At 46.1% G+C, this 576,716-nt stretch overlaps 1 protein-coding gene across 2 annotated transcripts; it reads left to right on the forward strand.

Moving 5' to 3' along the window:
* Positions 1–13,684: 13,684 nt before the first annotated feature.
* Positions 13,685–477,123, forward strand: NOL4L (nucleolar protein 4 like). 2 transcript variants are annotated; one of them, XM_085619487.1, is made up of 12 exons: positions 13,685–14,277; positions 157,968–158,123; positions 189,992–190,103; positions 191,929–192,038; positions 320,348–320,477; positions 389,832–390,103; positions 396,193–396,378; positions 396,461–396,652; positions 396,815–396,916; positions 413,779–413,901; positions 434,586–434,784; positions 466,425–477,123. In XM_085619487.1, the coding sequence occupies exons 1-12, from the start codon at positions 13,969–13,971 to the stop codon at positions 466,625–466,627; spliced, it is 2,094 nt and encodes a 697-aa protein (XP_085475613.1). In that variant the 5' UTR covers positions 13,685–13,968; the 3' UTR covers positions 466,628–477,123. The 2 variants fall into 2 exon arrangements, with proteins under 2 accessions (XP_085475613.1, XP_085475614.1); XM_085619488.1 differs by lacking the exon at positions 396,815–396,916 and having other exon boundaries at positions 13,689–14,277.
* The last annotated feature ends 99,593 nt before the right edge of the window (positions 477,124–576,716 follow it).

The raw sequence follows: 576,716 nt of genomic DNA on the forward strand, positions 1-576,716 counted from the left end.
GGGAATTTACCCCGTTAAAGAGTCATTATACATTTCGTCCGGATGTGGGACGAGAAGGGGCGCGTATTGTTTATAAAATGCAGGGGTGAGCCTGTCAGAACCGGGGGGTTGTCACCCGGAAGTCCTGCAATAACTGTAGAGATTTCCTCTTGGGTAAATGACTCATCCAGGTATTCCCGGTGACTATTAGCAAGCCACAACAGTTCAGTGGAATCAAAGTATTGGTCCATAATCTCTCGAGGGGCTACCGTTCCAGCAGTGTATAGTTGGGAATAGAAGGCGGAAATACTGGCAAGGATCTCTGTAGGGGAGATAATCCTGCCCCCGGCATCATCGCTCAGTGCCGTAATATAAGAAGAGGCATGCGGCTGCCGGAGGAGATTCGCAAGAGTCTTCCCGGGACAGTCGCCCTCACCATAACATCGAGCGCGGGCTTCTCTACTGAGAAATGTGACCTCTCTATCAGCCTCCTCGTGAAATTGAGTGAGATTGGCTCTGATTGTTGCGAGTGTGGCAGGGCTGGGGTCTTGAGATTGTTTAAGGTCTAAAGCTTTAATATTTTTCTCCAGACGTTCGAGGGTACCCCTGATAGACTTCAGCATCCCAGATTGCCTGGCAATGCATTCCCTCTGCATCATGACCTTAAAGGCCTCCTAGAGGGTTGAGGGCGACTCGACAGAGCCTGCGTTGTGTTCAAAATAGGCAATGATGGTGCTGCGTATACCCTCGTGGAAGTGGTGTCGCGGAGGGCATTAGGGGGTAGGCGCAACGCGAACATGCGGTGAAGTGTGAGCGGGAGTCGCAGACATAAGCTCATGGGGGCATGGTCAGACAGAGTGCGGGCCATGTGGTCCATGGAGGTGGTCCAAGAGGCAATATTACGGGTAGTGATGCAGAGGTTTAGGCGGGACCAGGATCCACGCAAGCCCGTAACGCAGGTTCCCTCGCGCTTGCCAGGGTGTGCATATCGCCAGGCGTCCAGCAGGGAGTTATCAGCCATAATTGAGTGGAGGAGGGTAGTGGCCTGCAGGTATTGGATGCGATCTCCAGAGCGGTCTAGCGCCTGTGAGGGAGCTATGTTAAAGTCGCCCCCTCCAAATCAGGGAATGGGGCCCCAGGGAGATATGAGTTGGCAGACGTGTATGAAGAAGTCAGGGTCATCAGAGTTAGGGCCATAAAGGCTGATTGTAAAGTGTGCCAGCAAGGATCACATAGCGTCCCTCCGAGTCAATGAAAGAGTGAGTGTTATGCCAAGGAAGGCCCCTCCTGAAAAGAATGGAGACGCCGTGTGAGTAGTTAGAATAGAAGGAAGTGTACGATTCACCCCAATGACGAGATAGTAGCCTAGATGAAGTAGCAGGAAGGAGGTGTGTCTCCTGAAGGAAACATACATCAACTTGGTATCTGATAAGCTGCACATGCATAAGGCGTGCCTTTCTGAGATCATTCAGACACCTAATGTTCCAGGTCCAAAATGCATGTATGCATGTAGCAGCGTGGAGAGGGTGAGTAGCGTAGTGCCTATGGTCCATGGAAAGAGTGTCGAAGGTAAGTGCAGTAGTGTACGGTACATTGCGAAATGCATACCATAACAACATGCCAAAATCAAAACAGAACAAGGAGCGATGCAAGCCTCTTGCAGGAGGTGCCAGTTTCGGAGCCCTGCAAGAAAGAAAAAAAAACAACACACCCTACACCCACTCCAACCCCCCGATTAGGTTGAGCATGTAAACCCACCTGTTAGACCTGTCAGCCCTTTGGGTGGTCCCTCCTCATCATTATTTATTTTGTCCCACTTTTGCCTCAAACCCTGTTATAATTTTTCCTTTTTGGGAACCACCAGACTTTTTAGTGTTGATGCAGGATCAGGGAGCCATTTTCCCTACCCCTGGAACTTCTGTCTGAGGGCCTGAGACACAAAATGGTGGCCACCCATTGTCACCTGTGACATCATCAGAACCCACTGGAGATTTCTAGAACCTTCCGTAACATTCTGGAACCCTGTGACAGTGAGAGGCAGTTTAGAATGTTGGGAGGCCATCTCAGAGTGGCAGTTGGCATCTGACTAGAGAGGAGAGAGGACCAGTTCAGAAGGAGGTCGGAGTAAGGCAGCAGGGGTGGAAACCAGTGCTTGGAGTGGGGTCCAGAAACCCACCCTTGATGCTAGTCCCTACTGACCAAGCCCAGCCTAGAGCCCTGTGTGGGATCAAGATCAGAAAAACCATCTTAAGGACCTAAATATTGTGAAGAGGCCTTAAAGAAGAAGACCAGCAAGCTCCTGACCTGTTTAGCGGTGTCCTCCTGGAGTCCTGACGTCGAGAAGCCTGGAGACCTGAGGCCTGAGGTGGAGAAGCGGCGCTGACAGAAAGCAGACGTCGTACCCGGAGCCGTCAGTGGTCGAGAGAGGGCGCCAACGGAGGTCGTGGAGAGGCACCGGAGGTCGAGTAAGGAGTCACCTGAGGTCGAGGTGAAGCGCGCCGGAGGTCGGGAGTGGAGATCGCACTCCGGAGTCGCCGGAGATCGAGGGGAAGCGCGCCGGAGGTCGGGAGTGGAGATCGCACTCCGGAGACGCCGGAATCTGAGGTGAAGCGCGCCGGAGGTCGGGAGTGGAGATCGCACTCCGGATACGCCGGAATCTGAGGTGAAGCGCGCCGGAGGTCGGGAGTGGAGATCGCACTCCGGAGACGCCGGAATCTGAGGTGAAGCGCGCCGGAGGTCGGGAGTGGAGGTCGCACTCCGGAGACACCCGGAAGCGGGGAGACCGTGACCCTGCGACGCCGGAAGGCGACATCGAGCCGGAGCAGCCCAGCGACATCGAACCGAGGCCGCCCAGCGACATCGATCCGGAACAGACCAGCGACATCGATCCGGAGCCGCCCAGCGACACCGAACCGAGGCCGCCCAGTGACATCGAACCAGAGCCGCCCAGCGACGTCGACCCGGCGCCGAGCGGAGCCGATCATCGTGAAAAGGGCAGTAAGTGGTAGAAAGGGCATCTGAGGCCCTGTGGAGCCCTAAAAGACCATTCTAGGGGCTAGAGGGGTGTTAGAACCAGCCTGGGAGTGCCAGGGGTGAACTGAGACTAGTGCAGTGACCTCTGTGAGGGGTTGTGTATTTTGGGAGAACCAGATCCTTAGGTTACCCTTATTCTACCTCAGTTCAGGCCCAGCCTTTACCAATCTAGGTGGGACACCCCCCATGTCATCCAAATGACCACAAGCTGTATTTGGGCATAGTAAAACCAAACTACCTCAGGAAAGTGATGTGAACTGTAATTGTCATTAATTGTGTTATTTAAGTTATTGAAGGTGCTTTATTTATTGACTGTATTTATTGTCTGACTGTATTTATTCCTGTATTGTATTTATTGTCTGACAGTATTTATTAGCCATTTGTATTTATTGCACCCCTATTTATTCCTTGTTTATTTATGACCTGATCCTATTTATTGAAACCCCACTGTGGTATTATTTATTTGACCTGCCCTTTTAAAGGAGAATCTTATGGTACTGTATTTATTTTATGAACCCTGCAACTAAGAGAAAATAAGATAAAGACAAACTACTTTCTTTCATAATTTTTACGGTGTAGTGTCGTTTTTGGAACGGATGAACGCATGGTTATTGTGAGGGTGTGACGTACGCTTAACACGGTGCCTGACCCCCAACCGCTCGAGCCAAGCTACCATTGTGCTGGGAACCTGGTGACTGCTAACCCGGTTGCCCGGTTTCCAACACCACCCCACCCAGGGAACCCCAACTTGGAGAATTAGGTACAGGAATGGGAATCATCCCAGAGGGGTGCGTGGGAACAGCCATTCCCCCCATGCCATATAGGCAGGGTGGCTGACATGGTATAGCTCAGATGGAGGCAACTTAAAGGAGAAATGCTGCGCTCATGGGAGCGTTTCTTGATTGCTAACAGGACGGACATGATATGTCAACTAACCCAGGGAGCACGATCCCCAAGAGGCAGTGTGTGGCCGCCCACTGCTAGTCGCCAAAGGGTACAAAAATTGCGGGTGCTTATGCACAGAGTAGGAAAGTGTGATTCATTGCAGCAGACATTGCGTATTAGAAAAACCAACATATAACATGCATAGCAGTAATAAAGAGCCGGGTATGGAGGCCTTAGTCATTGTCACTTGTATGGCGATCTTCGGGATCAGTGCGGCGGCTTTGTGGTGAGGATTTCTGCAGTTGCTTCTCGAAAGTGAGGGCAGTCTTCGGGTCGGTGAAGTATTTGGGCTTCTCCCCAAAGTCAATGTGGAGTTTGGAGGGGTAAAGCATCGCGTACGTGATGTGGACCTGTTGCAGGATACGCATGGCGAGAAGAAAATCTCTGCGGACCACCTGGACGGACAGTAAAGTCAGGGTAGAATCACAGCGTACTTCCCTGATGATTGATCTCGCCCAGCTCCGGGGCCCTGCGGAGAATGGAGTCACGGTCCCGGTAGTTCAGCAGGCGGGCAATAATGGGTCGCGCCGGGGGGTCCGGGGACCAAGTGACCTGTGCGCCCGTTCAACAATGAAAAGGGTGGACAGGGCCGGTCTGCAGAGCTCATGGAGCAGGGACTTGAGGTAGTCCTCCATTTTCCCAGTGGCTGTGGATTCCGGCAGGCCTACGACCCGAATGTTGTTCCTTCGGGAGCGCGCCTCTAAGTCCTCGTTCTTGGCACATATGACTTTGAGGATTTCGTCCATTTTAAGGAGTTTCCGCGCTTCGGATGCTCAGATGTCCTCTGCATCTGAAACCCTCGCCTCGAGCTGGGCATATTGTGTGTCGTGGGAGTCCACCCTCTTCTTCACCTGGTCGAGGGGGGATGTTAGGTGGTCTATTTTGACGTCTATTGATTTTAAACAATATACTGAATAGACCTGACTGCTTAGGACATACAACAACTCATTCAAATCTTGGGGGCAGGATACTAATGTCTCCGCCCAGCCACTGGCTTTTATCAATTGCCAGTCGTGTCCAATCCTAAATGTCCAAAAGCTTTTTATATACGTTTATCAGTCCACCCCATTTGTGCCCCCACTTGAAGGTGTGTACAAAGAAAGAAAAATGTGTGAAAAGGTCAGAAAGTACCTCATGTAAGCATCACCAAGGGAGCTGCTGGTGGGTACTCACCAGTTTGCTCACGTTTCTCATCATCAGTGACTTTCTCACCCATGAAAGAAAAGATCCAGTGTCTAATATAAAATGAAAATTGGAAGTGAAGAAAAAATACAAAGAAAGTTTGCACAGAAAAGTGCTTGTGTCAAACTAGACCCAGTGGTATTGGAAAGCGCACCCACATTTCTCCGAACTAAAAATGAGTTGTGACTCACACTCCAGGCCGCAGTCAGGCAGTCAGTCCTAGATTGGAACAGCCAGAGCAAGGCACCACCGCCCCGGGCACAGATCAGCCCCGGGGTGTCGCAGCTCAGCCCCTGGCAGGAATTCCCACCAGGCAGTCAACCCCTCCGAACACGGCAGAGGGACGCCCCAGCAAGCAGGATGGGCCGGCGCATGCCCTCAGGCGCCACAGGAGAGGCGGGCAGCTAGCGAGGCCCAGCACGGCGCACACCCCGGGTGTCGTTCTTCCGTGGCTCCCCCGGTGCCTCAGCAACATTGCACGGTGTAGGGAAGCATTTTGGCGAGTGGATGCCTCCCGCTGGTGGCCGATACTGCAGGATTATTCAGCTCGGCCGGCAGAGCTCGCTCAGCATGCAGCCATCTTGCCGCTGGGGAGACCACGCCCCCTAACCCTCCCTACTTAAAATCTTCCTAGACAAGCTAGTTCTACAAACTAGAGCTTCCTTTCTGCAGAAAGCTATCACTCTCTTTCATGTAGGCCAGTCCATAACCCTGCATACATTTACGTTCCACCACATCTCTCTAAAGAAGAGGAGCGACTTCACCGACTGGACCCAAAAAGAGCGTTGTCATTCTACCTTGACCACACTTTGAGTTCTGGGTCGACGGCCAACTCTTTGTAGAGTATTTTGAAGCAAAGAAGGGAAAGGTCGTGCAGAAGCAGGCCATCTTCCGATGCATCGTGCTCTTCATCAAAATCTACGCATTGGCCTAGAAGCAACCCCCTGAGGGCTTGCATACTCATTCCACCAGAGCCAAGGTTGCGACCACTGCATTAGCACGTGGAGTACAGGTCATGGACATCTGCCAGGCAGCAACGTGGGCTTCTCTGCACATGTTCACAAAACACTACTGTCTGGACAGTCAGGTCAGTTGGGACGGGCACTTTGCCTGTTTGGTCCTGTAGGACGCTTTGGCATGAAATTGTTTTGCAGACCCACCTCCGGGGAGGTATTGCTTGGGTATCTATTCTAAGGTAAGGAATCTGTGACTCGAAGTCTCTATCAGACAAACAAGTTACTTACCCTTGGTAATGTCTTATCTAAAAGAAACTCTATCTAGTAACAGATTCCTTTCCTACCCACCCATCCTTCCCACTCTGCGAATGGATTTCTAGGGAGAGGACTTTCCCCTTTCATGGCCCTAGTTTTCTACACCAGTGGTCAATGTTCTTTGTGGCTCTGCACTCCTGGGGTGGCAAAAGAAACTAATGTCCCTGTGCTGATGAGGGCACCTATATGGGGATCACACATGTCACTTCTGGCATGGACAACCCCACCTACCAGCACACAGGGGTACTGCTCATGAAAAACTTCCCGATCCAGTCTGACACCTGGGGATAATTCTTAGGTAAGGAATCTGCGGCTAGATAGAGTTTCCACCAGATAAGATGTTACTGAAGGTAATTAACGTGTTCTTTAATGTCATCTGATAAGGCTGGTGTTTTGTAGAAAGGGAGATTTTTTTCAGTCTTAGTCAATGTGATTAAGTCTTTAAGGTCAAGGAGACTTTCTTGTGAGTAGACTTCCAGACGGTACAAGGTGTGTTTAGTAATATGTGTTGTTTTGTAGAGAGCCACCTTAATTTAGATTGGTAAGCAAAGCTATGGTCATGTTTGTTAAGGCTGAAGACTAGTTTAATTGGCAAGCTTTTAACCGATTGAGGTTAGATCATGTCTCGAGTGGGGCACAGAGGCGATGTAGCAACGGAGCAGTCTAGACCCTACTAATTGCCTCAATAAGGAGAATCCGTTAGAGGATGCCGATGGTGGAGAGATTTTAGTTATTGTAGAAGAGGTAGCAAGCATTTTTTTAAACTGTTCAGGTTTGTTGGGTGAAGGAGAGGTCTGAATCAAAGGACTTCCAGATTTCGAGCAGTTTTAACTGTTGCGTTAGGTGGTCTGGGTTCTGTTAGCCAGTTGAAATGGTTTTAATGTTCTTTTTATTTAAAAAGTCAGGATTTCTGTCTTGTTTGTGTTGAGGCAAAATCATTTTGTGATCATCAATTCTATTGTAGCCCACAAGTCTTGGGCTGTGACTGAAGCGTCTGGGCTGTCTCTGTAACATTCTTGGTGCTGTGTGGGTTGACATGTTGCAGTTTTGTCTCTAAGGCCATTTGGAGTAGTCTCCTCTCAGTTCATGTGTAATGAGATGGAGCCTCCTGGTACTCCAGGAGGTTTAAAGTATACCCCTATCATCCCATGGGTATGAAGACCTGTACTCCTCTCCGGGCCTGGCTAGATGAGAAAAGCCTCATCCTGTCCTGGAATCCCAAAGAACGAGGAGGTGGCTACAGCGACTGTGCTGCAGATGAGAAGAGCAGCATCCCCATCCTGATCAGGTAGAGACGTCTACCATGATCTGCCCCGGGTGGGTTGAGGCGTACCCCTCTCTTGCCTGTGGTAGGGTAAGGTGCATCCCATTCTATCGTGGGTGGAATGCAGGGTACCCTCCGCCTATCATAGGTGAATGAGTGGTACACTTCTCATGCCCTTGGCATCGCACGTAGCCTTCTCTGATCCCGGACTCCTGGTGGGATGACACAGTGGATGGGTCCCCCCTTGTCCTTGTAGGAGGAGGCATACATGCCCTCCTCTTATCCAGGACTGCTTAGGATGAGATATATCCCCCTCCTGCCTTGGGAGGACACCAGTCTCACTGTGCTAAACTTCACCTCCTGCTTAAGCACTGCTAGGTTGAAACCCTTCTAGGTTCACTGGTCATCCCTTTGAGATGGCCCAGACCTGGCAGTTTGGTTTGGACGATCGCTTGTAGAGCAGGGCTCAGATAGGTTCGTGTATGCATGGTTTCTGTCTCTAATGGCTCAGACAAGCTAAAATGGGATGATTTGGGACGCGGCCAAGAGTAATTAGTTGTGGCTGTCATTAATTCAAGCATTTCATCCAGCAGTAAGGTATAGATATTTACTGTCCAATGTGCAATAAAGTGTTGCCCCCGGTGGTGGGGGTAAAGTAAAGGATTGCCCACAACTATCCTGTTTGGGATAAGCTGTACCCTCCATTTGTCCCAAACTGCCTGTGGGCCACAGCTTCCTCCTGCCCCGGATGGAATGGCCTCCTCCTGCCTTGGTGGGTGGGATGGACTGTAGCCTCCTCCTGTCCCGTATGGGTGGGATGGACTGTAGCCTCCTCATGCCTTGGTAGGTGAGATGGACTGTAGCCTCCTTCTGTCCCGGGTGGGTGGAATGGACTGTAGTCTCCTCCTGTCCAGGGTGGGTGGGATGGACTGTAGCCTCCTCCTGTCTCGGGTGGGTGGGATGGACTGTAGCCTCCTGTCCCGGGTGGGTGAGATGGACTGTGGCCTCCTCCTACCTTGGTGGGTGGGATGGACTGTAGCCTCCTCCTACCTTGGTGGGTGAGATGGACTGTAGCCTCCTCCTGTCCCGAGTGGGTAGGATGGACTGTAGCCTCCTCCTGTCCCGTATGGGTGGGATGGACTGTAGCCCCCTCCTGCCTTGGTAGGTGAGATGGACTGTAGCCTCCTCCTGTCTCGGGTGGGTGGGATGGACTGTAGCCTCCTGTCCCGGGTGGGTGAGATGGACTGTGGCCTCCTCCTGCCTTGGTGGGTGGGATGGACTGTAGCCTCCTCCGGTCCCGGGTGGTTGGGATGGACTGTAGCCTCCTCCTGTCCCAGGTGGATGGGGTGGACTGTAGCCTCCACCTTTCCAGGGTGGGTGGGATGGACTGCAGCCTCCTCCTGTCCTGGGTGGGTGGAATGGACTGTAGCCTCCTGTCCCGGGTGGGTGAGATGGACTGTAGCCTCCTCCTGTCCCGGGTGGGTGGGATGGACTGTAGCCTCCTCCTGTCCCGTATGGGTGGGATGGACTGTAGCCTCCTCCTGCCTTGGTAGGTGAGATGGACTGTAGCCTCCTTCTGTCCCGGGTGGGTGGGATGGACTGTAGCCTCCTCCTGTCCAGGGTGGGTGGGATGGACTGTAGCCTCCTCCTGTCTCGGCAGGGTGGGATGGACTGTAGCCTCCTATCCCGGGTGGGTGAGATGGGCTGTGGCCTCCTCCTGCCTTGGTGGGTGGGATGGACTGTAGCCTCCTCCGGTCCTGGGTGGGTGGGATGGACTGTAGCCTCCTCCTTTCCAGGGTGGGTGGGATGTACTGTAGCATCCTCCTGTCCTGGGTGGGTGGAATGGACTGTAGCCTCCTGTCCCGGGTGGGTGAGATGGACTGTGGCCTCCTCCTGTCCCGGGCAGGTGGGATGGACTGTAGTTTCCTGCTGTCTTGGTGGGTGGGGTGGACTGTAGCCTCCTCCTGTCCTGGGTGGGTGGGATGGACTGTGGCCTCCTCCTGTCCTGGGTGGGTGGGATGGACTGTAGCCTCCTCCTGTCCCGGGTGGGTGGGATGAACTGTAGCCTCCTCCTGTCCTGTGTGGGTGGGATGGACTGTAGCCTCCTCCTGTCCAGGGTGGGTGGGATGGACTGTAGCCTCCTGTCCTGGGTGGGTGAGATGGATTGTGACCTCCTCCTGCCTTGGTGGGTGGGATGGACTGTAGCCTCCTCCTGTCCCGGGTGGGTGGGGTGGACTGTAGCCTCCTACTGTCCTCGGTGGGTGGGATAGACTGTAGCCTTCTCCTGTCCCGGGTGGGTTGGATGGACTGTAGCCTCCTGTCCCGGATGGGTGGGATGGACTGTGGCCTCCTCCTGTCCCGGGTGGGTGGGGTGGACTGTAGCCTCCTCCTGTCCCAGGTGGGTGGGATGGACTGTAGCCTCCTCCTGTCCCGGGTTGGTGGGACGGACTGTAGCCTCCTGTCCGGGGTGGGTGGGATGGACTGTAGCCTCCTCCTGTCCAGGGTGGGTGGGATGGACTGTAGCCTCCTGTCCTCGGTGGGTGAGATGGACTGTGGCCTCCTCCAGCCTTGGTGGGTGGGATGGACTGTAGACTCCTCCTGTCCCAGGTGGGTGGGATGGACTGTAGCCTCCTCCTGTCCCGGGTGGGAGGGATGGACTGTAGCCTCCTCCTGTCCCGGTAGGATGCCAGGCGGAGTCTCCTGCTGTCCAGAACTCTGGCAGGGGTGACTCATGTCCCGGGTGGGTGGGATGGACTGTGGCCTCCTCCTGCCTTGGTGGGTGGGATGGACTGTAGCCTCCTCCTGTCCTGGGTGGGTGGGATGGACTGTAGCCTCCTCCTGTCCCGGGTGCGTGGGATGGACTGTAGCCTCCTGTCCCGGATGGTTGAGATGGACTGTGGCCTCCTCCTGTTCCGGGTGGGTGGGATGGACTGTAGCCTCCTCCTGTCCCGGTAGGATGCCAGGCGGAGGCTCCTGCTGTCCAGAACTCCGGCAGGGGTGACTCCTGTCCCGCGTGGGTGGGATGGACTATGGCCTCCTCCTGTTCTGGGTGGGTGGGATGGACTGTAGCCTCCTCCTGTCTTGGTGGGTGGGGTGGACTGTAGCCTCCTCCTGTCCCGGGTGGGTGGGATGGACTGTGGCCTCCTCCTGTCCCAGGTGGGTGGGATGGACTGTAGCCTCCTCCTGTCCAGGGTGGGTGGTATGGACTGTATCCTCCTCCTGGGTGGGTGGGATGGACTGTAGCCTCCTGTCCTGGGTGGGTGAGATGGACTGTGGCCTCCTCCTGCCTTGGTGAGTGGGATGGACTGTAGCCTCCTTCTGTCCAGGGTGGGTGGGATGGACTGTAGCCTCCTCCTGTCCTGGGTGGATAGGATGGACTGTAGCCTCCTCCTGTCCCGGGTGGATGGTATGGACTGTAGCCTCCTGTCCCGGGTGGGTGAGATGGACTGTGGCCTCCTCCTGTCCCGGGTGGGTGGGATGGACTGTAGCCTCCTCCTGTCCAGGGTGGGTGGGATGAACTGTAGCCTCCTGTCCTGGGTGGGTGAGATGGACTGTGGCCTCCTCCTGCCTTGGTGGTTGGGATGGACTGTAGCCTCCTCCTGTCCCAGGTGGGTGGGATGGACTGTAGCCTCCTCCTGTCCCGGATGGGTGGGATGGACTGTAGCCTCCTCCTGTCCCGGGTGGATGGGATGGACTGTAGCCTCCTCTTGTCCCGGGTGGGTGGGATGGACTGTAGCCTCCTCCTGTCCAGGGTGGGTGGGATGTACTGTAGCCTCCTGTCCTGGGTGGGTGAGATGGACTGTGGCCTCCTCCTGCCTTGGTGGGTGGGATGGACTGTAGCCAACTGTAGCCTCCTCCTGTCCCGGGTGGGTGGGATGGACTGTAGTTTCCTCCTGTCCCGGGTGGGTGGGATGGACTGTAGCCTCCTCCTGTCCCGGGTGGGTGGGATTGACTGTAGCCCCCTCCTGTCCCGGGTGGGATGGACTGTAGCCTCCTCCTGTCCCGGGTGGGATAGACTGTAGCCTCCTCCTGTGGTGGTGGGATGCCAGGCGAAGGCTCCTGCTGCCCTGTTCTCCCGCTGGGGTGAGATGTGTGCTGTGACTCACTGTGTCCTGAGTGGGATGAAGAGTGGCCTCCGCCTCCTCTCGTGGGCTGCAGGTGGAATGTGGTATGAGCGTAGCCGCGTGCTCCTGTCCAGGGTTCAGTGCGGTGTGGCCTCCTTCAGTTCTGACTCTGGTGAGAAGTGCCACCTCCGCCTGTCACGGAGGGTGGGGTGCAGCCTCCTCCTTTCATGGTGTGCTGAGGCGCAGCCTCCTCTTGTCCCGGGTGGATTGAAGTGTGTCGTGTTCTATCCTCCTTTTTATGCCCTCGGTGGGATGAAGCCTCCTTCTAACCTGGGTGAGGTAGAGTGCAGCCTCCTCCTCTCACGGCGGGTGGGGTGAAGCGTCCTCCTGTCCCAGACTGGCGGTGGGATGTCTTGTAGCCTCGTCCTGTCCCAGACTCGCTGTTGGATGAGGTGAAGCCTCTTCCTGTCTCAGTGAGATGAAGGGTAGCTTGCTCCTGTCACGGGCTTGCTGTTGGATGAGGTGAAGCCTCCTCCTACTGTGCCAGGCTTGCTGTTGGATGAGGTGAAGCCTCCACCTACTGTCCCAGGATCGCTGTTGGATGAGGTGTAGCCTCCTCCTGTCCCAGGCTTGCTGTTGGATGAGGTGTTGCCTCCTACTGTCCCAGGCTCGCTGTTGGATGAGGTGTAGCCTCCTCCTCTCCCAGGCTCGCTGTTGGATGGGGTGTAGCCTCGTCCTGTCCCAGACTCGCTGTTTGATGGGGTATATCCTCCTGTCCCAGGCTCGCTGTTGGATGAGGTGTAGCCTCCTCCTGTCCCAGGCTTGCTGTTGGATGAGGTGAAGCCTCCTCCTGTCTCAGTGAGATGAAGTGTAGCTTTCTCCTGTCCCGGGCTCGCTGTTGGATGAGGTGTAGCCTCCTCCTGTCCCAGACTCGCTGTTGGATGGGGTGTAGCCTCCTCCTGTCAGAGGCTCGCTGGTGAATGAGGTGTAGCCTCCTCCTGTCCCAGGCTCGCTGTTGGATGAGGTGTTGCCTCCTCCTGTCCGAGGCTCACTGTTGGATGAGGTGTAACCTCCTCCTGTCCCAGGCTCGCTGTTGGATGAGGTGTAGCCTCCTCCTGTCCCAGGCTCGCTGTTGGATGAGGTGTAACCTCCTCCTGTCCCAGGCTCGCTGTTGGATGGGGTGTAGCCTCCTCCTGTCCCAGGCTCGCTGTTGGATGAGGTGTAGCCTCCTCCTGTCCCAGACTCGCTGCTGGATGAGGTGTAGCCCCCTTTTGTCTCAGAGAGATGAAGTGTTGCTTTCTCATGTCCTGGGTGGAATGGAGTACAGCCTCCTCCTAATCCGGGTGGCATCAAGTGCAGCTCCTCCTGTCACAAAGGGTGGGTGCAGCCTCCCCCTGTTCCTGGCTCATGGTGGGATGGGGTATAGTAGCCTCCTCCTGTCCCGGGTGAGACAAAGCGAAGCCTTCACCTGTGACGGAGGGTGGGGTGAAGCCTCCTGTCCCGGACTCGCGATGGGACGGTGTGTAGCCTCCTCCTGTCCCGGGTAAGGTGAAATGTAGCCTCCTTCAGCTCTAACCCGCGTGAGGTCAAGGGCAGCCTCCTCCTGTCCCGGCCTCGCGGTGGGATGAGGTGCAGCCTCCTCCTGTCCCGGGTGAGATGAAGTGCAGCCTCCTCCTGTCCCGGGTGAGATGAAGTGCAGCCTCCTCCTGTCCCGGGTGGGATGAAGTGTTGGCCGCAGCCGCATCTTGCCCCGGGTGGGTTGAGGTGTAGCCCGCCCCCTTCGCCCTCGGGCCGAGCAGGGGTGTACCAGGGGGAGGGAGGGGGCGGATTTGCACTGGTAACAGGTGGATCCCGCCGAGGAGACGCAGAGAAGGAGCCTGACAGCGGGCGGGGAGCGGAGGAGGAGGAGGAGAGGGGGCCGGGGGGAGAGGGAGAGGCAGGGGAGAGGCACGGGAGCGGGACAGGAGCAGCAGGACAAGTGACAGCCAGAGCAGGCAAGCAGCGCCCGGGCGGGACAGGCGGCACAGCAGCCTCCATCGGACGGGCTCGGCGTCTCCTCAGGGCTGCCAGGCGCTGCGTGTCCTGGGCTCTGTCGGTGCCTGTCCCGGTGCCAGGCTCCAGTCCCGGCGCCCAGGTACCAGACTCCGTGCCCTGCCCGCCCCGGTGCCCGGCTCTTCGCCCCCTTTGTCCCGGGTCCTCGGACCCTCCCCGCACTCCTCGCCGCCAAGGGATGTCCAGACCCACCCTGCTGCGGGGCTGGGAGTCCCGGGCTCCCGGGGACACGGAGCTCGGCCGGCGCTTCCGGGACTGGTGCCTTCGGACCTACGGGGACTCGGCCAAGACCAAGACGGTGACCCGGAGCAAGTACGAGCGGATCGCCGAGGTGCTGCGGCGGCCCGAGCCGGGCCCGGGCTCCGCCGACAGAGGCAAGTTCCAGTTCTGGGTCCGGTCCAAGGGCTTCCGGCTGGGGAGGAGCGGCGGGGAGCAGCAGAAGCCGCAGGCAGCCCAGGCCGTCTATGTGCCCGTCAAAGGGGGAACGGTTAGTGCCTGCCCGTCAGTGTCCGTGGTGCGTGTGTCCGTGTCTGTGTCCATCCGTCCAGTGTCTGCGGCCGCGGGGGGCAGAGCGCCGGGCCACTACTGCCACTGTCCACGTCTGCCCAACCATGGCCGTCTCTGCCCACCTATGCCTATTTGGTTCAATCCCCGGCCCACGTCTGACCCAGCCTTGGCCATCGCCGCCCAGCCCTGGCTGTCCCATTACCCTACCTCTCTGTCTGTCCTTCTCAGCCTAACAGAAGTGCCCTGCTCTGCCCGACACCCTTCTGCACCTCTACCCCAGATTGGTCCATATGTCCATCTCTGCCCCAGCCCTGCCCATCGATACCCTATACCGCTATGCCCCACCCTCCCCCCATCTCTTGCCGAAACCTTTCCCTACACTGCATCCCTCTCCTGCCGCTCTTGGAATCTCTGCCCCACTCTGCTGCCCGCCTAAGCGCAAAGAACTCTGTCCCTCTCCGCCTTATATCATTGCATCCTGTTCATGGGCCCTGTTTCTCCGTGCCAGTGCCCATTTCCGTCCCTTCCTCCTGCACCCTTGTATATGTCTGGCCTACCACTCCACCCGCCTCTATGCCTGTAATCTGTCCCACGCCCTGTCTATCTCTGTTCAACGCATCTACTCATCTCTAACCCCAGTCCACTGCCAATCTCTCCCACACCTGTCGCGGCCCACACACGTCAGTATCTGTTTCACATCTGTCCATCTCTCAACCCCACTACAGTGCCATTCCCTCTCCCACACTACTGCCCCACGCCTCCTCCTCTGTCCACGGCTCTGTCCTTCCCTGACCCGACGTCACTTTCAATTTCTCCCCCCCCCCCCCACCACCTGTCTGTCTCTTCCCGACGCCTCTGCCCATCTCTCCCACACCTCTGTCTGTATGTGTCCCACGCCTCTGACCATCTCTGACCCGACGCCACTTCCAATCTCTGTCCCACACTTCTGTTAACGTCTGACACCCGCACCACAACCAATCTGCTCTCGCATCTCTGTTCATCTTTGTGCCACTGCCTGTCTACCTCTGTCCCACACCTCAGTTAATCTCAGTGCCACGCTGCCTGCCCAGGTCTGTCCTTCTTGCTCGTCTGTCCGCTGCCCACCTCTACCTCACAACACTGTCCAATAACGACCCGGACCCTTGCCCACACCTAGCACCTTTGTCCTCCCGTGCAACATCAGCCCCTCTCTGAATCCCGTGGCCATTGTTCACAGCAACGCTCTCTTAGCCTCGGTCCCGACAAGTACCCCACGCCCCTGTGGCACCCACCCTACGTCTCACTCTTCCCTACTCTCACCTCTCCCTCCTCCTCCTCAGGCCGCGTTCCCTCCACGGACCTTGGTGATGCTCCTACCCTCTATCTCCGCGCCACACAACACACACCCGCCCCACAGCTCTCCTGGCGCAAAATACCCAGAGCCATTGTGCCCATGCAGATACCCGGTGCTCGTCGCCTCCCTGAGTGCGCCCAGCTCTGCGCGTCCACTGGACCCCCGCCCCCTCATGTCCCCTATCTGTTCACTCAGTGACCGTGTGCACCTGCGGCTCCGGTCCTCTCCGGTCCACGCGCTGCCCCACGACCCTCTGACTTCACACACTATTCTGTGTGATCCCGCAGAGAGCCCATGCCACCTGCACATATGCCCACACATGATGCTGTATGTCTGACCCATCAAACAATGTAGTCTTGGCCTCTCACGGCCCCTCGCACTTACCCCTTCCTGACAGCCCTTCGCTCCTGCCCCACCCGCCCCGACAACCACATTGATCCTTCAAACCCCTCTACCCCTTTCGCCAGCCCCGCACTTCAGCGTGCCCATATGCCAGCCCCCCGCCCACTTGCTCTCACAGCAAGCCTCCTAGTGCTCATGTCCGACCCCTGCCCGTCCAGACAGGCAGCACAGGGGCAGGCGAGCGGGCTGTCTCTGCTGTGCCCAATGCTGGTGCTGTTCGCATCAATAAAGGCGACTGGCGGCAGCAGGTTATTTTCTTGTCACGTGTCGTAGGTGCTCCCGTGTGTTTTTATGGAACTGATCGGGCCATCACTATTTCGCTGTGCCCCCGCGCTGTATTCATATAGTCAGACTCGCAGCACAATGCCAGGTGGGGCCAAAGATCTCCATTATGCCCAGCCCCCAACCCCCAGGCGGGGGCCACGGTGCAAAGCCGGTGCTGTCAAGAGCTGTAGAAGCTTCGGGGCCGTGCTGACAGCTTCCAGGCGCGCTGCCGAGCAGTAGGCTTCCAGGCGCTGCTGACCAGTGATGCCGAATGAACGTTCAGTACAGACTGATAAGGTCTACTGAAAGAACACTAATGCCATGCTGGGCAGACATAGCGAATTCATTGCTATAACCCGGCCTCCTCCATCACTCGGAATGAACGTTAGCGCTATACTGAACATCCATTCAGAATGAACTTCTAGGCGCTGCTCATCAGTCATGGCGAATCAATTTTTAGTCGCATCTGACTAGTTGTACTGAGAGACCTACCTCTGTCCTCTTGACCAGCAATAGCGAGTGTGATTTTAGGGACTGCTGACAACCATAGTGAGTGAGCTACTGGGGGCTGCTTGCCAGCCACACGGAAGAAACTATTAGCCACTGCTGAATTGTCCTAATGAATGCATTTCTAGGCGCTGCCTATCATTCACACAGGATGTGCTTTTCCACAGTGCTCAGTAATCCTACTTAACAAGCTTCTAAGTGCTGGTGACCAGCCATACAGCATGAATTATTGAAAAACAATAATGGCTGCTTACCAGTCACATATAGTGAATAAGCCTCTAGGCACTACAGCCAAGTCACAGTGAAAGAGCCTCCAGGCGATGCTTACCAGCCACCCCAAAAGATGGGCCCTGCACGTCAAAGACAGGCCTTTCAGCAGAGACCTTTACCGAGAGACAGGCCATCCCAAGAGGCAGACACCTCCCAAGGGACAGACTCCTCTATAAGGCCACACCCGTCGAAGGGTTATCACTTCTCCATAGCACAGCCTTCTCCAGGGGCAGACTGTTCAGAGACAGAACTTGCCCGTGGACAAGCCGTTCCCCTAAGGCAGACCCTTCCCAAGAAGCAGATCACCGCCTACAGACATCTTTCTTACCCTTCCTAGCCTACAGATCATTCTCCAGAGACAGTTCTTCCTGGAGTGCCTAACAATGGTGTCTCCTAACGGTATGTTGACGGGACGTTAAGAAACACCATTGTTAACCACCTTCTAGAAAAGGGAAGTTTCCACTCAACGTTGCACATCGTGAACTAGTGATGGTGACAAAGCCCGCCATGTACAGCAGACACTGCCCCTGGTTATTGTATTAGACGCGGCGGTGGATCCCCTTGGATGTGTTACACGGCACCTTTCCAGCAGGTGGGCAGGGACCGTCTTTTAAGGGATGAAGTGCGGCCTTTTTGAGCAGCCCAGCGCCTCCTATCCCAGAAAGGCAGTTCTCTGTGGGCACAGTTGTGACGTGGCGATCGATACTGCACTCACACTGTGCGGCGCACTGGTGCGTCAGTGTCAGCGTGTAGGTTCTGCCACGGGTAGGCAGACGGCAAGGATGACACATTTAGGGGCCTGTTTTTGTGTTTGGGGTGCTCCACAACAGTTCGAGGGTGGCACGTCAAGTGGGGAGTTGGAGTGGAATGACAGGCAAGGGAGTTTAAGGAGTGGAGGGTTAATCGTTAAATCTTGACTTGATCTCAAGGGAGATGAAAGGCAGGTCACCACCCTTTAAAAAAAAAAAAAAAAAAACAAGCATTGGCAAAGCCAATAGTTCTTGCCTTTCTGACTGCTCGGCTTGGCTTTGCCAATGGTTTTTAGCCTGACAGTACATCTGCGATTCTGTGCCGCTTGGGTAAGGTAAAAAAAGAAAAAGTATTTGATACAACCGCCGCATGCAAAAGAAACAATTGATGGACGGAATGCTGGACAACGCAAACATTCACCCCCAGTCACAAGGATCTGGGTTAAATCCATCATTCTTTTGCTCACCACACCACCCCAGTTTGAACCCAGCCATATGCAAATCAGTCTTGACCCTGTTCCTTGTGGGAACAGTCCAGCCCGAACTGCTCAGCCAGGTCCTCCCTGGACCGTAAACAAGCATCCTGGGACCGGTTTCAGGGCATCACCCTTCATCACCCAGGCTAGCTTGAATCCAATGGTGTAGTGAGCACGGGACCCACGTATGGGCATACCCTTCCCACTTAGGGCAATGTGAGAAGTTGGCCTGGTATATGCTGTCCACCAGTTATAGTGGGCACCTTGCACCAGTCCAAACAACCCTTATTGATGATTAGGTTAAAGACAACCTTTATTGAAAGCTATCCTAGTAGTAGCTATGGAGAGCAGCCTTCAGGCTAAGTCTCTTAGGAATGTAAAGCAGCTTGGTTTACCAGATTATAACCTCCTGAATGACCAAATGAAAGGAGAACCACACATGGTATATATAAAATATATGTATTTATTACTAAACACTCTCTACTAACCTCTTTATGAGATTAGAGAACAAGGTACACAATATTAAAGCACTAGAACAACAGTAAATAGCACAATACAAAATGGGCTCCAGGGGGAGACCAAACCATATACTAAGAAAGTGGTATAACAACCGCAACTTGACTAGACACAGTGCCTAGAGTATGTAGAATTGCTGGGACCCCAAGGAACCACCCAAGGTAGTGACACAGGGGACCCACGGAGGAGGCGTGCAGTGTGAGAACACAGGCGCGAGCTCCGTACAACTCTATTGGAAAGTCGCGGTTGGAATTTTAAAGTTTAAGGACACTTAGGAGAGGACTTCAAGCAAACCCTTTGGAACATAGAAGGTTCTAAGCCCGAGGTACTCCTGTTACCTATCCTAGGAGAGCCGGGTGCATAAGGGTCAAGTGGTGTCGGAAACGCTTGTTGATTTCAATGGCGTGATGCGAAAAAGTGCTGCTGCCGGGAAGATGAAAAGTGTCCGGCGTGATCCAAGCCTGGATCAGAGCTGAGAAGAGCCTTAAAACAGAGGGGACAGAGTCTGGGTCAATTCACAGTGACCAGGGGCATGAAAGACGAATGCCCACCGATGTCGGGTGTTTCAGGTGAGAAGAAGTGAAGCTTGACTCTGCAGCCATGGGGACCAGGAGATGTCGACGATGACCAAAGTCCGCAGGTGAGCTGTCCCATGAAAGATGTCAAGTGCTGGGGGGTCAGTGTCCGGATTGGAGACCAACAAGCCTTGGCAACTGCAACCCACACAGTCATAGAAAAGATGCTTTGGTGGGGACCAGCAAGGTCCTGGGCACTCCCCAAGCGATGGAGAGTCTGGGCACATCTGGAGCAACCAGGAAAGCCCACTAAAAGTCAAAGTTCCCTTCTCAGGGACCCACAGGTCGACGGGCCAGGGATCGCAAAGGGACCTCGAGCTGAATCACAAAATACCAGCCCACAGAACACTCGTGGAGTGTAGGCCGTAAATCTCCAGTGGAAATACTGCTCGGGGTCTGGACTACAAGTAGCCCAAAGCACAGCCTCAGGGATCGCCGAAAAGCATATGTTGCTGCAAATGTACACGGTGCCCAGGGGTTCGGGTTGCACGGTCCCCACGAGGGATGCTGTTCTCAGAATTGCTGAGAGCACGGATCAACCTCAGACACCACGGGAACCCACCTCCTGTGTTGCAAAAATCTTCAGAGTCCTTCAGGAGCTGCGTAGATGCAAACTGGTCAGATGCGTTTAAGGTGCCTGCCTTGCAGGGGAGTAACTCCTTTACTCCAAGGGAGATTCTTTAGTCATCCAGCATAATGTAGATAGTTGAAGCACTTGGTTTCTGTAGCAGAGTTTCGTCCAGGTAAATCCAAAGTCCTGTAGTCAGGGATTCCTACTTTATACCCAAGGAAGGCGTGGGACAAACTCTGGGGACACACCTATGGGAGGTTCAGGACAGAGGGGTGGCTACACCCATGTTCTTTGTCCAGTTTCGCGCCAGAGCAGGAGCAAATGGCTCCTGCAACCGGTTTGAGCTGGACTATGCACAGGGACACCAAATGTGCCCACAGTGCAGACATCAAAGCACTCTTGGAGTGCACCCACCCAGCCCCAATACACTAAAGCCTGTCTGGGAGGTGGTCACACCTCCCTGTGACAGGAAACCTATTGTCCAGCCTCCCCTGCCGGAGTCTTGTCCAGCAGTAGGAGGGCAGACTCATGTCTGTGGCTGGCAGCATCCATTTTGTGATGCCAGGGTTCTGTGAAGCTGGTACCGGGTGTACCGGTGTTGTCATATTTCTCCCTCTAGCAGGGTGGAATCATACCTCCCACACTAGTTACTGGTGTGGAGGTATGATTCCAAGGTGTTTGATACCAAACACGACATGTTTCCATACAGCCCTTTTAAAGTTAGCATTTACCGCGAGGTTATAGTGCACTTAAGAGTATATGGTTGGCTGCATCACAAACAACCCCGGGAATAGAGGTTCCGAAGGCTGCAGAGGGGCTCTGCTCATGCAGGTGCACCCTCTCACATACAACCCAGCACCCTGCCTTCAGGATTGATAAGGCCTGCCATAGGGGTGACTGATAGGTTTATATGTGCAGTGATATGGAGTAGATATAGTGAACCTAAATCTAAGTAAGGGGTGCATGCACCACCTTACACAGGCTGCTGTAGCAGACCTGTTGTGTCATTTTGAATGGTCTCCCAGGGGTAGCATGATACATGCTGCAGCCCCTGAGAGGCCTCTGGGGTACCTATGCCCTGGGTATATAGTATACCATATACTAGGGACTTATAAGGGTACCCCAGTATCCAATTTGGAGTGTACTTAAAGTACATGCAATCAATTTAAAGGAGAAAGCAGCTAGGCTGGGGTCCTGGATAGCAGGATCCCAGCCACACTAAGTCGAAAACAGTGAAACATCAGCAAAAAGTGGGGGTAACTATAAGAAGCAGATCCTACTCTCCTACAGGTGACATATGCAAAAGAAACAATTGATGGGCGGAATGCTGGACAATGCAAACATTCACCCCCAGTCACAAGGATCTGGGTTAAATCCATCATTCTTTTGCTCACCACACCACCCCAGTTTCAACCCAGCCATATGCAAATCAGTCTTGACCCTGTTCCTTGTGGGAACAGTCCAGCCCGAACTGTCAAGCCAGGTCCTCCCTGGACCGGAAACAAGCATCCTGGGACCGGTTTCAGGGCATCACCCTTCATCAGCCAGGCTAGCTTGAATCCAGTGGTGTAGTGAGCACGGGACCCACGTCTGGGCATACCCTTCCCACTTAGGGCGACATATGCAAAAGAAACAATTGATGGACGGAATGCTGTACAATGCAAATATTCACCCCCCAGTCACAAGGATCTGGGTTATATCCATCATTCTTTTGCTCACCACACCACCCCAGTTTGAACCCAGCCATATGCAAATCAGTCTTGACCCTGTTCCTTGTGAGAACAGTCCAGCCCGAACTGCCAAGCCAGGTCCTCCCTGGACCGGAAACAAGCATCCTGGGACCGGTTTCAGGGCATCACCCTTCATCGGCCAGGCTAGCTTGAATCCAGTGGTGTAGTGAGCACGGGACCCACGTCTGGGCATACCCTTCCCACTTAGGGCGACATATGCAAAAGAAAGAATTGCTGGACGGAATGCTGGACAATGCAAACATTCACCCCCAGCCACAGGATCTGGGTTAAATCTATCATTCTTTTGCTCACCACACCACCCCAGTTTGAACCCAGCCATTTGCAGATCAGTCTTGACCCTGTTCCTTGTGAGAACAGTCCAGCCCGAACTGTCAAGCCAGGTCCTCCCTGGACCGGAAACAAGCATCCTGGGACCGGTTTCAGGGCATCACCCTTCATCAGCCAGGCTAGCTTGAATCCAGTGGTGTAGTGAGCACGGGACCCACGTCTGGGCATACCCTTCCCACTTAGGGCGACATATGCAAAAGAAACAATTGATGGACGGAATGCTGTACAATGCAAATATTCACCCCCAGTCACAAGGATCTGGGTTATATCCATCATTCTTTTGCTCATCACACCATCCCAGTTTGAACCCAGCCATATGCATATCAGTCTTGACCATGTTCCTTGTGGGAACAGTCCAGCCCGAACTGCCAAGCCAGGTCCTCCCTGGACCGGAAACAAGCATCCTGGAACCGGTTTCAGGGCATCACCCTTGATCAGCCAGGCTAGCTTAAATCCAGTGGTGTAGTGAGCATTTGACGCAACCGCCCACATCATTTTCTAGGTGTGTGCACCATGCTTGCCCATGCCTACAAAATGGCGGATCTTAGCAGGCTACTAGAGCAACCCTTAAACCCATGGAAACCAGGGTAGGGCAGAATCTTTTAGGCAACCACGCTGCTCATTGGTAAAGCTTAGAATCATATAATTCGAGGCTAAATAACCTTATGAACAAATCATCTTTTTCAAATATTACATAAACCCCCTTAATCAAAGTCCTAAGAATTTTTTATCAGCTGGAGTTAGTTAAACATAAAAACATAGTACAATTCAATGCAATGTGACCTAGTGTGAAAGCCACAACATACACAGTTACAAGGGTAATACAAATGAGCATGGGCTAATGTAACAAATAACTATGTATGTTGTGTCTTTGGCACTGGGGACACATTGCACTGAGTTCTACTATGTGTAACTAACTCCAGTTGATAAACTCTTATCACTTTGATTAAGGTGGTTTCTGTCTTATTTGAAAAAGATGATTTGTTCATAAGGTTATTTAACCTCAAATTATATGATTCTAAATGGTACCAATGAGAAACTTTGTTGCCTGAAAGATTACAAAATGATTGAGGCACTTTTTTTTCACTACTGATCCAAGCTGGATCAGTATCTAAAAAAAAAGAAAACCTGCAAGAGCAGGTTTATCCTAAGCAGGCGGGCAAAGCAGATGCAAAACGGAGAGTGTGGGGGAATGGCAAAGCAACAGGGGAGGGCTAGAGGGGAAGCAAAAGTAATAGGGTTGGAAGGAGCAAAAGCAATACAGGGGTTCGCAGCAAGCAACACTTACGGCGCTGCTGGAGAAAGCAATGGGGAGAAGCACACGGGCAATTGCAAGAGGGAGGTGATAGGTAGAAGCAGTTGAGCAACAGAGCAACGCAGAATGCTGAGGAAGAGACATACATGTACATGAGGTAGACGGGTCAAAAACACACAAACTCTAATGGTGTGCTTCACATAAAATAAAAAAAGTAGTCCTTGAAAATCAAGCAGGGAAAGCAGCAATGCCAGTAGATAAAAGAAATTGTACAGAGGCAATGCTCCTTGGGAAGAACAACCACAAGACTGACAAGCTGGGGCACAAAAATTAGCAGGCAAATGAAATTGACAAGGAAAGCCAACCAATGGTAAGTAATGACTCTAAGCCCATGTTCTTGGTAAGCCACAAAGTGCATTGCAATAGGCTGGTCCTAAAGAAATGGCAGGTCGTCCTGCCCCACTACCAGGAACGACATAGAAAGCTAACACTTCACCTTGAAGGGGAAATGGAGAGACAGTCCTATAAAAGAAGGATGATGTAGGGACATCGTTGCCCTTTGGGTTAAGGAGAGAGAGTGACTGAGCTTGTGAGCTGCTGACCCTGAGAACAGAGTGCAGGTTGGTGTTTAAACCCGAGAGAAGGGGGCAGCGCCAGTGACATCTCATAAGCCATTATCAGCGGAATACCACGCTCCAGTTCCAAGCATTTATTTCACAACTGAATGCCTTCTGGAAGGGGTTTATTTGAAACGAGTACATATACTAAAGTGCCAGACAGTATTGATTAGTTAAAGGAAATGCAAAGACCGGAAACGCAGTGAAACAGTTCACAAAAGGTAGTTTGTGATGGGCACCGCCTGAGAAGAAAGTCCAGAGATACCGTTTCTCACGTTATTTTCATTTATTGGCAGTGACTGCTTAAGAGTTTTAAATGCGGCTCAGTTATGGAGTGCCTGACATCTATCTGCGCCAACAGCTGTGTAGCCTCATGATCCCTTCAGGTTCTGCTGATAACAGCAATAGGTTAAGTTATGTTGCGAGCAGAGCTATAAGTTAGGTATTGTCTCTCTAGGAAGTAATCTTTACAAACTGGCTTACTAACTTTGCTGAAAGGTATCCTCTGTTAATATGTGTCTTTTGGGGTTCCAGTTTATGCAGTGTAACCCAGGCGTTGAATTGCCACACAGCCCATTGAAATCCAAATGCCAGGGCTATGTTTCAACCTCGAAAAAGAAGTGTGGATGCTTTGTTGAATGTCTATTAAAATGTAGAATGGAGGAAAGAGATGCTTTTGTTTGAGCAAGCCTGACAGGAAAGGATCCATTTTTAGGTTGAACCTGAGCAGCACATGCGCTGCTCTGAGAGGCATTTCGTATTCAGGTATGGACTTGAAGCTCCACCATTTTTCCATCCATCTTTTCAATTGTCTCCTGTTACTGTCGTTGCTAAATGGTTGCTTTTGATTCATGAATAGGCTTAGTAGTCCCTCCTTAGTACCGCCTTGTCTGCATTTATAACCTCCCAAAAGGACTGGACTTTTTACGTGTTTTGTTACACAGTCTGTTTTATCTACAGTCTGTGAGCACTATTTTATTTCATGATTTTCCCCTGTTGCAGGCATGAAGTGCTTTCCTGCAAGGGTGCCCGCTTTGACTCCTTGCGCCGAACTACGGTTTCAGCACGGCGCCCGCTTTTACATTTTTATTGGGCCAACTTCACAAACAAATGCTTTTGTTTGTTTTGTAAAAGCACCTCATACCGCGCTTTCACTTTAATGACCGGCTGTGCACCTTTCTTTAGACAAGCCATATCTTAAGAAAGGGGCGTGGCCACCATAAAAGTGAAAGCGCAGCATGGGGCGCTTTTACCAAAAAAATACATTTGTTTGTCAACTTAACAAACAATTGCCTTTTTTTCGTAAAAGCGCCCCATACTGCGGTTTCACTTTTATGGCGGCCACGCACCTTTCTTTAGATGAGCCGCGTCTAAAGAAGGGGCCGCATCCGCCATTAATGTGAAAGCGTGACTTGAGGCGCTTTTACAAGCATTTGCAGTGTAATACGAGAGTTTAAACTATTGGCATTGTAAATATCAATGCCTGTTATTTATGTGTTTTAAAAAAAAACATAAATAAAAGGCATTGTCATTTACATTGCCAATAGCATAAACTCTTGCAAATGCGAGACCTATTGCATTGCAAATGCTTGTTAGGTCACATCTGTCTGGTTTGCTAAAGACATCTTGGGGACATTCAGTAAGCTGACGTAGGAATGCATTCCGCTCGTTGCTTACCATTGGCTTTTTGGTTTGTAACTCATATTTTCTGGGTTTTCTGTTTGCTGGCTTTATTTGCTTTAGGCTGTCCGGCTGGAGTTCTCCTTCCCATTTTCCAAACCTTGTTTACTGTATTCTTCCACAAACTCAATTTATGTAAACCGGCCATCAAATCTTGTTCTTATCTAGTCACATTTGCTGTACATTCAAAGACAGAGGTCAAATGTCAAGCTCTCTGGGAACTTGGTGTTTACTTTATTTTCTCTGACTTTAAAGTGAGAGAATTTATGTGACAATCCTACTGAGCATCAATGCAAAAGGAGAGAGTGCTTTTTTTCTAGCACACAAAAAACAAAAGTGAACTGTGCTGATGTTTCAGAATATCTCAGAATTAATACTAATGACGAACATTTTTTTTGTAATTCTAAAATGTAGATTGAAACAAATATTTGAATATGATCAAAACACATCAATATGGTAGGTGATGATAGATATTTACACACATTATCGTTTGTGTGCAGTAAAACCATATTCCGGTGCAAATGCAATGGTCATTTCAATTGAAAATGTGTTGTCTGTAATGGCAGTGCAGTACTACACCATGCATATTCCACACTATGCACTCTGCTCCACTCTGTGCCCTTCCACTCCATTGGACGATACTCCACTCTACGACATGCAGTCCACTCTGTGCTCCTCCACTCTTAAGACTCTCTACGACACGCCACGCGACTCCACGCTGTTAACTCCACGACACAACTTGCCACTCCACTCTTCATCCCTCCACTACACACCACTTACCCCACTCTACTTCAAAGTGCTCCAATCTACCCCTCCCCCACTCCACTTTGCTACAATCTACCCCAGTCTACCCCACTCCAACCTACCCCACTCCACCCCAATCCACCCCACTCGAACCTACCCCACCCACTCCACCCCAATCTACCCAACCCAATCTACCCCACTATAACCCACTCCGCCCACCCCCCTCTGAAATCTACCCTACCCCACTGTACCACACCCCACCCTACCCCACTAAAATACAACCCAACCCACTCCACTCCAATCTACCTAACTCCAAACTCCAATCATCCCTGTTCAATCTACCCCACTCTAGTCTATCCCACACCATTCCAATTCACCCTACTGTAATCCACCCAGTCTACTCCACTCCACCCTAATCTACCCCACTCCACTCCAATCTATCCAACTCCACTCTACCCTATTTCAATCTACTCTACTTCACTCTACCCCAATCTACTCCAGTCCATTCTACCCACTTACCACATTCCATTCCACTCTACCCCCTCCATCCCAATCCACCCCACTCCCTTCCACTCTCATCTACCCTACCCCACTCCATCCCAAACTACCCTTCTCCAATCTACCCCATCCAATTTCCTCCACTCCAATCTACCCCACTCCAGTCTATTCCAATATACTCCACACCAATGGACCCCAATGTACCTCAAACTACCCCACCTCGATCTACCTCACCGCATCCCAATCTAACCCACACCATCCCAATATACCCCACACAACTCTATCCAACTCCACTCCAATCTACCCCACTCCACTCTAATCTACCCCACTCCACCCCAATCTTCCCCACTTCACTCCAATCTACTCTACCATAATCTACTCTATGCATCCCACTCCACTCTACCCACTCTACCCTAATCTACCTCACTCTACTCCAATCTACTTCTTTCCACTCCTATTTAACCCACTCAACTCCAATCTACCCTGGACCACTGCACTTCACTCTACCCCAATCTACCCACTCCACTTCAAACTACCCCTATTCCATTCTATTCTACCATACTATAATCCACTCAGTCTACCTCACTCCACTCCAATCTATCCAACTTCACTCTAGTCTACATCACTCCAATCTACCCCACTATACTCCAATCCACCGCAATACATCTTACTCCACTCTATCCCAGTCTGCCCGATCTATCCTTCTCTTATTTATCCCACTCTGATCTACTCCACTCCAGTCTACCCAACTCTGCCCCAATCTGTTCCACTCCACCCCAATCCACCCCACTTCCATCTACCCCACTCTAATCTACCCAACTCCCTCACTTCAATCTACCTCAATTCACCCTAATCCAATCTACCTCAATCCACCCCACTCCGATTTATCCCAATCCACCTACTCCATTCTACCCCACTCCACTCTGCTCCACTCTGCTCCAATCTACCCCACTCCACTCTACCCCAATCTACTTCACTCCAATCTACCCCACCACACTCCACGCCACTAACTTTTAGCTAAACTGAACAACAGCCACACTGGTGTACGTAGTGGCTAAAGCAAATTGCCAATAGCTCTCGCATAGGTGAGACCTAATGCCTTTGCCAATGTATGTTAGTATAGGGTGGTCTGACGTGCTTTACAGAAGCCTTTGGTGAATCAAGCTCACTGCTGTAGCCCACAGCTTATCTGCAACTTTCCCCTGCACTTCACGCTCGCCATGCATTGCAGCCTTGATGTGACGCTGTCTCCTCTGCCCCTAAATCGCACTACGATGCATACATCATTTGGAAGTCATTGTGGGAGCCTGTTCGGACAAATAGCTTCGGAAAATCTGTTGTGCATGTAGCTGGCTTGGACCGCACTTTGTTAGCTCTCTGCTCAAAGGGTGGTACTAACACCTAGGCAAAGCAACAGTTTTACCCTCATCCTTCCGTAGTCGTTCATAACCTAATTTCAGTACCTAAAACAAATCCAGCATTGCTACTGAAATTAACGTCTCAAGAATGTTTGTTCGGAGTTTTGCTGTGACCACAATTATCTCCATTCGACGGGCAAATTATTTCTAGTCTTATTTACTAAAGGGTGACATTTTGCAGTTATTTTTAATTTGTGACTCTTTCAGTGTAATTACACAGAGGTTACATTTTAAGTAAATACTTAGACCCTACCACCATTGATTTATTTGCTGTTGCACTTCTTTTATAACGTATGCCGCTGCCTCATCACATTTACAGAGCTTCTGCACTGTCCTTCAAGCCTGTTGCCAAACTGGACCAACGAGACCTAGGAGTCCTCACTTGCATGGGTGCAAAGGAGTTCAGTTAGTGCCAGCTACTCATTACAGAAGGGGAAGGCCTGACATTGGCAGCAGATGGTGTGACTGAGTTATATCTCAGAAAAGCTTTACAACAGTCGAAAACATAGTCTAGCACAGTACGTGAAGTGCAAGTGAAAAGCAAATTGGTACAGATGGCCTAGGTACTGAACTGGAATTGTGCCATATAAAGGACTGCCTATTTGGAAGAACTGTGCAATGAGCCAGGTCACTGGGGAACCTGGTAGACCACCTCGAGGCTAAAGGCTGGCCCAAAACCATTCCTTGAAGCTGACTCGGAACAACCTGACCACGTGGCACAGATTGATGCTGAGGATCCCCTGCTGGGTCAGTGGATGCTGTCTGAAAATGCCGCACACTCTGGTGTCCTAACCCGCTCAGCTCCAATTTCCTCTGACAGTGTTCCTCAGGCTTCTTTGAAAGGCTTGGATGCTGGTGCAGCACGCCAGAGGTACTGCGTTTGTCAAGATTAGGCGAGGATGGCGATATGTAAGGAAAATCAGCAAGAGGCACAGTGTTCCTAGTATGCTAAATAAGTAGTAAGCCAAAGTCCATGTACCCCTGCCAGTGGTGGGACTGCATATGACTAGATAGTCTAACAAATGACCCAAGTACCACTACTTCAGGAACCAAGTGTATACCAGTGCCAGTGATGCAACTGCTATGCTGTAACCTGTGCCCTGATTGGGACCTTTTTTAGTGACAGATTCCCTGAAGAAGGTATTTTCAAACTAGTAATCCAATGTCTTGTCTGTGTGCATGAGAGCTTACTTAAATGAGTGTTGAATGACTCGCATGTTCTCCTCATGTTATCGCTCAAGGTTAATGGCTTTGGTGAGTGCCTTAACAAGATGTTAAGGTGAAGGAAGGTGCATTTGACAAGGTCATAAGGAGAACTGGGATCCCCAGTACCATGCCTAATCTTCACCCACAGGAAGGTGGAGCCAAGAGGGACATGGGATGAGACCCTTTAAAGCCTTCTTTGGACATGCTGTGCTAGGTCTTCTATCGTTAGTCAAGCGAGGTGAGAAAGAAACGTGTTGGGCCTCAAACAGAAGTTGCTGAAATTTGTGAAGGCACAGAACAACCTCCAGGCTCACCAATAGCTGATCAAATGGGAGTAGGATTGTAAATCAACAATAAACAGCGATCAGGAGAGCTAAGGTATGTGAATTATTGAGCCACCATAGCTGTGGAGTATGAGTGTACAGATTCTCAGGGTATACTTAAAAAGATAGTTCAACATAACGGCTACCGACTGGTGCAATTTGTACATTACTAGGTGGTGGAAGGCACATCTTCTCTAAGTCAGTATCCTTGTGATCATTTACAAAGAGCCATCAAAGATACAGATTCATGTGAAGAAATGTTTGAGCAAATGATGGTATTATGGAAATTGTATTATGGAATGCCGAACTTTGGTATTCCGCCTCTCCTGTCTCTGATTGGTGGACTGTACCAAGGCCTGCTGTTGGCTGAAGCAGACTCGCTGTAAAGCACTTGTGCTGAAAGTCATTGATTTTGGGTAGGAGTTACTTGTCATTAGACGGCATGACTGGCCATCGGTTGAGAAGGAATGCGCCACTCTTGTTTGGGGCTTTTGCCTCAGATCTCGCTACTCTTATTTCACTGTGTTGATAGTTCAGCGAATTGTGAAAAGCTGATTTAACTGAAGCAAACGATAGGTGAACATGCAAAGGGCCATCTCTCTTCAAGGTCTCACTTTCAGAGTGGGGCATAAACTCAGAGAATTCCACAGAAATATTGATAGACTTTCTTGAAAGTGCACCTAGAACAGCAAAAGTATAGGGCTATTTTGTTACTATTCATGGTGACTGGAGAAAGCCTTGATGAAGGTCTGCATTCCAAAGCATTACATCTTTTTGGGCAAACATACGTGCAGCCTCCGAATTTATTTTCTTATATCAAAGGTTTAAGAAATTGGGTTTTTGATTGTGGGGAGTGAAACCCCTTCTCAGGCAACAACCACAATCCTTGTCAGAGTGAAACACAGAAATCACCAATAAACCTGTGCTTAACCCTCTGATAGCTTGGAACAAAATAAATCAGGCTTAACTTAGAGGCAATGTGTAACGTATTAATGCAGCACACAAACAGAAATAAAGTGAAAACACAACACAATAGATATTCCACACCAATTTTGAGAATTAGGGTAAAATCTAATAAATAAAATAAGACCAAAACGACAAAAATCCAATTAGTGGAACCAGGGATATGTAGTTGTAAAGGTTTAAGTAAAAATAGCACCAAGAAGCAGAAAGTGCTGACTGTGGGTATCTGGTGGCGCTAAATTGGGAAAATTATAATTTCAGGCTGATGGGTATGGAGTGAGTGATGAATACAGAGACGAGGTTAGTCCTGATGAAAAAGTTATCTCCTCAAAGTCTGGTGTGCAGAGTTCAAAACTTCAGGATTTCACAGAAGGAGCTCAACTGATGCTAGCCAAGGGTCCAGGATCTGGGGAGGCACCTTTTAGGGATCACAAATTCACTCCAGCAAACGCCACCAGGGCTCAAGCAGGTCCAGGCAGGTCAAGTTGAAGTAGGCAGCTGGGCAGTTGCAAGAGGCCTCTGGAACTTGTTTTCACCCTGTTGCTCAGAACAGGTCAGCCAATTGACCCTTGGAGTCACTTAAGTAAGCCTGAGATGAAGGGAGCAAGTCTAGTCTTCCTTCTCAGGGAGCAGGACAGGACTCAAGCAGTAGGGCGGGTCCTCTGAAGGACAAGGCAGGCCTCAACCATCAGGGCAGTTCTCTGGGAAACAAAGCAGGCCTCAAGCAGCAGGGCAGTCCTCTGGCAGCAGCATGGTAGTCTGCTGAAGGACAAGGGAGGCCTCAAGCAGCAGGGTAGTTCTCTGGGGAACAAGGCAGGCCTTAAGCAGCAAGGTATTCCTCTGGTAGCAGTACTATAGTCCTCTGAACAACAAGGGAGGCCACAAGCAATAGGGCAGTCTTTTAGGGAAGAAGACAGTCTTTCTTCTGTAATGTTCACAGGTTCATGAGTGGCTCAGGTGGTCCAACATTTGAAGTGGAGGAAACTTGTAGTCCACCCCCACATTTAGATCTGGAAAGTTCCTCTCTTCCCCTGGTCAGACTTCAAGAGGTCTAGGGTGACAAAGGCTGGAGGCAGTCCTTTGAAATGTAAGTGGGGCAGGGAACAACTTGGCCCCTCCTATCCTGGCAGGATGGCCCTGTCACAGCCACACCCAGGTCCTAATTCTCGCTGTCTGACCCATTACGCATTCCTGGTGGGGGAAGAATAAAAGGGCCCAGGCAGCTGGAAACTACTAGATGGTCTCAGAAAGTTAAGAGCAAGAAATGCTAACTTTCTAAAAGTAGCATTTTCTAAATTGTAATCTAAAATCCAACTTTACCGTTAAAGGGGGGTTTAAATGACCATTCATTTGAGTTCAATCATGACATTTCTATCAGCTTCCAATCAAACGTTAGTACTTATTAAATGCAATTAGGTAACCCAATTTTATCTACATGTCGTACTTATTAAATACAGAATGTCCTGCCCAATGGGCTGTTTAAGGCCTACTCTAGGGGTAGCTCATATGTTTTAAAAAGGAAGGGTTAAGCCTGGCAAAAGTTTAATTATGCCAGGTCGAATTGGAAATTTAAAACTTCACCACTGACTGTAATGGCAGGCCTAAGACATGTTTTAAAAAAGGCTACTTTTAGTGGTTGGCACAATGAGTGCTGCTGCCCACTAGTAGAATTTAATTTAGAGGCTGTGGATACATGTGGCATATGTAAATTAAATGTACCAGTCAGCTGTAAGCCAGTTGTGCCATGTTTTAGGGAGAAAACACATTAGCACTGGTTAGCAGTGATAAAGGGCATAGAATCCTAAAAGCCAACAAAAGTGAGTGCAGAAAACAGGAAGGGTGACGGCAAAATGTTTGGGGGTTACCCTGCAGAGAGGGCTTATTACAACATCTGGGAAGTATTCTTTTAAGCTTTGTTAGTGGCAGCCTGTTTTATTTAGAATTACTTTTGAATTACATGTACTGCTATGCAACCTTCTGATTGCATTTCCATGGATTAACTTAAATATTAAACCTACAGTCATTTAGTTAAATATCATAGTTTTTCCAGCAAGGCGAAATAGTAAAAGGTTTTCTGTGTGCCTGTGGAAATGAGGAATGCAAGACAGAACTACATTTGTGTGAATGTTTCCTAGTCCTTTCAATAAGGTGGCCCCTTCAATGACTCACCATTTATTTTTGTGTCAGCTTTAGTAGTTTAGCTCGGATGCAACCTTCTTGTCCAGTGTCCGGCCAGCCGATGCTTAATTCGTTTAAAAGAAATGAAGGGCATGGGTCCAGAGTATTTTAGTGGTGCTGAATACTACAGCTGTCAAAAACCAAGGTTGCCTAGTCTTGATTCCACCTTATACCTCCTTCATCCAACACCCTTCCTGCCCTCTTCCAGGTTCTTTTTCGTCCTTGCTTTCTATAGTAATCCGTGTTTTTAGGTCCCCCTAAATTCCTGGTCAGCAGTCTTAAAACAAGAAAAAGGCAGTTCACTTTCTTTTGGGACAAGTAGACTTTTGTATCTTTCCATGTGACCACATTGCACTGGCTTCCTTTAGAGAAACGAATTACACTTTTAAGCTCTCTCCGTTGTTCACTGTGCAATTAATGTCTAATATGTGTACAATCTTTTGTGACATATTACGCTTTATATTCCCAAACACTCCTCTGGTTCTCCTCACACCTAGAATTTGCCGGGCTAGTTGGGGACATTGTTAGGTCTCTTGTTGTGCCACCATGTTGTAAGATTCTCTTGTAATCTGAATCCACTTTATAACAGACCATAAAAGGGTCTACAAGCGGGGTCAAAACGACTTTCTTTATCTGCTTTAGTGCGTGGCCTTCCCAACTTTAGTCACTAAGCAGGTCCTCCACCGCTAGAACACCTTCACAGTAATGGTGTGCTCTATATAATCAATCAATCAATCTATAAGTCACTCATAGAAATACCAATACAAGCATCAGAGAAGTCAACGAAAAGCAGCAGGTGATTAAATTATCACAAAGTAAAACGTATGTCATGGAATACCATCAATCACCTACAATAAGTACACTGTCAAAAATTTACAAAGCCCCACTGAAACGCCATGGATCTTTAAACCACTTTCTAAATTGTTCCATTATTGTGTCCTACCACTAAAAAGACCTAGTCATCAACCCCTCAACTGTTGGTCTGGACCCTACCACCATGCTGCCCACAACACCTGGCAAGTGTGAAGTAGGATGGTAAAATACCACAGAATCTTTTGTGAACGGATAAAGTGATCCCTGTCCATTCAAACATTAGGGCCTAATTTAGAGCTGGGTGGTAATGAAATATTATTTCATTTCAGGAAGTGCCAAATCTGGACGAGAATTCACGACATGAATTTACTCTAATACACCATAGCTACCCTGGAAGTTGAGTCTTTTGTGAAGATGAGTGGGCCCAGCAGGTTACAACGTTTGAATATCATAGGGCCTGATCTAGAGTTTGGTGGTAATCGAAATTCCATTGATTTTTGTAGAAAGGCTAAATCTGTAATTTAATCCACATACTCTGTCTGTGGTGAAGCATATTACATTGGTGGATTTTTTTCAGAATTTAGCACTTCTTCCACAAACCTGTGAATTTTTAATTACCAGCCAAATATAAATCGGACCATTCGTATCTGAGCTATGGCTCTTGCCCTGACTGAGAAGCAACCATAACACCAGATTTCTAAGACCAAATGAGAAGTGTCCAGAAGTATTCTGCACCCTCTGAAGTCTTTTTGCTATTTTGTAATCAGGAAGTCGGGATGTAAAACACATTAGCATAATTGAACTGTGCATTCTCGCCACCGGAGGTATATGCTGGCCCTTCGGCCTGATAACTCCTCCAATGCATTGAGACAAGAGGAGCTCCAAGCAGGGCCGGACTGGGAACCAAAACCGGCCCTGGCAAAGTGCTCGGCTAACCCCACCCCCGGCTTGGGGGTACCGCCGAGCTCTTTACCAGGGCCGGTTTTCGTCCGATTTTGTTACAGGGCCGATTTTTCAGCTGTGCTGCAAAAACGGCCCTGTAACAAAATCGGCCCCCAGGGGCCCAAAACCGGCCCACACCCGTGCGGCGCACCGGGGGATTGCCCGGTGCCCGCTACGGCCAGTCCGGCCCTGGCTCCAAGGAACAATCATTGTTGTAACCCTGCCAGTTTTTGCATATAGACTCTTACTTCAGAACCTTGGATCAAACCACGCCCACAGTCACTGAAAGAACTGAATGTGCTGCACTCACAATCCTTATACCTTCCTGTGGACTCAGTTTCCCACTCTGATTCCCCAATTATTTGTGCTCATATCTTTTGAACGGCTGTGAGCACGGAGACCCAGTTTTGCCACTTTGTATATTATTTGCTATGCAAACTTACAACTGTAACTAAGGCAGACTACTGTGACTTTATTTGACACTGAAGTAGAGTGGTACATTGTATGTCAATCCACTGCACTACCTTCTGCCGAGCTTTGGTGTTGTTGTTTAACCATGCTGCCATCAGTCCTCAGATAAGGCATGGGAGACCTTTGACTTTGACAGCAAGGAGGCTTGAGAAGCCAGTTTTGATTGCTCAGTGGATTAAGGCACCACTGCAGGGATCTGACCACACAGCGACAGCCTTCAACTCCAGTGGGTCAGCTCAGCCTTCCATGCTCTTAAGGTGCCACTGAGTTAGGTAATATTAAGCATCAGTCATACAACGCCAACAAAACCGATGAGGTGAACTTGCACATCACAAAAAACACATATTTAAGCAGACTCAGGGCTACCCAGTTCTCCCTTTTTTAGGTATGGCTTTGACAGTAGAGCTGTGTAGGAAAGTGCCTCTTTTTGAAATGGTCACCCCCACTTTTTGTTCACTGGTACCAATGCTTTTGGTTGGAAGTGCCCTGGGTCCCTGCTAACCAAGCCGAAGTGCCAGTGCTCTTTCCCTAAAATGATACAAATGTTAATTGTAACCCAATTGGCAAGGACTTTAGCACCCCTGTAAGTCCCTGTTAAATGGTACCCCTGGTACCCAGGGCATGGGTACTAACGATTGTCCCTAAGGGCTGCATCATGTATTATACCACCCGAAGGAACCCACACACAAACTGCATGCAGACTGCCATGGCAGGATGCGTGAAACAATGCAAACCATTCCGACAACGCAACATTGCCCACTTCCTGTATGCAATGCCCAAGTACACTGCATGTACAATATGTAAGTCACTCCACAGCAAGCCTTTAGAGCCCTAAGGCAGGGTACTTCATAGTAAGTGACGGCACATCTGCATGAACAGATATGCCCCTCTGATGCCTAGCACCATTACTAGTTATTGCAAGTGATCAGGAAGCCATTTTGAAGGTATGTACCGGGCACTGGTCATTACGAGTTACCCAGCTACATAATGGCTTCACTGAAAATAATGGTGTTTGCTATCAAACACCTTGTCTTAATAAATCCGTACTGATGCCAGTATCAGATTTAAGAAGACATGCACCCAGAGGGCAACTTAGAGGTGCCACCTGCAACCCTACTAGTCTCCTAATGTGTTAGTTGACTGGTATCTTCCAGCCTGCCACCACAGATAAGTTTCTGACCCCCTGCAATGGAGCGTCTACACTCTCAGAAGTCAGGAACAGTGTCTGCTCGGCGGAAGGTGTTCTCACCTCCTCCAGCAGAATGGCTAGTGATTTAGCATATCAAGGCCAGAGGCTTCAAAGCCTCTGCCGCCTTTGATATGTGACCCCAGCTTCACCCAAGACCCGGGGTATGCCTCCCCATGCCATGGGCCCAATTTGGCACCAGAGCAGGCAGGAAATTAGATATTCAGGAGGCGTGTTTCACTCACAGGCTAGTCTTGCCCCTAAGGTGGGCTACCTGACGTGGACAGCCAAAGAAGGGTTTCACCATTTGGTTGTTGGTGAAGTAGGACTTCTTGCTCAGGGTTATGCCCACTCCCCACAGGATGTGGTCATAGAGGGAGTGAGCCCATTGGCTACTACTATATACTCCCGTAAATGCCTCTAAATTGAGTATTTAGGGGTCCCCATGACACCAGTCTGACATATTCAACTTTCTGGGAACTGAAGATGACAAAAGATACGACACAGTGAAAACTAAGGACCTGCACCAAAATAGTTGCCAAACCCTGCTTGGCTGCTTGCTGCTTGACAATTGCAAATACCAACTCGTCCTGCAGCTGTACGTCCTCCCCAACACTTGGAGCACTGCCCAGCACTTCAACAACCAGCTATCATCTCTCTTGGGGTGGAGAAGGCATCCCCTACATCTGCACGCATGGACTGCATCTGCCCGGTTCACTGTGTTGTTGGCCAGGAGGAGGTTTTTGTGGCTGTAGGAGGTCAGCCCTGTCTCACTGATGAGTTTCAAGATGCCAGACCCTCCAGGAGCCCCCCTGCACCACTACCCTGAGCACTGGGTCACTTGCTCCAACCAAGGCTTGTTCTACATCCAGCCTGGGCACCACCGCCTTGGAAGCCTATCTGAACGTCGAGAGACTTGAGGACAGGCGAGGTCCATGCCCAGAGTCGCCCTGCTATTTTGTTACCTTTCCTTCTGCAGAACCGACCAACAAACCTTGATATCCTTAAACTCTAGTGCCCAGCCAGCCAAGACTGTCTGCACCAGAGCTCCACAACCCGGGGAGGTCCCCTTGGGCTAGAGGTCCTCACAACATGAACCCCTCTTTGGGTTCCCCCAGTTTGCTCCCAACTCCCACCTTGCAGCCTTTGGTTCAGATCCCCCTAGACTTCTTCGGTGTAGTGCTCGAATCTAACATCCCGACCAGCATCTCTCTTTTTTTTCCCCGGAGTTTTATATAGCGCGAACTTGACCCACAGGTATTGGGTATCAGAGCGCTTTACATAGCACCAGTTGTGTTACATGAGGACACATTCATTGTTGCTAGGCACGGGGAGATTAAGTGATTTGCCCAGAATCACAGGATGTTCAGTGTCATTGCCTTGACTCGAACCCGGTTCCCCAGATTCGAGGTTGACCGCCCTAGCCGTTAGGCCAACTCCTCTCCATACCTCTGCACTTGGACACTCTAGGACAGGTAACCCAAAACTGCTGGTGGTTCTTTGGACCTTGACCCCCTAGCACCTTAAGTCCAAAGAGCACCCCCAAACTCTGACTGCAAGTATCTGTTTGCTGTATATGTTTTTCCTCCTATAGGATAACATTACCCTGCTCGAGGCTCATACCTCCAAAACAATTATTTGAGCATTTTTTAGTGTTCTCTTCGAAAATCGATTACCCCGAAAGTATTTGTCATTCTAAAGATCTTGGTGTCTAAATTCATATAAAAATGTACTTTATTTTTATAAATTGGTCTCGGATTTCTTATTGAGTGTGTGAACCATTTATTGACTGTGTGTACAGCAAATGCTTAACACTCTTTTCAGATAAACCTAAGCTGTTCTACCACACTACCACAAATAGACAACTTGGATTATTAAACTAAGCCCTGCAGTCACATGAGGGTCGTCTGGACTTTTGCATGGTGTGCCCTTACATTGGCAACACTACATACATTTGCACCCCCCACCCCCAAAAGAAAGAGGATGATACTAACATTCCCCAAGAGAGTCTTCATCGTGTAAGTGGAAGAACCTAGAAAGGCCATCTGCATTGGCATGGCCAGTGCCAGGTCTGTGTTCCACTGTAAAGTCAATTACCCTTAGGGGGGTGGACCACCTCAACAGTTTGGGATTTTCACCTTACATTTGCATTAACCACCTGAGAGGCCTGCGGTCAGTTTGAACAAGGAAGTGAGTGCCAAAGAAGTATGGTCTCAACTTCTTCAGTGACCAAACCACAGCAAAGGCTTTCCTCTCTATGTCACTCCAACGCTGTTCTCTAACCTCCTGCTAATAAAAGCAACAGGCTGGTCCTGGCCTTCATTGTTTGTCTGGGATAGGACTGTTCAAGGGCATTAGTCTGCACAATAAACTGCTTTGAGTAATCTGGGGCTTTTAGAATGGGTGCTAAGCACTTTGCTTCTTTCAGGGTGTCGAAAGCCTTTTGAAAGCTCACTGTCCAGTTAACTTTCTTTGGTTGCTTCTTGGAGGTCAATTCGGTGAGGGGGTGCCACAATAGTATCATACCCCTTCACAAATCTCCTGTAGTACTCAGTCAAGCCAAAGAATGCCCTGAGTCTTGGTTGTTAGAGCCACCCAGTCCGAAATAGTCTGGATCTTGGGTTTTAAGGGTTGAACTTGGCCTGCACCTAGAAGGTGACCCAAGTATACAACTGATCCCTCTGCTATCTGGCACGTGCTGGCCTTAATAGTGAGACCTGCTTTTTACAGAGTCTCGAGTACCTTTCAGAAGTGGATTAGGTGATCCTCCCAAGTGGAGCTATAGACTACAATATCATCTAGATACGCTGCACTAAAAGACTCCAGCCCTGCCAGGACTTTGTTTGCCAGCTTCTGGAAAGTTTAGACCAAATGGCCTCACAATGAACTAGTAATGCCCATCTGGAGTCGAGAATGCCGATTTTTCATTGGCTCCTGTGGTGAGCCCAATTTGCCAGTAATTTGCAATTTGATGTCAAGTCAAAGGTACAGAGAAACTTCACTGCACCCAGCCTGTCAATAAGGCTCATCTGCTCTTAGAATAGGGTGAAAAATGCAAAAACAACAATTGATGGACAGAATGCAGAACAATGTCATACATTCACCCCAGTACAGAGATCTGGGCCTAAATCCATCGTTTTTTTGCTCACCATGCCATTCCAGTTTGAACCCAGCCATATGCAAATCAGTCTTGACCCTGTGCCCCATGGGAACAGTCCAGCCCGAACTGCCAAGCCAGGTCCTCCCTGGACTGGAAACAAGCATCCTAGGACCGGTTTCGGGCTTTCAGCCCTCGTCAGCCAGGATAGCCTGATTCCAGTGGCATGGAGAGCAAGGGACTCACGTCTGAGCATACCCTTCCCACTCGGGGTGAAAAATGCAAAAACAACAATTGATGGACAGAATGCAGAACAATGTCATACATTCACCCCAGTACAGAGATCTGGGCCTGAATCCATCGTTTTTTTGCTCACCATGCCATTCCAGTTTGAACCCAGCCATATGCAAATCAGTCTTGACCCTGTGCCCCATGGGAACAGTCCAGCCCGAACTGCCAAGCCAGGTCCTCCCTGGACTGGAAACAAGCATCCTAGGACCGGTTTCGGGCTTTCAGCCCTCGTCAGCCAGGATAGCCTGATTCCAGTGGCATGGAGAGCAAGGGACTCACGTCTGAGCATACCCTTCCCACTCGGGGTGAAAAATGCAAAAACAACAATTGATGGACAGAATGCAGAACAATGTCATACATTCACCCCAGTACAGAGATCTGGGCCTAAATCCATCGTTTTTTTGCTCACCATGCCATTCCAGTTTGAACCCAGCCATATGCAAATCAGTCTTGACCCTGTGCCCCATGGGAACAGTCCAGCCCGAACTGCCAAGCCAGGTCCTCCCTGGACTGGAAACAACCATCCTAGGACCGGTTTCGGGCTTTCAGCCCTCGTCAGCCAGGATAGCCTGATTCCAGTGGCATGGAGAGCAAGGGACTCACGTCTGAGCATACCCTTCCCACTCGGGGTGAAAAATGCAAAAACAACAATTGATGGACAGAATGCAGAACAATGTCATACATTCACCCCAGTACAGAGATCTGGGCCTAAATCCATCGTTTTTTTGCTCACCATGCCATTCCAGTTTGAACCCAGCCATATGCAAATCAGTCTTGACCCTATGCCCCATGGGAACAGTCCAGCCCGAACTGCCAAGCCAGGTCCTCCCTGGACTGGAAACAAGCATCCTAGGACCGGTTTCGGGCTTTCAGCCCTCGTCAGCCAGGATAGCCTGATTCCAGTGGCATGGAGAGCAAGGGACTCACGTCTGAGCATACCCTTCCCACTCGGGGTGAAAAATGCAAAAACAACAATTGATGGACAGAATGCAGAACAATGTCATACATTCACCCCAGTACAGAGATCTGGGCCTAAATCCATCGTTTTTTTGCTCACCATGCCATTCCAGTTTGAACCCAGCCATATGCAAATCAGTCTTGACCCTGTGCCCCATGGGAACAGTCCAGCCCGAACTGCCAAGCCAGGTCCTCCCTGGACTGGAAACAAGCATCCTTGGACCGGTTTCGGGCTTTCAGCCCTCGTCAGCCAGGATAGCTTGATTCCAGTGGCATGGAGAGCACGGGACTCACGTCTGAGCATACCCGTCCCAGTGGCAGTTCGGGCTGGACTGTTCCCATGAGGCACAGGGTCAGACTGATTTGCATATGGCCATGTCTGAACTGGGGTGGCAGAGTGGGCTAAAGAACGGTGATGGATCAAACCCAGATCTGTTGACTGGGTGTGAGTGTTTGATTGGTCCTAGGATGCTTGATTCCGGTCCAGGGAAGACATGGCTTGGCAGTTCGGGCTGGACTGTTCCCATGAGGCACAGGGTCAAGACTGATTTGCATATGGCCATGTCTGAACTGGGGTGGTGTAGTGGGCAAAAGAACGATGGATTTAACCCAGATCTCTTGACTGGGGGAGAATGTATGCATTGTCAGCATTCCGTCCATCATTTGTTTGTTGTAACGCTTTTCGCCCTAAGTGGGATGGGTATTCCCAGACGTGGGACCCGTGCTCACTACGCCACTGGAGTCAAGCTATCCTGGCTGATGACGGCTGATAGCCAGAAACCGGTCCTAGGATGCTTGATTCCGGTCCAGGGAAGACATGGCTTGGCAGTTCGGGCTGGACTGTTCCCATGAGGCACAGGGTCAAGACTGATTTGCATATGGCCATGTCTGTACTGGGGTGGTGTAGTGGGCAAAAGAACAATGGATTTAACCCAGATCTCTTGACTGGGGGAGAATGTATGCATTGTCAGCATTCCGTCCATCATTTGTTTGTTGTAACGCTTTTCGCCCTAAGTGGGATGGGTATTCCCAGACGTGGGACCCGTGCTCACTACGCCACTGGAGTCAAGCTATCCTGGCTGATGACGGCTGATAGCCAGAAACCGGTCCTAGGATGCTTGATTCCGGTCCAGGGAAGACATGGCTTGGCAGTTCGGGCTGGACTGTTCCCATGAGGCACAGGGTCAAGACTGATTTGCATATGGCCATGTCTGAACTGGGGTGGTGTAGTGGGCAAAAGAACGATGGATTTAACCCAGATCTCTTGACTGGGGGAGAATGTATGCATTGTCAGCATTCCGTCCATCATTTGTTTGTTGTAACGCTTGGAATAGAGTGAGCATCAGTCTTTGTGACGGCATTGAGACCCCAGTAGTCCACAGAAAACCTCAGCTCTGGTTTATTTCCCATGTAATGTGGTTTGGGGACTAAGACCGCTGGGCTGGCTCAGGGTCTCTCAGAGGATTTCATTAACCCCTAGCTCCAGCATCTTGCTGACCTCAGCTCTGAAGCTTTCCTTAAGTTGGTCAGACTGCCTGTAAATTTTATTTTTGACAGGACGGCTATCCCGTTTCCACATCATGTGTGTACCAGGTTGTCTGACCTGGGGTTAGGGGAATAAGCTTGGCATACTGCCCCAGGATTTGGAAACAGTCAGTTTGCTGTTGGGCAGTGAGGGTGTCTGAAAAATCAACTCTCTCAACAGACCCATCTTTAGGGTTGTTAGATAAGAGGTCACTTCTTCCTGTCCCTCATCAGTGACCTTGAGCATAGTCACATGAGCCCTCTCATAAAAGGGTTTCAGGTGATTCACATGGATGGCCCTGTTGGGGTTCCTGGAAGTGCCTTGGTCCACCAAGTAGGTGACCTCCCCTTTTCTCTCAAGGATAGGTAAGGTTCCACTCCATTTGACCTTGAGGGCCCTAGGTGCCACAGGCTCCAAAAATCCATACCTTTTGCCTTGGTTGAAATTCAACCAGTGCAACCTTTTGGACAAACCATTGCTTCTGGATCTCCTGACTTGCCGCAGAGTTGTGGTTTGCTTTCTCCATGTAGTCAGCCATCCTGAAACGAAGGCCAAACACATAGTTCACTAGGTCTGGTTTAGGGTCTTTGAGAGGCTTCTCCTAGCCTTCCCTCACCAGTCTCTTCAGGGCGTGGATTTGAATCCCACTGCTGCCATCAAATGTAGGAAGCTAGCTTTTTACGTAGTGTCGACAATGTAAGGAAACACCATGCAAAAAGTCCAGACAAACCTCATGTGGTTAACAAGGCTTACTTTAATAATCCCAAAGTGTCCTATTTGTAGTACTGTGGTCAAACAGCTTAGGCGTATCAGAAAAGTGTTAAGCATTTGTTGTACACACACACACAGTCAATAAATGGTTCACGCACTCACACAAAATATGAGACCAATTTATAAGAATAAAGTCGCCTTTTTAATGAATTTAGACACCAAGATCTTTAGAATAATTTAAATACTTTCAGAGTTATAGGTTTTCAAAGAAAAAAAATTAAAAATATAATATAAAGGTTTTGGAGGTATGAACACGGTAATGTTATCCTATGGGAGGAAAAACATACACAGCAAACAGATACTTGCAGTTGGAGTTCAGGGGTTCCCTTTTGGACTTAAGGTGCTAAAGGGCCCAGTTTCAAAGAACCACCTGCAGTTTTGGATTACCTGGCCTGGGAGTGTCCGGGTGAAGAGTTGCTGGTCTGGATGGTAGTCTCGAGTGCTACACCGTAAAGTCATTGGGGTCCTGAATCAAAAGCTGCACGGAGGGGCTTGAGTACGAGTTTTGTTGAACCAAAAGTGGGGCTCATGTCGTGAGGACCCGTAGGCCAAGGGGACGCAGTCGGGAGTCACGGCCCTGGGGTGTGGAGTTTGGGTGCAGAGGGTCTTGACTGGCTGGCCCCTGAAGTTTGAGGCCCTCACAGTTTGTTTGTTGGTTTTGCAGATGGAAAGGAAACAAAACAGCAAGGCCACTCTGGACGTGGATCTTGTCTGTCCTCAAGTCCCTTGATGTTCAGATAGCCTTCCAGGGCGGTAGTGCCCGGTCTGAATGTCGAACAAGTCTTGACTGGTACAAACGCCCGGTACTCAGGGTATTGGTGCAGTGGGGCTCCTGGAGGTCTTGCTTCTCGAAACTCGGCAGAGAGATGGGGCTGATGTCCTAGAGCCACAAAAATCTCCTCCTGAAGTGCTGCTCCCTCGGTGGGCTTGATTGCCAACAACATGGTGAACTGGGCAGATGTGGTTGGTTCCTGCAGATGCAAGGGGGTGGTTCCTCCACCCCAGGAGAGATGATAGCTGGTTGTGGAACTGCTGGGCAGTCCTCCAAGTGTTGGGGAGGATGCACAGTTGCAGGATGATTCAGGTCTTTACAATTGTCAAAGAGAAAGCAGCCAGGTAGGGTTTGGCGCCAATTTCGGCGCAGGTCCTTATTTCTCACAGTGTTGTCTCTTCTTTTGTGCTCTTCAGATCCCAGGAAGTTGCATCTGCCAGTCTGGTGTTGGGGGGACCCCTACATACTCAATTTAAGGGAGTATATGGTAGTAGCCAATGGACTATCTACCACTGGGGTGACTACACCCCCTATTTGACCACTTCCTGTGGGGAATGGGCATAACCCTGACCCAGAAGTCTCTATTTCACAAAAATCAAGGTGGTCAAACCCATCTTTGGCTGTTCACTTCAGGTAGCCCACCTTAGGGGTGTGACTAGCCTGTGAGTGAAACACGATAACGGAATTTCTAATTTCCCACCTTCTCTGGTGCCAAATGTGCCCCAGAACAGGAGGTGGTGTTCTCCAGGCCTCTGGGAAGCCAGGGTCACAAATCAAAGGCGACAGAGGCTTTGAAGCCTCTGGCCTTGATATGCTAAATCACTAGCCATCCTCCAGAAGGAGGTGAAAACACCTTACACCAAGCAGGCATTGTTCCTGATCTCTGAGAGCATGGGCTCTCTCTTGCAGGGTGTCAGAAACTTGTCTGTGGTGGCAGGCTGGACTATACCAGTCAACCAACACACTAGGAGATTATTAGGGTTGCAGGGGGTACCGCTAAGGTGCCCTCTGGGTGCATGTCTTCATAAGTCTGATACTGACATAAGTACACATTTTTTAAGACAAGGTGTTTGATATCAAACACCATTACTTTCAGTGAAGCCATTTTGTAGCTCGAAAAGTCGTAATGACCAGTGCCCATACCTTAAAACGAATTCCTGATCACTTGCAATGGCTACCAATGGAACTAGGCATCAGATAGGCATATCTGCTCATGCAGATGTGCCCTCTCATGTACTATAATGCACCATGCCTTATGGCTATAAAGGCATACTGTAGGGGTGACTTACAAATAGTACATGCAGTGTACTTGAGCATTGCTCACAGAGAGTGGGCAATGTTGCATTGTTTGAATGGTTTGCACCATTTGCATGCATTTGATATGTGGGTCCCATAGGATAGCATAATGCATGCTGCAGCCCTTGGGGACCCTCTTTAGTACCCATGCCATGGGTACCAGGGGTATAATTTACCAGGGACTTGCAGGGGTGCTAAAGTCCTTGTCAATTGAGTTACAATGAACATTTGTATAATTTTAGGGAACAAGCACTGTCACTGGGTCCTGGTTAGCAGGGAGCCAGTGCACTTCCAATCAAAATCATCAGTATCAGTGAGCAAAACGTGTATGTGACCATGTCAAAAAGAGGCAATTACCTACAAGTTATCAAATAGACCTATTGCTAACAGTATATATAGCAGTGGTCTGCAACAGGTTGATCACGAGCTACCAGTAGCTTCCAGGATCCAGTTAGTAGCTTGCACAGGATAAATGCCTGTCAGTAGTCATGGAAATATATAGCTGCCCACCTGATAAGCCAGCTATTTACAACACTGTGCCCCTTTCTTTTTGGGCTCGAAAGCTGACAGTGCAGGATGATGCAGTCTACCCTCTTCTGAAAAATTATTTATTTTCTTCTTTTTCTCCTTTCTCTCCTTTCTTGCCTCTCTTTCGTTCTCTTACTTTTTTCCTTGCTTTCTTGTCTTTCTCCGCTTTCTCATTTTCTTTTATCCCCTCTTTCTTGCTTACACTCTCCCTCCCCTTCTTCCTCTTTCTTCTTTTCTTTTTGCACTACATCTCTCTTTCCCTACTTCTTTCCTTCTTTTCCTCCAGCTTAGTTGGGCATTCTTTTTCAGTTTCTTTTGCTTTTTTTTCTTCTTGTCTTTATTTCACTCTTGCTATTTTTCCCTACCTTTTTCTTCTTTCTCATTTGTACCACTGCTTTTCTTCTTTTCCTCCATTTTTCCTGTGTTTCTTTCTGACTTTATGCTTTCTTCTTCTTGTTCATTCTCTTTCTTTTTCTGTTTCTTTTTTCTAATTCTTTTTTTAAAACTTAATTTCAATCATTCTCTCCTCTGTTCTTTCATTCACCTCCTTTCAGACTTTCTCCTTTCCCATTTATTTTCCCTCCTCCACTCTTTCTTGATTTAACTCCTTCGTTAACTTTATTTCTTCTATCCTTTGTCTTTCTTTCTCTATGTGTGTTTCTCTAGTGTGTCCTCTTTTTTTCCGTCCTGTATTTCAGTCTTATCACTGTCTTCATCTTTCATCCTTTGTTATTCTTTTTCTGTATTTCTCTTCTGATATAGTTATTGTGTTTTTCTCTCTTTTTCCTCATTTCTTCCTCCACTCCATGTCTCTCCAACTACTGTTTGTTTCTTATTTTTTTCTTCTACTCTTTCTTTTTCTTTCTTTCTCCCTTTTTGCCGTTCCTTACTTTTTATCCTTTTCCAGTTCTTTTTTTGTTTTTCTTTCTTTCGTTCCTCTTTGTCTGTGTTGCTCTTCCTTCTTTTTTCTACTTCTTCTTTTGTCATTCTTATTTTCTTCCTCTCCTTTCACCATTTCTTTCTTTTTTCTTCTAATTTTCTTCTTAATTTCTCTTTTTCCATATATTGCTTTTCTTTTTCTCAAAATTCTTTCTTTCCTTTGTTCTTTCTTTCTCTACTTATTTCTTTCTGTTCTTTCTCTTGCCTTTTTCTCTCAATATATCATTCTTCCCTTTCTCTGTCTCTTTCTCTCTTCCTCTCCTTTTTTCTCTCACTTTTTGTCATCTTTCTCTCTCTCCAGTTCTCTCTCTTTCTCCGTTTCTCCGTCTCAAGAGCAAAGGAGCAAAACTGATCTATAGAGACCCCAGTTGTAAATTGTTTGCAATGCAGCTCCTGTGCCATCAATGTTGCATGCTCCCCCTAGGAGCACTAGGGTACACTAGTAGCAGTGTTGAGTCATTTGGCTTCTCTGTTCAGTTATCAAATCCCTTATTAGGCAGTAGCTCGCAATGGTTTTCAATGATCAGAAACAGCTCTAACTATAGCTGAGGTTGGAGACCCCTGATATATAGAGTGAGTTTTGGGTCCACTTCAACTTTTGCTTTCTATAACAAGCCCCTTTTAGTCATTGGCTTGCGTCTTTGTCAGTCGTGTCTTGGCTCAGACCAGTGAAGTTCTAATTTTCCAATTAATGCGATTGGCTGTTTGGGTGTATCTTTTCACCTCCACCCGAGTGCTTGCATTGAACTAATTGAGGGACCCTTTCAAGTTATAGCTGTCTTTGCTGCTGGCTCATTCCTGTGTGGCTTGCTCTAATGTTATGGCGTGGGGTGGCGTTGTGAGCAAAAACATTATGGATTGTACCCAGATCTGTGACTGTGGGCGAATATTTCATTTGTTCAGCATTCCGTCCATCATTTGTTCTTTTTGCTTTTGTTGCCCTAAGTGGGAAGGGTATTCCCAGACGTGGGTCCCATGCTCACTGTGCTACTGGATTTTCACTAGCCTGGCTAATGAGGGGTGATATCCTGAAACCAGTCCCAGGATGCTGGTTTACGGTCCAGAGAAGACCTGGCCTGGCAGTTCAGTCTGGACTGTTCCCATGGCGAGCACGGTCAACACTGATTTGCATATGGCTATTGTGTGCTGGGAATATTTTATCAAAAAAAAGAATATTTTCGACAACAAGAATAAAATAATACAGAATTGCATGAGAAATGACCTCTCTGGATCATTGTTTTGGATCTATGTTGTTGTGTCTTGTCAACCTTTAAATTGTGATTTGACTATATGTTTCCATCAACTTGATCTCAGTTGTTTATAGATCAATAATATACATAATGGTGTGCTGTAAGAACCTCAATTTGTTTAGATAACTGATTTTCATATGGCTAGGTCCAAACAGGTGTGGTGAGCAAACAAATGATGGATTAAACCCAGATCTGTGACTGGGGGTTAATGATTAATTTGTTCAGCATTCTGTCCATCATTTGTTCTTTTTGCTTTTGTCGCCCAAAGTGGGAAGAGTATGCCCAGACATGGGTCCCGTGCACACTGTGCCACTGGATTCAAGCTAGCCTGGCTGATCTGGGGTGATACCCTGAAACCATTCCCAGGATGCTTGTTTCCGGTCCAGGGAGGAACTGGACTGTTCCCATGGGGAGCAGGGTCAAGACTGACTTGCATATGATTGAGTCCAAACTGGAGTGGTGTGGTGAGCAAAAAAACAATAGATTAAACCCAGATCTGTGACTGGGGGATGATGTTTGATGTGTTCAGCATTCCTTCCATCATTTGTTCTTTTTGCTAATGTTAATCACCGAAATATTTGTTTGGCCAGTGCTTGTTTATTTCATACACTGCACTATTCCCTAATAAAAAGGGAGAGGTAAATAGGGTGACCAAACGTCCCAGATTTGCCTGGACAGTCACGGTTTTTGAAGGACCGTTGCGGCAAAAATGTCCCGATTTTTAAGGGAGGGTCGTGTGAACCTGCACATTAATCACAGGCTCACATTTCAACCGGCCCTGTCAGAAACCAGGGACGAAAATGTACTTATTTAGAGACTCTCTTGCTGTGCTGTTTTACCTCATTCGGGCAGCACAGCAGGATTTAATGAGGTGTGAATCAGGATTGCAGGAGCCCACACACACACATATATACACACACACACATATATGTATGTTGGGCAGGTAGTCCTATTTCTCTATCTGTGCGTCCGTCCCTGTTCTTGGTTCTGAAAATCTGGTCACCCTAGCGGTAAAGCCCCACCTATGTGACGAAGAGGCTAGTTCCAGGTTGATAGTAGACAATACTGGACTACAGCGGCGCCATATAAAAAGTCAAATAATAATAGTAAAAGGGTTAGTGCCGCCCCAGCCTGCCACACAAGGTAAAGGGGACTGGTAGTTACTACCCCACCACTGTGCAGAAAGCTGTGGGCGGTTGGGTAGCAGCACCCTGTTCTATGGTCCGGTGCCAGCTCTCGGTCCTGGGTGGGTAGCTGGGCCTGGAGGGTGAGGTGGGCGTGCGTACCTCAGGGCGGGGTTGTACCCACTGCCGTGGCTGCACCGGATGGGCAGAGCGCTCACAAGCGCAGGGCAGGCGGTGACAGGCACCCTTTATTCAAAATCCCAGTTTTGCGGGTTTAAAGAGCTGTGTTTCTTTATCCACAGGGACTACATCTTTATTTCATAATTGGCACCCCCGCTCTTGCCTACCCCCACCCCTGTCTCCACCTCGCCCGTCTCCTCAGAATAGCGCTAATTAGATTCAAACTCTTCAGGCGCGGGCTGAATGGCAGCGAGACTGGCTATCCATGTGAGCCTTGGAGCAGATGGCGCTCCTCCTAGCTGGGGTGGGGGAGGAGTGGGGGCTGCCTTGGCCAACAGGCCTCCAGCCCGGGTGAGCGCCCTGGCGAATGAACCTGGGCCTTTTCATTATACAGTGCTATAGCCGACGGAGTCTGCTGAGCGTGAATGAGTGCGACTGCAAGGATCCGAGCATGATTTTCACATAGCGCTCACTGAGCTGCATCACCTCAGGCGCTTAGGAATGAGGAGCTCCTAAGCTCTGCGAGCGCCTCGCGCTCTCTTCTTCTCCCCCTTTGTTTACTTGTGTGTCTCATCCCGCCATACTGTTCATATGCTGCCTGCTCATCAGAATATCTGTCGATGTACAGAGTCTGCTCAAAGCTCCCTTCACTCTCGGTCTCTGTGCTTCCAAGCTGCCCACAAGGTCCTGATTATTTTTAAAAGGGTTTTACGTCACCCTAGGTTTGTTTGAAAGTGCTGAGAGGAATAGGGGAGATAGAAAATTAAGGAATACGAGCAAAAAAATGGGACGAGATATAGGAAGTAAAGTAGAGCCTTGCAAATGAATATACTTGCATCTCAATGGAGAGCCCGGTAGTGTGCTGTGAGTATATTGCTTTGGTATGTTCACATGGACTCAAGCTCCTCACCATGCCTGTCCATGTGCCTAAAATAAATTCCTTGCACTGCCTGTCACTGAGTCACAAGCTCCTTTCACTCTCTCTTTGGACACCAGTCGCCTCTCACTGTCCGGACATAGGTCTCAAGCTCCCTGTGCTGTGTTGGGTGGTCTCAACCTCCCTACTCAGTATGCCTATGTAAACCAAGCACCTCCTGCTGGTTCATGTATCTCGAATTTCTCACATTGTCCATTGGCCACAAGCTCAGCTCACTTCTGCCCATGTATCTCGTACTCCTCCTGCTGTTGGTGCATTTAAATTAAATAATCTCAGGGCATAAATCCTAAAAAAATAAGTGGGGGGACTAACCAAGTTAGGCAGTATACAAGTGACATCATGGCGCATGACATCACAGAGCATGATGTCATGGCGTATGGCAACGCATGTGGCATCAGAGGAAGAGACCTCACAAGAAGTGACATCAGATATTAAGACCTCACACATATGTTAAGTAGGTTTATCTTGGGTACATTTAGGAGAATTACAAGATTTAATAAATGAGATTTTGCGTCTGGGTTGTTCCAAAAAAATGGTGCAACCCCGAAGCAAAGTCTGGGCCTCAACGAAATACATTTATGTTTTTTCTAAACTCTGCCACAATGAAATTGGCAACAAGGAAAAACATGGCAGTAGATTTGTTCTGCTTAATTCGTTGCAAAGTCTGCATTTTAAAATATCTTATGGGGTTAAGGCATCTGCTGTAGAGATCTTTGGGTGCCCAGTAAAGCTCGGTGAATAATAATAATGATAAGATAACTCTGGAGATTAACGCTTTTGCTAGAGAGATCTGCATTTTGTCTAGTCCCAGCTTTGAATCAATGTAGTATCGTAGGTTAATGTGTCTCCTGCAAAGCACATCATGTAACATGCAGATGACAGACTTTTATTTTATGTAGAAGGGGAGTGGATTACTGCTTTTAACACAGAGATCTGTTTGTTACTTGCAGTTCATAAATTGTATCCCTGATATAGCACAGTGAGCTATGAAGGACATGCAACTCCAACACATTGTAACCCTCACTGTCCTATGTAACATATCTTGTACATTGATTTACATACTTACATGATTTATTATCAATGTAGAAAGTGTATGTTACTTAAAACTCTGTGACTCCCTGCATTGGGATGAGTAGCGCTATAAAAGAAAAAGAAACAGTGATATTCAAATCGGTATTTGTGTAAATACTGGGGCAGACCAACACATCTTACATTCTTATAGTGCATGCACATATCCAGACAGAACAAAGCCAAAAGCATGCCTCTCTTAACTACATGTAAAGTGATAACAAGCTGTGTGCTTTTGTTTCCCCTCTGGTGCATTTGCATCTAAGTGTGAGGCTCCAGACCACGCCCAGCCAGGATCAAATTGGAACAAAAGGAGGCCTAATAGCCCTTAACTTCGGCCTTTATCTTTGGCCAGCTGGAGGTGAAATAAAAAAGCCCCCTCCCTGCCTGCACATTGCTGCTGGGAATGAAAAGCAGACAAAGTGCAGGCGCTGCTGAATGTGTCACAGTGTCTGAAAATTACTCCGGGACAAGTTCAGCGTATTTCAGAGGGGCCCAAATTCCTGGCAGGGTGGATGGTATTCACCCTGTGAAAATAGTGGGTGGATGCGGTTTACCCAGGTGTATCCCCGACTTGTGCTCTGAATAATCCCTTCCCCCACGTGCTGTAGTGATGAGAGCTCCAGGGGCCTACTGCTGGTGATCCAGGCCATGGGCTCCCTAGATGCTGATTCACTTCTCATTAAATCCTGCTGTGCTGCATGAGTGAGGCGAGGCAGCACAGCAGGTGGCTCAAAACAAGTTAACTTCCGTCCCTGGTTTATGGAGAGGACCGGTATAAACCTGAGACTGCATAGCACTGATTAATGTGCTTGCTCACGCCACAATCTTTCAAAAACTGGGACATGTATTTATGTGAACAAAATCATTTTGGGACGCCGGGATAGTCCTTTAAAAACGGGACGGTCCCGGTAAATCTGGGACTTCTTGTCACCCTACAACAAGCTCTTCACACTTTCTCTTCATGGGCCACAAGCTCCTCCTACTGTCTGTGCTTGAATCCCAGACTCCTTGCATTGTCTGCCTATGAGACACAAACTCTTTCCACTGTGAGCCAGCAGTTCCTCTCATAAGCTCCTCAAGTTGTCAGTTCCATGGGCCACTAGTTTCTCTTGGCGCTTTCCACTTTCTGTCCAGGCTCCCAAGCTCCTGTCACTTTCTGTTCATGAGCCTAAGCTCTTCTCACTGTCTGACCATGGGCCCACAAACTACTCATAGTGCCGTGGGCCAAAACCTCCTCTCACAAGCTCTTCTCACTATCTGTCCCAGTATCTCAGATTCCTCACGATGTATGTACATGGGACACAAGCTCCTCTCTGTGTCTGTCCATGTATCTCAGATCCTCAAATAGGGCCCTATTCACAGAACTAATCTGAGACAAAATCCTAAACGTACTACTTTTGGTATTCACAGATGGCACTCACTACTTTTGGTATTCATAGAATGCACTTACTACTTTTGGTTAAACTTACTACTTTTGGTATTCACAGAAGGCATTTAGTAGTAGTAAAGATTACTACTACTAAATGCCTTCTGTGAATACCAAAAGTAGTAAGTTTAACCATAAGTAGTAAGTGCATTCTGTGACTACCAAAAGTTGTAAGTTTACTACTACTTAATGCCTTCTGTGCATACCAAAAGTAGTAAGTTTAACCAAAAGCATAAGTTTAACCAAAAGTAGTAAGTGCATTCTGTGAATACCAAAAGTAGTAAGTTTAGGATTTTGTCGCAGATTAGGTCTGTGAATCGGGCCCTATGTCTATCCAAGTGCCACAAGCTCTTCACACGGTCAATCCATAGGCTACAAACTCCCCACAGTCTGTCCATGGACCACAAGCTTCACTCACTGTCTGTACATATATATCATAATCCTCGCATTGCCTGCCTATGAGCCACAAGCTCCTCTCACTGTCCATGTACCTCAGGCTCCTGAAATTGTCTGTCCACGTGCTACGAGTTCCTCTCACAAGCTTCTGTCACTGTCTGTCCATGGACCACAAGCTTCTTTCATTGTCCATGCATCCTAGATTCCTCGCATTGTCTGCCTATGAGCAACAAGCTCCTCTCACGGGTCCCTGTTCACAAAGATAAACTTACACTTTTGTGTAAGTTTACTCTTTCGGTATTCACAAAAAACAATTTAATAGTAACATTACGCCTGCAGAGACTCCACAGTCAGGGCAGATAACTCTGCACATAAAGGATAGGATAGGCCTATCTTTTTCTGTGCGGAGTTCCCCGCTCCGACTGTGAGGTCTCTGCAGTTGTAAAGTTACTATAAATAGTTATTTGTAAATCCTGTAAATGAGTAAACTTCACAAAAGTGTAAGTCTCCATTTGTGAATCAGGCTCACTGTGTGTCCAGGGTTACACGATCCTGTCATTGTCCATGAATCCCAGACTCTTCACATTGGCCATGGGCTGCAAGTTTCCCAATCTTTCTACAAGCTCCAAGGTCCTCACACTGTCCAAGTGCCCAGGCTTCTCATACTGCATGTCTTTGCAAGCTCCTCAACCTGTTTGTCCATGTGCCCCAAGTCTTTAGACCATTTTGGTCGTGTGGCCTCCTTAATCTGCTCACATTGTCTGCCCAAGTGCCCCAAATACATCGCTCTGTGTTTGGATGTGGACTAAGCCTCTCTTACCCCCTTCCTCTCCCCCTGCTTCTTGTGCTGTCTGTTAATGAGCCACAATCTCCTTAAGCTGCCTGTTAATGTGACCCAAGCTTCTCATACTGTCTATGCATGGCTCCAAGCTTTTCTCATTAGGGAACAGGACTCAACCCACACCCAACCAGGTTGCCTGGTCTTATGCGGTTCTGCAACATCTCTATAAGTTAGAAGAGCTGTACTTTCATTTGACAACCTAATGCATTCTGGGAGTTGTAGTCTTGATTTGTTTTCCTTGTCCACTGGACTAATTCGTGTGATAAATTACTATGAGGAAAATATAGGATGGTGTCCTTGGAACGAGAAAGCAACGCTAGCCTTGAGGGGGCTTATTCCGAACACAATACGGATGGTGGTCAGTGAATTGGGGTACCCTATTCCACAGAACTAGACCCTTTTCGCACCTTTAGATAAGACCCTGCTGCATCTGGGCCCTCCCAGGCCTCGAACAGAGCACTCTGTCAGAGGCCCAGCGGGTGATGTGACCTTGGTTGCTCACGGCTGTTGCCTCCTCCTCTCCCAAGCGGTATCTTAGTAAAGACAGACGCGCCCTGGTGTGTAACGTCTCTTCTGCGGATCCTAATACTTCCTGTCTGAAGGACTGCTGCCCGTCAGTTCCTCTCCCATCTTGTGCAGCCAGAAGAAAACAAATGCTCTCACTCACTGACACTGGCAGGACACGCGTACACTGTGTGCGTACACTGTGTGCTGGTATTATTGAAATGTTCATGTATGTACCTTTGAAGCAGCTCTGGAAGAATTACCATTCTGCATCTCGATGAAATGTTCTCATTGGACGGTTAACCCCGTTTTGTCAGGTTTTACTATTTAATGACCTTTCAGGAGCATGGTATGTGGAATCAAAGTACAGTGAAAATCTTTCAACCAGTAGTTTCTGACGGCAGCGCACCCCAGTGGCTCCCTTCAGAGCAGGCTTGAGGCCCCTGTTGATGTAATTCAGTTTGCTTTTATCTGTGGCTTGGGCTTGAGTTCTGCAGTGAAGTGTTGGAGCAGAACTTGAGTAGGAGAGGTTTGACCTCGGTTCTCCCTGTCTGAGGAACCTATATAAATGTCCAGTGTCTATTTACTGCTCAGTTCTCAAAGTCAGCGTGTTTCTAAGAGCTCCTAGTCCTTGGTGAGTTGGGATTTTATTCACAGCTCAAGCCGATTCCCATATGTCCACTTGGTTGGGACGGCCGCCTCTACTTTTTCTGTAGAAGGGCATGGCCTCACCAGTCTGAGAGTACCTGACTGTTATGTGTTTATCACTGGACGATCAAACACTCAACATGACTGACTCAAGGTGCAGACTTTCATGCTAACATCGTTTGCCTGGTGGCCAAGTGTTGTGTAGTTCCCACAAGGCAAAATGTATCCCCTAATAAAATACCTAAGCAAATACTGAACAATACTTGACCCTGCTGAAGCTCAGCAGAACCTGAGTAAAATCTCAGCATGCCCCAGATCAAGAGAGAACCAAGAACAGACTTTTTACGTCTGATGTGGGCATGCTCGCAGTTGCAAAGTTATTGGTTGGGTGTAATCACAGGTTGCAGGAGTCCATGGGGAAAGTACTTGTTCAGTCTATCTTGCTGTGTATCCTTGAGGTTCAAGGAAAAAAGAGACGACTGAGTTTAAGTTTTCTGCCTTGGGGCTTATTCTGACTCAAAGATGGATAGTGGATACATGAATTAGAGACCTGTTGAAATGTCTCACAGCTGAGGAGATGCATATGAAGAACATTAGAAAAGAGATAAACTGACAGAAGATTTAGTGGAATGAGGAACAATGTTACCGGAAGTACTAGATCCTCCCAATACTAGACCCCCATAAACAGGGTGTCATGAGATGAATTCACTAGTCAAATTGGGAGAGGAATGGAAGAATTTAGGGGAGATGGATAATCAGATCCTGGCCAGGGTGTCAAGGGGAAGGATTTGAGATGTTTTCCTATCGTAGCTGGCATCAGACAGCAGCCCTGTGGCGATACAGACTCTAAGGGTTACTTTGAGTTAGGCTGGGTTGAGTGAGGAAACTTTTTAATTGGGGTCTCTTAGTTTGCTGATACTTCAACGCATTGTTGACCTCTGTCGACGGATGTCGCGTGGCTTGAGTAACTGTTTTCTACTCATCCAATCGCCTACCATGGTGAACACTGTATAAACTGCTTTGTTGTGGAATTAGAAAATAGAAACATGTTAAACAAGCATTGGCATAGCAAATAGGTCTCGCCTTTGGGACCTTATAAGTGTTTAGCCATGCAACAGTTTCATAACTAAATACTTATAAGGTCCCAAAAGCGAGACCTATTGGCTATGCCAAGCGGCCCTACGGCCGCGAAAGTGAAAGTAATCACGGTAAAGCGCGCGCGCCCGCGCACATGCACTGTAGCTCTAGGTTGGCCTGGTAGCACTTTTTGGAGCCCTCTCAATAAGTCTCGCCAGACCAGCGCATGCGCTGGGTCAGGCGAGACCTAAAAACACAAATATAGAACACAATGTAGAGTATGGGTATCCACTGTATGAGGTTTGTGCTACAGCTACTAGTTCAAAGGACAAATGACTAGTAAAACATATGTGGTACAAAAAACAATTTGGGGCAGGGGTGCTTGCTGTTAATTTATCACTATTGTTATGTGGCATTTAAGTAGTGCAGTCTGTTACTACTGGTATGTTATCAGCATCTGCATAGTGCCTTCTGAATTTAGCATGACACCATAGCGCTTTCTCGATCTGGGCACCCTTTTTCGAGTGGCTCTGGATTTCCATTGGCCGGCGTCTGTAGTTTGTTTACAGATTCTTTCAATGTCTTGCTTTGGAATGGTTTGTGCTGGCCAGCATGAAAGCAAAGTAAGTTGTATCCAGCTATAAATCTTTGTAATGTGTGATGTGCATGGATGGGTCTTCTGAAGAACTTGGCTAATTTACGTTGAAATGAGTTGTTAGTTGCCCATTGCCCAGCCTTTACAGATTATTTTAAAGCAGCATCACTAGCCTTGCAAAAAGCTATGATGCAAGGTGAGCATTAGGGTGTGGTATGTTTAAGCTAACTTTCTCTGAAGAGTTTTAAGATGTATTCTGATCTGGTGCAGCGGAGAATTGAGTTGCCAGCGCTTTGTCAAGTATATGGCTTTGTTGTGTTGTGCAGAGGAGGGTTTCAGGTAGAGGCAGGTGAGCCGCTGAAAGCTTGATCCTGAAGCCTTGCTCAGCTCGATGAACCTCGAGCCATAATGAGCTGAGCTTTCATGTGGTTTCTGCCTGCCGCCCTCGCTCTACCCTCATGCAGAGAGGTAAAAACTAAGCATTAACATTTAAGGTAAAAAAAGAACTAGATACCTATTTAATGGCTGATTTGGACAAAGTGGAACCAGCTACCCGCTTAACCAAATTGTGTGATCTTAGACAAATATTTTCTTCACTTCCCTATTGCACATGGAAGCACCTTCAAATACGTGAGTTCAAACTACGAGCTGTACCAAAACCAATTGTATTTAATTTAACAGACTATAATGTTGTTGTGTCTATAAGAAACTGGGCCATTTACAGGGTTCACATGACAACTTTCTTGCTTCTCATTACACTAATGGCACCGTCGCCTGGGTGGGTGCAGGAAGGGTTCTAAGTTCATGTTTAAAAACCATCACTTTTATAAGTACCTCTCAGTGCAGTAATATAATGTGACATATTAGTGTCAAAGCTTCTACATGTTAAAGAAGTACAATTTTTGGAATTTCGAAGAGACTTTATCATATTACACATGTTGCTTTTGTGTGATTTACATGGCGATGTGTGATTTACACAGCTAATATTTTCAGGGCTCGGCTCGTGCACTGGCTCTAAGAGCCAAACGAGACCCTTGGCTTGGCTGGTGCTCAGGTCCCACTGTTAATTTGTTGGCTCGCCCACCTCTAGTTTCTTGGGCCTGACTATTATGTTCTGTTTGAGAAACACAAAGCATTGGTGTGATTGTGCTGAATGTTTCACAGAAGCCTCAGTCTGTGCCAGTCAGATGCCACTCCCACCGCCAGTGCTTTGCCGCTGCCCAGGCTGAGCAGGTGTTCAAGAGAGCTGGGCCCAGCCCTGGCTTTGGGCCTGTGCTGCAGGCCGCGTTAGACACACTTCAATGATTGGCGCTCTGCTTTGCCGGGGTGTGAGGAGCGACACTTGCCAGCCAATCGTAAAAGATTTTTTGGGGCAGCCTCTGTTGCAGCATTGATTCTGATCGCCCGAGGCAGGGGGAGGCACCGCAGAGCTCTCCCTGGGGTGGCGCTGCAAAGAGCACAAAGGTTCTGGAGTTATGCAGAGGTTGTGAAAACCTTTCAGATATGTTATATTACTACTTTTTGATATACTTAGTTTTCAAAGGGCTGTAGAAACTAAGGCTTTTCTGATCAAGGAGCCTGTGCTCAGATACTTACAGCGCTTCTTCAAACCTAATGCACACGATACATTGTAGAGCAGACAGGCGATCACCAAGGTAACAACCCACACGCAGTGCAGACCTCCCTGCAGCCCCTTATCTGCGGATTTCACCCATACACACACACTCCACTAGAAAAGAGACCCTGAACACTAGGTTACTATCTCCTAGTAACTGCTGCCTAGGAACAGAGCAATATAGATGCTGCTTATTGAACCCATAGAGCTATCATGGGCCTCAGGCGTCCAATGATTATTGCTTCCTCATGTCTACCTCGGGTTTAGCTCCAGAAAAAGGATTTTTATTTCCCGTTCAAAATGTCACTTAAGCCACCACCCTCTTCTTCACTGGCTCCGTCCAACTATTCCGTCTCCCTTGCCTCCTCGCTCTCCATATTCTATAACTATTCCCCTCACAGATGCAGTTCCCACTAGACATGTCTTATCCAAGCTCATCCTGGGCTCGTTCTTCCCTTTCCCTTTCAGTTTCTTCCCCTTCCTTCAACCTGTTTCTCCACTCACAAACACCCCCACTTCCCCTTCTCTAAGTGTGCCTTGCACCTGCCTTTACCACACATATACCCTGGCTATAAACCCTTCTTGTACATCGCTGTCATGCTGTGTAACAAGGTCTGCATTATATACATTTCATACAGACATACATTCAAGCCTACATGTTCACCTTGCTTCATCTCAACATATGCCAACACATTCCTTTCCATGTGCCTTTTTAATTGCTTCGTCCTAAGTAAGGGCGCAGGAAGAATTATTTGTAGCAAAGGATTGTGGACTACTGCTGGTTAAAGCATCAGGCTTGCAGGCTCAGTGTACAACCTTCACATTCCATATCTTCCCTTGCCTTAGTTCCCTGAATGGGACTATGAAGGAGATATGCCAGCTCACCCCACTTTCTGTCCCACCCGTCATTAAACATTGCACCTTTGTTGTGTCTTTTTGACTATGCCCTTTGTGTTGCGCAAGGCTGTGACTGGGTGGTACTGGCCATGCAACCACTCTTTTAGCCCCCAGTTCTTGAATTCACTGTAGAAGCACCTTTAGAGTAGAGTGTCTTTGTCCTGGGAGCCTCTGCTTTGAATTCCTTGTTCTCTAAGGGCTGCGACCAGGCACATGGCGTTGCTATACCAAGGCCAGCACACTTGTCAAGGTAACGACAATACACAGCAGGTCCCTAATTACCAACCCTAATGACCCTGAACGCGCTGTCTGCTCTGTCCTACAGCACTACAAGAAATAATGCCCCTGGGTGTAGTGCCTCCTGTCTGATACCATTTCAGAGCGCACCCTTACAAACATGTAGAGAAAGCGTGAGAGCTAACTCTGCCATTCAAAAAAACACTACGCTCCTGTTCTCTCTACTTTCACCATACATGAGACTTGTATTTTCTGGGATGCTCTTTGCTACTTGCCTCCGGTGCTTGTGGACAGTGTGTGTCTTTTCCCCGTACAGCCCAGATTGCATACTATCTGTACTTTAGGTCTAGAGCTTGCACGTCCTCTCTAGATGATAAAAGGGGTTATTATCAGCTCTTGTGACTGTTCTTGCCTCTACCATAAGGATACCAATAACTGGCCTGTAGTAGGGCTAATTTTATGTCTGGCCAAAAAATGTCTTGCCTCTGTTTTCAGTAAAAAATCATACTAAAAAACACATACATATTTAGAGGGAGTTCCGGTCAGCCCCCTTCATCTATTTTGGTCTGCTCAAGTGTCATTCCTATTTAGGTTCCTCCCAAAACAGCATGTAACATGGGGCAATGAGTCTGCCTACTTCAGTCATAGGTTCTCTTGCACTGTGAGGGACTGCATTTTGCCTGATCTCGTGCACAGCCGCTTGAACAGGAGTGTACATTTTCATTTACAGCCATCTGCCCACTACCTTTGGATTGCAGCATTTTTTACTTTTTTACTTTTGATTTCCGTTGCATAAGCTGGCAAAAACAAATAAATGAAACAATCTGTGGGACGCTTCCCAAGGCCAGAAGTATTGGCGTTGCCAGTGCTTGTTGCTTTAGAATTTGACCCCAAGATGAAAACCCTCCTTTCACCTCTCCTAAAGAGAGCAAAATATCTAAACAGCTTAGGTGACCTTAGCTGGCAAGAGGTGGGGTAAAGTGGACAGTGTCGCCAAGATTTGGTTTATGTTCCCCAACCTATAAACGAAAACAAGCATTTGCAATGCAATAGGTCTCACATTTACGTGAGTTTGAGTTATTGGCATTGTAAATGGCAATGCCTTTTATTTATGTTTTGGTTTTTAAAACATAAATAAAAGGCATTGTCATTCACAATGCTAATAGCTTAAACTCTCCAAATGTGGGACCTATTGCATTGCAAATGCTTGTTTTAAGTAGATACTGTTTTTTAATTACAGATTGTCAAACTTTTTTTTAAAAACCTATTATAGTGCATGATAAGAAAATCCATCTTTTTCATTAATGTTTATAACAAAAACGTGTGTCTGAAAAGGAGTTTGTCTGTCATGAACCAAACTGAAATGACCAACATATTTGAGGCAGGGAAGACGCACTGCCCAGCACAATATCAAGCATAGTATTCAATCTGCAGGAAGATGTTTCTCCCCAAACAGGATCTTTGAGAAGATGGTGCTGTGCCGACACAGTAGAGTGAAGTTACACTGCAAATAAAGCATCTTCTAGAAGACATAGCTTGGCATTCAGATGAAGTGCACAGAAAAATGTCCGGCTATACCTGCAGACAGCAAGTCAAAATACCAACACTGACTACTTGCTTGTCGTATAATTAAACACATGTACTCTGAAACTAAGAGGACACCTCAAGCAAAAGGCACCTGAATTCAGTTTGGTCTTTTAGAGGACTTCAAGATTTTGTGGCAAGTTTGTTTCACAGGACCTTCGAAATCTGTAATTAATTTTGTTAGGAACCCCACTCTCAATTCCATTTTTTAGGCTTCACCAAAATTAATGACCCGCAGGGAAATTGGTTGGGGATTTCTAGTGCTTAAGAAACGCAGAGGAGAACCTCGTAAAAATACCCGAACATTCTAAGAAAGAGTGCATATCGGAATAAAAAATATATAACTAAACCGTAGCAGCAGGTGTTACTAAAATCTGTTTTAGCAGGCTTAAAACTTTCAAAGATGCAATAACCAAAAAGTTATCGAAATCAAAAAGATTTCTAAACTGTCTACAGTGAAAATAGTCAAGAGCAAACTGCTCCAACCACAGATCTCACCATTTGCACACAACGGAGGAGCGGAGTACACATGAGGGACAGAAGAAAGGAGTAAAGGATGTGCCTGGGAGCACTAATCCTCACTCAGGGCTCTATGCTGTTTCATGTATTAAGTGCTAACTCCAGCAACACGTCTTCACCAGGCATTTTGCACAAAGGAATAAAAGGGCTGGGAGGTAAGAATACTTTTTATCATGGTAACAGTGGTGCAATAGAAGCTGCACCAAGTACAGATCATGCATGCCTTAAGTAAATGTACCATCCTCAAAGCAGGCATTCTCAAACTGAGCGTCATACAGTGCATAAACAACAACACTATCCCACGGACACTGCTGTCCATAAATGAGCTTGCTCTACATTTCAAAACACATTTAAACTTTTCTACTCCTGTACTGGATTGTCTTGGTTTCCGAGATTCCCACCACAATGCTCTTTACTCTATGGACTCCAATAGTTTACGTCCTTGTTTAAAAAAAAACAAGCATTGGCCGCGCGGCAGTAAAAGTAACGCAGCCGTAAAAGCGAAAGTCATCGCAATCACTCTGAAAGCGAAAGTCATCGCGATGACGCGCTAAACCACGCTAGGGATGCGCGCGCAGCAGCGGGGGGAGGGGCAGCGGCAGGGAGCAAGCAAGAGCAAAGACAGATGGTGCTGAAGGCTGGCGGTTCGCGCGTTCACGCTCGCGTGAACGCAAGCTTGTCGCCACCCAGCAGCAGTTTCAAAACTCACCTACTAAAGTCTCTCCGAGCAGCGCATGCGCGCTGACTCAGCGAGACCTAAAAAGGAAAAAAATATACGTAGGAACGTTCTGCCCAGGGACTGGACTTCAGGGACCCAATGGTACTGGACGCCTTGAGTGGAACATGGTGGAGATACTGCTGGTGAAAAGTCTGAGAGGCACACGTGTATTAACAATTTAAACACACTTTGTGATCTGTATTGGTATGATACATAAATTTGTAAGTCGTTGGACAATGACAGATGAGGGCTGTAAACACTAACCACAGAAGGAATATACATTTATCAGTTAAGTTTTCAGAAAAATTAGCACAATTACCGTAGTCATTTTCCTTTTGACTTATCATCCTTAAATATGCCGATAGCTGCAGAAACCTCACAGTGTAAGGTTTGGTGAGATTTTTCAATTCACTCCTCCACAACTCTGACACGTGAATGAAGTCTCTAAAGTATTGTTATCTTTCACTAGCCTCAGACTCTGGGCATGCACTTCAGAAGTAGCAAGCCAGAGTAAAACACATAGGGGCTGTCTGGTCTCTTTCTAAGTACCACACCCTCAGCATGCACATACTCCTGCAGCCACATTCTTTCAAGTCTTATTTATTATCTAACCTTTCCTGGAAGAATGACAGTATTCACTATTCAATCAGTGGCAGGATGTATGGAACATTCTGGAAGGTTCTCTTCACCACTGATACCTCACAGTCACGTGCACTGTCTCATCCAGTCTTGCTCACTGCCAAAGTTCTGACTTTGTGGGAAATGGCTGCTAGCCAATCAGTCCTAATTCCTTATAACATCATAGTACTAAGCACTAGATTGTTAGAATAGAAAACGTTCCTAATTAAGTAAAATATATTAGCAAGTATAGCTTTTAGTGCCTGTCAGATCCCTGAATACATGCTGGAGAATCCCTTTTGTCAGTACAAACGCTGGGAACATCAGTAATACAATTGGTATAACACAGTCATCACCTCTTTGGATTTGAATTATTGTACCCCAGTCCTGCCTGATTTCCTCTATAAAATGAGGTCTTGATAAAGGCTGGAAACTAGAATCCGAGGATTAATACATTAAGTTTAGCACTCGGTTATTTCATTGCTAGACCACAACTGAATTTAAAAACAGGGGATACACAAGCCCAACACTATTACTCTGTGATTTAGAAAAGATGATGTCCAAAACATAAATCCTATGCTATGGTACTGAATAAAGATGTATAAAGGGTGCTTGGGACCCTGGCATCACTACACAGTACCTCCGGCAATATCCCTCTACTAACGTCACACCCGGTAGTAAGAGAACTATTCATGGCCCCTCTAGGCTTGGGCCCTGACAACCACCTCATCTCCCTAATCTACAACTGCTGCCAACCCTTTGTCTGATGGTTGGTTTTTGCACCATAAGCAAAGTGCCGTTTTGAAATAGAAACACATTTTCTGTAAATAGGGACAATTATTGGCCGAACTGGTCTGCTGTCATCCCTCAAATCGTGCTGTCAGCTTCTCTTACAAAAAGACTACGTACCACAGTCCTTGGTTTTCTCACTTCTATCTGACCACATTGCCAGGTGTTGCGTGCTTTAAATGCAGTGGCTGTATGCCTAGCCTGCCTTGTCCGTCTTCAGCGAGGTTCCCTACTCCTGTTAAATGACTAAAGGTTCACAGGCCAGGTTTTCCTCCACACTCTCCTATTTCAAAGCTTACACATCCTCCGAATGTGATATTACACCTTCCATTCTGGTGTCTGAGAGCCACCTTAACAGTCTACTAACTCTGTAAAGCAGTTCAAAGCATGTAGACGAAGGGACTTATAGGTCGGCCAAAGGGAATTTTTTCGGAGTAATTGAAAGTTTATATAATGAGGCAGCTTTGTATAACGCTGAAGAAATAACGGTAGCTGGAATAGGTGGGACCCTGGACTGGAGGCAATTTGGATACCAGTCAATTCTTTGTCTCATTTGCCTCCCTTGGCGTGCAGTGCAACAGCATCAGCTCAGCCCAGAATGCCTAGACGCACATAAGTACACGCCACTGAGAAAAGAGAGAGGTTGTCTGACCATCTGTAAGGGTAACAGGGTTGTGGTAGAGACAATCTCGTCAGACCAGTGGTACTGAAGGGCTGGCACAACTGCGGCACAATGTCTGCTGTCAGGCAAAATATATATATAATGGGAAATGTAGAGATTTCATTACGCTCCTGAAAGGCGACGGGGGCTTGGGCAGTGCCTAATCACTCACAAAACAAGTAAAATAGCCCATTTTTAAAATTCTGAGATTTACTAGAGGTTCGAGTGTTTTACACGGATTAAAGTATCAGCTCTGGTCCTTTCACCTTTCAAGAATCACTAAACATGAACAAAAAGCCTACTACTTTACTCTTGGAAAGGTGGCACTGGCAACTCTAGCAGCCATATCAGGCGAGGGAATCTATTAGGAAAACTGGTCAGTCCGGTGCCTCTGAAGAACCAGCAGTGTCGATCACATTGTCAGGTCCGGCGTCCCTCTAAGGCCTAAAGGACAAAGCTTGACTCGAGAACCCTCAGCTGACCCACCCGAGACTGCCTGCTTTCTAGAAACCATCGAACACCACCTTTAGCGAGTCCATGCCGCCTCTGCAAAGGACCTAAACACAGACAAGGAGATGTAGAGGTCCCTGGGCCTCCGGCGTGCCCGTCCACTCGCAGCGTCCCCTCCAACCCTGACACTTCGGTTGGCCATCTTGCGGCAGTTGCCTAGCAACTGGGCCGCGCAGCTGCAAGGGCGCGAGCGGCTCACGCCCTCCCAGGGCTGCAGCCGCCTCCCAGCGTCCGGCGCTCCAAGGGAAAGTTGCGAGTCTTCCGCCTCAGAGGCAGCTCTGTTGTGCGCGCGCTCTCGTTCGTGCATGATTGCCTCGGCGAAAAGGCGTGATATGAAGTAGGAAATCCTTGCGTTGTGACATCAGGGGAGCAGCACACAAAAAACCTGCAACAACTGCTCGCTGCTCAGTGACAGCTTATTGAAAGAGGAGATTCCCCGTTTGTGCACGGAGGTGGTAGCACACGAGATTCAGAAAGGCAACGTGTTTTGCAACCATTTTTGTCTTTTTTTTTTTGTGAAAAGTGTAGCTGCCAGCTGGCTTTATACGGAGCCGACATCTTTTAACAAAAGATTTTGATTTAGTTCTATTTTTCTCTTTCCAAAGATAACCCTTATTTCGACGGAAATACAGGGAAAATATATTGCTCCCCTTTTATTTTGCAGATTGTAAAACCCCCATTGCACCTGCACAGTCCGAAATTGCAGTTTCTGAGAAATAAGGTGTATGTATGTGAAGTGAACCTCTCTGCCACCCTTTCTCTTCCCCCCTCTCTTTTTAAATACCAGGTAGTTCTGTATAAAATTGCAACATTTGACATTGAATTTCAGAGGATGCACCATTTTAGAGTAGACTTTAAATCCTTACAAGTGCTCTGTCATTATATTGGCTCCCACCTATTGCTCATCCCTGCCGGGTGTCACCCAACCCCACCCCAGAATGGACTTTTTTTCTATAGTTTGCCAAAACTTTAGCCCTGCTGCCTACACACCTCCAGTGAGGTGCAAGTAGCTTATCTCATCCTGTTTTTTATCTTTACATTCTCTTGCTTTAAGATTGGCTTGCACACTCATTAGAATGTAAATGTTCCTAGCTTCTGTGAAGGAAGGTTTCAGTTCTAATAAGTGCACGGAGAAGTTGATTATACAAAACTGTCATCATTTATTTATTAAGCAGCTTAGTAATAACAATACATATAACAGAGAAAGGACTAAAATTCCCATGAGTCCTTGAAAGAATTAAAAAAATTTTTTTTATGTGTTTTATAGAGCGCAAACTTGACCCGTTAGGGTATCAGAGCGCTTTACAGGAAGACATAGTCATGTACAGAATAGGCATAGCATCATCCAGTTGCGGATCGAATGAGGGAGGGCAGGGTGTAGGATGCATAAGGGAGATAGGGCACATATTTACAGATTAAATATCCAAATGCAACAAGAAAGAACAACAGACTCGTCGATATCCTGCTAGTCCACATAACAACAGTCCCCAATAAAAGCACTTTCTTTTTCTTTGTGTGCCAGTGTTGATTTCCACCTTATCTTCCGTTATTGGTATTCCTGTTTGTGATTTGTTCCTTTTGATGAGAAGAAGAGATTCAGACTCAGATTCCTTTTCCAACCCAGTTCAGCCATATCCCCATTGATTAATTACAAAATTATTAAAAGGCGTAAAGTTGGACATACTTCTTTAACACAATGATGCAAGCTTCCTCTTTCTGGCAGGGGAAACGTTTTTCATGATATCTAGGTGGAATAATCCTCGCTTCCATGTACTTAATAGAATTGTAACTCTCCTTCACTGAAGCTTGGAAATGTTACAGTCTGTGTCATGCCTAGAGGCTCAGATTATGCAAGTGTAAAGCTTACTAACCACCAGCGATGCAACCTTCATCACTGATTTAAAGTAAAACCGTTTAAAAAAAGAGCCTTAGGATGAATCCGCTGCGTTCAGAATGCCTTCGAAGTGGCCTCCTAAGGAATAAGCATTGGCAATGCCAATAGGTCCAACTTTTGAATGTATGTGGCTTTTGCGTCACTGATTGGTTTAGGCACTCAATAAGACATCAGGCATGCAATCTGTCACCCATTTTTGAACTGATGCATCCATTCTTACGTCCACTGACTGATTCTTACATTCAGCCTGTGACAAAACTGTAATAAAACACACACAAACTCAACAACATATGCAAGATAAATAAAAGAATACAAGTAGTAAAAAGAATACATGTTGCTGTCTAAAAACAGTGGACATATGATTCCAGTAATAAAACTAAACAGCAGCGGGTGTCCATCTTGCCAATGGATTGTAAAAAGTCTATTGTTATTTTAAAGTTCCAGGTTGGCTACCACATTTAGAACCAACGTATTGGTTATCTTAGAATGGTAAAACAGTGGTACACTATGGACAGCACCATTTCATATGGTCTCTGCACTGCAGATGAAATGAGTGTCAAGCAAGTGACCTGTTGCCACTGCCTGGAGAGCTTTAGTATCCACTTAAAAACTCTTAGACAGTTGATTTGCCTTATCTGTTTGCGACTGCTTCATCCCTCGGATCTCACTTAATATTTCCCCCAAAATTTCCTGCATTGCCATCGGGACTTCATCTTTCCAACTTCCATCATCTAAAGAGTCTTCAAACACATTTTCCCTTGCTGGAACCACCCTTATTTCTTTTCCCTTCTCCGGTGGTCTCTGAATTCCAGCGACCTGCGTTGCTAATGTTGAGCTAGAGTGCTTGCCCGCTTTTTCAACCACATCTGTCACAGGTGGCGCCACCCATTTTACAAATGTAGAACAAATACTTGTGATTATAGTGGGTTTATTATATATAAAAAGAGGAAATAACTCTGCTGGTTTAGGATTTTCTGACAGGCAGGGGGATATGGAAATTGGAATGTCTAGATGCTGTTCCGTAGGCTCCATTCGTGAGGTACCAGCCTTAAAATTGTTCCCTATGACAAGGTTGTCCAGCTGTCTATTCACTCCAAGATCCACTGGGCTGAGACCGCCTGTTCCCTCCAGTGATTCTCTTAAGAATCACCTAGGTTCTAGAGAAAACATCTGATGGGAATCGTTCCTGCATGTTTCCATCACGATCTGACTTATCTTGTGTAGCTTCCGTTATTTGCCCTCCCCCCCCATTTTCTGAGGTAAGTGTTGCTTCACTCCCTCCAAGTCTTTCTAGTGAGCCTTTCATATTTACTGGCATTCTTTCCTTTAGTAGAGCTCTGAGTCGAACCTCACTGTCTGCTCAGTGCATCCCAACAATACAACCTTTTTTTTACTACTGAAGCTTGGCAACTGTTTTTAATTCCAGTATTTGAGAGTCGAGACGCCATTATTGGCTGGAGTTCTATTGCCAGTTCACATAAAGAACATCATCCTAGTAAATCTTCAGGTCCTGAGGCCCAGCTCTCCCCGATCTCTGTTTGGCCCACAACCAGCAAAAAACAGCAGTCATCAGCCGACTCCGACTACTGCTGTTCCTTGCCTCTTACCTCTCTCTCTCTCTGCTGCTTTGCTCCACTCTTCTGCCTTTGTACCCTATTGCCACTTTTCCTCTGTCGAGCTTCTGAAGGTGTTTAGTGCCACCATTGATTTATACTTTGCCTCTGTTTAGTGCCACCTTGCTTTATTTTCCTCTTTCGCTTCTGCTTGATGCCTTTAGCTTTATGTCTTCACTTTACCTCTGTTTAATGCCTCCTTTAATTTCCACTTTTGCCTCTGTTTAGTGCCACCTCTGGCTCTATTATTACACTTTTGCCTCTGCTAGCTGCCTTGCATTCTCACCCACCACCTTCTCCCGCTTTTTTTCACACCCTCGCACTCTCCGCTACTACTCCCGCCTTGTTCCCCTCCACTGTCACCCAGTGCCCCTCCCACCTCCCAGGACTTACCTAATGGAGCCCACCGTGCAGCGTGCTGCTGACGCACCAAAGTCCAGCCCATCTGTGTCTGTCTGCACCTGGACCACGCCCAGCGCCAGAAACCCTGGCTTTCCCACTGCTCGCAGATACACCGCCGCAGAGCTCTGATCCCTGAACCCCAGACTCCGCAACAACATTTGCCACCGCACCTCTCCACGATCAACGGTAGGACCTTTTTCCTGCCGGCACTGTCTCTTCTCTTGCAACACCAGATCACCCCCACGCACGACCACCAACCACACGCCGACCATGACTGCTTCAGAACAACGCCACTGCCTCCTGCTCATTAAACGATCGCTCTGCAAGCACACCACTGAGATCTGGGTCACTATCACCGTCCTCATCGCTGACGTCATCTTCCTTACTGAGACCTGACTCAACCTCGCATCCCGACATCACCTCAGCAGCTCCTGATGGCTACAAGATAGCACACCGAGACCGCATCAACAAACAAGGAGGCGGAATTGCCATTATCCACAAAGGAACCATCCACTGCGCCCCCCCCCAGACAATACCACCCCGATCATGGAACGCCTCAACTTCCAACTCCAAACCGATGGCAAAACCACCATCAGAGGCCCCCTTGCTTACAGGCCTCCAGGATCATGCCTCCACTTCTGTGACGCCATCCTCGAATTTATCACCCCACTCGCCCTGGACTCCAAACACTGCATCTTCCTCGAAGACCTCAATTTTGACCTCGACGACCTTAACCCCTTCGATGCTGCGCAGATTCCGCCGCTGTGCTGACGGAATCTTGCGCGGGTGTGGTCATGACGGAATGGTTCCGTCATGAGCACAGCTCAACCGTGGGTCATGACGGAACCATTCCGTCATGAGCACCGAAGGGGTTAATGACACCAACACCGCCAACTTCCTCGAAAGCATGAACAACATCGGTCTCACCCAATTAGTTACCAACCCCACACACATCGTAGGACACACACTCCACCCCATCTTCATATGCCATCATCAACTTTACCATCACAGGATCCCCCAACACCGCCACCAAGCCACCCAGCCACACCGCACCTCACACCACAGCTAGAACAAAGTGTCAGAGAGCCAGTGGACCGAAGGCCTCAACACCTCCCACCTTGACACCGCAAACACCCTAGAACAGGCTGTGAACTTCCCAGCCTAGATAACCGATTGGGCTGACAGAGTCGCCCCGTTAAGCCCACCAAACTCAAGAGATCCACCAAACAGGCTAGTTAGTACACCAGGCAACTGAGAACCACAAAGCGCAACTGCAAGCAACTTGAAAAGAAATGGTGCACCAGCAAGGATGCTACAGCCTGAGCCACATACACAACTTCCCTCTTCCAATACCACCAACTTCTGAAAGAGATGAAAAGAGCACCCTTGCAAACCGCATAGAAGCCAGTGCTAACTACAGCAAAGAACTCTTCAACGTCGTCAGAGAGTTCTCCGACCACACAGCCACTGAAAAAAAATCACTCCTTCCCAGGAACTCGGCGACACACTGGCAGACTTCTTCCATGACATGATCTTCACCATCTACAAAAACTTTGAATCCCAACCCACCGCCACCGACTTCCTCAGCCACCTTGCTCCCACAGATGTAAGCCCTGATGACCTGCTTATCACTTGGGACCTACTCACTACACAAAACACCACAGCTATCACGAAGTCCATCCACTCAGAAGCACCCATGGACCCTTGTCCTCAACACGTCTTGAACCTCTAGAGCAAGGTGATCAGTAACGAGCTAAACACCATTTTCAATTAATTCACCAGGGCCACCTTCCCCGAAGTATGGAAACACGCTGAAGTCAAACTCCTTCTCAAGAAACCGTCCGTTGACTCCAGCAAACTCTGAAACTACCGTCCCATCTCTCTGCTACCCTTTCCTGTCAAAGTTCTCGAAAAGGCCATCTACTGTCTACTCATGGAATACCTGGAGAACAACAATCTACTGGACACATCCAAATCTGGATTCCGAACCAACCACAGCACCGAAACCGCCCTGATCACTGCCACCATCGACATCAGAACTCTCCTCGACCGGGAATAAATGGCAGCCCTGATCCTCCTCGACTTCTCAGCAGTGTTCAACACCATATCCCACCAGACCCATATCAACAGGCTTCACCACATTGGAATCCAAGGGGACGCACTCAAATGGATCACCTCCTTCCTCACCGGAGGAACCCAGAAAATCTGCCTACCCCCTTTAACCTTGAAACCTCAGAACATCATATGCGGTATCCCTCAATGCTCGTCTCTCAGCCCGACACTGTTAAACACATACAGGATCCCCTTGACCAACATTATTAGAACTCATGGACTGGACATCATATCCTACGCCGACAACACCTAGCTCATCCTCTCGTTATCAGAAGATCCCCTCTACTATAATGGACAACTTTCGCAGTTGCATGATGAGTGTAACTGACTGGATGAAACACAACTGCCTAAAACCCAGCACAGACAAACGGAAATGCTGATTTTTGGGAACAACACCTCCCTGTGGAACAACTCCTGGTGGCCTTCCAAACTAAGACCCTCACCCATTCCGACAGACCATGCCCACAATCTTGGCATCATCCTGGACAGCAAGCTCACCATGAAAAGCCAGATCAATGCAGCATCCTCCTCCTTCTTCCTCACACTTCGCATGCTACATAAGATCTTCAAGTTGCTCCCCGTCAACACCAGATGAACTGTCACTAAAGCCCTAATCACTAGCTGGCTGGACTACGGTAAAGCACTCTACATAGGAATCACCTCACACCTCCTAAAGAGACAGCAGAGCATATAGAATTCAGTGGCCAGACTCATCCTTGACCTCCCTAAGTGGACCCTCATCACCCCCCACTTCAAGAAGCTCCCCTTCTAGAACAGATGTAAATTTAAGATGGTGATCCACCCTTACAAAGGCCTACACAACCAAGGACCAGCATACATCAACCACCACCTGAACATCCACCGACCCTGCAGATACCTGCGCTCTGCCTCCCTTGCTCACACCTCACGCATTCGCTGAAGCAACAATGGAGGGCGCTCCTTCTCCTACCTCGCTGAGAAGTCCTGGAACGACCTCCTTCTCCAACTCTGAACCCCATCCTCTCTGCTGGAATTCAGGAAAGGGCTCAGGACCAGGCTGTTCAGCGGAACCCTACCTAAGCGGCAGTGTTATCAGCGCCTCGATACTCTGAGGGTGATTAGCCATGGTATACAAGTCCTGTTTGATTGATTAATTGATTGATTGGTTGATTGATTGAATCCTTCAAAACAATCCAGGAATGTTAGAATGTAAATAACCCTGTTACTGTGGAGGAAGGGGGGTCCATTCACGTTGTAGCGTACAAAACCAGACTTTTCCCCTGTTTAGTTACACAATAGGATAACAAGATCCTGAACATACATTCCTTTAATAAAAACGAGAGAGCCAACAGGGAAGAGAGAGAAAACATCAACCCTTTCAACGAAAGAAATCTAAAGTAAAATACCCTCAGTCAGAGGGGTTACTTCAAGGTCCAAAATACCAGATTTTTAAATAACTGCAGCCACTGTGAAGCCCCAATATCCTCCATTAGAGTACTTGATCATGATGATCATACTCCTAAAAAGGTAGCAGGTTCCCACTGTGACGTTGGGTGTCTTGATCAAAACATTGGACAAACCATTGTGAGTTAACTATCAGCAAGACACCATGGCCGCAGTGTCAAGCAGTCTCAGGGGTAACTTTAGAGTGAGCGCCAGTGCGCTGTCATCCGCGTTCGCTTCTACAGAGTTTTCCCAACATGCTGCACGGGCCTGCGATAAGAGAGAGGGATGAGTCAAGAGGCAGAAGATTACAGGAAGGACCGTATGGGTAGCGCCATTCCCCCCAGAAAACATTTCTGAGGGACCGGCAATAAACGGTTAGCCAGCACTGAAAGTATCCGCATTAATGAATAACTCACCTTGTCAAAAATGTACCATCATGCTTTAAAACACATATATAAATTGCATTCCACAAGAAGAGTACTTATCAAACTGCTGAGCAGCAAAGAAAGAGGAAGTGTTTTTCTTGGACACTGCTTTTATATGGACTAATCGGATATGGACGCAAATTAATGAAGAAAGTTATGCGTAATCTGTGCCTCCGGTTCTGACACATAATTCAAAGTTAAAAAATCAGGACAGGGTGAGCTACTCAAAGCTGATATGGTACATCTTAAGAGTTTTTGGGTGAATCCATTCACATTCTGGGTAGTTTTGCCTTCAAAAATAGGAATGCTTAGGTGCACTGCAAATGCTGACATTTGGGGGCCGATTATGATGTCAGGGTTTTACGACTGACATTGTCGGTTTCAATTCCGACTGGCTGATTACGATGCAGCTGGTCGAAATTGAAACTGGCCAGTCTTTCCCGGTGGCTTCCGACAGGCTCAAGGAGCCCACCAGCCATTCGTAACCGGTCCGTAATTCATATGGACGGCGGTTTACACCATCCAGATTATGATGCATGGTTTCCGGCAGAGTTTTCATGCCTGCCTTTCCGACATGGAAACCCTGTTGGAAAGCGTGTGTTAGGGCCCCTAGCATGGTCCCTTTTCCCATGCGGCCTCTCGTTGGGGTCAAGGCGGCACCTATGTTGACCCCTGTTAATCCCTGCACCTTGTGACAGGCACCTTGAGGGGCCTGCCACGAGGTGCAGGGATTAACACAATCTGCCATTTCTCCATGGGAGCTTGTGTTACGGCCGGTATACGGTTGTAACACAAGCTCCTATGGAGAAATGGGAGAATGCGACCCCACCATGTGCAGTCGCATCATAATTAGGCTGTCGGAACTGCCAATTGAAGGTTGATTTGTCCCGTGTCCGCCACGGACCGACATCGTAATAGGCCCCTTATAGTTCAGCAAAGGCCATCAGGGTGATTTAGGCTTATGTGTCAAGGATAGGGGTACCCCTTGGCAGCCGAGTTGATGTAATTTAGCATAAGTGAGAGAATCTAATAGCAGAGGCAGGTCTTCAACTTTGAACATTTATGAAGTTTTAAATAAGGTTGGAATGATGAAAGTGAGATAAGTCTTTTGAGATTGTAGTGTTTTTATTTTTTTACATGTGCAGATCGACATTTCGAGCAAACCTTTGCTATCACTGAGTTACCTTTTTTGTATTTATATTAATCTACAAAGAGGAATATGTTGGTCTGTATCAGGCATATCAAGTGTGGAAGGAAGTAGTTACAGAAGAGGTGAAGTGAGTTAATGAGGAAGACAAGAACTTCAAGGTCCTAAGAGTGGAAATTTAAAGGGGTTTCCTGTAATGCTGTTATGGAATACTTAGTTCTTTCCTGATGGTGTCATTTTTGGCTAATGTTTTAAAAATAGTTCTCACATTAAAGCAGAAAATCTTCTTTAATCTGAAATGTTATTGTCAACTTCAATGTAGAGTCTTTGTTTCTTTGGTCATAATCTGTTCTTTTTCGTTGCCCAGTTGTAGCCTAGTTCTAGAATTTTCTGTTTGGCTTAAATGTGAGCCTGACTCGTTCTGCGTTTCGACTCCATCTTCTACGTGCATGTATACATCTCATCTTGAGGGGGTGCTTCCGCTGCCCATCATTATATAGGCACTATTGCAGATCCAGTTCTTAACGGAGAGGTTACACTAGAGTGGCCTGCAGAATTTACAATATATGCCTTTTATCCTGTCGGATCTAGGTAGGATGAAACCAGGTCTGTGACTTTGCTTGCTTGGTTTGGGTGTGGTTGTCAGATCCCATGAGGAGCCAGTTCGCAGAAAGGTCTGTGGAAGCGTGAAACTGCTTTCCAACAGGAGAGTGAGTCGCAAAATTAGTAACATGATTAAAAAGACATGGGGCACGTTAGTAATCAGAATTAGGTAGTAATCGACCCCTAGGTGCTAAGACAAAGTCTCCTTGTGTATGCCGAAGGTGCTTTGTAGAGAGTCTTATGTTTCTTTTTATGGGAGCATTTCTTTCATGCCCAGCTTCCAGGAACCCTCCCCTCTGGTCAAATAAGTTACAAATCTAGTAGCTGTCTTCTACTAATGTTCTTTTCATGTAACGAAACGGAACAGATGTGTAAAGGCATGCAATCACGTGCTTTGACTTACTTAAACATATCTGTCTTGCCGATTAATCGTAGAGTCTTTATTCTAAGAGCTAGTGTGGCTCAATGGTTAGAGCGGCAGACCCTGAAGCAGAGTTCTGGCCAAGGACCAGGGTTCGATTCCCGCCTCGGCGGGGCTCGGGCTCAATTTCCTCGGACCTGTCTATTCTCGCCTCGGTGCCTCTTCTAATCACGGGCCCCACGCTGCAACTCTGGGCAATAGCTTGCTTAGCCTCCACACCGGCCCCAACAGCGCTAAGGATGCCTGGCTTCACCCTGGGGGTGCCCAGGAGTGAGCACTTCACAGGGAAAGCCAGGAGGGGTTCCACAGCGGTATGAGTATCAGGAAACCGCAAAAGGTGACACCGCAAGGTGGCCGTCTGGTGACAGTGCGCTCTATAAGTACATTTACATTTATTGCCTTATGATGGTTGGATTACAGTAAGGTGTACTATGCATGGCTTTCCCAGGAGACCCTCCCAGGACTTCTATGGATGATTCTTAACAATTCAGTCACTGATGACTGTAACTTAAAGCCTGGTGAACGGCATGCGTACCTTCTGCTTTCGGCATAAATTGATTTCCTCATGTTATAAAGCTGTGATATAGAACGGATCATCCTCCCTCCCGACCAATGAAGGGACCGCCATACAACAAGGCCAAGCTCCTAACCGGCCCTCACATAAACAATAATTTGCAATGCAATAGGTCTCGCATTTAAGCGAGTTTGAGCTATTGGCATTGTAAATGACAATGCATTTTATTTATGTTTTGTTTTTTTGAACATATATAAAAGGCATTGTCATTTATAATGCCAATAGCTTAAACTCGCGTAAATGCGAAACCTATTGCATTGCAAATGCTTGTTTCTGTATGCTAGGTGTTGCTCATAAAGTTACTTAAAAATGGTGACTGGGTAAGTTTTTCCTGCAACATAGTCACATTTTTAACATAACACTTATATTGCCCATATAATAGTGGAATATCTCATTCAATTTCAGCACCCAAGGGGAATAGAATCTAAGAACAACCTCAGCTATGAAGCAATCTCAGCATCATTATATTCATTGCATTTACAGACTAAAACCTGTCATTTAGATTGCAGCTTGTTTCGAGGGGTGCAAACACTCTGTGCTTGTATATATTGGTGGTGGTGTAGTTAAATAGTATTGAGACCCATCGGTGTATACATATGCCTACATGCTCTAGTGGTGATCCATGTGATCAAGGTTGGGAGTGGTGTTAGTTGTCAACCACTAAGTGTGTCTTGAATAGCCGATGCAGATTTGCTCATACTTTACAATTGTTTTTAAACACAACAAACTCATTCTACATATTGATGTTTGGAAATGTTTAAGTAGCAGAGTACTGACGTCCAAATATCCTCTAGGCCCTATTCTATGAGAGACATTTGGCACACTGGAAGATACAAGAACGTACATGTATGCCACTCCATTCAGGAAGGTAGGTGGTTGTGTTTAGGACTGTGATTGGTGGAATGACATTCTGTGGAGCCCGGCAGGGATATGACCTTCTTTGATAGTGTGTTGAATGCTAAATATGTTGTCCTGGATAAAGCTGGGCAGCTGAGATCTCAGCTTGGCGAGTAGAGTTTGTTTTGCTGTGTAAATATTAAAGGTATTTTCCTTTGAAGTTTTTAAAAGCCATTACCAACATTGGCTGAGAGCCATTGATGGTTCCCCATGTGTAATTAAATAAAAAAACATGTTATAGTGCTGATATTTAACATGTTTTCTATGTAATTAATTTTTGCAACACTTTTATCTAGCCCCAACATCACCCTAAGGTACACGAGCGCTTTATGTTACCACCAGTTACTTTACAATATATTGCCTTTCTCAAAAATCAAGTTATAACATTTTTACCGAGTTTCTTTAACTTATATTGCGCAGCTGCTCACCAAGCTAAAACTTTTTTTAAAAAAGTATTATTAATCACATAGGGCGAATCTATTGTATTTGCAAATGCTTGTTACTCATAGTAACACTATCTGTGAAAAGACTTCAATTCATTAGTACCTGTGTAACAACCAACTACAGGAATAGGCAACTGAAAGATGACCGGTCAACTTTTGCAAAGGGCCTTCCACTTCACAGGAACACATGTTGCAATATTTTTAGGTAATTTATGATCCGGTTGAACTAGAAACCATTTTTTGTTCTTGGTAAAATATGCGGATTATGCAGCAGATGATGGAGTATGCGGCCAATGCATCCAATCCATAACTATGCAGAAAACGCAGCAGCCGTGGAATTGCTTAATTCTAGTGGCCCAGGTTATAGGGAGAGAAAGTGATAAAGCGACAGATACAGTTGATAGAGAAACATGTTACATACAGAAAGGGATAACAAAAAAAGAATGGAAGTGAAAAAGAGATGGAAGACAGAGAGAAGAAAGAGTGAGAGTGAGCAGAGATTGGATTGAGAGAGAGAGGGTGATAAAAGAGGATAAAAAGAGAGAGTGGTGGAAAAAGGCTTAGATTTGTGAGAATTGGCAGCTATGAAAAAGTTAGAGGAACAGCTGAGACTGAGAGACCAGATAAGGAGACAGATGTGAGAAAGAGAAAGTTAATACTACAGAGAGAAAGACAGGAGACACAGAGGTGCTAACAAGACACAAATGAGAAAGACGAAGCAAGAGTTCGGTGATAAAATACAGGGGTAGGTGAGAAGGGAAGAACTGAGAAAGGGAGAGACAGGTTAGAGCGGCGATAATGAAACAGAAACAAGTCAGAAAGTGACAAGTGAGAGAGGTGAGTGAGAGGCAGGTGGCAGAATGGTAAAGGGATAGGCAAGAAAGACAGCAGAGAGAGAGAAGGGGGAGGCAAGATGAAAAGGGGCGATAACAAAAGGGGAGAAACAACTGATGGAGAGGGGATGAAAGGAGTGAAGAATGGCAGAAGAGCTACCGGTAGAAAGGACCAGGGTGAGGTGCATGGTGGGCGACTAGCCAAGGAGAGAATGACAGGAGAGAAGTGAGACACGGTGCAGGTGGGACAGCTCGTGCATGTGGAATAGCTCGGCCCTCCTGAAAGTGGGGGATCAAGGTGACATGGAGTGTGAGGATTCCCACCCCAAGTTTTCTTTAGAACACTACTCCAATCCCTTCTCATTCCCTTTATTCATCTTCTGTCCCTCTCACACTACCATCCCTCTGGTTCCCTAAATCCATCACCACTTTCACACTTTTTCTGGTAACCCCCTTTTCTGGGAAAACCTGCTGTTTGGCCTAGGGTGTCATTGTACTAGAGGGCACATGTGCAGTGACTCACCAGAGTGCACTCATGCCACCAAAAGCAAAAAGAATGGTAGTAGCGTCATGTCTTGAAGCTGCCGAAACCCTCAACGCTTCCAGTCCAGATAAGATCTGCGTGAGGTGTGGCCCAGTGCTACCTGGGAGAGCAGCAACCGCGCGCATTTATACAGCGAGTGGCGACTTGTACACGCAGCAGTGCCAAAGAAGGCGTGGTGCCAGTACACAGAGTGATCCAGGCGTGCGTCGGGCTCAGACTGACACGAGATTACTGTTAGGTGATGATAGAGATCTCGTAACATCAACAAACGAGCCCCATTGCTTAATCTGAGAAGTGGTTGTAGGTGGTTGGCACCAGCGCGCATTTTTAGGGACGAGAACTTATTTGTCATTGTCTGACTTGGCAAGCGTAGAAAAGGCTGGCTGAGATCGAGCACGCAAAAGTGAAAGCGCGCGGTGGGAGCGCTCAAAAGTGAAGAGACGGCGTGCGCGTGCCCATCTGCTGTCCGGGGGCAAGCTGATAGAGATGCCGTGAGCTTGAGCGCGCAAAAGTGAACGCGTGATGGGAGCGCTCTAAAGTGGAGAGACACCGTGTGCTTACCCATCTGCTGTCCATGGGCAAATGATAGAGACACAGTGAGCGTGCACATCGGCTGTCTGGGCAAGTGCACATCTCCTGTCCCTTTTCGGCAACCAAGTCGACGATAATAGATCTCGCCAAGGCATGCAGCGCATGCGCTGCATCGCTAGGCGAGACCTAAAAATAAACTGGAGAGAGGAAAATGGGCAGATTTCGTGTATCCTCTTTCTCTGAAGGCTTTCAGTCCTTAGACATCTGTTACTTACGAAGTAAACAGCACTGGGAAACCTGCTCTTCGACTTCACTCAATTGATGATCCAAACCAGGAGAGTCCATCACTGGTCCATGACAACCCAAGATTTGTATAAAGAAAAAATAACAGCACAGGTGTGCATTTTTAAAGTGCGCATCTGTATTATGGTACATTCTATAGCCAAACACCAACTCCACTTCTTAATAGCAGAGTGCGCATAGTGGCTGGGTCTGGTGCCATCACACTAAAAGAGATTTTTAACCCCTTCTGTGCCCATGACGAGATAGTCTCGTCATGGAGCGCGGTTGCGCTGTGCCCATGACGAGACTATCTCGTCATGGACCCCGCCCGCTAATACAATGCCCGGCACAGGAGGGGGAAAGGGCGGGGCACTCAAGGGGTTAATGGGGAGGTAAACAATAAGCCACAGATAAAACAGGTGTGACCACCTCCAAAGAAAAGCAGATAGAAACACAGTCTTTAAATAAGAATGTATTTCGGTGCGTGGACGTGAGTGCTCGCACGGGTGTGTGTATATATATTTTTAAAATTAATGTTATACATTTGTTTACAATGTTTACTAACTTTTTATGTATGTTTATATCTATCTGTATATATAAATATAGATACATCAATGCACAGAAAGTCATATTTAAGCATTTTAATTAAACATGTTGGCTCATGTATTGCCACATACAGTAGCTGCTCTGCAGTGATGGTAGTTTCACATAATAATGTGTTTGGTAAGGTGCAGTGTCGGTGTGTTTTTTTGTATCGGCTTCCAGGTGACATTCAACAGCTCTGGTGGTGGGGCCCATGGGGAGCAGGCCAAATGTAGCTGGGGCATGGGCACTTTCTGGCACTCCTCTAGAGATGTCAGTGACTGGGCCAGTGTGGTGCTAGTGGTAATGACTGCCTGTGTGTACTACATAACAACAATGTAAAGGTACAGAGGACAGGAGTAGTTTATGGTGGGCTCCAGTAGCGGCCGGCACGGATCGGGAGAGGCGGGGGTGAGATTGTGATGAAAAAATAAAGTAATAAATTGGACCTTCTTGCTGCATGTCGTCACAGTCTCTCATCCCCGGGGTCGGAATAGGAAGCAGCCAGGCTCCCTCCCCTAAGCCAATCACAATGCAGCATTGTGATTGGTCTGAGCGATGTGGATCGGCGCTCTGGCAGGGATTGGGACCCTGGACATGTTCTCTACATAGGCTGTAATGCAGCCTGCATGAAGAACATGCAAAGTGTGCATGATTGTTTTGGACGGCCCCCATGACGGCCCTTCATAAACCGTTTGTGCTGCGCAACTGTGATGCAGTACCTTTTAGTTTGAAAGTATGGATAGGATTGCAAGGCCACACTCTACGTAAAGAGAAAACTTGACCACGCTGGTGTAAAGGTTTATTTTACTACATTTGTTTAAATCAGTCTGAAGCGGCATCTGCTACACATTTAATGGAGGCATGGGATCATTATGCTTGAAATCGTTATTGTATACATGTTTGCATATGTTCAAGGTGCTAGCTGAGAGCATGGAAAATTGAGATTCTAATGCATTTTATAATGATTGGATGTACTGTGTTTGTGCACATACTGCATCCACACATGCAGGCTGACAGACATGACAGCCCCATTGTCAGCAGTACCAATTTCTCCCTAATAATATTACCATTTATTCATTCATATTACAAGATGAATTATCTCTGGGTGCTTAAATAAGAGATGTTATTACACATTGCTAATGCTTCTGCCAGTGTTCCTTCATATCCTGGTATGGTCGGACTGATAAGAAAGGGCATAAATGTTTTGATGTTTTGAAGTCAACAAGTTTCAAATCAATGACAATATGTGGGGAACTCTGCAGGATTAATTGATTGGTAAGAAGTTTTGACAAAAGGAGAGGACATTTCAAACTGCAAGAATGAATGCTGCAATAGCAAGTTATTTCCCCAATCCCAAAATAAGGGTGCAACAGCATTGTTGGTTCTGTTTATTCACAGTCCTACGGAGTAGGATTGAGACCATAAAGACATAATCTGTAACTGCAGGTAGCAAAGCATCTAGGCATCAGTGCTCAGACCACTAGGGTACACTTGTTGACAAGTACTTGTGCGGCTTGCTGAAGATTACTGTGTAATCCATTAATACCTGCTTTGAAATTTCAGCTATAGTCTGTAAAACAAAAGTAATGACACTGGATCATTACTGGTATTTTGTTATTGATTTGTGCTGTAGATGGAGAGCTTTGGAAACTAGCGAGTCCTCAAGGCAAAACTCTGAGGCTTCTGGGTCTGGCTCTGGGTCTCCAGTGCCCTTCCTGACATAACTGTTGCCACAAAGTCACAGAACCTTTCATTTCTAAGTCAGCAGTTGGAATCAACCGGGTCAGTAGTGATCAAATTGTGTTTCTACTGCAGTCTTTGGGAAATTCGTATTATACTATGAAAAGTCATAATACAGTGGACTCTTCAAACTTTTAGAGTATTTTTGATTCATGACCTTTAGTTATGGAACAGTGAGAGCAAAACTGAAAACTCAAAGAATTATGTAGGGGACATGATTACTCTTGGCTTCACTAGCAAAAACACTGAGGCCACAGAGCACTTTTTACTCATGAAACAATTATACCTGTCTCTCAACAGCTGTCTCTTCTTTCCAAGTATCAACAGATGATCCCTCAGGCAGACACTCAAGTCAACTACAGTACTACTGATCTGGTTCTCCTTGTATCATTTAGAGGTATCGAGGGGTAGCAACAGCATGCAACCCAGCGGACTGCTTGTGAAGTCTTGTGATTACACCAATCTGGCTGCCAATCTTTTAAAAGGAATGCCCTCAGCTTTTGTCATTTTTAGAAGTTTAGCCAGTTTTTGGCTCCAGTCGATTACCATGCCGACATACTGGAACTGTGAACTTTCAATAGATATTCTTTAAAGAACAAAAATGGCCCATCATGGCTAGTTAAAGGCCATGTGACGTCAGTGCCAGCTGAGACATTAGGGTCCAAAGGACATTTCATGTCACTTTCACTACCCACATGATTTTGGTGAAAGGGTGCTGCAGATTGAGTACATAAAGATACTTCCTGAAGCTCAGGGTGCCGGGACTGGGTGTGCATGCGGAGGCACTGGGCGCTGTGTCCTAAGGATATATTTAATTCAGCGCTGCTGCATTAATCTATATAGTATACCTGCAGGACTTCTGGGAAAGTTAGAACAATGGCACCATAGTTCTCAAGCGCCCCTTGGGACCTACCTAGGCCCTATGTCTGAAACGTGCATCTAGTTTAAATTGGGGTAGAAACCCCAGAACATTTTTATACCTTAAGGTAAATCCCTTCCTTCATCACGATGATACCACTTTTGAGGGCAGCAGAGGTGGGCCTGGGAACCTTCTTCCCTTGACCTAGAAGTGGACCTTTAATCTTTAAATTTTCATTTAATTATAAGATGAAGGGTAAGCCACTGCAGAAATCCTTAGTTACACATGCAGTATTGCCATCACGCTTCATTCTGTAGCCTCATAATATCCCGCCTCTGGGAGCTACTAACCTTGCATGGGGCACCACATATGTCATTGTCATCTATTCATTCATCCCTAGTGGGATCTTCCTTAGGTCGTGTAATATATGTCACAGAATGGTAGAAAACTCTGGCCGGCGCACAGCCTTTTGTCTTCGGATCCTTCCACAAGTGCAAATTAGCAATTACCTTCCCAGCGCTCACATTAGTGGAGTCCATCCTCTGAGAATTGCACCAAGATTGTCCGGATCAGCTTCTGAGCACCAGTGCCCTCGCTCTCTAATTACATGATTGCAGCAGCGGGAGAACGAGAGAGGACTTGTTGGCTGGAGTAGGTTTTACGAGCACACTGCTGTCTCTGTGGCTGGCTTTAGCCAATCATTATGACAAGCACATGAAAGCTTTTGACAATTAAAAGGCTATAATTACACCCATCACATAGATCCATGATCCAAAGGCCTTTTGTTGGGGTGTGACTCCTAGAAATCCCTCCTGTCCTATCAAGATGTCAACTGAATTGAACATTTCTGACAAGGATCTTCTTTTGTGGCACGCCGACTTAGTTCTCTGTGAATAGTCTGCCAAGACGGGGCATTTCCATCTGAAGGAAAGGGTTTTGTAGCCCACTGTGTCTTTGCATAATGAGTGCAAGACTCACTTAAACCTCACAATCCTGTCTTCTCCTGGCCCCGGCCTCCACCATGGCATCCCTACTTGATGCGGAAGTACAACAATATAGTGCCCGAATTGAGATTTTCTCGGTGTGGTTCTGGCCTGTTCTATATGATGTTGCCATTGTCAAATTGTGGGGTGTGGGGGGAGGATGGGGTTGATCTGCGCATATTGTAATGGTTTCATTGAGTACAGTAATTTGATTTGTGATGCCGTATCTCTATCTGTAGGCCATTTTGGCCTGGATAATTAAAAATAACTCAATAAAGTTTGTTGTGAGAAGAATAAACCTCACAATCCTTTTCAGGTCTTGTATTTTAAGTTCAATTTAAGGATGCTCCCTGGTCTACAGGGTTTTCATGCCAAAATGTGGCTTAAACACGAACCAAACTCTCCTTGTTTACATGCAATGTCCCAAATAAAGCCTTCTTAGTATCACTTAAAAGAACCGAATTGCTGTAGAATAATAAACTAGTACATATCAAAATTATACCCAATCCGGGCGATGAAGAATACTGCATACCACAAAATAATCGTTCTTGCTGATGTCCTATTTTAAAAATGATTTATTCCAAAGAGATGCGGCCTTAAGTTAAGTGTGTTTTAAGTTTCTGGACTCATTGGTCAACATTGACTATCAGGTTTGGAGTTGTTTATCTCTTATGTGGGTAAAGAGAGGCAATATTACCTGCTACAAGTATCTTTCTGAGAGTTTGTGATATGTGCATTAAAACTGCTTTTCCCCACGGGCCATAGAAAGACTAACAATGATTGGGTAACTCCTGTAAGATTGACAAAATCTTTTGAGCCCTGTTTATTTTGCAAAGGCACGACTGTCCTTGTGGTGCAGAGGCCGCTACAGGGGACAGTAACGCTTCACTGTGCTCAGCTGTAAACCACGCAGGCCTTCTGTAACCACCACTTCCTGTGCAGCATGCAGTGCTCTCAGCCTCATATATAGAGCAGAGGTCCTTCTTCATCTGTGGTGAGGCAAGCCCCCCTCAGTGATATGCAGGTTCAGATGTTTCAACACTCCAGTCGTTACAGTCCCTACTCTCTAGTTACTTGCGGTGAGGAACCCGGAATAGCCCGTTCTGCACATTGACGGGGAGGGCAGGAAGGCGGCCTCATTGGGGTCGCTCGCCATCTTCACAATAACAGAAAGTAGCACGAACCCCTGTGTGACAATAATGGTACAACACAGTTTGGTTGTGTAAGATAGGCGTGAGCAGGGTAGAGCCCCAAATATTGATCCCAGGTTGCACTGGTCACCTAAGCAATGTGGTTCAGGCATATTGGAGCCCCTGCAGGCTATCCAAGCCCTTGTGAGTGAGTTCTCTCATGCTATCCTCATCTGCTTTGCATGTAGGTGGCACACAGGCCCCCTTCTGAGATGCTACCACCCATAAAAAAACGCTTTTTCACTACCTTTAGGGATCCTGCAGTTGTTTTCGTTATGACTCAACGCTGATGAGATGACTGTGCCGTGGCTAAAGGGAAAGAAACAAAGGCCAATATTTACAACACTTTGTGTCGGGTTTGCATTACTTTTTTAACACAGAGCCGAGGCAAAGTGTTTGGTTGCGCGGCCTTGCTTTACTTTGCGTCAAGGAGGCGTTCCATGGATGTTGCATGCCGTTCCCGCCATCCACCCATGGATTTTGACACAAATCCAGTCTGCAAAGGCTTGTAGATAAGGATTTGAGGCAATATCCGGGGCCACCCTGAGGCTGGCTAGCGGGGAGAAATATTTTTATACCTACTTGTTTTTTCCTCTTTCACGTGTGCTGCCTTCTGTAGCACACATACAAACAGCAAACCGCCTTTCAGCATATTTTCTTTGCAGGAAGGTACCCCTTTTTGCAAAAAACGACCCTGACCATAGCACCAACACCCTTGCACTATAGTGGAAGGGTGTCTGTGTTGCTACATGGCAGCATAAATTGCACCAATGCAGCGAGAGAGTAGAATAGCTCCACATCTTTGTAGATATGGTGCGGTTCTGCTCTCTCCCGTTCACGCAGTACATCACAGCAGTTCCACTTGTTGGTCTGCATTGCATGATTTATTTGTAAATCAGGGTCAAAGTTTAGTTTAATACCTACCCATTTAATCGAAATCTAGGCCCCTTCACAGTAACCTACTGCACACCACAGCTCAACAGGCCTGTGATATGTTGCTTATACACTGCCAGCGTAACACTGTTTTCAAGAAAATAGTTCCCTTGAAAGATCTTCTGTTGTGGGAGGTTGCCTAGAAATGAACCATCAGGCCCTATTTGTGTGTGCTCGATATTATACCAATTTATACTTGTATTGTCTATTTTGCTTCCACTAGGGTGTTCCCTCCCCTCCAGTCCAGTCCAGTCGCGGCCGGCATTAATTGCAGGTGGTGGGAGCAGGGGGGGTCGCACGAGGAGGGGGGGGGGTTAAATGTAATAATACATTTTTAAAACGTACCTGTCCACCGGCCGGGTCCCGCGTTTTATCAGCTCCTGCTCTCCTGCCTCCGGCAGGAAGAGGAACCAGGCAGCCTCCCTCCCCGCCCCTAAGCCAATCACAATGCTGCAATGGCAGCGTTGTGATTGGACCGGATGGCACCCAGCCTGGCGCCTATGGAGAGTCCATTTTCTCTATGTAGGCTGCATTGCAGCCTACTTGGAGAAAGGGCAGAGTGCGCATGACTGGTATGGCGGCCCCAGAGGGTCGACCAAACCAGGGGCCGTCAAACCAGTCATGCTCACTCAGGAGTGGGCACACCACTCCTGCCCTGCCCAGCCCAACTCGTAGAGCATCCCCGCCCAACTGCAACCAAACACTTCTGCTTTCTCGCAGTGCGAGAAGCAGAAACATAAAATGGTAGTTTTTCTCGCACTGCGAGAAAGCAGTGGGGCGACACTACTCCACCCTAGTGGAGGAGCCGCCCCTACTCCAGTCATGCATCGAATAATACCATGCTTTGCAATCTACAACTCTTTTTTCTCATGTAGGGCACTTGTAAAGAAAAGATCCATAATTCAGAAATATAAAATAAATGTATCAAAACACTTGGAAGCATGGAACTGATTGCTGAATTGTGATGCCCTGGAGGCAGTGCTGGGAATCAGGCTGCTCAGAAGTAGTTACAGCAAATTGCATACTGCCACCAACTTAGCAAGGTTATTGCTTAGAATTTTTGGTGAAAGCTTCCGATAATATTTACGCGGCAAAGTGATAGACTTCACATGTCTTTGGGGCATCTCATGGCATAAGACTCCAAATTAATTAAAATCCTCTTTTTGAAACTCCTACAAACTCTTCTCTCTCTCCATAAAACGGTACAGCATGGATGACCCTGTTTAGGTTTCGCCTGCACAGCGCTAGTGCTGTGATTGCGAAATCTCTTGTAATGAAAAAAAAAAATCTTAAAAGGGTGCTTACAGCCAGCCCATTCCTTACCTTTATTTACCATTGGTTGGCTCCCACGTCACTTTCATTTTCTTGCTTCCTAGTGGTCAGCACCTTCTCCTTGCCTACAGCTTCCTCCTGGGCTTCCGTCTTCTTCCCTGCAGCGGAACATGGACCAAGTAGAGCTTTGTGTGGCCAAGGCTCCTCCAGGTACTCTTTTTTCACTTTTTGAGAGAGAGTTTGGAGAGGGCATACCTCTGCAGTTCCTCTTCTTCACCCCGCTCTCCTCTCGCTCTCCATGGTATTAGCCTGCCCCCAAATTGCCCTCTCTTGGGTCACCCCGCCCTCTGTGGTTTCAATCCCCCCGCCTTCCTCTCGCCGTCTGAACTTTTTAACCCTCCCTCCATTCTTTTTAAAACATTCCTCTCAACCCGTTGCCTTCCGCTGCATGTTCTTTGTTTGCCACCCTTAACCTCCCCGCGCTGTTCTAAGGTATATTGCACAGGAGCCCAGGCTACTGTGCAACATGTCTTAAAATAAATAAAAACAAAGCACTATGGCGTGGTCTACGCTAGCCGTGCCATAGCTCTATGTTTTTAGTTACTTTAAGCCATGTTGCACAACACCTCATGCTGCTGTGCAACATCTTTAAAAACATGAACAAGGTCAACACCTCATGCAGAGCTATTTAAAACTTCCAGTCACAGTGCCATGATTTTCTGATCCGAAGCCTGGGTTTGGACACCAGGTGCGACCAGGAGATTTCTTGATCTCCATACTGTCCTCCAACTCTTTTTGCCAGATTCGGGACTAGTAACCTGGGGAAGAGTCAACTAGCCTGCCAGTCAGGGCTTCCTGCATCGCACTTTGAGGAAGAGAGCTGACTGACTGCTCAAAAGGGGCATTGGGGGAGTTCTTGCATGAAGAAGACGTTATGCAAAAGAAGGAGCAACTGCAAGAAGCACAAGCAAATTGAAGCAATGCCACTACTGTGACCCAGGGCGCAACCCGCACTGAGATACTGTGAGTAAAGTCCGGAGGCCAGGATGCATCTCCCCATTAGAGATGGTATTGACACCTCTGACTAAGGGCATCCTGGAATTGAAAAGGGCATGCATTCCATTCCATGATCTAGCACCAATAGGTCACAAACGGCTAGGGAAACCACGACTGCGAAAGGAGGTTGGACTCACTAGAAACTTCAAGCACTAAGAGAAAAACAAAGTCATCAGAGGAGTGGCACCACTGCAAGCCATGGTGAGCTAGTTTGGGAGGTGCTTTTGGGATAAAGCCAGAGGAAGACCCAAGCAGCAAGATCTACATTATGCAAACTCTGTGACCCTCCAGTGCATCTCTGACGGGCCGGGGCTGCTGTGATCTACGTGAGCATGTGGGCGCTGATGCGTAAGTTTGAAGCAAAACCCCCATCAGTCAGGAAGATGCCAAGACCACAGCATCCCTGCTTGGTGGACAGCGCAGGACCCACTGTATTGGAGAGGTTCTTCCTATGAAGATAGTATAAACATCAGGCACTGCCTGTGGAAGAACCTTCATGAACTCAACAAGAAGAGAAAAGATACTGGAACTTTGATTTCTGAATGGATGGAAGAGGTCGTCCGATAGTGGGGACTGAATAAAAAAGTGTGTAGTGCAGGGCTTTAAGTGGGCCAGGTTTTGCCGGTGCTCAGCACCAGCAGTTCTAAAAAGCAGGTGCTGAGACAGGTCCCTATTGGGCTCTCCATTTTCGCCCTCATCCTGGGGGGAAAAAATTCTCAACTCTCCAACAGTACCACTGCACTTCAAAGAGACTCGTTTTAGTTCTTTCACAGTCTCACCATTTCAGAACTGAAGCATTTTCAATTTGCTATACTACAAAGCCATGGTTGTTGCTTATTTATGTTATGCATTTAACAACCATTGACAAAGCCAATCGTACTGGCTTATTATTATAAGTGTAATGTTACTTGCTGGATTATATATCTGGATGCAATGAAAGAAGTAGAAAAATACCAGTCGGGGGGGCACACTATGATAAGCATGGATTTTTAGCATTCATGCTTTTAAGCCACGCCCATAATGACATCGGTCACGCCCCTTTGAGAGACCCCCCAGTTTTTTCATCCCACTTAAAGCCCTGATTAGTGCAACACAGAGCTACCCATTCCAAAGCACAATGAGATTCCCCTTGCGGGGCCAAGGGTCAATGCACCTCACTAGTAAAGACGGTCCCCCCTAGCACAACATAGGCACTGTTTTCATTAGGGCCTCGTAACACCCGCCATCTGATTAATTGTGTACAGTACCATTAACTGCGTGTTAGCATTAAAGTACTTTTCTGTTTCTTTTAGCACAAAAGTATTAACTGGACAGTGATTTATTGCTTATCATCAGGTGTCTGTTAGGACTGAGTCTCAAATTCCACACTGCTTTAATGAGTAAGCCTTGGACTGCTCAGCTTTCCTACCCTGAGGGTCAATTGCTAAAGGAGTGTACTTGGTGATCAGTGGTGGGTACAATAGAAGGGTTAAGCAACAGGACACCAGTAGTAAACTGCTCTAATTCACACAAGCTAAGCTCAGCAGCCCCTGTTTTCCCTCGGACTCCTGAAAACGTTCCTACAACCTCCATCCCTGAATTTCTTCCATCCTACCCACCAGTGTTTCTCACATTTTAATATTTTAGCAGTTGTCTTAGCCCTGAGTTTGGGTTCAGGGCCCAGAGGATTCAGCCCTGCCATTTACTGTCCAACATATACTGAAGGCCTATGTGGGATGTGACTCGAAGGGGCCTGTGCATTGTTAATCAGCACCATTAACTCATTTAACCTCATAAAAATCTGATTCTAGTTCAACCATGTGTTTATGAACGTTAGCCAGGTGGATGGAGCAGAACTGGTGAAAACCTTATCCAGACCATAACCTAGTAATGATTGCCGGCTTGGAGCACTTGTTGAAGTTGTGTTGAGGGATAGGTGAGCATCTCTTATTGTTGTATGCAATTGAGTAGTCCAATTCAATAGTACCTACAATACACACTTGTTCAGACTAACTTATACTATATAAAGTTACTCTGAGGACCGACCCTCCTTTCTTTGGGTCGTTGCATGATCCATATCTGTATGTTGCTATGTTTTGATTGCTGTGCGAAACTTCCTTTTGGAGTGGTGAAGAGGTTTTAGACAGTACAACCACTAAAATTCAGAGCTGTGTTTCCTGCTTCAAACATGAAATACTGCAGTTCAGTGTTTTGCAATGACATTCTGTCATGTATCTGTTGCAGAATAACTTAGCCACAGAGGCTTAGAGAGCCCGTCAGAGTCTGATTTTCAACTGAGTGTATTGAACACCAACTGGCTTTGCATTATGTCTTTTGAATGAAGTGCACCCTGTGCCTTATCCACTTCTGAGATAAGATATGCAAAACCTAATTTGTCATTCTTGTTCCAGAAAGCATTCCAACACAATGTTTCTAGAGCCTCAGATATGATGAACATACCTTTTAACAAACTAAAATAAATGACTTCTGCTCAATACTGACTGGACAGTTTTTCTTCCAAAGATTTCAGCCTCAATAAGTACATCGTCTATGCGACATCCACTGAGATAACTTCCTGCACACTGCAACGCAATTTTTGTCATGTGGAAAATGGCCATCACTGGATAAAGATCATCAAATTCTACTGGATTGCTCATAAAAATGTCAGCTACAATACAGAAAACACCTTCATCGCAGAAAATTGGCAGGACAGGCTGTTCTTCAAGCTGAGCATTTTGGGGAATTTTTTAGAGCTGTGTATACTGTTGTGTAGTTTGTGATTGGAGATAGTATTACTAGTAAAAACCCAACCTTCTTCATTGGGAAGGTATTCTGGGAGATCAGAGCATGAATTCCATCCCACGGAGCAACTGGCTTTTCTTCAGCCTTCAGTCCGCACCAAATAAGCGATATGATAAATTCAGTTAAATCACCTTTGCGTAGAAGAAGATACATATCCTTAGCCACTTTGAAACTTTCTGGTAGACTGGGACATGTTAATGGCTTGTAGTGATTTTGGGTTCCGCAGCAACCACAGCACCAAGACTGCCCTCATCGCCGCCACCGACGACATCAGGACCCTGCTGGATAACGGTGAGACCGCGGCCCTCATCCTCCTGGACCTCTCCGCCGCCTTCAACACCGTCTGCCACCGCACACTACGCACACGCCTCCATGCCATAGGGATCCGCGTTAAGGCTCTGGAATGGACCACCTCCTTCCTCTCCGGCAGAACCCAGAGCGTCTGCCTCCCCCCATTCCGATACGATGCCTCTGAGATCATATGCGGCGTACCCCAGGGATCTTCCTTCAGCCCGACACTGTTCAACATCTACATGGCCCCGCTCGCACATGTCGCACGACAGCACGACCTCAACATAATCTCCTACGCCGACGACACCCAACTGATCCTCTCCCTCACCAAGGACCCCATCACCGCCAAATCTAACCTCCACGAAGGCCGTCGCCGACTGGATGAAGATCAGCCGACTGAAGCTGAACACGGACAAGGTGGAGGTCCTCATCCTCGGCTCCAACCCTTCAGCCTGGGACGACTCCTGGTGGCCGACGGCACTGGTGGCTGCCCCGACACCCACCGACCACGCATGCAACCTGGGATCATCCTCGACTCAATGCTCTCCATGACCAAGCAAGTCAACGCCGTCTCCTCCTCCTGCTTCAACACACTCCGCATGCTCCGCAAGATCTATAGGTGGATGCCGACAGATACAAGAAGAACAGTCACCCAGGCTCTCGTCAGCAGCAGACTCGACTACGGAAACGTACTCTACGCGAGAGCCCCGACCAAGCTCATCAAACGACTGCAACGCATCCAAAGCCTCTGCACGACTGACCCTTGACGTACCACGCCACAGCCACATCACCCCCCACCTGAGAAACCTGCACTGGCTCCCGTCAACAAGAGGATATCCTTCAAGCTCCTCATCCACGCACACAAGGCACTCCACAAGACCGGCCCAGCCTACCTCAACAGACGACTTTCCTTCTACATCCCCAACCGCCAGCTCCGCTCCACCGACCTCGCACTTGCCACCGTCCCTTGTATCCGAAGAACAACCACCGGCGGGAAATCCTTCTCCCACCTCGCCGCCAAGACCTGGAACACCCTCCCACCGAGCCTACGACAGACCCAAGACCTGCTGACCTTCAGGAAGCCACTCAAGACCTGGCTGTTCGACCAGTAGCGCCCCCCCCCCCCCTCCCAGCGCCTTGAGACCCTCGCGGGTATGTAGTGCGCTCTACAAATGACTGATTGATTGATTGATTGACGTTGGCAACACAGTTGGGTTATAAGTTTGCAGCTACGTTTTTTTATGCCTACAGCTGACACAGCTTGTTTTCCAGCAGCTACTTCATTGGCACAGTCATGAAAAAGCAACATGGTAGTATCATGCGTGCTGGATGTTCCAGATAAAGAATAGCTATCTTCAAAATCAAAATGATCAAGAGCAGCAATTTTTAATCATTTCCTGGTAAAGTGAATTGGAAGTGGTATGCGGTCGGATTCCTAAGATTTTACACCATGAACTGCTAAAAAGTTCCTGCTCCTTACTATATCATTATAACTTGTTGATACGCCAATCCTATTCATTGAAGTGATTAGCTCTGTACTTATGCACATGTCATAGATTGCGTGGGCAGTCATCATGGGTAGCGTAGTTTTCTTTTTGCCATGATGTAATTCATAAAACATGATTTGAAAAAGACAGCACATTTGCACAGCATAAGCCTGTCGGTTCATGGGATTGTCTTCCACTTCTTCACTTATATCTTCAAAGCCATCATCAATGCTGTTGGCTTATGTTACAAACTCAAGAACTTTAGTTTATAACAGTTTTGCTTTGCTGATATTAAACAGTTATGTAAAAAATGTTCAAACAACATCATGCATTCTTGTAGACTCCCATGATTTGCGGAGCTCTGGGGCACCACAAACTTTGTCATTAAGTCCAAAATCTAAATCTCTGAGGACGTTTCTTAAAATGGTTCCTGCTGATTTTATTACATCCTGTGATCTTTTTTTAGCAGCAAGAACTTCAGGAGTCAAATCAGCTGAGAACACCATAAGTGGCTCATTCTTTTTGATAGACTGACAATTACAAATTCTGTCATTGTACATTCTCACCAGAAAAATCTTAATTTCATTATAATGGATCAATACAGTTTCATCAATGTTGACCATTATTTCTCTGATCTCACTGAGTGTGAACCCGTAGCCAGCACTCAAGAGTGGCTTTAAAACTTAATATGTTTTTCAAAGACTGCAAACTTAACTGAAGGCTGGTGGTTATGTTGCTGCTGGAAGCTCATTGTACATTCATATTTTCAAATGTATGCATGCGTGCAGTTTGGGTGGGCATACAAATCCACTGCAAATACATTCACCTTGCTGTTTAGATTAGCTACTCGACTGAAAGCTTCATCTTGGAAGAAACTAGTTGCAGATAAAAACATTTTTGCCCTTTGAGACTCATACTCTTTACTTTGTTCTTTTGTCATTCCCTTTGGCTCTTGTTCTGACTAAACTACAGATAACACATTGAAGATCCTCTGCTTTCTGATTAGTTGTTGGAGGTGGATGAGGGGTAGCCATCGATCTTCTAAGTGGATGGGCATTGGGTTTGGGTGTCGTCACTTTCTCAGAAGACTCGGATTCTTGTTGTGATTCACTGATTTCTGCTATTTTTTTTACATATTTTTCCAGGCTTTTTTCCATGATATACAACTTGTAGCTCTTGTTGTTACAGTGATAAAATATTTGATCCTCTTCACCCATCAGTTTGAATCTTTTGTGAACTTCGTCTTGCCATATTTCTGCAGCATCTCAAACTCTCTTCTGTCCAACCGCAGTAGATGTTAGTTTGTCTTTTGGATTAGTTTGCCATATGACACATTTTTCTTTGTTGAAGGAGTCCTCAAAATGTTCTAATTAGCAACATCTGTCAGGAGGTAAAGATCCTCTGCTACCACCTGCTTTGCTCATGTTTACAAATTTGAATCAATGGAAAACCTGTAACAAAGCAATATTAAAATAAATTACCGATATGATGGTTAAAAACTATCATTAAAGAGCTGCCATTTTGGAAAATGGTGGAAGGGTTGCTCTGAGGAGTTATTTTCTGTCTCTATAAGACTACCTGACCATCAAAACCTATGTTTTGATACCAAAATGAAGTTTATAGGTCTAATGGTTCCTGAAATATTACATCATTACTCAGAGCAAGTATAAATACAACCCCAAGGAAGATGTAACTAGCTTTTCTGAATTTAAAAAGCCCTCAGATGAACAACTAATAAACCTTATTTTATCAATTAAGTCAGGTTCTCCATATGACTCCTGCCCGACCGGCATAATGCATCTGATTCCTACACAATTAGCAGTATATCTGGGCTCTATCATTAATACAGTATTTGTCAGTGGGATTTTTCCCACTCGATGGAAACACACCTCCATTCTTCCTCTATTAAAGAAAGACAATCTTGACAGCTCAGTACCCGGTAACTATCGCCCCATTGCAAGATTACCCTTTGCTATCAAATGCATTGAAAATTTAATGAACAAAACAAGTTACTGAATACATTGAATCTAATTTATTATTAGACAAAGCACAACACGGATTTAGGAAACATCACAGCACTGAGTCGGCCTTAATTACTGCCACTGAAGATATCCGGTCAATTTTAGACGGAGGTAGAACGGCCGCGCTGGTGCTGCTTGATCTCTCGGCGGTCTTCGACACGGTCAGCCATGAGATCTTGGCTGTCCGTATGCAGGAAGCAGGAATAAAAGACACTGCACTTGAACTCTTAAAATCCTTTCTAAATAATCGGCAATTAAATGTAGCAATGGGCTCAGCAACCTCTAAACAGTTTTCCTTACCATGTGGAGTTCCGCAGGGCTCTGCCCTGCGTCCCACACTTTTTAATTTATATGTAGTGCCACTTGCCTTGATAATAAAAAAAAGCAGGATTTGCCCTGGCTTCCTATGCTGATGACACACAGATTGTGGTGTCTTTAACAAATGGAGAAAAGCACCCGGGCGAGGCCTTTAAGATATGTATGAAGAATGTGAGTGACTGGATGGATGTCAACTGTTTGAAGTTGAACGCATCTAAAACAGAGGTCATCATCTTTGGTAATAAACCCTCCCTCTGGACACCTGACTGGTGGCCACCTGCACTCGATGTGCTACCGGTACCCGCCGCTAAAACCAAGGATTTGGGCATTATTATCGATAAAGAACTCAAATTTAAGGCCCAAGTCAGTAAAGTTACAGTCATCTCATTCTGTGCCATAAGATTAATTAATAAAATTAAGCAATACATACCAGAGGAGCTCTTGGAAACAGTGACTCTGGCTTTGGTCCTCTCCCGCCTAGATTACTGTAATAGCCTTTACCTTACCATCAATTCAGGCCTGATTAACAGGCTTCAGACTGTACAAAATGCGGCGGCACGCCTCATTCTGAAAATCCCTAAAAATGTCTCAGTAAGAGAAGCCATAAAAAAAAATTACATTGGCTTCCAGTCAGGCAGAGATGTAAGTTTAAAGTCTTATGCCTGGCTTTTAAATCATTACACAATCTGGGACCAACACACTTAAGGAACAAATTAAAATGGTATGTTCCCAATAGAACCCTACGGTCTGGAACAGCCAGCAACATGGCAATTACCCCCTTTAACCCCTTCAGTGCCCGCCCCTTTCCCCGCCCTGTGCCGGCGCTTTCATTAGTGGGCGGGGTTTATGACGAGCTGGTCTCGTCATGGGCACAGCGCAACCGCGGCCCATGACGAGACCAGCTCGTCATAGGCATTGAAGAGGTTAAGAAGGCCACCTGGGGGGGGGGGCAGGAGCCTTTTCAGATCAGCAGCAATGCTGTGGAATGTATTACCCATTACCTTAAAAACAGCACCCTCTTTGACCAATTTTAGGAAGAGTTTCAAAACTTGGTTGTTTACACAAACCACCTGAATCGCTCAACTTGATTACAGTTCTGTACTAGTGTTCTTACTGTTCTCAGATCATGTATAGCGCCAAGACGCCTTTGGGTATATGTTGCGCTTTATAAATTTCAATTCAATTGAATTCAATCATCACTGCAACACATCCACCATTTTTAAAAATGTCGTCCAGAAAAATTCTGTCCAGATTAGCAATGTCTACCTAAGCTAAATTACTTCTCTAATAGTACAAAAACACAAATCAAAAATGAAAATATCTGGACAACATTTTTTTACGGAGGTATATCAAGGGGCCAGGACTAATTACACATTGACAAACCCCACACAAGGGGTGGCGAGTGGGCGGATGTAAGAGCAGGCTGCCTTTTCAGTTTGGGAATGCCCCCTAACATGAGTATGTGGGCATTCCCAAACTCACCAACTCTTGTCCACCATGGAAATTGTTGGAGAATTACAGTAGCAAGGCAGTGTGGTAAATTCCATTGCCAGTGTGAAAAGAGGAATAACACCCCGAAATTTTGCAATAAACCAGAGAAATCGTCTGTGATTTAATTATTTCAAAAACTTTATGAACATGATAATCAACATGGCTACATGACTTTTCACCATAGCTGTACAAGGAAGGAAGGTGGCAGCCAATTTAGAAAGTATAGGTGCTTGTTCTTTCCTGTAATTCCACAAGTCACACAGTGGTGAGCAAAGAAAAACTTGCAAATAAAGGTCTAATTCATAAAAAATACAGAATCTGCAGCCGTATGTTTTACAACTCCAGATTTACTACCTTTTGGAATTCATGAACATAGACAATAGTACACGTTTCCCGGTGTACTACTACCAAATTATGAACGTTTTTTCCCCCAGTGCTTGTTTGTACATATAGTACAATTCCGCACTGGGAAATGACAGCCACACAATTTCACTTTTATTTCTTTTAGTTATTTTTTTCCCTGGGTAAACATTTTTAACTATGAAGTAACCTCTTTCGCTACACTCCTACGAAGATTGGAGAAGTTCTGTTCTCCTTCCCACACTGGAAAGGAGATTGCTGGAGAAAACCTCTGACTATTTCAAGGGTGGTAAAGGGCTGGAAAAGATTTTGTCAGTAGCGGCTGCTACCGATCGGGAGTGGTGAGGCGGGTTGAGGGGGTTTGCAGGATGGAACGAAATAAAAAACTAAAAGAACTTACCTGGGCCGGCTGGCCGCTGCCTCTTCTCCGTCCTCTTCTTCCTGTATCCGCCAGCTGCAGGTAGGAGCAGGAAGCACCCGGGCTCCAAGGCTCCCCACAGCCAATCACAACACTGCAATGCAGCGTTGTGATTGGTCTGAGCGCCAAACCACGGCGCTCAGACAGGTACTGGGAGGCTTTGCATGTTCCTCACCAGGCTGTGTAAAGCAAGCCCGGTGGGGAAGATGCAAAGTATGCAGGACTGTTTGTCTGGCCCTAGAGGGCTGGCCAAGCAGGCATGCGCACTTAAGGAGTGCAAACCACTCCTCTCCCTGCTCTGGTCAGCCCCGCCCTGCCCCGAGAGCCACTCACTTCAATAGGTATCGTTATTATCATCATTGAAGTCAGTGGGGAGACGTTCCTCCGCCTCATCGGAGGAGCCGCCACTGGATTTCGGGGGGTGTTCAGAAACTCTGAAGGAAAGCCATGACTTGATCTGTCCACTCCTACCCCTTGCATGGGGTTTACTCCTGTGTAATGATTGGAAGTGATAGTGTACAATTACGCAGTAGTAAATGCTTTTATGTCATCTAGGTATGCTTTTGTGGACACATGACTGGCATGAATGGTGCTATTTTCAGCAATAAATATAAGTCGTCTCGAAAAGGGATTTTTGGATCTAAAAGTCTGGAGTCTACACTTGCTCCGCTTCGCAATGTAACCGGAGATCTGTGCTATGAGCCGGACATACCTTGGGCCACGTTTGCAAAGACACCCTCTGGAGCAAACTGGGGTATTCCAGTGAGATTCTCAGATTGAGATCCGTAGTTTTTTCTTGTTCTGCTAGAGTCTTGCACTGGCACACATCAAAAAGCGCCTGGAGCATATCTACAATGCAAGTTTAATTAACTTCAGATTGAATCAGCCCCAAGTCACTCCAAATTTCCACTAGTTCATATCTTTCTCAAATGACAAGGAACGGTATGTATTTGGTATATGTGCAATGGACTGGATTGACAGCCATGGGCTTGGAGTTCTCTGCAGCAGTGCAAGCTTTTCTCTCTATCCACCAGTGTTCATCATACATCCTCAGGGGGTTGAGAAGGCAGTTCGGACTCCCTTGCTCATTCAATTTCGGGCCTCTCTGCTGACTGAAAATCGCATTCATGGCTTTGTGTAACACAGACAAACGCTGTGTAGAGACTGGATGGAGACTGCCTGTTCCTTGCATGTAGCCTTCCGAAAAATATGGCCAGATGGTAATGCATTTTAATCCCTGGCATCCTGGGTCAGATTGGATCTAGTACCCTATGTGCAGGTTTCAGTGTTTGTATGTGCTAAAACCCGGCAGTATTCAGGCAGGGATAAGACAATGAAAGCAAGAGAGGGGATTGGAAGAGGGGCAAAAGTGTAGCTCTGGTCGCAGGCAAAGCTACACGTGCATTATTTAGTGACAATGCGCCCTACTGAGAGAGGCAGACCACTTTCGATTTATGTGGGAATTTATTACTTGGGAGAGGTGCTGGGTTGAGAGAAATTTAAATTGACGTCTTCCAAAGCAGTGAGCGTTGCCTGACTCTGTCACTGTGCTCGAAACCTTCTCAGCTGTGCGAGCATGTGCTGTTGCAGGCCACCGACCCACTCTGCCAGACAGCCATCCCTGGACCGACAGCAACGTCCTTCAAGGGAGCAGAACGCAGGCCTCTCCATCCGCTGGAGTTAAGGAGGGGAGTCCAGGCACCTTAGTGGGCCACGGCTCTGATGTCCTTCCTAGGGGACGACACACCGACTGCGAGCTTGAACCCCAATACCAATAAACCTAAGGGTCTCAAAGACTGTAAGCTGGCTAGCACACCACTCACCTTAAAACAGAAGACTCCCACACTGTGGCACATCAGCACTCCACTGATGTAAAACTAAGGACCCATGCCATGGCAGTGGGCCAGCACCCCACTAATTTTAAAACTGAGGACCTCATATAATGGCAGCCAATCAACACTCCATAACATTAAAACGGAGGGCCCCGTGCCAGGTCAGCAGACCAGCACCCCACTGACATCAAAACTGAGGATCCAGACACTACCCTGTCAATAGAACTGAGGGCAGCACAAAGTGATAACTGGAATTGCTTGACTCACTCGGGACCATTTGTAATTAATCCGGCAGCATTCCATTGCGTTGCTTTTAGCTCAAATATGCCACTTAAGGCAGATGCCAATCATAAGCAAATCCATATTAGCCGTGCCCTAAAAGGAACAACCCAGCCAAAGTTGCTAAACCGTACCCCATTCGAACACAAACACCCCCAGGGGCGTTTTAAACTCATTGAGCATAATCGGAGAGGTACAGCTTAAGTTCCTATGGTAAAAGGGAGCTCGGGACCCACTTCTGGGCATTTACAGAATCAAGGCCGGAGACACAAACACTGCCAGCAGGCAGAAGTACACGATCATTAACAGTGATGCCCCCACTGTCGTCCAAACTTGAAGCTCTGCACACTGTCAACAGGCCCGAACCCGGATGTCATTAAACTAATGGCCCTAAACACTGCCAGCAAGCCACAGCTTGCACTGTGAAGTATTATGAATTTATGGGGTTTCTCGTCGTGTGTTCCAGGGCCCCGCGACCATATGCCCTAAGGAGGCCATCCTAACAATTATGCGGCCTAGCAGTATGCAGGTCAAAGTATACCACAGTGTTTGCATGAAGGGGAGAGCAATCATGACAGCTCCCTTGTCCCCTCAGGGGCCTCGTGGATGGCTGCCGTGCTCATGAAAACATGCTATTTGTAGGCCAGCCCGTCTCCTCCTCGCCCCATGCAGATGGTTGTTGTGCACATGAAAACAGGCCCTCTGCAGGCCAGCTCGCGCCTCCTCTGGGATTTCCACAACCCATCCACCCCCAGAGGTGAAAGGCTTTGTCTGCTTGTGCCAGGCCGTCGAGGCGTCCAGTCTCCTCTGCCGAGCCCTGGCCTGCACTGAAGGGCGCCGTCGGTGCTTCGGGGTCGCGGGAGGGGTGGGGGGAAGCAGGTTGGAGGACGGTCGCTCCCCGCTTTTTTGACCTGCGAATTAGGCGCGTCTCCTGCGAGGAAGCCCCGGCTCTGTGACAAAGGTCTAAATGAGGGCTGCAGAGTACAGGCCCCGTCGCCTAGCAACGGCCTCCGCGCGCCAGGCCGGCGAGCATCAGGCCCGCTCCTGCCTCCCCGGGAAGCACCGAAGGGCCGCGAGATAAGCCGCCTGAGTGCCACCGAGAGCCGGGGCGGGCGTGCGCAGCGCCGCGGGGCCTTGCCTGCTATTAGGGAGGCTGAGGGATTTCTAGCTCGAGCAATCTTCTCCCAATCCCAATCAGCGCGGCCGTTTAATCGTTTCCCCGCTGTCCCGTCCCTCCAGTGTAAACAGGTAGTGGGCTGGCCGGGACGGCACCCAGGGCTGTTGCTGCCAGGTTTGCTGGGAGAGGCCCGGCTGCATTATTGATGTCTGCTGACTGTCTCCGGGCGCGAGGGGCAAGAGGGCGTGTCAGAACGCGCTAAAAATTAAACAGGATTCCTCTCTGCCCTTAATTTCTTGCCCTGGCTGTCTCTCGTGGGAACGGGGCTATTCGTTACCTGTCGTTGTGATTTCCTCTGGGTGCTGTTAAGTCCTATTATTATCGGACACAGGCAAGGTGTTTGGATATTGAGCACTGACACTTTGTAATGAGGCATTGCACCATACCGTCTCCCCTCCTGTTTGTACAGTGGCGTCTGACCCACTATCCTAAAGCAGCTCACTTGTCACCTTTCCAGATCCCATTGTCTAAAAAACATATTCTTTCTCTATTGCCACACCTTACTCTATTCGTCAGTGCTGCCTCATCTTGCAGCCAATATTCCTGCCACCCCACAGCCATTAATCCACCATCCTTCAGCCTGTGACCCCTTGATCCCACAGTCCATGCACCATCATCCTTCTTCCTATACCTTTGCGAGCCCATGGCCCATCATCTTTTAGCCTGTAACCCTGATATCCCACAGCGTATGATCCATCATCCTTGAGCCTGTAACCCTGTGATCCCACAGCTCATGATCCATCATCCTTGAGCCTGTAACCCTGTGATCCCACAGCTTGTGATCCATCATCCTTGAGCCTGTAACCCTACTACCCCGTGATCCATCATCCTTCATTCTATAACCCTGTGATCCCACAGCTCATGCGCCATCATCCTTCAGCCTGTAACCTCTCAATCCCGTAGTCCGTGAGCCATTATCCTTCAGCCTATAATCATGCAATCCCACAGCCCATGCACCATCATCTTTTAGCCTGTAACCCTGCTATCCCAAACCCCATGATCCATCATCCTTCAGCCTGTAACCCTGTGATCGTTCAGCTCATGATCCATCATCCTTCAGCCTGTAACCCTGTCATCCATCATCCTGGAGCCTGTAACCCTGTCCTCCATCATCCTGGAGCCTGTAACCCTGCCATTCCACAGCCCATGTTCCATTATATTGCAGCCTATAAACACTCGATCCCCACGGCACCTGATCCATCATCCTTCAGCCTACACTACTGTGATCCCATAGAGTATGATCCTTCAGCTTATAAACCTGCGAACCCTCAGCTCATGATCCAACATCTTTCAGCCTATAACCATTCTTATCCCACAGCCCATGATTCATCATACTTTAGCCGATAACTGAGCAGTCCCACTGCCCATTTTCCATTATCCTTCAGCCTAAATACCTGCGATCCCACCACCCATGACCCTTCATCCTTCAGCCTATGCCCCTGCCATCCCACAGCCCATGATCCAGCCTACGACTATGCGGTCCCACAGCCCATGATCCATTATCCTTCAGCCTAAATACCTGCAAATCCCACAGTGCATGATCCACCATCTTTCTGCTTATAACTGTTCTTATCCCGCGCCTATGGTTCATCATACGTTAGCGTATAATGTGCGATCCCAGAGCCCGTGATCCATCATCCTCCAGCCTATAACTCTGCAATTCCACAGCCCATAGTCCGCCATCTTCCAGCCTATAACCGTTCTTATCCCACAGTCTAAGATCTATCATCCTATAACCCTGCATCCCACAGCCCATGATTCATCATCCTTCCGACTATAACCCTGCGATTCCTCAGCCCATAGTCCACCATCTTCCAGCCTATAACCGTTCTTATCCCACAGACTAATATCCATCATCCTATAACCCTGCATCCCACAGCCTATGATTCATCATCCTTCCGCCTATAACCCTGCGATTCCACAGTCTATAGTCCACCATCTTCCAGCCTATAACCGTTCTTATCCCACAGACTAAGATCCATCATCCTTCAGCATATAACCCTGCACCCCACAGCTCATGATTCATCATCCTTCAGCCTATAACTCTGCATCCCACAGCTCATGATCCTTCAGCCTGTAACCCTGCATCCCACAGCCCATGATCCATTATTCTTCAGCCTAAAAACCTGCAATCCCATTACAATAATCCATTTAGTTGTCGCATATGGGCCTGCTCATACTACAGCCCACGCACCATTATCTTGCAGCTATACTCTTGCTATCGCACAGGCCATGCCCCATAATCTTGAAGCCTCTTTCCTTGCTTATTGACCAACCTACGCCCCATCATTCTGCAGCCTTTGACTAAGCAATCTATGTTCTCTCATGTGAATGAACCCTTGGATCATACTATAGCACCCGATTGCCCTGTCCTTGCTGTGCCCTTCAGCATAACATTATTATCCCACTGTCCTTGCTCTAGAACCATGTATGCTCCATGACCCATGCTATGGCATCCAGTTTATCTCACCCACGACCATGCTTCCTATTGCCACAATTTTTTATCTATCATGCTATTTCTACTGCAGTCACGTCTATGTCATCAAGCAACTTGCCCTACCATCTCGCTTATCTCAAACTAAAGCTTTAACAGCCTGCAGAATAATCTCTTATACTATTTCAGTGTCATATTGATCAGCCATCTTTGTTTATCATACATGTCATCATCTATTGCCCTACTTTCTTCACAGCTCATACTCAATTGCATGTTCTTACTGCTCCTGAGCATACAACCTCCCATGCAGATTATCCTACAGGTCATTTTTATTTATTTATAGGTTTTATATAGCGCTAGCCAGACCCAAAGGTATCAGAGCGATTTATATATAATGCAAGATTGTTTGTTTGAAGTACATACATATATACAGACAAAGAAAAACGTTGGGCAGTCAAAGTAGTTATAATATGAGGACATCAGAACAGCATACGTTAACGGAGTGAATGACATAGTAGACAGCTGAAACAATCAATTGACCGCAGCAAAGGGTCCAGTCGGATTGGGTGTGATCTTTGGGAACATAACTCAGTGTGTGTGCATGTTAAAGTATTTCTTGAGCAGTAGGTATTTAAGGGCCCTTTTGAAGCATGAAAAGGAGGGGTTACAGCGGAGATCTCTAGGGAGTGAGTTCCATCTCCAAGGTGCATTTCCAGAGAATGAGCGTGTCTGAGAGGATTTCTTTTTCAGTTTGGGAGGTATGAGAAGAAGTGAGTTGGAGCTTCTCAGAGTCCTGGCTCCTCCTGCTTTAGAAAGTTTGGTATCTAGATAGTTGGGGTTATGAGTGTGAAGGGCTTTGTGGGTGATGCAAGCAGTCTTCTAGCTACATCTTCCTTCGATGGGAAGCCAATTGAGGTTCTTAAGGGCCAGTGAGATGTGCTCAGACCCTTTAAAACCTCTTAGTAGCAGAGCAGCTGTGGTGAGAACTGTTCCTAGGGGGGGGGCAAGGTGAATTTTCGGGGTTCCTGTGAAGATTGCGTTGCCATAATCCAGTTTTGAGAGGACCAGAGATTGCACTACCGTCTTAAAATCATCAGGTGGAATAAAAAAGTTTGATTTTCTTGAGATGTTTAAGACTGTAAAGCGCCCCTTTGGCGGAGTTGTTGATGTGGCCCTTCATTGACATGCTTTGTCCAGAGTGATGCTCAAGGACTTTATGGAGTTGGATAGTGTAAGAGAACAATTTAGGGAGTCTAAATTCTTGAGCAACTTTAAGTGGTTGGCGTTAAGCCAAGTTTGTATCTTGATTAGTGTTTTGTTCAGATGTAGGATGTTACTGGGTGATTTAATTTTGTATTAAAGTTGGGTGTCATTGGCATAAAGGTGATATTTGACCTCTGCTTGCATGCTTTGCCATCCTGCTTTATAATCCACCTCATGCCCTGACCCATATCATGACAATTTACATAAGTCACATTTCCTCCATTCCCTTCAGCCCGCTAGGAGGAAACATGTCTTAAGGACTGAAAGTATTTAACACTGGGCAGTGTGTTCTACAAATTCTCCTGTTGTGTTCTAACCATTTCATTTTCAATTACACTTTTTCTGCCTACTCCTTTGCCTGCTTTGTTGCAGTAAGTTGAGGAGCACCACCATTTCCTAAAATAGATGCCGCACACAAAGAGCCAGTACTTCTAATTCTAGGATGTCCAACATAGGTCCTGGAGTGCCAGATCCACGCCTTCTGTTTGGACAGAACAGTTAAAGCTCAGGCAGCAGCGCTGCAAGCTTTCCTGGCACAAAGTACGGGTAGGTCTATGTATTAAGTCAGGCCAGACCAACATAAAGAGGAATCTGAGTTATAAGCAAGTAGGGTAGTACAACTTGTTGGTTTCAGCAGACCCCTTCTACTCATATTGGAATATCGACTGCATATAAGTTAAATATGTGCATTATTTCATGGATCAAAAATATAATTGATGGTGTTGTTTTTTTACCCCATAAATTGACCAGCCACTTACTTTTTCTTATGGGGACAACTTCGTATTTTTCAAAGACAGTTTTGTTTTGCACTTCCCTGCACTGAGCACTGCGTTGTCCACATTGTACGAAAAGTGTGTTTATTGCGCTATATTTTTCATTGGATTGAGTAAATTATGAAAAATAACCTTGTGTTATTTGTTTCTATTGTTGTACATATAAAGGCCCAGTCAAAACCAGCCGTGATGCTGGATCAGAAAAGCAAAAGGAAATAATCTTTAGAGAGGGGAACCAATCACCCTATAGGATCTTTCAGAATGCGGTTATATCAGCCAGGGGAGCTGGTTCCTCGCCCGTCAAAGTGCGGCTAGGGACCTTTTGCTTTTCCGGTCCAGCATCACGGCTGGTTTTGGATGGGCCTTTTGGATACCCCCATTGTAGATTAATTGCACTACACCGCAATTATGATGCGGACTACCCACCCCCGGCAGCTGTGATCAGGGCCATCTAACCACAGGCGCCTGCAATAGTTTGCCTCCCACACCTCCCCCTGTCCTGAAGAAGACCCGCAAGCGGAGGATTAAAATACCCTCTATGCATTAAGTCGGGTCGAAATGTCAACTTTTTTCCCCAACGGGGCCTGTACCATATTTCACTTCTATCCGGTCTAACTAACAGATGATATTTCTCTGCAACCTCTTGAAAACCGTCTAGATTAATGACGAAATGATGTATTGTGGACAGGCCATAACTAACTGGTGCTAATTTTACTTATAACCAGTTTAGATTATATAAATGTTGCAATTACTTCCATTTAAATATCCTCACTCCTTGACCTTTTTCATCTTCTACTGCGCACATGAGCACTACTCAGTCACACCCTTTCTTTTGGAGCAACCTTTTGTTTCATATACATGTGGTAATGTTTTTACCTTCTCAGTCGTTCTGTGAATTAAACAAGTCATTTCTCTATAAACAGTGGGTGCTTTCTCCTTTTCCAGGTGCATATTTGCAAGTATTTCTCTTTGTATTAATTACCATGTGCTAATTGTATGCATGCTATTGACAGCAGCAGCACACGCTTCCTTGTCCTTCAGCTTCTTTGAGTTCCTATAAGGGATGAGTTAATTCAGGGTAAACTATTCAGTAAGGCCACAGGGACAGCAAAAGGAATACTGGTTGCAGAGAAGGCAGGCTGTGTTGCAACTGTGTAATATACACATGTCAGAGCGCCTGGATACCCGTAGGGTTACAGTTTCTCCGCGCTATATAAATCTTTATACAATACAATACAATACAATACACATGTCTAGAAGGCAGCAACTGGAGTGTTGCTTATAGTTTGAGGTCTTTTCTGGAAGACTGAATCTTGAGTATGAATACTGCCAGTACCTTTGGACATCACCCCTGGTGTATTGTGTCCCAATTTGGAGGTCACATCTGGAGTGTAGTGTCCAGTTCCCTCGGGCTCCCCTGGAGTATGGTGCCAAGTGGTTAAAGTCCCATGTGGAGTACTGTGTGCAGATCTCAAGGCTTCATTTAGAGTATTTCTTCTATCTTTAGATGGCAAATCAGCCATACTATGTCCTAATCGGAACACCACCTTTTTGTAATGTGCCTGAACACTCATCTTGGTTATTGGGTCCAATACTGGAGGTCACCTCTGATTTATAGTGTTCAGTTCTAGTGGCATCATCCATGGTGTCATCTGGAACACTGTGCAAGAGTGTGAAGCTTATCTGTGTGAATTTGAATGGAGCATCAAGGGATAATTGAACGAACAAATAAAGGTTAGTTAATGGATCTGTGTTGAACAATACATATTGGATGGTGACTGGATCGAAGTTGGATGGTTAATGAATGGTGTAGGGAAAGATGGCGGATAGATGGTGAATAGGTGGCTAATGTTGAATAAATGGGTGGGAACTAGATGGATGATGTAGTTGGAGGAGGGATTGTGAATGCACGTTGGATGGTGGATGGCAACTGGCAAATTGATAGAGATGAAAAGTAGGTAGTGGTCGGATAGTGAATGATAAGTATATGATGACCGGATGGGGGATGGTAAATTGGTAGTGAAGGTGAATGGATCGTGGACCTGTAGTGGTTGGTGAATAGCTACCGAACAGAGGGAGAAGGAATATGAATGGATGGTGAACGGTGAATGGATGGTGAACGGTAAATGGAGATTTCAACAAGGCCCCCCAACTCCTTCCCCTCCACGCACATCTGAAAACCTTTGTTATAAAACTAGATGCTCATTTTATCTTGCAATGAGAGTGTAAAGACCCAATTAATGAGACCGCCTGACATATATTCAGCAGCTCTCCCTATAAATGCCTCCCACCCTGCCCACACTCAGCATGCCCTGTCTTCAGTGTCCACAAACAGGAATGTTTCCGAAGGGGAAGAAGGGCAACTTGTTTGCTCCCTTCTCCATACACCAGAGCGGATCCCCAAGATGACACGTGGGATCTGCAGGTAGATTTGAAGCTGAGAATGAGCTGCCCTGTACCAAAGATACGCACAAATACCCACCCACAAGAAGACATATGCAAGAAAATGTATCTCCGGGCCGTGAACATTATTGTATACAAAATGTGAGAAACCTGGCACCCATTTTGTTTTTTTATATGTACACAAAGAGACAAATTAATTTGAGGCATGCACTGTGTATCTGGTGTTGGTTAATATTACTGGTATTTTAAGTAATATTACATGGCACCGACAACAGAGAAACAGACAGAGGAACAGAACCATTTGTGCTAGATCACAGTGTGTACGCTAACTCATCCCTTGTCCATCCACATGTGCACTGTCCACTAAGTATTAGCAGTATTAAAGTTTAGTAGGAACAGGTTTTAGCTACAGCAACCAATCATCCTAGGCATTAGGTACTTTTTTAGTGTACTGTACTGTCACAGTGGCTCTACTGCACGTATGTATGTAAAGCAGGGCTGCTGAAATTATGTGATTTTGCGGCTGCTGCATTTGCCGCCTAACTATGGATTTACCCCATTTTCCACATAAGGCATGATTTAGAGTTCGCTGGATGGGTTACTTTGCCACAAACGTGAAGGATATCCTGTCCGCCATATTAGAAGTGCCATCGGATATAATAAACTTGCAACATTTGTGACAGAGTAACCCTTCCGCTGAACTCTACATCAGGCCCATAAATTAAATGAGGTCTGCAGATTTTAGCAAAAGAAATTTGTTACTAGCTCAAACGGATGAAAATGTACTAAAAGACACAGCAGTACGCCCTGCTGTGCAGTAGAAGGACCTTTACAATGGTTGCCTCATCACCTTTCTGTTGCTTTTTGTTGTATTTTGATTTCAAACTAGTACTATTGAGGTGAATTAGCATGTGTAAATATGTCAAAATAATGAACTAATACTACCACAAAGTGCGCTGCATTACGTCACATCTGCTTTTTCTTACCGCATAATTTATTCAACCTGCCACATAATTTGGTCCTCCCATGCTGCTTATTTCTAGTGGTCCTGTTGTAACGGGATTTGTAGAGCATAAACCTAGCCAGGGAGCCGTAAAACTCTACTGCTGCCTGGGAGCGAAGTTGTGTTCTCTGAAGAGGTGTGCCTTCAGTTCCTCTCCCAGTTGTAAAAGGGTAGGTGCATTTCTAAGTTACATGGGGATATGCTTCCAGATTGTGGGGGCTTTAGACGCAGAAGGCCTTGCATATATAAGCAGCCCTGCCAAGTTTCCCAGCATGTCCTTGCATGATGTGCTGTGCCAGTGCAGGTTTTTTCGTAATTCTGGGACTTGTAGTTTCGTTATAAAGACTACAAGTCCCAGAATGAAATGGATCAAGTCTGGACTGAGCAATACATCACGCATGAGCGTGGGATACTTGGCAGCTATGTGTAATATATACACACATATACACACTATATATATATATATATATATATATTATTTTTTTGGTTGTTTTTTTTGTTACACAATCAATCCTCGATTCGGAGGCGTACTATATATATTACTATAAAAGACATTGTTGAAACTACAAATCCCCGCATGCAGTACTAAACTGTACACACCTGTTACCAATGAGGGGCGATTTAATGAATCATGCTGGAGAGTGCTTTTTATGCTTCTGCGCCAGTATTTTATGCCTGTGAGGCTGTGACCAAGGAGCAGCACGCTCCGAAACGCGTAAGGCGAAGATGACATCGGAGGGAAGCAAATGCTTGTTTGCGCACACTAAGGCTGGTTTTGTGTACGCCTCCGAATCGAGGATTGATTGTGTAACAATATATATATATATATATATATATATATATATATATATATATATATATATATTTTACAATTCTTTGTTTTTAGTATGGCAGTATCCTGGCTCCTCTATTGAGGTGCTGACCACCTTACCTTCACCCAGTAGACCAGTATCCCGTCTGCATGCAGTTTGTAAAACGGATAGCTGGGCTCAAGTACAGGACAGATTGCCAAATGGGAAGACTACATACTTAAACTTAGATGCACAAAAATGTTGAACACTTTGGCCCATATAGTTCTCATCTCATCTTCTTCCAGCTCAGTTTACATCCTCTACCTAAAGCTATTGCTCTGCGTCTTAATCGTACTGCTTAATCCGCCAGCTCGAATCAGACCTTCCAGCTGTGACGCGAAGGCTTTAAAGAGCAGTGGCCACAAAGCAAACTGAGCCTCACGGGGCACCGTACTGGAGCAGGAGCTCGCGAGAGCAACATTTCCCAATAGCTAACATTTCTGCTGTATTTCTAGTTGTAGCTGTTGGTGCCGCCTGATACCGAGAGGCCCCGGTACTACAGGAAGGGGGTGGAAACACTGGCTGCTCTCGAGGCCGATAGAGGCAATGTTTTCCCTGAAATAGAACAGTTTATGTTTGTAACTCCTGAAAGGAAATGCTTTTGACAGGAGCCCTCTGCGTGCATGACAGATGGGACCGCGGGATTAAGGAATCCTTCACTCGCTGTTCACTCGCAGCACGTTCAGTCCTCACTCGTACAGCGTCGAGGTGAATTTTACTCTCGCAGAGCGCTTCCTTGTGAGCTCGGATGGCACCAGACAGATTGGTGCAGTCTGTAGGCATGTGCCAGTCGTAGACTTACCGCCAACATGGTTGTTCACAAGAAGGTGCGGAAAATATTGTTGAAATCTTGCTGGCAACATCTGCCATCTTCTGAGCAGACAGTTGGCAATTGATTCGTGTTAGGTTGGTAAAGGCGCTTTGATGTTACCTCTTATCAATTTCTCATTATTTGAGAAAAGGCTGTCAAATGAGAATCGGATAAATTGGTAGGTACATTTTTTTGTTAAGTTTAAACTGAATGAAAGCAATTTTTTTAGAGTAAACAAACAAAAAATTGGGTGATATCCTATTTTTCTTCTTACTGACAACAAAACGCGGTAAAACTAACACATAGATTTCAAAGTACACGAAGAAAGAAACGTGTCTGGCAGAGTACAATTTACTTAAAACGTTTCAGTTTGTGAGCATGCCTAGAACTGTTTTGAAGCCTTTACCTGACTGCAGTGTATCTCCACCAACTAAAGTAATGTGAAGATCTAAGGGGCATATTATCAAGAAACGGCGCTTTAGCGGCAGAAAACTGCAGCTAAAGTGGCAATAATGGGCTTGATAATATGCCGCAGAGAATTCCAAAATAGAAAAAACCGGCATGAAAGTTTACGCTTAGCTGTGTTTTTAGTTTTGGTAAGCCGACCTGGTCTCATCAATTCTTCAAAGGAGTACAAGTACAAGAAGTACAGAGATAGAGTGAGCTTTGGGTCAGGCCCCTTCAGTCATTGACTTTCATGTGTTTTTCATGGTTTGCCTTTGCTAGGGTGAGCTGTCCTGGACATCATGGTATTTTTAAGGGGGTTCTATTGCCCCATTTGCATTCCCATTAAGTTTGGCAATGGGGCATCAAGTAGTTCTTTCGCTAGATTGTAGATTGAAGTTGATGTGAAGGTTGTAATAAATAGTTGCAATCAAAGGGAATGGATCACTTGTAGCTGGCACCAGGGTTCGGGTGGTTGTTTCCGATATTTGGTAAAAAACCCTCATTCACGTAAGGCAGTTCGTGGGCGGTATATCTTGATTCTCCGCCTTGATATCTAAATACGTGACAGCATCATCATAGGGTTTTTCCCATGCTTCCTCCAACCCGGAGGGAACCACTGGATGTTCCAGTAGTGATCAGGGAAAAAAATTTAAAAATAAAAAGGAGGTGAGAAGTGCTCAAGTGTAGTGATTGGTTATGTTAAAAAATTCCTCAAGCTACCTATATTCACAAATTTTTATTCTATTAGGTGCAGGGAAAAAGATAAAAAACAGCTAGTTGCAGAGTGGACATATAATGAATCCGCTGCAGTTTTAGTCTGAGTGGTCGGTCGACATGTTTCAGCCCCTAGAGTGCCCAGAAGGGTCGGGGGGCTTTCTTCAGGACCTCAGGTGAAAACAAAGTGAGATTGGTATATTATCCAATACTAGGTGGAAGTTCCAATACTATTCGAATGAACTTCATCAAGGATAGTACCTTCGGGGCTCCAAATTAGAACTCCGTAGGGCGAACAAGTCAGCGATATTACGCGATTCCGGTGCAGCCACGACTTGTGCTGACACTGTCCTGGAAGACAGTGTCTACTTCCCTATTTTTGATTGAAATATGGTTGTAATGAATAGTCCGTGTGTGTTTTTGAATGTATTCTATTTGCCGGCACAACATTTTAATTGCTGATTTGTAGCTTTTTTTTTGTAAACAAAATGCTGTTGTTTGGGTGCCTTGACCTGCTACAAAGACACAGCAGCATTGACTAATCACCCTTGCACATTCATTATGCTGTGCGGTCATGCTAACGTACTTGTATTTGGCAGCGGCGGCTCTTCCGCTGTGGCAGAGAAGCGTCTCCCCCCTGCTGAGTGCCAGGTAGTAGACAGAAACGGGAACAATCAAATGATAACAAAACCATTTTATTATCATTTGATTTTTCTTTCTGCTGCAGGCAGCTAAGTTTGGGAGGGGCGGGTCTATGAGGAGTGCACACTCAAGTGCGCATGACTGTTTGTCCGGCTGTCTAATGCCGTCCAAACCGTCATGCGCACTTTAATCTCTCCACCTGAGCTGTATTGTACAGCCTAGTGAAGTAGAGGCACAGGCTCATAGAACCTGAGGGAGCATTAAACAAGCCCGCTCAGGCCAATCATGGTGCTGCTCTCATGAGAGCTGCGTCTTGATTGGCGTCTTGGAGCCTGCGCAGTGTGCAGGGACCCCAAGCAGAAGAATCCAGAGACGGCGGCCGGCAGCGTAGCAGCAGGTACGTTTTTAATTTTTTTTTATTTATTATATTCCTCCGATTCCCCTTCCCCCAGCACTTCTTCAGAAAGGGAGCCGCTACTGGTATTTGGGGCTTTTTTGTGTTCAGAAAGTAAAGGCGTTCAAGGACATTTTCTTTCTTAAAGATGTAATGAAATTAGAAGCCCTTTGTTAAAAAGTATCTGCAATGCAATATTTTGCTGAGTTGAATACACCTTTTAAGTTTACCACTTACAATGCAAACTTTTTTCAGTTCTTTTTGCGGCTCCTTTACATAACACTCGTCTTTGAGGACAGCTTAGCTTGGTTTAAGTGGTCTGTTCCTGGCGTCCATATTGTTGTAGCCCAAGATGATGCTCCATTATGGAATGTTCTATCTGGGACAGCTTGGGCAATGCAATTTACCATATTATAACCCAGCGCTTCCCCTAACAAAATGTCAGACCTATTGACGTTTTCAATGCTTCTTTAAAGTAGAGTATAGTATAGTTGAAAGGGTGAGCTTTCTTAGTTTCAGGGCAGAGGGGTACTTATCTCTGGAATGTGATTCCGATGTTCACCCTCTTGTCCTTTCACCATCAATCAGCCTGGTCATGTGGCCTTGCACTTCTAAATATCATTGTGCATGCAACAGCTTACTATTCCCTCCTATTGTTGTTTTTCTCCTCAGCGTTGCAGAATTACATTGAATGACTTTCGTGCAAAGCAGAGTAGGCCTTATCCAACCAGCCCGATGTGGCAGTTGCAATGGAATGGTGCACATTTCTAGTCAATCACTGTTCTATCCCCTTACTACACAGTTCCCCCAAGTCTCCAAAGAGTTTTCTTTTTAACCAATTTCTTCAAGTATTTGTAATTTTAGTGTCTTGTTTTTGGTTATGGTGCTCTATAGCAACAAGAAACTTAAGTCAACTAGCGTTCTATACATATCAAATAACAAACATACCATTTATCCCAAGAGTGGCAACGAAGTGGAGTAAGAAATCAGGAGGGATATACACTGCATGAAATATAGGGGACTAACCAATCATAGTAGAGTTCCTGTCACTGCCCCCTAGAGGAAAGTAATTACTCCAACTTTTTTTGGGGAAAAAGACTGTATATCCCAAAGAGCCTGTATAGAGGCCTATAGATTAGAACGTGCTTACTTTGAGATTTTATGGTACGGTCAGGATCAAACTCTACAACACATTTTATGAATATCCTGAGGGCAAACTAAATCTGGATTACCATTCTGTTGATCGTTTGCTATATCAACCTGCTTGGACATTTCTGACCCATGCTCCAAGAAAGTCCCACTTTCATTTACCTCTGTACCTAAGCACCATCCTGTGTTGGCTGTATCTGCGTAGACTTTTGTAGGCATTAGCTGATCTTTTATTTTAATGTGCTTACCTCTTAGACCATTGTACATAAATCTGCATTCACAAGTATCAAAGATCTGCAATCTTTCTATGGTACTGGGTTAAATTATGCTTTATGAACATTTTAAGGTCTGGACTAAGAGACATATTTAGCTGTCGTGCCAGCCTCGTATAATTAAAGAATAATGTATACAAATATATTAATATGTAGAGGAACTTTGTGCCAGCCCATTTTATCGAGTGGTCTGTTCAAAAGTCATAGACAGGGTCGGCCCATAGCATGTGCGAGCTAGGCACACGCCCAGAGTGCTGACCTCCAGAGGGGAGCTGGAGTTTCCCTGTGACTTGTGTCCAAAGAGAAGTGTGTTTAAACACTTTTCTAAAGGCAGCTGGCACCCTTGTCTGCTTTTTCTTCATTTGCATGCCACTCCTTAATCTTGCCTCCCTCACCATTCTCCTACTCCTCCCAAACTTTTCAATACATAGACCGCTAAAGAGGGTAAGTGGGAGTGGCGTGCTAAATTCGGTTTCACCCAGTGGGTTCTCGGATCAAAGGCCAGTTCTGGTCATAATTATAATTTTTCTTCGGCTCTCCACAGCTAGCAGCATGGAGCACTAGGTCAGTTCACTTCAACCAAGGACTCTCCCTGTGAGACAATGGCATTTTGCCAAACCACATCAAGAAGTACACTGGGGTGGCAGGCTGGGCGAGCTTGTATTTTGCATTGCCAGTGCCTTTTTCTTTCCATTCTTATTCCTTACTTTTTGTTTTGGTCATCCTTACTAATCGTGTTTAAACTATGTCTTGAGGTTACAGTAATGCAAAGCCAATAGTACTTTTGATTGAACTAATATTCATTATGTTTTTCTGCGATGTGCATTAAAACTAAAAAATGATTTCTGGACATGTTCTAAGTACACCAGCCTACTTGGATGCACCCGCACTAATTTGTTAAAATTGTGTGATGCCCAGTGGCCCTGGATGTTGGGGTGCAACCCCCACCCCTCAATAAATGCTTGATGAAGTTCAGATGAAGAATTAAGTATAAAGAGGCCTCTATTTATCAGTCTTGAAGCAATAACTGTGCGTTCAAGTACAGACTGTTTCGTGGCAGTTTCCTAACTTTGAGTACTCTAATTTCTATTAACAGAATGTCGCATGAAAGCATGTTTAGGTATTATGTACTGTGGCCTTTTCCTTTCACCTGTACCACATTGCTGGGTTACAGGTGAAAGGAGAAGGTAACAGTAGTCCAGCGGTTTTCTCACATATATATAAATACAGGCTTTAGAATATGAATACTGTCTTTACAAAGTAAACTATGTATATTAAAGTTTTCTATATAAATATTGGCTTTACAAAGTAAAGCGATTTTATCTCAAAATGTATACTAGCTGAATGAAGGTACAGCCAAGGCCTTTATGTCAGGTGGTATCGGTGGCCAACACTCCACTCTGAAAATGGTTCCAGCCCCATTCATGTTATCGTATTTTTCTAAATTTGATATTTATTCTCTCCAGTACATGGCTGCTACATTTAGGCAACATCATATTTTCTTTTTTTATTTGTTTTCTCTTCTGTGGCATGTGTTTCCAATAAAAATAAAAAAAAAGTAGCCATTGCACCAGCTTATCGATGGCAGACCAATTGACTTTGCCAATGCATGACTAATCCTTTTCTATTTGAGTACACATGGAGTTACTGCAGATTCCTTCAGAACCAGGATGCAGTTTCTTTTCCACGGGGCATTACCTGAGTTTGTGGCTTAGAAGGAGAGAAGGGTTCTGCAGCACCAGGGAATGGTTTTTATGTTACATTAGTGCACCTTTCGTTTACTTAAATCACATTTTAAAAAGTGAGACATGCATTGTGTTTTCGTTTTCAAAACTGGTCAAGGAAAAGGTAGGGTATTGTTACGTTATCCATGGTGCACGTTGACCTATGCTCCTAATGCTTCATTGTACAACTTGTACTCACCTTCTTGACCTGTTTAAACCATTTTACTCTTCAATTGCGTTCATGCATGTCCACGTTGCTGTTGCATTTTTGTTAAGTTATTGTGCTCTTTGATCACAGTTTTATCGTATTCACTTTTTTCTTGTCTTTAGACAATTTTAGGGATTTTCTAAATAGGACTTCCCTTTGACATGTCACGAAATTGTGTGAAAAGGTATCATGAAATATGCAACATGCAAAGATAGGCTGGCAGTAGAAAAAACCTACAGATTAACATTTCTTGACATTTTAAGCAACATTTTTTCTTTTGATTTAGGTTTTTTTAAATGTAATCTTTTGTAATCCGTCTTTTTTTGCTTGAGAATGACACATCAAATGATGTATCTAAATTCCAATACGAGACTGAAAATTACGAAAACTATTCCTTTTGTTTCCATTATTTTGTCTACTTGACACAGTGACTTTCTGGGATGTTTTTACACACCAATGCTTTTGCACCACAGTTTTTTCCCACCTTTTATTTTACTGGATATTAAAAGCTAATTATCTTCCTGAAATCCTTATATTTTCAGTCCAGTATGTCACTCCTGGCGTTGAGGTTAATCTATCTTTTCCTTAGCACAGACAGAAAAGAACAGATCTTCTGAATAGGATGACATGGTTTGATGACATAGGAGCCGATTCACAAAAGCATTTATAAGTGGGAGAAGTAATACTACAAGAATAAAGGCACAGTCTCCTCTATTTGTACTAATCGCCATGAATATTTCCTGAATAGGCCACATTCATACCTTTTCAAAGAACTGTGCCCAGATTGTGGAACAGGTAGGTATACACACATTGAAATCATCTGATGTAGCTACAAGTCTCAGGAGTATTTTGCGAAGACTTGTCAATGAGTTTTACATTTTCAGACACTATCTTTTTCTACAAAATAATATAAACCCCAGAGTACACTTATTGTGCACATTATGTATGTGCAATTTGGACAACATGAACATGAGAAATGACAGAATTTAGCAGAAAAGAAATAATACTTTATAATTAAAACCTCTTTCCATTGTTGGCAGCAGAGGAAGAGGCCATTGTAGGTTTGATAGGTAACCATCAATTGTCTTACAGGAATCCATACGCATCCGATGTCCTATACTGTCACGGGAGACATGGATACAACCTTCTACCGTTGTCCCTTAACGAGCAATCATTGTCCCACAAAGGGAAATTAAACAGGGAAGTAGGGTGAAATTCAAAAGAAGTGATAGCAAGACAGTGCCCCTCTTCCATTCATTGGGTATGGGTTGAGTTTTGTAAGACAGTGAACAGGGTGTGCCTAGTTACTGAAAAACATATTCTTCCATTGCCACCTGCAGCATTATTAGTTTGTAGTGCCTTTTTTTAACAGACACAACATGTGATTGATAAATAAGTGTCCGTGGGGGTGGAGGGGAGCTCAGGTGCGCTGCAAGAAATGTGTTCACAGAACCACTAGTGAAAGCATGGAACATGCTTCCAGAGGTACTGGTAGAAGTAAAAAAAAACAGAAACCAAAAATTCAAAAACATGGAATGCACAAGGTGGTAATCATTGCCATTGCATTAGCACAAAGAAAGAGCTGACCGCTGAGTAGAATATATGAAGTTGCAGCAGAAAGTATGGATATTATGATAATTGACTTATGCCCCCCCCCCTACCTGCCATCATTATCATTGCATCAATTAAATTCTACATGGATCAGCTTAAAACCAAAAAGGCAGCCTGGTTGGGAAGTCTTAGTATTGGAACGCGAAGGCTGAAGAAATAGTAAGCTTCTCAATCAGACGATATTGGCTTGTTTCCCTTTAAACCAAAGTTGTGTTTGTGATGGGGGACATAGGGGACACAGAGAGCGCTATGATGATCTTGGCTTAATATCATTCTCCAAGTATTTTCCTCGACATCAAGAATCTACCTTTTTTCACATATGGCTATCCCTCACAGAAGTCTTTTCAATTGGATCAGTAAAAGAGACTATTGGAAACTTTTACATTTGTCTCAGATTTTTTGCAGGGTTCTGGAAAATTTCCATAAAGCCTTTTATGGGCATATTTGGCTTAAACTTTACTGAAACGTATTTATTGAAATATTTCCCATTTCAGTTTCTTCAGAAATAAACATAAAACCGAGCTGCACAAAGGAATCATAATCCTCGCTTTGGTATCCTGTGAATTAGGTGGGAACGTCTGTGAGTTTGGAACATTCACTCCATTATTGCATCCTAATGTATTACAGGGAGAGAAGTTGGCCTCAAATCTGGGGAACCGGGTTCGAGTCTCGGCAAGGACGCACAGCATCCTGTGATTCTGGGCAAATTACTTAATCTCCCCGTGCCTAACAAAAATGAATGTGTCCGTCTGTAACGCAACTGGTGATCATGTAAAGCGCTCTGATACCCGATACTTTCGGGTCAAGTTTGCGCTATATAAAACATCTGTTTAAAAATATATATATATATCTCTGAAGCTCGTAACACCTCGTAACTGCTTTGCGCATCAATGACGAGTACAGACCTCCAATGGTGCTAATAGTTAATAGTCTTTATTTATCGTAGTCTTCTGCCATAACGCGTTTCAGTCGTTCAAGCGGCCTTGATCTCATGATATATATATATATATATATATATATATATATATATATATATATATATATATATATATATTAGTCATGGGAAGAAAGTCTGTAAGATGTTGTGTATCTGTTGTTACACTGAGTAGCCACTTTACATGTGTTGTCATTAAAGTTAGATTTTCCTTCAAGTCTACCATTTAAGCATCAGAAGCGCAATAGAGAAGTGTAACATTAAACTTGTAATAGATATTACCAAAAATAAGTTCCAGCACCACATCTCAGACAGATGCATCTCAATAAAGAAGGCATGTGAGTCACCGTGGGGAATTAACTAATCCTATGCAAACAATCCCACGGCAGATACAGTGACATTCATTCACATATTGACATCGCAAGAGATCATTTCAAGTTGAGATTTCTTCTTATGCAAATAGTTTCGTGTCAGCAAACTGTAGCCAGCATATAGGACCTTATGTAGCAACATATTCTACAAAGACTCAGAACGGGTAAAATCCTTTCCTACATTACATTAGACCAATAGTTCCCAGTTAAGAAATCGCACCAGCAAAAAGCTTTTGTGGATGAATTGCCTCTAACAAATCCAAACTGTTTAATCAACATCAATTCCTATTTGGGAGTATATACTATAATCAAATCCCTATTTTGATAGAAACATCATCATTGTAGTCATCGTTGGTAAGGACATAATGCCACCAAAAAATCTACAATAAGTATACAAAACAGTGATGGCTGGAATGCTTGAATTAATCTCAGCCACTGGGAATCATTATTTTGCACACCATGCCACCTCAGTTTGGACCCAGCCGTATCCAAACGAGTCTTGACCCTGCTCCAGTAGGAAAAGTCTGGTCCCAGCTGGCTAGCCAGGTTTCCCTGAACTGGAACACAAGCAACCCAGGACTGGTTTTGCCCTAGTTATGGGCTCATCAGCTGAGTACAGCTTGGTTCTAGGGACCCAGTGTGCGCAGTACCCACACCTATTCATTCTCGTCCCCCTCAGGGTTACTCAATAAAGATACAAAACAGTGATCGATGGAATGCTTGGATTAATCTCAGCCAATGGTAATCAGTCGGGCTGCATCACAATATTTTATAATTTTACACACCATGCCACCTCAGTTTGGACCAAGCTATATATATGCAAATCAGTCTTGACCCTGCTCCAATAGGGATCAAGCTGTACCCGGCTGATAAGCCCATAACTAGGGCAAAACTGGTCCTGGGTTGCTTGTGTTCCGGTTCAGGGGGGACCTGGCTTGGCAGTTCGGTCATGACTGATTTGCATATAGCTGGAGAGAAGTACAGGGCCAAAAATAAAGAGATCTGGGTGAGACAAAGGGCTCCTTAGGACCATACCAAGGGACAGGTGGGAGTATACTGGAGGGTGATAATAGCAGGTGTCTAGAAAACAGAGGGCCAATCCTCAGTGGATGACAGGTGTGAGTTATTCTGGTGTTTTAGACCGTGACTAAAATAAGGCCTAGACAAATTTTCAAAGTCCAAAGGAGCAACATGATTCTCCCTAACCTGCATTAGGAACCAGGCAGACTCCGGGTAGTCCAGAGACTGGGTTCATTGTTTAGAAATCGTAACAAGTAATCTGTTGTGGGACATAACACAGTCTGCTGTGGAAAAGAAGCGCAGAATGACTGCGCGGGATTGAGGGGAATCTGAATTTGTAATAGGACACGCGCGCGGCTTGGGCCTTAACAAAGCGGAGCTGTTGCAGCCTTCCTGCTTGCCCACCACCTGCCGCGCTCTGCACTCTAGGCAGGTGCAGTACAAGCAGGTTCCTTGTCTCCTCTCCGCGCCAAGGAGTGGGTCTGACTGCAAGCTGATGCAGTAGCTCAGCGGTTGGGCTTGACCACTGTTTTGGTCAAGGCCCTGGACCACCTTCCTGCAAGGGTCCCGTTGAAAACGGTCCCTGCGTCTTTAAAGCCTCCCTCTTCCATTTAGTAGTCACCCAGCCTTTTCCCCTGCTCTGACAGCTGGTATCTAATTACTGTGTGAGAATGAAAAGTCAGGCTGTCCCAGCTCGAGGGAGAGGGGATTAACGTCCTCCTGCCAGAATACACTTCGTCTGGTGGGTTTCCATGGTTACCCTCATTACCTGCCTGCTGAAGAGGAGCCCTTGGTTCCAATTGAGCTTTTTAACTCCATATCAGGGGTGGGCGGTTCCTTTCACCACAACCTTGATGCCGCGAGGAGACCAAGGCAAAAAAAAAACATAACAACCCATGCTCACAGCCAAGCAAGCAGATGTCGCAAACACAGTCTGTATTCTGTCAACAGCCATTAACGCTTCGAAAGGCACCCAGGCCTGGCTGCAATCAAGGGGCCCAGGGCGGCCTGCGCCACTGCTATGAAGAGAGGGTGTGTGTATTATTGTTCAAAATTATCCCCACGGCAAGGCCGCCTGGGAGCTCAGAGCACAGACTGCTGGTGGCGGAGCATGAGCCTGTCCTGCACACAGTCGGAGCTTCCTTTCACCATGATGACATCTATGTGGCCAGAGAACAACAGGCAGTGACCAGATACTGCACGTGCTGGTAGGACCAGCCACAAATACAGCCATTATAAGCGTACTCCAACATTCCTGTCAGCGTCTCGGCCTGATACTAGACCAATCCAAAATGGCGTGCGCCTGTATCCCAATTTCAACACAGTAGCGGGCGTACTGAATTTGTGAGCGGCCTATATCATGTGCCATCGTGACTGACACTGATCAAGGTAAACTTGGCTCTCGTGCACTGCGACTCTTGAGAAAACTGAGCTCAGAGCCCATGCCACTTTGAAACACGCTGAGAGCACGAACAAAGAGGGAAGACATGTAAAGAGACGCACGTGGGCTCTCACTGCTCTTTAAATTCAGGTGCCTGGCCAACACAAAGGAAGGCCACGCACAAAGGAAACCGCTGAATTGGAGACAAAAAAAACAGCAAGCGGGCCCGTACTGAACAGCAACATAGAAATGACTAGCAATATTTAAAAATTGCCATGAATTGTATATTTCAGTTAGATTAAGAATATAGGAGCAGTCTTTTAAAAATATACCCCCCTCCTCCACTCACAAGTATTCTGAAGCTGGGCGCCCATCTGTCTAAACAAATAGACTTCAAGTTCAAGTCAGGATTTTTCACTTGGCTGCTTCATGAAATCTCTTGTTTGCTGTGGTTGGTTTAGGAACATTCTTAGGGAAGGATGCATGCAACACAATAACCAAATGTGTTTCCCATTTAAGACTGTGATGTAAATGTGTTTATTTTTTGTATTATTGCTGTAGTAGGGGTCTATCACTGCAAGAATTGGGTTTTATATCAACCATAAATGGCCTTCAGGTCTAGTGGTTGCTTTCCTGAAGTTGCCTAGGTGCAGAGAATTGACAAAATACTCCTCTCCTGAAACCTGTTTTAAAACAACAGTGGCTGAGTTGTAACTTACAGTGCTAACCGGTGAATGCAAGCATGTTTAGGTCCATGCAGTGAAATCCATTTCTAAAGTGATATGTTGTACCCCAGAGCCTTACTTGCACCAACACAAAAATAGTGGACCTCAAAGTTCCATGATCTCTTAAGGGCCACTTGTCAAACATTGAATATTAAATTGTGTGATGAATCAAATCTTTATTAGTATAGTTGTACAGAAAAATATATTACTTACATTTCATATAATAAAGCACTTTTTTTTTTACTAAATCTAAAAAAGCCTAAAGCAGAAATTTACCCAGCATGGACAGTATTATAATGCCATTGTATTGATAATTGTCAAATTAAATTGTGTAATTTCTAGGATGCTGTAAAAGCCCCAAAGTAGATTTTTTTTGTAGTGATGGCAAGGGAGGTGGGGATGGGGGCTCTTTTACTTTTCTCTCCAGATAGCAATAACCCATAGGCTGAAACTCAAAAATTCACTAAAGTGGTCCAGAGAGCAAGGCTTTCTCACTACCCTAGCCATGCAGTGCTTAGCGGGGTTATAAAATATTTGGTATCCTAGTCATACCAGATTTTGAAATCATTAGGTGCATAAAACCACACATCTTCCTGCCTTCAAAGCACCAATCGGAGGTTTATTTTGACAAGTAAAAAATGTTTTATATGAAAATATGTTACGGGAAATGTTCAGGGAAGATTTTAGGAAGGTAGTAAAGTACAAAAGTAGAAGAATAGATGGGGATGGACCGATGGATGGATTGTTTCATGCTAATAGTCCGCTCAGTCAATTTTCTGGGTTTTACATTAAATACTATCTCTCATGTAACACTCATGTTGTAAAAATTCAAATTCATTTGCTTTTACAGTTAAAACATTTCGTTTCTTCCCAGGAACAGGGCCATAACAAGGGCTGGGGAGCTGGAGCTCTTTACCTCAAGCTACTAGGCACTTATTTCTAAACTAACATAAACTAATCTTCGCCAGCCTATCTATCGCACCAATCATTCACCTGAAATCACAAAGCCCCCACTAATTCCTAAACCTAACTTGTATTAATATAATTTGTCACAAAGTAACTGGAGTAGAGGCATGTGGTTTTTTTTTGAGAGCACATGACTAATCACAATTACCAATAATAACTACTTGATTAACTACTAACTTTGGGTTCCGAAGTAGCGTGCTACTCGCCGTAAAGCACTTCAATACTTCATCAGGGGTAGTAAGCGCTATATAAATACAGGTACGAGATATTCGGAGATGAGTGGGGCTCGTGCTCATGTTACATCGATTTACAAAATTTTCAAAAAACATACCTGACCTCTTCCTTCATGATGCAGCTAATGCTCTACACCACTAGGAGGCGCCAAATACTATATTTTTCCTGTCACCAGTGCACTTGTTTCTTAATTACACAAAACAACTTGGATGGGAAATGTAGGAGAGTAGGATCTGCACTTATGTTGCCCCACTTTTTTTCTGATGTTTACACTGGTTTCTGGCTATAGTCTGGCTGGATCCCTGCTAATCAGGGCCCCAGCCTCTCTGTTCTCTCTAAACAACTTGGAGTGCATATTAGATGCACTAGTGATTGGATACTGTGGTACCTTATGAGCCCCTAGTATATGGTACCTTAGGTACCAAGGGCATAGGTACTTCACAGGCCTACCAGGGGCTGAAGCATGTGTTATGCCACCCCTGGGAAGCAGACTAAATCTGACACCACAGGCCTGCAACTGCAGCCTGGGTGAGGTAGTGTTAGCACTCCTCACTGAGGTATAGGTTCCCTATATCTCACCTTACACACACATATAAACCCATCAGTCACCCCTAAGGCAGGCCCTATCAATCCTGAGGGCAGGGTGCTTGGTTTTCCATGTGAGGGGATGCCTCTGCCTGAGCAGGGCCCCTCTGCAGCCCTCAGAGTCTATTCTCTGTGGCTGTTTGTGGATGCGGTTAAACCATATACTCTTAAGTGCATTATAACCTAGCGGTAAATGGTAACTTTGGGATGGCTGCATCAAAACATGTCGTGTTTGGTGTCAAACGCCTTGGAATCATACCCCCACACCAGTAACTGGTGTGGGAGTATGATCCCACCCTTCTAGAGGGATAGACATGTACCCACTGGGGAAACACGGTAGAAATCTGAAAGAGCCTGGCATCACAAAATGGATGCCACTAGCACATACACTGGGTTGCCCTCCTGCTGCTGACTGAAACTCGCAGTGGAGGAGGCCCAACAATAGGCATCCTGTCACAGGGAGGTGTGACCACCTTCCAGACAGGATTTAGTGTATTGGGGCTGGGTGGGTGCACTCCTAGAGTGCTTTGAAGTCCTGCACTGGGGAGCAGTAGGCTCCTCTGTGCATATGCCAGCTCAAACCGGTTCAGGGCCTACCTGCCCCTGCTCTGGCGCGAAACTGGACAAAGGGAAGTGGGTGTAACCACCAACTCCCCTGACCCTCCCAGAGGAGTGGTCATAGAGCTAGTCCCTCCCTTTACGATAGTATAAGATAGGGAAACCTTGCCATTGCAAACTAGATGTCCCTGGACGACGCTCTACAAGACGAATCCTGGACCTTCGACGTTCCACTACCTTTGGAAGACTGAAGAATCTCCCTTGGAGTCAAGGAGTGACTCCCCTGCTTGGCAGGCACCAAAACTTTGAATCCACAGTCGAAAACTTTCCTGCTCCCGCCGGAGTCCAAAGTCCCTGCAGCCCCGAAAGTGGATTTCCTGACTTCTCGACGGCCATTGTGAGTCCCCAGCAAACCTGAGGCGAGTGGACCCCACGAGTGACGAGGAACAGCAATACCCGGGTACCGTGCACTATTGTCGAGTGCAACCCCTTCACGACATTCTACGAACTTGTGCATTGGACCACGTGTGGTCCAAGCCTCCAGCAGGATTTCCTTCGAAAATCAGAGGCCTACCTCGTCCTGAGTGACCGTGGGCTCCTGTGAAGTGAATCCTCACGAGGCATCTTTGCGATCCCTTGCTGGTTGGCTTGTGGGTCCCCTGAAGACTTTTTCATCGAACCAAAGGGCTCCCCTGGTTGCTCCAGGCCTGCCCTGACTTACCCTTGCTGGGTGAGTCCCTCAGACCTTGCTGTTCTGCACCGCTGACTTTCTTCACATTCCACAAGACTTGCTGTTGCCAAGGCTTGTTGGCTCCAATCCGGTTGCCGACACCTCAGTAAGCTGCAGACTTCGTGGGACACTCCGAATCCAGCTCCTGGTCATCGTCGACACCTCCTGGACCTCGTGGCTGAAGAGTCAAGACACCCGTGAATCACCTGAAATCACCCGACTACCGTGGGCATCCATCTTCCTGGCCCCGGGTCACTGGCAAGTGACTGTGAACACTGTCCCTTCTGCTTTCAGGTCTTCCTTCTTCTGAATCCAGCCTTGGATTCCACTGGACACTTCTCCAGTCTTCACAAGCAGCAAATCTTCTTCGGCTTCCATTGAAAACGACGCCGCGACCCGGCACCAAAAGACACCTATGAACCCGGCTTCCCTGGGTGAGGTAACTCGTGCACTCCAGTGCCCCTGTGTGTGTTGGCCCTTGAAGTACTTACCTTGTAAGTGGCTTGCTTGTAGACTCTTCCGAAGTACCCTAAAACAGTAAATATCCAACCGCGACTTGCTCCATTGAAATCAATAGGGAACCCGCGACTGTGTTCTCACACTGCAGACGTCTCCCGTGGGTCCTATACTTACCTGCCTTGGGTGGATTAGTGAGGCCCCAGCGATTCTAAAGGCCCTAGGCCTGGTCCCCTTGCAAGTCGACATTCCTAAACCTCTTTTTTAGTATATGGTCTGGTACGCCCCTAGGGCCCCAGCCATATAAGAGCTTAATTTGTTGTGATACATTGATTTGTGCATATGTTCCTGACTTCTAATCTCATAAAGAGATTAGTAGAGTGTGTCTAGAAATAAATACATATATATTTTATATAAATATACCTGTGTGGTGTCCTTTCATTTGGTAATTCAAGAGATTATAAGGTAAACAAGCTGCTTTACATTCCTCAGAGACTTAGCCTGAAGGCTGCTCTCCACAGCTACCACTAGGATAGCTTTCTTTAAAAGGTTGTCTTAAACCTATCTACCATAATAGTCGAATTGGACTGGTGCAAGGTGGCCACTTTAACGAGTGACCAGCATATGCCAGGCCAACTTCTCACAGGAAATCAATAAGGGCCCACAAAAATGTTGGCGCCGACCCCACAGAAGCTTCTGACATACCTCCACCATGACCAATTACTGTATTTATCCACTAGGTGTCCTGGGGAGGCGTGGGCATCAGATGGCCAGAGCAATGACTCCACTGCTAAAGTCGCTATTGCCTTCTTTGCCTCTTAGATGCTAACTGGGATGCAGCACATACAAATTCCTAAATAAGCTCATCATCTTGAGTGGGCTGGGATGTTTTTGCAGGTAATGTCGTTTTCTGCCTAGTGATTCATTTCATAAGAAAAACTAATTCTTAAAATCAGGGCAGTATGTTAAAAACCCTCAATATAGAATGCCCCACCTCTCTATGTAGATCTCTCTTGTTCATGTTAACTTTGCAAAAGCATTTGAAAACATATATCTTTACAGACATCTTTTTTTACCCTTTATCATCTTTGACTGTCGACCTGTGGGGTGAGGATTGTATGATTTTTATTTCTACATATGTTTTTTAAACTTTATTTAGAGAACTTAATAGCCTCCTCAGGTTGATTCAAATGCATTGGGATAATTTTGTACATTAATAAAATTAATAACTTGGAGAAAGTGGAATAAGAAGGAGGGTTTTCAATCAATTGGTATAAAGATTTTTACATATGGATTAACCTGGGTCTTGCTGCGGTTAGTGAAAAATGTGGGAGTTCGTTCTAAATTTCAGAAGGCCACAATTACACTTTCTGGTCTTCTAATATAAGGTGGATCTAACAGGAAGCCAGATGACCATGGATATATACAAAAGGCAATGACCCAGCACCAGAAATTGACTCTGAGATCTGATCTCGGGTCACAGTTGCTGCTTGGGATAAAAAAAGATCTTCAATTACTGCTCTCTTGCATTTAAAAAGGAGTAGAACCATCTCATGGAATTCCGTAAATAGTTTTGGCCGATCAAGGAACTAATTTTAGGGGGGCCAATTACTGTGAATGTATTGGTATAATTGTGTTTATGTGGGGATTAATCATGAGTTAAGTTAGGTAGGTTATTCATAAAAGTGTTATGTATATGATCTACACAATGAAGTATATTTTTTGTTTTATGGTTCCATGATGTGGACTTAACAGTGTAGAAGATACGGGTTTCTAATGCACTCAACTGATAGCAATGGAAATGCAAGTCCAGTATAATATAGCATAGTTCACAATGTGTTAGCGAAGGTGTTCTTCAGGCCCAGAAGACTCAAGCTGTATGGGTAAAAAGAAGATGGCCAAACGCTTTGACCATTTAATTTCTGTCATGGCCTTGGTATAGGTTGCCCAAGACTCCACAAAAGTACTGTTCACAGGAATAGACACAATAGATTACTTCCCAGGTCTACTGCCTTGAAGTCAATTGATTTAGTTTTCTCAGCTTGCATTCTGTTGTTTCTCATCTTCCAAGGTGGGATAATAAGGATCTTCCCCTTAGCCGGAAGTGTCTAGAATATGAAGGATGATAAGTTATCCTTGAAAGGGCGGGACTAGAGAAAAGAGTAATGTAGAGCCTTAAGAATAGATCCAACTAGTGGAATTTGCGAGACAGCCTCACCAAAATCGAAGCTGGAAATACCGAGCAATAGATGCGGAAGTGCTGTGATGATGACCATGACTGCAGAGAGCAAACTGTAAATTGTTGGCTTACCTTCTTATTTACTTGGGTGTGTGTTTTTGTGGATCATTGAAACGTCACCTTCAATGTATCTCTTCCTGTCTAGATAAAGAATGCAAAACCACTGGATATTAGGGAGTAAAGCAAAGTGTTATGCAGTGGGTTTTCCAAGCTTGCTGTTGGAATGAGGACATCAATGGTGTTAATGGTCTCAGCAAGCTTAAGCGGCTGTGCTAAGTGTCGTTGCTTCAGCAATTGTAAATTGGCAATCAGTGGGCAATTGTTGGATAAAAATGAGCTTACTGTGTTAGACAGCAGTTGCCTTTTTGGGAATACAGCGGTAATAATAGAAAGCAATAGAAAGGATTTGAGAGCATAAGGAGTACAATGATTGTGACAGAATGGTAACACTGATTGCAAAGGAGGTTCCCAGAGGCAATGTTTAGATTATGATGGGCTAGTGTCTTGGAAAGAGCTTGTCATTCAAGGTGTGTTGAAGGGTCTGTAGGACGTTGATCTGGAATGTAGTGGGGCAAGACCAGACCGAGCGACCTACCCCTGCTACGCAGGGCCGAAGGCTGTGCACAGTAGTGGTTGGGCGCACCAGCGGGTTTCGCACGGGTCTGCAGCCATACTGTGCCGCGCAGAGCCAAAGGCTGTGTGCCACACCAAATGGGTACGTGGCAAGTGAATGAAAGGCGTCTTATAAGAAACAAAAATCCACTGAAAAAAGCAGAAGGTTAGTTATGGTTCAGCGAATACACACCTGTAAAACGGCTTAAATATTGCGAGGTGGGGAATACAATGCACACCATAACTCATCCACCATGGTCAATGCAGCCTTCTGCCAGTGGCACAGGATGATGCCAGGGAAAAAAAGCAGTCTACCAAGAACAAAACTTGGGGGGCAGTGTGGCTTATGGCGTGTATTGCATACCATTTGTTAATTACATTTGTTAATGCAAATACACATAAGAATTGCCATGACATAAACTGTGTGTGCCGATGTGCAGTGTATAACATGCTAATTATTATTGATGTGGGAGAGGCCCCTCCCCACACTCAATAGTAATAAACACCATTTTACACTTTTCCCATTTGCATATAGACTATATATGTGTGTGTGTATATTATCTACTGGCGGTCGCCAGTAGATAGTTATAGTTAGGACCGTGTTTCCATAGGAAATCTCAAAATTCTATTTTGAATAACTTTGGCGCCGGTTGACGAATCTTCGCGAAATTTTCAAAACTAATGGGGCGCTCCGCTCAGCTCATACCCTGAAAGTCTCGGGGTGATTCGTCAAGCGGGGGCCGAGAAAAAAGGGGGGTCCCAAAACGCGTTTTCCCCATGCATTTTTCCATAGGACCTTTAGTCGAAGGTACAGCCCGAACGGCTGAACAGAATTACTTGAAATTTGGCAGAGAGGTAGTCCTCAGGTCAGGGAAGTGCCTTTTGCAGGTCTGGTGTCAATCTGTTCAGTATTTCCTGAGAAAATAGCATTTAAAAGCATATAAATATCTATACGCGCGCACCGTGCGCGAGCGAAATTCTGATTGGTTGTTAGATGTCAGTCAACATTCGAATCGGTCGAAATCAGGAAGTGTCGGCCGCCATTTTGTCTCTCGCACTGAAAAGGAAAGGGGGGGAAAAAGGTGGAAAACGTGAAAAGGGGGCAGGGAAGAGAGTTCCAGACCCCCTAGCCTTTGTCAGGGGGTCACAGAAGGATCCCCATGGGTGAAATAAATTTTTTTTTTATTTATAAAAATCGCGGTGTGTGCGCACGGTGCGCGGTGCCCGCAGCGCACCGTGCCCCCAACGCGCGCGCATGGTGCGCGCACTGTGAAAAACCTTAAAAAAAAAATTATATTAATAAATACATAACTTAGCATTTAAAAAAACGTACAAATTCACTTAAAAAACCATAGGTTTCACACACGTTATACTTAGGAATTAGCATTTAAAAAACCTTGCAAATTCACTTAAAAAACCATAGGTTTCACACAGGTTATAGTTAGGTGGACATTTCACTCGTAAAAAAACAATGAAATTCCCCCGTTATAGTTAGTTCAGATAACTATAACTCGCTCGACCGCCACTCTATCACAAGGATGATGTCATCAGTGATGTCATGAGTGATGCCACTGACCATGTCATGAGTGATGTAATATGTGATGTCATGAGCAGTGGATTGCGGGCGCGCGAGTTATAGTTATCTGAACTAACTATAACGGGGGAATTTCATTGGTTTTTTACGAGTGAAATGTCCACCTAACTATAACCTGTGTGAAACCTATGGTTTTTTAAGTGAAAATATATATATATGTATATATATATATATATATATATATATATATATTATCTACTGGCGGTCGCCAGTAGATAGTTATAGTTAGGACCGTGTTTCCATAGGAAATCTCAAAATTCTATTTTGAATAACTTTGGCGCCGGTTGACGAATCTTCGCAAAATTTTCAAAACTAATGGGGCGCTCCGCTCAGCTCCTACCCTGAAAGTCTTGGGGTGATTCGTCAAGCGGGGGCCGAGAAAAAAGGGGGGTCCCAAAACGCGTTTTCCCCATGCATTTTCCCATAGGACCTTTAGTCGAAGGTACAGCCCGAACGGCTGAACAGAATTACTTGAAATTTGGCAGAGAGGTTGTCCTCAGGTCAGGGAAGTGCCTTTTGCATATATGGAGTCAACCTGTTCAGTAGTTCCTGAGAAAATTGCATTTAAAAGCACATACATATCTATAGCCGCGCACCGTGCGCGCACCGTGCGCGCGCCCTAACGTGCGCGAGCGTAATTCTGATTGGTTGTTACATGTCAGTCAACGTTCGAATCGGTCGAAATCAGGAAGTGCCGGCCGCCATTTTGTTTGTTTTCAGTGCGAGAGTGGAAAAGGAAGGTGGTGAACGTGAAAAGGGAGCAGGGTAGAGCGTTCCTTACCCCCTAGCCTTGGTCAGGGGGTCCCTGAAGGACCCCGAAGGCAGAAAAAAACATTTAATTTTTTTTTTTTTAAATCACGGGGGTGCGCGCACCATGCGCGCACGGTGAAAAACCATTAAAAAAAAACAAAATTTTAATACGTAGTTTATTGAAAAATAAATATATAAAAAAAATAATAAGACATACATAACTTAGCATTTAAAAAACCATACAAATTCACTGAAAAAACCATAGGTTTCACACACGTTATAGTTAGGAATTAGCATTTACAAAACCTTGCAAATTCACTTAAAAAACCATAGGTTTCACACATGTTATAGTTAGGTGGATATTTCACTCGTAAAAAACCAATGAAATTCCCCCGTTATAGTTAGTTGAGATAACTATAACTCGCGCGACCGCCACTCGTATCAAAAGGATGATGTCATCAGTGATGTCATGAGTGATGCCACTGACCATGTCATGAGTGATGTAATATGTGACGTCATGAGCAGAGGATTGCGGGCGCGCGAGTTATAGTTATCTCAACTAACTATAACGGGGGAATTTCATTGGTTTTTTACGAGTGAAATATCCACCTAACTATAACATGTGTGAAACCTATGGTTTTTTAAGTGAATATATATATATATATATATATATATATATATATATATATATATATATATATATATGATCAAGGCCTCACGTAGGTCAAAACGCGTAATGGCGGTGTTGCTGGGCGTTTTTCAATAAAATCAAATTGCACCATAACAACGGGTCTGCATTCGTCTGCATATATATATTTATGTGTGTGTATTTGTGTGTGTATACGCATCAGTTATTCTTTGCATCACAAAGTTTTAATACATGACTTTATGTGGTTTGTAAAGTCTTAAGAATGTCTCTGAAGTGTTATGTTGCTTACATAACATACTTTTTTTCGTCTCGGGATTTCTTTTTGGAAATTCAATTTCCAGTCACTCTTGCACGTTTCTGTTCCCCAGTTGTTAATATGAAATAGCGCGTTGATAACTTATTAGATGGTGAATTCAGTAGCATATATTAGTATTCACGATTAGCGAGATCACTTGTAAGAACATTTTACTGAATATCTGCTTGAAACCGAAAGTCTTGAAAAAAGTTTGAAGAATCTTTAAGGAAGAAGCTTAGTCTGTCTGAGTCTGATACAATGATTCTGTCAGAAATGCTCAAACACCTTCAGGAGAGTCTAATGTTTCAATAGCACACCAACGTCTAATACCATCTCCTGGATGCTCACAGGCATACCCTTCCTGGGCAAGAACTAATTACCTCAAAAATACTATTAGGAAACTAGGGTGCAGGGAGAAATTTTTATAGACCTACCCAAATTCCAATCCCCACTACTAACTTAATGATACACACAAACAAGAACTGGGGGTCTAATAACAGACAGCACAGAAGAAAAGAAAGAAGGAAGTTGGTGCATAGGATCAATCCCGAACAGTCCAAGAGCAGAGCATGGATTACCATCAATCTCACTCATAGGATGGAGCATGACATTGGAACATACTAGCTCTCTTGATCGTTCATATCATTTGGTCATCCAACTTATGACGGAGGTATGTCTCTTGATCATAGAGACTGCCTCTCTAGTTAGAAGCTCTATTGCTCATTTGGGCTGATGGATAATGACCACAAAAGCAAGTCAAGAAGTTGTTGTGTCCAGGATGAGTAATCCTATAAAGTGCAGTGCAAAAAAAACAGTGAAAACTAAAAAAGGTTGTGTAGAAAAATCCTAAATATTCCATTCACTCCGCACACCTTGACTAAAAGGGTGTAACAAAATGATAGCAGTGCTTCCTAGTATACCTGGATGGCTGAAACATGTCGACCTACATATAGCAGCCACTAGGAAGCACTGCTATAATTTTGTTACACCTTTTTAGTCAAGGTGTGCGGAGTGAATGGAATATTTAGAATTTTTCTCTCTACACAACCTTTTTTAGTTTTCACCGTTTTTTTGCACTGCACTTTATAGGATTACTCATCCTGGACACAACAACTTCTTGACTTGCTTTTGTGATCATTATCCATCATCCCAAATGAGCAATAGAGCTCCTAACTAGAGAGGCAGTCTCTATGATCAAGAGACATACCTCCGTCATAAGTTGGATGACCAAATGATATGAACGATCAAGAGAGCTAGTATGTTCCAATTTCATGCTCCATCCTATGAGTGAGATTGATGGTAATCCATGCTCTGCTCTTGGACTGTTCGGGATTGATCCTATGCACCAACTTCCTTCTTTCAAGAACTAATTACAACTGTAACGGGAGGTTATGATCAATGTATCATTTGTTTAATTTACAGCCCTGAGGAAGTCATTTGGCAATTTACCATTGACGAAACACGTGTTGGCTGTTGGGTTGTATGAACTGAAAACGAGGCTGTTGGGTTGTACGAACTGAAAAGGACAGTACATACGACTGTACAAATTTCAAAAGAATGGGTTGTACCATATGACGGAACTGTGAACTAACAAGTCTTGGAAAGGAATTACGGAACTTGAAAATAAAGACTTTGTTTATTACTCTTTTGAACTTCACTACAATCTTAATTTGGATTTGGACTCATATTGTATTACAAGGACATATAATTTGATATTGCTCAGGGAATAATCTGTTTGGTTACAACTGTACATCTATGAGGAAAGAACCCATGCTGCAGCGTGAGACGTGTCGTTGCTACATTTTCTGAAATGTAAGGATTTTAGTCATGAAGGGGGACATCTTGGGAGTGCACCTATAAGAAAGGATTGAGCACATTTGACCACAAGCACTCCCATTCTCCAATTGCCTCTTTCCACAATTCTTCAGGGATATGTAGATTGATACCTCTTCGGCACTGAATTGTAAGAGGCTTAATTGGATCAGCTGCTGGTTTGAGGAGTAGTGAGTTTTCTCTAAATGCTGCAGCCCATCTGACTGTCCAAATGCTTGTAGGTAACTCAGAACTGTGTGAGCCATAACTTAAGGCCTTATTTAGACCTTGGTGAGCTGTACCCTGTTCCACCAAGGCAGTGGAGGGATGTACCCCAATGCACTGGCGAAATAGAGCCTGCCATAGTTATAGACCTCCACCTGCCTGACGGAGATCTCTGCACTGGTGCCATGTTCAATGTGTCCACACTGAAAAGATTTTGTTTGACATATACCAACTTCCAAAGCAGGAGTTTGTGTCTGTAAAACAAAAAACAATAATGTCCCTGACAAGCTGGCAGGCTTCCAGGGTGGGGGAGGCCTTTTCTTTTTTCCGGTTAGAACCACCAAGCCTTCCCTGACGGCTCTGACCAGGAAAACGTTATATTAGAATGTCCGCCCTAAACAGCTTAAGATACTTAGACTGATGGCCTGATGTCCATGATGCATCAAGCTAAGATCTCCACTGGCAGGGCCAGAGGAGGCTCTGCTGGTGGAAACATGATGGTTCGCCCAACTCTAAGCAGACTGGGAGAAGCTAGAGTTTGCTGAACAGGGTTGCTGCAAGCTCTATCCGATGCCCACCCTCTGGAATGTGGCAACCATTTCTTCTGAAGTGATCTTCTTGTTTAGTGATAGCTTTCAGCATGTCATCTCAATCCTATATCCAGCTGGTGGAAATTGGTACCTGCTTGTGGCCAGTAACTTCTCAAATTCAGTGTAAAAACTCTATGAAACCAATACCATTCATGAATTCCGTTACATGTCCAGTCCCACGCTACGAGTTGCCTTTCATGTAGTTTCTTTGATAGATGACCACTGTTCCTTTAAATGAAGCTCACAGATTGGCACATACTACAGTAGTCTAGCTGGAAGCTAGCATGGTATGCAACAGATGCTTCTGTACTGAGGGTCTGCAAAACCAGTGCCCTTTGTTTGCTGGAATTGCAAAAGGATGCATCATTCACCTCTATTACAGAAGCAGATAAAACACAAAACACTGATCCTATTGAGGATATCCAACTTCCTCATTGTTTATGCATAATGAGAGTAAGATCACCATGTTCTATGATGGTCAAAAGTCTGCTACTACTGGTAAGTAACGTGCTTCATCATCCCAGTACCTTATTTGGCCATGTATAGGGGCATCAATTTAAGTTCAGTTCCTGTAGACATGTGTAGACTCTGTGGTAAACATCGCCTGGTTCAAATTCTTTTTTCCACCAAGCCAAAGCCTTCATTACCAGTCGGTCTTAGCAGAATTTCAGTATGGAATTCTGTTCTGCTTGCTCACGAATGGCCTGCTGTTTTTGCCCCTGTTTTTTCCTGATGCAGGAACTCCGGGCTTAATGTCACGGGTCAGAAATAAACATCCAGTAAAATTACTTTGGCTGCAACCGCAACCAGGCCTCACCCCCTGGTCCTGTCTCTCTTCCTTTTCAGTCACCCTTACCAAGACACTTCTTACCCATCCCTCTCATGAATTCCCCACCTTGCAGAGAAGCCCCTGCTCTCATTTACATGGTAGCGTTAAATCCTATGGGAACTGTGAATTTCTTGTGGTTTTACGCTCAGGTATTTCCCATTATGAGGTTTAACTCGTAATTGCATGGTGCTGGTGGGGTGTTACTGCATGGTACTGGTAACTACGGGCTCGGAGTGTGCACCCCACCAGTACTTTGTAACTTGTACTGAGGACCCTAGTGCCTTGGAGAGCTCTGATATTAGCTAACTTGGATCACCATGGGTTGATTAAACCTCAAGCAAACACCCTGGGAAGACTGATCAGGCCTTCACCAGATCCTTTCTGTAAGATCCTGACTTGATTTTTTTTTTTTTTTTGAGAACTTTTATTAACCATAGTTGCATCAATTGGCAATGTACAATTCTGCGACAGAGCATCAGGTCAGCAATGTTCGAGTACATACAGTCAAATGTTGAAACACAGCCGTTTAGCCGACAACCCGGAGGTCCGGCGGCGGAGCTCAGTTGTACCTAGATAGAGGATTCAGGTGTGTACATTGCGTGTAAGCGAATCGGTGGTGCTTTTCTGTTATGTGTCGCGTTGTTTCTCAGCTAAAGCGCATTGTCCGCGTGTGAGGGGGGCGTTTCGTATCTGCCCGCTGCGCAGCATTGTCAGCTAGCTCCGGGGCTCACAGTAGGAGGTGTGCTGGGTGCTGGGTTGTCCGTCAAGTGCCCTGATTTGTGGGCATCGGAGTCCCGGTGGCCCACGTGTAGCGTGGGGTGGAGCGCGTCAAGGAGGTTGCAGCGTAGTTCGCAAGGGTGCGCGTGGCGACCGTTGCTATGATGGATCACATGCTCTGCTAGGGAGTGTAGTCAGTCGCCGAGTTGTACCCCGGGTGTGCAACGTAAACTTTAGGGATCAAGGCCAGGGTCGAGAACTCGGGTAGGGGCCAGAAGAAGAGGGGTGAGGGGGGGGGGGGGGGAAGTGGAGATCCGCGTGCAGCAATGCGTGAGGAGATAGGGGCTGTCCAGCAGGGCGTATCCGGCCGCCCGGGGAGGGGTCGTCAATGTGCGCGTCCTCTCGGGTAGCAGCGGTGGTAAGTCCCGCGCGTGCGCCAGAGCACAGCGCAAGAAGTATCCGACAGTAGTAGCCTGCCGCGCAGTATGTGAGATGTGTCAGGGGAATAAACAGGTCGAGGGGGCCAGGAGCTAGTCCCACCAGGGTCTCAGACATGTTGCCAGCGATCTAGTAGTATATCAGTGCCCACCTGGTGTTTAGGTTATCCCACGGGCTCGGCAGGCCGTCTGAAAGGTGGCGAGGAGGCCATCCCAAAGGTGAGCGATGGGGTACTGCCTGAGTCCCGCAGTTTCCTCACGGAGGAGCACTGCACTTTCCGCCTGCGCCCAGTTGACGAAGGATGCCCTCCAGTGTCTGATGTGCGGAGGGGCCGTCGCCTTCCAGTGCTTGGTGAGCAAGCGTTTGGCTGTAACAAGCCCCATGTCCCAAAAGCGCGCCTGTACTCTATTCGCTTTTGTGCGCCTGTACAGGCCCAAGATACACGCTTCCCACGTGCGTGGCAGCCGTCCGTCCGCGCCGCGCTCGATCAGTGACAGCACGTCACTCCAATACGTCTGCACGTCAGCGCAGTGCCAGAGCATATGCAAAAGGTCCGCTCCTGGTGACGAGCACCGTGGGCAGGCGGCATCCGTCCGCAGGAAATATTTATTGATCTTCTCCGGAGTGAGATACGCTCGCTGTAATATGTAATATTGTATGAGCTTGAAGCGGGGGTTGCGTGGAACGTTAGCCGGGCTGGCCAGTATCATCGCCCATTCTTTATCTGTCCAGTCTCTGCCCCTGTCCGTCGCCCAGCGTTCCCTTAATGTCGAGGTGGTCAGTCGTGAGTGTGCGAGGAGTGCCTGCACCAGCCAGTGTATGACATGTGCGCCATTGCCCATAATATGCAGATATTGGATGAAGGCATGCGTCGGTAGCTCCGTCGTCATGTCGCCCCAAGAGGCCGAGAGCGTCTGCATGAGGGAGGCATGCAGGAGGAACTGTCCTGCCGGGAGCGCCGTGCCGTCAGCCAGGGCGGCAAACGTCAGCAAGCCGCCGTCCTCATACAGGTCACCTAGCGTATCTACACCTGCCTGTTCCCACCCTGCCAAATGGGCCTCCGTGAGGGGTCCCGTCGGGCTAGGCATGCCCAGTAATGGTAACTCCGGAGCGTACGGTGTGGTCGCGCGCGTGAGGCGAAGGCACCTCTGGAAACACCTACGCGCCACCGCCAGGTAAACCTGGGAGGGGCAGGGCGCACGAGTCAGCGGATGAAACAGCGCGTGGACTTGCGTCCGCGTCCAAGCAGCCGCGTGCGAGGCAGTGTCCTCTAGTTGCTTGCCGCTCAGCCACCCCGCCACCCATTGCATCTGCGCTGCTAGATAATATAGCTCCATATTGGGGACCGCTAGTCCCCCAGAGTCAGCAGGCATGTACAGTTTGGCCAGTGCTACCCGAGGCCTCCCCTTGTTCCAGATGAGGGTGCGCAGCAATACCTCCAGGTCGCGGAATATTCTGACGGGCACATACAAGGGCAGGTTTGCGAAGTAGTACAAGAGGCGGGGCAGCACTATCATTTTGGTCAGTGCTACCCTGCTAGGCACGCTGAGGGGCAGGGTGTTCCAGTAGCTAACCTGCGTACGCACGGATGTGATTGCTCTGAGGAGATTCCCATCTAGGACGTCCGCCGGGGACCTGTAGATCCGTATCCCCAGGTAGCGGAAGGTGGTGGGGTACCACCGCAGCCTGTCTCCTCCCAGGCGGACGTCGCATTCAGGTGTCTCCGAGCCAAAGGGATAGGCTCCCGACTTGGCCCAGTTAACCCTCAGGCCCGACAGTGCTTCGAAGGTGCGGAAAACGTCAGCGAGGGAAGCAGGGATGGCGGTCATGTCTCTGACGTATAGCAGCAAGTCATCTGCATATAGGGACACCGTGTGTAGGCCGTCCGGCAATGGGATTCCCCAGTCCAGTCCGTGTGCTCGGAGTGTCGCAGCCAGGGGTTCCATTGCCAGTGCAAATAGCAACGGCGACAACGGGCAACCCTGGCGGGTGCCTCTGCGGACTCGGATGGCGGCCGAGAGGATGCGGCCCGTGCGGACCCGGACGGTCGGCTCACTGTAAAGCAGGGCGATCATGGCGTTATAGCCCCCCCCCAGCTGGTATTTCTCCGTTACTGCCCTTAGGTATGGCCACTCGACGGAGTCGAAGGCTTTCTCCAAGTCCAGTATCAGGCATCCCGCCCTGGGCCACTGCCGCGTGGCGTATTCCTGTACCCGGAAGAGCCTGCGGATGTTGTGGGAGGTATGGCGTGTTGGGACGAACCCATTTTGGTCTCGGTGTACAAGAGTGGGTACGTGAGGGGCCAGCCTCCTAGCCAGTGCAGAAGCAAGGATCTTATAATCTGTGTTTAGTAGAGCCAATGGGCGGTAAGAGCCCACCCGCGTGCCGTCCCTGTCTGGCTTAAGTATAGAGACCAGCGTGGCTTCGTTCAATGTTGGGGGCAGGGCAGCTCCCTCCGCCGCCGCCGCGTACATGCGCAGGAGCTCCGGGATTAAGATATCCGAGCCAGCCTTGTAGAATTCAGCCGGTAGCCCGTCTGGGCCCGGAGTTTTCCCGTTGGAGAGCTGAAAGATGGCCTCCCTAAGCTCGTCCGCCTCCAGTGGAGCGCCGAGTTCGTCTTGCTGAGCGATAGTCAATTGCGGCATCGGCAGAGGGGAGAGATAGTCTGTAATAGCAGCGTAGGGAACCGCGAGTAAGATCCTGACTTGATAATGGTTGCGCCCAATGTGGATCTCTCTTATGGGATTGGCTCTGCACCTGCACATAAGAAAAGGAAACAAAAAAAAGGGAGAAGGAACAGTACAGTAAAACTCTTAGAATTTTCTTTGTACATTACTTGACATGAGCCTGTAGGGGATAGCAAATTATAGTACTCAGATTATTATTAAATAAACATACAATATTACGCCAATGATGAATAAAATGAAATAGAACTTTTCTGCCTGACGTTCAAAAACCTGAAAAACACACACTCTAAAAGCAATTAAGCATTCCCATAATCATTTGCCCTCCAGTCTGTTGTCTTTCTTTTATTTTCATCAGCATAGATTAAGTAACTGAAACACTGAGGGCCTGACTCAGAATGAGCCGGATTTAGGTGCCGGGGTACTGCGTGGCCAGAATTAACGTTTCCGATCGATATCTCATTTATTAATCTCACACTTCCAAGTTAATCCACCGGAAATAGGGAATGACATGCAGACCTGGAAACGCTGGGTCCAACCCCGCATGTTCTTGCACTTCATGGTCGAATACCAGGCCCAAACATACAAACACCCACACCTGCTTGGAAATGGGTGTAAAGGGGTGTGGTGGCTGTTGGAGTTGGGTGACCAGATCTTGAGAACCAAAAAACGGGACATTTTTGCAAAAATAGAAGAAGGCATACAATTTTACATCAATGGAGGGCGCAGAATGACAGTTCTCATCAACATAGGAACACAGAAGAGGCACTAAGAAAATAAATAACATGTAATTTCTGAAACCAGTGTCATACCTGTTAATTCAATTGTTCACTTAAAACACTTGCCAACTAGCACAGCTTTGGAACACCTAAAAGGTGCTACTCACTGGTTTCAGGTGACCCCCTCTAAAAACCGGGACATGAGCCAAAATTGTCGAAATCTGCCGAGACAGCTGGTGAAAACCCGGGAGTGTCCTTTCAAATCCGGGACGCCTGGCCACCCTATCCTGGAGGCCCTTGGAGAAGGGTTTGCGGGATGGGCACAGGGAAGATACACCCAGTACAAAGCTCGGCTGAGAGGTGTTTTCTGTCCTGCACGTGGGGGCCCTGTCCGCCATGGGTCTCTGGGAATGACCCAGGGCAGTACCTGCTTGCAAAGTAGAGACAGAGGCCAGTTTGGGGTGGGCGCAAAGTCACCTACCAGGCTCAGGCCAGTGTCTGAGTCTGTTGGTGTCATGGGTGGGGGCAGGTGTGACTGGGGGAGAGGAGGCTTGGAGAAGCATGTATAGCTGTTGCCATGGTACTGCAGAGGGCAGATGGAGGCTGGGCTGTGCTCCTACCTGCAATCCCTCCATTGCCACCACCTCTCCTTTGTTTTTGGTCTGGCATTTGTGGACCCTGGATTACTACGTCTAGTGGGTTCAGAAACACCCAGCAACTAGGGGAATATATTGGGGATATCACTAATGAAATCTAAATCCATAAAACAGCAAATTATTGGAGAACAACAATATTGTATCCATCTTTAAAATTAACACTTCAGAACACATTTTTCAATTTAACCAGCTTTTAACCTCAATTTTGAGTTCTGTCCCTTTCTTACTACACTCTGTAGTATGTTCCAATCTGCCAGTACTTCAGATATGGTGTGTACAACTTCCCTTTGTAAATGTGTCTAAGAGCGCGTGGTGCTGTGGAGTGGGCCATAGACTTTTTAATTTCAGTCAGTGCTTAATTTGTAAAATAAAAAATTTCAAGGCCCTAATCAGAAGACCACTGCAGCTTGCACTACACCTTGCAACTGCCAGCAATGCCAATAATAGTACCAACACAACTACTAACCATCACACTCCTCTAAGTGTGACAATTCAGACCGTCCCAGGGCCCCAATGCTATAAGAATGGCTTAGGCGGCATGTAATAGTCATTTTCAATTTATATTGAATTAATAACCAACTGTTGTTGTGTCCATCTTTAAATTAGACAGACAGCGCCACCATGTGACAGACTGTCACAAGCGCCAGTGTTGATGATTAAGAGCCAGTGGCGAACACCGGAAACCACTGACTCAAATTAAGCCCTGGTTTCAGTCTTGCTTTGGTAGGAAGGTGCATCGCTCCCTCTCCGATCTGGCTCAAAGATCAGCTGGATATCTTGATTGACAGACAAATTATGGTTCAATAAACTAAAACAATACCTTTTTAAGATTTTGTATTTAAATCTGTTGAACTTAGTGGAAGTTATAGCTTTCTTTGTCTGTCCGATAGATAGTTCTATTAAGGCATGTTAATAATAGCCTTTCCAATAGATGGCTGATTAAAGTTGAATGCAGTTCCTCAAATGTTTTCACAACTCCTTTCTTCATAAAAGCTGAGCTCGATGTTGGACGTATATTCGCCTAACTCTGGCATCTTTGTGTGATTATACCTCTTTCAATATTGGAATTGCCTATCCATTCAGTGACACAAGATAATAATGCGACTTAATGCACTCAGCTTGGCTATTCCCTCCCTCCCGCATACTAGAGAACGATGCCTCAATCTCAGGCTATTTCACCCAAATTAACTGAAATACCCAGTACCAAACTAAATTAAATGTCCTTAGTGTGTGGTATGTACAAGACCTGATAATGAGTTAGGACCTTTTTAGAGTCTGACAAAAGGATAGGCTATAATGCACTATTAATATGGCAGACGGTACATCTGCTACATTTGTGATGGAAAATCCCCACGGAAAGCATTCTACGTAAGGCCCTCAGACTGATTAGTAGATTAAACATGCAAACTTTTACAGTGTCTTTTGAAAACAGTATGGTATCATGCATTGAATGTTGGAAGAAACACCATGGATCTTAGGGTTCTGTTCCTATTGTGATAAGGGATAAGGGACTCTTTAACGTATTAAGAGGCTTGTGAAGACTTGCAGAGAGTTCTGGAGTGTTATATCGCTGCATATTTTCCACCACTTCATATGTCTCAGGAACTTTGCTACGTTTTCCAAAAAAAGACAAACAGTTCGTGAAAATTCTTATAAAGAACAGGTTTGTGGAAGAAAAACTCTGCAAAAAAAATGTTAGTTGTACAATAATTTTGCTAAACCGTTAAGTTGTTTTGTGTATTGGAAATCTGTTCCTCTGGCAAAATTGGGCGAACCTGGTAAAACAGAGCAGAACTTGCAAACTAGGCAATGTCTAAAGTTTGAAAAATATTCCACTCTTTTCTGTGTGTCTGTTACCTTAAATAAAGTATTCCCTTCTGGTTAATTATTGATTACCTCAAGAATTTAACGAAAATGGATTCGTCCCTTCTCGATATCCCTTGTAGATGATTGGACATAATGGACCTATTCACAAAGGCATTTTGTAGAAACAAAAGCAGTACTCCTGTAGTAATCTTTAGCATGCCTTTGTGACTTGGCCTCAAAGCATCTATCATGTATAAAATAGGAATATTTGGAGAATATTCATATACAATTTATACAAATAGAAAGGACTGTGTTCTCTTTGCACATTTACTCATAGGGACTTGAATGTTTCAATTCACAAAGGCACATAACAGTACATAAAAAGCTCCTGTAGAACTTCTTCCCATACTCGTAAATTGTTTTGTGAATCGGCCCAAACTCTTTCCCTGCTCCATCTATGTTAATCCCTCCAGCCCGTTAGCTTCAACTTGCTACTTACTCTCTAAACTTTTTCAAGCTTGTATGTTGCGCTTACATTGTGGCGATCTAAAGTGAACTCATTATTCCAATCATGGTTGTACAACCATATTAGCCCTGCTGAATTATAATTTGGTGGTCTGTATTTATTATGCGTTTTTCAATATTATACTGCATTCGATGGTTTGTTACTGTACTATGATGTTTTTCTGTGTCTTGTTTTGCTGTTTGCCATTCAAGTCCAACAATTTTTAGGAGTTTTTACCAATTGATGAGTTTTTACCACATTGTAATTTATTACCATCCATTTTGTACTTGTGCGTTAGAAATCGTGCCTTTATTTGCATGAATTTTCAGATTAACAAAGCATAGAGTAACACTACCCCACACTGCTAAATGACTCACAGTGTCACCCAGTTCTCAAAGAGGCAGGGTCTGGCTCAGCCCTGCCACTCACATTATGCTACTACACATGTCTGCCCCAACACTTTTCGACTGAATTTCACTCACTCACAGTGCATCTAACTCTCACGCACAGACTACACATCCAACATGTACGGATCAATATATACTATCTACGAAAAGGAACGCATAACTTTCACTAGATTTCCAGAATTACATTTATTTACACCTGACGAACATCTGTACTTCTACAAACACACACAGACACACGCACAGCAATATCCAGTGCACAACCAAAAGCCAGGACATTAAACATAAAAAAATATCAAATCAGTGCATTCGATCCCTGACCCCAAAATCCCCAGGCATTTACTGCTTCCTTAGAATCTGAAGTTACACTTTAAACCCATTAAAATAATATCTCAATCTGTGTTTCTGTTCCACTGATTTTCAGACTCACTTTATGAAACATAGGGCTCCCGGTATTTTTTCATGTTGCGGATTTTTTTTTTTTTTCAAATTCTTTTTATTGGCATTTATTAGTACAGTTGTTACAGATATATATTTTCCCATAATCTAATGGTACAAGTGCATCCAATCAGCTAGTATCGGTAAAGACATGTACAATTACTTTGAGTTCCTGTGGATGCTGTATGTGCTACAGCAGGTGTTTGCCAAGTAAGAAAACCGGGGAGGGGGGGGGGAAATCAAACTAGGGGTCGTCATGGGACTTTAGGTGGTACGGCCAGTCTAGGACACACATGGTCCCTCTAGTATCTTAGTGTTGGCGCAGTTGTATCTCACTATGGAGGATGGGGGTTCGCGGGTGGACACGCTGCGTAGGTGAGTGGGTCGGGTTAGTGGGGGCGGAAGACTAGCAAGCCCCAGGGAAGGTGTTAATCATCAGGGGGGATCTCCAGTTGTGTGGACCTGCACAGTGGACAGCTGTGTGTCGTCATGGGTTGTCGCGTTCGTGATCGATTCATCAGGAGCCTGAGACTGTTTGAATTGGTGTAACAAAAGCGCCCATTCCAGGGAAATTGGGATTTTTCGTATACCTTTCGCTTCCTCCTCTCGCACTGCATCCTCTTCGGCTGTAGCCCATTTGAGCACCGCCCCCACCCATGCTGCAATCGGGGGGCCTGAAGGGGAGCGCCAATGCATGGCTATGCAGCGCTTAGCCAGTTGGTGAGCTAAGGAGACAAAACGTATGGGCAATTTATACCGTTTCCTCCGACCGACTATGCCAAGCGCGCAACACTCCCATGTGGCTAGGTGGGTGAGTCCGGTGAGATCTCGGAGTGTCGTGTGGATAGACGACCAGAAGGCGTGGATACCCGGACAGGCCCAAAACATATGATGAAAGTCTGCGGCTTGCGCCTGACAGCGGGGGCAAAGGAAAGTTGTATCAGGATAGAAACGCTGCAGGCGTGCTGGTGTCAAGTAGGCCCTATGTAGAATGTGATATTGTATATTCTTAAAGCGGCCATTCCTGGATACTTTTTTAGGGAATCCGAGTGCCCTTTCCCATTCGTTATCGTGGAATGACCGTCCCGCTTCCTCCTCCCACAGAGTCCGTAGGGGCCCTAGTAGTGGTGGTGTCAACTCCCCAATTGATTTGTACAACCATGTGGTGAGATGGCGTCCCGCTCCCATTCGTAGTATCGTGTGGAGGACTGGGTGTGTGGGGGGCTCCCCTTGTGTAAGGTCATAGTATGGTCGGTAGTGACTGAGGAGCTGACGGTGCTGTAGGAATTGACCCGGGGGGAGGTCTTAGTCGTCAACAAGTTGTTGAAATGGTCTAAGTTGTCCCTCTTCGAATAATATTTCTGCTTCGGTGGCGTCTCTGGACGTCCATTCTTGAAGCATGGCGGGAGTAAAGAACTGGGTGTTTTTAGGCCAGCCCACCAGTGGCAATAACGGTGTGTAAGGGGGTCGGTCTGATGTCATGCGGTGTATGCGTTGGATACATTTCCGGGCCACCTCCACCTGGAGGGGATAGGTCCCGGTGGGTCAAGATCCCGGTATGAGCAGGCGCCGCAGCTCCGGCGTCGCCACCCGGCCCATATCTGTGTATGTTTCGGATGTTTACCTATCAGCCGTCCAATAGGAAAGCCATTGAATCTGCGCCACCAGAAAATAGGCTCCGAATGATGGGGCGCCGAGACCCCCTTGTATCGTGGGTAGTTTCAATTTTGCCAGCGCGATCCTGTGTCGTCCCTTGCCCCATATTAGGGAGCCAAGGAGCGAGTCCAACTCTTTAAAGAAGGATCGGGATGGGATCACTGGGAGGTTGGTAAAGTAATAGAGTAGTCGTGGAACCAGAATCATTTTTGCGAGAGCTACGCGACCGATTGGGGCCAGTGGGAGGCTCCGCCAGAACCCAATGGTGGACCGTATACCGGCGAGTGCCCTACGATGGTTACCCTCGAAGATGTCGGTGGGTGAATGATATAGGCGGATCCCCAGATAGCGAGGGGCCTCCGCGGTCCAGCTTATTTTCTGGTCACCTATCCAGACTTCCTGGGAGGCAGCGTTTGGGTGTAGGGGGTACACCGTGGATTTGTCCCAGTTCACCCTCAGGCCCGATGCGTCGGCGAACTCGGTCAAGGCGGTCCCGAGTAAGGTGAGATCGGCTGTGATGTCCCGTATATAAAGGAGAAGGTCGTCGGCATACAGAGATACACAATGGGTGGCATCTGCGAGCGGGATGCCCCAACCTTGACCCTCTCAGCGAAGACGGATGGCTAAAGGTTCAACGGCTAGCGCGAATAGCAGGGGTGAGAGGGGGCAATCCTGTCGCGTACCCCTATATATGGCGAATTCCGGGGAGATGTAGCGTCCAATGCGGACCTGGGAGGTGAGTTTAGTATATAGAAGGCGGGTATAAGCTGTAAGCTTGGGACCAAGTCCAGCACGTCGAAGAACCGGGAACAGGTACTGCCATGTTAGGGTATCAAAAGCCTTCTCAAGGTCCAAGACCAGGCACGCCGCCCGGGGAAAGCGATCGCCGATCTGATCCTGGATATGAAAGAGACGGCATATATTTTGAGAGGTATTCTTGCCCGGAACAAATCCGCACTGGTCTGGATGCACCAGCGGGCGCACGATTTGGGAGTATCTATCTGCCAAGATTTTCCCCAGGATTTTACAATCGGCTGTGAGAAGTGTTATGGGCCGATAAGAGGCTAGAAGTTGGGGGTCACGGTTGGGTTTCGGGAACGTTACGATCACCGATTCTCTCAGGGATCTGGGTAGTTCACCGACCTGCAGTGCTGTGTCCAACACTGTCAATAAGCGAGGGGTCAGCTGGGGGGCAAAGGTGGCGTAGTACTCGAGTGGAAACCCATCCAAGCCTGGGGCTTTGTAGCGGGCCAGGGCTCGTATGGCGTGTGTAATCTCCGAGGTTCGTATCTTTGCATCTAAGTCCAACTTATCTGCGTCAGATATCCGGGGGAGGGGGAGAGGGTCCAGGAAATGGTAAACTGCCTCTGGACCCAATGACCGGGGGCCACTGTAAACCGCCGAATAGGGCTGATGGAACGCCTGAAGGATCTCATCCTAGGATTGTACCAGGGTGCCGTGGGGATTGATTATTGCCGTAATGGGCTGCACCTCCGTGTCCTGTTTAGCTAGCCACGCTAATAGTGTGCCCGTTTTGTCACGGTCTTTATGCATGCGGGCCGCATAAAAAAAAAGTTGTGACGCCGGAGGTCCGTGCAAGCCGCCTGGTACTCTGATTTGGCATGGGCGACTTGTGTCGCCGCTGCCACTAATTGGTCGGCGGCCTTAGTGACGATAGCGAGCCATTTTCCGTTTTGTCAAGGGCCTGTTCCAAGGTACGCCTCACCCCGGCCCTCTGTTGAATACATTCCCCTCTGGCCACCACCTTAAAGCTGTCCCATTCAACTAGGATGCGCTCCCCGTGTTGTGGGTAAAGTATTCTTGAATACTGCGATTTTGCCCGTGCATGAAGACTGGGTCCATCAGGCAGTCTCGAGATAGGCGCCATGTGGGGACAGGGGGATGAGGGGGCCTCCATTGAAGGCTTAGGAGATGTGCGTCATGATCTGAGACAACCCTACCCAGGTAATCTGAGTGGCATACCTGCGGGAGAAGTGTTGCTATGCATAGGAAACGGTCTAGCCTGACCCGCAAGTTGTGGGGGACGGAGTGGAAGGAATACATGTGTGTATGAGGGTGGTGTAGTCTCCATGCGTCCGTGAGTTACCAGTGTGCGACCCATGCCTTAAATCTCTCTATTTGTCTGTGGGTGGGGGAGTGCGGAAGAGGGGGGTAGGACCGTCCAGTCCCGGGTCTAGGATACAATTGTAGTCCCCCCCAAGTATCCAAGGTACATGTGTGAATTGGGCTAGGGTTTTCGTTAGTCTGTCCCAGAATTTGTCTTGGTCCACGTTCGGGGCATATACGCTTCCCAAGAGGATGGCCCGACCTTCCAAGAGTCCCTCCAGTAGGGCAAATCTGCCCTCCCCATCCACCACCTGCCTGAGTTCTCGGAACGGGGTTCCTGGGCGAACCCAAATCAGCGCCCCGCGTGCAAATGAGGAGTAGGTTGTAGCACATAGAAGGCCGTGCCACTTTGCGTGCACCTTGCCTGCTTCCGCTACGTTAAGGTGGGTTTCCTGTAAAAAAAAGTATAGACGCTTTCTGGCGCTTGGCGTATGCATAGATTGTGTAGCGTTTACGTGGGGTGTGGAGGCCGCGTGCATTTAGTGTGAGTATATTGACGTCTGCGTTTTTCGTCAACGTCACCATGGGCCGTTTATATTGTGTGTGGGTCGAGTGAGATGCCCGCCATAGCGGTCGATAAGTGAGCTCCTAGGGATACGCTGCGCGTGGGGAGAATAGAGGAAAGGTGAGCCTGGCCGCTCGGGTATTCTGCTACGTGGGGATCCATGACGAAATGGGACTTGTATGAACTGGGGTGCAACCAACGTGCAAGAGTTCGGGAAACAGTCCCAATACAGAGGACTCATCGGTCGGGGAACGATGTGTCCAAACTCCCTCCCGTAACACTGGGGGGAAAAACCTGCTCTATATGATGGGGGGTGGCGACATGCAAGTGCGAGGCCGCGCGTCTAACGGGCATACAGAAGGATCATTGCGCGTCACTTATAGGGTATCGCATTCTTCTCTCTCAACATTAGGCACATAATGGAGATTACTCATAAGGATACAGTTAGGTAGTCTGTTATACTGAGCTGAGTCAAGAGATGGAGGGAAAGGCTTGTCCATCCAGTAACCCTTCTGCCGTTTGTGGGGTGACATGGGGGGGTGCCACTGAGTCAACCCCCGAGGCGGTGTCATCGCTGTCGTTTTCGCCCTCAGATGAGAAGAGGTGTGGAGGACGATCTATGGATTCCAAACGTTGGGTGGAACGCAAATCGATTACTGCTTGTAGCGCCTTGCGCCTTTCCTTCATGATCTGTTCTAGATCCGGCGAATCGTGGACGCCGGCAGCCGTTTTCATCTCGGTGTTGCGGAGTTTCATAGGGCACTTTCGAGCACGGAAAGTTTTGAGAGGTGAGCCACGTCCGGGGCGAGCGCCGGGTACCTGCGTGCAGTGTTGGTCTGCCCAGTCAAGTGCCGCCTCTGCGGTCGTGAAGAAAATGGAGGAGCCCTTGTGGAGAATCTTGAGACGGGCTGGGAAAAGTAGAGCGTATTGAATATTGTTTTCACGCAGTCTCCGCTTCTCATCTAGAAAGGATGACCTTTGTTGCTGCACTGCGTGGGCATAGTCCGGGAAAATCATTATGTTTTTATTCTCTATCCGGAGCGGTGCCGCTTGCAGCGCCGCCCGGAGTACTGCGTCGCGGTCCCGGAAATGGAGGAATTTAGCTAATAATGGCCTAGGGGCCGCTCCAGGTATGGGTTTGTGGGCAGGCACCCGATGAGCTCGTTCAATTGAGAAGAACGCTGTGCGGTCTGCTGCCGGGGTGAAGGATTTAAGCCATGTGTCCATATAGTCTATGGGGTTTGCCCCCTCGATGCCCTCCGGTAGTCCCAGCACTCTGATGTTACAGCGTCTTGAGCGGCCTTCCAAATCCTGTGCTCGTTCCTCCACCACGGATAAGCGAGTGAGAATTCCTTGGAGTGTCGTCTGGTGTTCTTCTAGCTTCGGTTGCATTTCCTCCAATGTCCGCTCCTCCGTCCGCACCCGGTCCGCAAGTTTGCGGTGATCGTCTCTGAGGAGATTGACATCCGTCGCCAGCGTTCCGAGTCGTTCTTCCATCGATAACCGGGACAGTTCAATGGCGGCAAGGACTTTGTCTAATTTGTCCGAGATTGACAGATCCGATGCGGGTGCGGCATTAGGGGACCAAGATGAGGTTTTCGGCATATTTTCCGGGGCAGTTTCTGGTACTGCGTTGTGCTGCGCTGGCTTTGGTTTCCCCATCTTCGTCTTATGTGGGGTGAGGTCCGTTACCGTTGGATTGAGCTTGCAGGTCCTTGAAGGTGCAGCGTTTCAGTAAATGGGAAGAGCAGGGCCCTGCGATGTCGGCCGGCGATGGGGGCACAGCCCCGTAAGTGAACAGCCCTTGAGAGGATTCTAGTTCCCACTCCCCGCCAGATGGTCCAAGCAGGGAGCGATGTAAGGCGATCCGGGTGCTGGGAGCGCCTCCACCGAGGATGGGGGGTCGTGGGTGGGTTACTCCGATCGCTTGGCCACTCTCTTGAGGCAGCGCGTTCCGTCAGCGGTGCCAGTGGGGCAGATGTGGGGCAAAGGTTCACAGACGGCGCCCCAGTAGGCGGAGGGCTCGCCCCATGCAGATTGAAGGGCTATTGCCACCACCTCCGTGTAATCAAGGCCCTTGTGGAGGATTCGCCATGATGCCAGATGTCACACAGGCGGCCATATTAGGGTCAGGCAAAGGGTGTTTTCAGGCGGTGGAGGGGCCTGGGATCGCGGCACCCCCCCCCCCCCGATCGTCGCGGCCTCTCCCACTCCCTTCTATGCACCGGATATGCCGGGTACCTGAAGCGTCCTGTGGGGAGTACTGGGTCACCGAGCGCCGCTTCCCTCCGGTGACTCGATCTGCTGCGTCAGCCCGTTCCGGCCCCCAGCGCCATCCGGGGGGGGGTGCCTAAGGGTGCTCCGCTGTATCTCTTATCGGGGTCCCGCCGCCGCTGTGGCTGCAGGGTCCGGGCCCCCGTTGTAGGTGGTTAGTGCTTTCCAGCGGCCATGCGGCGGTCAGGCAATGTCTGTCACGCTTAATTGAGATGGCCCGGGACCCTCGTCGGGTCTTGATGCTGCCCCGTGGCCCCTCCAGACATCCACCACAGCGGGTATCTTGGGTGTCCAGTGTGTGGGGGGGTCAACGAGCCCGCTCCAGGCCCCCGTCAAACCCACACTGCACCGGAAGGTGAGTATCGCAGGGGTGCCAACCCCCGCCCATGCCTGTGCCTGCGGCATAGTCCTCCGCCGATTCGATGTAGGATCTCGACGTCCAGATGCCGCAGCGAGCCGGGCGCGATGTGCCAACACCTCCGGCTCCGTCCCCACTCCGCCGCCGGGCCGCTCAGAAGGCCACCGGCACCATCTTGGGAGCCGCGCTGCAGCGCGGAAGGCTCCATGCACTGTGACCCTGCACCGGGGCAGCGGCTGTGGATGTCCTCCGGTCTCCGCGTGTGCTGCACCCCCGTGGGAGCAGGTTCCGGCGGGTCTGGGGTCGTTCGTCTGCCTCAGTGACGCTCTATATTTGATATTAGGAGCGCCCGAGCCCGGAGCCTCAGCAGTGCATGTCCGCCATCGTGGCTTGCGTAGCCACGCCCCGCGGAAAAAATGTATTGTTATATGAAATATAAGATGTTATGTTCAATATACAAAAACAAATACATTAAGGGCCTTGTTGTGCCTGCTGTGCAATTTCTGAGAGGGCAGGCAACTCTGTTTCGAGGTATCAATAAACAGGACGGCCCTATCTATCATATTTCACCCCGAAATTTCAGCCTATGAAAACAGACGAAATCTGTGGGGGAGTATGAGAAACTACGGAGGCACCTGGACCTGGAATGAACAATCTCCAATGTAATTCTTCATTGCTCGGGGAATTGACACGTTTCAACCAATTAAACCTGTTAATTCGGCACCCCTAGATTTAACTTTAGGGGTGCAGAATTAACCTTTTCTTCCCTGCCTGTTCGCCTTCATGCCCAGTACTTGCAATGAATCTCGAAGGATCATATTGTATTCACCTTCAAAGCTTTCTTTTTGGTTTTAGAGCTTTTTTCAGCGTTTTTCTCTTATCTGTGGTATTTACCATAAATGTAACTATATATAACTATAACTATATAAATATATATACACACACATATATATATATATATATAAATTTCAAATGAATCCACAAGTCGGCTTTCTCCACCGACTGATAGAGGTGACTTGAACCCAGGATTTGGAATGTATATGTATGTATATGTACAGGGGCCTATCGTTAGTCCCAGCACTCAGCCTTTTCTTCAGAGAATGTGCCCTGTTCGTGTATAGCTAAACAAAATATTCCTCTGTGTTGTCCGCTGCAAGACGTGAGGACCCACACATGTCAGTGTACAGTGTTTATTGTATGGCAGAATGCACTATACACAGTTAGAAGCAAGTTTATGTATAATGTCTTTTAAATCTGTGACCCCGAGTCTCATGATCTCTTCTATAAAGTCCTTGCACTCAAAAACAAATCTCAATATGCGAAGCATGCATGGATTTGATTGAGAATCAACGGTTTGGTATAAATCCTTCTTATTAAATTACATGTTAACAGATATTATTTGCACTGATGTTTATCTATGCACTTTTGTGAACACGTAGGGCATACAGGATGTAAATAGACTACAACTCCCAGAATTCTTAGTAAAATACCAACCTACCTAGGTTATCATTTATCTAAGAATCTTACTATTAACCTTATTATAAAATACCTTTTTTTCTAATAAGATGTCTTGTTTATGCTTGCCACTAGCTTTCTGTTATAATGTTACATTGAATTAATTTGAGGTCACAAGATAGTGGTATTTCTATTTTTTTTATCTGCTTTTTAAATGTTGTCCTGATAAGTATAGTAGCATTCCATTGAGTTTCATAAGCTACAGTTTTCTGTTAATAATGAACCATGGAAACTATTACATACTATTTTGTATTCCAGCAAATATCTGGGTTAGTATAAGCATCTATGAATTCATATACTGTTGCTTTGTAATTCTGCATAATTCTTCCATTCATTTTTTTCATTCTCAGTTTCTTCCTTGGTTGGTGATTTGTATCACACTAGAGTTCAATTGTGTGTTATGTTTATTTGATTACTGTTTATCCCTTCAGGTGTCATTCTTACCATCCACAGTAATGTTTCAGCTTGATGGTTGTCAAAGAAAAACAAAAGGTGGTATCATCTGCAAACAAAATTAGAATCTATTGTCGGATCAGTTAATTGGTTTTGCGTTTATCACATCAGGCTTTTGCATGTCTAATTTACCACTGGTGGTGTCCTTTCTAATTTTCAATATTCTTTGATTAGTCTCTACTGAATCTATTGAATGTAACAAAAGAGGTAGGGTCTACATATAGTATTGTTATGTTTTAAATTGATTTGCCTGAGAAGTACACTTCTTTGAGAACTGATAACCACTCAATCCTATTTTTGGTGTCTAAGATCAGAGGGGGAAATGGGACACCTTGAAGCTGGAAAAAGCCTATAAATGCTCACACTGTAACTCAATTTCACATATATTTTATTCTTTATTTAAAAATGACTAAGCCATAACAACTTTTACTTTAAAAGGACATTTTTTTTACATTATCACTAATTACATTTCAAATCTCCATAATCTGATTTTTACCAATTAGTAGCAACATATATTTTAGTTCAAATCTTTAACTATTTCTTATTCACTGTTTCCAGTCATTACAAAATGAATGAGAGCCAAAGTAGTTATACGTTAGTTGTCTATTATGGGAGATTACATTTCATCTTGTCTATTTTTTTTACTACCATTCACTTACATTATAGGAGTAATATAAGCTTAATTGAGCAGATGGATAGCCTCACATTCACAAGTGACAACCTCGACAGTGCCTCTTTCAGTGGATAACATACAATGCTCAGTGCAACATTATAACAGTATAAGAAAAATGTGTCATTTCTTTTCTTATATTCATGGGCCACATATTCCGGTTGCATGAAAATGAATGCTTCTTAATATTCTGGCTACGCCATGATCCTGAAATGTCCATTTCTAATATTTCCCAAGGTGCTTGTTAACATTAATTTCTCTTTAAGGTATCTTTCAAATGCCGGATTTGACAATTGTGGTACAAGTTGAAAAGTTCTTCTCTAGTTTACCCAACTTGTAACAATCAGCCAAGGTGTCCTCGACTTTTTATTGTTGACTCCCTAGCTGATTCTTGGAAAATTGGTGCCATTAATGACAAAGGTTCCTCTCTCCCTAAATAGACCCAGAATAACGACATTGTCTCTGTAGTGAGAATACATAATAGCCTGAATGTTATCTCTGATTTAGTCACAGTAGATGTCTTGTTTAGACTCAAAAAGGGTTGCCAAACTTTGCTTCACTCTTTGTAGTTTCCTATTCTCAGTCCACACTGGTGCTCCATACATTGGGCCTCATACTATTTTACTTTAGTAAACCTCAGTTACTAGACAGTACCACTTACCTCCACACTCCAGGCTGAACCCTTGTAGACCGGGATATCTGTTGGAGGTCGAGGACGAATATATCCATGCCAGATTTGGGATTTCCACCTACAATACGCTTACATACGATGTATCTATATGGAAGTCATTTACATAGTCAATGATTAACTTGAAAAATCTAGCGTTTTCCCAATTGGCTTGCGGAGTGGGATAAGCTGCCTCTACTCAGACATGCTCCAAGGTACCATTCTAGTTGAGGACTCCTGCAGTGTGGCACTGGGGGGCTAGTGTAGGTCGGGGTGTTTGTCCGGGAGCACGGGTGGCGCGAGGGAAGGCTGTGTCCTCATTGCAGTGTCTATCGTCTGTTCCTCCACGGTGCTGGTGGGGGCTGGTAGGGGCCAGAACACTGTGTCTGTATCCAGAGTCTCTACCCCTTACACTTCACTTGATGCACCCCAACATTCAACATGCATACCCAGGACCTTGTCACATTACTTAATGTCCTAAAATATGGTAGCCCACAAATTCCTCCTATCCGCCAGCCTGTTAGATCGCACCTCCTTTCTGGGCTGCGCCATGGGGAATCTGGTCTCTTTGAACCCCATCATTCATTGTGCGGCCCCACTCTTGTATCATTGGATATGGTAATCCCTAAATGCCTTATCTGTTCGGAGGCCTGATAGATCTCACCTCAATTCCGATGCTGTTTGTAGATGAGTAGCTTACTGTGTATGTTACTCTTTGTCCCTTACTATTGTAAATTGTATTTATAGGGTGCTTATTACCCCTGACAAAGCACTGAAGAACTTTGTGGCAAGTAGCACACGTTATCCCTTAAGTTTGTTACAGTTGTTCTACCCTTAATAGAATGGTGGCATTCTTTAAAAGTGATAACACACACCGAGGAGTTAAAAAGAAAGTAGAAGAGTTCTTATAATGGTAAGCAGGAAATAAAGAAAGTGAACATAGGTCAGTTGTCACGTGTCAAGCATGTAAGGACATTGAAGCCCTTTGAGCCCAATGGGCGTTGTGCGTCTGCTGGGTATGGTACCCGCCTTTAGATCCCTCCTTGTAGCCTGTGTTGCTCCCCAGGATTTCTATTCTTAGTGGACCCTCCGTTCAGCGTGTTGCCCCCGCTCTGACGTCACTGACACCTTAGCCTCCTCTTCTAACTGAGGGCCTGTCGGATCTCACCTCCCGTGCTCCCCTGCTCCCCGTGGGTGCTGCCTCCCCTGGGCTGTAACGCTACTTTCACCCTCTCGCTGTCGGATGAGTCACCTAAACGTTTGTTACAGCCACACTGCCCACAACATGTTTCTGATTGTGGTGTAGCTAGGGCGGGTGCTGAGCACAGGGGAGTGGGCTTGTCTCTGTGAATATATGGATGAAATAAAGTGCGTGTCATGGTGGGTGAGGGTGGGGCCGGTGGGCACTCGGGCTATGGTGACCAGACGTCCCGCATTTGCCCGGACAGTCCCGGGTTTTCAACAGCTGTCCTGGCAGATTTTGGCAATATGGGCTCATGTCCCGGTTTTTAGAGGGGGTCGGCTGAAACCAGTGAGAGGCACTTATTCATTGTTCTAAAGTAGTGCTGGTTAGCATCTGTTATAAGTAAGCAATTTAATTTACAGGTATTATGCTGGTTTTCGAAATTACATTTTATGTATGTTCTTAGTGCTTTTTCTGTGTTCCTATGTTAAGAGTTGTCATTTTGCGCAGCACCGTTGATGTAATATTGTAGTCCTTCTTCTATTTTTGCAGAATGTCCCGGTTTTTAGTTCTCAAGATCTGGTCACGGGTACATTCCTTAAGCTACAGGTTACCGACGACGACAGGTGCCTGGGTACAGCCGCCAGGAGCGAAATGTAATCAGCATCTCTGTGCCCTGGTATACTCTTGAGGCCCTTCACACTGACACCCACAAAATGACGACGTAGAACACAGATAACCTCACGGGTCACTGGCTCCGGGCCTGCAGTAGCCACGACAGCCAGCGTTGCCATGTGTTTGCATTTCGTGTCCACTCAGAACTATACTGATAGACTGTGCAATATGACCTACTCATGTTGAACACCCTGATTCACCAGCGTCCTTGAGACTGGTAAGATACCTGCAAATATAGTCTAGTAGGGTAATGCACCTGCTGAAGAAATGGTCGTGAAACCTACCGTCAACAGTTTTGTACCTGAGCAGGGCAAAATCTGCTTTTTAGGTCTCGCCTGACGTAAGACTGCGCAGACATGCGCAGTCTCGCTGGCGAGATTTAACGTTTTGGTTAGATTTCTATAGTGGGCTTTAAGCCCCGCCCCTCCTTTCCATTGGCTGGTGTCACTGTTTATGCTAAACGGTGGCCAGCCATTGCAAAGGAGCGTCTCGTGACGTACACTTTTCTCTTTTAGAGCCGTCCCAGTTGGACTGGCTGCCCCGACTTACTGCTGGCGTAAAAGGTTTTCTTATCTTTATGGGGCCAAACACATGGCCCCATAAAGATAAGAAACCAGTCATGCGAGTCAGTCCAACTGGGACGGCTCACGAGCCAGTGCAACTGGGACGGCTCTAAAAGAGAAAAAGACTATCCCTTCATTTATCTCCTGCACACACATGGCCAATTCACTCTCTTCCTACATACACCATACCCCTCTAAGCTCCATATCTTGCTCTTGGCGCAGGTCACGCTCCGCAGGGCTCCGTAGAAGATGGGCAGCAGTGCCATGATCATCAGCCTCCCGTGGGCTAGTGCCGCCCCTCGGGGGAGGTCGGCAGCCGGGCAGATGCGTTGGAAGCTGTGGGGTCCGAGTCGTTAATCAGCGACGGGGGAGGCTCTACCTCTGCCATGGCTGGAGGTTCGGGGAGCTGCGGGTTTCAGAGAGGGAGGTGGGACGGGAAGGTGCAGCGCCGAGGCTGCGTGGAGCTCTGTAGGAGGGCTCCGGACAGGGAAGAGACTGCTCTTTCAAGCTCCGCTGCTTTTTGGTACCGGTAAGGCCACGTTTATTTTTTTTAAATTTTTTTTTTTGTTGCATATTTTATATAGCGCGAACTCGACCCAAAGGTATTGGAGCGCTTTACATAGCACCGTATTTACATTACACATTCAGGCACGGGGAGATTAAGTGATTTGCCCAGAATCACATGAAGTGGACGCGACCTTGAGGCTTGAACCCTGGTTTCCTGCACCAGAGTCGGCAGCGCAGAGTGACGTCCCTCCCGTATGAAGCACTGCGCAAGCTCCACTTTGTCCTTAGCAAATCCGGTAAACGTGCTTAACCTCAATGATAGACTGTACAGGTAAACCTTCATTTATTTCAGAGACCACAAGAAGTTTTGAAATTGAGACTGCATTTGTGAAATAGGGCAGGCAGCAGAGAACACTGGGCGCCAACAACCAATCGGCTTCTTTGTTGTTCTTGGAGCACACGCCAAAAAAGGGGCCGGAAAGATGCCACCCGCAACCGATATCTAAATGAACATCTGAGCGACATCTGCACAGCGCTCAGTTTCATTTGACAAAACGGGCTGGGGTGAGAGGTCACTTCTAAATCTCATTCAAGCAAGAGCGGAAATATTTTAAGTCACAGCAAAAAGCAAAATTGTCTGTCTGCCATCTATTTCTAGCATTAAAGAGATTGCCAAACTTACTCCATAGTCAGCAATGTCGGTAGGGGCGGGATTGCAAGTAGAGCGGGCGCACAGGTACAGAGCAGCTGGAACAAGGACGGGCTTGCAGAACGGAAGAGGGGTCGTCGAGTAATGGTTTCCTCTCCGCACTGTGCCGCTCCACCCGTGGTCATGAGTGAGTGATGGCCGGTGCTACCAAAGTGTACTCAACACTGTCAGCAAATTATGCGACCAAAAAGAAACAGACAAGATTCCAGATCACACGTAGGAGATGGCCGCCATTATACCATGTGTACCTTAGCCCTCAGGTTGGCTTGGAGGCACTGCTTAATTTGTATTAAAACAAGCATTGAAAATGCAATAGGCCTCGCCTTTTATTAAGTTAAAGCCATTTGCTTTGCTATATAATACCATTTGCAAAGCAAATGGCTTTAACTTAATAAAAGGCGGGGCCTATTGCATTTTCAATGCTTGTTCTCATTCTGAGGTTGATAAAGGGGGCCTCGTTGGACTGGGTAACAGTAACGCCTGATATATCAAATAAATAATATAAAACCAGAAGTCTATGCCGCAAGCACTTTTAGGCTGAAAGTAAAGACGTCGCACAACAACCACATATGCGTGTGGAGAAGTGCTTAAGTGCCCCACAAAGGGATAGTGGGCGCTATACAAATGCTATAATACAATACTAAATGTTATTAAAATTATTATTACAACACATTGCAAATCTGATTGTGCTGGCACATAACTGGACAGTAACACAGTGCTGCCAAGGGGTTGCATAAGCCACTCAATATGTGTATGCTTTTCTTCTCATTCTCTGAGTTACTGAGGACACCTCTGGACCCGGAGATAACACATCCCTCACACTGAGAGAGAGAAGTGCCCAGGGTGTGACAGGGATATGATGCGACATGGTACATTTCCCCAGTGTCACACTGCTCTCCGTGGTACTGATATACGAAGTTATTTCCAAGAAATAAACTGGAAATAAACCCGAATACATACATCCAACATACACATATCTACAGTGACAACGTGCCTACTAATGCACGTTCCACGCCTATCCCGGCATGCCTCACGGGTGCACAAAGTATGCGAAGATAGATCAGTCTTTGCAGTTTCAAGAGGGTAAGTCTAGAAAGGGGGCACATGCATAAAATACATGTGCCCCACAAAACTATAGGCTTTAATATTTTTTTAAATTACAATTCCCATAACGTTTGACATGTGTAGTAGTGCTTTCATAGAGGGCTTGTCGATGTACATAATTGTCATCCAGACACGCACATACTTTTAGAACAAGCATATTTTAAACACGAGCCACATTCGTCCAGTCAAAGGACACGTGTCAACCTTAATGTTGAAAAGTGTACTTTGCACATATGTCTTTCCTTCTGCACATGTTTTTAAGGTGCTGGGGCTTGTGAGATGACGTCGCTGCTGAGCACTGGGCCTTCCATGGCCCTCCCTCCTGTAACTCTCTCTTCAGGCCTAGCTGGGAACGAAGCCCGTGCTTCCCTCACCCCCTCCCAACACGCCTCAGGCCCATGTCATCACCCTGTCTCCCACCGCCAGCACTAACACGCCTTGTCTGCTCTGTTTCAGGGGGCAGATGGACTGTCAGAGCCCGAGGGGGTTTCTCTGAAGCGGGTCGCTGTGGTGGAAGATTTCTTCGACATCATCTATTCCATGCATGTGGAGACCTCGGTGGAGCCAGGAAAAGCGCCCAAACATGCCGGGCAGAAGAAAACCTACAGAGCGGTGAGTGTGCCCTGTAATATCATGTCATGTATCATGGAGAATCGTCATTGGCTGAAAGAGGTTCCTGCATTATCAGCGCATATTCAGGAGCATGCTCACAGGACGCCTGTCATCATCATGGCATATCCTGGTTCATTGTAATTGGCTGAGGGAAGGCCTATATTGTCATGTCATATCCTACAGCACGGTCATTGGCTGACTGAGGGACCGGCATTATTATATCATATTCTGGATCATGGTCAGACAATGCCAAATATTATCCTGTCATTTCCTGGCTCACATTTGCTGGATGTGAGAGGACAGAAGATTTTCATGTCATATCCTGGAGCATGGTCATTGGCTGGGAGAGGGCTTCATTATTACATCATATCCTGGCACATGGTATTGGCTAGGAGAGGGCTTCATTATTACATCATATCCTGGCACATGGTATTGGCTGGGAGAGGGCTCATTATTATATCATATCCTGGAGCATGGTATTGGCTGGGAGAGGGTTTCATTATTGTATCATATCCCAGAGCATGGTCATTGGCTGTGAGAGGGTTTCATTATTGTATCATATCCCGGAGCATGGTCATTGGCTGTGAGAGGGCTTCATTATTGTATCATATCCCGGAGCATGGCCATTGGCTGGGAGAGGGCTTCATTATTATTTCATATCCTGGATCTTGGTATTGGCTGGAAGAGGGTTTCATTATTATTTCATATCCCGGAGCATGGTCATTGGCTGGGAGAGGGCTTCATTATTATTTCACATCCTGGAGCATGGTACTGGCTGGGAGAGGGTTTCATTATTGTATCATATCCCGGAGCATGGCCATTGGCTGGGAGAGGGCTTCATTATTATTTCATATCCTGAAGCATGGTATTGGCTGGGAGAGGGTTTCATTATTATTTCATATCCCGGAGCATGGTCATTGGCAGGGAGAGGGCTTCATTATTATTTCATATCCTGGAGCATGGTATTGGCTGGGAGAGGGTTTCATTATTATATCATATCCTGGAGCATGGTATTAGCTGGGAGAGGGTTTCATTATTATATCATATCCCGGAGCATGGTCATTGGCTGGGAGAGGGCTTCATTATTATTTCATATCCTGAAGCATGGCATTGGCTGGGAGAGGGCAGTGCATTGTTATATCATATCCTGGAGCATGGTCATTGGCTGGGAGAGGGCTTCATTATTATATCATATCCTGGAACATGGTATTGGCTGGGAGAGGGTTTCATTATTGTATCATAACCCGGAGCATGGTCATTGGCTGGGAGAGGACTTCATTATTATTTCATATCCTGGATCTTGGTATTGGCTGGGAGAGGGCAGTGCATTGTTATATCATATCCTGGAGCATGGTCAGAAAATACCTAACATTAGCACCTCATATCTTGGCACATAGTAATTTATTGTGAGAAGGCCTATCATTGTCTCGTCACATCCTGTAGCATGGTCATTGGCTGGGAGAGGGTCCTGCATTATCATGCATAAGACCCTTGATTATCATGTCATATCCTGGGGCATGATGATTGGTTGGGAGAAAGGAGGGCCTATCTGCATACACACAACCTTTAAACTCTTTATGCTGGGTCTCTTTTAAATGTCAAATACTGCCTTCTCTCCAGAATCTGATGCCCCCGGACATCCTTTGTCCTGCCTTTTGAAGTACAATGGTACCTGCCAGCATGTTTAAAATGTTTCTTCACTGTCCTACAAAAGGTTTCTAATCACATGCCTGTGTGCAATTTATTATACGATGAACAATTGAATGAAGATGTGGGTAACTGTGCAATGTTTTTTCACTTCTTGGCCTCAAAATGCCCTGGCAGAGGCATGTAGGACAAGAAGAGGAGTGAATTTATTCCCGAGTTGAGATTAAAACCCTTTTTTTATAAGGATTGTATTTGAAAGTCTTCTTGATTACTGGTTTTCTATTTACCCTTTAACTCCCCAAAAAGAAGCACAATGTTTGTTTTTTATTGTGACACTTTTGGAAGCATCTATGAAGGGAGCGCACAGCCTGTCAGATGACCGTTTTGGTTAAGAGATCCTTCTTAGCAGTGTAGTACCATACAGGATTCTATGAAAGGCACCTAGATGGCTTACAGAAGCTCCTTGGGTACAATTCCAGGTGAAGTTCCTGTGGCAGTGCTTATCAGATAAGACTAACATTGGCCAATCATAAGGCAGAAGGAAGAAGATCTAACTTTTAATGACCGAATTGGGTTAGAAAAATCTGCTCTAGGTTATACTGAATCCACAACCAACACTCCTTCAAGAAGAGCTCTCGTTTGCCTGATCGCAGTGATTTAATGCGCTCCCATTTGCAGTGTCAAAGGTACGTCAAGAGGTTCCTTGGCCTTCAGAGGCCCTCAATATCCAAATACTCAATATAGGAATATTGCACAGTTTTGGGGCCATCACAATATTAGGAGGCCCTGTGACATCAGGAAGCCCTTCAAAGTAATCTTCATGCCACTCAGCAATGGAGTTATTGGGATGGAACCACCAGTTGCATAGCTTCTGATCTCATCTGTTGGGACAGAGAGCTGCACCTTGCCCTGTGTCTCCATCCACTCACAAATGACTAAAGAGAACCAAGGGCTACATAAACACATCTAATATCTTTCCACAAAAACAGAACATACATAATGCCAAAGCTTCCTATCAGGTAGGCACATAAAATGCTTTTAAAAAGTGCCCTTTTAATGACTCGATGGGCTGTCTTTTGTGTTTTCTGCTCTTTCTCTGACAACAGGTATGATTCATAAGTTCAACTTTTTCCGGGCGGACATAATCCCCATTGCTCAAGTTTGGGTCATGTCTCTTGCTCAACAGACCAACTTGCAAGAGAGAAGGGAGGTCCACACTGGTGTAGCCAGGATGCCATGGGACCTAAATTAAACAAAGAGAATGAGCCCTGCCTCTCCTGTTTTAGTCGAGGTACAGTCAGCCCTTCAGGTCTTAAGGTTCTGTCTATACAAAACTTCCTTGATGATTTGGAGAAATCATTTCTTTCAATTAGGCTGCCCAGCACTTATTCAGGAGCTGAGCATTGTTTAAGTGAATTTAACAGGGTCTTCTATTTCCATCAACGACAGATCTGATTAAATGTGTTTAGCTTGGAAATTAATTCAGTTGTTAATAATTTTGCTAAACTAGTTAGTGAAATTCAATTCAAGGTTTGACTTTTGATGAGTTAGATACTCATGGCTTTTCTACTGAAAGTAGGTTCATATTTTCACATCAGCCAGACAGTTTCCTTCACTGTTTTATTTCTTCATCCTGGAGCGGTTTTGCATTCAATTAAGATTAAAAGACATTGCAGTAATATTCGGATATGGCCATGGCACTGAAAGTGAACTGTTAAATCCATGTTGTTTGTGTTGTGTTTACTTCTATCTGTCCTCGCGACTTGCCTCGCGCTACCATCTGCCTCGAGCCTTCGCCCAAGGTTCCATGACGTTTCCCCGTTCTATTCTGGAACCTTGGGCGAGGGTGACGGTTGGAAGGACAGTTGACAGCTTGCCAGGTAGATTGTTAGACGCCTCTTGGTGTCAGGGCTTTACCGGATTAAACTTCATTTATTCTACCTTACCTGTTTCCGGATTTCATCTTTACAAATTGGCGACGAGTGCCCTGACGCCACTGCGGACCTGCGTGTGAGTTCGTGTCTCGTACACTCCTGATTCTTTCACGACCCTCGTAGACCTTCAAGACGGCGTCAAATTCTGCCACGTTGGTGCTGGACGACGACCCTCGTGGACTTTCGGGACGGCGTTAAATTCTGCCACGTTGGTGCTATTCAAATTTACGGTGAGATCCATGCTGACTTATGTTGTGGCGCTCTCCCGCATCGTCTTTGAATTTTGGGCCATTGACTGTTGTGCTTCGCTATTGTGCGCTTGATTCCCCCCACGCCTTGCATCTTAAGGGACGTTGCCTCTTTCTGGCGGTTTCCTGTATTCTAACAAAGGCGCTTCACCTCAGGGATCAGCGTGTTGGCACATACCGCGTCACTGGAACGCATTGGCGGACATTTTGAATTGGGCTCACATTTCAATCTCAGCGGCCATTTTAAGAGCGTCTTGTACGCGTTTACACGCTTCATCTCTTCATTTCTTCACAGTGATGCGCTCACTCAGATTTATTGAAGTGAATTGATGCGCACACTGTCTGCTGCCATTCCAATCACATTGGATGGTTTCTTCAACACTTATAACATAGTGTATTGTACGTTGATTGCTACCACTGCGAAATTGGAATTTTTTTCGCATTACTTCACTATTGTTACCACAGTTGGCTCTTCAGTGATGCACACACTACCTTGTGCGTCTTCATGATATTACTTTAGTTTCCTTACGTTGTGTATTATCTGCTTTGCTTCTTATTTTCGTCTCTATTTTCCTTCTTCCTTCTTATTCTACCCTTACACTCTTCTTATTTATTTATTTCCTTATTCTCCTTCTTCTTGTGTTTTCTCTCTTCCTTTCGTCTTTTCCATTTTGTCATGGCTTCAGGCAATATTTGGAACCTTTCTCCACCTCAACCCTTCATTCCTGCGCCAGGTGATTCGTCTCTTAAATGGGAAGATTGGCGTGAATACTTCGAGAATTATATCTCTACTTTTGATGAGGAAGGTGAGGAACTTACTCCAGAGAGGAAGAAGAAAATTTTGCTGCACTGCGTGGGAGCGAAAACTATGAAGATTTATAACAGCATTAATAAGAAAGTGAGAGCTGCAGGGGATGACGACGTTTATGCTCATGCCTTAGAGGATCTTACGAATTACTTCAAACCTACTGTTTGCGTGTCAGTCCACAGATACAAGTTCTTTCATCGCAAACAAAATTCAGAGGAGTCCAATGAAGATTTTGTCTATGCACTTAAAAACTTGGCTCTGACCTGCAGATTTGGTGAGCTTCATGGTGAATTCATTCGCGACCAGATAATTATGCGTTCTGCGAATCGTGAGATCCAGGAGAAACTGTGGGCTAAAGGAGAAGCTCCTCTCCAAGAAATCATTGACATGGTCAAGAGAACGGAATTGACAGGTAGATGCGCCAAGGCTGTTCTTTCTGAAAAGAAAAGTCAACATTCAGAGGAGGATCAAACTATTGTAGCCAAAGTGAAACACTTTAGAAATACTACTAAGACAGCTTCTCATGAACTAAAAACAAGGAATGAGTCTTCGTCGAAGGTCATGTTGACCGGAAACAAAAGATGTTTTAGATGTGGTAGCAAATTCCATCTGGCGAACGACAAAAACTGCTCTGCCCTGAAACAGAAATGTACCAAGTGTGGAATTGTTGGTCACTTTGCAAAAATGTGTCATAGCAAGCAAAGGAAGAACTCTAACGTGAAAGTAGTTGTACCTGATGGATATGACATGTCGGATTCCTCTGATGAGGATGACATGAATCTTTTTGTGCTACTTGTTGATGATGACGTTCTGAATGTGAAGGGCAAAAGCAAAAAACCTATCTGCCATATGGAGATTGGTGGGGTGAACATTGCCATTGTAGCTGATTCGGGATCACCCTATACAATTGTTAACAGAAGTGTCTTGGAGGAAAAATTCATTCCCGTGTTAGGCCGCAAGCTTGCCAGTCCTGACATTTCACCCAAGACTTTCACAGGAGAACCTATCGATATTTTGGGTTACAGGGAACTGCCTTTCCTATTCAAAGACAGACAAACAGTTAGCAAATTGTACGTTTCTGCCGTTGGTCCTTCTGTACTGGGGTGGAGGGACCAAGGTAAGCTGGGCATATTCCTAGATCCCAAAAGCCCTGATCCCGTCTTGTCTGTGCAATCGGAGGATGCATATGCAATAAATATCAAAGAGAAGTTTCAAACTGTATTTTCTGGGAAAATAGGGAAGCTTAAAGGATTTCATCATAAAATTGAACTAAAAAAAGATGCTGTTCCGTGTATCCATAAATGCAGGAACATCCCTTTATCCATCAGGGATGAAGTAAAATCAGAACTCGTTAAACTACAAAAGGGTGGTATTATTGAACCCGTGGAGTCTGCAGAATGGGTCGCACCTTTGGTTTGCGCTAAAAAATCCAACGGCAAGCTCCGTTTATGTGTGGACCTCAGGGACCTTAATAAGAATATCCTTATTGATCAATACCCTTTGCCTAGAATCAGTGAGATGTTTTCTCGTACTAATGGAATAAAATGGTTCTCGACTGTTGACCTTACTGCAGCGTACCACCAGGTTGCATTACATCCTGACAGCAGAAGCCTCACTACATTTGTGACTCCATTTGGATGTTTTAGGTTTAAGAGAGTCCCTTTTGGACTTGCCTCTGCTGCAGCTATGTTTCAGAGGCATATGCATATGCTATTTAAAGATGAGCCCAACCTGTTAATTTTTCAGGATGACATTATGATCATGGGAACCACCAGGGAGGAACATGATGAGAATTTGTTTAGGGTTCTTAAGACTTTGGAACAGTATGGTCTTACCGCTGACATTCTGAAGTGTAAATTTGCTGAGACCAGTGTTACCTATTTAGGTCATGAAATTTGCGGTGAAGGCATCAAACCAAAAAAAGAGTTGTTGTCAGCTATCAAGGATGCCCCTTCCCCAAAAAAGAAAGATGAAGTGAAGGCTTTTTTGGGGTTGTCTGAATTTTATGCGAAATTTGTAAAAGACTTTTCTTCTAAGACCTTTCCTCTTAGACAGCTTGTTAAACAAGGATGCAAATTCGTGTGGTCTGATGAGTGTGAGAGGGCTTTTGGGGATATAAAAGATGACATTTGCAGAGCCCCACCTTTGCAAGGTTTTAATCCCTCCCTACATTCCATTGTTACCACTGATGCCAGCGAGAAAGGTTTGGGGGCGGTTTTGAGCCAAATTGACAGCCTGGGCGTTGAGAGGACTGTTGCTTTTGCCTCACGCTCCATTACACCCACTGAGGAAAGATACTCCGTTATAGAGCGTGAGGCTTTAGCATGTGCATGGGGTTTGGGACATTTTCGGCAGTATGTCTGGGGATTTAACATTACCCTGAGAAGTGACCATAAACCCCTGGTCAAAGTACTTACTACTAAGGGTTTACAAACTGCCTCTCCCCGTCTTGCACGGATTTCGGTGAGAATGTTGGATTATAATTACAATGTACAATATGTTCCTGGATCAAAAAATGTGGTTGCTGACTGTTTGAGTCGTTTACCTTTGCCTTGCACAGATGACTCCGTAGGAGAAATCGAATCTTTTTGTGTTGCTAAAATTCTGGATGACATTTCTTGTATTTCGCAACATGAATGGTTATCAGCACAAGCTGGAGACACTACTTTGTGCCAGGTTGGGAAGTATATTGTTGAGGGCTGGCCCATAAAGAAAGACTTACCCCACAGTTTGCGTACTTTCTGGGAATTGAGGCACGAGTTGTCATTAGAAGGTGGTCTTATCCTCAGAAATGGGAGAGTCATACCCCCCACTTCCCTTCGATCCAAATTGCTTGATATCTGTCATGAAGGGCATCTTGGTATTGGGAAGACTAAGAGTAGGGTTAAAACCTCTTACTGGTGACCGGGGTTGGACCTGAAAATAGAAAGGAGGGTGAGGAACTGTCTGGCTTGTGAAAACTCTGATAAGTCACAGCATACCTTGAAACCATCCCTTCAACCACTGTCCAATCCTTGTATGCCATGGACAAGACTGGGAGTTGACATTTTTGGGCCCATTTGGGAAAAAGGAGAGCAAGTTTATCTCATTGTCTTGGTGGATCATTTTTCTAAATGGCCAGAAGTGGAAATTGTGCAATCTGCTGATGCTAAAGCCATCATCAAGTTCTTAAAGAGTGTGTTCATGAGGGAAGGGTTGCCCAAGTGTATTGTAACCGACAATGGTCCACAGTTCGTTTCTGACAGCTTTAAGTGGTTTGTCAATGACAATGGCATTTCTCACAAGACTACCTCCCTGTACCACCCTGCTGGTAATGGTGCAGTGGAGAGGTTTAACCGTGTTGTGAAGGGGATTGTGCAATTGGCCAATCATAATGATCTCTCGTGGAGGAAGGAATTGACTCACAACTTGTGGGCTTTCCGTGTGACACCCTGCGAGTCTACTGGCTCTAGTCCTTTTGTTTTATTAAGAGGCAGAACACCTATCACCAAAGACTGCATTGGGTGGTCATTCCCTAAGAAAGTTGATTGGTCTGTGGAATCGGTTAATGACAAAATTACACGTACTCAGCAAAAGAGTAAAGACCATTATGACTCCAAGCATGCATGCAAACATGTCAATATTCATGTAGGACAGTGGGTTAGAGCCAAGAGTAGTGGTTTTGTCAAAAAAGGATTTAGCCGCTATTCGCAACCCCTTATGGTCAAGGAAATCTTTTGCAATTCTGCACTCTTGAGTGATGGAAAGGTGTGGCATTTGTCGTCTCTGTCATTGTGCCAGGGAGATGGTACCTTGCCCCCACAGTCCTCTGATCCAGGGTGGAGGAGTGTTTGCACCTCTTCTAGATATGATTGGATTCTTGACGACGACATCCACCAGGGATATTCCCATGTAGGTAGTGAGGTTCCACCCTTAAACGATCCTGGGGAGGGCACCAGTGGTTGTCCTGTCTTGAGGGAGAATTCCACCAGTCTTAGTGACTCTAGTGTTGTTTTCAATGATCAACCTATTCCTGAGAGTTCCGCTGGGGAGACCATTGTTCGCACGTCATTTGACTCCACTACTCGTAGTGCTGACGATACTCCCCAAGTTGGAATTCCAGACACGCCATAAGATGGTTTCCCTCCTCATGAGCTTGACGTTGGTGCTTCCAATGTTAAAGAGTCCACCATTAGTAGACACGGGAGAGAGATAATTCCTCCTAAAAAGTTACAAGATTTTGTATGTGATTAATTACATTTTGTTTTGTATCCTTTCACTTTTGATATTCCTGTAACCTTATTTTCCTTACAGTTGCTTACACTACTTTGTGGTTCCACTCATCCTGTTTTAATTTTCTGTAAATGAGGAGATGTGTTGTGTTTACTTCTATCTGTCCTCGCAACTTGCCTCGCGCTACCATCTGCCTCGAGCCTTCGCCCAAGGTTCCATGACGTTTCCCCGTTCTATTCTGGAACCTTGGGCGAGGGTGACGGTTGGAAGGACAGTTGACAGCTTGCCAGGTAGATTGTTAGACGCCTCTTGGTGTCAGGGCTTTACCGGATTAAACTTCATTTATTCTACCTTACCTGTTTCCGGATTTCATCTTTACAGTTTGTTGATCTTGAATCAAACAATATTGTTGATCCAAAGCAATTTATCTCTAATTCTTAAATATATAAAATGGTCTTATCAATAGGCCAACTGCCTACACTTGGATCATTTTAATTCTCATTACTAGGCGTAAAACAGCACCTTTTTTACACTTGAATAATTTCATTCTCATTGAAATCTGGAAAGGAATCAAATTGGTTCATATCGTATGTGTTCATTTCTGCTTGTTGTATCACTCTAAAACAGATGCGTCCATTGGTCTCTCATTCCAGGAAGGATCTTTTAGGTGAAGGCTCGTTTCCTAGGTGTTGTCCTCATTACAGTTTTTACACTTTGATACTCTGTTCTACATAACTGGATCTATAAAGGATCCCTTATTTGAAAGTAATAACAGTTCTTCAGTGTGGGTGTTCTCTGCAGAGTTTCATGCATGCCTACCAATTCCATCCTTCACAATTGAAGTGGCATACTGTCCGTGACCAAACCGAAAACAGATGGACACTGGGGGTACAGTCTTATGTAGACTATTTGACATTAGAGATGGCTAAACAAAGTGGAAACTCTATATGTTTGGGGGGCAATTCGAAATTATGCAGAGAGTGGGAGTAATGGCCTGAAATGGATGAATCTACAGCAGATACCCATACCAAGGTCATATTACTGAAGCACCAAACCAGCTGTGTTATATGCGGTGAACCAACATATCTAGACAGGGCCTGTGGGAGCTTCAATTCTGTCTTTGCTATACTTCATTTCTAAGCATTATTTAATGAAAATATGTTAAGGTTGTGTTTCAGAGGTATTTCCTTTAGTGAGGACAATTGCGGATTGCAACCCAGAGGCTGCTTCAAATCACATAGGCCAGCCAGACTTGATCATATGTCCCACAAAACAACTTCTTCATGGTGAGATCTATCCTGATATATTGTGCACTGGCTGAAGTCTGGAGATAGATTTAAGTCGGAGAGAATGTTTAGCGCACCTTAAATTTTCAATGTCCTAGCTTACTTAATGATTTCCTTAAGTGACCGTTGAGTAGAATGCTATTGGCTAAAAAGCGACAGAAATTTGAGGGCATCTCAATCACGACTCAAGGTAATTTCAGAGCTATTGATGAATATGTTCTCTTAAGCCACATTCGTGTCACTGCAAGAAACTCACATCCAAGTTCAATACCTTTTTACACAATGGCTTTATAGCTGAGACTGAGCCATAAAATGCTCAACGTTTACTTCAATATTTTTGGAACCTCGGCTGTTTCATTTTGAAGGAGAAACTGATCATGCCAGGCTGGTAGCCATTGATGCTGTGTTCCAGCCTGGCTTGGAGCCAGCCTCTATCCTTGTTTTTGTCCTCTAGTGAGAACCAGTAAGGAAAAGACATAACTCACAGAAGGAAATGTCTAGTCTTCAGAACATTACGTTTTCAGGCAAACATTCATTACGAATGCAACATTTCGAAAAGCGAGTGCTTTGAGCAAAGCAAGCACTTAACAAAATAAAGCTCAGACCCACAGTCGCAGTGTGGGAATGGTAACAATCAAAGTTTAATGAAGAGCTATGATCCATGGAGGTCATAGCATTAAAAAGAAATACTGAGCAATCAACACATTGTAACATTTACGAGTAACTGCCCCCAAAGTATAATTTATTTACAACTACCCATCTAATTGTGTAGCGCTGTTATAATACTTCTAAAAACTTATACAGTGCATACACGTGAACCATATCGTCAGCAGTGACTATATTAGGCAGGGGCCCCAAAGCACTACTAGGTTCGTAGTGTGATACTGAGTCCCCCTTCTCAGACCGAACCATGATATATCACTATCAGTCAGTCAGCATTTGCATAGCACAGCACTGTTACCCCTAGGGTAATCTCGGCGCTGAGGGTGCTGTGTCTCTGTTGAAAAGCCAGGTCTTGAGTTTCTTTCTGAAGTTTGCCAGGGAGAGTGCTGTGCAGAGGTGATGGGGCATGTCGTTACAGGTCTTGGCAGCGATATAGGAGAAGGAGTGCCCTCTGCTGCGATGGATGCGTGGGTGTGTGCGAAGGTGAGTTAGGTGGAGTGCAGGTGCCTTGCGGGCAGGTGGAAGTTCAATCGATGGTTCATGTAGGATGGTCTTTGGTTGTGTAGAGCTTTGTATGCGTGCGTGAGGCTTTTGAAATAGCATCTCTTCTGGATGGGGAGCCGGTGAAGGTGTCTGAAATGAAGGGTGATGTGGGTCCACTTGAGGAGGTCAAGGATGAGTCTGGCTGCGGTGTTCTGTATGGTCTGGAGTCTTTTGAGGAGCTGGGTGGAAATTCCGGTTTAAAGAGCATTGCGGTAGTCAAGGCGGATGGTGATGAGGGCCTGTGTGATGGTCTTCCTGGTGTTGATTGGGATCCATCTGAAGATTCTGTGTAGCATGCAAAGGGTGTGGGAGCAAGAAGAGGTGACTGCGTTGACTTGTCATTTCATTGTCAGTTGGCTGTCGAGGCTGATGCAGAGGGTGCGTGCATGGTTTGTCTGTGTGGGTGTTGGTCCGAGTTATGCTGGCCACCAGCTGTGGTCCCATGCGGAGGTGTTCTTCCTGACGATCAGTACTTTTCTTTTGTTGGAGTTGAGTTAGAGGCAGCTGTGTCTCATCCATTTGGCTATGTCAGTCATGGTGTTGCAGAAGTTGGTTTTGGCGTTGGAGCGGTCCTTGGTGAGCGAGAGAATGAGTTTAGTGTTGTCAGCGTAGGAGATTGTCGAGTCTGTGGAATCTGACAATATCTGTGAGGGGGATCATGTAGATGTTGAACAGGGTGGGGCTGAGGGAAGATCCTTGGGGTACGCCACAAACTATGTTCTTGGGTGCAGAGGTGAAGGGAGTTAGTTGGATGCGCTGTGTGCATCCTGAAAGGAAGTAAGCAATCCACTTGAGAGCGTTTTGCTGTATGTTGATGTTGTGGAGTCTTGTCGATGAGGATGTGGTGGGAGATGGTGTTGAAAGCAACAGAGAGGACGAGGAGGATCAGGGCCACGGTTTCTCCGTGGCGAGGAGAATTCTTATGTTGTCAGTGGCGACAATCAGCAGGGTCTCAGTGCTGTGGTTAGCATGGAATCCTGAATGTGAGGCATCGAGTACGTGGTTTAGTTCCATGTATTCGATGAGCTGTAGGTTGATGGCTTTCTCGAGGACTTTGGCTGGGTAGGGGAGCAGGGAGATCGGTCAGTAATTGTTGAGGTCATTTGGTTTGGCTGAGGGCTTTTTTAGGAGGGGTCGGACCTCTGCATGTTTCCATCCGTCTCTAAAGGCTGCTGTGGTGATGGAGGTTTCGAGGATGCTGGTGAGCTCTGTGCTGATTGGGTTGGCTCGGAGGTTGAAGAGAGGGTGGGGCAGGGCTCGATTGGCACCCGAAGTGGATGGCTGACATGATGGTTGTGGTGGTCTGAGTGGTGAGCTGAGACCAGGTGTTTATCATTCAGCTGGTGTTCACTGGTTGATTCAGGACACTTGATGCTGCTAGAGATGCTGCCCTTCTGCCGGGAGTGCATTGTCTGTTTTTGAAAAAGTCTCCTATGAAGGGAAAGAGTGTCATTCCACTGACATGGGTGGGGCAGATGGTTTTGTGCTTATTTCGGACACTTATGCCCTTTTTGCAATAGATAATTAATTAAGTCTTACCTTTAGCATGCACCCTGTGCATAATTTGAGCTGTTGGTTGCAGGTGGGGATCCATCAGCAATCTTTTTTTGGGCTAGAACTTATTTTTTATCAACAGACTTTGACCAGTAACAAAAAAGAGAAAAGCAAGCAACGGAGAAGGAAAAAGGAAAAAAAGACAGAAAAACAGCAATAAGGAGAGAAATCAAGGATAAAATAGATACTGCAAAAGTGAGATGAAGATACAGGGAGAGTATGGTGGTGGATGATGGAAGTACCATGTGATAAAATTAAGACCGGACAGCCTTAGTATTCAATATCCCTGACATACCGCCACAGTGCCGGTGGAATTCTGAGAAAAACTTTAGAACTTACAGTGCCATTCACAAAGTAACTTATATTGGTGAGTAATTTACATGTGTATGTATACGCTTACAATTTTGTGTAACTTTACTACTGTTGGCTATTTATAAAATCTAGGTGTAATGTTACTGAAAAGTGCAGCCTTACACCACCGCACCCCCTGCATATACGTCACTACTGCCAAAAAGAAAAACTAGTACGCCCAGCATTAAACGTAGCCAATCACCAGTACTGCAGTGACCTCCAACAGAAAATAATGGAGTTAGGGATTTAAAAGAAAACCCCATAGGAAATAATGTTAATTTAAATTCAGTAATTTAAAATATTAAAAAACATAAATAAATAAAAATGAATGTTAAAAAATATTAAAAAATAAAGCATACTATTTTATTATAAAATATTTGGCAATCGTTTTTAAATAAAAATTTAATGTAAGATTAAATATGAATACTTATGAGTACATTACTTTTATTAATACTATGCACTGCATTGAATATTTTATGTATATGATTAAAATAATTGTTTTACTTTAAGTGGGAATTTGTATTTTAATTTAAATTTCAGAAATATTATTTTCATTTAATTCAATATATTTAAATTCTGGATTTTTTTGAAAATCAAGTTATTAGTGCTGTAGCATTTCTTTTCTTAAGGTCTACATTTAAAAAAAATATAAAAAATAAATTACACAATGGTGAAGTATTTGGAAAATTAAACAAGCATTGGCATAGCCAATAGGTCTCGCCTTTGGGACCTTATAAGTGTTTAGCAATGAAACAGTTGCATAACTAAATACTTATAAGGTCTCAAAAGCGAGACCTATTGGCTATGCAAAGCGGCTGTGCGGCCGCAAAAGTGAAAGTAATCGCGGTAAAGCGCCCGCGCACATGCACTGTAGCTCAAGGCTGGCCTGGTAGCACTTTTTGGAGCCCTCTCAATAAGTCTCGCCAGACCAGCGCATGCGCTGGGTCAGGCGAGACCTAAAAAGTGTATTTAACTTAAAAATATAGTAACATATTTTTATGTTAAATATTAATGTACAGTAATTCAATGTATTTATTTTAAATGTAAAACAAAAAACGAAAGGCTTTAGCACCATCAACCCAATTATGAATAACCTCATTACATTAATATTTAACATAAAATACTTTTTACGACTTTTTTTAAGTTACATAAACGTTATTACTTTTCCCTTTACTTTACTATAGTGTAAATTGATTTTATATCTTTATTTTTAATGTAGTACAAAAGAAAAGAAGTGCTACAGCATTATTAACGTAATGTTAACTAAAATGTTTAATGTTAATATATTAAATTAAAATGAATTTTCTGAAGTTTAAATTAAAAATGAATTTCCACCTTAAGTATTTTTATTATGCATTAATAGTTATTAAAAGGGATTAATAGAATGAATAAAAGTATTTTAATTATATTTTATTACAATTAATCTCACGTTCATTTTTAATTTAAAAAAGTTTGTTAAAATATTTTACAGTTAAATGTTTTATTTTCAGGATTTTAATGTTAAATGTAATTATTTTTTATTTATAACTATTTTATAAATTTAATTTAAGTTAACATAATTTCATATGGGGTTTTATTGTAAATCCCTACCTCAGTTATTTTCTGTGGGAGGGTCTTGCAGTGCCCGTGGCCATGTGTGGTATTGGATTTACTTCAGCTTTGAGCTGGAGTAATTTGCTACTATTCTGAGTCGCTTTTTGCCAGTAGTAACTTTAAAATTGCAGCTTGTGAATAGGAATTGACTTACTCTTTTGTGGGTGGGTGCCCATCCCTTCCTAAACCCCTCCCTTACCCTTCCTAAATCCCTCCTTACTCCTCCATAATCTCCTCCCCTTTTGTCGCAAATATTGTAAATTTACCAGCCACTTCCATCTGTCCCTCCCACATTTAGTACTAAAACATATACTTATGTGTACAAAGACTAAGGAATTGGGGTTGGAGATCTCCACACAGAAAGAGATAGAAGGGGTGCAACCGCCAAACATAAGTTAGTGAGTAACATTTTGTAGTTCGTTTGCACTACTATTGTAGTACTACAAAACGCAGTTTGTGAAAAGCCCCCATTTCCTTTTATAAATAAATTAGGCACTGGTTCGCGTCACGTTCTTATTTGTGATTTGCCATAGGTACGATAAATAAAACTTGGCAACCCCATCAGCCTTGCAGTTGTGAATTGTGAACATTTTGTCTCAACCAATGAGTTTGAGTTGTGTGCCTCGAGTTCTCCTTAGCCATGGTCCTGGTTGGTACCTCTGAATATAGATCCGCCCTGTCGAATGCTAGCTTGGCTTAGACACACTGTAAAAGTGATGTTATACTGCCATCCGGTGGAAACGCCGGGCATTCCCACTCCAGCACGCGCGCTGGAACTATTTTCTGGTTTGGGTGCTGAAACTGACCATTCAACCTCTTCATATAATACATCCTCGAGTGTATCTGTAGTTCTCTTTCCCATGTCCTTCTCAGAAAAAGAATAATGAAGCAGGCTTTTTCAGAAAGGCTCAATCTATATTTATTTCGTAGATACAATACAAAATGATAGAACGCGTTGACTGTAAATCTCAACCCCTCGTTATCTTGGAAGGAGCACGCACCCTTTTTAGATTTTTTTTTTTTTACACGTCGGAATTAGCCTTCCTTAGTTTTGAAGTGGGATAAACTAAAATTCGATTTATCTGTTTTTTCGTGGTTTCGGGTTCTGGTTTTCTAGCCCGCGCTGTGTGCATCACCGCCATCCCACTGGAAAAGCCGTTGACCTGGCCGCTGAAGGGCGCAGGGAAATCCACCGAGCACACACGCTACGTTTCCTCTCCTGAACTCAGCGCTTTAAGTGGGATAAAAAAAAAACTGGGGGGTCTATCAAAAAAGGCGCGTCCGATGTAATTAAGGGCGTGGTTTAAAAGCACATAAGCTGAAAATCAATGCTTAGCTTAGTGTGCCAGCCGACTGGTATTTTGCTACTTCTGGCATTACATCCAGATATATACTACAGCAAGTAACATTACACTTACAAGACAGTAAGGCTTTGTCAATGGTTGTTATTTGCATAACATAAAGAAGCAAGAACTATGGTTTCGTAGTATAGCATATTAAAAATGCTTCATTTCTGAAATGGCGAGACTGTGAAAGAACTATAATGAGTCTCTTTGAAGTTACTGAAGTTACATCAAAGGTAGTGAAGGGTGGTACTGCTGCAGAGTTAAGATTTATTTTTTTCATCCTGAGGGTGAAGGCAAAAATTGAGAGCCTGATAGGGACCCGTCTCAGCACCTGCCTAATTTATACCCTGAGGTCAAAAACAAGATGGTGTGTTTACTAATCCCTGCCTGAGGTAAAAAACAAGATGGCTTCTTTACTAATCCCTGCCTGAGGTCAAAAACAAGATGGCGTCTTTACTAATCCCTGCCTGAGGTCAAAAACAAGATGGCGTCTAGACTGGAACAGTTAATTTCTCTTGTGCAATCTATTTCTCGACCTTGCATGAAGAACGGAGGTTTGAGTATTAGTGCTTTTCGACAGGTACTGGTACATGAACCTCTGTGTTGAAAAACACAAACTCAAGGGATTGCGATAAAGGTGTATGTTCAACCATAAACTATTTAGAAATAAGCAACAACCTAGCGCAATGCACACGTTACAAAGCTCCTGGCTTAGATGGCACCCCTATAGACTTTTTTACTGCCTATCGTGAACTTTGGGGGCCTGTGCTCACAAACGTGTTTAATGCAATAGCAAAAGATGGCCCGCCTGCATCATGGCGTAAAGCAATTTTAATACCTATACATATAAAAGGAGATAAAGCCAACCCTAGAAACTACAGGCCAATATCACTCCTTGACAGCACAGCAAAACTTATGGACAGTGTTTTATTAAATAGATTGGAAGCTTGGGCCGAGACAAACAACATCTTGATCCCGGCCCAATATGGCTTTAAAAAGTGTAGGGGCACACAAGACCAATGTCTCAACTTGAGTCTGCTCATAGCAAAATATACCCATGCCAAAAAATGTAATTTATATATGGCCTTCATGGACTTAAGCGCAGCTTTTGACTCCGTTGCCCATTCCCATCTCTGGAGGATCAAGAAAGAAATGGGGGTCGACCAAGCTATAATCACTTTTATAAGGCAGCTGTACTCAAAGGCTGAAGCCAGCGTATGCTATGGGCAACAGCGGGAGTGCCCCAGATGGTTCCCAATTACCAGTGGGGTCTGTCAAGGGTGCGTTCTCGCCCCTTTCCTGTTCTCCTTATAAACAAATGGAGTAGAGTCTCAACTCCTAGAATTAACCCTGGACGTCCCCATAATAAACAAGACGCGCATCCCAATTCTATCATATGCAGACAATACCGTGTTAATTGCTCGCACAGGTAGGGCCATTCAGAAACTGCTAGACACCTATGTAAATCACATGCAAAGTCTGTACCTAAAAACAAATGAGGCCAAGTCTTTTATTTTACTTGCAGGTCGAAAGTTGAAGAACCCATCTTCTTTCTTTACTTCTGAACGCAAAGTAGTGCAAACAGAGTTGTTTTCTTATTTAGGGGTCACCTTTGATCATGGATTATCTTGGACAAATATGGTGTTGAACCAAGGGATGATGTTAGAAAAGAGTTCTAATGCCATTCACTCGTTCACTAAAAACGCTGGGCTCTAGACATTTAGATATGGTCAAAAAAAGTCTATGGGGCTAAATCAAGTTCAGTAGCCTCTTATGGCGTGGGAGTGTGGGGTTATGCCAACGTAAAGGTAATTCAAACAATTGAAAATTCTTTCTGGAAAAAACTGATGAGTCTTCCTATTAGTTGCTTTAATTTTAACCTACATTACGAGTTGAATATCCCCTACATTACTGAGCAAATAAATGTAGCCCCAATTCTCCTTTGGCATTCAATATGGAGCAGAGTTACGGTTAACATCACTCAACAAATCATTTCGGACTGTCTGTCTCTACAACATGTACAGATTATAATGTGGTTAGAGTATGTCAAAAACGCTCTTTTTGCCTTGGGCCTAGGGAGTCGGACTGTTCGATACCCCAGAAAAATGCTTGTCCATCTCGAAAAAAGCCACAAAAGTCTGCTTTTTAAAATTCACAAACAAGACTATACTTTCTGCCCAGACCCTCAAACCTACGGTCCGTGAGTATCTTGAGAGACCAATGCAGGGCGAGGGTGTACCATCCTATTTGGATCCTGTAACAAACCCTCATCACAGATTTATTTTATTAAGGTTTCGCCTTAATCTCATTCCATGCATGTTGGGCTTTCCTACTGGCATTTGCTCCTCCCATGATCTCTCGTGTTGCCCATGTGATGGTTCCTAGACCCAATCCGAGTTGCACATTTTTTTCTTTTTGTAAGTTCTAGTGTGAACATCGCAAGAGATTTTTTATTCCAAATATGCGCAAGTACAATTTTAGTCAATGTCGTCCGGCCTATATTTTCTTTGTTTGTTGCTCGACCCTTTAACTTGCTTCGGTGTTGCCTCCTTTTTATGTCAGTCGTTGAAAACCAGGAAACTGCACAATTGCTGAGATTAATTGTTTTTCCTAATGTTTTCAAATAGTTTTAAACTGTTTTTTTTACTGTTTTTATTGGTATTTTTATTGCATATATTTGCGATGTATTTTTGAACTTTTATGATTTCTTTGCAGTAATCAAATAAAGTAAATTTGACTTGACTTGAACTGGACATATGCACTTGTGCTTTACATTCACGGTGGCCTAGGGTACACAAATTATTCCCAAGGTGACTAATCCGAGACTACTTCAGGTATCACCGACTTGCACAACTCCCCAGTCCTCTCAACCCCCTACAACTTATAATCAGAAATTTGCTCACACTGAGTTAGGCCTACAGAAAACTCGAGGCTTTCTATCGAGACTTCCTGTCTTTGTGTGAAATCGCACAACGGACATCTGCTGAACTTGCAAAAACAAAAATTGCAATACTCTTGTGCAGAACACCAAAAAGTCCTAGAGTGAGTCTCTGCTTGCAACTGATATCCTTGGTCGTTGTGTAATTACAATACATTGTTTGTGCTGGCACTCAAGCCTATCAAAGCCATATGGCACCGTGCATTGGCCATACATGACCATATAGCACATGTGTCCCTGCATCCCCTCGAATATCATGTAAGACTAGTATAACATACATCTTACTCGGTTGCCGCTACAGCCATACTTTGGTGATACTGCTAAATGTATGATGCTTTTCCTCGGATTATTGCATGGACTCCTACGGTCATGTGACTAGGGACTCCTCTCACTCTTAAGGTCAGAAACCCCACAATCCAGCCACTATGTATTTCTCTGCATTTAGTCAGGAGATCTGTGTCACAGGCACTTGAAGCTTACCTTCTGAGATATTTGACTTTTAGTTTGTTGCAGTTTTTTTCATTCTTAAAGGTAAATGATACAGTGTGTCTACTGTTAGCAGTGCTGTTTGTTGAGGTAAGTGAATTCACCATAGCTTGTAAAAGTTAAACTATATTGTTGTTTTTCTTAAGTATTTCCTTCTAGTGTGATCCTGAGGTCTTGCATTATTAATTAGTGAAATAATTTTTTTTATAGCATGCAAATGTTTTAAGTTTGTTTGCCTCCTCCATAATAAACACAATATTGTCTCATTATTCAAACCTTCCTGTGACAGTCAGCGATGTATCTGAATATACTTGAATTGGCTAAGCAGATTTCCAGTGTTTTTAGTGTAACTCTTCTGCTATTTATTTACCTTTATACTTTGCGTGGGTTCCATTTGGCCCTTAACATTCAAGTGATTTTCACCAGCCCCTTTTCGGAAGTTATCTTTTTTGGTTGTATAATCTCATATTTTAATGATTGATATTGGGAACTACAAAATCCACTTCCATGCAATTTCCGTTTATGGTCACTTAGGTCTGGGCCTTTTTGGGTGTGAAGGTCATTGTTGTCCTTGTCCATTGGTGTGCATTGTTGATGCCACTTATTGTGACTGGAAGCACTTTATTCAGGAATGAATTTAAGCTACTAAACCACACTAGTCTGCCTGTTTGATCTATGGAGGCATCTACTTTGTAAGGTGTAGGTCACAAGGCCGTTCCATCGTTGTGGCTGTGCGGATAGTGCACATGAATGATTTTGACAAGTTTTTTGTTGTAAGGACGTGGACTGTAAGGAATTATAGACTAGAGTTGTTTTCATCAGTTATCTAGCTTTAATAAAGGATCTTCTATCAACACTGCCATCCTGTATTCCATCGCCAACATCCACTTTTCAGCGGTCTCCTGGATGTCTTTACTCTATGAAAAGGCTGGCGGTCCTGAAACAAAGTGGTCCTGAAACAAAGGTGGCCCCTGAGGGCCCCCTTTTGCCCATGTGCATGGGGATGCATGCAGGGGGGCACAACATGTGCCCTCCTGTGTGCATGCACCCCAGTTCCTGCACAGTATGGACTTTACAGTCCATGCTGTGCAGGAACTGTTTTTGGTGTTCCCATTGCAGTGCCCATTTTCAGGGGCACTGCGGTAGGACCTCCAAAAAAAGCCACCCAGACACGAGGATACTTGTAATCTGGCGGGTGGTCACACACGGGTTATGTGGTGCAGGAGTGGGCCGCCGGCGCGGTGGTCCGCTCCTGCACTGCCGAACCCGTAATCAGGCCCTTAATGCGAACAATCAGTGTCATCCAAAGGTACTTTCAGGAATGATTGCTCAGTACACCGCTCCCTTGAAGATTTGCAAATCCTGCAACATGGCCGCCCAGCGTTTCACTGGTTGGGTTGTAGGTCCAATCACAGTGTAACATCTTATGCCATATAGTAGACTCCCCATTTGGGTGCACCCCCGGCGTCCAGGATTTTGAACATCTGAGGAGGGGACACTTTCTGCTTAAAACTGCTCACTTCAGCTGCTGCCAACATTGTTTTTGAACCTTGTAACTGAGACCAGTGAGCGCCTCCATCCTCCAGGCTTCTTAGTTCTTGTAAAAGCACCATCGCTGGGATCTCTGCGTCTGCGGCAGTTGCCAGGCAGGCAGGAACACGGGCCTAATTTCTGACCGTGCTTTGCAGGGGAAATTATATTAGTTATTTATGTCCTCCTAACTAACTCCTAGTGGTTGCCATGGACACCATATTTGGTGACATGGGCCTTGTACGTGAGTATGCGGCTATGTACCGCCTTGACATATGCGGATCTCACCACTGAAGGTCTTTTCTGAGCCTGTGTTCTTCTTTATCCGAAGCCCAACGCAATGTTGGATTTATTTAATGGGACATCTTGCTCAAGAGAAGGGAGTTAGATCTTGAATTGTGTTTTTAACATCATGCTTCCACATCATGACACGCATCTGTTAACAAACAGGTGAGCCTTTTATTATGCGTTCTCCGTGTTGTGTTGACATTGGAGGTCGATAACCCAATTACTGTGCTTTATTTCATGGTCCCCTGTGGTTTCCAAACCTTTCATTCATGTGAATTGTGAGTCTCCACGCTGCCGAGAAATGGGATATGAAAGGCACAAAATGGTATTAGTGTACACAGAATTGTACACAGATAGGTGTTCCTTGGGGGCATTTTTCTATCCAGAGATACTGACCTCACAGATATGAGATGCGAAGCTTGCGTTTGTCGACACCTGTCTGTTTGTAGTTTAATGTCGCGTATGCACCTCTGTGCCCAGTCCTCTCCAACCTAGCTCCACGGGATAGTTGTGGAGGTGGCAAGCAGGGTGTGTATAAATAGATATGTCACTCACATAAACCCCCCCTGCAAAATTCCTGGCCCTCTGTCACTAAAGTCCCTCAGGGCACCCAAACCCTATATATTTATGGAAAAAAGTGGTCCTGCCTCCCAACCGAACCATCTACAGGTCGCCCTACCCTTTCCCCTTCGCATACAGTTAAACTTATTTGTCATCATGCACTCCCTCCCCACACACATTCCTCTCGGTCCCTCTCACTGATTCCCTTCAAATATATTTTAAATCACCCAGCGTCCTACCAGCCTCTCCCACCTTCCTTTGACTTCTTTCCCAGATCTCTCAATTTTTTTCACCAGAAAAAAAAGCACTTCTTGGTCGCAACACATTTGGCTGAAAGTAACTCATTGATTTCCATGGAAAGACTTATTAAGTGGTCGGTTCCAGTCTGTCACATGCACTTTTTGAGAGGGCGTAGGTTGATGGCTGCTCTTTTACTAACATTATAATATTTGGGTGGGGCCAGGGGTAGTGGACAGTGGTCAGACTGTAGTCTGTGTTTTCAACCAGGAAGGTCTTTTATAGCTTAAAAACAACTGGAATATGACATGAGTGTGTTTCTAGTGCAAACTGCGGTCCCAGCCGGTACACCCCCCCCCCACCTTAAGCGGATAACACTCACAAGAGATGACAGATGGATGCCCTTTAGAGAGTGACTTGAAGTCGCTAATGGGTGCTGGGCTTGTCCACTTCCTCCTTCTCATCAGATCTCAAACACACAGTGAGAAGAATGTGTAAAAAGATCACTTAGATCTATATGAATAGCTGTTATGTTGTATGTTTGTAGGGATATGTTCTTCTCTCGTTGTCATTTCAGAAAATAGGACTCAGTAGCGTGTTAAGAGTCAGCCAAGAGGTCTGTGCCCAGAGGATGCTCGGCAGGACTTCCCCTCAGCTCATTCTTGTAAATTGACTGCAATGCCTTTTCTGTTTTTTTAGAAATATCCCAAATTGGACTCTATAAAATGCTTAGCAGTGATTGTGTATGGCTTGGTCTGTGTTGTAGTGCCCTTGGTTGGGTTAATCTGGAAGTTAGAAAGGGTCCTTTTTCAAGTGCTCAGTTGGTGATGGGAATTGAAATATTTGTTCAATCACAGGAACTTCCTCTGCCTTCCAAAAACGTTTAAATGTTTCCTGCTGTTGTGCAGAATCTCTTGAAATGTGAAGTATTTCAGAAACCAGAATCTCAGCTAGATACAGTAAATACATATAGCTGTAGGTAAGGACAGTTACTCTCCTTGGGACCTAGGCCATCAGAATGCCTACTATACTGGCTGTTCCTCCATTCACAAAGAGACAAACTGGTGGAATCTCCTCCTCCGTCCGGTCTGCCAAACTGTGGATCTCAATGCGGGCTCAAATAAGGAGAATTGACAATCAGTGCCATTCGATGAAAGCATCTTAAACATGCTGGTTCCCATCACAACTTCCAGAGTGATCTGTGCAAATAAATTCATGAGTAGGTATGCACGGCTGCGTCTATCCTCACGCTCTCCGCAGTACTATATGCTTAAGCAATGTGATGTTCTCTGCACAATGTTTAGAGCATGTTTCTGAACCACACGCACCTCAACCAACATCTCCAACATGGTCATTCTACATCCAACACCCTTCCAACCATACACTTCAAAAGGACGCTCTTGTGCAGAGGCAAATCAGAGAGCTTCATAGTCTCCTTCATGACATGATGCGCTATAGAAATATGATAAAAAGTACAATACAGTTCCAGCCAACAAAAAGCACAAATTGTCTTTTCAGAGTATGTATTATCCTCAGTCATGTGCATGTGAATGGTCTTATGGCCGTCAGAAGGTCAGAAAAAATGAATGGGGTCTATAGCCCCTTTCTGATGGGAAAATTAAATATGTGGTATTGGACCTGAGGATTTCTCAACTGGATAACACACTATTACTGAGGTTGGGTTTCCAGAGGGAAGTTCAAGGACAAAAGTAATGCGTTATGCAGTTGTTGAAAATCTTAAGGTGTTTCTGCTCTTCTCTGGGGGTTCTCTGTGGAGCTCTCTACAGAAACTAGAGCCAAATCTGTCAGCATCAGTCTCCAACAGCCATTTTTAGGTCTCGCCTGACCCAGCGCATGCGCTGGGCTGGCGAGACTTATTGAGAGGGCTCCAAAAAGTGCTACCAGGCCAGCCTAAAGCTACAGTGCATGTGCGCGGGCGCGCGCGCTTCGCTTTACCGCAATTACTTTCACTTTCGCGGCCGCACGGCCGCTTTGCATAGCCAATAGGTCTCGCTTTTGGGACCTTATAAGTATTTAGTTATGCAACTGTTGCATGGCTAAACACTTATAAGGTCCCAAAGGCGAGACCTATTGGCTATGCCAATGCTTGTTTATTTGTATTGGCACTGTCAGTGAAGCTTTATTAGCTGACCGCAGTCATCTGATAAAGCTTAGTTTGTGTAGCAGCGTCTCCAGTTACCTGAAGCCCGCTCCCAATAAAGCACCTTGTGTACTCAAGACCACAAACCTTTCAAGCGCATCCCTATCAAAGGCTGACTGGGAGCAGGGGATGAATGTCCTCGCTCATTTACTTTAAGAACTCCATTGGCTTCCCTTGCCGGCCCACAACATCTTCACAACCATAATTGATAAAGTCATCACGACCAGTACCCCTGCCTTTCTGGCTTCAAAGCTCACTTCTTGGTAGTTTTTGACTACTGCATCAGACTGCAGACTAAGAAGTGTAAAAAAGAAAAAAGGGAAGCAGGCCGTTACCATCTATGTACCCATGATTTGGAACAATATCTCTGTATCCGTTAGGACTGCTCCAACGCTGCTCCAATTTAGGAAAGAGTTGAAGACGCACCTTGTTAAAGAACACTACATCACAATGCATTAACAGTCCGCAAACCAGCTACCTGTCCCATCATTTGATTACGTAATGCTGGTCTTTGACCCTGTACGGTACGGTGTTTTGGCTAAATCCTCAATGTAGAAATATCACATACATATATAAAAATTTCGTAGTTCCATTAACCATTGAGTAGTAATGGCACCACACAGAAATAATTCTAAAGACATTTTGTATGTGGAGAAATAGCTAGGATCATATTTATATTTACATTTTATTTAAGACGGAAAAACACTCCTCCAAGAAATTGCAACATTAAGATTAAGAAATCATTTGTAATATATACTTGACAACATTCCTGCACCCCATGGTTAGCATCACTGGTAACATCTCAATCAAGGCATAGCATTTTCTTTTGGAAAACTGTTCCCTTTTTTTGTATGTATAGCATTAACCACTCTGCTGTATCAGAGAGCCAACCACATCTGTGATATCAATATAGCATTTAAACACTTCCCCCAGCTACCCTATAGGTATCAGCTGGTGGCAGTGGTGCACTGGTTTTCTTAGGCAACGAGGTTAGGTGAGCATGAAAAAGGTGAAGAGCACATTCTGGTTAGAGCATGTCCATACGGTGAATCAGACTATTGTGGTACTCCGCAACAGGAGGTGTAAGTGGGTGAGAATCTACAGATTAGAGCAATTTAAGCTACTTGCGTGTAATCGTGACTCTCTGTGATTGAAGAAAGATCGGCCTTATTGCCACAAGGTCCCCGGAGGGGTGTGTTATGTGAAGAACATAAAAGGACCTGGTTGGAGTATTGAGGACCCTAGTTTTATTTGCGAGGGACACCCAATTATAGACACATAGTGCCACATTTTTAATTGAAGTATTACCATTCACTATATCTCTAATCCTGATGAAGGCGAGGGAAATAAGCAAGTCAAAACTTTGACAGCATAGTTGATGTTTGGATAATGACTGGGAGATGAGGAGTCATTTGAAGAATTATGACTAAAGGTTCTGCAGATGGAGAAATGGATACTACTGGACTCTAATTTTAACTCCCAATATTACGTATTGCCTAGGGACTAGGGAACTTGATATTGTATGTTTTTCAACTTTGGGAGGGTTGTTGAGGAAATCAGGTGTGTTGAAGCCGAAAGTGACTGTAAATTTGGGTCATAAATTTCTTTTTTAAGTCTAGTTTTAGTCCCAGATCGTGTGCTCATTTGGTGTGAACAGTTTCCCTACCATTATTGGTTTTGTGATATTATGAAGTGGCTTAGGTGCAAGGTAGCTTTAATAGGCCATCCATGTTAGTTTAATAAATTGGCAGGCGACACCCAGCACTGGGCAGCTATGGGAAAAAAGGCTCAAATCGTCTGATCGGGGCTTTGAACCGTAAACCAGCAGTTCAAGTCAAGTCAATTTTATTGCATCAGATTAATTAAAACCATCTCAATTATTGAGCATTCGGTTTTTAAAACTAAGTACAATCCTAAGAGGACATTTAAAAAGACATGGTAGACATAAAAATTAGGTCCTAGTGACCTCCGTATCCAGTATTAATGAGTGATTGGAATCTGAAAATACATTTTATAAGTTGACAGTTCACCATAGTGTCCTCTGGGGTTAGATAGGTGTGATTGCTTGCCTGCATGTACATATACCTCTGTCTTTAAAGAATGTTTTCAATAGTTTGCATCTTGCTTGTTTTAGTCTTGGGCAGATGCAAACTAGATGGATTAGGTCTTCGTTTGGAGCACCACCCAACCTGCAGGCTGTTTCCACGTTTGCCGTCCAAGGTGGACACCCCGCTAACGACAGGAATGACCCCAGCCTTAAGGGAAGGAATTTCAGTTTCATAACAACTGAATAGGGGGATCCAAAGTGGGATGCAGGTTTCAACGTTTTATGGGTGTTAATTTGCAATTACTGACCACAATATTGTGTTGATGGAATCTTCAGAGCTCTGTAGCCTGTAACAGCACCCGGTGAAGGCACACTGCCCGGCGATGACTTGCTTTGTAAGACCAAATCCTAAACGAATCTGAGCCGGTGATGTACATCAGCAGTTGATTTTTGTGATAAACAATGCAGCAACAGAGTTACCGGTTTCTTGGCAAGGTTGGCAGTCAGGCATGTGATTGAATGGGCACAGATGAGAGTCAACTGTTCTGATGAGGCGTTTAGAGCAGTTCTATGCATGCTCAATTCTGTTGACAAGGAGGCTCACTTTGGTTGTTTTGGTTGCTTTATGCTGGAGTTTGAGGCAACCTGATTGGCTCCAATAGGTTGAGCTGAATCTCTCAACATTATAGGCTTCCAGCTGAGTGTGAAACAGGCTTCTTTGTCAGAAGGAGACCTTGAAATCGGGGTGGGGCAGTTGTGTTAATGTTTTTTCTCCCCAATGGTTGTAATGAAGTTATTGCGTGTTACATTTGCAGCTTATTCAGAGAGATGACTCAGAAAGTTCACCTGTGGTCTTTTTACTTCTGCTTTTAAAAATATTTTTAGAGTATTTTTAAAGGCTAACATTCTAGAGAGCCTTTAAAAATTCTCTGGGTTGGCCTGGAGTCCTCCCGGCTAAGGCAATGGGTGGCGTTTGAACAACTGTCTTTAAAGCGCAAAGTAGGAATCAAGCAATGCAAAACAGAGGATACAGTTTTATCACAGACCATGCGGATGTTGAAAAGCAAGCTGGAAGGCTACTCAGTTTAGACTTAGATCCAGGGCAGGGGAGAATGGACCCACTGCTAAAAAGTAACTTTAAAAATGTGTTTCTTTATTTTAAAAAAGGCATTTTTTTAAAGTGACGTTGTTAACCATTAAACAATTAAAGCATAGGGAATGTTATCTGAAGAGTATGTATAGTGGTATATTTTTCAGTATCGGTATTATCCATAGAATCTCAACCTGAAAGTAATATTTGAATGATATTCAATCTTAGCTGCTGCAAGGCCAAACCCAATGAATATTACTAATTCATCAAAGGAAAAATGTGAGGGCTTTCTGGACTTCTTCGAAGAGAAGATAAAAATAATAGAACTCTCGCTGGGACTCAATTCTAGTAACCAATACAACTGTTGTCTAACCCAGAGAAAGGAGAACAACAGGTCAACTTTCTAAGAAATCACACAGTCTGACCCTTTCTGGCTGAATATCATTAACACATCCTTGGCATGAGGAATGGCCCAGGAACCCTAAGAGTGGGTCAGGTAATACTACTTGTAAGAAAGCAAACAGCAGATCCTAGAGACCGAAACAACTTCAGCCCCGTAACAACTTTTCCATTCCTGGCCACCACATTGGAAAGTTGTAGAATAACAGCTCTATATCTTCCTGAAAGAAAATGAACTGCTGGACAACCTACAATCTGGCTTCAATGGTGTACTGAAACAGCAACCATGGAAATAATCAATGACTCCCAGTAAATCTTAGATGAAGGCGATTGGTGCCTACATACTCTCCTTCATCTGTCAGCGACCTTTGACATATGTCTCCTTTATGAGAATTCTCAAGGAAAGGGTAGGCATAAATGGATCATCCCCAAGTGCTTCTCATCATTTCTGGAAAATTGCAGTCACCAAATCAATTGCTAACTTCGTCTCTGGCCCATCAGACCTGCACCAAGGATTCCCAATAGGCCTATACTCTCACGCTCTCCATTCAATATCAACATGGACCACTGGTCCATATTCTAAGAAATTCAGGTATCAATTACCATTTCTACTCAGATGACATGCAGCATTGTACAAATATTTCCTCCACAAAGGATGTCAAGATCCTGTCCAAAGTCCCAATTGTATCTGATCCTGGACATCCACCCACCACTTAAAACTCAACCCGACAAAAACATAATTACTCTTCTTAATGCCAATAATGCCACACATTGGTGATACCCCAGTACAAGCCTAGCCCTCAGAAAAATCTGTCCTACACTCCATCCCAATCATCTTGCACCTTGAGAAACCTCTACGCGTCATCCTGAACAAACACCTGAACCTAGAAGCAAACATTAACCCCATGGCAAAAGGCACACAATTTAATCAAAGACTGCTCACAGGGCTACAACAATTCATCCCAGAACACGATTTCAAACAGGTACCTTAAGACCTAATTCTATCTACCTAGATTGAACAATGGTAACTTCATACAAAGTCCATCTGGCCCACTTCAAGGCAACCTTTCACGCATTAGCCAGACGTCTCAGGAGCAAAAGAATTTGACCATATGTCATTCGGATCTCACTGAACTGGTTACCAGTCGAAGCAAAAAGTAGATTTAATTTAGCTTCCATCACTCAAAGGTTAATAGACGCAGGAATTCCAAGCTATATCGCAAGTAACTTACAGATTTCAGGTAATCAGCACCAGCTAAGGAGTTCTGGATCTCTCCTCCTCTTTATCCCATCGATGAAGAAGTCTAAGACGATTGAACAGTCCATTCTGGAAGCACTTCCAGACTCTGGAACTTCATCCCCCAGAGCTCAAGACAGGGTCCTCCTTTAAATGTAATCAAAATTAAACTGAAAACGCTGCCTCCTCACTGGTAACTCACACACCTCCCAGATAGAGAGTTGGACTGCTTCTAATTCCCCCAAATGCAGCCTTGCGCTATAGATTTTTTCTCTTTTCTTTGAGAAACTTGGATATGGAAAACTCTACTACTCCTCTCCCCCCCCCCCATCTGATCTTTTTAAAGTAATAACTCTTGATGTCAAAATACACCCACAATGATATATGTCCTTCCTTTCTCCAACAATCAAATAGTTTTCGGTGAGCCGGTTCAACCATACAGATAGAGAAGAATACATTCATGCTTGTTTTTCTTGCACCTGCATTTGTTTACTGGTAACATTTATGTAAAGCACTTTTTCACCCTTAGGGCATGTCTGCAAAACAGAAAAACTGCAAAATAAACTAGCCAGGGATGGCGGCTCCAATTTTGGGGTGGTGGGGCAATGCAGGGGGGAGGGGTAACGGGAGACGGGATGAGGCGAAAATATATATTTTTTAAAGTTACCTGCTCCCGCGGCCGCCGCTTCGGTGCTCCCCTTCCAATGCTGGTCACGCTTCACATGCTCTCAGGAGGCAATCACAGCGCTGCTCTCAGGCTGGTAACACCAGCATGAGAGCAGCGCTGTGATTGAGCGGGCTGACTTGATGCTTGCTCAGGCCCCGGGAGCCTGAGGCTTTTCTCCAACCCAGCTGTACAACACAGTTGGGTTAGAGAAACATGAGTGCGCTTGTCTGTTTGGCCACCCTGAGATGGCTGGCCAAACAGACATGCGCATTTACAAGTGCCCAGACACTCCTCCATGACTGTGATGCTCGGCAGGATGGCCCCGCCCGCCCTAACCTCGGCTGTGTGTAGTGAAAAATAAAATGATAATAAAGTGGTTTTATTATCATTTTATTTTTCAGTGGGGTGACGCTTCTCTGCCATAACGGAGGAGCCGCCCACCCCTGAAACTAGCTCAAAACTAGAGAAGGAAACCTCTATGTTTATCACCATAGTAGGCCAGTAGCCACATTACATGTGGACCATAAAGTTCCGACCAAGGCACTAGCTGATAGGCTTTGCTTTGTCATATACTTGAATACCCATGCTAACCTGGTAAGGTGCATAGTAGACAAAGGATTTCAAAGTCAGCCTTCTGAGCCCACACTACCACTTCTCACCTAATGTCAAACTATCTGCTCGCTGGGACTCGTGGCTAGGTGTTCCAAATCTCAACAATGCAGTACACTTGACATGCCTCACATTGAATCATATCTGCTGTCTCTGGGCAAATGTATACATTAACATGTAACATTGTTGAATGACCTTTAATGGACCATCATAGTAACATCACTGAGGGCGCAAAACAGAACCCCAAATTCTCATTTGACAGGTCCCTTACAGTAGGGTGCCACCAACCAACTGTCTATTACATTGATTTTAAAACCCCCAGGAATTGCCTTTCATAAAGTGCCACAAAATGAAGCCATCTGACCGAAAGCCAGCACACATGACTTGTTGCTTCACACAAATGCTATTCTGCTTACTAAATACTTTTAAATGCCTTTGGACAGTGCTTCTAGCCTAACAATGGATTCTGATCAATAAAGCATTCTATATATGGAAGATCTTTACCGCATATAACCACAATTAACGGTCAGTTATTTTTCAAAGCAATTAATATAATGTCTTTCTTAGATTTATTTATTTATTTTATTTCTGTTTATTGAGAACATCTGTGGAGACAATCAGGATATTGCAGCCCATCACCCACATTTTCACATCGAGAGAGAAGCAAGGGTTCCATACAGCCTGTACATAACATCTTCTAGTCCAGAAGCCTAGTCTTTCGTAGATTTATTGAATATTTATTGGATAGTCCTTTAGACCTGTATGGGAATTTTAGACCGATGATACAGAAAGTTCAACAGAGCATGTGATCACTTGCGAACCACGGCTATAAGTAACCAAGGGGCTGATGGTCTCTTCACACACCCAACCCAGGGATGTGTCATTTACACACCGACTGGTTTACAATTTATGATGCGACCTATGTCCTAATAATTGGCCCTGGACATGGTCTATTCACAGGGAATCACAAGACAACTACCCGGGGTGACGGCTTGCAAGGGCCAGCAGTCTTCCATCCCTGTATTTGCAGTCCCAATGGGAGACATTAAAAAAAAAGAATAGCACCTGTCCCTTTCATGGACAATGGCTGTTTTTAAATAAAATGTTACTTCTAAATATATGTCCACTCAAGGGAATTGTACAGCTCTGTAACCTGGGATACTCTCCAAACATCCTGTGAACATTATGTTCTTGACACAAGCTGGAAAGCCTACACCAGATCTGAACAAGGTGTTACCCTCAATGTGTGTGCTCAAAGGATGGCTGTGTGTATATATACCTTTCAAGTTGTAAAGTTGCTTTATTTTATTTGGCCTCTTGCTCCATAGATCAAAACAGCCTCACTGGTTGCTAGATAGAAACCATTGGAGCATTGAAAATTGTGATTTCATTTTCACCAAATAATTCTTAGACTTAGGTTTTTTTATTCCTAGATTGCAGAAACATATGCATTCCTGCCAAGAGAGGCTGTGACCAGGTTTCTAATGAGCTGTACAGAATGCCAGAAGAGAATGCACTTTAATGCCAATGGACTGGAACCTAAAGGTAAGAGCAGTGCAATTTGGATGGGTGGAAGAGGGTAATGAAGGATTGTTGGCCTAATCAAAGCATGCTGATAACTTAAATACATATGAAAATGTGTATCTTAAGATAATACAGTTTAATATTCATATATACATGACATTTGTATACATATAGCCAGAATATTTCTCTTGCATAGCTAGAGAAAGGTTAACAGGGAGAGCGAACATTCTAGTAATTAAGGACCTAAGATGGAAAGTGTAAGGTTTGCAAATGTGGATACCAGACCTACTCTTCTTTAACAGCAGGCATATCCTAAGATGCTGTACTTAGTGAGACAGTAGTATAGCTGAATTAATCTGAGAACAGGCCTGTGTTTCCCACATGGAAGCTATCAGTATAATGGTGTTTTCAGTGGTTTGAACTTCTATACCATTAAATTTACCAGAAAGAGAAGAATTGGTCCAGAAGAATGCTGTCTCCCGTGGTCATGTGTCTGTTTGTCTGGTGCAGCAGTTTGGAGTCTTGTGGATTTTAAGCACAGACAGACAAATCTACATCTGGTCGAGCCTCTGTAAGCTGACATGTTCCAGAATGGTAGCTGTAGTTCCATTCCCGTGGCTCTTACACATCTCAACTTTATTCATTAATTATTTCACCCATACAACATAGGGATTGACAGTGAAATTAGGCCTGGGCGGAGTTTGCTGGGGTCCGCTACGCAGAACTCTGCGAAGCGACCAAAAAACTCAGCTGCGCTACATGGAGTTCCGCAAGCAGCGAAGTGCATTAGTTTGCGCTGTTCACGCTGATTTTTTGAACCGGATGTTTGTCTCACTCTGGAAAATCAGCGCGAACAGCACCATGTGCAGAGCAAGTGGGCACTGCTTCTTTCTGCCACTGGAGTAGAACATCTACAGGCAGCTTCCTCAACGCGAACAGAAGGTTTCTCAATGCGAGCGGTCGCGGGCATCTACGACCGCCCGCATTGAGAAATTTCGCTGGGAGGTGGTCTGGAGTAGGATTTTCCTCACTCGCGCTCAGCAACTTAACGTTGGTGAGCGTGAGCGAGGAAAAAACTCCAATCTGCTACGTGGAGCGGAGATTTTCGGAACTCCGCACTCTGCGCGAAGCAGGAAAACTCCTCAAACTTCGCGAGCAGAGCAGAATTTCACACCCAGGCCTAATTGAAAATGACATGGATTGTAGTCAATCTGACAGAACAACCTCCTTCCAGCAAGGGTCCATTAGGAAGAAGTGTAGTAGCTGTAAAAAATGTACATTACGATTAGACCTTTCAGTTTAATTGGATGGAAAATTCAGACGTAATTTCAAGTTTCAGGATTCCATTGTAAACCACAGTATCTTCTCTGAGATGTCACACGCAAGAGAATGGCAGCTATGCAAGGAAGCATCTGTGAAGAACCTTGCACAACAGATTAGCACTATAAAGGAAACAATTATTCATAGATTTAATCTGTGGAGCGCTTTCATTCCAACACATTTAACCAATACCAAAGTTACGCACTTGAAAACTTCAAAAAACGAGACACCAAAGTTTGTATTGTGCAAGTTAAATTCCTTAGTCACTCAATAGCAGTTTAAAAAAAATATATAGCACTGGAGGTTGAGCTTAGGTCATCGGGTGTTGTTGAGCATATCAATGCCTTGATAAAATAAAAGATCTTTGGTGAAATCTTGTTTCCTTTCCATTGTGTACCTTATTTCACTCAGTTTCAACTGGATTTGTGTTGTCACTTTGTTAGAGTTTGGTGCACTCTAGTAGCATCAGTTTATCCAACTGGAATCTGACCTGGTCCCTGCTCTTTTTCTGTCTTCTGTATCTCAGAAATTGAGTCTCCTTCTTCACTGGACTCGGGGGTCATCGACTATAACATGCCCTTGACTGCCACATACTTGAAGCACATGAAATTGCAGGTTATGAGCTCTCAGGACCAGGTGGGTACATTTTTCTGTTATTTTCCTCTATTGTGATCAGTGCCAGTATGTTGCCACGCTTTGTTGTAGTTCATGGTCATCAACTTGTAAACCGCCTGGTTTTAGAATGGTTGCAGCACAAATCCTTGCTTTGTTCGACACAGACTTATAAATGTATTTATTTATTAAGTTTTATATAGCGCAAACATGACCCAAGCGGGTATCAGAGAACTTTACAGGTGATGTGAAGTAAGTAACATGTAAGAGAAAGAGGTACAAACTGTGAAAAACAGCAAATTGTGGAAAGTAACAAAAAAAACATAAATCCAACAAGGCAAAAAAGATACATATGGAAGGAACAAGAGTCCAGGATAATACAATTAGGCTAGCAATTTGTTCATAAGTATTTATTTCCCTTCTTTTTTGAATGATGCAGTAGAAGGGATCAGTCTGATTTCAGGTGGAAGGGGGTTCCAGATCTGTTTTTCAATATTTATTTTTTCAAGAAGGATCTTTCTTGCGTGTGAGGCATTGCAGGAGTGCAGCATGTCATCGCTCCATCAGAAGAAAGACATTAGAGAAATTTAGCAGGGTGATCAGTGTACATGGACACATCTGTTCTTTGTACTTACCGACTTAGTTGGCTGTGCAGAACAATATTTCCTTATTAGCATATCCACAGAGACGGGTTGACCTAAATGGAAATAGAATCATTCACTTATTGAAGGTTATTTGTGCTCAATCAGGGTCTTTCTCCAATTGTAGTCCCTCCTTCCACCTCAGGGATCCCCCAATTGGCTTTTCTAGATCCCCATGGCACGCCCCCTAAACCTTTATCATTTACTTTATTTCAAAGTGTCCTCTGTCTTCTTTCATTCTGAATCATTATTATGCAAACAGTGGTCAGAATCCAAAGGGTCAGCACATCTAGTAGAGAAGGGTTCTCCAAAGTCGGTCCTGGAGGGCCAGATCCATGCCAGATTTTTAGCATATCCCCATTTAGAAAAATGTAGTTATCTTAAAAATCAGGCATGGATCCGACCATCCAGGACCGACTTTGGAGAACCCTGTAGTAGAGTATGGTTTTTTACCTGATAGACGTCCGGACCTAGATGTTGTCCTGCAGTCTTTTACACAAATCCATCAGCATCGGAGATGTTGTTTACTGCTGTAGGCTGCTGGTTGCCTAGATTACCCACAGTGATGAACTGCTACCCAGGAGCACCCTAGCTGGCCTTTGGCAACGTGGCTTCTGCAGTCTGACTAAACCACAATAGAACGTGCCAGATGTGGAGTCTTTCACCAGCCCAAAGTACAGTAATGGTGACAAGCATTGGCAAAGCCAATAAGTCTCATGTATGTGAGAGCTATTGGCATTCTCAATGTGCTTTAGCCATGTTGTACAGCAATGTGGCTGCTGTGCGGCATGGCTGAAAGTAAAGAAAAAAGTCAGCACTGGTCGCATCATAGCGCTACTAGATGTGCTGACCCCATGGATTCTGACCACTGTTTGCATAATAATGAGACTGAAGAAAGGAATGTATGAATGTGCTCAAGCATTACCGGACTGCAAACACTTTGAAAGAAAACTCTTCTGTGTACGGTGCGAGGATAAGCATGTCTAGGAGGTGTGTGGTGTGTGGATTCCCTCAGATTCATATAATGTGTATGTTTGTCAAAATCTTTGACGGCTGATCTGTCAGTTTTCTCTTGTCTGAGGCACGGTGTAGTTGAGTAGCTCTCCATTTCTCTTGTGAAATTTCCATGTCTTCTGTTCTTTGGAAATGAGTACTGCTTCATCCTTCCGGATATTATGTTAGAAGCTTAACAAACCAAAAAATGGTAGCTCTCCTGATTCCCTCTTCTGCATCTATGTGTGCAGCATGGGCGACATAAAATACATGGTTCTTGATACAAGCAGGGCTGTCATTGAGTCTCAACCAATCTCATCTATCGAGCAGGACCAGTGAGATATCTTTGATGCCAGCATCACTTTCTGGGATTCTTCTAGCAAAAACTGCAGCTAACCGGAGGATAAACTTTGTTGTGGAGCAAGTCTCACTGATCTTCCAAGCGGACTGGAACTTTTATGAGGTCTGGATTGACCTGAGTACTTTCCTTTTTCTTTTGCTTCAGATTTGCCATTTTGACTTAATGCCTGATCGCCTCTCATTATCCCAGAGGACAAATCTCGGGAACATGTCCTACAGGGACAAAAGGATATTCCCCCGCACACACACAGTAGGACATTTAGGAAGGAAATATTATTTGAAATAGTTCTTAGGTGGCACTTTACTCCTCTCCCTTCACATTATGTTGATGAGAAGAGATCTATCAAATGTTTTCGAGACTGTAATCATCAAGGCACACTCACAAATCTTCTGGGTCCATGTCCAAAATTGACAAGATGTTGGGGGACTATATTTTATTACTGGGACTGACTTTGCTGAAAGTCCGTTGGTTGTACTCTTGCGGGCCCAGTCAGAAAGCATAAACCATTACATACAGCTAAAGGGAAGACAAATTCCTTTCTATTACTGGCAGTAAAACATGCCATCCTTACGTTGTAGGGTAGAACAGATGCGCCTGGCTGTAACATGTGCCTGCTGAATATATGAGGTCTATTGAGTGTGGACATATTAGCATTGCTTTTAAGGGAACAGTCAAGAGTTTCAGAGAATATGGCGATTTGTGCTTCATTTTCTGGCCCAACACTGCACCTGCGCGACGTCCCCGGACACTGGTAGCGCTCCATGTGATAGATGAAGAAAGACTGAATGGAGTCCCCCTCTCGACAGAGAAAGCCTCCTAAAAGACAGATGACCACAGATGATGCTGATGATGCATTAACTGATAAAAAAAAATGCTACCTAGGTTATATGTGGGAGTCGGTTTGTTCTGGGAGCAGGAGCAATGTTCATTCTCTAATATCAAATTGTATCTGACAGCCAGATTATGTTGTTTATTTTTAACACTTCAATAAAAATGACTGCAACTTAAAAAGCCCAAATGTGTTCTGCAAATTCTACTTACTACTGATAGAGGATGTCTACAGGCCCCATTATTTATTGGGAACTGTATAGGCTAGATGAAGAAATTGGTCATCTTTGTGCACAATTGCTTACAGTAATTCTATCTAGGAGACTTTGTTAAAAACTCGTCCTTTTCATTCATTCTCGTCATTTCATTTAAAGCCATTTCTGTGGTTGCATGTTACTATATAAAGACCATTACATCTAGCTGCCACTAAACCAAAGTCTCTTCATCGAGTTATCACTGCGTCAACTAGGTAGGTGTCACTACATAAATCACTATATCAACATTTTTACCACTACTCCTTATGATAATCTTAGTAATGATCTTGACTCCTGCTGCTAAACCTATCCCTAAACTCAATCTAAAAAGTCTCCTAACACTAACACCAATACTCACATCCCTACCCTGTGCCTCACCAATCTGACCCTAACCTTAACACTAGGGTCAGATTAATCCCAATCCTACACCTAAACGTAACACTAAGGCTAACCCTAAACCGCAACAATAAACTGAAGAGTATGTCTACCGCTTACTCTAACCCTAACTGGAAGCCTACCCGTTACCATATCCCTAAAGCTATCTCTGAATTTAAACCCAAGCCAAACTATGATCCAACCCTAAGGCTAAAAATACACTTAACGTTTGCCATAATCCTAACTGTAATATTAGCGCTTTCCATAGCTCTTAACCACTGCTAACACTAACTCATGTGGCGTAGCCAATGTAGCAATAGGGAGATGAACAGATACTGTATGTAGTGGTAATGGCGTCTATGAAAGTGGACATGGATGTGGTGAATTTAATGTAGTCCGAGTGTATGTTTTATCCGTTGTTATCCTTTGTTTCCGCAAGTGTGGCTCACTTGGCCCAGAAAGTGTGAGACACAGTGTGCATTACAACCTTCACTTTTTAACCTTCTTCCATTCCTTTACACATATTAAAACTTTTCTGAGCAAAACTTGGTGTTCCAGCTAACCTAGAGATTTTTGCCTTCCTACAATTTTGAAAGACCTACCCTTGTTCAATTTTCTCTTTTTACAAACTTTGATCCACTCAGAATTCAGAGTGGGGAGTGGGCCCGTCCAATGCCAAACATGCCGCTGTAATCTCTTTACCTAATGAGACCCTTCCTTTTACTATAATCTCTTGATCTAACATATTTATGTGCTGTTCATAACCTGGTGTTTCCCAGTTATCCTTGGAACGCAGGCAGCTGTGGTACACATGCAGGACTATGACAATGTATCCTGGACAGGATTATTCCCAACTAATCTATCTTCTGTTCATTACTGGGTGTCCTGAGCATGGCAGCAGACTGCAGCACCTCATGTACATTGGCCCTATTATCTAGCTATGCTTGGCCTCATCGATTATGATATTCTTTTGTACCACCTGTGACAGAGTGTATTTTATCGCATTGTAGTTTTATTTGAGAATCTAACCTCTGATAAAATGCCAAGCTCCTTGCTGATGGATGGCATGCTTGGCCAACAGGTTTGTAGAGGGGCCAATGGAAATGTGTGTGTCATGCCTGGTGAACAGAATTGTACTCCGATCATTTTATGGGTTGCTGCTCCTTGTCATATTGCGGCGTGAAAAGATTGAGGGATAGGCCACTGATTAGTAGTCAATGGGTCTGATTGGAAAGGTGAGAGCATGGAGTGTGGCCTGTGCGGCTGATGTTTTGGTGCTGTGTGTTGTTGGCAGATGTTGGTCTTACCATGTCACTGTGAACGTGTTGCAGCCACTTATAGGGGGAATCTAGGGAAAGAGAGTAAGAAATGTCTGCAGATGTGCTGGTGACTACACTCTTTGAGGGTTGTTCATTCCAAGTCTGGGGTCACTATGATCTTCAGTTCTGTGGTGTCCATGACCTCCTTGTATTGGTGATAACTGTTTTCTTCTGGTTGCTTGCGCCTTTTGTCACCTGATGGGAAATGGCCAGGTATTTGCTACCTTCCTGAATTCTACATCCTCTTGTCTGTGAAACTGGCTAACTCCTCTGGATGGTTTGGTTTCTGTCTGGGGATTTTCAGATGGCAGATCCTTGTCTTCTACGTCAGTCTTTAGTCTTCTTCTGTGGCTTCCCACAGGGGTTCTCTCTGTCACATTTCTAATGTTGCACTGCTTGCTCCAACCTTTGTCTCATTTGGCTACGAATATGGCGCCTATGTTGATGACACACCGCTAATGCAGAAGCTCCACTGACAGATTCATAGCAGATGATTCAAAAACATTTCCAAGGATAATGTAATAGATGAAACTGGGTAAGAAAAACACCCATCCAAAGCAAGTGATTTTTTCCTGAACTGCCAGGGTGTGTTGTTCTCCAACATGTATGGGCCTCCATGGAGACTCAGCCTTACCATCAGAAAATGCTGTTTGGTCCTGAGTGGAATTTCAGCTTTAGTGTTAGAAATAGATATTAATTATTAAACACATCATTAGGTAAGCTGACCTCATGTTCTAAATTACTGTTGTTTTCTCTCTGTGTATGTTCTATGAAATGAATATAATGACAGTGGTTCAAGAAAGCACAACGTGCTGGTTAGCACCCCTGTCTCTGGGTTTTCTCCCTATCCCATGAAATGTGTGAAACCATCCATACATGTACAGTACAGCACTTACCATGAGGAATGGTGAAACATGGGATGGTATGAGATTTAGTGTTGTTGAAAAGTACACCTATTTGCAATGATTATATGATCAGCGGCGGCTCCTCCGCTAAGGCGGAGGAGTGGCGCTTCACGGCTCTGCGAGCAGTTTAGAAAGGAAAACTAACATGATAATAGCTAATGGTATTTTTATTTTCGTTTTCCTTCCTGCTTAGGTGCGGGGCGGGTGGGACTGGGCTGGCCAGAGCAGGGGCCAGAGGGAGGAGTGTTAAGCACACTCTAAAGTGCGCAGGATGGTTTGGCCGGCCCTCTTAGGCTGGCCAAACCGTCCTACACACCTTGTGTGTTCCCCACCAGGCTGCATTACTCAACCTAGTGGGGAACATGCACTGCCTCCCTGTCCCCATCTGAGTGCCGAACCACGGTGCTCAGACCAATCACCACCCTGCTGTAAGGCAGCATTGTGATTGGCCAGGGGATTCTTGGAGACTGTGTGCTTCCTGTTGCGGTACGGAGAAGATGACGAAGGAGAGGCGGCGGCACCCAGGTAAGTCCTTTTTATTTTATTTTTTATTCCCACCTTCGTTCAAACCCCCCGCCTCGCCACCCCCGTTCAGTAGCAGCCGCTACTGTATCCGATTTAAACAGAAGTCAAATATTTAATTGTACACATTACAGATTGTACCGCAGCTTCTGTGGTATTATTACCTGTACAGAAGCCTTGTAGGAACTACATATGCCACCCCACCTCAGGATGTCGCTTTACAGAAATATACAGCACTGCTGGGTTTATCTGAATACAGCGCCCCAAGGTAAGGTTATCACTGAAAAGAAATACGCAGGTAGCTGAATATTCAGTATTGCGTATTTCAGATGTAAAGTAAACATGAGGCAAAAGACATTTTATATAGTATGTTTCAGGTCCAAGAAGATTATAGGTAGGACAAACTTGTGATATCCATGTGTGACTTCTCTCTGTTTTTGCATAAAAGTAATGTATTATTTTAGGCCTTCTCGGAAGCAGGGCCGCTCTTATATATATGACTTAATTTATGGATTGTAGCGTATTGTACAGGGCTGTGGACGTCAGTTCCAGATGTGACCCCACTTTAATTAAACTTCTTTATTGAATATAATCCAAAATCTGTAACTAAGACTGAATGGAGGTGTGTTGTACGATGGTAATGGGGCAGTTGGGTATATGGATTTTTATACTACAGCATCGCGGATACCTAAATGGGTTGTGCTGATTGACATTATGAATACTTAATGAGGCTATTGTGCTGTGAATTAGGTAGTGGTTTAAGTATGACGTCATAGTCGATGCTTTACCAGGGCTTGTTTGTAGTATGACATTACTGTGGATACATTATGGGGCGGTTGCATATCAGTGCTGCAGATCTTTGCGCCGGTTATAAGAGTGTACATTAGATGCTAAGTGTCTCATTCTGAATGCCCTCGATAATCCTGATGTGGTGGTAAGGCTAGAAGACATTTGGAGCATTCACAATTAAGGGTTACCGTCTACTACTGCTAGTGATTCAAGCTGTTTGAAACAGGGTATATAAGTTTGGTGAAGGATGACTGGAGGAACTCTGTTTATGCGGTTTTAGCTTTAGGTGATGAAGAGACATCCAGATTTCCCTTCAACATGTTTAAGACAAATTTCAGATGCTTGCCATCTGGATAAAGGTGATAGGAGATGTTAGTGTGACTGAAAGAAGAAGCCAAAAGCTGGTGGGAGAAAGAATAGAACCCTGTGGAACCACTTGCTGGACAGGCACTTGTTCAGTGAGGTAGTTGGCCACTTTGTTTTTTTTTAACTTCTTTTTATTGATTTTCATTAGTAATATGCAGCTGCACAGCAATGTTATTATTTACAGTGCACCAATTAGGAGTTTCTAATCATAGAGCTTATCATCTTGTGTGCCCTAAGCAGTTTCCTCACCATCTATTTCACATGAAGACCAACATGAGATTAACATTAGCAGTAGTCTCTATACAACTTTTTCCCGCACTCATTCCTCATTCAAGGTGGTCTACTGTTCAGGGGATCAATCAGTTAATTTAATATTTCCACCCATTCATCAAGATCTTCTATTACTTTACCATCTTTCTGTGAGGCCTTCTTGCGCTGGTCATCCGCCACTGTCCTTCAAATCAAGTCTTTTTTCTACTGGGCGAACCCCAGGGCACCGTGCTCGCCTTTGAATTGATATGCACGGCATCGCCAAGACAGCAAAGATCACATGCATGATTTTTAGTCTGTCCTGGTCACTTTTATGTGTTGTCACTGATTTTCCAAGTATGGTGCACACATCTTCGGATTGTAGCGCTCATTCTTTTCATGTGGATTTTCAGGAGGTTGGCATAATTCAGTACGTCGATTGCAGCTGATAGACCTAGAAAGATAAGGAGACAGAAAATGTATCTGAATGCGCAGAGCGTTGTCAAAACTATTTTGAATGTTGTACTGTTAGTGCTGGTTCCTGACCAGAAGTCTGTCTGAAGCTCTTCTAGTAGTCCATTATCTCCAAAGAAGAATTTTTAGCAGCATCTCAATGCAGCTCTCAAGGACTGTAGCCAGAAAGGGAAGATTGGAATCTGATCAAAAGGATTCAGATCTGCGTGATCTGCTCCTGTTTTTTTAAGTGAAGGTGAGACATGACCTAGGTTTAGCCATTATAGGACTGATTGTTAGGATAAGGAAGTATTGATCAACAAGGTCCAGTAAGGAGTAATATATTAGCTTATTTACTTGAGAAATGTGGTGTTGAGGCTTAGTTCTGTATGTTAAATTCTGGCAATTTTATATAGCAGTTCTCTTGAGGTGGCTTCATTAAAGGAGCACCAGGTGTCCTTAACCTTTAGTAAGTAGGCACAGTATTACGGTGATTTCTTGGAGTGTGTGTTCGGGAGTTCTCTATGCCTCACCTTCTCCACAAAAAAGGTGGAGAACCCCTCAAATTTATTTGAAATGTCGGTGACTCCCTCTGATTTGAGGAGCGTGAACTCTATCTCAAAAATCTTTTTAATGCGCAGCTCTACGAGTTCGCTAATGCCCTGGGGTTTGTGGACATATGGAGGTGGCTTAACCCACTACATACACACTTCACGTTTCAATCGGGAGCACACGGTAGCCAATCTCGTATAGACTACATATTTACACGCGCTCAAGATATCTGCGCTTTCACAAGCTCCAACTGCCTGGCATGAGGGATCTCCGACCACTCTCCCATCCTTACTACTTTTGGCATACAACGGGCCAGGCGCCCCGGTACCATTAATATACAGCCGTGAGCGTTAAAGATACCTCCTATCAAAGAGGCTCTATGCAAGGATACCGACTACTACTTTGCGGAAAATGTGGGTTCCGTTTACTCTGCAGTGACACTATGGGGAGCGTTTGAGCAGTTATAAAGGGCAGGGCGCTGTCATTAATGGTGGGACATAGGGCTGAGCGCTCCAGGAGAGTGGTTGAGATGGAAGAGGACATATTGGCCATGGAGGAGGCTGTTGCACGAGCCCCCGACCTTACTACTCAGCACAGCCTAAAAATTAAGAGACAGGATTATAGACACCTTCTTTTAGAAGAAGCTACAATGCGCTCCCTGTCTTCCCGTCATAGGATCTATGAGCAGGGTGAATGAACAGGCAAACTCCTGGCGTGGCTGGAACGCAAGGAGCAGGCTGCGAGATGGGTCCATGAGATAGCCAGCCCCGAAGGTGCACTTCTCACCGACCCTCAAAGAATTGCTGACACCTTTGCATCTCATTTTGAGGAGGTTTATAACACTTCGCAGACATCTCAAGCCCCGCTGTCGGCCGATCTCCTTGCCACTATCAATGTGGTTAGCCTCTCCCCACAGGATAGGGATGCCCTGGAGGATGACATTACTGAGACGGAGATTCAAAAGGCCATACAAGATATCCGCTCCGGCAAAGCGATGGGTCCAAATGGACTTCCCGTTGATCTTTTTAAATCCTTGGCAGCGAAATTAGCTCCTCACTTGTTGAATCTATATATGGAATGTTTTGAGTCGGGACTCCTTCCTGCAGCTATCCGTACTGCTGCTATAGTAGTCATCCATAAACCAAATAAGCCAGTAGAAGATTGTAAATCATACCGCCCTATCTCCCTCCTGACCGTCGAGGCTAAGATCATGGCCAAACTCCTGGCCAATCGACTCCTTCCTTATATCACCGGACTGGTTCACCCGGACCAGTCCGGATTCATGCCGGGAAGAAACACGGCACGAAATCTGCGATGGGTGAACGGGGCCCTTGGTAGACTTAGCACCATCAAGGAAGAAGCGATCCTACTAGCTTTAGATGCCACCATGGCATTTGACACCATCGAATGGGATTTTCTCTTTGCCGTGTTAGCTCGCATGGGGTTCGGACCCAAGGTGATACGATGTATTAGGCTACTATATACACAACCCACCGCAGACGTCACAGTCAACAATCACCACCCAGCCACTTTCCCCCTCCGTCGGGGCACGAGACAAGTTGCCCTTTGTCTCCACTACTCTTCGCCCTGGTATTAGAGCCACTGGCCGTTTGGGTTAGGGGAGATCCAGCGATACGGGGGCTCAAATGGACATCGGACCATGAAGACCGCATCTCACTATACGCTGATGATATTCTCCGTTATCTGGCCTCTCCAGCGTGCTCTCTGCGGCAGGTGCTCCACATATTTCATATAATTGGTGCACATTCCGGGTACAGGATAAATTGGTCCAAATCTCAGATGTATGTGTTATGGGGCGACCCCTATCTAGTCCAAGGGGCTATGAGATTCCAGTGGCACCCCGGGGCTTTCGCTATCTGGGCATTTTTGTCACTCCAGATGTTAACCACTTCTTTGAACAGAACCTGCTTGGTCCTCTTCAACGTCTCAAATCTGACGCCCTGCACTGGCGATCTCTCCCTCTCACTCTCCTGGGGCGGGCGTCCCTGTTTAAGATGCTTGCGCTTCTGCGCTTTCTTAATGTGTTACAGACCACTCCCAATCCTATCCCAGACTCCTACTTCTCCCAAATTGATAGTGCGGGGACTACTGTGGGAGGACCGTCCACCACGAATTGCTATGAACAAACTCACCATGGGATGGTACGACGGGGGTATAGGATTACCGGACTTACGACTCTATTATCAAGCTTCCCAACTGACTGCAATGAATAGATGGGTGTTTGGCCCCCATGATGATCCCAATTTCCGTGCAGATCATTAACTCATGGGGCAGGGCGGCTATAATAAGGCACTATACACCAATCCCCGTAAACTTAATTTGATCTGCCGCACGGCCTGTACGGTTGAGGTTTGGCGTGGAGTCACAGGAAAGTTGGGTTGGCATAACTGTCTGACTAAGGCGACTCCACTTTTGGAACCTGATATACTGGGACAACTTAGTAAATGCCCTGGATTTGATAAATGGGACACAATTGGGATATCCACGGTTGGGGACATGTGGGTGAAAGGGAAGCTGGCCTCATTTGCTGACCTCCAGACAAAGTACCAATTGGCACACTCACGAGACCTTTAGATACTTGCAGATTAGTCACGCTATTTCGTCTGCCCTGCCAAAGGGGATCCCTCTCCCTGACTCTTCCCCCCTAGAAGACCGGTTGTTATTGGATCCCATGGACCACAAGGCCATATCACTCACATATAAGAAACTGGTGAATAACCATGCAGATCCGATGCAGAAATTAAGGGTGGGCTGGGAGACAGACCTTTGAAGTATAGATGATGAAGACTGGTGAGACATGCTGGCCTCCCCCAGGGAAGTAGCCATTCCCATGCGTCTACGGCTCATCCAGCTGAAAATCCTCCACCGGGTCTACTTTGATGCTAAGCTCCTGTTTAGACTGGGTAGGCGCCCTGATCCGCTCTGTCTCCGGCAGTGTATTCAAATGGGTACCTTTGTTCACATACTATGGGAATGCCCACAAATTCAGCACTATTGGGAAAAGATTACTCGCCAAATTGAGCGGACATGTGACAAACCCCTAAAGCTATCTCCCCAGCTCTGCCTTCTTAATATTTGGGAGGCGACTGACCTCTCCCAGGCTGAACAGGCATGGACCTCGATGGGCTTTATCATCGCAAAGCGCAACATCGCACAGAAATGGGGGGTGGACACGGTCCCTCTTTTAAGTGATTGGGCAAGGGACATGGATAGTGCAATGATCGCAGAGAAGGTGGTGTTCAAGGGACGAGTATGCCCCAGGAAATGGGATCATAAATAGGGAAAGTGGAACAAGTACAGAGGGGACATCTGCATCTCCCCTACTATAGAGCTGCGGCGAGAAAGGCAAACACTGCTGGCCCAGCTAACAGAAGAAGTTGAGTCCTCTCTGCTGCCAAACTAGAACGGGTATGGCCGCCTGACTTCCATCATTTCATTGTACCACGATATGTAGTTTCACAGTTGTTTAGACATTGACCAGAGGCAGCGAAATGATGTAACCTTTGCTCAATTGTATGTGGATGTAAAGATGCTAGAATCCTATATGGGGGGCACTAATATGGCTATGAAACATGCTATGTACCGAAGCAATGATGTTGTAAAAATGTTTTTAAAAAAATAACTTTTTCATGCAGTTTTCTGCTTGATTGATCACCTTTACCTCATTGGTGGATTTACCTTTAAGGATACGTGTTTTGTATTTTAAAACAGAGCTGTGCCATGTTCCCCGGAGAGAGGTTTGGGCACCAAAGGCTTTATGTATCAACACATTTCCCCACACAGAAATGGCAAACCCTGTTGATAAATCAGGCCTATAATTCGTTCAGATACTCTGAAGGTTTTACTGAAGCTCCCCGTTCTTTAGCAAACCAAGGATCTTTTTTGTCTTTTTAGTATTTTAGGTCACCCTTGTCCCCTACAGGGAGCCCATTGCCCTCCAGCTCCAGAGAGCTACATTGTAATGTGAACTGAGATGGAAGACCTGTGCGACTCCCTTGCCACATTCTTCCATCGCAAGTTCGCAGACATCCACGACAGCTTCAACAACCTGACCGCCCCGACAGCCACCGAGACCTCTGACCCCACGGCCACCACCCACATCGATCCCCTGCTCACCTGGACCAACATAAACGACGACGACACCATCAAAATAATGAACCCCATCCACTCCGGCTCTCCGTCAGACCTATACCCACACCACATCTTCAACAAAGCCAGCGCCACCATCGCACCCCATCTCCGCAAGGCCATCAACATCTCCTTTGAGACCGCGACCTTCCTGGAGACCTGGAAGCATGCCGAGATTATCACCTTACTCAAAAAACCCAAGGCGGATCCGAGGGACCTCAAGAACTTCCAGCCCATCACCCTGCTCCCATTTCTGGCGAAGGTCATCGAGAAGACTGTCAACAGATAACTGACCTGCTACCTTGAGGAGAACAGCATCCTGGACCGGTCCCAGCTCGGGTTCCGCAGCAACCACAGTACCGAAACTGCCCTCATCGCTGCCACCGATGACATCAGGGCCCTGCTGGACAACGGCAAAACCCCGGCCCTCATCCTCCTGGACCTATCAGCCACCTTCGACACTGTCTGCCACCGCACCCTATACACATGCCTCCACAACGCAGGGATCCGAGACAAGGCTCTGGAATGGACCACTTCCTTCATCTCCAGCAGAACTCAGAGCATCCGCCTCCCCTCTTTCTGTTCCGAAGCCACCGAGATCATCTGCGGCGTACCCCAAGGATCATCGCTCAGCCTGACATTGTTCAACGTCTACATGGCACCGCTCGCCCACATCGCCCGACTACACGACCTCAACATCATCTCTTATGCCGACGACACACAGCTGATCCGCTCTCTCACCAAGGACCCCCTCACCGCCAAAACCAACCTCCACGAAGGAATGAAAGCTGTCGCCGAGTGGATGAAGAACAGCCGTCTGAAGCTAAACTCGGACAAGACGGAGGTCCTCATCCTCGGCTCCACCCCCTCAGCCTGGGACGACTCCTGGTGGCCGACCGCACTGGAAGCAGCACCAACACCCACCAACCATGCACGCAACCTGGGGTTCATCCTCGAGTCAACAATCTCCATGACCAAGCAAGTCAACGCCGTCTCGTCCTCCTGCTACAACACCCTCCGCATGCTCCGCAAGATCTACAGGTGGATCCCCACCGAAACAAGAAGAACGGTCACCCAGGCCCTCGTCAACAGCACGCTGGACTACGGAAACGCCCTCTACGCAGGAGCCTCGGCCAAACTCCTGAAACGACTACAACGCATACAGTACACCTCTGCACGCTTAACACTCGACATCCCTTGCCAAAGCCACATCACACCCCACCTGAGAGACCTGCACTGGCTTCCCGTCAACAAGAGGATCACCTTCAAGCTCCTCACCCACGCACACAAGGCACTCCACAACACCGGACTGGCATACCTAAACAGACGACTCACCTTCTACACCCCAAACCGCCAGCTCGGCTCCGCCGACCTCGCCTCCGTCCCCCGCATTCGAAGAGCGACCACCGGCGGCAGATCGTTCTACCACCTCGCCGCCAAAACCTGGAACACCATCCCCATCCTCCTTCGGCAGACCCAGGACCTACTAACCGTCAGGAGGCTACTCAAGACCTGGCTATTCGAGCAGTAGCAGCACCCCTCCCCCCCCCAACGCCTTGAGACCCTCACGGGTGAGTAGTGCGCCTTACAAATGTTCTGATTGATTGATTGATTGAAGGGGATGAGAAAACGGTCAGGCTGCTCTATTGGGACTGGAGTATCCATCTTGAGCCTTAATTCTTTCAATACCAGGAATGGAGTTTTTGGTGTGTATTGGACATAAATGAATGTGATCAATGACATCATTATTGAGTAGGAAAGAAGATGAAAGTGCTGCCGCCATTCTGTTCTCATTTCCCCTCTGATGGTTAAAGACACTTAGTAAAATGCTGTTGCCGAAGTTGATGAATGGATCTGTGAGAATTATAATCGCTTATTCCACAAAATATTTTACACCAGACAGGTGATAGATGGCCCTGTACCTCAATTGGAGCAGTGTTAATCATTATATTTCAATTACAATACATTAAAGGGTAAATAATTGATCTTTATTTTACTCACATTATGAAGATTTTGTGAATTGCTGCTGTGTCAACACCTCTTAACTCTGTTCTATTTAGGTGGCTAATATCTTATTCAGGTGGACCAGGCAGGCCTAAAACTGGTTGAGAGGTTTCATTTAACCAGGTGTCCATCAGAAAGATCCTGCTTGTTAGAGTTATTTCTGCCTGCAACCTCCAAGCAATGCTTTTCTGTGCAGGAGAGATGTGAGGGAGAAAGGAGTAGTCCTACCTGTTGGATTGGCTAGTGTGTTTACTTCTATTAGGTTGTCATGGTGGATATATTTTCTGATGTGTGATGCTGTTCTGAAACGTTAAGGATCTTATAGACCTCTTGTGGTCATTTTTGACATTGGATTAGAGTCACATCCTTCAAGCAGGGCCTCAATGTACTTCTTAGACAGAGGTGTTGTGAGTTCTATACACTACTCTACTCTATTCGATTCTCTAGTTCCTCTGTGCTGTGCTGAGAGATGGAGATCCTGTGCGTTATGAGGCTTATTTACATTGATGTTCATGAGTGTTAGGTGTAGAAATTAAATTCCCCTGAGAATGGAGGTAATAAGGTTGAGTTTCACAGCTAGAAGGGACCACTCAATTGATCAGTTTTGTACATTTCCTAGTGATGAAATTCTCTTCTCCTGTCGGACTTCTGAGTTAGAAAGTGGTGGAGATCTTGATGACTGAGGAAGAAAGAAAGAAACAAACAAAAAAACAAACAAAAAGGCAGGACACGAGACAGAAAGAAAAAACTGTCATTACGGACATACTTTTTTCATCCTTGTTTGCTTTGTCGCTAGTGGTGGTGGCTTGCTGCCCCATCGCTATAGTTCGTCGGTAAGTCTCATTCACTCTCTTTGGGCAGGACATTTTTCTTCCCTCTTTCGGTATCTCTTCATCCCTGTCTCGTCTCTCACTGCTGTGTGGTGTCCCTTCTTTGCTGTCCACAGCTTCCTCTTTGACAGATGTTGTGTTGCCCTTAGGCGCTGCCTCTCCGTCTTCCTCATCTGATGTCCTAAGTCCCTTGAAGTGTGAGCTAAGTCTAGTGATACGGTAGGGGCCTGCTGCCGCCGTTATCATGGGCCTCGTGACGTTTGTTATTGTTAGCGGTTCACTTGAGAAGGGGCTGTCCGACTTTCTTGCTTGCTGTTGACTCACTAGCACTAAACCTCCTTGCTTCAGCCTAGATGCTTTGGCATGTCACTGTGCGTCTGCGTACTGTTTCACTTTCTCTTTTGCATCTTGATCCCTTTCAGCGATGCTGCTGTGTTAAGGTGGTACTTATGCCTCTAGTTGGGGTAATCTCGTCCTGCTTGTTCTCCCAACATCAGTTCTGCTGGGCATCATCCCGTGGAATTGCGTAGGGTGTATCTGTAGTCTGGCAATATTTGGCACAGTGCTTGGCCCACTGAGATCTGCGCCAGTTTGGCACGTTGGACAGCCTTCTTGATGTTTCACATGGCCACAGAGGCGTTATTTTCCTGTGAGGTATTTTCCGGTATGCCATGAATCTGCAAAACTCTTCTCCCGAGAATGGTGGCCATTGTCTGTCTTCATTGTTTGTGGGGAGCCCCACACTGTAAATATGTTATCTAGTATTGGCAAAGGAGCTGTGGCTGATGTTGATGACACTTGTTGTACTATGGGGAACCTGGAGTATTCATCAATGACTACTAGCAAGTAGTTTCCAGTGGCCCAAAGAAGTCAGCTACCAATGTCGTCCACACTGGGCGGAGGTCGAACATGTGTAGTTTTTCTGGCTTTGCTGGCCTTCCTGTTATTTGGCTTAGGTGACAGTTCATTATTGTGTCTCCCAACAGTCGTCCATACCCAGGAACCATACTTTTTCCTTAAGCATCTATTTGGTTGCCACTATGCCCCTGTGGGAATTGTGATAGATTCACCACCTGCTGCCGTAGCGTTTTTTATATTATTATCCTTGTTCTTCGAAGTAGAACCCCTCTTTCTGTTTCCAACAGCTCCTCTTGTATTTGTTTCAACGCTAGCATTTCCTCCCTTCTTACTCCTTCTCCCATCGGGCTGCTGATGTTTACATGTCTCCACCTCTGATTTCATGTTGTTGTTTTGACTGCTTGTAGTGTGGCATCACCTGTTGTCTCTTGCTCCAGTTCCTCAATTGTTATTGGAGCGGGGGTGTTTTGTTGTAACACGAAGTTTAGCCATTGACGTGATCTCTGGTGCCCGTGGTAGGGAATGCCTTGACATGTTGTCGGTGGGGTTGTGCTCCTTTCCTGGTTTATGCACTATCTTGAAGTCATGGTCCATGAAGCGTATCCCCCACCTCTCAATGCGTGGCGGAATGTTTGCATTTCCATATATTGCTAGTACTGCCTGGTGGTCAGTCACAATGGTGAATGGTTTCCAATATATGAACATGTGGTAGTGCTCACAAGCCCATACTACTGCTAAACTTTCCTTCTCCGGTTGCGAGTATGCGTCGCCAGATGTTGTGTCCTACATCTGCCCCGGACTTCAAGGAGTACACCAGGACACGGGTAGGGATCTTCATATTCCATATTTACTTTATCTCTGCTGTGCTCGCAGGCACGTCCTGCTCCTTCCCTTATCTTGTCATACTGCCCCCCACCCCTTCCCTGACCGCAAGTGGTGTCCGTTGGCTGGCCCCTCCCTTCGCCTTTGTGCAGGGTCCTAGTGCCCTCTGCACCCCGCTCCAACAACCCCAAAAGCCTTTACCTGATACAGAATGGCTGTTTGAATGATCAGTTATAGGCGGCCTGATGTCTGCTTATCTCCTATTTTGCTACCGTTGTTATTGATTATTGGCCTTCCTTGACATGTAGGTTGGCAAATAACATACCGTTTATCTTCTTCTGATCTTGTGTTTTTAGCTTATTGATCCTGGGGTTAAATTATTTGCAATAGTGTTTATGAAGCAGTCTTTTACTTTCTGGGACTCTTCACACATGAATGTACAAATTCTGTTATTAACGTGCTGGATGAAAATAGAAAATCATGGGTGGGGTCAAACGTTTGGTTGACTACCTTCTCTTAGCTCAGTTGTAGCAGCTGAAACGGCGTGTACTACCAGGGTTTGCCTCTTCTCTTTCACTCTTCCTTGGAAGGGGAAGTGGATTGAGGAAGAAGGAACAGAACAGGAGGCAGAGCTAAAAGCACCACTCTAAGGTATAGGAGCGGGAATAGAAGAGAGCAGACCTGCCGTCATCCTCCTAATAAAGATAAGCCTGGAGATGGCGAGTGAGAATGGGCTGCGAGATAGTGCCCAGCCTGTACATGCTTGAACTTATGTCTCAAGATATGAAATCAGGCTGTGCCTGCACCGCAAGGTGCAGAACAACTCACAACAGTTCAACATGGTGTGAGGGCCCTTTTCACTGCAACTGCATGTGGTCATTGGAGATGCAACTTTGGTTGTCACCTTCCCTTCACTTCCTTTTGGTCCTTCTTGGGATTTAGTCTCAGAGGCCTTAAGGGTGGTCACCCCCATCCCCTTTAATCATTCTATGTCTCGCACTCTCCATATCACGTTGTCTGTCCAGCCGATCTTCTGATCCAGGGTGCCCGGTTGTTCTCCACTCTCTGATGTGGACTGTTCCTCCTGCCTGCAGTCTCCTGGCTGCTTCTATTGTCGGAAGTATCTCTAATTTACTTGCCCTTTCTTTGTTTCGGCTTGTCTTCTCCGTAGGCCCTCGGCTGCGAGATTTTAGATCCTGATGAGCATGTGCGGCACAGCATGCCGCAAAGCTTGCGCAAGCCATCCGCTTTCGCTCACAGCTCCCTTTTCCTGGTTTCCAATCGGAGAGTCTAACCCTTTCAAAAAGTGTTTGGTTGTCTTTTGTAGCCAAACGCATTTTTAACTAGCCAGAAGCTAGAGTACCACTTCTTTCAAAGTAAAAATTATCAGGTAACTTCAAAAGAGGCAAAAATACTATTTGTTAATCAAAAATACACCACACTCATAACCTTTTATAAAAATACACGGAAAGTAGTAATATATTACAATGTATGGCTAAACCAAAAAGTACGATTTTCCATCTTAGTGAGCATTAGAATTAGGAAACTCTCAAATTCAATAGCCACAGCGGTTTAATCTCCTTTCTCCAGAGGAAAATAAAGAACATCAGTGCAGAGAAGAGACCGCCTGCCAAGCTCCCATACCTGGATCCAAAGGTGGATTGATGTCTGTCTTGTGTCCTCTAAACCATGAGACTGTCACAGCTTCCTCCATGTCTTCCCTTGAGACAATAATCAGCGTGTGGCCTGACTCTGTGCAGCAAGCTGCCATCTCCTGTGTTTGGAAAGGACCATTTGAAGAGAGCCTGGCTCCGGGATGTTCCTTCCTCAATTAGCTCTTGCCTGCAGCCTGGAGGTAATTGGATTTCCTGCCTCTGAGGTCAAATAGGGGTCTAGGTACCTACAGCTCATAATAATTAATAAAAGTACAAATTAGACTTTTATTCAAGATATATGCGCAGAGCACAACCACATGCTCAGCCCGCTCACCGAGGGATAATGTGGGGACATATGAGGGTTCCTGGTTCCACCCAGACTGGTGGCGTTTTATTACGACGAGGCGGGTGCAGTAACTGGGTGGTGACATTGTATTACTGTACCATGAATGTTCGAAAAGGGTGTTCCTGCCATTTTGAAGCACTCTGAAGCATGGGTACCAAATAAGGATTGCCAGGTGTAGCAGCTGCTACCCCTAGAATGCTCTTTGGTTCCCAGGCCCTTGCTAGCCCGGACCTCAGGGGTAATGAAACCGGTAGGAGAAGCATAAATCAAAAAGGCCTATATTTGCTTCCTGCAGTTTTCACATCTTACCATTCAGGTTGCCACTCAGCAGCAAGAACGCTGATGGGTTGCAATGGGGAGGATAAAGGGTCCACCGATGAGGTGATCAGGTCGAGTCAAAGGGTTTGTGATAACTCTTCCTCTACCCATGGCATTCTGGGAAAACCCATGTACATGCTGTTTGGGAGAGATGTTGATTCAGTACTGCCTGGCACTGTGGATAAAGTATGGGATATGATGACATTGTAGATGCAGTATGGGCTTTTATCTTTTCATTTAAAGCACTGTAGATATTGTGGTATAATGGTACTGCAGATGATGATTGTGGTGTTATTGCATTATAATGCAATGGTTATGCCACAAGAAGGTCAGTTGGCTTATAGCGGCCCCGGGCCCTATGTGGAAATACCTTGGAATGCTTTCTTTGGGTTTAAGCAGCAGCAGGAAGTGCTGCACGGTAAAAAGATGCATTGAGCCAAGTTCCTAAACCTATTTGTGCATGTTTGTTTGGCTGTACTAGCCCATGAAACCTGTGACTATAACAGTTTTCCAGGCATATGCTGATAAACCTTTGTGATTTCAAAAATAAGAATATCTACAGTCGGGCGAGATCGGAAAACTCTGGGTGTAGATATTCTCTCTTGTGAGAATTGGAGCCATTGCGCCTAGGTTAGGCTGTTTGTAGGCAGCAGATGGAGAGCATGGACAGAAACAGGGAAACACCTGGATTCAGGGCTGAAGACTGGTGTGCAAGAGGGTTAACACGTAGCTGAGCAGATACTGTGATCCGCTTGAGGAGAGGATAATTCAAATGAGAGATAGTCCTAGTCAGGCACAGGAACTTAGACCAGAGTCACAAGCTCGGAGGAGGTTGACCAGAGACATAAAGCTCAAAGCAGGAAACGGTGACTTTTCCTGTCACAAAAACACAACTAAAGAAGATGAGGAGACAGATGATTAGATATGTCATTTGTACTCCACAGAAAAGCGTAAAGAGGCTAGGAATGTAGAAAATGCCAACCCTAGCTCAGGAGGAGAAGATCCAAGACAGGAGAGAACAATGTTCTAATCCTGGCCAATGTGGAGATAAGGAGAAAGAAAGACAGAAATCAATCCCAGCCAGTTTAAAAGGGCTAGCCTTCACAGAAAGAAGAAAGCTTAAACTGGGCCAGCAGATCCTATCAGTGGCGGTTCACTCGTAAAGGGGGTGGTGGGGATTAAAAAACAAATTACAAAAATGACCTTGTCCGCCGCCCCGCTGCACGCCTCTCCCGCCGATGCACGCCTCTCCTCTGTTTGCTGGAAGCACCGGAAGCACCCAGGCTTCTGGACTCTCCCAGCCAATCACGACGCTGCTTCTGCAGCGTCGTGATTCTTATGAGCGTCTTGTTTGGATGCTCAGGCAGTGCCTGGGGAGGCTGAGCATGTTCGCCCATGAGGCTGTGCAACACAGCCCAATGGAGAACATGCAAAGTGCGCATGACGGTTTGGCCGGCCTTAGAGGGACGGCCAGACTGTCATGTGCACTTAGAGGAGTGCAAACCACTCCTCCCCTGCTCTGGCATCACGGAGCGAGCCCCGCCCAGACTACCAATGATAACAACGTCATTTTATTAACATTTTCTTTTTCGCACTGCTGAAATAGCAGTGGGGCGACGCTTCTCCACCTTAGCGGAGGAGCCGCCACTGGATCCTATCCTACCATAAGGAAGTATTTTAAAAAACTAGGAAAGCAGACACTCACATTATCCAGGAACCTGAATTTCTGAAGCGCAAACCAGAGGCAATCGTTCTCTGATAAGACACTTGAGCAGGGTCTGGTGAGCGCAACAACAAACGTACAAGGAACATTACAGGGGTGATCCTGAGAACAGAGGTTACTATTCCAGAACAGAACAGACTTCATCTGGCGAGTCTCAGGTACAGCCAGAAAGGCAGCGGATGTGTGTCTGTATTTAGAAGCCAGAAGCTTAGGCAAAGAAGCATTGTGTGCCAACAGAAGACCTCATGTAGATCCCACCAGCAGGAACCATTCTGCAAAAAAATAGCTCACTTCAACAAGAGAGTAGGTTTAGCACCTCAAGAAAGACAATGAGGTCCCCACATAGAACATCTGAGAGGAGGAGCACCTAGAACCTAAGATCAGGGAGTAAACACTTGGCCGACACGAGGAAGTCAAGAATCGAAGGAAGAGGAAAAAGAGGTTCTAAAGCCATCAACCGCAGCTTTTCTCAGGACCCTGCAAGCTCGGTACCAGAAAAGCCTTGTAGCTCTTTGTTACTGAGTTAGGAACAGGGCTTCTGAACTAACACGGAGATTCAGCATTTCTAACAGGGTTTTTTTGCACTCGTAGATTCTGTTTGGGAATATTGGAAGTTTTTATTACACCACTGGGTGCTGCAGGAGGTGTTCTGATAGTTTGATCAAAGCAGGTATTGTAATTATTTAGCACCGAGCTGTGGTTGCTTTTACTGTATGGTCGCTATTCTGCACATTGTGACTGCTCTAGAGCATCTCTTATAGGTTTATCACAATGATGCGCGCTGATTTGGAAATGTGTAAATGTGTAAATGTTCAATATCCTGTGGTGCCTGCTGGGCATGTCTTCTATTAGGTTTATTGTAATAATAAATGCTTCATGGTATATTCTAATTCTTTTACTATTATACCACTGTAGAGTTTCTATTGGAGAATTTTAATAGTTGTCTTACAACAATGGCTACCAAGGTGGTGTTTATATATATTTATAGATGGAATGGGTGGTATGGGTGTACTTAGTGTTTTGTTACAATGATGAGTGGGGTTTTTAAAATGTTTATTAGAATACCATGACCCATATGGGGATGTGTTGATAGGTTTATTACAATACTGATTGCTACGTACCATTTTGTAGTGGGTTTTATTACAGTGCTTTACATGATCATTGGCTTCTCAGAATGTTATCACAAAGCTTATACTTATTTTGCTATGTACTTCTAGTTTTATTACAACACGGTATTCTGTATCGGTGTTTTTTTCTTTTTTTATAAATTGTATACAATCACAATTACTGCTGCAGGGTTAACCACAGCTGGCATAGATCATTAGTACAGTGCTGTTTATGCGGTAACCCCCTTGCTGGCTAGATTTGTGATAGAGAGATAGGTGTAAGGAGGAAAGGACAGAAAAGTTAGAAATGAGAGAGAGAAAGAGGATAGGACAGGCAAATGGAGAGGTATACATTCTTGGTTTAACATTAGCGACCGATATATCAACTGCAATTCGTTTTATCTAAACTCGAGATTATTAAGCTAGTCTTCGAGTCCATCTGGTTCATACTTGCCTTGGGCCGTGGATCGTACAGTAGGCGTTAGGGTCGGCTTTCTATGGAGGCTCGTAGGGGTCTAGGGACCTGTCCTGAGCTTCCCACAGTCCCCTTGATGACACTTTCCAGGGGGGAGTGCTGCAGCGCCAAGCGGTCCGCTCCTCTGAGGTGAGTGACCCAGTTGATCCATCCTTTGTAGCTAGTTTTGCTAGTGTCTTTCCAGTTGGTTAGTATCAGTTTGACCGCAGCTGTCAGAAGTAGGTCCATTAGTTCCCTCTCTCTCTCAGAGGAGAGATCAGTTCGCATGAACGCCGTGGTGAGGGAGGCAAAGTCTCTCGTTAGTTTGCATTTAAACACATTGTCTATGAAATCAAATACCCTTCCCCAGAACACCTTGAGTGTTGGGCAGTGGAAGATAAGGTGTGCTAAGTCTCCCTTCTCTATGTTGCAGCTCCAGCAGAGGGAGTCTTCCCTGAGGCCTAGTGTGTGTAAGCGGTCTGTGGTCCAGAAAGTTTTATGGGGTAGCCAGAATTTTGTTTGTGCTAAGACTGGGGTGATCTGGTTTCACGTGGCCGAAGCCACAGAGTTTTCCACTCATGGTCGTTTAGCGGGGGGTGGATCTGTTTATCCCAGTATTCAGTTGTTTTGGCATTAAGTTTGGTGGTTTTCGGGTGTAGTAGCTTGTATATTTGCGAGACTTGATGACCTAGTTTGTTGATGTTTGCTACATAGCGGAAGATCGAGGGTTGGGTGCTGGCTAGGCTTGTCTTTGACAGGGCTGCTTTTATCTTTAGGAATCTGTATAGGTCTATGTTTTCCAATTGGTGGATTGCTTTCAGGTCGGAGAATGTAATGGGGGATGTCCCCTTCTCGAGTTGGTGTGGATAGGATATACCGTTTTCTATCCATGTCTCGTAGTTGAGACTTTTCCCCTTATATTTGATCCTGCTATTTAGCCACAGCGATTCTGACTTGGTCCCTTTGATGCTAACCTCCATTTTCTTGTCGACTTTTAGGAGTGCTATTTTAGTGTTTTTAAAGATCGGTTTAGATGTGTATGAGTATGTGTTTGCCGTTAGTAGGGCTAGTGGGCTCAGGTTGTTCAGAATGGCTTTCTCTAACTGTAACCATACCGGTGTGTATTCGGGCGCCGGGGCAACCCATTGCGTTCCTTGTTTAGCTAGGAAGGCTAGTTGGAAAACCTTGGAGTCTGCTAGGTTCACCCCTCCCTGGGATTTCGTTAGCCTCAGTTTCTTAATACTAATCCTAGCCTTCTTTCCGCGCCATAGGAATTTGGTGAACATGTTATCGATTTTTCGGTGGAAATCGTCTGTGAGGAGGATTATCAGCATGCTTATCAGGTAGTTTATCAGTGGCGTGATCATCATTTTAAAAGTTTCGATTCGCCCCCACCATGTTATGAATTTCGAGGACCAGGCCTCTAATAGGTTCTTAACCTTTTCTAGTAGGGATTTTTCATTGTGGCGTAGGGTGTTTATCAGGTCGGTACCAAAGTATATTCCTAAGTATTTGATGTATCCTGTCTGTCATGTCAACCCTGACTCCCCTAGCGTGTCTCTCGTGCAGTAGATGTTTAATGGCTTACATTCTGATTTTTCATTATTTAGTTTATACCCTGATAGTTTGGAGTATTCCGCTATTGTGGACATTAGAGCCTTTATCGAGGGCTTTGGTTGATCTGTTATTATCAGGATGTCATCCGCGTAGGCAGCAAGTTTTACTACGGACCCTTTGATATCAACCCCTTTTATGGTGTCGTTTAGTTTTATGTCTTGGATGAGGGACTCGAGGGCCAGAAGGAAGAGCGCCATCCTTGTCTGGTTCCTTGCTGGAGTTTGAAGGGGTCTGAAAGTGAGCCATTTACCGCAATGCAGGCTGAAGGGGTTTGGTAAAGGCCATGATCATCCGAATATAATCCTCCCCTAGGTTAAAGGTCTGCATTCATTGCTCTAGGAAAGCCCAGGAGACCTTATCGAAGGCCTTCTCTGCGTCCAGTGCAATAGCTACTGCCGGCTCTGGTTTCGTGGAGATTTGTTCTAGTATGTAGCAGAAAAGTTGTGTATTGTCGCTAGACATACGGTTTCGTATGAAACCGATTTGGGCATTACTTATTAGTTTGGGTAGGACCGTGTTTAGTCTGAACGCCAGGATTTTGGCGTAGATTTTACAGTCTGCATTGATGAGGGATCTGGGTCTATAGTTTTTTGGCAGTTGGTGGTCCTTGCCCTCCTTTGGGATGATGATTATAGTCGCCTCTGTCATGGATTGTGGTACTACCTGTGAAGCTGCAGTCTGGTTAAAGACCCATTTCATGGTTGGGGTTAGTTAGGTTAGAAAGGTCTTATAGAAATCGGCAGTGTATCCGTCTGGCCCGGGGGCCTTATTTTTCTTTAGTGACATGATTGCCATTTCGATTTCCGAGCTATTGATTTCCCGACCTAGCCTTGCTGTGTCTACGGAGTCTAACTTTGGGAGTCCTAATCTGTTCAGGTATCTTGTGCATTCTTCTCGGTTAAGTGTCTGCTCTGTCTTGTATAGTTCTGAGTAGAACTCCTGGAATGTACTGAGGATTTCTTTGTGTCTTGTGTGTGTTTTATTATTTGAGTCTGTAATTGATGAGATCGCCACTTGGTTGCGTTTGTGTTTCAAGTATGATGCCAGTAGTTTCCTCGCTCTGATGGTTTGACAAAGGTTAAGTGCTTTGCATTTGTTGAACCACAGTCCTGCCCTTTTGCTCAAGATTTTATTGTACTCATACTTCTGCTGTGTTAGAGTGGTTAGGATTGTGTTGTCATTTGTGGCTTTTACTTGGCCGAGTTCTAACTTTTTTATCTCTTCCTCGAGTTGGTTTATTCTCAGGTTTGCTTTTTTGTTTATTCTTGCCTTATTTCCAATTAATTTACCCCTGATCGTTGCTTTTAAGGCCTCCCACAGTGTGCCGACGTTAGTCTCTGGGGCATCATTATGGATTAGGTAGTCCGCTATGACTTCCTCAATTTCTTTTTTGTTTCCTGGGTCTGAAATAATTTCACTGTTAAAGCACCATCTTCTTGGGATCGCTTCGTTGTGACAGCTGCTTAGTTTTAGGCTAATGGCTGAGTGGTCAGAGACTAGTCTTGGTGCAATCTCGGAGTCTTCTATCGAGTGTGTGTGTGTCCCTGATATTAAAATGTAATCTATCCTGGTGTACGAGTTATGTGGGTTGGAGTAAAAGGTGTAGTCTCTAGTGTAGGGGTGTTGTAGTCTCCATGCATCTTGGAGGTTGAATTTGGTGCAGATGTTTTGAAGTGCGGCATGGGAGTTGGTGGAGTGGTATTGGCAAGAGGACTGTCTGTCTATTATGTGATCTAGATGGATGTTGAAGTCCCCTGCTACAATCGTGAGTTCGTCCTGCGGGATCTTGTCTAGTGTGTCTGACACTTCAGCCCAGAATGTAGGGTTGTCTGTATTAGGGCCATGTATGTTCGCCACCTGGAACCGCTCCTCCCCTCTTGACAGGTTTGTTATTAGTAGCCTGCCGTCCTTGTTGTGGGAGTGGGAGTCTATCGAGATCTTCCATCTCTTGGATACTAGGGTCAGGACCCCTCACTTCTTTTTGTCTGCTAGTGAGCACGCAAGCTGCGCTATCCAGTTGGCTCCGATTAGTTTGGCATCTTCCTCTGCTAATTTGGTTTCCTATTGCAGTATTATATCGCTTTTGGTCTTTGCTAGGTAGTTCACTATCTTCCTGCGTTTAATTGGGTGGTTTAGGCCCTTGACGTTGAGGGATATTATATTGAGATCTGCGGTCAGGGTGAGAGTTTTGTTATTAGCCATCTGATGTAGTGTAGTGTGGTGGTTCTATGTGCCCAACACTCAACGTTCTACGCTGTCATCTGTATCTTGTGCTCATTATGTGGGCCCATTCCCTTATGGAATGGTTAGCATGGTTTGACAAACGACATGCGCATTGACATACAAGGTGTGGAAAGAAGAAAAGACTGGAAAATAAAGAGCACAGATATCTGAGATATGCTAGTGCGGCTCCCTCCCTCCTTCTCGCCCCTCCCCCCCTCCTTCTTGCCCCTCCCCCCTCACTCGTCTGTAGGAGGTGTGACGGCAGGATCGCCATTCCGCCTCCCAGAGATATGATGTCGTGTAAGTCAATTTGCAAACTCCACTGTAGCTTTGTACAGTAGCTCTGACATGTGTATGTTTGGTGTTTCGCTCAAGGTAACTAAAGTAAAAGGATACACTGTTGTTCCTGAGTTTTCCTTTTATCTGCTGCGATCTTCCACTCTGTTTTGCTATTTAGGCGAGTAAGGTGTTGGGTAGTATCGCCCATAGGCGTGAGGTAGTTGTTACGTTCTTACAAGGGAAGATTTGTTTTGAGGTAGTTCCTTGCATCTGTGAGGTATATATGTTGTATAGGCATTGACGCTTCTTTATCCCATCTGTACATTTCAGGAGCCTGCCCCCCCCCCCTCCCCTCCCCCGATGTTCGGTTTTGGTGAGGGTCCTCTTTTCGCTGAGCCGTGCTGTGAGGTGTCCATGGTTTGAGCAGCTGGGCCGTCTAGGTAGCGGATCAGGTCTTTTGGGTCGGTGAAAAAGTGATTTTTTCCCTTGTCTATTATCTTGAATTTTGCGGGAGCTACAAACGAGAATTGAATGTTTTTACTCCCAAGACTTTGGCGTAGGGCTAGAAAGCCTTTCCTGGTGTCGACTGTGGGTTTTGAATAGTCCTGCGTGAGGATGATCTTGTGGCCTTTCCAGTTGATCTGGTGGGTTTTGCGTGCAAAGTTAAAAATGTCTTCGGTGTGTTGTGATCTGAGGGGATTGCATATGATAGGCCGAGCGGTTTGGGACGTTGATGGTTTGAAAGCGGGAATTCTGTAGGCTTTATCTAGCTCGAATTGGCGGGTGAACTTTAGGTTGGTGAGCTTGGAGATCAGGTCTTCAAGGAAAGTGGAGCAGGATCCCGCCGCGTCTTCTGCCCCTTCTGGGATCCCGAGTATGCGTATGTTCCCTCTGCGGTTCCTGTCTTCCATCTCCGCTGTTTGCTTTTGGAGAGCCCCTGTTACCTCTGATAGTGTTTTTACATCTTTGCTCGCGTTGTGGGTAAAGTCTTCCGCGTTGCTGATCCTTTGTTCCTCTGCTACCAGTCTAATGTTCACTGAGTTTAGATCGGCTCTGACTGACGTAATCTCTAGTTGGATTGTGTCTGTGGTGAGTTTTGTGGTTTTCGCCAGGTTATGCACCTCTGCCAGTTTCTTTAGTATCATTTCTAGTGTGCTGTTTATATCCGGTTTTCGTTTGATCGGTGAGTCCGATGTAGCTGGTTCATTTTTGCTCTTCTTCAGTTGTTGTTGCTGTAACCTCATTTCTCTGTCTGCCATGTTTCTTGTCCTGCTATGTTTGTTTAATTTCCCTTCCTTGCTCTTTTGATGTCTCTCACATTGCGCTCTTTTGTGTTGCTCCCCTCGCCATAGCCATCCCGGACGGCTACAAGATCACCCGCAAAAACCGCACCAACGGAGTAGGAGGCGGAATCGCCATCATCCACAAGAACACCCTCAAGGTCTCGACTAACTCCGACGACACTCTCAGCACCGCCGGACACCTACAATTCCGGATCTACACCGACCCCAACACCACCCTCAGAGGAACTCTTGTCTACAGACCCCCCGGACCCCAGCCTCAGTTCAGCGACTCGATCGCCGACTTCGTCAGCGCGCACGCCCTCGCCGCCACGGACTACATCCTCCTCGGAGACCTGAACTTCCACCTCGAGAACAACGACACCAACTCCACCACCCTGATTGACAACCTCGCCAACCTTGGACTCAGACAGCTCGTCACAATACCCACCCACTCCGCCGGCCACACGCTCGACCCCATCTTCTCTGCAAGCTCCCATGTCTCCTTCAGTCACACCACCGAACTCCACTGGACCGACCATCGCTGCATCCACTTCATCTTCCGGAAACCCACCACGCACCACCGCACTCAACAAATCCCCCTCCGCAGCTGGAGCAAAATCACCGAAGACCAGCTAAATGCCGCCCGAAGCCCACCCGTCGTCCCCACCGACACCGCCGCCAGCAACCTCAGACGCTGGATCGACGACTGCGCCAACACTCTCGCCCCGTTCAAGAAACCCTCCAACAGACGCATCAACAAGAATGCCAGCTGGTTCACCGCAGACCTCCATACCTCCAAGCAAACCTGCCGAAAACTAGAGAAAAAATGGCAACACGGACAGACACCGGAGAACCACGCAGCCCACAAGAACGCCATCCGCCAACACCATCACCTCATCAGATCCGCCAAAAGGATCTCCTTCAAGGACCGCCTCGACAACAACGGACACAACAGCAAAGAGCTCTTCAACATCGTGAAGGAACTTTCCAACCCCATCTCCAACACCAACAACATTCCACCATTGCAAGACCTGTGCAACGCCCTGGCCACCTTCTTTCATCGCAAGATCGCAGACATTCACAACAGCTTCGTCAACCCCACCACCCCAACAGCCAACATCACCTCAGACCCCACGGCCACCACCCACAACGACCCCCTGCTAACATGGACCAACATCAACGACGAGGACACCATCAAAATCATGAACACCATCCACTCCGGCTCCCCATCAAACCCATGCCCTCACCACATCTTCAACAAAGCCAGCACCACCATCACACCCCATCTCCGAAAAGCCATCAACATCTCCTTCAAGACCGCGACCTTCCCGGAGAGCTAGAAGCACGCCGAGATCAACGCCCTGCTCAAGAAACCCAAGGCAGATCCGAGGGACCTCAAGAACTTCCGGCCCATCTCACTGCTCCCGTTCCTGGCGAAGGTCATAGAGAAAACTGTCAACAAATAGCTGACCCGCTACCTCGAGGAGAACAACATCCTGGACCCGTCCCAGTCCGGGATATGCAGCAACCACAGCACCGAAACTGCCCTCATCACCGCCACCGATGACATCAGGGCCCTGCTGGACAACGGCGAAACCGTGGCCCTCATCCTCCTGGACCTGTCAGCCGCCTTTGACACTGTCTGCCATCGCACCCTACGCACACGCCTCCACAACGCAGGGTTCCGAGACAAGGCTCTGGATTGGACCACCTCCTTCCTCTCCGGCAGAACCCAGAGCGTCCGCCTTCCCTCCTTCCGCTCCGAAGCCACCGAGATCATCTGCGGCGTACCCCAAAGATCATCCCTCAGCCCGACACTGCTCAACATCTATATGGCCCGCTCGCCCACGTTGCCAACCTGCATTACCTCAACATCATCTCCTACGCTGACGACACACAGCTGATCCTCTCCCTCAACAAGGACCCCCTCACCGCCAAAACTAACCTCCACGAAGGGATGAAAGCCGTTGCCGAATGGATGAAGAACGCCGTCTGAAGCTGAACTCAGACAAGACGGAGGTCCTCATCCTCGGCTACACCTCCTCAGCCTGGGACGACTCCTGGTGGCCGACCGCCCTGGGAGCCGCACCGACACCCACCGACCACGCTTGCAACCTGGGGTTCATCCTCGACTCAACGCTCTCCATGACCAAGCAAATCGCCGTCTCCTCTTCCTGCTTCAACACCCTCTGCATGCTCCGCAAGATCTACAGGTGGATCCCCACCAACACAAGAAGAACAGTCACCCAGGCCCTCGTCAGCAGCAGGCTGGACTACGGAAACGCCCTCTACGCGGGAGCACCGGCCAAACTGCTGAAACGACTACAACGCATACAGAACGCCTCCGCCCGCTTAATCCTCGGCATCCCTCGACACAGCCACATCACACCCCACCTGAGATACCTGCCCTAGCTCCTCATCAACAAGAGGATCACCTTCAAGCTCCTCACCCACGCACATAAGACATTCCACGACACAGGACCAGCATACCTCAACAGTCGACTCACCTTCTACACCCCGAACCGCCAGCTCCGCTCCGCCGACCTCGCTCTTGCCACCGTCCCCCGCATCCGAAGAACGACCTCCGGCGGCAGATCGTTCTCCCACCTCACCGCCAAGACCTGGAACACTCTCCCCATCCTCCTACGGCAGACCCAGGACCTACTAACCTTCAGGAGGCGACTCAAGACCTGGCTATTCGAGCAGTAGCACCCCCCCTTCCCCAGCGCCTTGAGTCCCTCGCGGGTGAGTAGTGCGCTTTATAAGTGCCATGACTGATTGTCTCAGAATGCCGTTTTGGTTGGGTTTAACATCGACTAAACAATGCACTTCTCACTGATACAACCGAAACTAATAATAAGCATTGGCAAATCCAACAGGTCTGGCATTGGCTGACAGACTTTAAGGCTTTGTCATTGTTTGTTTTGAAATAGTTTTTGTAAAACGTTATTATTGGTGGCGCAACCGGGCATTTACCAATAGTTTTAAGTGGGCTGTCCCACAGTGGCAGCCGCCACAAATGATGGGTGCTGGGACAAGAGAGGAGGAGTGCAGGAGGGAAAGGGGGAGTGTGGGAGAGGAAGGGGGAGCGTGGGAGAGGAAGGGGGAGCGTTGGAGAGGAAGGAGGAGCACAGGAGAGGAAGGAGGAGCACAGAAGAGGAAGGGGGAGCGTGGGAGAGGAAGGGGGAGCGCATGAGAGGAAGGGGGAGCGCACGGGAGGGGGTTAGAAATAATAGATTACATTTTCTTTTCAAACTTACCTTCAGCCGCCGGCCGCCTCCAGCATCGCGCTGCCTCTCCTCTTCTTCCTGGGTCCCAGCAGCCCCTGGGACAGACTCCCATCCAATCCCCGTGCAGCACGGGAATTGGCCTGAGCAGGCTCAAAAGACGCCCTGCTCAGACCAGGGAGTCTGTCGGGGTTTCTCCAGCCCGGCTGCTCAATGCAGCTGGGCTGAAGAAAACCTAAGTGCCCATGTGTGTTTTGGTTGGCCTGAGACAGCCGTCCAAACACACATGAGCACTTAGGGAGTGGAGTGCACATAGCCCTCCACCCCCCTCCCATGTCTAGACCCCGCCCCTCCCTACAGCTCTGGCTAAGAGCCTGCAAATGTAAAATAAAACGATGCAAGAAAATTGTTTAATTTTACATTTGCTGGCTCTGATCCAGGCAATGGGGCGACACTCCTCCACCATTGTGGAGGAACCGTCACTGCTGTCCCATTGGCCCCATGCTGTATGCTGCTGTGGGCGTAAGAAAAATGTGAATGACACAACAACACACCAATGGATGAAGAGCGCTGGCTGAACGCCTCTATATATGTATTATATGTAACATGTTAGAAAAATCTAAATGTCTGGGCTAAAGCCAGACTGAAAAACTACAGGTACCACAAAGCAGTTATACTCTGTGGAAGCTGTTTCGGAATGTCCTAAGACAATATGAGGCCTGCGGTTAAATTGTGTAAAGTGGAGCCTTTTACCTCTGGTATCCTGAGACCACCTTATTATTCAGCCTAAAACTGAGCATGAAGGACACCCCTTTAGCACTTGGCCCTCAAGGTAGTCAGAGATAAGCAGGGGTTCCACGGCTTACTCAAAGAGCTTGTGTGTGTTACATACTCAAAACTCAGCAAAGACAATAACAACATTCAACAATCTTCCCCCTCTCGCTAGTGCTTTTATTTTAACAGGAAAAGTGATTTATTCTACACACAGATAAATGTACAAATGAAAATATAAATGAACACAGAGTAACAACAAACAATGTGAAACAGTCTTTATGGAATAAAGGAACATAGTTATTGGCTTTAGCAATGGGGTTCTTCACCTTCAATAAACCCCTGCCTACTGAATGAATGAATGAATGAATAGCAACTTGTATAGTGCACGGCTACTCTAAGGAGTGTCCCGGTGCTCTGCTCAAAGGCCACAATTACAAAGTGTGGTTGATCTATTTATTCTTACTTAAAGGGCCACGTTTTCAGCTTTGTTTTAAAAAGTAGCATCAATTGAGCTTATCTCATGGGGGAGATTGTTCCTTGCAGAAGGCCCAAGAAAGGAGACACGTCCCCCAGCTCTGGTAGGGATTCTAGCCAGAAGGCTGTTGGCTGATCACAGATTTCTCGGGGACGTAGAAGCTAATTGTTGTCCTGAGGTAGCCTGCTCCTGTGTAGTGAAGTGCCTTGTGAACCAGAACAAGTGTTTTAAATATAATTCTCTTCTATATTGGGAGCCAGTGGAGAGACCGCAAGTGCCGGGACACATGCGTTCAAGGAGGTAGGCCAAGAAGAATACGGGCCTGCTGGCATGGACAATAGGTGTTCATATCTCTGAATGACTGCTTACAAACTTTGCCAGGGAATTCTGATTGAGCAAACAAAAAAGGGCTCTGGGGGACAGTTATGGGGGATAGTAAGGCCCACTGTTAAATTGCTTCTCTATAAATGATACACAGTTTTTCCTTTAGGTTTCACTGGACTCAAAACCATAGCTCACATTCTGCTTTGAACTGTGCACACTTGTACACACTTGACCCGAACAAGATGTTTGGGTGCATAGAGTGGTCATTCCTGGAGGATGTTTTGCTAAGAGCAGCAAAAGTGCATTGGATCCAAACCTACCCAGCCCAGCTGAGCTCTTTGACGTTGAGTCATTATACAGCCTTGTTAGAAATGGGGGTCTCTAGTTGGCAGAGGTAGGTACCTTTATCCAAATCGGGACCCTTGCTTCTAGTCAGGGTAAGGGGGATACACTTGTAAAATAACCCCTGCTCACCCCCTTGGTAGCTTGGCACGAGCAGGCAGACGTACCTCAGAGGCAGTGTGTAAAGCATTTGTGAACACATACAGTAATACAGTGAAATCACTACAAATGGACACCACACAAGTTTAGAAAAATAAGTAATCTTTATCTAAACCAAACAATAATCACTATACAATACTAAAAATATGATTCTTGAAAGGTAGAAACAGTTCTGTTCCAAGAAAATGTGAGATGCAACACTTTTACACAAAGTACCTTGGATGCGTCAAAGAATGCAAGCAAAAAGGTTCGCAGGGAAGGTGATACGTCGGTTCCTTGCACTCAGGGAAGGTGATGCATCAGTTCCTTGTTCCGGGGGAGGTGATGCATCGGTACCTTACTGCTGTGCTGGGGAGGTGATGCGTCGGTTCCGTACTGGAGGGGAGGTGATGCGTCGGTTCCGTACTGGAGAGGCGGTGATTTGTCGGTTTCTTACTGCGTGGGGAGGTGATGCGTCGGTTTCTTACTGCGTCTTCCAACAATGCGACAGACTTGACGCTTCGATGCGTGACAATCGGGTACAATGCGTTGGTTCTTCTCCAACTGGGCCTGCGTCAGAATTGGTGCGGTGATCTCGGACGTTGGTGCGCATTATTCGTTGCACGCCAGACACTTCAGCCGCGAGCAGGTGCTGCGTCGATTCTTCAGCGGTGGCGATGCATTGGAAACAGGCGATGCATTGATTTTCACAATTCTTACTGATTCCAGTCCCAAAACAACCTCCAGAGGCCCAGAACACTAGCAGGCACCTCTCAGCAGGTCAGAACTCTCAGCAAAGGAGTTCAGGGGGGACTGGGGTTGAAATCTTTGTGTCCCTGAGACTTCAGAACAGGAGGCAAGATCTATTTCTAGCCCTTGGAGATCTTCCTCAAGCAGGGGACACAGCAAACAGCAACATGCTTCTCCTATCCTTGGAAGAAAGTAGCCACTGCAGGCAAACCCCAGACAGCAAACAGCACAGGGACAGTATTTCTCCTCAGTTTCTCCAGTTCTTCTCCTTGGCAAAGGTTCCTCTTGATTTCCAGAATTGATCTGAAAGTCTGGGGTCTGGGCCTCTCTTTTTATACAGTAAATCTCTTTGTTCCCTATTGCAGAGAAGTCAAAACCAGTTCTATCCTCTCTGGTGCAGCTTCCTGGCAGGAGGTGGAGACAGCATTGTCAAAGGCAGACCAGGCCCATTCAGGTGTGAAAGAAATCTCCTCTTTCTATCCGAATGCACCCCAGGTCTATTCAGCCCAGCCCTGACTCACCATGGAAAAGCAGGAACCACGTAAACCCCCTCCAAGTGGCTGTCTGAACAGAATGCACGTTCCCAGCCCCTGTCACTCCAAAGCCAGACAGTCAATACACAATCTAGCAGAAGCACACTGGATGGTTAGGCACTTTCTAAAAGTTGTATTTTCAAACCCAGAATGTAAAAATCACCCTCACTAAAAGATGCATCTTAACATTCTGAGTTCAGGCATGTCAAACTTTATTTTTCTATCTTTTCCCTGGGGTGGTTAAGCTTATAAGATGTTATAAGCAAACTTCCCATTCTATCCTATGTGGACAGATAGCCTTACAATAGTGAAAAACGACATTGGCAGTATTTCACTATCAGGACATGCCACACATATCAGGGCATGAACTACCTTTCACATACACTGCAACCTGTCCACAGGGGTACTTTGGGCCTACCATAGGGGTGACTAACATGTAAGAAAAGGGAAGGTTAGGGCCTGGCAAGTGGGTGCACTTGCCAAGTCGACATGGCAGTACCAAACTGCACACAGATACTGCAGTGGCAGATATGAGTCACATTTACAGGTTGCTTATGTGGGTGGCACAAACAGTGCTGCAGGCCCACTGACAGCATTTGATTTACAGGCCCTGGGTACACACAGTGCACTGTACTAGGGACTGACTAGTAAATCAAATAAGCCAATCATGGAAACACCAATCCATAACAACTTACAAAGGGATCACTTGCACTTTGGCACTGAACAGCAGTGGAAAAGTGCCCAAAGCATCTAGACCATCAAAACGAAGTCCGACACACAGCAAAAATACAGGAGACAAAGGCAGAAAATACAGGGGAAACCCACGTCAATGATCCCAGGTCTAACAAGCCTATACACTGGATTAATTGTCCTACTGTTCCCGCAAAAAAATCAACAGAAAATAAAAATACCTATGTAACGTATGTTCATATGTTAAAAATTGTGTTTATTGAAAAGACTCCTTTGAGGAATTATGGTTGGGGTCAGTTAATATCAGAAACTGACCAGCCTATAAAATGATCTTTCAGATTCAGGTGTTTGCCGGAAATCTTCTACATGGAAACTCAGGATAAAAGCATATACTTTTAGCAAATTTATCATCGGATAAATGACTCAAAATAATTAGACATTTGGGGCGTTTATCCTATGCCTAGAGGGAATATACAGGAACTACAAATTATGGTAAATTAATCTACTGAGTCTAATAGGCTTAATGTGAGGGTAGAGACTAGCAGTAGGATTTTGCATTAAAGAGCATTCTGACTCAAACTTTCTGCTCAAAGACTTCGAGGGGGCCAGGCTGTCTTACTTGATCTAGCTTTCCTCCCTACAGTCTCTGGCGTGGATTTTAACTATTGCCTTTTCCATATCTCCAAGCACCACATCAATAAATGTAGCTGCTCTGCAAATCAGTTGTACATCTTGGCCCATAACGCATGTGGTGATTGCCCCCTTAATTGTCCGTACCCCCAGACTTAGAAAACAAGGCCTTAGTAATTTGATCTTTGGGACTGATACATAGGGTCACCCACATAAAATACGAGATAATGATTCACACTTGTAGCAGCATCCTCTGCAGCACTTAAAGCAGGAATGGCTTTAATGGAATGGCGTAGGAGTGTCACCCCACTGGCTCAGAGCCACCAGGTGAAAAATAAAACGATATACTATAATCGTTTTATTTTTCATTTCCTGGCTCTGAGCCAGTGTGTGCAGGGAGGGGTGGGGCCAGGGCCATGGGAGAGGAGAAGAGGACTGGTTTGTGCACTTACAAGTTCTCATGTGTGTTTGACTGTCTGTCTCAGGCTGGCAAAAAAAAAATGTGCACTTAGGTTTCTCCAACCGAGCTGTATTGAACAGCAGTGTTGGAGAAACAGTACAGACTCCTTGTCCTGAGCGGACTGTCAAATCAGCCCGCTCAGGACCATCCCCGCACTGCTGTCATAGCATAAGAGCAGCGCGGGATTGCACAGGGAGTCCCTGCTACTGTCCCAGTGTCTGTTGGGACCAGGAAGCACCAGAACACCGAGTCACGAGAAGCGATGCAGCCGGCAGCTTCAGGTAAGTGGTTTATTTATTATGACCCCCCCCCACCCCCTGTGCTCGCACACACCCCCTCCACCTGCTCCACCACCTCTTCATTGTGTCGGCAGCCAATGACTTATAGGACTCCAATTGGCATGTATATCACCTGGCACTAGGAGATGAAATCTCAGACGCATGGATTTCATTCTAATCTCTGTTTTCATGTTCACTGTCATATAGCTCTGAGGCTTAGATGAGTTGTAGATACGTAGCAGAGGCTGCCCTCTTTTTAGCCTTAATAGCTCCTTTACGTTCTCTCTGAAGGATTCTATTAGAGAGGATTCTTTAACTAATTTCTTAAAGGAGGTATAACTTGATGGACTGTCCCAGAGCTCCGAGAGGCTCAGCTCATCTATTATTGACTAGTCAGCTTTTGAATTGTTATGATTTGGAGGGTCCTCCAATCAGATTTTCAAGATGTAGATGTGATTTCCAAGGTCCCATTCCTAGGCTGGGTCATGACCTTTGTGTATCCCAAGGCAACTGATCCTGCCACAGCATTTGTGACCAAAATGCAGCAAGAAGCAGGCCTGGAGCTTGAAGTGACCGGACAGGCAACATGATACTAAACTTCAAAGCGTTATTACAAAGGGTAAACCCACAAATCACTGGGACCTGGGTAATAGAGCAGTATAAGGGAGAGGGTCCCAGGGTATACAAAACTGTTCGTTATAAAAAAGAACTAATACAAGATCAATCACAGAAAAAAGCAAAAGAAATGCAAAGAAAACTTGCCAAAGTGTTATTTAATCACACTTTAGGAAAGTACACATTTACTAATAGATACAGTAGACGTTGATGAAATAGTGCGGGGTGCCAAGGAAGGGAAAGAAGTGGATGGTGATTTGAGTGAGGAATGGGGGGTAAGTGACATATAAATTATAAACACGTCACAATTTAATTGCAAGGCAAAACAATTTCAAGCCAAAACATCCAGGTCAAATTCATTGAAATGAATAGCAGAGTTATTTACAAAAACCATGTACAAGCAAAAGCACAGTGTATGTTACACTGTTGACAGTACTGGCAAAGAAGTATTGTCGACGTTTCGACCCCTGGACATAGGTAGGTAAGTCAGCTCCTTACTAACGGGGTCTTCTTCAGGACAAAGACAATGTGACAAGGGGAGTGGCACCTAAAAAACATATATATATAAATTAATGACAAAAATTCGAAATCCCGGACTGGAATAATTCAAGGGGACTCCAAATAGGACAGGTAGCCATATTTACCCAAGACAGGGATGAACAGGTGATCAGTATCTTCTTGGCGTCAAATGACGCAAGGGCTGAGAAGCTCCAGAGAGGGGGTAGAGTGAGTGACACCTAAAGGAATTATAAGGTGTCTGAGTGGAGATCCACAAAAGCACATATTGGATTCAAAAGTTAATTCAAGGAAGAAAACTTACTTAATTGTCAGTCTTGAAAGAATCGGGGAATGCAATATCTCCCGAATCAGACGCCATGGTTCATAATCAAAGGCGACAATGGAATTAATCACAGGAAAATCCAGTCTCTAGAGGTAAAAACAGAGGAGTAATAGAACTAAAGTCTTAAACAAGAGTCTTAAAAAAGAGTCTTAAAAAACCCCAGCCTAGAGGAAGTACAGCTAAAAGAGCCAAGAAACCACGCCATGTCATCAGACGACATTGCTTTACAAGGTATGCTGTTGATCGGCCCCTAACGAAAAGGGGTTCAGCAGAAATGAATAGAGTTAACATAAGGTATCTGGCCAGCAAATTGAATGGGTAAAAACAGGTAGGCTCAATCACAAACCCCACTGTGTGATGCTACACAAAGCCAGCGGAGGCTAGAAGCGATTAGTGCAATGGCCAGCGTAAAAACGGGAGGTTAATTAAATTACAAAATAGCCCGAACTAGCGAGCAGCCGGACAGATGGAAAAAGTCTCGACAAATAAGCAGACAGTAGCAGGGGAGTGGGGGCGGGGGTTGTTTAACCCTTACCATAGGACGCGGCAACTCCGACTCGCCTCGTAGTTCTTTGAAAGTCACAGAGAGCTGCACCGATCGTGCATCTAAATAGGCAGACGCGCCGCGTGACGCTAGACGCGGCGCAGACGCTAGATGCCTGCAGTCTGGGGTGTATTAGAAGAAAGACAACCGGAGTTGCTTTCTCAAAACAATTTCAAAATTATAGCGGAGCAGGGGGCAGAAGTACACATAATTGCTAATTAAATGTTCATGTGCATATCAGTAATTAAATCCAAAATAGCCCCTGAGATGTACAGTGTCACAGCAAAACATTGGGGCATATACAGAATAGCAAGTCTGGGTCTAATTAAAGACAACATCGTATCAAAAACCTGTATTGGTAAAGAACAGATACACAATCAATTATTAGGTCAGTAAATTAGACAGCAGTAACTGAACCTTGCCAGGGAGGATACAAAAGTAAAGTAAATATAAAATCGACGGACGTTTAACATAGTCAGTAAAGTGAGCAAAATTAGACTAAGTGTATAAATAGACAGATAGGTTGTTTTTGACCCCCGAACAATGACATAGATGTTAAAAACATGGTTCACCATAATGGACATTTATAGAAAATTGAGGTAGTTGTCGAAAAACACCAGATATACACAAAGATCGATCATGGGCGGGATACACAAAGATGTACAATGGGCGAGTACACAGACCTAAAGGGGAACCCTCTAAGAGGTTTAACCCAGCATCAGGGTGATTTGCAGAAGGCTAAGAAACCCAGGAAAACAGGGTACCTAGGTGTTTAAAATAGCTAGCTGGGCATTGCTAAGGTCCTGCTCATTCAGACCCGAGTTAATTGTATCAAAGCGAATCATCCATTTGCACTCCCTGACCGTAAGTACAGAGGATATATCACCTCCCCTTGGCCCCAATCTGGTTTTTTCTAATACAATCCACTGCATTTGTTCTGGGCGGTGTCCCACCTGTTTGTAGTGTTCGACTAGAGGTGCCCCAATGACCTGACATCTTATTCTACTTTGGTGCTGTAATATTCTCACTTTAACCTTCTGTTGTGTCTGGCCAATGTACAGTTGGCCACACGGACAAAGGATCCCATAAATAACGTCAGTAGAGTTACAGTTGGTGTGGGAATCAAGTGTGATAACATGATGTTTGTATACAAAAGTTTTAGCTTGAATCGTTGTCGGACAGGCCTTGCAGGATCCACATTTGAAATGGCCTATAATCGGTGGCAGGTTCCACAGTGACTGTATCGTTGGTTCCACTGGGTCTTCAAGAAAAGAATGAACAACATGATCTTTAATACTCATTCCTTTTTTGAAAGAATGCATGGGTAACGATGGTTGATCAATTTCAGTGGACACAAGACTCCAGTGTTTATTTATTATCCTCTTCACTGCGTTGCTTCTAGTGGAGAAGGTAGTGACGCAAATCATTTTTTGATGGGCTAAGGCGGCAGGTTTTTTCGCCGTTAGTAAGGTTTCCCGTGGATTGAACCACGCCCTCTTCTGGGCCTTTTTCACCAGGCGCTTTGGGTATCCCCTTGCAATAAGTCTGATGCTCAGATCTTCAGATTCCATTAAGTAATCAGACCTCTTGGTGCAATTTCTACGGATTCGTAGGAATTGGCCAACCGGCAAGTTATCTCTTAAGCCTCGTGGGTGGTGACTACTGTATCTTAGAAGTGAGTTCCGTTCAGTGGGTTTTCGGTACAAGGTCGTACAGAGCTTTTCATCTTCACTGAAAATTTTTAGATCCAGGAATGGTATCACCCGGGGGTCCGACTGAATAGTGAACTGAATGTCCCGATCACACTGGTTCAACCATTCGTGAAATGCATTAAGTTGAGTTATATCGCCATTCCAGATTAGCAATATATCGTCGATATATCTCTTCCATAGTTCTATGTTTCGAGAGAAGGGGTTGTTGTTATCGAAGATATGACGTTGTTCAAAATTGTCCATATACAATATCGCCAGATCTGGGGCGAATGCGTGGATTCCTCTGATTGAGATAATCAAATTCATGAGACAACTTCACGATGGTGTCAGCTATTCTTTACTTAAGTCTAACCCCACCAAGGATTTGGCGGAGGAAATACACCGCATTACTAGTGAGGCATTAGACTCTGGCTTTTTAAGCAATTTGGAATTTGATTATCTCAATCAGAGGAATCCACGCTTACCCACTATATACACCCTACCTAAGATACATAAGGACCTCCTTCACCCACCCGGCCGTCCCATTGTGTCCGGTTGTGGTTCATTACTAGAACCTCTCTGTAAATATATTGATTTCTTTCTAAAACCACTGGCTGAACAAACAACAACCTACCTACGTGATACCATGCAAGTAATTACTATCATTGATCAAAAATCTTTCAACCCCTCGGAACAATTACTTGTCACCTGTGACATCGTATCACTTTACACTAGTATCCCTCAGGAACCAGCTCTAAATGTGATGAGAGAAGTTTTGAATTCCAGACCTGCACCAATGAGGGTACCCACGGATTTCATCATTGCACTTCTTGCTATTGCAATGAAAAAGAATTTTTTCTACTTTCAAGGAAACTATTACATCCAAAAGAAGGGAGTAGCGATGGGAGCTGCATTCGCCCCAGATCTGGCGATATTGTATATGGACAATTTTGAACAACGTCATATCTTCGATAACAACAACCCCTTCTCTCGAAACATAGAACTATGGAAGAGATATATCGACGATATATTGCTAATCTGGAATGGCGATATAACTCAACTTAATGCATTTCACGAATGGTTGAACCAGTGTGATCGGGACATTCAGTTCACTATTCAGTCGGACCCCCGGGTGATACCATTCCTGGATCTAAAAATTTTCAGTGAAGATGAAAAGCTCTGTACGACCTTGTACCGAAAACCCACTGAACGGAACTCACTTCTAAGATACAGTAGTCACCACCCACGAGGCTTAAGAGATAACTTGCCGGTTGGCCAATTCCTACGAATCCGTAGAAATTGCACCAAGAGGTCTGATTACTTAATGGAATCTGAAGATCTGAGCATCAGACTTATTGCAAGGGGATACCCAAAGCGCCTGGTGAAAAAGGCCCAGAAGAGGGCGTGGTTCAATCCACGGGAAACCTTACTAACGGCGAAAAAACCTGCCGCCTTAGCCCATCAAAAAATGATTTGCGTCACTACCTTCTCCACTAGAAGCAACGCAGTGAAGAGGATAATAAATAAACACTGGAGTCTTGTGTCCACTGAAATTGATCAACCATCGTTACCCATGCATTCTTTCAAAAAAGGAATGAGTATTAAAGATCATGTTGTTCATTCTTTTCTTGAAGACCCAGTGGAACCAACGATACAGTCACTGTGGAACCTGCCACCGATTATAGGCCATTTCAAATGTGGATCCTGCAAGGCCTGTCCGACAACGATTCAAGCTAAAACTTTTGTATACAAACATCATGTTATCACACTTGATTCCCACACCAACTGTAACTCTACTGACGTTATTTATGGGATCCTTTGTCCGTGTGGCCAACTGTACATTGGCCAGACACAACAGAAGGTTAAAGTGAGAATATTACAGCACCAAAGTAGAATAAGATGTCAGGTCATTGGGGCACCTCTAGTCGAACACTACAAACAGGTGGGACACCGCCCAGAACAAATGCAGTGGATTGTATTAGAAAAAACCAGATTGGGGCCAAGGGGAGGTGATATATCCTCTGTACTTACGGTCAGGGAGTGCAAATGGATGATTCGCTTTGATACAATTAACTCGGGTCTGAATGAGCAGGACCTTAGCAATGCCCAGCTAGCTATTTTAAACACCTAGGTACCCTGTTTTCCTGGGTTTCTTAGCCTTCTGCAAATCACCCTGATGCTGGGTTAAACCTCTTAGAGGGTTCCCCTTTAGGTCTGTGTACTCGCCCATTGTACATCTTTGTGTATCCCGCCCATGATCGATCTTTGTGTATATCTGGTGTTTTTCGACAACTACCTCAATTTTCTATAAATGTCCATTATGGTGAACCATGTTTTTAACATCTATGTCATTGTTCGGGGGTCAAAAACAACCTATCTGTCTATTTATACACTTAGTCTAATTTTGCTCACTTTACTGACTATGTTAAACGTCCGTCGATTTTATATTTACTTTACTTTTGTATCCTCCCTGGCAAGGTTCAGTTACTGCTGTCTAATTTACTGACCTAATAATTGATTGTGTATCTGTTCTTTACCAATACAGGTTTTTGATACGATGTTGTCTTTAATTAGACCCAGACTTGCTATTCTGTATATGCCCCAATGTTTTGCTGTGACACTGTACATCTCAGGGGCTATTTTGGATTTAATTACTGATATGCACATGAACATTTAATTAGCAATTATGTGTACTTCTGCCCCCTGCTCCGCTATAATTTTGAAATTGTTTTGAGAAAGCAACTCCGGTTGTCTTTCTTCTAATACACCCCAGACTGCAGGCATCTAGCGTCTGCGCCGCGTCTAGCGTCACGCGGCGCGTCTGCCTATTTAGATGCACGATCGGTGCAGCTCTCTGTGACTTTCAAAGAACTACGAGGCGAGTCGGAGTTGCCGCGTCCTATGGTAAGGGTTAAACAACCCCCGCCCCCACTCCCCTGCTACTGTCTGCTTATTTGTCGAGACTTTTTCCATCTGTCCGGCTGCTCGCTAGTTCGGGCTATTTTGTAATTTAATTAACCTCCCGTTTTTACGCTGGCCATTGCACTAATCGCTTCTAGCCTCCGCTGGCTTTGTGTAGCATCACACAGTGGGGTTTGTGATTGAGCCTACCTGTTTTTACCCATTCAATTTGCTGGCCAGATACCTTATGTTAACTCTATTCATTTCTGCTGAACCCCTTTTCGTTAGGGGCCGATCAACAGCATACCTTGTAAAGCAATGTCGTCTGATGACATGGCGTGGTTTCTTGGCTCTTTTAGCTGTACTTCCTCTAGGCTGGGGTTTTTTAAGACTCTTTTTTAAGACTCTTGTTTAAGACTTTAGTTCTATTACTCCTCTGTTTTTACCTCTAGAGACTGGATTTTCCTGTGATTAATTCCATTGTCGCCTTTGATTATGAACCATGGCGTCTGATTCGGGAGATATTGCATTCCCCGATTCTTTCAAGACTGACAATTAAGTAAGTTTTCTTCCTTGAATTAACTTTTGAATCCAATATGTGCTTTTGTGGATCTCCACTCAGACACCTTATAATTCCTTTAGGTGTCACTCACTCTACCCCCTCTCTGGAGCTTCTCAGCCCTTGCGTCATTTGACGCCAAGAAGATACTGATCACCTGTTCATCCCTGTCTTGGGTAAATATGGCTACCTGTCCTATTTGGAGTCCCCTTGAATTATTCCAGTCCGGGATTTCGAATTTTTGTCATTAATTTATATATATATGTTTTTTAGGTGCCACTCCCCTTGTCACATTGTCTTTGTCCTGAAGAAGACCCCGTTAGTAAGGAGCTGACTTACCTACCTATGTCCAGGGGTCGAAACGTCGACAATACTTCTTTGCCAGTACTGTCAACAGTGTAACATACACTGTGCTTTTGCTTGTACATGGTTTTTGTAAATAACTCTGCTATTCATTTCAATGAATTTGACCTGGATGTTTTGGCTTGAAATTGTTTTGCCTTGCAATTAAATTGTGACGTGTTTATAATTTATATGTCACTTACCCCCCATTCCTCACTCAAATCACCATCCACTTCTTTCCCTTCCTTGGCACCCCGCACTATTTCATCAACGTCTACTGTATCTATTAGTAAATGTGTACTTTCCTAAAGTGTGATTAAATAACACTTTGGCAAGTTTTCTTTGCATTTCTTTTGCTTTTTTCTGTGATTGATCTTGTATTAGTTCTTTTTTATAACGAACAGTTTTGTATACCCTGGGACCCTCTCCCTTATACTACTAAACTTCAAAGGGCAGGAAAATACATTCCTACCCTACTTAAAGCTGACTTCAGTTGCAATTCTGAGGAAAAGGGCAGGCAGGAAGATTTCAGACCTCTATTCTAAGTGAGATTAAGTAAAGAATATTTCACCTCTGTCAACCAGCCACCAGAGACCACCTACAGTAAATCCCTCTGAAGAAGTTTCAGGAATCTTCCAGGGCTGCATGTAAGTCAAATAGGGGGATTGTTGCAGCCTTATCTAAGCCCTCCATTTTGAGTAGACACGCACATAGGCTTCACACCCTCTGTACTTTCCACATGCAATGCATTGTAAAGTTTGAGACAAGCTTTAGGGTATTGATCAGTCAAGGTGGTATATTGTCAAGCCCCCAACTACTATATTTGGAGAACTGCTTTAATGTGATACAGTTAGCCATTTTCATTTGCGAGAGAAACTTGTGGTTGCTTTCCGTTGATTATATTAGTTAGGGAAAAGGTGGAAAGTAAGTATCACTCCATCTGTATAAATTGTGGTACTTCTTGATAGTGCATAATGCAGCAGCCTCCTTTGATTGAGTGAGCTAATTAAAACTCTGAATTCTTCCGACTGTTATTAGCTAGTGCAAGTGCTTGATTCCCTGGATTTGTTTAGCAATTGTAAGACCCTGACTATAATGATGATGATAGTGACGCTGAATGGGTTGCATTGTGCATCCCCTTCAAGTCCTGCTGCACCATCTATAAGGCAATCAACGATTGCACCCAATCACATCTGGAATCCCAGATCCAGACTGTTGGAAATGGCCCTTTCTAGGGTGCTTTCCCTCAGCTTTTTGCTTTTCTCCTTCTCAGTTTTCTGCTAATCTAGGTGCCAGCCTTAGGACTTTTTGACCGCGTTTGACACTACCATTCAGTACCAAAGCGCTGTGCTTGTCATATACATACTGAGGATTGGGTGTATACATCATTAGCTGATTTGATTTAGCTGTAAGTCCCTTGTCTAGGCGTAAGACTTATACCCAGGGCATGTAACTCAAATGCACCTTCGTGGGCCTGCAGCATTTGTTGAGCCATCATCGGAGATACCTCATCAATAGTGCCACAGGTTTGCCCTGGTGGGGCCTGTATGCACTGGTTACTGTTACTCGGCTTGGCAGTTAAAAAGCTACATGCCAAGGTTCTGCATGTGTCATGATATATCAGAGTTCTCCCTGGGGACAAGGTGCGGTGTCAGGAAAAGGTAGGCAATGTGTGCTTGTGCGTTAAATGCAAGGGTCATAAATTGCTCCGGATGATGTGTTCGGTTCTAAGGGGCCTGCTTCTCGCATTGGATTAGCATTGGGGAATGTAGTGAAAGGCTATCGAGCAGGATTTCCTGCATGCAGAATAGTAACAGTATAGTGTTTGGGAGCGATAAGTTTGTAATGGCAAATCTTCTCCAGTAGTTTGCATGGATTCGACATTACGTGTGTGGAAATGTCACTTTGAGAAAGTGGACATTTTCGATGTTAATGGCTTTGTGTGCCTGTCCGCCTGTCTCCAATTCACATCTGCGTGCTGGGGGGACAGCTACATCTGTGTATTCCTGATAGAAGGCCATAAACTAGGGTCTCAAGGGAAAAAGCAGACATCTGACTCTGAGGAACATCTTTGGGACTGTTACGTGGGGGTGTTATTGTCACCTGTATTCCAAAAGAGCAGGGTCTTGGCCCACTAAAGATAGTTATCTAACCTCCCGGGGTAGGATGGCAGACAAGACAGAATTTAAAGTGTGCCTGTGCATTTCAAAGGTGGCCTTTTGAACTGACTGCATCTTCAAAGGCCATTGTGGGTATAAGTACTGGGGCTCTGGTCTCGGAAGTTAGATACGCTTTTGGATTTCGAACCATACTACACTGGTTCAACGCTGGGACATCAACAAGAAGAATCATTAGGGCAGGAGGGACTCCAACTGGATTATCCGCAGACTTTGGTGGCCTGGAGCTTGTCATGCTCCGGGAAGGAGGCCATCACTTGGTGGATTTTGCATGTACATTGCTGGCCTGCAGCTAGTGCCAACTGTTGTGGCACGGGTACCTACGTTCTTTCCAAGGGCCCGTTCGCTGGCCTTCTGTCCAAGGGATCCCAGGGACAAAAATGTTCTCCCCTTTTCCAAAAGATCATAAGGACCGAGCAGAGGTGCGGGAGAAATAAGTCGAAGTGATTGTCGGTTTGGAGCAAGGACCTTCCTCCCGTACATCATCATCACACTGTGCAGAGGAGTGTGCTTGTAAATATCAGCAGTCCACCTGAGGTGCCGGGACATGAGGAGTGCGGGGGAAAGCTTGCAGAGTCCAAAGGACCCGTGCTTGCAACCAGAGGACCGTGCTAGCTTGCATTCCGGAGCGTGTGGTCTCCGGCTTGAGGGACCTGATCTGGGAGTTGTGACTGTCTGCGACCTCCAGATCGGGAGGATGACAGTGCCTGACATTGTTACCTCTGTCCGAGGTCTTCGTCTTCCTGGACCTATGCCACAGGTTTACCCGAGATACCTTGCAGCTTGTTGGTCACAGTGTACGAGGCTTAACATTCCCTGGTCAGAACTCACACAATCACATTAGCGAAGATCTTGGCACTCAATGAGGAGTTTAAAGAAATCTAATAAGAAATCGTAAAACTGAGATATCCCTTTGTGGCGCAAGGGTGATATCTACAATATTTACAAGGAGTGTATCATTTCTGTAGCAATATCATTGACCCAGAGTGGATACCCATACATACTAATACTCACATAACTAGTGTGGTGTGAAATATCAAGCGCGTATATGTCTCTCATAGGCAGAGCATTGTGGTTGCTACTCGAGGATTTTCTTCAGGCTAAGAAAATGATATGCTAATCCTATTCCTCGTTAAGAACTTGTGTTCTAAATTTAGGATTATGTTTCCCGAAGAGGTTTGCTCAGGTTAGTAGGGATTTTAATGATAAATAATTGAGTAACACTGCTACTCGTGAAACGTTTCAGTCAAACATGTTACATTCCGATGTGCTTTTTATCAAGGCAACATTTGACCCTTGGGATAGGATCTAATCAGGGTATCAGAATCATGGCACTTAAGAAGTCCTGGAGCATTCATATCTGCAAATCAAGATTTTCTAGAGTTTCCAGCTTCTTTTGTGATTATATGTTTAACTCGAGCAAGCATTTTGATGAATATGTGATCTTAATACCCAGACTTAAAATAGTGGGTGTCTCAAAACAGAATTAACTAGTGCACGTATTGACTACCCTCTTCTTATACACAGACAACACTGTGCAATACAAGCAAACTACCACCAGCACCATACTGCAGTCTGAATGCTATAATATTGTACTATAATAAGAGGAATATTTAACTTAATCTCCAAATGTAATGATAGCCTGCTGTTCAAACTCAACCACGTTGAATATATGTATGGGGAGTTCTCTTCCGTTTAGTTACCTAATTGTCCTTATAGACTAGCTTAAAAACGTAAACTGATATGGTTGGAAAAATGTTGACATATGGGGCACAATGTTTTGATTACTTACCAGTAATAGCATTACTCGGAGTCCTTCTCTCACCGTGATGACTTACACAGTGAGGCTCCTGTGCCTCCAACCACAACCCTTACCCACATATAAAAATCCCCGATTACATCCTGTTCCGTACCAAGCCCAAACACCACACAGTTGGAATGGCCAAAAAGGGTGGGACGGAGGGCATGCATCATCACTGCAAGAGAAAGATTCGGAGTAATGATATTACCGGTAATTAATCAAAACATTACCCCATTATCCTTCTCGCCGTGATAACTTACATAGTGAGATGTACCCCAGCCAATAAGTGGGCCAGGACTACTGCACAGAAAATGCAAACACAAGTGCAAGCCACAGGTAAAAAAGCAATTTACACCATGGAAACCAGCCCCTGGAACCCAACAAATCCAGAACTTCCAGATCCCATAGCACCCAACCATGATACCCAAAGGTAGAAGGAACTTCCCGAATAGCAGCCTACCAGAAGTCTAGCAAAAAAGCACCCTGTCCCTTAGCAATGGAAGTACACATGCCCTAAGGAGACCTTCCCCCAACCCCTGAGAATAAGACAAGCAGAACTGATTAAATACAAGCATAATTCTTACCTGATCCACAGGCTCAAGGCCGGAGTCAAAGTCCTATTACCCTACGACGGGAGCCAAAGTGCACAAAGAAATCGGAGTAGACTTGGAACACCTTCACATGTCCAGGCAGACCCACCACACAATAAGCGAATGAAGCGCCACCACCCAAGCAGACTGAGGATCTGAAAATAAAAAACTGAAGAAACACTTCCTTGACACAACAACAAAGTCGTCACTGTGGGCACAAACTCAGAGCCCAACGGAAGAACACTCCTGTCCTCAAACTCCCGAAAGAATAGAGACCAACAAGATCACGAGCCTAGCTCACCTAGTTGCTGAGCAGACGCCACAGCCACCAGACAGAACACCGTCTAGGGCAGAATAAGTAACCCCACAGACCCCTGAAGAAGAAATGTAGGCTGCACTGTGAGCACAAAGCTGGAACCCAACCAAAGCACAATCCAGCCGCAAACACCTGAAAGAAAGGAGACAAGCAGACAGAGCGCCCGCTTCCCAAAGGCGGCAGACAGAAGGGACCGCCCCAGAAAAAACACTGTCAAGGCCAAATGATGTAACCCACCGAAGGCATGGACTCAAACGGAGGACACTAGAGAGCCTGCAACACCAACAGCAGATTCCAGGAAAGGCACACCACCTGAGGAACTGGACGTAAATCAGAAAATTCCACAAAGAACCTTGAGACAAGACCCTGGTTGTCCACCAGAGCACCTCAAGGGGATAGGAACACCACCACAGCTGCCCACTGACCCTGAAGAGTGGAAGGGCAAATAACCAACTAGCAGCTTCCAGGAGAAACTCCCAATACCGGAAGAAGAAAAACAGAACGACAAACCAAACTCGCCTGATCCCACCAGGCCTGACACGACTTGCAGTGCCAAGCATAGGAAGTCCTATTCAACAATCACCTGGACGACAGCACAGAAGAAGACACAGTAACTGAGACCCTGTAGCATCGAAAACCTGCGTCCATTCTCCATGCCCACAGCTGAAGTTACGTCAACGATTGAATCTAGAGACACAGAAACAATAGTGGGGAAATAACCAAAGGAAGCTCTGCACCAGACCCACCACCCTCTTCATCAGGAGAGGAAACCAGACAGAGTGGGCCATGCTGGAGCAACAAGAAGACCCGAAGCCCTCTCCTTCCGTACCTGAAGACCTCTGCTTTCGTACCCGAATCAGACGCAATTGCAACCGAGGGAAATCCACAACAACCTAAGGACACAACAGGGCATCCACCACTGAGGAGGACATTTCCGATCCCCTGAAAAACAACTGGGGAAGAAAGGTATAGCAATGACATACAAACAGAACCACCTGGGGAAAAAGACAGAAGTCCTGAAAGGAGGGAACTTCCTGCTCAGGCGAACGGCCTGACATGGCAGACCTCCCTAAAGAAACAAGCATTTGCAATGCAATAGATCTCGCATTTGCGAGAGTTTGAGCTATTGGCATTGTAGATGACAATGCCTTCGATTTATGTGTCGATTTTCAAAGCAGATAAATAAAAGGCATCGCCATTTACAATGCCAATAGCTCAAACTCTTGTAAATGTGAGATCTATTGCATTGCAAATGCTTGTTTGAGGTGTGTAATAAGAGCCAAGTCTAAAATTTGCCCCAGAAAAAACACTGTCAAGGCCAAATGATGTAAGCCACCGAAGGCATGGACTCAAACGGAGGACACTAGAGAGCCTGCAACACCAACAGCAGATTCCAGGAAAGGCACACCACCTGAGGAACTGGACGTAAATCAGAAAATTCCACAAAGAACCTTGAGACAAGACCCTGGTTGTCCACCAGAGCACCTCAAGGGGATAGGAACACCACCACAGCTGCCCACTGACCCTGAAGAGTGGAAGGGCAAATAACCAACTAGCAAAATCCAGGAGAAACTCCCAATATCGGAAGAAGAAAAACAGAATGAGAAACCAAACTCGCCTGATCCCACCAGGCCTGACACGACTTGCAGTGCCAAGCATAGGAAGTCCTATTCAACAATCACCTGGACGACAGCACAGAAGAAGACACTGAAACTGAGACCCTGTAGCATCAAAAACCTGTGTCCATTCTCCATGCCCACAGCTGGAGTTAAGGCAACGATCGAATCTAGAGACACAGAAACAATAGTGGGGACATAACCAAAGGAAGTCTCTGCACCAGACCCACCACCCTCTTCATCAGGAGAGGAAACCAGACAGAGTGGGCCATGCTGGAGCAACAAGAAGACCTGAAGCCCTCTCCTTCCGTACCTGAAGACCTCTCCTTTCGTACCCGAATCAGACGCAATTGCAACCGAGGGAAATCCACAACAACCTAAGGACACAACAGGGCATCCACCACTGAGGAGGACATTTCTGATCCCCTGAAAAACAACTGGGGAAGAAAGGTATAGCAATGACATACAAACAGAACCACCTGGGGAAAAAGACAGAAGTCCTGAAAGGAGGGAACTTCTTGCTCAGGTGACCAGCCTGACATGGCAGACCTCCCTAAAGAAACAAGCATTTGCAATGCAATAGATCTCGCATTTGCGAGAGTTTGAGCTATTGGCATTGTAAATGGCAATGCCTTCGATTTATGTGTCGGTTTTCAAAGCAGATAAATAAAAGGCATTGCCATTTACAATGCCAGTAGCTCAAACTCTCGTAAATGTGAGATCTATTGCATTCCAAATGCTTGTTTGAGGTGTGTAATTAGAGCCAAGTCTAAAATTTGCCACTAATCCCCTTCGGCTGGAACTGACCAGCATCTGAAGATTCAGAATTTCCTTTCCTTGTTATGGTGACAAAAGTGAAAGAGGCAGAGGTGTCATTGGCAATATTTTCTTAACCCACTTTAGTTTGGAGGGTCTCCCCCTTCTTGGACCATCTTCAAACCAGTGAAATAACTTCAGACTTCACTGTGATCACCAGACCAGAAAGCGCTCTTCACCCGCAAAAAAACATGTTTGCATCGCCATCGATTTTACAAGCACAAACATCCTTCCAAAGCCATTTACGCTCACTCTACTAGGAGAGTCAAAGGTTGAGAGGCACGGCCATTGAACTACGTAGCTCTCCTCATATGGTTTCTACACACAGCCTCGTGGTTGTTTCTCTGCTTTGCCATACTGCAGAATATACATAGCTGACACCATTGCCCCTCCCAACAGCGTTACACGATACCACGCGCTGAAATCTGCATTCTCAGCTGTCAAATGAAAATAGTTTATAAAGCGCACTCATACACTGGGGCATCTGGGCGCTGGAAATGTTATCTGTGCATTACTCGATTTCCGTGCGGATCCTGCTTTATGCTGCCTGGGGCGCAGGAAGCTAACTAAACAAAAAATTACGTGCTTCCTTCCTCCAGCCGTGACAATAGTGCAAGGCAACCTTGGTTGCTCCCGAGTAAAGGAAGACACGGCTGTTAAAAGCTACGAGGCGGTGCTTTAATATATATCTTCTCTTGGCGTGCAGCAACACAGCCTAGCTGCTATGTTACACTTTTTTTGTTTCATTTTCAGATCGACTGTGCACCATTTAACAGTTCTCAGGTTTTTGTTTAGCTGTCATTTAATTATGTCAGGCCTGGAGGCGTGCAGCTGTCAAATAAATCTAAGTCTAGGCATAAACATTTGGTGAGTTTTACCTCTGTTACACTTGTCAACGGACGAGATAGTGAAAACCCTTTTGTTTAGCTCTCACTCAGCAGGTACAGGCGAAAACGCGGAGTCCCGGGCAGCAGACTGCTTGTTAAAACAGCGGGTGGTAATTCCTGCACTCTGTAATTTGTCCCTAGGAGATGGACGGCAGTAGAAACAGGTGGATGTAAAACCCGTGGTGCACATTTCCATTCACCTGCGTTGTTCGCCAGTTTGTATTTGCCTACTTGTTTACATCGCTAGTCCAGTGCGTTACCGTCACGCACTCAGAGCTCAAAGTAAGGAAACAAAATAAAGGCGGAAGTGAGGGAAAGTTACTTAAAACAAGCCCGCGAATGGTGCGCGTGAGATGCGGGAGGTGCTGGTGTGCGCGCGCGGTTGCGAGCAGCAGCATATGTTTCCAATTATCGAGCCCGTGTCTGGGCATGATAATTGGAAACATATGCTGCTGCGTGTAACAGACACCAATAGGCCATGGGCGGAGCAATGCGCCCACCTTTGGCCTATTGCGTGCAGTCTTTGTAAAAAAGACGCACGCAAAGACCAATCGCGTGGCCCAAAAGGAAAAGCACGAGCGTGTGCGATTCCTAGGTCAGTTTCCAGACCCCTACAAGAGGTCTCTCGCTGCGCGAGCAGTGCTGCGCACTGCAACGCTAGTCGCAATACCTAAAAAAGGCCCAGAGAGACCCCACAGATGAACGAGTCCACTGGAACAATCGATCCGCAACAGCAGACTAAGACAGAGCAGCCTTCTCTTCTTGTCGATTGACAGAGAAGAAGGCAGTGGTGTGGTCCAACCAAAAGAAGGGACCTTGCCCCTCAGCCGAGGGGAAAAGTGAAGGAGGGCCATCTGAACAGCATTCAGTCCCAACAGCTAGAAGAACGAGTACTCTAGAAGATAACCCCCAGGCCACAGACCTGGAGAGCCCCCGACTAGTCCCCCAACTACACACTGGTATCCAGAAGTGAGTAACACCTGGTCTGGAGGGAACAAAGAATCCCTCCCCCCCCCCCCACCCCAGGAAGTAGGAAGGCAGCAGCTACCACCCAGTACCCTCCTGATCTTCCCTGTCACAGGCAGAAGGCATGACCAATCCTGTGTATATGGAACCCAGTGCTTCAGAGAGAACCTTATGCAGAGATTAAGGTTAGTGGCGGTCGGCACGGATTGGGGGTGGCAGGGAGGAGAAAGGGGTGTAAAAAAAGATGGGGAAAAAGTACCTCCGCACTACTTCTCTCCTCCGTCTTCTTGCACGTTTCTCTCAGCCAGGAACAGGAAGCACCCAGGCTCCCCTGACGAATCACAATGCTGCAATGTCTGAGCGCTGTGGTTGGGCGCTCAGCCAGTGAATGGGAGCCTGGGCATGTTCTCCACCCAGGCTGTAATGCAGCCTGGGTGAAGAACATGAAAAGTACGCATGACTGTTTGGCCGGTCCAACAGGGTTCAGCCAATCAGTCATTGCGCTCTTACAGAGTGCCCATCACTCCTCCCTTATCCTCTGAGAGCAGAGCAGCCCCACTCTGCAACGACGCTGCAGCAGGAACAAATAAAATGATAGTAACAACGAGTTATTATCATTTTATTTTCACTTATTTCCACTGCTGAAAGCCGTGAGGCGGCACCGAGGAGCTGCCACTGATTAAGGTGCCACAGAACCACAAGGCACTAAGGGCACTATGACAGCCAGAACGCCTGCACGACCATCCAGAGGGACACCGCCCAAACAGGTGCCGACAACAGACCTCAGATGCGACCGACACTGAAACACCTTTGAGTCTGACAATGGCAAAATGCCCAGAACCGCCCAGAAATGGGCCCCAATGAAAACACGATCCATAAGATCAATAGTTGCCATGAAATCTCCTGGCGACACCAGCGGAAGGAGCCAGCTGCCACTACATGGCAGTCTAAAAGAAGCCTGAGACGATATCCCAATACACTGGTATTCCTGGGAGTAAGGCCCCAGAGACTGGAAGCAAAGCACCAAAGACTGACAGGGTGGCCAAAGACTAATAGGGTGGACAGCACAGCAAGTCATCAGAACCCCCCCTTCAAATTCTCCTGGTGACACCAACAGAAAAAGCTGCAGTAAGGTCCGCATCCTGAAAGACATGGACACCACTGAGTAGTATAAGTGCTGTAGAAGCATACTAGCCGAAAGTGCTGAATTACAATCTGACCATTACAAGGCTTCGAAGCACAGCAAACATGTAGACAATAGATCACAGCATAATAGTAGGACATAATTGAAGCCCATTAACAATAAAAGGGGACAAAATTATCCTTTAGTGCATAAAGGCACTAACTTCAACCACCTTAATCCGCAGGGTGAGCACGCAAGGCCAAAATCACTAGGCCCAAATTAGCACATAATCACCCAACACAGGAACTATGGAGTAGGGTGCCACCCGGCAAACCTCCTACAGGCATGACCAATAACACAATGTGACTGCGGGCACAAATAGGAGAAAAGCCACGGAAATGGCATGTGTCCCCCTTATCACAAGCTACAACCAGAAGAAGAATACACGTAAATATGTCTCAGACGAAAGCCACAGAAACTAAGACACGTGACTTTATAGGAAAAATTAGTTATACCTTAAACTCGAGCAGCAACTGAACACTGTATAACTGCTTGAAAAATCAGAGGATATAATCCACCATAGGCTTAAGGAGTCGCCTGAAATCAAAGCCATACGCCAAAATAGAAACACTGACAAAGATCAACATTTATAGGACTGCCATAATCTCCTGAGTGTAGTGAAGTGAAGAAGTAAAATTCCAAAAATAATTCACAACAGGCTACCGTCTCCCACATCAATCAATTAATGAGCGACATACTGAGCTTTCTAGTACCCTAGTGGCTCTGTTTGCTTAATGCAGACACAAAAACATTGTTCTACCCTTCTGTGTACTGACCAAAATGGCCCATGTAAATGCGAAGTCATAATACAGCGCCTGGGCCATTACCGTCCAGCTAACAACATGGCAGGAGGCATGCCGCAGTATCACCGGCAACTTCAAGAAATGTAACAGTTTGTTGCCAGCTTGTGATTACAGGAACTGAATAATGAGACCATAACCTATGGCCTGCTTTACATGTGCCTCTTTACAACATAATAGAAAATCCAAACAGGGTGAGAAGGTGTTAAGCACGGCCCGGAAGATCCAGGAGTACGGAGTACTAGCCAATGGCGGCAGCACGCCTTTATGTGTGAAATGCTCACCTCCCCACTCCAGGCATGTGGCCACCATTGGCTAATACTCCGATTAAAAAAAAAAATGTCAGCCACTATAGTTAAAGCCAACCGCCGTAGCAAAGTAAATAAAGAAAGAAGCACGGTCGCTATAGTTAAAGCAGATCGCGCTGACAAAGTAAATAAAGAAAAGAGTGCGGCCGCTATAGTTAAAGTGGACCACGCTGGCAAAGTAAATAAAGAAAGAAGCGCTGCCGCTATAGTTAAATCGGACATTGCTGCCAAAAAAATGTAATATCGGTTAAAAGGTACAGGCTGGTTTTGAAAATATGACGGCCCTGCCATTACTAAAGAAATATAAAAGCGGGCGCCGTGCTGCGTTACAGAAAAACATGTTGTGGGTGGAATAGGAGAAATTATTCAAGAAAATAGTGCTCACAGACTAAATAACACATACTGAGTAACAAAACAAGTGAAAAGGCCAGTCCTCATGGGAGGTTACAAATGTAGACAAGGTGGTACTAAGGAGGGACTACTAAGCCTATTCATGAATCCAAAGCAACCATTTAGAAAGGGCAGTAACAGGACCCAATTGAAAAGATGGGCGGAGTTTCAAGTCCCCACCTGAATACAGCATGCCACGCAGAGCAGCGCATGCGCTATCCAGGCTCGGCCTAAAAAGGAACAGGATTTAAGGAGCAGGGGAGGTTTTTTTATGTGGGTAGGAGTTGTGATTGAAGGCACAGGGGCCTCACTATGTAAATCATCATGGCGAGAGGAACAAAGGGATAATTATGGTTTATCTCTTGTCAAATGTCACTTTGATTGCTTGAAGGGACCTTTAGAGAGACAGCTAATGTGCCCGAAGCACTTCAGATTATGTGTGTGTATGGAGAATGGTTTATATTGTATGGCAGTTCATTTTATGATGTAGTAAAGATGAGTCGCTGAACTTGCTTGATTACATGGCTTCTGCGTTTTCCACATAATTATGAATTAGCCACATTTTTCCTTCAATCCCCTACCTCCTGCATAATTTGTTGATTGCAAAGATAAAAGTATTTCTCAAATAGTTTCTGTGTGCATTTAGTGCAGATTCCTGTTCACATCAGTGAATCTCAAATAAGTTATTTTAAGGCGGCATTCGAAGTTTACAAGAATCCTCCAAAAATGCACATATCGTTTTAAAGTTGGATGTATCAAATAATAGAGTGCCCTCTAGTGATGCACTTTAAGAACAATTGTGTGAATTAACAACACTGTTCATTGCCATTTCTTTTTAAAGGGGTGATTCTGACATTCCTGTTTAGCGAAATCAGAATAAAGTAAACACGAAGCTGAAGATGTTTTAAAACATAGTTTCCATGGGCATATTAAAAGAGGTGTAGCATTCCTTAAGAAAATTCTGTCGTGTAGGCTTTCTTTTTGCTAGGTAAATTTTGCACGTTTTACACAAACTATTTAACTCCGGAGGCACAATGGGCAACTTTGGCTTTAAACATATAAAAACCTGCTTCATTTGTACTCGCTTGTAGCACTATTTTCGTTTTTTTACTCATAATTTATTAAATGCCGATGCATAATTGTAACCACAGTTGTGGTCCTAATTAAAGTGAATGCATTCTGGGTTGCGGAACTTCATAATGCTATTTAGGGGTGGTGACGCTGAATGAGCGGTGTTATCTGTAGTAAATAGGATTAGTCTATGTGTGGTGAATACGTGTGTGCAAGTTATTTGGAGGAGAATGTGTATTTGACAGATTACTGTTTTTACAGCCTGGTGATTTTGAATTGCCTGGTGAGCCATTCATTTAACAGATGTGTGTGCGCATAGGATTTCTATAAAATGATTTTACAAGGGTGATCATTTTGTAAAGGGCAGCCTGATAAGAGTCTCGCGCAGATGCATGTGTATCCCTTAGAAGGGGGTTTCAGCGCGTGGCTGTCAGGCGATCTGTGCTTCTGTCAGAAAGGGACAAAGCGTTTCCAGTTTGCAGCCCTTCCCCCTCTTCTTCTTCTTCCTTCTGCTCCTCCCATCCGAACACTCTCTCTTTGTCAATCCCAGGCACGCTCCAGGAATTACGGTAAAGGAAATAACCGAGGTCAGCTGCCGCCCTGCTGCGTCAGCCTTGTGGCCATCTTGGAGCTCCTCCTTCCGTGTAGGAATAGATATTCTCAGAATAAGCTTCTCGGTTTGGGACAGCGAGGAGATAATCACACCACCTGCGCCGTTTACAGGCCGCGTGTCCCCCTACAGATTGTTTGAGACGCATCGGCCGCAGGGCAGGGTAATATAACATTAGTCCCAGCTTTCATCCTTGGCTTCTTTCGATAAGCTCCCTTCGCGGTAAAAGGAAAATGTCCCTTTCCAAGATGTCTGACGCCTTTACCTAACCTAGTGGGTAGAGGAGGCAGTGGGACGTTGGTTGGAACCTTAATCGACAGAAAAAGGGGACCAAAACGTTGGCGGCCATATTGAAACAGGTGAACTATGCGCGTAGTCCAATAAGAAACTGGACGCCAAAAAAACAATAGCCACAGATTGGCTTTGATTAGACTAGTGAAGGTAACAGCTAAGATTGCCGTTTTCTTAGGAAAAAAAATACTAGTCATTTGTTTTGGAACAGCCAAGAGCTGGTCATGAAAAAGACTTGTGAAATTCTCAGGGTACTTTGGTAAAAGGCAATTGCCCCTGTTTGCTCCAATAATCATTCTAAAATGATTTAGACAGCACTCAACTACCTTATAACTGATTTCCTTGTATGTTTGCTATTTAAAGTTTGTTTCATAGGGTGAAAAATGACGAATTTCAATACTTTTCCCATTTTTTTTACCGCCTGTGTTTAAAAAACACAGGCCAGGCTGGTTAAAAAACACCTAGGTGGCAACTGTAATAACAGCAGGAGTAGCGTTTACCAAATGTAATGGCAATATCAGCTACTGATTTATACAGAGGTGCCTTAAGACCCAGTTAAAGGTAAAGAGGAGCGCATTTCCAGTCAATGTATGGAGGTCCCTGAAGTTATCCAAGTCAAATTCAAATTGACAGACCTACTCAAACATTAATATAAAGATTTAACATAAAAACAAATAAATACTGCAAAAGCCAGGATACACAAACTATTGGCAGCACATTGTGAGCACCCTGGGGTGTAGAAAAATATATATTGTGAATGCCCCCATCATGGATGTTGAGCCGACAACTGTATTCCTGTAATGGATAATGAGGTACGGAAGACCATAAGGAATGCCGGATGGGCACACAGATAAACGGCAATATTAGGGTAGGGTAAGGCAAATATATTGTCACCCTAATGGACATATGAATGCGGCTCATATGAAGTATACATCCGACATCATGTATGAAAATCATATTCACATGTACACTTGTCTAATATGCAGAACTGGAATTGGTTACAATGTATTATGTATAAACAATATGCATGACAATGTCTATTACATTTGCTATGGTTACCTGATCTCTACCTCACATGTGTTCATTGTTACTTATATTTGGAAAAAATGCAAATAAAGATTTATTTTTTTTAAATGGATGTTGAGCCGATGCCGAGACTTGAACCTAGATCCGCAGCTCCAAAGTCACCAGCTCTGGCCATTGTGCCACATCCTCTCTCACAGACTAGGATGGCTAGATCGTTCAGACCACTCGTTTCCTGACTTTGCATTCTGTGAGTTATAGTCTTAAATTGAAACAATTTAACACCTAATAGTGATGATTTGTAAAAGGAAAGTCCATGACTGAGAATATTATATCCAGCAAAATATTTTTGAGCTATTAGAATGATTGCTTAGGAATAATTTCCACTTTAAACTTGAAAAATAGACTTATCTCATTTATTATTTACATACAGTATCTCACCCTTGAAGGATCTCAAAAAAGAAATAAACAGCCATTATGTCTTTACCCACTGCTATTTGCCATTGCCAATGCGATTTATAAGACTCCCTAAAATGTGACCTGATCAATATGGATTTGCATGCAACATCTAAGAAAGACCCTTACCCCGTGCTGCGACTCCATCCTGCATCCTGAAACGCATGACATATGCCCATATCAGGTGTGATGATCATGTGCTCCAGTCCACAGAGAAATGCTCAGTCTCCCTGAGATGTTTCCCAGGGCACAAGTCAGAGCTGGTGGATGGAGCCCTCTCCCCCACTATTTTTAGATTGGGGTTCCTCGTAGGAGAACTGGGATTTCCCAGTTCTCCTACGAGGTATATTTAATCACTATGTAATGTGCCTTCCTCACCAATAAATTCTGTAAAGTCCATAGGGTTGTTTCCTACCCCATTGGTATGAGTAGCGTATTACACCGCATGGCACAGACCTACTCAAGATGTATACCCTCCTGGTTATGTTCTCTGACCTTGTCAGCCGTGAGCTCCTAATACACCCTATCCTACCATCCTGTGCTTCCATCTCCTCCAGTGTGCTCGTGCTCAGATCATCCTGGGATGAGCAGTTTATATGATTAAACATTAGCTGTTTGACTGTAACGGTAGACTATGTTTATTTTTGTCGGTTGCCATGACCAACTTTTCATCTACCTGTCTTAGTGCTCTGATGCGAATTTATAGTGGTATAAACGCGAGAGTTTTTAAAATATAAATTACAATTGGGCACTTTAGCTGGGCTCACAGGCAGGGACGATGGAAAACATTCAACTCATTGGTACGACTGTTGCTTTGACTTTCAGAAATTAGTTTCATTATTAATTATTATTATTGTTTCATAGACGTTAAGATAATTCATAATGTTGTAATGTTAATGCTTTTACGTGCTTTTGCTCTGGACTTATGTCCCTTTGAGACCCAAGAGACTTCCCTTACAATGTGGGAAGTCACCCTTTTGGTGCCTAGAACATGAACCGTAAAATTACATTATCCAAAGATGTTGGTATATTTAAATAAGACAAGAACATTGGAGCATGGTATAAATTGCTGCAATCATAAAATTGCGTAACAGGATGTGAACTTGTGCCAAATACAAGATGGGGTCTAATGAACTTAAGGTAGAGAGTTAAGCCTCAAGGCACCGAGCAGTGAACCAGAGAGGTAAACACATTTGGGAGGAGAGATTAGCTAAAACGTCTTTGAAAGAGAAGAGTGTGTGCCCACATAGAATGGAATACGCCTTTCATGGATATGCCTCTTATCCCCAGCGGTGCATCTATTCAATGTACCCTGACCTTCTTTGCACATTTCCCGCACATGTACAAGGCTTGTGAACCCTTCCACCCCCACCCCATCTGGAATGCAGCGTGACTCCCTGGGGGTGTAAGATTAACCAGCCGGTTACCCCTTCTAGCCCACCTGTCCCATCCAAGATATGTTCGCTAGCCTTGACCTCCTAGCTTGAACCCTTCCCCAGGGATGACAGAGGGATACAGCTGTATCATGTGAAATGCCCCCTGTTCAGCCAGAAGCCACTGGTGTGGCAGGCGGTTGTGCCCTCCTCCTTTGGAGCTTTCTGCACCCGTGTCTTCCCTCTGTGTTCATTGTAGACGGAGCCCTGCCCAGGCCAGGCCAAGCTGCGAGCCCCCTCCCCTCCCTCCCTCGCTGCTGTACGGCTCCTCGCTCGGGACACTCCTCCTGCGCCCCCACCTCCTCCTCCGCCCGAGCCGGGAGTGACGTGCGCCGCAGCCCAGCTCTGCCTCTCCTCCCAGGGAGCAGCAGCAGCTGTCAGGCGGTGCGCAGCCTCCCGGCCCGAAGCGCGGCAGGTAAGGGAGCTGGGCATGCGAGGGCTGGGGGGCCAAGGGCGAGGCTGGGGCGACGAGATCGGGGATGGGTGGGCGTGGGGACATGTCAGAAAGTCACCATAGAGGGAGCAAGCCTGGATTCAGTGCCCCGCACGGGCTGTGTTCATTACAGGGTGACACGGGGCGGGTATCTATGGATGGCAGGTGGCGTGTGTGCCTGATCGGGAACGGATACCATTGGCTGGTGGTATGATTTATCTCTGGGGGTGCGGTGGTAGAGGATGGGGTGCTTTGATAGTGCTAGAGTATCAGTGTGGTAGTAGGTTTATCCTTGACAGGTGCTGGGCACCTGTAACTAATTCTAGATTTATGTGACTGTGGTGTTGCTGTATCTGCGAGTACACTGGTACGGTATCCGTGACAGGTGCTTTACTATATGTGACTGATGGAAGCGACTTGTATCTAAAGGGTGGGATATGCGTATCTGATACTTGTCCATCTCTGTGATTCAGTAGTTGCCATTGGTGGTGTGGTGTAATAACTGAACATATAAATGCTTGGAGTACCCTACCTACTATGTGAATAGCAGACTTGTTATTTCTCACTGGCTATGGGCAGGGCACAAGTCCTACAAAAATAAATGGGCTAACCAAGTGAGGCAGTATGCAAGTCGCACCACAGTGCGTGACATCGCACGTGGCATCATCACGGGAAGTGACATCATAAGAAGTGACGCCAGATCTTAAGACCTCATACATATGTTTAGCAGGTCTAACATAAGTTTATTTGAGTGCATTACCATAACAAATGAGATTTTGCGTCAGGGTTGTGCCAATAAAGTGACTCAAACCAGACGCAAAATCTGGGCCTCTACTTATACATTTATTTTTTAAAACCCTGCCACAAAGAAATTGGCATCAAGGAGATACGTGGCAGTAAGTCTGTTCTTAATTGGTTGTAAAGTCTTCATTTTAAAATGTCTTATGGGGTTAACGTTCCTGCTGCAGAGATATTTGTGTGCCAACTATATCTCAGGCATTATTAATAATGGTAAGATAATGCTAGAGGTTAACATTATTTGCCGGAGAGATCTGTGTGCTGTATAGTCCCAGTTTTAAATCAAAGTAGCATAAAGGGTTACGATGTCTCCTGCAAAGCACAATATATAACATGCAGAAGGCAGATTTTTATAATTTTATGTAAATGGGTAAGTGGGTTATTGCTTTTAAAACAGAGATGCCTTTGTTATTTGCAGTTCATAAATTGTAATCCTTCTAATATAACACTGTGACGTATGAAGGACATGTGGCACTTAAACCTTGTAACCCTCACTGCCTTATGTAACACATCCTGTACATTGATTTACACACATATGATTTATTGTCAATGTATAATATGTATGTGTGATGTAAAGCACTCCGACACCCTGCATGGGGATGAAATGGACTATGGCGCCGTAAAAGAAATTAAATAGTGGTATTTAAATTGCTAGTTGTGTTAATACTTGGACAGACCACCTCATCAGACATCATTACAGTGAATGCATAGCTCTTAAATACAGGGACAAAACAAAGTCAAAAGCAAGCCTCTCGTAAGCATGCCTCTCTTAAGTGTTTGTGAAGTGATAAGTTGTGTGCCTTTTTTCCCCTCCATTGCATTTGTAGCTAGGCGTGAGTCTCCAGATAGCTCTCAGCCAGGATACTCCAACGAAGGAAGCCAGATGGCTCCTTAACTTCTGTTTTTTTGTTGTGGTCCAGCTGGCATCTAATAAGCCCCTTCCTCGCCTGCACACTGCAGTGCAGGCGCTGCTGAATGTGTCCGGGTGTCTGAAAGTCACACTGGGACAAGTTTACCATATTTCTGTGGGGCCCAACTTCTTGGCAGGATACCCGGCGTCCACTCTGTGAAACAAGTGGGTGGATACGGTCTACCCACGAGTACCCACGATTTGTGCCCTGGTCTTGGGTTATCCATAAGGTGTTAGGAAATCTGTGACTGGTAGTAGGGTATGTGATCGATGGTGGGTACATATGGCTGGTGGTTGGATACATGTAACCATTGTCAGTATAAAAATTGTATATGAAATGTTCTGTGTAAAGCGCTTTGGATAAAAGCGCTATATAACAGTTTATTATTATAGTTGACTGGTAAAAGGGCATCTGTAACGTGGATACGAAATATGTAACTTGTGCTAGGGTATGTGGCCAGTGAGTTGGATACCTGTGATTGGTTGGGGGTCTGTAATTGGTGGTTGGGTAGCTGTGATTCGTGCTCTGGTGCCTGAGGGGTTGATAGTGTATTTATATCTGTCTTTACATATATGTGGCTGGTGGCAGGGTATATCCAAAAAGGGGTGCCGAATCTGGATGACGGCATATGGCCGCATCCAGGGTCTCTGAGGCTAGTGGGATGGTATCTAAAAGTATCGAGAGCTATATTATTTAGGATGTGTTTGAACTATTGTAACTGAGGAGTACTGGTAACGGGTACCTGGGACCAATAGAAGCTGAGCCGAAAGGGGGCGGTGACTAATTGAGTGAGGCTGTGCCATGTGGGACTTTGGTCTGGTAGATAGGTTGTGTCTGTTGCCCGTAGCAGTTGTGCTCTCTGACTATGGGCTATGTCAGACTTTTTTTTTTCTTAAAGGTGTGAGAATCTTTGACAGCGGTGGCTCTGCTTCAGACGTCGTCCTGTGACAGTTATAGGGGACGGGTGGGGGTTGTAGTAGGTACCACAGGCACATGATTGGTCTGTTTGTATCTATTATACGAAGTTAGGATTCGTGGCAGGGTGGGGTATTTGTTGTTTGCCACCCCCTCTCTCCCCTCCCGGAGAAGTTGTAATTCTGTGTCGGTGGTTGTATAGTGCTTTCCGCTGCACAAAGAGCACCTCAAGGCGATTACTTTCCTACCACTGTGAAGGGGTTATTCCTGGTGAGGGATGAAGGAGGCGTGGCCGGTGCATGTGGTCTGTGGCAGGTAAAGAATCTGCTGCAGCATGGAGGGGTTTATCAGAAACTGGCCTGCCAGAGGGGGGCTGTGATGGTGTGAGTTGTTCTGAAGGCAGGTGGCGGTTCAGCAATAGGTGGGGTCAGGGACACGTGTGTTGGGGTGGGGGTGGAGGAGTCCAGGGCAGAGCCGTGACAGATGGTTGTCTGCGGATCAGTAGGGTTGCCTCGGTGCCGGGGCTCCCCCTTGTGGGGGGGGCCTGCATTGGAGGGTCTCTTTCCCTATTCTCTCGCCCCTCGCTGGGGGCCGTTACCGGGCCCGTGGGTTCCACTCGGACTCCAACGGCCGCGGCTCGGGCCCGGGGTTCCGTTCCGACTCTTTTAAACCCAAACAGGCGGTGCGGGGCGAGGTGGCCCCCTTTCAGCTGCGGAGCGCGGCGCCTGGGCGTCCGGTGCAGAGAACCGGCTCCTGTCCGCAGCCCATGCCCCAAATCTCTTGTCAGGCCCCTCCCTGTGTTTGGGGAGACCGTCCCTCTCCTCCACGGACCCCCCACAGGAAGGGACGCTCCCTTACGACTCCCGTCCACCGCGGGATTAATGAGCAACCCGCTCTCCGGTGCTCCCATCCCTGAAGTGCTGACAGGCCCCGCCTCCGCCACATCGCAGCCCCTGTGGGGTCAGATTAGTGGACCCCCCCTCCCCCAAATAACTGCTGCAGCTGCTGACAGATCTACTGGGATTTCCTCCGGGCCCTGAGCTGCAGACTTGAAATAGCTTCAACTGAGAGGTAAATCCCCTACTTACGGGCAAATCCTGATTCCAGGGCCTGGTCTCACTGTGGGTGCCCCCTGCACACCGCAACACGACTTTACTCTCCTGAGCACTTTGTGTTTACACCGCCCAGACCAAGCTGTGCCCTCACCTACTGATCACACTGCGCCTATGCTAGTCAGGTCACTCTATGAAAACAATACCCAGGCCAACCTGCATCTACACCAATCAGAGCACACCGCATGCAATACACAGCCACTGGTGTGCATGCAACATGAAGACCACACTGGGATTACAGCGTCCATACCCAACGTGAACCTACGCGTCCTGAGCACACAGTTTACATTATGCAGGTCAAACTGTACATACAATAGCCAGACCAACCTGCACCTATACCACATAGAACACAGACTGCATCATGCTTACAACATCCCAAACCACTCAGACCATACTTAGCCCAGACCGCTGTGCTTTTACGCTCTTACACAAACTAGCAATAGAGCAACTACCCCACGCAGACTGCACAACGTTACACTACGCAGGTCCCTTCGTGCCCACAAAAGTCACTCAACTGTACACCTGTAGAGTACAAGATGCGCAGCTTTGCACCTGCACCACCCTAACCGCACACCTACCAGGTCCCGCTCTATCCCTTACCCTAGCACCACACTCCGTACACTAGCCAGGCCACTCTGCAAATACATAGTTCAGACCAATCTGTATTTACACCTTCCATACCACACTGAGTCCAAACCACCCACACTAGACTATGCAGGCCACGCAGTGAACAAATAATTGAGATCCACATGCACCTACATTTTCCATACCACACCAAAACCCACACAAAACTGCTTTAGGCTACTCCAATCGAACTGGTTTCAACTACTCAGACCACAGTGTGCCTACACTACCCATACTAAATTGTTTCAAGACTTGTACCTCTCTGCACTAAATACCACAACACACCTAATTGCACTCACACGACATTGCAACCATACCACACTTCGCCCACAGCAACCACACCACACTGCACTTACAATACACGATTTGGTGTCTACACCGCACCTACAACACATTGTATCTTCATCACCCACCCATCAATGTGCCTGCAAAACAGATCACTAGGTGGTCAGAATACACAACTTTACATCACCCAGATCACACTGCCCTTACAAAGCTAGGACCATTGTTCATTTGTACATCACAGTTGCCCTACTGTTCACGTAGCCCACCCACTCCACAATGCTTTACTACCCATTTGATGCTACACTTACACTGTAGGCATTAGACTTAATTCAAAGTACGTCTACAACACAAATTACAGTTTAAACTTACACCAGAGACCATACTGCGCCTACATGGAGGGATGAAGGAGTTATGTGGCAGTGCAGAACCAAATTATGCTGCAGGGTTGATCGTCAAGAAAAAGCAAATTATGCCACAAGGAAAGACATATTATGCAGTTTGTTTAAATACAATTGAAGGCAAATTATGCAGCACATTTTCAGGCATTATAATCTGGTTAATTTTTACATTTTACATACCTTGATAAAAAAGGCTCCTGTTGCTATAAAATATACCTTTCTTAAGAAAGAAACTGTACGCATTCAACAGATTCTATTCAAAATATTATTTATTCACAACTAATGATTTTGGCTCTCATTATGAATGTGCCAGGAAAACCGGGTCAGAATTCAACCCTTTCCACCCACCCTAGAATAAACGAATTCTGCAAGGATCGGTATTCCCATAGGGAGATATTCCCATGAGATTTCAAGTTTTGACTCTCCTAGGGGGACTAATATTGTAAACTAGTTTGTGTCCTGTCATTTCTTCATGTTTGGAACTCATTCTGGGGCTTTTTCCTGTGCACAGTTCGGCATGTTCAGTGTGCATAGAGAAGAATAAACAAGAGTGTGATTTAACTGCACAACTCTTATTTCCCAGGCAGTTACTCATGTTTCTGCTCACGACAAGACCTTTGTCTTGTTCTTAAGCACAAGAACACCATTGTAATTGTCATTGTACTTCATTGAGTGAAGTAATTTGTGTGGAGCATATACAGTGTTGCAAGCAGAACAAAAGAAGCCAACTTGTACATAATTCTGAAAGTAAAAGGTTGTGTAGTTATGATTCAGCCACACTTTCCATTGAAAAGGCATTCTTTGATTTGCCTAAAACTTTGGTACCCATGGATGGAACTGCACCAAATTTGGCATTCTCTTAGCATGATCATCTAAGGTCCATCATGTAAGGTCCATCATTCCATTTTTGTACAAAAATGTAAACAAAGTATGGGAGGAAATCATTTTTACCCCAAAAAAATGGCTCAAGGACCCCAGGACATGCTCAGAATGGCAGGCTGCCAGTAGAGGGTTAGCCGCATTGCCTGCCTGTTTGCCCGACCCTGCAGCCGATGCTCACTGCGCTAACCCACACTGCTCATGGCCGAAGGTCGTGGGCAGTGGGACTGGGCATCCAACCCTGCTGTGCAAGGCCTTAGGCTGTGTGCAACAGTGATAGGTTCTGGGTTGGGCGCAGTTCCTGTCCGGAGGCCAAAGTCAGTGCTCAACCCTGTTGCGCACGGCCAAAGGCCATGAGCAGCTAGGGCTGTCCACACGGGCAATTTGAGCGCAGTGCCTCATTAAAAAAAAAAAAAAACATAGAAATTCAGTGAAAGAAACACAATTAAATGTTAGTTATGGCTCAGAGAATAAAAATCTGAAAATACCCTGTAATTCGCAAGTTATGGATTGCAGTGAACGCAATGCACGCCATAACTCACCCCACCTGTCATGCTCAATACACCAAGTTGCTAATGGCATAGAAAAATAGGCTATCAAAAGTACAAAGTGTGAGTGACATGAGTTATAGTTTGCATTGCAAACTGTAGCTGTCAAATTTCAGGGGGGTTTTCAGGCTTCAATTCCCTAAACCAGTGGTTCCCAAACTGTGTGTCCCGACCCACTGGTGGTTCGCAAGCGGAATTTTGGTGGTTCTGGAAAGTCCAAGCAATAAATAAAGGTGCCTTTAAATTCACTGTTCTCACATTTGCCTGCTTCAAATACAGATGTCAAACGTCAGGCTATGTCTTCTGACAAATTGCGCTTATTCTTTTAACATGAAATGGATGTTTACTTTTCTTTCTCTGACTGCAAAGTGAGAGCAGTTTTTTAAAGTGAGTTATGTGACAATCTTGATGCAGTATAGGGAGTCTGAAAGGTAGTATTTCGTTTTTTGCAACACACAACAAAATGTAAATACCTGTAAATAAACTGTATACATTCCGCAGTTATGAAAGCAAAAATGAATCACATTTTCTTTTGTAATTCTGAAGTGTGATGGAAACAAAGATTTTAATAGGATCAAGACACTCTACTTGGGGATGCACAAATTATCAATATTTGCAAAAACTATAGTTGCTACATTATCATTTGTGTGCTGTATAGTTTTATCAGTAAAATTTTATGTATGTGCAAAGTTAGTGGCCTTTTCATTGTAAAACGTGCTGTCTGTAAATTACAGTGCGCTACCACACAGTGATTTATTTAGATAAAAAAATTACTCTATGTCATGTCCAGTAAACATAGGTGGGTCGCGAAAGTTTGTCGTTCTAAAAAATGGGCAGTGGTTCTATAAAGTTTGAGAACCATTGCTCTAAACCATAATTAACCTTGTGTATCTGTACACGTCATGGGCATGAGACAAAAGTGTCACTCCAGTGTTTGTAGAAGGTCTCTCCAACCATCAAATGGAAGAGTCCAGCACAGAGGCGCATAGACACCCAAATAGTCAAAGGGTGAGAGGATGCCTCACAAAACAGCGTGTTGCATTTACTATTTATTATGTAGGCTAATTAAGATGCTATTTAGGATTCAAGACCTTTAATTGTTAGAATAGTTGCAACATATTTAGCATTCTTCTAACAGCTGAGTCCCTTATTTAAATGATTGCTGTTTTGAGAACAATGTGATATAACCATATATTCGGTGAATAGGGAAAGAAGGCATTTTCATAGCAAAAGGGTAGAATTTTTTCCCTACATGTTTTAATTACATGTGAGTATTTTAATGTTTTGTTTTTGCTGCACACAACAGCCCATACCCCATTCCATAATTTGAGGAAGTTAATATGATCTTGGAAAAATTGACATCCCTATAAGTACACGAACACAGCTTTCAACAGCTCAAGGGTTCTCAGTTAACGTTTGTAATGGCCAGGCAGAGTGTCGTATCCTAAGCACAGTGTTTTAATACTTTTTTTTTTCTAGAGTTTTATATAGTGCGAACTTGACCTGAAGGTATCAGAGCACTTTACATGAGCACCATTTGCGTTACAGACAGACACATTAATTTTTTGTTATGCATGGAGAGATTAAGTGATTTCCTCAGAATCACAGGATGTTGAGCGTCTCTACTGAGACTCGAACCTGGTTCTCTAGCTTTGAGATCGACCGCTCTGGCCATTAGGCCACATCCTCTTTGGATCTGTTTGTGCGAGAAACACATTGCAAATGAGACAGCACCTGGTGGGTTATGTAGCAAGCGTGGCATATTCATACATATATATGAAGAAAATGTTGCAGCATCGTGTAATTCAAGTGGTCCTGCCTACACCTCACAGTATAAACACTACATACTACACTGCGCCTATAAAACCGAGGACTGTTTACCATATCCTCCTTGACCATAATACTGCAAAACAACACTGATCACACCAACATGCTCAGTAATATGTGGTATAGTACACACATTACGTCTAAACTACCGAGTGCAACCTTCACCAACTTCACCCAGACAGCACTGTACTTACCCCATGTAAACAATACTGCATTCACACCCCTTCCACACCACACTAAACGTACACTACACACACCATCTGGACCACACTCTTCGCACTCCACCTAGACCCTACTGTTCACACAACGCCTAGAACAGCAAACACCTACATCATCCACACAACAGTTTACCAGTCTCATCCACATCACACTGCTTTACACAATCCAGGGTAATCTAGGCGTAGCCAAACCTTCCTGTGCCCATAACACAGATACCATAGCATCTATTAAACAGAGATTACTCTTTCCAACACCAAGCTGCAACTACCCGGCTCTGACCACACTGCGCCTTTATTATACACAACATACTGTGCCAACACCACCCAAACCATACTGGGGCTATAGCATAACACAGATCACACCAGGCCTACACTAGCCACTCAAGGCTATGCCTACAAATGAGCATAGATTACCCTGTGCTTCACAGGGCTCAGTGCATATCCACCACACAGACCACAGTGCCTACACCACTCACACCACACTCTGTCTACATTGTAGGGACCACACAGCACCTGCTCCACAATACAGACCACTTTGTACCCACCCCACTCTATCTCAGACCCAGACCACACTGTTTTACATCTCCCAGACCATGGTGTGCTTTCAAATACCCAAACAAAGCGACACCTCCAACTCGAAATAGGGGACCAAGCAACCTTTTATATTACCCGATAATTTCGTGCCTCAGAACCATTGTGTGTGGTACTTTGATGCTTTGCAATATTTTTTTGCCTTCCCCAACTCACCGCTACTAAGTGAAGGGATCCATCGAAATTCTGTTGCATGTAATGTTTTGTCTTTGGCACAGGGTTTAAATGACGAGGGTCTCAGTACACCTCTGTATGGCAAATGTCAGCATCTATAGGGGTTGTTTTCATGTTGCACCTGTGTCTTGTGTGTGGCACTATACTTTTCACGTCTTCTAGTTGAATGGCTACAAGGGATGCATTCATCTTCAAAGCTGTCATTCACTGTTCATTCTGTTATTCTAGGGGCCTCATCCGAAATGTTGAATGCAGTTCAGTGTTTCTCGCTGGAATTTTGTCCAGTTGCAGCACCTCAACGTACATGTTGTGTCTAGCTACGGAGATCGCCTCTAAAGTACTGGGTTCCCCTCTGGAGATCATCTCTATTTCATTGTGTTCAGTTCTGGAGGCTTCATCTTGAATATTGTTTTTCGTTGTGGTTGCCACCCTTTTTGCACTTTGTCCAGTCCTCCTCGATATCACTTCAGAAGTATTGTGATTACATTCTAGAGGGCACATCTATGATGTTATGTCCCATCCTAGAGGCCACCTCAGACGTATTTTATCCAGTTGTGAAGACGTTGCGCAGAATTGTGTCCAGTGCTTGAGGCCTGATTTGGACCAGTGTGTCCCATTCTGGTGCTTCACCCCAAGTATTATCTGGCACTAAAGAACCATTATCTGGAGTATTGTGTCCGCTGTAGAATACCTTTTTTAGAGAACAAAACCAAATAGAGGCGGCATTTGGAAAGATGTATCCAGTTGTGAAGGTTATGTATTGGTTCTAGGTTGGGAGCCAACTCTAGACTTATTGTGTCATGTCCTGAAAGTCACAGTTGAAGTGTTGTGGATAAGATTTTGTTTCATAATGGTTGATTTTGTATGCCTGCGTCGTGTGAATGGGATTGTGGGCGAATGATAGAGGAGTTATTATTATTTGGAATTTAGGGGGTTTGCAAGTGAGTGTATTTGTAAGTGTGTGGATGGTCAACAATATGGATGGGTAAATGTCTAGGTAAAACGGTTGATAGATGTGTAAGGTGGTTGATCGTGAACTGATTGATAAATGGCAAATGCTGGATGGATGAAGAAAATTGAATAGAGGCATAATGAAAAAGATGGGTGTTGAATGATGAATGGATTGTCAATAATAGATGGATAACGGTGAGTGGATAATTATACAATAGAGATACAATGGTAATGGAGAGGTTATGGGGTATGAAGCGTGAATGGTAAAAAGAGTGTGAATGGGGAATTGTGTATGGAGACTGAAAAGTGAATTAAGAGTAGAAATGTTTGCAAAGTGAAGGCTGTACAGTGATTAGCAAAAAGAGAGAAAATGCTATATGGAAAATGAGAACTGGAAGGAAAATGGTGCACTAAAGGTGAATAGTGCATAGAGACTGAATGGTGCCTGGAAGTTGATTTTAATATTGTGAGCCATGTCCCTTTGTGCCAGAGATGCGGGAAGTCACCCTAACGTCACAGAAGTCCCCTCCCAGAAACGTATTTAAGAATGCCGTCACTGAGGCTCCTTTAAACACAGTGACAGTTATCAGCCACATGAAATAACTGTGAGCACAATTTTCACACAGGATGAGTAGTGCTCTTTCTAGACAAAACATATAGGTGCTCATTGATATATAACTGCACATGTGCACACATGCACACCACAGGCAGCAGGTCATTGGCATATAGGGAGTTGTGATAAAAGCAACACCAGCACTATCTATTGGAGGAGAAGTGGCATGCGGAAGGATACAAGTGTCCCACGAGGCTGGGTTAAGAGAGAGGAGCGAAGAGTGCCTATGGTGCACCGCGGGAATGGGAGAGTGGTCCCAAACGATTCTCAGGTCCCAGCCGGAAGCCATCCTTCCCCAGGGCTAGAAACGTTCATTGGATGAATGCCAGAAGTACTGCAGGTTCAAATTGTGTTTATAAACCACACCACGGAATTAATCAGTTTCCCTCTAATAATATATAGTAAAATATGCAAGAAAATATTTATATCCACCATCAGCTGTTTTTCGCATACTGCTAACCTACCCCATCATGTACACTGAGCACTCCAATAAATTCATAAAAACTCAGAGAGTTAGAAGAAAGATATATTGATTAATTCCCTGATCACTAGCTACCTGTTACTTTTATGTATAGGTAAAGACAGGAATCCCATAGTTTGCTGACAATCTGTACTATAAGCCTACCTCCTGTCAGATGTCTATTTATATGTAGCCTAAGGCACTTGTAATAGGGTGGGCTGGATATCCGTCACATTTTGACCAAGTAGCCAGTCTGTCAAACTCTAAATAAGGCCCGTGTTTTTGGGAGTGCTTGTTGTTGACTACAACTTAATTCTGGCTGTTACAGGAAGCCTGTGTGGTTCCTGAAGTACAGGGGTAACATGCTGTTGTCTTGGGTCACATGTAACTGCGCTAGCCACACTGTTCTGGAGTAGTTGTTGTTTCTGGGAGGTTTTTTTGGTAGTGCATTATAGTAAGACCTTCCATTCCTTAATGATTGAACTTATGATTGTTCTCGCTCTTGTGGCACGAAAGGACAGTGTCACAGAGAGTTGAACTCTTTTTTGGCATTTTTAGGTAGTAATTTGCAGACACAACCACATGGTTGAACTGTATTGTCATAGACAGGATGGCATCAAACATTCCTGCCAATGGGATGGGTAATTGATTTGGCAAGTAACGTAGTTTGATTTTTTAAAAATAATTTATTTCATTTTTAGGCGATGCCATGAGCAGAAATACTGCCTTTTTCAAAATTTAGAGACAGAGCCCATTCTGGCAGATCCACTGTTATATCTCCGGGAATATTATTTGATGGTTATCTGATCTTGCTTGTGGCATCCTAACAATCTAAGTTCAATATAGATGTTGTCTCCTTAACTGTGGAATTTTTCCACCCTAATCTGTAGCATTCCATGCAGTGCCTGGACTTAAATTGTAAACAATAGCTGTGACAGGCCAAAATTGTAAACAATAGCTGTGACAGGCCTGATCCCAGGGTAGTCCTAGGTTGATTGACGTCTGCTGCAATTTATCTTGTTCCCAAGAAACTCTGTCACCTTACTCGGTAATGAACCAAACCCCTTATTGGCTTGCTTTGGTCCCCAACCACCTTCTGAAGTCTAATTATCACTGGAAGTTCCCTGGTGTCTTGAGTTCTTCAGATCCAGCAGCATCACCAGTGCTTCTTCGCCATCACCCGAATCTTCATGACACCTGAGTAGACATCAAAAAGTGCTATCTTTGTTGTTAGTTTGAAAACCTAATGGCATTTCGAAATTAACCATTTGTAAACTCTGAAATGATTGAAATATTTCACAGCAGTTAATCTACACAGTCCATGACTATGTTTTATGGACTTGCGAGAAAGTAGGGGTATATTTATCTGTTTTAGGGTCTTGCAGATGCAGTTTTGTAGTTTGGTTAGCCATATTCAGTTCATACTTCTGTTCAATTTCTTCAGTGATTTTACCAGTTTTTTTATTATAAAAATAGGTTTATAGGTAATTAAACCGGTCTATTTTGTCATAAATTGTCTCCAGTGTTTTCTAATTCCTTTTAGAATTCAAATATTTGTTCAGTAGAGTTTGCTGCCTCTTCAATTTGATGATTTAAATATTGTTTTTTTGTATCAAAGGTTTCTACTTCATATTTATTACACTTCTTAAGTTCCCTGACGTTTCTAACACATGCTCTTGCAGGTTGGCTTTACGTGGGTTAGATTGTATAAGTCTTAAAACAGGGTATAGCATTAGATGTTTTTTTGAAGATTTTACGCTGAGTGTTTTTTCTAGGATGTATTTATCCATTACCTCTTAAAACATACTTTGCAGTGTCACTGGGAGTGGATAGTATAAGCATATTACCATCGACATGTTTAACGTAACAGTGCAGAATGCCATAAGCAGAGCAACAAGAGGGCACATGTCTAACTTAACAGTGCAGAATGCCATAAGCAGAGCAACAAGAGGGCATAGTCTAAACATGGCTCCTTGGTTAGTGGGTTAACAAAGATCCAGTGTATTATGGTGTTGGAATATCCTAGGAGAAGTATTTTTCTCAACTTTTGTTATAAAGATATTTCTACTTTAAGTTGCAGTAAAAATGCACACCACAGCCTACTTAAGTCTCCACTGAGTTCTATGAGATAGAGGTAATAGTGATAGATCAACAGCAATTCCCCATCCACAGTGAAGATGGCTGCTCTGGCAACAAGGCAAAATGATGAAGACCCTCGCCTCTTGTAAATTTTGGCGAAGCAAACCTTAGATTCCCCTTCTACCTTTTTGCACTTAGGCACATCATCAGCCCATTGGCCCTCTCTTTCAAGCAACTGCTGACCTCCGCGAAACATCTTGTTTTGTTCTACCTTGCGCAGTCACTGGTGAGCGTTCAGGTCGGTCAACGTGGAGACATCCAAAAACTTAGGACTGTGAAGCCTGCCCGAGTAGTGGAGTTTAGGGGTCATATATTAGGCCACTGGACCCTAAACGTAATGTGGATTAGTGTTGCACAAGCAGTGTTTAAATCAATAGCTACTGGCAGACTGAGCCAAGATCTACAGATCTTTACTGATTGCGTACACAGCATACGATCACATGCATGTGAAACGGGCGCGGAAACACAAACTTCGTATATTAAAATAGTATCCTGAAGCTATAGCATATTTATAGATGAAACACTGGGACTCATCAGAGAACTTCACAAAGTCAGTCTCCTTCAGTTGTGTCTCTGGCATCTAAACTTAACCAGGGATTTTGATACACATCCCTACCCAGTTGTGCCGCTTCCAAGTGTATTCATCCCACTTAGGTAATATATTATATAATTGTGTAATTTTTATGAATTATGAAAGAAATAATTAATGGGAAAGCCATCTTTACCATGAACTTTGGGTTCTCAAACCACAGCTCTTCGTGCATAACCTACCACCACACCCGTTTTGTACCCTTACCACCTAGCGTTGTATTCTACACAAACTCTGGAAGCTGGTGTTCTGTGGCATTTTAGCATAACACAAAAGAAGAAATTATTGGTGGGATGAAACTTATTTTTAGATTCCTTGTTCTTATTTACAGATTGTGTACTTTTTAGTCTGCTTTAACATTTGTTATAAAAGCGACAAACGTGACAAAATCTTTTTGTTTTGCTCAATATTCACCAGTTTTCTTAAAGGGGTGGTTTGTGGCATTTTGAAGTGAAAAGGACAACTAACATGTTTATGTAATTAGACAAACTGCCTACCTCAAAATAAAGCAAGAGTTGCTAACATTTTAGGCATTATAATTATCGGGTAACGGGTACATGCAGCACTTATTTTGCAGTTAGGGTAAGCAGTTTAGCGTATTACATTGAACACAAAACAAAAGAATATATCAATGAACAACACATTTGTGAAGCAGTCTTTGGAAATTTTATTTTTGTGTTTTTTATGGCTCATGTGCATTGATGTAAGACAACTGAATAAAGGTGGAGGAGTTTTAAGCATGGGGCACCTTATTAACCTTCTTGTAAATATGTCACAATTGTTTTAGTTATTGTGATGTTGTGTTAGTGAAGTAAAACACTGGCACGTGCTTTTACAAATATTTAGCTACGCATTAGTGAGCAACGCGCCTGCCAGTGCTGAAATTTAAATACCCCTAAATTAGAAGTGAGAATGTAAAGGTGTACTCCACCACCCATGCCTTGTGTCAGGTGATGTTTGGGGTCTGCAACACAGTTAGGGGAATTTACACCCCAGAGGCAGATGCATATGATAAATGCAAAATGAGTAACACTTTTTAGGTCGAGCCTACCAGCAATTAAAACATATTGTGGGCTTACAAAAACATACAGGGGCTTGTACCCCACCCATTGCTTACTATTGGTTGGTTTTACTGTCACTCTCATTAGCCTGCTTCTGATTGGTGTCCCAGCTAGTCAATCTTGTGTTTGCCCCTCCAGTGTAGCACAGCTTCTTTACTATCTCTGTGACTGGCTGGGTTCTATGCTTCAACTGCTTCCTTTCAGGTAAATGTTTTTTTCTTTTTTGTTTATGCACTTCATGCTTTCAAGCTCTGTCTCATATTTGTATCTGCTCCTACCTGCACTCGTATTGCTTTCTCGCCTCTGTGTGCAGGAATTCTGAATCCTTTTTTTCATCAGGTCCGATCATAGCAGGTCTAATAACAGGAATGTAGGGCACTTTCGACCGAAATCTTCCCTGTCACTCGGGGCCTGGGCCCCAGGGATACTTGCAGGAGGAAGCTGTTTGTGATCCCGGGAGTCCTGTGTAGCAGTTCAGAGAAGGCCTTGTACAACCTCTGTGGCCAGGCCAGTAACTGCCAAGACAGACAAGGTCATCAAGAGCGAGGATGAGGAGTAAGTTAAAATAACAGTAAAAGGAAAACAATAACAATAGAAACTAAAGCTTGTAAAAAAGAAACAAGCATTGGCAAAGCCGATAGGTCTCACCTTTGAGACCTATTGGCTTTCCAGCACTTTTTAGCCACGCTCTACAGCCAGCATTTCTGTTCCTGTGCAGCAAGGTTAATGAAGGGAAGAAAGCAACGCTGGGGAGGTGGAAACACTTGAGTGAGTGTGTCACGAAGGGGGCAGGGGAGAAGCACACAGGCGAGAGAAAGCAAGCATGAAACAATGGAGGTAGCAAAACAAGTACATATGGGGACAGCTGGAAAACACATGCACTCTCATGGAGTCCTTAAAGAAGAAGAAAAAAATAATGCTTATAAAATAAGCAGTTGAGGGACACACGTTATGTATCCATGCTCCAGTGAAGGGACAAACACATGAAGAGGAAGACAAGCCCAAACAAAGCAACAAATAAAAAGCACGCAACTAAGAGTGACACTAAAGCCAACCAATGGTAAGCAATGGGCGGTCTCTAAGCCCATTGTAAGTTAACAATAGGACTTTTTACCTATAGACAACTTGCGCTATCGGGTGGGCATGACCTAAAAAGTGCATGCCAAAAATAGATCTGAAAAATTGTGCAGTGCATCTAGAATATTGTGCTGTATAGGAGGAGGTGGCTGGCACATTGACAGCTACCTGCACAAGAAAGGTGTTGCAGCATCGAGAATCTGCCATATCAAGAGCCCTGTGAATTAGGAAACTGTAGTGGCTCTTTGTGCTTCCCACATGAGGCCTGTGCACCAGAAACGTGTAGCGGCCCTAGATGGTTTGCCATATCAGAGTTTTGTGCACCAGAGTGGTGCAACATTGAGCAATTGGCATTTAGAGAGACTTGTGTACCCAAAAAATCTAAAGGCATTATGTTGCTACACAAAAAGCCCTAGACACCAGGAAAGTGTAGGGGCTCTTAGTCAGTGTCCCAGCGAAAGCCCTAAGCAACATAAAGCATAGTGGCAATAGATTGCAGGCACATTGAAAAGCTTGTTCGTCAGAGCTGTGTGACGGCATTAAGTAGTCAGCTTACTGAGAACCCTTGGCACCCAAAAAAGTGCAGTAGCTTAACTGGTTATAACAATACGGGACTACTGCCCTAGTAGTGTTGCATTTAAGGGAGTTCTGAAAGACCCATGCTTCAGAAAAGTAACCTGGTATTATTAGAAGGTAGGCACACTGAAAGCACGTGCATCACAAGGTGTATAGCCATTACGTGGTTAATATGTATTGGAAAAAGCAGTTGCATTGTTACGTGTTTGGCACACTGAGAGCCCTGTGCAAAAGAAAAGAGTAGCGTCATTAGGTGGTGACGTATCCATGTACACCAGAACAGTGTAGTGACATTATTAGATGGTTGGCGCATTGTGACTTGTGTGCGCCCAAAAAGTGTAGCGCCATTTGGGGGGGTTACGTATTGCGAGCTCTTTGCACTAGAAAAGTGTAGTAGCATTTGGTAGAGGCACCATGCAGAGTCCTGTGCACAAGAATAGTGCCCGACCGTTACGTGGCAAACACACCAATAGCCAGGTGCAACGAAAAACTACAGTGAGGGGGGCTAGTGGTTTCGTTGTTATTGCGAACATCTGACAGGGTCAGATCACTGCTTTAAACGGGACGGTACTGATAGGTATTGAGTACCAAAGGAGCAATTGATGGACGGAATGCTGAACAATGCAAACATTCACCCCCAGTCACAAAGATCTGGGTGTAATCCATCATTCTTTTGCTCACCACGCCAAACCAGTTTGGACCCAGACATATGCAAATCAGTCTTGACCCTGTTCCTCATTGGAATAGTCCAGCCCGATCTGCGAAGCCAGGTCCTCCCTGGACTGGAATCAAGCATCCTGGGACCGGTTTCGGGGCATCGCCCCTCATCAGCCAGGCTAGCTTGAATCCCATGGCACAGTGAACACAGGACCCACGTCTGGGTACTGAGTACTGGCACATCTTTATTTGAAGAGGGCCGAGTCCCTGCACTTCTCAACGGAGGTGCAACACTTTCTTTTGGAGAGTACCGCCACTTCGCAGAAGCTGGTAGGTACCGTGGTATTATTGGGTACCTGCGCTTCTATTACGGGAGAGGTGTGAGGGTGTCGCGCCTCTAGGATCTTAAAATCGTGCGGTGGTGACTGAGTTTAACCCGTAGGACGTCCACCCCTGTAGTAAGTCACAAGCTAGGCCTTTCCCTCTCTCCGTGTGCTGCGTGCAGGCATGCTGCGGCGCCGCGGACGTTTTCCCGCGCTCCTCCCACGCGCGAGCCCGCTTCAGCACCTGATCGTGGACCAGCGAGATCACGGCGAGGTTCCTGCTGCCCCCAGGGTCAGAAATTCCAAAGCTTTCTAGCGAGCGCCCCGCCACGCCCGGAGCCTGGAAGGAGGAATGCTGCTCTGCAGTTTTAATGTGACTTTCTGGAAGGCAGGCCCTGCTACGGGCTCGCCTTTTGCAAATACGGTCACTGCGAGGGGGCTGCTTTTTCATTCGATCAGATATGTTTACACCAGAGGAAAAGGCGCACCAGTCACGCTGTGTTTTTGCGCCCCTGTTTCCATGCTCCGAGCTAGCCTCGTGAAAACAGTAGGGCGACCCTCCTGTTTCTCGTCATATTATTCCACATGTCTAAACTGAAAACCTTGAATCTGGAGTTCTCGGCCCAGTCTTTATTTGTGAGGTAATTACATATCGACAACCATGGTTGTTCAAGACAGCAGTATGACCAGCGTTGTAAAATATGAACGCTTCGCGCTTAATTGTCATTTGCCACTTAGTGCATAATTTGGCTTCGTTAATACCCCGTACATTGTATACAAAAAATAAGCTTCAAGGGCGTTGTCTGTGCTGCCAGTAGGTCGAGCTGTGCTTTACTTCAAAAACACTCAAGCATGTGCAGCCCCCTAGTTAAGAGTTGGTACATCCACGTTGTGTCACCCCCCCCCCACACACACACTAATAAACCGATTGATCGAGGCCTCGCCTAGGTCGCCTAACCACAGCCTCTCCACCACCCCAAGCCTCTGAGCGCTCATGTCAGTGTATAGTCCGGACCCTTACCTCACGAGGCAGACTCACACCCCCCTCTGCCACGTCAGCGTGAATGACATCATTTCCCCATGTCCTCCTCTCCGTCCCGTCCTCTATTCCCTCGTTCCCTCATTTCCACTTAAGCCCCCACCCTTCCTTCTTCTGTTTCTCCTCAGCACTTTGAAGAGAAAGCGCTGTAGAGTTATCCAGCGTAACATGACTCACAGCCTGCGGTTCTGCATCCCCTACCTACACCAGTGCTCCACAAAAGCTGGGGTCTACCAAAGAGGCGTGGTTTAATAAATGTAACTAAAAGCCGCCTTTGTGCCTAACAGGGTATGTACTAACAGGGTGACCTGTATCTCTACAAACTTTTACTTTATAAACAAGGTTCCTGGTCATGTGGCATTTTTATTTTAATATTTCTGTCTGTAGTTATGTTATCAGCATTTGTAGAGTGCTAACCCCAATTTCCATGGCATCGTCGTTCATTCTCAAACTCGCTTCATTTTCATGCCATCAATTGCTTGTGTCTGTTGGTGTTTGAATTTGTTGTTAGTAGAGAATATGATTTTTTAAAGTTTAAAAGTGACTTGCATAGATCATTGTGAAGGCAAATTGTATTTTATCTTGGGAGAGCTTTGTGGAGTCTTCAGTGTTTAGGTGGGTGTGTCGAATGAATGTCATTTTTTTTCTGGATTGAGTGGCTGGTTGTCCACTGGTCGGTGGAAGAACATTTTTCTCTGTTTAGGAATCTCAATCTAGCTTGTTATTTATGTACAATGTGTACCTGAGGGTGTAATGAGTCTATGCTGTATTGATCCGAGTAGTTCTATCATGCAAATTAGTGTGGTGCTTGACAGTGCCGTTGGTTTGAAACTAGTAAACCAACTATATGCCTTTAGCACCTTATTGTGTCAATGATTGTGTACGGGTTCTGTCTAATGTATGCTACCTAGGGGTGACCATTTGAGGGTGTATTTGGAACAATGATGCGTAATATAATTGTCAAGTGGGAGTTCTGTTGAAAATCCTGTTGGGTGCATGTGGCAAGGACTTCTATACAGGGGCGTAACACAGGTCCCTGCATCCCCCGCGGTGCGGGGGCTCGAGCTGCAGCGGGGCCCCTCAGCCCAGTACTCAGGCCTTAGAGCTCCGGATTAAATCTGGAGTGGGGGCCCCTCCGTGTACCTTGCAGGGGGGCCCCCTCAGCTTTCGTTACGCCACTGCTTCAATAATCCTCTGATTGTGAGAGTAAATTGCATGTCTTGGGCTAGGGTGATATGTACATCATAAAACATAGCTATATTCTGACCAAAAGCATATGTGTTTGACGTTCAGCGGGACTTCTTAAAGCCTGGGAAGTCCGTCCTATGAGAAAAGCACAATAGCGAAAACATGCTGCAACATTACAGCTTTGGAATCGTTAGCAGAGGTAAAGATCGTTATGGAAGATATTGAAGAGATAATGATCTAGATATCTAGTAAGTTCCTACCTAGAATACCTGCGAGAGAAAGCATATACAGCAGCCCTTGTAAAACTTGGGTTTGGGGTAGTCTGCCTTTCTGGTGTATGGGTGTAGGATATAGCATCTTACAATGCTTAGCTGAGATTTGCTTTTTAGAACTCGATTTGATTTTTCATGATAGTTATCCATATTCATTTATTTAGCCACATTTAGTTTTAGGTTCACGAGGAATCAAGCTGCAACTGCTACTTTTCTACATTTCGTTATACTGAAAATGTACAAGGTGTTTCTGTGCTAAACGGTTGATCCATGTATTCCACGAAAAGGGCAGAACAAGGGAAATCAGGAAAATATTTATTTTTGCTTTAAAAACAAAACAATGTAAACTTGATCCTCACTTATAAAGGCAAAGTGGACTGTGTTTCCGCTCAATGAAAATGAGAGGTTTTGTTAATATGGTTCGAAGCGTAAATAGAAAAAAAATGATTGGAGTGACTGCAGGGCCAGCCTACAAGCAATGGCATTTTTTATTTACCCTCTATTCGCTACCAGTCTGTCTGTACAATGTCCTGAAAGACTTAGCGACTCTATGGGAAAATGATCACAAGACCTGCTATTAATATTTATTGTTTTTAATGCTAGAGACAATGGAACAGGTTGTTTTCAGTCACTTTTTGTTGTAAAATACTCCCTTTCAACAGTTTCTCTTATTTTTATCTGTTAGATTCTCCTGGAATTTTGACACTGCGCATTGAAATTTAGTATGAAGAGAGTTTGAAAGACTCTTCACATGAGTGCTTGTAGTTGAATAAATAAGTTTCTCTTCTGCAGGCACACAAACTGCCAGATCTATGTGGGATGGATGCCAATGTCGACACCATGCCTCTCTCAGTGTGACTACAGTACTCAGTAGAACAAGCACTACATATGACATTCTGAGAGAAACAGGAAGGAAGGATAATGGAATAGAGAAACACTGGATTGGCCCTGCTGACTAATTGAAATTGCAACCCTTGCTCTGTAGTTGTCCACCACCTATGCCAAGACAGAGTATGTTACTACGTGTGGACATTAATTGGAACACATTATTCTGGGGATTTGCCAAGTTAGTTGATAGAAGGGCTTGGCTTGGCCTAGCAGCAAGATGGCCGCTTGCTAAAGGGGCTCTGCCGGCCAGACTCATAATCCTTCATAATCCTTGCAAATACGGGACGCCTGTGAACCCTGCCACGGCGAGCCAACTCCAGCACACCGCGGGGAACACGAATATCCCTGTCCCGTGTCGGCCTGCGGCTCGGAACGGCGGATACAGCCTGTGAGATGGTAACGAGGTGCGAGGCGCAACCGATCTGCTGCTGTGGCGCCTTTAGCAGCGATCTCCATCCTAGCGCTCGCCGCACCCCCGTGCTGCATGTTATCACTGCCGGCTCCCGAGCACACCTATCTCTGGACGACCATTAGCGGTGAGCCGGGGGTCTCAGTGCGGCCTGGCGGCATTGCGCAGTGTACAAACACACGGCCACTCGACCTGATGGAAGCCTTGAGGAGGTGAGGCCTACGCTTTGCCGTGTCAGTCCCCTGTAGCTGCTCGGAGACAGAAGATCACGCTGAGCGCATACTGCGGCTGCCTTTGCTGGCGAGAATCCATCCACCTGCCCGGTTACAGCAGATTCCATCCGCTGTAGAGGGGTGTGTCACGCGGGTGGCTGCGGAGGTGTTGGCCACTGCCATGGAGGTGCCCCATGGAGAGACGCATGCACCTCGTAATTGTGCACGATCCTGCGAGCTTGGAAGGCAGGCCCGACGGAGACGGACTCCGGACACGTGAGTAGGCCTTGGGTCCCAATGTGCCTCTGATTTGGGTGCCCCCTGGCGGGGCCTCCAAAGAGCCGGGGTGTTGCACTACGACGCTCCTCTGGTGTTAGGAGACACCCATTCGCTGCAGGCTTGATCGGGACTTTGTGGGCCCCGAGACACAGTGTTGGGGGCTGTGTGCAGGCGCTGGAGGAACACCGGGACGGTGCGGGGTGTTATAGTCCCAAGTAGCTTTGCTCTCCGCTAGCATTGGGGCTACTGCACGTCCGTGAGCCCTCCCTCGGCTAGAGTTCAGCCGCCGTGCCTCGCTCCCTCTGGTGACCTCGGGCCCTCATCAAGCCAGCTTGGGAGTAGGGCCCGCAGTTGAAAAATGCGCATCTTCCTGAGAAGCTACCTGAGGCAGTGATAGCGCAACACAGCAGGCAGACTAGTCTGTCCTGTTCCTAGTCACCTCTACCAGCTTCTACCATGGTAAAACGACCCCAAGCAGACCAAACTACCATTTGAAAATAAACAGCACACCCGCACTGGAGATACTAACTCGGAACCCGAAACTGAACCTGTCCAAGGTGGCGACAAACAAGAAGAAAACCTGCAAACCATATGTTGGAGGTACGCACTAATCTTAGAGCTACGGACACCAAACTAGTCGGGCTTGCCTCAGGGCTAGACACGGTAAAGAGTCAAGTGAGCACCCATGAGACCAGGCTAGACGCGCTTGAGAACCGTGCGTCGGAGGCACACAAGTACAAAGTAGACTCCAAAGAACACTTCCTCAAAATGGAAAGAGTCCTCACGGTGATCAAAGCGAAAAACGAGGATTTGGAATCGCGCTCCAGATGCAACAACCTACGCATCGCCGGAATTCCGGAAGCCACACCATACCAACAAGCATTAAAAATGCAATAGGTCTCGCCTTTTATTAAGTTAAAGCCATTTGATTTGCTATACAATACCATTAGCAAAGCAAATGGCTTTAACTTAATCAAAGGCGAGATCTATTGCATTTTAAATGCTTGTTTTTTTATAGCATCCTCCTGCGTTGCTGCGCAGTGACATGCCAGTGCAAAAAGAATGGCGCACATTCTCATTCCTTATGCAATACACCAATGCATGTTCTTTGATAAGCAACAGCACAACCAACACCCCCCAACCATATACAACAAAGAAATTGCTTACTTGTCCACCCTGAAAAACTTTGGGTCTTGCAAGGTGTAAGTAAACACTACATAAATAGCAATCGACTACAGTAACTCCAAGGCACTGGTGGAATCGGGCAAAGAAAGGACTAACCGTTGTTATGCCCTACACTCATCAATCCCAAGCTCCATGCATGCATCCAACTCACCTAATTTATCCGATACTTTTGAACATTCAGGAGAAACATTAATTAACACACCTTAGTTTCGAAGGGTCATCTGCTTTAGAACTTATATTAAAAAGATGCAGTGCGATAACATGGAAAATTATTGCCACTTCAGTGGAGGCAGAAACGGCAAACGTTTCCAACCCTTACTTTGAAAAACAACACATAACCCTTGAGATGCTTAGGACCGAGTCCTCAGCCCACCCTTTTCCACAAGCCGCCACAGACTCACTGGGATGGCCGTTAGGGTGGTGTGGGAGCTGTCAGGTAAGATAACAGACTACCAATGCCTCGTTCCTGCAGGATGCCAGTGTGTGGCTAAGTCATAAGCCAACACTCTTATACGGTCTACGCCCAGAAAGGCCTCCTAGTGCAATATTAATAATTAATAACAGAGCTCTGCCCATGGATGGAGGTGGATACCTTTCTACCATGAATAAGACTGTGAACCTGCAAGTGTGTATACAGTTTTCAGGGTTGCAGTGGAAAATAGTGTTTGCAGTCTTAGTTAACATTACTTGCCCCACAAGCTTTAACATGCTTCAATGCCATACATTTTCCCAAAAAGTAGCACCTAATATTAACTGAGCAAGGCTTCCCACAAGTTAGCGATCTGCGTATTTGGCCACTTTTTTTGCCCTAGCCTGTTGTTGGTTCCAGCTGGCTTAGACCCCGAATAACCGTCTCCTGAGGCTGGCATGAGTGCATTTAACATGGATAGTTAGTCGCAGCACTACGGCGCGAAGACCAAAGTTGATTTCTGCTCTACAGGCCTTCAATAGAGTCCTTATCTATTGGAGACTTCAGAGGGCGACCACCCAGTGAACACAGCAAACACAGAATCAATATTTTTCCCCAAGGATTGATCTCTCAAAAGCAGCGTATCAACGGATACAAAAATGTAGCGTCTGGAACACGGCAACGCCACACAAGCGCTCAACCGAACCTTCTGCACATTAGGCCTTGGTGCAGGGTAGAAATGGCATCTGATTTTCGAAGTTGCCGTCTCACCCTTACATGGTTTTCATGGGAGTTAAGTTATCAGCAACACTCCGATACCCTGCAGTTAAAAGGTACCCTTGTTACTATGGAGATCCATTCCCTGCCGCTTCATGGCACGTTATGCACTTGACAGACCCCTGCTCACTGCCAGGGGCTGCTACTCACCAGCCTAACACGCAGCGGAGCTTTCATAGTGGACACCTGCATTTGGTCACCCGATAGATTGTCCAACACTGGCCAACGTACCCCTTCAGCCATGACTAGTTTTCAGGATATCCATTGACTGGTGCGCTTTGTGGGAATATCCACGACATTCTGCCCTGAATAGGGTCTCACATACCTCGCGCTTGCTTTCCCTGCCACATCTGCTGACCAGTTCTGGCTCACTGGCCATGGTGAAGTGTTCTTCTTCCCATCCTTCCTATCCCTCAACCCCCGTCCTTATGTGAAGCTGCCGACCATGGACACTGGAAGCGCTGATTCCTAAAACACGATACTCCTTTGGAGCTTCGCACGAGTCATGCATCTTAACCCACTGCCTCAAACCCTCACTCCGTGGTGCTCACTTAGCCCCTTCACTTTTAGCGCTTTAAGCTACTTTTTGGCATTGCCTCCGCTCCACCCACACTCGTTGGTGCTCACTCATTCTCTTCACACTGACCATTCCCTCTCACTCACCATGTTGTAGCTGTAGCTGGAATCCGACACTCCGCCCACGGATAAAAGCCTATTGGATCTAAGCCTATTGGATCTTAGTGCCAGACGCTCCCATATTCTACCCGCCGATTGGCCATTGTAGCAAACTGACACCGAGTGGTAAATATTAAGAGCCATGATTGGTGCAAATGTCTATCAGTCACTCAGAAGGCTAGAGCCGCCGGAAGCTACGATCCACACCGGGATACTGGAGGTATGGGTGTGCCGTGAAGCATGTTGGGTCTTTGAGAAAGCAGTGGCTGTCACCATGGCAGCATAGAGTCATTAAAAGAGCTGCCGGAAGCTACGATCAAAAACTGTAGAGTCACAGCCGGGTCTGGAATCAGATACACGCTGGGATACTGGAGGTATGTGTGTGCCGTGAAGCATGTTGGGTCTTTGAGAAAGCAGTGGCTGTCACCATGGCAGCATAAAGTCATTGAAAGAAAAACAAGATGGCCTCGGACTGTCCACAATCCCACGGACACGCGCATGCTGTTTGCATTGGACAGATGGCGAGAGCAGCCATCTTTGTCCATGCAGACGCGTGCGTGAGCCCACGGGGAGAATTGATTCCAAAAGGTCCTCTCCATGGCGAGGGCAGCGCATGCGCTGAGTTCGCCAGGCGAGACCTAAAAATGGAACCGTATGTTGAAGTTTTGTTACGCAATCTTTTCTCGAATGCACTCTCTGCAGTATTCATGGTAGAACGTGTGCATAGATCTCTAGGACCTAAACCACCCGTTGGTGGCACACCTAGACCCATAATAGCGAGATCATTAAACTACCGCAAAAGAGACTCGATATCAAAAGCAGCCAGAGAACACGTCCCTATCAATCACCAAGGCAATAACATTTCCATCTTCCCAGACTTCACTCCTTTGGTCCAAGCTGCACGTAAAGAATATTCCCCGCAAAACGCCTGCTACAACGTGCTGAAATCCTGTATGCAAACCTCTACCCAGCGAAACTGAAAATCTCGCAGAAGGCCAAGTCCACTTCTTCACCGACGCCAAGTTAGCCAACCACTACTTGTCTGTTATGTGACTGATGCCCAAGCCAAAGGACTTGTACACCTATGGCTCTCTGCCACTCGTCAATATATGCTCCCTGTGAGGATTAGTCAACCCTGCCTCCTATGCAGGAGAGTTCGCCGGTAACCCATGCCCCCACAGGGAAATCTCCCATGGTTGAAACTGTATGTTTCTTTTCCTGGTTTGTTCGGGAGGGGGGAGGTAGGGAAATCTCAACCTAATTGGGGGGTTGATGTGGGTGGAGGGGTGGGCAGGGTAATTTGTAAGTTGAGTTACAAGTTCGAGGTCATTGCACTGTCACTAAGCTTATTTGCTTCAACATGTATAAGGAGACACAGCTCACATTGCTCGATGCAATAGATCAGCTTCCATAAGGACGCCACACACTGGCCAACTAATACACAAACAACAGCACGGCTGAGGCTTACACGCTACACCGCCGACCATACCAAATGACAGCGGATTTGTTTTTAACTTGGAACATACGCGGCTTGAACAATTACAGAAAGGCGAAACTGACCCACACCCATCTGATCAGGCACAAGATCGATATATGCTTTCTGCAGGAGACGCACCTCCTTTCCGCTACCGACTCTAAGTTGCACAACAGATACTGGGGGGAGGTTCACTCAGCAGTATATTCCAATTATGCCAGTGGGACAGCAATTCTTATCCAACGCAACATGGACTGGAGCACTATCGACTCGGTTGTCGGCCCCGAAGGCCGCTATATTCTCCTGAAAGGCACACTGCACACGACGCCAAGGACCTTAGCTGCTGTGTACAGCCCTAATACAGACGACCCAGCTCTGTTCAAAACTATATGGTCTAAGATCACACTACTGGGTGAGGACACAATTGTCTGGGGGGGGGGAGACTTCAATGCCATCATGCAGGATTCCTTGGATTGAGGAGGAATCTCCCGACAACTACACCCTAAAGCTAGCTGCGTGCTCATCTCCATAGCTCTGGAGTACGGGCTGATAGATATATGGTGCTCCTGGCACCCAGGCGTTAGGGAGGGCACGTGCATTTCTTCCGGTCACAGTGCATGCTCCAGGCTTGACTACTGGTTAGTTTCAAGGGATATTGCATCCTGGACCATTAGCTCCAAGCACATGCCGCGTACCTTGTCCGATCATGCCCCAGTTTCACTCACCTGGACCATACCGTTGACTGCACCGCGCGCTTTCAGCTGGCGCTTGCCACCGCGTTCATTACCCAACACTGCGTTCAGGGAGGAGGTGCGCGAGGAGCTCCTGCAATACTTCGCAATAAACGAAAAGTCAGTAGATTCCCCTTCCACACTGTGGGAAGCCTTCAAGACAGTCATACGGTCACTTGCATTGCCAAACAATCTGGGGTATTAAAATCTATTAGGTCCACCTTAGAGAGAATAGAGAAGGAGATACACCAAGTGGAGACACTATACTTTCAAACTGACCTGCTGACTCACCTAGCCCCTATCCGCGAAAAGATTTCCGAATACGATGACAAAGCAATTCATGAAACCAATTTCCTAGGTAAACATGCCAGAGTTCGCAGATTCGGGGAAGACGACCGCCCTGGTAGAGCCTTAGCTTATAGACAACAATGCACTACCTCCTATATCACTGAGTTACTAGATGAGGATTCAAGTCCGATCCGTTGGCAGTCTGCCACCCTAGACAGATTAAGGAAGTTTTACATTTTCCTTTACACTGCAACACAGGACAGCCCAAATCAGGAGTTGCAAACCTACTCCATTGAGTTGGTCTGGCTGAGCAACTCTCACCGTGATTATCAAGACGTGCCATTTACAGCAGAAGACTTTGCCCAGGTTATTAACGGCCTGCCCGGGGACAAAGCACCTGGTCTGGACGGATTGTCAGCGTCATTTCACAAAGCCTTTGCAGCAGAACTTGCTCCCTACTTGCTGGCGGTGTATCAGGAATCCCTTTTAGAGTGGCCACCTCCCCCCAATGATGCGCGAAGCCATGATAATCACAATTTTAAAGCCGGATAAACCAGCGAACAAATGCGACTCCTATCGCATGCTCTCCCTTATTAATATAGACGCTAAGTTACTGGCCAAACTGATTCTCCAGATCGTCTCCAGATCGGACCAATACGGTTTCATACCGGGCAGGTCCAGTTAGCACAATTTGCACACCTTCTTCTCAATCCTCCATCAACTGGACCCGAACCTCCCTGCACTATCTGCGTTTTTAGACGTGACTAAGGCATTTGACTCCCTTGAGTGCCCGTTCCTCTTTACCATACTTCCCAAGATTGGCATAAGCCCCAATTTCTTGAAGCTCATTCAACTGCTTTACACTAGCCTGACTGCCAGGCTCAAAGTCAACAACATGATATCGGTACCTTTCACATATCGAGCAGCACAAGACAGGGCTGCCCTCTTCCTCCCTGCTATTCGCGATAGCAATGGAACCCTCGCTGCCAGACTGCACCAGCATCACACAGCTAGGGAACACTAGCTAAATTGACGCTTCTCACCTTAACACCGGCCCCAATCGAGCTTGAGTTGGACTTCCCGCTCACCTGGGCGAATGGAGTGGTCAAATGCTTGGGGGTATGGCTCAGGAGAGAGATACAGGAGATCTGGCGAATTAACTACGGTCGGCTCATCGCCTGGCTTGAGTGTAAAATTGCCGTCTGGGCTAAACAGCCGCTATCTTTAGCTGGCAGGATAACAATTGCAAAAATGATAATTCTGCCCAAATTCTTGTACCTGTTCGCCAATATTCCCCTCCCTCTTACACAGGCCTTTTTCAAACAACTGCACTCCCTACTTGTATCCCACGTCTGGGCGGGTAAACAACCACACATTTCATGGGAGGTGGTGACGCTGCCACTGGCGCAGGGGGGTCTCGGGGGCACCAGATTTCGAGTCCTACGCACTGAGTGCACAGGCTCAATATCTTCATTATTCATTATTGGACCCACCCCATTCCATTCCAACCCCATGTGACGGTTGAAAAAGATGTCGCTTTTCCAGCACTACTCCCGGCAGCCATTTACTACACCTACAAAAGGACAAACGCAGAAATAAAAACAGTGGAGGTGTTGCACTGGGCATGGGAGGGTCTTAGACGGCACGCAAATATTCCATTACTATACGCTCCATCAATGTCAATAGCATACCACCCCAACTTCCCCCCTACACAACACTTTTATTTTTTTATTCATTTTAAATATTTGCATAGGCTATACCGTACGCCTCTACAGCGACATAAAATGGGCCTGAAACCACATGCTAAAGCGCCCAAAGTGGACTTGATGCCTATGGCATCAAGGCCCAAGGACATATGGGACCCGTTCGTGACATGGGCCAATGCACGTAAAGAAGAAACAGCTCATGCACCTCCAGAGACAATACATTCACAATTCTAAGAGACCTTATAGCCTGCCCGCGGCACTGCATTGTCAAGATCACAGCTAGACATGTAAACACTCCCAACACTGCACATCGCATCTGTTCACAGGTGCAACCTTTAAAATACCTAACACACGGGGGTGGCGTGAGGAAGCGCCCTTCTACGCACTATCGCCTACTGGTTGCCGTCTTGTGGTACCCAGACGCTGCAATTAACCTACCTCTTACAGTTAAGAATGATATATACTGTCGCCTGTATTAGAACTTGAATGTATCTACCCTGTCTCAATAGTTGACTCTGCTGTGGCTGTGAAGTGACTTGTTTGTTAATTACTAATGTATGTTTAGAATGATAAATAAAATAAAAAAGCTGATAGTAAAGGTGAAGCATCGCCCGTGGCATGAGTAAACATTTTAGTAGTAGACTTAGAGAAGAGGAGAAGATGGTAGCAGATGGACCCCAGAAGCAGATTTGTTACGGTAGTAATCTAGAGCAAAGAAGTGCAGAGGTTACCCAGGATATCTTCAGATGGAAACCAAAGGGAGCGACCAAAACAAAAATGTGCATGCGGAGGGAAGGTCGGGTGCAGACTGCTACGAAAGCGAAGAAACCAACAAAATGCATAGTTGCAAGGCAAGATGTTCTTAGTTGCGCTGGGTTTAAATTTTGTCTCTTCCCAACTTGACCTGGAAGTACCCCACTGCCTTCTTGAATTAGAAAGTCATTCTACTTTATGATGAAACAGGTACCTTGATGGAACGGGAAAGACGCAAACTTTGCTGGCACTTCTACAGTTGTGTTTCTATGCCCTCTTCTTAAGTCTGTGGAGCCTGGTATGTCTATAACAACAGTGAGACCTCCTTACAAATGTGATAGAACCTGCCTCATCTTTTGCACTGAGGCAGCCGTACCGAGCAAGCACTGGGAAGAGAGGATCATTCCTGCTGTCTTTGCAGGTCTCCTGAATAGTAGCACACCGACAAAGGCAAGATAGGAAAAGAGGAGAACGGGCCTACTTGGTGCGGTCATATAGCTTTCAATGAATGGTTCATTACGCCAGATTGGTGAGAAAAGATATACACTTTGCTCTTCGTTTTCTAAAGTGCCTTGGTTTCAACATTGATGAAACCGATCAGCTTTGGTTTACTATGAGAAGAAACTAATATAAATGGTCTTCTTGAGGGGCATCACATTTTACCATTAACAGTTGTGATAGTTTAAAAAAGTTTCAACCTCACAATACACTTGGCAGAGTTTTAGCCGTAAGAGAGAAACCTCTAGTAAACTAGAGAGTGGCTGGGGATGGTTAATCAGATTAGAGACATCCCAACATCTCTTCTTGGTTAGCACTACCTTATGGTCTCTGAGACTGAAGCTGGAGAAAGAAAGTGGGGTTATTCTGGCCAGTTTCATGTTGTGGAGACTGCTAACCTCCCAAGTGCAGGACCAGGGCTGGGCACAGACCTCTAACAGAAGAAAGCTGCTGGAGGTCTTGTGTGGCATGGTGCTAACGGAGTCTCGTTCTGTGTGTAATCTCGAGAGAAAGAACACAAATAGAAGTCTGAATACATCTGGAAGACTGCCAGACCATGAACATATGTCGTTCAAATATCGAAAGCACAAGAGAAAGGGATTGAACCATCAGGAAGGTGGTGCCTGCCTGCACCAAGAACTTTGTGTTTTCTAAAAGAGGGTTCGAGTCAGCTGCCCCTTACCAGTCCTCAGAAGCACAAAAGGGCATCAAAGAGGACTCTTCTTGTGAAGCAGATCAGTTAACTGATTTGGCACTGTTCTCTGAAGATTCTTGGTTGGAACTGGGAGGTAGTCACAATGCCAGCTTCCACTCGCTGTGAAATTATATCCAGAAGGAGAGCTCTCCAGTACAAGGTAAGGACTCTAATCTTAGGACCAACGACTGACGAAGAAACTGGCTTAGACAGAGACTGTAGGATAGCAAGAGGCTCTACTTAAAAGCGAGATAAGTTCCCTAAAAGGAACTGTGTGAAGTTTGGACTCTGTGAACTGCACCTGCCTTCACAGAGTGACTGACTTGACTCTTATGCAGCTTCTATGGCCTGATTGAAGAGAAGAAACTCTGAAGCCGTGAGTCACATGCTGCGCTTCTGGAGTGAAAGGACGGCTCTAGTGGTCCACTTGAAGTAACCTGCAGGAGCTTTCACTGCAGGACAACTATTACACGAAACTCTCGCCTGACTAATCCAATTTTTGCAGTTCTGGTCTTATTTCACTCATAAAATAGGGCGTTAGCTGGGGAGGGACATATGAGAGGGGAGATGAGTTGGCCTAACGGCTAGGGCGGACAACCTCGAATCTGGGGAACTGGGTTTGAGTCTCTGCAATGACGCTGAACATCCTATGATTCCGGGCAAATCACTCAATCTCCCCGTGCCTAAAAAATTAATGTGTCCTCATGTAATGCAACTGGTGCTTTGTAAGGCGCTTTGATACCCGATTCGGGTCAAGTTCGCGCTATATAAATACTTGGAAGGGCTGCGGAGGGGCATCGACCGCTGTGTGCACCAAGAACGACCCATCTATAAGGCCTTTGGTTGCCCTTGAAAACGCAAAAAGATATGAGGAGGGTGGTGTGCCCACTATGGACTGCCTCTGTAAAGATATAATTTAGTTGGGGGACCGCCGGTGCCCAACGATCGAATTCAGTGAAATTATATATATATTTTTTTATTGTGCGCCAAGACGCCTCCGGGCATACGAGCGGTCTATAAAACTTTTCATCATCATTATTGAACTAAACGCAACTAAGTTCTCTATTTTAAGTGCAAATACGGGCATGAGAAGGGCCATGACTGGAATTTGGGGACTAGTCCTCTTGCATAATGACAATGGGAACACAATCCTAGATTGTCTGCCTAAATCATAAATCTCACTTCCAAAGCCACCTGCACGTTGCAGCTCAGTTGGTAAAAACACCAGGAAATCAGAACATGTTACACTATTTCTTAAACATCTTTACAGGCTTTCATTAGAAACACACATCGCCTTCAGGATCACCTGTATAACGCACAAAACCTGTTCACACAGAGCTTTCTTCATACTTTTTAGATCGAATGCATACATCTGGAGGTCTATTAGAGACAAAATGAAAAGAAAGATTACATCTAGAGATTCCTGCAAATGAAAAAAGGCACTAAAGTTTCACCCACAGCTACTCAAGCCCGAACCAGCTCCAATCTGTCCAGCCAAGCCTTGTAATAAGTCACCCACCACTCGTGACTACTCACAGGTACTGCAGTGGAGTCACACTTAAACCATTGGAGGCATAGAATAGCTCTACCAGCAAGAAGACCAGCACAACAAAGAAATAAAAGTAAAAGGTTGCTAATTTTAGACTTTGCAGACAATCCTTCAAATCACAAAGTAAAATAGAAAATAAAGGAATCAAATGAATTAAAAATGACCATATACCCTACAGACATCAAACTGATGATTGTCAGGTGTGTATTATTTTCCTCAGCTGATACCAGTTTGCCTATTCTTTTCTATTCTTAGCTCCGCATAACAATGGCATAGATCCCAGCCTACACTTTGAATAACTACATTTGGTCGATTTATGCCAAAATACCCTTTTAAAGTTACTTGCAGAAGGTTTATGGTCATATTTTGTATTGTAGGTCTCCCCAACGCCTTCGTGTAAGAGACAATTATACTACTACTAGGTATACATTTTGGCCGCTGTATGTGAATTTCACCTAATCAGAGATTCATACCAAATGTAGGTTTAAATGTATGTCCGAGGGATCTCTAAACGTATCTTTATTTTTCTGAATGGCCTCTTATTTTATTAGATTTGGCACAAGCCAAGACCTTTTTATATATTTATGATAAACGTATGCAGGCTTTCAGCTAGCCCTTTGCTTCCATGGGTATGTGGTTTTGTCATTCACCAATTTCTTCCTCTCTTTGCAGCAAATAGCACAGGAAATTGTCTAATCCCACTCTAGCCATTGGCTCACTTCACTGTAAGTGACAGCATTCTGCTCTTTCACGAAGCGCAGATCCATACACAAAACAGTTATATTAAGTTGCTAGGAACTACTATGGCAATGTGTGCTTTTTGAGATTAAAATATTTTTTTCTTTTAACCAATGCTTTTTTTTGTATATTGGTGAGATCCCACTAGCTCTTTCAACATGAAGTTTTACAAAAGCCATGAAAAAACAACCATTGCAAAGCCAAAAGGCAGACAGCTGGTGTTTTTTTTCTTCTTTTACTTGCAGTGCTTGCTGTCACACATTGTGGCTTCATAGCACTAATCGTAACAGATGGCAAAATTACCCAACCTGGTGGGAATCACTTCATTCTTGTTAGGATGTAAATCTGTGATGGGCAAGTCACACAGGCCAGTGCTTTAAATGGACAGGTACTGTCCAGTACTGAGTATCTGCACTTCGTTAATTTGAGAGGGAGAGTACCTGCCCTTCTCAGATATGCTGCAGTACATTCAATGGGAGAGTACTGGAACCTCTCGGGAGCAAACTTCTATATTTCCATTTAAAGCACTGACGCGTCTTCTCAAGCAGTCTCAAGTCAAAGGCATTAGCATCTGGGACATCATATTAAAGCACTTATCTAAAATGCAAATATTCTGAAATCATTTTATGGAATGCTTTTTGTTTGTGGCTTTTTATCTTTTTCCATGTTCTATAGAGAGCCAAGTCTGTGTTATTTCTCGAATGCTCGGGTTTGCATTGCTGATGTTTCTCATTAACGAACCATATTTTTTAGATTTCTGTAGTTTTTTTAATGTATTTGTAAAATTCCCACTAAAAAATGATTTCTCATTGGGCAATGATGTGGGTTTCTACATGTGCATCTGCAGTGTTCCCATTTATGCCTATATGTATGTTCTCTGGTGTTGTCTGCTTGCGCATGCTCGTTACATAGCTAGCCCTTTAGCATTGTTTCTCATTTCTAGTCCTGAGGATCCAGTAGAAGCGTAGCGCAGGCCCCTGCAGCGGAGGGGGGCCTACAGCCTTCCAGGGAGCCCCCAAAACTCCAGGGGGCCCAATTCAGCCCAAGATCCAATATCTGAGAGATATGGGAGACTCAAGGGCCCCTCAACACATTCTGCAGGCAGAGACGTTTTAAGGCATGGGCAAAGTGAGCACTTGCCCAGGGAAAGTGAAGTTTCTCTCTAGCTCACTTCTGTGTATTTTTGTATCTTAACCGTCAACATATAATTCAGTATTTTTAGCCAACATTGGACTCAAATTAGCAAAAATGGGCAATAAGATTAGAAGTTTTTCCAAACATGGTCCCCCGAAATATTTGTTGTCCAGGGCCCAAACATCCTTAAAATGACACTGCCTGGAGGGGGCCCCCATCATTTTGCTTTACACCACAGGGTCCTGCCCTTTCCCACTCTTGTTTAAATTTAGTGGTTCTCATCAGTCTTGTGGAAAATGAGGATAGGTTGTGGTGTAACATTCAGTGTTGCTGACTTTGGAACTGGGGAACCAGGCTTGAGTCTCTGTGTCAGCTTAACATCCTGTGATTCTGGACAAATCACTTAATCTCCTGTGCCTAAAAGCCAAAAACAAGAATGTGTAATGTAACTGGTGTTCATCTAAAGTGCTCCAATACCTTCAGATTGAGTTTGTGCTATATAAAACTGTTTTAAAAAAGTGGATTACCCAAGGGGCCCACAGTGTAAGATGCCTGAGTTCAGCACACTTTGGCTACATGTTTATTAGTGAGCCCTGCCTTGTTCCTATAGGCCCAGTCACTCATTATCTTTCGCAGAGCTGCGTCAAGATGTCACACGGGGTAAAAATTGCATGCAACTTCACTTTTGTCTTCCATCTCATTGTGTGTTCGCTTTCTTGGCGTAGAACTTCTGGTTGTTGCCAAGTAACGGAACTCCTTGACCCCAGCAGAGAGGCTCTAGAGCGGATTCAGAGAGAATTACCACCAAGCGCTCTGTACTTAGGGGGGAGGGGGATCATGCTTGTGTATGTATGTGTAAAATGGTGAATATACGGGCACACAACATATTTTCTCCGTTACAACCGAATTTTCTTGGAGTCACATTTATATAATTGCTAACAAAGCTAGGTGAGTGATAACTATAGACAGATGTGTGTTAAACTTTCCCCACTTATTTTCTTGAGAGAAACCACTAGCTGTGACTTCCCTGTCAGATAATGTAGTCTTTCACAGCACTCTACCATTAGCAGGTGTGTAACTTTCACTAGTGCTAGAGTAGCATGTTGGATTATATTGTATGGTTATTCATATACTGCTTTCCATATTCCTTGGGAGGATTGGAGAACTTTTTGAATTGTGGATGAAGTAGATAGCTACTCTGAATCTGCAAGTTTGTTCTGAGAACGAGCCACCTCCCCTCTGTATTCTTATGAAAGGTGGTGTGCATAGTAGTGGTGCCATTCTTCTATTTTGAATAAGGATTATAGGAAAATTGGTCCAGTACAATGGATTCTTTTCGGGTGAAGCAGAGGGCATTTAATGATATTCGTGAGCCATTGTGGGATCTTGAGGGCAGGACCAATCTTGTCAGTCATGGGATTCAGTGTGCGATGATTTCTTGGTTGGTGGCTATCTCCTACTCAATAAGCAGTGGTTAATAACTTTGATTTTTGAGGTACCAGGGCAATGCTAATTGCTTAGATATCTCTAGGTTGCTAGACATTCCTTTTGCCTTTTGGATACAGATGTGTGCAGGGTGATTCTTGGTGCTGAATAACGTTTACTGCGATGGTCTTCTACCTAACGTATCTGGTCTGTCTTGCATAGATTCCAGATGTTCTGTCCGATGTGTTCTGGTGGATGTTAACTTGTGAAATTGCTGGACCGGAAAAGTCCCTCGTATGGTGACAGATGTACACCTGCCTTGAGTGCCCCAGCTACAGCGTTATCTGGATCCATTGTGCTGATTTTTGAAGTCATGGTCAAATATGGATCATGCGTGTATGCCATGACCTAGAACTGTCTCGTGGCTTGAAGTCTTGTTGGCCCAAAGTGCTAGCCTCATAGTGGTGAAAGGCTACTGCCTTTACTAGGAGTTAAGTAGCATGAGCGCAGTGGTGGCAGCATACTGTGTAGTGATCAGTCAGAATGAGCAAGCCTTTTACCCTTTGTCACTGTAGTAAGGCCTACAAGTCCACTCACGCTGATGTGTACCTAACTCACCCTTGGCCTACATCAAGTTAGTATGTAGCACTGCAGCACACGTTTCGTTGTAAGTATTGTTCTGTGTGTGTATGTGTACCTGTGAGAGGTACAATACATGGAAATCTCTGGGTTCCATTTTAGGAGACCCAGGGTTGATTGGAGAAGCATGAGGAGGTAGAGTATTCCCCCCTTACTGATTTGTGGATTGCTGCATTCCTAAGAGCTGGGTGGGACACAAACTGGAGAAAGAAAGAGCCAGGCTCTTTGAAAACAATTCAAAGGGTACTCTTTTATTCTGAGAAAGGTCTCTCGAAAGGGGCCTGGGCACATCTTGTTAAGGAGATGGGGCTGAAAATAGTTTTTTTAAAGAGCAGGGCTGGGGATAAGGGGTAATCTTTTGATGCACATATCACTGTGGCTGACATCCAGGTGTGAACCTCTAATCACTCCCATGGCCTTTGTTTTGGGCCTGTCAGATTTGAAGTTGCTCCTTCTGTGATAGAGCGCTTTCTGGAGGAAGGGCAAAATGGAGGAGAGAGCACTTCAAAAGGAAGCAACCTCCCAACACTACTTCAGTCTTAAACCCTAAATCACATTTGGTGTCTGGAAATGGACCATAAGAGGGGGAGCTCGAGGCCTCCAAAATTGCCAACTGTCAAGCAGCCAATCAGGCTGTATGTCGAGGAAGAGAAACCCTGCAAGACTTCTACCTTTAACCAGGACTGGATGCTAAGATCTGCCAGTCACCCAGCTGAGTGAGTAGACATACAAAGAAATCCAAGACCACCTGCCCTGAGAGCCTGGAGCACTGGTGTCTGCCTGCTCCAATGTGTCTGTGAGGAAGAAAAGAGCGCTTTGGAGAGTGAGGTCTAGGAGGGGATCCTGGCAAGTGGATCTCCGCAGCGAGGTATGAGAAAGCGGCTGCTGCAGTGATCTGCTGTTGCACATGTGCAGCTTCAAGTCTGCGACCCCGTATGCCAGAGAGGGCCACCATGAATTTAGCTGAGGCTGCACCGATTAGGCTGTCATCTGTGTACATGTAAAAATCGGCGACCAAGAATGCCAGAAGTGGCCGCAGTGAATAGTGCATTACTGACATGCTGATCGGGCCTTAACATGTGTGCCAGAGGGGGCTGGATTAAAGAGTGAATGACTGTTGTGCTGATCGAGCCATAGCCCATGTGCACGGTAAAGTCCGCGACTCCATAAGGCAGAAGGGGGGAAGGGGGGGGGGCTGCTATGAAGAGCAAGGATCGTCACCTGATTTCGCTGGTGCCTAGAGGGAAGGCTCCCATGGTGAACTGCATGTGACCGAAACATCAGAACCTGTACCATTGCCTCTCAACTTCAAGAGGGATCAGAGGAACTTACTGTGACACTGAAGGGAGCAGGGCCGGACTGGCCGTAGCGGGCACCGGGCAATCCCCCGGTGCGCCGCACGGGTGGGGGCCGGTTTTGGGCCCTGGGGGGCCGTTTTTTGTTCCAGGGCCGATTTAACAAAATCGGCCGAAAACCGGCCCGGGCAAAGAGCTCGGCGGCACCCCCAAGCGGGAGGGTGGAGGGGGGCTGCCGAGCACTTTGCCTGGGCCGGTTTTGGTTCCCAGTCCGGCCCTGGAAGGGAGTGCTGTGGATAACCAGCCACAGTTCCTGCAAAGCTGAGAGTGCTACTCACTACTGGCAGCCGCTGCAGACCTCTGCGAGGTCCATGTGTGGATCGCTCTCCGCAACTACGGTAGAGCAACTGTGGGAGGAGCGGGTAAGACTGATCGCATGGCCGAAGGGCTAGGGAATCTATTTCTGCCACATAGCGCTATAGGCGCTGGGATACTTTTGACTTTGAAAGAGTAAGAATAGGACTCCTAAGACTCGGTCTGCTAGTGGGGACTAACCTGAAAGTCACCTATTGTGGTTGGGGAATAACCACTACCAATAGAGAGGGCAGTGAAGTGAGATATAGTTACTTTTAATGAATGTAAAGTAAGAGATTTTTGCAATTCCTAACTAGAAAGTCACTTTAATCTCTTTTTTTCCACTGAATATATGTGTGTGTGTGCATATATTTATACATGTATATATCTATACACACATACATATATACACACACACACATATGTATATACAGTAAACCTTTGTATGTATATTCAATACCAATTTTATTTTTACTTCATTTAAAATGTATTGTTTGCAATTAATATTGTAATATTTAATCTACTACTCATATATAATGTTAATAATATAATTATGATTTAATTTACATTTTACTTTATAAAATAGCCATCCCTGAACCCTTAAAATACACATTATTACCTCTATACACTGCAATGTACCAGTAGTGCATCTGCTAGAATTGGGATGCCAAGGTCCCTACAAGGCCAAGTAAGTGCTAAAATGTGAACTATACCAATGCTAATAACCTAGATAGATAGATAGATAGATAGATAGATAGATAGATAGATAGATAGATAGATAGATAGATAGATAGATAGATAGATAGATAGATAGATAGATAGATAGATAGATAGATAGATAGATAGATAGATAGATAGATTGTATAATTATATCCCAGATACTATTGAAAAGTAAATTTTGCTTTGCCATTTAATTATTTTTTCAGTCAAAGCAACACTCCAAAAACACAACTGTATAATGAAATACAATATTTAAAATATTAGTACTACTAGTTGGATTCCAAGACAATAAATACATAATGCATAGTGAATTGTAAAATGCATAGTGAACTGGCCTCATGGGAGCAACATAAAGAGAAAAATAATAAGAAAAAGAGAGGAGAGCAATGGAACAAAAGAAAAATACTGCTTGTGTTTTGAAAACGATTGTGACATCATTCACCTTCATAACAGTTATTATACAACTAATGAAGCTGCACCGGAATTAATCTCTTTGGAGGTCATATAAAATACTCTGCCAAAATCCCTTTAATAAAAGGTGATAAAATAACATAAGGTTCCATTCACCTATAATTGTTTTGCAACAAAGGTAGCTATTATTCACATCTAGATAGATTGTATTAAGAAGTGAGTACAATACATTCTGGTAGAAATTACTTTGCTATGCATGGCCTTGATATGTGCTCCTATTTTGAATCCGGTAATTAGATTTGTCTCTTTTCGCTATACATAGCCAGAATCCCCATTTCGTTTGGAAGGGATATTCTATAATATTAATGTGTGCGTATGTGAGGCGGGTCCTCTAGAAGGAGTAGCGTTTATCAATGTTTCAACAATAACCTATCGAGAATTTGGTTTGGGCTATCCCAAAATAGTGCAAAGTAATCTGTCCACCCATTGTCCTTTGTTCCTGTGCTCGTTGGTTTTTCATTACATGCCTGATATTGAGGATGTGATTTTTAAATGTGTTATTATTATCGTGAGATGTTTGTGTAATATTTTGATGTAGTAGGAAGGTAATTTAGAGCATGTTTTAATTTTTTGCTGTAAGCGAACTTCCCTTTGACTTAAGTTGTTTATTTTTAGTTTTTTTTTAGATAAATGTATTAGGATAGTTAGAAAAAGTAAAGTTGTATTTTTTCCGCTTGTACAATATACACAAAAGTTTCGTCCTTTATATGTATGTAGTGCAGATTTGTAAATGAATGCAAATTTAGATGCTGGAATTTCTAATATGTTCGCCAACCCCTACTGATCTTTTCATGTTTTAATACTAGCCTATATGTGTACGTGTCAGGGTGTGCTTTTGAAAACGTCTAAGAACATCTAGTTATATTTGCTTTCAGAACATGCGTAATATGTGACATACATTCTATTTTGATTGGTCTTGCCGTGTTTGTTGGGAAGCATCATGTTCCAATGAAGCACATACTTTGATTGGCAACCGAACTTTTATTGGCTGTCGAGGGTGGGCTTCGGACACACAGATCTCCATGTATGTATTAAATAACACTCTACTGACTCCATGTCGTAGTATAGTATCTTGTTAGTCATCAATGGCCAGGTGTACTTGCATACTGATCGCAAAAAGTGGTCGCTAATTGTGCACTGAATGTTTGCGACCCGTATTTTATTTTGTGAACCGACCTATGTACCAATAGCTTGTTTTGTGAAATAAGGGATCACAGGAGCTTGCAGAACCGCCGGTCTAATTAATATTCATTAGGCAGGTCCCGATTTGCGACCCCTATGATCGGCTGCAATGACAGAGATGGTGGCCTGAAAGGTATAGCAGACCACAATGCCTGTCATTACATTTCAAAATGATTATTTTTTGTTTTTAAAGCAGACAAATTTCTTTAAATGAAATGGTGCATCTTTTTTAAATGAATGATTTCCATTTTGAAAAACTTCAGTGAAAGCTGCCAGTGGTTCGCAAGACCAATGGCTACTCCCCCAAAGTTGTCGCTTTGATTCCCAAAGGGGAAGAGGTCCCACTTTCCCCTTTGCGAGTCAGTTACCACCCAAATTGAAAATTCTGTAACTTATCAATGGTTTGTGGTTGCAATTATGGTTGCAAACCAATCTGGAAGAGACGCCCCTTACATAACCACGTTCAGATTTCAATTTGGTAATCATTTCTAAAGCCATTTTGCAAGCCGAAAAATCACAAAATGGGTTTTGTACATACATAGAATGTTTTCTGTGGTCACAAATCCCATTTTTTATAGCATTTGATGGTTTGCTACAACAAAAACGCTTTGAACATGTGGGCCATAGTGCCTTATAGTTTATGTATGCAGACAACATATTCCATGTAATGCTTACTTGTAGCTCAGTTGAAGGTGGACTTCAACATTTTGTTCCTGGGATGTGTGAAACTTTTGGTTTCTGTCACCATGCAGGCGTATAGCACCTCATGTGTGATGCAGCGACTAATAATTTATGTTCACAACATGACATTTTACATAGCTCCAACTTAATAAAACGGGCAGACAACCTACACTATGCACAGCTGTGCTCAGTGGTGTTTGGCATGTGGTGAGGCCCTGCAACTTCTGTGAACACTAACAGGGACTTCACACAACCATATCCTTGGTTATTATTATTTTTCTAATAAGGAATTCTTATTTTTATGAAAACTGTGGCTTTTGGTGTCTATTTCTGAATACAAAATCATTTTTTTTCAGTTACCAATTTGTTATTTTCTCTGTCCCTGGGGTCAGGCACTTCTCATAGTGCCTACACTTAAACCAACATCGCAGTTTTCAAGATGCTACAACAAATATTAATACAGTTCCTCAGTGAATCACATTCCTTGAAAAATGTAAGTGTGAAGCACTGATTTTAAATGGCCAAGATATAGAAATGATTATCCTCTACAAGCCCACCTGGCACCTTTCTTAAGTGCCAATATCTCAACAAATATTGACCAGATTTCTATTGAACAGTAAATAGCACGCTTTCTAAGTGTTCTAGTTAGGACGATGTTTCTAAGAAATTGATTTTTTTGTTTGCTAATAACTTTGGCACAGTTTGATATATCTGAATCTTCACAAACGTTTTCAAAAAAGCCTTATTTTCCTCCGCTTTTTCCTGCAAAGATTTGACATGATCCGTCAAGCAGGCAGAGAAAAGGGGGCGGTGTCACCTAAAAACGCATATCCTCATGCAATTTTCCATAGGACAATCGAACAGCGATACCGCAACAACAGCTGACCGGAATTACACCACATTTGGCAGAAAGCAAGATCTTGATCCAAAAGGCGTGCTGTTTTACGATTTGGTCCAAATCCGTTCAGTAGTTGAGAAATGAAGGCTCAAAATGTATGTGTATTTCACACTGCAGTTCTACCGTTGTGGATCCGCGAGCTCAAGTGGCAAAGCAACTCCGGCCAGGTGGGAAAAGAAAAGTTTCTTCCTGCCCAGGCTCCTTCGAGCAGGGAAATACCGAATTGCTCCGAAATGCTGTTCCTGCCAGGTGGGGGCAATGCCGGTTCCCTCCGCGCCCGGAATGTGGGCTGGAAGGGGCTCTGGTGAGGCTGCAGGGGCCATGGACCTCCACCTGCTGCCCTCAACTGGCTGATGTTGTGAGGTGTGCCCCAAGGGGGCACCAGGGCACCCCACTATTTTATACAAAAAAAGTGGCCAGATCTTGCAGTTGCATGGATCTGGCTGGGGCTGCAGGGGTCCTGGGCTCCCCCTGTGGCCCAAAAAAGTAAAAAATGGGTTTATAAAAAATGTTAAAAACATGTCGCCAACGCCTAGAAAAATGTTGGCTGTGGGTGTAGAGTGAGTATTGGGGTACCCAAAAAGTTTTTTTAAAAGGCCAAAGTCTGTGTGCAGAGGTTGGTTGGGTGCCACCATGGGGTTGTGCGCAGGGCCTCACCACAACCCAGGCCCTGCACCCAACTGCATGCTGCGCATGGCCAAAGCTCAAGCACTATCGGTTGTATGGCGCTTTTGGTTGTTATGTGCAGGGCCTTCACCCACCTGCACACTGCATTTGGCCAAAACCGCTCCCCACACGGGGTAGGGCTCCCGGGGGTGAGGGTTGGCCGCAGGGTCTGGTTGGAGGCCAGGTCTGGGGCCCAACATCACTCCTCGCACAGCCAAAGGCCAGGCGCAGCAGGGTTTGGGGTGCCAGGAGGGGTTGGGTGCAGACTGCCCCCAATCGCGCACACCCCACGGCTGAAGGGTCAAGCTCTAAAGTAACTATAACTCACACCCTTGCCATGCATTGCTAATTTTCACCCATATTATATCACTCTTGACATGGTCTATGACATCAGTGATAACATCACTGCAAAATCTCAAATTGCATCATTGACGACAACACTGTCCACGGAAGGGCGCAAGTTTAGTAACTTTAGAGCACGAGTTATAATTACTTGAAATAACTATAACTGGTGAATTTCACTGTTTTTGTTTGTTTAAAGCAGTATGTTTTAACTGACATTTTCCCCTAACTATAACGTCCCTCTAACCTTTGTTATTTTCAGTGAATTTCTAAGGTTTTAATAAATGTAAGGTAAGATATTATTACACTTTCTAACTACAGTGGTTTTTTTTAGTGGGGAAAAAAAAAACATCTATTTATATATATTCACACACACTCACTGATTTGCCCACAGTTAGAGTCTGAGGCACGGTTTGGACTCCATGTATTTTTATCCCTTTATGAAAGTTGCAAATCAAATCTGATTAGTGATTTTTTGTAAAATGACAGATTCCTCCACTACTTTTATTGGCGGTTCTTGCAATTGTGTTTTTAGTTTAAATGTATAGTTCTATGTTTTTCCTGGTCTTTTACTCATGTTTTCCACACCTGTAGATCCCCCTACCAGTGCCCTGAGATTGCCTTATCTTTCCTGTGAATTTAAGTCCCAAGTCAGGATAGAGTCACAGTTTTCAAGATGGTGAAAACAACTAGAGATCTTCAACAACCCAGTCACGTTTGTCAAAAAACTCAAATATGATTTTCACGAGTCCTGAATCACTGGATCGTGATTTTAAACATCAGAGATATAGGAAACTGTTATTCCGTTGATGCCTAGCAACAAAACACATATCTAAAAAACTACTATTTGTACACTCGGTAACTCAATGCTGTATATGACTGTGGATATGTCCTCAGTGATGTCATTTGACATGTCAAGAGTTACGTAAGATGTGCTCATAAGCTGTGCGTGGCCAGTGGCAAGTTATAGTCAGCTCCATAAACTGTAACTGGTGAATTTCAGAGGTGTTTTTTGGTTTCTGAATGTTAATGTTCACTTCATGTAACTATAACGTACAGCGCTGGTGTGGTTATATAGAAGCACACTCAGCAGCCAAGCTTCCTCTTGGGCTGCCCTGGCACCGGCTCTCCCCGCTCTCGCAGAATGGAGACGCTCCCATTGTTGCTTGCTGGTATGGTGGGTGGCTCGGTGAATTGTCCATTGTCCCCTCGTTGTGCGAGGCTGCTGGTGAATCCACGCGTCCTAGCAGTAGAAACACTGTGCTTGGCACCTGTCTAGCTTTGGGAGGTGCACGCAGACCTGTCTGCTATGACTTGGAGTTCTAGGTTATTATAGAGACAGACGCGTGTGAACTCTGCAGGTCACAGGTAGGAATCCCTGAACAGGCTCCCTCAGGCGTTCACTCATCCAAGGTCAACGCACTGAGTACCGACCTACCGCCGGCCGGGCTTTCATGGCAGCTTTCTTTAAGCACCCAGAGGCGTCGGTGGTGCGGCCTGTTATTAGGAGCCTAGCCCCGGCAGTCCCGGGGCTGGGCCCGGCCTGCTTCCAGTCAGGAAGCCCCGGCGCCCCGCCGCGCTCCTCCTCGGAGCCCAGGGGACTGAGGAGAGGCCGCGCCGCTCCCCTCCCCTCCCCTCCCCCAGGCCTGCCGAGCCGCGAGCGCTGGGTGTGCCGCCGGCCCTCGCTCGGTTCCTCTTTGGCGGATTCTGTTCCTCGCTGGCTCGTTTGGGGAGGGTGACACAAAGGCGGGCCGCGGCGCTGAGGAGGCGCTCAGACGCGGGCGGGCGGGGGGTGGGGCGCGGTACTTAGCACAGCTGGCCTCTGTTTAGCAGTGTCATCAAGGGCATGGGCAGGGGACGGGGCTCCGACGCCCTGGGCAGGAAATCCTGCAGAAGAAGCGGGGAGGACGAAGGATCACTTACTGACATTTTGTGAAGCGAGGGGAGGGGAGAGGTGTGACTGCTGCGAGGAGAGAAAGGGCCTTGTTTTCCTGGTTCCTCGGGAAGTCGGTGCAGGGGACATGTTGGGCTCCTCTGAGGGGACTGCCACCAGGGAGACAAAGGGGGCAGCAGATGGCCAGGGGCTGTAACTGTATCAACCGGGCCACATGATGTCACGGATTAGAGCCTCGCAAGTCCTCCGAAAATGCTTGACTCTGCCCCTAGGACGATAGAGGGCAAGCCTCGCCAATGAAAGCTGCCAGTCTCCCCGGCGTCTTCGGGAAAGGACGGGCCCTGCCTCGGAGTCGGCTTCATGCGGTAAGACAGCGCGTTGGGTTAATGCATCTGCTGCAGGTACGGTACCTGCAGAGGGGACAGGCAAGATCTCGTGCCCGGGAGGCCCGGCGCAGTCTTTCTCCCTTCGGTGGTGGATAAAAGGAGTGCTACCGAGTCGTGACAATAATAACGCCGATTTGTAAGCAGCAGCGCGATTTTATCACCCCTCTAATGTATTTTAGTTAGGGGAGACTTCTTGCGCAGCCTCCATGATCCCGGTAGTCGAATAAGAGGTATTGTCCACTTATTCCGACCCCTCTTCCTATTCCTTTGAGGAACCCTGGTGATCTGGTCTTCATGTTACTTACACCTGCGATGGCTCCGAAAAGGGTTTTGTTGTAAAGACGACGCTGAGGATGAGAATTGAGGATTATGCAGGGGATATGACGCGATAAGTTTAGACTGGCAGGTCCGTTTGTTTGTCCTGTCAGTTTCCCCGATGGCTCTGTGTACTTTATGTTCTCCAGTCTTTATTTTTGCAGTTTTATTTAGCGCGAACTCGACTTCCAGGTACTGGAGCGCTTTTGCATCGTCACAGTTACACTACACAAGGACACATTCATTTTTGTAGGCACGGGGCGATTAAGTGATTTTCTCAGAATCACAGAATGGTGGACCGACGCCGAGCATCGAGCCTGGTTACACAGTTTTAAGGTCGGCTGCTCTGGCCGTTACGCCACAGTCTTATTCTTCTCTCAGAGCTCTGGTACTCTTAGTTTGTCCAAGTAGTATTTAAACACAAGCTCTGTTTTGTCTAATTAGTTATGCTGCTTCTGGCATTCAACGTTTGTTTGAACAAATATTTTCTACAGTTACTCCCGTGCCATCCCTCAAATTCCCTCCCTCTGGTTCGTATCGTGTCTTCCACTTCTAGGATCACTCCTCCACTCTGTATTGCTTTCATTTAATTAAGAGATTCTACTATCTCAGCAGCAATGCTGGTGGCCAACGGAGTTGTTTACAAACCTAAAATATGTGATCACCTAAAATCGCCAGCGTCCGTTTTGGTTCCCCTTTTAACCTCATTGTTTAAATTCTGCGTAGTTATTTTGCCCTATAGCACCATGGGGTATAGTTTGCCCGTCTGTTTACGAAAAGCGGCGCACCAGCACCAAAAGGAATACATGTAACTGCTTTTTGCCACTTTTATTTAACTATCTAAGCGCCGTCGCTGGAATGGTGTTTATTTTGTACTCGTCTAATTTACCTCCTCCTCAGAGCCATTGTGTACCGATGTCTTCCAAGGCCTTTTTACAGTTGCGTGTGACGCACGCGTCCTTTCGAAGGTTTTGGGCTGAGGAAGACAGCGTTGCTACGAAAAATACCGTCTGCCCTACATACGCTTGTATCTCTGTAAACGTGGGAGGGGTTAACTTGAAGGAACTGAAAACCCCCTTTTCTCCCCAGGGCTATAATGAAATGCTCAAAAAAGGAACCACATGAAAACATTTATTGTGAAGAAAGTGGAACCGAACGCGACGTGACTAGGGCACTGCTTCTACCCCAATTCACTCTTTGCCACCCCTCGGGGCTCGGTTCTGGTTATGCCTTGGTACCACTTGGGTACCGTAGACTCAGGACAGAGTTAAAACAACAAAAACAAGGACCCCCATTTCCTCTCCCTCCATAGGAACAGCATACCTCCTCTTTTCTTCAGAATTAAAGCAACCACATAATTCAGCCCCAGTTGTCAATAGCTTGAAATGAACCAGAATAGATAAAACATATTGAAGCCTCAAGATTATTCACTCTTTGCGTCACCTATACTACAATATATTTTGCAGATCACTAAATTGGCTCAGTAGGTGAATGTGTCTTTCGCCCACACTAATGCCTATACCCTCTACATACCTCACCACAGCTTGTTTCTGGCTTTTTTTTTAGGCCATTAAACAAGCACCTTAGGAACAGGAACATAGGGTAATCCTAAAGTATGTTATTGAAGTTGGTGCAAAAACTGAAAGCTGTATGGCACGCACTGTATGAAAAAAATAGTATTTCTAGAGTTGGTGAGTCCCCTCAGGACATCTTAGCTGGGCGAGCTACACGGGTACAGTTGAACTTGCCTTGACTGCGGCCACCCAACTATGGACACCAAACTGGCTTGCTGTCTAACTACACAAGAACTCTATTCATGTTTCTCAACAGAACTCTGTTCAAATCCCTCATCCCAGTACTCAAGGTCCACCAAGGTAAAGCGATCCCCATCTCCCAGCATATTGTGCCTACAATCACTTCCTTACGCCCAAAGCATCATGTACCGTCTGCGTTCTTGCCCCACTCTGCTCTTGAATACACTATTCTAGACCGGAGAGCATCGCATTCCCTTTCAGTTTCAAGAAGGCTGTCAAAGAACACCTCACTAGTGAGCTGTATCACTGATGTTCGGACGCTGCCATGTTTACCCCTCAAAGAAAAGTGCCACAGAGAGCAATTTTGGAATCCTGTGATATGGGCTTATGCTAAGGCAAACATCATTTTTAATGTTTCTTTCTGTCACGCCGCTATTACTCTCCCCTTGCTGCTGCAGTGTGCTTTGCTTCCAGCTGCCACTCTAAATGTCTTACTTTTATTCTTACTACAAGTGAAGGTGGTGGTGGAGGAGGAGCAGGTTCCTTCCAACTTTAAAATGAGGCTATTTTGGAGAATTCGGGTTTTCTTTTTCAGATATTCAGGTCCTCAGCCTCCAGTGAAAGGCTAACTTCTTCACCTTTCGCATGCTGCTTTCAAGAGTAAAGCATGCCATCCCACTTTGTGCTACTCAACAAATGGACAGTCTCAATTTCCAAAGCGTGTGCTATGTTATTGGTGTTTGTATGTTGTGTTACCAGCATCACCACCATTAGAATGCCTCCATGGTGCATTTGTTTCCACACTATTCTGGGTTTCTGCACGAACTGGAGTTTGGTTCACAGTACGATGAAGGATCCGGTATTCTGTTCTGGTCCACTTGTAATACTGCGTATTCATTGGTTGGTGTGAGGGTTGACTTTCCACTCAGTTGCAGAAGGATCACTTGTGGTCACGTGAGACGCTTGTGGGGCAATGTCTTACTCTGTGAGCTGAAAGTGTAAACATTTAGTGAGAAATATGGTCAATGGGCTTTACAATTTGCTTACAAATCTCTTAGGTCAAGGGAAGCCCACTGTCGTTTGATGCTTATAGATCAGACTTGGGTCAGGAAAATCTATTGCTTGCATCCAACACCCTCTCATCCCAAACCCCCCCCCCCCCCAATAATACATTTTCAGGTAGCTATACCCTGTTTATTAGATGCAACTGAGTTATGCTCACGCTAATCAGAAATATTAGAATGCCGGACTCTGCTTATTGCTTCAGACTGCTGGGATGTTATTAAGGACATTTCGAGACCCGTGACTGGGACATGTTAAAGTCGAAAATGGATAAAGGTCTATTATAAAATTCTGCACTGTAACATCTGATATTCCTTGACATCTTTACTATCTTTTGCTTGTAGCTAAGTGCATTGTTTTTAAATAATTCTGTAAGAGTTCACTTATTATCAAATTCTACTTACTGTACAGCGAAAAACACATTTAAATGCATGGTTATACATTGCTTACAGATACACATGTGGGAGCTCAATGTTCTTGCTAAGTTTATTGGCTCTCCCTTAGATCCAGTGTATTCAGTATTCCAATAAAGTAGGAACTGATTGGTTGTATCTGACGTGCAGTAGTTTTACTGTTTTCGACATTAAGTAGATGGTTCTTTGAATTCATATGGCTTTTGTGTCTAAAGTTGTTTCTGATTTTCATTTCAGTCGAACTTATCTTTCATTGCTCTTGAACAACCTTTGCAAATGTAGCTATTCAGTAAAACCTCGATAGGACCTATGAATGTATGGTGAAGGTGCTTGCTGCACTTCTGACGTGTTTGAATAGTAGAAGTAGGGCATCTTGGTGAACCCCTGAGATTCTTGTGTGGTTAACCAGCTTGGTGTGTCTGCACTGCTCTATGTAAAAGTGTTCATGTTATCCTTCGAGGTTTCAGCCAACCCCAGCGTCTGCAGTGTAGGTATGATGAACACAAATGCTACTCCATCCTGTCTTCCTCGTAAAGGATCTGTGCCCTGCTACCATGATACTAAGAGGCAACAGGGATGGCCACTTTAGCTTTTTTATTATTATGTTAAGCAGACGTAGGTCAATGCAACCCTTTAACGAGAAAAAGCAAAAATTAACTTTATTCTAAGTCCCCGTCCAAGAGATGAGGAGTGTTCTAATGATAGGTAATTGTAGTGAACCGGGAACTCATTGTATGGTTTAGCACATGATCCCCAGTCGTAATTATTCCATTGTGAGAATTTAGTTAACTTACGTAAAAAAATGCCTGTTGCTTCTTTGGGGACCAAATTTGTCAGAGGTGGTCTAGGTGGACACTTGATTGAGATCACGAGTTTGAGGAGAAATGTGCGGACAATTGATGGAAATCATGTGGGTACCACACACATCACTCACACCCTAACAGAGACAGCCACACAGGTGCACAGTGCATGCATTCCATATACACCAATAAGCGCTAAGCCTACTTACAAGCCCTGAGTAAGGTGTTGCACAAAGGTTACAGCGTTGAGTCCCATTAGCGTAGGTTCAGAAGTAAGGGCTAGTTGATGGGCTGTTGTCTTGCACAAGGATGTGTACTAGCTGACACACCCTCCCAGTCTGCCTGCTACTGTTCCCTGCGGAGAGCCGAGTCAGGATTCGCAAAGTACAATGACGAGCAGTGTGGTACAGCAAGAGGCTTTGAGTATAACCAAAAGAGAGGTTGGGACTTTCTTCACAATTAATATCTCTAGATATTATTTTTGATTTGTTGTGAATATGTTAAAGGTTTACTCTCTTTTTGACGGATATGGTGTCTTTCCCATTTCTGGACACAAAAACAACTCAACATTTAAATGGAGTGTACACCAATTACAATAACTGATATGTGTGAGTCTATATATTCCCAGGCTTTCTTCAATCGTTATCTGATGCTTGAACAGATTACAACAGTGCAAGTAAACTTTTATTAGTTACATTCATTTTTATGGTTCTTGGTGTGCAGTAGGTACATCATCAGTCAGATATATTTCTTCGATGTTACATTTCTTCAATGTTAGACACTATAATGCTGAATTTGACAGTCAACACGTTTCACCATCGAATGGCCTATGAGCTTTAGGCTTTCTTAGTGCTTCAGTGACTGGAGTTGAAAGTATTCTTAGGTTTGTCTCAGTGTTTTGCAGTCTGGTTAAGGTGGTAGCTTTTCATGGTCCACTTATTGTTTGGATGTGGTCTGGATACAAGTCTAGAATGCTGTTTGCTTTGGTTCACTCTGCCAGTACCTTATAGCCCAGACTCTCTTCCTAGTGGCCGATCACCCTATCATTTTCCCGATACACTGAAAGGGAGGGAACTCTCGGAGGAAGCACACATTGCATGTACCCTGTAGATTTCGAAAGCCACTGAGATAAGCCACTCAAGCCCTGATGGGATGCAGTAATCTCTTGCTGCCGGAGTCCATGGACAGACACTGCTGGACTTTAGAACTCACTGTACTACCAGTGTCTTGTTGCAAAGATAGGGAGGAGGCAGGTTGAAGCTCACACTTCTGTGATCCAACAAAACTCGCAAGTTACCCGCTGGAAGGAAATTCACTGTGCTAGTATCTAGCACGTGTTCTTACTGTTACAATCCTAGAGCAAAAACGAGGCACTATGCTCTTACGCTGTTAAAATCCTATAGCCTTGGCATAACACCATACACTGACACTGCTAGGACCTTGTATTGCTTATATAATATTCCAATCAGCCGCTTTCAAGATCTCAGCCACACTTCCACCATGAATAAATGCCCCAGATAATCTCACACTACCAGGATCATGTAGTGCAGACATGATACTATGAGCTAAAACTGCTTGGATTCTACTGTGCATCTGGACACGATAAGCTCACACTGCTAAAATCCAATAACATAAAAAGGGCACCCAAAGCGCACAATGGGAAGATATTGTGGCACAGACAGGACAGGGTCAGATACCGCTTCTAAGGATTGTAAGAGCACTGATGAAACTGTAAGCTCTCACAGCCAGGATCCTATGGCACAAACAGGGCACTGTGGACTAAGGCTGCTTGGTTCCTGTTGCGCACTTAGCACACTAGAAGCTAGCACTACAGGAATCTTTGAATACTGGCTGGATATTTTAAGGTGACACTGTGGGGGCCAAATAGTACTCATTGAAAGGTGGAAGCTCACACGGCTTGATCTTATTGTGGTAATTAAGGTAGCAGCACAGACTGCTAGCCTATAGCACTGATGCAACACTATCAACCCACGCTGCTAGGATTCTATAGCTGAGACAGGACTGTAGGCTACGACTGCGTGGATCCTGTTGTACAGACCGCATGCTCTAAGCTCACACTGCTAGGATCCTACAGCATAAACAGGAAAACATGAGCTCCCAATGAAAGGATCGTATGACACGGACAACTAACTAACATTTCTTATAGGATATTTTAAGCTGACACTGCTAGGATCATGTAACACTGTCAGAAAGGTGGACACTCACTGCTACAATCATATAGCACTGACGGAAAGATGGACAATCACTGCTACAGTCATATAGCACTGACGGAGAGGTGGAAGCTCGTCGCTAGGATCTTGTAGCACTGAGAAAGAGGTGGAACCTCACCACTAGGATCATGTAGCACTAACAAAAAGGTAGAAGCTCACCTGGAAGCTCACCACTAGGATCATGTAGCACTGACAAGAGAGGAGGAAGCTCACCGCTAGGATCATGTAGCACTGACAGAGAGGTGGAAGCTGACAGCTAGGATCATGTAGCACTGACAGAGAGGTGGAAGCTCACCGCTAGGATCATGTAGCACTGACAGAGAGGTGGAAGCTCACCGCTAGGATCATGTAGCACTGACAGAGAGGTGGAAGCTGACAGCTAGGATCATGTAGCACTGACAGAGAGGTGGAAGCTCACCGCTAGGATCATGTGGCGCTGACAGAGAGGTAGAAGCTCACCTGGAACCTCATCGCTAGGATCATGTAGCACTGACAAGAGAGGTGGAAGCTCACCGCTAGGATCATGTAGCACTGACAAGAAAGGTGGAAGCTCACCGCTAGGATCAAGTAGCACTGACAGCGAGGTGGAAGCTCACCTGGAACCTCATCGCTAGGATCATGTAGCACTGACAGAGAGGTGGAAGCTCATCGCTAGGATCATGTAGCACTGACAAGAGAGGTAGAAGCTCATCGCTAGGATCATGTAGCACTGACAGAGAGGTGGAAGCTCACCGCTAGGATCAACTAGCACTGACAGGGAGGTGGAAGCTCACCGCTAGGATCATGTAGTAGTGACAGAGAGGTGGGAGCTCACCTAGAAGCTCACCGCTAAGATCGTGTAGCAGTGACAGAGAGGTGGGAGCTCACCTGGAAGCTCACGGCTAGGATCTTGTAGCACTAACAGAGAGGTGGAAGCCACAGGGATGTATTAAAAAAATTGCAAACTTTTTGCGATTTCTTAAAATTCCTTAATTGCGATTAGCAAATTGCGAAATCGCAATTAAGGAATACCTGCCCATTCATTTCTATGGGCCAGGAGACCCATAGGAATGAATGGGAAGTAATTCTCAAATAGCGATTCGCAATTTGCTAATCGCAATTTGAGAATAATTTCAAAGGTGCAAGGGTGTCATGATGACACCCTGATGCACCCCTGAAATGAGCATGTGTGTGCATATGGCGCACATACATGCCCTAAGGGCATGTATGAGCGCCACGTGGCACTTGGTAAATTTCAAAAAAGTGCTTTTTGAAAGGAAATCGAAAATTACCACCAACTGGAAGTTGGTGGTAATTTGCGATTTCTTAAGGATAATTCGCACAACTTGGGTGCTTTTTACATATCATTTAAGAAATCGCAATTTGCGATTTCTTAAATGCTTACGCAAAAATAAGAAATCGCTAAATTAGCAATTCCTTAATTTTGCGATGGGATGTGGCTCATACATCCCGATTACCGATTTTTTAATCGCAAACGCTGTTATTTTGCGAATCGCAGCGTTTGCGATTAAAAAATCGTTTGATACATATCCCCCCAAGTGTTCAGAAAGTTCCCCAAACTGCTTCTTTTATCTTTTTATAAACCCCAACCTGGTCATAACTTTGGGCTTGGTTATTGCATTTTCTTAACTTGCCTTGCCTTCTTTTCCAACTCTTGTCTTAGCCAATTTGGACACTTAAGCTAAGTTGTTGTAATTGTAAATTCATTAAACATCAAACGGTCAGATAAACTAAGATACTGGCCACAAAAAGTAGTTGCAACTTGCACGTTCTGTATGCTACCAGCATTTATTTTTGTAAACCCGACCTATGTACTAATAGGTCGGTTCACAAATTACTAAATCTTAGTGGTTTCAGATCCACCTGCCTAATGAATATTAATAAGGCAGTTCGGAACTTGGGACTCACTACAAATGGTTAGAGTCACAGGGATGGTGGCCTGCAAGAGTCATCCTGCCACCATCCCTATAACTGCTTTTCAAAAATAAGATTTCTTTAAAAAAAAAAATCCCAATTTCCTTAAAGGAAACGAGGCTGCTTTAAAAAAAAAAGTTTGATTTTTGGAAAGTTTCACTGAGAGTTGCACTGGACCCATGACAACTCCCCCAGAAGCAGCCACCTCAATTCCCAAAGGAGAAGGAGTCCAACGGGGACAGGGTTCAAAAGGGACCCCTTCCCTTTTGCAAATGAGTTACCACTCCAACTTGGGAATCAGTAACTTTTCAATGACTCGCAGCCAGAAATAAGTTTGCAAACCCTTGATAGATATTTATTTCCACAATTTGGAAGGTACGCCCACAACGCAGCCCTTTCAAATTGTGACATGGTATCCATTGAGAAACCTATTTCAGGAGTCCTCAAAACTTTACTAACTCCTAAAATTGATTTGGTACATTGGAAATAACTTTTGGGCGGTCGCAAACACTCCAAGTTTGCGAATTGGAGGGTTTGCAACAGCTAAAAATATGTGTACATCTGGCCCAAAGTTCTAATTTCACACAGAATGCAACTAAAGTGACTGTTCTTTGAACTAAAATTGTCAAACTAAATGCCTCGAACTGTGTTCCACATCTTTTGTTACAACTCTTAAGTACCCTGAGTGCAAAATAAAAAAATAAAACTATATACATGATTTCCATTTAGAATTATTGTAGGTATATTTATTTTATGTTGATGTCATGCAGTTCGGGGATGGATCCGGCCCTCGCTCACCCACGCTGTATACTGTATGAATATAGGCTAGGAGTCTGAACAGATTTGGGAAGCGAGGAATAACAATGATTTAAAGAGGCTCTCGCAGGGCTGGGATTTATAGAGGTTGAGCCACGTGGGTCTGGAGACAGGGCTCCAAACCGGAAGTGGATTGTAGGGGTTTGCAGGCCCACCTGCCAGATCTCCCCTGAAAAAATCGATGTCCCAGAAACATGTTCTTGGCAGAGGTTCCCATGCCATCTCCGGTTACCTGCTTGCCAAACAAAGGCAGGGACCTTTCCTGAAAGCCATATCAGCCCGCAGGGTGGGGCCGGGCGGTATTGATTCTCTCCCTGCCACAGAGCGCGCCGCCGGAAGGGCTGAAGTCTCCTTCGGAGGCGGGCGCTGCTCTTGATCGCACAGACAGCGCTGCGCAGCTGGGTCCCAAGGTGATGTAACCAAGTAAAGGGAGTGGCGTGTTTGAGAGATGTGGCTTTCAGGACAGGTGGGCTTTTTTCGGTTTGTTTTTCAACAGCAGCCCAAACGTTGCCTGCTGAGGGAAGGAGGTGCAAAATCTGCACTGTAAGTGATAGCTGTGCTCTTAATATTCACTTTGGGGCGGTGAACCTGTAGGGAAAGGCTTACTCTACTGAATTTAATCTGCAACGAATCTTCTACCGTTTGCAGTAAAAAGAAGAGAGTAATACTTTATTATCTTGTTATGACCCTAGAATTTTAGGAAAAAACACCTTTTGCTTTGTTAAGAAGATCGGTGATTATCTTAGCTGTTCTGTTCACGCTGCAGCTAACAGTGGGCACTGATTGGAATTAGAATGGTTAAGTATTGTTTACCTTTCATGGATAGTTTGTTGAAAAAACAATGGATAGTTGTAAAGGCAAGTGGAGCTGTGCTATCTATGGCTGGAGCATTTACTGCATTGTTTTCGACTCGCTGTACGTGGAAGTAAATTTGCCACATAATTTGCAATCTAAACTAAACAGGCTGTTTCTACCTCAGTGGATCGAGATAATACTGCCAGATAATGTGCTATATAATAGTGACTAATTTGTCTTTCTTAAAGTATAATTTAGATAACTGTACCACATAATGTGTTTACCCTTTGCCGCATACAGTGTTCTGCATGGGGGGCAGTCAATGTGGTTATGAAAACCATATTTCACGTGGATCAGTGAAATAGTGTCCATATTTCACGGTTCTCTGAGAAGCATGAGTTTTATACCATTATCAGCCTCATGCATCAACCCAAAATCCAGTCGGTAAAATACCGATTCGCTAATAGCTCCCGGTATTAAGTTAAAAATACCCAATCCCAATGCATCAACCCAAAAGCAGAAATCGCTATTTAAGGAATCCTTAAATAGCGATTCTTAAAATAGGGATTCCTTAAATACCGATTCCTTAAATAGGGATTCCTTAAATACCGATTCCTTAAATAGGGATTCCTTAAATACCGATTCCTTAAATAGCGATTGCATTTAAGGAATCCCAAAGTGAGATTCCTTAAATGCAATGCATCAAAGTTAAAAAATTAGCGATTTCGCTAATAGGGGGAGCAAATCACCATGAAGATGAACTGCATGGTAATTTGCAAAAACTTTGAAAAATGCACTTTTGTGCATTTTTCAAAGTTTCATGTTGCGCACACACATGCCCTTAGAGCATGTGTGTGTGCAACATATGTGCACATATCATTTTCAGGGGTGCTATAGGGTGTCATTTTGACACCCTTGCACCCTTGAAATTGCATGAGCAATTAGCGAGAACCTACTGGTACTCGCTATTTGCTCATGCAATCTCCGATTCATTCCTATGGGCCTGGAGGCCCATAGGAATGATTGGGACGGCATTCCTTAATTGCTACTCGCTATTTGCTAGTAGCAATTAAGGAAAGTTAAGGAATCGCTATTTGAATAGCGATTCCTACATGCATAGCCTTTTGCTATTCCTTATTAGCGAATCCTTATTTTTCGCTAATAAGGAATCGCAAATGCTAATGTTGATGCATATGCCCCTTTGTGCTTTAAAAGCGCCTAAACGTCATAGAGAGTGAGAGAGAGTGCTTAAAGGTTCCTACATCTTGGTTTTGTGATTTATAGGCATGCAGATTGCAGAAGGAACAAGCATTGGCAAAGCCAATAGGTCGCGCCAGCGTGGCTGCTGTTCAGCATGGCTAAAAGTTAATGGGGTAAAAGAGAGTGGAGTGTTATGGAGTGGGGTAGACCGTCATGAAATGGTGTGGAGTGGTGTTGAGTGAAGTGGAGTGTCTTAGAGTGGCATAGAGTGGAGTCGTGTACAGTGTTGTGGAGTGTCATGGAGGGTGTAGAGTGGCGTAGAGTGGAGTATGCATGATGTGGTAGCGCACTGCCATTACAGACAACACATCTTCAATTAAAATGACCATTACATTTGCACAGACATAAAGTTTTATTGATAAAAGTATACAGTGCACAAACGATAATGGATGGAAATTTCATCACCTAGTGTATTAATTTATTTTGATCGTATTAAAATATTTGTTTCCTCCACACTTCAAAATTACCAAAAAATGTGCTTCATTTGTGCTTTCCATATTATGAAATATCTACTCAGTTTATTTACAGACATATATATGTTGTGCTAAAAAAAAGAAATAACATCACACAGCACAACCTGAGTAGCCTACATGATTGTCACATAAATCCTCTCACTTTGAAATCAGAGAAATAAAAGTAAACACCAAGCTCCCTGGAAGACAGAGCCTGACATTTGACACCTGCCTTTGAATGCACAGCTAATGTTACAGGATAAGAACAAGATTTGAAGGCCTGTTTACAGAAATTCAGTACTGGTGGAAGAATACAGTAAATAGGGTTTGGGGAAGGAAAGGGACAAACTCAAGCTGGGCAGCCTAAAACAAATAAAGCCAGCAAATAGAAAGCAAGCAAATGTGAGTTACATACCACAAAGTCAATGGTAAGCAATGGGTGGAATGCCTTCCCAGGGAAGCTTTCAGAATGTCCCAAGTTTGTCATTAGAAAACCAGACAGCTGCGCTGTCTGTTAGGCTTCAACCTAAACATGTATGTCTGTCTTCAGTCAGGGTAATTGTGTGTTGTGTGCAGACTTTCTCCTAGCCAGGTTAGGTGCATCTGCCCCTTGTTACAGGCTTTCAACCAGTTAGTTGCGGTCTCACTAGTGGAATCTGCACAAGCACAGAACTCTCCACACCTCTACTGGCAGTAGCTTTTAAAGGTTAGAAAGTTAACCTACATAAAGGGCTTCCTTCCTTTGAACTTTGATAAATGGAGAACATCTGAAGTGAAAAATACAGAAACATGCCTTGGAATAGTAGTGCAAGGATGTTTGCTGTCCCTTTTGAAGTTGTATGAGAGTGGGCGAAGTCCTGCAAAGGCTGTTTAACTCTTATTTTATGCTTCTTTATTGGGCTATTACACACTCTATCTAGCCCCCTCCTTGTGACTTCTGGTTGTTTGTTGCATGGTTGTCCGGTATCTCCTACTTTCATGAGGCCAGGTTGCCCGAGGGTGGGAACAGGGTTGAGGCATTTCGACTCCTGCACCTGAGCAGCGTCAGTACTACATTAAGGCCTGCAAGAAACTGACCTGTGGCGCCATCCAAAACAAGCATTGGCAAAGCCATTAGGTCTTGCATTTTCCAATGCCTTTTGTTCATGTTGTACAGCATTGAGTAACGTAGGAGCGGGTGGGGACAGGAACACATCGGAGAAAGAAACACAAGATGGACAAGGCAAGCCCTCGAATAAGAAGCAAGTAGATAAGAGTGGCAAATAAGCCAACCAGTAGTAAGCAACGGGTGTGCTTTAAGTCCACTATAAATTCTTGGTAAGCTAACAGCATGTCGTTTGCAACTAGGTAGTTGCGCTGTCTGAGAGGCTGGACCTAGAAATGGCCACAGGAGTGGTCCAGATTACAGCACATGCTATACAAAGGCATTTGAGCTAGTGTAAAGAGAGCAATGCAGTTGTTCCTGGTGCTCCGAGATTTCTTTTTAGTAGAGCCATAGCTGGTAGGGGAAACATAGTCCATCTCAGTGAGCCGCTGGGCTCCATGGCTGTCTGTCACCTTCTCACCTAATTTGACCTGCTAGCAGCTTCTTCTAGTGCCCACCACTCAACAAATAGCAGACCTGCATAAAGACTTTGGCAGAAACTAGGATGGTGATAAGAGCTCCTTCAGACTGTTTTTGCTTCCTTCTCAGCGCTTAGACTCTGCAGTGTTACACATTCTACAAAATCAAAGTATTATTATTCTCATGTAACTACTGTGCGGTGAGGATTTTAAGGGACTTGTTGGTTAACAATATTTCCCAGCCTACCTAGATAAGTTGGGCTCCCTAAAGATAGAAGTTACTATTCATTCATAGAGCAAAGAATGGAATGGTTTTGTGAATGAATGGAGTGATTAGTATTAATATATAGGGGTTTATGCCACAGGCCAATTAAGGGCGAATTAAAGAAGGTGACAAACTTAGTGGGGAAGTCAGACTGTTGATGTTAGAGAACATGAATGCAATGAAAGATCTTGGGGTATGAGCCGGGCAGACTTGTTTGCAGCCAGCCTGGCTCCAGAACAAATAACCATAGTGGCCACCCGCATGGGGAGAATAAACGGTTTCTTCTGAGGAGTTTGGTGCGTGATGCCAGCTAGACCGAGCTCTTTGCCTCTGCTTCTCCCAACCCCTCTCAGGCCGTTTGTGAGCACGCCACGGTCCTGCGCAGGAGGTCCGTCTGTTGGAACTACCTGTCTTGCCATGCTTTCCCGCCTCGACTGAGCAAGTGTATGCATTGCAAGCATGCGCACTCCCGAAAATACACTTTTCTCAATTTTTTGAGCTGTGGGGTTAGAATAGTAAATTATCCTACGGTTTCTACCCTCAAATATTTGGGCCTCCGCTACGCTTTTGAGGGAAGCTCAGAACTACAGTGACGCGCACGAGTCATGGAAACACGACGCCGGCCTTGACAAAAGTCTGTCACGCATGGGTAGGCTGTGAACTTTGGCTGCGAGCAGGCTGGCGGGGCAGCGCCTCTTCCCCTTCGGCGGCGCTCATTTGGAGGGGGGGGGGGGGGGGGGGGGGGGGGCAAGAGTGCCCTGGTTTCAGTTCAGCTCTTTACAGTTGAGGGACTTGCCTGCTCTTTGGAATGGGTGAGCAGTAATTCACGATAGCTGCAGAGATAAGGCACAGGTTGCAGGCGCCTCGGAGGAGTGGCACAGGTAGCACCCGAAAAGCTCTCACAGAAGACGCCATTTTCTGTGCCTGGAACCCACGTCTAGAAGCGACTGGGAAGCCCCGGACAGCCATTTTCCGAAAGCCATGCTGCTGGTGGTTTTTTGTGTGTGCATATTTATATAGCGCGAACTCGACCCGAAGGTATTGGAGCGCTTTACACGAGCACCGTATTTACATTACACATTCAGGCACGGGGAGATTAAGTGATTTGCCCAGAATCACAAGATGTTGACGCGACCTCGAGGTTCGAACTCTGGTTTCCAGCACCAAAGTCGGCAGCGTAGCCGCCGGACCACATCCTCTCCCCTAATATCATATCATTTTAATATCATAACTAATGGATGTCAATACAAAGGGCAGATTGTGTCACAAGAGTTATTTGCGGTTCATTCACACGCCCGTCTACCGTGGCGCTTCTTTTAGTTTTCTATCCATCTAATTTCCTTGCATTTCTCCGTCTTTTCCCTTCTAAACAAACATCCAGGCGTGCTCGTGTTTTGTTTTGCTACTTTCTCTAAAGCCTTCAGTACAGTGTGTCAGCAGATTCCCGACTTCGCTGGTTTTAATTTCTTTCCATTGAGGGTCTCTTAGCTAAGAATAGACAAAATGGCAGGCCTTCCTGCACACCATCAAGATTGCGTCTCCAATATGTTCGCTCTTCTCTTCCTGCCTTAGTGCCTTACTGGCTTCAATCTCTTATTCAGCTTACCCTTGGGGATATATAATGCATATCCTTGGACTGTGTCTGATTTCGTTTGAGGTAGAGCCTCCCGTATCTCTTTCCCTTGCCTTTCCATGTAGAGTATTGTTCCAAGGCCCCCGATTCTTGCCTGTTTCAAGACCCTTTTTGAGTTTGTTGATCCTTGGCAATAGTTTGTCCACTGGTTTATCTCATCAACCCCATGGTACATTCAGCATTGTGGGTGTCCAGGGTTCAACTGGATAACAGATCCCCCACACTCTGCATGTGGTAGAGTTTGGAGTTATCTATGTTTTCATGTATGTGACAATGAAGATTTCAGACCTTTGAGTGTTGCTTAACTCGATGGTTAGCAGAGATACATATGTGCCGCTTTAGGATCAGATCTGGTGTGGATCATGCCTGGCATAGTTGAGGCTAAGAGTATGAAATATTCATAACTCACCATGCCAATTGAAAAAAGGCTTAATTCGAGGCTGCTCTACTAGATCGTGTAGGACCGTGAGGATGAGATTGTGCCCCAGAAGACGCATCAGAAGAGTTGTCCTACTTTTGTAGGTAGCACCTCCTCCAGGAATATCAAGTCGAAAACACTGGTCATATGTCTCGAGGTACTGGCTATGGACAGTTTGTGCATTAGATCTTGTTGTCATGCACTGCTTTGGCTCATGGCATCTACTTACATAATTTTTACCCTTAGAGGCTCCATTGATGGGACTGGCCACCTGTTCATCATAGTACAGGTATTACTGTTACCACACTTGCAAAATCATTACAACAGGGCTCAGACTTCAATGATGAGATACAGACAGGTGTTTTTTTGTGGTATGGTGGTGCTCTGTGTTTGCCTTCACATGCTTCTTTTTCTGGTCTCTGAATGTCAACTAAGTCAAGAAAAAACTCTTTAGGGCATTTCCAGAGGTTCTGTTTGTTTGAGGGCAGCTTTTGCACATGGAGGCAGTTTAAAGGATGTCATTTCTTGTTGCAGCCACTGTACAAAGGTTTCTGAAAAAAACATTTCTCTTGAACTCTCTGTAGTTTGAGGATGAATCTACCAGCAGACACGATCCACAAATCATTGGCTGTTTATTAGAGCACCTAGGTCTTTATGTAGTTGTTCCAGATCATCGCTTTCCATTTCCAGATGTTCACAGTAATAGACTGGTAGTAGATAGACAAGAAAACAAGGACTTATAAAGAATTCACTCTGCGTCGCGGATAAGAAACTTCAGAGTCTAATTTCATACAAGGTTCTCTTACACCTTGACCATAACTACTGTCAATGTACTTAGCTATTCACTAACCTGTTAGATAACTCGGTGGGTAAGATGGCTTAGTGAGGGAAGTGCATGCTGCTTGCATCTGTGTGTGATATCCCAGCAGGTCCTACTCAGGCTCCTTATGTCGATAGACTTGAGTACAATTACATTAATTTACAGTGGCTAATGTTATTGACTGCGCTTAGAAAAGGCAAAACTTTTGGCGCACGAGGTATATAACAGTAATTTATTGTAATTATCAGTAAACTCTCAAAACTAGGCCTCTATGTCCATTGGACTATAGACGCATCTTCCTGATTAATGGATCACGTTTGACAGCAGACTGATGGCTTATTACTATGACTGCACAACTCTTGGATATCTCTCTGTTCTGTCTGTGTTTTTCAGACAGTTCTAGTAAATTCAATCGAATGCAAGAATATAAGCCAAAATTAGCCCAAAATGTAGTTCTGCCTTTAAGAGAGTGAGGAAGGTAGCCCTCTTTCCATGGCCGTGGCCTCATCCTGCGATTGATCTGACCTCTTGATTTCACGGGTCGCTGGCTTCCCATTGTCCTTGGCTTCCCCTTATTGTCCTTCAACAGATGGATTGACAGTCCCCATCCTCTGGCCCAGCCTGCCTTGTGCTTTTTTCTTGTTTTTAATGCTGCACTTCTGTGCTGCATGAAATTTCCTTGTCCCAGTCTCTTGCCACACATGCTATTTTCAAATGGTTTGCCCTGGTTTTTTTGGGGGGCTCCTGGGCCCTCTTGTCGGTGTTATGTGTTTCTCATCCCCACAGCTTCCCCCCTTTTCTACTGGTATGACTTCACCTGTATATTTCCTAGCTCTCTTCTCCATCCCACCGAGTGTAAGGTCTGCTGTTCCCTGGTTTCCACTCGATGATGGTGACTTCCCCTATGTTGTGTTGTATTTTCACTTGTAATTGCTTGTGATTTTTCAGTGGTTCACTTTGTTTCACTTCCGGCTCTTCTAAGTTCCACTTGCTGTTTTTTATTTTCTGCATTCTCCCTCTCCCAGGGTCTCATCCATCTCCGTGCGTTGGTGTGATAGTCTTGTGTCTGCTGTCCTGCACTCCTCCCGCTCCTTCTACATCCGGTTTCCTTGCCCCAGGTTGAGACCAATCCGTGTTTTCCTGGTGGTCTTCTTGTGTATCATGGGCCTTAGCACTGCCTGCAGTAAGTCATTCTGCCTGATTAGCCCTCTTCAGAGACGTTCCTTCTACCAAAGCCCCTTCTGCTCTACACTAACCTGGTTTTACCTTTTGAAAGTTCATATATAAGGGGGTTTTACCCAGGGCGCAAGTTGGTGGTACACACAGTTAGACAGTGTCCACCCACTATTTTCACTGGGTAGAGACCGTCCACCCTGCCAAGAAGTTGGGCCCTACTGAAATATGCTTTACTGCCTCAGTGTAATTTTCAGACCCCAGGACCCATTGAGCAGCGGCTGCACTTTGCTTTCATTTTGAGAAGCAACTTTGTCTGCTTTTGTTTCGAGCAGCAATGTGCAGGGGCAAGGGTGCTTTGTTATATTAAATTCCAGCTGGGCCCACAACAAATGCCGAAGTTAAGGGGTCATCAGGCCGCCCTTTGTTCGAGTATCCTGCCTGGGAGCTATTTGGAGCCTAACAGATAGATTCAAATGCAGTGGAGGAAAAACAAAGGCACACAGCTTATTACTTACTTCACAAGTACACGTAAGAGAGACAAGTTTTTACTTTGCTCAATCCCTGTGTATGAGATATGTATGCACAGTGACAACGTCAGATGTGTTGTCTGTCCCACTAATTACTCAATAGCAATTTAAATGCCAGTATTTTGTTTTATTTCGTTTATAGCACTACTCATTCAAATGTAGGTGTCAGAGTGGTTTACATCATTGTGTAAATCAATGTACAGGATGTGTTATATAAGACAGTGAGTGTTACAATGTGTAGGAGTCACATCTCCATTATAACTCACTGTGCTATATTGGAAGGATTTTATTTTTGAACTGCAAGTAACAGTTCTACGTATTCTAATCAGTAACCACCTTGTTGCCAATTTATTTGTGGCAGAGTTTTTAAAAAAAGTATAAGTTGAGGCCTAGATTTTGCAACAGCGTTGCACCACTTTTTTGGGCACAACCCGACGCAAAATCTAATTTGTAAAATCTCGTAATTAGTTTAAGTGTACTCATGATAGATCTGCTACATGTATATGTGAGGTCTTAAGATCTGATATCACTTCTTGTGATGTCACTTCCTGTGAGGTCAAGGGTTGTGATATCACTTCCTGTCATGCCACATGCGATGTCTCGGTCATGATGTCACTTCCATACTGACTAACTTGGTAAGCCCCCACTTCTGTTTTTTTAGGACTTGTGCCTTGGTTTTACCCTGTTTTACACTCATTGGGCGAAAGCCGCATGCACATTTGGCGGCGGGGGGAGTGGGGGACTGCCCTGGTTTTAGTTCAGCTGTTAGCAGTTGAGTAACTTGCCTACTCTTTTGAATGAGTGAGCAGGAATTCATGATAGCTTCATAGATATGCATCAGGGTGCAGGCTCTTTGGAACTACATTTCCTTTATTACCTGTTGAGAGGAAGTTAAGCTCCCAATTCTGAAAAGGATATTATGGATACATAGTGGGTGAGGCCACAGATTATAGACTGCAGTGGCGGCCTACATGTCAGGGGCAGCAGGTTATAGCAGCTGCTAACCGTGACTTGCCTATTGGGACCTTTGACAGGAGGGCATCGGGAGTATGGCATTTCAGCACATGAGTGGAAGTGTAAGCGGCCCAACCAAGCAGGAGGGTTTATTTCATTAGTGAGGATTCTACAGTCCCATTGGTTACATTTGAAATTGCTGGGCTGGAGGGCCTACTCCATGCCCTCGCCTCCCACACAACTCTTCCTCACTAGACCTCCTGGTGCTCCCACACCACTCTTCCTCACCAGACTTTTTGGTGCACCCAGCCCCTCTTCCTCACAAGACTTGCTGGTCCTCCCACACCACTCTTTGTCACAAGACCTGCTGGTGCTTCCACATACTGTTCCTCACCAGACCTGCTGATGTACCCACACCACTCTTCCTCACCAGACCTGCTGGTGCTCCCACGCCACTCTTCCTCACAAGACCTGCTGGTGCTTCCACATACTGTTCCTCACCAGACCTGCTGATGTACCCACACCACTCTTCCTCACCAGATCTGCTGGTGCTCCCACACCACTCTTCCTCACCAGACCTGCTGGTGCTCCCACATAACTCTTCCTCACCGGACCTGCTGGTGCTCCCACACCACTCTTCCTCGCCAGACCTGCTGGTGCTCCTACACCACTCTTCCTCACCAGACCTGCTGGTGCTCCCACACCACTCTTCCTCACCAGACCTTCTGGGGCTTCACATCACTCTGCCTCACCAGACCTTCTGGTGTTTCACATTACTCTTCCTCGCCAGACCTGCTGGTGCACCCACACCACTCTTCCTCACCAGACCTGCTGGTGCTCCTACACCACTCTTCATCACCAGACCTGCTGGTGCTCCTACACCACTCTTCCTCACCAGGCCTTCTGGTGCTCCCACACCACTCTTCCTCACCAGACCTTCTGGTGCTTCACATCACTCTGCCTCACCAGACCTTCTGGTGCTTCACATCACTGTACCTCACCAGACCTGCTGGTGCTCCCACACCACTCTTCCTCACCAGACCTGATGGTGTTCACATCACTCTCCCTCAACAGACCTGCTGGTGCACTGCTCGCACACCACTCTACCTCACCAGACCTGCTTGTGCCCCTACACCACTCTTCCTCACTAGACTTAATGGTGCTCCCACACCACTCTGCCTCACCAGACCTTTTGGTGCTTAACACCACTCTTCCTCACCAGACCTGCTGGTGCTCCCACGCCACTGTTCCTCACCAGACCAGCTGGTGCTCCCACGCCACTCTTCCTCACCAGACCTTCTGGGGCTTCACATCACTCTGCCTCACCAGACCTTCTGGTGTTTCACATTACTCTTCCTCGCCAGACCTGCTGGTGCTCCCACACCAGTCTTCCTCAACAGACCTGCTGGTGCTCCCACACCAGTCTTCCTCAACAGACCTGCTGGTGCTTCCCCTCACTCTTCCTCACCAGACCTGCTGGTGCTCCCACGCCACTCTTCCTCACCTACCTGCTGGTGCACTGCTCGCACACCACTCTTTCTCGGGAGATCTGCTGACGTTCCCACGCCCCAACTGTCAGAATGGAAAGCAAAGAGAGACGTCATTCCAGGGGAATCTCTCTCAGTTGCAGACAGTTTGCCCCGACAGTCCCAGTATTTGTTTCTGCGGCTCCATTCCAGGACATTCCATGGCGACGAGGATCCCTTTCTTTGGACCGACTTAAAAATTACGACAAGTTCTTACAGTACATTCGTTTTCGGAAGCGCGCAGCCTCCTTTGAGGGCGCCCTTGGCGAACGATGCACAAGCGCACATTTATTTCCTTGGATACTCTGGGTGGATGAGGGGAGGGAGAGGAAGAGAGACAGAGAGAGATGTTTTAAAATACCACGAGAGCTATTCGCAGCGCTGCCTCGGGAGGCAGCTCTCGAGGCAATGCGCGCCGTCTCTCAGGTCTTGTTGTGCTTCCTGCCGCGCGCCTGCTACCAGGAGCTGCTGGGCCCAATCTCCTGACCTGCTTGTCTTTTGTTACAGGATGAACTTTCATTGAGCAGCGAGGAGTTTGATATGAATGACAGCACATGGCTATCAGCTGATCAGCGTGCCAGCCCCAGCCACGACGAGAGAATGCGCAGCCCACACAACCGCCACAGCCAGGAGGACGGTAATGAGCACACGGCCCACCATTGTTTGCTGCACACTGCCTGCCTGTCTGGTCTGGGGTTGGGGGGGGGGTGCCTTTTGTAACCGACGTGTTCTCGCGAGAGCTTCCGCCCTGAGCCTTCTAGTTCCCAATCCTAGTCTAGAGATTCTCATCTTGTTATGATTTATCCAGTGGCATCATGCTAGGCCAGGCTTCTCCAAGGAGTAGCTTGTGAGCTGCTGGTAGCTCTTCAGCTACCCACAAGTAGCCCCCCTGTGTACGCCCCAGCCTAACAAATTAGAAGCTTTTGCTTGGTTGAATAAATACATGTATGTCAAAAAAGTATTTGTAGCTCGGGATGATTTTCATGGTAAACGAGTAGCTCTTGCTACAGATAGGGTTGGAGACTTCTGTGCTAGGCCATCTCTTGGCACGGAAGAATAATTCATCCCCGCATGTAAATTCGTAGAAGACGCAGAATCTGGGGAACCGCGGTTACAGGTTAAGAACTTACAGGTTAGGCAGTAACTCTGTCCTATCACTGAACTTTCTGACAAATAAATGATGAAACTTTGGTCAGCGCTGCAAGCCTCTGGTCTTGGTATGGATACTGCGAAATGAGTGCAATGGAAGGTGTGACTGTTGTAATGAACATGTGCACGCAAGAGCTTCCTCTATGACCCTTCTAGTTCTCCATTTTTGGATATTACCTAGATTCTCATGTTGGGATAACTTGTACGCCGGCATCATCCTAGCATGCAGATGTATAAGTCATGCCAGTTCTAGAGAACCAGAGTTGCAGGTCGGTAACTCCGTCCTATCACTGTCTGCTGAGTAACAAATGTTGAAGCGGGATGTCACCCTCACCAAACCCCTGCTTTTGGAATTTGTCTTAGGACAGTAGAATTGCCTAACCATATCTTAATATCAACATGATTTTGAAAGGTCTTGGTTTGTTTATTCTTATTCCGGGCTTCTGTGTTGAACGAGTTTGACCTGGTTATAGTACCTTCTGTGGATGTGTTTTTTATGATATTGTGGGACAGAATTTGATATGTTTATTTTAAATTTGTAGTGCTCTGTTAGCCGATTTTGTTTTTGAGATGAATGTTTTTACCGGACATTGACAGTATAACAGTATGTCACGATTAGCTCGATTCCTTCACAACAGCATTTATTATGTGATGTTATTTTTGCTTGCGAGTACATATAAAACATTGGTTTGGGCCTATACAGCTACTGGGTAAAACTGTCTTCTTTCCTGAACGCATTCTCCCTTCATTATCCAGTGAAGTCTGGCGTAAATGACCAAAAAATGACCATCTTACATGTCGTCTAGATTGACAATCCACATATATTTGCGTCAAAGGAATAAACATGCTGATTATTCTGTATGGACAATATTAGATCCCACAATGCAAAGAGCAGGCGTTGTCTTTATAAAATTCAATATTGTGGGCTGATTAGGGGTAGTTTAAAAAAATATGTATCTGTCTGATAGCGGGTCTGATTTTTTTTTCCTTCATCCCATATTTCCCAATGCCACCTATATTTGACACATTTATAATTTCCATTTTTGCCAAAGCAAACAATGCGCTTTAAAGTGTGGATGTGTCACCAGACTCCGTTAAGTGTCAAAAATTGTACCAATAATCCAGATGGGACAGACACTGGCCGTCCATTTTCAATTCACAAAGAAGGGCAATGCAGAGAAAAAGTGTAAATCAGTACCAGGAAACAAACCGTAACCAGACACTGTGGCAATTGACCAACCATTCCTATTTGGGTAATTGTTGCTGTAGGAGGTTGAAAATAACAATTGGTGTCTCCTATATCAGAGATGGTAAACATTTCTGACTCGGAGATGGAATTTGATTTATTGGAATATTTATCTATGCAACCTAATCAACTCTTTGACAGATTTGTGAAAGAGATTACAAACCAAGGCTTTCAGTTTTCCTTGGAGGACGTTGAGTTGTCACCAAATTTTGGAATGGAGATCCAGGTATTCCAATCAGACCCCTCACCACTTTCTTGCATATTTTGCCCTTCCATTTCCCCAGTTCCAACCAGCACACCCCTGGGCCATCAGAGATGCAGACACACATTTTGTTTGAGACTCTTATATTTTTGGCCTTGCTACTGTGAGGTGATTCTAACGTACATAAGGAGACAAGGTTTCCACACCCTCTACTTCACAATATAAATGCAAAATAAATCCTGACATTGAGATGTAATCTTGTTCTATACTACATCAGGCATTTTGGTTCCATTCAAAATGATGACTGGCTTTAATTGAGGGAATAGTCAATGAGGGTTAATGGCAGCCTTCAACAGACCATCAAAACACATACTTTTATCTTCCAAAAGTGATGGCTTGGACTTTTGTTCCTAGGATTCTTAGTAGGAGGTCAACACTACAAGTGGATTTCGACCTTTCAGTTTGCTAATGCCTCCATTGCTCTTCACCAACATTATAATTCTCAATACTCTGGTATTCAAGGAAGCATATATACACATATGTACTGTCTACTCGCCTGGTTTGAAATGATTTAGTGTAAACATGTGATTCATTCCAAGGCCCGTCTCCTACCCCACAACATTTTTTAAAATCGGAAAAGTAATTATCCTGTTGGAACTCTTTACTCTTTTTCTGTTATTGCCAAGGTACCTAGGGATTAAGGGGCACACACCTTTTTTATGGAAAATCTGGATGGGAGCAGAACTCTCAATCTGTCTTGATAGGGTTTCCTCTTTTAAAGCCTTTTCCAATCTCGTTGTTGGTTCCAGCAGGCTCAAACAGGAGAGCTCACGGCCATGGTCACCATTGCTAAATGGGTTCTCTCCAGTATTTAAACTTTATGGGATGCAGGATTCTTCTAAGGCAGTATAAGAGCAAAAGCAGCATTGTTTTGTTTCTAGTCATAGGCTTATGTATGAAATATGTATGGTAGCTGTATGGCCATAGCATTATGCTTTTTGCAAGAATTAATTGCTTTATGTTCCATCCTGTAGAGAAGCTATCTTTGTCCTAAACAAGACAGAAGAATGAGGTATAAACAAACTGTGATTATCAGAATGCAGCAATGTCACTCATTCAGTTAGGGGGTAGGGCTTAGGAGAGAGGTCTTAATGATTGTAATTTGATGGGGTTAGACAAAATGGGAATATATAAAGGGTTGGATGTGGTGTTGATCATACTAAAAGATTAGGTGAAATAGTAGGATGTCTTGGATTTCGGGTGGAAGAGAAGGTGTGTTTGGACTGAGCTGTGGACAGGGTTGTAATCGATTTGATGTGTTGCTGATTAAGTTGAAGATGGAGGTGTAACTAGTTTGATGTCTGAGGTTTCGGCAGGAGAAGAAGGCCCAAGTGGTTGTATATATGAATTGGTCTGAAGAAGGAGGTGTATTTAGTTACTTGTGTGGTGGGCTAGACCGAAGGAAGCAGTGTACATTTTTGGATAAGCAGAAACAGAGTAAATGGTTTGGTTAAGGGGTTTCAGAGAGATCAGTAAAGTGCAATTTCATGTTTGCAGAACACAGATTTTTGCCATTCTTAGTTGGCTTGCATCTCTTACTTAATAGAGAAGCTGGAAAACCCTACTGGGAACTAATTACTATTATATGCACATTAATTAATTTCAAGGAAGAGTATTTAGCACACATTTATACCTAACTTAACTTCTAAATATATATGAAAAGATCCTTTTTTACTTTTTCAGAGGTATGTCTTATATAAAACCAGAAGTTCTGCAGTCATGCGGACTCGTACGTCGACCCCGTACTCAAGTGAGCTTCCTCTTTTGGTAATCTGGTCACGGGTCATCTGGATAGTGGTCGGGTCTCCATCAGAGGCCAGCGGTGGGGATTGAGGTCCTGGGTGATCTTTGTGCTGGGGAATTGTGTCATGTTTCAGACCTCTGGGAAGCTTATGATATAACAGTGGGCCATTTAATCCTCAATGGTGCTTTTGCGTATCCTCGGCCTGCTTCAACACCCTTCACATACTCTGAAAAACGTTCAGATGGATCCCATCCAAATCCAGAAAAATGGTCGCCCTCATCAGTAGCAGACTGAACTACTGCAACGCTCTCTACTCCTGAATCAATGAGAAACTACTACGCAAACTCCAAACCGTCCAGAACGCAGCAGCCAGACTGATCTTAGACATCCCCCGTCGCAACCACAACACCCAACACTTCCGATATCTCCACTGACTCCCCATCAAAAGAAGAATAGTCTTGAAGCTGCTCACCCACGTGTACAAAGCCCTGCACAACTTCGGACCAGCATACCCAAACAACCGCCTCTCCTTCCATGCACCCAAGAGACAACTCAGATCGGCTGACCTCTCTCTGGCCACCATCCGACGCATCTACAAGACCAGAACAGGAGGATAGTCCTTCTCCTACCTCGCAGCCAAGGCATGGAACGACCTCCCCCTCCACCTCTGGGAAATCCCTACACTGCTCCAGTTTAGGAAGGACCTAAAGAGCTGGCTCTTTGGATGACCCCAGCACTCAACAGAGCTGCCTCACCAGCGCCCTGAGACCTTTGCGGGTGAGTAGCTGCACTTCACCAACCCCTGATTGATTGATTGATTGATTGATTGGCACTTAAGATATGAGAGGAGTGGGGTACCGGTGTTGCAGAACCTCTGGAACATGACTGCTATCATCATCTCTCCCTTATTACAGATCGAACGAAAGCGATCCCGTTGCTTTATAGGGCTTTGTTGGGAGGGGCACGTCCGTCTCTCGAGTCTCTCAGATCACATTGGGAAGCAGAGCTGGGTTGCCTCTCACTGATTCCTCATGAAGTAGGATCCTGAAATCCAGTTCTAGAATATCTAGAAATTTCCGCTTCCAACTCATTCAGTTCTTTTATCTACATCTGGGCTATTTGACTCCCCACCGTATACATGCTATGTTTCCTACTGTGGCCTCGGAGTGTCCTCGGTGCAACATTGAGGACGCACATTTCTTTCACATGGTCTGGTCTTGCCCGATCTTACTATCCTATTGGATGTCTTTCAACCAGGTGGTTTGCGGGACTGCAGACAGAGAATTTCTTCTGAGTCCTTCTTTGTGCTTGCTAGGCCTTCATGAACGTTCAGCAGCTAGAAAGGCTATTGATAGGTTTTTAGATCTGGCCTTGATCCTTGCCCACAGGCAATTGACTGTGTTGGAAGTCAGTCTGGGGTCCAGATGTTTACCGTTGGTGGTTAGAGTTGATGAAGTGGGCAGACAGTGAAAGGGAGGCGATCAGTAGGTAAAAGGTTTGGGGGGTTCATAAAGTTCCGATTTTGCCTACATGGGGTACCATCTTGTTAGCTTGCCCGCGACTGGATTGTGGGGGGTAGATGCTTGTTGCCGCCCGCCCCGCGGCTCTGTGCTAGCCTCGGATGCCAGAGACCAGCCCCATCTGGCTCTCCTTAGTGGACTATCCCTCTCTGTTTTTCTTTACTTCTCCCCACTTGTTATGAATGGGGGAACCAGGGGCCAATGCTTGTTTGATGCATCGGGATGCTGGTTTTGCTTGAGTACTTCTTTGATTGGTATATTTCATTTGAGTGTGCTCCCTTGCCTCTGTCTTTTAACTATGATGCTGCTCTTCCTCTTTTGGGCATGGTGCGGTTACCATCGCTACTAGCTGTACCTGTGTTATGTTATCCGCCTACTGCTATTTTGTCTGTGTTAAGCCAGCCAGCTTTTATGTTTTCATTATTATTGAACTGTTGACATGTGTTGAAAACCCTTAATAAAAACATTTTGCAAACAAAACATTTCTGCAATCATGGAGTCTATAAGCCAGTATAGAAAAATCCTCAAAAATGGAATTCCACAGTCCTTTCTTATTAGTGCACGAGAGCTCATCTCATAAAAGTCCAAGAAATGAAACACTTTCCTTGCCCCAGTGTTTTAATCCATGGCTTTCTGCAGCCTCTGGCCCTAGCCCCCAGTCTTGCCTCCATGCTTCATCCTTTAAAGATTCTTTGGCTGATCAGGTGCACAGCTGTTGAGCTTAGGATCCTGGTTGAATTATAGCATGTTGGTGGTGTCTGTAGGTATCTTTGTCTTTTGTCTCAGGATGGCTTGTGTACTGTGCAGTATGTGGTGATGGTGTTTTGGGAGAAGGAAGGAAATGTAAAGCAGAGGTGGCCATGTTTGGTTGGAGGGAGTGTGAAGTGGAGGTGGTGATAGTTGGGTGAAAAGAGTGGATGTGAAACTGAGAAGGCCTTGTTTGGTGTGTTTGATGAGGGGAACAAATGTGAAGCAGAGACAATGGTTGGTGTGCTGGATGAGTGAAGGGAACGCTGATGTGCTGGATGAGGGTAGAAAATGTGAAGAGTAGGTGGTGATAGTTGCGTGAGAGGAGTCGATGTGAGACGGGGTGGCCTTGTTTGATGTGTTGGATCAGTGGGGGGGGGGGGTGAAGCGGAGGTGGCAATTGTTGCGTGAGAGGAGTGGAGGTGAAATGGGGTGGCCATGTTTGGTGTGTTGGATGAGTGGAGGGAGTGTGCAGTGGAGGTGTTGATAGCTGGGTGAAAGGAGTGGATGTGAAACGCAGGTGGCCATGTTTGGTGTGTTTGATGAGAGGAACAAATGTGAAACAGAGACAATTGTTGGTGTGTTGGATGAGTGGAGGCAGTGTGCAGCTTAGGTGTTGATAGCTGGGTGAAAGGAGTGGATGTGAAACGGAGGTGGCCATGTTTGATGAGGGGAACAAATGTGAAACGGAGACAATTGTTGGATGAGTGAAGGGAATGTGAAGAGGAGGTGGTAATGGTTGGCTGAGAGGAGTTGATGTGAAGCGCAGGTGGTGATGGTTCAGTGAGTTGATGGAATGTAAAGTTGAGGTGGCCATGTTTGGTGTGTCTGATGAGGGGAGTGAATGTGAAGTGGGGACAATGGTTGGTGTGCTGGATGAGGGTAGGAAAGAAGTGAAGGTGGTGATGGCTGGATGAGAGGACTTCATGTGAAGAGGAGGTGGGGAGGTTGGATATGAGGAGTTCATATGATGTGGAGGTGGTAATGGCTGGATGAGAGGAGTTCATGTGAAGCAAAGGTGGTGATGGTTGGATGAGAGGATTTCATGTGAAGAGGAGGCGGTGATGGTTGGATGAGAGGAGTTCATGTGAAGAGGAGGTGGTGATGGTTGGATGAGAGGAGTTAATGTGAAGAGGAGGTGGTGGTGGTTGGATGAGAGGAGTTCATGTGAAGAGGAGGTGGTGATGGTTGGATTAGAGGAGTTCATGTGAAGAAGAGGTGGTGATGGTTGGATGAGAGGAGTTCATGTGAAGCGGAGGTGATGATGGTTGGATGAGAGGAGTTCATGTGAAGCGGAGATGGTCATTGCTGGATGAGAGGACTTCATGTGAAGCAGAGGTGGGGAAGGTTGGATGAGAGGAGTTCATGTGAAGCGGAGGTGGTGATGGTCGGATGAGAGGAGTTCATGTGAAGCGGAGGTGGGGATGGTTGGATGAGAGGAGTTCATGTGAAGCGGAGGTGATGATGGGTGGATGAGAGGAGTTCATGTGAAGCCGAAGTGATGATGGTTGGATGAGAGGGGTTCATGTGAAGCCGAAGTGGTGATGGTTGGATGAGAGGAGTTCATGTGAAGAGGAGGTGGTGATAGTTGGATGAGAGGAGTTCATGTGAAGAGGAGCTGGTGATGGTTGGAAGAGAGGAGTTCATCTGAAGAGGAGGTGGTAATGGTTGGTTGAGAGGAGTTGATGTGAAGTGCAGGTGGTGATGGTTCAGTGAGTTGATGGAATGTAAAGTGGAGGTGGCCATGTTTGGTGTGTCTGATGAGGGGAGTGAATGTTAAGTGGGGACAATGATTGGTGATGGCTGGATGAGGGTAGGAAAGAAGTGGAGGTGGTGATGGCTGGATAAGAGGACTTCATGTGAAGCAGAGGTGATGATGGCTGGATGAGAGGATTTCAGGTGAAGCAGAGGTGATTATGGCTGGATGAGAGGAGTTCATGTGAAGCAGAGGTGATGATGGCTGGATGAAAAGACTTCATGTGAAGCAGAGGTGATGATGGCTGGATGAGAGGACTTCAGGTGAAGCAGAGGTGATGATGGCTGGATGAGAGGAGTTCATGTGAAGCAGAGGTGATGATGGCTGGATGAAAAGACTTCATGTGAAGCAGAGGTGATGATGGCTGGATGAGAGGAGTTCATGTGAAGCAGAGGTGATGATGGCTGGATGAGAGGAGTTCATGTGAAGCAGAGGTGATGATGGCTGAATGAGAGGAGTTTATGTGAAGCAGAGGTGGGGAAGGTTGGATGAGAGGAGTTCATGTGAAGCGGAGGTGGTGATGGTTGGATGAGAGGAGTTCATGTGAAGCGGAAGTGGTGATGGTTGGATGAGAGGAGTTCATGTGAAGAGGAGGTGGTGATGGTTGGATGAGAGGAGTTCATGTGAAGAGGAGGTGGTGATGGTTGGATGAAAGGACTTCATATGAAGCAGAGGTGATGATGGCTGGATGAGAAGACTTCATGTGAAGCAGAGGTGATTATGGCTGGATGAGAGGAGTTCATGTGAAGCAGAGGTGATGATGGCTGGATGAGAGGAGTTCATGCGAAGCAGAGGTGATGATGGCTGGATGAGAGGAGTTCATGTGAAGCAGAGGTGATGGTGGCTGGATGAGAAGACTTCATGTGACGCAGAGGTGGGGAAGGTTGTATGAGAGGAGTTCATGTGAAGCAGAGGTGGGGAAGGTTGGATATGAGGAGTTCATATGATGTGGAGGTGGTAATGGCTGGATGAGAGGAGTTCATGTGAAGCAGAGGTGATGATGGCTGGATGAGAGGAGTTCATGTGAAGCGGAGGTGGTGATGGTTGGATGAGAGGAGTTCATGTGAAGCGGAGGAGGTGATGGTTGGATGAGAGGAGTTTATGTGAAGCGGAGGTGGTGATGGCTGGATGAAAAGACTTCATGTGAAGCAGAGGTGGTGATGGCTGGATGAAAGGACTTCAGGTGAAGCAGAGGTGATGATGGCTGGATGAGAGGAGTTCATGTGAAGCAGAGGTGATGATGGCTGGATGAGAGGAGTTCATGTGAAGCAGAGGTGATGATGGCTGGATGAGAGGAGTTCATGTGAAGCAGAGGTGGGGAAGGTTGGATGTGAGGAGTTCATGTGAAGCGGAGGTGGTGATGGTTGGATGAGAGGAGTTCATGTGAAGCGGAGGTGATGATGGTTGGATAAGAGGAGTTCATGTGAAGCAGAGGTGATGATGGCTGGATGAGAGGAGTTCTTGTGAAGCAGAGGTGATGATGGCTAGATGAGAGGAGTTCATGTGAAGCAGAGGTGATGAGAGGAGTTCATGTGAAGCAGAGGTGGGGAAGGTTGGATGAGAGGAGTTCATGTGAAGCGGAGGTGGTGATGGTTGGATGAGCGGAGTTCATTTGAAGAGGAGGTGGTGATGGTTGGATAAGAGGAGTTCATGTGAAGAGGAGGTGGTGATGGCTGGATGAAAGGACTTCATATGAAGCAGAGGTGATGATGGCTGGATGAGAAGACTTCATGTGAAGCAGAGGTGATTATGGCTGGATGAGAGGAGTTCATGTGAAGCAGAGGTGATGATGGCTGGATGAGAGGAGTTCATGTGAAGCAGAGGTGATGATGGCTGGATGAGAGGAGTTCATGTGAAGCAGAGGTGGGGAAGGTTGGATGTGAGGAGTTCATGTGAAGCGGAGGTGGTGATGGTTGGATGAGAGGAGTTCATGTGAAGCGGAGGTGATGATGGTTGGATAAGAGGAGTTCATGTGAAGCAGAGGTGATGATGGCTGGATGAGAGGAGTTCTTGTGAAGCAGAGGTGATGATGGTTAGATAAGAGGAGTTCATGTGAAGCAGAGGTGATGAGAGGAGTTCATGTGAAGCAGAGGTGATGATGGCTGGATGAGAGGAGTTCATGTGAAGCAGAGGTGGGGAAGGTTGGATGAGAGGAGTTCATGTGAAGCGGAGGTGGTGATGGTTGGATGAGCGGAGTTCATTTGAAGAGGAGGTGGTGATGGTTGGATGAGAGGAGTTCATGTGAAGAGGAGGTGGTGATGGCTGGATGAAAGGACTTCATATGAAGCAGAGGTGATGATGGCTGGATGAGAAGACTTCATGTGAAGCAGAGGTGATTATGGCTGGATGAGAGGAGTTCATGTGAAGCAGAGGTGATGATGGCTGGATGAGAGGAGTTCATGTGAAGCAGAGGTAGGGAAGGTTGGATGAGATGAGTTCGTGTGAAGAGGAGGTGGTGATGGCTGGATGAGAGGAGTTCAGGTGAAGCGGAGATGGTGATGGTTGGATGAGATGAGTTCATGTGAAGAGGAGGTGGTGATGGTTGGATGAGAGGAGTTCATGTGAAGCGTGGCCAACGGTTGGTGTTTTGGATGAGTGAAGGGAGCGTGAAGCGGAGGTGGTAAGAGGAGTGAGAAACGGAGTTGGTCGCCGCTGGAGTGTGCACCTGTTCCCGTCGCAGGTGGCAGAGCGGCGCAGCTGTAATGTTGAAATGTGTGGGAGGGGAAGTGAGGGAGAGAAGCAGGCCCTTCTCGAACAGAAAAGGTGTGTTAGCTGAAATAGGTTAGCTGCGGAAAGCAAACAGGGAAGAGGCATTTTCGAGTTCAGGTCAAAGTTCGTCTCCATGGTATCTGGGCAGAGGCAGCGTTTTTTTTCCTGGGGGTGGCTTTTAATGCCTCATTGTTTTCCCAATCTGGAGTGAGCCGCTGTGAAGCGCGAGGCGAGGCAGCTGGGTGTGCTTCCAGGGCACGGATGTGTGCGGACGGCGCGAGCTGGGCAGGCCCAGCCGGTAACGGGAACCCGAGCAGCGTCGGCCACTGCGAGAAAGAGAGAGGCCTTTGTCCCGCAGGTGCCGCCGCCGGCAGCATCCTCTCCCGCTGCCTTTTGTCTCTCCCCTCCCTCCTGTCTGACAATCGATATCTCGGTACGGCCTTGGACGGGGTTGAATGCATTCAGGTTTGGCGCTTGAGGGTACGCGTTCTAGTGCTCCTTTCCAGGGAGGTGCGTGAACTCTTCCTGCAATTATGTCTGTGTTTAATGTGGATGTTTGTACACGGTATGTATTCATTATGTGTCCACATGCATGCGGATGTTTGTACTTTCTCTTTGTTCTGCGTGTTTGGCACTTTCTCTGTTGTGCCTCTGTTGTGTGTATGTTTACACTCAGCTATTCGTAGCATTATTAACTATGTCTGTCAATGCTGGGGCACCCGTCGCTTATTTTTGCACCAAATATAGAAACAGAGGCGTGTAGGCCATCGATGGGTGTGCCGGAAACCCTGCGCATGTAAGTGCCAATGCACCCTGATAATTATTTTCCGTTGCTAGATATTAGACTGAAATGTTGGATATTTTATATATCCCCTCAGAGCCAGAACAGAGCGTGGCTGATTTAATGTATCGAACTGTTTATGTGGTTCTGACGTTAGTGGGATGCTACACTATGCCACTTTTTCTCAGGCTACTCAGATTGTCCTGCCCTGTCACTATGGATGGCCCTTTAGAAACGCTGGCCACTAGAGTGGGGTAGCAATGTTGCCATGGGCCCTAATGCGAGCTAGACTAATGCGCTTTGAGGCAGTCTGAGAGCAACGTAAGGCAAAATGTAGTAACTTTTGTGACTGACCATCGTAAAAACATTTGCATGTCCCTTTTTAATGTCTATTTTCAAGCACTACCTTATGATCTTTTTTAAAATTTGCTCTCTCGAATATGAACATTTGGGTAAATCTCCCTGTTGGATCATGACTTTAAGGGGGTTGTGTACCATGTGAAAAGCAGCATGAGAAAGCGCCAGGGGGTCTATTACAAACTGTATCATATGTTGCGGGTAGGAACCACAGACACAGATGGGCACTGTCAGAGAATGCTGTGTTTGCAGTCTGTTTCACAGTACGTATTCATGTCACCACTGTAAGGAACTTCACAAGATGGTTGTGAAGGTGGGGACGGCTATTCCCTCATTTCTCAAAAAGGAAGGAAGAACATGTATATGTGATAAGTACGTCCGATAAGTAATGGATTAATGGCCATTGTTCCCTTTGTTTGAATAAGCCTTCTGGTTCCATTTCAGCGTTCACCTGGTCTGGCACCACTCATGCCTCCTAAGAGTGGCATGTCTACTCTCAGTGTCGACATAGATAATTGTGCACTGGCACTGGCACAGCAAATGATGCCACAGTAGGTATCAAACTAACCTAGACATCAAAGGAATGCCTAATGTTGGTGATTGGTGGTAATGAGGATTGCATCGAGAAAACAATCTCATCGTTTCCTCTGAATGCCCCCTTAAGGCCTTACGGCAAGCTGCTACGATGCCCCTCCGTTGGAGACATCCATGCTGTATCATATCACCAACTTCACACTTTCACTCCTGCTTCAGTTAGCAGGTGATGGTTGCTTTTGTGGTCAGCCATGTTCTTTCGAATGAACAGCATTCAATAAGGAAAGGCCTTCAAATGAAACTAGTTTGGGAATCATGCTGTCAGCCAGCTTAAGAAAGCTGCGAGGTTGCATGGTTTTAATTGTTCCTTCTTGATGGGAAAATTATTCATAATTTAATACAACACTCTTTAAAGCACAACAGTAACTGCCATAGAAACATTGGTGATAGTTGACTCAACTAAGAACAGTCTCGGGATGTGCCTTTCGGAGATTTATTGGTAAAGATGACATGATTTGAACTCAGTTGTTTAGTGGAAATTGGCTCATTAACACCCTGTCCTCTGCCATTGTTCTGTTTATTTAATTAGTAATTATAGATGCCTTGCCAGAGTAACTTGTCTGGTATTGTGTTGAACTGTATTGCAACATTTATATAGAGCCTACTACACCTGTGTGGGGCCCCGAAGCTCTAGCCTACATGTAGCCCACTATGGTTGGAAGTGTGTTCTCATTGTTTTGGTCCTGTGTGGGAAGTGTTTCCATGTCATACATACCGATAACAGAGAGATCTGCTGTGATTATTAATATGCCATATGGACTGCCAGTGTGTTATGTCAAGAAGCGGTCATAGTATGTAGTTTGCTGAGGCCTTCAGTGGTGGACTGAATGAAAGTCCTTTATTGCCCAGCAGCGTGTGGCAGATCTCTTCAGTTATTCCAAACCTCATCTACTGGTGATGAGTGTTTTATTGCTGTGGACCACTACAGCACTGGGCGATGGACATGACCCGTAGTAGTTGTGTCCCATGTGAGTGTGAGATTGTTAGGCCGAATAAGGGAATTATTATGCAGCCTGTATACCCATAGTCACCTTCCTAAGTGCTGAGTGAAGGTTTACATATTGTATTGTAGTTGCATCTATATAGTGCTTACTACCCCGATGGGACTTTGAGTCACTTTATGCAGGGATAGCATGCTGCTCCGGAACCCAAGCTTAGAGTTTTATTTTCAGTGGTTATTGCTGGGTATTGGGATTAGTCTTGTTTCTTTGAATAAATTATTCCAAACATTTACTCCAGTTTCTATGTGGTAGATTTAGTAAATAGGAGGTTAGATGTGATCTTCGGTAGGAGAGGGTATGTGAATTTATGCAAATGGTTAGATATATCAATAGATGAGATATCAGAGATTAGATATTGTGAGGTTGCACGGTATGCCTTTTAAAAGAGAGGTAGTGATCTTTGAAGAGAGGTGTGAGTAATTTGTTCAGCTACAATAAAAGGAGTTATATCCAACATGCATGTGACCTAGAGTAGGCTATGCTCAGAAAGAGGAGGCATGAAGAGGATGGAAAGGAAGGAGAGATTCATTTGAAAGAAAAGGAGAGGCAACAATCGGATGTTTTAAGTCAAGGTCCATTTTCATTGGAATACAAAGTATGCTTTTATAAGATTGCATGCAATTTGAGGATGCAAAATGCAGAAAGAAACAACCTTATATACATGTAGGAGAGTGCTATATTAGGTACTTAATAAGCACTTAACCTCATTATCATAGCGAAATGAGAGAGTATAGGCAGGGCTTTTGGATTATGCGACAGTAGAGACCAAATTATGCAACATGTTTGATTAAATTATGCAGCAGGAAAAGGCAAATTGTGCAACCTAATGCGACACATTTTGTGACACTATTACTTCATAAATGTGGCGTTTTTTTACACTGCCAGGGAAAAAGTTTCCCCTCTTTAGTACCAGTTTAACATCCAGCTTCAGTAATAAGCAACTGAAAGGTGACCACCTTTGTATATCGCCTTCCACTGTGCAGCACATTAACTGTTGACCTTTTTTGGCTCGAATGATTTGTTTGTTAAAATCTGCAGATTATGTAGCTGATGATGGATCATGTGACAAATGTGGCAAATTCATAAGTATATGGAAAACTCTCAGCTGCAGAATCACATAATCCTAGTGGCCCTGAAGAGACAAATAATGCAAACATCGAAAAGGAGGTTCTGAAAATACTGGAGTGGATGTCTTCTGATGTGCACCTTTAAAGCTTGTCTCACAGTATTGATTACTAAAGCCTAAGTTGCATTCATTTTGGATGCCCCTGGTTGCGGCATGGCACAAAATGGGAATGAAGATATCTACCCAGGCAGTGGAAGTTCATTGCCTGCATTCCTGTGGCCAGAGGGTGGTGCCCAAACAATGAAGTGAGAAGGATGTAGACAGAGCTAATTTTAACAATTCCATGAACCTCTCTAGCAAAGGGCAGCTGATGTATTTTTCCTGAGCACTGGTATTTGGTAGATTGGAGTGGTGAAGCGTGGGACTGTCGGTTCTATTGTTCAAGATGAGGATGTTTCTAGACCAGACATGCCCTTGTCTCTAATTGCTGTTTCAGAAAGGTTAATGACAGACAGACAGACAGAGTTCTCACACTTCATTGTGCCCGATATTGTGGGTGCTTCTCATTGGAAATAGCCCCTATGCTGCATGCTGTGAAAAGCATTACTCTAGACAAAGGAAGTAAGCCTGAGAAGGAAAATTCAAAATGAATCAAGCCAAGGCAGTTCTGCAGCATGGTATAGTGGATGCACTCTCTTCCAGACTCTAATCAGCAATGTGAGCGGAAGAGCGAGCCTAAACAGCAAAGACCCATGTGTGTGCCCAAAAAGAGCTATACATGCTTGCAAGCAGGAAACCCATTCTAAACCTAAATGTATTCAGGCACTATTGAAAATACAAACTTACCTTCATTAGAATTGATCCCTGTAAACATCTTCCTGTAACCCAAGTAGAATATAGAGCACAAATCACACTCCTATTTATCCAGGTGGTAAAAATGGGTTTTTAACATAAGTATTCCATAGTTGTCCTTGTAATAAAGACATAATAGTCTAGAACTACTTTTTTAATGCCTTTGTTGGTTTTTCTACCTTTTCTCGTAGTCATGGACACAAGGTTTTTCTAATGCTGTGGTGCTTGACGCAGGAACACAGTGTTTGCTGAAGGACAAGTTGAATGTGTTTTCTGTCATATTACGAGATAAAGCAGTGCGAAGATTGTCGGGTTTTCAAGTTGAGGCTCTCAGGATAATGTCTGTCTGTCATTCATCTGGAAAGGCCAGACATGCAAGCCAGGTGTAACTTCCCTTCCCCTCTAATGAGGAATGGATTCCAGGGTATGGTTGTCTACCGATATTACTTCTTGGGTCTAAGCATAATGGCCATGCCCGTGATATCTGGTCGTTTGACTCAAGTACTAGTTTCTTACCATTTATATGATATTAGCATTCGTTAGGGCGTACTTAAAATGAGATAAAGAGGAAGACAAAAAAATGATTGCTTAATTGCTTAAATTAATCTCAGACACTGGTGATTACTGTCGGACCCATGCCAGTGCATGTTTTTGTTGGTTTTTTTTTGCTCACCATGCCACCTCAGACAGGAATCAACCATATTCACATCAGTTTTGGTACGGCTCACACAGTGCAGCACAAATTGCCTAGGCATGTCCCCTCTGAGCAGGAATACAAGAACCCTCAGACCAGTTATGGCCTGTTTGGGCCTCTGCAGTAGGGTGCAGATTGATTACTATGGCACAGTGTGCCCAGGACCTACAATACCTGTCGCACTCCGGACATCACATTGAGGAGAACAAAAAAGGGATGGGTAAATTGCTTACATTTATCTCAGCCACTGGTAATTACTGTGGCCAGTTCCTTGTAAACTAATGAAGTGATGAATATCTTTGGCTCCTCGGCCATCAGCAGCATGACACTGCCATCTCTGTCATTCAGATAGTATATAGGAGGACTTAGTTGATGCTGCACACAAGCCTGCTTTTTATGTAGACTTGGATACAAATTGAGAAGGTGGCTTTCGTCTTTTCTTGGACAGCGCTCCTATTGAAGAACCCCTTCATGAGACAGTGTTTTGGCTGTAAAGGGCCTCTTCAGAGAATTACTACTGAATACTGCATCCTCCTTGTCAAATACCAATCATTATATTTTGATTGTTGGATTCAGTTAATGGAAATAAACCTATTAAAGGCTGTACTGCAATCTAATGTGGCTGCTTTTTTACACTGTCACAGTGACGTATTTTGGGTTCGCCCCCTTTGTTGTAACTATGTTAGTACCGGAGAGCTGGTGTAAGGGATACTGATGCTACCTTTGGCGTGGGTCGCAACCGCCATACTCCATGGTACAGTGAGTCAGAACTGACCCCTCTGCTGATTTGATGTTTGTGTCTGGATATTCAAACGTAAAGATTCGATTTATGCTCTTTATCGCTCATGACCAAATTTTAGATGTGATGACATTGCAGTAAGTTTCATGCCAAAGGAAAATGTTTTTTGTGAAAAAGGAAAATGTAGAAAAGGAACTTCTGTGACAGTTTTTGCTGCTTGTCTTGGCAAAGGAAAAGATTTAATGGGAGTGGCTTTGTGGTCTATTCCTTTAGATGTTATTGGCACTACTTTTAAACAGTCGTATATTTTTCTCTGTTACTGGTTTATCTCATAGCAGCAAATTCCCTGACTGTTCCAGACAAGCATGTTAAGCTGTCGCTGGACGCAATTTTAAATGTTTGGGAATGCTCTCTTTAGTATAAATAAGAAGAGGCAGAGAACCCCACAGGCCTTCGGAAATTGACTACTAATCATTACCTTGGAGCCTTCTCGTTTCTGTGTTGCCCTGCTCTCTGTCCTTCCCAAAAAGGTGGGTATTATCTTTGCTACAGGCTGGACCAGGAAGCCAGAGTAGAATCGCACTGGGAAGTGAAGGAGAGAAAGCACGGATTAAGGGTACCGGGATCAGCATGAAGGTAGCTTTATCCTATTTCAAAGGCTTCCCCTCCAGGAAGATCACAGTTTACGCTGCCCAAAAAGTCAACATTAGGTCAAGGTGTCAGATTTTCGTCTTTAAATACAGATTAAGGTCCTTAATAAGATCTTGTGTCTGCATAGTTGAACTGTTAGTGGACAGCAAGTTAGAACGGACGAAGCCTGAAACCAACAGTGTTTGCCCGCATACAGCGTAGGAATAGGATGCTCTGAGCAGTGCAGACCAAACCTTTTCAGCTTCTAAAATAAAACCAAGAAGGAAGTTTCATACTCACCTTAAAATAAGCCAATGAATCGATAAGTCAGTGAAAGTGTCAGGGATCTCCAAGAGTGGGGGACGATATTAAACAGAAAGAGACTACGTAGGGACAAACAAAGCCTGCTTTAGTTAACTTGAGTTCCTCCACACCCTTGCTACCACTGTTGTGTGTGCATTAGTGTTCTAGCATCCTGATTGAAAGCAGTATGATTTACATGGTCTTTTCCGTACAAAAATTCAACTCTACAACCCATCTTGCACCATTTGTCCAACCCACATCCATACATCTCCTGCCAAGAAGTGTTGTGCATCCTTCAAAATAAGGGAATAGCAAGCCTCGAAGATCATGTAGTTACTAAGCTCCAAATTATGAGCTATAAGCTCGAAGAATTCTTTATGCTTCTCAGTAGTTGCTGATCCTGAAGGACAGTATCCATTGAACAGTTTCCAATGCTGGGCGAATTAACAGATATAAAAACAAAGACATTTTGAAATGATAATTAACAATTTGTGGACATACTTTGGAAGGAGACATTCTTTTAGCAAATAACATCAAAGGCCCTTGCTGTCAATCTAGCAGGGATAAAAAGAGCTCAAGAAATGGCTGAGATTTGTTTTGCGAGAGTATTCTACAGACTTAAAGGTGGTTGTGCATAGTTTGATCAAAATGCTTAATTGTCAGTAAACATCCTGCATTCTGCCCATGTTTTTTGCCAGGTTGTTGAAACACATTATAATTGAGGGTGAAGACTTTCAGGTGCCTTTTGGTCAACGATGGTACAAACAGCATACAGTCAAAAGAGTGCAGGAGTGCTTCTGAGTGAACGTTTCAGTAGGGCTCACTCCTGCTTAAGCAGGGCTTTAAGGCACACGGCTGCTAGGAACTGCCTGTTAGCGCTCAGCGGGGCCTTTGAATTTTGTGATATTTTGTGACCATTCTTTCAGTTTGGATGGGAGGTTCTTGGTCACAGCGAAGGAAGAGACCGTTTTGTGTTCTGTCTGTATCTAGAAATTTACCAAAACATTCTACAACTCCAGTTAGTATATACAGTTTACAATAATATTTTAGGGAAGGTATTTTCATATCACTGCTTTATCTGCTGTGGAGTGCAGTGCTCAAAGTGACACAGTGTAGTTGCGTTTCAGTAGTCCATCTCCCAATTTTTGTTGAGTAGTCATCAGTATTTTGATTAGGTGGACACAAAACCATCCACAGAAAGAAAGATTCAATTTCAGGACAACATGTTAATGCAGCAGGCAGTTGTGTTAGTCAGAGCATCCAGCTGAAAGAACCTGATAGAACCGAGGGGAGTATCCTACAATAGCCCTCTGATGGGACTGAAAGCAGCATCTTTCTTTTAGCCCTGAAAAGGGACTGAGGGGAGTACCCTGTCATTACTGTGCTTGGATCAAGGGAACATCCTTTTGGTAGCCGCTGGCTAGAACCAAGGACAGAAGCCTGTAATGTAATGTAATGTAATATGGCATTTATATAGCGCAACTTTCTCTCCAAGGAGCATCTTGGCGCTGTGCGGAACCCGGAGAGGTAAATTAACCAGTTAACTGCAAACGATAAAGGCAGACAGGGAATCAGATCAGAGACTTGCACAGGGTGTCAGAGGCGGTAAAGCGCCAGGTTTTTAAGGCCTTCCTGAAATGCGATTCAGCTGTAATCTGACGCAGATGAACAGGAAGTTTATTCCAGGCCTTTGAGCCTATCACTATGAGTGATTTTCCACCCTTCAGATTGAATCTAAAAGCAAGTATTTTAAACAGATTGGCGTTTGAAGATCTTAAACTATGCTAGGGAGTGTATCGTTTATATCTGGATTGACGATATTGAGGGACCATGGAGTGGAAGGATCTAAAGGTGATAATAAGGACCTTGAAGAGGACCCGTTTATGAATTGGCAGCCAATGAAGTTTTTGTAACGCCGCCGATGCAGATGACCTCCTTGGCCACTTCAGCACTAATCGTGCTGCAGCATGCTGAACCATCTGCAGCTTGTGCAGGACTGACCTGTTGGTGCCTGCATATAAGCTATTGCAGTAATCTAGCCTAGAAGTAGTTAAGGCTACAGCAACTGTCTGCCTAGCTGAGATGAGCAGCAAATCAAAAAATCTCTTTAAGCTTTTGATGACGTGAAAGCATGTACCAGCCACTGCCAAAGATTGCTGTTTAAAAGAAAGGTTGGTGTCAAATTTTATTCCCAAATTTTTAACAACACTTACTGTGTTAGGAGGAGCGGTGGTGTTTACTGGCCACCAGAGTTTGGGAGAAAAATGTGTTTCTTTGCCCAAAGGTAAAATTTCTGTTTTATCGGAATTACACTTAAGATGGTTTTTCCTCATCCAATCAAAGGTTGCGGTAAGACACAAGCAGAGATTTTCTTCCGCCTGGGTGGTATTGTTATCCAAGACCAGAATTAGCTGCGTATCTTCGGCAATCAGATAGTCTCAATGTTAAAGGATGATATCAGCCTGATCAGTGGAACCATATATGTATTGAAAAGAGTAGGGCTTAAACTTGACCCCTGAGGAACTCCGGAAGATATTGACTTTTCTTGTGGCTTATAATTTCCTAGCGTGATCACTTGTCTGCGATCTTGCAGGAAATTCTTTAACAATGCTAGGATGGTACCGGAGATGCCAAAATCTACGAGACGGTCCACAAGGATGGTATGTGAGACCGTATCGAAAGCAGCCGACAGGTCTAACAACACCAGGACTGCTCTTTTTCCTTGGTCAAGTGCTGGTCTTAAGGATTCCACTGTGTGTAAAAGGGCAGACTCTGTGGAGTGCTGAGCTCTAAAGCCAGATTGATTAGAATGAAGCAGATTTGCTTCTTCCAGATATGTTTTAATTTGGGTATTAACGAATTTCTCTGCGATCTTACTCAAGCTTGGTAAGCGTGAGATGGGGCGTAGATTGGAAAGGGTAGTAGGATACACCAATTGTTTCTTTTGAAGTGGTTTTACAGCTGCCAGTTTCCAATCTGCCGGAATCTTGGCTGTTGCTAGTGAGGAATTGATTATGGTATTAATATTAGGGTTAACAATATCAAATAGGGCATGTAGTAGTGTGGGGGACATGGGTCAAAAGGTGAGCCTGATTTCAAATTTAGGATTGCCTGACGCGAATCTTCCAGATTTATAGGGTGAAAAGTATCCATACATGTTCTGGCCAGGTCTGCTGAGACCTCACTATTAACGGGTGGAGGGCTGGGGAATCTATTTGTAGTGTCCGTACTTTCTGTTAAAAAAAAGACTGCAATAGCGTTGAGACGGAGGGATCTCTTGTTGGAGTGATTTAGGATTAGTAAATAAATTTACTATTTTAAAAATCGCTTTATGGTTAGTTGTAGTGGAATTAATTGCCTCAGTATAATAGAGTCTTTTTGTCATCTTGATCAATACATGATATTCTCTGAGAGCTATTTTAAAGTTCTTTTATTCGGTCACCTCATAATTTCTACGCCATTTGCGTTCCAAGAGTCTGACATGAATTTGCATTTCTTTCAAAGACTGCGAAAACCATGGGGCAGAGGGCTTCTTGCTTGGGCGGTAATGATGTGGAATCGAGGGTACCAACCGATCTTTTAGGGTATGTATCCACTGTCCAAACTGCTGAGTGTCTATTATAGGATCACCTGATACATTAGGTCTAGGTGCCAGAGCATCTGAGCATAGATCTGGATGCGCTATTAGTTCTTTCCACCTGGGCTTATCCTGTTGATGAGCCCTGGCGCATTCCTTAGGCGGAGTCCTAGTTTTTACCAAGATCTCAAAACGGATGAATTATGATCTGTCCAGGATTGTGTGACCGGATGCTTGGCCGTAAGTATTTACAAATTGGAACAAATGCAGTCCAGCGTATGGCCGGCATTGTGTGTGTCGGATAAAGAAAGTTGTTTTAGGCCAAGTATGTCCATTGTCTCCTTAAAATAGATAGCCCCTAGGTCATCCTGAGAATCAAGGCGAAGGTTAACATCACCTAACAAGGTGAAATTAGCAAATCTAAGAGTCAGTGCGCTAACAACCTCTCCAATATTATCTAGAAAAACCTTATGGGGTCCTGGGGGGGCGGTAAAGTAATGCCCCAGAAAATGAAAAGGAGTTATGTAGTTGTAAGCAAAAAATGATGTCTTCCGCTGCTATTAGATCAGGTAGTTGATCTATCGTGCACCTTAAAGTACTGCGATATATAATAGCAAGTCCTCCCCCCCCTTTGTTCTGGTCTATCTAGTCTCTGAATGAGATATCCCGGGGGAAGGGCATTCACAATGTCCGGATTGCACCATGCCTTCAACCAGGTTTCAGTAATAAAAAGACAGTTCAGATCTTCATTTTTAATTCGATCATAGATGTGGAGTGCATGTTTACACATTGATCTAGCATTTATGAGACCACCGCGTAGGCTGCTCAGAGTGGTGTTCTTTTTGTCTATAGGGGTCTGTGTAGGCTTAAAAACCTGTTTGCAGTTCTTACAGCTAATGGGTCCTTCCCATTTATCGACATCTAAGGAGTTGTGGCATCTAGGTAGAGCCATATTAAGGGATAGCATGTATTTCCTGGTGAGAGCCTGTTCATACGACGCGGAACCAGCGTACCTGGCTCTAGGCCCTTCGGCACGCCCGCCGCGCGCATCCGCTGCGCATTGGCACCATGCCCGAAGTTTATAGGCACCTGATATCCAGCAAGTAAAAGAGCTAGACCGTCCCTTCACCCAAAATGGCGCCCACTAAAGTGCCGCCGGAAGTGAGTGATGTGAGGCACGTCGCAATTTATCTCCCTCCACTCAAACAGCACAAGCTGTGGTGGAACGAGGAGAGAAGCGGCGCCCACAAAGGTATTTCAATTAAGTTCAAAGCAAATCCAAGCCTGCACATTATTCCGTGCTAAAACTATGGGCCAAATCTTGATGATAGCCCATGCTTGGGCCAAGGACCACCTTCTGCTGAAGCCTTCAGGCTTGACATAGGACCGCTTCCTGCTACTAGTGCCATGATTGAGCTGCAGGATATCCTGTAATAGCTTGAGGCTAGCACCCTGCTTTCAGCCCTGTGATAGTACTGTGGATACTATCCTGCCATAATTCTGTGCTAGGATGAGGGCAGCATCCTTCTTTTAGCTCTGTGACAAAGCTAAAGAGAGCATCCGGCCATAGCTCTAAACTAAGTCCGATAGACAAGTCTGGGATTGACAGTAGAATCCTGCTGATATCCTCATGCCAAGATTTAGGAATCCTGCCGATAATCCCATGTTAGGACTGACTAAAGCATCCTGTTCGTAGCCCTTTGCTAGGACTCACTACAGCATCCTGCGCATAGCCCTGTACTAGGACTCAATGTAGAATCCTGCTGATGCCCCAGCAGGACTGCCTCCAGCATCCTGTACCGGGCACATCTTATAGACCAAATATAAGTAGCACTGTGCTGGGAGCCTAATATTACTAGGGATGAGATTTCCAATTCTGGACAATAATTCCTCATCTGCACCGCAACATTCCAAAGACCTGTTCCGTAATTGGGGGGGGGGATACTCATTTCGGAATTGCTGCAAGGCTTTTTTCATGCAAAGTCCCAATTCCTGGCACGTGTCTGGAAAGCAACTCATATTGCCCTAAGGAGGAAGAATTCCAGCATGGACACTGAGTATGTGATACTGGGCCTCTCCACACTCTGTGTACTTGTAATCGGGTGGGCTGTATGCTTCCTCTCTATTCAACTTTGATTTGGTCAATAGCGAAAGTGCCTTGCCTAACTTTATGGTTTTCTAGAGGACTTAGGTCTGTGGAAGATGAAAATATATTGGAACCTTTGAGGAAGCCAGCACATTAGTGGGCAGATCTTTCACCTCGAATATGAAGCTCACCCAGGGGAGATCTCTCTGATGTGGCTTTAGTCATCAGATGAACTTGCTCCTAATCACATCAGTTACCTGGACTTTGGCGTGGTTAAGATGAAGCATTCAAACGTTCTTTTAGACTCTTTGTGGGCAACAGCCTTCATTTTAGCAGACATTCATGCACTACTTTAAGGAACAACACGTGACAAACAGGGCTGGACAAAATCTCCATCAGTTAAGGAATCTCAGCACACTAGGTTCTGGCCCATTGAGGAAGAGGTTTTTGATATCAGCAAAAACATCATGCATGGGGAAACCCTATCATTGATCTTTTCTGCAGCACAAGGCATTAAATTGCCAAAGTTTCCAATTTCTAGTTGTGAAGTCCATGTGGAGTGACGTTTACTTTAGTATATCTACGGAAATCTTAGGCGTAGTCGCCTGTTCTATGCTGCAAGCTCACCAGCGGACTGCAGCTTTTGTCCCAAATGATAAGTAAGCTCCTACACACATAGGGGGAGGTGGGTATCAAAATGTACATCTTCCCTTAGATAGGACTGGATTTCTTAAGAGGTTAGAAGATCCTTGCTGAGACATTTGCTTGGTCTTTGTGGTGCCAGTTTATAGGGAGCTGTGGAACTCAAGTGCAACTAGGCAGTCCTTGTAAAACTTTCTGCGATTATTCAATCACAAAATCCATATGACATTGCAGGCCATTAGCTCACTAATTTACAAAGTACACCCTCTAAGGCTTTGACTTTCTTGGGTAGGAAGGTCGAGAAGTGGAGGCTTAGTGTTGGAGGGTGGTGTGGGGTGGAACGCCAAGCCCAGAGAGCACTTTTATCACTTATAATAATATATAATGTTCAAGCAGTGGTATCCTTTAAGAAAAAAAGGGACAAGTCTTCATTTACGTTATGATTAGTTATTTCAGAAAGTCCTAAATCTCTATTCTTGGGAAAGTGTCGGGGTTATTCTGCTAGGGTTGGTGCACATTCTTTTTCTGATAACTAATTTTTATTGTTTTCTCTGAACAAGACAGGTATAATGCGTATAACCAGACAAGCCGTAAAAAGTAAAGTGGTGTACATTTTGCTCTTTCTATTGATTTCTTTACCTCTTCTGCCCCCACTCCTCTAAACCTCTCATTGAACTCTAGGAGTTTATTTAGGTGCTGATATATGTTCTTCAACCTTGTACATTAATGCCCACTTCCTGCCAACACAAACCCCAAATTCTCCTGTACTTTCTTGTACATCCACAGTTCCTATAAACAGTTTTCTCTGCAGGTGCAAAATTATCTATACTTCAATGCCATTCCCCAATGAGTAGGTTTCCGCACACCTCACTTTCAGTGCAGTATCCAGTTTGGCAACTAGAAATTCAATCCCTAGAACCATGGAATCTTTTTAACTTGAAGAACCCTCCCAGCTGCCTGTAGTCTCCAGAATAACTGTCCTGGTGTCTAACTCTACCGAGTGGCCCACCGCCACTACCCTCTGGTTTTGTTGCCAAAATTTCAGAATTTCTAGACATAGCCAGATGACGTGTAGTAATGGTTCTTGCGCATTTGCACAACATTGGCAACAAGGGGCAGGCGATTTACTCGTCTACCATAACCTGGTCGGGTGATAGTACACGCTATGGAAATATTTACATCAAATGAGTCTCAGGTGGCAGGCAGTGGCCAGAGTGCAACAAAGCCATTTTTGCTTCTACTCATTCATCATCTTCAGGTTGCCCAAGGATTCTTTCCCATGTTTCCTTCAATTGCAGAAGTGGATCTGGCTCATTGAGCAGCAAAGATGTATATATCATGGATGTACCCTTTTTACCAGTTGGTCCATTCTTATTATACTTTCTAATGAGTTAAACTCGGGCACTGCCCGTAGCATATCTTTGTAGGGTTCTAATGTGTGGGGAAGTTGGAAGTATCTAAAGAATTGGGTTTTCTAAGAGAAAATTATTTTGCTAGTTGCTCAAATACCTTAGTATGGCTCGAGGCCCACACATCCCTCAGGTTAAAGATACCAAAGCGATCCTGTAAATAAAATGCTTGTAAGGCAGATATTTGTAGTAGCCATGTCCAGTGCCACAACAGAGTTTCAATATTTAGCTTTCCCTGCCACTTAATTCACTTCACGGCAGCTGTCCAGCATAGCAGTAGGATTTTTGTGATGGGCGGCAAGGCATGTGAGATGCAAGCTCTATCCGGTACAGCATGTAAATCGTACAGCTCCTGGAAGCCTAATTCCAGCCATAAGTCAGAGTATGATCTGTCATTTAAAAGCCAGTAATTAACTGAGGCAAATTGCGAGGCTCAATTATATTGTTGTACATCATGTATTTACCCCACCCTCCCCTCACCACCACAAAAACCCCAACCCCTTTCATAGGTAGATTGCACACATTTTTCAAATGAGACCTGCTGCTCACTGCTTTATAAGTGGGTAGGGGTAATGTTGTTAATGTAGATAGTGTAGAGGATCCTAGGAAGTGTGACCATTTTCAACAAAGCTCCCTCACTTAATAGATGGAGCAAGGCTGCCCATCCTTCAAAATCCCTATCTGTTTGTTGAAGCAGCGAGACAATACTGCTTTCCCACCATCTCCTTTATTCTTTTGTTACCATCTAACCCCACTACCCAAAATGGTCATCTGCCATACTCAGCTTGGTTCCATTTAGCTCCGTCAGCGGTCTGCCCCTCACAGTCTAGTAAGTGGATTTAGCCCAGTTTGCTCGTAGCCTAAAGCTTTCCCCATATACCTTCAACATTTAAATTATGTTTGAGATGGATTGAGCAGGCCTTTGGACATAGAGAAGTAGATCATCGGCATAAGGTGGCACTGTCTTCCTAACCGCTGTTCCACTTGAAGCCCATTAGCTGCCTGTCTCAGCATACCCACTCTGCTAGAGGTTCTATCACCATTGCATATAGGAGTGGTGAGTGGGCCCCCCAGACGCATGCCGTGAGCAATGGGGAAATGGGTTGGATAGCACTCCATTTAAGCTGACTTGCGCCCAGGGGTCTGCATAGAAAGTTGTAACATACCTCAGGTAGTGGGACCAAAGACTCTCATCCATTGAAGCTGCACATAAAGAGCCAAAGGACCATGTCATATCCTTTCTCTAAATCAATTGACAGCAGGGCTGCCGGGCCATCAAGCTCACTCGATCACGCGAAGCCCACCAGAAGGCATTGGAGACAATGCCTAGTGCTCCCATCTGGCATGAAGCTGTTTTGGCTGCTATGCACCAGAGTACATATCACTTTGGCCAATCAAGTAGCAAGGATTTTGTCAAGAAGCTTTGCGTCCATGTTTATCAACGATATGTATCGACATGAGAAGCACGGAGTGAGGGGTTTACCAGGTTTCTGGATTACTGTGATTAGGGTACACTGCAGGCCGCCGAGAGTTTGGCAGTGATTAACGAGTCTTTGAAGAGTGCCTGAAAAAGAACAGTGAAGAACAGCAAAGCATATTTCTTGAGGAATTCCATGGGGTATCTGTTTGGCCCGTGGACTTTACAAGAAGGCATAGCCATGATAGCCCAGTGGATTTCTTCTGCATTGATTGGTGGTCTAGTTCAGCATGATCTGTCCCTGACAGCTCCTTTAGTAAGGCATGCTGCTATTGGACGCTCTTGCTCTATTCACAGGTGTCCTGCCTAGCGTATACCTCTGTATAAATACTCGCAAAGGCTTCTTTAGTCCTAGTGGCATTACTGACCACCTGTCCTGACTTTCCTGTATTGAGCAGACCAACCTCGTCTCAACCTTCCAGTTGTCAAGCCAATGGAGTAGTTTGCCTGCATTGTTTCCCCATTCGTATATTCTATGCTGATAGTGCAACCAAGTACAAGGGGGCGGAGTTAAGCATTTTTTCCCTCTGGGTGGTTTTAAGTGTTTCCTGCAGTATATATTTTTCCTCTGTCTTTGTGTGACTAGGGTGCATTTCCAGCTGCCTATTCCGTGCCTCCAACTCCCCTGCCTCTCTTCACCATTCCCTATCCTTGCTTCTACAAAAAGACATTGCACACCCTCTTACAACCGTTTTAAATGCTTCTCAGACGGATACTTGTGAAATGACCAAGCTCTTATTGTGTTGAAAATAATCCTTAATTACATCTCTGAGCAAGTGAGCTATGTGTTCGTTCTATCGCCACTAAGCGTTCAACCACCATCCTCCCCTTGGGTTACTGTTCCCCCTCAGAGACACAGTTCCATAGGTGAGTGGTTCAGAATCCCATTGGGAAGATACCACTTGAGCGATAGCAGTGTACTCCTCCGCAGGAATAAAAATATAGTAATTTAGTGAATTGGGCGGTGTGCTTTAGAATAATAAGTGTATTTCTGATCTGTCCCATGCCAGTGGGGCCATGTGTATTTAAGACACAAGGAGGCCACCTACCTGCCTATGGCCCGTGATCAGCCCGTAGAATGGTGTAGATGTCCAGTGCAGGGTTTATTACTAACTTAAAATCCCCGCTTACTATTTGTCATCCCTCCTGTTGTATTCGATATTGAATTGGAGATGTGTCCAAGTGTATCCTCTTTCAGGCCGGGGGTAGGTATATGCTTGCAAGCATCCACAGACATCCCTCCACTCTCCCTTTCACTGAGATGTACGGATATAGAGTTTGTGTGTATGATAGGGTAAAAGAGAATGTATTCCGCATCAGGACAGCATCCCCCTAAAGCCCCAGTCGAACCTGAGTGGAACACCCTCATGTACTCATATCTGCTGAGAAAGTGGTGTTTGGGCCTATAAATGTTGTCTCCTGAAGCAGGAGACAATTGGTGTGATTTTTGCCTTGCAGTATAACTGCTCCTCTCTTTATTTTGTTATTTAACCTAGTTATGTTCCAAGAGATTATTTGGAATTGGCTTATGGACACGCTGTGAGCGGCGATGTGTTTTACTACTGGGCTACTAGGGCAAGCCTCCAGGATTTCCGGGGTCATGTACATTATGGGCTTGTTGTGCTTCACAGGACCTCCATATCTTGCGGCAAAGGCAGCAATTCTTACATGTATCTCCACGTACACACGTAAATGAAAACCCATTAGATACTGAGAGTGCATAAAGCAGCAACCTCCTGGACCAGCAGTGCCTTGTACCTGTAGTAGAACAAACTAAAAATCAGAATGAACATTCTGCATGGTCCCATTGGAACCCCACTCCACTAAACTTCTTCCCTAGAAGCATCTGTTGCCCTTATCTAATCATTGAATGACGTAATACTTTAATCTAACTAATAGTGTTTGGTAGCTGTTTAGGCATAACCACCTCACCCCCAACATCCGAAATCATGTTACAAATTCGTTCTTCTGCACCCAAAATGTATCCATCTATATTTGATTATTACATGAGTTGATGCTAGTTCGTTGTTGACTCTGAGGCAGTGACACCCTAGCTGGCAGTCTACTTCTCTGTTCAGCATCTCCTGCTCACCCTAGAATGATGATGGATTAAACCCAGATCAGTTGACTGGGGGTGAGTGCTTGCAGTGTTCAACACTCTGTCCATCATCCCCTTTGGTTTTGCTTTGTTCGCCCTAAGTTGGCAGGGTATGCCCAGACGTGGGTCCCTTGCTCACTTTGCCACTGGATTCAAGCTAGCCTGACTGATGACGGCTGATTAGCCAGAAACCGGTCCCAGGATGCTTGTTTCCGGTCCAGGGAAGACATGGCTTGGCAGTTCGGGCTGGACTGTTCCCATGAGGCACAGGGTCAGACTGATTTGCATATGGCCATGTCTGAACTGGGGTGGCAGAGTGAGCTAAAGAATGATGATGGATTAAACCCAGATCAGTTGACTGGGGGTGAGTGCTTGCAATGTTCAACACTCCGTCCATCATCCCCTTTGGTTTTGCTTTGTTCGCCCTAGAAGCAGAGCATTGTCTCATGGGCACTGAGAGAAGCCAGGGCCCTCCATTTCATCAGGGAGTAAGGGGCCCTAATATGTCACCACCCTGCCTCCTAGTCAGCTGAGCCACGTGCGTCTCCATCATAGCTGTCCCATTCCTGGCTCTCATCCAGTCTCCCTCGTCATCATCAGACCCTTTTTACCCGTGGCCTCTTTTTACCTACACCCCTTAGCCTGCAGACCCCGCTCTGGTCCCCATTTGTTATTACTGTAGCATTTTCCTCTCTTCAACCCAATCCCATGCAGCCTCAGCGGTATCGAAGAAGAAGGACCTGCTGCTGAAGATGCACAGAGTTGAGCTGAGTAATCCAGCAGTAAAACCATGGCCTCTAGATATGCACACTATATTATGTTGGCAATCACCAGATGGACGTGAACTTCAACAAAATCTTGCAATGAATAACAAAATCCCACTGCAAAGCAGCTCTGGAACCCATGAACGGGTTAAACAGGGTTTGCATGCAAGTGATAATCGAGATCACTAGGTGGCCTATATCAGAACAGTTTAAAATGGGTATATCAAGACTTTTTCGAACTGCATCGCCCTCAGTTTGTTTTACCTCTATTAAAAAGTGTGTTGCTGCTGTTAAAATGTGTGTGTCTAGCCAGGAAACACATTGATTTTATGATTTTTCATAGGTGACTGTTCCTAGCGCAAGGGCTTTCCTCAGGATAGCATCTCTGTCATTGTACTTGAGAAGATACAGAATAACAGGCCGCAGAGGTGTCCCAGGATGAAGTTTAGTTGTCAAGGTACAATGCGCCCTGTCCTCGAGTGAGACAGATCCCGGATAGGGAAACACGACTTTAGCCAGTCTGTCACCTGCCCCCGATCCCTCTGATATACCCACTATGCTTATGTTACTTTTATTAGATCTGCACTCCACATCCTCAGCTTTCTCTTCCGGGCGCTCATATACTTCTAGTAGCTTTGAAATAGTGGCTTGCATTGCATGAACCTGATACTCTGATGCTGAAGTATTTTTCTCTGCCTCCGTCACCCTCTCTGTTGTCTTGCGGAGATCGTTCTGTAATAGGGTCGTCTTTTCACATTTCCTCCATTTTGTCTTCTAATAACAGCCTGATGCCACTGATGGCTTCGGCCAAGGATGCCAGGCTGTCTTTGTGTGCAAGCTGGCCCCCATCTGACATTACAATTAGTTAACTTTTGGGTCCCCATACCTGATGCTCCATTTTTGCTATTGGGTCTTTGTCTTTAACGATAATTGTCCTCGCACATCAGTCTTTGAGTGCATTGTTCACATATCGAGTCAACCAGATGGGGTCTGTGGTGTCTTTGTGCACCGCACCTAACTGGTGTATCCATCCGGAGTGGGGAAGGCAGCTAGTTGTCTTAATGCTGATTTGCGGTACACCTCTTTCTGGTCGACGGAAGGGGACGACAAAACGTAAACCGTCCCCGAAGTCCCCACCCCCTTCCTACGAGAGTGTTCTGGATCTGCAGTTGGAGCCTGGGTCAGTCCAGCAGGCTCCTGTAGGGGGGAGACCAAAGGGGAGGGGGGAATATCCCCCTGCCAACCATCATGAAGCTTTAAAAAAAATAGTAAATATATTCTTGCATCTCCCCTCACTCCGTGGCACCCAGTCCGCATTTTCCTCTGGAGGGTGGACTCTAGCCACCGAATTCGGAGGTGTTATGCCATTGAATCCAAGTTAAGGTTATTACACCTTCACATCAAGGCACAAGTCTTTCCGCTGGACATATTATGTCAGTAGCGGGCATTACATGTTTTCCTCTCCCTCATGGGCTGCACGCATACTGCGGCAGTGTGGGCAAAGTCTGCAGAGGGCGATGCTCCCTCTTTTGGAACCCCGTGGCTTATATTTTAGTCGGGGCCCAGCCTTGAGCAGCAAGAGGCTGATGGCGTGCCTCAGTAATCTTCAAGGTGGTGCAGCAGGGGCACGCAGGCCTGAAATCTGTCATTTAGCTCCCCTGACAGGCCGCTTTCGTGTTGTGTCAGTCCGCGCCGGGCCTTGTTGGGTGCTTCATTGGAGATCTGTGTTTTTTTCTGAAGCAGAGCCCAGGTGCAGCCGGCACTGGTGATTGGCAGGGCCCGTAAAGTGCCGCCTGGCCCCTAAATTGCCAGATCTAAAAACAGGCCCCAATAATCTAAAAGTAAGTGGGATTGGTGCACATTCAAGGCAAGCATAAAGTTGCAGGTTCTACAGCCTGAGCACGGTGTATGGGCCAGTCGGGCAAAGTAACACAGTTCAGCTGGTTATTCAATTCTCTGGTAGAAGGAGAACAATCAGCTCCTTGTGGATTGCTTTTTTGGGCCATACTGATATGAAATGGACAAAAAGACGTAGTCAACCCATGTCTTTGCTACTAACCTTGTGGAAGCAACAGTTCTGGTAGGTAAAGGGCCCGTGGCAAAAGCACATATACCCTCCCAACACCAGTGGTAGCCTCAGCCAGTGACTAGATATTATTGACTTGGGCTCTGCTTAAATTAAAAGCGTATTCTCTGCACACCAGGCTTTCTGTTGTCTCTTCCTCCTTGGCTGTAGCAGTGCTGTCTTTTTCTCAGTCCTGTGGTATTTTCTTTGCCCACAGTGGGAGACAGGAAAAGTTCATGCCTCTGGTCCCACCCTTCCTCTGTATAAGTCTGCATTGCACTTCTGAGTACAAGGCAAACACTGAATACGCGAAGGGTACACCTTATATCCAGTACAGTAGCATTTCGGCTCCAGCCATCTGGCCACCCACATTCAAAAATTAAACCCAAACCTTTGGAGGCAGCTAAAAAGTCAAAAATGCATTACTGCACAGTGTGCCATGGTGACCAGCAGCATGGGAACGAACGGGAATCTGACAACCTTACTTCAATCAGACGCTGCTTCTTGGTTTTGGTTTCAATGGCAGAACATGATGTCACAGGATGTGTGGGCTGGGCTGATAGCTCACTCGTTCTCCATTGTGTACAGGTTTGGCCATGTCCATGGGCACAATCTTTGTTCAGGTATTGCTTTCCTCAGGCCACAGGCAGACTTGCTAGAACTGACATGATGGATCGAAAGTGAACAGAAAAGATCCCGCTCCGTCCAAGTAGGTTAACACATAAACTTCACAGGGGTCTCTATCCTTTTCTGTAGTAAAAGCTACTCGTGTACCACGAAAATCACCCCAAGCTACGAATATTGTTAGAGCTTTAATACTGCCAATATCAAGAAAAATTGCATTAGTGCCCAGCACATGCTAGACTGCCTGCAGTGATCACCTCACAGCATCAGGCACGGTTCCTAGCATTAATGTAAACAATGCTTTGTAAATGGGGAATGCTATGTGGGCAATACACAGCAGCCCAAGCTGCAGTGCCCCGGCACCAAGTTAATATTAGAAATGTCTCCCCAAACACTAGCTCTTGAGTTCGGAAAATGCGCACACTTTTGTCTTAAATACACACTTTTGAATTTTCATAAACATGTTTTTATTCAACCAAGCAAAAGCTTCTAATTTGTTAGGCTGGGGCGTACACAGGGGGGCTACTTGTGGGTAGCTGAAGAGCTACCAGCAGCTCACAAGCTACTCGTTGGAGAGGCCTGCTTTAGAGTGAGGGAGAAAGGAAAGAAGCAGCACCAGTGAGCAGGTAGGAAAAGGGGATCCAACAGCTCTGACTACAACCTAAGTCCTATCACTCACCCTACATTGTTGGGGATACTTACATACAAGTAGGATTCCAGATCAAGAGTACCACACTTCTCATGCATCCTAGTGCTACTTATGTACACAACATGCAATCGGGGGCTTCAGTGAGCCCGTCAATACAGGCCACGTAAATAAACAGTGTGAGCCAGTAGGCTGTCTGTCTCCCGACATGGGTTCGGGTATAGAGGCCCGTACCCCTCCACTGCAAATCAGCTGCCACACACTGGTAGTCGCATCATGGCCTGGTCACGGGGAAGATTGTCATCCATGATAAAAGGAGTACCAATTTAATGTTCCCGAATTGTACAACAGAGCCTAACACTCCATTGTTAGCAATAGCAAAAAACTTGTAAACCCCCTGCCTGAGAATCCGTGACAGTAGTCCCTGCACAGACTGGTTGGAATGGGAAAATGTGTGCCATGCTTATGACTTTCAACCATATAATGAAAAGGGTCTCCATGGTGGAATCTTCCTTCACATTTAGAAACATTAGAATATTCTGTGCACATTGGTGATCCCACACGTGCACACAGCTATTCCGATATTCGTAAATGTAATTAAGGTATCTATCGTGGAAAGCTGTGTTACAGTTAAATAAATAACTTTTATCTTCTCCATCAGTAGAAACTTGTTTTTTTCTGTAGTTAACTTTTTTTCTGCTACCCGAGAGGTCGTAGTAGTGATGCTGCTGCTCCCCTTTTCTACATTGTTGATTGTATGCACTTAAAAAAAATGTTTCTGTTCATTTTTACATTTCGCCTACCGGATAGCGTTAGCTGTCTGGTTCCGAAATACCTGTTATGAACTTACAGCAGGCCTACAGCCTGAACATTGCTTTCCATTGGTTGTCTTTATTGTCCATCTCATTTGCTTGCTTCCTGTTCAATGGTTTGTCTTCTTCCTCTTGTGTTTGTCCCTTCCCTGGATCATATTCTATTATTTTTTTTTAAGTATTTTTTATTAAATTTTGCAAAGTACACAACAAACGGGCCTGCAATGTGGCCCACAGTACATGAGTCAACAGTGAACACAAAACAGGGCTACAAGGAGATAAGATGACTTACTGTTGATCCATACTCTGGTTCAGTAAGATCATATTACACAGCACGGTAGCAGTTAGAACTCTTGACATGTGCCAAACATAGCAAAAAACAAGTACGTACAGTTGTAAACTAGAACAGTCATCATAGTCAGGCTCGAAATCTTATAGAATACTATTATCAAAGTGAGCATATCGTGCATCAGTGTGTGATTTAGAATAATGTTCACTACTTAGCCGGGAGAGAGGGGAGGGGGGCACCATAATCAATCTGCCACCAGCACACTATCCTAAACAGTATCAAGAGACTTGCTTACCACTACCAACTTGCGGTGTTGGTAAGAAGGCGAGGGATACCATGCAAGAAGTGAATAGGTAGGAAAGAGGTGTGCATAACTAAACAAGCGTTGAAACTCGACATAGCTGACGAGCCATGTAGTTGATAAGTCAAGCAGTTTTGTTGTTGTCCCTCGTGATTCCGTGCAACTCCAAGGAGCATACTCTCCTTGCCATTGTTTGGTTGGCTGACTTGTATCGTTCCACTGCTAACTTTTAGGGAACTATTTATTTATTTTTTGTGAAGCACTCGATGAGAGGGCGTGTGCTTTCCTGCTCTCTCGTTCGTGTGCTTCTCTCCCTGCGAAAACACCCGCCTCCCCATGTTCTGTGTTGCGCTCTCCCTTGTGTGCTGCATGCTCGCTCTAGCTCTCTTTTGTGTGCTTTGCCACCGCCAAATTGCTCACCCACGTGCTCTTTGTTGCTCTCTGTCTTGTGTACTTGTCCCACGCCCTAATATTGCTCTCCCCGTTGTGTGCTACTCTCTCTCATTTGCTTCACCCCCGGGAAACCCTTCTGACACTCCACCCTATGTGGTGTTCTCTCCAGCTGTGTTTTTTTTTTTATGTTCTTTTGTACAAAAACATATTTTTTTATTTTCTGCCTCAAGTGGCATCTGCCATCTTCGATTAGTGTATTAAAAAATAAGGAAGAAAACAGTTGCTTCATCGCGCCTTTTTTCTTTTTTGCTTTTTGCGTCGACACCTTGCATTGGCAAAGCCAGTACCTCCAAAAGGCGAGACCTAAAAATATTAAATTGTATGCAGTTAGCGGTGACAATTAGTCAAGTCACATTTCGTACCTTCGGTACAGTCTTTCGTGGCTATGCTGCCATGTTGGATCTCTTATTAATAACAATTTCTTCAACAACAACAAAAATGTTTTTAAAAAACACAGCCCCTAATGCTGAAAGCAGAGGACGAGCCCAACGCACGTTTTCTGCGTAGTGTTTAAGGGCTTCTGATTTCAGCCCCTGACTGATTTAATACGGTATCTCCACCATTTCCTTTATCCTCTCACAACCCTCCCCTTCTCCACATGCCGCCTCTTGCCTTGCTCTGTCTTTCCAAACTCACCTTTTCCGTTCTCGTTTTTCCTTTCCCCTCACACATATTGCAGTCCGCGCCCTTTTCTGTTCACCTCAGCACTCTCTCTCTCTCCCTCCCACTCTCTCTCCCTCCCACTCTCTCTCTCTCCACCACTGACGCCCCATCCCTTGCCACATTCATCCTCCTTGTCACCTTTCTCTCTCCAGCGCTCTCCTCCCAGTTGCCCCGAGTCCAGCCTGGTTTTTTACTGCACCCCCTCCCCCTCTCCCCTGAGTGAATAATTGATGGTGCATTTTGTCTTGCTGCTCTCATTATGCTCTGATGAGGGAGGGCTGAGCCCATGATGTGCCTGGGCCGGAAGTGATGGCAAGCATACGCTCTAAGACTGTCCGCACAGCCCCAAGACCAGACTGTACAGCTCTCCATCTTGGTTATTTCAGCGCTTCAGCGCCTTGCAGTGCTTTCACGCAGTGCCGCCCGTTATTTATTCCAGCACTTCCATGTGCAATATTGTCCTGTATTGCTGTACTGTAATGCGCTGCAGTGTCTTCATGCAGTGCAGCACTTCCATACATCACCTTGGTTTCCACTGTGGCCATTTTACCTCACATATGTCCGTAGTGACTGGGTCTAGTTGTAGGCCGGCAGAGGATCACACAGGAAAAGTCTATTGGAATCAAGATAATAAGGTCATGGCAGAGGGAATCTTTTATTTCCTTATGAGTTACCTTGGCTTGGAGTCACAGTTGTTTGGTTCCATCCTACGTGAATATTTCCATTTTTTTAGTCTTGGAACATGGACACATTTTTAAATGGTTGTCTGTGGTCCAGTGTTCTAATATATTTTCAGACGTACTCTGAGAGTAGTTCGGCACACTGTGACGTCTCCAGCATGCAAGCTTCAGTATATACTTCCGGTATTGTCAACGGCCTTCTGGAAAATAACAGAACAGAGCAGTTGTTTAAAGCTGCTTCAGCGAGTATAGTTTAGCGTCAGAAAAGCATGGAAGAGTTATATCGAGAGACTCTCCAAAGCAACAGGGAGGAAATACGGTGCACTCGGAAGCAGCAGAAGTTTCAGTGAAGACATAAAACATGCAAGAAAAAGAGAGGCTGATGGTCTTAAGCATGCAAGAGGCTGAGAACCACATCTGAAGGGGACAAAGGATGGGCTGACGGGTCTACGCGGATTAGCAGTAGCGGAAAGAACATGTGTGTGACGGCATGGAATGAGAAATCCCGAGCATCTAGAGTGTGTGAGCACACACAGAGTTCCTTAGCTCTCTTTCACCTTCCTACTTCGAGAGGAAATCGAGCTTTGGACTTTGGCAAGGCTGTAGCAGTGGAATTTGGGCCTACAGCTGCTATCTGCACATCCCACATACATTGACTGGCACCACTCTGGACTCTCTGGGCTCATTGCATGGGCCTCTTGCACGTTTTGCTAGCTTCTTGGAGCTTTGAATCCTCTTGGTGCTGACTGGTAAATATTTTAGGGCAGGGAATGCTCGGGGTTGGTGCTTGACACATTAGGCCATTGTTCATGCGAGTTGAAAGGCGTTTTGTCTGAAATTTGGAAATGTGTCAAGAGAAGGAAACAATGTCACCCATTCATGTGGAGGGTAGTATTCGAGTCACAAGCTTAGCTTAGTTATATGAAATGACAAAGATATTTTTTCAGTCATACGTCATCATTTCATGTCGAGCCTCCTGGTCTGTTGAGCCTTCGACACCCCCTTTTGTAATGGCAGACAAAACATTCATTGACTCATTAGTATCTGACATATCATGGGGTGTAAAGCGTGTTTGAATGGATCAGTTCTCTTTGATTGTTTTTACTCACCATCACATTGATCTATATGTTAGCCACCTTCCTTCTGCTGTATTTCTTTGAGAACCCGTTATCTACCTCTCACTAGTGATCCCAGGTCAGGATAAAACGTGTCTGCTTTTGTTGATCTTCTTTGTTTATATTAGTTATGTAATCCTTTATACAGCACATCACTATATATCTATTGGCTTGTAGCATTCATATTTAAATGACACTTCATTGTGACATTATTCTGAGCATTTGCCTGCAAGCTTTAGAATAATAAAACAGGTGTTTTCCAGTAAGAATTTGTAGATGAATAGCATATTCCTTCTTTCTGATTGTGGGAGGAAGGCCATCACTGAAAGATAGGGTTTGGTGTGGGTGGGTTTTCACAGGACATGCCTTCTTTCTGCTTCATAATTGTTTACAACAGAGAGCCCATGACTTTAAGAACTAAGAATCAGGGATATCTTCTAAAGGATTAAAAATGCAAATGTTTCTCTCGTATTGACTTTTGCTTTACAAATACAAATTTATAATACAAATGCTTTGGCTAGAGTACTACTGTTGCATAATTTACAAACTTGCAGGTCCGTGCTGTTTCCAAAGCAAGAGAGAACGGAAAAGTCAAAGGCAGGAGATTTTTTGAGAGTCAACTAAGAGTATTAGGAGGAGTCATATTGGGTTTTCTAGACCAGGGCACTCGCATATGCAAGTCCATTTGTGATTTGATGGCCATCTACGACAAAGTTCAGACCATGGTAAGCAAAGAACAGACCTTCGTAAATTGAAAAAAGCACCCTAAACTCAACATAGTAAGAACGTTTTTGACAACTCAAAGGCATTTTATCTTTGGACCTCTGATTCCATCTCTCTCTCTCCAGCTAGCCACACCTTCCCTCTGCTCTCCACTTTCTTGCTGTCTCTCTCCTCCTTCTAGCTTGGTGGCACTGTGTTGAAATGTTCTTTGGATATGTAGGATTGTGCTATGAAGTGACCTAAGGCCAGGAATGAGATGTGCAATGTGGGAAACATTGGCTTCATAAAGCCCCACGCTACTTAAATTTGAAGTGAGCCTGTTGACTCCATGGCTCAGCTCAAGAAGAAAGAAGAGCTCACTGTTTCAAAATTAAAGGGATCAGACATCAGTCATATTGGTCTCAATGAACAGAAACTAAAAATAGGTTTTGTAATCCTATTAGATGGGAGAAACCTGAGGATGTTGACATTCCTAACACTAAACTTGATTGGACGTTATTGAGGCAAAAGTGAGAAACATGGTGAAGACTCAATGGGCTGATGACATGCTCAAGCAATGGATATGTAATTTCTCTTTTAACTGAGGCAAACAATAAGAAAGCGTAAGGGGTTTAATTGCTTTGGACGCCATAGCTTAAACATGGGACTGAATTGCTGTAGGCATCAAGACCCTAAATTGAGAGGATCCAAAGGTTTGTTGCATTATTGTCAGTGGACTCAGTTGAAGACCAAGGTTTGAATTTAATCTTACAAGAAAGATCCAGACTAGCCAGTTTGGAGATGAGATTTGTGTTCTACTTCAACCAAGCCTCTTACAAATGTATGGGCCTAGCTTAAGAGGGTGAAGATGTAATTTTGAAGTGCCTCAGAGAATCCCAGTTGTAGACCATGTTTTTATCTTAAGAGTTTTGCAGTTAGTGAGTAGAAATTGAATCTGTTTTGCCTTAATAATTTGACACGAGGTAAAGTACGTCAGTTCATTTGAACTCCAGTGGCTTTCATCAAGAAATCTGAAATTGTGTCCAATTTCAACTTGGTTTTTGGCTGAAAGTATTGCAATTTGAGCCCTTTCCAACTCGGAGACCACATTTGGAAAGATTGATGATTCTCTGATATATATCAAATCATTAATCCTAGACTAGCCGCTACAAGGGTCTTAGAAATAGCAAAAGGTCAGCATTAAAATGTGCTGAAAGGCGGATCATGAAAGCAATGTGAGACTCACAGCCGTTCTAGTAACCACATAGAGGTAGTTCAGTATCATGGGAGCTGCACATAAATAGGCCGTACTCTCCACTCCCCACAGTGCAAGGCCCTTTTGCTTGGGTCTTTGTATCTCAGTGTATTCTCCTATTTGAAACTGAGAAGAGTCATTATTGCAAGTGCCCACGGCCCAAACCATATAATGACATACATATGTATGTGCAGTTTTTGCAGTGTGAACCTAACTGAAGAGGCTGAAGAGTGCTTTACAGAATTTAACGCAAGCAATAGTCAATGAATGATAGAGATTGCTGGTTATTAGACTGTTACTGCATTGTGATGTAGTGTTCTGTAAAGAGATGTGCCTTCAACTCTTTCCTAAACTGAAGCTGCATTGGGGGTCTTCCTATGGGTAAAGGGATGTCGTTCGAGATGCTGAGCAAATAGACGGAAATAGCCTACTGCCTGTTTTTTACTTTCTTACACCTCTAAGTCTTCAGTCTGATAGAGGCCTGGCTGCGGTTGCCCCTTGAGCCACTAAAGATGGCGAGCTTGTAAGCAGAATAAGCTGGAGTGCTGGTCAGGAGGGCTTTATAAAAGATGCAGCTGGATTTGAAGATGGTGCGGTCTGGCAGCCAATAGAATTCCATCAGGATCGGGGTGATGTGAACATATTTCTTCCGGCCTTGGATGAGACGTACTGCAGCGCATAGGATGCCCTTAAGGAATCCCATTGTGGAGGCCACAGACCATGGCAAAACCACCATCTAGATGAAAGAGAATAAGGGCTTGAACAGCGGTTCTGACGGGCCTTGCTGGTAGAGATGGTTTCACATTCTTTATAAGAGAGATCTGGTACCGGGCAGATTTTTTTGGTAGTGTGTTCCTTGAGAGTGAGGATGGGGCCCTTGGTTATTTCGAGTGACTTGTCATTTGGTGAAATTTGGGGTTCACATCTGTTAAGGTTTATGCCATTGAGCCACGACTGTACTATTCCATGCTTGTGTACTATTCCTTGCTTGTTTTTCTTGACAAATAAAAGCAATTCTGTCTTGGTTAGATTGAGTTTCAGGTAGGTGATAGACACCCAGATCTGGATGAGGTGCAGGTAGTGTTGGAGGCGTTGGATGTCTGGATCAGAGGTGACTTTCATGTAGAACTGTGCATCAGAGGCATATTGGTGAATCTTTAAGCTGTTTTCGGTGAGTAGAGCCCCAAGAGGCGCTGTGTAGAGGTTGAAGATGACAGGAGACAGTATAGAATCCCAGAGGACTCCGCAGATGATACAGAACTTTTGTGCCCATGTGAACAAACTGGTGTTGATTGGAGAGGGAGGAGGAGAACCAGTGAAGGACATTGTCGGTGAATACCCTTTGAGACTACAGGGTGTTGATCAGGTTTGGATAGTCCACTTTGTTGAATGCAGGAGGCAGGGGTTATCTTCATCTGTAGTCAGGAGTGCATCATCCATGATGTTTACGGTGGTGTTCTCCATGCTGTAGCTTGATCTGAGGCCAGATTGGTAGTCATTCAAGAGATGGCTAACATTGATGTGATCATGGAGTTGAGCATAGAGTACTTTTTCAATGATCTTGCCAATTTAATGGTAGCGTGGGTGATGAGCTGGTAGTTGGCAAGGTCATTTGGGTCTAAAGTAGGTCTCATTAGGAGTGGGAGGATCTGGCCTGTACTGAGAGCTCCTGGCAGTGTGACTTGTGTGAGAATGGCATTGACAATGAAAGGTAGGGGTGAGAGCTTCAGATGAGACAGCTTTGATGAAGTATGGGATAAGACGTAAGACATGATCTTAATAGGAAATTACTTTGAGGGAATTGAGTATGTTGGCCAGATCTGTGAGAGATGGGACTCTGAAGGATGACCATTTTGGGATTCTACCAGCAGTTTTCCAAAATAAATGAAGTTGTTTATCAGGGTGTTGGCTTCCGCCATGGAGTTGGCTGGCGAGAGATGAGTTAATGCATTAAGTTGTCACTGAAGAAGTCTTTGAGGGATCTGAAGGTTTGTTCTTCTCTTCTGGGTTGACCTCAGTTTGTTGGCAGGATATTGAGCAGGTAGATAGGGATGGCGAGGTAGCTCATCCAGTCCAGGAGTATGTGTGGTTTACATTGGATTATTGGTGATGTTGAATAAGACGAGGTTGAGGATGTGGCCTTTGGAGTGTGTTGATTGTGTTATGTGCTGTATCACTTTGAATGTGTTGATGAGATTGAGGAGGGTGTCTTTTGTTTTGTTTGACCTTGTGTTGTCTGGGAGGTTGAATTAACCAAAGAAGGTGGTGTGCGTGTATTAGATAGAGAAGGTGGCAGGGAGATCTGATAATTCTTTAATGACGTTTTTGTTCTGCCTGGGAGGCCTGTAGATGAGATGGAAGGTGGCAATATGAATTGCAGAGGGTTGTAAGCGGCGTGTCAGTGGCTCTTTGGATTGGAGCACTATAGGCTGCTGGACCAGGAGGACTCATTGATGACAGTGAAGCCTTCTCCATTCTGTATAGACAGTCCACACAATGGATGCAGTAGCCTGTGGGAAGAAGGACATCTAAGATGTGTAAAAATGTGGATGTGGAGGTGAACTAGGTTTTTGTGGTAAACTGGGAGTCAAGCTTGTGGTAGGTAAAGAGATATGCAGTATCTGGTGCATGGAGTTCTGCAGAGCATTTGCTAATGAGCACGAGTTGGAATGTATGTTCTGTAGTTTGAGTGTGTGGTGGTTAGTTGGAAATATATGAGATTGGGTCTGTGTGTTTTGAAGATACTAGGCAAACCCTTGCGTTTTTTCTCCATCTGGGGGTAATTGCGATGATTGGCCGTACGGGTGTTGGGTGAGTCATATGATTATATTTTACCTTGTAGGTTTTAGTAGAATAGGGGTTCTGGCCAAAGCCCCTTCCTGGCTTTAACAGGCAGTGCCCTTCTCTGTGTCAGCCTTTTGCTGAGGACGCCCAGAAGCGTTGACCAAAGTAAGGAGAAGACGGAAAGTGATTTCACTTTGTTTGCAGATGGATGATGGGAGAGGCAGTGATGTATGTCAGTTGCTGTGCAGATGGGCGTTCGGGATGAAGTCCTCTTGCCTGGCTTCTATGAAAGATGGTTTCGACAGGAACCACTAATGAAATAGGCTCTGCAAATTGTGATGGGAAATGTAGTGATGTCACTTCCTATGCAGGTCGCTGATAAGGAATGATGTTCTCTTGCCTGAATTGCTGTTTTGGAGATGGTTTTGGCTGGAAATTAATGAAATTACATCCTCTACAAATGGGTGATGGGAAAATTTTGAATGTGATATGGGATTTGAAAGCCAGCACGTATAGCAGAATATGGTGTAAGATGTTTGCTATGGGGAACATTCCTGTGCAGTGCAAACAACAAGACTGTCCATAACCTGGTATTTGTCCATAATAAACCACATTTTAGTATATTTTTGCCCAGTGATTCCAGTTTGAGATTAGACAAAATTAGTTACATCCCACTGCCCCTTTTTTGTTTCAAACAGCTGTCTGGTTTGCAAAGAGTTCTTCGGGGCATTCTGAAAGCTTGCCTGGGATCGCATTCCTCCAGTTGCTTACCATTGGCTTTGTGACTTGTAACACATATGTGCTTACTTTCTATTTGCTGGCTTTATTTGTTTTAGGCTGTCTAATATGTCTGAGCATAGGCAGTTTACTGTATTTTTCTACGAGTGCTTACTTTCTGTAGATAAGTCTTTACATTTTATTCTAATCGTGTCACATTTGCTGTGCATTCGATAACAGAGGTCAAATGCCATGCTCTATCTTCCATGAGAGCTTGGTCTTTACTTTCCTTTCTCTGACTTCAAAGTGAGAAGATCCATGTTACAATTTTGCTGGGTAATGGGGGTGTGCTGGAGGAAAAGTTATTTTTTTCTAGCACACAACAAAATGTAAATGTCTGTAAATGAACTGTACAAATATTTCAGAATATATCAGAATTGTGAAAGCACCAATAAAACATATTTTTTGTAATTCTGAAGCGTGGTAGAAACAAATGTTTTAATACTATATAGTTTTATCAGTAAAACTATGTGACTGTGCAAATGTCATTGTCATTTCAATTGGAAATGTGTTGTCTGTAATGGTAGTGTGCTACCACACGATCAATACTGCACTCTACGCTCCCCCATTCTACAACACTCTACTCCACAACTCTCCGCTCCATGACACTCTACTCTCCGCTATGCCACTACACGCTGCTCCACTCTGCGACACTCCACAACACCCTATGCCACTCCTCTCTACGACACTGTGCCACTATACTTCACTCTGCGCCACTCCACTGTATGCCACTCCACTGCATGCCACACCCTCCGCGCCGCTCCACTCTATGACACTCTACTTCATTCCACGCTACTTCACTCCACTCTGTGACACGACACTCCATGACACTCTATGGCATCTACAACACTCTATGCCACTTTACTCCACACTACGTCGCTCCACTCTATCACACTCTACTCCCCTCTATGCCACTCTACACCACTCCACTCTGACACTCCACAATACTCCACTCTACGACACTACACAACACTACACTCTATGGCACTCAATTCTGTGCCCTTCTGCTCTACGTCCCTCCACTCTACAACACTGTACTCCACTCTAAGCCATTCTGCTCCACTCCACTTTACGCTACTCCACCCCACCCCACTCTACTCCACTCTACGCCAGTGGTGTCCGGCATGGCACGTGGGTGGGGGGGGCGTGCGGGGTGGTGCGGAGTTGTGGGGGGGAATCGCTATGGAGGGAGTGAGCAAAATAAAAAATGTAAAAAATCCCTCACCTTGCCGCCGCGGGGTCCCGCCTCTCTGCTTCTGCTCTCCTGCCTCCAACTTCAGGAAAAGGAGGCAGGCAGCCAGGATCCCTCCTCTAAGCCAATGCAGCATTGTGATTGGTCTGTGTGCCGTGACACGGCGCTCAGCCAGGGGCTGGAGGGTTGACCATGTTCACCATATAGCCTGCAAGGAGAATGGGGAAAGTGCACATGACTGGTTTGGGTGACCCAAGAGGGCCGACCAAACAGTCATTGCACGCTTAGGAGTGGGCAAACCACTCCTCCACTGCCCTGCTCGAGAGCAGAGCAGCCCCGCCCACTCGCCTGCCCGCAAAGCCGGTTTTTGCTTCTCGCACTGCTTGAAAGCAGTGGGGCGACACTCCTCTGCCATAGTGGAGGAGCCGCCACTGATCTATGACACTCTACGACACTCTATTCCACGAACATGCACAACACTCTATGAAACTCTGTGCTAATCTACTCCACTCCACATCACTCTATGCCACTCTGCTCCACTCTATGCAACTCCACCCTTACACTCTACTCCACTCTACGCTACGCCATGACGCTCTATGCCATTCTACTCCACTCTTCTCTGTGCCACTAACATGTAGCCATGCTGAACACAGCAGCCACGCTCATGTACAACATGGCTAAAATACATTGGTAAAGCCCATAGCTGTTGCATAGGCGAGGCCTATTGGCTTTGCCAGTGCTTGTTAGGTAATAGTCTCTTCTCACACGGTTATTGTGCCATAGCACTTTGAAGCAGCCTTCAGTGTCATAAAAGCCATACAATATACTGCACCATGACATGACAAGGTATAGCAGTGAGTTCTTCGACATGTACTTGTATGGTCGCAGTACATTCAGACAGCACCATGGAAACGGACAGTGGTTTTCCTCTAGTGATAACGGTATGTCTGTCAAGCACTGCCATCTCCTTAACATCAGTTCAGAACCAATATCTGCGTCTTGTTCAGTTTAAGCCACTTCTGTTCAGTAATACTGGCTTCAGTTGAGCTGTTTGCCGCGGTCACGCACGTTTACGGTAGGTCAAAGGTGAAGGCAACGCTTCCAGTTTGTTTTAGATGAGTGACTGAGATCATTTGTTGAGCGTGTAGGTGGACTCCTGGACCTTGTTATTTCTAAAGCAGGCTTGCTGACTATCGCTACCCCTATTAATGTAGACTGGTCTGACCACCTCCTCATCCTATTCTCTCTTCACCTATCACACTCTATAACTCTCGGCCAACCTAAGAGGGCTACTTCCTGGTTCCGTGACACTAAAAATATTGACCTCGGTACCCTCTGTGATTCTGCTTTGCTATCACTTCCAAGGCTAGACCCGAACCTAGATGATAACGAACTCACCTCCCAATGCCTCACAGTCCTTGCAGTCGAAATCAATAATGTCGCTCCTCTCCAAAGCAAAAAGGAAAGGCCTACTCCCTCAGCACATTGGTTCAACAAATCCCTCTATAAAGAAAGGAAGTACCTAAGAGTCCTTGAGAAACAATGGAGACAAGCGCCCTCCACCGATAATTTGGCCGCGCTTCGTTCAGCAAGATCCAAGTACCACAAGCACATCTACCTTGGAAAAGCATCGCACTTCAGATCCCTCCTCGACTCAGCCAAAAATAGACCCAAAAAACTATTCGATCTCATTGAGAACCCAAACTGCTCTCCCCCAACCACCAAGTTGGAGGATTCTACTAAGAAAGCAGCGGAATTCGCTATATTCTTTGACGAAAAAGTGAAATCACTTGTAGATCAGGTCATTCATCCTACCCCTACAGAGGAGTGCAAATCCTTAACCATTTGGCAGAACTTTGACCCCATCTCTGAAGTCTCTGAAGATGCCCTCCTCAAATGCGTCCTCGAAACAATGCCCTCTAACCATTCTCTTGACTCCATCCCTAGTGCCATTGCCATTGACTTCTATACCCATTCTCTTTCCTATTGTACCACTCTGGTCAACCTCTCCCTCTGTCAAGGCTCCCTTCCCGTTTACTTCAAAACTGGGCAGGTCACCCCTCTGCTTAAAAAACCCACTGCTGATGTGAACGACCTCAACAACTACCGCCCCATCACTAACCTACCTTTTCTTGCGAAAATCACAGAAAGATGTGTAGCAAAACAACTCTCTCGTCATATCAAGGACAATGATCTTCTTGACAATTTCCAGTCCGGCTTCATTCAAAACTGCAGCACTGAAACAGCCCTTCTGCAAGTGATTGATGACGCGCTGCGGATACTCGATTTGGGGGAGTCTTGTCTTCTAATTCTCCTTGACCTTTCTGCAGCGTTTGACACTGTCAATGACAACACTCTCCTTAACACTCTTCAACAGAGAATGGGCATGGAGGGCACTGTGCTTAAATGGTTTGCCTCCTTCCTCTCAGATAGATCCCAAATTATCAAAATAGCGAACAGTCTTTCATCTCATTTGGCGGTTGGTCAAGGTGTTCCTCAAGGCTCTATACTTGCACCCACATTGTTCAATCTCTGTTTAGAACCATTGGGAAATCTCCTTAGTAAATCCGGGATCCACTATCATCTCTATGCGGACGACACTCAAATCTACCTTAAGGTGGCCTCCACTCACGATCTCTCCATCCTAAGCTCTACTCTCGACTCCATTCAAAACTGGATGTTAACTCATCAACTGATTCTGAATCCCTTCAAAACTGAATTCCTCCTCCTCTCCTCATAACTTTCTCCTCCCCCGGTTCAATCATGGATGGATCAGATTAATCTACTTAACAATAAACCCATCATTGTCGACAGCGCAAAATCCCTTGGTGTCATACTCGACAAAAAACTCAATCTACTCTCCCACATCGATTCCATTGCAAAGTCTGCTCGATACCAACTGTGCCTTCTTTGGGGGATTTGTCGCTTCTTCCCGGAGCAAGACCTTAAAACCCTGGTTCAATCGCTGGTTCTCTCCAGATTGGACTACTGCAATTCTCTTATTACTGGCCTCCTCAAATCCCACCTGTCCCCCCTTAAGTCTGTTCTCCATTCAACAGCTCGTTTCATATATGGGGCCAAAAGAAGCGACCACATCACACCCATTTTATCCACCCTCCGAGGCAAGATCTATCGACAAGACTGCCTGTATCACCCACAAAGCCTTGCACTCCTCCTCCCCTCGCTACCTGGCGAATAAACTGAAACTCTCTGGAGGCTCTAGACCATCATGTAATGCAGAAAATGTATTGCTTGAACCTCCCACTTTCAAGAAGGAAAGATCGATGGCCCAATCCTTTTCAGGCAACGTGGTGAGAATCTGGAACTCACTTCCGCCTCAGCTCCGGACCACCACCTCTTCCCAGGCCTTCAAAACTGACCTCAAAGCTCTCCTCCTTCAAAGACACTTCCAAATTTAAATCACACCCTCTATTATCTGAAGGAAGTCCTTCCATTATAGGAAATTCTGTTCTCCATGCCTATAGAAGTGTCTTCCCAGTGTGTTCTTGTGTTTTGAGTGTCTGCCATTTAGTGCAGTATTATACCTCTACTTGTACTTTGTATGCTTTTGTAACATGCACACATGTCACTTTTTTCCTTTTGTTACCTATCGTTTGCTACCTCTTGCATTTTGTTTGCTCTTGATACTTGCACAACTGTCACTATTGCCTCATGTAACGTAACGTTTGCTTTTGTAACATGCTCACTTGTAATTTTCTCCTCATGTATCATTACTGTTCCTATTGTGAAGCGCTCTGACACCTTCGGGTAAAGTCCACACTATATAAAAACGCATTAAATAAAAAAATACGTCTTGGAGCTGCCTATTGGTGAATCTCCTTGTGATGTCAACACTGCCTCTGTCTAAAGATAAGACGTCTTATGAGCCCTATGCTGATTGGCTACCAGGCCTCAGTGCCGACTCATGCTCCTCAGGGATCCCTCAACGAAAAACACAGTTCAGCACGGTCCCTTAGGGTGTGAGTGTGGCCATTGAGGCTTGGTTGCCCACTGGCAGTGGTCACACCCTATCCAGTGCAGAGTTATGTCCAACACCAGTAGGATCTCCATTTAATGCATGAGGTTTGAGAATGCGTGTCCCTCTTGTCTGAACCGGAGGGTGTCACCTGAAGCTCGAGGCAGGCATTGCGTTATGAAGTGCATGAGGATTGAAGTAACCGCTTGTCCGACTCTGTGACATGTTAGTTACAGCTGTAGGGTGTTTGTTTCACGAGCTCCAAACATTTCTTTTCGCGCTCCAAGCATTGCTAGTTACAGCCGCTCAGCAAAGCTTCATGGTTCCTTTGTCTGGTGGAGCGCGTAGATGATTTAAAAGGTGGCTGAGACATGCAGGATGAAAGAGGAGTGTCACTGTAGAATGCTGGAGATGAGAGACTGCCAGCCTAAGATCCAGGAGTTGACAGAGACCGTCAGTTTGGAGTGCAGGATTCGAGAGAGGCCGCCAGTGTGGAGTGCAGGAGACTAGAGAGACTGTGTGGAGTGCAGGAGATGTCAGAGACCGTCAGTATGGAGAGCACTAGATACGAGAGAGGCCGCCAGGGTGGAGTGCAGGATACGAAAGAGACTGTCAGTGTGGAGTGCAGGGAATGAGAGAGACCGTCAGTGTGGGGTGCAGGAGACGGAAGAGATTGTAATTGCGGGGTGACAGTACGAGGCGTGGGAGACTCATGTAGGATGCAGCAAATGAGAGACTGTCAGTGTGGGATGCCGGAGACGAGAGACACTGAGTATGGCTGTATGGGGCGCAGGAGACGAGAGAGATTGTCAATATAGGATGTATGAGGTGGGAAAGACTGTCATTGTGGGATGCAGGAGTTGAAATAGACTTAGCGTGGGACGCCTGGGATAGGAGAAACTGTCGCCGTGGGATGCAGAAGATGAGAGACAGTGTGAGTGCAGGTGTGTGGGTAAGAAAGGACGACATGTAAGTTATGAGAGTGCGGCGCGGTTTCTGTGGGGTGAAGGGGAGAGGAGGGCTGCTGCTCTGGGTGGACGGTCTATTGGAAGAGGGGGGTCGCCGTGGGAGGCACTGATGACGCAGTATTGAGGGAGAGAGTCAGTGCGCACCGAGTGGTCGTCGGAGATGTGAGGGTACGGTACAGGCCACGGTGCCCATGACATTGTGAGTGAGGGTACAAAGCCGGATTTGACGGACAGCTAAGGTTATCATCCATTGGCCTGCGGGGCGGCCGCAGATTGGTCAAGCGGAAGGGGAGACGCTGTGTTGCTGTGGAGATGCCAGGGTTACCGCAGGCGCAGAGTGCAGCTCCCGCTACTGCTGGGGCTTCATGACAAATACCTCTCCTTAATCCTTGCGAGAGGCAGCATTGCGTAAGGCCCGGTCTCCCTCTGGGAGCCCCTTCCGAGCGGCACCGGAGGAACAGTGGGAGATGGAAAAGGGCGTGGAAAGGATGGCTCTACAGCTGCTGGCGCGAGAGCTGGGGAGAGGGGGCGGGAGGGGACAGGAAATAGGGCAAGAAGGGCAACCGAAGTGCTGATAATGAGGAGGTAAGCTACAAAAAGAAGGGTGAGAGAGAGAGGTGTTCAGAAAGGCGCAGCTGGGAGTGAAAGGGTGCAGACTGCAAAGGAGAGTTAGGGAGGAGGAGGAGACGAGAGCTGTGTCATCCTACATCACCTTTCTGCACTCCCCTCTGTTCACTTTGAACGGGTTATTCCAACCCTTCATAGTTTAATCGCGGACAAACCCTGGCGATCCCTAAACACACAGCAAAGAGACCGATCGATAGATAGATAGATAGATAGATAGATAGATAGATAGATAGATAGATAGATAGATGAGTAAGGTGGGACCCCACTGCCAAGTATAGTCCTGAGGACGTCTGTAGTCACAGAACTGCAGACAGGGAGTAGAAGATAGGAGTCACTCAAATGATAAAGTTAAGTATGTTCGGGTTGCCAGTTTAAGGAAAGGCGCCTTGCGAGTTCTGGCATACTTCAGTTTCAAGTTGGGCCATTCCAAGCAAAACACATTAACACCCAAGCTTCCTCCTTTGTGGTCACTAAGGGCCAGACTGGAAACCAAAATCTCAAACATGAATTAAAAACATGCTTCCCACTGACCAACCTTTTCTAATGCATCTATGATCCTAAGATTCACACGAAAATGTTATTTCATGTTGTTAAAACAATTTAAAAACAGTTTTAAAAGCAACTCGAGCAATTCTGACAGAATTTTCTTGTGAAACTTAGGATCCATAGATGTGTTAGAAAAGGTTGCACTGTGGAAGGCATGTTTTTAATTTACGTGTGTGATTTTAAGTATGTATAACATATAATTGGACATTATAAAATAAATGTGGATACATCTCTACATATAGTGAGACAGTGATTATTAATCTCGATTTAAATGTGATAAGGCTTTACATTGAATAAATAATTGCTTGGTGAGTTCTCATTGCTTGGTAAGCAAACTTGAATCCTCCTTAGGGCGGGGGGGGGGGGGGGGGTGCAAGATGGAATCATTTTCAAGAGTGACTAGAATAGGCCTACCAGGCCATGGTTGGGTCATTGTAGCCCATCCTGCTCTGAAAGCAGCCCCAAGCCTGCAGCCCACATGAGAAATGGCAGAATGGCCAGACTGGTCAAGTGCTGGTTACAACTCAGGTGGTGGGTTTTAAGCCCGGCCATCACTGTGGCATATTGTCTTGTTGATTGGTATAAAGGAGTACAGTTGCAGACAGAATATAAACAAAACAATTAATCATTCTAAAAACAGTAATTTGTTGCAAAAATGATATTAGAATTAGTTTAATATAAGTTAGAATAATAATTTGTAGCTCAGAACGTAATCACATGTAGTGCAAACAATAGACGTTGCCATACGTCTCCTTTCTTTGGGCTAGTGTTCATTTAATAAAAACAGATCGGAAGGACAAACAGCTAGTTCTTGTTTTCATTGATTAAACTGCAGCTGCAATTATATTTTGTGACCTGTCTTTCACTGTTGCTGCTGGCAGTAATAATTTGTTTCTTATGAGCAGCTGCGCCATTTGCTTTTTATAGGTGACTAGCGACCTTTCAAATCAACTGTAATAAGGAAAGCTGAGACTTCTTTTACAAGGATAAGAGGCTCCTATGTTTTATACATGGCATAAAGCACTCCATGCCATAAGGATATTGCAAGTTACAGAGAAGTTCCTTGACCATATAGAGGAAAAACCGAGAAGTCTTGTGACCGTATAGAGAAATGAGGTTGAAGACCTAGTTCCTTTATAAGGTTGTGGAGATTCGAGGTGACTTAAAATATCTATATAATGTACGACAGGAGCACTTTATTCCTTAGAATTCATGGTTACATCTTCAACCTCCCACAAACAGCTTAAAGTACGTTGCTCTTTTATATGAAAGAGATGGGAAGTTAGCATATGTGAAGAATAAAAGTAGAATCAGTAGAGCAAAATTAAACACACCAAAAGGCAGTCAGATAGTTGTTGCAGTATTAAAACGTTGTAGATCCGAGTGTGTAGAAACGTGCACATATATTTATTCGATCCTATAATTACCTAAAGCGTGAAAAAAATAAACATGTTATATATACCTACCATCTGCTGACCACTGCTCATTTAGAAAAAACAAGTTATCTGAGGAGGGAAAAATCAGGTTTCATTTCGATTGTTTAAACTGAAGCTTTAATTGTCCTCTTTTTCTTGCCATTCCCCTTGGCTGTTGGCCCTGCTAAAAGGCATTGTGGCATTACAACTCAGCTGTTGTAACTTATTACCGCTAAGCAACTACAGTTTTGTTTTTATTACAGACGACTAGAGGTGTCAGAAGGTGCCTGTAATGAGAACATTTGAATCAAGCTTTTTACAGGGATTGCAGACTCCGATATAGTATGTTATTGCTTAAGTTGGTTGCCTGTTGGAAAATGAATGAACATCTTTAATAAGAGTCTAAAGCTGTGTTGTGTATGGTTCAAAGTGCCTCTCTTCATGTTGTCAGTTACCGTTGTCTCTGTATTTTTAGGACAATATCTGCGTCCTTTCATGATAGTATAGAAGCGTACAAGTACCATGACTGAACAAGGCAATAGTTGTAATCTTTATATCTGAACATCTTTTCTTTGGAATACCTAAGTGGCATAGCCTCAAGAGTATATGAGTGGTGTAGACTCAAGTTTCTTAAGTGACGTAGGTGGAAAGACATTTGGAAAACACAGTTTTCTAACAAGATATTGCTCTAGGCTTTGAGTACAAGAATGCCACATGTATAGAGTACCTACTTCGAGCGGCCTGAGTCTACAAGAAAGTTGTATGAGTATCGTGACTTGCAGCATTGTGCCAATAGTGGTTATTTGTGAAGTTGTCTTTGTGGATCATGAATGATGCAATGACCACAGAGGATATATCAACGTTTGCCCTGGCTTTCTAGGATATGCACTCTGTAACACCATGAGAAGTAGATATGGCATGAATTTGTGAGGATACAAGGGCTGTGATCCAATACAAATTTACCTTACTCAGATAAACAACTGCGGCCGAGTGATTGTGACTCAAAATGTGAGTTTTTGGGCCTTATTGAAAGAAAGTTCAGTGCATGAGTTCGGTTGCCTCATTTGATGTGAGTGAAGAGTCATTATTTCAGTGATTGTAAATGACATAGCATTCTTTAGTATTTCAGCTCCTGGGCGAGTGGTAATGCAGCATAATGTACAGCTAGGCTGTTATCTGCGAGGCTGTTAGTGCGACAGGGGGAGTTGGGGGGGGGGGGGTTTCATTTGACATATTTCATCTGTATTGCTCTTAGTCTGATGGATACTTCTGCCTGTGGATTCCTCACCTTTTGAATACCCCCTGTGCCAGCATTCCACGGAAATTCTTTCCTAGCTCTCCCACATCGACGAGGATGTCATAATAGCACAGCTCCGCTTGCGACACCGTAGTCATAAGAGGACCTCGTCGGCGTGCTGACGTCAGTTCCCTTTTTTCCGCGCAGTCGACGTGTAACGGTTTTTCTAGGGACTCTCCATTTTCTAAAGTGTTAACTTTGGTTCCTTGAGGATTTCTAATGGCTACTTCTATGAAGTCCGGATTTAAGCCCTACAAGGAGTGTGGCGGTCACATGTCGATCACTGACCCCCCCATGATGATTGCCTTTGGTGCTTGTCTTCGGATCACGACGTCGATGAGTGCCGAAGCTGCAGGAAGATGAATCCAAAGGCCATTAAGGAACGTGAGGCTAAACCGTTTATAGCCAGAGCCAAAAAGGAGAAGAGGAGTCGAAAACGTGTGAAGTCGTAGTCTTCTCACACTTCGAAGTCAAAAGAAGTCGAAGAAGAGACATGGCTCTCGACGCCGTTCGTCGAAGCTCAGGGCTTCAAGGTCGCCTTCTCCAGCTAAGCGGCTTCGAAGGCAGGACTTTATTTCTCCCTCTCCAACTCTATCTCCACGGGCGATGCTGGTTCAATCTCCAGCTCCGAGGTCGCCAGCGTTGAAGGGCCCATCGTCGCCTGAAGGTTCTCCGGCTCCTGGTATGTCTCCGATGCCCAGGGAGTCGTCTCCAGGCCGTGTGGCTTCACCCGTGTGGGCGCCGTCTTCTCCGGCTCTGCAGGCTCCGAGTCAGCCTCAGGTGGTTCCTGTTCAGGAAGGTACGGATCCATATCCTCCTTTTCCTGTTCCTGGATCAGACTACGCATTTTTTAAATGCAATGGTTGCCATGTTTCCCAAGGCCTCTACTCCATCTGGTGCACCTTCGGGCCTCATGGCTCCTTTGGTCTTTAACTTGGGTGTGCCTCACCACTATGCTCAAGCTCCCTTTGTGCCATTCTTGCGGATGACTCCCGCTTGGCATTTTCCGGGGCCGAGGTCTTCCACTCTGGTTCCTCGGACTCCTTCTGCTGTTGAGTCGGCGCCGCCTTGGATTCGAACGACATCGAGATTTGAAGTTGAAGCACCTCCATCGACGCTGTCGTCACCGGCGCCGCAGTTGGCGCCACCCACGCCGATTATGAAACAGTGCTCTAGGAGAGAGGCGCAGAGGCTCCTTGAGGAGGAGGAATATGAACAGGGACAGGAGGAAGGAGAGATTATTGAGTCTGTGGACGAGTTTGAAGGCTTACAGGGAGCCAGTGGATTGGATACTTCTCCAGAGTATGATCTCTCATCTCCAAATGCTGGAGTATTGCAGGACATTGCTCCTTATCATGTTGTGATAAGGAAGGCAGCAGAGTTGCTTGATCTGCAGCTTCCTTTAGCAGAGGTAAAATCTAATATCCTGACGGAGGCTCTTAATGCATCTTCTGCAGCTTCTGAACCTCTTCTACCCTTTAATGAGGTCTTAATGGAGCCTATTTTGGAAGTCTGTCAGAAGCCCTTATCTGCTTCTGCAGTTTACCGGTCCATTTCAAGAAGGTACAGGCCTGCTCCTGGGGATCCGGCTTTTCTGTCTTCACATAGTCACCGGAAAGCTTGGTGGTCCAGGCTTCTTGTTCGAAGCAATCTTCTGGTTCATTCCCTACCATACCCTGTAATAGGGATTCTAAAAAAAATGGAGCAAGCGGCAAAGAAGGTATTTTCTTCTGCGAGTATGGCTCTAAAATCCTCTAATGCTATCTGTCTCCTTGGGAGGTATATCCATGCTCTGATGGACTCAGTCAAGCAGCTAGCTCCAAAGTTGCCTGAAGAGGATCGGAATAATTTTTTGGAGGCCCTTTCTGATTCTCAAGCTGCGGCTCGACAGGTGATACAATCGGGTCTGGACACTGCTGACACTGTGGTTCGTGTGATGGGGTCTTCTGTAGCAACAAGAAGACAAGCTTGGCTCAGGTCGTCCGGATTTTCTCCTGATGTTCAAGCGACTCTGCTGGATTTACCCTTTGATGAGTTGAGACTATTTGGTACTCAAGCTGATTCTGCCTTGCAACGCTTTAAGCATAGCAGAGCGACGCAGTCGAGGGGATACGGCTACAAGCTGTATCGTGGTTTTGGAAAAGTTGCTTCCTTTCGTGGCCGCCAACAGATTCAACAGAGCCAGCAGCAGCAGAATCCTTTGTACAAATCGTACCGAGGGAAAAATAAAGGACGTCTTAGGGGAGCCGCTCGGCAGCAATCCTCCTCCTCCTCCACTTCTCCTCCCGCCACCGTTGGTGCCTCAGGAAAGCAGTTCTAGATCCCCCATCTTAGAACATGTTGGTCCGGTAGGATGTCGGGTGTCCCACTTTCTACAAGATTGGAAATCGATTACTTCAGACCGTTGGGTTTTAAATCTTGTAGAGAATGGGTACACCCTCCCTTTTTTAGAGTTTCCTCCTCCTTACCCTCCTCGCCGAAGTTGGTGTTCAGAGGACCACTTACTGCTTTTGCAGCAGGAGGTTCTTACCTTGTTACAAAAAGGTGTGATAGAGGTGGTTCTGGAGCAGGAAAGGGGTCAGGGGTGCTACTCCCGGTATTTCCTGATCCCCAAAAAGGACAGTCGATTGAGGCCGATCTTGGACCTCAGGATTTTGAATCTTTACCTCAGGCAGGAAAAGTTCAAAATGTTGACCCTGGCTCAGGTTCTTCTTGTGCTGCAACAGGAAGACTGGATGGTGTCCATCGATCTGCAGAATGCATATTTTCATCTTCCCATCGCAACACTACCATTTTGCGGTCCTCCCATTTGGTCTGACTTCCTCGAGTCTTTATAAAGGTGATGGCGGTGGTTGCCGCTCATCTCAGAAGATCAGGTATACCTGTTTTCCCCTATCTGGACGACTGGCTGTTGAAAGCTGTTGAAAGCAGAGTCTCCGGAGTTGGTTTTGCACCACTTGCAGGTGACAACGCAACTGTTGTTCAAATTGGGTTTCTCGATAAATGTACCCAAATCTCACCTGGTGCCTTTTCAGCGCAGCCTGTTCATAGGGGCAATTCTGGACACTTCTGTGTGTTGAGCATGCCCGCCTCTGCAGAGGATTCTCGACATACAGGAAATGATTCCTATATTTCACGATGGAGCGGTTGTTCCAGTCCTGAAGGTTCTACGTCTGTTCGCTTCCTGCATACTGTGGGTCAGTCATGCACGCTGGCACATGAGGGCATTCCAGTGGTGCCGCCGCAGGCAGTGGTATCAGCACAATGGAGATCTCGGGGAGAAGGTCAGAATCTCCAGAGACGCTGCAGTGGAGCTGACTTGGTGGAGTGTGCAGTGCAACCTGTCTCGAGGAAAGCCCTTTCAGTCTCCTCCGCCGGTGGCCACAGTGATCACGGATGCCTCCACTCTAGGGTTGGGTGCTCATCTGGGAGATCTCGAGGTCAAAGATCTTTGGTCTCCATAGGAAAGGTTGCTTCACATCAACCTTCTGGAATTGCGGGCGATATGTTTGGCGCTAAAGGCTTTCCTTCCTTCCCTTCGCGGTCAGTCAGTTCAGGTCCTGACGGACAACACTACCGCGATGTGGTACCTCAACAAACAGGGAAGTGTAGGGTCGTATCGCCTCTGCCGAGAGGCTCTGCGACTCTGGTCCTGGGCTCAGTGCCATCGGATTTGTGTGTTTGCAAATCATCTAGCCGGTGTGCTAAATGTTTGTGCGGACAGTCTCAGTCGGCATTACTCGGCCGATCACGAGTGGTGGCATTACTCGGCCGATCACGAGTGGCGGCTTCATCCGGAGGTGGTCCATGTCTCCTCGGTTGGACCTGTTTGCCACCCACGAGAATGCGCACTGCCCGTTGTTCTGCAGTCTCCAGTTTCTGATGCAGGGAGCGCTGGGGGACGCGTTTTAATTGGATTGGAACTCGCAACTCCTTTACGCGTTTCCTCCCATACCCTTAATTCCTCGGGTTCTGAGGAAGATTCGCCACCCTCCACTCCATCTCCCTATCAGGGCAGACCTCCTCTCACAGTCGCAGGGGCAGTTTCTACACCCCCACCTCCAGAGCTTGCACCCTCATGCCTGGTGATTGTATGGGGCAAACTGAGTTTCTCCTTTTTCCCGCCGGATGTGGTGGATGTTATTTTATCGTCCAGGCGACACTCCACCAAGTCCGTTTACTCTTCCAGATGGTCGCGATTTGTTAACTGGAGTGGAGAGAGATCCATTGATCCTTTAAAGGCACACTTGTCGGATGTTCTTCAGTTTTCGTTTTTCTTGGCCCGGCAGGGTTGTGCTGTGACCACTGTTAAGGGCTATTTGACGGCTTTGTCGGCTTTTCTATGTTTGCCGGACCAGCTGTCTTTATTTAAGTCCCCCATTGTCATGAGGTTCATTAAGGGCCTTACGAATAAATTTCCTCCCACTCCTTTCATTATGCCTCAGTGTGATTTGAATCGCGTTCTTACCTTTTTAATGGGTTCTCCATTTGAGCCGCTTCATAGTTGTTCTTTGAGGCTTCTCTCTTTTAAAACGGTTTTCTTGATTGCCATTACCTCGGCTAGGAGGGTAAGTGAGCTTCAGGCTCTTAGTTCGGAACCTCCATTCTTGACCATTCATGCAGATAAGTTGGTTCTAACGACTAGGGCGGGCTGCTTTCCATCCCAAGGTGGTTACTCCTTTCCATATGGGACAGTCCATTAATTTACCTACCTTCCATCCTCCCCCGCACCCTTCCAAAGAGTAGGAGAGACTTCATTGTTTGGACCCTAAGAAAGCTGTCCGCTTTTATTTGGACAGAACAAGAGTTCTGAGACTGGACGATCAGCTCTTTGTAGGCTACATTGGACGAATGAAAGCCAGAGCTGTGCACAAGCGAACAGTTTCCAGGTGGATTATCTTGTGCATTAAGATCTGCTACGCCTTGGCCAAGAAGGACCCTCATGAAGGTATCAGAGCTCATTCCACCAGAGCTAAGTCTACTTCTTCTGCTTTGGCAAGAGGTGTTCCTTTTATTGCTATTTGTAAAGCAGCAACTTGGGCCTCCCTCCATACTTTTGCAAAGCATTATTGCTTGGATTCGGAGGTTAGGAGGCATGGTCATTTTGCTCGTTCTGTTTTGCAAGATTTTTTGGTCTAGTCAGGTGGACACCCTCCTCTGGGAGAGGTACGGCTTTGGGATTCTAGTCAAAAGGTGAGGAATCCACAGGCAGAAGTATCCATCAGAAGAACAAGTTACTTACCTTCAGTAACGCATTTTCTGGTTGATACAGTATCCGCCTGTGGATTCCTCACGGTCCCACCCGCCTCCCCTTTGTCCACCTGTGTCTACCAAAAAATGCTTTAACTGTTTGACATGAATGTTTTTAATATGTTTTAATCATGCTTATGTTTTAATAATGAGAAGTGCTTGGTCTGTCGCTATTTCTCAGTGCCTTTATTGGTTATGCATTTGTATAAATATATATTTAATATACTATGTATATATGTGGAAATGTGTCGGGCCGCCCGTTTGCCTCGGTGGCACGGAAAAAATGGGTGGAACTGACATCAGCACGCCGACGAGGTCCTCTTATGGCTCCGATGACGTCATACGGTGTCGCGAGCGGAGCTGTGCTATTATGACGTCCTCGTCGACGTGGAGAGAGCTAGGAAAGAATCTCCGGGGAATGCTGGCGCAGGGGGTATTCAAAAGATGTGGAATCCACAGGCAGATACTGTATCCACCAGAAAAAGCGTTACCGAAGGTAAGTAACTTGTTCTTTTCTCCTTGCATTCCTTTGTGAAAAGTCAGTCATAATGTTGAATCTTGATTGTGCAGACGTCTCTGGGTTACAGATCGCTGCTCCATATGTGTCATTTGATAAATAAAATCTGGTTAAAAAAAAAAAAGAGGCACTAATGCCATTTGATAGACCCATAAAGAGTAAACAGAACAGAAAATGATCCTAAGGCCATGGAGCAAGAATATGAGGACGGCAACAACTAGGACAGGGACATGGCAGGAAGGAAGACCCAGCACTCGAGAACAATTGACAGACAGTGTAGGAACAGGCAGGAGACAGAAGCAAGCAGCATGATTGTGTGACTGTTTTATGGGACATCCAAAAACAGGAATCAGAGAAAACAACGAAAATCTTAGTTTGTGAACAATAGAGAAAATAGACAGTGGCACCAAATCAGGTGAGTAAAGGCCAGGAAGGATGTCACTTCTTCATTAAAAAAAGAAAGCATTAAAAAACACGTGTTGGTGTAATGACCTTAAACTAAAGTGATATTTGAAGGGACAGGAGGCCTTGGTGGATACCACATTGCTCAGCTTTTAAGATGAATGTTTTGGGTATAAACAGATTGTCGCTTCAGTTGGTATTGTGAGTTCTCCAGTATTGGACCTTTCATAGATTCACATGCTTGAATCATTCCCCGTCATCGAAGTGGGAGTCCCGCGGTACAATAATAAAGCAGTATGTATCATTATCATAAACTATATAATGGCAGTGAGCAATCACTATAATAGCCTATTCTTGCCCTTTTTAAAAAAAAGGAACAAACTTGAACTATAACCAATCAGGCGATGGCACCCTGTAGAACACGCCCAAGAGAGGCTGAGTTCCTCACATTTTCTACCACACATCGTGTGAAGTGAGTCTCCTTGAGCTCTACACCATTTCTTCAGCTATTACTTCTTTTTGGATCATCTAAGATTATATTTCCTATTTCATTTCTCTGACCTTGGCACTCGTTTGTCAGAGCAACAGAAAAAAGGAGAAATTACACCCTGAAGACATTAGGAGTGCATCTACTATCTACATTCTGCCCGTAAGGTAAAGGACTACAAAATATGTCTAACCTTTTCCTCTATAACTCTCACGTATAGAGAGATGAGGCTATTATTGTGGCTACAGAAACTTAAATCTACCAGTTCTGATGAGGAGGACAGTGAGGATTCCTTCACCTCACAGTAGATGTCAAAGGGAGAGGTCGTGCCAAGGGTCTCCAGAGGCATACAGAAAATCCATTAAAAAGACTCCCCATAAGTCATCAAAAGCCCCTCTCAGAGAGAGAAAAAGGGAAAAAAAACTTCCTCAGAGGCAATATCGTACCCTACAACACCCTCTTCAGCCCTGACACTCCATCAAAGAAAGACTCTTCAAAAGCCAGTCATGGTGAAACATAACCTGACAATGAGGCGTCTACGGTAAAACCTCTGTCAAAATCTCATCAGCAATGGCATCGTCTATGATGGCCTTGTCTACGACGGTCGTCTACAATGTCCTCATCTATGGTGAAATCGTTTATGACAGCCTTGTCTAACTCGTCTATGATAACCTCATCTATGACTGCATCGTCTATTACGGCCTCCTGTACGACGAACGCTTGTTGACACTACAAACGAAGAAGAAGGCACCGTAGTCCTCAACAGAAACAAAAGACGCCACATAGTCCATCATAACGTAATGTCAAGGATGATGGGACTAATGTGAGCATGTCTACAACAGGCAGCAATATATGAAAAGGCAATATGTTTCTTTCTGTAAATATATATACTACTTATGATTTAAAAATATATAGATATTCTTATAGGTCTGCTTAACAAATGCATATATTACTTATGATTAAAAAAAAAATATATATATATATATATATAATGTGTGTGTGTGGATGTATATAAATATATGTATATATTATTTATGCTTAACATGTATATAGGTCCCTGAATAGTTTACATATAAGTTATTTGGTTATATGCTTATGGGCCTCTGCTTTATTTAATCTATCACAATGTTTGATAAGTTATACAAGTTATGTGATTAAATGTTTATGGGTTTCTTTTTTATGTTATAATATCTATCACAGTGTGTAAATATAATCAGAAAAGGTGTAACCATAAGCGCTTCACAGTTGAAATTTAGGGGAATTATAAAATCAACATAAATAAATAAACTAAAAGAAATGCATAAAATCCCCCCCTCCCCCCAAAAGAAATGTATACAAATACAAAAGGAAATTAACTTTATGTACAGCAATACTTGAAAGTCTGAGTTTCTAACAATTTATCCTTACATCCACATATGGTACTTTATATAATACGACTTTATATCTCTTTGTTTATTTTCCATATACATGTATACCTTGCTATGTAGTTATGTATCTATTGATTTATTACTTTACTCCTACTGTAGAAATGTAAAAAAAGCCTTCAGCTATCTCCAATAAGCGTCTCTATATTGCATCCTATACCTCTCTCAATATATCCTCTACATCTACTGTGCCTCATCCCAAACATCATTGTATTACTATGATGTCCCTATTTACCCCTTCTAGGCTCTTCCCTCTTCTGTCCCTCCCCTGACTTATCCCATGCCTCCTTTTACTACTATAATCTCCCGAATTAACACTTTCTAGATTCTTCCCTCATCTATACCTCCCTTGGCTAATCCCAAACCTCACTTAACTACTATTGTCTCCCTAATTACCCTTTCTAGGCTCTTCCATCTTCTGTCTCTTCTTTGACTTATCCCAGACTTCCTTTTACTACTATGATCTCCCTATTTAACACCTTCTAGATTCTTCCCTCATCTATATCTCCCTTGAATAAACCCAAAACCTAACCTTACTAATATGTTCTTCCTAATAACCCTTTGTAGATTTGTCCCGTCCTCTAGCCCTCCGTTGACTCATCTCAAACCTCATTTTACTACTTTAATCTCCCAAATAACAATTTCCAGACTCTTACCTCCTCTATCCCTCCTTTATGCTATGATATTAAACTCAAAGACTCACATGTCCACTGCTCGAATTACAATTTATATTTCATTATACTAATCACCCCTAATCCATTTTGGGTTCCGGATTAGCGTGCTACTTGCTGAAAAGTGTTTCAACTCCTCATCTGGGGTAGTAAGCGCTATATTAATAAAACTACAATTGCATTTTTTTTCTGAAGATAATGTACTTTCCTAACTGGACCCGTATGAAGGCCTTTAACCAATGCTGCTTTAAAAGATTAAATGCAAGGCTTAATCAATTACTTCGCATACTGAGGCTGTGAAATCAACTGTCTCTAGGAATGGCTACATGCAGCTTGGCCAAGGCAAGACCATAAAAAAGAGAAATAAAAGGTATGGGGCATCTCTGGGCACAGACTACCCCACTGTAAAATAGCGTGATCCTGAGGAACACATTATATCACCAGAAATTCAGAAAATATCTTTAAATGCCTTTTTCGAGCGAGTATTTGATACCCACACATTTTTGGTACATTGATATTAGTAAGGGACGCCTCACCTCCACATCAGAGAACCACCATACTTCTGACAATCTCATTCTGGCTCCCAGACCATCACACAAGCCTGAAGCGGCCATCCCCACCTTTATAGTGGACAGCAAGCACAGAGTTTCTGCCAAAAGTGGGACAGAACCAGGACGGCTGCATGAGGTAGGAAAAAGGCCAGATGTAACTTCAGAGGAAAACCGTGAATGGTTGACACACGAAAGCTAAAAACCAGAGAATGGAGGATGCGGGCTACTGTTAAAGATGAAAGTAGATTAGGTTCTGGGGCGGCTCCTCTCTTATAGCAGAGGAGTGTCACCCTCACTGAAAGGCCACCAGAGAAAAAAAATAAAAGGGTAATGAAGCTAATTTGTTACCATTTTATATTTTCTCACCCCATCTTGAACTGAGTGTCGGGTGGAGTGAGGCCTCATGGACTCCTGAATCCTGCTTGTAAAGCTCTCCAACATGGTCCAGATCTCGAGGGCACTGCAAAAGCATCTGCAGTAGTGGTTAACGAACCACAATTGGGTTAGTAATAATCCCCTCTCCATTCCCCAAACAGATCTGACAGTAGTGACAGATGCGTCACTCCTGGGATGCGGCCACCATCTGGGTGAGGTGGAGATCAGTGGACTCTGGTCCTCGTCGGAATGCGGGCTCCATATCAACCGAACTCCGAGCGATCCAGCTGGCATTGAAAGCCTTTCTACCCTCCATCAAGGGAAGACAACACCACCACCATTTGGTACTGCAACAAATAGGGCAGGATGGGGCAGTGGACCATTTGTCAGAGGCCCTACGTCTCTGAACATGGGTGAAACATCTGGGAATTCCTTGGTGGTTCAACACCTGGCGGATTCTCTGAATGCCAGGGCAGACAAACTCAGCCGAAAATGCCTAGTGGATCACAAATGGCTTCTCCATCCGTAGGTAGTGCACGGTCTCTTTTAGCAATGGGGAGATGCTTGGTTATAAGTAAGTAATTCCAAAAAAGAGCAGTATTGGCACTAACTGACAGCACAGTCATTTTGTGTTGTTAATATGTATGCAGTAGCACCCAGCCTTCTGATGGTCCTACTGCTCCGAAACCATAAACCAAAGTGAAAAACAATATACAAAAGGGAGTGCTTAGGAAGTCCAATGTTTTTACTGAAAGTTCACTTAATCACATATTAATCCAGATTATTCAACCATATGAGTTCTTCTTATAGATCCAATATAACGCAGGTGCCATGATATGATATTCCTAAAAAGATTTTTTTTTTTATTCTTCTCAACATCAAACGGCAGCCTAGCCAACGCATTTCGTCCGACAAGGGACTTCATCAGGGTTTAGAGATTTCTTAGTGTTTCCTTGTGAGCAAGTGTAAGCCACACAGAAGAAGAGGGGACTGAATAGTGGTATCACCCAAGGTTCATTAAAAATTCCTAATTGATTTTTCCTGAATAAGTGTAAACCAGAGAAGGCTGAATATGGAATATAGCTATCACTCCTCCTCATCTCTCACTCAATAGTGATTGCACTTTCTTCCTACCTCTTTAGTTGTGGAACTGCTTGCCTGTCATACATTTGACTTTGTGCCATAATCAAATCATCGGTGACAGAGCTTTGCAAAGAGGGTATCCCCACTGAAATAAGTAGTGGCATTGGGCTTATTAGGAGAGTGAAGAATGATGGAAAGAGGACGGCGCCCTCCGAATGAGGGTGAGTCAAATGGGTATAGTTAGACCTTTTGGATAGCTTTGAGTAGGGTGAGAATTCAATATCACACTCACCTTGCCAGCCTTCTACTTTCCACATCATTAATTACCTGTCATTTCTTTGCATGAAGCAAAACCATATATTTTTAGGGAAAATCTTTCAGACCCTATTAGAAGCCTAATAGCAATTGTTTGTGAGTTTAATAAAGAAACAATGTATAATTTTCTAAAATAAAAAAGGCCAGTCGACATGCAAAAGCATACTACTGGGTCTGCACTGCACATGGACTCTTCTGCACTTTAGGTGTCTCCCACGAATGTCTTTGGTAGATCTTGTTTCAAATGAGGAATTCTAACCGAGAAAGGACACGGAGGCGAGAAAATGATGTAGAAAGAGCTCTCTGTTTTAGTAAGATCTCAGGCTAGTAAAGACTTTTGATGGCTAGTTTCTAGTGGTTACAATCTGTGAGGGCTATTCATGCTGATATGTGAGGCTTTGTATATTTACATTGCAGGTTTTTTGCTAAAAAATAGCTTTTGGGCTAAATTTTCATCATGTGCTAGTGTATATTGTAACAGTTTTCTGGATTCTCCTTTGTGGCTACCAGACTTTGCATGCTTACTTTTAAAATGTCAAGGCTGCTGTGGGTCTGCTGCTTTCGCTGGGAATTGCAACATAATGGAGCCGTTTCATTTTAAATGGTTTATTTTGGAAAAGACACTTTGTTTGGTGGGTTTTCCTTTTGCGTGAGAGATTTCCACAGTATACATACTCTAAAGAGGTTTGTTCAAGGGCCATTTCCTACAAGGACCTTCATTACACTAATGGACCTCATGGTCTTCTGTATTTAGGTTTGCGGTGCAGGGGTGGAACATGAGACAGGCTCAGGGATTCACTTGAACCAGACAACTTCAAGAGTTGACCATTATACATTTCGCTGCAGGATGCCACTCCACTACTTAAGAGATGTCTCTTTCCTTTGTTCTACCAGCTCATTCTGGTAAACGGTTCTTCCTACTATGAATGTGATGCTTTTCGGTATGAAATAAGGCAGCGATGCTGTTGTAGCGTACCTGAGAATGTGACCTCTTTATATTTTATCCACCTATGCAATTCTTTGAAGTCTTTTCTGAGTAGAAGGAAATAGGTCTCCCACACAATAGTAATAATTTTACCTGTCATGCAGGCAGTCCTGTTCCCTGAGTCTTGGGCTTCTGTTGCCTTACAGGCACTAGTAAGGACAAATGGCAAGCCATTTTTCATGACCTCTCTCCTCTTTGGCTCTTCTTTTTTAGGTCTCACCTAGCGCTGCAGCGCGCATGCGTTGCTCGCTCTGCGAGGCTTCTTGTAATCAAGCCAATTTCAGAAGTGGAGTCTAGGCTCAGCCCTTTCTTTCCATTGGATTGCGTCATCGCGCAGGGTAAACCCTGGCTTTCCATTGGGAGTGAGACTTTTTAGTCCCTCCGTGTTACCGCCCTGTCTCCTTTTGGTCTCGCCCACCCAGACTGGATCTTTTACTTGCGGCAGTGCACAGTCTTTTAATTATTGGGTAAGCACTTTTTTTTTTTACCATTCGTGTAATGGGTATTTGTGAATGTGCTTTTGTATAATATGTAGCCGTCTTCTAATTTCGTGTTTTTGTATTTGCAGCGCGCAATGCGCGCGTTCACTTTTACAAATGGGGCCACATCCTCGCCACCCCTAGGGGGCCATCTGGACCCTTTTGTGCTCCGGAGTCTCCATCTCAGACCCCCGCCATCTTTTTTCTTTCCATGTTTGCTTCTGTGCTCGGACCCCCGCGAGAGACAGACCGGCAAAGGCACGTCTTCCAGGCCCTCCGAGGGCAGAGGCGGGAGGTCACACAGGTCCAAGAAACGGGCAGGAAGTCACACTGGTCCAATAAGAGACAGAAACTACAGACTCTCCAGCCCACTGAGGGCAGAGGCCGGAAGTCACACGTACTAACAAACCGACCCCCTCTTGAGGGCAGAGGGGACTGACAGGAGCCCTCTGAGGGCAGAGCAAGGATTCAGTGGGCGGGGCTTCAAAGAGGCTCTTCACAGTTCTTTTGCAGCCTTGTCATTTCAGAACTGAAGCATTTTTTATATTTTAGAAAACAAAGCCATAGTTGTTGCTTATCTATCTTATGGATCTAAGAACCATTGACAAAGCCAATAGTCCTGACTTGTTGTAGGTGAATGTTACGTGTTGTATTATATATCTGGATGCAGTGGCAGAAGCAGCACTCGGGTTGCGCACTATACTAAGCACAGATTTTTAGCTTATGTGTTTTTAAGCCACGTCCTTAATTACATCAGCCACACCCTTTGAGAGACCCTCCATTTTTTTCATCCCACTTAAAGCGCTGAAGATTACACGGTGGAAGGAAGGACCCCCTCTCTCAGGACAGCATTAATAAAGTCTCATGATTTCCTGCTACTCACTCACCTGCGCTGACCCCCTCTCAAGCACCTGTACCCGGGCCCCTAAATGGCTCTATCCCATCCAGGCCGGGGTCGCCCTCCCCAGAGCCCGGGTGCCGAAACACCTGTTAAACCGCCAATGTGGATCTTTGTGTGCGAGCCCGCAAAGCGCCTGGAAATGGCTCTATGTGGACACATGGACGCCCTTCCCACGTTCTCTTCTGTCAGTCACCAACCTCTCCACCCAGCGCCTCTGTACCTCTCCACCCAGCGCTCTGTACCTCTCCACGCAATGCCTCTAAATGTAAATTGATACTTGTATAGCGCACTACTCACCCGCAATGGTCTCAAGGCGCTTGTACGAATACCGCTGTGGAACCCATCCTGGCTTTCCCTGTGAGGCGTCGACTCCTGGGCACCCCCAAGTTGGAGGCCAGGCATCCTTTAGCGTTGTGGGGGCCGTTGTGGAGATTAAGCAAGCTATTGCCCAGAGTTGCAGAGTGGGACTCCATGATTGGAATAGGCACCGAGGCGAGAATTATCAGGTCCGTGGAATTTTGAGCCCAAGACCCGCCGAGGCGGGGAATTGAACCCTGGTCCCGGGCCAGACCTCTGCATCAGGGTCTGCCGCTCTAACCATTGAGCCACACTTCTCCACACTCCTCAGAACCTCTCCTGCACTTTGCCTCTGCCTTTCTCTACCATTTGCATCTCTCCGACACCCACCCCCACCCCCACCTCTACCTCCTTTCCTCCACTGCCCCGCTAATCAGTCACCTGCGCTAACCACCTCTCAAGCACCTGTCCCCGATCCATAAATGACTCTCTCCCAACCAGGACGGGAAGTGATGTCAGCATCAGAATACTTTGTTGTGTCAGCGCCGTGAAGAAAGCCCATACAATATTACCCATTTTATAACCTATCACAATAAGTTGCATGCCTCTCCGCTGCCAAAACGTCCAATCGTAACTATAAACAACCAGTGGTAAAGGGCAGCGCTTCGTCTTCGCCGACGTCCTGAATGAGTGCATCAGCAGCAACTGGCCGGAGAGTTAGTTACAAGAAGACCGCAGAGGCGCCATTCAAGATCATCTAGGAAGTAATGCTTTAAGAACTCAGTGCTACTAAGGTCCTCTGGCGATGCTTCTGGACAGAAGCGCGGCACCATCAGCAACAAGCATTTGCAATGCAATAGGTCTCGCATTTACGCGAGTTTAAGCTATTGGCATTGTAAATGACAATGCCTTTTATTTATGTTTTAAAAACCAAAACATAAATAAAAGGCATTGTCATTTACAATGCCAATAGCTCAAACTTTCTTAAATGCGAGACCTATTGCATTGCAAATGCTTGTTGCCTCTTACTATCTCCTTGACTCTTTTCACTTCTCTGAAGACATATGGCAAATGTATCCTAAATGGCCAGCAGTAATGTCTCAATGATTTAAGTGCTTACGATTGAGATCTGTGTCATGTGCAGGTCACAAATTGAAATCACGTAGAAAGAGCAATGGAAATGATGCCTCTTAACATTGCAGGCCTTTACAAATACATAAACATACCACATTCAGTATGCTGGAATTGTTTGCCATGAACACCCGCTTCTGTGCTGTTGTAGTCCTTCCTACAGAAACACGAGGCCTTTTGTTGTCTCTGAGGTTTGTTTTTCCCATTTCTTTTACTATTCTCTTTAGGGTCAAATAACTTCAGGCCCACTCAGCCATCAGATGCAGCCTTGTTTGCTTTCTTAACCCCTTTGGCCACACTAGCTATGTTCGCCATTTATTTAAGAGATTGGTGTTGAACCCCCTATATTAGAACAGTCTCCATATGAAAATAATACCCATTGATGGCCTCTGTGGGGAGAGTCTGCCCCTCCACTTTTTCTTCATGGTTGAAGTGATCAAAATTACTTCCAAATAGGTGAGGCCTTGTGAAGTATTATTTGTTCATTTATGGACCATCAATGGGATTCAAGCCTTTCTACTGACCACTGTGCGCCACCAGGGGTAAGAATCACTTTTGTTCAAGTACTCATATTTTTTAATTATGTTTTCAGTCACTGTTGTTGACTTTATTCAGTGCTTCCCTGGGAAAAGATGTTACACAAGCTAGATGTTAGAAGAACTTTGCAGCTCTGCTCTAACAGTAACATCCTTGTAGATAATCCAGATAACTATTTGTGACTTTCGGTCAAAACTGCACTAGGAACTTGTGGCTCCGTGCATTGTTCAAGGGGTTGTTGCAGGGCTTTGCCTTCACTTTAAGTATTAATAAGAAGCCTGATCTCTTAGGTCATGTGCTGTCTTTTTCATAGCTTGATCCCAATGTGTTCAGTAATGTTATTGGTATTTTATTTCAATCTCAACTCCAACCAATCCACCATTAAGATATTTGCTCAAGACACTAGGACCAAATGCATCATTAGAAGCAGGGGAAATGAAAAATTCACTCATGCCTGTAATAGGCCAAGTTCTGTTGTCTGTGCACATTCCCCTATCAACCTGTCCTTTCCCTCCTTAGTGGCCTCATATTTGCAAGTGTTCTGCTTGATGTAAATGAAGGTTTTGGGAACTAGCTACATTTATAATGGGTAGGATTCTGGTCCCATTCCAGGAATTTAAAATGTGGTGAACAAGCTTTTGTTCCTCGTTAGAGAAGCATTTATGAAGGCAATTGTAATATTTATCTAACCTTACATGTAAGTCATATATTTTACACCTGTGCTGTTTCCGGGCACTAGGTGAGACTACAGAAGGCCTGAAATTGATGAATGTGTGCACATACTTTTTACTCACTTGCATATCAATTTCTTCCATTTTATTTACTTAACACATCAGCAGTTAATTCACATTTAATCTATGAAAATGCTGTTTGCGTTATTGTTTCACACATTTACTCTAGGTTTACCTTAGTTGTAGGCCATAGCTTAACCAATCTAACTCTGTTAGGGAGTTCGAAAGTCTATTTTATTACCATATTTCCTCTAAAAGGGTTTTGTATTATTTCTGTCCTCTGTTTGGGAACAATCAGTGGTGAATCATTGGGATGGCAATAGTTTGTGAGTTGTAAACCCTTTGGGTCGTTATGCACCTATGCATGTGTTTGTGTGCATGCACAGCCTTTATGGAGAGGGCATGGCTAATGGTGCTTTTCGTGAGAAGGTTCCCTATTTTGAAGTGACTGTTTCTTTATTTCAGATGATTCCTCCTCAGAGAGCTGCAGTGGGAATGGATTTTCCACATTAAACCCCTCCACCTCAAGCAGCACTCAGGGAGATAGTGCTTTCCCTGAGATGAATGGGAATGGAACAGCTGTCCCACTGGATTTCACAACCTCATCCGAGGACCAACCTATCAACCTCAGCGATAAACTCCAAAATGCTCATGGGATGCCCTCTTTTCAGTCTGACAGCTGTAGCGCAGACGTACTTAGGAGCCGGGTGAAATATGCTGTGAAGGCGACATCAGAGGTATGGTCAAGAAGGAGAGATGGGCCACACTGTGATCATGGGACAAGGCGGGAAGGGTGGGGGGTGTAAGAAAGATTCCAAAAAGCTATAACATTTGAACGCCATAATAGATAGCTCAGTCCTAAGGCAGTATTTAGGATAGGCTTATGTATTGGAAATAGCAGGAATGAGTAAATGAAGCTGGAGTAAGCATGGTAGCATATCCAATTGATGGAAGCAATCGTAAAAAAATAACACTCCCTGCTGTCAAGTTTAGCTATATATGCCAATTCAGGCTCTATATGGTGCCCTCATTCGCAATCAGGACTAATGTAACTTAACTTTGAAGGGCATTTTTACTGTAATCATGAATCTGTATTCGTAATTCAGTGGTTTAGTTTATAGAAAGGGGGAAACCAAGGCTTATCTTCTGGAATACCCATAGAAAATGGTCTGAAACAAGGCTGCTTACTAGCACCGATAATATTTTCTTTATATATAGCAGATTTACCTGATTGTTTCTCCCAGCTAGAGGGAGATACACCAAAGATAGACAGCCGTCCTTTTGCATGTCTCCTTTATGCAGACAATATAATAGTGATGGACCTAACCCCTATTGGGCTGAATAGAAAGTTGATTTCATTACAGAATTGTACAAGGGCTCATTTCTTGAAGATAAATGTATCAAAAAGCAAAATTTTAATCATGAAATGCATCAGAAGTAGTAAATCAAGTAAGTTTAAGTGGCAAATTGGTCCCGAAAAGCTGGAGGTGGTAGATTCATACCTTTACCTAGGAAAACTAATGGTGGGTAATATGTTATGTTATGTTAATAAAATGTATACAGCACACGAATACCCTCAGTTGTCTTGGCGCTACCAGTTCTACATACTGTACTCAGTGCTACTGCTACTAAAAGAGCCAGGTCTTCAGTTGTTTTCTAAACTCGAGAAGGGGGAACATTTTTCTAAGATATAATGGAAGGGAATTCCATTCCTTGGTGGTGTTATAGATGAAACTCCTCCCCCCCAGTTCATCATTTTGATCCTGACCACTGGCATCAGATGGGCATTAGCCGAACGCAGAGGTCTATTTGGAGAATACCATCTGAAAAGGTCCTCTAGAAATTTAGGCCCTTCTTTATGCAAAGCCTTATGGGCTATGCAAAGTGCCTTGAACTTTATCCGCTGACCAACTGGTAGCCAGTGGAGATCTCGCAATGCTGATCTGACAGACTGATATTTAGGTATGTCCAGAATCAGTCTTGCGGCAGCATTTTGCACTGCCTGTAACTTCCTGAGGAGGGTGGATTGCACATTCATGTATAGTCCATTACAATAGTCAAGCTTAGACAAGACTAAGGAGGTTACAACCAATTTTCTGCAGGATTTAGGAATAAAAGGCAGAATTTTCCTTATGGTCTTAATCGTAAAAAACGAAGAAGACACAACCTTAGAAACGCTTTAAAACTAAGCATCTCGTCTATGATAACCCCGAGGTATTTAGCTTTATCAACCGGGTAGGGGGAGGACCAAGATTATCTGGCCACCATGCTAGGGACCAAGGTGGAAAGAGGTTTCCAAACATATTCACCTCTGTTTTGCTTGAGTTTAAACTCAAGCAGTGAGTATTCATGTAATGACTCAAGGAAAGCATACAGTCATGAAGTTTTGATGAGTAGTTGATGTCCTTGTCCACTGTCGAGATCACCAGCTGGGTGTCGTCGGCATAAGAAGTGGGAATCAGATTAATACGAAGAATAAACTGCACATTGAACACAGTTCTTGTGAAGCTGTATCCCACGCTAATGGTCTGCGCATTTTTTATAGTGCAATGGGCAGAAGGCATTTTTTACATATGCTGACGATTTTCAAAGCAAAAATCCCTCCAACTCTGCTTTATGCCTTTGAATCAATACCTGTAAAGGACTGGAGTTTTTTTTAGATAGGATAGAAGGCCAGATTTTGCGGAAATTGTGCAATTTTAACAAGTTAGTTCCATCAGCTGCTATTAGGCTAGAATTTGGCCTGATAAGCTTCTATATCCAAGGTATATCCAGGGTTTTATATTGGGGATACCAGCTAAAATATATAGCGAGCCTTACTCATTAAGAGGTTTTAAGCGTCAAGAAATCTTTGGCGGTATTGGGGGGAAATATTCCATATATCGTGACTTCTCTCTGGCATTAAATCTCTTTTGTGTACAAGAAGAATCAGTGATTACCCTCCCGCCATTAGAATTTAAATCTCTTTTAAAAACTCTTAAGTGGTAAGCTCAGCTACAATAGAGATATCAAATTCTGTAATACAAAAGAGAGATTAAAGATAATAACTAAGACGAGCTCCCCGAGAATCTCCCAGAAATATTTATCTTAAAACTTAGAACACGGAATTCGACGTTGCTCACCTTATGTCGCATGAATCTTTTACCTTTAAATGATTTAACAGTAAGCTGGTCTCAGAATATGAAAAATGGAAAAATATGTAATTTTTGTGAGTTAAGCATTCAGAACCTGGATCATGTCTTGCTTGTCTGTCCAGCATTGGTTTGGAGTCGTCGCCGCTGGCTTCGGCCGATGTTTTTACAAAATGGTGTTAAAGATGTAGCTTCAGCCCGCGACGTTCTCTTTAGTCCGAAAAACTAAACTGTCTGTGTAAAATTATTCAACTTTTTAAAGGAGTTTATGTATATATTTTAACCTTTTCTACATTCCTCTAAATGGGCTGTTACTCCTGTGATTATCGCCCTATTATGGAGTATTCTCTCCCTCTTAAGTCTGTATTTTGCACATACTTTGGCTACTACTTAATTGCTCTTTATATAACTGGTTATTTTTGCTTTTCCACCACTTTCTTGTTGCCAATTTTAAAACTATAGAACAAAAAGAAGAAGTACAGTCCATTCAAAACAGAAATAGCCAACTGACGGTTAATGTGAAGGTGTGTACGAGAACCTGCGAATAGTTGAGGCACCCCTGCGGGAGAAAGGAGTCCATCAGCCCACCCTTACTGGCGGAGCATCGTCATCTGGAACTCCAAGGAATCACTGTCTGAGCCCGAGATGGCAGATCGCTCAGGTATACAGGCTAGTGAAACCCGGAAGGAAAATAAACTCCTGCAGGGGTATGGACCCAAATAGTCGAGGGCTCCTGTAAAGTGCAGTGCTAAGAGAGTGATGTGAGGTTAAAAATGAATATTTGATCAAAAATGAATTTAATGTGGATTGATCAAATTTCATATCTAAAAGAACCTATAGTCTGGTATGAATTTTACAGGCTAATTTTTGGTTCGTGTGTGAGAACCAAAAATTAGCCTGTAAAATTCATACCAGACTATAGGTTCTTTTAGATATGAAATTTGATCAATCCACATTAAATTCATTTTTGATCAAATATTCATTTTTAACCTCACATCACTCTCTTAGCACTGCACTTTACAGGAGCCCTCGACTATTTGGGTCCATACCCCTGCAGGAGTTTATTTTCCTTCCGGGTTTCACTAGCCTGTATACCTGAGCGATCTGCCATCTCGGGCTCAGACAGTGATTCCTTGGAGTTCCAGATGACGATGCTCCGCCAGTAAGGGTGGGCTGATGGACTCCTTTCTCCCGCAGGGGTGCCTCAACTATTCGCAGGTTCTCGTACACACCTTCACATTAACCGTCAGTTGGCTATTTCTGTTTTGAATGGACTGTACTTCTTCTTTTTGTTCTATAGTGTCTATTAGGGATCGGAGTTGTTTCAGTCCTTAAACCAAGTCCCTTTTTTGTGACCCTCCTAAAAGTTGTTGTTTTGCCAATTTTAAAACCCAATTCTCTATTGATGCTGGATTTTGGATTATATTATGCATATGAATCTGCTGTAACTCAACTGCCTCTATTATATATGATAGGATATGCTTTGGTACTCCTATTCTATTGCTGCTAATCTCAAACTCAACTTTCTGTTGAAATTGGAGTTTTAATTGTATTTTACACATGAACTGACTGCTAATTTTAAACTCAACTTTTTGTTGAAGTTGGGCTTTTAATCATATTTTGCACATGAACTGACTGCTACTTAAATGCTCTTTGCACAATTAGGGATATGCTTTGTTACTTCATTCGTGTTGCTGCTAATCTCCATCTTTATTTGTCGAATCGTAAAATTTGTACATGTAGTTGTTGCCATTAATGTGCCCCATGATGTTTTATAATTTTTTATGTATTAAGTTGAAGGTGTGTTTTTTGTGGACCTCATTTGAGTTCCAAATCTTTAATAAATATTGAACTGAATTATAGAAAGGTTCCCAAATAAAAATTGAACTGAATTATAGAAAGGTTCCCAAATGCTATTTGCGTACCTTGGTAATTAAGAACCTTGTTTAGATTTTTGTAGTAATGTAAAATACAACAGTTCCTGTTTGATGCAGTCAATGTGTCACTGATGTAGTTTGCCACCAGTAGAATTACCACTGTCATAATTACCACCTTCATACTACAACATACCTGCAGGAACTCTAGCAGTGGCAAATTTATCATATTTTTTGGGAATCCACGGATTCTATATTATCACTCGTCTCCTAAATCAGGTCCATATAGTGTAAAAGCCGAGTGTAACTGTTCCCTGAAGCATGTTTCAGTACTGGGATCAAGTATAGCATTTACCTCAACAGAAGGATGGAGGTTTCAATAGAAGATGAATAAGACACTGGTAGGGGCTGAACTGTAATGGAAAGAGGATAGATCCATTAAAAGCACTAAAAGAAGCTTTTAGCATTACATTCATCATGGGCAAATACTTGAGCTGTAGGTTGACCACTGGATGGTGTTTAACAGCGGTTCGTACACATGATGAAGTTGGGTTTCAACCTGCACTTTGGAAATTAGATGTGTCAAAGTCTGGGTACCGGAAGGAAGTTGTACTGGATAGAAGAGAGGCGTGGGAGACCATATACTGAACGATTTATTATCGGCACTGATCATTGCATCGACGCCCTAGTTCTCCACCCTACATAGAGATCCCAATTGATTAACAAACAGTTCAAGGCTGTAGGATAAAGTCCGGTCCAATTCGCATAATTACCGAGATTTTGAGTATTATTGTTTTAATCTAAATAGACATATTGCGTCAGGATCCATATGATTATCCTCAACCTTTATTATCAGGACCCTTGATAATCTGTAGAATCTACCGTAACTGTCACCTGTTGCTGTACACTGAGAATCCCCTGCATTAACGCTCATCTGGGACTCAGAATTACTTTGGCTTCTCCTGAAGAAGGCGTTTTATATGCCGAAACGCGCGTAGAAAATTACATCGCTCTACTGAAACAATCATCTCTCACTGTTTTTCAAGCCATTATATGTTGTATTGTATATATTGTTAAGTATTTATTTTATGTATCACTGTCTGTCATCATGATTGATTTATGTCGTTTTGTTCATGTTTTATGTGACCTGTCTGCAGTATATCCATGTATACATAGTCAGACTTTTATTCAAAATTAATAAAAAATATTCATATATTTGTATCTATGTGAGAGTACACTGTCTCAATTGATTAGATTCTTATGTTGATTTAAACTTATAAAATTAATGTTTACTGCCTAGAAACGTTACTTCTTTCACAAGGAAGTGACAGACAGCATAGTGTTGAAAAGAATTAGGTTGTACTCTGGTTTTTCAGAAGTGGTTAAATATAACTCCAGCACCATCAGGGCCGTAAGGATTTAGAGGAGCCAGAATATTGGAAGCAGGTTAGCATAATAAGTGCATTGGTTAGTTACAAAGTTTTTTGCAAGCCATTTAGTAGTTGCTACAGCAGCGGTTGGCATTACGAGGAATTAAGTGATGGCTTTGGGAAAGAGTGGTGCAAAATGCCAGGCAGATTAATGGTATTTGGAAAATATCCACTGGTAGGCAATACATTTGAGGAAACTGAGCAAGAGTTTAGAAAATGGAAGAAGCTGAGTGGCAGTCCCAGACACTGAAAGGAAATAATTTTGTGAAAGCAATATATAATACATTGATTTGTTCCAGCTCCTTCTATTTACTATGTGCCTCACACATCCAACATTTATATATGTTTCTTGTCTTCTGTTCTTGGCCTTTCCCTTTCTGTGGTTCTCCAGTCGCCTCCTTACAGCTCGGGTAGTTATGACTCCATTAAGACTGAGATGAGCGGTTGTCCAGAGGACCTGACTATGGGCAGAGTTCCCCTTGTTGATGATGATGATGACGACCATGACGACCATGACGATAATGATAAAATCAACGATACTGAGGGACTAGACCCTGAGCGCCTCAAGGCCTTCAATGTAAGAAACCTGACAAAAGTAAGCGCTTCCATTATTTTAAACTTTTAAGATGCAGATGCTTAGCTTGGATCTTTCATTTCAGATGTTTGTGCGGCTCTTTGTGGATGAGAATTTGGATCGCATGGTCCCAATATCTAAACAGCCAAAGGAGAAGATCCAAGCTATAATTGAGTCATGCAGCCGTCAGTTCCCAGAGTTCCAAGAACGAGCACGGAAACGAATTCGCACTTACCTCAAATCCTGCCGGCGCATGAAAAAGAGTGGCATGGAGATGGTAAGATGTTCACTAACTATGTCCATATGTAACACTCCCACCTTCCCAAAGAGACTAGCGTAGAAATGGCAAGACCCTCCCCAAATTCTGGACACACAGACTTACACCACCCATCTCTCATCATTGAACCTTCAGACACACACAACATTTCCATCTCCCCAGGAAGAAGAACAGCATCGAGATGTTAAACTTCTCATCGGTCCTCCAGACACGCACATAACGCAACACACCTACCTACGCACGAAGAGGAGCTTCAACGGCATGGTAAGATTCTGATTGAACTTTCAGACACAAACAGTATTTCCATCTCCTGAGACTGGAGAGTGCTCTTTAGGTATTTTGAAACAACCAGTGAGTGTCTGGCATCCCACATTCTCATACTGTCTCTAGCAGCCATGTTGCATTCTTTATTTGCACATACTTTCTGGGACATTAGCCCTTGCACATTACAAGAATTAAAAGATTTTTGATCAGAGGACGTTTTTACTAAAATAAGTTAATTTAACCTATCTCAGACTCAGCTGACTGGAACTTTCTTTCAGGAGATGCCACCATCTACAGGCTTGATTCCTACAGGCTTATACTCTCCTGAATAGTTTTCACTTCATTTTATGATGCAGTGCCACTAACTACCCTAGAGGGCAAATCTTGTGCAAACGTTAAGCCTTCTCATTAACACAAATCAAAATGGTGTAATTTGTGCAGCCTTCGGCATACTCGTTCATGACATAAAATTAGCATGAGAAAGTGGTTAAAGTAAAATCTGGTTAGCAGAACGTATCTCATCTTTCAAAAGTTTCACCAAACCTCCCTGTAAGCTCCTCAGAGTACAATTTTCACTGGTATGCTGATGACACTGAGTTGTACATGGAACTCTATAAGGCTCTCTCAACGTTTAATGACCCATCTAACTCCTTTGTCCCAAGTTGCCTCTGCAACCCCAGGTTGTATACGTCACCTGTTGGATCGGCTACTATCTAAGCCCATTGCAGCATCAAAGCCCTTCCTCGTTCAAACCTGCGTGACTGTCATCGGGAATTATCAGTGTTCAGTTGGATTACTGCCTTGCACACAGAGGACTCCACAAAGCTTATAACTCAATTTCAAGGCTGCAATATTCTAGTGCCTGAGTGGTGGTGGGAACACAAACTGTAGATTTACCTAAGGAATCTTGAAACAACTTCAGCCACTGCTATTTAATGCCATCAACCATTAATAGTCCTCTCCCTGATTCATGAAAGTCTCATTAGGAAATCCTTTTTAGCCACTGGAACAATTGAGCATCTTCATTTAAGTTTAAGGCGTCCAAATTCAATTTGAGTTCTTTTACAGGAAAACATTTCCCATTTAAGGAGGCCATAGCTTGTGACCTACTCCTACTTGCACTCAGAACTGAAAGCAATCTGATGACCTTTGCAAAAAGGTTGAACTCCTGACTCTTCTTTTCTTCTCACATATCATCGAGCACTCTTTCTTTTTGATATTCAGACCTCACAACTGGAGGGATTTAGCACATTATAAATACGTGTTGAAATGTACAGAAATACATATATGACAGTTGACTTTCCACATCTTGCTACCGGTAACAAAATGCCCACCTTTGTCTTTCAGTGCTTCTCCTCCTCCCCCACTGTTTGGGTGGGATACAGTTTCGCTCCCCCCACTCCTGTCATGGCTAAGGTGTCATCACTGCCTAGGTCTCATTTGCATCATTGAATAATACCGCCACACTATCAACAGCTTAACCATTGCCGAAGCTCAACTCGTCAGTTGTTTCAATGTTAAATAATATCCTAATTATTGAAAAGATGTCCAGTGCCTTAGACGTCTTTGTCATCAAGTGGGTCGTTACCAGTAAAAGGAGCCCTAACTTAACTAGGGACTTAGACACTGATGATGAGTTGATCAGTGTTTTCTGACTTGCGCAGGGGTCTGAATTCCAAGTGTGGTATTTGTCACACTCAGTAATTATTGGATGTTTTAAATACCTAAACCATCATTAGATTTTGTTAATTTTCGGGAGATTAACCCTCAGGAAATTAATGGGGGAAAACAGTATGCTATTTACCGTAACATATTTTGGTGTGGTAAGCACCAATATCCACATGCGATTTCCCCAAACCTCAGAATATGTGCTATCTATTGCACCCAATAAATTCCAGACCCCATGAAGTTGAATTTTATTGGGTACGATAAATAGCACCTACTTCTCTAGCAAGCTCAAAATTGAGATTTTCTGGACAGTGTTGAAGAAAGTCTGGATTCTATGAAAGCCGTGGAGGAGAGCATTATGTTCTCAAATCTTTACTAATCAGCAGCAGCAAAGACAAATCAACTAATTTCTTTAAAAGAAGCGACAGTTTTCATGAACCTGTAGTAAACACAAGCAAGCTGCACCAAAACACAAACTGTCAGTCAGGGTCCCTTATCCACTACAATCCTCCATGCCAAGAGTTCCATATTGTTAAGAAAATCTCTATTCTATACAAGATGCAGAAGCTCTTATTATGCTGTTTGAAAGCTTGTTTATCACTTTTACTGCAACCCCTTCCATTGGTTTGAAATCTAATTATTTAAAGATTGTGGCTTTTCATGGTCTTTTACATATGGAGTGAGACAACGCAGTGCAAGTCGCTGTTTGCCTCACACTGTGTCAGGGAGACGTGCCATGGGCGGTGCGGTAGGTGTTCCCATGCAACACCCATAGGGTTCGACACATCCCAAATGTACAAAATGGCGTAAATCTGGGAATGTGTTAAAACCGTGTTAAAATGTGTTAAAAACTGTGCGCCTCACAAGGGGTGGCGTTCCGAGAACAAATAATATTATGTTCGAGGCATATGAGCTGCAGATTACACACTTGTGCATAGATCACCATCTGGTGTTGGGCCCGGATGTTTGCAGTTGTTTTTCCTCTGGGAAAGTCTTTGGAAGTCACGAGGTCGGTGACTCCTCCTTTGGATCGCATTGCGAATGGGCTTTGGCTCCATCCTCAGATTGTTGTTTTCCGCCATCGGGCTCAGATGTGATCTTCGCGCTCCGGTTCCAAACCGCTTTCAGTTCGAAGATCGACCCGCAGTCCTCACCCCAACTCGTGGTATTGTTTTCGATCGCGATCTCCCCACTCGACGCGCCTCTCATCGGCAAGAACATTCGATTCCGGTCATCGACGACGGCCTTCGGGCCTACCCAAACACCGGTCCTGGCTAATGGAAAGGACTTCCTTCAAGAAGTGCCCTCGATGTGGGTCCAAGTTCCCCCACACCGATCTCCATGAAGTATGCAATCTCTGCCTCTCCCCTGAACACGAGGCTCGAGATTGTCCGGCGTGTAAGTCCTTCCGGTCCAAAAAAACCATTCGAGACCGAAGGGCTAGAAGAACCATGGCACACTCGTCGACAGCGATTCCGGACGACATCTTTGGGGAAGGCGTCGACGCTCCAGAAGAACACCACACCGACGAGGGACTCGTCAGCGCCTCCGAAGCCGACGATTCAGATGTGGAGGACATCACTCCGCCACAGAGGGTCGTGAGTACTAATCTACTCCCCCCCCACACCCTCGCCGGCACCGAAAAAGGCTTCGGTCACGCCTTCGCCTCCGGGCCTAAGCAAGACCAAAGACACTGCTTCCCACACCGCAACTTCGGGCCCGGTAAAGAAGCCGATTAAGCCTTCTGGCATCTCGGGCTCGAGCCAGCCCACTGTCGGTGCTGATAAACACTCTTCGACACCGAAAAAGAAAATGGCCTCCGCTTCGACACCGAGCCCCGCACCAAAACACTCGGTGTCGAGAACCAGCTCCAGCTCCTCGGTGCCGACACCATCTTCGGCACCGACAAAAGCACACAAGGCCACCGGCACCGACACTTCGAAGCCGAAATCCACCTTGGCGCCGACCAAACAATCAGACTTTTCCAAGCATAGTTCCAAACAACGAACCAGCGCAGATAAAGCCAAAAAACCAACAGCCCCGACGCCTTCGGCGCCGACGGACCAACCAACATCACCAGAACTCTTTACACCGGATGCATTACAAAAAACACTAACCAAGGATCCTAAAACCGGACATTTGATGCTCTCCATCAAAAAGAGACAGCTGGAAAAACCTGCTCCGCCTCCACCTCCAAAGAGGAAGGACTCTGCTACCTCTCCTTTCAGAATACCTTCTCCACCGCCCCCTCCACCTTCCCCTCCTCCACCGTCTCCGCCCCCACCTCATCATTCCCCAACACCCTCTCCGGATGATGATGATCAGGGGGATCCATATGATGACATAGGAGACGTGCCCCAAGATTTACCTACAGGGGACACCCTCCCACAGGCTCCCCAGACCCATGGGACGATTATAATATCCCTGACATCCCTAACGTCCCACAAGATGGTCTCTACCCTTCCAGACCTTCCCCACCAGAAGACTCACTGGGGTTCAACCATCTATTACAAAGGGCAGCACACTATCACGGGGTAGATCTCCATCCCGACCCCGTGGAGGAGGATTTCCTCCTATATACGTTTGACACCACACATAGGACTACCTCAATATTGCCTATGCTCAAAGGGGTTATAAAACATGCGCCAGAGGTCTTTAAAGATCCAGTCAGAGCCAGGGTCATTCACCCGCGCATTGAAAAGAAATATAAATCTGCTCCTACAGATCCCTCCTACATCAGAGGGCCAGCACCACTAGATTCTCTGGTGGTATCCACAGCATGTAAAAGGGCCAACTCCCAAGCGTCAGACGAAGCACCACCACCTGACAAGGAGTCTAAACTCTTGGTCGCATCAGGCAAGCGTACTGCATCCCAAGCTGCCAACATATGGCGTATCGCTAATACACAAGCACTACTACCCAGGTATGACAGGGCCCATTATGACGAATTAGAAGCCATAATGCAACATCTCCATGATAAATACAAACCTAGGGCCAACAAGCTAATTCAGGATGGCAAAACCATTACTAATACCTCCATACGCCCTAGATGCAGCAGACACAGCCTCCAAGGCCATCAATACTAGTGTCCTCCTCCGTCGCCATGCCTGGCTAAGGATCTCAGGTTTTAAACCGGAGGTACAGGCCTCCATCATCAACCATCCCTTTGACCAGGAATATCTGTTTGGTCCAAAAGTGGATGAGGCCTTAGAAAGATGAAAAAGGACACAGACACGACAAAATCCATGGGAGCTTTACAATCACACCCTCCCAGGCGCTCCTTTCGCCGCTCTTCCTTTCGGAGCACATGCAGAGGCTACTCCTCCGACACCGCTTCCACTTCATACAAGGGGCTACCAAAGAGGCGGCTACAGGGGCAACAATAACAAAGGCAGAGGCAAAACAAACACCTCCCGCTCTGCCACCGCACCTACCCAATGACTTCCCTCCACTCCCCCCAGACCATCCAACTCCGGTCGGGGGCAGACTCCAAAATGTCCTCCCTGTCTGGGCCACCATCACCTCAGACAAATGGGTAAATTCGGTCAGGCTACTGCCTAGAACTAATATCTACCCCCCAAAACATTCCACCCAGACAACGCCCAATGTTTAAAGAACATCTAACACTACTAAAGCAGGAGGTAATATCCCTCCTACAAAAAAGGGCGATAGAACAGGTTCCTACCAACCAATGAAATATGGGGGTCTACTCCCTATATTTTCTCATACCAAAAAGGGACGAGACTCTGCGGCCCATCCTAGACCTCAGGCCCCTAAACAAATACATACACTCTGACCATTTTCACATGGTAACGCTTCAGCAGGTACTTCCACTGCTTTCCCCAAACGACTTCCTGTCCACTTTAGACCTAAAAGACGCTTATTTCAACATTCCAGTGCACAACGCTCACAGGAAGTTCCTCAGATTCGTAGTGGACGGCCAACACTACCAATTCTAAGTACTCCCGTTCGGAGTCACAACAGCACCAAGTGTATTCACCAAGTGCCTAGCAGTAGTGGCAGCACACCTCAGGAGACAACACATCCATGTCTTCCCATACCTAGACGACTGGCTAATAAAAGCGAGTTCATACAGCCAGTGTGTACAACACACACATGCCACTATCCAGCTACTTCACCAACTGGGCTTCACAGTAAACCACGCAAAGTCCCATCTACAACCATCCCACATAAAACAATACCTCGATGCCACCATAGACACCTCAAAAGCGCTAGCCTACCCCAATCCTGCCAGGATTACAAGCATTCAGGCTCTACGCGCAAAATTCATGGCACTACACTCCCTTCCAGTTCGAGTGTTTATGCAACTAATAGGGATGATGGCCTCTTGCGTCTTCATAGTACCTCACGCAAGACTCCAGATGCGTCCTCTCCAAGAGTGCTTAGCGCGCCAATGGAACCAGGCCCAAAGTCAATTAACAGATCTGGTGTTGGTAGACAGTCGCGCCCATCGCTCTCTGCAGTGATGGACTGCCACAAACCTTTCCAAAGGTCGACCGTTCCTGGACCCGGTTCCCCGGATAGTACTAACGACAGACGCATCGCTCCCCGGCTGCGGAGCTCATCTATTACATCTCACCGTGCAGGGCACATGGACACCTCAACAAAAGTTACTCCACATCAACCATCTGGAGTTACTAGCGATCTTCTTAGCCCTAAAATCTTTTCAAACACAGATTTCAGGCAAGGCAGTCCTAATCCGCACAGACAACATGACAGCCATGTATTATATTCAAAAACAAGGCGGCACACACACTCCACAGCTCTCTCTGCTAGAACAGAGCATATGGAGATGGGCCATACCCCAGAAAGTCTTTCTCCTAGCTCAGCATGTCCCAGGAGTCCAAAACACTATGGCAGATCTGCTCAGCAGACAAACACATCAAATCGACGAGTGGGAACTCCACCCACAAGTTCTACACCCGTACTTTCAGATGTGGGGGCATCCACAGATAGACCTCTTCGCCACCCACGAAAACACCAAATGCCCAAGCTTCGCCGCCAGATATCCACACCCATTGTCCAAAGGAAATGCGATATGGATGAACTGGTCAGGCAGATTTGCGTACGCTTTTCCGCCTCTCCCACTCATTCTACTAGTGGTGCGCAAACTACAGCAACACTCCCTCACACTAATCCTAGTAGCTCCAACTTGGGCCAGACAACCGTGGTACACCACACTGCTGGAACTATCTGTAGTACCGCACCATAAATTACGCCTCTCTGCACACCTCTTAACCCAGAACCATGGAGAGATCAGACACCCGGACCCAGCTCAGCTCAACCTTGCGATCTGGCTCCTGAAATCCTAGAATTCGGTTATCTAAATCTTCCCCCTGACTGTATGAACATCATCAAGGAAGCTAGGCGACCCACCACTAGAGCGTGCTACGCCGCCAAGTGGAAACGTTTTGTTGTCTATTGTCACAACAACACCATCAATCCCCTAGACGTCTCCATCCAACACATCATAGGCTACTTACTCCACCTACAAAGGTGTAATCTAGCTTATACGTCCATTCGCCTGCACCTCGCAGCTATAGCAGCTTACCTACAAAACAGGCAACATCTATCACTCTTTAGAGTACCTGCCATTAAAGCCTTCATGGAAGGCCTTAAAAGAATAATTCCCCCCAGAGTGCCACCCTCACCTGTGTGGAACCTAAATATCGTTCTCACCAGACTAATGGGGCCTCCCTTCGAACCACTGCACAAATGTGAACTCCAATTTTTAACATGGAAAACCGCTTTTCTCGTAGCCATCACTTCCCTCAGAAGGGTCAGTGAGATACAAGCATTTACCATTCAAGAACCTTTTCTACAAATGCACCATAACAACGTTGTTCTCCGTACCAACCCAAAATTCCTCCCTAAAGTCATTTCTCCCTTTCACCTAAACCAATCTGTAGAACTACCAGTATTCTTCTCGCAACCACAAACCGTTGCAGAAAGAGCTCTCCACACACTAGATGTCAAACGAGCCTTACTCTACTACATCGAGAGAACACAAACTTTCCGTAAGACCAAACAACTGTTTGTCTCTTTCTCTCCACCACACAAGGGCAACCCCATCTCCAAGTCGGGGATAGCTAGGTGGATTGTCAAATGCATTCAGATTTGCTACCACAAAGCAAAACAAACGCTATCGTTCCCCCTAAAGACCATTCTACACGTAAAATAGGGGTTTCAATGGCTTTTCTAGGAAACATCCCATTAGTTAATATCTGCAAAGCAGCTACATGGTCAACACCGCACACTTTCACTAAACACTATTGTGTAGATGTGCAAACTAGGCAACAGGCTAGTGTGGGCCAGGCTGTACTCAAAACATTATTTCAAACCACTGCAACAGATACGGGTGGTCGCCGCTAAGGGTGGGTACTGCTATATAATCTATGCACAAGTGTGTAATCTGCAGCTCATATGCCTCGAACGGAATATGCTACTTACCAGTATGCATCTGTTCTTGGCATGTAGAGCTGCAGATCTACACACGCCCGCCCGCCTCCCCGGCTACCATTATCTGTTCCAGTTTATCTTATTTAGATACAACACACATGGGCATCTTCACTGTTTATTACTACGCTCCATCATTTCCCTGCTGGCGAAAAACAATCTGAGGATGGAGCCGAAGCCCATGCGCGATGCGATCCAAAGGAGGAGTCACCGACCCCGTGACTTCCAAAGACTTTCCAAGAGGAAAAACAACTGCAAACATCCGGGCCCAACACCAGATGGCGATCTATGCACAAGTGTGTAGATCTGCAGCTCTACATGCCAAGAACAGATGCATACTGGTAAGTAGCATATTCCTTCTCCTTGTTTTTTCCCCTTTCCATATGTGCTGCATTTTGCAGCACACATAAAAAGAGGAAAATGCCTCCAATTATTGTTTTTGGGCAGGAAGATGCCCCTTCATGCACAAAAACAATCATGCCAACAACACAGACACCCTTACACTATGGTGCAAGGATGTCAGCGTTGGCATATGGCTGCTAATTATCCACTGGTGCTGGCTGAATGGACAGGAATACACTGTATCTTGTAAATATGGTGCATTCCTGGTCTTTCTATTTGGCGTAGGCCAGAACAGCAAAATGACTTGTGGCATTGCCCTACTCCAATTCCTTGTAAATAAGCACCTGAGTCTCTGGACCTATCATCTTCATTCAAAATATACTCACCTGTAACCCAAACCTTATGCCCTCTTTTATTCTCCTCTAAACACACCTTGCCAAGTGGGTAAGGCCACTGCCTCATAAGGCGGCTACATTGCAGTGAGTAACTCTCCCCCTCGTGTGGGTCTCAAATCCTTACATCACCTTTCATACTCTTTGAGGCATCACACCTTTTAAAGCTAGGGTTGCACAGGAAAAGCCAGATAAGATACCCACCTGGAATGCTTTTTGTCCTCCTTGATATCACAAATGTCACCCCACCTTGGGAAAAAGACTTGCCTAACATATACAGCACAGTCACATCCAAGCTCTCCCACATGACACCATACTCAATGGTGTTACCAACTTTCCTGACAGCTGTTTGAACAACAGATCGTCATTATCTGGCCAGCTCATAAAAATTCTTGGCACCTCATTCCCATCCCACAACCTACAGTAATCAGATTGTGAAGGAGACTGCCCCTTCATTACCTTCAACAACCTACAGTCTAAATGGTGCTTGCGTCCTGGACTTCTGTCCACATAAATGTGAACATTCAAAATCTGTATGAGCTTATTGTCCTGTAAGCCTTACCTTCTACTGCTAATTCAGAAAGGAAATTCAATATATGGACTACAGCTGCAGAAGTTGGATGTAACTGCAAACACCAGCCAGTCCATTTACTCTAGGCTGTCCTATAACTCTTGTGCATTCCTGGTGCCTAAGACTCTTAGAGGAGCGTGGCAGTCTTTTCCCAAAATCTCTCCTATTCACCATCTCTCCCTGGAATTCTCCAAGCCATTAGCTGCAGAATATCCTGCTGCGCCAACAGATGTGTTTCACCTGACAAGTTCATCAGTATTGTCAGGTAGTGAGGTAAGATTGCCTGCGGATTCACAGAAAATTCCAAAAGATCCAGCTACGATACATATGTTGACCACCATAGGGCGCTTAAAATTAGTTTCACCACAGTACATCTGACTTGAACTACCATCCTCTCAGTCATTCTGAATGCATAATTCACATTGCTCCCCAGGTTCTCGAGGGAGGCAGGCATCTGTTTCCACAGCTCTTGAATTGCGTCTCCAACTGAAATACTTCTGCAGCTGAAGTTTTTAGTCTGAATCAAAAAGGTCCACTTGGCATGAACCCCAATAATTTTGCAACCCCTGCACCAGTAAGGGCATCAATCTCAAGTTGCTCAAACTTACTAGATGCCTTGAATCAGAGTCCGCCACATGGTTGCCTAGAGGTGGCAGATACTTTACCCACCCTGAGATCTGGAATTTCAAACAAAAATTCCAGAATTCCTTTGCAGATCGGCCAACATCTTTGATCTTGCACCCCCTAAATGATTGAGGTATTACACCGTTGATAAATTGTCCTGTCTCAGAAGGACTCTACAATGAGCTCTGTCTTTCGTTAAGGTTTTCACAAGAAATTAACCTGCCATTAACTACAGACAATTTATATGTAGATTCAAACATGGGCCGCCTGTTGATACTATGCATCAAAGTGCCCCCTGCCTAAATGGTTGACATTCAAATCTATCACTATATCTGTCTTGGCCCTGAAGATGGCATGGTCATTCCAAGCCTCTTATTTGACTGAGCCACCATTGAAGCTCCGTGTTGGCCTCCTGAGACCACAGCACCTTGTCGGCATAAGAAAGACCCCTTCGTAAATGGAGTATTCATTCTCTGTAGCGCTCAATAGTGAAAGAGTCGTGGAAATGTCGCTCGTATTGAGGCTGACAGTCTGCCCACTATCTGGACAAGTCCCTCAGCAGAATCTGCGGTTTGAGCAGCACTTTCCTGATTGCCTTCCAGAAGTCTCAAGACTATTTGTATTGAATTGTAGTAAATATATCGTGAACACCAAAAACTCCATCTCCTGAGGGTGGATCAGGATCGGTTTCTCCCATTTGATCCTAAACCCTAAGTATCATATTTAGAATTTGGCGCATGGGATACTCCGTCACATTAATACAAGTGGTGTTGGATATAATGCTTGAAATACGATGGACGGGATAACCGTCACATTTGTGATGGAGTATATTTGGCACATGGGATACTCCGCCACATTACTACAAGTAATGTTGGATATAATGCTTGAAATACGATGGACGGGATATCCGTCACGTTACTGATGGAATATTCTCTCTGCCAAACATTAAATGAGGCTGTAAGTCCTGTAGTGAAAAGATTGCCATTTCCTCATGTTATTTAAGTATACTCTTGTCCTGTGCCAAGAATAGCATATCGTCCAGATAAAAGGATATTACTTACCCCTCTGCACCTTTGCCAAAGAATTTTCTCAATGAGGATTACGCTTTCTTTAAGGCTCTGTAAGTACCAACAAATGTTGTACTCTCCTTGAGTAAAGGATCCTCAAATCATTGGTCCAGGGCCACTGATCCAGCCTTTGTTATTGCAAGAACACCCAGGTTGGGTTTGACCTTTAGGAGGAAACCTTTTTGCCTTTCTGCTGCCAGTGCTCAATTCACATTGCCCAGGAAGCATACTGCCCTTTGGGCCCATCCCTTCACTATACAAGGTTCACACAGGGTTCCTTATTTTTTTTGCCTCCTCCGCCAAACTTAGCATCTTTGCCTGGAGTCCACAAATGTCTAGCACACATTCTTAGCAGCCATGGAAGGACCTTTCTTTGCTCTTATTAATGATCGTAGACATGGATGTAGGAAGTTTTGTATGCCCCTGTGAGGGTCACAGCCACCTTACCTTCCTTGTTCAGGCATGGGCATTCTACCCACGGCTTATTTCGGGCTTCCCTGTTAAAGGGCGGCTTTAACCTTGTGGACAATTAGGCATCCAATTTCTGGGACAAAGATAGTTTGAGAAACTGGGGTGTACTATCATCTCAGGGATGAAGTTCTCTTGTCTCTCCTCCCCTTGATGAGGATCCTCTGAGCCACCTTTATTGCCTTCTCTTTAGGGAGACCTCAGTCTTCTCCAGCATTGGACAGTCGTCGTAGTGGGTGTCCTATGGGACACCCACTACGACGACGAGGATGATTCAAGCATGTGAATCTATAAAAGATACCAATACTGGAGAACCGTAGTTACAGGTAAGTAACTCATTTTCTTCTCCAAGATTGGATCTTTCATAGATCTGGTCTGAAAGAAGTGGCTTTCGACCGCCTCTGTTTCCGTAGGACTTCTGCTCCTGCCAGCCTTCTAAAACCTGTGGACGCAATGTTCATGGCACAGCCAATTATCTCGGAGGAGGCACGCTCTCCTTCTTGTAGGATCTTTTTGGCTTCGACTTTGGCATCTTCTGAAAGACAATCAAGATATGATGCGATGTCTGAACACATTTGGTGTGCATAGCTTCATAGCACTGCCGAGTTTGATGCTCGCACTGTGAGTGCCGACATAGAGAGGTGCTTTCCAATATTGTCAAGGCGCCTACCTTCCTTATCAGGAGGTGCTGAAATAGGTGCAGATGGATTTTGAAGCGGTACTGGGCTGCTTGGGGTGACTAGGGAGTCAGGTTTTGGATGTCCGATAAGGCAGGCTGAATAATCTTCAAGGGTCTTATATTTTTTGTCTAGGAGTGGTAACACTGCAGCCACTGTGGCAGGGTTTTTCATTGTCTATATACCTTCCACCCACATGTAGTCTACAATAGGAATCGCTCTGACACTCTTACAGAAGGTTTCCTTAAAATCATATACAATGCAGTCAGCTTGCTTAGTAGTCATCGGAAGGTCAAACCTTTTTGTTGCTCTCTCTAGGAGATTATGGAAATCCATGGCTGGTGGCTTTGGAGATTATTGAGTCGGAATGAGGTAATCATTACACTCGGTGTGGATATCTCGAAGTTCCCTTTCTCCCCAATCATCTGAATATGAGGTATCATGCACAGGTAAGGTTCTGGACTGTGGAGAATGGCTTGCGAAGGAAGGCTGTTGGGATATTCTGCAGAGTTTGCAGAGTGGAAGGCTGTACATGAGGAGTTTTTGAAGGCGCTGTAACCTGTCTAGGTGAGGTAGTTGTAGGCAAGAAGCGATTGTGGTAATTCACCAACATCATTTGTAGTCCCACTAAGAGGGCGGGATGATGCAAGAATGTGAATCTATGAAAGGTGCCAATACTGGAGAACTTCAGTTACAGATAAGTAACTTATTTGCATATTGGATTATAAGGCGTGCCCCACCGCCCAGTGGTGGTGGAGTGGGTGGTCACGCTAGCTTAGTTTGCCTTCTCCTGTTGGGGAGGTAAGTGTTGCCCTGTGATCGCGACCTCAGGCCCAGCTTGTCTTAGCAAGGATAGAGGCGTCTGCTTCACTCTACAGGAGCATATGCAGCTGCTGCCTTTATTAATAACATAGGTGTCCTTGGTAACGCGTAACACGTCTCTCTCACTGTCAGCACAGTGCCGGTCACACCGAAGATCTCAACATTCTCATCAGCCAGGTTGCCCCTATCTAGAATCAAAGCAATTTGGTCATATACAGTCATATTAAATTATCAAACCAAACGTGGCGCTTTCCTGTAAAAATACAGGGGCACAAAATAGACCAATTTTCTCAGCCAGCGAGCAGCCAAGAAAAGAGAAAGCAGAATTCCTGACAAGGGACATTATAGTGGATAAATGACTCTGATTGGCTGTTTGTGTTTGGTGTACCTTGTTTGTGTTTACTACAGGTTCATGGGTACTGTAGTTTTTTGTAAGAAATGTGTTGATTTGTTCTTTGCTGCTGGTGAGAACTGAAGATTTGAGAAGTATAATAGAAGCCCCCGTTTCTTGCTATAAAATCGGGGACTTAATATGAAAAAATACAGTAAAGCAAGAAAGGCTTTCTTTACTTTCAGAGAACACGTTTTCTATATAAATCCCCTGTAATCCTTAAATACTATACTGAACCCATTCTGTCAACAATATTAATTTATATCTACTAATTCAAAATGTATGCCTTTTGGTAACAAAGTGCTATGCCATGGTCAGAAGGAGAAATGTTGGGTGCTTGGTAAAACAAATAAATACTTACATTTTACAGCAGTAGGCTATAAGTATAAACTTGAAGAAAGGCCCCAAGACATGTCATTGTCTCAGGTACATTTAAGCAGTTAGGCCTTCATTGCACAGGTTCCATATAGAATGTTCTAATTGGCAACCCTTTCAAATCTGAAATCATGGTGATCAAAGTTTACCAGGTGAGGTAATTAGTTTTGCCCTTTAAAATGGGGCATGATATGCATATTCTGGTGCTTTGTACAGCAAAATTCACAGGAACCGGGCATTTCCGCCGGTAAATTGCTGAGGTTTCACCTGCCAAAATTCACAAAGTTAAGCAAGGGATGGGGTAATTACTACAAAACCTGTAATTATGAGCAAGGGGTTCCTCATAAAGAGGTCCTTAGAAAGATTCTAAGGATTGTCGAGGGCCATGAGAAACAGATTGACCTCTCAGTCCAAATAACTACTACCACAAAGTCACTTACAGTGAGTAGAAAAACCTGTACAGAGAACAATAATAAACCACTATCGACAGAGGTCCTCTGGAATGAGTCTGTTTGACTTGACACCATCTTACTTAACTGACATAATAAACTATTATATTTAAAACGGGAGATACTGTCATCCTTCCAGATATCAATTCAGTTTAAGTAGCTCACCTGGCCATAAAGGGAGGTCTCTGTTTCTTGGTGACGCTGTGTAACCACCTAGACCATTCTATTTTAAGCACTCATTAAGAAACCTGGATGAAAAAAGCTCTGCAGCAATGGATCTTTCATAGCTTCAAATGCTTGAATTATTCCCCAGCGCCTGGGTGGGAACTTTTGGTAGTCAGTGTGAAGATGGCAGTTTATCAGTACAGCAGTAATATTGAAAACATATGAGTAAACAGCCATAGAGCCGTTGAGAAGTGTGGCTCACTGGTTAGAGGAGGCAGACCTGGAAGCAGAGGTCAGCCCGGGACCAGGGTTCAATTCCCGGCTCGGCTGGGTCTTGAGTCCATAAATGTCCATGGACTCGATAATTCTCGCTCCAGTGCATACTCGATTCATGGGTTCACACTCTGCGACTCTGGGCAATAGCTTGCTTAATCTCCACATGGGCCCCTCGCGGCGGGATGCCTGGCTTTCACCTTGCGGATGCCCTGCCGGGTTATCTCACAGGGGAATACCAGGACGGGTTCCCTAAGCAAGCGCTTAGAGACCGCTTGGTGATTTGCGCTATATAAATTCCTGCACATTTACATTTACATTTATAGAGCCCAGTTAGTCACCCACCTCGTTCCAGCCCTTCTCAGAGGCTCCAAATGCCAGATTTGTTACCCCCTGGTGTCATGCAACATTACAATCCTCTGTGCTCTGCTAGGTTACTCTTCAGCTAAACACATAAGTTGATCTCTTCATTTAATGTGAGCAGATCGCGTTCGTCCCTTGAAGTACAAGGTGCTGAGGTACACTGTTCATTTTAATTACTGGAAACTAGGCTGAATCCTCACATTTAAGGACTCCTTTTAAGCCACGTGAGGTAGGTGGGGCCAATAAGGTATATATTGAGGACCCTTACACAAAATGTATTTTTTGTCTGCATAAATCTGACCATAAACCAAAAGATTGCAGCATATGTGCAACCTTTAGTACCAAAACCTTAAAGGAAAGAGAGGGAAGGCAGGTGAATTGTTCGACAAAAGTGCTTTGAAATGAAAAAGGGCAAATTGGAAACATCTGCATCAAGATGCAGATTGTGGTGCTACCTCAGAACCCAGTGTAACACTCAGTCAGAGGCCTTCTGCTCCTGCTGTGAAAAGATAGACTTCTGGTCCTAGTACGGTCGCCCTTCAACCTCTAGAGGCGTACAGTCGAAGAAGAAGCGGGGCATTAGGTCTGCACCTCCACCGTCCACGAGTAAGCCATAGACTCCATTGCCAGTGAATCTTTTGACAAATGACATCAACATCAAACCAGTTCTGAAATCAGATTAAGCATTCTTAAGCAATCCGAAAATGGGACTGAACAACTCTCTGCGTCCCAGGTAAGGGATCACCTAAACCCCCACTCACTGGATCCATCCACAAGATCCACAGTGAATCAAGCATATAGCCTCAATAACTACTAAAGCATATGCACATTTTTATGCTGTCTCATGCTCCCACAAGGATCCGTGTGCTTGCACCCCTGCCATTTGGTCTGCAAGATATTATTTGAGAGGTGCCCAAATATTTCTGGTTGTGAGATAGTAGGCATATATACATCAGACTTTGATGTGATTAAGCAAACTGTCCTTTGGCAAAAAATTGAAAAGCGATTAAATAGTTGTTAGATCATGCTCTGCAAGCATCACTTTTTGGAAATTCGACTGATAGACAAATAATATCTGGCTGTTATTCTTGAAAACCTTTACACGTGGGCTCTTTCCTTTCCATCTTCCCACCGCCTGACGATGGAGAACAATAAGGTGTTATATTTGGGTGTTCACATGTGCTTTTATGGACTATATTGGCCGAATAAAGAGCTATTGACTTGACTTGAGGTGTTCAATGTTCAAATACCCTCTACTTATTCACACTCAACATTCCAAGCAACTTTTTCCACAGCGATAAGGCGTTTTCCATTCTTATTCACATGGAAGAGGAAACCAAAGATTAATTTGTAGGCCTCAGTTAAGGGAGTGCCATAAGGGCCAGAATTGAGGAAGCAAGTGTTAGCAGACATTTTAGCTGGTGACAGGAATATTCTAGCAAGGGTGCTTTCAATGAACCCTACGCTGGAAAGTTATTGCTGATGATGAATGACCTAATATTGCCCTCTTTCACCCCAGTAGTCTCTATTTTAAGTCCAGAATTATGCATTGTGAGGTTCAAAGTGCCTAAATGAGCATAATTAAAAGAAAATGCTTCTCTTTCACTTATAACTGTTCTTAAGCAATCTTTTTGTAAGAAATCACAATATGAAAGTTCAATCAAATCTGAAATTCCCACTGAAACATTAGCTTCTCATAAGACTTCTTCCTTTGAGATTCTCGGAACTTTCTCCACAGGCAAGGCCGACGCCCCCTCACCTGACATCTGCCATGGCTGAGAATATTCTCGCTGCAGCCTGTGAAAGCGAGACCCGAAAAGCAGCGAAACGAATGAGGCTGGAAATATATCAAAGCTCACAGGTAAGGGTCACACTATTTGTTTCAAAGATATTTCAACTGTTGGTAGGGTCAATAGGAGATGAATGTGAAATGGCATCCTCACTAGGGAGAAAGAGGAGACTCTGCTCTTTAAGGGCTGGGAGATTAAAGGTAGAGAGGAACACTGCTGTCGGTAAAGCAGTGAATGCTGAGGATGCTTAGGCTATTAAATGTAGGATTCGGCTAGGAGTAGCCAGGCAGAGGAATTGTGAAGCACCTCCTACCCTTGGCCTCTCTTTTGATTCCCCTGTCTCTAACGGTTACTGCCCCTGGACTTGGATTTTAAAGGTAGAAAGAGGAACAGAAAGTGAGCAGGCTTTTCAAAGGCCTGTTTAGTTTATGTGGTTGTTGGAAACTGCCCACTCCCACTCCGCAGGGTGGTGGTGGACCTTCCCGACACAATGGGGTAGCTTGGCTCGAGTGGTCAGGAAACAGGCGCAGTGCTAAGCATACAATATACCCATACAATAACCATGCGTGCATCCGTTCCAAAAACGACTCTACACCGTAAAAATTATGAAAATATTCTTCTTTATCTTTTTCTCTTAGTTGCTGATTGGGAAAATAAATAACAATCACAATATACAAGTTTCAATTAGTGCAGGTCAAATAAATATTGGCTGTTTGATGAAATAAATAGGGGTGATCATAAATAACAGGGCATAAATACAAGTGCAATATATACAGACAATTAAATACTTTGAGGCGATAAATACTGTACCAATAAATATTGTACACCATCAAGTCCTGTGGACCTATAAATCTAGTGCAGCAATAAATAGATAAAAACTCAATAAATACAGTATCCCCAATAAATAATTAAAAGTATACAGCAACACTCATGAATCAGATGACACTTCAATTCTTAAGGGCTGATTTGGCCCAGGCACAGCTTGTAGGGTGTGGAAGGCTTGAGGGGGGGCTACTCCCTGGCTGGGACAAGGCTGAGGCCTAAACTGAGGTAGATCAAAGGGGGGAATACCAATGCCCTGGCTTTCCTTCTCCACACAACCTCTCTAGGTTAGTCCCAGTTCGCCCCAGGCACAGTCAGGTGGGTTTCAGCACCTCCCTAGCCCCTTAGAGTAGTCTCTCAGGTCTCCACAGGGCCTTAGGCGCCCTCTACTCCACTTACTGCCCTTTTCTGATGTTCCGACGCCGCTGGAGTCGTGTCGACGCCGTGAGGCGGTTCCGGTTCGGTCTCGGCGGCCTCGGCACAATGTCAGTTCTTTGACGACGCCGGCAGGCGGCTCCGGTCCGACGTCGGTGGCCTCGGTTCGATCTCGACCTCCGAATCGACGGCGTCGGGCAGTCTCTTCACGAAGTCGACTTCGGGCGGCTCCGGTCCGATGGCGCTCTCGGCTCCGATGACGTCGGCCGGCCTGGCCTCGCTGTCGACTTCCGGCGACTCCGGGGTGCGATCCTCACCCCCGACCTCCGGTGTTCCTCCTCACAGGTTCCGGGCGACTCCGGAGTGCGATCCTCACTCCCGACCTCCGGTGCTCCTCTACCTCGGTCTCCGACGACTCCGGAGGGCGGACTTCACTCCTCCGATGACGCCGCTCGCTCGACCTCGGTTCACCTCCTTCTCGACCCTTGGTATTCCTCTCGACCTCCGCCGGCGCCCTCTTACGACCTCAGGCGGCTCCGGGTACGACGTCTGCCACCTCAGTCAGCGCCGCTTCTCCACCTCGGGCTCCAGGTCTTCGGCTACTCGACGCCAGGCTCCAGGGAAACCAGTTCTCAGGTCAGAATCTTGCTGTCTTCTTGGTTCTAAGGCCTGTTCCTGCTGTCCAGGTCCTTAGGATGGTTTTCTTCTGTCTTCTCCCCACACAGGGCTATAGGCTGGGATCCATCAGTAGGGACAAGTATCAAGGGTGGGTTTATGGACCCCACTCCAGGCACAAGTTTCCACCCCTGCTGCTTCACTCCTTCCTCCTTCACTGTTGTGCTCCTCTCTCTTCACCAGTCAGGTGCCAACTGCCAGCTCCAACTGCCAACTCACTCTCTTATCCTCCCAACATTCTAAACGGTTTCCAACTGTCACACAGTTCTGGAATCTCCTGGAAGGTTCTGGAAGGTGCTGGTAGGTTCCAGTGGATGCTGGTGATGTCACAGGAGGCCACCATTTTGTGCTTCAGGCCCTCAGACAGAAGTTTCAGGGGTAGCTAAAATGGCTCCCTGAATCTGTAGCAACACTAAAAAGTCTGGTGGTTCCCAAAAAGGAAAAATTCAAACAGGGTTTGAGGCAAAAGTGGGACAAAATAAATAATGATGAGGAGGGACCACCCAAAGGGCTGACAGGTCTAACACGCGTCCCCCCCAGCTGAAAGTGGGGAGAGCTACCCAACCCCTTGGGAGTTCTCATCACTAAGGCGGAAATACCTTGAGAGACCGTCTGCATTGGCGTGGTCCACTCCAGGCCGATGTTCCAACTGAAAGTCCATTACCTGTAGGGAAATAGACCACCTCAACAACTTGGGATTCTCCCCCTTCATTTGCATCAGCCAACGAAGGGGTCTGTGGTCGGTCTGAACCAGGAAGTGCGAGCCAAACAGGTATGGCCGCAACTTCTTCAGAGCCCATACCACTGCAAAGGCTTCACGCTCTATTGCACTCCACTTCTGTTCCCTGGGAAGTAGTCTCCTGGATAGGAAGACCACGGGTTGATCCAGACCCTCTTCGTTGAGTTGCGATAACACTGCCCCAATGCCATGTTCTGATGCATCTGTCTGGACAATGAACTTCTTGGAAAAGTCTGGGGCCCGTAAGACCGGGGCCTCGCACATGGCTTTCTTCAATCTCTCAAAGGCTTGCTGACAAGCCTCCGTCCAGACTACCCGTCGAGGTTGTTTCTTGGACGTGAGCTCCGTGAGAGGGGCTACGATGGTACCGTACCCCTTCACGAAGCGGCGATAGTATCCCGTGAGGCCCAAAAATGCTCGGACCTCAGTCTGTGTCTTGGGGGGTTCCCAGGCCATGATGGCCTCGATCTTCGCCTGGAGGGGCTGCACCGTTCCCCTACCCACCAAGTGTCCAAGGTACACTACCGACCCCTGCCCGATCTGGCACTTGCTGGCCTTGATCGTCAATCCAGCTTGTCTCAGGGCCTGGAGAACAGCTTGCAGGTGACGCAAGTGATCCTCCCAGCTGTTACTGAAGACGGCTATGTCATCCAGATAAGCAGCAGAGAAACTCTCCATTCCGGTGAGGATCTGGTTTACCAGGCGCTGAAACGTGGCAGGTGCGTTCTTGAGCCCAAAGGGCATCACACAGAACTGGTAGTGGCCATTGGGCGTGGAGAAGGCTGACCTTTCCCTTGCTCCATCAGTCAAGGAGATCTGCCAGTACCCTGAAGTAAGGTCAAAGGTACTTAGATATTGGGCAGCTCCCAGCCGGTCAATTAATTCATCCGCCCTAGGGATCGGATGAGCATCAGTCTTTGTCACTGAATTCAGTCCCCGGTAGTCCACACAGAACCTCAGTTCTGGTTGGGCACCCGGTGGTGCAGCTTTTGGTACTAACACCACCGGACTGGACCAGGGGCTGCTAGAAGGTTCAATCACTCCTAGCTCCAGCATCTTAGTGACTTCACTATGAATGCTGGCCTTCACCTTGTCTGACATCCGGTAGATCTTGGACTTCACAGGTGGGCTGTCTCCTGTGTCCACGTCATGGACGCACAGGTGAGTCCTACCCGGGACAAGGGAGAACAACGAAGAGTACTGCCCCAGGACCTGGCGACAGTCCTCCTGCTGTTCAGGAGTTAGAGATGGGGAGAGAATCACTCCCTCCACCGACCCATCCTTTTCCTGAGACGCAAACAGATCAGGGAGAGGCTCGCTTTCCACGTCCTCTCCTCCGTCAGTCACCATCATCAAGATGACTTCGGGCCTCTCGTGGTGGGGTTTGAGGCGGTTGGCATGCAGCACCCGCAGGGGCTGACGAGGGGTCTTCAGGTCCACCAAGTAGGTAGCCTTACCCTTCTTCTCCAACACCTCAAAGGGTCCTGACCAGCGATCCTGGAGGGCACTAAGCTCTCCTGGTTCGATCACCCACACCTTCTGGCCAGGCTCCAACTCCACCGGGTGAGCGTTGTGGTCATACCACGCCTTCATCACTGCTTGGCTGGCTTCCAAGTTGTCAGAAGCTTGCTTCCACAACTTAGCCATTTGGCTCCGGAAGGCCAGCATGTAGCTCACCACATCCTGGGGGAGCTTTCTGGGAGTTCTTTCCCATCCGTCTCTCACCAGGTTAAGAGGTCCACGTACAGGGTGCCCATACAGAAGCTCGAAGGGGCTGAAGCCCACTCCCTTCTGTGGCACTTCCCTGTAAGAGAAAAGTAGACAGGGTAGGAGGACGTCCCATTTCCTCCGCAGGCTCTCAGGCAGACTTCTGATCATGCCTTTCAAGGTTTTATTAAACCTCTCCACCAGACCATTGGTCTGGGGGTGGTAAGGAGTCGTGAACCGGTAGGTCACTCCACACTCCTTCCACATTGCCCGCATATATGCTGACATGAAGTTGGTCCCCCTGTCGGACACAACTTCCTTGGGAAAACCCACTCGGGTAAAGATTCCCATCAGGGCCCTAGCCACAACAGGTGCTGTTATGGTCCTCAGAGGTATTGCCTCTGGGTACCGTGTGGCATGATCCACCAGAACCAGGATAAACCTGTGACCAGCTGTAGTCGGTGGATCTAATGGACCCACAATGTCGATGCCCACCCTTTCAAAGGGGGTGCTAACGACAGGAAGTGGTTCCAGGGGAGCTTTCAGCTTCACCCCTGTTTTCCCACTGGCTTGGCAAGACACACATGTCCGGCAGTAGGTATCGGACGTCACTTTCATCTGAGGCCAATAAAAGTGTGGGACAAGACGGGCGAAGGTCTTGTCTTGCCCCAGGTGTCCTGCCAATGGTATCTCGTGAGCCAACTCTAAAAGGAAGGCTCGGTAACGTTGAGGAACTACCAAGGCTCGTGACGATCCATGTAGGGGTGCCTTGGGTTCACTGTAGAGGAGGCCATCCTCCCAGTAAACACTGTAGTTCCCTTCAACGTTCCCTGCTGCCTGGGCTTCGGCCTGTCGCCTCAGCCCCTCAAGGGTAGGGCACTCCCTCTGGCCCTGGCAGAATTCCTCCCTGGACGGGCCTCCCTCCACGTGCCACTCGGCCGGGATGGGTAAGTCCTCCAGGTTGGTAACGTCCCCCTCCGCAGACTCCTGGCCCACCACCTCCGGTGGCCTATCCGTCCTACGGGGTGGAGACGCCGAGGCAGGCTCCTCCTGTCCTCGGTTCTTCCCTTGACTGGCAGCTGGCTGGGCCTTTGTTCCAGGCTCCAGCCGGAATGAACTCCCTCTTCGGGTAGTCTCGGACCTTGTGCTAACACAGGCCCAGTCAGGTGTACCCAGCATCTCGGTGTGAGTCCGGTATTCCACCTCCTTCCAAGCGTTGTGCTCCATGTCATTGCCCAGCAGACAATCGACTGGCACGGCAGGGCTTACGGCAACTCGAAGTGAACCTGCAACCCCCCCCCATTCAAAGGGAACCTCGGCCACGGGATAGTGGCCTGTTCTGCCGTCAGCCATCGCGGCTGGGTGGAGTACATCGGGAATTACCTGCTCTGGAGACACCAGTTGGCTACGCACCATAGTCATACTGGCTCCTGTGTCTCTCAGAGCCTCCCCTCTTTGGCCGTTGATGGTGATCCACTGCCCATACTTTGCAGTATTTGCGGGCACCTGGATCTTAGGAACCATCTCCCGTTCTCCCAGGGACACTAAAGTGACTCCCGCCCACTCCCTTCCCTTAGTTAAGGGCATCTCCTCCCCGAGCACTACACTAGCTACTCCGGGGGGCTTTCCTCCAGTGGGAGGGGGTGATCGTTTCTGACACTTCGGATCTCCTTTATAGTGTCCAACGCCACCGCACTCGTAGCAATGGACAACCCTTGGCTGCTGACTCTGGCCAGGATTAGGGTTTCTGGGTGGGTTAGCCTTAGAGGTGAACCCTGTTCCCTTCCCTTGGAAGTTATTTTGGGGGCCTTTGGAGAACTCCTTTTTCTTTTCCCCTCCCTCTTTCTTCTGGGGGGCGCCCTGTCCGGCCTTTTGAGTATCCCCTCCAGTCCCCCTTGTGGACACCCGGGTACTAGCCCAAATGTCCGCCTCCTCAGCAAGCTTCCGGGGACTGGTCAGCTTGCTATCCACCAGGTGTTGCCGCAGTTCAGGGAAACATTTCTCGAGCAGGTGTTCCTTCAGTACTAGGTCAAACAACTCCTCGTAGTTCCTCACTTCACTGCCCTGAATCCAACCTTCCATTGCCTTCTTCGCATAGTCCAGGAAGTCCACCCAATTCTGCGTGCCCAGCTTGTGACTACCCCTGAACTTCTGTCTGTACTTTTCAGGTGTTAGTCCAAACTTTCTGATGAGCGCCAGTTTCATGGTGGGGTAGTGGTTCTGCTCATCCTCTTCGAGGGCCAATAAAGCATCCCTACCAGCTGGAGGCATGTACTTGTACAATCCCCCTCCCCAGTACTTCTCCGGAACCCCATGGGCCCTCAGTGAGACCTCATAGGCCGCTAGCCACTTGGCGATATCGTCGCCCACTCCATAGCTAGCCACTATGTCCTTTGGCAGGTAAGGTTTGGATTCCCTGGTGTTCTCTTGGGTTTGGCTGCCACCATTAGGAACAGGTTGTGCCCCGATTCTCAAGATCTGAAGATCTATTTCTTTCAGTCGCAATTCGTGGGCCATCCTCTGCTCCTCCTTTTCCTTTTCCAGCCTTGCTAAGTCCCATGTGAGCTGTCTTTTCTCCCTCCGGTCCGTTAGCTCCACTTCAGACAAGCCACCGCTAGAGGCACTGCTGCCCTTCCTAGAAATGGTTCTGGGCCCTGCTGACAGGTTCCCCACCTCAGGTTGGTACATCTCAGCCCCCTCAGGGTCAGGCTCTCCATCCCTGTCTTCCTCCTCAGCCTTGCTTTCCCTGCGTGCCTCCCACCAAGCCCTTAAGCTGGTTTGAAGTGCACCCTTCTTTGCTCCTGGGGGACAGTACACCCCCTCTCGCTGGCAAAACTCCCTGAGTTGGGCCACAGTGTACGTGTCTAGATTTTCAAGAACAAACTCCATCTTGCCCACTCAGGTTAGAGGACAGGTTTTTGTGCAGTAACTATGCAGGGGGGTACCTTTAATAATACCTCCTCCCACCACCAGAGTAAATTTGGAAAAAACAAAAACCCACAATTAGGAAGGCCGCTGTGAGAAAACTCCCGGTGTAGGCCTATGGACTACCCACAGTTATTGTTGAGTATACGTAGGCACAGCTCTATCCCACCACTGAACACCAATTTATGTTGGAAACTGCCCACTCCCACTCCGCAGGGTGGTGGTGGACCTTCCCGACACAATGGGGTAGCTTGGCTCGAGTGGTCAGGAAACAGGCGCAGTGCTAAGCATACAATATACCCATACAATAACCATGCGTGCATCCGTTCCAAAAACGACTCTACACCGTAAAAATTATGAAAATATTCTTCTTTATCTTTTTCTCTTAGTTGCTGATTGGGAAAATAAATAACAATCACAATATACAAGTTTCAATTAGTGCAGGTCAAATAAATATTGGCTGTTTGATGAAATAAATAGGGGTGATCATAAATAACAGGGCATAAATACAAGTGCAATATATACAGACAATTAAATACTTTGAGGCGATAAATACTGTACCAATAAATATTGTACACCATCAAGTCCTGTGGACCTATAAATCTAGTGCAGCAATAAATAGATAAAAACTCAATAAATACAGTATCCCCAATAAATAATTAAAAGTATACAGCAACACTCATGAATCAGATGACACTTCAATTCTTAAGGGCTGATTTGGCCCAGGCACAGCTTGTAGGGTGTGGAAGGCTTGCGGGGGGGCTACTCCCTGGCTGGGACAAGGCTGAGGCCTAAACTGAGGTAGATCAAAGGGGGGAATACCAATGCCCTGGCTTTCCTTCTCCACACAACCTCTCTAGGTTAGTCCCAGTTCGCCCCAGGCACAGTCAGGTGGGTTTCAGCACCTCCCTAGCCCCTTAGAGTAGTCTCTCAGGTCTCCACAGGGCCTTAGGCGCCCTCTACTCCACTTACTGCCCTTTTCTGATGTTCCGACGCCGCTGGAGTCGTGTCGACGCCGTGAGGCGGTTCCGGTTCGGTCTCGGCGGCCTCGGCACAATGTCAGTTCTTTGACGACGCCGGCAGGCGGCTCCGGTCCGACGTCGGTGGCCTCGGTTCGATCTCGACCTCCGAATCGACGGCGTCGGGCAGTCTCTTCACGAAGTCGACTTCGGGCGGCTCCGGTCCGATGGCGCTCTCGGCTCCGATGACGTCGGCCGGCCTGGCCTCGCTGTCGACTTCCGGCGACTCCGGGGTGCGATCCTCACCCCCGACCTCCGGTGTTCCTCCTCACAGGTTCCGGGCGACTCCGGAGTGCGATCCTCACTCCCGACCTCCGGTGCTCCTCTACCTCGGTCTCCGACGACTCCGGAGGGCGGACTTCACTCCTCCGATGACGCCGCTCGCTCGACCTCGGTTCACCTCCTTCTCGACCCTTGGTATTCCTCTCGACCTCCGCCGGCGCCCTCTTACGACCTCAGGCGGCTCCGGGTACGACGTCTGCCACCTCAGTCAGCGCCGCTTCTCCACCTCGGGCTCCAGGTCTTCGGCTACTCGACGCCAGGCTCCAGGGAAACCAGTTCTCAGGTCAGAATCTTGCTGTCTTCTTGGTTCTAAGGCCTGTTCCTGCTGTCCAGGTCCTTAGGATGGTTTTCTTCTGTCTTCTCCCCACACAGGGCTATAGGCTGGGATCCATCAGTAGGGACAAGTATCAAGGGTGGGTTTATGGACCCCACTCCAGGCACAAGTTTCCACCCCTGCTGCTTCACTCCTTCCTCCTTCACTGTTGTGCTCCTCTCTCTTCACCAGTCAGGTGCCAACTGCCAGCTCCAACTGCCAACTCACTCTCTTATCCTCCCAACATTCTAAACGGTTTCCAACTGTCACACAGTTCTGGAATCTCCTGGAAGGTTCTGGAAGGTGCTGGTAGGTTCCAGTGGATGCTGGTGATGTCACAGGAGGCCACCATTTTGTGCTTCAGGCCCTCAGACAGAAGTTTCAGGGGTAGCTAAAATGGCTCCCTGAATCTGTAGCAACACTAAAAAGTCTGGTGGTTCCCAAAAAGGAAAAATTCAAACAGGGTTTGAGGCAAAAGTGGGACAAAATAAATAATGATGAGGAGGGACCACCCAAAGGGCTGACAGGTCTAACAGTGGTAGATACTCCTTTTCCTTCCCTTGTACTCTCATCAATAATTAGCAGGCAGTCAAGGGGCTAGGGGTGGCTTTGGTGGTCAACCATGTGATATCTGAGTGTCATTCGGTATGTAATGTCACTTCTACAACCCCTGTAATTTGGATGAATTGACATCCATGCTGTTATCTTGTATGCTGTATGTTAATCCTGAAGGAAGAAGAAGGGGGGACGTAGTGGTATCGTTCGCATTGAACTTAACACCTTAGCACTGTTATGGGTGGGGTAAGAATCCCTTCTAATCAGGAAGTAGAAATGAAAGCTGTTGCTTTTCTGAGTGAACATTACTAGTGGTGGGAGAGTATCAGTAAGAACTGCTGTTCTGTTGCTTACTATGCAGCTATAAGACATGCTTTAATTGTAGAAAGAATGATACTTCTGAAGTGCGAGTAGAAGTAAGCATGACTAACTGCGCAAGTGTGACTAGTGATGTAGGAGTAACCAACACTATTGTGGGGAGAGCAGCACTTGTAATATAAAGCCAGAGGGAGCACTACTAACTTTGGGCAACGGGTACTTCTAAAGGAGAAGTCCACCTTGCTATTGTTATGAGGTGAGTGAGACATCTTATTTTGGGGTAGGTGTTAGCCTTGCTATCTAATGATGAAGGATTTGGTGGTCCAAGCTGTATTTGAAGATATGGGAATAGCATCATTCACTGTTATGATGGTGCAGTTAGTACTTTTGGTTTTGAATTTGCAGTAAGAGCTTATAACACATGAGCAGTGTTTCTAATGTAGGAGTGAGCACTGCTATTCTTGGATGTAGGTGTAAGCATTGGTCTTGTCACGGGACAAGTGATATTTCTGATGTAGGTATGAGCACTGCTCTCGTTATGAGGTGAGTGGTACTTATGATGTAGAAATGAGGACTAACGTAAAGTAGGTAGTAATTCTGATCTAGGTGTGGACACTGCTATAGTTACAGGACAAGTCGTACTTCTGATATAGGGGTGAGCTATGTTTTTGGTAAGGTATGAGTCATACACCTCCATCTGATGTAGGAATGAGAGCTTCTGTAAATGAGGGTGAAGTGGTACCTCTGATGTAGAAGTGAGCACTGCTGTCATGTGACGTGCTGTTGTAGAACGTTTCACTTGTGATGTAGTTGTACGCACTGCTATTGTTGTGGGATGTGTGGTACTCATAATGTAGGCATGTGTGCTGCTTGTTGTGGATAGAGTTGTACATCTGATGTTGTTAGGTGTAAAATAAGCTCTTGTGTGGTAAGTGGTACTTGTTCTTTTGACATTTGACTAGGCATTACCAACATTAGCGAGTGATACTTCTGATGTGACCTGGAGAAAATAATACATCATGAAGTAAGAATAAGCTTTGCCAACAACTTCTAGTGTAGGTGTAGGCAGAAGCAGTGGAATTATTTAGCAAATCGTGCATCTAATGTGAGAGTAACACAGGGCACTGTTGAGTGTGCAAATCTGAGTAGACCTAGAAAGCACTGCAGATTTAATCTGATAGAGACTTCTAGCCACCGATTCCTTACCACAGAATTATCTCCAGGGGTCAGACTGGGTCTGAAATCTTTTAGTGAGTAGTACCGCTGCACTCAGTTAGGTGGCATTGTTGGGCTCTGCCTGGCATCGTCAGCGTTGTCCCCACCAAAATTAACGTGGGCGGTGCCTATGTAGGTGCCATGCCAGCGCGCTGACGTCAGTACTTTTCTTTACATGCCAATAAGTGAAGATCCGGAGAGAGCTACCCTCAGTCAATTTTTGACTGGCTTTTTTTCGTCTTTTGTTGAAGTCTTTTTTTAGAGATCTTCTCCTGGTGTGGCAGGGATGTCCACTAGGAAGGCCATCTTCAAGCCCTACGGCTCCTTTCATTGACGGATGCCAAGTATGAACCTGCACCTTGTTTACCTCTGGTGCCCTGACCACGGCATGAAGACCTGCGCCGATTGCCGTACCATGCACCCCAAGGCCTTGAGGAAGCAGTCCCTCAAGCTTCTTGCCCCTAGATATGCGATGCTGCAAAGTTCTCGATCCCGATTGAGAGGAAGGTCCTAGAATCGGTCACAGAGCCCAAGATCCTTCTCACAGTCAAAGTCGTTTTGGCATTCAGGTAAGTCCCACAAGAAAAGGAAGAATAAGAAGTCGAAAAGGTCTTCGACTTCACCCAACCTGCAGCGTTCTATAGATGAAATGAGTGAGCGTTGTCATTCATCCCTGGCTCCGTGGTTGAGCCTGTGCTGCGCATCCTAGGAGTGGGCGGAATTTGCGTAGTCGCGCTACGCAAAGCTCTGCGAAATGGTAAAAAATCTCCGCGAACACGCAGAATTGCTTTTTCGCGATGCTTTTTTCCTGTTCGCGATCGCTGTGTGCATGCTCGGGGGGAAATATCTTGCGAACACGCATTTTGAGAAAGCGAACAAGCAAAAAATTCTGCGACGCCGCGGAATGCAGAATTTTGGGCAATTACGCGTTCTGTGTGGAAATCAAAATTAGCCAAATTCCACAAGCGGAACGGAATTTACCGCCCAGGCCTAGCGCCTCCCTGAGTTTCCAGGAGACGGTACGACCCCCACCAAACTTCGAGAGTTTTATGAAGCCATGGACCTCATATTTCGGTGGCCCATCCCTGCTGGTGCGCCTTAAGGCCACACGGATTAGGAAGGGTCTCAAACTGGTTCTCTTCCAGCAGGTCTGTCTCCTGCACCAGTTGGGTCCCTGGGGATCCACAGATTCGGTCATACCACCTAGACCTTCCCCAGCGCCGGTACCCATGCCGATGCTGCCGGCACTGCGGACTCCCTCCAGAGGCACCATTTCAATTCCAATCCCCAACTGCGACACGGAGCCAGAGGGGCATCATTTCACGCCAACTCTGGCACCAACTGGAGCCATTCCTTCCAGGCCAGAGCCCGAGCCCTATTCCTATGGGCTAGGATTTGGGGAGGATTGAGAGGGGTCGCTGGACCCTGAAAAATACCAGCCCCTAGATCCCACCAAGGACTGGTGTGAGGACTTGGAGGCCAGTGGACTGGACACTTCCCCAGATACTGGCATTCTTTCTCCTCCTGTCGTGGGTATGGAGGAGGGAGCATCATTTGCTATGGTGGTGAGAAGGGGATCAAGGTCCTGGATCTTAGCCTACCCTCAGTGGCAGTCAAGAATAACGCCTTGACAGAAGTGCTCCAGCTGGGAGTGACCCCCCCTCGAAACCGAATCTCCAATTTAATGAAGCCCTCACAGACGTCCTACTTACGACGTCCAAACCCAGCACAGGGACTCCTGTGAACAGGACAATTGCCCGCCTCTTAGGACCTCCAGTTCCTCATGCAACACCCTGCCATGGAGAGCTTGGTCCTCCAAGCCTTTAATGCCTGTGTAAATCCTGGTGTGTTCCCTACCGCCCCACGGGTAGGGAATCCAAGAGGCTGGACATGTGAGGCAAGAAAATGTTTTCTTCCACCAGCATGGCACTGTGGTCCGTGAAACTTGCATGCCTTTTGGACCCTTACACCCATGCGCTACGGGATTCGGTTGTGCAGGTGCTGCCCATGGTTCCAGCGCACGCCCGGGCCATACTTTCCCAAGCTGTTGCTGATGGGAGAGACGCAGCTAAGCACAAGCTTACTATCAGATAGGGACTGGATGTGGACTGGATACCACCAACTCTCTAGGCAGATCGATTTAATTGGCGGTGGCCTTATGGTGGCACACCTGGCTGAGAACGACTGGCTTTTTGGGGAATGTCCAATCATCTCTTTTTCTTTGAAAGCAATCATCTCTTATGGACATGCCGTTTTGATGGCTCTCATTTCTTCGGAAACAAGGTAGACTCAGCGCTGGAGCGCTTCAAGGACAGCAGAGTTATGGCGAGGTCCTTGGGTCTTTTTATGGCCCCTCGCCAGCCCAGTCCGCCTTTCGCTTCTTTTGTGACCACAGAAGGGGCCTCTAGCCAAGTCTTTACCCACCACAGCACGCATCCTTTTTAGCCTCTGCGTGGCCAAGGACGCAGTCCCATTTTTCTAATATTATAATTTCCCTGTTATGGGCAAGTTTATCTTATAACAGGGGCCCCTTTATTTTCAAGGACACATTCCCCACAGACCCCGTGGGTCGGGGCAGCGAGAGGCCATGCCAGTCCACCACTTCCCTGGCAGCCACAGCCTCCAAACCCCTTTGGTTTGTCTTATTCCCATAATGAAACCCATTGGGAGGCAGGATACACCATCACCTGCCCCACTGAAGGTCTATAACATCAGACCGCTGGGTTCTTCAGTTTGTCCGATTGGGCTACTCCCTCCCCTTCATGACTATTCCTCCACCCGTGTCACCTACTTGAGACAAGCTGGCAGAGGACTACCTCTCCTTGCTCTGCCAGGAAGTGACGGCTCTCTTGGCTAAGGGAGCCATAGAGAGGGAGCCAAAGCCAGAAGTAGGTCGTGGTTGTTATTCCCGCTACTTATGGGTGCCCAAGAAGGACGGAGGCCTTCATTCTATCCTAGACCAGCGCCCTCTCAATTTTTTCCTCAAGAAGGCGAAGTTCAAAGTCATGTCTGCCCTGGACCCTGTAGACTGGATTGCAGTGTTGGACTTGCAGGATGAGTACTTCCACATCCTTATCCTGTCTGCCCACAGACGCTACCTGTGGTTCACGACGGAGCACTTCCAGTACACTCTGCTTCCTTTTGGCCTTACCAGCGCCCCTCAGGTGTTCACCAAAGTGATGGCTGTGGTTGCAGCTCATCTATGGAGATCAGGGGTGCCAGTCTTCCCCTGTCTCGACGACTAATTGTTGAAGACGGGCTCACCCCAGACTGTCGTTTTTCACCTCAAGACTCTGGCGGACTTCCTGCACTCACTCGGTATCACTATCAACTTGCCTAAGTCACACCTAACTCCTTCCCAGACACTCCCTTTCATCGCAGCTATTCTGGACACTGTGCAGTTTCGAGCCTATCCTCCCGAAGGACGAGTCCAGAATATTCAGGCTATGATATTGATGTTTCAGCCTCTATCCTGGATTTCGATGAGACTGACTCTGCGACTGCTAGGTCTCACGACCTCCTGCATCCCGCTTGTTACAAGCCCGCGTGTGAGAGACCTCTGCAGTAGGTCCAGAAGTTCGGGTAATCCCTCTCAAATGATCCAGATCTCTAAGGGAGCTGCAAAAGATATGCAGTGGTGGTTAACGAACTGTGATTGGGTCAGCAGCAGACCACTCTCCCTTCCCCAACCAGATCTGACAGTGGTGACAGGTGCATGACTCCTGGGATGGGGCAGCCATCTGTGAGAAGTGGAGATCAAAGGCCTCTGGTCTCCAATGGATTTCGGATCCGTCTGGCATCAAAAGCCTTTTGACCCACCATCAAGAGAAGGCTAGTGCAGGTGTTCACGGATAACACCACTGCCATGTGGTACTGCAACAGACAGTGCAGGGAGGGGTCGTGGACCCTCTGTCAAGAGGCCCTGCATCTCTGGACATGGCTGGAACCACAGGGTATTTCCCTGGTGGTTCAACACCTGGCCGGCTCTCTGAATACCGGGGCAGACAAACTCAGCCGAACATCCCTTGCAGATCACGAATGGCATCTCCATCCAGAGATGGTACAAGGTCTCCTTCAGCAGTGGGAAGAGCCTTGGTTAGATCTGTTCGCCGCCGCAGGGAATGCACAATGTAAGCAGTTCTGCGCACTGGAATTTCCAAGGCGTCTCTTGCTTGGAGACGCTTTTCATCTCAAGTGGACCTCAGGCCTCCTGTATGCCTTTCCGCCCATATCACTCCAGACCAGAGTTCCCAAGAAGATCAGGGATGACCGGGCCCTAGACATTCTTGTGGCTCCGGACTGGGCTCGGAGAGTTTTGTATCTCGTGCTGTTAAGCATGGCCATTGGTCCCTCGATCAGGCTGCCCATTTGGAGGATGTTCTGTTGCAGCAGAATGAGAGGATTCTCTGCCCAAACGTGTCAATGCTCTGCCTTCACGCGTGGAGATTAAGCGGCGACAGTTGACAGTGTCTAACCTTCCGCCCACAGTGTCTTGACAGCCAAGCATCCCTCTACCAGGACAGTATACGCATGCCGTTGGGGCAAGTTTGTGCCATGGTGTGCAGAGCAACAGGTTGATCCTATCCTGTTCCCCTGTCTCAGGTCCTTTTTATCTTTCTCTTGCCCAGCAGGGCTCTACTCTAGACAACCTAGAGGGATATCTTTCTGCAATCTCAGCCTTTCTGCGGTTGCCTGATCAACCATCCCTCTTCAAATCTCCTATTGTACTTAGGTTCTTGAAAGGTTTGCAACACGTTTACACCTTCACCTTTCATCATGCCTCAGTGGGACCTTAATCTGGTCTCGACTTTTCTGATGTGTGCTTTCTTTGAGCCATTGCACAATTGTCCTCTCCTTACCATCAAGACTCCCTTACTGGCGACAATAACATCTGCCCGAAGGGTCACTGAGCTTCCTGCTTTGTCATCCAAGCCTCCTTACCTGAACATCTACCCAGACAAGCTGGTTATTCATAAGAGGGCTTCCTGTCTGCCAGAAGTTGTCACTCCTTTCCCTGTAGCCCTGTTCATCACCCTGCCTACCTTTTATGCTCTGCCAAATCCCTCTAAGGAAGAGGAGTGACTTCACCAACTGCACCCAAAGAGAGCGTTGTCATTCTACCTTGAACGCCAAGAGGGTTCCAGGTGGACGAGCAAAGAAGGGAAAGGTCATAAAGAAGCAGACCCTCTCCCTGATGGACCATGCTCTGCATTAAGATCTGCTATGCTTTTGCCAAGAAGCAACCCCCTGAGGGTGTGCGTGCTCATTCCATTAGAGGTATGGCTGCGGCCACTGCATTAGCACGTGGAGTTCGTGTCCTGGATATCTGCTAGGCAGCACAGTGGGCTTCTCTACATACGTTCACAAAGCATTACTGCCTGGACAGTCAGGTCTGTTGGGACGGTCACTTCGCTTGTTCGGTCCTGCAGGACTTATTAGTAGGAAATTATTGTGCAGACCCGCCTCCGGGGAGGTATTGCTTGAGTATCTGTTCGAAGGTGATGAATTTGCAGCTAGAAGTCTTACCTTCGGGAATTCCTTATCTGGTAGAGACTCTATCTAGCCACAGATCCTATACTTACCCACCCATTCTCCCCGCTCTGTGAACAGATTGCTAGGGATAGGACCTTCCCCTTTCAGGGTCCTAGTTTTCCACACAAGTGGTCAGTGTTCTTCATGGCTCTGCAATCTTGGAGCGGAAAGTCCCAAAAAGAAACTGATGACTGCATGCCTATATAGGCACCGCATATGTCAATTCGGGCATGTACAAACAACGTCACTTACCGGCATGCTGGTGTACTCCTCACAAAAAATTTCCGGATCCAGTCTGATGTCTGGAGATAATTCTAAGGTAAATAATCTGCAGCTATGTAGAGTCTCTACCAGATAAAGCGTGGCTGAAGTTAAGTAGCTTGTTTGTTGGTTTCAGAAGACTGTTGCCTTGAGAAATACACTCAGCTGTGCCTGGGTGGGAAAGTGAGAGTGAATTCAAGCACAAGAGGAGACTGGACATTTTTGCTTGTTCCTCAGGTGAGGTTTCTCCCTTATGGAATTAACAGTCTTTCACTTCCCAAAATCTCCTGCACCAACTGGGGTAGAGAAGGTGCTGGCAGAGGCAGAAGTTGGATGGGACTTGTAAGGCTGGTACTGCAGCTGAAAGTGCCCACAGCAAGAGCTCTACTCCTTGACATGTCCCAAGGAGTGGCAATGTTTTGACCTAATGGTACCGTGATTCAGTATCTGTATGCCCAGAAGGAACAATTATATCTCACTCTCAAGGTGCAATAACAGCTTGAGATTTTGGTCACAAAGGGAGCATGAGACTCAACTGAACGGAACGATGTATTATCCTTAGCAAGAGAGTATTTGTTCCCCAAAGAACTGTTACACCTGAGGTATCCAGTGACTAATTCCTGGACCTTGACAACTGTATAACGCTTTGACAAAATGTCATGTACCAGTGGAAATATGGTTATATTTTCTATTACTGAACTTCATCTGGGGTTATTCATACCCTTGCTTATGGAGGGACCTCTAGACTGTAAGTTGCCAGGTAGGTGTATCTCATTGCCCTAGTGTCAGAGATGGTGCTCAGAATTGTACTCTGATAGTAAAAGTTTGACTCGACTCCTCTTCCTTGTGACGAAATCCAGTGTCGCCTGTAGTGCTGGTCAAAGTTTCCTAGTTTGTTTATTTGGCGTACCCTTTGGTAACACAAGATTTACAGCTGTTATGAGTATTTAGCATAAATATTGTCCTTGTGCAAAAATCTGTAGTTCGCAGTGTTTTAGTTACAAGGTTTGTTTTTTGATCGTTTGTTCACGACAAAAAACGTAGCTGATCATCAAAATTCAAAACCTGACGGAAGCAAATGTTGCATGCTTGACACAAGTGATACATCTCTACTCTACAACAAATACATTCAGCAGCATTAGCCAAACATATGCCAGTTGCCTCAAAAATTACACGATTGCATAAGCTTAGTTAATGGAATAAATCTGTGAACTACCGGAGTTCTGCACGAGATTACTCTAGCTTAATACAAACTGCGCCCAGACTTGATTGCCAGTAGCTTCCAGAGGATCGACTTTAGATAGTACCATTCAGAGCACAAATGTGCATCGGTTCACCGTTCCCCAACTAAGTCACAAAGCTTATGCAGGTCAGATCATGCAGATGGGTGGTGAAGGGACTAAACCTGGCACATTGTGACAAAGGCTACATTAGCTGAAAGAGAGAGCAAAAATTCAGAAAAACAATTTAGATGAAAGGAGTGGCGTGCCCCTGCACAGAAAGTTTTTATTTATTTTATTTTTATTTATCCAGTTTTGTACAGCCCGAACTTGACCTGAAGGCATCGGAGCGCTTCACAGAGTTACAACAGTATCAGTTACATAAGTTAAAAATGTAGTAAATTTAAAGCACAGAGACAATAAATAAGAGAAGTGTACCATAAACAATTGAGTCTATGGACGATAAAGTGAGCTAGGCCCAAAGGCATCAGAGCACTTCGCATAAATAGCACAGCAGAAAATTATACGAGATACATATTGGGTAAATAAAAATATTAAGTAACAGTATATAACAGAAGTATAGGAACGACAGTACGATATGTTGATGAAATTAATCAGAGGTAGCTGAATACAATATACAGAAGGATATGAGGGCGTCATAGTTCTGAGGTAGCTATGAAAGGGTGTTGCGGATGTGGGGCAGACTAGAGGCAACGTTTTTCCCCGAGGTAGTAATGCTCAGATTTATTTGAAGGATGTGGGATAGAAGCATCGGATCATGCAGAGGATTTGGGGGGGGGAGGTTTAGGTATTTAATCAGAAGAAAGAGTTTGTTTCTTCCTAATGTGAGGGAATTAATGGTTGTCACGTAGATCCTGAGGCAGTGAGTTCCTGATTCTGGGAGTATTCCCATAAAAGGAGCTGGTGCAAGGTTTTTCTTTCTCAAATTTGGGCGAGATCAGGAGTGTAGACTGTTAGAGCTTCGGAGGGGTCTCTTTTGGCAGGCTTTTTATAATTTGTTTGTGAGGTAGGCTAGATTTTCCATGTAAAGTGCTTTGTGGGTAATGCAGGCATTTTTGAAAATACATCTTGCCTCGATTGGTAGCCAGTTGATTGTTACACACAAGAGTAAAATGGTCTGCTTTTCAGTGATTGGTGTGAAAAAAGGAATGAGTGAGGTTCAACCGTGCACAGGGAAGTGGCACACCTCCCAATGATGTGCGCATTCTTCTGTTTTCTTCTATTTTACCACAACAGTATTTATATTGAGCGAAACACAAAGATAAATGTTTATCTATGGGCTTCTGTCATACAAAAAAGGCATCGTAATAATATATGCGCACACCTACACACCAACACACACATTGCTTAATACATGAAAGTATCTCATGCAAAGAAACAATATATATATATATATATATATATATATATATATATGTCAAAAGATCGCACTGCTGCGCAAGAAAGAGCCCGCACTCCAGGAATCTTGGAATATTGATTTATTAGACTTGCTGATTCGTTTCGGCCTGTCCGGTCTTTGTCAAAGTCGCTATCCCACCATATACTGAACAGTTAAATGTTTTATACCAAAAGATCAATATAATTTGGTAGAGTATAGAAATATTGCAATTGTAAATGCGTTTATATAGCACTTCATACTTGGGACGAGGTACCATACATTATTCGTCATGTACAACGCTACACTGTGGGAGAGTGCTTAGAATGAACGGTGTTGTATTGCAATGAGATCGATGTGGGTAGCATTTTTTGTGAAATGCGTAAGTGAGCAGTGTGGCCAACGTATCCTGTCTTGGGTCCCAGTGCGTACTGGTGTGGCAGTTCAAAGAGGAGTATAAGATAGCATAGTAGTGTGGTGGTTGGAAGAATAAGAGATAAAATAATGGCTCATTAAAATAAGAGTGAGAGATAATGTGCAGACAATAGAGTATGATTTAAGAGTTTGGAATTCCAGATGGGCCGTTGTTAACTTCATTTTGAAAGTAGCTATTATCCACACAACAGACTGTCTTTTGTTAATAATCTACACAACCTAATGATATTTCTTAGAATGGCTTAGACAGTGAAATAACACACTTCACTTTTTTCCTTGAGATAAAAATGAAGTCAGTTAGATTTGGATTTTATAGAACAGCTATGGGGCTTATGTTAAACCCTAGCCCTGCCCCCCTCCACCTCTCTCCCCAGGCCCCCATGACCGTCCCACCCCTAGATTAGTGTCCATTAGGCAAACCTAACCTGGCAAATGTAAGAGTGGTAAGATCTGAACTCTCAGTGGACCACCTCTACTGGTGTAAGGTTAATTCCATGTGAGGACTGGCCTGATCAAGTCCCTATGGTGGTAGTGTGCTGGTGGGACCTCTTGCTGGAAGAGAGGCTACCACTTTCATTCTTAACTACAGAAGTTACGTCTATTGAGAGAAAAGGCATAGAACACTTTATCCTTTTAGGCAGAACTGGCAAAAGTACCGCCCCAGGGTTTTAAATAACACCTGCTGTCGAGTCTGATGCTGCTGTGCTGAGAAATGGGATGTTTTAAGGGGCACTAGTACACTAGTGATATTTACTGACTATAGAGGTCCTTGACACTGGGATCTATTTGTGGTGCCCACAGCTCCCCCATCCGTTTTACTAAGGACATGTGAGTGCACATCTTTAGAAGTAACCATATGTTCATGGCATGTGTATCTGCAGATGCACTTCCTCTGCATAGTCCTGTCATCTAGTGCTGGGCTCTGGGAACACCTCAGCAGAAGTAACCATATTTTCTTCCATGCAGGATGATGCCATCACGCTGGACAAACCACTCCCCCGCGACCCTGCAGCTCTTACTCACTCCTTCACATTGCCGGCATCGTCTTACAACCAGGATCCAGTCTACATCAATGGTAGCTTGAACTACAGTTATCGTGGCTACGGGTCTCTGGGAGGCGCCCTGCCGGCTCCTGCCACACTCCAAACAGGAAACCACAGTAATGGTAAGAAACAAAGCAAGTTGCATTTATTTGACATACTATGTATCAGAGAAATACTTCTTAAGCGTGGAAACTGGTCTATCACTTACTCCAGCACAGTGACACACCTTACATTGTGAAGGAAACGTGTCCACTATTACCTCACACTTCCCAGGTAAACAGTGTGCTTGCAGTTCATCTACATAATGTGTGAGCAAACCGTCCAACACTGCACATGTCACTGTTCATGGTGAAAGCATCTTCCACTGTCATTCTCCAAATGGTCATCAGCCTCTTCAGGATTGCTACAAAGTTCAGTGTACTGACACTCAGTCAAACACTGCCCTCCACCCCACAGACACCACTGACATAAATCCCTGAGTGTGAAGACAAACTCCTCAGCATGTCTGAGTGTGACACCTAGAATTTCAATAAAAGACAGATTTTGTAGGACAATGTGGACATTACACGTTTCTTTATATGTTCTTTGTTTTTCTCTGTTGAGTTTACAATTTTTTTTTTCATTTGAGCTTTTTCTTTTTTGCCTCTTAGCGCTATCCACCATGCCTCGTTTTAATTCCGATTAGGGGCTTTAGGATACCAGTCCTAAGCAAATATTGAATTGTAATTGTAATTCAGACAAGAGCATGTACAAAACATTTCATCACTTGTATGACAATATATATCAGGAACAAAAATATCATAGCACAAATGTATTATGTCCAAAATACCATCAATAAAAATACTGAGGTTACTTAACGAATATCATCAAAATACATACGTGGGCAGCAATGTGCGCTTTTGATATTTAAAATCAACTTTTCCTTGTCAACAGGGTGATTATGTCATGTCAATGCCCCAGGCCTGAAACCATGTTTTTACTACAAATGTAGTGGATGGCTCAATAGATGCTGCAGTCCACATGTGGCATTTAACTTTCCATTGTGAATTATAATTGTATGTCGCGCACTCCTGTTAAATCACGTACACAATGTTCTCCACTGTACACTGTTTTATAAAGAATTGAGCGTGCCATGCGGGAATAAGGTGGCCTGCCTCTCATAAAACTATACAGAAAATGCAGGTGCAAAGGTGCACTTGTCCCTACCTGCACTGCTAAGTGTGCAAACTAGTTGCTAAATGTTAACAACAACTTTACTAAATACAATGTAAAACAATCATACTACTTAACTGAATTAATATTAACTCATATTTTTTTACATGTTTTTATTGCGGATCAACTCTCTGCCAGTGTATCACATTGCTCTCATGAATATACAATGTCCATGTACATAATCCTAGACAATCGAAAAATATACAAAAAATTTCAAACAGCAGATTGATGTTGGTGTCAGCACATATTTTCCAGAAGAAACTTTTCCCAATGCATTTCGGTATCTAATTGATCCCTTCCTCAGGGGAACTGTAAAGAAACATCAACAATGAATACCTGTGTGCAGCGGGCCAGGGAGATTCTTTTAAAAAAAATGGAAAACTGTGTGACTTGACGGTTAGTACATCAATTTTTTTTTCACTTCTCACCAAAAATGGTGGATTGATTACCCGTGTTAGCTTGTATGGTAGGCTGATGGTTCAGGACAGACGGAGATTATAGATGTGATGAGAAAGTGTCATAGAAAACAGAAAGAAAAAATTCACCGCGTGCTTCTTGGTGTCTAGTGCAAACATTTCCTCTACCCGAATACGCGCAGTGCAACAAACCAAGTGAAAAAATACTCATTGAATACCAAACATGTGTGTCATGAAAACGTATCCGATAACTGAACTCCGAAGAGAACTAGCTCTAGAATAAATAATCACAATACATATGTACCACTGATACACTCTCATTACATGAAATTCTATTCGACCCGTCAGATGTAACATCAGTTACCTTTTATTGCTCCGTAGCTCCGTGGGAGAATACAAAAAACCTTATCGCCTCTACCCTCTCGTCAGTGTCTAGAACCATTACTTCTGCAATCAATGGAATGTGAATCAATAAAAGCTAGCTATGCGTCGTGCCATATCATCTCTTACCAGAAAATCGAACCTCTCCCCTTCATCTAGTACTCCAGCAAACCCGTAGTATCCACCTCGCAGTCACGGAAGACGTGTTCCCATATAGGCCTGAACTACATGCAACATTGAAAAAGGACTAACGCAGTTAAACGAATCCATCGAACCGGTACATGGCCATCTTAGACTGTCTGTTATCGAAGAGAATATAATGGTACAAACAACTTGTGTGATTTCCGAAGATCAACTGTGGTGCCGTTTGCGGGTCAATACCAGAAAAGTGAAAACTAAGTTAACGGTGCCCGAATATTGAGAAAGTACCACCACCAAAAAGGAAACGCTTAATGTCTTGCCTCACTGTTTCTCAGCATTCTACATATTTATATATAATTGCAAGTCATAAGTAAACATGTTTAAAACCGCACTTTGAGACACGTAATACCAGCAAGCTTCCAGTTACAATACGGAATAGTGTCGATGCCTAGAAATGCATACTAGTCATCAGATTACATGTCATGGCTTGACTCATTGAAACAGTACTGTGAGACAAATAATGGTGACAGCAAAGAAAGGAACAAATTACTGTACAACAAAGTGACACTGTTGTTAATCTGTCTGAACCCTTGAACTGTGTTACCTGTGTGTTGTATACACACAAGGGGGACTGAATGAACTGACTCCTAGTGAGCAATCTAGCCTATTGTATATGAAACTGTGTCAAGTTAAAGAAAGCAACTCATGTCCAGTTTGTCATTTAATCTAGACGGCATAATGGTGTTCAGGTATTTGATCCACCAGATTTCTCTCTGTGATAGCCATTTGGCATTGTCTCTATCAGATATTAAGGCTACTTTTTCTAGTATTAAAAATCGTAATTGAGGTATGCTGTAGTTTGACTCCATCCAATGCATGGCCAGACTGGAATTCGGATTTTTGTTGCGAATAAGAGTCTTGTGTTCAGTAATTCTGATCTTTTAATTTTTCTTTCAGTTTTCCCTACATACATTTTACCGCAGGGACATTTTATGCCACAAATTACGAACGTAGAGTTTCAGTCTGTAGAATCTCGTAATTTAATAATTTTTCCTGTATGGGGGTGTGTAATCGTGTTGCCTGTAATGATGTTGTTGCAGTGAACACAATTGTGGCATTTTTTCATGCCCACTTCTGTGACATGAACCCTCGTCGCTTTCTTGGTCAATAGTTCCTTTCTGTTTCTGCTCCTGGTGTACGCGAATAGTGTTTTTTTTAGTAAACAGACCTTTGAAATCTGATTCACTTTGGAGTAATTCCCAACGACAGTTAAGAATCTTTCTGATGTGGTGAGATCTTGTTGAAAATTTAGAGACAAAAACCATCCTGTCTTGATCTTTTTTTCTCCTTGGTTTGTAATAAAAGTCTTCTGGGAACTCTCTCCAATCTTTCTTCAGCAGCAGTAATCACATTTCCGGGATATCCTTGAGCTTGCAATTTGGCTTTTTGTTGTTCCATCTCTGCAGCTAATGCTTCTGATGTAGATGAGATGCTCTTGATTCGTAGCATTTGAGAATAAGGTAAATTTTGTAAGAGATCAGGTGGATGAAAGCTGGTATACAGCAGAAAGTTGTTTCGGTCAGTCGTCTTATGAAAGACAGTAGTGGCTAGTCCTCCTTGCAGTTTAGTAATGAGCATGTCCAAAAACGCTATTTGGTTATCGCTAAATTGTTGAGTGAATTGTATGCGAGTAATCCTCAGATTCAATTTATTAATTTTCTTAATCAGCTCCTGTTCTGAGTAATTCCAAATCAGAAAGATGTCATCGATGAACCGCTTGTAGAAAATCAAATTGTCTTGCCAACCTGGGTCTCACAGAATGTAGTCCTCCTCAAACGTAGACATATATGTGTTGGCGTACGCCGGGGCTCCAGCAAAGCCCATTGATGTCCCACTAATTTGGAGAAAAAATTATTCATTCCATTTGAAGTATGCATGCTGTAAACAGAATTGTAGTAACTCCAGAATAAACACCCTGTTGGCTGCTACAGGAGTTAGGTGTAATAAAGCCCATTCACAGGCGTCCATGCCTTCATCTAGTGGGAGAGATGTGTATAACGATGTTACATCTATTGTACACAGAATCCATGCAGAAATGTCTTGACCTTCCAGTTGTTTTAGTAATTGTAAAAAATGTGTTGTGTCTTTAATATAAGTCTTCCACTGTTGCACAAAAGGTTGCAAAAAATCATCCACATATCTGCCCAATGGTTCAAAGACAGATCCACATCCCGTAACTATGGGTCTGAAGGGAGGATTGTCCACATTTTTATGCACTTTGGGTAACATATAAAGGCTTGGGCATCTCGGGTGCTTGATGGTTAAGAATCTGTAGGTATTGCCATTAATCCATTTCATATCAAGTGCCTTATCCAGAATTCTTTGTAAAGTCTTCTTGATTTCGTTGATTGGATCTTGAGATAATTTCAAATATGTGTTTGGATCATTCACATGTTCTTGAACTTTGGTAATGTAAAACGTGGTATCCATGAACACCAGTGCTCCACCTTTATCTGCCGATTGAAAGGTTAACGTTGGATTTCGTGCCAATTCTGGAATAATGCACTGCTCCTGCACATTAAGATTGCTCTGGATTTTTGGTGTGAAGTTCAACTTTTTCTAAGTCATTCTTTACCAAGGTCTCAATCGCATTCAGAATTTTATGGGCCATGGCAGCCATGTATGTGCTACGCTGTTAAAATTCCTTGTAATCTTGTGTATCCTATTTTTCCGGTATGCTGTTTCCTTCTGGTAAAGACGGAACAATGTTGGAAAAAAAGTGTTGTAATCTCAAATTACGCATGAATTTGAAGAAGAATATTTCTGTTTCTGTTTTGTTGGTATGATAAGTAGGCACAAAAAAAGTACCTTTGTTTAGTACTTTTAACTGTTATCCGATACAATGCTTTCTTGTGATGAAGTTACTTGTTTTTGGATAGGTCGTCTTTGGGCGTACACTTCAGCCCACGTATAAACTTCATTAAATTTATATTCAATTGTATCACGTTTATATTTATGTAATTTGCGCTCTTGAGTTTCTTTACCATAACGATCTATTTTCTCATTGAGGTCCTTCAACGTAGTTTGCCAAAATTCTGTGTCGCATCTTGTACTCAAGTCTGTTTTGATGGTGTCTATTTCTTCCTCTAGTTCTCCGATTGTCTTTGATAGTTCTTCCACCAATAGAAGAATTAAATCTAATGAGCATTTGTTTAAAATGGCATGCCATTTTTCCATTAAGTGTCGAATTGAAACTTGAATAGCATCGGTTTGATTGGTAGTCGTAATCCTCTTGGTATTCTTTGTACCTTGTGGTACTGGACTAAGGTAGATGCATGCAATCTCTGATTGAGAGCCCATTTTGAAAGGAATTCCAGTTGACGAAGCTGTTGTGCGATTGAACCTCCTTGGGTGCTGAACGTTTGAGCTTCCTGTATTAATCCATATATGTCATTGGCTTGTGCTGTAATGTAAGTTTTGGTGTCCGTTCTGTTGTCCGTGATGTTGGCAATTGCCTTGAACGACGTACCCATACCATGGGTGTATTTAAGCATCCTATTATTGCCTTATAGGAAAGTTTAAATGTGCCAATCAGGTTTTAAGATCATTTTGACATGTTTTAGTGGTCTGAGCTCATGCACTGGGCACTGGATAGCAGTGTCCTAGGGTTAGAGTTCAAGATTACGAGCAGGTGAGAGGCCCAAAAAATGAAAAACTCGGTGTAACCACCCAAAAATGGGTCACTTCGCAAAAACAACTATATTTAAAAAAAACACTTTTAAATGTATTCTTCATTGAAGTATCTTGCTTGCAGTCAGAAATTTACGAGGAATACAGAATATTATAAATCCCTCTGTAGGTAGCTATTAATGAGCTCTGTGTGACAGTAATTGATGAAATGTGTATACACTACCTCCTGTAAACCACAGATTGTTATTCTTATTTCCCAGTAAGTTCTAAACACAGAAGCCTGAGCGTGGGCGGTTCCGTCTACTCCTTGACTCCAACCCCATCTCGTCAATCTCACTCACCAATCTCATTCTTCTAAGTGCTATGGAATGTTCTACTGGTCTCCTCTAAAGAACATTTTACAGAAAGTTCTCTTAAAGACTTTGGGCCAGATGTCCAAAGAGTAGGAATAGCGATTTTATCTTAATCGCTATTTGGAAATTGCTATTCCTTATGTATGAAACATTTTGATTCCTAGTGAGTCGCAAATCGACCTACCTCATGAATATTCATCAGGTAGGTTGCAGTTTGCGGCTCATTAGCAATGCCTGTCATCACAGGGATGGTGGCTTGCTGAGGTCAGCGGACCACCATGTGTTTGGTTTCCTTTAAATAAAAGTTATTTTTTGTTGTTAAAATGCAACCTGTTTACCTTAAAGAAAAACAAGATGCGTTTTGACAATAAAAATTAAACAATTTGTTTTTATTCTTTAAGATCAGGCAGTGCCTGCTCTTAAAAAGGGCTTTTCCAACATTCACAAAGGGGAAGAAGCCCCATGGGAACCCTTCCAGTTTGCGAATGCGTTACCACCAATGTTGAGTTGGTGGTAAAATATCAAGGTTTTGCGCAAAACCTGGATACATAACCCTGGATTATTTGGAAAGGAAGCCCTAAACATGCCCCTTCCAAATAGCGATTACTACACCCAAACTGTGATTCTGGAGAATCATAGTTTGGATGTTTGCACATTTGGAAAAGCATTTTTGCCGTCACAAATGGCCCGATTTTGCAAATTGGGCAGTTTGCGATGGCAAAAATGCTTCATGCATATGTCCTTAAGGGCATTATTTAAAGTTTGGCAGTTTAGGGGATGCCATACATCTATCAAAAGTTTCAGATATCCTCTCTACTCTAGTTAGAGTTCATAGGCCCATAATTTGTTGTAAATAACATGAACGGGACATCAGCCATTTTTAGGCTGATGCCTCGCATCCGCTAAACAGTAAATAAGATCCACAGGGGACCACAAGCACTGCTGTAAATCGTCAGAGCCCCAACCTCACTAAACTTGTGATTCTGTCGCACTGTTTAGAGTTGTGGGAAGCACTTTAAGTATTTGAGCAGAGCATTTGCACCTGGGCATCTACTTTGCCACTTGTCAGTGGCCTCCAGTTCCAGCTTGTTCCAGTTGCTGCCTTTTGAACAAGTAACACCACCGCTAACCCAGTTCTCCCTCCTGTGTTTTTCGCGCTCATTGTTCTTCCCGCCAACATAAGCCCCACCCACCCCAGGACCTACTTTATGGATGCCGCAGCGCAACTGTGCTCAGCGGGCACGCCAAAGGCAAACTCGTCTGTACCTGTCCGTGCCCAAACCGTGCCTAGCACCAGGAACCCTGGCCCCACGACCATTCAGCGCAACTCCACAACCGCCACCAGAGCCAACAACACCGCCACTACTCCTCTGGCAACCTCAACAACACACTGGCCAACACGCTGCTGCCATGCATCTTCCAGCACCACGGTAGGACCTTTCTCCTGCACCCATTGCGATTTCACCTTTGATACCTCAGACACGTGCCACCACCACTAACGAGCGCCAATTGTCCGCCATGCTCGTCAACGTCCAATCCCTAGGGAAACACTTCACCAAAATCTGGGACCTCCTCAACAGTAACTCACTGACCTCCTCTTCCTGACTGAAACATGGCTTAACCCAGCCTCCAACCCGGACATCACCACTGTCACCCCACCCGCCCACAAAATCATACACCAGGACCGAACCCACAAACTAGGCAGAGGACTCACAATCATCTACGCAATCACAATTGACTGGACCACCTCCACGGATTTGGACACCACCCTCATGGAACAGTTCCACTTCAAACTACGAACAGACTACAATGCTGGGTGGAATTTTGCAACCACTTCGCTGACTTCATTGCTCCGCTGTCCAAATCAACCAACTAACTCTTCCCCTTGACCTCAATTTCCACCTGAAAAGCACCTCAAACCCTAAGTCCACAGCCCTCCTTGACAGCCTCAGCAACCTCAAACTCGCCCAGCTCATCCAAGGGCCAACCCACACAGTAGACCACACCCTTGACCCTATTTTCTCCTCCAACAACAGGTTCACCACCAGCCATACGACCCCCGCTCACATGGTCTGACAACTACATCATGCATTTCATGATACCTGCCCACTAAGCCACCCCACCAGAAAAACCCAAAGCACCATCAAAACTATGGGGCAAAATATCTGAAGAAAACTGGACCGAGACCTTACAGGAACTCCCACCCAGGCAAACCGGCAACCTCGATATGGACACCAAGCGCTTCAATAAATGGCTTGCCGACTGGACTATGCCAACTGCACTGCTCCCACCAAAAACGTGACCTACAAAAGCAACAAACTATCCAGCTGATGACATATAAGATCAGCGGGGATTTCTAGAACCTAAGGGGCTTATTTACAAGCCCATTGCACTGACGGTGCGTCTCATTTTTTGACGAACCAGCGGGGCAGTGTACCTGCCCATATTTACAAGGCCACGTAAAGTCACCCTGCATGACTTTTCATAGCCTTGTAAATATGGGCCCCTTTCACACATTATGTGTTCCGTGGATGTTCCCACACAACATCCATGGAACCTGATACATTCCCACATCAACAAAGTGTTGTAAACCTAGGCATGCATCAGAATCCTATGCTACCCCTGTGTAGGCATAGGAGAGGTGCAATGAGGCGAAATACGTGTTCGAGGCATATGAGCTGCAGATTGTACACTTAGCATAGATCGCCATCTGGTGTTGGGCCCGGATGTTTGCAGTTTGTTTTTGTTCTTTGGACAGTCTTTGGAAGTCACGAGTTCGGTGACTCCTCCTTCGGTCCGTACTGCGCATGGGCTTCGGCTCCATCCTCAGATTGTTTTTTTCCGCCATCGGGCTCGGATGTGATACTTCGTGCTCCGGCTTCGAACTTCTACGGTTCAAGCCTCGACGGAAAATCCTCGTTCTTCGAGTTTCTTCATCAATCTTCATCTCTCGAAGCGGCACTTTTCTCCATTCCGCACATCGGCACCGGCCTTCGGGCCCTCCTCGACTCCGGTCCCGGCCGATGGAAAGGACTCCGTTCAAAAAGTGCCCAAAATGTGGGTCTAAATTTCCCCACACCGACCTCCATCAGGTGTGTAACCTTTGCCTCTCCCCAGAACACGAGGCTAGAGACTGCCCCGCCTGTAAGTCTTTTCGATCAAAAAAGACCATCCGGGATCGAAGAGCTCGACGCACCATGGCGCACTCATCGACCGCGGCTCCACCGGACATCTTCGGAGACGACACCGGAGCTTCGGGGCAACAACACACCGAGCAGGAGGAAGACGTCGTCAGCGCTTCCGAGGCCGACGACTCCGACGTGGAGGACATCACCCCGGCGCAGAGGGTCGTGAGTACTCTACCCCCTCCCACCCCCGCGCCCAAAACCAAAGAGACTCAGGTTACACCCTCGCCTGCAGGCCTGGGTAAAACAAAGCACGCAGCTTCTATCACCCCACCTTCGGGCCCGGTGTCGAAGCCTCACAAGTCACACGGCAGCTCGGGCTCGAGCCAGCCGACGCCTGGTGCCGATAAACACCGTTCGGCACCGAAGAAAGTGACGCCCAGCTCGACTCCGAAGCCACCGGTGCCGAAGCCTGGACTCTCGGTGCCGACAAAACACAAACACAAATCCCTCGGCACCGACGCTCCTGCGCCGAAGACTACCTCGACGCCGAAAAAAACGGAGGTTCCAAAAAGGCATGGCGCAGAGAAACCACCAAAATCCTCGGCTCCGAAAACATCGGCGCCAGCGGACGATTCGGCGCCACTGGACCTTTTTACACCAGATCCTTATCAAAAGACCTTATCTAAGGATCCAAAGACTGGGCTATTGACTTTAGCTGTCAAGAAAAGACGTCTTGACACGCCAGCTCCTCCTCCACCGCCCAAGCGGAAGGACTCTGCCACATCTCCTCTCAGAGTGCCCTCCCCACTACCTCCTCCTCCACCTCTTCCACTTCCTCCCCCTCCCAGGTCTCCGCCACCCTTGCCTCATCATTCCCCGACCCCGTCCCCAGATCCGGATTACGGGGATCCAGATTATGACCCGGCGGACGCCCCAATGGACCCCACTCCACCGGGGACCCCAGACCCATGGGAAGATTACCAAAACCCTGACATACCGGATGTGCCTCAGGACGACCTCTGCCCATCCAGGCCATCTCCCCCAGAGGACTCACTAGGGTTTCACCACTTAGTGCAGAGAGCAGCACACTACCATAGGGTGGAAATGCATAGTGAACCAGTGGAAGACGACTTCTTACTGGATACATTTGATATTCAGGATAAGTCCACAGCTATCTTGCCCATGCTTAAGGGTGTCACCAAGCATGCTGCAGAGGTGTTCAAAGACCCTGTCAGGGCCAGGGTCTTAAACCCTAGAATAGAAAAAAAGTACAAGGCGGCACCCACAGACCCTACATACATTAAGGGCCCTGCTCCCTTAGATTCCCTAGTTGTGTCCACAGCTAGAAAGCGGTCTAACTCCCAGTCCTCAGGCGAGGCCCCACCGCCAGATAAGAAATCCAAACTTCTAGATGCGTCTGGTAAACGCACCGCCTCGCAAGCCGCGAACATCTGGCGCATTGCGAATACACAAGCGCTGCTTGCGCGTTATGACAGAGCACACTACGATGAGCTTGAGGCTCTTATGCAGCACCTCCCGGAAAAACACAAACGTAAAGCTCATGACCTGATACAGGAGGGAAAGCTAATTACTAACACCTCCATTAAATGTGCCCTCGATGCAGCCGACACTGCTTCTAGAGCCATAAATACTAGTGTCCTGCTTCGTCGTCATGCCTGGCTCAGGATCTCAGGGTTCAAGCCAGAAGTCCAGGCATCCATACTAAATCACCCCTTTGACCAACAAAATCTCTTCGGGCCAAAGGTAAACGAAGCATTAGAAAAAATGAAAAAGGACACAGACACAGCAAAGTCTATGGGGGCATTACAATCACAGACCCCTAAACGCTCCTTTCGGCGCTCATCCTTTCGTAGCACAGGCAGAGGCTACTCCACCGATAGCGCCTCAACCTCCTACAAGTCTCCTGCTCAAAATACCTTCTCAAAGGGCTACCAAAGGGGTGGATACAGAGGCAACAACAATAAGGGCAGGGGCAAAACTAACACCACCCGTTCTGCCACCCCGCCCGCACAATGACTTCCCTCCGCTCCCCCCAGACCATCCCACTCCGGTCGGGGGCAGACTACAAAACTTTATCCATGCATGGGAATCCATAACATCGGACAAATGGGTGACCCAAATTATTCGGTCAGGGTACTGTCTCGAGCTAACATCTACCCCACCCAATATCCCACCAAGGCACCGTCCAATGTCTCAAGAACATTCCACACTGCTCAAAAAGGAGGATCTCTCCCTCCTCCAAAAACACGCTATAGAGCAGGTCCCCGTCAATCAGCAAAATCTAGGGGTCTACTTTCTGTATTTCCTGATACCAAAGAAAGACGGGACCCTGAGGCCCATTCTGGACCTCCGGCCTCTAAATGCATATATACATTCAGACCATTTTCACATGGTCACCCTACAACAAGTCCTCCCGCTCCTCTCTCAAGGAGACTTTCTCACTACCTTGGATCTGAAAGACGCATACTTTCACATTCCAATACACCCTTCTCACAGGAAGTACCTCAGGTTTGTGGTGGACGGTCAACATTACCAGTTCACAGTTCTCCCCTTCGGGGTCACCACCGCACCACGGGTGTTTACCAAATGCCTAGCAGTTGTAGCAGCACACCTCAGACGTCAACATATTCACGTCTTCCCTTACTTAGACGACTGGCTCATAAAAGCCGCGTCCTACAACCAATGTGTGCAACATACCAACAGCACCATCCAACTGCTCCACCAGCTAGGCTTCACGGTGAACTACCAAAAGTCCCACCTCCTACCATCTCACACAAAGCAATATCTCGGGGCCACTATAGACACCTCCAAAGGTATTGCTTATCCAAACTCAGCCAGAATCGCAAGCATACAAGCCTTGCGTCAAACGTTCCTTCCTCAACACTCTCTTCCAGCAAGAGTGTTTATGAAGCTCATAGGGATGATGGCATCTTGCATCTTCATAGTGCCCCATGCAAGACTCCACATGCGTCCACTTCAAGAGTGCCTAGCACAACAGTGGAACCAGGCCCAGGGACAGCTGACGGATCTGGTGTTGGTGGACGGGCGCACCCATCACTCTCTGCGTTGGTGGAACACCACAAACCTTTCCAAAGGGCGGCCGTTCCTGGACCCGGTTCCTCAGGTGATTCTAACAGCGGACGCATCGCTCTCCGGCTGGGGAGCGCACCTCTTACACCTCACAATGCAAGGTCTATGGACGCCGCAGCAAAAGTCGCTCCACATCAACCATCTGGAGCTCTTGGCGATCTTTCTAGACCTAAAATCCTTTCAAAAACAGATTTCAGCCAAAGCAGTCCTCATTCGCACAGACAATATGACTGCAATGTATTATATTCAAAAACAGGGGGGGACACACTCTCCCCAGCTCTCCCGCTTAGCCCAGAGCATATGGAGATGGGCAATTCCTCAAAACATCTTTCTCCTGGCACAGCACGTTCCAGGCGTACAAAACACCATGGCAGATCTGCTCAGCAGACAAACGCAACAACTACACGAATGGGAACTGCATCCACAAGTTCTTCGCCCATTCTTCCACAAGTGGGGGCATCCTCAGATAGACCTCTTCGCCACCCACGAAAACAAAAAATGCCCAAGCTTCGCCGCCAGATACCCACACCCATTGTCCAAAGTCAATGCGATATGGATGAACTGGTCAGGCAAATTTGCATACGCCTTTCCACCTCTCCCGCTAATTCCATTAGTGGTAAGGAAGCTACAACAGCACTCCCTCACACTCGTTCTCGTAGCTCCAACATGGGCCAGGCAGCCGTGGTACACCACACTACTACAGCTCTCGGTGGTACCACATCAAAAACTGCACCTGTCCCCATGCCTCCTAACTCAGAACCATGGAGAAATCAGGCACCCGGACCCAGCTCAGCTCAACCTTGCGATCTGGCTCCTGAAATCTTAGAATTTGGGTACCTTAACCTTCCCCCTGATTGCATGAACATTATCAAGGAAGCCAGACGTCCTACCACTCGAGCATGCTAAGCCGCAAAGTGGAAGAGATTTGTTGTTTACTGCCGTAACAATACAATCAACCCTTTAGATGCATCCATACAGCACATCATATGCTATCTACTCCATCTCCAAAGGTGTAACCTGGCATATTCATCCATACGCCTACACCTAGCAGCGATTGCTGCTTACCTACAAAACAGACAGCATTTATCACTGTTCAGAGTGCCCGCTATTAAAGCCCTTATGGAAGGCCTTAAACGAGTAATTCCTCCCAGGGCACCACCTTCCCCTGTATGGAATCTAAATGTAGTTCTTACAAGGCTAATGGGTCCGCCCTTCGAACCAATGCATAAATGTGAGCTACAGTTCCTCACCTGGAAAACAGCTTTCCTCGTAGCTTTCACTTCCCTTAGAAGGGTTGGTGAAATACAAGCGTTCACTATACAGGAACCCTTCTTACAAATACATCACAGCAAAGTGATACTTCGTACAAATCCAAAGTTTCTGCCCAAGGTCATTTCCCCCTTCCATCTCAATCAATCGGTGGAATTACCTGTTTTTTTCTCGCAACCTCAATCTGTTGCGGAAAGGGCTCTACATACACTTGATGTTAAGAGGGCTTTACTGTACTACATACAGAGAACACAACCCTTCAGGAAAACTAAACAATTGTTTGTTTCCTTCTCTCCACCACATAAAGGCAACCCCATCTCTAAATCAGGGATAGCTAGGTGGATTGTAAAGTGTATACAAATTTGATATCGAAAGGCAAAAAGAACATTATCTGTTCCACCTAAAGCCCACTCTACTAGAAAGTTAGGGGCTTCTATGGCTTTTCTAGGGAACATACCCTTAGATGACATCTGCAAAGCAGCCACATGGTCAACACCGCACACCTTCACAAAACATTACTATGTAGACGTGCATTCCAAGCAACAAGCTAGTGTGGGCCAGGCTGTACTAAAGACACTTTTTCAAACCGCTGCAACGGATACCGGTGGTCGCCTCTAAGGTTGGGTACTGCTATATAATCTATGCTAAGTGTACAATCTGCAGCTCATATGCCTCGAACGGAATATGCTACTTACCAGTATGCATCTGTTCTTGGCATGTAGAGCTGCAGAGTTGTACACGCCCACCCGCCTCCCCGGCTACCTGTATCCGTTCCAGTCCATCTTATTTAGATACAACACACATGGGTTTCTCACTGTTATTACTACGCTCCATCATTTCCCTGTTGGCGAAAAACAATCTGAGGATGGAGCCGAAGCCCATGCGCAGTACGGACCGAAGGAGGAGTCACCGAACTCGTGACTTCCAAAGACTGTCCAAAGAACAAAAACAAACTGCAAACATCCGGGCCCAACACCAGATGGCGATCTATGCTAAGTGTACAACTCTGCAGCTCTACATGCCAAGAACAGATGCATACTGGTAAGTAGCATATTCCTTATTTCTCCTCGTTTTTTGCTCTTTCTAAAATAACGACATTAATTATTGTTTTTGCGCAGGAAGATGTATTTTCCTGCACAACAATCATCCCTGCAACGCAGGCACCCTTGTACCATGGCGCGAGGGTATCTGGGTTGGCGTGTGGCTGTTTGTGCACTGGGGCAGGGGAGAAGGACAGGAATACACAGAATCTTGTAGATACGGCGCATTCTGATGGATACGTCTGCCAGTGGATTCCTCACCTTGTGAATATCCCTGCGCCAGCAACATTCGGAAACTTTTGTGGCAGTCCACGCCGATGAGGTCGAAGACGACGTCACAGAGACACGGCTCCGCTCGCGACTCCGCTGACGTCACCGGCTCCATAAGAAGACCTCGTCGGCGTGATGACGTCAGTTCCCTTTTTTCCGCGCCGGCGACGCCAACGGATTTCGGGAATCGTTACTAGTAGCTTCACTTGTTACTTTGTGTATTTTCTAGATTTATCTGTCTTTCTTCGGGAAGATGTCGACAAGGAAGTCGGGTTTCAAGCCCTGTCGAGAATGTGGCAAGCACATGTCTATTACAGACCCACACGAAGATTGTGTTTGGTGTCTTTCATCCGACCACGATGTGGATGGTTGTACCAGCTGCTGCAAGATGAGCTCGAAAGCTCTTAAAGAAAGAGAGGCGAAGCTCTTCATCGCTCGGATGAAGAAGGAAAAAAGAGGAAGAAGGAAGTCTAGATCCAGGTCGAGGTCGAGGTCGGCGTCCAAATCGACTTCGGGGCATGCTTCGAGAAGTAAGAAGCATAAGAAGAAGAGGAGGCATTCTTCACATCATCACTCCGATAAAGGTTCGGCTCCGAAGTCGAAGTCGCCTACTCGACGCCGGAGAGAGTCCGTGTCTCCTTCTCCAGTCCCGACTTCACCTCCAGCTCCTTCTTCTCCGGTGACTTCGCCGGCTCCGGCTACATCTCCGGTTCCGGTGTCATCCCCGACGCCGGTTCCATCTCCGGCTCCAGCTTATTCTCCGGCTCAGTCTCCGGCCCCGGTCGAGGATCTTCAAGCCCCGGGTGAGCCTGTGACGCCGCTTGTTCCATCGTCGGCGCCGGCAGGACCGAGTCCGGTGATACCTGACCAGTATCCTGCATTCCCTGGTCCAGGTCAGGACCCCACGCATTATCTAAATGCCATGTACGGGGTGTTTTCAAGGGCCATGTATACCTCTGGTGCACCTGTGGGTCCGATGGCTTTTAATCTGGGAGTGCCGCAGGTCTATCCTCAAGCTCCATTCATGCCATTCTTTCCGGCGACGCCGTCTTGGCAGCTACCAGCGCCGAGAACATCGACGCCGCTTCCCTCTTCACCGGCGCCGACTCGTCTTCGTACGACGCCGGCTGCTCCTGCGGATCCGCGTTCGACGCTGGCGCCGTCGGATTCGAACACGGCGCCACCGACGCCGCTGGTGCGGATTCGTTCCAGAAGGGAAGCACAGAGAGTGGTGGATGAGAGAAGATCTCTTTTGGAAGAAGCTGAAGAGGGAGAGTTAGTTGAATCTGATGAAGTGTTTGAAGAGCTAAAGGAGGCAAGTGGACTGGATTTGTCTCCAGAGTGGGAAATCACTCCACCATCAGATGAGCCCTCTAAAGATGCAGCGCCGTATCATGCGGTCATCAGGAAGGCTGCGGAGTTGTTAGACCTTCAGTTACCAACCACGGAGTTCAGGTCTAACATTCTTACTGAGGTTCTGCATTCGCCTACTGCAGTCTCGGAGCCTTTGTTGCCCTTTAATGAGGCCATTATTGACCCTGTACTAGAGGTATGGCGCAAGCCTTTTTCAGCTCCTGCGGTCTCCAGGACAGTCGCAAGGAGATATAGAGCGGCTCCAGGGGACCCTGAGTTTTTAACTTCGCACCCATCACCTGAGAGCTTGGTAGTTCAGGCGGCTTGTTCGGGAAGGTCCAAGGGTGCCTTTCCTCAGGTTCCAGGGGACAGAGAGGCCAAAAAGGTAGACCAATCGGCCAAAAAGGTCTTTTCATCAGCCAGTATGGCTCCTAAGTCAACAAACGCAACGTGTTTGTTGGGGCGCTATATCCACGCGCTCATGGACTCAGCGAAAAAATTGGCACCAAAGCTATCGGAGGAGGATAGGGCCGGCTTCAATGAAGTTCTGACTGATGCCCAGGCGGCTGCACGCCAAGTCATTCAAAGTGGACTGGACACAGCAGACTCAGTTGCCACAGTCATGGGGTCTTCTGTCGCCACCAGGAGGGGTGCATGGCTAAAGTCCTCCGAATTCTCCTCGGATGTGCAGTCGACTTTATTGGACTTGCCTTTTGATGGGTCTGATTTGTTTGGTAAGAAGGCGGATGCTGCTCTCGAACGCTTCAAGGAGAGTAAGGCTACGGCTAGGTCGTTGGGTCTTCAATCCCAGCCGAGAGGATCTTTCAAAAGATATAGGGGCTTTGGAAGGGCGACTTTTCGCTCTTATAGACCGACCCAGCAACAACAGCAAGGCTCTTTGTCCAAGGGATACAGAGGAAGAATCAGGGGTCGCTCACGTGGCCGTCAACTCTCCTCCTCCTCCTCCTCCTCTTCCTCTTCCTCAGCCCCTCCCACCACCGCAAAGCAGCCCTAGATTCGACATTCCGGATCATGCTGGTCCTGTGGGGGGCCGGCTTACCCATTTTCTACAAGATTGGGAATCTGTAACTACAGATCTCTGGGTTCTGGATCTTGTAGAGAATGGGTACGCCCTTTCCTTTCGGGAATTCCCTCCAAATTACCCTCCTTGCCAAGGAGCTTGCTCGGAGGGCCACCGTCTTCTCCTGCAGGAGGAAGTCCTGAAGTTGTTTCAGAAAGGTGCAATAGAGGTGGTTCCAGAGCAGGAGAGGGGTCAGGGATGCTACTCCCGGTATTTTCTGATTCCGAAAAAGGACGGCAGGTTACGTCCGATATTGGACCTCAGAATCTTGAATCTTTTTCTAAAACAAGAGAAGTTCAAGATGCTCACCTTTGCTCAGGTTCTTCAAGCGCTGAATCAGGAGGACTGGATGGTGTCGATCGACTTGCAGGATGCGTATTTTCACATCCCAATCCTGAAGTCGCACAGAAAGTATCTCCAGTTTACGGTAGGGTCGCAGCATTATCAGTTTGCGGTCCTTCTGTTTGGTCTTACTTCGGCACCTCGAGTCTTCACGAAGGTGATGGCAGTGGTGGCAGCCCATCTCAGAAGGTCGGGGGTCTCGGTTTTCCCTTATTTGGACGACTGGCTGATCAAGGCAGAGTTGCCGGAGAAGGTGCTGCGTCATCTGCAGGATACAACTCAGCTGTTGTACAAATTGGGTTTTTCGGTAAACGTGCCCAAGTCTCACCTGGTGCCCTCTCTGCGCAACCTGTTCATAGGTGCGGTACTGGACACTACTGTTTGTCGAGCATTCCCTCCTCCTCAAAGGATTCTCGACATACAGGAAATGATTCCTTTATTTTACAACGGAGCGGTCGTTCCGGTTCTGAAGGTCCTTTGCCTGCTCGGTCTGTTCGCCTCCTGCATCCTGTTGGTCAACCATGCACACTGGCACATGAGGGTGCTCCAGTGGTGCCTCCGCAAGCAGTGGTATCAGCACAAAGGAGATCTCAGGGAGTCGATCAGGATCTCCAAAGAAGCTGCAGCGGATCTATCTTGGTGGAGCGTGGAGTGGAGGGCAATCTGTCCCAAGGAAAGCCCTTCCATCTACCTCCATCGGTGGCCACGGTGATAACGGATGCATCCACCTTAGGGTGGGGTGCTCATCTGGGGGATCTGGAGATCAAGGGTCTTTGGTCTCCAGAGGAAAGGTTGCTTCACATCAACCTTCTGGAGTTACGGGCGATACGTTTGGCGCTCAAGGCCTTCCTCCCTTCCCTTCGCGGTCAGTCTGTTCAAGTCCTGACGGACAACACTACCGCGATGTGGTATATAAACAAACAGTGAGGAGTGGGGTCTCTTTGTCTCTGCAGAGAGGCCCTGCGTCTATGGTCCTGGGCTCAGGACCACCAGATTTGTCTGATGGCGAATCATCTGGCCGGGGTTCTGAACGTACGTGCGGACAGTCTCAGTCGGCAGTTCTCCGCCGACCACGAGTGGAGGCTTCATCCAGAGGTAGTTTGTCACGTCTTTCGGATGTGGGGAACTCCTCGGGTGGACCTGTTCGCCACTCACGAGAATGCTCACTGCCCGTTATTCTGCAGTCTCCAGTATCCGATGCAGGGAGCGTTGGGGGACGCGTTTCAGTTGAGTTGGGGCTCACAACTCCTTTACGCGTTTCCTCCCATACCCTTGATTCCTCGGGTTCTGAGGAAGATTCGCCAAGACCGGGCCCAAGTTATTTTGGTCGCCCCGGATTGGCCAAGAAGGGTGTGGTATACCGATCTTCTCCGCCTCTCCTCGTGCCCTCCGCTCCGTCTCCCTCTGAGGGCAGACCACCTCTCGCAGTCGGAGGGGCAGGTTCTACACCCCCACCTCCAGAGCTTACACCTTCATGCCTGGAGATTGAACGGGGCAACCTGAATTCTTTCTCTCTCCCGCCAGATGTGGTGGATGTTATTTTATCGGCCAGGCGACACTCCACCAAATCTATATATTCATATAGGTGGTCTAAATTTGTGCTTTGGTGCGGAGAGAGGTCCATTGATCCCTTGAAGGCTCGCCTATCTAACATTCTACAGTTTGCCCTTTCTCTGCCTCAGCAACGCTTTGCTGTGGCTACTGTAAAAGGATACTTATCGGCTTTGTCGGCTTTCCTTTGCTTGCCGGATCAGCTGTCATTATTCAAATCACCTATTGTTCTTCGTTTTATAAAGGGCCTTACAAACAAGTTTCCTCCAACTCCTTTTATTATGCCTCAATGGGACTTAATCCTTGTATTAACTTATCTTATGGATTCTCCCTTCGAGCCCTTACACAAATGTCCCTTGAGGCTGTTGTCCTTTAAGACGGTATTCCTCATTGCAATCACCTCGGCAAGGAGGGTAAGTGAGCTTCAAGCTCTAAGTTCAAAACCCCAATTCTTGACTGTTCATGCTGAACGAATGGTACTCAGGACCAGGGCTGCGTTTTTGCCTAAGGTGGTAACTCCCTTCCATCTGGGGCAGTCCATTACCCTTCCTTCCTTCTATCCTCCCCCTCACCCTTCCACGGAGGAGGAGCGGCTTCACCGCTTGGACCCTAAGAGGGCGGTGAGCTTCTACCTGGACAGGACAAAGGACTTCAGGGTTGATGACCAGCTCTTCGTGGGCTTTGCTGGCTGCAGGAAAGGTCGAGCGGTGCACAAGCGCACCCTTTCCAGGTGGATTGTCTTGTGCATCAAGATTTGCTACTCCCTGGCTGGTAAGGAACCTCCGGAGGGTTTGAGAGCTCATTCCACTAGAGCAAAGTCTTCCACGTCTGCTTTGTCTAGGGGTGTTCCTGTGGAGGACATTTGTAGGGCGGCAACTTGGGCCTCCCTCCACACCTTCGCAAAACATTATTGCTTAGACACCGAGGTGAGGAGGGACGGACATTTTGCGCGATCCGTGCTTCAGGACTTTCTGGTATAGAAGGGTGGACACCCTCCTCCGGGAGTGGGGACTGCTGTGGAATCTATTCACAAGGTGAGGAATCCACTGGCAGATGTATCCATCAGAAGAACAAGTTGCTTACCTTCGGTAACGCTTTTTCTGGTGGATACAGTATCTGCCTGTGGATTCCTCACTGACCCACCCGCCTCCCCGTTGTCCATCCTTCTATACCTGAAATTCTATTGATGGTATTTCAAATGTGTTTTGTTACTGTCAAAGGCATTATGTTATTTCTTGTGCCTTGCTATTTATTCTCCACACTGTGTGTGTTGCTTTGCATATCATGTACTGTGTATACTGTGTATATATTGCTGTCAGTCTGTCCGTGTGCCTCAAAGGCACGGAAAAAAGGGCGGAACTGACGTCATCACGCCGACGAGGTCTTCTTATGGAGCCAGTGACGTCAGCGGAGTCGCGAGCGGAGCCGTGTCTCTGTGACGTCGTCTTCGACCTCATCGGCGTGGACTGCTACAAAAGTTTCCGAATGTTGCTGGCGCAGGGATATTCACAAGGTGAGGAATCCACAGGCAGATACTGTATCCACCAGAAAAAGCCTTACCGAAGGTAAGTAACTTGTTCTTCCTGCCCTTTTATTTTGATGCACGGCAGCGCAGCAGGATGGCTTGCTGCGCTACTGTACAACAGTATATAGTAAATGAGGCCCTGAATGCATGGGTTATCTAGTAAGGTTTGCGCCGGTGCTTGCTTGGTGCTGTGCAATTTTGTGCTGCACACGTAGTCCTTAAAATGGTAAGTGAGTCGATACAGCCCTTTGTATCCAGTGTGCGCCCATTGAAATCCTTTGTAAATAAACTCCCGTGTTTTTCAGTATTTTAAAGAGGCGCGGATCCTCCCCTGCTTCCCGCCTTTCAGTTGAACCGGCATGTTCTCAGATGGTGCTCTTCCATTCAGTGTCTTCTATGCTACTTAAAAACTTGGAGCCAGGCGTATCAAGGGGCTTGTTACCCGTTCTGTGTGTGTGAGAACATGCTTTATTTCACGTGGGCGGACCTTGCATTCCCGGAAGAAGGGGGGGTTGTCAGAAACTAGAGCCGTGTGCACTCAACGGACCTCCTAACTACAAATCTTTACGTGTAAATATAAATATGGTTATTGTAAGATATGGACTTCTTGCAACTAAACTATTCGCCATTAGAGGGCAGCGTTGCCCCTATTATGGATATCATACAAAGGTGCCAGTTCCTCAGACGCTGGAGAGCCGCTACAAATATGTCTCAATGACGTGTCCATACACGTTTTGTTCCAGTAGTGCTCACAGTCGAGTAACGAATTGAGAAACAACAAATCTGGGAATCTTAAGAGTGACTGGTTTTGACCTTCTTTGTGGACGTTACTGATATAAGAGAGGCTCTGCGTCTTACTGAATAACACGTCATAGGACTCTGCGTCTGACTGAATAACACGTCAGAGGGCGTCATAACATTTAAGACGAACCTCAACTGGAAGTTCCGGTAGGCGCAGCAGTGATGCCGTGGTTTTGCAAATCAGGCTCGTCGTCAGTCACTTTTTGAACGTGTTTGGACCTCTTGAGACACGCTTTCATATGTCTGTTTTCGGTATGTAGTACTGATGCAGTGTCTGTTCAGACCAATACAGATTTCCACTTAAAAGAGAGCGAGCGAGGATTGTACACCCAGCCCAGCGGTCACAGCCCCAGAGTATGCAGGTACAGCGGCGCTTCAATAATACCCGCAGGTTACCGCTTCTGGAGAGTAGCAGTGGATCCAGGGGCCCTAATGTCTCTGGGAGGATAGTGGTATAGCAAGGCTGACGCTGGCACCGCTGCTTTAAGAAATCCCATAATGTATCCCGTCATTTCCCATCAGTGACAGTTATGGCAGTTCATATTTTTTACGGCTCCTGTAGCAACAACAGTGAGCTCAGCCTTTAAGGGTATGTTTTCGTTTAAACAATTTTTTTCCAAACACCATTTTGTCTGTGCCACTCAACATCTCTGGAATTGCTTTAAAACCAAAGAAAAATGCCAAACAGAAAAATATTTCTGTTCTCTCAAAAATACCTAGTTGTGACTAGTCCTTCATGTGGGAAAAGGTTTCTACAGGACCGAACAGCCTATGCTTTATATGCCTGCCGGTTTCCCATCTTCCTAACAAGTGCAAACATTGCCTAACCTTCTTAACAAAGACCTTGAAAGTCGGGGAGATGGTCATGCTGCCTGGCCTAGAGGGAAATATTTGGAACAGTGTTAGAGGCCTAGGTGGGTGAGGAGAAGAGACTCCTTATGCCTCAGCTGGGCCTGGTCCCACAGTTTGACATTGAAGCAAAGATCATCTCCTCTAAAAGTGTGATCAAAATGGCTGAAGAAGTTAAAAGCCCAGGCGCGTTCTAGAATCCTTAGATTCTGAATATTCAGGAATCGACTCGTCCACCAAGGAGCTTATGCCACCAGAGGTGGCAGTATCAAACTCTTCTCTTGGATCCAATCTGTGCCTCTGGCTACTGTGCCACTGATTCATCGTACGTCACCTCCTGCTAACCCCCTAAGTGTAACCCCTCATTCTACATCGCATTACAACATTAAGACTGGGGCAACCCCAGCTCCTAGAATATAGGCAATCATAAATAAAGAGGTGTACACCTATTCTCCCAAGATGCAGTTGAGCTAGAAACTAGTCTCAGCAGAGAGAAAAGTATATGGTACTTCTGATGTCTCTATGACAACGGCGGGTGCAGTGGCTCCATTGGCAAGCTATGAGTGCTTGCCATGGGATTCCCCACAGCAGTTTGTTGAAAACCTGCCTTGAGACATACAAGCAGACTGTGAAGAATCCATAATGAAGGTCTGATGGCCTCGAACCAGATCATCATATCTGCAGTGGATTCAGCAGATCTGGCTGCCCACAGATATTGTCATGTCTTACCAGGAGGAGATAGTCCTAGGTGCATCTTGGAGGTTTGAAGCTAGAAGCCCTAAAGCATATTCTGAATTTGCCATTTTCAGGAAGCACGTTAGACAGCTAAAACTCTGATGGTGAAATGCATCTCAAGAATACAGAAGTCAAAACAGTGAAAGCAGTAGGGTGATAGAAAAGAGGGAAGGGACCAGGAAGCACCAGTATAATTCTCAAGAGAAGCGCAACTACTAAGAGAGAGAGGGTTCAAACACCTCAGTGGTTGCATTTTCAGCCTCAACAACAACAGATTCCAACAGAGAGAGAGGAGACCATCTTCAGCTGCAGGGAATCTCAGGCTGGGGAAAACACTGACTCCTCTCTTCTGTCTTTGACCTCGCTAGTAGGGGGAAGCACCTCAAACAATCTTCCAGAGTGGCAGCTTATCACAGAATACAGATGGGTGTTGGGAGTTGTACAAAGCGGCTACTCACTCAGATTCAAGTCAGTTCCACCAGCAACTCCACCAAAGAAATACTCTCACTACCACCAAGACAAATGCATTGTGGAGTTGCCATCCTCTTAACGGAACAAGCCATGGAAAAGGTTTCAACTTCCCAAGAAGCAGGGGATATATATTGTTGTCACTTTGTGGTTTGCAACAAAAGTCAAAATAAGAATTTAGACATTTGCTGGATTTAAAAACGGCAAACAAATGGATAAGCTCTGCCCTAAAATCCATTGAAGGGACTTTATCTGCCAATATAGACGCCCTGCATGCTTATTTCCACTTACCAATATACCGGAACTCCTGCATGCTTATTTCCATATACCTTAATCTCAGGAGTATGGAAAATTCCTGAGGTTCAAGGGAGGAAACAATCATATACAGCATAAGATCGTTCCTGTTGGACTCAAATTGGAACCCAGGACTTTTTTGATTTACAAGGCAGCAGTACTCACTCACCTGAGAAGGAACATATATTAGTTTACCCATACCTCCACAACTGACTTTTAAACAACAGGCCCCAAAGTATTGCCATCTGGCATCAACATTCTCCATAAATTAGACCTTCATGTTACACGCTTCAATCCACATCCACTCCAATTTAGTAAATTATGTAGGCACATACTCAAAAGCCAGGAGTATTTCCTTCATAGGAGATATTCACCTCTGTCTAAAGTCTCACACACTGCAGAAACCCCACACAATCTTTGGCATGCCAATTCTCATGGGTTCCGTGACTCATGACATTATGCATACTCCTAGTACTTCACATCTGCAGGAGACCTCTGTCTCACTGCCCAGAGACCAATAAAGCCAGCACTCCAGCAACTGGGAAGACAAACTGACTCTTTTTCAGGCAGCAATCTAGTCCCTCCGAAAGGGGTGCCAAGCTAAGAGCATGCTGTCAAACATCTTGTTTCACAGGGGCATCCCAAAACAAATGGTCATTGAGGCTTCCCTAGTTGAATGGAGATCACCTTTAAGTCCGGGGTATGTTGTCTCAGAAGAAGTTGACATACCATGTAAGCTTCCTGGAGCTCAGAGCTGCCCTCCTACCCCTCAAGTCCTTTCTGCTATCATCAAACACAATCTCGCTTTTAGGCCACACCGACAATAAGACCCCAATGTATTATCTGAACAAACAGGGAGGTACGAGGCACAAGCAATCTGCCAGAAATGTGCGAATAACAGCCATTCACCTCCCAAGTGTATAAAATGCTCACGTCGACACCCTCAAAATGGCATACTTTCAAGAGGGTAAGCAGACGTGGTGCCGCATCTATTTTTCCGACTGACATTTCGCTGCTTGCACTACAGCACCTAATTAAACAGCGCTGCATTTGAAGGTGACAAAATACCTGTGGGAAGTGGAGCGAGGAAACGTGGTGGGGTTGGCTGCAGTGGGTTGGAGGGGGAAAGCCCCCAGTTTATGAAGTAAATAAAAAACAACAAACATCGGTGTTCATAGTGTGTTGGTGTTTGCCGAGGCAGTAAAATGTCCGCATATCTTCCTAGAGAATCAGGAGTGGGTTTTAAACAACAAAATATAAACAAAAACTTCTGCAAATGGAGATCTCCATGAATCAACCTCTCACAGACACAAACAACATAAAATGCAGAAACCTCACCTCCAGATATTACCAACTGAGACCAATAGGGAATGCCCGTTTGATCGATTGGTGAGGCCTCTCCCCATTACTCTCCCTTGATCATCAAATTAGCACTTCAACGCCTGGAATGTCCTCAGTCGCTAATACTGCTCTGCTGAGAAATATGCAGATAGCAGTCATTTACAAAACACCTCCTGGAAGTCAGTTCTTCACACCTTCACAAGGCGTTGTTGCCTAGTGAGTGTAGGTCAGGCTTCATTGCGGAGCCTGCTTGCATATACATTTTTTAGTTTCTTTTCCCCCCTTTCAGTGGGGATGTGCATTCCATTATATTCAGTGCTGTTACTATTGATGAAGATACCTTGAAGAAGGAAAAGTTACTGACCTGTAAACTACGTCTTCTCCAGAGGAATCTTCATTAAAGTCCTATGCAACCCACTCTCCTCAGCGTAAGAAAAAGAACAAGGCCATGGGTACTGTTGTACTAGGATCCTTTGTTAACTGTCTCTGACAGGGCATAATAAGACACTGGAGATATTGGAATTCCTAAAGGAAAAGCACTTTTATAGGCTGTGGACCTTACTGTCTATATGATCGCTTTTTTCCTTCTTTAAAAAAAAAAAAAATTAGTGAGAGGGATTTTTCTGGTCGATATTCAGAAAGCAGTGCCCATATTTTCTAAAATTGATTTGATCTCGACAGGCCATTGGCTTTGCTTAGACATTTTGCTATTGCTATGCAGCATCAGAAAACATTTTTTTTAAAAGAAAGGAAACCGAGTAATGATGTGAAAGCGTGCATGAGTGAGTTTGCATCATGATGCTGCTGGTGGCCACATCATTCAGTATGCGGGTGCATTTGTGATGATGTACATGCATTACAACGTATGCCTGCGCATATGGAATGCTTGCATTATTTATTTATTTATTTATTTAAATTTAGTGTTCCAAGGTGGAGGACGCCACCTGGAGTAGAAATTTAAAAACATTATTTTTTCCTTGTACAAAAGCGTTTTTTGAAAACTGAGTTGGCTGGTAAAAAAATAATTCCACCGCCTGTTTTATTAAATGTTCCAGAATCCTTCCAATCTTTGAAGCAAAGGAGCTTAAATTATAAGGAAACATTGTTAATTCTAGTAACTCCTGTATGGTTAGGTTTTTCAGGCTCCTCATTCACACGTACTACACTACTTCCTTAAAATGATATACTTTACAGATCAAAAGCTATAAATGAGGACAGGGGAGTGGGAGCAGGAATTCCAGGCATCTATGCTTGGTATTTGAACGTGCTTAAGTGCTAGGCCGTCTGATGACTAAAGGCAGGAGTTTCTATGGTGACTAACCTTTAGGGGAATATTTATGGGGATTTGGCTCAGGGTAGCGCAGCAAGTCACCTTGTTGCTCTGCCCTTCGTCAAAGTGAAAGGGAAGGAATGCGTTGTATCTATGGCTTACGGCGATTCCCTCACTTTTCATTCTGCGCTGGCACCATTTTGACAGCCTAGTGCCAACAGAGGCCCCCTTTTACTGTGGTGCAAGGGTTCCTGCGTTGCATGCAGGATTGTTTTGTGCAGGAAGGGGCACTTTCCTGCACTAAAACAATCATGGGAGGCTTTTTCATCTATGTCTGCTGCAGAAAACAAGGATGAATAAAGTTATGTTTGAGGCAGATGAGCTGCAGATTACACACTTTTGCATAGATTGCCATCTGGTGTTGGGCCCGGATGTTTACAGTTTGTTTTTCCTCTTGGAAAGTCTTTGGAAGTCACGAGGTCGGTGACTCCTCCCTTGGTTCGTATTGCGCATGGGCTTCGGCTCCATCCTCAGATTGTTTTTTTCCGCCATCGGGCTTGGATGTAATACTTTGCGCTCCGGTTCCGAACATTTCCAGTTCGACGATCGAAGCGGAATCCTCGCTCATCGCGGTATTGTTCAGATCCAGATCTCCTCAATCACCTTTTCTTCGACACATCTTCGATTCCAGTCGTCGACGGCGGCCTTCGGGCCTATCCAAGCTCCGGTCCCGGCTGATGGAAAGAACTCCATTCAAGAAGTGCCCTCGATGTGGGTCCAAATTCCCCCACACCGATCTTCATGAGGTGTGCAACCTCTGCCTCTCCCCTGAACACGAGGCTCGTGACTGTCCCGCCTGCAAGTCTTTTAGATCAAAAAAGACTATTCGAGATCGAAGGGCCAGACGAAACATGGCGCACTCCTTGACCTCCGTTCCAGTCGACATCTTCGGGGACGACGTCGAAGCTCCGGGACAGCAGCACACCGAAGAGGTCCTTATGAAGAAGGACACAGATACGGCGAAATCTATGGGAGCCCTGCAGTCACACCCTCCTAGGCGCTCCTTTCGCCGCTCTTCCTTTCGGGGTACAGCCAGAGGCTACTCCTCAGATAGCGCGTCCACTTCCTACAAATCCCCTGCTCAATCCACCTTCACAAGGGGTTATCAAAGAGGCGGCTATAGAGGCAATAACAATAAAGGCAGAGGCAAAACAAATACCGCCCGCTCTGCCACACCGCCTACCCAATGACTTCCCCCTGCTCCCTCCAGACCATCCCACTCCGGTCGGGGGCAGGCTACAACATTTCCTTCACGTCTGGGAGACCATCACCTCAGACAAATGGGTGACCCAAATTATTTGTTCAGGGTACTGCCTAGAATTGACATCTACCCCCCCCAAACATTCCACCCAGGCAACGCCCAATGTCACAAGAACATTCCACGTTACTAAAACAGGAGGTAATCTCCCTCCTACAAAAACATGCCATAGAACAAGTCCCGCCAGTCAACAAAATTTAGGGGTCTACTCCCTATATTTTCTGATACCAAAAAGAGACGAGACTCTACGACCTATTTGAGATCTCTGGCCTCTAAACACATACATACATTCGGACCATTTTCACATGGTAACACTTCAGCAGGTACTTCCGCTCCTCTCCCAGAACGACTTTGTCACCACATTGGACTTGAAAGACGCATACTTTCACATTCTGGTACACCATGCTCACAGAAAGTACCTCAGATTTGTAGTGGACGGGCAACACTACCAGTTCAAGGTGCTCCCATTCGGGGTCACAACAGCACCAAGGGTATTCACCAAGTGCCTAGCGGTAGTGGCGGCACACCTCAGAAGACAGCACATTCATGTCTTCCCATATTTGGACGACTGGCTAATAAAAGCCACGTCCTACAACCAATGTGTACATCACACCGCCACTACCATCCAACTACTTCACCAGCTAGGTTTCACGGTGAACCACCAAAAGTCCCAGCTAATACCATCCCACACAAAGCAATACCTCGGTGCCACATAGACACCTCAAAAGCCATAGCCTACCCCAATCCTGCCAGGATTGCAAGCATTCAGGCTTTGCGTCAAAGATTCATACCTCAACACTCTCTCCCAGCAAGAGTGTTTATGCAACTAATAGGGATGATGGCCTCTTGCATTTTCATAGTGCCTCATGCAATACTCCAGATGCGTCCACTCCAAGAGTGCTTAGCGCGCCAATGGAACCAGGCTCAGGGGCAACTGACAGATCTGGTGTTGGTAGACGGTCGCACCCATCGCTCTCTGCAGTGGTGGAACACCACAAATCTTTCCAGAGGTCGACCGTTCCTGGACCCGGTTCCACAAATAATCCTAACAACAGACGCATCGCTCTCCGGCTGGGGAGCTCATCTACTACACCTCACAGTGCAGGGCACATGGACGCCACAACAAAAGTTACTCCACATCAACCATCTGGAGTTACTGGCAATCTTTCTAGCCCTCAAATCCTTTCAGACACAGATTTTAGGCAAGGCAGTCCTTATTCGCACAGACAACATGACGGACATGTACTACATTCAAATAGAAGGAGGCACACACTCTCCACAGCTCTCTCAACTAGCACAGAGCATATGGAGATGGGCAATTCCACACAAAATCTTTCTCCTAGCCCAACATGTCCCTGGAGTCCAAAACACCATGGCAGATCTGCTCAGCAGACAGACGCAGCAGATCCACGAGTGGGAACTTCACCTGCAGTTTCTTCACCCGTTCTTTCAGATGTGGGGGCATTCACACATAGACCTCTTCGCCTCCCACGAAAACAAAAAATGCCCAAGCTTCGCCGCCAGATACCCACACCCATTGTCCAAAGGCAATGCGATATGGATGAACTGGTCAGGCAAATTTGCGTACGCCTTTCCACCTCTTCCACTAATTCCATTAGTGGTGCGAAAGCTACAACAGCACTCCCTCACACTGATTCTAGTGGCTCCAACATGGGCCAGACAACCGTGGTACACCACGCTGCTGGAACTCTCGGTAGTGCCACACCAAAAGTTACACCTCTCACCATGCCTCCTAACCCAGAACCATGGAGAGATCAGACACCCAGACCCAGCTCAGCTCAACCTTGCGATCTGTCTCCTGAGATCCTAGAATTCGGATACCTTAACCTTCCCCCCGACTGTATGAACGTCATCAGAGAAGCTAGACGCCCTACTACTAGAGCCTGCTATGCTGCAAAGTGGAAAAGATTTGTTGTTTATTGCCATAACAACACAATCAACCCTCTAGACGCATCTATACAGCACATCATATGCTACTTACTCCCATCTACAAAGGTGTAACCTAGCATATACATCCATTCGGCTACACCTCGCAGCAATTGCCGCTTACCTACAAAACAGACAGCACCTATCACTTTTCAGAGTGCCTGCCATTAAAGCCTTCTTGGAAGGCCTCAAACGAATAATTCCCCCCAGAGTACCACCCTCACCTGTGTGGAACTTAAATATAGTTCTCACAAGGCCAATGGGACCGCCTTTTGAACCTTTGCATAAATGTGAACTGCAATTTCTCACATGGAAAACAGCTTTCCTTGTATTCATCACTTCCCTTAGAAGGGTCAGTGAGATACAAGCACTTACTATACAAGAACCTTTTCTCCAAATGCACCCGAACAAGATTGTCCTCCGTACCAACCCAAAATTCCTACCCAAAGTCATTTCCCCCTTTCATCTAAACCAATCGGTAGAATTACCTGTTTTTTTCTCGCAACCTCAAACTGTTGCAGAAAGGGCTCTACACACACTGGATGTTAAAAGGGCCTTACTTTACTATATCCAGAGAACACAACCTTTCAGAAAGACAAAACAACTGTTTGTCTCTTTCTCTCCACCACATAAAGGCAACCCCATCTCTAAATCAGGGATAGCTAGGTGGATTGTAAAATGCATACAGATTTGCTACCACAAGGCAAAACGCACACTATCTGTTCCCCCTAAAGCCCACTCTACACGAAAGATAGGGGCTTCTATGGCTTTTCTAGGGAACATCCCATTAGATGATATCTGCAAAGCAGCTACATGGTCAACACCGCACACTTTCACTAAACATTACTGTGTAGATGTGCAAACCAAGCAACAAGCTAGTGTGGGTCAGGCTGTACTAAAAACACTTTTTCAAACCACTGCAACAGATACCGGTGGTCTCCGCTAGGGTTGGGAACTACTATATAGTCTATGCAAAAGTGTGTAATCTGCAGCTCATATGCCTCGAACGGAATATGCTACTTACCAGTATGCATCTGTTCTTGGCATGTAGAGCTGCAGATCTACACACGCCTCCCCGGCTACCTGTATCTGTTCCAGTCTATCTTATTTAGATACAACACACATGGGTTTCTTCACTGTTATTACTACGCTCCATCTTTCCCTGTTGGCGAAAAACAATCTGAGGATGGAGCCAAAGCCCATGCGCAATACGAACCAAGGGAGGAGTCACCGACCTCGTGACTTCCAAAGACTTTCCAAGAGGAAAAACAAACTGCAAACATCCGGGCCCAACACCAGATGGCGATCTATGCAAAAGTGTGTATATCTGCAGCTCTACATGCCAAGAACAGATGCATACTGGTAAGTAGCATATTCCCTCTCCTCATTGTGCTTTCCCTGGGGAGGCGTAAGGTTTTGGTGCATCCCCAGGTTTACATGTTCTTGCAAATCTGGGGATGGGTCAAAATCCATGGGTGTTGCGTTGAAACACCCACCGCAACACCTCCCTAGGAATGCAGTGATTTGTGCTGCCTTGCCTGACTCCATATCTATAAGGCCATTCAAAACCCCAGAAAGTGGCTTTGCATGGCCTAATAAATATGATTTGGGGGTTTGCGCTGCCGTTACGTCACAAAAAGTGACACCTCTGTGGCGTAAGGGCCTCGTAAATATGCCCCTTAGTTTCTAGGATCCTTCATGGGTTTCTGGTATGACCTTGTATTCTGTGGAGATCGGACTTTGAACTTAAATGGAATGTGCTTATTTCTTTGCTTTTCAGGTTATTTCTTAATGGTAGTGACTTTTTTGCCTTGTTTATGCTGATGACACTATTTATATTACAACTCTCTCTTTATTATCTCCTGTTTGTGTATAGGGCCTACAGATCTCAGTATGAAAGCTGTAGTCTCCAACACTGCCCCTTCAAACAACAGCAGCACCCGAGGAATAACCACAGCTCAGCTGAGTCCCACAGAAATCAGCGCTGTACGACAACTGATTGCTGGCTATCGGGAATCAGCCGCCTTTCTTCTTCGTTCTGCAGATGAACTGGAAAACCTCATATTGCAGCAAAATTGACTAATGGTCTCTGTTTGACTCCTCTTGCAGAAGACCCTGTGGAGCATGGCTCCCCTCAGGACCTGTCGTCCAACCATCGACTAGCTCGTACATTCTATTTTAAAGGTGGATTTGGACGGTGCTGATTCTTCACCGCTGAAGTATCTGAGACTTTGAGCATGAGGTCAGATTTTGGATCTTAGCTCGACTCTTCTAGCGGTTAGAAACCCTGGATTTGCAGCACTGAGATATCTCGAACTGCTTAGGCACACTGCAGTCTGAGAGCCTCCAGACGCGCCTTTGTGTGATTGGGGCTGCGGATGTATTTAGAATGATCCTTGTGGTCCCATCCCCAGATAATCACCTTCCAAGTCTTAGCTAGGCAGAATCACATATTTATTGAGGGTAAAATCTCCCTTTGTAATTTATTTTTTTCTGAAAATGGATTTTTTTTGCATTTGTACAGAATATATGTTTCTCTCACACGAAAATGTTAACATTCCATATCACTTCAAACGTGGGGCCGAGGTCCAAGAGAAGGTGCACGGAATGGGCCTCACCATTCCATTTTGGTTCAGCCTGGATTAAAACTGCTGTTTCAGAGAACCACTTTAGAAATGAACAATGAGAAGCCTTGTCTTTTGAAGGTGTGTACTCTATGATCTAGTGCTCCACTCAAACATTACCCATACCACCCTAAGAAACCTCAGTCTGGATTTCTGCAGTAGTACTTTAGTGATCTATCATATGTCATTCACCGTCACTCTTCATCGTTGAGAGCAGAAACACAGAAGAGTGACATGCCATAATGCCCCGTCCCAACCCATCAGCCTGAACCAAACAGAAACCTATCCAAATCTGCACACTCCCACTAATCTTCTGTACTGAAGGATTTGAAACCAATACAACGGACTGGAACTAGTGATGGAGAAAGGCCAACTGACTTCCATAGGATATAACTTTAACACCTCTTTCGGACAGGATATAGCCAACCATACTCAGGTGGAAAATACCTTGGACTTCCTTCTCGAATCTGTCTAGTTCCCTCACACTGAACACCTACATAGCAGACAGCAACTTATCCACTTTTTAAAAATACCCCTACTTCTTGAAAACATTTCAAAGAGACAGAAGGCTTACATTTTCTGCCAGACACTTATTGCAGGTGTCAAATTATCCAAGGCTTCTGGGAACCCTCAGAGACAGATCATGCTGCTTATAAGTTGGATCTGCTGCGGGATAATTGTAAGAGGAATTTAGACATTTCAGTGAAGCCCGAACATATTTTAATTGGTTCTGTCCAGTTACCTCCCTGTAAGTTCTTTAAGGCTGGAGCAAGTATCTCGCATCTCATTACAGGAAATTTACCAAATCAGATAAAAAGTGTACTGCTAGGCATTGAACTAAGTTTTGTTTAGCTAAAATTACATTTGAATGTTTACTATGAGTTCAGGCATTTCATTTCCATCTCAGAATGTACTTGAAGTAATAGTACTCACAACCAACAAAAATATCAGAAACACTGTCAGCATTGGGAACCATGCCTGTCCCATTTCTCACCTACAACAATCTTTAGCGCTCTCCTTTTAAAATGTCGAACATAATGAAGCCATCGGTCTGAACAGACCAATAAGGGGCCACCTCCACTAAAAGAACAGTAAATACCAAAATGCATTTCAGAAAGCCAGATAGTACTGAAGTGTTTGCTTTAGTCTTAATGGGACCGGTTCTACCAAAATCTCTATCTGTCTTTTTAGAATACTCGGAACTAAACCATCCACGTCATTCCCTACATGGAAAATCAGAATACAAACCATTTTCATCTCCTGCATCAAATGATCAGGACAAACAGTTTCCCCTCTCCATTTCATTGCCGAGTCCTTGAACCTGATGTGCCCCTTCATTAGGCCAGTTAGAAGAACTCCACCCCAACTATCCAGTCAGGAACAACTTTTTTGCCTGGTCTTAATTAATCCACTCCATATTTAACAGGCCATCTACGTGCAACCAGTTCTTGTTTCTCTTGAAAAGGTGATTCAGGTACAGTTTCCCCATCGACCTCAACAGCAAATCAGAAGCAAACTGTTACCTCCTTCCTCTGTACCTTTCAACCATTATCCTTAATGGCCATATCAAACGTATATCATCTACATCTCATCAGTCACATAGGACTAAATCATCTTAATATACTTTTACAAATTAAACAGAGAAAACCGACCCAGACAATGTTCATTCAACAAATGGTTTAGATATTGCACATTACATTGTAATACCTACAGGAGGGCCCTCAAAACCACACAAACCCAACTTTCTTCAACTAATAAAGCAGAACTATTCCAAGTTCTTTTCAGCATATCAGTGAAAGTTAGCACAACCCCATTAAAAAGGCTAACCAAGAGTCCGCTTTATCTCAGCAGCCAATCTGACATCACAGCCACATCTTGTATGTAATGGTTGGTCAGATATAAAACAACCATCTCAATCTTGACTGACAACCAGAGCCAACTCATACTTGAATCCTTCAACTTACCTATAAATTCCATCTGCATCAGTATAAAAGCCAGGCAGAAGCAAATCACGTGACCATTTCTTCAGCAGGTAAGAACTCTGCTTTTCTCTTTAATAGACTAATTAGGACAGCACCGTGACACCTCACTACATTGTGTTGTGCCATTAACTCTTCAACAGTAATCCAATGACTGAACAACTGGGCCTAAAACAGCCCAGTCTTCATACAAACTGTACAAACCAAACTGTCTTTTCAAAGACACCATTTTGAACTGGAACTGATTAGTCCCCACCAAAAGTCTGGAAAGAACTAAACACTTTCAATTTAATTTGAACTGGCCAATGTGAACCAAACCATTTAAATCAGATTTTAGAGAAGTAATAAAACTTCATGACTCAAAAGAAAATCATCAGAAGCAGACCAACAACCCACAATCTTCATCAAGTCCTATTTAACTCAATATTCATTCTCTCCTGCAACAAGCTATCAGAGATACACCAGTTTTCCACCCATTTGTCAGACATAAATACATCAGTCCTGTGTCACGCTGAGAGGTCATTTCAAATCAGACTGCTCTGCCTTGTTACAAAAGGCCAGTAAACAGTGGCAAGCCATTTTTGTCTCGCTTGCAAAACCACCTGCCCCCTTCAAGATTTGATTAGGACCAAACAAACTGCCTTCCTGTAGGAAGCTTATGCAAACTGAACACCAGGCTCCCTGCAACCAGTCTATCCAAACCAGATCAATTTTATAATGCTTCAGCAGGTCTGGAATTGGGACCAACACACTGCCTCCCAGAAAGACTTCTCTTCAAACCAATCCACCCGTCTCGTTCTAGAGGTCTCTTGAAACCAAACACCTGTCTCAATACAACCGGCCAGTGATCAGGACCAACTCACTTCCCAGCTGCCTCCCCGTTCGTACTCTCTCCATACGAAATGAGTCTCTCTTCAGCAAACTACCTAGCTTTCAACACGTTGTCTGTCTAAACTAAACATCACTTTTATCTGTAGCATTCAGCAGGCCAAAGGTCACACCAAAATTCAACAAATGCCTTTTCTCAAAAGCTCTATTGGAAGCAAAATACATTTATTTCTCTTCAGTCAAAATCAACAGACCAAACCAAATCATCTCTGTGCATTCAACAAGATGATGGAAAAAAGCAAACCACGCCTGTATTCCTTATTGAGGAGTACAGAAAACAACAATCCATACTCTTTAACGGGAAAACCAGAACAGACTTGTTTCTATTTCTTTCATCAGTCCTTTTGAAACCAGTCTCTCCTTGTCATTTCAAGAGGCTAATGAGAAGCCCCTATCTTGGCTTCTCTTTTAAAGGACAATCTATTAAAACTAAACCACTTTCGTTTCCCTCCCCATTCAAACCAAATGACTGGTCCCCCATCAAAAGGTTAGTGATCATAGACAAACCTTATCCGTCACCCATATTAGGGTGTACAATAATCAAACAATCCAAAACCTTATAATGTGATGTCAAATCTCAAAATTGGATATTTGTTGAACTGACAAATTAAATTGTCCAGTACTTTCTCTATAGTACTTAAGTGCTCAGATAAAGATTCTGTTTACAGTTTTTGCAAATTCATTAGCTTTGCCAAAATGCTACCAACGTGTTTTGCAAGAATATCTCTCCATCAGGGAAAACTAAAGATGTCTGTATGTGATATTTACTATTTTAATCAAAGAACCAGAATCGTTTCTGTGCCTATAATTCCTTTATTAAATTCAGTCATGTTGCAGGGTATTTACTCTGATGTAAATTTCCTGAATGATGCCGAAACACTGATGAAGGAAGGAATTCTCTTGAAATATTTCTTGGTGTCATGTTGTCAAGGCTAGTTAATGGCAAAGACTGTTGAAAGAAACAATACGTACATGCAGTACACTGGGATGGACAATTAATGGACATTAATTCATTTCTTCAACTGGCTTAACTTGAGATTTGACATGACATGGAAGGGGATATGGCAGTAATATAGACCAAATTGGTTTTGGTGGGAGGAGTGTTTTGTTGCTTGTTTCTACAATGTAAACTCTTACCTGACAAACTAGAAAAAAAGTCTTCTTACCTTTCCTTTCAACAGACATTTTAGAATCATACATTCCTTTTACTGCTTGAAAGAGCCCTTCTGCCTTTGCTTTCCTTCCTTAACAGGCCAATGAAAAACTCCTGATGACCCATTTCAATTTACATTTAACAAGTCAGTAGTAAACCGTCACAATACCTTTCTATTCTCAGCAGGGGTAATGACTTTTGCTGTTTATTCAAAGTATAGTAAGAGTCTCTCTTTGAGTAAAGCCAGTCTTGAAGCCCAACTAAATTATGCTTTGTGGTACGATTCACTGTTCAGACTGGGGAAAACATTGAAGTGAAAATGCAGAACTTTTAAAGAGCATGCAGCCTCAAGATGAAGTGTGGAAGAATAGGATGCCTATTATATGCATTTCTGTTCCATAAAAATGTAAATATACCCATGTACATTTGTAACAAATACTTGGATAGTTGACAACGTAAGGAAATGGGACATGCTACTATTGTACCAACACTTCCTCACATTAGGGGTGGATACAATATGAGCCATATTTGGATAGGTTGCAAAAACTGTTCACAAAGCTTTGGTGTGGGCTGATTATGTACCAAGTTCACAATTTATGGAGAGGCAATAGTTCTCCGCTTTGTGCAATATCTAAACCTGCTGCTAACACAGACGATAGCTGAAACCTCAAGAGAAGATAATAACCAAACCAACGCTAGGGAATCTATATTATTCAGCAAAGTAACACGGGATAAGTGTGTTGCCCTTGTTTCCCGGAAGGGTTGTCTATTACTCTCCCGTTGGTGGTTGCTTTGGGTAATATTGTGTGACCAGTTAAAAAGTCTGCTTGTCAATCTCTCTGGTTACTCCTCTTATTAAAATGTGTGATCCAGTAGCTTTCAGGAGGACAGATGAAGACCTTTACACAGCTAGTTGTCCCCATGGGTGTCCTACAAAGTGGGTTGACTTGTTAGTTAGTTTATTCTGTGCTTACATTTTACCAGACTCCTCCCACTGGTGAGGGTTCACAGGAAAATATGGGCAGGCCTCAGGAGCTGTACGATTTGTGTGAAATGCTGGAGAGGGCAACATCAAAGGTTTATGGATCAACTCTGGATTCTGAGGAGAAAAGGTAGATACCCTTTTGGACACCACTGCGAAGCACAGAAGGCCTCGAGAAGGAATAGTGATGAAGGCAGGAATCCTACCCTCAGCAACTCTTAGAAGGAGAAATGTTCCACTTGGGCGGCATTGAGAAGAGGGGGTCAGCGTAGTGCCAGCAATAGGTGAACACAACATTGAGGGTGAGCACTTTGTGGCAATATAGAGAGAAGTTTCCTTGTAGGACTTTTTCTTCCCGCACCATGGGTCATGGCCCCTGGTGAAGTTTTTGCCCTTGCAGTTGTGAAGCAGTTTGTACTTAGAATTTCCTTATTGCAGTCTTTCTGTTTTAAATCAAGGAACAGATGTGCATTCAGATGTCTTCAGTACGAGTTGCCCAAATTTATATTAATGTGTATTCCACATGATGTTTGTATATGTCTTCGTACCATGACATGTGAAGGCTATACGTAAACAAAAGTATGTCTGGTCTTGGTGTTGCTGGGCTACATTGGTCTGGCCTGACTGTTCCATAATCCAGAGATGGATAAAAAAGGAAAAACGGGTCTTGGGAGGTCCATACATGTTCTTTTTCAGTTGTGAAATATTTACTCCACATGTGGTGTTTCCACTTGTCTGTGGTTGTCCTTTAGAACTTATGCAAACTCTTGCAGGCAGATATTCCATGTTCAAGAACAGTAAACATTCAGCCTTACAACCTCATGAGGTTTAAGCAGGGGCAGTTGCCTCCTTTCTTTCCTCACTTCCACCTCTTGCATTCCAACCATCTCCCTCTCCGCTCCTCCAAACAATAATGCTGCTTGTGAACCTGCTGGTAAGGGTCCACCATCAAGCAAACCTTTTCTTGAGCTTCTTTAATGCTTTACACACGTGACAGCCTTGATGTAGCAGCTGTGTTTTTGTTTATTCCTGGTTGACTTCATTTCAAATAATTGGTGCTCATGTAGATTCAATGTCTGGTTCAAAATCTCACCAAGAGTGCTTATCCCGATTAAGAAGCTACATTCATCCTTTGAAAAGCGTCCGCCAAGATTATGGTACTGCAATAGCATATCATAGGATTCATGATGGGAAACCTCCCTAAATGGGATGTTTTCCAACAAAGGGTCCCCTTTGCACCCTGGACCTTGAGAGTGGAGCTTTGGGAGTGGATTTATTGCTTCACTAGGGACCCGTCAGTGAGAGACCTGGTACCCCATTCCTGGAAGGCTACACAACCCCATATGTTCCTGCACTCTGACCAAGCCCCTCTTCGAGGGGAGAGAGGAGATTGTGTTAATGGCCATACTGCATTATAGGAATGTACCTTCTCGCTCTTTTCCCCTTTCCACCTCCACAGCACTCAACCCTAAACTAGTCACTACTTTCTGCTTCTAAGCGTCAACAACTATGAAGCGCAGCTTTTCACACTGCCACTTCCCCATACTGCCGCACCTCTTCCGGTCCCGCTGCCAAACATATGATATACACTGAATAGAGAGCACTTGTCCCATGTATTGAAGTAGAGAGAAGTTACGAGCTATTGCTCCATCTCTCTCAGCACAGGGTGGAGATTGAGCATGACAGACTGCTCACTTTGGCCTTCGGCAGCACTTAAATTCTGTATGTAGAGAACAACTTTTCTTCCCAACTGGCGGCATAGCTCAAAAGAGAACAACATTTGTGGTCACTGCTTGCCATAAGCATGGGCAATTTTACACCGCATTATAGTTCCTCCAACACTTTCTGGCATGCTATATTTGTAAATCTTATTGAACTTGGGGTGCCATTGTTAACAGCTGGGTTCACAACTTGAATGCTGCACCACATATGCAGCATGGCACAAAGCATTGCATCCATGTACTTAACATGTAAAAGACCTGCATGCTCAGTGCAAAATTGAGCAGCACCACTTATGCAACTCTTAGTAATTCCAAGCCAAAATGTCACTGTTGTGAACAGACTTTGGGCCAGATTTACTAACATTTTGCTTCATGATTGCACCACTTTTGTGCTTCATCCATGACACAAAATGCTCGTAAATATTTAAAAAACCATGCAAGGGCCGATTTGCGCCACCATGAGTGGCTTTGTAAAAAAAAAAAAAAAAAAAGTAACACAATACAGCTGCTTGCTCTTCATTACGTTACATTGCATTGTGGGAGGTATTCCATGGATGGAACACAGGTGTTCCCGTGTATCCACCCATGGGTTTCATGCAATCCCAGATTTACAAAGGTTTGTAAACCTGGGACTACGTGAAATCGATCCGCCTCCCAGAGGATGTCGTAATGTTTTTGTCGTTATTTCCTCTTTCTATGTGTGCTGCAATCTGCAGCACACATCGAAGGAGGAAAATGCCTCGAGATAATGTTTTTGTGCAGGAAGGTACCTCTTACTACACAAAAACAATTCTCCTTGTAACGCAGGCACACTGGGGCAGGGGTGCCTGCATTGGCTGTAGGCTGTACGAAGGGTGCCAGCACTGTGAGAGAGCAGAAGGCGCCATATCTTAGTAGATATAGCACATTTCTGCTCTCTACCTTTCACACAATGTAGCGCAGCAAGTTGCCTTGAAACACTGTGTTGCTTGAAAGGTTAGTAAATTTGGCCCTTAGTTTAGCCAGAAGACGATACACCAGCTACTGGAGTGCTTTTGATTTCTGGGCTGTTTCTCTAGTCTTGTGTTGAACATTCATGAGCACTTTAGCACGTGGGGCAGATTTATTATTTTATTAGCAACCAAAGTTGCTATTCTGCTTTGCGCAAGGGGACAAAAGCAGCACAAACTCATATTTATTAAAGCTGGTCTGCTGCTGCTCATTCTCTACACTGGTTGTGTGTGCAATCTGTAGCATACGATTTGTTCTGGAAGCATGTCCTTTCAGTACAGGCCAAGACACATAAAATATTATGCACATTGGATATATCTGTACAGTGTTTTGACACATAGCCCTCTCTGACTATCCTAGGAAATCAGGTTTTGTACAAAAACTGGGTAAAAGTCCACAAAAGTAGCGTCCCCTTGACACAGAGTGGCGCAAAGCCCTATTGGCGCTGAAAATGGGAGCTTTTCCAATGCAAAATATCTTTTGCGCTGGAAAGTAAATATTTTGTAAGAGATTGTGATGCTTTGCTTCACTTTGTGCCCGGGCAACCCCTTAGTAAATCTGTCCTTTGGAGTGATGAAGGCTGTTCTAGCCTTGTTCGAATCAGAAAATTCACTGTGGTAAAGGCCAGAAATGGAGATAACAGATACAAAATCCGCAATTGACAAGTAAGTCAATCTGCTTTCTCAAATGATTATTTTTAGTGAAAGAGAGTATGGATATTATAAGGAGAAGCACCAGATTTAACAGCAGCTTGAATTTGTGAAATATAAGAAATTAAAACCCATAGTCACCTGAAAAATCCAGTGTTCCCGTGCACTCCATGCTAAAGCCTTACCAGGGCCTAGCCAACAGTTGATATTCAAATTTACTTCCTCCTAACCTCAGAAATCAAAATGGCCTTTCTCCCCTGGTGGGCTGCCAGATTTTCCATTGTTTTATTCTGAAAATGCTGCTTTGACCTCAAAGGCCAGAACGTCCTTTGATTTGTAATTTTTTTGTACAACTTTTTAAAATGCTGCATGGTATTTCACCAGAACACAAACTGAAGGCCGTCCAGTGTCTAATTTTTTATATCATTTAGTGGTGCTTTGGTAAATCGTTGGACTTTGTTGGGTTTTTTTTAGCTGAAAGCCCGAGTCCCCCTCCTCTCGCTACCTAAAGACCAATGTGAATCTTTGTATTTCTCCTGATCTTGGACTCAGTGAAAGTGTGCTGTTTACATGTACAGAACCCTGGTTCCTCTGTGGTCTGGAAGCCCAGCCTTTGAAGAGGAAGGGGCCCTCATGAATCTTCTCTGCTTTACTAAGTCGCACACTGTCCCCTCCTGCATTGCTCACTTCGCCATATCTCTCACTCAGGCTGCCCGCAGCGCCCTCTGTTACCTCCCATCATCACACAGTACCTCTCTCTTTACTCTGGTAAGTTCAGAAGATGCTGCTGTGAATCAATATGAATCTGCAGTGGAAAATCTGTCCTCAGCTTTCAACAACTGAGCTTTCTGGATTGAAGTAAACACATGGTGACTGTTGTGGTTTTTAATGCTTGCTTATTGATAAAGTCGTCAGTTCTTTGCTGCTAGAACGGATATTTTGAATATTTTCATTGTAAGGAGGGCCAATCTGCAGACCCTCTGTCCAGGTGACAGTTACTTTATTACATGAAGTCAAGGCAAAACCCTCAAGGCAGAGTCTTTCAACAGGCTTAAGAGCAGAGGTTGGAGCCATAATGAATGCGCTGTGCTCACAACGAACCTGAGAATATTTGGTTTCTTGCGGGCATAAAATGAGATGAAGCAGGTAATGTATGAGGACACTGGCTTTTGGGGAAGATTTCCAAAGCATATGGCACTTAATACGACTTCAAAAGACAGTAACTTTACTTCACTGATACTTCTCAGTCTTTAATTCCCTACTGCTAAGTGCGAGTCTTTTAAGCAGACGAGGACTTCCTCTTCAATGCTTTATCTATGAAAATTAATATTTATTGTGTTATATACGGTGGATTTTTAAAGTAAATGTGGCTTAATATTTTAATTCTTAGAATGTGTGTCAATATTATATGTGATGCAACGTGGAATGATTAGCACAGGCCCCTATCACTTAACAACAGACCAGTGAGCTCTTCTCTCCATGGTATTACTTGCTAAAATGCACTGATTTCATAATATGTGGAATCCTTTTTTCCTTTTAATCTGTATATCATATAAGACTGAATCTACTAAATAAAGAACACACTGTACAACTGAGTCCCCAGTTCCTCTATTTGCAGAGATTGTCTCATACAAATGATTGGCAATGAATACTTTCTTTTTTTCAGCTCCAGTGCAGATGAACCTATGAGAATCTCGGGCAAGTACCTGAGAACAGACACTAGCTTTAATAAATAAGCATAACGGTACCCCGCTAGCGACAGCACGTTCCACGCACACAGTAGGCAGCCATGATACCTTTTCTCCCAGCATTCCATAGACTAGAACCTACTTCTCTTTCTCACAGTGATCACCCAACTTGAAACCCTCGCGGTCTGCCTTTTTCCTGTTTTCCTTTGCTTCAATGCTCTGGTTCCAAACCATTCCTGTAGTGTCACAAAGAGTTTGCTGCAGTAGACCCCAACTCTTATTGCATTTGCAGCCTGATAAGCAACCATTCAGTGCTTGGAATATGCAGCCTTTGTATTGACATGTCTCAAGAACTGTCAGTCTCTAATGCATAGGCTGCCTGATTCTCCAGAGCTAGATCTTTTATAGATTTACATAGCTGAATTATCATCTTCTGTATTGAAATCCCTGGCACACTGAAGTAATACCACTGTTAAATAAATGCATTTGTGCATATTAAAAAATTGAGTACTAGGAGTAGCCTATCCACCTCATTAGGCCTCCACTTCTCAGATTTCTACCTGCACTCCTGCTGACCTCAAGATGACTGTCACAGTTGTGCCTCTCTCAGTTTTATCCCTAAGAGCTTTCTGCAGCTGTCAAAATGTTTCTTCTACCAACTGCCACACTGTTTCGTCTTCAGTTTTGTATATTTCTCATTACTGTAATCTTCACTTTTGCCAAAGACTTAACTTGGATCTGTGTGTGAGAGGAACCCTTTCACTCTGAGATTGGATCTTCCCTGCAGGCTATCTAGTACCTCAATGCTGACATCTAGCATTGTGATGCCCTCAATAGCACTAGTCGTAAAGCAAAACAGCACTAGCATCGCTTTGTTGGTCTTCTTCGACTGCCATTTCACAATATGAATCCTGCCCATCATTGTTTGTTTCAAATGCTCTATTCACTTCACTTTGGTTGTCGGACTTAGAGTAATCGCTGTTTTAGTGCCAGATCTATGTACAATTTATTGATAAATTGTTCAAAAGTCTTTTCTCCTTGTGTGAACGACAAATTATTATTGCGGCATTGTGCTGATGTTAAAGCTGAAATTAAGAAGTCTTTAAATAACAGCAGAGTCAGTCATGGGAAATCTCCAGTATCATTTATTCTGCTCCCACTGCAGCAGTGGAGTCTCTGAGCGTTCTCACAGATAGTCTGCTTAAACTTACAAATTACTCAGCTTATATACATTTATAGTCACATAAGAAATAGTGAAAAACATTGATCTCAACCAAAAAATTATAAAACACTAAGATCCTTGAGAATTGCAGCTGCAGCCAGAAGTTTTCAGACAGCTAGTCATTTATCATTAACAACAGTTGATTGGTTTACTTCCTTTCTCACAAAATCTGGTTATACTTTAAACAAACCATTATTCACTGACCTTGACAACACAATGTGGAGCGTGTAGTATTCAGAACTAATCTTATGAGAACATCTGTGCAGCGTCAGCCTATCCAGTATTGGGGTAGCTTTCATAGATTCACATGCCTGAATCATTCCCTGTCATCGAGATGGGAGTCCCACGGTAAAATATTCAATCAGTGCCTTAAATCCTTAATAGGCTATAATGGCCCTAGGCCATCTAATCAGTAGCCTATCCATATCCTTTAAAGCAAGCATTAAAAATGCAATAGGTCTCGCCTCTGAATACGTTAAAATCATTTGCTTTGCTAATGGTATTGTATAGCAAAGCAAATGGCTTTAACTTAATAAAATGTGAGACCTATTGCATTTTCAATGCTTGTTTCCATGTTGCCTGGGAGTGTCCGGTCTTGAAGCCCTTTTGGGAGGAGGTGAGTCACACACTATCTGATGTCTTAACTCACCCCTGTAATTGACGCCCCGTACTGCACTGTTAAGGTTGATGGAGGAGGTGGGAGGCCTGAGGGCAGAGCGTGCCTTCCTGGGGAAGAGCGTGCCTTCCTGGGGACGGCATGTTTGTTTGCTAAGCAGGATGTGGCCCGTGTCTGGAAGCAAAAACAACAGCTGACTGTGACTGGTGTGCAGGAGTAGACTGGTGCACCAGGAGAAGCCGATTTTTTTAGGCCCGTGGTTGCCCGCAGAAGCATGACCGGAAATATGGGAAATGGTGGGACTATTATGGCATATCCATATGATGAAGTGCTGTTACATAATCTTGGTGTTGGAGCTGGGTACTCAGCCATATCTGTATGTAAATCAAACATCGTACTGTGCTATGCCATGGTTTGCAAAAAAAAAAAAAAAAAAGAAGGGCACTTCAGTGTCTCGATTGGTGGGTCAATACTTTCCTATATCAATGCAGTCCTCCTCCTTTGTTTAAGCTACCTTTTCGAGTTAGAGAATATCCAAGCCAACAGAACCTTTTTTGTGGACCAATTAGAATCATATATCCTGTGAATTCCATTAAAACTAAAAATACTTTTTATAACTGTTCTAAGTAGCAAGAAGCAAGGTGTCGGTGTGGAATGATTTAATTTTTGGTGTACCATAGAAAATAGACAATGCTCTTAATTAAATAGTGGAAGGTTTTTGGTCATCTGCGACCGCCGTACTTCTAGGGAGGAATTTTTAAGACAAAATGGGCTGAGATCTTAACGGAGCAAGCAAGTGGGAAATGAGAAATCAGTTCTGCGCCTTGCACACATTTCGTAATAAGCTTGCACGCTGTCTGTCCAAGCATTTTATCTCAAGAAATACTAATGACTAAGCCTGTTTCTGCTACTGAAGTCAACAAGGAAGTTAACTGCAGGGCCAAAGCGAAAGTGATCGCGGGGAAAAAATGCTACCGCCGGCCACAGCTTGCAGTGCATGTGCACGAGTGGTGCGCGCGCAGCAGTCGCCATATGGCGCCTATGCTCAAGCGCCGCCCGCGCACATGCACTGCAAGCTGTGGCCAGCGGTAGCGTTTTTTGAAGCTCTTACTTAAAGTCTCGCCAGACCAGCGCAAGCGCTGGGTCAGGCGAGACCTAAAAAAAGACCAAATGTTGGCATACAGCCAATCAGCTGCTGGCACCCTCTAGAACACTTGCAGCAGAGGCCAGTTCTCCTCAGATTTTCACCGCACGTCGTGTGGAAGGGAGTCTCCTAGAGTGCTAATCAGTTTTTAGGTCTCGCCTAACGAACGCACGGCATGCACTGCTTCGCCTTGGCGAGACTCTATTGTCGTGGGTTTGGTGCGCAAAGGGAGACGAAACATGTGCGCGCCCGGACAGGCGATGTGCATGTGTACGCTCCCTTCACGCTTTCACTTTCCTAGTGCACGTGCACGTGCCCGGACAACACTGAGCGCGGCGCCCGCTTCAGGGACACCGCGCTTGTTTTAAGCAGTGCGGCAGTCACCCCTAATCAACAAGAACTGCCGTGCCTTTCTTTTCCGCCCCCTTTCCTGTTGTCCGTGATCCCGCCCCCCTCTCACTGTCCGCTGTCTCGCAGCTTGTTTAACACGCAATGCACACTGACTCGAGCCCCCTTAAATACATCAAAACCACTGATGTAATAAAACGCCATTTTTGCCTAGGAAATTGTGCCACAATACCCAGTGGGCAGCGCCAACATGTACGTCAAGTGAGCACGCCACCAACACAGAACAAAACCACCTCCTTTTGCCTCCCGCGATCGATTATGTGGCACTGTCTGACAGCTCCTCCCTGTTGCTAAGGCGACCGGGAAGCCGAAGCAACGTGACACCAAGCGGTCCTCACCAACAATCGGTGAGTAATCCAAAACTGAGCGCGACCCACCCACAAGTCCACTCCCGCAGGACCACCAGGAAGAAAGGCGTCCGTTCCCCCTGACTGGCTGGCACGCCTGATACTGCCATCGCACTCCCAGCGAGTCCACTCACGCGGGACCACACATACTGGGCAACAAGAGAAAATAAAACAGCCCAGTGGAAGTCAAACGGGCATGCCCAGCAATATCCTGACCCCCTGGAGTCTGAGTCCGCAATAGCAGGACCTCCGCCCCCACATACCTGCAATCTCGATCACACAGCACTCGGAGCAGTGCGGAAACAAACAAGCATTTGCAATGTAATAGATCTCACATTTGCGAGATTTTGGCTTTTTACATTGTAAATGACAATGCCTTTTATTTATGTGTTTGAAAAACCTGCAATAATAAAAGGCATTGTCATTTACAATACCAATAGGTCAAAGTTACGAAAATGCGAGACCTATTCCATTGCAAATGCTTGTTTCTTCTACTCAGCAAATTCTAAATATCATGTCAGACAAGAAAGGCCTTTTCCGCCCTTGTAAGACCTGTGGGAGGAAAAGAGTACATGTGGATGATCCACACAAAAAATGTATTTATTGCCTACATCCCAGGCATGAGGTGAAAGACTGTAAAATCTGTTGCACCTTCTCTAACAAGACCCTCAAGGACATAGAGGGAAGATTGTTATTGTGGCTCCAAACCACAAAACAGCAGTCTTGTTCTTCTGATGAAGAAGAAGACAGAGCTTCAACATCCCACAAGAGGGCTAGATCTCAGGACAGATCCTCAGGTGAGGGGAAGAAACATTTTAAGACTTTCCAGGAAAGGGCTTCAAGTAAGGAGAAGGCTGCCAAACATTCTTCTGAACCGGAGTTATCTGTGCCCTCTACACCTGTTAGTAAGGCTAGAGATCGCCCTAGAGCTTCATCTTCTGATCCTGTAAGTAAAAAATCCCTGAAGAAGCCATCGTCGACGACCATCTCTCTTTCTCGTCGACGACAATTTGTGTGACATCGTCAACGCCATCGTCGACAGCTACAGTTACGACGACGGCGATCTAGTCTCCTATTCTCTCTACAAGAGTCTTCATCTGGACGAAAGCTCCATCGTCATCGAAGACTGTCGACGCTCCATCGTCATCGAAGACTGTCGACGCCCCTCCCTTGACTACCATTCCGTCGATGAAGACACCGTCGACGACATAAACACTGTCGACAATAAAGGCACTGTCCACGACAAAGGCGGCATTGTCGACGACGACAGCGTCGATGGCGGAATTTCCCTTGCCTATGATTTCTGCACCGTCGGTGTCCCTGTCGACGAGGATTACTCAGGTTACCAGAATAACAAAGACATTTTTACACCCGTCTATGCAGGATAATAGCAAGGTGTCACCTTTGCTTCCATCACATTTGTCGGAAGGGTATGTTGAGGAAGAGGCTGAGGATGATTATGATAAGAGCCTCTATGGGATAGCTCACAGTCCATCTGAGCTCCATGTGAAGTGCCAGGAGGATGTTGAGGATGACGACTATCAGGGCGAGGCGCATTATTACCAGCAGGGATTTATGGCTCCACAAGATAGCTATCAGTTTGACTTCCGTCAAGAACCGCACCCCAGGGATATGGCCCACCTACCGCCTTCATTAATCGAGGACCTTCAAGCCATGTTGGCGGATTATACGCAAAGGTTCCCTCCTCAACAAAATCAATCTGTAAACCAAGTTCCTCAGGCGGAAGAATCTACAGATACACCAGGCCCTCTGTTACCAAGCACACCTGGGATTATACCAGGCTCGGGGACAATCGACCCAGGAGCACAAAACACTTCCTCCTCAGAAGTAGAGGTAGAGGAAGGTGAACTGCCAGATCCAACATCTGCTCCCGACACTTGGGATGATTACGTTACTCCGACACCATCTCCTCCTCCGCACCTTCCTTCAGACTCTCCTCAAGAGGATATCGGGGGGGTTTCACAACTTGCTGCAAAGATCAGCCAGCAGGTTCCATCTACTTATGACAATAAAGCAGACAGAATGTTTCCTTTACAATTTCAAAGAGGACACAAGAAAAGTGGTGTGCACTATACCTATCATCGACCATATTTCGCAGGAGGGAATCAGAATTATGAAAATGCCAGCATCCATACCATCGGTGCTGCCTCGTGTGGAAAAGAAATTTAGGGCTCCAGATGACTCTCCATCGTGCCTTATTGGCCATCCGAAGCCAGATTCAGTCATCTCCCAGGCTGCACAAAGGCAGTCTAAGAATCCGGCTACCCCGGTTACTACCCCCCAGATAAAGAAAGGCGTACAATGGACATCCTTGGGAAAAGGTTTTCTTCAATGGCAGCTGTGATAATCAGAGCAGCAAATGCCCTAGCCGCTATCGGCCGCTATGACCGCCAAATGTGGTCTGATATGGCAGGGCTAATAGATCTCATCCCGGAGCAAAGCAGGCAAGACTCACACAAAATTATGCTGGAGGGTGAGCGTGCAGCCTCAGAAACAATCGACTGTGCCCTTGACGTAGCACACACTGGTTTATGCAGTTAGCAGGAGTGGCTTTACTTCAACGTCAGGGATGGCTAAAAGAAACAACTTTTAGACCGGAGATACAAGCAAAAATTCTTGACATGGCTTTTGATGGTGAGTCACACTTTGGTAAACACATTGATGAGGCTCTATTGGCAATCAAAAATGATACGGACACTGGAAAGTCTTTGGGAGCTCTACAGTACAGAAGAGTACCTTTCAGAGGTGCTAGAGGGTGAGGATTCTCCACTTATAAAGGAGGATACCAGCGAGCTCAACAATACCAACCATACCAATCCCAGTATCATCAATCTTAAAACCCTCCATCATATCGGCAATCTTCAATGGCTGGTTTCTCTGGTCGGGGAGCCCGCAAGCGAGCACCCCAACAAAGCCGTGACTCAGGCAGAAAGCAATGAGCACGTCAGGGTACCATTCCTTCTTCCCTCCCTACCCGTGGGTGCAAATATTTCTGTGCAGCGGTGGCACAAGATTACATCAGATCGCTGGGTTTTGGACCTAGTCACCAAGGGTCACACTCTGGAGTTTCTTCAGCGACCACCAACCCCCTGCCCCTCGTCTTCACTTACTACAAAAGGAAGTTTTGGCTATACTTCTCAAGGTTCTCACGGATGCAATAGAGAAAGTACCACTCGCCCAGAAAGGGAAAGGTTTTTATTCTTATTTTTTCCTAATAAAAATGAAATCAGCAGAATGGAGGCCGATTCTGGACCTAAGGAACCTCAACAATTTTCTCAAGAATCAGACATTCAGGATGGTAACACTAAGATATACTAGTTTGCTTAAAGAAAGGGGATTTCATGACTTCCCTTGCCGTGGAAGATGCATATTTCCATATCCCAATCCACCCAAAGCACCGAACATTCCTAAGATTCACACTGGCTGGTACCCACTATCAATTAAAAGTGCACCCATTTGGGCTTGAATCAGCACCACAAATCTTCACAAAGTGCCTGGCGCCAGTAACGGCGACCCTGCAGTCTCAGGGGTTTCAAGTATTACCTTTACGATTGGCTGCTCAAAGCAGCAACTGTGCAGGAAGCCGATTGAGCAACGAAATCTTGCCTCCGTTTATTCGAAATGTTGGGACTTACTCTAAACAGGGAAAAATCGGTTCTGCTTCCAACTTAAGTAATATCTTTTCTGGGAGCATCCTTAGACACCATCCAGGGCAAAGCGTTCTTGTCTCAGGAGAGGCGGATACGTCTGCTAAAGCTTGCAAAGACAATATCAAAAATGGGTCAGTTTCGGTGCGAATGTACAAATCGCTCCTGGGAATGTGCTCTTCAACTATAAACCTGGTACCTCTAGCCAGACTGAAAATGAGGCCTCTTCAGGAGGAGCTATAGAAATAGCGGCAACAGGTTTCGGGATCCTTCGAAGATGTAGTTTGAATCACACCACGGATGGTGAAAACTCTGCAGTGGTGGTTCCAGGCATCAAATATCGTTCAAGGACTGACTTTCCTACGGAGCACCCCAGATTTCGTTTTAACAACGGATGCCTCCATGGAGGGCTGGGGAGGTCATTTACAGGACTTGCAAATTCAAGGCAAATGATCTTTGGCGCAGAGAACACAGCACATCAACAGCTTAGAGCTAAAAGCCATATTTCTATCTCCAAACTTTCCTGCTGAGAACAGCAGGCTCTTCAGTGTTGGCGCGTACGGACAATACCACCAGCATGTACTATATCAACAAGCAAGGAGAAACAAGATACATTACGCTTTATCAGGAGGCGCAAGAATTATGGGAATGGACAACACATCATGGGATCACGTTAAAAGCAGAGCATGTCAGGGGTCTGCACAATACCCTTGCAGACATGTTGAGCAGGTCTCAGTCCAGTTGCCACGAGTGGGAGCTACAACAATCCCAGCTGGACAAGGTATTTCAAAAATGGGGAAAACCAACTTTGGACCTCTTCACAACGAAGGTGAACTCCCAATGCCAGTACTATGCCAGCAGGTTCCCTCTACCGGGGTCAAGGGGGAATGCCCTTTTAATGCGACGGTCAGAGATATATGCCTATGCTTTTCCCCCATCCTGTTAATTCCCAGAGTACTGAGCAAGATGAAAGCGGAAGGCTGTCGTCTGATCCTGAGAGCTCCACGTTGGCCCAGGCAATACTGGTTCCTGTAACTGCTCCTGCTGTCTGAGTCGAAACCCATTCGCCTACAGCCGTCCTCAAAGATGTTATCGAGGAACAAGAGCCAAGTCAATCATCCAGATCCACACTCTGTTCATTTGCATGCATGGCTCTTGAATTCCTGAAGTTTAGGAACGTAAATATAACGCAAGAGTGTAGAGAAATCATTGCTAAATCCCATGCCGAAAGCACTATCAAAACACGTCTGAAATGGAGAAGATTCTGTTTCTAAAGAAATAACGTTCAACCGCTGCAAGCCCCTGCTGAACAGATCTTGCCATACCTTCTTTCACTAGCTAAATCAGATCTCACTTTCTCGTCAGTAAAGGTTCACCTGGCTGCAATTTCCCATTATAGGATATTTCCTCAAGTTCCTTCTGTCTGTGCATCTAGTCTTGTAAAGCAGTTCATGAGAAGACTTTTCCGCACATTTCCCCCTGTGCGTGCGCCTCCTCCGGAATGGAAGCTCAATGTAGACCTGGCGCAGTTGATGAGACAACCATTTAAACCAATTCACAAAGCGGAGCTTAAGTTTCTCTCATGGAAGGTATCCCTCTTACTAGCTCTTATTTCTGCAAGGAGGGTGAGTGAAATACAAGCCTTTACAATCAAAGAACCTTTTCTACATTTCACTGAAAACTATGTAGCTTTACAGACAAACCCAACATTTATACCAAAAGTACAAACACAAATTCACTCCAACGAGCCGGTGATATTACAATCTTTCTTTCCAAATCCATCCAGCCCAGCAGAATGGGCATTACATACTTTCGATGTCAAGAGATGTTTGAAATTCTACCGACACAAAACGAAAGAGATAAGAAAAACAGATCAGCTCCTGGTTGCTTACGGACAAGGAAAACAAGGAACAACGGCTACGACTGCCAGATGGGTCTCATCTGGTGGTCCTGTCACGAAAAGGCTAACAAGCCCCAGATAGCAAGGGCTAAAGCACACTCCACAAGAACAATTCCTGCATCTACAGCTTTGTTTGCTGGAGTGACCTTAGACAAAATATGCCATGCTGCGACATGGAAGAATGTCCACACGTTTACAAAGCACTACTGTCTGCAATCTACGCAATGAGAAGATGCAGCGGTTGGACAAGCGGTAATACGGCATCTCTTCAATTAAGGTCAGCCTCTTTAGTTTGACATAAGAGGAGCTCTTTCTTTATTTTAATAACAGTATTGCGTATGTCTGAAAATGTATATACAAATGCCTAAGTGTGTATATATATATAAATTCACTGAAAAAACCATAGGTTTCAGGGGCGTTATAGTTAGCTGGACATTTCCCTCGTACAAAACCCTAGAAATTCCCCTGTTATAGTTAGTTCAGCTAACTATAACTCGCGCCCCCGCAATGCACTGCTGATGACGTCACATATTACATCACTCATGACATTTTTCAAAATATGTTTTTAACTATATGTTCAAAACTTTATTTGATATCTTTTTTTTCCATGTTTTTGGATCCGCGCACCCAACGCAAGAGGATCCGTGCACCAAACGCGATAGGATGCGCGCGCATTTCGCCGTTTAAAAAAAAAAGGGGGGCTCCAGGGGGTCCTTCTGGGACCCCCTAAGCACCTCTAGAGGGTCAGAGTATTTCCACTCTGCCCCCTTTATATGTTTTACACACTTATTCCCCTTGCTTCTTCAGCCTCGCTTCTACCGAGGCAGAAAATGGCCGCCAACAGTTCCTGGTTTCGAATGTAGACAGACACTCGACAGCCAATTAGCATTCAGTGCGCGATCGGGAGGATGCGCGCTCGGTTCGGGGAGGCTGCGCTTACGGTGCGGGTAGGGTGCGCGGATCCTCCCAGGCCATAGATATATATGTACTTTTAACTCTAATTCTCTCAGGAACTACTGAACGGATTCTCACCATTTATGCAAAAGGCACGAGTCTGAACTGAGGACTGCCTCTTTGCCAAATTTAGTGTAATTCCGTTCAGCGGTTCGGGCTGTAGCTGCGACAACAGATCCTATGGGAAATTGCATGGGGAAAACGCGTTTGGGACCCCCCTTTTTTCTCGGCCCCCGCTTGACGAATCACCACGAAACTTTCAGGGTAGGAGCGGAGCGGAGCTGGCCAAAAGTTTGGAAAATTTCACGAAGATTCGTCAACCGGCGCCAGACTTATTGGGAATAGAATGTTGCGGATTTCCCATGGAAAATAGGTCCTAACTATAACTATCTACTGGCGACCGCCAGTAGATAATATATATATTTATATATATTTAAAACTTTTTGACAGTTCTTTTTTAGAATTGTTTCAGGAATATATCTATAATATTGGGAGGTTAAAGTTTCATGTCTCCCCCCGCCCGATAACGACAGTACAGTTTCATGGTACTGCTTGCTATTCTGATTCAGGCTATTAGATCGTTGTATTCACGAACTTGGGTTAGAATCAAACTCTCAAGCGAGTTTGCTACAGAGAAAATCATCACGGACCATGGGCTAAAGCAAGGCTGTGTCCTGGCCCGATGCTTTTTAACTTATACACTGCAGATATGGGCCAAGCCTTGATCGGAGCTACACTAGCCACACCCAGGATTGGGTGTATCAAGATCCAACTGATGCAATATGCTGACAATCTGGTACTCTTAGACCATACCAAAATTGGCTTACAAAAAGCACTCACGGCTCTTGCAACTTTCAATGCCAAAAACAAGCTGGTTGCCAACCCAACAAAGTCAAAAATAGTGATTTTTGGGCACTACCCTAAAAAAAACTTGGCAAAATGGAGGCTGGGTCAGCTGACTCTTGATTGCATACATCATTACAATTACTTGGGGGTTTGGTTCAGCGAAACGGGCTGCCCAGGTGTTCACCTTCATAAAATGCAGATGAAAGGGAAAAGCATTATCTATGCCCTCTGTAAATGACACGCCACCTTACATAGTCCTTCAACAACGGCTATTCAAAGAGTTCTGAGGGCAAAATTAATACCATCTCTTAATTACGCACAACAGGCATTCCCAGGGAAATTTGCAAAAGATCTACAAAACATTCACTGCACAGCTTATAAAAAGCTATTTCACTTACCAGCCTGTACCAGGAATAATTTGGTTAGACTGGAATTCAACCTCAACCAACAAAAACTGGAAGAGATGGCCTTTTTGAGTAAGTATTTTTACCTAACTACGGCGGCACCGGAGAACACAATGAAGGCTGTCTTAGAAAACATTTTCTTAGAATCTGGCAATCCCTGGTCTGACGGTGTCGCCTCTGCCAAAGATCTCTTGCAACTTGCAACAGAGAACTTGGACACCAGGATAGTTAAGTATGCTACTATTAAAAGCATAATAAAAAAACAAGTACGTCTACGTTCCCGCACTTTGGACATGGAGTCCCTGGCAACAAGAAGATTTCACGAGTCCCAAAGCCTCCCACATACAGTGCACAATCTCAAACCTCATCTTACGCAGGCCGTGGGGAGACAAGCCCTACATAGGATATTAGCAGCTAGGCTACATCCTCTCCCCTTAAAGAATTATACCCTACCGGGTCAGTAAGACCAGTGATCACGGAGTGCCGGCTCTGCAAATACAAACATGAGTCCTTGGCCTATATCCTGCTTTGCTGCCTGGCTCTGCGTCTAGTTCGCAGAATTTACCTTAGGCCCATTTTATTGCAATTGGGCACTCGTACAGCAAAGGAGGTTGTCCATCGACTTTATACGCTGGATACAGTGAAGCACATGGCTACCTTTGGCAAATTTGTACAATATACCCGCACAAAATTGATGGACACTCCTCTCTAAGCAATCTGGCAGGCATTTGTGCGGAGGCTGTACACTATCTTTTAATACTTGACTGTTTTTTCTGGGGGGGTTTTTGAAGCATGTACAAGAAAATTTTAACATTTGCTGTGTGCACAGATTTATTCTGTTTTAGATTTTGGATTTTAGACTTTTAGATTTTAATCTGAATGTTTTTTTTTTTTTGTTCTCTTTTGTAATGGTTTTGAGTAACCACGCAAATAAAGTTTATTCATTCATTCAGTTTCATGGTACTGCTTGCTATTCTGATTCAGGCATGTGAATCTATGAAAGATACCCCAATACTGGATAAGAAAATAAGTTACTTCCCTGTAACTACAGTTATCCAGTATTGGTATCTTTCATAAATTCACATGCAACCCACCCTCCTCCCAGAAGAGTCAGTTCTCATTGAATTTTGGGATCCTTACTTCCTACTTGTGAATTGAAAATCTGAGGAGAATTTGCCTCGGCTGGGAGTGTTCTAGAGGGCGCTAGCAGGTGATTGGCTGTATGCCAACATTTGGTGCTTTTTTATTAAGGACACGGATAGGCTACTGATTTGATGGCCTAGTGCCATTATAGCCTATTAAGGATTTAAGGCACTGCTTGAATATTTTACCATGGGACTCCCATCTCAACGACGGGGAGTGATTTAGGCATGTGAATCTATGAAAGATACCAATACTGGATAACCGTAGTTACAGGTAAGTACCTTATTTTCTTCCTTACCAGCTCCCAGGCCCTGCTGACAATTTAAAAAACCAAGTGAGAGATAAATGCTTTCCTTTAGTGATCTTTGAACGGGAAGGAAAACATTCTGCAGTTGAGTCTTTTCCTTAGGCAAGTAATTCAACTAACATTTCCATGAACCCAGCAGCACACAGCTAAACTAGATAAACATGTCTGTCCCAAGAGTTCATTTAAAGGATACAAAAGAGAAAAAAGCTAAATTTAAAAGGAAGATCTCACTCAATCCTCCCTTTGAATGCCCTATTTACACAGGCATTCACTCTATATCTGCATTATCCACATAAATCTCCGGTATTGGATCTTCCTAAATTTGCATTCACATTACTTTGATTAGGGGATCCCCATAATTTATAAATAACTGAACTCCAGCCAATCAGGCGACAGCACCCTCTAGAACACTCCCTACAGAGGCATCTTCCTTTAGATTTTCTACCGCGCTTCATGTGAAGGGAGTCTCCCTGAACTCTGCTCAGTTCTTCAGCATTTAACCACATTTTGGGTAATCCAAAGACAACTTTACTCTTCCATATACCAGAGACTGACAATAAAATGTGAGAACCATCTAAAAAAGGACGTTTCAGATCCTGCATAAAATAGAGTCTACACTCTGAGGATCCACACAAGGAGTGTATCTATTGTCTTCATCCTGCCCACAAGGTAAAAGACTATAAGATCTGTTGCACCTTTTCTTCCAAAACCCATAAATATAGAGAAGGGAGACTGTTATTATGGCTGAAGAAATTAAAATCAAGAAAGTCTGTCCTTTCTGAGGAGGTGGAGAAGGATAGTGAGGATTCCCTTCTCTCAAAAGAAAGGTCAAGGAAAAGGGAGAGGTCATGCCAGGGCTCACAAGACGCGCCTAGGAAAGCTTTAAAACAGAGTCACTATGAGTCTTTGAGAGCCACTTCTCACAGAGAGATGAGGGAAAACATCTCCTCAGAAGCCACAAGGTCACAACCTACCACTCTTTCTTTTAATATGGCTTTCCATCCTGAAAAATCCTCAGAACCATCAGCAGTAAAATCAAGGCTGGCTGCAAAGATGTAGACAACAGCAGTTTCGCCATCAAAAATGGAAACTATGACAACGGTGACAACGATACCCTTGAGGCCGAAGATTTTGTCAACGAGACTGTTGACAGAGACACAGATGTCGGCAAAGACACCATCGTCAATGGTAAGACCCCTGGCAAGGAAGCCAGCAGCATTACAGTTAACAACTGACCTGACAATGACATCATCGACTGTGCCACCCACAACAGATAAACCAACTCGAGAAAGTTTGTGCCCAGGAGCATACTTCCTCTAACAAGGTATTTCTTCTGCCGCCAAGCAATCTACTAGATGTATAGGACTCAGATGATGATGGTCCATTTGGCGCGGTCCACAGTCCCTCGGAACATAATGTTAAATATCAGGATAATTTTATGTATCTTTTATGGAGATCTTCTCCGAAATAAAGTTATATTGACTTGACTTGACTTGAAATATCAGGAGGAGAATGAGAACTAATGTGAACATTTCTTTGAATCAAATCACCAGAACATAGAAGAACCCAAGTAGTATGTGGAGCAGTTTCAACATGTCACTCAGCCATCATCTCAAGAAAGTATGGTTCAGGTGCTGATAGCCATAGCTCAAGACCTTCAGGGCATATTCAGGACTATTATAAATGATTCCCAGAACCTGCTAAGTCAAAATCTCTGATGTATCCACCTCAAGCTTCACCGCAGAGAATCCTTACCCTATGCCAACACCTGCAACTTCAAGAACGACCCCGGTGACTAACACTGCAATGCCTCCTGTGGATGATCCGTCTTCCTAGAATGAGGACAGGAAGGAAGGGGAAATCCCAGATAATCCATCTACTCCAAACGAATGTGATGATTATCTGAATCCAACACCTTCTCCACCTGAGCCACAACTGGTGGACTCCCCACCAGATGATATCAGAGGCTACCATAGGCTCTTGGAGAGAGTGGCATAATGATTTCAACTGCCTTTAACAATTAAGCAATCTGGGGCCATATTCAAGGATCTATCGTCAAGTTAACGGCACTTTAGCGCAGCCAAACTCGCAATAAATGTATCACCCCATTCACAAGCTTTTGCTAACAGCCCATAGCACCAGTTTACTTGCGATAGCAGCCGCAAAAAACATCGCCACAGATGACTCTTGCAACTATCGCTAATGAGATGCAGAGTAGGCGTTCCCGTGCAAAAAGCAGCAACAACACCACTCCGCAACATTCTCAACAACCAGCCACATCGGCGAAAAGACCATGAAACATGCGATAAAGCTCGTTAGCAGCAGAAAACTAACACCAGCTCTGACCTGGTGCAAAGAAGGATGGCAGCCTGCAACAGAAAAGGGAGCCCAGCCCAGAGCCACACCTGATGCCATGGAGCCACTGAACATGTGTGCCGGGCACCCAAGAGGGCAACAACACCCACTGCCACCACACCCAGGACCACAACCCTCCCCCCGGACCATCACAGAGGCTGCACTGTCAGCGGAACTTCAGGAAACGCACTAGCCTCACAGACTTAACACCAGAGGATGTCATTGCCCACCACAGGCTCAAAAGGACAGCCATCCTACGCATCCTGACCACCATTGGCCACAGGCTGACGGTACCAACACAGCGGACAACCGACATCCCTCCACAGACAAAGCTGCTGTCTGTGCTGCACCTGTTGGCCTCCGGTATCTCCCAACCAACACCCCCCAGAGTCGGAGGAGTCTCACAGCCAGCCGCATCCAAGTCCATCACACCTGTCCTGGATGCCATCATCAGCCTGGTACCCCAGTATCTATATGTCCACCACAATGCGCAGGATCTGCTGGAGATCAAGCAAGGACCATACGCCATAGCTGGATGCACGCATGTGTTGGGAGCAATCCACAGCTTCTTCTGTTGTACCTGTGCCCCCTGGTGACACAGCACACAATCACCGCAACAGAAAGCACACGTCTCACATCAATGTGCAGGCAACATCCGAACACCGTGGAATCTCCACCAACGTCGTCGCCAAATACCCAGCCAGTGTGCATGATTCCTTCATCCTCCGACAGTTCATCAACCAGCGCTTCCAGGAGGGCACCAATTGGAATGCACGGCCCGTTGGCAAGTACCAAATGAACACCCCACACATCTCAACTCTACAACCATTCAACCCACAGCTCTGGCAATGCACACGTCACAAAATCACATACAACAGGCAAAACAACATGCCCACCCACCAGACACGACAGCACAACTTACAATGGTAACCTGGGCAAGCCGTGAACATGAACCATCAACAGCATGGCACCTCAGCCACACAATAGCGGAATGTGGGGAGAGGTGGGAACCAGGCATGTGTGAAGGAGGCAGAAGAACCATGATTGGGAAAGTAAACAATGCCAAGACTGGTGGCGATTTGCTGGACTGACCGTAGTATGCATAACACACCCATATCCATGGCGACAAACACCGCTGGTGTATGGAGTGTAGTGGACAGTGGACGCAACCATGTCACCCCAGCCAATGGGGGAGTTTGCAGAAATGTTGCCTGTTACGTCCCCCCCGTAAGCGTGAGCGGAGTGGGATGGCCCGGCGTATGCCAGGCCAGCGTAGGGGTGTGAATAAAAAGCACATAGCCCTGGGCGTGGTCCTCTTCCGGAATGCCCAACGTCTCTGCCAGGGCAGCGCCTCTCACCCTGCCACTAGGCCGACACCGTCCTCGTGATGCCCGCCCCTCCGCAGCCTGGCCACACTGATCACCTGCCGACACCGGCGTGTGTCACGGAGGGCCCACCACGTGCCGGCGCAAGCTCCAAGCTCGAGGCCTGCGACCATGGCAGCCTCCTCAGACCATCACGGCCTCCACGACACAGGCCTGCTTTAGTCCTTTCTCGTTGACGTACTCTACTGCTGCACCCGGCCTACACTACGGTCAAGTAGGTCACACATTTGGAACTGAGTCTTGAGTACACCATGGCAGAGTACATATGTTCAGTGCAGATTTTACATCAGTGTACTCCCTTTGATGTGGTGCCACCAACTCTGTGCATAGCCTTACAACCACATGTGTCGGTGGGCCTACGCGGACTACTGCCCTCGGCCTACGCTGCGCACGAATAGGTCACAGATTTGGAACTGAACATCGATTATTCAAAGGCAGAATGCATATCGTTGCACGCAAGGAGAGGTGATGCAGTCCGGAGGGAATAGGATCATCATTACAGAGGTGATCGAACACTACCGACAACTGCCCTGGTGTCACTAACTCTGTGCATCGCGAGCCAACGACACGTGGCTCTGGGACACTGCTGACCACTGCCTCCGGCCTGCACTGCGGTCCAGTAGGTCACAGAGTCTTGATTTAGCAATGGCGGAGTTCATATCAGTGTACCGGCATCATCTCAGACTTCACCCCCTCCCAGCGCCGGTGCCACGAATTCTGTTCCCCGACATTCATGGACACTCTCTGGTCGTACATTGGTGCAGTCTGAGTCTATGGACTAGGGGGTAGTTTCACCCTCATGTGGCTGTCACCGAATTGGTGGTGGCAACGAGGCTGTCGCTGTCCACTCCTCCATTTGCTGTTTCCAGATAACATCAGACCTCTCCATCATGCCCTGGAGGACACCTTCCACTGTCCCCCGTAACCCTCCGCCACATTCACCTTGTATATCGATGGGGACCCGCCCAGTCTGCGTGGCCCTACCTCAGTGCACCGCAAGTCACCATCCTGTGGCGGTCTGCCTGTGCCGACCGCTGTGCATATTGGGCCACTAACTGTGTAGCTCACGTCAGGGACTATTGGATGACCTCTGTGATGACCTCTGTGACGGTGGTCCTGGGGTCATCAACGCCATGTGCCTGTTGCCCTGCGCTTTCCGCTGCCTCCGGCCTCAACTGCGGACCACCAGGGCCCACACATCAAATCGAGCCCTGTCCGGGCAAGACGTTGCATCACCGCAGGAGGTACACGCCACCATCGCAAGGGCCAATTCCATCCACCATCTGCCAGAGTCGAAACAGTGGTACTGGCAAACTAACGGAGTAGCTCAGACCTGTCGTGGATGCCATCATCTGCCTGATCCCCTGCTCGGCACTCCAGGTGCCACTGACTCAGTGCACCGCAACCCATGGACCGTTACTGATTGAGTTTTGTGCTGTGGAGAGGTTGCGCAGCAATGTCACCTAAGGCAGAGTGGGTGACCTGGGACATTGATGCAGAAGTTGATACAGGTGTATTACACCCCACTGCATATGCATCAGGACTAATCCGAAGGGACACAATCCTAGCAATTTCTTCACATAAGTGCGCTCATCTCAAGTGCCCCAACCTCAGTGCACTGCAACTCACGGACACTTCTGATTAAATGTTGGATGACCGCCGTCCTTGCTCAGGCTCCCTCCATGTTGCTCAGCAGTTTACTCTGTTATGCAGGTGTTTCTGTTTCCATTGCACTGGTGTCCACTGTTCAAGTTGTTGCCAGCACCAAGCACTCTGTGCGGGCTGGCTTATACTCACCCCACACACATCCAGAAGATGCGTCACTGTACATGTGGCCCTGCAAATAAAGGGGCCTGGTGCACGTGCCCGTAGCCAGTACAACATGATATATGGTGTGTCCCTGTGGTCTTGTATGCATGAGGGCCCTGGGCCCTACGACATTACATTGTGCTGCGTACCGCGGATGCAGACATGTCACCACAGGCAGCGGGTGAGACCTTGGACATGTAGCTTTGTCGTCAGCCACTCAATACGTTAGAGGAGTGTACTGGGCCGTCGTACGGAGGACCTGCGTCGGGATGTGAATAATTCTGTGGCTCTGGGCGTGGTTCATTGCAGGACATGTGCACATGCATGTGTATCTGTCGCGGTGTGGGTCTCCTTTGTGGGGTGTAGGTGGTCCCTGATGGGACTTGAACGCCCACGTATGTGATCTACTTCAGCTTCCATGAGCTCTGAGCCAACCTGCACCTGTTCGGCCACCTCCTTTTGGCATTCCGACACCTGGCATTGTAGTGCGATGTGTGCCTCGGTGAAGTGTTGGGAGCCAGCCGTGGTGGCGGGTGCTTCCTGCTGTATGGTCTGTGCAGGGGCTGGGGTCTTCTCTATGTAGCTTGGCTGCCCTGCTCTTGGGGGTGTGTTGCCTGAGAAGTCCATGAGCTGTTGTAGGGTGTCGGTGTCGGAGGTGTGGTGGTCGTCTCCGGCATCACTGATGGGTTGTCTGGTCTGACCTGCTGGAGGTGTTTTTTGTCCTCAGCAATGTGAAGGGGAGAAGCAGACATTTATGTTTGCGCATTGTTCTTATTTACATGCAGACTGTGTGACAATGTACATTGTTACGGTTTGTGCGGTGCTGGCAATTTGGGGGGGTGAGTGGACATTGGAACTACATGACGGATGTGAGGTTGTACCCGTGCATATGCATCTCACAGTTCCCTGCTCTGTCCAATGTGATTGGCTTGTTTCAGCGTATGAGCGGACCCAGTTGTGTCCCCTGTTCTGTAGTGTCGGTGTTGCACTTGGTGCCACATTATCATGGGATGTGCTGTGATAGCTATGTGTGTGTGCTGCAGTGTGCCACGGGGATGAGGGATATGATCCTGGGTCATTGTGGGTGTGCAGTGTGCTATACTTTATTGTGCATGTGTGCCATTGTGGCCATCTCCCCCCGTCCCCACAGTCCCTGTTGGTTACTCACCCTGTTGTTGTTGTGTCAGGTCCTCTCGAGCTGTGTCGGTACTCCCACCTCCTTGCACTGTCTCCACACTGATGACTGGCCTCCATTTCCTCCTGCTCCTCCTGTGGCGCAAGACTCCCACCTCCTGTCACTGTTGCTGCCTTCCTGTTGGCAGTGGGTTTGTGCCTGGTTTAGGTTTTCAGGTCATGCCAACGCCTCTTGGCCTCATCCATTGTCCTCCTCGACACTCCGGCTGCATTCCAGGTAGTCTGATTGTGGGACAGTTGCTGGTAGTGTTCTGTCACCTCCGTGACGCTGGTCTTGTGTTTCTGCAGACTGCACCCCGTCTTCCTCTCCCTCTTCTCTCTGGCCTTCCCTGACCCCGTTGTACCTTGCTGGTGGTCTGTGGGGCTTGTGGGGTTTGCGTTATCCTCTGCGCTCGGTCAGGGTGCATCAATGTTGCTACGCACTTTGGCTTCTTTCTGGTGTGTTGTTTTTGTTCTGCTCGTATAGTGCATTTTCCCGCCAGACGCGTGGGATTTGCAGGCCTGCCGCTGGTTTTCGCTGCTTTTTGTATCGCGATTGGGCTCATCGCAGCTTTTTGGCGTTCGTGTTTCGCATTTTGGCGGCATGGCATTGATTTGAACGCGGTCAGTTGACACGTTATCTGGTGCTTATCGCATGGTACCGCCGAGTTGTGAATACCTGAAATTTCCCGCAATGGACTACGATGTTGAGGGTTGCGTTAAGTAACTTTTACAATGGTTTTCACACGTTCTTGAGAATATGCCCCCTGATTGCTTCTTGTATGATTTCAAGGATCCCTCAAAAAAACCAATTAGCGCAATCCAAGTAGTGGATTACATTTGAGAGGAAGGCATAAAGATTATAAGAACTCTTGCTGCAGTATCTGCTGTCCTGCCAAGGATTGATAACAAAATACAAGGCACCTGAGGTTTTGCCTGCATGTCTGGTTGCACACCCAAAACCAGATTCTGTGGTGACAAGGAGGGCCCAGCACCGGTCCAAAAACCTTTTAACACCAATATCAACCCCACCTGATAGAAGGATGTGGTCTTGATAATATAAGCAAAAGGTTCTTGACATTGTAAGCGACCATGATTAGAGTGGTCAATTCCTTAGCAATATTGGACAAATACGACAAATGTGGTCAGACATCGCAGCATTTATAGAATTTCTGCCTGAGATAAAAAGGAAGGCAAATACAACCTTGCAGGAAGGAGAGAGAACCTCGGCAGAGATTTTAGATTGTGCTATCTGTATAGCCTCTTTAGGATTCAAACAGTTGGGTGGATCTACAGTTCTTAGGCGTCAAAGATGGTTGAGGGCCACATCATTTAGGCCTGAAGTGCAGAGCAAACTATTAGATATACCATACAATGGAGAGGCTTTGTTTGGAAAGCACATTGACAACGCCTTGCAGCAATAAAGGCGACACTGAAAGATCCTTGGCACCTTACAAATTAGGAAGGTGCCTTTTTCTAGACGCATGTGGAGGAGGCTTGTTTTCATACAGAGGGGGCTACCAGAGGTATCAGCATTATCAGCCCTTTCAGCAGCAATACAGACCTCCCCACCAACAAAGCAAGCATCTCAAACAAGAGACACTAGCAGAAAACAGTGACATCTCAAAAGTGTCAACCCACCAACAAAGCAAGTATCTCAAACAAGAGACACTGGCAGAAAACAGTGACATCTCAAAAGTACCAACCTGTGAGAGCAAACATTTCCAACATTTCCAATTAATGGCAGAAAATAACTTCAAAATTATGGTTATTGGATCTCATCACATATAGTCATACTTTATAACAGACAGAGCTCTTGAGGCGGAAGCCGAGAGCAGGGAAACGTAATTTTTAAGATTATTTTAATCATTGTGTGTGTGAATACTGTTGGCTCCTCATTTTTACAGATTGTTTTTAAATACTGTTTGAGTGGGTTATAACTGTATTCCCCCAAAGCCTAACCACTGCCCCCTGACAATCGACCCCTCGCACAGCTGAGCTAGGCGCTGAGGAGGGTTGAGGACAGCCGCCGTGAAAACACAGGGACACGCCCACCGAGTTAGGCCACGCCCCCCGCTACTCTCGCTATAAAGCGCGCGCTCCCCTGTCAGCGCTTGATAACAGACAGAGCTCTTGAGGCGGAAGCCGAGAGCAGGGAAACGTAATTTTTAAGATTATTTTAATCATTGTGTGTGTGAATACTGTTGGCTCCTCATTTTTACAGATTGTTTTTAAATACTGTTTGAGTGGGTTATAACTGTACTCCCCCAAAGCCTAACCACTGCCCCCTGACAATCGACCCCTCGCGCAGCTGAGCTAGGCGCTGAGGAGGGTTGAGGACAGCCGCTGTGAAAACACAGGGACACGCCCACCGAGTTAGGCCACGCCCCCCGCTACTCTCGCTATAAAGCGCGCGCTCCCCTGTCAGCGCTTGATAACAGACAGAGCTCTTGAGGCGGAAGCCCAGAGCAGGGAAACGTAATTTTTAAGATTATTTTAATCATTGTGTGTGTGAATACTGTTGGCTCCTCATTTTTACAGATTGTTTTTAAATACTGTTTGAGTGGGTTATAACTGTATTCCCCCAAAGCCTAACCACTGCCCCCTGACAATCGACCCCTCGCGCAGCTGAGCTAGGCGCTGAGGAGGGTTGAGGACAGCCGCCGTGAAAACACAGGGACACGCCCACCGAGTTAGGCCACACCCCCCCCCCCCTTCCCTCCTATTTAAGAATGTGCTGTTTCCGGAGGCGCAGCGGACGGGCGCAGCGGGCGCGCCGGCGGTGCGCCGAAGGCGCGCCAAAGGCAAGCCCGTCTGCGCCCGTCCGCGACCTGACGGGGCCAGGGGCCACAACCCCTGCCCCCCACACCATCCAGGTCAGGACATACAGCTCAGCCGCCATAAAAAAGATAAGACCTCCTATTATGGCGCATTGCCCGTACCCCTTCTCTCCAGCCGATCTCCCTATTCAATGCCCTGGCTGCAAACACTCCTTTGATACCAGCGAGGCACCAGCCACGCCACAGGACTACCAGATGTACCTGTTAAACTGCCGATCTCTTCCTCGGCATAGCATGCAGATATGCCTACTCCTAGAGAACCACAACCCGGATGCCATCTTCCTGACGGAGACATGGCTCACACCCCATTCAGAGCCAGACTTAGTCACCGCCCTTCCCCCTGGGTTCCAGATCCATAGAATGGACCGGACCAAGGGAAGAGGGGGAGGCCTGGCTATCATTCTAAAAGAGAAATACTGCGGGCGCATTTCGACCGAAGCTAACCCCGAATGCGAAAGCTTCACATTCAGAATAGACTTCTCTGCGAACAGCTCCTTTTCTGGTACCCTGATATACCGCCCCCCAGATTCAGGAAAACTGTTCATTAGGTCTCTACCAGGTATCATTGCGAATCGGCTTCTAACCCCGGCTAATTACACAGTTCTAGGAGATTTTAACTTCCATTTTGACTCCCCCACAGACCTTGTTGCTAGGGAATTAACAGAGGACCTGGCAGCTCTGCAATTGACTCAGTTGGTGAGGTCCCCCACCCATGAAAAGGGAAACTTGCTCGACCCAATCTTTAGTAACTGCACCGGACTAACGGTCGGGCAACCCACTCGCCTCCCATGGACAGACCATTTTCTAATCCCATTCACTTGGTCTACCATCAAACCTCCCTCATTGCCTCCTCGTTCTATAACTAGGAGGAATTGGAAAAAACTTTCCATAGAGCCATGGACAACTATCCTTGAAGACTCCCGTCCTCCTCTCTGTACTAACCCCAACCAAGCAAATAACAACTACGAGGGTTGGATCAGGAAATCACTGGACACGATCCTTCCTCTAAGGAAATCCGCTCCCAAGAGAGCACACAAGTCCGCTCCCTGGTTCTCAGATTCCCTAAGAGACTTAAAATGCCTCTGCAGGAAAAAAGAGAGAGCCTGGAGAATAGATTTCCTCCCAGAAAACAAAAAACACTATAAAGAGGCGATTAAGGCCTATAGAAATGGGGTAAGAACAGCTCAGTCCGCCTACTTTGCAGACCAAATAATGGCAGCAAAATCTAAACCTAAGGAGATCTTCCATCTGGTCAAGAAATGCATTACTGTCAACACTGCCCCCCCAGTCCCGAAATCACTAGAGCAATGTAATGAACTGGCAGACTTTTTTCACAATAAAGTCACGCAGATCTATTCTGCTTTCCCGGTAACAGCCAACAATTCAACTAACCAAAGCCCCCTTAACAATTCCCTCCTGCAAGGACAACCGATGCTGGATCATTTCTCCTTACTAAACTTGGAGACACTGCAACAACTGGCAGTCCAAGTCAAATCTGGGTCTCCCCTCGACCCTGTCCCACCAGAAATACTGCTCCAGGCAGGCCAAGCCATCCTTCCAGTAGTGCTAGAGCTTCTTAATTCATCCATTTCCTCCTGCACAGTACCTACCGGGTGGAAGAAAGCCATGGTACGGGCTCTGTTAAAGAAACCCACCCTCAATCCAGAAGATCACTCTAGCTACCGTCCAATTTCATTACTTCCCTGGGTAAGTAAAGTGCTAGAGAAACACATAAATACCCAGTTGACACAATTTCTGGAAAGCCATGCACTCCTGGACCCATCCCAGACAGGTTTCAGGCCAAAACATGGCACTGAAACTGCGTTACTGGCAGTCGTTGAAGAGTCTCGAAGGATACTGGATCAAGGAGGATCAGTGGCAGTGATCCTCCTTGATCTAAGTGCAGCCTTCGACACGGTCAGCCACGCCACTCTGCTGAACCGTCTGCATAACATCGGTGTCGGAGGCGACGCTCTAAAATGGCTGGAATCATTCCTGCACAATAGATCCTTCCAGATCTTTGATGGGGATATAACATCAGTCAGAAAACCCCTAGACTGTGGAGTACCACAGGGCTCCTCTCTGAGTCCTGTGCTCTTCAATGTCTATATGAAACCATTGGCTGGGCTCGTCGAACCATCAGGCATAAAAATTGTATCATATGCCGACGATACCCAGCTAGTGGTTTCATTGACGCAGGAAAGCACCGGCCACACTTCAGGAAACCTGATAAACAGCCTGGAGGATATAAAAAAGTGGATGACAGGCTCTTCATTAAAGCTGAATGGAGATAAAACGGAGCTCATGCTCCTAGGCACCACTTCACCCACTCTAATCCCTTCCATGTGGCCTGGATGTTTGGGCACACCCCCCATCCCCAAAGAGAGTGTAAAAAGCCTGGGAGTATGGCTGGATAAAAATCTTTCCTTCTCCACCCAGGCCACTAAACTCTCTGCTATCTGTCTTGGCTTACTTAGAACACTAAGGAAGGTCCTCCCCCTCCTCCCTAGGGAAGCTAAACAAGTGGCAGTTCAGAGCCTGATCCAGTCCCGGCTGGACTCAAATAACGCTCTGTATGTGGGGGCCCCAGAGCTGTCCACGCGTAAACTGCAGGTCATCCAAAACTGCGCAGCACGCATGTTGCTGCAGATTCCTAGGACGCAGTCTGCAAAATCTGCCCTGGCCGCCCTACACTGGCTCCCAGTAAAGCAGAGAGTGGCATTTAAGGCACTATGCATCGCCCATCGAGCTTTCTGGGGGTCTGGTCCAAGGATCCTCAACAAACTGGTCACTCAATACCATCCTAGCAGAAACCTTCGATCCACGGAAGCTTTTTTAGCCGTAGTCCCAAGAGTGCGAAGAGCCAGGACCGGAGGAAGGATGTTCTCCTTAAACGCCGCGAAGATGTGGAACACACTCCCGCTTCAAATCAGGTCCAACCCCAACTTACTCTCATTCCGAAAGCAGCTGAAAACTTACCTGTTTGCTAAGTCCATCTAAGCTCGTTTTCCATCCCTCATCAGTTTTGTTTTTTATGCCTTTAGCGCTTGGACGCCCATTGGGCAGCAATCGCGCTCTATAAATCACAATACAATACAATACAATACAATACTTTAAAATTCATACAGATTCTGCCGAACACTTCGCAAAAAGGAGCTCACCCACCTCATCTCTTCTTCAGAATGAAGTGTTAGTCATGCTAAACAAAGGAGCAATAAAGAAAGTACCACAATCTCAGAAAGGAATGGGTTTCTTCTTTTTTCCTAATAAAGAAGAAATCGGGTAATGGCAACCCATTGTAGATCCTCGAAGGTTGAACAAATACCTGAAGAAGCAGTCCTTTTGTATGATAACCTTTCAAGATATCCTGCATCTCCTCAATCACGTAGATTCCATGACAACCTTGGATTTACAGTATGCTTATTTTCATATTCCTATTCATTCAGAACATCACAAATTCCTCAGATTCAGGGTAGCTGGCAATATCAATTCAAAGTCCTCCCCTTTGGTCTCTTAATGAAATGTCGAGCAACAGTGGTAGCCCACCTAAGTTAAAAGGTTTCAAAGCAATCCCGTACCTCGACAATTGGCTCATAAAAGCACAAATTGCCCATCGGGTGCCGAGAGCTACAACGGCCTGAGTGCAGTTGTTCCAAAGTTTGGGTTTAACCTTTAACTATTAGAAGTCACTCCTCCATCCATCAACAAGGATAATGTTCCTGAAGCAATTTTAGATAAATTCTAAGAAAAGGAAACGTATGAAACGAAAGACAGAACAGACTCAGGATATTAGCATGCAGACCTTCCAAAAGAAAGCCCATTTCAGTTCGCTTTTTCAAATTACTGCTATTTCACTGGTTCCCTTTATCCGGCAGATAATGAGGCCTCTGCATGAAGAATTAGACAACCAATTGATTAAAATACAAGCCTCTTTCGATGATCTTATCAACATACACCGAACATAACGAATGATCTACCCTGGTGTACAGAGGTCGCCAATCTGTCAACGAGTCTAACATTCGAATCCTAAATACACGACTGTGTCTTTACTCTAGGCGCTTACATGGATGGTTGGGGTGCTCATTTGCAGGACATTCAAATAACTGGACAATAGACCATGAATCAAAGGAAGATGCATATACATTTCTTAGAACTCCGAGCAATTTCATTAAGCCTCCAAGTTTTCCTGCCGAGAATAACGGGATCATCAGTGCTTATATGCACAGACAACACAACCAATATGCACTATGTGAACGAGCAAGGGGGCACAAAATCACTGGTCCTATCCAAGGAAGCGCAAAGAATCTGGAAATGTGCATTGACAAATCAAATAACATTACAAGCAGAACATCTACAAAGTGCAAAAAACAGTTTGTCAGATACGTTGAGCAAATATGTAGAGCAGCTGCCACGAATGGGAACTATATCAGCCCAGTTTACACAAAATCTTCCTAGAACTGGAACTGGAAATGCCTATTTTATGCAAGCTGGCAGCCTAAAAGGGAGTTGTGGGGGAATGAGTTTTCGATCAGATGATCAGGAATCTTTGCATAAGCTTATCCCCAGATCCCTCTCATCCCCAGACTCCTCCGGAAAATGAAGAGGGAGCCATGTCGGATAATTTTGATTGCTCCACGATGGCCCAGATAACACTGATTTATAGATAATATAGACGCTGTTTTGTGGCCCAGCGGCTTGGCTCGTGAGATTATTGGACATTTTAAGACTATGTACTTTTCGCTATGTTGAATCTGTTTGTTTGCCTGTACCCTTCCTGCTGCATAATCTGTAAAGCACTCTGATACCCTCGGTGGTCATGTTCGCACTATATAAAACTTTCTAAATAAATAAATAGAAGTACTGCTACTTTCAGAGACCAGTCACATCCAGCTGAAACCTTGGAGGAACTTATTATTGACGTACCACAACTAAGTACTTCATCTGAACCCGACTTCCCTGCACTTATCTGCCTGGCTCCCAAATACCATGAATTCACAAATATAGATACCCCTCAAGAATGCAGAGATATTCTTGCCAGAGCTCATAACACTAACAAAGCATACAGATTAAAGTGCAAGCGTTTTTGTTTTCGGTGCCAAAAGATGAAATTCACCCTTTCTCCAGTACTGTATCTTTCATAGCTTCACATGGGTAAATCTCCCCCGATGATGGATTCAATCCAGATCTGTGACTGGGGGTGAATGTCTGAAAAGTTTTAGCATTCCGTTTATCATCTCCTTGTGTTTGCTTTGTTCGCCCTAAGTTGGCAGGGTATGTCCAGATGTGGGTCCCTTGCTCACGTTGCCACTGGATTCAAGCTAGCCTTGCTGATGAGGAGTGTTACCCCGAAACCGGTCCCAGGATGCTTGTTTCCTGTCCAGGGTAAACCTGGCCGGGCAGTTCACTCTGGATTGTTCCCATGAGGCACCAGGTCAAGATTGATTTGCATATGGCTGGGTCCAAACTGGGGTGGCAAAGTGTGGTAAAGAACGATGATGGATTCAACCAAATATATGTGACTGGGGTTGAGTGCCTGAAAAGTTTCAGCACTCTGTCCATCATCTCCTTGTGTTTGCTTAGTTTGCCCTAAGTTGGCAGGGTATGACCAGACATGGGTCCCTTGCTCACTTTGCCACTGGATTTTAGCTAGCCTGGCTGATGAGGGGTGTTACCCTGAAACTGGTTCCAGGATGCTTTTTTCTGGTCCAGGAAGGACCTGGCCTGGCAGTTCTGGCTGGACTCTTCCCATGAGGCACAGGGTCAAGAGTGATTTGCATATGGCTGGGTCCAAATTAGGGTGGTGAAGTGAGCTGAAGAATGTTGATGGATTCAACCCAGATCTGTGACTGGGGGTGAGTGCCTGAAAAGTTTCAGCACTCCGTCCATCATCTCTGTGTGTAAATCTCCCCTGTCGCCATGGTGGTAGTCCCACAGTAACAGAAGTACAAGCAGTGCTTATACAGAATCATTAGGAATCACATTGAAAACAATAAACATTGTTAGCCAATTTACAATGTTTTAATGCATCCATACTTCAACCAATCAGATTAGAGACCCTGAAACATTCATCCCTTGCAGATCCACTATACCTCAGATTTCACTGCACGTCATGTGTTACGCAGTCTTCCTGAGCTCTGCTCAGTCACGGTGTTGCTACTGTCAACTTTTGACCTGTCAAATCTCCATTTTGCTTCCTGAACATCAAGCAACATCTGAGATACAGTCTTTTTGGATTATTTACCCATTTTCAACATGTCTGAGGGATCCAAAAAAAGGCCTTGTAGATACTGTGGGAAGCCATGATCTTTCTCTGTGGACCCCACAAGGAGTGTCTATATTGTCTATACCCTCAGCATAAGACAAAAGAGTGCAAGCATTGTCACACTTTCTCTGTCAAAACCCTAAAGGGCCGTGAGGCCAGGCTCCTTTGGCTCCTGGAGAAAAAGGCACAAACTGACTCTGACTCTGAGAGTGAGGAAAGAGGACATTCTTTCTCAATGAAGCTCAAAGGTGAGGGCTCTTCCTCTTCCGAAAAGGACGCTAAAAGGTTGAAACTACTTAGCAAAGATACCACTGCTGAGAGGCCTTCAAGAAAAGAGACTGCTGAGCGCTTACCCTCTGACAGAAGACCTTCATCTTCACCATCTTCGGTGCCTGTCACACCCATTAAAAAACCTTCTGTGAAGAAAATCCAATGTCGATGGATCTGTCGTCGAACAACATCCCTGGGGAAGGCATCGGCTCAGGCATTCCCTTTAGTGCCAGTGACGACGCACGCGTTGACAACTTCCACTACAAGAACGACAAAATCTTTGTCGTTGACGAAGACACTGATGACTTCGTCATTGACGAGACCGTCGTCGTCAAAAATATCATCGCCAGCGATGTCAGTGCCCTCAGGCTCTTTTAAGAAGACTCCGTTGACGAAGATTCCATCGAGACAAGCCTCGTCAATAGCCGAAGCCATAACCATTTATGATGATGGCATTCCAGCACGTATTTCCAAGGTGTTTCCGCTACCTCTAATATGCCTTCTGGAAATGCAAGAGTATGGGAATGAGAATCTATTTGGCCCTGCTTACAGCCTATCCCAAATGAACACCTAAGTGTCAGGACACTGATGATGAGGGGCCTGATCAGGACACTTCAAAATATCCTGAAAGGGAATTTTCATCTGGGATTGGTTTCCACAGCCTACCCAAGATTATGACACCTTTCAGGAGCATCATCCTTATGATGAACCGGAAGAAGAACAACAGTATGGACAATGGGACACAGTTACAATTCCTACATCTCTGGTCACAGATATGTGCCTTATGTTAAAAATGATTATTGCAAATGATTTCTGGAGGCGGATGTGCTGGCACAGCACACCCCAGGCCCATTTGGAAGTTCCAAAGATAGTTTCCCTTCCAAAGAGTCCTCCTTGTGCACAACAACAGGGAGTACGTAGAATTCCTACCAGCACAATGAGGGATACTTTTGCTGATAGTGATGAGGACCAACAACCCAAGGAGGGCGAGATTCCTTTTAGGAATGCAGATGACCATCCAGAATGGGATGACTATGTAGCACCATTGTCTGCTTCACCAACCCCAGTTGATTAACCGCCAGCTGACATTGGAGGTTTTCACGAGCTCCTCAAATGAGCGTCCAAGTGCGTTGACTTACCTCTCCTGATCAAGCAGACTGAGGGGTATATTCACAAGAACGTGTGATAACTACCGCGACAGTAGCTTAATGCAACTCTCAACATCACAGGCTTTCGCTGGAAAATTACGCCGTGCCAACCAAGTATTCACAACGCGGCGGAAGCATGCGATAGTCACCAGATAACTCGTCAAATGGCTGCGCAAAAATCAACGCCACAAAAATGCAAAATGCGAACGCAAAAAATCATGCGATGAGGCCAATTGCGGTACAAAAAGTTGCAAAAACCAGCCACAGGCTTGCAAATCCCACGCGTCTGGCCGGAAAATGCATCATAAAAACCACAGAAACAACACACCAGAAACCAGCCAAAGCAAATAGCAACATGGATGCACCCTGACCGAGCGCAGAGCCAACACAAAGCCCACAACCCCCACAGACCACCAGCAAGGAACAACGGGGACGGGGACGGCCGAGGAGAAGAGGGAGAGGAAGACGGGGTGCAGTCCGCAGCAAAACCAGATCAGCGTCACGGAGGTGACAGAACACCACCAGCAACTGACCCACAAGTAAACCACCTTGAATGAAGTCAGAATCCCGAGGAGGCCAATCGAGGAGGCCAAGAGGCGCTGGCATGATGTGACAGCCTAAACCAAGCATAAACCCGCTGCCAACAGGAAGGCTGAAATGGCAACAGGAGGTGGCAGTCCTGCGCCGCTGGAGGAAACCGAGGCCACCATCATCAGTGTGGAAACGGTGCAAGGAGTAGGGAGTACTGACACAGCTCAAGAAGACCTGACACAACATCAACAGGGTGAGTAACGACAAGGGACTGGGGGGACGGGGGAGATGGGCACAATGGCACACATGCACAACGAGGTGTAGCACACTGCACACCCACAATTACCCTGGATCATGTCCCTCATCCCCTTGGCACACTGCAGCACACACATAGCAAGAACAACACACCCACATTGACGACAACGTGGTACAATGCGCAAAGCCGACACTGCAGAACAGAGGACACAACTGGCTCCGCACATGCACAGAAACATGCCTACTACATCTGACAAAGCAGAAAACTGTGAAATGGAAATGTACGCATACGACCTCACATCCGTCATGTAGTCCAAATGTACACTGTCCCGCAGCAGTATTCAGCACCTCCAAAACAATCACAATGTACATTGTCATACAGTCTGCATGTAACCCAGAACAATGTGCCAACATACATGTCTGCACAATATCAACATGCATCTCCCCTTCACATTGCAGAGGGGAACACAACACCTCCAGCAGAGCACAGAAGACACATCTGTGATGCTGGAGAGGACCACCACACCTTCGACACCGACGCCCTACAACAGCCCATGGACATCCCCCACGCAACCCACCACCAGGACCCGGGCGTCCAAGCTACTTAGAGGAGAACACAGAGCCTGCAACAGACCACCCAGCAGGAAGCACCCGCAAGCACCAATGGCTCACGACACTACACCCACCCACACAAGGCACCGCAGTGCCATGTGTCAGCACGCCAAAAGGAGGTGGCTGAACAGGTGTGGGTGGGCTCCGATCCCATGGAAGGTGAACTAGATCACATATGTTGGTGTCTGTTACCCTTCAGGGACCACCTACACCCCACAAAGGAGACCCACACTGCCATAGAGACACATGAAGTTGCACATTCACAGTACAGAACCACAGACAGGGGCACTCAAATTGCAGTCACACACCCACGTTGGCCCTGCGTACGACAGCCCAGGCCACTCCCCTTACGAATTGAGTGGGTGACGACAAAGCTACATGTCCAAGCTCAAACCCGATGCCTGTGGTGACATGCCTGCATCCGCTGTACATCGCACAATGTAATTTCGTAGGGCCCTGGGCCCTCATGCATACAACAAGACCACAGGGACACACGCAGATATTATGTTGAACTGGCTACGGGCACGTGCGCCCGGCCCCTTTATTGGTAGGGCCACATGTACAGTGACGCCTGTGCTGGATGTGTGTGGGGTGGGTGCTGGCAACAAATACAACAGTTAACACAATGAATACGTAAACAGACAACACCAGCATCACAGGGACAACAGCAGAGCATCATGGAGGTAGCCTGAGCAAGACCAGAGGGCACACAATGAGCAAACAGAAGCGACCGTGAGTTGCAGTGCACTGAGGTTGGGGCACTACAGCTGAGCGTGCCTATATGAAGAAAAAGTCTCGGATTGTGTCCCTACAAGATATTCCAGATGCAGATGCAGTGGGGTGTGTTACAACTGCATCATCTTCCTCATCAACGTCCCAGGTCTCCCACACTGCTTGAGGTGACATCGCTGCGCAACCTCTCCACAGCACAAAACTCAATCAGTAACGGACGATGGCTTGCATTGCAGTCAGTGGCACCTGGAGTGCCTAGCAGGGTATCAGTCTGATGATGGCATCCACGACAGGTGTGAGCAACTCCATACATCTGTCAGGACCACCGTTTCAAGTCTGGCAGATGGCGGTTGGAGGTGGTCCTGGCGGTGGTGGCGAGTGCCTCCTGCGATGATGCGACGTCCGAGCCGGTCAGAACTTGATTTGTCAGGTGAGCCCTGGTGGACCACAGTTGAGGCCGGAGGCAGCAGACAGCGCAGGGCCACAGACACATGGTGTTGATGACACTAAGGCCATTGCCTCAGAGGCCATCCAATATCTCAGAAGAAGGGGTCCAGGACATGACCAGCACAGAGTTAGTGGCCCCGGATGCACTTCGGCCGGCACAGGCACCCAGCCACGGGATGGTGACTTGCGATGCAGTCAGATGGGCCATGCGACCTGAGCGGGTCCTCATCAATGTCCGAGGTGTATGTTGCGGACGGTTGTGGGGGACAGTGGAAGGTGTCCTCCAGGGCATAATGTGAAAGGTCTGATGTTATCCAGAAGCAGCAAATGGTGGCGTGGAAAGCGACAGCCTCGTTTTGACCACCAATTCAATATCAGCTACATGAGGATGAAAACTAGCCCCTAGTCCATAGACTCAGACGCCACCAATGTACGACCAGAGAGTATCCATGAATGTCAGGTAACAGACTTTGTGCCACCGGTGCTGAGAGGGGATGCAGTCTGCGATGATGTCGGTACACTGATATGACCTCCACCATCGCTAAATCAAGACTCTTTGACCTACTGGACCGCAGTGTAGGCCGGAGGTAGCGGTCAGCAGTGGCCCACACCCACATGTCATTGGCTCGCTATGCACAGAGTTAGTGACACCAGGGCAGTTGTCGGTAGTGTTCGATCACCTCCGTAACGATGATCCTATTCCCTCCGGACTGCAACTCGCTATCCTCTTACGCCTCTCTTTGCGTGCGATGATATGTATTCTACCTTTGAATAATCGATGTTCAGTTCCAATTCTGTGACCTAGTCGTGCGCAGCGTAGGCCGAGGGCAGTAGTCCGCGTAGGCCCACAGACACATGTGGTTGGAATGCTATGCACAGACTTGGTATAGTCAAAAAAATGTTACCTCTGACACCATAAATAATACAAACTTTAGCTTACCAGATGGATTTTTATTTTCCACTGGTTTGCAATTGAATGCAGATCTATTTTTTGTATTCCATCAAGACATGTTGATCCTATGCAGCGCTTACTTAAACAAAAAATGAGTGCTCAGTGCAATTTTACAATACATTCATAAGGAGCAAGCACAAAACAAACTTACATGTAAACACAATGACATATAAATAAATTATATAATCAACACATAAACTGTCTTATACAATTTACAATGTGAAACTCCAATTGGATTGTGGAACGTCGCACTCCTTGTGTATATGGTAGATGCTGTTGGATTTATTTAGGGTGCCTGGTAAATGACCTCCTGAGCCAGGAGGTGAAAACTATAAATGTAAATGCGTTGTCTCCCGTAGGAGTAACGTCCTTTACTCAGCACTCCGTTGTTGTCAAAATTCAAATAATGGTAATCCAGTTAATAATGCTTTCTTTGACAAGTTGTTTTGTTTGCAAACATCACGGAAGCTACTTTCTTGAACGCCATCAGTACGCTTTCAGAAATGTAAGTCCCCTGAAGAAGGGTTCGCCCGAAATGCATAGGGCTGAAATACTTTGAACTTGATTATGAATTTGTTGACAACCCACATGGATTATACTATGCTTGAAATAGTATGAATGTTAAAGAAATTGTTCACAATTCGAATTAAAAAACAACTTGTCAAAGAAAGCATTATTAACTGGATTACCATTATTTGAATTTTGACAACAACGGAGTGCTGAGTAAAGGACGTTACTCCTACGGGAGACAACGCATTTACATTTATACAATTTACAAACATCAAATTCTAGAAGTTTATGTACAAAGAAAAGTCCTACGCTCTTTGAACGAGAGTACAGGGACTCCTTTTCGTAAGGCCCTCACGGTACAATAGTCTTTTTAAATGCCAGGGCGAGGTCGCCTCCGAGTTTAGAACCAGGTCTACAAAACCGTATTGTATAGTTTATAGGTAGTGACAGCGACTTGACATCGATTGGTCCTGGATTCTCTTAGGCTTGCCTCATCACGAAAATAACCAACGCGTTTCAAACTTCTGCATGGCGCTTTTTATCTCAAAGGTCTTCATCAGGGTAGATGTGTTTATACGAAGGACTGAAGGTATCACGTCTGTGATTAGGGGATTTCAGAATCCTTAACTCTCTTAGTCGAGGAAGGATCTTTAGGCTTAATTTACCGAAAAACGGCTTCTACAGTGTCTTTTGACGAGCCCCAACGGCCCGGCTGCAGGAAAGCCGTACTCTTTTTAGGTAGGGTGCGTCTCAGTCTTAGAGCTTCTGACATAGAGTCAGTCCTCACAGATGCACAGACTTGGTGGCACCACATCGAAGGGAGTATAGTGACATGAACTCTGCCTTAAATAATGTTCACTGCCATGGTGTAATCAAAACTCAGTTTCAAATGTGTGACCTGCTTGACTGTGGTGTAGGCCGGAGTCGGCAGTAGAGTACATCAACGAGAAAGGAGTACAGCGGGCCTGTGTCATTGAGGCCGTGATGGTCTGAGAGGCTGCCAAGGTCGCGGGCTTCGGGTTTGGAGCTTATGCAGGCATGTGGTGGGCCCTCCTTGACACACGCCAGTGTCGGAAGGTGATCAGTGTGGCCTGGCTGCGCAGGTGCGGGCCTGATGGGTTCGGGGTCCACCAGGCCGGGGTACGGCAGGCGCACAGGATCGCAGGCAACTCCGCTCACGAGGACGGCATCGGCCTCGTGGCGTGGTGAGAGGCGCCGCCCTGGCAGAGACATTGGGCTTTCCCGAAGAGGACCACGCCCAGGGCTACATGCTTTTTTTCACACCCCTACGCTGGCCTGGCATACGCCGGGCCGTCCCACTCCGCTCACGCTTACTGGGGGGACGTAACAGGCAACATTTCCACGTACTCCCCCACTGGCTGAGGTGACATGGTTGCGTCCACTGTCCACTACACTCCATTTACCAGAGGTGTATGTTGCCATGGATATGGATGTGTTCAGCATACTGCGGTCTGTCCAGCACATCTCCGCTACTCTTGGCATTGTGTACTTTCCCAATCATGGTTGTCCTGCATCCTTCACACATGCCTGGTTGCCACCTCTCCCCACATTCGGCTAGTGTGTGGCTGAGGGTCCATGCCGTTGATGGCTCATGTTCACGGCTTGCCCAGGTTACCATTGTGAGTTGTTCTGTCGTACCTGGTGGGTGGGCATGTTGTTTGGCATGTTGGTTGTGATTTTGTGACGTGTGCATTGCCAGAGTTGTGAGTTGCATGGTTGTGGAGTTGAGGTGAGTGGGGTGTTGATTTGAAACTTGCCAAGGGGCTGTGCATTTCCCTTGGTGCCATCCTGGGAACGCTGGTTGCAGATGGACTGTCGGAGGATGAAGGAATCATGCACGTGTTCAGATGTTGCCTGCACATTGATGTGAGATGTGTGCTTTCTGTTGCGGTGATTGTGTGCTGTGTCACCAGGGGGCACAGGTATGACATGTGTGCTGTGGATTGCCCCCAACACATGCGTGCATCCAGCTATGGCGTATGGTCCTTGATTGGTCTCCAGCGGATCCTGCGCATTGTGTTGGACGTATAGGGACTGGGATACCAAGCTAATGGTGATGTCCAGGACAGGTATGAGGGACTTGGATGTGGCTATGAGACTCCTCCGACTCTGGCGGGTGTTGGTTGGGGGTACCAGGGGCCTACAGGTGCAGCACAGCCAGCAGCTTTGTGTGGGGTGGGATGTTGGTTGTCCGTTGTTTTGGTGCTGTCGGCCTGTTGGGCGATGTTGGTCAGGATGCGTACGATGGTTGTCCTTTTGAGCCTGTAGTGGGCAATGACATTGTCAGGTGTTGGGTCTGTGAGGCTGGTGCGTTTCCTGGGGGTCTGCTGTCTTTGTCAGCTCTGCCTCTGTGGTGGTCCGGGGGGGGGGGTTCCGGGTGGGGGTCGGGGTCCTGGGGTGGTGGCGGTGGGTGTTGTGACCCTCTTGGGTGTCTGGGCTGTGTGACCAGTGGCTCCATGGCATCTATTGCCCTTCCGATGTGGCTGTGGACAGGGCTCCCTTTTGTGGTCCCCCTTTGCACCTGGTCTGAGCAGGTGTTAGTTTCCTGCTGCTAACGCGCCTTATCGCCTGTTTTGTGTTTTTATCGCAGTTCTGGCTGGTCGTTGTGAATGTTGTGGAGTGGTGTTGTAGCGGCTTTTGGCATGGGAACGCCTACTCTGCATCTCATTAGCGATAGATGCTGGGGTCGTCTGTGGCGATGTTTTTGTGGCTGCTATCACCGGTAAACTGGTGCTGTGGGCTGTTAACACCAGCTTGTGATTGGAGCGATAAGTTTATCGCAACTTTGGGTGTGATAAAGTGACGTTTACTCGGAGATAGATCCTTGTGAATATGCCCCTGAGTGTTTTCTCTATGGCTTTAAGGATTCAGCAGTAAGATCCATCCCCATTGTTGAATATATTTGTCAGGGAGTATTAAAGCTCAGGAAGACCCCGCTTCAGTTGCAGCGGTTGTCCCTAAATTAGACAAAAAGGAGACTGACAACTCTCCGACATGACTTATCGGTCAGCCTATCCCTGATTCTGTCATCCTGCAGGCAGCCCAACGGCGCTCAAAGAATCCGTCTGCACCTTGTTCAGTCCCACTGGAAAAGGAAGGTAGCAGACTGGACAATATTGGCAAACGCTTTTCTGCGATAGTGGCAACATCTTTTATAGTGTCCAACGCTATGGCTATATAGGGGAGATACTACCTTCAAATGTGGTCAGATATGTCATCCTTCCTGGAATATCTCCCAGAGGATAAGGGAAAGGAAGCAAAAGAAATTCTTTTGGAGGGTGAGAAAGCCTCCTCAGAGATTATAGACACTGTCATAGACATTTCATCTACAGCGTTCAAACAGATGGCAGGGGCTGCTGTCCTGTGCCGTCAAGGCTAGCTAAACGCAACTTCTTTCTACCCAGAAGTGAAGGCCATTTGGGAAGCATATGAATGATGCTTTGCAGTAGATAAAATCAGAAATGTAGACTGCACAATCCCTAGGTACCTTGCAACAGTGACTCTTTCAGCCCCTTTGAGAGGGAGACGCAGAGGGCCGTTTGCCTCCAGAATGCCTTATCAACAGATCAGGTACCAACCTTACTCCCATCAGGGGTATCCCTCACAATACCAATCACAGCAGCCATACAGAGCAACAGCAGCATCATCATATTCTCATCAGTCATCAAGATGACGTCCTCCAGCCGGAGGATAATCGCAGGATGCTTCTAGATGCCAGTGATGTTTCCCAGGCACCAGTCACATCAGTCCCACCTCCACACCAATTCGTAAATTCCCTTTCCAAATTTTACAGTTGTTGGGAGAGCAACTCCTCTGACAAATGGTTGTTAAACATAATCCAGCATGGTCACAACCTGGAATTTGTTCAAAAGCCGCCCAATTTTCCTCCTTGTAGACAATCTCATAATCATCTGTCTCTGCTGAAGCAGGAATTGGTTTGCTTTTCACCAATGATGTGATAGAGAAGGTTCCATTTTCTCATCGCAGCACGGGCTTCTAGTTCAACTCCTTCCTCATGAAAAAGAAGGCAGGAAAATGAAGATAAGTGATGGGCTTGTGGCTCTTAAACAAATACATCAAGAAACAACCTTTCAGGACGCTATCCCTACAAGAGATCCTACAACTCCTGAATACAGGAGACTACATGACATCTCTGGATCTTCTAGATGCGTATTTCCATATCCCCATACAAATTAGGCATTGACAGTTTCCAAGGTTCGAGGTGGTAGGGTGCCATTACCAATGCAAAGTGCTTCCTCAGTGATGGCCTTCCTGAGGAGAACTGGTCACCAGATTTTCCCGTAATACGATGACTGGCTTATAAAGGGTCCCACATTTCCTTCGGCAAGAAAGTCTACTGTGGCATGTCTGCGTTTGTTCAAGACATTAGGCCTCAAGCTAAACTGAGAAAAATCATCTTTTACCCAGTTCAGGACTGCAGTTTTTCTAAGAGCAGTCCGTGATACAAAGGTTTCCAAGGCTTTCTCTACGTTGGAGAGAATTAATCACCTAAGGTCATTAACAGCTTCCCTCCCGAAAAGAAGGTCTACTTCTGTCCCACAGTACAAGCCAATGTTGGGAATTATGTCATCTGTCTGATGTCAATGAACGTTAGACCTTGAGAGATGTTTGCTGAGACCTTCCACTCACACAGATCTTCGCATGCAACCATTACAGGAACTACCAGACAAGCAGTGGGTCCAGTGCCATGACACCTTTGATGACATCATTTCAATTACATGAACTATGAAAGTAGCGATGGATTGGTGGAAGGTCTCAGCAAACATCTTGCAAGGTCTAACATTTATTTCTGTGCAACCCCATATTGTTATGATGTAGCTGGAGGACTGGGGAGCTCTTTTGCAGCACTTGGAAATTCACGGAAGATGGTCTGCCCAGGAGGCATTGTCACACATCAATCTTCTAGAACTGAAAGCGTTTTTCTGGGTCTCTAGTCTTTTCTTCCCAGGCTTCGTAATTCCTGCATTCCAGTTCACTTGGACATAAATGTTTGCTGTCTCGTTCCCTCCTTTTCCACTGATACCAGGGTCCTTCACAAAATGAAGCAAGAAGCTGGCCGTCTGATTCTGATCGCTCCTGCATGGTCAAGGTAGTACTGGTTCACAGAGCTTCTTCTCCTGTCAGTGTCCGCATTTTCCATTCCAGCCGACAGAGGATCTTCTCTCAATGAATGAGGGTCAGGTTGTCCATTTGCAGATATGTTTGCTAAGCTTGTCAGCTTCTTGTGCAGACACTACCAGCAAGAGTTATGCTGCAAAATGGAAAAGATTCTGTTCTTGGTGTAGCTCTCATTCACTACATCCACTTTCCATTACTCCAGAGCAGATACTCCCTTATCTGTTAAACCGAAAGGAATCATGTCTTGCACATTCTTCCATACAGGTTAATTTGACTGCTGTTTCCCATTTTCGAAGAAGAATAGGAGAACTATTGTTATGGTACAACCGATTAATTAAAGAATTCATGAAAGGGCTATTTAAAGTCTATCCTTTGGTGAAGTCTCCTCCTGTGGCATGGCAGCTCAACACAGGCTTATCTCAGCTCATGAGATGTCCTTTTGAACTAATTCATAAAGCAGACATGAAATCCGTCTCTTGGAAACTGCCCTTTCTCTTGGCTCTAACATCTGCCAGGAGGATCAGTAAAATTCTTGCCTTGACGATTCATGAGCCATACTTACAGTTTTGTGATGACAAAGTCATATTGCAAACTAACCCTAAATTCATTCCGAAGGTTCCAACGTCATTTCACCTATAATCTTGCCAACATTTTTTAGTAAACTATCATCTGCAGCAGAGAGAGCATTACACTCTCTGTATATGAAACTCTGTCTCAAGTTCTGTCTCGAAAGAACCAAAACTTTCAGGAAATCAGATCAACTCTTAATTTCATTTGCCCAACCAAGAAAGGGGCAGCCTTTATCACAGGCAAGTATTGCTCTGTGGGTTTCTACAGTCTTCAGGGCATATTCTCAAGGATCTATCGCCGAGTTATCGGCACTTTAGCACAGCCAAAGTTGCGATAAATGTATCGCACCATTCACAAGCTGGTACTAACAGCCCATATCACCAGTTTTCCCACGATAGCAGCCGCAAAAAACATCACCACAGATGACCGAGGCAACTATCGCTAATGAGCTGCAGAGTAGGCGTTCCCGTGCAAAAATCCGAGATAACACCACTCGGCAACATTCTCAACCACCAGCCAGATCGGCGAAAAGAACACAAAACATGCGATAAGGCGCGTTGGCTCCAGGAACTTAACACCTGCTATGACTTGGTGTGAAGGCGGACGTCAACAGGCACCAGACAAGGGAGCACAGCCCAGAGCCACACATGAAGAACAACAGATGCCATGGAGCTACTCATCATGCAGCCCGGAGCCCCAATAGGGCAACAACACCCACCGTCACCCATCACCCCCGGGCCTTACCCTGCCCCCCCCCCCCGACAAAGATATTGCACATCAACTCCACAAAATCATGAACCACACAACTCGCCAGTAGTCACACAATCACAACACCTAACATACATGTGTGGTCAGAAAAAGGAGAATCATACATTCATCTCGGAATATCCAAATAATCAGTTTATTATAGAATAAACCCAAAACAACAATTCCGAAGAGTCATGGCGGGTCTTTTCAGGACATTCTGTAAGTCACAGCCTGCAAGACAAAAACCTAGATAAGAAGTTGTGTCATGCGCTTATCAAAGTATAGAGAGACAGAGCGAAAGAGAGAGAGATAAAGAGATAAAGAGAGGGAGAGAGAGAGAAAGGGAGAGATAAAGAGCGGGAGAGAGGGAGAGAGAAAGAGGGAGAGGGAGAGAGAAAGAGGGAGAAGGAGGGAGAGAGAAAGAGGGAGAGAGAGAGAGGGAGAGAGAAAGAGAGTGGGAGAGAGAGAGAAAGAGGGAGAGGGTGAGTAGACTAAATATCGGAAATGTAATATCGATATACAGAAATATCGAAGTAAAAATATCGATGGAATAAAATATCTCTGTTTTTTATATCGATGTAAAAAATGTCGATATTGTTATGTGTAGTAAAATATCGAGGTATAGTATATCGAAAGTCATAATATCGTGTTGTGAAAATTTCGAAAAAGGATAGTATTCTGTGATTTTGTTATTTGTTAAAATTTAGGTGCCGATTCGGATCCTGGAAAAAATTTCCCCATACGAATCGGGATTTTTACCGTACGAATCGTACAAGTAGCGTACAAACTGCCAAGTACGATTCGTATGGGAAAAAGTCCATACGAATCGCATTGGGAAAATATCCCCACACGTCCTCGGGTCGAAAATGTGTCCGACACATCCTCGGACGATTTACCCTACGAATCGGAAAAATGAAGTCCGACCGCGCAAGTACGATCCGTCCCGTCCTTCCAATTTTACAACCGTATGGGAAATACACCATACGGACCGAACTGCAATAGCAACCATGGAGACATGTGCCCGCATACGTGCCGAACCCCCCCCTAGACCCCGCGGATGTACGTGCCGTACCCCACCCGTGTATGTACACCCGTGTATGTACGAGTCGAACCCACACCCGTGTATGTACGAGTCGAACCCCCACCTGTGTATGTACACCCGTGTATGTACGAGTCGAACCCCCACCCGTGTATGTACACCTGTGTATGTATGAGTCGAACCCCCACCCGTGTATGTACACCCGTGTATGTACGAGTCGAACCCCCACCTGTGTATGTACACCCGTGTATGTACGAGTCAAACCCCCACACGTGTATGTACAAGTCAAACCCCCACCCGTGTATGGTGGTACTCACCATACATACACGGGTGGGGGTACGACTCGTACATACACAGGTGTACATACACGGGTGGGGGTTTGACTCGTACATACACGGGTGGGGGTTCGACTCGTACATACACGGGTGGGGGTTCGACTCGTACATACACAAGTGGGGGTTCGACTCGTACATACACGGGTGTACATACACAGGTGGGGGTTCGACTCGTACATACACGGGTGGGGGTTCGACTCGTACATACACGGGTGTACATACACAGGTGGGGGTTCGACTCGTACATACACGGGTGTACATACACGGGTGGGGGTTCGACTCGTACATACATGGGTGGGGGTTCGACTCGTACATACACGGGTGTACATACACGGGTGGGGGTTCGACTCGTACATACACGGGTGGGGGTTCGACTCGTACATACACGGGTGGGGGTTCGACTCGTACATACACGGGTGTACATACACGGCTGGGGGTTCGACTCGTACATACATGGGTGGGGGTTCGACTCGTACATACACGGGTGTACATACACGGGTGGGGGTTCGACTCGTACATACACGGGTGGGGGTTCGACTCGTACATACACGGGTGGGGGTACGGCACGTACATCCGCGGGGTCTGGGGGGTGGTTTGGTGCATACCGGGCCCTCAATTCTGCTCGCATCGCGCCGTACTTCGCTTTTCCGGCACTTTTTGGGTGCCATAAAAATATTGCCGTCCGGACTGGTGTCGGTTCGAAACGGAGCCTGACTGCGTCCCGACGTCACGTCGGTGCTTTCCCGGATCACATTTGTATGTATATTTTCGTCGGTCGGTGTTTTTTACGATTCGTACGGAAATGGTGTTTCCGTGCGAATCGTACTTCCATGTTTGTAATGTTTTTTTACCGGGTACGAGTCGGACGGAGAAAACCCTCCGACCGACGGTTCGTACCCGGTTTTTCCAGGATTGGAATCGGCACCTTATTGTTTATAAGTGTTAGAAAATGTTTATTTAAGTGTATTAAAAATAATAATTTTGTTTATATTAATATTATATTTTTAATTTTGATATATAATTTTAGGAGTGGGATGTTGGGTTTATAAGGGGTAAGGGTGGGGAGTGTTTTAAAAATATATATTTTAAATGAAATAGTTTAAGAAATATTTGTACAATTCGAATTTAATTTGTGAACAAAATTGCTATATTTACATTTTAATTAGGAAAGACATTTATTAGTGGGCTGTTGTGTATATAGGGGATAAGGGTGGGGAGTGTTTTAGAAAAAAATATTCATTTAAATTTTTTATGAAATAATTTTAAAAATCAATTTTGGAATAAAATTAAAATTTTAAAATTCTAATAAAAAAAATTTTATAAGTGGGATTTTGGGTTTATAGGGGATAAGGGTGGGGAGCGTTTTAGAAATATATATAACATTTTATAGTTTATAAAAAAAAATGAAATTTCAAATTTTGTATTATATATATAAAATGTAATATTTATTACAAAAAATTTAAATTTATAATTGTTCTTTCAATTAAAAATTAACATTTTTAAGAAGAAAATTATTTTAATAAGAGGGATTTTGGATTTATAGGGGATAAGGGTGGGTAGTGTTTTGAAATTATTAATTAAAAAAAAAAAATCTATAATAAATTGTAAATTTTCTTAAAATGTTTTAACATTTCAAATTTAATATTAAAAATTGATTATAATATTTTATTTTAGAAGTGTGATGGTGGGTTTGTAGGGTTAAGGATGGGTAGTGTTTGAAAAAGTAATTTTTGAAATTAAATAATAAGAAAATGTAATCTAAAAAAGCAATTTATTTAAACAAAATACTAAAATTATTAAAATGAAAGGTTTAGAAATACATTTAGGAGTGTGTTGTATGTTTTATAGAGTATTATTGTAGGGAGTGTTTTTAAGATAAATTTGTCACAATAGTATATTTTGTTATAATTGAACTTTTCAGAATATATTTTGAGAGAAATTAATGTATTTGGCATTTCAAATATGACAAATCTTTTTAGGCCTGGGATGGGTGCGTTCATAAGGGATAAGTTTGGGTATTATAATAAAAATAGATATGTTGTAGTAAATTTTATTATGAAATGAATAAAAGATAAAACAGATATAGATATGGAAATGTAGGAAAATAGGCTTATAAATTTGTATTAAATATTAACAATATTTTTTGGGATTTATGTGGGATGAGGGTGTGGAGTTATTAAAAATAATTATGTTTAGGGGCCTATTATTGCTAATGTTGAGTAGTGAGGTTTTCATGGTTAGAATTTATATAGTAGTGGTAATGGAAAAATAAGTATGATTAGTGTCCAGTAACTACCCAAAAATTTAATAGATTTTTGTTGGATTTGTAAATTTGTTATATGTAGTGTCTGGCAGTTACATTAATTTGTTACAAAGGGGAGTGGGAATAGTAATTTATTTAGGTTTATTGTGTATTATGTACAGTAATTTTGTATAGATTGGAGTGGGAATGGGTAATTAATTGTGTTTATTGTTCAGCAACTACCACTATTTTTTGTACATTGGAGTGGGAATAGTTTATTATTTATGTGTAGTGTCCAGCATCTACTTCAATTTGTTATAGTTTGGATTGGGAATAGGAAATAATTTATGGTTACTGTTCAGCATCTACTGTAATTTATTATAGAATAGTATGGGAATTGTAAATTAAATATTTTTAATGTCCAGCACCAATTCTAAACTTTTATAGATTGGAGTGGGAATAGTAAGTTAGTTATGGTAACTGTCCAGCACCTACTATAATTTATTATAGACTGGAGTGGGAATAGTAAAATATTTATGGTCACTGTCCAGCACCTACTCTAATTTATTATAGATTGGAGTGGGAATAGTAAAATATGTATGCTCACTGTCCAGCACCTACTGTAATTTTTATATACACGAGTGGGAATAGTTAATTATTTATGGTCACTGTCCAGCACCTACTATAATTTATTATAGACTGGAGTGGGAATAGTAAATAATTTATGGTCAGTGTCCAGCACCTACTCTAATTTATTATAGACTGGAGTGGGAATAGTAAATTATTTATGGTCACTGTCTAGCACCTACTCTAATTTATTATAGACTGGAGTGGGAATAGTAAATTCTTTATGGTCACTGTCCAGCACCTACTCTAATTTATTATAGACTGGAGTGGGAATAGTAAATTATTTATGGTCACTGTCCAGCACCTACTCTAATTTATTATAGACTGGAGTGGGAATAGTAAATTATTTATGGTCACTATCCAGCACCTACTCTAATTTATTATAGACTGGAGTGGGAATAGTAAAATATTTATGGTCACTGTCCAGCACCTACTCTAATTTATTATAGACTGGAGTGGGAATAGTAAATTATTTATGCTCACTGTCCAGCACCTACTCTAGTTTATTATAGACTGGAGTGGGAATAGTAAAATATTTATGCTCACTGTCCAGCACCTACTTTAATTTATTATAGACTGGAGTGGGAATAGTAAATTATTTATGGTCATTGTCCAGCACCTACTCTAATTTATTATAGACTGGAGTGGGAATAGTAAATAATTTATGGTCAGTGTCCAGCACCTACTCTAATTTATTATAGACTGGAGCGGGAATAGTAAATTATTTATGGTCACTGTCCAGCACCTACTCTAATTTATTATAGACTGGAGTGGGAATAGTAAATTATTTATGGTCACTGTCCTGCACCTACTCTAATTTATTATAGACTGGAGTGGGAATAGTAAAATATTTATGGTCACTGTCCAGCACCTACTCTAATTTATTATAGACTGGAGTGGAAATAGTAAATTCTTTATGGTCACTGTCCAGCACCTACTCTAATTTATTATAGACTGGAGTGGGAATAGTAAATTATTTATGGTCACTGTCCAGCACCTACTCTAATTTATTATAGACTGGAGTGGGAATAGTAAATAATTTATGGTCAGTGTCCAGCACCTACTCTAATTTATTATAGACTGGAGTGGGAATAGTAAATTATTTATGGTCAGTGTCCAGCACCTACTCTAATTTATTATAGACTGGAGTGGGAATAGTAAATTATTTATGGTCACTGTCCAGCACCTACTCTAATTTATTATAGACTGGAGTGGGAATAGTAAAATATTTATGGTCACTGTCCAGCACCTACTCTAATTTATTGTAGACTGGAGTGGGAATAGTTAATTATTTATGGTCACTGTCCAGCACCTACTCTAGTTTATTGTAGACTGGAGTGGGAATAGTAAATTATTTATGGTCACTGTCCAGCACCTACTTTAATTTATTATATTCTGGAGTGGGAATAGTAAATTATTTATGGTCACTGTCCAGCACCTACTCTAATTTATTATAGACTGGAGTGAGAATAGTAAATTATTTATGGTCACTGTCCAGCACCTACTCTAATTTATTATAGACTGGAGTGGGAATAGTAAAATATTTATGATCACTGTCCAGCACCTACTCTAGTTTATTATAGACTGGAGTGGGAATAGTAAATTATTTATGGTCACTGTCCAGCACCTACTATAATTTATTATAGACTGGAGTGGGAATAGGAAATTATTTATGGTCACTGTCCAGCACCTACTTTAATTTATTATAGACTGGAGTGGGAATAGTAAATTATTTATGGTCACTGTGCAGCACCTACTCCAATTTATTATAGACTGGAGTGGGAATAGTAAATTGTTTATGTTTACTGACCAGCAGCTACTGCATCCTATTGTACAGTGGAGTGGGAATAGGAAATTATTCATGTTTACTGTCCAGCATCTATCTACTACAATTTATTATAGATTAGAGTGGAAATAGGTAATAGTTTATGTTTAATGTTTTAAGTATTTATCATATTTTGTTATAGTTTGTAGTTATAATAGTATGTAAATTGTGTATATTTTTTATTATTGATTTAATTAATTTAAATTGCATTGGAAGTGTAGAATTAGTTATTTTTACTTTTGAACATCTACTGTAATTATTGTTAAGTGCAGTGGTTACAGTAGATTTTGAGGTTTACTGTCTGGGATTTCATGAAATTAAATTAAATTGATATAGCAATAGTAAAAAAATATTTAAGTGTATATTAATTGTATTTTATTATTATATATTGGATTTGTACTACTTAATTAAATATTTATAGTTTAGGATAATAAATACACTTAAAGTTTTAAAGTGATATGTTTATTGATATATTTAGGTGCCGATTACGATCCTGGAAAAAAATTCCCCGTACGACTCGTATCCGGTCTTTTTACCGTACAAATCGTACAAGTGCCGTACAAACTGCCAAGTACGATTCGCATGGGAAAAAGTCCATACGAATCGCATTGGGAATTATTCCCCACACGTCCTCGGGTCGGAAAATGTGTCCGACACATCCTCGGACGATTTACCGTACAAATGTGAAAAGTGAAGTCCGACCGCGCAAGTACGATCCATCCTGTGCGTCCGATGTTACAACCGGATGGAAAAAACACCGTCCGCACCGAACTCCCATAGCAACCATGGAGACATGTGCCCGCATACGTGCCCAACACTCCCCCCAGCCCTCCTATGTACGAGTCGAATCCCCACCCGTGTATGTACACCTGTGTATGTACGAGACGTACCCCCACCCGTGAATGTACACCCGTGTATGTACACCCGTGTATGTACGAGACGTACCCCCACCCGTGAATGTACACCCGTGTATGTACAACCGTGTATGTACACCCCCGTACGTACGGCCCGTACCCCCACCCGCGTATGTATGGAGCGTACCCCCACCCCAACCGTGTATGTACGACCCGTACCCTCACCCGCATACATATGGAGCGTACCCCCACCCCAACAGTGTATGTACGACCCGAACCCTCACCCGCGTACGTATGGAGCGTACCCCCACCCCAACAGTGTATGTACGGACCGTACCCCCACCCCAACCGTGTATGTACGGCCCGTACCCACACCCGCATATGTATGTAGCGTACCCCCACCCCAACAGTGTATGTACGACCCGTACCCTCACCCGCGTACGTATGGAGCGTACCCCCACCCCAACAGTGTATGTACGGACCGTACCCCCACCCCGACCGTGTATGTACGGCCCGTACCCTCACCCGCGTATGGATGGAGCGTACCCCCACCCCAACCTTGTATGTACGACCCGTACCCTCACCCGCGTATGTATGGAGCGTACCCCCACCCCAACCGTGTATGTATGGCCCGTACCCTCACCCGCGTATGTATGGAGCGTACCCCCACCCCAACCGTGTATGTACGGACCGTACCTCCACCCCAACCGTGTATGTATGACCCGTACCCTCACCCGCGTATGCATGGAGCGTACCCCCACCCCAACCGTGTATGTACGACCTGTACCCTCACCCGCGTACGTATGGAGCGTACCCCCACCCCAACAGTGTATGTACGACCCGTACCCTCACCCGCGTATGCATGGAGCATACCCCCACCCCAACCGTGTATGTACGGCCCGTACCCTCACCCGCATATGTATGGAGCGTACCCCCACCCCAACCGTGTATGTACGGACCGTACCCCCACCCCAACCGTGTATGTACGACCCGTACCCTCACCCGCGTATGCATGGAGCGTACCCCCACCCCAACCGTGTATGTACGACCCATACCCTCACCCGCGTACGTATGGAGCGTACCCCCACCCCAACATTCTAAGTACGGAGCGCACCCCAGGCCCCAACACCAGCACCTTCACCCAACATCGCGCATGTACGAATCGTACCAAGCCAGACACAAGGACAGCACTGTACAACAAAATTGCGGAAGTACACACCGTACACACGCTAAAAACGCACGTACACAACCAGGACAAAGCAAAACAACACAAGAATACACTATTCGAATGGCACAAAGCCACAAAACATGTCCAACAAGCACAAATACAACACATTCACTGACCTGCAACTGCCAAAATCCCCAACAGAGGCCCAAAACACAACCACTCCATATAACACACCCACCCAAAGTTCAAACACAGCCACACCCACCAATGGACCAATAAAAAGGGCCCACACACACAAACCATGAGCCTTTGCAACAGACTCACTGCTGCCAGACCCCACAGACAACCTACAGCACCATACTTGAACCTTTACTACACCTTACACTTGCACACCTTCACACACCCACCTTCACAAACACCCCCTCATCACATTCACACACACACCTGCACAACCACACCCACACACCCACAACCATCCACACCCACACCCCCCACAACCATCCACACCCACACCCCTCACCATGCCCACTAACAAGAATCCAAAGTTCACTAGCCAAGAATGGAGGTCCTTGTCGACGAAATCCTCAGAGTCGAGCCACACCTCTTTGGAACATTGGTCAGACAGACCAGCATTTCAGAAAAAACAGCCATGTGGCAGAGGATTGTCGATGCTGTGAATGCTGTTGCATCCACCAGAAGGACCAGGCATGAATGCCAAGCCAGGTGGTACGATCTGCGGAGGAGGGTCCGAGCCAAAATGACCGACGACCACAACCAGGCCAACATCACTGGAGGAGGGCCGCCCCTCAGACCCGTACAATACCATCCCTGGGAGGAGAGGGTGATGGCCATACTGCCGGTGGTGTCAGTGGACGGAGTAGAAGGACTCCGAGAGCCGGGTGAGTACACAAACAACTCACCTCACATGGGGGGAACGTCATCCACAACCAAACTCACAATCAGGCACGCAACCACCCCAAGCTATCGCATGACTCAACCACACTCCATGAACACGCACATGCCACTAGCGCCACCATGCCCCATGCACCCAGCTGGACAATGCCAAGTCACAGGCCACAGAAACACCAACACAAGACACGGTAAGCCGGATGGCGGGAGTGTGTGCCCCAAAAATCACATAGTGCAACTCAGAAGCAGACAACAATGCCCTCTGCCCATATGGCCTAGGTCACAGCCAGACAAACAGTGTGTCCCCACACAGGAAAGACTTGCCAGCAAATGGCGGACGCCTTGCATTAAGACATGGGGGTGAAGGCACGTTTTTGCACATGACAGCAGCTAATGAACACCCTACACTGTGAAAGAGTGGCAGCACACACCACCACAGCAGCAGCGCAGACACAATGGGTGCCAGGAGATCAGAAACAAACTCACATCAACATGCCAAGGGCCATTCAAAGATCTGAAAAAAGTGTGTGCCTAGGAAGCTGGGCTGAGGTGACAGAGGGTGACACACAGAGGGAGGGAGAGGGGGAGAGAGAGGGAGGGAGACACAGGGAGACGGACAGAGGGAGGAGGCTGACACAGGGAGGGAGGGAGAGGGGGACAGAGAGGGAGTGAGAAAGGGACACACAGGGAGACCACTTCAGCCTTGTGGGGTGTGGGAATGTCTGCTCGTCAGCAGGTGGACTGCGTGCATGTAGACAAGGGTGGCCAGTGCCTGAATCCCCCTCTCTTCTCCATGGCAAAACACTGGGCCATGTCTCAACCTGTGCACGAGCACAACGCCAGCTACCTGCATTATATAAGTGTGTGGAACAACTCCATGTGCCCATGTACAGTGCAACACAGAAGGCGCCAATGCATGGCTCGCCACACCTGCTCACTCCACTGCTGACTGCAGTCACAATTGACGCAGCAAGTAAGACTGTGCCACACATAGGTAAAGTCTCAAAAGCTGTGGCCAAGGGACATACCCATGCACAAGTGCACTGTGAGTGGAATGCAAGACATATCCAAATTCCCAGAGGAAATGTGCCAACTTAGAAACGAATGAAACATGGATGTTGCATGGAACAAAATTAACATTGTCTCTCTCACACACAGGTCAACGTCGTGGATCACCCCCCAACACTGGGGGGGAAGACTCACAGGACCCGGCTCTGCGGGATGACGGACCCACCGGCAGCGACGACTCTCACCACTCTGTGGACGACCCCGACCAACCTGGCCCCTCTGGTGTCCAACCACCTGCAGCACCTGCGTCAGGTACAACTGGGCCAACCACCACCCCCACTCCTGCCACATCCCAGGAGACACCCAGGATCCCTGCCCCACCACCACAATGCAGCCAGGCTGACCAGGAGGGACACGGTGTACCGGGCACCCAGGAGGAGGCAGGCGACAACGCTAATGCCACCCCTCAGGGGTCCCGGAGACCCGATGTGCCCACAAGGGCAGGCCAGGTGCAAGTGGGCAGGGGTGGTGGGAGTGGAGGACGGCGGAGGCGCGAGCCTGACCAGTTGGCTGCGGAACCGGTATATTCCCATGTCAGAAACATCCTGGACACATACCGGCAGGACACCACGGGCATGGCCCAGGTTGTGTCCACCCTCGAGGAGATCAAGACCCAGCAGGCCCAGCAACATGCGGAGCAACATGCCTGTCTACTGCGACACCAAGGGCGGATGGAGGACAGACAGGCTGAGCTCGTGACGGTGTTCACGGGAATTCACCGTACACTCCATCGGATAGCCGACAACATGGGCAACCCTCCCTGTGCCACTAGGCGTAGAACATCACCACCCACAGGGAGGGATCAGGAGGAGGAGGAGACATCTGACGGAGCATCCCAAACATCGTCACGGCCTGCTTCTGAGGGTTCCCGCAGGAGGGCGGGTCGTCCACGGAAAAGACCGTGAGGGTCGGCGCAACAGCACCATCCCCCAGGACACCTGGCCTGGCACCTGGCCCACTGGACCAACAGCAGCACATCAGCAAAAGACATTCTCTGCCACATGGACTTGCTGGTCACTGTCTGACCAATGTTGACAAAGACTGTGGCATGGACTCTGAGGATTTCCAATGGCAAGGACACCAACTGCCCTAGTGAACTTTGGATTCCACACACCCGGAAAGCCCCTCATGTCATACCCCCCCCCCCCACGTACCCCAACAAAAATAAAAAGTTACACGATAAAGAGATGATGCCTACATTTTGCATTATTACCTTACATGTGTCTTGTAAAGTCTAACCATGCCTGAGTTCTCAAATGACTTCAACCATCCACACCCTGGGGCCTGAGTCTGGCACAGGACACACATGGGTCACAATGTATTAGGCAACACAGACATGGAGCACCATACACACCCGTGATGGGCCCAACCAGCTGAGGGGGTGGCCGCACAACCGTGCCGACAGACATATTGAGTACAGCGACAGCCATGCGCAGAGGTCAGGGATCATGTGGAGTGTCCTGGGGGGCACCCAGGTATGTGTAGACAGGTGGCAGAACCATGTCCTGCAAGCTTGAGTCAGGTGGATGCAGAGAATGGTGGCCTGGCCAACGTTGGATGCATGGGGATGGCACACGTCACAATACCCACACAGTCATGGACATCATGCACAATACACAGTCTAATCCCACACAAACAGCTTGCATCTTGCTACTCGACACATAGACACATAGCCACTATCACGGAAAACCATGCCAGACATGCCGTATGCACCGTGGCAACACACCAGCATTGACTGAGAATAGGCACCTTGGAGGCATAGGGACACCTTTATTATTCATGTATTCGGGAATGCAGAGGCAACTCGGAGTACATATACACAGGTCATGTGGAGTAACATGTGGGTCCAACACTGGAACCCCCCTTCTGCAGCACAAATGCGTGATAGCCATGGAACTGGCACACAAGTGTCGGCTAACAGCTAAACACCCCCTGCTGCTCACGGAGAGGCTGCCATAAACCATTGATCCTCTGATGTGGAAGTCCCACACCATGTCAAGCCAATGCAAACCGTATGTGTCCGAGGGCAGTGTTACACACATTGATGCCATCATCACAATCCACTATCCCATCACAGATGACTGTCAACAAGTCTGACCATCTATTCAGGTGTGCCCAGCTACATGTCATGTGTCCCATGGTGATGCGACATGTCTGCAGAGGAACCAAACATCGACAGGGGCAGTGTGCACACATCGTAAACAACTGCCACACCCAATACACCCCTGATGCATCCCTTACCCTAAGGAGACTTCCAAACTTGTCCGTGCGTGTAACGCTGAGTCAGCACACGATGACGTGTCCATGAGGAATAGCAGTGCCACAACAATGCAACCAGCAGACGGCATGCGCAAGTACCTGGGGATGAGAGACACACAAGAAGTCAGCCACAAAAAGCACAGCCACTTGCATGTGCATGTACTCGACACATGTAAGGATGACAACATGCTAGGTCACAATTATGACTGGGGAAATACACTCATCACTGGCACCATCACTCGAGTGACACATCCACACACACCTCTGACTCACGTGGCATACATGCAGATGGACACACACATCGCAACACATGCCACACGGGGACCAATGCGTGCACACTCAGACACTGGTACTCACCACTAAGCAAAGAAGTCGCGTATGAGCCGACTCCGAATGTCCTCTTGTGGAACCACATCCTCCACATCACTAGCCCCATTGCCAAGCCCTTCGTCCTCCACGGGTGGATGGTCCTGATCATCTTGATCCAGGATGAGTGGCACAGCTTTCTCAACTGCCATGTTGTGCAGCATGCAGCAGACCATGAAGATTTTGCAGACCTTCGCCTGGGCATATGGGAGGGCGCCGCCGGTCTTGTGGAGGCATCTGAATCGGCTCTTCAGGAGGCCAAATGTCCTCTCTATCACTCGCCTTGTCCGGCCATGGGCGGTGTTGTAGCGGAGCTGGGCCGGCGTGCTGGGGTTGCGGAGAGGTGTGATCAGCCATGGCATGTTGGGATAGCCAGCGTCCCCTACATGGAAACCACATGGACATAAGTAGGACAGGAGAAGCGGTCGTGCTGGAAGTCTACGCAAAATACAGGACATACAGAGTGTACCCACCAACAACACATGCTCGTTCGTTGCGCAGCTGCGTCATCATTTCAGGCACCCTGCTACGCCTCATGATGTAGGCATCGTGTGCTGATCCTGGAAAACGAGCACAGACATGTGAAATCACCATGTTGGACAGACACACCACAAGGGCATTGATGGAGTGGTAGTGTTTGCGATTCCTGTACGCTACCTCCTGTGCCTGTGGTGGTACCAAAGCCACATGTGTCCCATCTATGGACCCAATGACATGGGGCATCCCTCCCAGGGCATAGAATCCACGCTTGACCCCAGTCAACAGTTCAGGAGTTGGGAAATGGATGAACTCATCCAGGTGAAGCAACATGGCCTCTAAGAAATCATGCAGCACACAGCTGAACATGCTCTGGGACATGCCACCAACATGAGCTATGGTATATTGAAAGGTACCCGTGGCAAGAAAATGTAGGGCTGCCATTACCTTCAGCTTGGGTGTCAGTGCCGTAGGATACCTGTGCAGCGGTTGCAGGTGTGGTGCCAGCCTTGCCGTCAACTCCTCAATCAACGGTTGGGGGAAGCGGTAGCAGCGTATACAGTCATTCTCCCGCATGTCAGCCAAGTCCGGAATTGGTCGGGGAAGAGGCAGCGCTCTGCAGTAATTTGGAAGTGACAAGGAAGAGTGAGTGCACTACAACAACAATTTATTTGTACTGAGCACATGTTAATCTGTCAATACACATATGCTACATACGGAGTCAGGTATGTGCCACATGCCCTGGACACGTATGGCTGCCAGGTGACACTCCTACCAAGACCCAGCTACACACGGAGATTGTGAACCTCCACATGCCATGGCATGGGATTAGCTGTGTCCCAGTGTAAGTGAACAGCCCGACGCAACACAGGAGTGACATACATCAACACATCAGCAGAAGTAGGATGTCGATTTCAGAGACAGGTAGCGGAACACTAGAGCCACAGGTCACATGACATTACACTAGGACAGCCCACACACCTTGCCAATAAGGTGTACATGTAATGACTCACCACACATACATTGAGAGGATGCAGACATGTCCTTGTTACGCTACTCCGTGTCCCATGCATACATACGCACCTCACATCCGATACCACATGTGGCCTGGTGTGCGTAACAGTGTGCCATGTCCATCTACACACAGACACATGTTGGTTGCTGCAACAGCTGATGCTTTTGAGGGAACACCAACATCAAGCTAATGGGAACACACCACACATACATGACATAGACACATCGTGCACCGTGGGTAGTCACATGTCTGGTGTGGTAACCCCTGTAGCGGGCATCAGGGGACACTTGCGTGTGTTGTTGACTGTGCCATGCCAGTGACGCTCATCCCAAGTGTGCAGTACGACATGCACACATGTCAAAGGAGTTAAGGGCATGCCTGGCACATATTGCACCGTCACACATAACATCTGTACACATCTCATCATACATCTATTGCCTTCTCGACTCAGGAGTAATGTGCCACATCACAGCCTTTCACACCTGTGCCCCACACATGTAGTACTGCCCAGACAATGCCTTGATGTCTATCCATGGACAAGTATGTCAGCTCTATTCCTTCCTGTGTGCTGCCTGTCACCACTGTGATGTGGGAAAGGCACCGTACATTCGCTCAGAGGGCCTGTGTACGTTCCCTATCACTATGGGAGTGCTGCCGTATGCGTACCCATAGTGATAGTGAGCGTACGCACACGTGTACGGTCCGTATCACTATGGGTACGCATACGCGAGCACACCCATAGTGATACGGACCGTACACACGCCTGTACGCTCACTATCACTATGGGTGTGCTCGCGTATGCGTACCCATAGTGATACGGACCGTACACACGCCTGTACGCTCACTATCACTATGGGTGTGCTCGCGTATGCGTACCCATAGTGATACGGACCGTACACACGCCTGTACGGGCCGTTGCTATGCATTTGGGGTGCCCTAGGGCCCCGGAACGCACCGTACCTGTGTGTGAAACTCCAAATTACATAGGGGACACATGAGGGACAAGTATAAAGGCCTACATGCATGCTGGTTGTCATGGAGACCAAATTTAAAGTATGAATTTTTTTCTGCAGGTGCACAGCAGAAGTCAGTTTGAATGAATCTACTTTGTTGCAATGTGGTTCTGGAGTTGACATCATGCTCAAGAAAAAAACAATAAAAACCCACTGACTGTGCTAGGTTTGAAGGGATTGGAGGAAACATAGGATGCAAATGTGAGTGACCAATCACTCTGTACTCCTGTGCATGAAACAGGCCAGCCAGGCAGATATAAGGCAGCCAGGTCCCATGAGGGAGCACTTGCCTGCACATCTTCAGATTCTACGACCCAGCTGCTGCTCCTGATTCCCTGGAACCATGTCAAGGTCTGTGGAGAAGGCACAGCCTTTCACCCTGGAGGAGAACCTGGCATTGCTGGATGTGATCCTCCCACAGTACCCCCTGCTGTATGGGCGACCAGGGTATCAGGTGAGTGCAGAGTCTACTAGCACAGACTGTGTCCCTTTTTTGTGACTGTGACTTCTGGCATTGTGTCCAGGTGTGACACACATGCAATGTACTGTAGGGGGAGTCCCAGGGGGGGAATGCCTGATGTCTCCCAGCCAGAGCATGCTGTGGTGCATGTCTGCCGTCCTCACTTGCATTGTGTTTACTGTGACAATCACTGCATGGTGCATGCCACATTCTGCCTGTCTTATCCTCCTGGGAATGTAGCCTCTACAGTCCTCACGTGATTATGTGGTCAGCCCAGTGTGACAGGTGACTGTACCCACAGATGTGTGTTAGTTCTGTGTACCTGTGCTGAGAGTGTCCACATGATGTGTTCGTACCCTGGACATCGGTGTGTGTGTAAGTCCCCTGTCATGTGGGTGGGTGCATATGTGGAGTGTAGCACCCGGGCTGCATGAGGGATGGATATACCCTGCCCATTTGATGTGAGCAGGGAGCAGTGCTGTGTGTCTGACGTGCAGAGCCAGCCCCACACCTGTGAGCCCCCCCCGTCTAGTGGCACATGTGCAGAGTGAGGTTTGTCGCTGCATTTGGCAATGGCAGGTGAATGTCCTGTGCCTGTGTGTGTCTGCGTACTCTGCTGAGGTAGCGTCAGTGGCCTGTGGCATGTGACTGCTTAGAGGTGCTGCACATAATCCTGGTGTAGCTTGTGATGCACAGTGTGAGCCTGGATCATTGATTGTGTCGTTGCCCTCATTCCACCTGTGTACTTTCAATGGCACGTACTGCTTTTACCCTTCCCCAGAGGATCATGTCCCTATGACAAAGGTGCAATGCGTTGGATGCATACTATGCCTTGTTGTAAACAGCAAATTTGTTCTAATATGTGTCTCTGTGACATGTGCCAGGTGTATTGATGTAGTGTCACTTGTTCATCCTCACAGGTAGGCGCCTCTGCCAAGAAGCAGATCTGGATGAACGCCGTCAGTGCCGTGAGGAGGACGGATGGTCGCAAGCGGCGCCTGGCCCAGGTGAGAAAACGCTGGCAGGATATCCGGTGCTGGACGCGGAGGATCGCAAGGGTCCTGCTGGGGGACTCACCTGAGACCCATAAGAACCGCGGGCGCCGCCGTCTGACCCACATCCACAAGCGTGTGCTGGCGGTGGTCTTTCCAGACTTGGACAGGCGCTTACAGGAGAAGCAGCAGCAGGAAGGGGGTAGGTACATGTGTGTTTGTTGTGTGTCACCAGCATTTGTAAGTGCACAGTTGCATGGATACACTGCCAGGGTTTAAAGGTGCTGTGCAGATCCGGTTACCCACAGTATAGCGGTGCTCTCTTGCCTCCCTTCCCCTCCTTGCAATGTGTTCCCTGGTCTGTGTGTAGTCACTCCTTCACAAGGTTATCTAGGCTGGCACTTTATCCACGTGAACAATGCCTGTTGCATCACGTGTGGGGGTGGTGTGTAACAGGTTTTGGGACCTTGCCTGTGCCCTGTCCAGTTCAGTACTTGTGGGTTCCATGTCAGTTGGCACCGATGCTGAGTCCAGACATGGGAGTTAGTCTCTCAAGTGTCATGCCTTACAGCACGCATGTCCTATGTTGTGGCCTGTGAAATGATGTGCATAAGTGTGCGATACGCATAGTGCAGGGATGGTGGCGTGTGTTGCAGTCATTCCCATTCAGGACCATGGAGTTGTGTGGCCACTACTGTCCCCTGGGGCATATTTTCCTAGGTGTCATGTGTGTCATCACAAAATGTGGACACTCTCAGTGTCTACAGCATAGGTTGTGCTCTGTGCCATTGTCCCCTGGCACCATGTCTATTGACGTAAAATGTAGTACAAGTGTCCACTGTACAGCCTGACCTGATTTTCCTTGTTCATACTCACGGTGGCCAGTGCCTGTGTGTCTTGTTACAATCATCTGATGATGACCATTTGTACATGATTATTTGGACAGGCGCACCTTGGGTATTTTGTATCCAATCTTGCATTTATCCAGCCCATGTGTATTTCACCCAGACTAAGAGATGTAAGTGCTTCCTGTGTCTCAACAAATTGTCTCATGTAGGGGGTGGTTGGTGCGGGCAAAGCCTACATGTCAAAACCTGATATCTCCTTGCTAGGTCTGGCCAGTGTGTGATGTTTGTCTGGACATACACTCAAGGTGCAGTGAGCCAGTCATGGTGGGCATGTTTTCAGTATTACCTATGCAGCATGTGCCTCAAGTTCATGGATATGGTCCCTGCTCATCCCTATTTTCGGCAACGCTGTGTGGTGCAGATGCAGTGCTGGATTGTCCCCAGAGCCTGGCTCCTCTGTCAAAATCCATTTCATGTCATTTGCTATTGTGTCATGCTCTCCATAGTTTTTCAGTGGCATGGTGGGTCAACCAACTGTGTGTTGCATGCCCTACATATGTACCTTGTTTTGTAGATGTTACTCATCTTTCTTTTCAGGCTATGCACTGTAACCTATGTAGATTGGACTCATGTGAAATATGTATACAGGTGTATGATTAATTGATGTCTCTTCACCTTGCCCACAGCATCGTCGGGGGACACGGAGGGAGACATCAGCACAGACGGAGCAGAGGGACCGAGCACCAGTGCCAGCGGTGACATCTTGGCTGGCACATCGAGTGGAACTGAGGCGGAGGAGAGTGAGGCCGAGGACCTGTCCAGTGCCACCACAGAATATGAAGCTGACGGGTCCGAGGATGAGCTCTCCGAGTGGGCGGAGGCTGCACCAGCAGCTGACAGCGGCACAACATCTCTCCCCGCCCCCTCCATTGCCATCAGCCGCCTCCCACTTGCTCGTGTCCCTTCCCAGCGTGCCCAGTCACCACATGTCTCCTTCCTGCCAGGCACCGCGCCCCCTGCCCCTGTCTCCACTGCTGCCGCCAATGCCGAGTCTGTGGACATCCAGTGGCAGTTGCAGGTTGGTCAGGCTGCGATGCTTAATGTCCTCCATGGCCACAGCCAAGTGCTGAACAACATGGAGGCATACTTGGAGGGCATTTTCTCATCGCAGGCTGACCAACGCAACTTGCTGAGGTCCATTGACTCGACACTGACTGCAGCAGTGGGTCTCCTGCAGCGCTTCGTCCAACCCCCTACCCCTGACCCATCCACACTTCCCACTCCCATGCCTGTCCCACGTACACCCAGACGTCAGCATGCACCCACCACAACAGACACAGGCACCACACCAGCGGGGAAGGTCAAACGCACACCTCCTGGCACGCACACACAGGGTGAAGTAGGCACACCCACTGGGTCGGGGGGCAAACGTAAGACACGCAGCCAGAGTGGGAGTCCACATTCCACCAAATCCACTCCCTCCAAATCCCCTCCCCTCAGCTCTCCTGGCCACATATCCAGCAAAGACTCCTTCATGGCCGCTCTGTCCCTGAGCCCCACAGTGACACCACCCCGCAAGCGGTCAAGGGAGTCCCCGGTCAGGGTGGTTGAGTCCCCCCCCCTGTCCACACCCTCCCCCAGTGGCACTGCGACCCATCCCTCTGACCCCCCCCCCTCCTTGGGGCCTGTGGTTCCTTCGGGTGCAGGGGAGTCGCTGGATGACCTTGCTAAGGTGTGCAGCGCCATCCTGGCCTCTGCCTTTGGCGCTGCCCCACCCCCTGTGGTGGAGTCCTCCATCCCTGCACCCACGACGCCTACCCTTCGCCCTCATGTCCCTGCGGTGCCTGGTCCTTCCCCCCCACATGATGCCCCCCGCCCCCTCTGGAAGACGAAGGAGTCTGACTGTGCAGGCAAGCTAGGGGACACACGTCCCACTGTGTCCCCCACCTGGATTTGAACTTTGGATTGCCCTATGGGCATTGTACATTTTGAACTTTCAAGGGACAAACAGATTTTTGGATGCTGAATAAAGCTATTTCTTTTTCCTTAGTACACTACTGTCTGTCTGGTATTGCTGTTGGTGGACCTGCTCCATTATTTTGGGTGGTGATAATGTGTTGGGTGTGTGGGAATTGTAGTCTTGTGCTGGTCATAGGGTGGATCCTGGTATCTGTGTGCCATCACAAGCTGTTGGCTACATAACTTTGTTCATGTAAGCAGTGACTGCATGGTGACATCGTCCCAAGGTGTGTTCCTTCCTCTTTGTAACCTGACATCTTCCCTGCAGGGTCATTCCAATATGTGGTGCTGAGCTGTGTCTACATTGGCTGGGTGTGTGACGGACTCGTTAGACTTGGGCCATGCATGCTGAGCGATGTCTCCACCTGCATCATTCGTGGCGTCCTTGGTGGTCACTGTACTTGTGTATGTAGACTGTAGTCATGACTTCATGTGGACATGTTTTCTTTTCGGCGCTATGCATGTGTATACTCCCAGCCTCGCACACGTGGTACATGTACTGCAGGATCTTTGTGCACCTGACTGACATTTGTGGGCATTGGATCTGTGGGTACTCCACCCTTTTCTTTGCAGGGGCACTGCTGTGAGTGTTAGGCACCCACCCCTCCTGTGTCTGGGCACTGCTGGGAGGACTCTGCACACACCCCTCCTGTGTCTGGGCACTGCTGGGAGGACTCTGCACACACTCCTCTTATGACTGGGCACTGCTGGGAGGCCTCTGCACACACCCCTCCTGTGTCTGGGCACTGCTGGGAGGACTCCGCACACACCCCTCCTGTGTCTGGGCACTGCTGGGAGGACTCTGCACACACCCCTCCTGTGTCTGGGCACTGCTGGGAGTGTTAGGCACCCACCCCTCCTGTGTCTGGGCACTGCTGGGAGGCCTCTGCACACACCCCTCCTGTGTCTGGGCACTGCTGGGAGGCCTCTGCACACACCCCTCCTGTGTCTGGGCACTGCTGGAAGGCCTCTGCACACACCCCTCCTGTGTCTGGGCACTGCTGGGAGGACTCTGCACACACCCCTCTTATGACTGGGCACTGCTGGGAGGCCTCTGCACACACCCCTCCTGTGTCTGGGCACTGCTGGGAGTGTTAGGCACCCACCCCTCCTGTGTCTGGGCACTGCTGGGAGTGTTAGGCACCCACCCCTCCTGTGTCTGGGCACTGCTGGGAGGCCTCTGCACACACCCCTCCTGTGTCTGGGCACTGCTGGGAGGCCTCTGCACACACCCCTCCTGTGTCTGGGCACTGCTGGAAGTGTTAGGCACCCACCCCTCCTGTGTCTGGGCACTGCTGGGAGTGTTAGGCACCCACCCCTCCTGTGTCTGGGCACTGCTGGGAGGACTCTGCACACACCCCTCTTATGACTGGGCACTGCTGGGAGGACTCTACACCCAACCCTCCTATTTCAGGATATGTACGCTTAGAACATACACGGGTGTGGGTTCGCTCCATGCATACGCGGGTGGGGATACGGTCCGTACATACACTGTTGGGGTGGGGGTACGCTCCATACGTACGGGGGTGAGGGTACGGGTCGTCCATACACGGTTGGGGTGGGGGTACGCTCCATGCATACGGGGTGGGGGTACAGTCCATACGTACACTGTTGGCATGGGGGGTACGCTCCATACGTACGTGGGTGAGGGTACGGGTTGTACATACACGGTTGGGGTGGGGGTACGCTCCATGCATACGCGGGTGAGGGTATGGGTCGTACATACATTGTTGGGGTGGGGGTACGCTCCATGCATACGCGGGTGAGGGTACGGGTCGTACATACACGGTTGGGGTGGGGGTACGCTCCATGCATACGCGGGTGAGGGTACGGGTCATACATACACTGTTGGGGTGGGGGTACGCTCCATGCATACGCGGGTGAGGGTACGGGTCGTACATACACTGTTGGGGTGGGGGTACGCTCCATACGTACGCGGGTGAGGGTACGGGTCGTACATACACGGTTGGGGTGGGGGTACGCTCCATGCATACGCGGGTGAGGGTACGGGTCATACATACACGGTTGGGGTGGGGGTATGCCCCATGCATACGCGGGTGAGGGTACGGGTCGTACATACACTGTTGGGGTGGGGGTACGCTCCATGCATACGTGGGTGAGGGTACGGGTCGTACATACACTGTTGGGGTGGGGGTACGCTCCATACATACGCGGGTGAGGGTACGGGTCGTACATACACTGTTGGGGTGGGGGTACGCTCCATGCATATGGGGTGGGGGTACGGTCCGTACGTACACTGTTGGCATGGGGGTACGCTCCATGCATACAGGGGTGGGGGTACGGTCCGTACATATCCGTACCCATGCTGTGGAATGCTTGTGCGGGCCGTACCCAGGCCTTTGCCACGTGGGTACAGCCGTCCCGCCATTGTTGGAGTGACGTAGGTGTGGGCGTGGTACGACTCGTACCCACGCTCTTAAGGCGTGGGTACGGGACGTACCTGTATTGTTGTGTTACCGGTTCGCGTCGTCAACCACTTCCGTTGTGGCGGACGCTGGCTTTGCTGGACACGCCCCCACCCCCTCGTAGTGACCAGGGCCTGGGGGTCAGGTATGTCCAGGGCATGTGTGCTGTGTGACTTTGGTGGGGGTTTTGTGGCCTGCCCCTGCTCCTACCCCCCCCCTTTCCCCCCTCCCTTTGTTGTTCTGACCTTCTGAGGCATCTGCGTCGTAACCTGTAGAGGAGGTCGACTGCTATGAGGGCCGGGATGACACGTAGGTTCGGGTCCATGTCTGTCCGTCGCGTGCAGGACCTCCTTGTTTGCGTCGTCCTGATTTCCAGGCAGTTTTTGGCTGCCGGAAAATATTCTCCGTGCGGGATGACGTCGGTGCGAATCGTACTTCCTGGTTCGTGAATGGCAGGCTGCGTGCGTCCCGACGTCACTTTCCCGGATCACATTTGTATGTATATTTTCGTCGGTCGGTGTTTTGTACGATTCGTACGGAAATAGTATTTCCGTGCGAATCGTACTTCCATGTTTGTATCTCGTTACGACCGGGTACGCGTCGGACGGGGAATATGCTCCGTCCGACGGTTCGTACCCGGTTTTTACAGGATCGTAATCGGCACCTTAATGTTATTAGTAGGAAAAAAATATGAATATTTTGTATTGGAATAATGGGTAATGGTATTCTGTAATTTTATAATATTTATTTATTTTTATTTTTGTAAAAACAATTTTTTATATATGTAAAATATTGATAATAGAAGGTAAATATAAATAATCAGAGAACCACAATTATGACAAGAACATGATTTTTATTGTAGTTTTTATAATTTTTTATTGTTTATTCATTTGAGTAGGATCATTCAGAAATATCATTATTTACATTGTAATTCAATTCAAACATATTGAATATAGGTCAGAATTATTTTTATGTACATTTACTATATTTTGTACAATTTTTTAGTACATTTAAATTATTTATAATGTAGTAGAATTTTGTGTTTTAAATTAAAATGAACATAGCAATAGGTTTTGTAAATATTTATACAAAACTTTTGGCAAATATTTTCATATATAATTTTTTTAAACATTTTAATATTTGTAGTACAAACCTGTTATAAGTTTTTTATTAATATTAATATGTAAAATATTAATATTCATATTTTTTACAATGTCTTCAAAACAAACATTTTTAACATAAATATAATTTTATCATTCAGGAAAAATATTTGTAACAATTTTTCATACATTGTTTTGTTGTATTTTCTTTTTAGAAATTATAATAATAAATATTTTATATTTTGTAATATTTATTTTTATAATTTTACACATGAGGAAAAATTTTTGACAATTTTGAGGTACATGAAAGAAAGAGGTTTATTTTAGCTAAATAATAGAAAAAACTTTGTGTGTGAATTTACATTTTACATGATTTAATGAGGTTTTTTTTGTATAGTTAAATGTTTTATTATGTTTTGGGCGCTCGCGGTTGGGAGTTACTTCGCGTCGTGAAAGGTAAGGTTTGTTTTATATGTTTTAGATGGTTCAAAACTTTATTTTAAACCTAGTTAGATACTGTTTAGTGTAGCTGTATATATATTAGTTATATTTGGAAATGTTATGTGTTAGAGTTGCGTGTTGTGTTTTTACGTGTTTTTAACGTTGTGTAGGCATGTTTCGAGAGTTAGGTTTAAAGTGTTTAATGTATATTTAGAACTCTTTTAAATCTAGTACTATTGTTAGTAAGTGTTTATGTGTTGTATGTGGGTGGGAATGTATGTTGCTTTGTTTTTATACTTTCTTTTCTTGGTTCTTCGTTTCGGAAGGAGTCGTTTTTTTTTTTAAAGAAGTGTGTGTTCGTTTTATTGAACAATATGTTTTTTACACTTCTTTACATTTTTCGGTTTTCCAGGAGCGTTTTTTACTATTTTTATCTATTTTCGGGTTTTTCATGGTTTTCCGATGGATATTTGCTGCATGGATTATGGATTTAATCGACAGTTGTATTTTTGCATTTATTTTTGGGAAACATTTTTTTTTAATGTTTGGATTGTGTAAGCAGGAAATGGATTTTTCAGAGTTTGGAATAAACTTGGTAAGTTAATTTATTATTATTTCTTGTGGGTGGGTATTGTTTAATATTATTGTTTATTTTAATTTTATTACAAATATTATTAATGTGTGTTAATATATTTTTTACAGTATGTATAAATATGTTACACACAGTAATTATTTTTGTGATAAGATAAATATATTTTATGTGTTTGATATGATTGAAAATGAGTAATTAGTCATTTATTTGTATTGGTCTTTTAAAGAAGTGTTTTAGCTATGATGTTTAGGTATTCTAGGCCTTTGGTAGTAGGGTACAATTTTACTTGTTGCTCTAGATATTTATACATTTGTTTAGTTTGTTTTGAGGTTTTTGGAGTTAGCTGAGTTATGGATTGTTCCATTCGGAACTCTTGATAACTCTGTTCTTTTTGTAGGCATGATATAAATCTTTCTAGTGTTGGTTTTGTTCTGCCTATTGATTGCAGGAAGGCGTTATGCCATCCTTCAACTGCGTTATTAGTTTTTGATTCTCCATTGAGGGGCCGATTCGGATCCTGGAGAAACCGGGTACGAACCGTCGGACGGAGCATTTTCTCCGTCCGACTCGTACCCGGTGAAAAAACATTACAAAAATGCAAGTACGATTCGCATGGAAACACCATTTCCGTACGAATCGTACAAAACACCGACCAACGAAAATATACATGCAAATGTGATCCGGGAATGCTCCGACGTGACGTCGGGACGCCTTCAGGCTGCGTTTCACGAACCAGGAAGTACGATCCGCACGGATTATATTTTCCGGCTGCCAAAAACTGCCGGGAATTCAGGACGACGCGCACAAGGATCACCTGTACGTGACGGACAGCCATGGACCCGAACCTACGTGTCATCCCAGCCCTCATAGCAGTCCACCTGCTCTACAGGAACCGACGCAGACGCCGCAGAAGGTCAGAACAACACCCAGGGGCAAAGGGGGGGGCAGGACACATAACCCCCACCCAAGTCACAAATCACACATGCCCTGGACATACCTAACCTGCAGGACCTGGTCACCTCGAGGGGGTGGGGGCGTGTCCAGCAATGCAAGCGTCCGCCACAACGGAAGTGGGTGATGACGCGAACCGGCAACACAACAAATCCGGTACGTACCGTACACACGCCTTAAGAGCGTGGGTACGGGCCGTACCACGCACACACCTACGTCACCCCAACAATGGCGGTACGACCCGTACCCACGTTCGAACGGCCTGGGTACGAGCCGTACCAGCATTGTTGGGGTGACGTAGGGGTACGCGTGGTCCGACCCGTACCCACGCCCAGAAGGCCCGGGTACGGTGCGCACCCCTACGGCACCCCATTGGGCGTCCGCACTGTACCCATGCTTGAAGAACGTGGGTACGGTGCCGACCCCCAATGTTGGGGTGCTGTAGGGGTCCACGCCGTACCCAGGCCTTCAGAGCGTGGGCACGGGTCAGACCACGCGTACCCCTACATCACCCCAACAATGCTGGTACGGCCCATACCCAGGCCTTCCGAACGTGGGTACGGGTCGTACCGCCATTGTTGGGGTGATGTAGGTGTGTGCGTGGTACGGCCCGTACCCACGCTCTGAAGTGCTGGGTACGGCACGGACGCCTACGGCATGCCAACATTGGGGGTCCGCACCGTACCCATGATCCAAAGGCATGGGTACGGTCCGTACCCAGGCCCGCAGAGCGTGGGTACGGGTATGTACGAAGCGTACCCCCACACGTGTATGAATGGAGCGTACTGCCACCCCACCAGTGTATGTCCGGAGCGTACCCCCACCCGTGTATGTATGGAGCGTACCCCCACCCGTGTATGCATGGAGCGTACATGGCCAGACATAGGAGCGGTGGGTGCAGAGTCCCCCCAGCAGTGCTCAGACATAGGAGGGGTGGGTGCCTATCACTCCCAGCAGTGCCCAGACACAGGAGGGGTGGGTGCAGAGTCCCCCCAGCAGTGCCCAGACATAGGAGGGGTGGGTGAGAGTCCCCCCAGCAGTGCCCAGACATAAGAGGGGTGGGTGAGAGTCCCCCCAGCAGTGCCCAGACATAGGAGGGGTGGGTGCAGAGTCCTCCCAGCAGTGCCCAGACATAGGAGGGTGGGTGCCTATCTCTCCCAGCAGTGCCCAGACACAGAAGGGGTGGGTGCAGAGTCCCCCCAGCAGTGCCCAGACATAGGAGGGGTGGGTGCCTATCACTCCCAGCAGTGCCCAGACACAGGAGGGGTGGGTGCAGAGTCCCCCCAGCAGTGCCCAGACATAGGAGGGGTGGGTGAGAGTCCCCCAGCAGTGCCCAGACATAGGAGGGGTGGGTGCAGAGTCCTCCCAGCAGTGCCCAGACACAGGAGGGGTGGGTGAGAGTCCCCCCAGCAGTGCCCAGACATAGGAGGGGTGGGTGCAGAGTCCTCCCAGCAGTGCCCAGACATAGGAGGGGTGGGTGCCTATCACTCCCAGCAGTGCCCAGACACAGGAGGGGTGGGTGCAGAGTCCCCCCAGCAGTGCCCAGACATAAGAGGGGTGGGTGAGAGTCCCCCCAGCAGTGCCCAGACATAGGAGGGGTGGGTGCCTATCACTCCCAGCAGTGCCCAGACACAGGAGGGGTGGGTGCAGAGTCCCCCCAGCAGTGCCCAGACATAGGAGGGGTGGGTGAGAGTCCCCCAGCAGTGCCCAGACATAGGAGGGGTGGGTGCAGAGTCCTCCCAGCAGTGCCCAGACACAGGAGGGGTGGGTGAGAGTCCCCCCAGCAGTGCCCAGACATAGGAGGGGTGGGTGCAGAGTCCTCCCAGCAGTGCCCAGACATAGGAGGGGTGGGTGCCTATCACTCCCAGCAGTGCCCAGACACAGGAGGGGTGGGTGCAGAGTCCCCCCACCAGTGCCCAGACATAGGAGGGGTGGGTGAGAGTCCCCCCAGCAGTGCCCAGACATAGGAGGGGTGGGTGCAGAGTCCTCCAAGCAGTGCCCAGACATAGGAGGGGTGGGTGCCTGTCACTCCCAGCAGTGCCCAGACACAGGAGGGGTGGGTGCAGAGTCCCCCAGCAGTGCCCAGAGATAGGAGGGGTGGGTGAGAGTCCCCCCAGCAGTGCCCAGACATAGGAGGGGTGGGTGCAGAGTCCTCCAAGCAGTGCCCAGACATAGGAGGGGTGGGTGCCTATCACTCCCAGCAGTGCCCAGACACAGGAGGGGTGGGTGCAGAGTCCCCCCAGCAGTGCCCAGACATAGGAGGGGTGGGTGAGAGTGCCCCCAGCAGTGCCCAGACATAGGAGGGGTGGGTGCAGAGTCCTCCCAGCAGTGCCCAGACATAGGAGGGGTGGGTGCCTATCACTCCCAGCAGTGCCCAGACACAGGAGGGGTGGGTGCAGAGTCCCCCCAGCAGTGCCCAGACATAGGAGGGGTGGGTGAGAGTCCCCCCAGCAGTGCCCAGACATAGGAGGGGTGGGTGCAGAGTCCTCCCAGCAGTGCCCAGCCAGACATAGGAGGGGTGGGTGCCTATCACTCCCAGCAGTGCCCAGACACAGGAGGGGTGGGTGCAGAGTCCCCCCAGCAGTGCCCAGAGATAGGAGGGGTGGGTGCCTATCACTCCCAGCAGTGCCCAGACACAGGAGGGGTGGGTGCAGAGTCCCCCCAGCAGTGCCCAGACATAGGAGGGGTGGGTGAGAGTCCCCCCAGCAGTGCCCAGACATAGGAGGGGTGGGTGCAGAGTCCTCCCAGCAGTGCCCAGACACAGGAGGGGTGGGTGAGAGTCCCCCCAGCAGTGCCCAGACATAGGAGGGGTGGGTGCAGAGTCCTCCCAGCAGTGCCCAGACATAGGAGGGGTGGGTGCCTATCACTCCCAGCAGTGCCCAGACACAGGAGGGGTGGGTGCAGAGTCCCCCCAGCAGTGCCCAGACATAGGAGGGGTGGGTGAGAGTCCCCCCAGCAGTGCCCAGACATAGGAGGGGTGGGTGCAGAGTCCTCCCAGCAGTGCCCAGACATAGGAGGAGTGGGTGCCTATAACTCCCAGCAGTGCCCAGACACAGGAGGGGTGGGTGCAGAGTCCCCCCAGCAGTGCCCAGAGATAGGAGGGGTGGGTGAGAGTCCCCCCAGCAGTGCCCAGACATAGGAGGGGTGGGTGCAGAGTCCTCCCAGCAGTGCCCAGACATAGGAGGGGTGGGTGCCTATCACTCCCAGCAGTGCCCAGACACAGGAGGGGTGAGTGCAGAGTTCTCCCAGCAGAGCCCAGACATAGGAGGGGTGGGTGCCTATTACTCCCAGCAGTGCCCAGACACAGGAGGGGTGGGTGCAGAGTCCCCCCAGCAGTGCCCAGACATAGGAGGGGTGGGTGAGAGTCCCCCCAGCAGTGCCCAGACATAGGAGGGGTGGGTGCAGAGTCCCCCCAGCAGTGCCCAGACATAGGAGGGGTGGGTGAGAGTCCCCCCAGCAGTGCCCAGACATAGGAGGGGTGGGTGAGAGTCCTCCCAGCAGTGCCCAGACACAGGAGGGGTGGGTGAGAGTCCCCCCAGCAGTGCCCAGAGATAGGAGGGGTGGGTGAGAGTCCCCCCAGCAGTGCCCAGACATAGGAGGGGTGGGTGCAGAGTCCTCCCAGCAGTGCCCAGACATAGGAGGGGTGGGTGCCTTTCACTCCCAGCAGTGCCCAGACACAGGAGGGGTGGGTGCAGAGTCCTCCTAGCAGTGCCCAGACATAGGAGGGGTGGGTGCCTATCACTCCCAGCAGTGCCCAGACATAGGAGGGGTGGGTGAGAGTCCCCCCAGCAGTGCCCAGACATAGGAGGGGTGGGTGAGAGTCCTCCCAGCAGTGCCCAGACACAGGAGGGGTGGGTGAGAGTCCCCCCAGCAGTGCCCAGACATAGGAGGGGTGGGTGAGAGTCCCCCCAGCAGTGCCCAGACATAGGAGGGGTGGGTGCAGAGTCCTCCCAGCAGTGCCCAAACATAGGAGGGGTGGGTGCAGAGTCCTCCCAGCAGTGCCCAGACATAGGAGGGGTGGGTGCCTATCACTCCCAGCAGTGCCCAGACAGAAGAGGGGTGGGTGCAGAGTCCCCCCAGCAGTGCCCATGGAAAGAAAGGGGTGGAGTACCCACAGATACAATGCCCACAATTGTCAGTCAGGTGCTCAAAGACCCAGCAGAACACGAAACACATGTGTGCGAGGCTGGGAGTACACACATGCATAGTGCGGAAAAGGTAACATGTACACATGAAGTCATGTCACTATACTCCAGTCACAAGTACAGTGACCCCCAACGAAGCCACAAATGATGCAGGTGGAGACCTTGCTCAGCATGCATGGCCAAAGTTGAAGGGGTCCGTCACACACCCAGCAAATGTAGACACAGCACTGCACAAATGTCTTCACAACACCCTGCAGGGAAGATGTCAGGGTCCACAGAGGAAGGTACACGCCTTGGGACAATGTCACCATGCAGTAACAGCTTACATGAGCAAAGTTTGATAGCAAATACCGTGTGATGGCACACAGATAACAGGGTCCACCCCATGACCAGCACACTACAACATATCCCAGACACCTAACACATTATCGCCACCCCAAATCATGGAGCAGCACCACCAACAGCAATGGCTGAAAAGCATTCATGTGCCAAGGAAAATAAAATAGCTTTATTTAGCAATGTTCTAAAATGTATTGTATGAAAAGTTCCATATGCACAAGGCCCATAGGGCAGTCCATAGTTCCAATCCAGGTGGGGGACACATTGGGATGCGTGTCCCCTAGCTTGCCTGCACAATTCAGACTACCTTGTCATCCACAGGGGGGGGGGAAGGACCAGGCACCGCAGGGACAGGAGGGGCAAGGGTAGGTGTTGTGGGTGCAGGGACGGACGACTCCAACACAGGGGGTGGGGCAGTGCCAAGGGTGGATTCGAGCACGGCGCTGCACACTACTGCCAGGTCGCCCAGCGTCTCCCCTGCACCCGAAGGAACCACAGGCCCCAAGGAGGGGGGGGGGGGGTCGGAGGGATGGGTCGCAGCGCTACTGGTGGAGGGTGTGGACAGGGGGGGGACTCAACTCCCCTGCCGGTGTCCTGCCTCCACCGCTTGCGGGGTGGTGCCACACTGGGGCCGATGGACACACTGGGCAGGACTGACCCTGTGTCTGACTCTTGGCCAGGAGAGCTGAGGGGAGTGGATTTGGAGGGTGGTGGTCGTGAGGAATGTGGACTCCCACTCTGGCTGCGTGTCTTCCGTGTGTCCCCCGACCCAGTGGGTGTGCCTACTTCACCCTGTGTGTGCGTGCCAGGAGGTGTGCGCTTTGCCTTCCCTGGTGGTGTGGTGCCTGTGTCTGGTGGGGTGCGTGCATGGGGACGTCTGGGTGTGCTTTGGACAGGTATGGGAGTGGGAAGTGTGGATGGTTCAGGAGTAGGGGGGGAAGTAGCGCTGCAGGAGACCCACTGCTGCAGTCAGTGTCGAGTCTATGGACCTCAGCAAGTTGCGTTGGTCAGACTGCGCAGCTGAAATGCCCTCCATGTATGCCTCCATCTGGTTGAGCACTCGGCTGTGGCCATGGAGGACATTAAGCATCGCAGTCTGACCAACCTGCAACTGCCGCAGGATATCCACAGACTCGGCATTGGTGGCAGCAGTGGAGACAGGGGCAGGGGGTGCGGTGCCTGGCAAGAAGGAGACACGTGGTGACCTAGCACGACGGGAAGGGACACGAGCAAGTGGGAGGCGGTGATGGGAATCGAGAGGGCGGGTAGAGATCGAGTGCTGCTGTCAGCTGTGGGAGCAGCCTCCGCCCCCTCTGGGAGATCAGCCTCGGACCCGTCAGCGTCATAGTCGGTGGTGTTACTGGACAGGTCCTCCGCCTCACTCCCGTCGGCCTCCGTGCCACTCGATGTGCCAGCCAACTCAGCACTGCTGGCACTGGTACTCGCTCCCTCCTCACGGTCCGTGCCAGTGTCTCCCTCGTAGTCCCCCGACGATGCTGTGGGCAAGGTGAAGAGACAGGAGAAATCAGACACCTGTATACATATGTCACATGAGTCAACTCTACATAGGTCACAGTGCATAGCCTGAAATGCAACAAGAGTAACATCTACAATACAAGGTACATATGTAGTCCCTGCAACACACAGTTTGTTGACCCACCATGCCACTGTAAAAATATGGAGAGCATGACACAATAGCAAATAACTTGATATCAAATTGTGCAGAGGAGCCAGGCTCTGGGGACAATCTAGCACAGCATCTGCGACACACAACGTAGCCAAGAAAGGGATGAGCAGGAACCATGTCTATCAACTCTTGGGACATGCTGCAAAGGTAATACTGAATACCATGGCCAACATGACTGGGTCACTGCACCTTGAGTGTTTGTCCACACAAACATCACACACTGGCCAGACCGAGCAAGGAGACTTCAGGTTTGGACATATGTGATTGAGACAGAAGAAGTACTTACACCTCTTAGTCTGGGATGAAAACACATGGCCTGCAATAAATCCTGATCGTACACAAACTACCCCTGGTGCGCCTGTCCACATATATCACTGACAAACAACCATCATCAGATAGTTGTACCAAGACACACAGGCACTGGCCCCTGTGAGTATGCACCAGCTAAATTAGGTCACCCTGTACAGTGGACACATGTAGCACAGTATACGTGAATACAAATGAGGCCAGGGTACTGTGCCACAGGGCCCAAACTATGCTGAAGACACAGAGAATGTCCACATTGTCTGATGACACACATGATACCTAGGAAAAGGTGCCCCAGGGGACTGTAGTGGCCACACTACTCCATGGCCCTGGATGGATATGACTGGAACACAAGCCAACATCCCTGCACAATGCATATCTCACACTCAAGCACATCATGTCAGAGGGCACAACATTCGACATGCAGGCAGTAAGGCAGTACACATGAAACACACACTCCCATGTCGTGACTCAGCATCAGTGCCAACTAACATGGACCCCACAATGACAGAACTGGCCAGGGCACAGGCAACGTCCAAAAACCTGTTACACACCACCCCCACACATGATGCTGCAAGCATTGGGCACTTGGATTAACTGCCAGCCTAGATGACCTTGTGCAAGAGTGACTACACACAGACCAGGGAACACATGGCAAGGAGGGGAAGGGAGGAAGAACAGCACAACTTTACTTTGGGGAACAGGATATGCACTGCACATTTAAACCCTGGCAGTGTATCCATGCAACTGCGCACTTCCAAAAGCTGGTCACACACAACAAACACACATGTAACTACCCCCTTCCTGCTGCTGCTTCTCCAGTAAGCGCCTGTCCAAGTCGGGGGAAGACCACCGCCAGCACACGCTTCTGGATGTGGGTCAGACGCCGGCGCCCACGGTTTTTGTGGCTCTAAGGTGAGTCCCCCAGCAGGGCCCGTGCGATCCTCCGCGTCCAGCACCGGATATCCTGCCAGCGTTTCCTCACCTGGGCTAGGCGCCGCTTCCGACCCTCCGTCCTCCTCATGGCACTGAGGGCTATCTTCCAGATCTCCCCCTTGTCACAGACGCCTACCTGTGAGGATGCAAAAGTGACAATACATCAATCCACCTTATCAATGATACAGAGACACACATATTACAAATGATGCATGTTTGAACTGGCCATAGTATGCAGCCAAATCATTGCACCTTTGTCATGGTGACATCATCGTCCTGGGAATGGGCAAATGCAGTAGGTGCCATTGAAAGTACACAGGTGGCATGAGGGGTGCAACACAATCAATGATTCAGGCTCACGCTGTGCATCCCAAGCTACACCAGGAATCTGAACAGTACCCCAAAGCAGTCACATGCCCCAACCCACTTACGCTACCTCAGCAGAGTACACAGACACACACAGGCACTGAACAATCACCGGGCATTGGCAACTGCCGCTACAAACCTCACTCTGCACATGTGCCACTAGACTGGGGGTGTCACAGATGTGGGGCTGTCTCAGCACGGCAGACATCCAGCACAGCTCCCTGCTCACATCAGATGGGCAGAGTATATCCATCCCACATGCAGCTGGGGTGCAACACTCCACATATGCACACACCCACATGACAAGGGACTCGCACACACACACACCAATGTCCAGGGGACGACCACATCATTTGGACACTCTCACCACAGGTACACTGAACAGACACACATCTGTGGGTACTGGCACCTGTCACCCTGGGGGGAGCACAGACTCACATCAGGACTGTAGAAACAACATTTCCAGGAGGATTAGGCAGTCCGAAAGCGGCATGCACCATGCAGTGATCGTCACAGTAAGCACTATGCAAGTGCGTTGTGCACACAGGAACTACAGCATGCTCTGCATGGGAGACATGAGCCCTTCCTCCCCCTGGGAACCACTATGAAGAACCCTGCATGTCTGTCACACCTGGACACAATGCCAGAAGTCACAGTCACAAAAAGGGGCACAGTTAAAGCTAGTGGAGTCTGCACTCACCTGCTCCCCTGGTCGACCATACAGCATGGTGTACTGTGGGAGGATCACATCCACCAACGCCATATTCTCCTCCATGGTGAATGGCTGGGCCCTCTCCACAGACCTGGACATGGTGCCAGAGGAATCACAAGCAGCAGCAGTGTTGTGGAATGAAAGGATGTGCAGGCAAGTGCTCTCTCAAGGGACCTGGCTTCCTTATATCTTCCTTGCTGGCCTGTTTCATTTACAGGAGTACAGAGTGATTGGATCAGTCACATTTGCATCATACGTGTCCTCCAATCACTTTAAAACTACCCGAGTGACAGGCTTTGCATGGTTTTAAAATTGAGCATGATGTAATGTCAACAACCACATTGCAACAAAGTATATTGTCTCCAACCGACTTCTGCTGGCCACATGAGGCAAAATTCAAACATGAAACTCGGTCTCCATGACAACCAGCATGCATTTAGGCCCCTATACTTGTCCCTCATGTGTCCCCTATGTCAATCATATGTTACAACACAGGTACGGTACGTTCCACAGCCCTAGGGCACCCCAAATGCATTGCAATGGACCGTACACGCGTGTGTACGGTCCCTATCACTATGGGGGTGCTCGCGTACGTGTACGCCATAGTAGTACGGACCCTACACGCGTGTGTACGGTCCCTATCACTATGGGGGTGCTCGCGTACGTGTACGCCATAGTAGTTCGGACCCTACACGCGTGTGTACGGTCCCTATCACTATGGGGGTGCTCACGTACGTGTACGCCATAGTAGTTCGGACCCTACACGCGTGTAGGGTCCGAACTACTATGGCATACACGTACGCGAGCACCCCCATAGTGATAGGGACCGTACACACGCGTGTGTACGGTCCGAACTACTATGGCGTACACGTACGCGAGCACACCCATAGTGATAGGGACCGTACACACACGTGTGTACGGTCCGAACTACTATGGCGTACACGTACGCGAGCACCCCCATAGTGATAGGGACCGTACACACGCGTGTGTACGGTCCGTATCACTATGGCGTATGCATACGCCAGCACTCCCATAGTGATAGGGACCCTACACACGCCCTCAGAGCGTATGTACGGTGCGTTTCACACCTGATAGTGGTGACAGGCGGCACACAGGAAGGAATTGAGCTGTCATACATGGCCAAGTCTGGACATCAAGGCATTGTCTGTGCAGTACTACATATTGACAACCTTATACGTGTTGAGTACATGCACATGCATGCGGATGTGCTTCTTTTGGCTGACTTCAAATAGCAATGATTGTTTCTGCATTTATTAGTCAAAGTGTATATATTTTTGTGCTGGTCTTCCTTATTTGACACAGGATTTAAATATTTAGATTTATCTATAAAAATAACTTGTACAAGAAGAGATAACTAATCTACCTCTTTATTGAATAATATTTTGGATCAATCCCGAGGCATTATTTTCTGTTCATAACTTGTTTATTCACCCAGATGCCAAAGGGTTAATTGGGTAAACCCCCTTAGTTCCTAAAAAAAATTCCTCATGAACACAGCAACATGTGCTGAATCAGCGTTACATGCACGGACAAGTTCGAAAATCTCCTTCGGGTAAGGGATGCAGCACGGCTTTTTGGGAGTGGTATTTGTTTTGAATGTGTGTGCACTGCTCCTGTTCATGTTTGGATACTTTACATAAATGTTGAATCACCATGGGGCACATGACACGGAGCTGAATTCACCTGAATTGATGGTCAGACTTGGTGACAGTCATCTGTAATGGGATTGTGGATTGTGATGGAGCCATCAATGTGTGTAACACTGCCATCGGAAACATACGGGTTGCACTGGGTTGACATGGTGTGTGAATTCCCCATTAGGGGCTCAATGGTGTATAGCAGCCTCTCCGTGAGCAGCAGGGGGTGTTTAGCTGTAACCCGTCACTTGTGTGCCAGTGCTATCGATTTCCAGCATCTGTGGTGCAAAGGGGGGTGCCAGTGTTGGTCCCACGTGTTCATCCACATGACCTGTGTATGTGTTGACAGAGTTGCATTAGCATTCCGACACACATGACTAATAAAGGTGTCCCTCTGCCTCCAAGGTGCCTCATCTCTGTCAATGGTGGTCTGTTGCCACTGTGCATGCGGCATGTCTGGCATTGTTCTCAGAGATGGTGCATATGAGTCTATGTGTAGAGTAGCAAGATGCAAGCTGTTTGTCAGGGATGAGATTCTGTATTGTGCATGATGTCCATGGCTGTGTAGGTATTGTGGCATGTCAGTCTCCACGACGGCCACTGTGCTGCATGTGAATCCATTGTGTGTGTGTGTGCCATGTTGAACCAGACATTCCTTCCTTGACATACACCTTTTGCATAGTTCCTTCCTGAGATCCTTGTCTTTGTGTGTTACTTGTGGCATTGTTTTCTTGACATGGCGCATGCTGCGGCAGGCCCTGCAGCAAGGGCACCCAGTGTCCACGCAAACGAGCTGGTGTCCATCATGGATTGCTTGCTGACATGTGCTATGCTGATCAGCAGCATCTGTGCCTCATGCGGCAGCACACTCTGCATTATGCACAAGATCCCCAGTTCCATCAACCTCAAGGCAAGAGGGAGACCATCCCCCAGGTCAACTACGACATCCGTGTCTAATCCTACCCTGCACTCTACGGACATGTGCGTTAGAAATCCCATGATACTTGTCCACATCCAGGGTGCATCTGCACAGCTCTGCTACTACATCCAGCGACCAGGCCACATCAACGTCCAACAGAGATGGGGGGAGTGGATCACTGCCAGCTGCAGGATGACCTTCTCAATCCACGCACACACTCAGGATGCAGCCCACAACCACAACACAACCTTGTGGCACTGTGATCCAACACCCAATTGTGCCATCTCCATGCATCCAACCTTGGCCGGCCCACCATTCTCCACATCCACCTGACTCAAGCATGCAGGACATGGTTCTGCCACGTGTCTACACATACCTGGTACTCCCACCCCAGGACACTCCACATGATCCCTGACCTCTGCGCATGACTGTTGCTCTTCTAAATAGGTCTGTAGGCACAGTTGTGCGGGCACCCCCTCAGCTGGTTGGGCCCATCACGGGTGAGTATGGTGCTCCATGTCTGTCTTGGATGATACATTGTGACCCATGTGTGTCCTGTGCCAGACTCAGACCCCAGGGTATGGATGTTTGGAGTTACTACTGGAATCAGGCATGGTTTGACTTTACAACACACACATGTAGTGGAATAATGCTAAATGACGGCATCATCTGGTGATTGTGAAGATTTTTATTTGTGGTGGGGCACGTGTTTGGGGGGATGACAAGAGGTGCTTGGCTGGAGTGTAGAATCCAAAGTTCACAGGGGGAGTTGGTATCCTGCCATTGAAAGTCATCAGAGTCTGTGCCACAGTCTTTGTCAACATTGGTCAGACAGTGACCAGCAAGGCCATGTGGCAGAGAATGTCAGTTGCTGCTGTGCTGCTGTTGGGCCAGAGGGCCAGGTGCCAGGCCAGGTGACCTGGGAGATGGTGATGTTCCGCTGACTCTCATGGTCTTTTGCTTGGACGACCCACCTTCCTGCGGGGACCCTCAGAAGCAGGCCTTGACGATGCTAGGGACGCTCCGTCAGATGAATCCTCCTCCTCCTCCTCCCTCCCTGTTTCTGGTGCTGGTCTACGCCTGGTGGCACAGGGAGGGTTTGCCAGACTTTGGGCGATCTGACGGAGTGATTGGCTCACGTCCCTGTGCACCGCCAGGAGCTCAGCCAGTCTTGCCTCCATCCGTCCATGGTGTTGTAGATGACTGGCATGATGCTCGACCTGCAGGGTCTTCATCTCATTGAGGGTCTCAACTACCTGGTCGATGCCTCTGGAGTCACGCCGGTATGCGTCCAGGATGTTGTGGACGTGTGACATTACCGGTTCCTGAGCCAACTGGTTAGGTTTGCGCCTCCGCCGTCCTCCACTCCCACCACCCCTGCCCACTTGCGCCTGGCCTGCCGTTGTGGGCACATCCGGTCTCCGGGACCCCTGAGGGATGGCATTTGCGGTGTCGCCTGCCTCCTCCTGGGTGCCTGGAGAACCTTGTCCCTCCTAGACAAACTGGCTGTGTTGTTGTGTGCGGGCAGGGCTCCTGGGTGTCTCTTGGGATGTGGCAGGAATGGGGGTGGTGGTTGGCACAGTTGTACCTGACGCAGGTGCTGCAGGTGGTTGGACACCAGAGGGGCCAGGTTGGTCTGGGTCATCCACGGAGTGGTGAGAGTCGTCGCTGCCGGTGGGGTCCTCTTCACGCAGAGCCTGGTCCTGTGAGTCTTCCCCCCAGTGTTGGGGGGAGATCGACGACGTTGACCTGTGTGTGAGAGAGACAGTGTTAATTGTGTTACATGCGACATCCATGTTCATTCATTTTTGATTAGGCACAGTTCCTCTGGGTGGTTGGATTTGGCGAGCATTCCTCTCACAGTGCACTTGTGCATGGGTATGTCCCTTGGCCACAGCTTTCGACACTTTACCTATGTGTGACACAATCTTACTTGATGCATCTTTTGTGAACGCAGTCAGCAGTGTAGTGAGCGGGCGTAGCAAGCCATGCAGAGCCGCCTTACGTGTTGCACTGTACGTGGCCAAATGGTGTTTTTTCCATGCTATTTGAGAATGCAGGTAGGTAACTTAACAATTTGTGACAGGGTTCTGACAAACACAGTGGGTGGGTATACTGGGTGTAAGGTTCTGTTTGTGCCTGCAGCACTGATGTACTCGTGCACAGATTGACACATGGCCCAGTGTTTATCAAAGGTTGAAGGGGGGGTTCACGCAGTGCCAAACCTTGTCTACATGCACACAGTCCACCTGCTGACGAGCGGACATGGCCACACCACCCAAGGGTGAATTGGTCTCCCTCTGTCTCCCTTTCTCCCTCCCTCTGTCAGCCTCCTCCCTCTGTCCGTCTCCCTCTGTCTCCCTTTCTCCCTCCCTCTGTCAGCCTCCTCCCTCTGTCCGTCTCCCTTTCTCCCTCCCTCTGTCAGCCTCCTCCCTCTGTCCGTCTCCCTCCCTCTGTCAGCCTCCTCCCTCTGTCCGTCTCCCTTTCTCCCTCCCTCTGTCAGCCTCCTCCCTCTGTCCGTCTCCCTCTGTCTCCCTTTCTCCCTCCCTCTGTCAGCCTCCTCCCTCTGTCCGTCTCCCTCTGTCTCCCTTTCTCCCTCCCTCTGTCAGCCTCCTCCCTCTGTCCGTCTCCATTTCTCCCTCTCTCTGTCAGCCTTCTCCCTCTGTCCGTCTCCCTCGGTCTCCCTTTCTCCCTCCCTCTGTCAGCCTCCTCCCTCTGTCCGTCTCCCTTTCTCCCTCCCTCTGTCAGCCTCCTCCCTCTGTCCGTCTCCCTTTCTCCCTCCCTCTGTCAGCCTCCTCCCTCTGTCCGTCTCCCTCTGTCTCCCTTTCTCCCTCCCTCTGTCAGCCTCCTCCCTCTGTCCGTCTCCCTCTGTCTCCCTTTCTCCCTCCCTCTGTCAGCCTCCTCCCTCTGTCCGTCTCCCTTTCTCCCTCCCTCTGTCAGCCTCCTCCCTCTGTCCGTCTCCCTCTGTCTCCCTTTCTCCCTCCCTCTGTCAGCCTCCTCCCTCTGTCCGTCTCCCTTTCTCCCTCCCTCTGTCAGCCTCCTCCCTCTGTCCGTCTCCCTCTGTCTCCCTTTCTCCCTCCCTCTGTCAGCCTCCTCCCCCTGTCCATCTCCCTTTCTCCCTCCCTCTGTCAGCCTCCTCCCTCTATCCGTCTCCCTTTCTCCCTCCCTCTGTCAGCCTCCTCCCTCTGTCCGTCTCCCTCTGTCTCCCTTTCTCACTCCCTCTGTCAGCCTCCTCCCTCTGTCCGTCTCCCTTTCTCCCTCCCTCTGTCAGCCTCCTCCCTCTGTCCGTCTCCCTTTCTCCCTCCCTCTGTCAGCCTCTTCCCTCTGTCCGTCTCCCTCTGTCTCCCTTTCTCCCTCCCTCTGTCAGCCTACTCCCTCTGTCCGTCTCCCTTTCTCCCTCCCTCTGTCAGCCTCCTCCCTCTGTCCGTCTCCCCTTCTCCCTCCCTCTGTCGGCCTCCTCCCTCCCTCTGTCTGTCTCCCTGTGTCCACCTCTGTCTCTGTCCCTCTCTCTGCCCCTCTCCCTCCCTCTGTGTGTCACCCTTTCTCCCTCCGTCTGTCAGCCTCCTCCCTCTGTCCGTCTCCCTTTCTCCCTCCCTCTGTCAGCCTCCTCCCTCTGTCCGTCTCCCTTTCTCCCTCCCTCTGTCAGCCTCCTCCCTCTGTCTGTCTCCCTCTGTCTCCCTTTCTCCCTCCCTCTGTCAGCCTCCTCCCTCTGTCCATCTCCCTTTCTCCCTCCCTCTGTCAGCCTCCTCCCTCTGTCCGTCTCCCTCTGTCTCCCTTTCTCCCTCCCTCTGTCAGCCTCCTCTCTCTGTCCGTCTCCCTTTCTCCCTCCCTCTGTCAGCCTCCTCCCTCTGTCCGTCTCCCTTTCTCCCTCCCTCTGTCAGCCTCCTCCCTCTGTCCGTCTCCCTCTGTCTCCCTTTCTCCCTCCCTCTGTCAGCCTCCTCCCTCTGTCCGTCTCCCTTTCTCCCTCCCTCTGTCAGCCTCCTCCCTCTGTCCGTCTCCCTCTGTCTCCCTTTCTCCCTCCCTCTGTCAGCCTCCTCCCTCTGTCCATCTCCCTTTCTCCCTCCCTCTGTCAGCCTCCTCCCTCTGTCCATCTCCCTTTCTCCCTCCCTCTGTCAGCCTCCTCCGTCTGTCCGTCTCCCTCTGTCTCCCTTTCTCCCTCCCTCTGTCAGCCTCCTCCCTCTGTCCGTCTCCCTTTCTCCCTCCTTCTGTCAGCCTCCTTCCTCTGTCCGTCTCCCCTTCTCCCTCCCTCTGTCAGCCTCCTCCCTCCCTCTGTCTGTCTGTCTCCCTGTGTCCACCTCTGTCTCTGTCCCTCTCTCTGCCCCTATCCCTCCCTCTGTGTGTCACCCTCTGTCACCTCAGCCCAGCTTCCTGGGCACACACAGTTTGCAGGTCTTTCAAAGGCCATTGGCTTGTTCATGTGGGTTTGTTTCTTCTCTGTGGGCACCCATTGGGCAGAGTGTCTGAGTCTGCGATGCTGCTGTGGCGGTGTGTGCTGACACTCTTTCAGTGTGATGCGTCTTCATTAGCTGCTGTTATGTGCAAATTGTGCCTTCATACCCATGTCGTCCTGCAACGCGGCCACCATTAGCAGGCAAAACAGTACTGTGTGGGGACACACTGTTTGTATGGCTGTGCCCTAGGCCATATGGGCTGAGGGCATTGTTGTGTGCTTCAGAGTTGCTCTATGTTAGTTTTGAGGCCCACCCTCCCGGCATCGGGGACATCCTGTCTTGTGTTGGTGTTTTGTGTGGCCTGTGACTTGGCATGGCCTTGCTTGCAGCATGGGGCATGGAGGCGCTAGTGGCATGTGTGTGTTTTTGGAGTGTGGTTGTGTACGGTGCGGGCTTTGGGGGGGTTGCGTGCATGATTGGTGTTTGGGTTGTATATGGCGTTCCCCCCATGTGAGGTGAGTTGTTTGTGTACTCCCCAGGCTCTCGGACTCCTTCTAGTCCGTCTACTCCCACCGGCGGCAGCGTGGCCACCACCTTCTCCTCCCAGGGATGGTAGTGTACCGGTCTGCGGGACGGACCTCCTCCAGTGATGTTGGCCTGGTTGTGGTCGTCCGTCATTTTGCGGCGGACCGTCCTCCGCAGATCGTACCACCTGGCTTGGCACTCATGCCTGGTCCTTCTGGTGGCCCCAACAGCATTCACGGAATTGACTATCCTCTACCACATGGCAGATTTTTCAGATATGCTGGTCCGTCTGACCAATGTTCCAAAGAGCTGTGGCTCGACTCTGATGATGTCGTCGACAAGGACCTCCAGCTCGTCCTTTGTGAACTTTGGATTCTTGTTAGTGGGCATGGTGTGGGGTGTGGGTGTGGATGGTTGTGGGGGTGTGGGTGTGGATGATTGTGGGTGTGTGAGTGTGGTTGTGCAGGTGTGTGTGTGTGTGAATGTGATGAGGGTGTGTTTGTGATGGTGGTTGTGTGAAGGAGTGCAAGTGTAAGGTGTATTGATGTATGTAGTATGGTGCAGTGCGTTGTCTCTGTGGTCTGGCAGTAGGGGATCTGTTGCAAAGGATCATGGTTTGTGTGTGCTGGGCCTTTTTATTGGTTCATTTGTGGGTGTGGCTGTGTTTGAACTTTGGGTGGGTGTGTTATAAGGAGTGGTAGTGGTTTGGGCCTCTGTTTAGCTGTTTGTCAGTTGCAGGTCAGTGTATAGGATGGATTTGGCCTTGTTGGATATGTTTTGTGGTGTTGTGTGCCTCGAATTGACTCTCCTTGTGTTTTTTGGGTTTGTCCTGGTTCAGTAGGAGTGTTTTTTGCGTCTGTACGGTGCGTACATGGGCCATGTTGTTGTACAGTGCTGTCCTTTGCTATGGCTTAGTACGACTCGTACATGCGTGATGTTGGGTGAGGGTGCTGGTGTGTGGGCCTGGGGTAGGGTGCGTACGAACACGGGCAGGGTGTTGGTCCGCATTGTCTATCGGTGGTGGTGTTTCGTACCATACATACAGGGGGGGCTGGGTGTAGGGTCCGTACATACACGGGTGGGGGTACGGTCCGTACATACACTGGTGGGGTGGGGGTACGGTCCGTACATACACGGGTGGGGGTACGGTCCGTACATACACTGGTGGGGTGGGGGTACGGTCCGTACATACACGGGTGGGGGTACGGTCCGTACATACACTGGTGGGGTGGGGGTACGGTCCGTACATACACGGGTGGGGGTACGGTTCGTATATACACGGGTGGGGAGTTGGTACGCTCCATGCATACATGGGTGGGGGTACGGTCCGTACATACAAGGGTGGGGGTACGGTCCGTACATACACTGGTGGGGTGGGGGTACGGTCCGTACATACACGGGTGGGGAGTTGGTACGCTCCATGCATACATGGGTGGGGGTACGGTCCGTACATACACGGGTGGGGGTACGGTCCGTACATACACTGATGGGGTGGGGGTACGGTCCGTACATACACTGGTGGGGTGGGGGTACGGTCCGTACATACACGGGTGGGGAGTTGGTACAGTCCGTACATACACGGGTGGGGTGGGGGTACGGTCCGTACATAGACGGGTGGGGTGTGGGTACGGTCCGTACATACACGGGTGGGGAGTTGGTACGCTCCATACATACATGGGTGGGGGTACGCTCCATGCATACACTGGTGGGGGTTCGGCGCGTACATCCGCGGCGGGGGCGTTTTGCGCGTACATGCGGGGTCTGTGGTGGGGTGTTCGGCACGTATGCGGGCACGTGTCTCCATGGTTGCTATGGGAGTTTGGTCCGTACGGTGTTTTTTCCATACAGTTGTGAAATCGAAAGGACGGGAGTGATCGTACTTGAGCGATCGGACTTCATTTTTCCGATTCGTACGGTAAATCGTCCGGGGATGTGTCGGACACGATTTCCGACCCGAGGACGTGTATGGGAAATTTTCCCGATGTGATTCGTATGGAGTTTTTACCATGCGAATCGTACTTGGCAGTTTGTACGCTACTTGTACGATTCGTACGGAAAAAATCCAGATTCAATTCGGACGGGGGAAATTTTTCCAGGAATGTGCTTCTGTATAGGTTCCACCAGGGAATTAAGAATTTAGGGTTTCTTCTGTGGCCAGATCTATGTAGTCTGCCGACCCATGTATCTTCGAAATAGTCCAATAGTGGACTTAGTTTTTCTTCATTTTGTTTGTTGAAGGCGCTGTCTATTAAAATGTTGTAATGTTCTGTTACGTCTGTGTCAGGTACATAAGCTAGTGCTATTAGTTTTTTTATTTGATATGCAAAAGCTGAATTAGTTGCATATTCAATGCTAAGGGCTGATTTTTGCATGTGTCTCCATAGGCACTGCTTAAAATGATAGTAACAGCCTTGGATGGAGGTATGGGGGTGTGTTTTTAATATAGTATTAATCATTGCTTGTTCAAAATCTAGGATTATTTTTTGTGGGGAAAAGTTATTTGTTTATTGTTTTATTGTATTTAATAGTTCAGTGTATGTGGAGTTATGTTTGTTTGGTAATAATGTGTAAATTAATGGTATATTGCAATTGTGATATAGGACGGGTATTGTATATAGTTGGAAAAAGGGCTTGGGACATATGGTAAAAGTCCCATCCATCATCCAGTTTTGTGATTCTTGTAGTTTAGAGAGATTATTAGCAGTTCCAAATATTATTATTCTTTTGTTTTTGTTTTTATTATCAAAAATGACAAATGGTTCTTTGTTTAAAGTTATACTTTGTTCTGGACTTAGAATAACTTCACTATATGTGTGAGGAATTGGGGTTGAAGTAGTAGTGGTTTTTTTAGTACGTACTATAGTTCTTTTGAGTGAAGTTACAGATGGCATTTGTGTAGTAGCAGTTTTAGGAATTTTGGGAAGCTGCTCTATTAAAATTACACTTGTAGGTTTTTGAGAACTTGTGCTAGCTTCCTTTATAGTTTCCAATGCAGATCTGACTTCTATTTCAGTAATGTTTGGTGGGTGGTTATGTTCTCTAGTGTACAGTACTGTTGTTTGTCGTGTTGTAGCACGCCCATAGCACTTATTAGAGTAGTATTTAGTGCATTTCCAGTTAACTTTTAAACCATACACTTTTTCCTGTGTGAGTGTATCCCATATAGCATAGTAACATTTTTCCCTTCTGGCTTGTTATGAATTCTGCTCCTTCAGTCATTTTGATGTAGTTTTATCTATGAAAAATATATATTATAGTTATTATATATGCTCTTGTATGAATTTCAGTAGAAAACAACCAAGATTTAGTTACAATATACTTACAAAGTTGGTTTTGATGTGTTTGAGTAGAATGCCTTTTATTTTTTATTTGTGGATTTTTCTTCCAGTATTTTCTTTCTCTGGAAAATAAAAGTACATTTGTTTTAATATTTGTTTCTATATTTTTATAGGGAATGGTTAGGGGATTTGCAATTGGGATTTAATTTGGGTAGTTTTTTAATCTATTAGCTGACTTTTGGTTGTGAAATACTTACTTTGTTAGTTGTATCTTTTTTGGTGCTGTTCTGTATTTTCTTAGTTTCTTTTGGAGTTTCCTGTAGTGAAAACATGAAATAGAAAGAAGACATTTATTTATTTATAGTGTATGTATATTGTAATTACAATTTATTTGCTTTGAGTCTTAATGAGTATAATATAGTTAACTTACTTTTGAAAGTTTTAAATATTTGCTGTATGTTGATTTCCTTATATCTGCAGTTGCAATCCAGTAGATTTTCTACTTCATTCAATTTCGTTTTTTGGGTTCTGGAGTGTGAATGAAGTTGAACTTTTTTATAGTGCTTTGGATGTTGTAATCTGTGTTTTATTGGTTAGTTTGAATTTGGAGTGTTTTTATTGGTTAGTTCGGATTTATTTTTTATATATTCTGGTAGTTAGTTTCCAAATAAGGAAAACGCTAATTAGTGGTTTTGTGGTGTATTATTGTATATGTATTTTTTTAAACATTATATAATGTGTTGTATGCCTGAATTGATAAAGTATAATTCCATAATATTGTTGTTTAATGTAGGAAGGTTGTTAATAATGTTTTAGTAAATAGTTAAGTTTTTTAATAGGTTTTTAAATGTAGTAAATATATTATTGTTTAATATTAATTTTGTGTAGAGTTAAAAGACATTATTTGGTGTTTATGTTGTTTGATTCTAGTATTTAATTTAATTTTATATAGTCGATATTAGTAAAATGGAGATATTTTAGTGGTCGATATTTTAGTTTACGATATTTTGTAATGAAGTATATGTTTATTAATGAGCGTCGATATTTAAGGATTTCGATAACTGTGTTTGCGATATTTTGTGTATCTATCTTTATGTAGTTCGTTATTGTGTGTTCGATATTTTTGTAATGTTTTAAATAAGTATGTGATGTCGATAATAATGTGATCGATAATTTAGTGTCGATATATTTGTACGTCGATTTTTTTGTCTTTCGATATTTTGTCAGTGATTCGAGGGAGAGAGAGAGAGTGCCAACACTGCAGACCCACGCCTCACTGCTCACCTGCTGCCACTGGTGTATCTCCAACCACGTGCCGGTACACATTGCAGTCCCCCAGGTACCTCATGTGAAACAGTTGCCGGAGACATGAATGGCAGAGACCATACAGTAGCACACGCCATCATCGCTTGCCCGCCCCTGCACGCACAGCCTGCTTCACCCCAGCCCCTCCCGCCGCCAAGCAGAGATTGCCCGCCCCTGCGCAACTAGGCCTCACTGCTCACCTTCCGCCACCGGTATGTCTCCAAGAGGGCCCACCACGTGCTGTTGGGAGCTCCAAGCCTGGGGCCCGCGACCATGCCACCCTCCACATCATGCAGCCCCGCACCGCAGGCCACCAGGTCACACACTTGATGCTGGGTCTTGATTACGCTATGGCAGAGAACATATCAGTGCACACGGCCTCATCGCAGGCTGCACACCCGCTCAGCCCTAGAGGTGCCACTAACTAACAACGTTTTTGGATGAAATGACATGGGTGACCCATTTCACATCCCTTTATAAACAATATGATGGTGATGACAACAAGATATTATGGTGCCCCCCTCCTATTGAACCCCTTGACTTCACACTGGAGGAAACAATAAGGGCGATTAATGAACTAAAAAATAGCAAAGCACCAGGCCCTGACAAAATACCGGGGGATCTTTATAAACACGATATCGAAGTATGGGCTCCTTATGTAAATCGTTTATTTAATGTTCTGTCTACAAGCTGTTGCTTTCCAGATAGTTGGCGTGCAGCGGAAGTTGTGTTAATCTTTAAAAAGGGGAACAGATCGGTACCTTCAAACTATAGACCAATTAGTCTAATGGACACCCTGCAAAAACTCTATGCCAAACACTTACTGTTTCGGATTAATGATTGGCTGGAGGACTCAAAAATAATCTCTAAATTTCCGGCTTTAGGAGCAAGACTAGTACCATAGATCAAATATTCAGGTTCTGTTGTTTGATCTGGAAATACGTGCATATTAGGAAAGGTCATTTGTATGTAGCTTTCGTAGATCTGAGAGCCGCATTCGACCTTGTCCCTCGCAACTTTCTCTGGAGGACCTTAAGTGAAGTAGGCTTGCCAGGGTGTCTTTTGGCTCAAATAGTTGAGCTGCATGCTGGAAATTATGCAAACATCAGGTGGGGTCCAAATGGTGAACTGACACGTAACATCCCCATTGAACGTGGGGTTCGCCAAGGGTGTGTCTTGGCCCCTACCTTGTTTTCCTTGTTTGTTAATGATGCTCCCAACTATTTGAATGGTTGTACTAATGATTCCCCGCAGCTTAATGGAGAGAGGGTGCCTGCGTTGCTCTTTGCGGACGACACCATTCTTATATCCCAGACCAAGAAAGGACTCCAGGCACTCTTAAACTCCTTTAGCTGTTATTGCATGACCAAGGGTCTGGAAATAAACGCTGATAAAACGAAATGTATGGCATTAAACCCCAGCAAACCGGACAGAGGGTTTTTAACTTTGAATGGCCAGAAATTAGGAACTGTGGAAAACTTTTCCTATTTGGGCGTTGCACTTGATTCAAAACTAAGTTGGAAGGCCCAAGTTGAGAAAAGTAAGGTATCATATGCCCACAACGTTAAACCTATTATACGTAGACTGAACGCTAGCACAAGCAAGAGTGTAACCCCTGTCTTAGAGCTTTTTAAATTTAAAATTCAATCTGCTGTGTTGTATGGAGCAGAGATATGGGGACCTTGGGCCAGAGACAGCTTTCAGGGCTTGGATAATAAATTCATGAGAGCTATTGTTAGGGTCCCGAATAGTACACCTTTAATACCCCTCCAGCTCGATTTGAATTTTAAAAGAACAGATTACTTTGCCATTATAAGACCATTAATGTTTTGGGTTAGGTTATGGTCTACCCCAGAACTGCTCGAATACAGAAATGGCCTTCAAGAATTGTTGATTCTTGATTCTTTTAACTCTATTCAGTGGCTTGTGCATATTAAAAAATGGTTCATGCTTCTGGGATTGTACTCAATGTGGGAGAATCCTGACAATTTACCGGCCTTTTCTAAATCTATAGTAAAACGAGCCTTTTGGTCCTACATGAGTGACAGGCTCGTACATGAAAGTAGAGTTGGGTCTCTAATTCAAGGTTTTTTATCCTTTAAGGACGAACCCCGTTTCGAATCCTTTTTGGATGAAATTGAGCCACCTATTGCAAAGTCCCTTTACTTGAAGTTTAGATATGGGATCCTTATGCTGAACTATAATACAGAACGCTGGTCACAGAAAAGACTGGGAGGCCTGAATGACAAAAGCGGGTGTTGTCCTATGTGCTTAAACTCCTGTACGGAGAATGAGGTTCACATGTTGTTTGGTTGTAGTGCCTACCTGAAGGCTCGAAAGAAATGGCTAAAACCCATGTGTACTCTCCTAGGAACCAGATCCTGTTCTACAGCATACAGGATTATAAAAAGCAATACAACCCAGTTTATTGTATTTAGCATAAGCAGGTTCCTTTACTCTGTGTATATTATTCGCAGGAAACTTGGTCAGATACTCTGAGTAGGACCTCCGTATATGCTTATAAAAATCTGTTCCTAAAATGAAATGTGTTTTAAATTGAGGAGATGAAAATTTATTCTTGTATTACATTTTTAAACTTATTATTTTAAAGTGTTGCTGCATGTATGCTATTATGATTCTCTGTTTTTTTTTTTATATACATGTGTCTTTTATGGCCAAATTGGCCGAAATAAAGAAATAAAAGTGCTTAATGAGTATAATATAGTTAACTTACTTTTGATAGTTTTAAATATTTGCTGTATGTTGATTTCCTTATATCTGCAGTTGCAATCCAGTAGATTTTCTACTTCATTCAATTTCGTTTTTTGGGTTCTGGAGTGTGAATGAAGTTGAACTTTTTTATAGTGCTTTGGATGTTGTAATCTGTGTTTTATTGGTTAGTTTGAATTTGGAGTGTTTTTATTGGTTAGTTCGGATTTATTTTTTATATATTCTGGTAGTTAGTTTCCAAATAAGGAAAACGCTAATTAGTGGTTTTGTGGTGTATTATTGTATATGTATTTTTTTAAACATTATATAATGTGTTGTATGCCTGAATTGATAAAGTATAATTCCATAATATTGTTGTTTAATGTAGGAAGGTTGTTAATAATGTTTTAGTAAATAGTTAAGTTTTTTAATAGGTTTTTAAATGTAGTAAATATATTATTGTTTAATATTAATTTTGTGTAGAGTTAAAAGACATTATTTGGTGTTTATGTTGTTTGATTCTAGTATTTAATTTAATTTTATATAGTCGATATTAGTAAAATGGAGATATTTTAGTGGTCGATATTTTAGTTTACGATATTTTGTAATGAAGTATATGTTTATTAATGAGCGTCGATATTTAAGGATTTCGATAACTGTGTTTGCGATATTTTGTGTATCTATCTTTATGTAGTTCGTTATTGTGTGTTCGATATTTTTGTAATGTTTTAAATAAGTATGTGATGTCGATAATAATGTGATCGATAATTTAGTGTCGATATATTTGTACGTCGATTTTTTTGTCTTTCGATATTTTGTCAGTGATTCGAGGGAGAGAGAGAGAGTGCCAACACTGCAGACCCACGCCTCACTGCTCACCTGCTGCCACTGGTGTATCTCCAACCACGTGCCGGTACACATTGCAGTCCCCCAGGTACCTCATGTGAAACAGTTGCCGGAGACATGAATGGCAGAGACCATACAGTAGCACACGCCATCATCGCTTGCCCGCCCCTGCACGCACAGCCTGCTTCACCCCAGCCCCTCCCGCCGCCAAGCAGAGATTGCCCGCCCCTGCGCAACTAGGCCTCACTGCTCACCTTCCGCCACCGGTATGTCTCCAAGAGGGCCCACCACGTGCTGTTGGGAGCTCCAAGCCTGGGGCCCGCGACCATGCCACCCTCCACATCATGCAGCCCCGCACCGCAGGCCACCAGGTCACACACTTGATGCTGGGTCTTGATTACGCTATGGCAGAGAACATATCAGTGCACACGGCCTCATCGCAGGCTGCACACCCGCTCAGCCCTAGAGGTGCCACTAACTCTGTGAACCGTGAGGCGACGCCACGTGTCGGTAGGCCCGCACTGCCCGCTGGCTCAAGAATACACTGCGGAACTCCTGGACGGCGCATCATCGCAGGCTGCACACCTGCTCAGCACTTAAGGTGCCCCTACCTCAGTGCACCGAAAGACACCGTCCCGTGGCAGTGTGCCTGTGCCTGCCGCAGTGTATCCGGTGCCACCAAGTCTGTGCTCCGCAAGCCATGGACCCTTTATGATTGAGTCCCGTGGTGCGGACGCCATCATGTCACCCCCAGCACTGGGCAATGTGCTATACCTGGGCCCTAGGCCCTCAGGCATAAATGATAACCACACAGAGACACCCAGTTACAGTGTGGTAATGGCGTCCAGCACGTGCACCAGGCCCTTTTTAGTGACGGCTGTGCTGGATGGGTGTGGTGTGGGTGTAAACCAGCCGTGAGGAAGAGGCTGTGGCATGCTGACAACCAGACCTGTGAGTGGCAGATCCCTACAGGGTAGACCTGGCACCCCCCCCCCCCGGTGAGCGCAAGCGGAGTGGGCTGGCCTGGCGTATGCCAGTCCAGCGTAAGGGTGTGAACAATGACCCCCGGACTTTGTGCGTGGTTCCGTTTTAGCCTGGACAAGGAAGTAACTAGTGCGTGTGTCTCCGTTCTAGTGTCTGCGCCACCCGGTGCACAATCGGCAATGTGTCACCCTGTGACCCAAGTCCCACAACATGAGCAACATGGTCGTAAGGGAACATCATTAACCCTACATTCATCTATACCTCCACACTTGCAAGATCATAGAAATGACACATCTGTGTGAAAATGAAAGTTTAATGCACATTCAGTGGAGTGTTGCAGCTGGAGCAGTACAGGGCCATGCAAACCCCACTTTACATTGTTAGCCCGTGGAGGGCCAGCCAGAATCCTTTAGGGAATGACAAGTACATCAGTGGAGGAGGAGTTCAGTCCGCACTCGGATAGCTGTGTCATTGGTGACCAAACAGAATATGGCAGTCCATGTCGAGGTCCACGGTGAGTGTCACAGAGTGTACCAGGGGACAGTGGAAGGTTAAGATGCAGAGGGCAGAACCAAGCAGAAACAGGCCATATGGCGGAGATGAATGCTACCGCTTCCTTCTGACCACGAGGGCAGATTCATCCACATCTTCGTCCTCTGCTGTTTAATGTGCTTCACATGTGGGTGGTGGTGTTCTGTCTCCAGCACTGTGTGGCAGTGACACCTCAGGGGCCGGAGGTGGAATGTGTGCCGCAAAGTGTGGCACTGTCACATCAGGGCCGGAGGTGGAATGTGTGCCGCATTGGCATTGACACATTAGGGGCCGGAGATGTGGATGGAGTGGTAGCAGCAGCATGCATCAGCGCCAGGCCTTGTGGCAGCAATGCCATGAGAAGGGTCTTTATGGCATTGAGGGACCCAGCTACCTCTCGCTGGTGTGCAACCGTGGCAGCTGCTCTTTCCTACCGCGTCTGCTCCATATTCTCCATGAGCCTCCAAATGAGTCCCAACTCCCGGGAGAGCTTGCTGGAGCCACTCCGACTAGACAGTCGCTTTTGTCTCAGAGTCAGGACTCTGGTGATGTCAGCCATGGTTCGTAGGAGGGCATGGAGTGGACTGTGGTGTCCGTTAGGGACTGTGAGTGGTCCGACACCCACGTATGGCGTCTAGTTTGTCTGCCATGTGGTCGAACCCCACCTGCACCTGTTCAGCCAGCTTCTTCTGGCACCCTAACACACAGCGTTGGAAGGCCATGTGTTCGTTGTGGAGGTCCTGGGAGGCAGCTGTGGGGGTGGGTGCTGCCTGCTGTGTGTTCTGTGCAGGGGGTGGGTTCTCCTCGTAGCAGCAGGGCTGCCCTGCTCCTGGAAGTGGGCTGCAGAGGCTCTCCACAAGCTGTTGGAGGGCGTTGGAGTCGAAGGTGTGGTGGTCCTCTTCGTCATCAGAGAAGAGAGGTTGGCACTGCTCTGCAGGAGGTGTTGAATTTCCCTCCTCAATGTGAAGGGGAGATGCAGTTTAACATTGTGTTCAAATGTATGTTGATGCATTGTACATGTTTACATTCAGACTGAATGACAGTGTACATTGTGACTGTTTGTGGGGAGCTAACTATATGATGCGGGACAGTGGACATTTCGACAACATCACGGATGTGTGTTTGTACTTGTACATTGTCAAATCACATTTCCCATTTTCTGCACACAAGCAGCACCAGTTGTGTCCTCTGTTCTGTTGTGGACGTGTTGCGGATTGTGCCACATCGTTGTCAATGCTTCTGTGCTCTGCATGTTATGGTAGAGCGATTTTTGCTCCAGATATAGCGAATCTCTTTGTAGCCACTTTTGAGGAACGAGTGATATATAACAACAACCCATTTAGAGGCCAGATTAAAAAGTACCTCCGATATATAGAATATATTTGTCTGATATGGGAGGGGTCTGGTCTGAGGTTACAAGAATTTCATGCTTGGTTAAATGAGCAAGACAACAATCTCAAATTTACAATGGATTATGAAAATCAATCCATCAATTTTCTGGATTTGCGAATCTGGAATGATGATGGGAAGTTATCAACAGGTCTTTTTACTAAACCAACGTCAAGGATTACACTCCTTAAATACACAAGTCACCATCCACGGAATTTACGTGATAACCTCCCTTTTGGGCAGTTTTTACGTATTAAACGAAACTGTACCAGAAGGGAGGATTATTTCAAAGAGGCCAAAGTTTTACAAACAAAGTTGGTCATGAGAGGTTACCCCTACAGGTTGGTCAAACGCTCTCTAAAGAGAGCCTGGTATTACGATCGAGATGCTTTACTACAAACTAAAAAGGGTCATGTAAATGAACAGGAGTTAATTACATGTGTAACAACTTTCGGAACTAAGTCCAATTCAATCAAAAAGATAGTGACAAAAAACTGGCATTTGATACAGAAAGTCGAACCACAGATGAAGTTACCCCGTTTTGCCTTTAAAAGGGCAAGAAATTTGAGGGATCATCTGGTAAAAGCATATAAAGAACCGATCCCTAATACTCTATCAAATATATGGGGGTTGATGCCTATCATTGGTCACTACCCATGTGGACATTGCACTGCCTGTCCAACTACATCTATGGTAAAATCATGTGTGCTCAATGGAAAAGAATGGATACTGCGACAACATTCGAATTGTTTAACCAAAAATGTCATCTATTGTATACAATGTCCATGTTCACTGTACTATATTGGAAAAACAACACAGGAAGTAAAAAAACGAATAATTCAACATCAATCACAAATTCGATGTAAAATTGTTACTGCACCAATGGTGGAACATTATTTGGAAAAACAACATACTCCGTCAGATATGAAATGGTTTGTGTTGGAGACTGTAAAGACTACAAAGCGAAGGCAGAATGTGGATCGTCTTCTTACACTAAAGGAAAACAGGTGGATCTGGGCAGCTAAAACAGTGGAGAAGGGATTGAATTCCTTTTTTGAATGGCAAACATTGGCAACTTTGTAAAGTCCATTATTACAGCATTGGTTCATCTAGTCGCTGTACATTGGTTTAGCATATTGATAATATATAACAGGACTGTGTTTATTCAATCAGTTAATGGTAGTTAATGGAAGGTGGGGTTTTACTGGATGGTAATGGCATGCTCTCTTTCCTATTATGGTAACACAGAGCTTCCGGTCTACCCTATGGATTTGCTGCAATACTATACTTCCAGATAGGTTATCGCTGCTATTTTATTAATAGATCATGAATATTGCAGCGTTTATTATATTTGATAAGTTCTCTTTCCTTTTGGTAAGGATCATAACATGAACGATTTGCAGTATTAAGATGGCGGATTGGTTTGATGTTTCTTGTCGTTTTTTTAAGAAAGTTAAACAGGCACCACTGACACTGGCAGATTCGAGATGACTGAACGCTATAGTATAGTGTACATAATTTCGGCTTCTTTGGATTTTTAAAAAACAACTTCTCTAGTTATGGGTTAAATGGAAGATCATGTGACAAGATAAATTAATTATAATAAGTAGATGTCTTAGGGAGTCTTTTGTTCATGTGTAAATGAGTTGAACAAAGCATAGTTTCAAGATGGCCGACACGTTTTGGTACATCGTGACGTGATCATGCTAGAGTTCAAAGGCCTCTGCTGATACCGTGAGCCCATTTGGTCAGTTTTTTAAAACTACTCTTTCTTAAAACTACTCTTTTGGCTAGGAGTTAAATGGATGATCATGTGAAAAGAGGAATAGATCATAAGAAGTAGATGTCCTAGGGAGCCTTTTGATTATGTGTCAAAGACGTGAACAAAGTATAGTTTCAAGATGGCCGATACGTTTTGTCACGTTGGGACGTTATCGCGCTAGAGTTCAAAGGTCTCTGCTGAGGCCGCGAGCTCACTCGGTCAGTTTGTCGAAGTGAGATATGGGGCATAGAAGTCGCTGAAGCAAGTTTAAAAAGTAAGTTATCTGCGATGTATTTTACACTAAGCTTCGACGAATAGGCAGAATCCTAGTCTTATTTCATTTTCATTTTTACTCTACAGAGTAATGGTGCAGACAATTGGTGCCGACTTCTATGTAAGTAACATAATATTTTGCTGATGCGATTGATGATTATAAATACATTAGGGTGTTTTTAAGTATACTAGGGCTAATCTAATTCAATTTGTGTGTTTGATTTGATTTTCGGATGTAGTGCTATCCTAACTGAAGGACGCTGTAATTCAAAACAGGTCCTGTGTATTCAACGTCTTGAATAAGTGAGTTTTCTGATATTTTGCACGTAGAGTGTTCACCACAGTAGGGTGTATTGTTGTCGGTTGCTCTGTGGTAATCACCTGCATGGTGTTACAAATAGTGGTTTGGGCGCATTCATTGTCTGATATTGGGGTGGTGTTCAGTAACTCTGGCACGTGGTGGATGAATCTTATGAATTATATATAACACAACACCTGGTTTCCTTGGTGTATAGATGATACAGATTCTGAACTCAAAAGATTTCTTAATATTTCTTAATTCTGAATGTATATATGTTGTTTAATGCTAGATTCATGGTGCAACATTTGTCCTGAGGATGGTCTTGTTGATTTTCCAATACTGAGACCGAAACGTCGACGAAACGACACTTTTTTGTACATACAACTATCATTTGATGTTATCAGGAATTATATTTGTATGAACCAATTGATTTCAATATATGGCCAATTTTATATGGTCCATATGTTTGAATAAAATGTGTCACAGACTACTGCATATATGATATAGAACGAGACAGTAGTTTTTTGGTTGCCATTCATGATATGATATGTGGATCGATATTCATTGCTTTATGAAATGAAAGTATTGAATATATTAAATGATTAATTCTAATACAAAAAATAATTTGTGTTAAATACGAAATTTTTCTGAGTTCTGTGAAATTATGTTCACTTTAGTGACTATTTAAATAATGAATATAAGGTGAATGAATCCTCAAGGTTTATCCGTGTTTTGTTATTGAATATACCCAATTCCTTGGGGAATATTGCCCTATTGTTGTATTGCATTTTGGTAGAGTCGCCCCTGCAGCTCTGATTTGGATGCCCCTTATCCCTTTAATGCGGTGTGCCTTTGACTTCTGTGCATATACAGTGCTGGGATGTTGCGGACTTGGGTACATTGGGCTCTTGGTGGGAGTTGGGACTCTGGGGCATGGTTTGTCCGCAGCTGTGCTTTGCCTAATTGTGCATATGTGCCAATGTGCCCATCTCCCCCCGTCCCGCCCAGACCCTGGTCGTTACTCACCCTGTTGCTGTTGTGTCCGGTCATGTTGAGCAGTGTTCGGTCCCCCAAGTCCTGCCACCGTCTCCCCACTGATGACTGTGGACACCATTTCCACCATCTCGTCCAGCTCCTCCTGTGGCGCTGGGCTCCCACCTCCAGTCTGCATTGCTGACTTCCAGTTGTTTGCGAGTTTCTGCTTTGTTTTGCGCTTGACATCATTCCAGCGCCTCTTGACCTCTTCCATTGTCCTCTTCAGCACTCCGACTACATTCACCTTGTCCACGATGGTCTGCCATGTTCCATTTTTAGTTGCCAGTGACACAGTGGAGGTGACTAACAGTAATTGATGGTGTTCTATCACCTCTGTTATCAGGATCCTGTTTTCCTGCGGACTGAACCGCTTCTTCCTACTCTTCTTGTCCTTGCCCTTTCCTGACCCCGAAGACCCAGGCTGGTCCTCCAGGGGGCTTGTGGGGTTCTGATTGTCCTCTGCACTTGCTCTGGCCGACTCCATTGTGCTTCGCTGTTGTTTAGTTTTTGTATGTTTTTTTTCCAACTTTTATAGTGCATTTTACCGCATGTCGCGTGGGGATTGCAGGCCTGTGGCTGGTTTTCGCTGATTTTTGTATCGCGATTGGCATCATCGCCGCTTTTATTGCATTTGTGTTTCTCATTTTTGCGGTGTCGCATTGATTTTAACGCGTTCATTTGACGCGTTGTCGTGGGACTATCGCATGGTGCCGCCGGCTTGGGAATACCACGTTAACACGGAGTTATTTTCCCACGGTAGACTGCGATGTGAAGAGTTGCGTTAAGCTAATTTTGCGGTAGTTATCACACGTTCTTGAGAATATCCCCCTTCATCTTTTGTAGTGAGAAAGCTGGAAGACCATTGGCTGCAGGAGTGAAAGCCCACTCTAAAAGGAAGGTTGCTGCTTCTTCAGCCCTGTTTGCGAGCATATTGTTGCTAGACATCTACAGGGCTGCAACCAGCGGTGGCTCATCTGCTGAGGCGGAGGAGCATCACCCCACTGCTTTTTGAGCAGTGGATAAATGAAGATAAAAACAATAACACTATGTTATCATTTTATTTTTCCCGTTTATGGGGCGGGGCGGGGCTTGGCTGTGTCACAGCCAGCAAGGGGAGGAGTGGTGGGCCTTTAAGTGGGCATGACTGTTTGGCCGGCCTTCTTGGACCGACCAAACAGTGCACTTTGCATATTCCCCACCAGGCTGTAATAGCCAGATTGAAGAAGCCACTTCGGGGTGGAGATGCTACTCATGCTCCAGCAGTTACAGCCTGCTCAGCTTGTCTGCTCCTGCAGTCAGAGACCCGAGGTTCCACTGCAATGTCCGCATATATCATCTTCTGGCGTTTGGGATGAGGAGGACACAAGGCTAGAGTCCAAGAAGCCTCAGAACCATCCTAACAGAGACCAAGGATTGAGCTTGTCCCAGACTTGCTGCAGGGGTGGAAAGGCCTTGAGCGCCACCTGTTTAGCCCCAACAAAGGGAACCCTGTGCATGGGGCTCAGGTTGGACTTAGCCTTGTTGATGGAAAACCCCATTATCAGTTCAGCCCTTGTCTAGAAGTGGTCAACAAGTAACTGAGGTGAGCCCACCTTCAGCAGCTAGCTGTCGAGGTATGGCAACACTTTTATCACGTGACCGCTGTCATCACTTTAATGAAAAAAGATCTGAGGTGAGGCCAAAAGGGATTATAGGAAATTTAAGCACTCTGACCTCATCATGGACCACAGACAACACCTGTGAGATTTCAGGATGGGTATATGAAAATATGCATCCTGCAGGTCAATGGATCCATAAAGTCTTCTATGTTCTAAGCAGAAATAATCTGAGTGAGTGTGAGCATTTTGAATGGGCCTTTCTGCAGATAGGCATTCTGTGGGCAGAGTTTCAGTATAGGACCATGGCCTCCCTCCTCCTTCAGCACGACAAAGCAGCATAAATAGCACTCCTCTCCTCTCCCCAAAGCAGACACCCACTCAATGGAACCTTTGGCTAGCAGAAGCTTGAATTCTTGCAGTAAGATTGTGGAATGGTCTACTGACAGTTATTCTGACTTCGAGTCAAACTGGGTGGGGAGGCGACAAAATGTTGGGCATAGCATCTTTAAAAGATTTGCAAGACCCATCTATCGGACATGAAGACTCTCCTTCAGGGAAGGAAATGTATCCTTCATTCTTCCACCTGAGTTTAGGTTGCTGAAGGAAAGTTAAAGTGACCCCGCAGCTGCTGCTGCAAGGGAAGAAGAGTTGGAGGAGAGCTGTCCCTGCTGGGGTATTTCAGCCTCAGCTGTAGTACTGAGTCTGCTGTTGCTGCAGAGGTTGGGGTAGCTGGCATTGTCTGAAACCTAGTCCTTTCGAATAACCCCCGAATGTCCTGTACTGTCGGTGAACTGCTTGGCAGGAGATAAGGGTCCTACTGATCATTCTCTGGCTCGACTGGCCTTAAATTGTTGGAGTGCTTTATCATCCTCTCCACCTAATCCAGAGCCATTAAAGAGCATGTTCATAAGGGAAGCTTGGGCATTGCCAGAAAACCCTGTAGGTCAAATCCATGTATGGCTTCTAAGCACTGCACTGGTGCCAGTAGCTCTGTCTGCACAGTCTATGGCATCCAAACCAGCGAGTAAGACATACTTTGCCATGTCCTTGCCGTCCTGTATCGTTTTAGCCACCAAGGCCCTGAGATCTTCCTAGACAGGCATCAAGATCTCACTGGCCATGAAGGCACACTGTGTTCAAAGATCTTAAGGCAAACAAGGCCAAAGAGAACATTCTTTCCCTGAAGGCAACAATGTGATTATTCTCTCTATGCAGAGTAGTGGCTTGAAGGCATACTGAGTGACCGTACTCATCATCTGTACCACCAGACTTTCTGGCTTAGAAGGTTTTGTGATAAAATAGAGTTCACGGGAGGTTGTTCTACGTCACTTGGCAACAAGCCAAGGGCCACTAGGACAGTGTATGCAAGATCCTCGTTGAATGGCAATAGTGGATCAGAAGAGGTTGTTCCTGGTTGAAGCAGCTCAGTCAATGAGTTTGCCTTAGTTTCAACAGTCAACTCTAAGTTTATCACTCCTGCTGCACTTCGCACAACTGGCGAAGAGGTACTTTCTTCCATTGGTGGCCCAGGTGGTGAGTCTATCTTGTTCTCTAAAGACATATCCATTGAACTGGCATTCTATAAATCCAGGCATAGCCCTTCATCAGCATAGTGAAGTGGGAGTAGGTTATCTACGTCCTCTTCCTCATCAGTATGATGGCGAACATTTTGCATAACCTGAGCTGCATCAGTGTTGGACCCAAATAAGGCCTCTAGCCTCTCATAATACTGACAATGAGGTGGAGTATTACAGC

The sequence above is a fragment of the Triturus cristatus genome, chromosome 7, assembly GCF_964204655.1.
Source record: "Triturus cristatus chromosome 7, aTriCri1.1, whole genome shotgun sequence".
Classification (NCBI taxonomy): domain Eukaryota; kingdom Metazoa; phylum Chordata; class Amphibia; order Caudata; family Salamandridae; genus Triturus; species Triturus cristatus.

Excerpts from the sequence above, each read along its gene's own strand:
- NOL4L (XM_085619487.1), top strand. The coding sequence starts at position 13,969 with ATGTCCAGACCCACCCTGCTGCGGGGCTGGGAGTCCCGGGCTCCCGGG. Across the intron at positions 14,278-157,967 it reads TGCCCGTCAAAGGGGGAACG|GGGGCAGATGGACTGTCAGA; the intron begins GTTAGTGCCTGC and ends GCTCTGTTTCAG. Across the intron at positions 158,124-189,991 it reads AGAAGAAAACCTACAGAGCG|ATTGCAGAAACATATGCATT; the intron begins GTGAGTGTGCCC and ends TTTTATTCCTAG.